Source organism: Leucoraja erinacea, chromosome 15, assembly GCF_028641065.1.
Source record: "Leucoraja erinacea ecotype New England chromosome 15, Leri_hhj_1, whole genome shotgun sequence".
Lineage (NCBI taxonomy): Eukaryota > Metazoa > Chordata > Chondrichthyes > Rajiformes > Rajidae > Leucoraja > Leucoraja erinaceus.
Window position 1 is genome coordinate 20,289,097 of NC_073391.1, and position 560,708 is coordinate 20,849,804.

Here is a 560,708-nt window from a genome sequence, read left to right on the forward strand (position 1 = left end):
ATCATCATTGACTTAACCACATTGAATACTTTCATTAGGTATATACACTTTAAAATGGAAACATTTGTGACTGCCAAACAATTGATATCCAAAGGATACTTTATGGCAAGCCTCGACTTAAAAGATGCATACTATTCAGTACCCATTCATAAGGATCATCGTAGATACCTAAAATTTACCCGGATGGGGCAACTATGGCAGTACAAATCGTTGCCTAATGGTCTAACATCAGCCCCAAGACTGTTTACCAAGATATTAAAACCAGCCCTGGCAATATTAAGAAAACAAAAACATATTGTCATGGCATATCTTGATGATATTTTGATAATAGGCAAAGCCATGGAATTAGCTAAATCAGCTGTATTAGCTACTAGACATTTATTTGAAACCTTGGGCTTTGTCATACATCCAGATAAATCTAAGTTGACGTCATCCACAACTATGGATTATCTGGGATTCACAATTAACTCAGTCCACATGTCTGTAATGTTGCCAAAAGAAAAATCAGCAGAATTGGCACAAACCTGTAACAAATTAATGGTCAACAATCAACCAACCATTCGACAAGTGGGAAGAGTAATTGGGAAATTAGTAGCAGCATTTCCAGCTACCCAGTTTGGACCTTTGCATTATCAAAACTAACAAAGAGCAAAGGTGCAAGCGTTAAAACAACATGCAGGTCACTTTGACCGAACCATGAAATTGCCTATTGAAGCAATATCAGAGTCACAATGGTGGAAAGAGAACATTTGGCATAGTTCCAGTCCCATCATTATCAATAACCCAACGTTAACTATACAAACAGATGCCAGTGCTCAAGGCTGGGGAGCAACTAATACCATATCCAGTACAGGTGGTAGATGGACTAATCTAGAATCATCACTACTACAGACACTGGGCATAAACTATGTGGAAATGTTGGGTGCGTTCTATGGGTTAAAAGCATATTGTTCAAATATGCATCATTTGCATGTCCGTTTACAAATTGACAATACCACAGTGGTGGCCTATATTAACCATATGGGCGGGATAAAATCGATATCATGTGATAATTTGGTCAACACAATCTGGCAATGGTGTGTCGACAAACATATTTGGCTATCAGCAACTTACCTACCAGGTAAGCTAAATACAGTGGCAGACACCAGGTCACGCAAATTCAATGATAACACCGAATGGATGTTAAACCCCAAAGTATTTGCTGAAATTACAAAGCAATATGGAACACCAGATATCGGTCTCTTTGCACCCCGACTGAATCACCAGGTACCGATGTATGTCGCTTGGATGGATGCATTCTCGCTGAACTAGGGGAACTATTTTTTCTATGCTTTTCCCCCCTTCTGCCTCATCAGTCGGGTACTGCGCAAAATACAGATGGACTCTGCTTTTTGGTAGTTTGGTAGGCATTTTGGTAGTACCCGACTGGCCTACACAGCCATGGTTCCCAGTGGTCCTTGACAGGGTCATTGAAACACCCATGACCATTCCCAGCAGACCAGATCTACTGAACCACCCTGTATTAGGCGAAAGTCACCCATGCCATGACAGAATAAACCTACTGGGTTGCAGATTCTAAAAAGACCTTTCCTGGACCTGGGATTGTCAAATAGGACCATGGACACGATGACAGCATCTCACCGACTTTCCACCAAGAAACAATATCTCTCCAGTATAAGAAAATGGGAAACATACTGCTCGAGAACAGGGACAACCTACAGATCAACCACCATAACAAATGTACTGGAGTTCCTGGCCAGCCCTCACCACGATGAAGGTCTAAGCTATAGCACTATCAATTGTGCTAGAAGTGCACTGTCAGCCTATCTAAGACAGGCACCAGGACCAGGCCATAGGGTCACATCCGCTGGTGGCCAAATTAATGAGAGGGATCTTCAATTCAAACCCCCCTAGACCTAGGTATACCAAGATCTGCAATGTCAGCGTTGTCCTGACATACCCAAGGGGATGGCCACCAGCCAGATCCCTCACTCTGGAACAGCTAACCCTGAAAACGGCCATGCTGATGGCTTTAGTCTCAGCATAAAGGGTCCAGTCCCTTTACATACTAAGACTGGACAATATGGTCGTAACATCAGACCAAATAACATTCACCATTCAGGAGCTGGTAAAACAGAGCAGACCAGGAACTTCAGGACTCATTATGGAATTCCGGGCGTACCCACCTGACCCCCGTTTATGTGTCATGACTCACCTTCAATTATATATAAACACAACCAAAGATTCCCGAGCGAGAGAAAAGGCAACGATGGGTCAGCCACAAAAAGCCACATGGTCGGGTGTCGAGTCAAACCATCTCTAGATGGCTCAAACAGGTATTGGGAGCTGCTGGAGTGGATACTGATATTTACACATCTCACTCCACCAGGGCAGCATCCACGTCGGCGGCAAACAGAATGGACGTGCCATTGGACCACATCCTGGCAACAGTGGGGTGGTTCATGGAAAGAACTTTTCAAACATTCTACAACAAGCCGTTAGTAAAACCTGTTTCATTTGCAGAGAGAATTTTAGACTCTACAAATATATAATTTAAGCCCGGGGGAGCATTATTTTCTTTGTTATTGTTTTCAAATAAATACCATTATTGTTTTATAAACAGATTCATGTTTGATTACGATAACATACTTCCTCCCTTGGATGACTTCTGCAGCGAGTGAAGTATGGACTGTTACACGGTTTGAAATCACAGAGCTTTAAAATCTTCACGTAGTCACTCACGTGACTCCGAAGTAAAATAGTAAGATTAAACGAGAACTTACCAGTTTGAAGTTTGATCTTTATTTTATGAGGAGTTACGATGAGGGATTACGTGCCCTCCGCTCCCACCCTCAATTATAGAGATCAACTGGTATCTTAGTTCTCCTTATCTTTACTATGTTTATTTCAATTATTGTGTTGTTTTCTGTGATTCCACACCGCTGCTTTGAAGTATGTCGCGCATGCATGCTGGCGGGGTCTTCACGTAATCCCTCATCGTAACACCTCATAAAATAAAGATCAAATTTCAAACTGGTAAGTTCTCGTTTAATCTTACTATTAATACATCTCCAGTGCTTCTTTTTTGTAGACAAAAAGGTGCCATCATACACATGTCACGTGACCAGAAAATAGAACAATGACATTAAACTTTTTGGATGTGCCAGCACGCCATATTGGTGCGTACCATCACAAGAATAACACTAGTTATCTCCAATGAGAGATCCAGTTACTTACCCCCAACATCACTCTGTGTTCCCTGCCATCCACATCCTAGGAATAACCATTGACTAGAAATGCATCTGGTCTAACCATAGTCATGCTGTAGCTACTAAGGCAAGTCAGAGACTCTTTACTCTGAAGTGGGTGACTTATTTTCTCACACCACAAAGTCTTTCCACAATTTACAAGCTGTTCCTCAATGAATGGACGAGCACATTTCAACAACATCAAAAAAAATATCTCAAAACCATTCAAGACAAAACAATTTGTGGCCTTGAATCTCATCAAACACTCTAAACTTGTTTTACATTGCTGAAGATTATATAAAATGTAAAATTGTACACAGTGTGTGTAGGATAATGTTAGTGTGCTGGGATCGCTGGTCAGTGCGGACTCGATGGGCCGAAGGGCCTGTTTCTGTGCTGTATTTCTAAAAAATAAAAAATAAATTACAGAGACTGATGTGTACGGAATTTTGACCTTATTTGACTGCTTCTGATCACTCCAGTTGCCCTGAATGCTGGCTGCAATGTTAGGAATCGCTCTTGAGGAAGGTAAAGCCCGAGCTGGAGAATAGACCACTGGGACAGGGAAGAAAGGGTAAAGCTCTCAGCAGCACAAGCTATTCAGGAAACATTTTCCCAACAGATCCTGAAGCAGGACTTGTATATGAAACATGTGCCCTTCAGTAAGGATACTCTCATTGAAATCTTCCATGTTCTCCAGCCACAGTGCATGTTCGAGATGGTTATTGCCAGTGACTGTCATACTCCCTGTGATAATTAACGTTTATATGCAGGTCTTTACTGATTGAAGCTGGAAACAAACGTTCAGTTTATCGTTTACTGTTGTGAGAGGAGACCAGCAATGACTCGGAGCAAGTAATGGCACAGATAAGCAGAAATGTTAGATTTCTTCATGGTGCAGGGAGCCGTCCATCAAACGTTCGTAACCCTTTGGGTGCGATGTGTCAATTTTGAGATGCATTCCCATTGAATGTGATTCCTTTCTTTCATGTTGTTGCTAGTATGGAACCATGGGCAGTGCATCTTCTTCTTGCGAATGGCGTGCACAGCCTAATGCCCCTGTCCCACTTAGGAAACCTGAATGGAAACCTCTGGAGACTTTGCGCCCCACCTAAGGTTTCCGTGCGGTTCCCGGAGGTTGCAGGTGGTTGCCGGAGGTTGCAGGTAGTGGAAGCAGGTAGGGAGACTGACAAAAACCTCCAGGAACCTCCGGACAACTTGTTCTATTTGATCTTATTCGATTGTGCACGCCAAGTTGATTGCATTCATCGAAACAGGACGGAACGTGAAGGTTGCAATCTCCCACCCCAGGCAGTGCATGATGGAGTGGAGCTCAACATGATTATACAAAATGCACCAGCATCAAACCTAATCACTGCACACCCAAACCCAAGCTGAAGCTGAGGGCCTGTAACACCAGAGCCCATTCTTATCCAGGATATCACTGGGCCACAAATGCAGCACGTTCATTTGACCCAGCACTGAGTGTCCTGGGATCTCGTGTAAGAACATAGCATGTGGCAGAGTATACGGTCTACATCCTGGTTTCTACTTCATCATTCAATAACATTAAAGTTGATCCTTTATCTCAGTGTCACTTTTTCAGTGCCTCAATCTCCCATTGTTTTTATTTTTGTATCTTTCTCTCTGTCTTTGGCTCCATCACACTTGGTTCGGAAAAAGAGGGAGTTTGTACACTTTGGTTTGGACACTTGGTTCGGAAAAAGAGGGAGATCTACAATAATTATAGGCAGCATGGAGTAAATGAGGTGCTTGAGGAGTATAAAGAATGTAAAAAGAATCTTAAGAAAGAAATTAGAAAAGATAATTAATAAAGTCTAATCTAATCTAATCTAATCTAAAAGAAGATATGAGGTTGCTTTGGCAAGTAAGGTAAAAGTAAATCCGAAAGGTTTCTACCGCTATATTAATAGCAAAAGGATAATGAGGGATAAAATTGGTCCATTAGAGAGTCAGAGTGGACAACTATCTGCAGAGCCAAAAGAGATGGGGGAGATATGGAACAGTTTCTTTTCTTCGGTATTCACCAAGGAGAAGGATATTGAATTATGTGAGGTAAGGGAAACAAGTAGAGTAGCTATGGGAACTATGAGGATCAAAGGTGGAAGAGGACCAGAGGAAGCAGCTGATTGGCTTGTATCCCGGGTAAGGCTTTATTGTATTCGGATAAGGGGGGGAATGACACCTGTCACCTGTTGATCCATGCTCATCCATCTGTCTTACCTCTTTACACTGGCTTTCTCCCCTCTTGCCTTTTCAGTTGTGATGCAGGGTCTCTATCTAAAATTTTAATAATAATTTCCTTTTCTGACTTTAGATTTTAGAGATACAGTGTGGAAACAGGCCCTTCAGCCTGCTGAGTCCTTGCCGACCAGCAATCACCCCATACATTAACGCTATCCTGCACACCAGGGACTATTTTACCAAAGCCAATTAACCTATAAGCCTGCACGTTTTTAGAGTGCAGTTCACCGAAGTTACAAGGAACCATAGATGCTAAATTATACTAAGCTCCAAGTCCGCAGGCTACGCAGCATTTCTGGAGAACACGGACAGCTGACGTTTCAGGTTGAAAACCTTCAATAGCAAGGGTCCCAACTTGAAATCTCACCTGTCCATGTTCTCCAGAGATGCTGCCTGTCCCGTTGATTTGCTCCAGCACTTTGTGTCCTTCACAGAAGTTGCCTGACCTGCACAGTTCCTCCAAACAATGTATTTACTGGTGTTGATTACAGCATCTGCACCCCTTTGTGTTACTAAATGTTCTACAGCCTGTTTCCTCTGTCTCTCTTTTCTTACATTTGTTTCCAACGGATCTGTGTTGACATTCTTGAATATCTGAAAAGATAAAATAGTAAAAAGGAAGAGTGATTCTCTTAAAAAGTAGATTCTAGCTTAACATGGTTGCACATAATAGTCATGTGAAATGGGAGGCAGCGTAAAATCTACCATGCTCCCTGCATTGGAACAGGTTGATTGTGCATCAAGATCTTTAAACTTCTTGACAAATTATCGAATATAACCCCCGTGGAATTCTGCAAGATTTCTTTGTTGAAGAGGATTAGGCAGTAGAATAATAATAATAATAATAAGTTTATTTATATAGCACATTTATAGTCATTGACCCCAGTGCTTTACATAATTTAAAGATCAGTTCCATACAAAGCATAAAGATGGGTTAACAAAATAATAAAATGCATAAACAGGACACAACATGTAACATAAACATCCACCACAGCATTCATCACTGTGGTGGAAGGCACAAAAAACTTTGGCCGTCCTCCTCCATTCCCCCCCCCCCGTGGACAAGACCAGAGTCCAGAGTCCAGTCCAGGATCGGTCTTTCCTCACCGGAGACCGCGGCTTCAAGATTGTGTAGGCCGCAGGCCGGCGGTTGAGATTTAAACTCCACGCCGCAGCCAGAAGCACCGTAGACTGCAGGGCCGGCGGTCGAAGCTCCCCTCCAGGGGTGATGGTAAGTCCATGCCGGGCCCGCGGTAGAAGTTATCCGCGGGCCGGCAATGGCGGCTTCTTCTTCCCCCGGGTCCCCCACGAGGGATCCCGGGCTGTAGACGCCGCAGCAGCTGGAACTCTGCAGACCGCGGCTTCATGCTGCGACTTCAGGATGCCGGCTGCCCCGGGCCAGTGAAACGGAGCACTCCCCTCCGGCGAACCCCAGCGAGGGCTCACCCGCTCCACGCTGGAAAAAGTCGCCTCTCCATGGACCGAAGCGGTTTCCCCCTTACACCACCCACACCACCCCCTACACAAAACACAAAAACCCCCACTAAATGCACACTTTAAAACATACTAAAAATAAAAAATAAAATTGAAAGGCTGACGCGCTGCTGCCATGGCTGCCGCCAGAACAGCGCCCCCTTCGACCTAATAAAGTTGAGAGCGATATCCTTAACAGTGCAAATTATTTCTTCAAAGTAGTCTGATGAAGGGTTAAAATGTCACCTGCCCTTGTTCTCCAGGCATGCTTCCTGACCACTGAGTTACTCCAGTGTCTTTTTGTCCAAATAATTTATTTTTAACTTTAGAATCTAGGTGCCTATCAAATTACTGAGATGCCTCTAATACTTTTGGTCTTATTCTTCACACATATTTATGTTATTTGAAATATTTCTCCAATTGCTCCCGTGTAAATTATTGCAGCTAAGGCTTTACATGATTGATTAAAATCTCCCCATCTTAACTACAAGTCTGTAGACAATGTTGTTTTTTACTATTCTTGTTTGGGTCTTTGTCAAGCACCAGGGAAAACTTTCCAACTATGTAGCGGTGGAAGGAGGGTTTGAGTCCAAGCCAGTCTGTCTTTCATTAGGAACGTGGAAGAGAATAGACTACTTGGGCCCACTGTGCGTGCTTGCACAGTCCTGCAAAACTTACATCTGAAGCTGAACCTAATTTGCTTAATTAGGTTTTAAATTTTAATTTTTACTGATGTTGCTGATTCCACCACAAGACATTATTAATAGACAACGTTAAAAAATGTAGGCAGCAATTTTGCTCTATCTTATTTCTTCCCCCAATATTTTATTCATTACAGCTTGCAGGGAATTTTAAACACACACTTTGGGAATGTTGCCAGCTTGTCAACTGCTTCATGAAAAGAAACAATGAACCCTGCTCATTAATAAGTAAATTAGGTAGGTGCAATCTGGTTGTAAAATGTAGTAATTGTAACTGATTATACAGTGAATGACAATCCTGATTAAGTAAGTTGATATTATAGGGATATTCTCGTATGGTTATCTACAGCCAAACTAATGCTAAAAAAAGATTTACGTTTATAGAGGCTTTTATAATATAACCTCCATTTGTCTCAAAACTCTTAACAGGCAATTAGTTACTTACAGATAAAATAGTGATTTTGCATTGGCAAATACAGCAGACATCTGTACAGTGGCGCAGCGGTAGAGTTGCTGGCTTACAGCGCAGGGCTTGGGTACGATCATGATTCTGTGTGCTGTCCGTATGGAGTTTGTGCGTTCTCCCTGTGACTGCGTGGGTTTTCTCCGGGAGTCCCAGTTTCCTCCCACATTCAATGTGTGGAGGTTTGTAGGTTAATTGGTCTCTGGTGGTGTCAGGCAGCAACTCTACCGCTGCACCACTGTGCAGTAGAGACCCTGCCTTGGATTACAACCAGGCCAAAACTTAAGTTATTTTATGCTATCTGAGTATTTCAAATTATTTGTCAGTATTTTATTACTAGAGCCAGGATTTTGCCATAAATGCCATGTGCCTTTTCTTGCCTTTTTTGATGATTTCACGAGGATAATGCCTTTTTAATGATCGAGTGCCTAAATCAGCCTTTTTTTGCCGTTTTGCTAAAAGTTTGTGCTATTTTCTCTAGTTTTACCATGATCACAATGACGTTTTCTATGTTAACACGTTAATATAAATATTATTATAAACGTGTTAACGTAGTATAACTTCCAAGAAAATTTCCACCACCTGGGTGAAACCGGGAGCGCCACCATTGGTCGTTCATTCGTTCGTGCCGCTACCCGCTGGTTCAGTCTTCGCCAAGATCTATTTATGAAAGAACTGCAGATGCTGGAAAAATCGAAGGTAGACGAAAAATGCTGGAGAAACTCAGCGGGTGAGGCAGCATCTATGGAGAGAAGGAATAGGCGGTATTTCGGGTCGAGACCCTTCTTCAGACTGATGTGGGGGAGACGGGAAAAAGAAAGGAAGGCGGAGACAGAGCTGGGAAGGGGGAGGGGGAGGAGGGAGAATACAAGGGGTATCTAAAATTAGAGAAGTCAATGTTGATACCGCTGGGGTGTAGACTACCCAAGCGAAATAGCCAAGCTTGTCTCCTCACTACATTTACTGCTGGCTCCAGTCGCAAATCTGAGTTTTCAAGTGATCTGTGCAAGGCATTCATGGATGCTGGAATTCCACTGTGGAAATTGGAAAACAAATCTCTCAGAGGTTTTTTAGAGAAATACACAGAGGAACCTATACCAAGCGTGTAATCATTATGGAAAAATTATGTTGACCACAACTTCAACATTGTTGTGCAGAAAATTAGAGATAAAGTTGCATGCAACAAAATATGGATCTCAATAGACAAGACAACCGATGAAGTGGGGAGATATAACCATATAACCATATAACAATTACAGCACGGAAATAGGCCATCTCGACCCTTCTAGTCCGTGCCGAACACATAATCTCCCCTAGTCCCATATACCTGCGCTTAGACCATAACCCTCCATTCCCTTCCCATCCATACAACTATCCAATTTATTTTTAAATGATAAAAACGAACCTGCCTCCACCACCTTCACTGGAAGCTCATTCCACACAGCTACCAATCTCTGAGTAAAGAAGTTCCCCCTCATGTTACCCCTAAACTTCAGTCCCTTAATTCTCATGTCATGTCCCCTTGTTTGAATCTTCCCTACTCTCAGTGGGAAAAGCTTTTCCACGTCAACTCTGTCTATCCCTCTCATCATTTTAAAAACCTCTATTAAGTCCCCCCTCAACCTTCTGCGCTCCAAAGAATAAAGCCCTAACTTGTTCAACCTTTCTCTGTAACTTAGTTGCTGAAACACAGGCAACATTCTAGTAAATCTCCTCTGTACTCTCTCTATTTTGTTGACATCCTTCCTATAATTAGGCGACCAAAATTGTACACCATACTCCAGAATTGGTCTCACCAATGCCTTGTACAATTTTAACATTACATCCCAACTTCTATACTCAATGCTCTGATTTATAAAGGCCAGCACACCAAAAGCTTTCTTTACCACCCTATCTACACGAGATTCCACTTTCAGGGAACTGTGCACAGTTATTCCCAGATCCCTCTGTTCACCTACATTGTTCAATTCCCTACCATTTACCATGTACGTCCTATTTTGATTTGTCCTGCCAAGATGTAGCACCTCACACTTATCAGCATTAAACTCCATCTGCCATCTTTCAGCCCACTCTTCCAACTGGCATAAATCTCTCTGTAGACTTTGAAACTCTACTTCATTACCCGCAACCCCACCTATCTTAGTATCATCTGCATACTTACTAATCCAATTTACCACACCATCATCCAGATCATTGATGTACATGACAAACAACAGTGGACCCAACACAGATCCCTGTGGCACCCCACTCGTCAGTGGCCTCCAACCTGACAAACAACCATCCACCATTACTCTCTGGCATCTCCCATTCAGCCACTGTTGAATCCATCTTGCTACTCCACCATTAATACCCAACCATTGCACCTTCTTAACCAACCTTCCATGAGGAACCTTGTCAAAGGCCTTACTAAAGTCCATATACACAACATCCACTGCTTTACCCTCATCAATTTCCCGAGTAACATCTTCAAAAAATTCAAGAAGATTAGTTAAACATGACCTTCCAGGCACAAATCCATGTTGACTGTTCCTAATCAGACCCTGTTTATCCAGATGCTTATATATATTATCTCTAAGTATTCTTTCCATTAATTTGCCCACCACTGACGTGAGACCACTCGAGATATGTTGCCAATGTGGTCATCAGTACACTGGAGGCAGGTCAACCATCAAAGGAGTATTTGTTGACATCGGAAGTATTGGAGAAGTCAAACAGCTCAACTCTTGCTCAGTTGTTTACATCTTCACTTGCTGTACTTTGGCCAGAAGGTATAAAACACGAGAATGTTCTCCTGTTTGTGACTGATGCAGCTCCGTACATGAAAAAAGCTGCTCGTGCTCTTAAAGTTTTATTCCCCAAAATGTTGCATTTGACATGCTTTGCTCAAGGACTTCATAGAATTGCACATACGTAGCTTGTTTCCAAATGTTGATCGCCTAGTTTTCAATGTCAAGAAAATCTTCCTCAAAGCACCGTCACGTGTGCAGTTGTTCAAGGAAATGACACTTGAAGTTCCGCCGCCTCCTCAGCCCGTTTTGTCTGGGTGGGGTACATGGCTCTCTGCTGTACTCTACTATGCTGCAAATTTTGAAAAGATTAAAGAAGTCGTCAACTGTTTTGAAGAACAGTGAAATCATGCAGAAAAAGTCCCTCCACCGCGATCTTGTGTTTATTGCTTCCAATTTTGCAAACTTCCCACAAGCTATCACTTCCCTTGAGAAACGTGGCGAAATATTAGTGAATAACTTGCAGGTTTTCAACAAAGTAACTGACGATATTCGTAAAATTCCTGGCGGTGTAGGTAAAGACAAACAAAGAAAATGTGAGAGAGTGATTTTAGCTGACATAGATCTTGTAGAAATACAAAACATCGCTAAATGTCTCAAAGGTAGTTGTAATGCACAAGATATTGACATGAATATAGAGTTTGTAGCTTGTTTCGGGTATGCACCAGTGACATCAGCAGAGGTAGAAATAAGTTTTTCACAACTGAAGCATATTCTGTCTGACAGACGGCATAGTTTAACACTAGATAATTTGAAAAAAATGCTAATAATTATGTGCAACCAGGCAACTTTGGTCATTTAATGTAGTATACCTTTATATATCATTTTTACCCATATTTTGGTGGTGGAAATACATGCCTTTTTATGCCATTTTTTGTCAATAAATGCTTTTTTCGTGCCTTTTTTGTAATTTTATTATGCCTTTTTGCCTGCCTATTTCAGAGTTTTTTAGTGCCTAAACATCCTGGCTCTATTTATTACATTGTTAATAAAAAATAATACGTTTGAAATGTTGAACGTGAGCTCCACGATGTTTAATTCCACAGGCTGCTGTGGTTGGAGCTCCCGAAGTCGATCCCCGACAAGGATATCAATCTCTACGATGGTAAGTCACGCAGGCTCCCGCTGTTTGAGCTCTTGAAGTCGGGCTCCAGCAGAGGCCGCCAACTCTTCGATGTTAGGCCGCAGTGCGGACGGAGATACGATACAGAAAAAAAATTGCATCTCTGTCGAGGTGAGAGATTAAAAAAAAAAGTTTTTCCCACTAGTGGAAACATCCTCTCCACTTCCACTCTATCCAGGCCTTTCACTTTTTGATAAGTTTCAATGAGGAGGCCCCTCATCCTTCTACTCCAGCGAGTATAGGCCCAGTGCCGTGGAATGCTCATCATATGTTAACCCACTCACACACTAAATTGATGAGGAAACTGAAAGCCCATTGGATTTGAGGGAAAGATAAATTGGATTTAATTTGGTATGAAAAAGCAAAACAAATGCTTTCACATAACAATAATAAACCAAAACCAGATACTCCCTGTCACACACACACACACACACACAAGTGTAAGACCACATTCTGGATCATAGTTTTTGTCCAACTTCAACTCTCCTATTCACTCTGCCCCCACTCCATTTTCACTTATAAAGCAAGTTGGTCTCATTAAGGCTGCATTACACACTATCCATCACATGCTACCTTCAATTTATTACTGCCATAAATCATGTCTGTTTGCACACATTCTGCTTACTGAGATAATTTAATGAATTCCTACTGTATAGGTGCCAAATTAAGATGAAGAGGATAAAAAAAAACTTTAATAGTGATTGAAAGATGACAAAACGTGGGAAAATCTATTCTTCACAGATCCAAATATATTGTCATACAGAGGTTCTTATGGATATTCGGCCAATAATATCCCTGTTACAAGCACTTTAATGATATATCTATCAAATTGGCCATTGTCAATGTTCCTCATTTTACAGTGATATCAATTTTAAACAATCTTTTTTCTAATCAATTGATCTCAACTCCGTGCCATGTAACAGCACATCTTTGTTACTGGTTATTAAATAAATCTGTTTTGCATGTATTAATTTACAGATGTTGAGAGATATGCACGGATAAAAGCTAAAAACGCAGCTCATGGTTTGTTAGCATAATCCAAAAATACATTCATATCCTGTCGCACTAAATTGGTTTGAAGTGAGACTCATGCTCTGTCAAGTAATGTGTTCATGCCCTATTGCACCAGATCAGTCTATGACGTGGCTTCATCTTGGCCTGATCGGGCATTCTGAAACATGACTACTGCTCTGTTTCTCGAGGCGGATTAAAACACTGAATATCCCCACAAGCAAATAGAGCAAAGGCTAAAGTAGCTCATGGGACATTGGATTAGGATGGTTAAAAAAATATTTCAATTATGCATGCTGTCCCAGAGAGATTTTTTTTAATTTAATTACGACTCCCAGATAAATGACGATATAATGAGATGGTTAACAAAAAAACATTCAGGTACCTTTTAAAAAACATTATATCCTTCATTAAAATATAGAAACTTATGGTGTTGAGTACACCATTTCTTATAGGTAATGAGGCTTTAAGTAATAACACTTTTACATGTGGTGAGGGTTTTCTTCTCATTAGACTTGTAGGCAGTGACACTGAGACTCCCACTACTCACTGAGTGTAGAAAATATTACTTAAACTCCTCTATATTTGCACTAGCTCACTTAAATCTATATTCAACCTGGACACACTATTGTTCTTTGTGCTCAGGGAAATAGAGTGTTCCTATTAACTGCCAGGAAATCTCATAATTTTATGCATTTATATCGAATCTATTCTTATTCCATTATTGGTGTTGGTTTAATTATTGTCATGTGCAGGGATATAAAATGAAAAACATTGTTTTGTGCATTGAAGCCAAATCATACTATATGCGCATACATCAGGGGGTGCAAAAGAGAAAAGTGAACAGTGCAGATGATGGTGCAGCAGCTACAGAGAAAGTGCAGGTTAAAACAAGTTGAATGGCTTCAATGAGTTAGATAGGGCAATTAGGAATACATCCTTTCAAGAGGTCTATTCGAGATTACAATAAGAAGCTTTTCTTTTATCTATTGGAATGTGATTTCAAGCTTTTGTATGTACGTTGTCTGATAAGAGAGGGGAGAAGAGAGAACGACTAGGGTGTAAATGGTCCATGATTACGTTTTTTTTTTTTTTTTTGTTTTTTTTTTATTTATTATATTAGAAGTTAATACAGCGCAAGCGCAAAACAGTACAGTGGAACCTAATTTTTAGGTGCCAACTATGTAATACCGTAATCCATTCTATTTACAAACCTCTAGTTTTATGTTATAGGAAGGAAGTAAGCAGGACAAGAAAAAGGAAACAATAGAAAGAGGAAAAAGTGGAAAATTAGATGGTAGAGAGTAGAAAAACATGAAGTGTGTATATAAAAAATAAAAAAGGAAGAGAGAAAGTGGAAAGTAGAAATAGAATAAAAGGCCCCTTAGAAGAGAATTTTTCAAATCTGTATTCGGAGATGTAGATCTATCCGTGTCATGAACTGAAATCAGCAATCTTTACGGTATCGCTGCATCACATGATTCCAAAAAGTCGATGAAAGGAGACCAACTCCTTAAGAATTGGTCATATTTATCTATTAGTCGGAGTCTCATTTCTTCAAGGCGTGCTATGTCCATCATATTCCTAATCCACATTTTAACAGTTGGTATGGTTGTATTTTTCCAAATGGTCCATGATTAAGTTGGCTGCTTTCTCGCGGCAGTGTGAAGTATAAGTGGAATAGTTGCAGTTGGTGTGGGGTGGATTTGCTTGATGGACTGTGATGCATGTGCAAGTAAGCAATTTCTAGCGGTTTTGGGCCAAATAGTTGCCATACCAAGCTGCATTGTCTTCAGACGGGAAGCTTTCTGTAGAACATCTGTAGAAATTGTTAATAGTTTAGAGAGATGCAGCATGGAAACAGGCCCTTCTGTCCACATTGTCAGTGCCGAACAATGATCACCCGTACCCTAGTTCTATGTCATCCCAGATTTACATCCTACACATTTGGGACAATTTTCGGAGACAACTAACTTACAAACCTGCACATCTTTGGAATGTGGTAGGAAACCGGTACGCCTGGAGGAAGCCCACATGATCACATGGAGAAAGTACAAACTCCGTTCAGACAGCGTCTGTGTTCAGGAAGGAACACGGGACCCTCACGGTTCAGCCGCCAATTACCGACGCGCTACTGATCTGCCCATGTTCGGGGGCTCCATCTGGGCCAAATGCTTTTGATGAGTTCACTCTCAGGATGGCCCTGGGCCCTCGGGGTCGGTGATGCCTTTCTGTTGACCTTCTGTCAAAGTCTGTTTCCTCATTGTATCTATAAACTAAAGCAAGCAAGTTCTGAGAGACTTATTGCTCTCTGGCTGAGGAACGGTTGCAGCTACCCTTAGCTTGTTTGGCCTCCAAGTGACTCTATTCCCTCATTCTTTGTTGCTGAAGTATTCTGTTCTCTCCAGCCCCTACACCACATGAGTTAGGGAGGTGGCTCGTTGCCAGGGAAACTAAACATGGCCGTGTCTGTTGACCATGCCAGACTCTCGTAGCTCAGGAATGAATTTAATGAAGGTGCTTAAATTTGTTTTACGGACTTTGACGTACCTGATGAGGGTAATCTACTCAAATTCAGGCAATAAGTACATAACCTCCATTTTCCAAAAAGGAAACCTTTAGTAAATAGATTTAATTTAACCAGTAGAGGTTTTGTGCAAGAACCTCAAAAACAAGCTGGTGCTTTGGGATTTCCAAATACCTGTTAAACATGTTGCTGCACATTGAGGAATGATTTGTAAATTAAACCATTCTTGTAGCTGGCCGACATGTGCTGACGAGTAGTTAAGTTGCATTTTTGTCTAGAGCTGTATGGGTAAGAGATTATTACTATAACAAGCTCTGTGGAATACTGAGATGCTATGAGCCTGAATGCTAAACCCAAATTAACCCTGTCAATACAGAAGCTCCTTCACCATTGTCATAAGACATCAATTGTGACCATACAATGTCACAGCTTTGCTATTTAAAAAAAAGATTAATCCAGATTGCTGAATTCGGAATTGAGAAATATTTCATGCCATTACACAACACCAGATACTGTTTCAAATAGATCTGTTTCCCGAAATATGCCTTCCACTAGTTATGTAGAAACAAGGAACTGCAGTTGCTGGTCTCGCAAGGAAAGACACAAAATGCTGGAGTTACTCAGATTGGTGACACTTTGAGTCAGGACCCTCTTCAGTCTGACCTGGAACATCACCTATCCATGTTCTCCAGGGAGGCTGCCTGACCCGCTGAGTTACTCCTGCCTTTTGTATTTTTCCTTCCACTAGTTACATCGTTCCAGCCTGAAAAAGACCCAATTATTCCAACTCTCTCTCTCTTATGTGATAACGGATCTTCAGTCCATGTTCACTCACTACCTCCACATCCATGAGCTTTATCAAATGCATGGTTTCCCTTTCTTAATTATTTACGTTAATCTTCCATGATGGATAGAATGGCCACACAGATCCCTTGAACAGCATCACTTTTCAAACAGTGAGCATTAAAAAAAAAAAATCAACATCTCTATTTTTGCTACCAAAGTGGATGATTTCACATTATTTTCCACCTGCCACATCCCAGAGCATTCGTATAGCTTGTCTATGTATTTACATTTCCTTGCAAACTCTCTGTATCCTCCCAACAACTTACATTGTCACCCAGCTCTGTATTATAAACAAACCTGGATATAGTGCACAAGGTTCCCTCATTCAAATCATTGGCAGAGTTAATGAACAGCTCGGGTCCCTATTCTGATCCTTTAGCACCCTCTGCTTCCAATAGTACTTTCAGCGCCTAAGGAACGGGTTCAGTGGAGATCTGCTTGCGTTCCATGTTTATGAGCCTTTGTGACTTTTTGGTGGTCAACATCTCTTCATAGTGTTGCCATTTCCCAATTCATTCGCAACCCCCTCAACTAATGCACTCGTATCTCTCTTCCTAGCTTGTTGACATAGTACGCAGCCTTCTATGATCACGAGTCACTTCTATATTATAAAGCACTGAACATTCCACGAGTCCTGATATTCCTAATGTCGCCCCAGAACACATTCTCAACTCAGGCCAAAAAATGCCTACAGATACCTTCCTAACTTTCTGCGGTGGTCTGCAGCTGTGTCAATATTTATATTCATATCCTTGTTATAAATCTTCCATCTTGGGATTGCTATTTTTCCTTTCATCGTCACTCATGGTCTATGCAATATTTTGTTTAAAATGTACTCAGTGCAATGCAATTTATCTTTCTGTGCATTTTTAACTGCAATCATATCCAATCTGTTGGGAGACTACTTTGCAGCCACTGCTCAGGCTGGCCATTGTTTGTTTAACCCTGCATTGAAACACTCTAAACTCATGCTGAATGATTCCCATTGCAACTGTACAGCTATCTCCTCATGTACTCTATTCATACCCATGTGACTCCAGACTTTGTGGGAGCCACACCATTGATACTGCTATTGGACTGCACACTGTGTTCACAATAGCTCACTGTATTGGCTGAAATTACTTTGTGTTTTTCCTGGACATTTCCAAAGATCTTGTAAGCCCATTCAAGTTTTATATCTCAAGTGTTAAACAACGTGTACTAGTTTGCCTCATTCATTAGCCCACACACGTTGCATGTCAGAGTGCATGATCCAGAAATGCACCAGATTCAAAACCACGACAATTCTTTCACAGCAACTGAATAGTTGGTTAATCATCTCAGCTGACCTTGTGTTGTGTTTATAACCTTCTAGTTTCTAGTGTCCAGCTGTCACCCATTACTTGAGATTACGTCAGGTGACAACACTGGATTTCATGAATGTTAGGCGGTTAAAACAGCATGCGATGGAGCTAGGCGATCTCCCAACCAATGATTCAGATTGTAGCACTGCTGTCCGAAAACATTGTTGTGTTTGATAAATCTCCAGATTCACACAACAGAGTTTGATGCACAAGGTATTTTATTACACTACTAATAAGGCACATGGACTCACGTATCCTCATATATACGCCGAGTACACAGCAGAGCACGCCGCAGGATATTCCGGTTTGTGATTATCTGGCACCGTTCGCGACACGGTCCAAGGCTGGGGCTCTCTCCCCGAAAGGCCACCCGACACCATCCTTTATAGCATTTCTTATCAGAGCCGACTGCCCCCCCCCGAGCCAATCATAAGCTCCCCTTGTCTGCAACGTTTCTAGAGACAGGGGGCGCAGGTGGTCTACCCTATTATTGCTGTTGTGTTTTGCTCACCAACGCTACGCTTTTCCATAGAATGGCCTGAGGAAAGCTAAGCTCCCAGGCATTGCAAGTTCCCAGGCATGAACAGGTGCAGAAAACATCTCCCACTTGTCTTGGAAACAGCATGTTTGAATCTTGTTTTCAAATGGGGATGGAATGCTGTGCTACTAATTTAGCCGATAACTACATTTTACATTTTAGCTGAAATTGTCTGTTTAACCCTTGCACTACACAGGTATGGTTGTGTTTGATTGTGGATCTACAAAGAGCATCCACATCCCCTGTGACACAAGATCCATTACATTAGTGGTAAAGACCTGCTGAAGAATTTGCAAGCACATCGATCTAGAAGTGTCGCGTGAAGATCCATCTCTACTGCCTCCTGAGATCCCCATCATCACTAATGGCTAATTTAATTCATGCCATGTAATCTTACGGAACAGACAAGAGTTGGACACAGCAAAGGATAGGGGACCAGACAACATCTCACTTATAGCACTGAAAATCTTGGTGTACTTCTAAACAAACTATTCCTGTACAGTTATATTATTGGCATCTACCCGAGAATGTGGGCACCAACTTGACCTGGAAATATATCACCATTAGTTTGTTGTCTTTACACTTTAGAGATACAGCGTGGAAACAGGCCCTTCAGCCCATCGAATCCGTGCCAACTAGTGATCAACCCATACACTATCCTACACACTAGGGACAATTAAACATTTTACAGAAGCCAATCAATCTATAAACCTGCACGTGTTGGAAGAAACCGGAGCACCCGGAGAAAACCCACGTGATCACAGTGAGAACATAGAAACTCCACGCAGACAACACCCATAGTCGGGATTGAACCTGGGTCCTTGGCGCTGTAAGGTAGCAACTCAACTGCTGCACCACTGTGCTTATATCTTGGAACTTCCTCCATAACAGCAATATCAGAGTTTCTTCTTTAGAAGGACTACGACTTTAAGAAAGCAGCTCACCACCACCTTCTCGAGGAAGTTTAGGGCAGGAAATAAATGGTCTTGCTAACGATGCTCAATCCCAAAAATAAACTATAAAAGGTTTAATGCTTTCTCCACTTCTATCCACCTGTCATGTGTGTTTCCAAGTCTTGTACCGAGAGATGGTACAGTTCATTTATGTCCTGCTTATCTTGGCCCATCTTTTTGCACTATGAGGTTGAAAGGTCTCAGAGTCTGTTGTAGATGTGCTGCCTGTGGTGGTAGTGGAGCACAATATTCTTACCGCCTTGCATCCTGTAATCCACTAAGACGTTCTCTTGTTGCCCAACCTACAACTAAAGTGAGAATCTCACCAATGATAGACACAAAATGCTGAGGTAACTCAGCGGGACAGGCAACATCTTTGGTGAGAAGGAATGAGTGACGTTTCGGGGCGGGACCGAGAGTCAGGGGAGAGGGAGACGTGGACCACCAAAGAGTTGTTGAACTGTACACGTAAGCTGAATTTGCTTTTAACAGTTTTGGTTTTACAATTGAACTAAAACAAAACATAATGCACAGAAACCTACACTTCTGATAATGGAGAACTATTTTAACAGCAGAAAGGAATGTTTGTGGTTTAACATAATATGTAGGTTTTTTCCTTGCAGCTTCAAATTGAATATGACTGAAAAAAAGGGGAAGACAGCCTATTGGTTGCATGACCCTGCAACTCAACAATGCCAGTTTACTGTTGTGGATATCTAGCAAAGGTAAATCCAAAGTAATAATTGTTTTGTAAGTAATACCAATAGTAATAACATTATTCACATCTACAACTTTAAAATCTCACTACTCCATTCTGAAATACCCACCTGCTTCAAAAAGACCACTATCATCCCGGTGCCAAAGAAAAGTAAGGTAGCATGCCTTAATGACCACTGCGCTGTGGCTCTGACATGACCTATCATGAAGTGCTTCCAGAGACTATGATGACCACATTAACTCCAGCCTCCCAGACAACTTTTGATCCACTGCAGTTTGTTTGCCATTTAAATGGTCCACATAGATGTTATCTCCCTGTCCCTAAACGCATCTTTCGAAGACCTAGACACAAGGACTCCTACGTTAGATCCCCATTTATCGACCGTAACTCAGTCTTCAATCCCACAGACCAGACTTCACACCATTGATGCCATTTACACTTCCTGCTGCCTCAGAACATAAGACTTGTCCCACCCCAGTCATTCCTTTTCCTCCCTCCTCCCATCCTGCAGAAGGTACAGAAACTTGAAAACAAGCACCATCAGGCTCAGGAACAACTTCTTCCCCTCTGTTATCTGGCTTCCAGACGGTCCTTTCATTACCAGGGTTTTGTCAGATTAACCTTTACCCAATTGAGGACATTGGACTTTGTCTATGGAACTGATGCGCTACAATGCAGAGAACTATGTTCTGTACTGTATCTCCCCCTTTGCTCTATCTATTTGACTTGAATTTGACGATTGTATTTATGTATGGGATATCTCATATGCTATGAATGGATAGCATGTAAAACAAAACTTTTCACCGTACCTCAGTACATGTGACAATAATAAAGCTAAATTGAAACCTAATAATACCTAGCAACATTTAATCAACTTAATTATCAAATGATACATAAACTTCATAATTTAGTAATTATATTTGGGTTTGAGTTAGTCAGGCAACATATCAAGTTCCCTTTTCAAGTATTTAAAAACAAATAAATCATTGTTTGGATCTCTATGTTGCTGCCTAGCCAATATTTATTGCCCTCTCACAATTGCTGGTGAGAAGTTATCAGTTAACCTGCCCTCTTGAATTGCTGTAGTCTTTTTGCTACAATCCAGTGGGAGCTTGAGCCTGCAGTTACGGAACTGTTTCCTTTGGTAGCTCATGACCAAATTATTTCTGACGATGTGCCATTTAGCAGCATCATTTACTCTCTCCTCTCATCTCACCTCAAGTCTGATAAATTCATAGCCTTCTAACATAAACTCCAGCCTCCATCTGAACACCACTTCTAGGAATTCTCTTGACTAATATTTTGGAATTTTTTGAGGAAGTAACTAGGAAAATGGACAAGGGAGAGCCAGTGGACGTAGTGTACCTGGAGTTTCAGAAAGTATTCAATAAGGTCCCACATAGGAGATTAGTGGGCAAAATTAGGGCACCTGGTATTGGGGGTAGAGTGCTGAAAATGGTTGGCAGAAAGGAACAAAGAGTAGGGATTAACGGGTCCCTTTCAGAATGGCAGGCAGTGACTAGTGGGGCACCGCAAGGTTCAGTGCTGGGACTGCAACCATTTACAATATACATTCATGATTTAGATGAAGGAATTACAAGTAACATTAGCAAATTTGTAGATGACACAAAGCTGAGTGGCAGTGTGAACTGTGAGGATGATGCTATGAGAATGCAGGGTGACTTGGACAGGTTAGGTGAGTGGGCAGATGCATGGCAGATGCAGTTTAATGTGGATAAATGTGAGGTTATCCACTTTGGTAGCAAAAACAGGAAGGCAGATTATTATCTAAATGGTGTCAAGTTGGGAAAAGAGGATGTACAACAGGATCTGGGGGATCCTTGTTCATCAGTCAATGAAAGTAAGCATGCTGGTACAGCAGTCAGTGAAGAAAGCAAATGGCATGTTGGCCTTCATAACAAGAGGAGTTGAGTATGGGAGCAAAGAGGTCCTTCTGCAGTTGTACATTGTCCTAGTGAGACCACACCTGGAGTATTGTGTGCAATTTTGGTCTCCAAATTTGAGGAAGGACATTTTTGCTATTGATGGAGTGCCGCGTAGATTCACAAGGTTAATTCCCGGGATGGAGGGACTGTCATATGCTGAGAGAATGGAGCAGCTGGGCTTGTATACTCTGGAATTTGGAAGGATGAGAGGGGATCATATTGAAACATATAAGATTATAAAGGGTTTGGACACGCTTGAGGCAGGAAATATCTTCCCGATGTTGGGGGAGTCCAGAGGTTTATCCCACGAAGAAGAGGTTTAATCCACGTTGTTTGTTGAAGCATGGATGAAGATGGCAGGGCTATACATTGTACATTATACATTGAATGTTACCTGCAGACCAATGGGATGAGCAATCTCTCCCAGGCCATTCATTACTCAGTCTAATATTCGCACTTCCTATGAGCTCTAGGCTGTTTGAAGCATTGGTGAACAAAAATATCATTTTGTTGGTGAAATGCTTTGTTTTCATGTACAAGTGTGTCCCAGTGTAGACCAGCACACCATTCCAGTATGTAATGTGGTCTAAGATAAAGCATAAAAAACAAACTAAGTTAAAAGATTCATAATCTGCTGAGAGGAAATGGGTGAGACTTTACTGGAGGATTATCATTATCATTAGAATATTTGTCTCATCACAGCACCCGGGCAAGAATCCTTCATTGAAACGTTCTTGATTTGATTCTGATTTTACTTGTTCACTTGCATCTTATGAAGCTATTCAAAAAGATCTTCATCATAGTGCTGAATAACCTGATTCTTTTTTGATCAAGTGATTTTCTATGCTTATCTGCTTCTGATTGTTAGATTAATGCATCTTAAAAGCTTTTATTTTGTAATGAATCATGTTAATCAGGAAGTTGGCGGAAACGGTATACAACTGGGGCAGCATGGTGGCGCAGCGGTAGAGCTGCTGTCTTACGCTGCTTACTGTGCCAGAGACCTGGGTTTGACCCCGGCCACGGGTGATGTCTGTATGGTGTTTGTGCGTTCTCCCTGAGACTGCATTGGGTTTTTCCGAGATCTTCGGTTTCCTGCCACACTCCATAGACGCACAGGTCTGTAAGTCAATTAGCTTTGTATAAATGTAAAAATGTCCCTAGTGTGTGTAGGATAGTGTTAATGTGTGGGGATTGCTAGTCAGTGCAGACTCGGTGGGCCGAAGGGCCTGCTTCCGTGCTGTATCTCTAAACTAAATTAAACTGAACAACTACAAACATTGATATCAACTGGATTTATCTAAAGCCGAAATAAATGTCATAGAAGTTCATCCTTTGCCTCAGGTTTAGCTTTTGGTTTATTATTGTCATGTGTACTGAGGCAGAGTGAAAAGCGTTGTTTTGCTGATATCCAAATAGGTTATTGTCACTGTGGAAACTTGATATGAGGCAGATATTACAGCAGAATATCAAGGTTGCATCACCCTTTAGCAGAGATGATTTTCTATCTCAGACTTGAACTCAGACAATTTAAAGACCGAGGTTAAAAAGTAATTCATAGTCTATGTCAAAGAGGGTCCTATGTTATGTGATAATATCTCATCGGTTTAGGTTAGTTTAGTTTAGATGTGCAGCATGGAAACAGTCCTTCGGCCCACCGAGTCCACACTGACAATCGATCACCCATTCACACGAGGTCTATGTTATCTCACTTTCTCGTCAACTCCCTGCACACTAACAGAGGCCAACTAAGCTACAAACCCGGGACGTAGGAGGAAACCGGAGCACCTGGAGGAAACCCACGCAGTTACAGAGAGAATGTGCAAACTCCGCACAGGCAGCGCCAGAGGTCTGGATTGGGCCCGGCTACCAGCTGTGCCACTCTGTCATTCTGAGGTGGTGTTCAGTGACACCAACCTGGTTGCTCAGTGACTTCCTGCTAGAAAGGTGTAATTAGTGGATAATTTGGGGGGTTTTGGGGGGGAAATGGATTTTAGTTTGCATGGGGATTTTTGGCTTTCAGAGCAATCATACCACTGAAGGGAATGTTCACCGAGGCAGGGGTCAAGAGTGTTTTATTGCCAAAAGTCCCAAAACATTGAAATTCCTACTTGCAGTAGCACAGCAGATATGTAAACATAGTACTCTGTAATACAAAATATAATACATACCAATATTCTGTACATTTACTGAACATCACACCCTCTGAAATACTTAATAAATAATCATGCTTATTTACATTTGCAGGAATAATCTATGATTCTGTTCAGGGGTAATTAGAGAAGAGCAATAAACTGCAGCATTCTCATCCCATAATTATTGAATTTCAAACCATTCAGTGAAATTCTGATTTATGAAATTGATTTTCCAATTGAAGCACAAATGTCCATGGCATTGCTACTGCTTCCAGAGTGAGTGAGGCGCAGAAGTGGTTCAGTTTTAGTTTAGAAATACAGTGTGGAAACAGGCCCTTCGGCCCACTGAGTCCATGCTGACCATTGATTACCCCATAGCACTATTTCTATGTTATCTCAATTTTGCATCCTATACACTATGACAATTTGGCAATTTACAGAAGCCACTTATCTTACAAACCTCCATGTTTTTTGGAATGTGGGAGGAAACTGGAGCACCCGGAGAAAAGGCATGTGGTCACAGGAGAATGCACAATTTCAGTACAGACTGCACCCATAGTCAGGATGGAACTCTGTGAGGCAGCAGCTCTACCGCTGTGCCACTGTGCTGCTTTGTGGAGTGCTACTTCACTTTGAACCCTCATCACAGAACCCTCTGTTCAACCAAGTGACTTTCACCCACTGCTGGGAAAGTAAATGACTTTCACGACATAATATACAAATGGAATTAATTGTAAACTTCTCAGTCCTGAAGTGGGGTCAAGGAAAGAGAGTTCACATCATGACCCTGTTTCCACCCATCTTTCCACCACCACGCACAAGAAGCATTAGTAGCGACTAGACAGACACCATTGTATGCAGATGCCAAGAAGTGAGTTCAGCTCTGGCTGAACAACTTCTAATATTGTGTGTGGACTCGATAAGAAGAAGTCCTGAAGTTTTGTTTATTCATTGTGTAATAATTCTGTTCATATAAAATAGCAGTCAGCCTTTCAATTAAAATGATAAAAAACCTAAATTTTCAGAATCTATTTGGTCCTTCAGTGGCCACGGTTCCCAGTTCAACTTACACAGAAGTATAGAGATTAAAGTTAAAAATACATTGATTTAATGATGGTGGAAGCAGTTGCTGGAGCTTCATCAGACCCCATCTGGTGGTGGATATTTGCAACAGCAGGCATGAATATCACCAAATAGTGACACTCAAAGGGGTGATTACAGTACAGGATAATTGCTACATTACAAGTGGATGAATTCTGTGTGTAGTTTCCATAATTGTGGATAGTGTAACATGGTTACATTTAGTAAGTTTTAGACGAATGGCAAGACGGTGCTGGAGGTGGCGACTCTGCTTGCTCTTCCCAGACAAGGAGCTACTCCCATCCAATCACTCTGCTCTTTTAAATCACTTTTCTACCTGCAAATATAGCACTACAATGCTGAGAAGTATATTCTGCACTCTGTACCTTTAAGGCAGTGATAGATAGATTATTGTTTAAAAAAGAACTGCAGATGCTGGTATAATTGAAGGTAGATACAAAATGCTGGAGTAACTCAGCGGGTGAGGCAGCATCAATGGAGAAGGAATTGGCGATGTTTCGGGTCGAGACCCTTCTTCAGACTGATGTCAGGGGAGGAGGCTTGATTAGTACAGGTGTCAGAGGTTATGGGAAGAAGGCAGGAGAATGGGGTAGGAGGGAGAGATAGATCAGTCATGATTTAATGGCGTAGTCTTGATGGGCTGAATGGCCTAATTCTACTCATATCAACCTTATGACCTTTCCCTTTGCTCCATCTATTGTGCTTGTGTTTGACTTGATTGTATTCAGGTATGGTATATCTGATCTGATTTGGATTGCATGCAAAGCAACGCTTTTCATTCTACCTCGATACACACGACGATAATAATAATAAGCCTAAAACTAAACCTAAAGCTAAGTGTGAACTACTGATCTGGGAACATCCCGTCAAAGCACATCAAATTAACAGAATGACAAAGTTGGCAGTAGGCACGCAGTATTGTGTCTCTTCATGAAGGAATTTAATCTCAACATTCTGAAATTGGAATGAGGGAGCGTGCAAATCGTCCTGGCCTCTCTGCCCAGCAAATGAGCACTTTTTGATCTGATGATTCCCCTAAATGGAGTCATAGAGCCATAACACATCTTTAGCCTAACTTGTCACCGCTAACCAAGATGCCCATCTAAGCTATTCCTATTTGCCCACGTTTGGTCCATATCCCTGTAAGCCTTGCTGATACATGTACCTGTCCAAGTGTGTTATAAGTGCTGTTATATTATCTGCCGCAACTACCTCCCCTGGCAGCTCGTTCCATAAAGCCACCAACCTTTTCGGTTGAAAGGTTGCCCCTCAGGTTTGTGTTAAATCTTGCCCCTCTCACCTTGAATTCACAAGTGTTAAAGAACATGCTTAAAAAGACGAATGCTGCTTCAGCAGAATGCTGAAGACCAGAAACCAACTGACAGTCAAAGGGAGCACCTTCAGTACTTTGAGCCCTCCCTAGATTCCACATATTTTACATGCTCACACAGCTGAATTTCAAAGCCTGTTATCAGAAACAAAAGTATTGCTGGTCTCTAATCAAGGCAGCGAAAATCCATGCATTATATTTAAGAAGGAACTGCAGATGCTGGAAAATTGAAGGTACACAAAAATGCTGGAGAAACTCAGCGGGTGCAGCAGCATCTATGGAGCGAAGGAAATAGGCAACGTTTCGTATTTCCTTCGTTCCATAGATGCTGCTGCACCCGCTGAGTTTCTCCAGCATTTTTGTGTACCTTCCATCCATTGTAGGTCTGTCTGGAGGCGTTGCAACTTTGACAAAGTCTGTACAATATATTCTCAGAGTGTCAGTATTTATGATCCTGCCAAGTGACACACCCTGGCTGTTGCCTGTCAATCCTCTAGTTATAAAGATGTGGAGCAGAGCAATGCCCTGCCTTTCTGGGTGGAGACGCTACAAAGATTCAATGAATCACTTTCCAGACTCAGACAATGCCTCTCAGTGAAGGCAGGACAGCAGTAATGAAATTCACTGCCTTCTCCTGTCTGCCAACATATCCTTGAAACCCAATGAAAAGCGGGTTTGAAAATCAAGGTCTAAAATATAGCAATTTGCTGGAAGTATAATGAGCAATGTTGATGGCCACCCTTCCCTTACACCACATACATGAATTACAGTCACCTTGAAGCACTGGGAAGGTAGGAAGATTTCCGTCTCTGCAAGATTTGCCCAATCCATTGACAGTACGTGAATCATTGTGTGTCAGCATTCTGCCCCAGGCAAACATCCACAGCATCCACACCCTTCCAGTTCCCATTCGCAACATCTCTAACATCAGACACACACTCCCAAGAGCTGAAGTAGAAGCAAGGGAGAGGCTTTGGAGAAGATGATCCTTAATAACATCATGTAGCGTGTAAGTTTTGTAAAGTAGAGTAGAAGTAAATGAAGCAAGCTATCTGATAGAAACGGCCACAGCTCATTTGACCATCTCTCCACTTTACTGGTGCTTTATCTAGCAAGGTCTTTGTTTAAGGTGTGACTCGTTTAGTAACAGTCATAGACTCATAGAGTCATGTGCAAACAGGCCCTTCAGCCCAATTCGCCCACACCGGCCAACAATGTCCCAGCTACCCTAGTCCCACTTGCCTGTGTTTGGTCCATAACCCTCCAAACCTGTCCTATCCATGTACCTGTCAAACTGTTCCTTAAACGATGGGATATTCCCAGCCTCAACTACATCCTCTGGCAGCTTGTTCCATACACCCGCCACCATCTGTGTGAAAAGGTTACCCCTCAAATTCCTATTAAATCTTTTCCCCTTCACCTTGAACCTATGTCTTCTGGTCCCCAACTCCCCATACTCTGGGTAAAGGACTCTGTGCATCTGCCCGATCTAGTCCTCTCACGGTTTTGAATACCTCCAAGATCTCCCCTCATCCTCTAAGATCACCCAGCCTACTTAACCTCTCCCTATAGCTCACACCCTCTAGTCCTGGCAACATCCTCGTAAATCTTTTCTGAACCCTTTCAAGTTTGCAATATCTGTCCTATAACATGGTTCCCAGAACTGAACACAATATTCTAAATGTGGTCTCACCAACGTCTTATACAACTGCAACATGACCTCCTTAGTTCTATACTCAATACTCTGACTGGTGATGGCCAAAGTGCCAAAGCCTTTTTGACCACCTTATGTACCTGCGACTCGACCTTCAAGGAACCATGCACCTGTACTCCTAGATCCCTTTGTTGTTCCACAGATCCTGCCCTTGTTCGACGTCCCAAAATGCAACACCTCACACTTCTTTGTATTAAATTCCATCAACCATTCCTCCACCCACATGGCCAATCGATCCAGATCCTGCTGCAATCGTTCACAACCATCTTCACTATGCAAAACCACTCACTTTTGTATCATCAGCAAACTTGCTAATCTTGCCCTGTATGTTCTCATCCAAATTATTGATGTAGATGACAAACAGTAATGGGCCCAGCACCAAACCCTGAGGCACACCACTAGTCACAGGCATCCAGTCTGAGAATAGTCTCGTCTTTTTGCTACAATTTCCATGTTCAGAGAGTTGGGCGCACATTCTCAGATGGCTTTTGTGTAGTGCTATAAGACCATAAGACATGGGAGCAGAATTAGGCCATTTGACCAATCGAGTCTGCTCTGCCATTCTATCATAACTGATCTATTTTCCCTTCTCAATCCCACAACAGCTGCATTCTCAGCCCCCTTCTTTACTCCATATACACCCACGACTGTGCAGTCAAGTACAAATCCTACTCAATTTATAAATTTGCAGAAGACACCAGCATAATGGGCAAATATTAAATAATGATGAGACGGAGTACAGGAAGGAGATTGAGAACCTCGTAGCCTGGTGTCAAGACAACAACCTGTCGCTCAATGTCAGCAAGCCAAAGGAGATAGTAATCGACGTCAGGAAATGAAACGGTCACATACATGGACGACACAGGAGTAGAGATGGTTGAAATCTTCAAGTCCCTCGGAGTAAACATCATCAGCAACTTGTCCCGGACTAGCCACGTTGAGGTGATGGCCAAGAAAGCATACCAACGCCTTTACTTCCTTAGAAGGCTTAGGAAGTTTGGCATGTCCTCAACAACTCTCACCAACTTCTACTGATGCGTCGTGGAACGCCTTTTACTGGGATGCATCACAGCATGGTTTGGGAACAGCTCCATCTAAGACTGCAAAAAATTGCAGAGAATTGTGGATACAGCCCAGACTATCATGCAAACCAATCAACCATTGACTCCATCTACACTTCACACTTCCTTGCCAAGGCCACCAGCATAATCAAGGACCAGTCTCACCCAGGTCACTCCCTCTTCTCCCCTCTCCCATCAGGCCAGAGGTACAGAAGTGTGAAAACACATACCTCCAGATTCAGGGAAGTTGCTTCTCAGCTGTTATCAGGCAACTGAACCATTCTCTCACCAACTAGAGAGCGGTCCTGACCTCCCATCTACCTTATTGGAGACCCTTGGACTATCTTTAATTGGACCTTTCTGGACTTTATCTTGCATTAAATGTTATACCCTCTGCCCTGTATCTGTAAATACTGTTGGCGGTTTGATTGTAATCATGTATAGTCTTTCCGCCGACTGGATAGCACGCAACAAAAAAACCTTTCAGTGAGTACCTCGGTACACATGCCAATAAAGTAAACAAAACTAAACTAACCTAAACAACAAAGCTAAATAATGAGCACAGAAAAAAACTGCATATGTTTTTCAATGTGACTCATGAAATGGTAATTTTTTAAATAATATTTTCATAAAATGCTAATTGCGAGCGATGTTAAAAATATGGTTTGTGTTACTTGTTTTGAATAAACAAAATGAGGAAGGTGGATTAAAGTGATTGTGACCTGTCGGGAGAATTTGCAAGTTCCACACACACAGCACCAGAGGTCAGGATTGAATGCAGGTCTCCAGCTCTGCAGAGCAGTGGCTCTGCCAGCTGCACCACTGTGACATCCATCTCTTGAACTGAATGTCGAGATCCGACAGTCTGGAATTGTGTGCCTCCTACATCCCAAAGACATATTGATCGGTGGGTTAATTGTCCACTGTACATTGCCCCTGGTGTGTAGGTGAGTGGGTAGAAGCTGGAAAGGGTGTGTGTGTGTGTGTGTGTGTGTGTGTGTGTGTGTGTGTGTGTGTGTGTGTGTGTGTGTGTGTGTGTGTGTGTGTGTGTGTGTGTGTGTGTGTGTGTGTGTGTGTGTGTGTGTGTGTGTGTGTGTGTGTGTGTGTGTGTGTGTGTGTGTGTGTGTGTGTGTGTGTGTGTATGGTTGGATGACAAAGAGGAGAGAATAAAAAATAGGATTTTTGTGGGATTCATGTAAATGACTCAATGAGTCAAAAGGCCTGTTTCCACGCAGTATCTGTCTATGGCCCATGATTCTATATGACTCAGGGTGCATATCGGTTTGATTCAATAATAGTTGGAAAGCTGATGAACAAGCTGGAGACGAGTGATTTACAGTGGCAGAGGTCGATGCCAGACTGCAGCGTTAAGCTTCAATGTGGGCGACTTTAATGAACAGTGGAACCAAGCACAGAGGCTAACAAACAGCCTGCTGGGAAAATTCGGCTTGGCTGGGAAACGTTATGAATAGGCACAGCGAATGAGTAACAAAGGTCAGACGGGACTGAATGACTATTGCAGACAGGTTCGGAGAAATATTTTAGTTCCGATGTCTTGGGTTACACGAGCTGTTTGTTTTAGCCGAATGGGCCATGGCGTGTGACTGCAATGTGCTGAGACTGTTAGAATGTGAGAATGGAGGGCGCAGGAGAGGGGTAAGCTGCCTGGCCCTTCACGTCCGCTCCACCATTCATGGAGTTCATGGCCGACCTCTACCCCAGTCCTGCACTATCCCTATATCCCTTCATACCCAGTAATCCCTGGAGCTCTGTTTTAAATGCTTGACGACTAAGCACCTACAGCCCTCTGGGTTAGAGAATGCCAAAGACTCACTGCCCCCTCAGTGAGGACATTTCTCAACTTAATGGTCTATCGGTTATTCTGAATCTCTCCCCCTGATTCTAAGCTCTTCAGCCAGGTGAAGCGTCATCCCTGCCTCCACCCCGTTGAAACTTGGGTGCATTTTGTAAGTTAACCCTGGTTTAAACTCTAAACCACAAGAGGCCTGAACACTCAATTTCACCTCATTTTACAACTGACCCACCATCCAGTAACAAGACCACTGAATATTCACCACACTCCCTTAATGGAAAGTATATCTTTATTTAGATAATGGACACAAAGCGCAAGATAACTAAATGGGTCTGGCAGTATCTCTAGAGAACATGGATAAGTGACGGTTCGGGCCAAGACCCTTCTTCAGACATATTGGATTATATTTTGAAGTGACGGAGTTCATTGGCAGCTGGTGTCAGGATTGAATGTGGTGGTAAGGCCAAACCAAGAGGGTCAGGACTGGGGTATGTCTAAGTTACCAGGATATCTGAAGGACACACACAGGAAACAGGCCCTTCAGTCCATTATGTCCACACCAACCATTAACCATCAATTAATGCTAATCCTATATTAATCCAACTTTCTATTCTCCCCTCAATCTCCTTGACTGTCCCCAGATTTTGCCATTCACCTACATACCTGGGATAATTTGCAATGATCAATTGTCCTACCAATGTGCAGATCGCTGGAATGTGGGAGGAAACTGGAGCATCCAGAGAAAATCCACAGGAACACTGCTGCCAAGGTTGGGATTGAACATGGATCTCTGGCGCCATGAGGCTGCCACGCCATTGTGTCTGAAGAAGGGTCTCAACCCGAAATGTCACCCATTCCTTCTCTCCAGAGATGCTGCGTTACTCCAACATTTTGTGTCTACCTTCGATTAAAACTAGCATCTGCAGTTCTTTCCTACACTGTGCCGACTTGTTGCCTTGCGTTGTGTTTCCACAGGCAGCTCATGCAATCAATGTACTTCAGTCAATGCTCAGTTAGCACCAGGCTTTAGGTAACAGCCAGGGAAGAAAGGTGGACAATTCTGCTGAGCTAGTCTCCTCAGTCTACTTGCCATCAGTTCCCCAGCGGCCTCTCCCCACCGTGATCAAACCAAGACCGTTCCTTCTGTCCAGAGACGCTGCCTGTCCCGCTGAGTTACTCCAGCATTTTATGTCCATCTTCATTCTAAGTGACCTATGTGGACACATGGTCAGTGATCTGACCCCTCACTTCCAGTCAAATGTCTTTCAAGCAGGATGTCACCCGCTCCCCATCCCTCTCAAAATAAAAACATCAAACAAGTCAAATATTTGCCCTGATACTTTGAACTTTTGTTACATCTTCCCACGGAAGCGGGAGTTTTTTATTTTAACGTCATTTTGCAGGAACCTGCCTTCTCTCTGGCAAAATGGAATCATGCCAAAGCAAAAATACATCAACTGCAATTTCCATTCACAAATTTGACAAAATGAAATGCAACTTTACACCTTTACATAAAATATCTGCTTAAAGATCGTGGCATGTGAAGTACTTGTTAACCCACTACAATAGATCTGTACATTGCCACACACAGCTGTATATGGGAGGACTGTCCACATAGTGTTTGATTATTATTTAGCAACCTGTCAGAGCCACAAGGAGTCTCCTCCGAACACTTTCACTTGGCTAACTTCAAGGAATATGAGCAACTGTAATTCCGCAGTCGTTAATTTCCCAGTACTGTACATTATTATTGGGCCTGAGTAACTTCAAGGTATGATTCCCATCCACACTTCTTTCACCAAAATGGAAAGTACCGGAAGTACTCTGCAGGCCAAGCTGCATCAGTGGAAAGAGAAGCAGAAAGAGCATTCTCCTCCAACTGAAGTTTAGTTTTATGTATCCAGCATCCCCATTTCCTTTGAATTTGATTTATATCTTCTCTTTCTTTGCTTATATCATTATCACCCATTTTCAATATGCTTTATTGTTCCCTTACTCATCATTGCCACCCTTGATCTAGCTTTATCATTCTCTTTCTCATTTAACTTCTAACGCCGTTCACTGTAGCACGCATAGATCTTCCTTTTTGGTTTCTCCCCTCTTCCTCCTTTTCTCTGGATCTTAAGAGTTTTTCTGTAGTCATAGAGCCATACCACATGCGAACAGGCCCTTCAGCCCAACTTGCCCATGCTGATCAAGATGCCTCATCCACACTAGTCCCACCTGTCCATATCTGGCCCATGTCCAGTGGACTTGTTGGGCTGAAGGGCCTGTCTCCACGCTGTATCTCTAAACTAGACTAAGATAATCTCAATGTGCGGGAAGGAACTGCGAATGCTAGTTTAAACCCAAGATAGACCCCAAAATGCTGGAGTAACTGAGCGGGACAGGCAGCATCTCTGGAGAGAAAGAATGGGTGACTTTTCAGGTCTGAAGACGGGTCTCGACCCAAAACGTCACCCATTCCTTCTCTCCAGAGACGCTGCCTGTCCCGCTGAGTTACTCCAGCTTTTTGTGTCTATCTAAGCTAATCTCAATGTTTGGCAGAGGACATTTCTGCTCAACTGCTGTGCGGTGACATCTAGTTAAATATGGAGATTATGAATGAATACAGCGAGGTAGTGGAGAGATGGGGCCAGGTATAGCAGCGTAGGCCAGTTTCTGGTGTAGAAATAAGCAGCAAAGGATAGACCGCAGGGGAAGGCAGAGGGGATGGCAAAACCACAGGAAGGCGTCGATCATTGTTGATCATTCTCTGGCTGCAACTGGATAGATAGAATGGAAACAGGGAAGTTTTCTTTGGAGCTAAATCATGGAAGTAGGCCCTTCGGCCCACCGAGTCCGAGCCGAGCAGCAATTACCCGTACACTAGTTCTATCCTGCAAACTAAGGGCATTTACAGAAGCCACTTAACCTACAAGCCTGCACCGCTGTGGAATGTGGGAAAAACCTACGCGGTCACAGGGAGAATGTACAGGCAGCACCCATAGTCAAGATCTAACTCGGCTCTCTGGCGCTGCATGGCAGCAACTCTACCGTGCCTGTATCGCCCCTGGGGAAGAGTGGTCCTGCCCAGCTGGGCACATGTACAGAGGCATTGGCTTGATGATTCATGTTGACGGCCTGTTTGATAAGAAGGCATAATTATCCATCTCACAACCATGTGTCAGTTTGGTCAGATCCTTACCGACAATGCGATAGGGTGGGAGTGTGTTCACAGGGATTTGTACAACGAATCCTGGGAAATGTGGACTTGAATAGATCGTGTGGTGGATTGTGAAGAAGTCACTTAGAATTCAGGATGATCTTGATCAGTTGGTAAAATGGACAGAGGAATGACAGATGGAATCTAGTCCGAGTTAATGTTATGTGGGAGGAATAACACGGAGAAGACTTACCCTATGAATGGGAAGGCATTTGTGAGTAGCACGGAATAGAGGGACCTCGATCTACACATTCTGGATCCTTGAAGAAGGCACGAAAGGTTGGTAAAGAAGGTTTTTGGGAAACTTATCTTCAGCAACAGGGGCATAAAATGTGGGAGACAGGGAATTATGGTACAGCTTTAAAAATCATAGTTTAGGTCATGATCGGAGTGCTGAATGCAGTTCTGGTCACACACAGGGGAGAGTTTGGAGCAGATTTACCAGCCCACTGCCTGGGATGGAGTGTTTCGCTTATGAGGAGAGACTGAATAGGCCAAGTTTGTTTTCTTTGGAGTGACAGAGGCAGAGGGAGGATATTATTAAGGCATACAAAATGATGAGGGCCATAGATAAGGCATACAGTTGGAAACATTTCCCCCAGAAACAAAGTCGTCAGAATCTAGAGGAGATGTTTAAGGTAAGGGGTAACAGGTAATGAATGGGATCTGGTCACCTAGAGGGTGGTTGGAACCTGGAATGAACTACTCAAGTGGATGGTGAAGACTGGCACTCTCACAATATTTAAGGTATGTCGATGAACATTTGAATTGCTAAAGCCTAGAAAGCCACGGACCATGTGTTGGAAAAGGGATGAGGGTAAATGGGTAATTGATGGTCAGCATGGGCGTTGTGAGCCAATGGGACTGTGTTCTATGACACTATGCATTTGAAAAGCTAAATCATATTCAAGGATTTTATTATTGAGGAGGGAGCCTGGAGTAGGACTGTAGATTGCAAATATACTGTGGACAAATGTTTGAGAATACAGAAGTTCTGAATGACATGAATGATACCTGAGAGAAGTAAAATTTTACAGAAAACTGCTTTAAGTGTCGAATCGGCCAGGAGGACACATTATTGGCAACAATGCGGCTGAATATAAGATTCAACTGTCATCTTCTTATTGCGGTGGTGGCATGTGCACAGAAACACACACAGGTTTCAGTCAAGCAGCTGCCAGTGTGGGTTTTCTTTATTTTAGTACACTGCGCATACTCACATTCATATTCATGAGACTGATTAGATTTGAATATATCATACAACTCAAATCACACCATCTGGGACTTAGTTCTTAAAGGTACAGTTTCCGTTATATACACAACAAGAACCATTAACAATAACATGTGATCAAGGAAAAGGAGAATGTCAACTATAAATGTAATATTGGCACTTTCTACAGATGACGCCAGGGTTAAGTAATATTTTATGCCAAGGGTTTGGTGAAACAGTTATCTGAAACAGTTGGTTGCCAAGCCAACTTAAGATAGACATAAAAAGCTGGAGTAACTCAGTGACACAGGCAACATCTCTGGAGAGAAGAAATGGGCGATGTTTCGGATCGAGACACTTCTTCAGACTGGTTAGGGATAAGGGAAATGAGAGATATATAGACGGTGGTGCGGGGAGATGAAAAACAATGCATGAAAGATCGGCAAAAAAGTAACGATGATAAAAGAAACAGCCATTGTAAGCTGTTTGTAGGGTGAAAATGAGAAGCTGGTGCGACTTGGGTGGGGATGGATAGAGCGAGAGAGAGGGGCTACTGAAGTGAGATTAATCAATATTCATACCACTGGGCTGTAAGATGCCCAAGCAAAATATTAGATGCTGTTCCTCTAATTTGCATTTAAACTCACACTGACAATGGAGGAGACTTAGGACAGAAAGGTCTGAGTAGGAATGGGAAAGAGTATTAAAGCGTCTAGCAACTGGGAGATCAGGTTTTGTTCAGGTGGGCTGAGTGAAGGTGTTCCGTGAAACAATCGCCCAGTCTGCATTTTGTTTCGCCGATGTATAAGAGTCCACATCTTGAACAACGGATGCAGTAGATGAGGTTGGAGGAGGTGCAAGTGAATCTCTGCCTAACCTGAAATGTCTGTCAGGGTCCCAGGACATAGTCTAGGGAGGAGGGATAGCGGCAGGTGTTGCATCTTCCGTGGTTGCAGGAGAAGGTACCCGGGGAGGGGATGGTTTGGGTGGGAAGGGATTAGGGTTCCGGAGTTCTGCCTTACTGTGGCTTTGCCATCACCTCTAAGGGAGTTGCAGAGGGAAGGTCTCTGCGGAAGGCGGAAAGGGGTGGAGATGGGAAAATGTGGCTGGCGGTGGGATCCCGTTGGAGGTGGCGGAAATTTCGGAGGATTATGTGTTGTATGCGACGGCTGATGGGGTGCAAGGTAAGGACTCGGGGGACTCTGTCCCTGTGGTGACTGGGGGTGGGGAGCAAGGGCGGAGCTGCAGGATACAGAGGAGACATAAGTGAGAGCCTCATCAATGATTGGAGAGGGGAATCCCCATTCCCTAAAGAACGAGGACATCTTGGATGGAACACCTCATCTTGGGCGCTGATGCGGCATAGATGGAGGAATTGGGATTAGGGGAGAGTCTTTGCTGGAAGCAGGGTGGGAAGAAATGTAGTCGAGATAGTCGTGGGAGTCAGTGGTTTGTAATAGATGTCAGTCAATAGTCTATTTCCTGTGATGGAGACTGTGAGATCAAGAAAGGGGAGGGAGGTGTCCGAGATGGTCCACGTAAATTTGAGTGCAGGATGAAAATTGGTGTTGAAGTTGATGAAGTCCATGAGTTCTGCATGGGTGCAGGAGGTAGCACCGATGCAGTCGTCAATGTAACAGAGATAGCGTTCGGGGATAGGGCCAGTGTACGCCTGGAACAGGGATTGTTCAACGTACCCTAAAAAGAGTTTGCAGGATACTGTAAGAAGTTAAAAAAAGAACCCATTAGAAAATATGACAAAGACCAAAATAATCTATTCTACATTGTGAGAAGGTTGGACCTATTGCACTTCGCCGTCTCCATCCTCCTGCACTCTCAGTACACACCAGGGAGACAAATCCCTCAGCAAAAGGACAATCATAAACACTTCTGTTGCCAGTAACAGTAAAAACTTGTGTTTTGACAGATGTCCATGTTTTGACAGACATAAAGAATTCCTTCAAAATAGCAGATTGTTTAATAATTCTGACCAAGTAACCCCAAGGACAAATGCAAGAGTGGACAATTGGGGATTGATACATATCATGCCCACCAGCCAAACATCTGCATTGACTCTCATGGGCCATAAGGTTATGCTTTTGTGCTAGTTAGAATTACAGCCCTAGTCAAAGAATGTATTCTGGCAAGAACAATCATGGCCAGTGAAGACAATAACAAATAAAGTATTAAAATGTGTGTTAATGGTGTGTAGTTATTATGGCTCCTGCTTATGACTTCATGGTGGTTACTTTATAACAACAGCCTGCTGCCTCATCCTTATGGAGAAGACTCCTGACCTTCACTCTATACTCTATATATTTCATTGAGGTCAGAAGGCCACATCAAAAGGTGTTGGCTTATGCACCGTTTTGGCAACAGTCTCTGGCAGTTAAGCATAGTATTTGGTGTCACTGGGAATTATGTATTAGTGTGGATTGTTTCCATGGCATCTGAAAACTGCCTGAATTTTCAACGAACAGCAATCATTGTGACTGACGTGCTTGTCAGATTGCCTAGTTTGTTTTCTCATCTCTACATCCAGAACGTATACATCAACGTACACTATCTATTAATTTGTTCAATTTACTAACTTCCCAAACACTTTGTTACCTGACTCATGAATATAGACGTTGTCCAACTCTAACACACAGCAAAATATTTACAAGTGCTGTCACTCCCAGCCTTCAGTAAATAATGACTTCAGTGCTTTGGAGCAGTCTCACAACAGGGCTCAATTGTGTTTTTATGTCCACTTGGGTAAACTATTTGGCACTGTCTTGCATTTAGACTGATACGTGGAAATTTAAGTAATTACTGTGCAAAATGGTCCTGGTCTTCAGCGGTGATGTCTTTGCATAGTTTGAGCGAGTGTAAAATTACCACCAGTTCAAAAGGGAATTATTTTATTTACCGGAAAAGTCCGTTTTTTTCTGTAAGGCCAGCTTTCTCAAAATTAATGCATTCATTTGCTTTCTCAGCAATGCCATCAGCGCCATTGTTAAACTGGAGCAGTGTAGACCTTGACTAAACTATTATGCAATTTAAATAACAAGTATCATTACGCAATAAAATGGTGGTGAAAGTAACACACCCACTCGGTAACGTGTTTTACTCTTCCACATTAAACTAATATGTTTGGGTAACACATTTAAGTATATTTACACTACCAAAGACTTTAATGTGACTGTGTCAGTGAATCCTGCAGAAGTAATTAAGCTAAATTTGCATTCTCCTTCAACCCTTAGCAAGGAGCACTACGAAATGTGTTTCTCAAGGACGGCTTGTTAGTGTTTTTTGAGCTGAAACCCTTTTTAAGGCATAATTCAAGGAAATCTGCAGGTCTAATACAGAGCACGGTGAAGCTCTAAAAGAACACAGTGCTGGAGTGACTGTAGAAACAAGGAACTGCAGAGGCTGGTTTATACCAAAGAGACACAAAGTGCTGGAGTAACCCAGCGAGGAAGGCAGCATCTCTGGAGAATATGGACAGGTGATTTTTTGGGTCGAGACCATTCTTCTGACATTGTCAGCCTTTGCAAACAAATTATGGGCCATATTCTTTTTTGCTGTGTGTGGAAGAGCAGTGTCAACTCTTAGAGTTATAAAGTCCTCCAGCACGGAAACAGACCCTTCAGCCCAACCTGCCCACACTGACCAACATGTCCCATCTACACTAGTCCCACATGCCTACGTTTGGCCCATAGCCCTCTAAATCTGTCCTATCCATATACCTGTCTAAATGTTGCTTAAATGTTGCGTTAGTACCTGCATCAACTACCCCTCCAGCATATCTCCTGTAGTTTAGTTTAGTTTAGTTTAGAAATACAGCGTGGAAACTAGTCCTTTGGCTCACCGAGGTCAAGCCGACCAGCTTCGTTCACTAGTACTATCCTACAGAGCAGGGACAATTTACAGAAGCCAATTAACCTACAAACCTGCATGCCTTTGGGATGTGGGAAGAATCCGGAGCACCCGGAGGAAACCCACATTGTCACAGGAAGGACATACAAAGTCTGTACAGAGAACCCCCGTAGTCAGGATTGAACACGGGTCTCTGGCGCTGTGAGGCAGCAACTCCACTGATTCCTTCTCTCCAGAGATGCTGCCTGTCCTGCTGAGTTACTCCAGCATTTTGTGTCTACCCTTGACTTACACGAGCATTTGCAGCACCTTTCTTTAATAGACATTTCCAGTCTCTGTCTTGCTTGTGATTTATCTCCAAACTCCCACACTCTGTCATGGCTGTGATGGTCTTTGTCCCAAACCAAAATGGAGTAATGTTCATAAGTTATATGGGCAGAATTAGGCCATTTGGCCCATCATGTCTACTCTGCCATTCAATCATGGCTGATTTATCTTTCCCTCTCAACCCCATTCTCCTGCCTATGTCACATAACCCCTGATACCCGTACTAATAAAGAACTTGTCAATTTCCACCTTAAATATATCCGTTGACTTGTTCTCCAGAGCCCTCTGTGGTAAAGAATTCCATAGATTCACCACCCTCTGACTAAAGAAATTCCTCCTCAACTCCTTTCTGAAGGTACGTCCTTTTATTCCGAGGCGATGGCCTCTGGTCCTAGACTCTCCCACGAATGGAAACTTCCTCTCCACGTACACTCTATCCAGGCCTTTTACTGAAAACGTGACAATGAAATTCTTACTTGCAGCAGTATATCAGATCTGTGAAAATAGTATTCATAGATAACATAATAAACAAAACAATATCAGTCTTTAAAAGCCCATAATACCTCTGGCAACCAAGAGAGTTTGCAGTTAATATTTGTAATGTTCAAGAGCCTGATGGTTGTTGGGAAGAAGCTGTTCCTGAACCTGGAGGTCACGGTTTTCAGACTCCTTAACGTTCCCGAATACAGGAGGGAACTGAGAGTGTGGCCAGGGTTGTGTGGCTCTTTGATGATAATGGCTGCTTTTTGGGGGGCAGCGCATCCCATAAGGTCCCTTCGATTACAGGGAGGCCAGTACCCATGATGGTCTAGGCAGTATGCACCTCTTGGTTCCTGGGCATTCGTGCTGTCGAACAAGGCTGTGATACAACTTTGATAGACACGAAAAGCTGTAGTGACTCAGCGGGTCAGGCAGCATCTCTGGAGAAAAGGAGTAGGTGAAGTTTCAGGTTGAGACCCTTATTCAGACTTTGCTGTGTTCTATGTTTTTACAGTACTCAGAATAATAAAGTATATTACTGGATAATGTTTCCTTAAATAACATTTATAAATTGAGGTGCACTCAACCGCATGCAGCTCTGATTGTCTAGCTATAGGAAGGATGTCATTAAGCTGGAAAAGGTGCACAAACAATTCTCAAGGATGTTACTGGGACAAGACGGCTTGAATTTACGGATAAATGGATAGGGTGGGGGTTGTTTTCCCTGGAGTGTAGGGGGCTTTGGGATGACGCCATAAAATCAGGAGGGGCATGAATAAGGTGCATGCTCACTGTCTTTTTCCCTGGGAAGGGAAGTCTAAAACTAGAGTGCAGAGATTTAAGGTGATGGGAAATATTTAAAGGGGATGTGGGGAGCAATTTTTGCACTCAGAGCACATAGTAGAGGTGGGTATTCTTACAATGTTTAAAAGTGATTTGGACAGGGACGTGGATAGGAAAGATTTAGAGGGGTTTGGGTTAAATCCATTTGCAGACAAATGGGACCAGGAAGCCAGTCAACTTAATTGACATGGATGTGTTGGGCTGAAGGCCTGGTTTCCGCACTGTATAATTCTATACCAAACTAATTTGGGTTTCAGTTTGGTAATGCACCTAAAAACCCCAACTTTCTAGACCAGCCTACCATGTGGAACGTTGACAAAATCTTTGCTGAAGTGCAAGCGAAGCACCTCAAATACCCTGCCTTCATCAATTTTCATAGTTACCTCAGCAAAATCACAACCAGATTTGGGAAACAGGATTTCCTCTGTGCAAAATTACTTTGACATTAGGACTGAATTGAAGTGGAATTCTTTCAAGGGTGTTTTTAGAATTTGTTAGCACAAAGAGCTGTGTCATTTGTTGGGTTATCGTTGAATATGTACTCAAAACAGATCAATAGGCTTCTGGATACAAAAGGAATTAAGGGATATGGGGATAGACCAGGAAAATGGCATTGTGGTGGAAGATCAGGCTTAATGGGACAAATGGTCTACTCCGGACCTACTTCTTATGTTGCTGACACAGAAAGTTGATATACTTGGTGAAAAGGTAGAACAGTATAGGATACTTGTTTAGACTAGGTCAGGCCCTTCAACCCATAAAATCCATATTGAATATGATGCTAAAACATTTGCAATCCTAGTTTTTTTTGAATTGTTTTAGAATATTTGAGATGTGAAAGTTTTTGCTTATTCTCCTCTTTTCTAAACCTCTAATTCTATTTAATGTATGCAGCTCAATCGTCCGCCCTCCCTCATTGTGGATGTTCAGTACACATGCTGGAGATGCAAATGCTGGAGCTGCACTTAATTTATACAAGAGATCGTCAGTCTTCGGTTTGAATCTGGATGTTCAGAATATTTAACCTTTGCTTTGCTTCATTGTTGTATAGTTATAGCTGATGGCCTTCACACATTTCTTGTGCAATCAACTTGCAATAAATATGCATGCAGGGACTTCAGTAACAAGAGACGCACAGAACATCTTTATTGAACCGAATACAAGAAGGTGTTTGACTCGAAGTAGCAGAAATCCTTTAGCCAGATTTATTCCAGCCGGGCTCATAAACTAATTTTTTTCAGCAAAGAGGCATTCTGAATTAAAATGTCGTTGTCCGCCTTGCAGCTGTTCATTCTTTAAATAAAAATACATCCTAGCAAACATCCTAGCAATATCTTTTCATTCAATAAAAATGTTTGCCCAATTTTAGTTTGTGTGAGCAAACACACAGCAATATTTTAATACATATTCAATGATGAGATTAAAACAAAGAATCTATTCATGTTTGTCCCTTCAAAACTACATAATATACCAGGGGCTGATTTTGCACTATTTCATTCATATTTCCAACACATTGGCTGTTAATATAATATTATTGCATCCCCATACAACTTCAGCGTCAAGGTGTGCATTGGATAAACTGATATATTGATTATGTCATTATTATACTCTTTTTCTGGCAGATTAAAATGTGCTCCACACATAAAAATACGAGCATTTGTGATAAGTGCTAAAGATGTAATTTAAACAATTCCAACTACGCATGAGGAAAAGGTTGGGTGAACGCACAGAATCTCTTGCCCAGAGTAGGGGAATCGAGAACTAGAGGACATAGGTTTAAGGTGAGGAGGGAAATATTTAATGGGAATCTGAGGGCTAACTTTTTTTACACACAGTGGTGGGTGAATGGAACAAGCTGCTGGAAGAGGTAGTTGTGGCAGGTAATATCGCAACGTTTAAGAAAAATGTAGGCCCTGTACATGGATAGGGTAGGTTTAGAGGGATATGGGCCAAAAGCAGGCAGATGGGACCAGTGTAGATGGGGCATGTTGATTGGCGTGGGAAAGTTGGGCCGAAGGGCTTGTTTCCACGCTGTATTACTCTATGCTCTTTGAAGGAATGTGATTTGTGTGAAAAAAGTTGGTAATATTGGTAATGTTTTGGTAATGGTGATATGTTAAGTTCAAAGTAGAGCTAATGCACAAGAATGTGGATGCTGCTGGTATGAACTGCTATTCTTTAACAACCTGTATTGATTATATTGATCATTTCATGTGCCCGATTATTTAACTCATGCATTCCACCTTGGACTGGGTCTGTAGCACTCTTTTCAATACCGTGGTACTCAGTGGTATTTAAAAAAATTGACATATTTAATCGGGCATGAGTAGTGCACTGCCTTTGATCAAATGTCTCAGTTAAGTACCTTAGCCGTTCAGTTGGGAAATGGGAAAGCGAATACACACATAGTTTACCATTGTCCGCCTTTTCTTCCAATGCTGTCACTTGGGATTGAGGATGACTTACTTCCACACTGGTTCCTTGAGGTCCACGGTGGCTGATGAGGCTGGCACGGGAACCATAGGTTCGTCCAAAGATGTGGTAGGAGGTGCCTGACTGGGTGGCTGAATGGGTCCTTTCTGAGGTGGTTACTACGCCCACTGTTTATCCAGGGCTTCTGTGCTCTCCGAATGCATGTACTGGATGTTCTCATTCCCATCCTGAATGGCCCTTCTCCAATTTGAATGACCAGGCTCAGGGCTTCGAAATAATCAATAACGCTGTTGAGTTTTTTCACCTAGGCTTTGACCCCACTCATGAATCATTTTGTTTATCTGCCTGGTTGTCTCTTTTTGCACAACAGAAATTGGAATACCTGCATGAACCTGTTTTGGGAGTCCAATGCTGGGCATGCAAATGGTATGGCTTGGCCCATATAGTTGGCGGGGTGGGGGGGGGGTCTCAATGCTGGGGATGTTATCCAGAAGTAGCACACCAATGTTGGTTTACTTATCCTTCCAGAGAATGCAGAGGATTCTGCAGAGCCAATACTGGTGGCTTCATTAAAGATTAGATTAGGTTAGAGATACACAGCGGAAACAGGCTCTTCGGCCCATCGACTCCGCGCTAACCAACGATCCCCTGCACACACTAGGGACATTTTACCATTTTTTTCCCCCAAAGCCAATTAACCTACAAACCTCTACATCTTTGGAGTGTGAACAGAAACCGGAGATCCCAGAGAAAATACATGCAGGTCACGGAGAGAATGTACTAACTCTGTACAGACAAGCACCTGTAATCACAAACAAACCCGGGTGTTTGGCGCTGTAAGGCAGCAACCCTACCGCTAAGCCATCATGCCGCCCTCTATTGTGTTTTGCACTATTGTCTTGTTTTTTTGCAGTCATTTATTTTTCCACTATCTTTCAAAATTTGAGCAATTTATGTATAAATTATGGTTTTGTGTTGTCCGAGTCTATTTGCCCGATATGCTGCTGCAAACAAGATTCTCATTTCATTTGTACCTCCGGTCGGTGCATATGACAATAAACTTGGCAGCTTATAACATTCTCACATTTAAGTCAGCAATTGTTCGTCAACAACATAATTCACTGATAAGAACCCTATTACCTATTTAGCTAGTACAAAGGATATATTTAATCATAGAACAAAGAAAAGTACAATGTCGAAACAAGGAACTGCAGCGTCGAGACAAGGAACTCAAACTATCCAGTTTGAAGACCTGAAACGTCACCCATCAATGTTTTCCAGAAATGCTGCCTGACCAGCTGTTATTCCAGCACTTTGTGTCATTTAAAAAAAAAGGTACAGCACAGGAATAGGCCCTTTGGCCCTTAATGTCTGCACTGAACATGATGCCAAAATAAATTAATCTCCTCTGCCTGCATGTGATTCATATCCCTCCATTCCCTGCATATCTATGTGCCTATTCAAAAGCCAACTAAACGCCACTATCGTATCTGCCTCCAACACTATCCCTAGCAGCGTGTGCTAGACACCCACCATCTTCTGTATAAAAAATGTTTTCTCACAAATCTCCTTCAAACTTTGCCCATCTCATTTTAAAGCAATGCCAGTCTGAAGAAGGTTCCTGATCCGAAATGTCACCTATCTACCATTCTCCAGGGATGCTGCCTGACCCGCTGAGTTACTCCAGTATTTTGTGTCTTTTTTTGCAAACAAGCATCTGCAGTGCCTTGTTTCTACATTAAAGCTATGCCCTCTGGTTTTTGACATTTCCTTTATCTGGTCTCCGCTCAACTTCCAATATTCTTGAGAAAACAATCCAAGCCTGAATCAAGTTAAAACTGTTGATCCACTGGGTGTTTAGTTATTAATTGCTGACTCTTAGTCTTCAAATATCAAAGTACTGTTTTTTTTCTTGAAAAGAAACCACTGGAGGATATTAAAATACTTTAACAAAATAAAACAGAGATTTCTACACAAAATCAGGGGTTCTGAAAATTCCAAAATAATGTTAAAAACGGTATTTGATCAGAGCATTTTACATTTACATAATAAAGACGTATTACTTATTTATTTCAATCCAAAGAACGTGTTTTAGTAAAAATGTTATTAAAAAAATAATAATTACAGCAGTACTGGGCTTTTATTTAGATTTGTTGTGAAGAATGAAGATCAGTCAAAGGCAGAAACTGTACCATTTAAAACCAGAGAGGAAAGAATACAAGAGTATCTCCCTGAAAATAGCTGTAAACCTTTGGATATTGCAATTAATATTATTATTACTGTAGAGCAAATGGCAGTAATAATTCTATTGGGAAAACATATAAACACACTGTACAAAAAGTGACAACCACACTATTCATTTCAGAATTATTACAAACAGTAAATACACTCATCTAAAACAGACCTCCTGACTGTAATAACAGATGACAACATGGTTAAAAAGTTAACCGCAATTTATCATTCTGACACTTTCAAAACAAAACCTCATGTACCATTTCCCTCAAGGTTAACTTGGTATTTTGCATTTATTCGTTATGTTAGACATTTCCGGCCTCTTTTTGGTCAAGACTTCAAAAAAAAATTACCATGAAGCCTATAATAGGCATTTAAGCATTTTATATAATTATTTTATGCCTCCAAGTTGACAAGTTGAAAAATGTAAATTAAAGAAAAATGCAATTTATCACCTATAAATAAGCATTAATTAATGTCATCCCAATTTTGATGTACACACAGAGAGGTAAGCAAGGAGGATGATTGGTATATAAGGTCAAAAGGTCATGTGATAGTAGAATTAGGCCATTCAGCCCGTCAGGTTGACTCCGCCATTCAATCATGACTGATCTATCTCTCCTTCCTAACCCCATCCTTCTGCCTTCTCCCCATAAACTCTGTACTAATCAAAAATCTATCTCTGCCTTAAAAATATCCACTAACTTGGCCTCTGCAGCCTTTTACGGCAAATAGTTGTACAGATTCACCAACCTCTGACTCAAGAAATTTCTCCTCATCTCCTTCCTAAAAGAATGTCCTTTAATTCTGAGGTTATGACCTCTAGTGCTAGACTCTCCCACTCGTGGAAACATCCTAGTGAATGTGACGTACAACTTGTAGCAGGCATTTGGACTCTCCTGCCTACTCCACCATTCCATAAGATCATGGCTGAGTTTTTAACCTTGGACCCACCTTCCTGCACTAACCACAAGCCTTGATAGTCCTACCATCCGAAAATCCATCAGTGTTAAACACAAAATCATGCCAGCTATACCATGAAGGGCACTGCACTCATTTTTTTACACACATTATTTTAGTACAGACGGACACATTAAACCTTATCCAACTAAATAAACAGAGCCTCTGAAGTATTGGTACCACAGTTTGCCAGGCTATATAACAAGCCTTAGTTCAGAGACATTATTATTGAAGAGGTTACATTAATTATAAATTATTTTTGATACAAAATAATTTATTTAGATGGCCTAGTAAACCATATGTGTTTTTCATTTACCCTACCATTAGGTCTTATACAGAAAAAAAAATACAAGTTACCCTTCCTCTATTAATTACTTTTGCACGTTGTCTACAGCCATTTTCTATCCATTGACTACTATTAGTAACTTTAAGTTACACTCACCTTCAAATATAGTTTCTACAGTGATCCAGTAAATTGTCTAAACCGTCCACTCTGATCATCACATAACGGTACCTAAATCATTACGCTTTCACAAGGAATACCTAGAGATCACTACCTTCAGGAGATTTTGGTTGTAAGAAATGACCTTTGTTGAAAACATCAAGGTTAAATAAAAGATCTACATGTAGAACAAGCACAGCCCCACTTAAAATGGATTTTGTGTCCAAAACTGCATTAATTGCATTCTGTTCAAAATATCATTGAACTCAACTGATTCAGGTGATATTTATTAGTAAATATTTAATTCCAATTAAATAAATATCTGCCAAGTAAACATTTTTGTGAAGTCAGTAAAAAGCAGATTTTTTTTCTATTTTCATTTTTATTAATGAAACTTGTAAATTCCTGTTAAGTGAATACGAATACTTCAATTACTTAATTTTACAGTTCAATTTTAATGAAACATTGCTTGATACTATTTAAATTACAGTAATTTTCAAATATAAAACAATTCAGATTTCAGAAAACATTTCATTGCGATTAAAATGTGCACGGGATTTGGCCAAGAGAATAGTCTTACTCGTTTTCTATTGTCATCCTCTGATAACTAAATACAATATTGACATATAATGACTATTCAAATAACAGGAATTGACTGTACATTAACGATGAGTTTTTATTTCCCCGCCAGGTAAATGTTATGGATATTATATATGTTCACATTGGTACGTTTAACCCTTACACCACCCATCTGGTTGACTGTAGACTTTACAACCCCTTCACAAAACCTGACAGATATTCTGGTTAATATGCTTCAATCTTTGAAATATGAGTAACATTTAAATCATTATGATCTGTAACACATTTGTAGGCTGGGGCAAATAAAAAATGTTTTAAATATTGGGGATGAAGTTAATTTGTTAATTATCAGGATTGGATGCAAATCTATTTTTTTTTTCATTTATATATACATGGTTTTCTCCAAAGGGGAATAGATTAATTCTCATTCTGGCTCACTAGCTGGTGTGTAGCTGCCAGGCTTCCAAGCAGCGAGAGAATGTGATTGATTGATTGACCACTGACTGAAAATGTACATTATGCAAAATAAAACAGCCTGGGGATTTCTTAAGGCTGTATGAGATCCTCAGAACAGAACAAGAAGATATTATTCGAGGACTAATGCATTTCGACCTGTTCTGCACTTTGATTAGACTGTTTATCCACACAACACAACTCTTGTGGCAATGGGTGTGGAGAGTCCTAGGGCTACACTGTACAGGGTCAAGCCCATCGGCCCATCTTGCTATGCTGACCAGGTTGCTTATCTGAACCAATCCCAGATACCTACACCTGGCCCATACCCTTTCAAATTTTCCTATCCGGGTACCCATGTAAATGTCTTCTAAATGTTGCTTCTACCACTTCCTCGGGATGCTTGTTCCATGTACGCACCATTATTTGTGTGAAAATGTTCCTCCCTCAGGTCTCTTGAAAATCTTGCCCCTCTCAGCGTAAACCTCTAGTGTTTGACTCTCTATACTGAGATAAAGACAGTGGCTGTTCACCTTATCTGCCCCTCATGATTTTACAATCGTTTCTAAGGTCATCCCTCAGTGTTCTAAGCTCCACGGACAAAGTCTTAGTCTACCAAGTCTTTCTTTTTTGCTGAACACAGTCAAAAACCTTGATTTTGTTTTAGCAACCTTCTTTTTGACATCCTTCCTACAGCAGGGCTCCAGAACTGTACACAACACTTCATATGTGGCCTTATCAATGTCTTGTGCAGCTTTCATATGATGTCCCAACTGCTCCACTCAAACTCAGACCAGTGAAAGTAAGCAGGCCAGTTGTCTTTTTTCTTTTCTTTTTTTTCTCTTTGACTTTCATCCACCATGAATCATTTCTTAACAGCCCAACCTAGCAAGCTGAACCCACACCTGGGCCCTGGGCAATGTACAGCCAGTCATTAGCAGGTGTGTGCGGCCCACCGAGAAAGATTGGCTTACAAAGGGAATATCCTTGCTTACAACCCAGCTTCACCTCTGCAAAATGCCAAAGATTAGGCACACACTGCAAATGGGAAATAAGAGCCAATTATCGAAGTGCTTCAGCAACATGGCACATTATGTTAAAACTCCACGACACAAGTCACCATCCATTACTTTTTGCATGAAAGACATTTCATGCAGATCACAACACCTAACCAGCAACACACGGTGTTAATCACAATAATTGAATGATATGTTTAAGTGGTGTAAGGGTTCAACCAAATGTCCTTTCAATCATGGCAAAAGTAAACCGACTAAATTTCCCCCTTAATTGAGCATTTTTACATTGAAAAACATATTGTCCTTGACAAAGAATAATTATATGTGCTAAGAGAAGTATTTAAAGAAATGAAATCTAGAATACATTCACTCAGATTAAAATGCCATTTACATATAAATTATAGGAAAGATGCTCTTGTTAAATAAAAATAAAATGCAAAAAAAAAAACAATCCAAAGAAAGAGGGATATTTAATAAAATTCCAAGCTATAACAAACTACAAAAATATAAAATGAGTGCAGATATGGTAAAAGATATGAAAAATGTTCTATTGCAGAGTTAAGAAGTTCTCCTTCACTGTTAAATGCTGAGGAAGTCTTAAATCACAATTCATAAAAAATAGGTAAGATGTTCATTGTGGAATCAGCACTGGGCACAAAATTTACATCCTGATTCTGACTTGCTTTAAATACAAATGTACAAAATGTAAACCAAGACAGTTATAGAGAAATTTACAAAACCTCCTTTTTTGTTTAATAAAGACAAAATACAGTTCTAGTAAATGCTATATATTTTTTTTAAATACGTGCAAGTAGCCATTTTCATTGATTTGCTATTGCAATATTCTAAGGAGACACCACCTTGTTTCGAACATCATGATCCCAACCTCCAAGACAGACCTGAGAGGAAGTGAGGCAGCTAGAGCAAATACAATGGAGTAGCTCTGTCGTGTGGAATGGATACCCTACCAGGAAACTGGTGCTTTCCCGCTAAATAGTTCCAGTAAATGGTAAAATCTGAAGAATACAAATATTCTCCACACGGACGATGAGCTGGGACTAGCTGTTTCCTCCACAGTTCGAATTAGCTTGATGGCAATTCACATGGTGATTGGAATGAGCCTTCACACCTGTAGTGCTGTTTGAATTACTATGATGATTCTGCAAAAGAGACCACAGTTTTCGTCTTTACCATTCGTTTTCAAGTCAGTACACTGCAAGCAGACGGTAAAAAGTAATTTTGATTGATGAGAACAAATTAATATTTTGACAGCAATCTCATAATGGAGAAATGCGTGGGAAGGAACTGCTTTGCTGGTTTAAACCGAAGATAGACACAAAATGCTGGAGCAACTCAGCGTGGCAGGCAGCATCTCTGGAGAGTAGGAATGGACAATGTTTCAGGTCGAGTCCCTTCTTCAGAGTCTGAAGAAGGGTCTCGATCCAAAACGTAATCCATTCCTTCTCTTGAAAGATGCTGCCTGTCCCGGGGAGTTACTCCAGCATGTTGTGTCTATCTTCATACTGGAGAAATGTGGTTCCATTCTGGAATTTAAAATGGAACCTTTCTCATTACGTGACGAAATTTAGGTTAAGAATTTATATTTTCTTATTTCGCTGCCTTTAGATATTTTCTTATTTCGCTACAGAGACAACGAAATGCATTTTAATTTGCTTTCTTTAAAAGGTATTTAATGTATTTAGTATTTCAGTAATTACAAGATGTCAGTGCCTTGAATCTGCACAGCAGCTGACACCTCAGGGACCTGGGTAGACATAGAACACAGAACAGTAGAGCACAGGTATGGGCCCTTTCGCCTACAATGTATGCCGCAAACAAAATGCCTTTAAACATCTCATCTGCCTGTACATCATCCATGCTGCTCTATTCCTTACACTTCCATGTGCCTATCTAAATCCCTCTTAAATGGCACTATTGTAACTGTCACACCACCGGTCCAGGCCCCCAACACTCTGTGTAAAAAACATGCCCCTCACATCTCCATTAAACTCTCTCAGCTCATCTTATAGCTATGCCCTCTAGTGTTGGATATTTCCACCCTGGGAAAAAGATTCTGACTGTCTATCTATGCCTCTCATAATTTTATATATTTCTATCCTGTCTTCTTTCAACCTCCAATGTTCCAGAGAAAACAACCCACGTTTATCCAACCTCCCCTTGTAGCTGAAAACATCGAACCTACGCAGTATTCCGGTAAACCTCCCATGCACCCTCTCCAAAGCCTCCACATCCTTCCTGCAACAGGACGACTAGAACTGTACATCATACTCCAATTATGCATGCAAATACTCCAAATTACAATGGGGCTTCACCAAGACGAAACAACTTAAATAACCTGTCTGGTGTCTGCCATTTTCAGGGCAGGAAGAGAACCTGCACGGATGAATTTGTGGTGAAAGAGCCATCTGCTCTTATGTGGTTTATGGGGAGCATAATCTGCTCTTGTGAGGCACTTCAGCAGCATTCCTGGTGAACCGTGAGCCCTGTGTGTGGCTGGTATCTCTGGCTCCATTGAAAGCAGAGGTCCGGTCACAAGGAGTCCCTCACTGCTCAATAGACCATTCATTCAGCTGGTCATTACTGACATGTCACTACAGAGCTCCATGCTGGTCTCATGTACAAGAGACCAGTCCTCTTTGAAACCAGGCCAGAGTTAGAAACATTAAGGGTTGTGATCTCATTGAAACATGTAAGGGGCATGATGGGTGGATGTTGGGATGTTTTCACTAGTGGATGAATCTTGAACAAGGGGACATAAACACAAAATAAGGAGCATTTTAATCAGATAGTTTATAGAAATTTCATTTTGCAGAGACTGGAAAATCTTTGGAAATTCTTTGCCCCAGGGAGTTATGGAGACTAAGAGCATTTAAAATGGTAAAGTGCAGAACAGTGGGGCAGCAGTAGAATTGCTGCCTTACAGCACCAGAGACCCAGGTTCGATCCAGACCACAGGTGCTTTCTGATTAGAGTTTGCACGTTCTCCCTGTGACCGCGTGGGTTTTCCCGGGGGCTCCGCTTTCCTCCTACATTCCAAAGATGTGCAGGTTTGTCGGTAAATTGGCTTCTGTAAATTGTCCCTAGTGTGTAGGATAGAACTTGTGTACGGTGATTGCTGGTCCAAGCAGACTTGGTAGGCCGAAAGGCCTGTTTCCACACTGCATCTCAAAGTAAACAAATATTTAAAAGAGGGCAATGGGGATCTGTTGCAGAGATGATGTTGAGGCCTGGGGTAGATCAGGAACAGGCCCTTTGGCCCATATTGTCCGTGCCAAACATGATGCCAAGTTAAACTAGTTTCATCTGCCCTCATGCAATCCATATCCCTCCATATCCATGTGCCTATCTAAAAGCCTCTTTAAATGCCACTATCGCATGTGCCCCCACCACCACCACTGGCAGCACGTTCCGGGCACCCACCACTCTGTGTAAACAAATCGCCATGCACATTTCCTTTAAACTTTACCCTTAAAGCTATGCCCTTTAGTCTTTGACATTTTCCACCCTGGGGAAAAAGTTCTGACTGTCCACCGTGTCCATGCTCACCAGAAATGTATCAAACCTCACCTTAGTCTTCAATGCTCCAGAGAAATCAATTTGCTTCTCATAGCTAGTAGTCTCAAATCCAGGCTGCAAACTGGTAAACCCCTTCTGCACTCTCTTTAAAGCCTTCACATCCTTTCTGCGATAGGGCGATATTTCTACAGAATATCCTCTCCAGGTACCTTCAATCCTTTATGACCAGAATATTGCCTTCTTTGGCTCAGTATCCATTTTTTCTTAATGTTTTTCTATGTTTCTATGGCTTACATTAATGTCCATTTTGTTGTATCCCCCCATATTGTTCTACACAACAGCGTACGGTTCTAAATACCATGCAACAAACCAAACATAAAAATTTAAAAGGTCAGACAGTGTGTCTGGAGAAAAAGGATGGCTGACGTTCCGACCTGAAGCTTCACCCATCCTTTATCTCCAGAGTCGATGCTGACCCACTGAGTTACTCCAGCACCAAAATGCATTTAGTTGTCTCTGTACTGTACACTGACAATGACAATTAAAATTGAATCTGAATCTGAATCTGACTTTGTGTCTATCTTTGGTATATACCAGCATCTGCAGTTCTTTGTTTCTATAAAAAATGCAAATACTTTGCACGGTGGTGCAGCGGTAGAGTTGCTCCCTTACAGCGCTTGCAGCACCGGAGACCAGGGTTCGATCCCGACTACGAGTGCTGTCTGTATGGAGTTTGTACGTCCTCCCCATGACTGCATATGTTTTCTCCAAGATCTTCGGTTTCCTCCCACACTTCCACACACAAAGACGTACAGGTACATAGGTAAATTGGCTTGGTATAAGTGTAACTTGTCCCTAGTGTGTGTGGGATAGTGTTAATGTGTGGGGATCACTGGTTGGTGTGGACCTGGTGGGCCAAAGGGCCTGTCTCCGTGCTGTATCTCTAAACTAGGCTAAACTAAAACATGCTGTAGATACATTGTAATCAAGTTGGGCAACTTGTGTTGGGAAGACTGGGCTCATTATTCATAGGAACATAGAAAATGTTTTCAGTACCCTGTTCAGTACCCCGTTCCTGCTTTTTACAATCAGTACCCCATTCCTGCTTATCCCCCATATCCCTTGATTCTGTTAGCCCTATGAGCTAAATCTAACTCTCTTGAAAACATCCAGTGATTTGGCCCCCACTGCCATCTGTGGCACAGATTCACAACTCTGGGTGAAAACATTTTTCCTCATCTCAGTCCTAAATGGCCTACCCCTTATTCTTAAAGTGTGACCCCTGGTTCTGGACACCACCAACATGAGGAACATTTTTCCTGCATCTAGCCTGTCAAATCCATTAAGAGTTTTATATGTTTCTATAAGATTCCCTCTCATCCTTATAAATTCCTGTGAATACAAGCCCAGTCGACCCATTCTTTCATCATATGTCAGTCCCGCCATCCCAGGAATTAACATGGTGAACCTACGCTGCAGTCCCTCAATAGCAAGAGAGTCCTTACTCAAATTAGGAAACCAAAACTGCACACAATACTCCAGGTGTGGTCTCTACAGTTGGACCTCCTTGCTTCTATTCTCAAATACTCGCTGTGAAGGCCAACATGCCATTTGCTTTCTTCACTGTCTGCTCTACCTGCATGCTTACTTTCAGTGACTGATGAACAAGCACACACAGGTCTCATTGCACCTCCCTTTTTCCTAATCTGACACCATTCAGATAATAATCTGCCATCTTGTTCTTGCCACCAAAGTGGATAACCTCACATTTATCCACATTATACTGCATCTGCCATGCATCTGCCCACTCACCCAACCTGTCCAAGTCACCCTGCAGCCTCATAGCCTCATAGCATTCTGCTCGCAGCTCAAACTGCCACCCAGCTTGGTGTCATCCGCAAACTTGGAGATGTTACATTTACTTCCCTCATCTAAATCATTATTTAAAAGCTTACACTGGAGTAAGTTGAAAGAGGGCAGTTGTACATCATTTTACTTTTCCAAATAGTTAATTGTTTCATTCACAAAGAAAGTTTTCTTCTCTGTTCTGAATAAAAACCGGTCAAACTACCATGCACCGTCACCTTGAAGCTCCAATCCTTCAGCACAACGTCAGTATATCCCAGCCCAACCACTCCGCAAGATTCACTGCCGCTTTCGTCTACTCCAGTCAAATACATTGTCATTAATTTGGAAAATGATTATTTGCTTCTTGCATACACAGTCTCATGATGTATTTATAGAAGCATTCTCAAAATTTGTGTGTAGTAAAATCATTACATGAACGTGTCCGTGTGTTTGATGGCCAAAATTCTACCCAATTGTTTTTTGGTGGTGTTCTGCTTAAGGGAGTTAGATTGAATGTATGTAATACTCAAAAGCCTATCAGTATGTAATTCTCAAAAGCCTATCAGTTTTTCAAACCCTTCAATGCTGTGCAACAGATGAGACAGATTTTTATCACAACTACATTAACCTGTATTCCATTTACCCCAACAAAACTATATATCAATTTTCGTTTCAAAACCTGCATCCCTGAGCAATTGCTTATTTGGAATTGAGTCAACGAGTCATACAGCGTGGAAAGTAGCCCTTCAGCCCAACTTCCCCAAGCTGACCAACATGCTCCATCTACACTAACGCCACCTGTCTGCATTAGCCCCATAACTCTCCAAGTCAATCCTATCCATGTACCTGTCCAAATATCTGTTAAATGTTTTGGTAGTCCACGTCTCAGCTACCTCCTATGGCAACTTGTTTCATATACCCACCACCCTTTGTGTAAAAAAGTTACACCTCAGGTTTCTATTAAAACTTTCTCCCCTCACCTTGAACTTATGTCCTCCGGTTCTCGATTCCTCTACCTTCGGCAAAAGTCTGTGCATTTACACAATCTAATCCTCTCATGATTTTGTACACCTTGATAAGATCACTCCTCATCCTCCTGCCCTCCAAGGAATAAAGTCCTAGCCTGCTCAACATCTCCCGATAGCTCAGGCCCTCAAGTCCTGGCAACATCCTCGTAAATCTTCTCTGCACCCTTTCCAGCTTGACAACATCTTTCCTATAACATGGTGACCACAACTGAACCAAATACACTAAATGTGGACCAAAACTGAACATAATACTCCAAATGCGGCCTCACCAATGTTTTATTCAACTGTAACATGACCTCCCAACTTCTATACTCAATATTATGAAGGCCAATGTGCCAAAAGCCTTTTTGACCCCCCTATTTACCTGTGATGCCACTTTCAATGAACTATGTACTTGTACTGCTTGATCCCTCTGCACTACAACCCTCCCCAGAGCCCTGCCATTCACTACGCAGGTCCTGCCCAAGTTAGACTTCCCAAAATCCAACAACTTGCATTGATCTGTTTTAAATTCCATCAACCATTCCTCAGCCCACCTGCCCACCTAAGCAAGAACCTGTTGCAGTTTTTGACAACCATCTTCACTATCTACAATACGACCCACTTTAGTGTCATCTGAAAACTTGCTAATCATGCCTTGTACGTTCTCATCCAAATCATTGATATAGATGACAAACAGCAATGGGTCCAGAACTGAACCCTGAGGCACACCACTTGTCACAGGCCTTCAGTCCGAAAAGCGACCTTCCACCATCACCTTCTGGTTCCTTCAATGAAGCCAATTTTCTATCCATTTAACTATCTCTCCGTGGAATGGAAGAACGATGTGTGTGGAGAAGTGGTCCAAAATATTGCTATTCTTTACGTGAAACCGATCAGGGGATAACTTACTGACTCAATGTGTTCCATGCTCCTTCATTTGTCATGTTCAGATTCAACCTTGTGTTGTCACTTGACAATGCCCTGTCTGAAAAAAGCTCTGAGAATAGCTAAGGACAAACTCCACACACACCTGGATCTCCTGCCATCAGGCAAGCGATACCGCAGCATCAAAGCCCGGACTACAACCAGGCTGCTGTGAGGCTGCTAAACAGTCACTCCACCTGATTCTGCTGCTTTGCACTGACAATTTAATAACTCTGTACTGGCCACTCAAATCAGCTGCCCTGGACATTTTAATGACTGTTTTTACTGTATTTTAATGTTGCTGTTTTACCTGCTTTTAATTATTTATACTGTATCATCAGGGACTGGATTGTTTTTACTGTTATTATGTGTGAAATGTTTAAGGTTTAGGTGCGATGCTCCGGTATTCCCTGGGAAATGTCTTTTCATTTTGCACTGTACAATTGTTGCTTTGCAAGATGACAATACAGGTTGATTGATTGATTGATTGATTGATTGATTGATTGATTGATTGATAAAGCACATAATGGGGGCTGACATGCCCTAACCCAGTGAATTAGATCCATTCAGCTGAAAAAAATCCACTTAAGCTTTCGATCAAAGATCTAGAAAAGTACCATGTAGGTGGCTTTAGTTCTTCACTGTTATATCATGGCTTTATGATGGAAAATTAATTATACCAACTCCAAATTCCAGAAACTAATCTGCAGCAAAGTAAGCATGCTTCAAAAATAAATTCAACATTGGAGCACAAAGTGTTAATTCTCATCTATATTACGCTGCAATTAGAGGGCAGTACAGTTTTATGATTAGATTTACTGAGGAGGTACCACAAGATGGCACTAACTGTGCTCCACTGTGTTTCTGTGCCTCTCATGTACTTACTGATCTGGCATTTTTGTTAATTAAACCAATATTAACCATTAGCTTCTGATAAAGTTGAAGGAACCAAACAATAGAACCATTGTTTATAGTCGCGGGGCATTTTAGATGTCTCAGGTCACCAAATATAAATGTAAATCCAAATATAGATCACCAATATGAAAATTGTGGCAGCCAATGTAACACAGATACACACAGCAACTGAGAACCTTGCACAGATTAGTCGCACCTGCCGCCGGAAGAGCCTCTGAAGTAGACTTCTCTTGGGTGGTTCAGGCAGGTAGCTCCTGTCGAGGTCCTGAGATAGACTTCCATTTGGACCAAATACATTCAGTTCCTTAAAACATTCCGTTTCTATCATCTGCGGTGAACAGAAGAAAAAAAGATTACTGACTGCACAATGAATGCACACAAAATATTTTCACATTTCCTCATTCAAGGTATTTTGAACAAACATGGTGTATTTGTTATCAAAAAGCACGACGCAATGCTCCTCACCTGTATCAACTGATTACCTGTCAGGCTTTATCCTGCCCCCTTTCTTCCAGCTTTTTCTTTTCCCCCTCACCCTGCAATCAGTCTGAAGAAGGGGCCAACCTGAAACGTCACCTATCCATGTTTTTCTGGGATGCTGTCTGACCTGCTAAGTTAAGGGGCTGTCCCACTGCGGCGACCTAGTTGGCGAGTTTAGAAGAGTTTAGGAGAGTTTGAAAAAGTGTCATGTTGAGGACCTCCTTCGACTATGTGGAAGACCTCCTTCAACCATGTTGAAGACTAGCTTCGACTAGCTTCGGGAAAATTGGACTCTGAATAGTGGAGAGTGATTACAACCTCCTTCGATCTCCTTTGACCTCCCTTCCATAATGTTGAAGACTATCTACGACTACCTTCGACTACCCTCGATTACCTACAAATAACATGCTGACCTACTATGACCTACCTCGACTAAACCCAAGAGTAAAAAAAATTTGAATTTTTCCATGGCGACCTTTTTTTACTCGCTGGCATTTTTCAGCATGTTGAAAAATACGCCGCGACTTACCTGAGGCCTTGAATACGTGGGGACTACTCTCGAGCATGAAGGAGAGTTACAAAGACCTCCTAAGTCCTCGTGTCGACCATGCTGCGAGTATGAGTCGATGGCAAACTCTTCTGAACTCGCGGATTAGGTCGCCACAGTGGGACAGCCCCTATACTTTTTCGTAATTCAGCATCTACAGTTCCTTGTTTCTACAGTATATTTGTTTTTATTAACTGCTGGAAACAAATCAGCCACGAAGAACATGCTTAACGAGCATCTACCAGGGCAGGGTTTCGACCCACCTTCACTCCATAGATGCTGTATACCTGCTGAGTTTCTCCAGCATTTTTGTCCACCTTCGATTTTCTAGCATCTGCAGTTCCTTCTTAAACACAGTATACACAGTTTTTCTTCCTTTCTTTAGTTTAATTTAGTTTAGAGATGTAGCATAGAAACAGACCCTTTGGCCCACTGAGTCCGGGCTGACTAAGGATCACATACACTGCTTCTCGCCTACACTGGGGACAAGTTACAGAAGCCAATTAACCTACAAACCTGCACATCTTCAGAATGTGGGAGGAAACCGGAGCACCCGGAGAAAAACCCCACGTGGGCACAGGGAGAACGTACAAACTCCGTACAGACAGCACCCATAGTCAGGATTGAAACCAGGTTTCTGGTGCTGTACGGCAGCAAATCTACCTCCACTTCCTCTTTGTGAGTCCTTTGATTGAGAATGTCTTGTTTTCATTCTGGTTTTGTGGGTTCTGAGATGCTGATGGGATCCATGCAGGAATTACAGACACTTCCACAGGGGCAGGAGGGGGGGTGATGGGCCAGGGTGAGCGGGTAATTTGAGAGGTGATTTGTTCCTTCCGTCATTTATATCCAGCTTCTGTGTGCTGCTGGAGCACAGTTTCTAGAGTATTTACCTCCTCCTGAAAGCTCCTTCTCACTTTGACCAACCAATGGGTTAGAGATTCCCAGGCGTGAGAAATGGAGACGCTGGGAAACTTCAAGGAATCTTTCAACATATCCTTGAATCATCATCTCCACCCAACTGATAATTCCCTCCCACTGTAGAATGCAGAACAAAGTGTTTGTTTTGGGAGTCTGGTGTTAAATATTGTGAACACCATCACCTACCATTGTGAACGACCATCACCAGGTGCAGAAGTGAGAAAACGCACACCTCCAGATTCAGGGACAATTTCTTCCCAGCTATTATCAGGCAACTGAACCATCCTATCTACAACTAGAGAGCAGTCCTGAGCTACCATCTACCTTATTGGAGACTCTCAGACTATCTTTAATTGGACTTTACTGGACTTTATCTTGCACTAAACATTATTCACTTTACCCTGTATCACGACAGTGTGGACGGCTTGATAGTAAACATGATTAAACATGATTATGGTCTTTCCGCTGACTGGTTAGCACGCAACAAAAGCATTTCACTGTACCTCAGTACACGTGACAATAAACTAAACTAAATCCAACATAGACAACTGAAAACAACTTGGGCCTCAACGCTGAGGATGCTGGTCTGCCAGACGACAATGATGACAGTTCGCTTCACCTTCCAGTGAACTTAGAGGATTTTGCAAAGGCATATTTCAGCACATATTTGTTGAAAGACAAAGATAGAACCTGCCTCGGGCAGAGGCAATGCAAGTAATCTGTCACACGCATTTACACCCGTACTGCTATGACTTGGAAAACAGGATGCCACTAGGCACAGCAATGGGGCAGAATTCATTCATGATACATTTTCACCTCAGTGGTGTATTTAGTGTTGAACAAGGAACTGCAGATACTGGTTTACACAAAAAGACACAAAATGCTGTCATAGCTCAGCGGGTCAGGCAGCCTCTCTGGAGATCATGGATAGGTGACGTTTTGGGTCGGGGCCCTTCTTCTGACATTTTAGAGGGGGTGGGGGTTGGATGAAATCAGGAAGAGATGTATCAACCCGAAACGTCACCTATCCATATTCTCCAGAGATGCTGCCTGACCCGCTGAGTTACTCCAGCACTGTGTGTCCCTCTGGTGTTTATAGAGCTTCTTTTTGTATACCAGTAGCGCAGCTAGTAGAGCTGCTGCCTCACTGATCTATGCTAGAGTCCCGGGTTTGATCCTGATCTCTGGTGCTGTCCATCTATGGTCTGCACATTCTTCATGCAAACAAATGAGTTTCCTCTGAGTGCTCCGTTTTCCCCCCACATCTCCAAGACATGCAGCTTTGCAGGTTATTTGGCCTCCATAAATTGTAGGGATGAGAAAATTGGATAACAGAGAACTAGTGTGAATGGGTGAACAATGGTTGGTGTGAATTCAGAGGGCCGAGGGGACTGTTGGGGAGGGGAAGGGGCAATCCTCTGCTCTTCTATAGAATATTATGAGGGATTTTTTGCATCTACCTGAGAGCGGACAGAACCTCAGTTTGTCGGAGAGGCTGAGAATCGAGAACTAGAGGACATTGGTTTAAGGTGAGGGGGGAAGGTTTAATAGGAACCTGAGGGGTAACCTTTTTTACACAAAAGGTGGTGAGTGTATGGAACAAGTTGCTGGAGGAGGTAATTGAGGCAAGTACTATCATAATGTTTAAAAGACATTTGGACAGGTACATGGATAGGATAGGTTTCGAGGGTTATGGGTGAATCGCAGGCAAGTGGGACTAGCGTAGATGGGACATGTTGGTTAGTGTGGGCAGGTTGGGCGGAAGGGCTTGTTTCCACACTGTATCGTTCTACGGTTATATCTCCAACTCTGCAGTTTTCCCAAGGGCTGCATAGGCAGGTCAATCTAGATTATTGGTGCACAAGACTCCAGAAGTCACTCAGAGATAAGAGTGCTACTATTCATAAAATGTAGTGCATGAATTACATCCATGCAGCGCTAATTTAACTGAGCAAGGGTGTGCATGCAGATAAGTAGGCGGCGCGACTCTCGTCAGCAGCGGCCTCTGCAGCCCGTCCGCCATTTTTTGTTGGGGTGTGCAGCACTAATTTAAAATCTCTCCCTGCACGGGAGACCCGGTGTCACAGCGATGTGATGGATGTTTATGTAACTAATAATTGCAGAAACGGCATTTCGTTTGGACCTTCCAAATGACAATTAAATTGAATCTTGAATCTTCTTAATTTTAGACATATGCATACTTCTTAATTAATCTCCAATGCCCCTGTTGTTATTTATCCAGCTGTGTTTCATCCTTAACAAACTTCTGCTTAGGTAGAATGGTTGATCTTAGAGTCATAGTTATTGAGTGATACAGTGTGAAACAGGCCCTTTGGCCCATCTTGCCCACACGGGCCAACATGTCGCAGCTACACTAGTCCCACCAGCCTGCATTTAGTCCATATCCCTCCAAACTTGTCCTATCCATGTACCTAAACGTTGAGATAGTCCCAGCCTCAACTACCTCCTCTGGCAACTTGTACACCCACCACCCTTTGTGTGAAAAGTTACCCCTCAGATTCCTATTAAATCTTTTGATAATGAGAGGCCCTCTGGTCCTCGATTCCCCCACTCTGGGCAATAGATTCTGTGCATCTACCAGATCTATTCCTCTCATTTTTAAATTCTGAACAGAGGCTATTACATGCTTTTTATATATTTTCATAAACTGCTTCTGTGAATAACCAACATGACGAAAGAAAAGCTGACTGTCATAAGTTTAAACAGCAAGCTAACACGAGGAATACAATCTTTCTTTCAATGCAGCCAAATTCAAAAGGAAATGGTATTTGGCTCACCTCATTCTGCCAGGGAATAGAAACACAGCCAGTAGAAAACTTTGAATAGAAATCGTCATCCGTCTGGTCCAGGTTCACCCCTTTCACAGTGGAGAACTGTTCAATATCCAGCACATCTTTGCAGTAGACTGCTCGTGGCTGTTGGAAGAGCAACAAATAACATGAGAAATGCCTGCAGTGCCACGAAACACAGAACGAAACAGACGCAGAACGTTCACATTTTCTCCCTTTTTTCTTCCAAAATTGTTTGTCAAACCCTGTGCTGAATATATTCGCTGGGAAGGGGAAGAGAAATTGCTGGGGATCACAGCTTTTCACCCATTAGAGGTGTAGTGTAGAATAATAGGCCACGGCATTGTAGCCAGTGCTAAAATGCCTATCTATTAAAGCCTTCATATAGTTAGAGGATGTCTGAAGGTTATATTTCCCAGCTTGACCGGATTCAGATCTGCTTTCCAGAGATGGAGGCAGGATTTAAAACAACATTTCATTGTGCTGTGTAAACAAATCAACAAGTTATGATTTACAAATATGAATATTTAATCAGCTCCCTTTCTGAATGGCCATAACCCAATTCCCCAAAGCAGCTGCAAATGGCTTCTAATAGTTTTTCTTGAAATTTAAGGAAAACTTCTATGTGCAATAAATTGTAGTGAATGAGTCATTACACCAGTGGACATTACACAAATTTACAACAATCCAGTTTGAGTAATTTGCGGTGTTATGAGATTCTATTTGGATGAGTGGTAATGACAATGCACTGAGCTCATGTACAGGCTGAAAATTGGTGCGGCTCCACTAAGTAGTGGTCCAGGGGGAAGGTTAAAGAGGAAATGTATATTATGTTGCGTGGAAGTAAGATTCCTGCATGTTCAGCCTGTTAAATTAGAAAACTGCCAAACCCTGGAATGTCTCTGAGAGTTTTTGTCATCCTGCAAATCTGACCAGGCTCCAGTCAAGCTGTGGTATCGAGAAACTTTACAAATTTAAGCAACTAGTCAAAATAAAAATCTAAAATGAAATGTAGAATGGGCAATAGCACTTATTAAGAATTAAAAACATTAAGCTAAACTCAAAATAAAAGGGAACATCTTTCTCTTTGGAGAAACAAGGAACTGCTGATACTGGTGAAGCAAGGAAAGACGCAAAATGCTGGAGTAACTCAGCGAATCAGGCAGCATCCCTGGAGAATACGGAGAGGTGACATTTCAGGTCAGGGCCCTTCTTCAGACTCTAAAGAAGGGTCCTGACCCAAAATGTCACCTATCCATCTTCTTCAGGGATGCTGCCTTATCCTCCGAGTTACTCGAGCATTTTTGTGTCCTATTTTTCTCTTTTGTTTCCTGATCCACATCCCTGCATTCCCCAAATCAATGGGGTTACACACTCTGTGCCTGGGCAGCAACTGGGAACTCCTTCTTCTGTGTACATTGCTGAGGAATGTGGAATGAACTGACCAGGGTGGTACCGCTTGGATCTCACATATATAAATAATTGCCGTAGGTTCTGAATTGAATTGAATTGAATACTTTATTGTCACATGTGACAAGTCACTGTGAACTGTTTTGCTTGCATACCATGCCAAGGTATATAAATAGTTGCCCATAAAGGGCACTTACAAAGTTACAAATTCACCGCCCCCTCCATCCAGTTCCCCCATAGTTCTTTCCCCCATCCCCCCTCCCTCACAACGGTTCTGTTTGTAACTGCTCGATGTTTACTAGCAAAATCTGGGCCATATCGTTCAACATATCTGCAAATGATCCTTCCAGCAGTGCCTCATTACTCACATCAGGTACAAATGGAGGCTCCATGATGCCCGCTTCTAATCGTTTGAAGTTGATATCCCTGAAGAATGGGGTTTTCTTCACATCCGAAGCACCACCCCCCGCACATCCCAATCTTTGCTTGGGGTCTTTGGTTAGCAACTATTGAGGGGGGAAAAAATCAGAGATTTCACATTGTTACCAATTCTTCAAACAGACAACTCAAAATTTTCATCAGAGTTGCACATATTTGTGTCAATCATCTCAAGTTAGTTCCCATTGCCCATATTAGTGTGATAACACATTAGGGGTACACTTTGGTATTAAGCATTTGGGGATGTCTTGAGGTCAAGGTAACTGCAACAAGCAAAGTCCTCTCTATTTTGGTGGTGCAGATTATATTGTATTCTAATTATAATATATTTATGAATACAAACATCATTCCCCCTATTTTTCCTATTTGTCTTTTTGCCTTTATACCAGCAAATGTACACATTTCTTTTGTAATCCAGCATCTGCAAATCCTTGTTCTCTCTGTTATGAAGAAGAAGAAATCTGTTCACATGGGAAGTAAAAGGTTAGTTTGATTATGTCACTTTAATCCTCGAGTTTTTTAAAGATTTCGAGTTTCAGTTAAAGCGATATGCTTCATTCCACGTTAAGAGAACAGGATGACAAACTGATCTTTGAATTCTGTGCATGCAATACCATTGCTTTAATAAAATGGATGGACTGGGTGATTGCAGACTGAAGAAGGGTCTCAACCCGAAACATCACCCATTCCTTCTCTCCAGAGAAGCTGCCTGTCCCGCTGAATTACTCCGGCATTTTGTGTCTACCTTAGATTTAAACCAGCATCTGCGGTTATTTCCTCCACTGTGTATGTGAAATTGCTCAAAGATCTCTACACATATTATATACCAATCGTCTGCTTGAAAACCAGTATTCGTAGATCATTCTGAGAAATATGATAGCAATAAATATGATAACAGATAGGGTAGACATAGAATCTTTTTCCCAGGATGTAAAAATCAAATTCTAGGGGGCAAAGTTTAAAGGGGATGAGTGGCGCAGGTTTGTTACACAGAGGGTGGTGTGTGCCTGGAACACACCGCCTGGGTCGTAGCGTCAGATACGTTTCTGGCATTTAGGAGTTTTTGGATAGGCTGATGGACATGTAGGGAATGGAGGGTTTCTGGGTTATATATGTGATGGTGCAGACATTGCGAGCCAAAGGGCATGCTCTTGTGTGGTGCTGTTCTATATTCTATGAATCTAGCTGTACAGCATGATTGTTCAGCTTGTACAGTAACTGCTCAGAAGTTCCAGCTCACACAGAGATCTCTAATCAACAAGCACTGTGGGATTTCCTTTACCAGAAGCACTGCTGTGGTTTAAGATGGCGTCTTACCACCATCTTTTCAAGCACAATAAATTTTAGCCTTGCCAATAATTTCCAGATCCCATAAATGAGTAAAGAAACATATGTAATATGCCCGAGGCTGCCAAAGCTATCAAAATCCAATAGGAGGCAGACTAATTCATTAAACATGAGAGCGATTTCCTTACAGTGTGGTTGCAAGTTTTCTTTTTTACCACACGCATCCCAGCTCCTTTTATGCCCGGCCACATACTATGGATAGTTGTAACACTGTGCCAAACCCAGAAAGCAAATAAGCTAGCAGGAAATTAGCAATTCATGTTCCGCAAATAAAAATAATTAAATAGGACTGCAAATGCTGGAAATGGAAATAAAAATCAGAAACTGCTTGAAATACAGAGCAGATCCAATAATGTGAAAACTCCTGCCAATGCTTCACCTTTCCATATCAAGAGTCAAGAGTGTTTTATTGCCATATGTCTCAAAACAGAACAATACAATTCTTACTTGCAGCAGCAGCACAACAGGTTGGTAAACACCACACTCAATAGATCATATAAAAAAAAAAAAAGCTCAATAAATTAAAAAACCCAATGGCCATATGGTATTTCTCCGGGTGTTCCGGTTTCCTCCCACACTCCAAAGACGTACAAGTTTGTAGGTTAATTGGCTTCAGTAAAAATTGTAAAGTTTCCCTAGTGTGTAGGAGTAGGATAGTGTTAGTGTACGGGTCGGCATGGACTCGGCTCGAAAGGCCTGTTTCTGTGCTGTATCTCTAAAGTCCAAAATACTCAGCATCAACAACCCTCTGGGATAAGGGAATCCAAACATTGAACCAGAATGCCCGATATAGGAGGGGGAATGCATTTGACCCTTTGAGCGTACTTTGCCACGTAATGGTTTTGGCTGATCTCGTCAATAGAGTTTTCCTGCACTATCCCCGCATTCTTGGATCCTTTATTAAGCAAAATCTCTGTTTTGATTTAACTCTATGTCTCCACTCTCATCCAGGTTAGACAATTCCAAAGATTCACCACCATCTGTTTGAAGATATTTCTCTTCCTCAAGTGGAAATGGTAGAAGCGGTTACAATTACAATGTTTAAAAAACATTTGTACAGGTACATGTTCAGGAAACGTTTAGATGGCGACGGGCCAAAAGCAAGCAAAGAGAATTAGGGCACGCAGGCAACTTGGTTGGCATGGACAAGTTGGACCAAAGGGCCTGTTTCTGTGCTGAATCGATAATGCCATCCGCAAACACTACTATAATAACCACTGCCAATATGCTTAAAATGGTCATTTCCCCTCCACAAGAGCAAGTGCAAACTTTAGTGAAGGATATCTGAGTGCTCTTACGGAAGGTGGGTTGACCATTAAATATATTTGAGATATTATTTACTGGAGCTTACCAACTTGCAAATAGACTTTGCCTCTTCAGAGAACTTGTCTGAGTACGTTTCTTCTGTTTCCAGCACTCGTCTGTCCACCTCCTCCCTTTTGACTTTCTCTTTCCGACCTCTAAATGGGGACTGGCCTGCAATCATTTCAAAGATCAAGCACCCCAGAGCCCAGAGATCGGGGCTCAATGTATATCGACGATTATTTAGTACCTCTGGTGCTAGAAAACAAAACTCCAAATTTAAAATCTGAACTTTGGTCAACAGATTCAAATTTCAATAAAAGAAAATCAGATTGATCCAACCCCTGTACAAATTGAGAGAAGCAACAAAATACTCAGAATTGCTTCCATAACCACTGATGAAACTGCAAATCACAAATCTTAATAAATATTTAGATTCTGAAACAAGCATTCAAGCTGTCATTAGTTGGAGTTTAATCTTATTTTATTAAGTCATCAGAAATATTGTAGCAAAACATAAGCTAATGGTTCTTCTTGCTACATAGATGCTGCATAGTTCTTCTTGCTACATAGATGCTGCAAAACATAAGCTAATGGTTCTTCTTGCTACATAGATGCTGTTTGATTATGTTGAAATGTTTTTATTGTAACCATGTATAATCTTTCCGCTGACTAGATAGCATGCAACAAAAAAGCTTTTCACTGAGATAATAAGCTAAAATTAAAAAATAATCCAATATTTCCAGCATTTTCTGCTGTGTTTCAAGCTCCCAGACTCCATGGCATTTTGGCTTTTGCATTACTTGAATTTTGGCCCTGTCACTTTGAGAACCTAAAGCCCCTGTCCCACTGTACAGGAGGTAATTCACGAGTTCTCCCGAGTTTTCCCCTGATTTGAACTTGGAGAATATCCGTAGCATGTCCGTAGGAGTTCGTGGATGTCTCGTAGCGGCTCGTAATGCTAACGGTAGGTACTCGGGACATCCGGTAAGCTCGTGATGTTTTTTCATCCCTGTAAAAAATGTCCACGTGTAAAAAAATACTCGCGGTGAAAAGAATTGTTAATTTTTACTCATAGTTGACCATTACGAGCCGCTACGAGACATCCACAAACTCCTACGGACCTGCTACGCACATTCTCTGAGTTCGAATTAGGGGAAAACTCGGGAGAACTCGTGAATTACCTCGTACAGTGGGACAGGGGTTTTATACAGCCAACTGCAAATTTAATATATTACCATGTTTAGCTCCGAGGAAGACAGAACATATATCTTGGTTATAATTTTAATTTCCCAAATCTTGAGAATGATCCGCAGAATAATTTGGAGTGATGTTCCCCTGTGTCCTCAATATCAAATGAACTTAGTCAGAGTACTTCAAGGCAATAAATTAAAGTCACCCTGGAGATACATCCAATTGCATTGTCCACAGCCCTGTCTTCCGCTCTGTGGCATTGCTATTTGTAAATAAACTGTAGGCGAGTGGTTGAACTGCAGTGGTACCTTGCTGTTTAATGCAAACTGATTCAAACTCTCTTAAAATTAATCTGTAATGCAATTATATGAAAATGATATCAACAAATAAATACTTTCCCCACCAGATCTGGCGGAGGAGTTGTCTTATTTAATTGAAGTGCTGTTAATTCTACAGGTAACAATACAGGTCAGATGAAGGATTCCACAAATGGGCTTCTTGCCTTCAGAGAATATAAGATCTTGGATAACTTTGTACAACTTTGATTGGCCACAGTTTGGACACTGTGTACTATATAGTTCTGGGTGCCATATATAGGAAGGTTTTGACTGGACTGGAGAAGATTTTAGGGTGTTGCCTGGAATAGGATGGGTTTGTTTTCTTTTAGAGGTATACAAAATTATGAGGGGCGTTGATAGCATAGATAGGAGGAATTTTCGCCTTGAAGCAAATGTCTATAATTTGAGGGCATTGGTTAATGGTAACGGAAAAGATGTTTAGAGGGGATCTGAGGGGAAAAAAATGTTGACTGTGAAAGTTAGAGTTAACTGAGAGTTAGTTGAAACTGGAACACTCTTCCTGAGGGGTGGTGGAGGGAAGTATTCTCAAAACATTTAAGACATATCTAAATGAGCATTTCAATCAACAAGGCAGAGATGTCACAGACCAAATACTGGTGATGGTTAATCTGGAAATCTTTGCCACACAAGGCTGTGGAGGTCAAGTCAATGGATATTAAGGCAGAGATAGATAGATTCTTGATTAGTACGGGTGCCATGGGCTATGGGGAGTAGGCAGGTGAATGGGGTTATGAGGGAAGGATAGATCAGCTATGATTGAATAGTGGACTAGTCTTGATGGGCCGAATGGCCTAATTCTGCTCCTATCATTTTTGAACTTATGAACTGGTAAATGGGATTGGTCTAGATGGGTACCACAGACATCATGGACGTGGTGGGCCGAAGGGCCTGTTTCTGTGCTGTTTGACTATAACTATGATTAAAGGAAAACTGTAATGCATGTTTTAAAGGGTGCAGACAACAAGATAATTTATTGTAGTGATCTTGTTCTAATTATTTTAGATTGTAACTTAACCAATTTAGATGAAAAGAAAACTGAAAATGTAAAGAGACCAACTAATAATTGATTAAGAGCTTGTATACCCATGACTTGATACCAAATCCAATGAAGGTCTGTGGTGGCTGCCAAGACATTATACAGCATTGTAAATGCATTACGTACTTCTCTTATCAGGAGATGAGCCACAATATAAAGTCAATCATTAAGAGGGAAATACACTACCTACACTTAGCAGAATGATGTTATTCTGTGAAGTAAATTCCTTGATATGGCAGCCCACTGCATTTGCGTTTCTTTTAGAACATTTACAACCAGTTTAGTCTTTTTTTTAGTTTTGTTTAGTATAGTACAGTGGAAAGCTTTTGTTGAGTGCTAACCAGTCAGGTGAAAGAATATACATGATTACAATCGAGTCATCCACAATGTGTAGATACATAATAAAGGGAATAACATTTAGTGCAAGATAAAGTTCAATAAAGTCCGATTCTAGATTGTCTAAGGGTCTCCAGTGAGGCAGATAGTAACTCAGGCCTGTTCTCTAGTTGTTGAGAGGCTGATTCAGTTGCCTGATAGCAGCTAGGAAGAAACTGTCTCTGTTTGCTATGTAAGGAAACAAAGATTTAAATTAAAAGTTATTTTCCCTTACAAATTTTACACTCAATAAAACATTTTCCATCATTTGAACCATATGGCACCACATACTTTAACGACTCATATTTACTATGTGTGAAGGTTAGTGCAGATTATAGTTAGCAGAGGGAGACTAATGAAAATCAGCTGGCAGGTAAATAATTTTACATCAATCTTTGTAAACACCTGCCAGTAATCACGTGGAAAATATCATCTGAATATTTAAATTCCCTAATCAGGAGAATGAAAAAAGAACCCTAAGAAATAGCTCAACACCAAATCAAAGTTATATTAGATTCATATTTATGCGTTGCTTTTACATTAGTATGTATATATTTTTATCATTTTTGAAATAAAAAATTCTACGCACGTATGTTTAGAAAGTATGAATTGTCAGTATTCACAATTCCGCGGCAAAAAAGTTCCAACACAATTACAAATTCAAATATCGAAGACAGATGGAACAATCACAATATCAAAATCTATCACAAGGCCTTACCCATGTATCCTACTGTTCCTACCCTGCCACGAATCGTATCCCCTTCAGGAATTTTCACAGCTAAACCCAGATCCGATATCCTAATATGACCTGCAAGAGATGATACAAAGTGGCACAAACCAATGTTATTCACTTTATTGCAAGCCCCCTCAAAGAGAACATAAAGATGTTGGCAACCCTCGACTAAATCTCTTGGTGCAATAACAAAATGGTTGCAACTTTGGCAATTTTCTTCAAAAGAGAAGGACTCCCATTTAGTAGGGACTACCTACTAAATCATAGAGCACAATGAATGATTTACTATTTCCCCGTGAGATCAGATTTGAGCACTGCATTAGCACGGATGTGAAAGAAAGAATTGTAACTAAGGTGTTCAAACATCAGGAATAGATACTACAGCACAGGAAGCCATTCTGTCCATTTGATGCATGCTGGTTAAAAGCAATGTGATCGGATTAATCCTATTTTCCTCGGTAACTTGCAGGCCTGCAACTTTACTCTTCCTCACATGCCCACCAACTCTCCTTTGTTTTGTTTTTTTTGCCACATCAGCACTGAGGGGCAATTTATCGTTGCCAATTAACCTCCCCGCATGCCTTTGCAATGTGGGAGAAAACTGGAGCACTCAGCAGAAACTCACAGTCATGGGAAAAACTTGCAAACTCCACACGGGCAGCACAAGCAGATTAATCCTGGGCTCCTGCAACTACAAGGCAGCATCAGGGCCACCTGTTGTAAGACTGTGATGCCATAATCTTACTTGGTTAACATCCATTTTTTTCAATGTTGCACCAAGCTTATATTCAGGAATATATTGAATATTCAGCTTTTAATTTTCTTTTTCTGTTTCAGAGTTTTAGTTTAGTTTAGAGATACAGCGCGGAAACAGGCACTGCGGCCCACCATGTCCGCACTGATCAGCGGTCCCCATGCACTAGCACTATCCTATACATGCTTGGGGCAATTTACAATCTTTATCAAAGCCATTTAACCTACAAACCTATATGTCTTTGGATTGAGGGAGGAAACCTGAGCACTCGGGGAAAACCTACAGAGTTACGGGGAGAACGTACAAACAACACCCGTAGTCAGGGTTGAACCCGTGTATCTGGCACTGTAAGGCATCAACTCTACCGCTGCGCCACCATGCTGCCTGAATTTTATTTTATGATCTTACCTTACAGTGACATGGAACCCCTTCAGTCCAACAGGACCATACCATAACTTGAGGATTCATTCCCTTTCATCCTATTCCCCTTCCGTTACTTTCCTATACTTCTGCAACCCATTAACTCTCACCACTTTCTCCCACAACTCCCATTTATTTATTTTTTGCCACTATCCCACACCAGGGATAATTTATAATTTGTAAGTCAAGTGACTTACTTGCACTTCTTTGGCATATGGGCAGAAAAAGGAGCACAAGGAAGAAAGCGATGCAATTACAGAGAAAACATGCAAACTCTGTGGAGATCACACTCAAAGTCAGGTTCAAGTCTGGGTCCCTGGAGCTGTGAGACAGTAGGACTGGATGCTGTATCAATATGCTGCATTATTGTATGCAGCACCATACATAGAACATAGAACAGTAGAGACCATGCGGCCCACAATGTCCATGCCGAACCTGATGCCAAATGAACTAATCTCTCTGCCTGCACATGATCCATACGCCTACATCCCCTACTTATCCATGTGCCTATCTAAATTGATGTTTTCAAGAGAGAGTTAGGTAGAGCTCTTAGGACTAACTGAATCACACCCCTGCAACGGACTGTTCCAGCTGCTACGGTCAGGCAAACGCCTCCGTTGCCATGCTGTGAGAACGGAGAGGTTGAGAAGGAGTTTCTTCCCAGAGGCCATTCGGACTGTAAACTCCTATCTCATCAGGGACTCTCTTTACTGAACCTTTTTCCTTCCGCGCACAATATTTAACATGTAAAAGAATATGTGATCCTGTTTGTAGTTTGTTTGGTTGTTTGTTTGTTTGTCTTTTTGCACAAAGTCCGCGAGCATTGCCACTTTTCATTTCTCTGCACATCTCGTATGTGTATGTGACGAATAAACTTGACTTGACTTGATCAAGGGATATGGGGAGAAAGCAGCAAAGGGGTACTGATTTAGGATGATCATATTGAATGGCGGTGCTGGCTCGAAGGGCCGAATGGCCTGCTCCTGCACTTATTTTCAATCTTGTAAAAGCCTCCTAAATGCCACTATCGTATCTGCCTCCACCACTACCCCTGGCAGCATGTTCCAGGCACCCACCACTCTCCGTGTAAAACACTTGCCCTGCATACCTCCCATTAACTTCGCTCCTTTCACGTTAAAACTATGCTTTCTAGTCTTTGACATTTCCACCTTGGGTGGGGGGGGGGGGGGAATGTTCTGACTGTAGTTTTTAATTATATATGGTTAATATTACAGATAGAAATACTCTTGACATCTGAGTAGCTTTGTTACTGTAACATTAGCATTTGTTTTAGCAACAGCGTGCAGGCTAAATAAAGGACAGTCACAGAAATCAGAATATCCTTTGAACTTGTCTACAGCTTAATGGGTAGAATTTCAACCAAGGCCACTGAGTCACAAGGTATTCTACAGTATTGACCATGTCTTGTAATGTCTCCCAATTTTCCATGCTATTGCTTTTGAATGTGTTTTATTTAGTTTTCCAAAACCATTTAAAACAGAAACTTCACATAGTGTAATATATTTGAAGCCAGTGAAATAGCAATACATCTGATCTTTTAATTGTTGGTTTACAAAAAGGTGAATTTGGATTTTACCATAGCGTAATGTTAATGTTTTATATATGTATTTCCTGATGAATTTGACCCTTTAGCTTTACAAATGTTTAATTTAATGTTTCCTCATTTGTTACTATACGCCTCACTTTCCCACTTTGTTCATTTTCTTCCCTTTCTTGGCTACGAGTGAATAAAAATAAAGTGTAAGATACTATTTGCGCAATTTATTCTGCTCCAGAACAAAATCACCCCAGACGTTTCTTCAGATCCTTCCATTGGTAATAATTTTAGTTAGGGTAGCAAATACGGTATGTTCTATGGAACATGCTTGAGTGCAGATTATTGCATGGCATAGTGGAGTAAATTCCATAACCCACAATGCTACTTTTGTGCAACATTTTACATATATACTGCACAGAAGATAGATGCTACTCAAGAATCTCTGGCGAGTGACTGGACATGATGATATTATAGCACTCATGCAGTTGCAGATATATTTGTCATTAAATGCGACAAATGCAATAATCACTCGTAAAAGTTTACTTACACACACATGCACAGACAAATGTTAACATAAATGAAAACTCATTAATGAATTGAGTTAGGGGGATGGGGGGTAACAATGTGACTGTCAACATTTTAGTAAGGCTCTAAATTCACCCAACTGGGCTCCACATATTAGTTAAAAGATTGAAATACTTACCATAATCATCTAACAATATATTTTCAGGCTTCAGATCCCTGATATAAATGAAACAAATAGAAAATATTACACCCATGAACATTTTAATTTTGTATTTTAACAGAAACAAAATATAACATTTTTTTTCTTTTTCCGATTGTACAGTGTTTGCCATACAGGAAGAGGCCATTCAGCCCTGCATATCTGCTAGCATTCACGATCCACTGGTGCCTCCTACCATTTAAGTGCAGTTACCAAACTTCCTCTTAGATGCACTGAGGAGTTAATGACCTGCATCCAATGACTTTTTTAGTCATCTTCCAAAATTACAGAAACTCTCGAATGGATCCCAAAGGTTGTAACTGTACATTTGCAGCCTTCCCCCACAGTAGGAACCATTGTGGGGGGAAGTTTTTATGTTTATTGTTAAACTCTTTAATGTTGTGTCTTATCTTTATTTGTGTGCTGCAATGGCAAGTCAACTTTCACTACAACAATTGGTGTATGTGATAATAAATGTCCTTTGTACCTTGTAATTATTATTTAAGAAAGGAGGAAAGGAGAACCAAGAACCATAAATTGATTAAGCTGGTATCGATTAAGAAAGTGATACCAGGTGATCTATAAAACTATAATAGGATTGGTCAAGACAACATGGATCGATGAAAGGGAAACATTGTTGGACAAAACTGCTTGGATTTTCTGACGTTGTAATCAGTGAAATATAGTTGATTGCATGCAGCCATTCAGAAAGACTTTGATAAGGTACCACATTAGGGATTATAAACATTAGTAGAGCATATAGCATGCTCTACTGTACGGAGGTACAAGCTTGTGCATTTGCACTGTGCAATGCAAAGCTGATGCACTTGTGTGAGGTGTAGGCTGTGCCCGCAGGAGTGTGCAACCTACATCAATATTTTGGCTGAGGGGATCAAGTGTAATATATCCAGGTCTGTTGATATTGCAAAGCTGGATAACTGTGCAGACTGTGAGAAGAATGCAGAAAGGCTTTTGGGCATAGGGTAAGTGAAAAGGCCAGAAACCAGCAGATAGAATATAACATGGAAGTATGTGAGGTCATCCACTATGAGAGAGAAAAAAACCAAATAATTTTCCAAATGGTGATTTAACAGTTATTTCCTTATATATGAATAACCATACATGAATTTAGGACAACATATTTATGCATGGCGATTCCTGCACAAGGAGTCACAGCTCCCTCTAAATATTAAATTGCTTACCATTAAGAAAATAATCTGTCTTTATTTCTCTATCAAATTAACCCAGCTTCAGTAAACTGGATTCAGTCTGATCTCCAGTTCTACATAAGGTTTCCACCTTCTCTCTGCTTCCGTGCGAGCTTCCTGCTATATCCCAAAGATGCTGTTGGTAGTTCATTGACTACTGCAAATTCACCATGATATTGGAGATGGAGGATATGACCAAAGGTGGGTGGTGGGGACAACATGATACAGGAAACAGTAAGACTTTTAAAACTTAGGGGCAAAGGTTTAAATGTTTTGAAGGGTGATGAAGAATAATTTATTTCTCACCCTGAGAGAGGTTGGACCTTTGAAGGCCCTGCCTGAATGGGTGGTGTACTGAAGAGCTTTTGAATCTCCAAGGCATAGACCCAGTGCCAGTCAATGACCCAATATTGATTGTCGGCTGGTGCTACTAACAGGCTGCTTCTCTAGCGTATTTCTTTGAAAAGACTAGCCATGTATCATGAAACACATGCTGCCCAGTAAGATGTGACCTAATGCTGCTTTGGAAATTTATCAAAATCGATATTTGACCAAGTTTTCAATCTAATTTACATTTGCCTGTTCCCTTTGAGGAAGCATTGTTTGCAATTACACAGGATGATTTATCCATTTCCTCTTGTCATGTGCACATGCACTTTGTATTTCCTTGTTGTGGCAGTGGTTCATGTTGACTGCAAGGCAGAAGACATCTACAGCCCTAAGGCGCTTTCTATCCCATTATATTAGTCAATCTTGGTACATATCTAAGTTGCATTTCCGATTGCACGTAAGGATGCTGCTATGATTTGATTGAAAAGTTTGTGTCTGATGAGCTAATGAAATGATCCATTTCCTTCATATCTGAGTGGAGGTGTTCCTTTCTCACGCATATTAAAAAATATATCTTTTCCATAGACTCCTGGCTAGAGTTCCACAGCAAGTCACAAGAAACATTTATCTGTTTGGCGTATTATTCTTTCATGGCTGACTGAGCAGTTGGTGGTTTTCAAATGACGATCTGATTTAATATCAGAATAAAAAGGTCAAGCACTGCTGGAGAGTCCAAGATCAGTGCTGGAACGGCACAACGGGTCAGAGTTTCATGTTGCATGACTCTGAATAAATGAGCATGGAAAGTTTATATTGGAGATTTTCCATATGTTCCAAACACATACCATTCTGATAAAGGAGGGCATTCATGCACAACTGTTGGGAGTAACTTCAAAGCTATACGTCCCAGGTGACAGTGCTAATATAGTCAGCATTTGATTGACTGGTTTAAAATACTGATGGAATAAATATTTCCATTCTTGGCAATGTATTGTTTTGACAAAAGGTTTTTGTTATAAACTTGCTGAACTCCTAAACACCACAGCGGCAAGTAATAATGTTTTACTAATTACCGGCTGCATCAAATAACTGAGTAAAGTTCATTCTTAAGTAGAACTTGACCAAAATTGAATCAAGGGTGGGTTTCGATAAAAGCTCCATCAGAATGGATGTGTGATACATGCAACAATCTCAAAAGTACTACGATATGCTGAAATTCTTGTAATTGTTCCATTCCCATGCACGAGACAGAGAGACATTGTACTTGTAATTTGCTAATGAAAGGCAATGATTCGTGTTCGTATTAAAAGCTTACAGCATGGGGATGTCTTAGAGAAGCAATGATTGACACTTTCAAAACTAAACGCCACAAACCAACCTTTGGTCTAGAAACAAGGAAATGCAGATGCTGGATTACACTATAGGGCACTAAGTGCTGCAGTAACTCAGCGGGTCAGGCAACATCTCTGGAGAACAATGATACGTGACTTTCGGAGTCGGGACCTTTCTTCAGCCTCCAACCCGAAATGTCAGCTGCCCATGTTCTCCACAGATGCTGCCTAACTCGCTGAATTGCTCCACTTTGTGTGCTGACCTTTGACCTACATTGGTTGTGAGCACTGCAGAGCAAAGATCTTATAGCAGAGCAAGATGGGTTACTCTCACGCAAACGTGTAGTACGCTCATGGGCGGATTCATGGGTGATTATAGGACTCATTTTAGCAACCAGTCCTCGCCATCTTGTTCCGCCATCTTGCTTCCGGCCAAAGATCGGATCTTTGTTTCCGCAGCGGGGAGAAGTAGTGAGCGGCCTGGGGAGAGAGAGAGGGAGTGGGGCCCGGGGAGAGGGAGGGGGGTGCGCGGCCGGGGGAGAGGGGAGTGCGCGGCCCCGGGGAGAGGGGGAGGGGGTGGGAGGGAGGTGGTGCGGGGAGGGGGGAGGGGGGGTGGGGCCCGGGGAGAGAGGGGGGTGTGCGGCCCCGGGGCAGCGGGGAGAGGGAGTGTGGGGCCTGGGGCAGCGGGAGAGGGGCATAGGAGGGGGGGAGACATTGTAGTGTGGGGGCAGGTGAGGGAGTGCCGGGGGGGAGGGGGGGTGGGTGCTGAGAGGTGGGATAAGGCCCAGTGTGTGTGAAGTTGCGGGGAGGTTTACATTGTTTCTTATTTAATGTCCCTTGTCTAGTCTGAAATAAAGTTCATCATTGGATCAGAAGAAATATAATTGTGTGTGTTATATGATTCTATATATTTATAGCACATTCATGTATGTGTGTTTATAAACATTTTATTATTTAACAAGAATTAACAGAATTATGAATCGAACCCTATATCACACACAAAAACTTCCCCCGCAATGTCAATTACCCTGCGAGTCGGGTCGGGTCGGGTCGGTTCCGGTTGCTACAAAATCAACTCAAACACTGCTTGTGAGCCATTTAAAAAGAAATGATTTAAAAAACATTAAAAAAGACAATTACCAGAGTCAAATTTTATTCTTGACAAGCAGTATGAACTGACAGAATTATGAATCTAACCCTATAATCACACTCACAAACTGTTGCCCCGCAACATTGATTACACTGCGAGTCGGGTCGGGTCAGGCTACTAAAATGGGCGGGGGAAAATGCCCAGGATCCCCTCCATAGGGTACTACACGTCAGCCCATTGTATTTCGCAGGAGTAGCCCATCTTGCTCTGCTCTAAGATCTTTGATGCAGAGCAGAGGACACAATGCTGCCATGTTTGTGGGTGGCAAGGGGTGAGGAAGGGAGTGGGATGGTGGGAAAACAAGCCATGCGAACAACATGGCTGGAATCAAACGTTTCGCTGTCGGTGAAGCCAGGCTGTCAGATTTTCCCACTGACAAAGGCTTCTTAATATCTCACATAACCTCAAAAAAGTCGTATTGACTTAAACTAACCTCAATTACTCGTAGATTAACCTATGCTTCCCTGTCACGCTCACAGCCTATCCTCACCACTATAAAGAGTTTCTTTATAGCTGAGCAGATAGTCACCAATGACACCAATTTCACAGTCCATCCCTAGACTCCATAAAGCAGGCCAATGCCAATTATTAGATATGGAATTGCCAGTGCTTCTCAGTTCTGAAATTTATATTTTTAGATGCAAGGTTTAGAAGGTAGTGGTGCACAGATTTACTTTTCCAGAATTGCCTGGGTTTTTGCACTGAAAACCGGTCCTTGTTTTCTCTCACAGGTGGGTCAGGTGTGTAAGGGTAGATGAGAATTTAAACACATCTTACTTTGCTTCTGCCCTACTTTTCGCTGTGTCTATTTCACAGTTCTATTCAGTCACTCTGTGGAGATTCACAGACTCATTGACAGTGACCCGTGCTCCGTGCAAGTGGAGCCGCCGAGCCGCCACTGCTCGTGCCCCGGAGGCCTGAGACCAGGAAGATGGAGCCGGCGGGAGAGGAGCCAGGCTGGTTGGGGAGGAGGGGGAACCGGGGTCTGGCCCACTGGGCCCTCGAGGTCGGCTGAGGGAGGCGCCCCGGGGGCACAAAGGTGGATGGGTAGAGTTCACATGTTCACAAGATCTAGGAGTAGAATTAGGCCATTCGGCCCATCGAGTCTACTCCGCCATTCAATCATGACTGACCTCTGCCTCCTAATCCCATTTTCCTGCCTTCTGCCCCATAACCCTCGACACCCGTTCTAAACAGGAGGGGAGGACGTCGGTCGGTGGTCGACCAAAGAAGGCGATGGCTAGAGGTTTGCAGCAGCCTGGGGCTGGCCTCAATCGGGCACTGCCCATAATAACTGGAGCGGAGACTGGACTTGGAGAATGACGCCAAAACATGGCGCATCTTGCATGTGGGATCAGTAAACTATTTCTGTCGAATTGCTAATCAAAGTTTATATAGCAATACCCTACTGGACTGAATTACACTGTGCATTTGCACTTTGCACATGTGAAATTATATTGAACCACTGGACATTAATGAACTGCGTCACAGAGCTGCCTCCCATCTTTCAACAATGTGAAACTTTGTGATTCTGGGAAACTTCACTTGCTGACTCCCCTGGAGGTTTGAAGATTGAGTTTGTTGTTAATCGCACTTTCGCTGATTTTTTTTTTTTACTTTCCCACACTCCATGATAACAGAGAATGACACAAAATGACTACCTAATGAAAGCAAAGATTTCTAAGTCTGTAAATATCCATATAAGTCAAATACTGCTTGCTAGAAATCAGACACACAAACGTAAAATAATGGCAATGCTCCCATATCTGGCTGCATCCTTAGCAAAAGAAACAGAGATCCAGATTTTGAAGAAAATGAAAGTGACTGTATAATTGTGTGTGGAAAAAGAGAATAATGGTTTTGGGTGAGGTGATAATGATGATGATACTTAATTGTCACGTATCTCGGTGCAGTGAAATTATTTGTTATTGCATATAAAGTACACTAAAGAGTCGCTGCAAAGATACGGAAAGACCCTCTTTTTCCCCTCTCACTGGTTCCCACTGAGTTCTCAGCGGCCCCCTAACACCAGGTTCCCCTTTATTATCCCGGCTCTCCCCTCCCCCCCACTGGTCCCCCTTTGTTCTCTCTGCGGCTCCAACACACTGGGCCCCTCTGTTCCCGTATAGGAGGTCAGAAGAAATCTGAGTGGGTGGTGAAGCAAGTGCTCTCACAGTTAGGAAGTATCTGGATGTGCATCTGGTAAATGGGATTTGTATAGATGCCCAGCACAGACGCGATGGGCCGAAGGGCCTGTCTCCATGCTGCCTGACTTTATGACTCCACATGGGGGTCTCTCACATTACTGGGTCTGGGACTCAAACACGTCAAACAGGCTTAGAGCACTTTCCAGGGGTCTGCTAATTAAATGTATTCCGCCTGTAAGCTTTTCCACTATGCTCTCAATACATGTAAAACCAACAGCTGGAAATAGAAGTCAAGTGCGCAAAAATAACCAAGCATGGCTGAGTTTTCTTCGAGCTGCAAGAATTCAACGTAGCCAGGCAGTTTAAGAGTACCGATCCAGGTGGCATATCCACTACTGTCTGTCCCACAGATGTAGTACTGTAATATCCAGTAAACAATGGTGAATCTGCGGAATTCTTTGCCACAGAAGGCTGCAGAGGCCATCAGTGGATATTTTTAAGGCAGAGATAGATGGATTCTTGATTAGTACAGGTGTCAGAGGTTATGGGGATAAGGCAGGAGAATGAGGTTAGGAGAGATAGTTCAGCCATGATTAAATGACGGAGTGGACTAGATGGGCCAAATGGCCTAATTCTATCACAATTCCCTATGATCCAATTATTACTGAAACCCATTGCTTAAAAAAAACATGCTTTTGGACATTATTTGTTCTGAAAATGTCATAGCATAGTATCATATTGTACTAGTATACCTGATCTGTTGATATTGATAAAGTTCATTGGATAGTGATGTTATCTTATGGATAAGATTTAGCTAGAGAGCCTGGATGGGTAAGAGTTACAAGGGTAATGCTACATCTGCAATTTACTGTGTACTTGTTCACCCATTCCAATTTACTTCGGGTGGGATGGATCGCTGTGTCCTTCCATTTTACTGATCATTCTTGTGCGATCAACACAGTGTTTGACCTACAGCCCAGAAATGTGGGATTAAATCTTGGAATTAATCCTCCTCTCTGATTACACAGACTGCGTAATTAGATTGCATGGAAAATAAAAGATGGAAAATGTGAAATGAGACAAAGTACTTTTCTGGGTCATCTCAGGTCACTCGGTAAACTGACTGGACGTTTCCCAGCTGGGGGGTCATACAAATGTGTCTGAATGGATTTCATCTCCTGATGCACATAGAATGATATAATTCTCTATGCAATGCTTGAGCATTGCTTGGGGGTATTCGTCCACAGATGTGCTCCCAACCTGGCCCTCATCCTGATTGGAGATGATTGCCCCTTGTCCCAATCATCCTGATTGCCCCTTTGTCTTCTCAATAGCTGGAAATGGAACTCGTACAAAAGTGTGCAGGAATTCGGCTTGTAGCCACGCAGTTTATAAGCAGGGAAGAGTAGCCACTAGTGTCGGCTCCTCAGCGGTACGAGAATAACGCTCAAATAGTAGTGAAACTAATTGCTAAAAAAAGTATATCTTTGGGCATTATTTGCTTTAAAAAATGTCATAACCTTGTGGAACTCATCAATTTCATCGACGTTGCCACCACCACTCTGCCCTCTAATTCACTTGGACCATTTCCGCCTCCTCTCTCCATCTCAGGAGGGAAACCATCCACTGACATTTACTGTTAACCCACTGACTCTCATTGCCAACTTTATTCCACTTTCTCTCATTCTGTATTTTGTAAGGCAGCAATCCCCTTCTCTCAGTTTCATCATCTCCACCGCATCTCTTCTCGAGATGAGGCCTCGAGCCCTCACCTGTATCCTCCATTTCACGCACTTCTGTTCTCACCGCACCACACAGAGTTTGTACATTCTTCCTATGACAGCATGATTTTTCTCTGGATGCTCCAATTTCCTACCACACCCCAAAGATGTACAGGTTTGTATGTTAATTGGCTTCTGTAAATGACCCCTCCTGTGTAGAATGCGAAAGTGGGATAACATAGAACTAGTGTACAGGTGATCAATAGTCGGCGTGGACTTGGTGGGCTGAAGGGCCCATTTCTACGCTGCATTGCTAAAACTAAATCTAAAATAGCTATGCCACGTCTGTAGATGTTTGATGGCCACAATGGATAAAAGTTGTTGAATGAACTATTTATTTCTGCTTGCCAGTGTTCGCAGTTCTCTTAAGTCATCCTATAACTATTAGCTTCCAGAAACATTATTTTCCAGCAAATAAGAATTTAAAGATGCAAAATTGTTTTAAGGAACAGGTGGTTAAGATGCTGCCTTATAGCACCAGTGACCTTGGTTCAGTTCTGACCTCCGGTGTTGCTACGTGTTGTTTGTGTAGATGTGTGGTACAAGAGGGTGAGAAATGAATGGGAATGAATAAAATTAGTTACGGTAAGAATAGTACAAAAATTAATTTGATTGTTATTACTGACTTAGTGGGCTAAATGGCCTGTTTCTGTGCAGTATCTATCTTTAGACTCTAAGATTCACTGAACCTAAGAAGGAACTCTTCTCACCTGTAAACTATATTTTCCTTGTGAAGATCTCCCAGGCCACAACAGATTTCAGCTGCATAAAATACTGCCCGATCTTCTTCAAACCCTGGATTTCCCATGTTGTAGATATGGAACTTCAAGTCTCCTCCATTCATTAAGGTCAGAACTAAGCACAGTGCATCCTTTGTTTCATAAGAATAAGCTAAATTGACCTATAAGCACAAGAAACATAGAAATTGTTAATAAAAGAAATTGGAGTCAGAGTCATACAGCGTGGAAATAGGCCCTTCAGCCCAGTCTGGCCGACCAACATGTCCCACCCGCACTTGTCCACGTCCACCTACACGTGGACAACTTGTCCACATGACTAACATGCCTCATCTACACAGGAGTGTTGATAAAAAGCAACATTTCCATCTTTTGGCACAATTTGAATATATGCACCGAAAGTCGGAAATATTGGGATAATTGGGAGATTGACCAAGATTTCTTTTGAGCAAATACTGTGGGGATACGGGATACAATATGCAAATATATAAAATTCTCAGCAGGACAGGCAGCATCTGTGGAGAGAAAAAATAGTTATAATTTCAGGTCAATGACCTTTCTGTTCAACTCTGTTATCATGTCTGTAGGTATCAGTGTTTCAACCGACTCGCAACGATCAAAACTATCCAGTAATTTTCCCTAAATAAGCATTACTGTGGGATAACTGGGGAATGGCCATGGCTCCATGAAGCAGGAATCAGCTTCCTTTCTCAAGATGAGGTGGTATGGTATGCAACAGTAGAGTTACTGCCTTACAGCACCAAAGACCCAGGTTTGATCCTGACTATGGGTGCTGTCTGCACGGTTTGTGTGTTCTCCCTGTGACCATATGGATTTTTCTCAGAGTGCTCTGGTTTCCTCCCACATTTCAAAGATGTGCTCATTTGTAGTTTAATTGGCTTCTATAACTTTCCCCTAGTGAGTAGGGTGGAACTAGTTTACGGGGATGGTTATCCGGTGTGGACAAGGTGGGCCGAAGGGCCTGTTTCCATGCCGTATCTCTAAACCAAACCAAACTAATGAAAGCTCTTACAATGCCTCCACTGCCCATCGTCCGATATAGGCATCACCTGTAAAGTGATGGGACTGGTCTGTAGCTCTCTGCACCTTGTGATAGCCTGCAGTCTACACAGGTTAGTTTACTTTAGTTTAGAGATACAGCACAGAAAGAAACGCTTCAGCCCATCGAGTCCACACCGAGTCCAATGATCATCGCACATTAGAACTATCCTACACACCAGGGCCAATAATACACTTTTACCGAAGCCAATTGACCTACAAACCTGCACGTCTTTGGAGTGTGGGAGGAAACTTGAGCACCCGGGGAAAACCCAGGCGGTCAAGGGAGAACGTACAAATTCTGTATAGACAGCACCTGATGTCCAGATCAAACCCGGGTTTCTGGCGCTGTAAGGCAGCAACTCAACCGCTGCGTCACCGAACTGCCCCACAGTGAACCTTGTACTCATGCGACATGAAGTCTAAGAGTAAACCTAGCAATTCTAAGAGTAAACCTAGCAATTATAGACCTGTTAGTTTGACTTCAGTGGTGGGCAAATTAATGGAAAAGATACTTAGAGACAATATATATAAGCATCTAGATAAACAGGGTCTGATTAGGAACAGTCAACATGGATTTGTGCCTGGAAGGTCATGTTTGACTAATCTTCTTGAATTTTTTGAAGAGGTTACTAGGGAAATTGATGAGGGTAAAGCAGTAGATGTTGTCTATATGGACTTTAGTAAGGCCTTTGACAAGGTTCCTCATGGAAGGTTGGTTAAGAAGGTTCAACTGTTGGGTATAAATGCAGGAATAGCAAGATGGATTCAACAGTGGCTGAATGGGAGAAGCCAGAGGGTAATGGTGGATGGCTGTTTATCGGGTTGGAGGCAGGTGACTAGTGGGGTGCCTCAGGGATCTGTGTTGGGTCCTTTGTTGTTTGTCATGTACATCAATGATCTGGATGAAGGTGTGGTAAATTGGATTAGTAAGTATGCAGATGATACCAAGATAGGGGGTGTTGTGGATAATGAAGAGGATTTCCAAAGTCTACAGAGTGATTTAGGCCATTTGGAAAAATGGGCTGAAAGATGGCAGATGGAGTTTAATGCTGATAAATGTGAGGTGCTACACCTTGGCAGGACAAATCAAAATAGGACGTACATGGTAAATGGTAGGGAATTGAAGAATACAGTTGAACAGAGGGATCTGGGTATAACCGTGCATAGTTCCTTGAAGGTGGAATCTCATATAGATAGGGTGGTAAAGAAAGCTTTTGGTATGCTAGCCTTTATAAATCAGTGCATTGAGTATAGAAGCTGGGATGTAATGTTAAAATTGTACAAGGCATTGGTGAGACCAAATCTGGAGTATGGCGTACAATTTTGGTCGCCCAATTATAGGAAGGATGTCAACAAAATAGAGAGTACAGAGGAGATTTACTAGAATGTTGCCTGGGTTTCAACAACTAAGTTACAGAGATAGGTTGAATAAGTTAGGTCTTTATTCTCTGGAGCGCAGAAGGTTAAGGGGGGACTTGATAGAGGTCTTTAAAATGATGAGAGGGATAGACAGAGTTGATGTGGACAAGCTTTTCCCTTTGAGAATAGGGAAGATTCAAACAAGAGGACATGACTTCAGAATGAAGGGACAGAAGTTTAGGGGTAATATGAGGGGGAACTTCTTTACGCAGAGAGTGGTGGCGGTGTGGAATGAGCTCCCAGTGGAAGTGGTGGAGGCAGGTTCATTGGTATCATTTAAAAATAAATTGGATAGGCATATGGATGAGAAGGGAATGGAGGGTTATGGTACGAGTGCAGGCAGGTGGGACTAAGGGGGAAAAAAATTTGTTCGGCACGGACTTGTAGGGCCGAGATGGCCTGTTTCCGTGCTGTAATTGTTATATGGTTATAAGTCTCTTCCTGGAGGAAGAGAATAACACTTCTTCTTTGATAGGGATTATTAGTGACAGCATTAACTGACCGGTAGAAGGGAAATTGCAAAATGGTACAAATACAGCTTAACTTTGTTAAGGATCTTGGTGCTGGATCTTTCCTGACCAATGGTCTTGATAATTGCTGGCAGTACGATTCTTGGCCAGGACTGCGGTTAGTGTTACACTTACTGCAAGCGCCAAGTTTGATTTGGCACACTACTGAAGCAAAGACATGTTGTGCACACTGCCTCAATGGGGTATAGGTAGGGAACGCGTGCCTGAACACTCTGGGTGGACACGGTATTCCTGCGGTGAGCCATACCATCACCTCCAGCAATGCTCCATCTGGTCCTGCTCTGTGCACCCACCCAGATAGACAGTGAGCAACTGGCCTGTGCAAAAGCCTGGAGTCACAACAATGGTGTTCAGCAACTCACACATAATTAAGCAAAGGTAGACCAAAATGCTGGAGAAACTCAGCGGGTGCAGCAGCATCTATGGAGCGAAGGAAATAGGCAACGTTTCGGCAGACTCCCCAAGCGGAATATGAGGCTCTGTTCCTCCAATTAAACAACTTTGCAGAACTCTACAATGTTTAAAAAACAAGTGTGCTGGTATTTACGGTCCAATTCTCATTCCGTTACCATTAAGGATGCAGTTAAGAGTTAGGTACTTGGTGGGTCTGGCGTTTTACATGTTTCAGACCTTTCCTTCCTTGAACAACAGTAATGCTAGTGAAAGTTGCAAGCTGTTCAACCATGAAGAATGGCAGAGCTGTTTGATTGGACTTTCACCTGCCATCTGCCTAGAATCGATAGTCATCCGCAGTGGGAATCTTACTCATTTGTCCTTCTGTAATTCATAAGCATGAATGCAAATGTGGTCACTCCATTGCTAAATAATGAATGTAAATAAGGGAGAAAATTTGCGTGAGGTTTTTGAGCTCGGCTTCTTGTTATGTTTAAGTCTGCATCCTAAAATGAGAATATGCTGAGTTAAGTTTACGGAAGTGCATTGTTTGCAAAAGATAAACTTTGCATACTATAAACAATTCTCAAGTGCTGTTAATGTTTATATAGATTTTATAGAGAATGATTAAATATTTAATGGGTGAGGCTGCATTACCAGTGGCAGGCTAGAGTTGAAACTAGTGCTGTTCAATACAACCTCCATGAACAAAACATGGACTGAAATAGTCGTGAAGTCTCCCATTGTACCGTCTTAAGACAACTGACGAATACACAGTCATATTTGTACATTAAGGATGGCAAAAAGTAGAATTGCCAAATAAGGGAAATATTTGTGCGTAGTGGGATTATCTACCAACAACTTCACAGTTTCTTTGGTTACAATTTATGTGACGCAGGAAAGATTATTTACAATTTCCAGAGTTTTTTAAATTGTTTCAGAGGAACGCCATTTCAATGTTCAGCTGTGCATCAAGAACCAATTTATTCCTTTGAATTTACTCAAGTTGTTTGCAATAGCATCATGTTTTTAATTGAGTAGAAACAAGGAACTGCAGTTGCTGGTTTACAAAGGAGGACACAAAGTGCTGGAGTAACCCAATGGGTCAGACAGCATCTCTGGAGAACATGAGTGGGTGAGGTTTCAGGTTTGTGTCGGGTCAGGACAGAAGAAGGGTTCCGACCCGAAATGTCACTTATCCATATTCTCCAGGGATGCTGTCCGACCCGCTGAGTTGCTCCAGCACTTTGTGTCCTTTGTAAACCAGCATCTGCAGTTCCATGTCTTCTAGTAATATAGATTTCCAGCATGTGTTTTTTTTAGCATTGCATGTCCTATTAAAATTATCATTTTGTTTCTAGTGATTGTATGTACACGTATATATATATATTAAGATGCATAGGCCATCCGGCTGAAAGCCAGTCAAATGAGAGCCAGGTTAACCCGGTTGATGGAAATGTAATGATGTACAAACTACAACAACTGTAATTCTCAACATCTAGAGAGAGCCGTTCCCAACATATTTTTAAAAGAAAATCTGATGATTCGTCTGCATTAAACTGTTATGATGACACATTATTGTTTTTCCATGATTGATACCAACAGCATTATTCTTGAAGAATAAAATGCTAAGCGTTATTACAAAATAAAGTGTTGGACAAACACATATTGGCACAAAATTATGAGGCACTAAAGTGAACACAATCTAAAGGTCAACTCTCAAACACGCAAAGTGTTTTGGATTCAATACGTCATGGTGGCATATTGTATGGCAATTGATGTCAAATTGTCTTTCCAGGTCCGAGAACACTAACGCAATTATCAAAAAAGCTCATCAGCGCCTCTACTTCCTGAGAAGATTACGGAGAGTCGGTTTGTCAAGGAAGACTCTCTCTAACTTCTACAGGTGCACAGTAGAGAGCATGCTGACCGGTTGCATCGTGGCTTGGTTCAGCAATTTGAGCGCCCTGGAGAGGAAAAGACTACAAAACGTAGTAAACACTGCCCAGTCCATCATCGGCTCTGACCTTCCTTCCATCGAGGGGATTTATTGCAGTCACTGCCTCAAAAAGGCTGGCAGTATCATCAAAGACCCACACCATCCTGGCCACACACTCATCTCCCTGCTACCTTCGGGTAGAAGGTACAGGAGCCTGAAGACTGCAACAACCAGGTTCAGGAATAGCTACTTCCCCACAGCCATCAGGCTATTAAACCTGGCTTGGACAAAACTCTGATTATTAATAACCACTTTCTGCTATTTGCACTTTATCAGTTTATTTATTCATGTGTGTATATATTTATATCATGGTATATGGACACATTTATCTGTTTTGTAGTAAATGCCTACTATTTTCTGTGTGCTTAAGCAAAGCAAGAATTTAATTGTCCTATACAGGGACACATGACAATAAACTCACTTGAACTTGAACTTGAAATACTTACTACAAATCTACTGTTAACTTTTTCTAAAATCTGCTTTTCATTTAAAGCCATAGCTTCTCCTTTTCTCTTCTTTATCCGCTTTTTCTCTAACTTCTTACAAGCATACATTTTTCCCGTAGCCCGGACTTGACAGGCGCACACCTAGGATTTGAAGAAAATGCAATAAACATTTCTGTAGGTGTTTGTAACGGACATGGTTTTACATGCATTTACTCCAAAATGCTCTTTCCCCTTGGCAAATGTCTAATGATGATTATGAAATTGCACATTTTTGCAATTCTATCAATGGAACTTGAGAAATTAACATATTAGTTTAAATAGAATAAATATTGTTTCTAATAAACATTATTTTTTCTTACGCAATGTTACTTCAAAAATACTACACCAGAACAGAACCTGTCTGAGAGGTGTGCTTACCTCACCAAAACCGCCTTTTCCTAGTACTCTGTATTGCCTAAAGGTGTTTTTCGTTACGACTTGTCTGAAAGAAAGATACAGCATTAGCAAAGAATTCAGATCTTTCCATGCAGTAAAAATCAAACGTTAAAAGTATTTGACGTGGATAGGTTCTAACATTTCTGTTCAACTCCCATCAAAGATACAAGAAATGCTTTTGCTGACATCTCGTTACTTTTTCCTTATACAGACTTCTGTTGTTTTCTAAACGTGCGAGTCAGGGCAATGTTATCCTTGGACAGTATTACTTCAGTACTGTTATCAAGAATCGTGGCTCACACTGTTATTATTGCTATTGGCTATTGGACCAAATATACTTCACTGTCAAGAAATGCAGCTGGAAGGATTGTAGTGCAACTCGGAAAACAAGGCAGTAGGTGAGTGAGCTCCACCATGTCCAACAGAGTCACCACTTTATCGTGTTATTTTCTGAAAGTAATTTAATTTAACATGTTTTGAAGTTAATAACAGAACCAATAATCTGTTCACAAGGGGGATGGCTTCTACAATATGCTTGCCCCTCTGTATCATCATCATTTATACAGTAACATTAATGGAGAGGAACAAAAGCACCCACAGCTCGTCCAATTACATAAAGCCCTGGTGACATTGCATCATGTTTGATTTTGGTCTTCTTACCAAAAAAGGATATAATTGCTACAGAGGAAGTCCAGTGAAGATTCACCACACTGGTAGATCTGTCATGTAAGAGGAAATTGTGCAGGCTAGGCTCTATTCCTTAGAGCTTAGTAGAATGAGAGGTATAGCTAGGAGGTGAACATAAGGGGAATGAATGGCTTACCTGGCAGTGAGGACTAGAACTAGGGAGGGGGGGGGGGGGGGGGGGGTCACAGTCTTAAAATTAGGCGCAGCCTATTTAGGATTGAAATGAGGAGACTTTTTTCAGACGGCAATGAAACTTTGGAATGCTCTACCTTTGAGCATTGGAATGCTCCACGCAGAGCTTCCTGTAGTAACTGGAGAACAATAGTGGCAGAAGGCCAACTGCAGGTGGCATTTAGGGCATAAAACTCAAATCTAGCGAAGGATAAGAGATATGGAGCAAAGTCAATAATATTGCAGGCAACTGTTCAGGTGATGAAAATGTGATACGGAAATGTGATTCATTTCCCACGACCCAACAATTTGAGATATGAAATAAAATTTGTTCTCATGGAATTTATGTGGAAATAAAGCAAATAAATAAAGATTTTTTTTTCAACTAGCACATGCGTGTGATGCGGCTTCACGCTACGGAAAGTTGTGATATGGACTGTTTTCTAGAAACACAACATGCCCATAATGCAGGGATCCCCTGTACTTGCAAAACTGTGTACTACAATGGAACACCTTCGCATAAATCTAATACATCAAAGGATCAAATGAGTAGCCGTGGTACACACATTTCAATAGTTGATGAAGGTCTAACTCAGTAAGCTTTTAAGCACCTAGTTTAACAGCAGCTTGGGTGTGTATATCTCTGAAGATCTGCCTGAGGCCCACGCATTGATGCAATAAAGCCCATCGATGCCTCTACTTCCTGAGCAGATTCAGGTGATTTAGTTTGTTACTTCTTCAGATGTACGGTGGGAGGGGATATTGACGGTTGTATCACAGCTTGGTTCGGCAACTCGAACGCCCAGGAAGAAAAGAGATCACAGAGGGTGGTAGACACGGCCTAGTCTATCACAGATACTGACCTCCCCACCATCAAAGGGATATATAGGGGAGGCACTGCCTCAAAAAGGCAGCCAACATCAATAACTCACACCGGCCTGGCCATACTTTTACTTCACTCCTACCACTAAGAAGAAGATATAGGGGTCTGAAAGATGTGAGCATCAGGTTCAAGAATAGCTTCTTCGCAACAACCATCAGGCTCTTGAACACTACACAACACTAACCTCAACTATAAACTTCAATGGAATGTCGATGGTTGCGCTAAGGACTTTGGGTTTCTTTTTGCTCCAGTATTGTGGTTGTTTATCTATTAATTTTTTATTTATTATATATTATCTAGGTGTATTGTCTTTATAGGTATGTTATGCTGCTACAAGTAAGAAGTTCTTTGTTTCATTGTTGGTACAAATGGCAATTAAATACAATTGACTCTTGAATTGTGGCATCAGTCTTGAGGTTTTGATGGGTCCAGATGCTTCTGAGTGTTCCATAGCTTCCAGTACTTTAAAAAAAAATGCAATTGAAAGAAACTTGGCTGCTCTTGTGTTAGCCTTACCTTTCCAGCCACTTCCACTGGAGAAAACGATCAAAGTACATACTTTCCTGATATTCATTAAATGGCCGTCCGCTGAGATAATCATGGACTGATCTGTAATGGAACAAAAACATTATTACAAAGGGAGAAAGGATATACTAGGAGTTAAGAGCAACACCGATCTTCCCATATTGCTTTAATTTCGTCCTTTCTTCATCCCACCCCCACATCAGTCTGAAGAAGGGTCTCAACCTGAAATGTCATCTATTCCTTTTCTCCATGGATGCTGCCTCACCTGCTGAGTTTCTCCAGCATTTTTGTCTACCTTCGATTTCTCCAGCATCTGCAGTTCTTTCTTAAACATTCCCATATTCCTTGCAACATCACCTTCAATATTCCTTCCAACAATCCTTCTAGGTATTGCAGCAATCTCCTGCAGATTCCTTTTTACTGATCTGTGGAACTATTCTCTGAATAGTAGCAGAGAAAATGGTCATTCAGCCTATTATGCTCATGCTGGCTTTTTGAAAGGGCTATCTAATGAAGCCCAGAATCCCACGACTTCCCAAATGGCCATGTGATTTTATTTTCCTTCTAGTATCTATCCACCTCGCTGTTGATAATCAGCCCTGAAGCTGCTTCATTACTTGGTAAGCAGCAGCATCCAGGCCCCACGGTGCAAAGTAGATGAGTAATATTTTCTCTTTTTAACCCCAGGTTCTTTTATTAATCATCTTAAGTGGTTTAGTTTAGAGATACAGCATGGAACAGGTCCTCTGGCCCACCGAGTCCACACCGACTGCATCGATCATCCAATCACACCAGGTCCATGTTATCCCATTTCCACATCCACTTCCAATATATGGGAGGGAGAATGTTGTAGAGGACAATGAATCTATGTCTTTGGGATGTGGGAGGAACCGGAGTCCCTGGCACACGGTCTCATGGAGAATGTGCAAACTCCACATGGACAGCACCAGAGGTCAGGATGGAACCCGTGTCTCTGGCACCGCTCCACTAGTGGCGCTGTGCCGCTCTATGTGTCCTCGTACAAATCCAAAAAGGATTTGAGTATAAGAGCAGGGAGGTTCTACTGCAGTTGTACAGGGTCTTGGTGAGACCACACCTGGAGTATTGCGTACAGTTTTGGTCTCCAAATCTGAGGAAGGACATTATTGCCATAGAGGGAGTGCAGAGAAGGTTCACCAGACTGATTCCTGGGATGTCAGGACTGTCTTATGAAGAAAGACAGGATAGACTTTGGTATATACTCTCTAGAATTTAGAAGATTGAGAGGGGATCTTATAGAAACTTACAAAATTCTTAAGGGGTTGGACAGGCTAGATGCAGGAAGATTGTTCCCGATGTTGGGGAAGTCCAGGACAAGGGGTCACAGCTTAAGGATAAAGGGGAAATCCTTTAAAACCGAGATGAGAATAACTTTTTTCACACAGAGAGTGGTGAATCTCTGGAACTCTCTTCCGCAGAGGGTAGTCGAGGCCAGTTCATTGGCTATATTTAAGAGGGAGTTAGATGTGGCCCTTGTGGCTAAGGGGATCAGAGGGTATGGAGAGAAGGCAGGTACGGGATACTGAGTTGGATGATCAGCCATGATCATATTGAATGGCGGTGCAGGCTCGAAGGGCCGAATGGCCTCTACTCCTGCACCTAATTTCTATGTTTCTATGTTTCCTCTGTGCAGCAAGCTTTCTGCTCCCAGAAACATTTTCTCATTATTCACTCATTATTTTTAAACATCTCTAACAAATTCCTCTTAACGTTCTCTGCTGATGAAGAAAACAATTACATCTGCTCCAAATTCTACCACATAACTTCAGTTCTCATCCCTAGAGCTGTTCCACCACATTTCCTCTCTACCCTTTCTGAGGGCGTGATAATTTTTCTTAATTTTCGCTGCTTAATTAAATACAGTACTCACGCTAAGGCTGAACCAATGTTTTATGTTTTAGTACATTTCCCTTCTTTGGTACTAAGTTTCCCCATAACTAAAGCTAACAAACCCCTGCAACTTTTAACAGTGTTTCCGACTGGTACTGCCACAATTGTAGTTTTGTTTCTTGTCACAGACACAGTGAAAAGCTTTTGTTGCGTGCAAACCAGTCAGCAGAAAGACTACACATGATTATGATTGAGCCATCCACAGTGAACAGATATGCAAGAAAGGGAATAACGTTTAGTGCAAGATTAAGTCCAGTAGTGTCCGATAAAAGATAGTCCGAGGGCTTCTAATGAGATAGATAGTAGTTCAGGACCGCTCCCTAGTTGTTGATAGGATGGTTCAGTTGCCTGATGGCAGCTGGGAAGAGCATAAAGTAAGAAATGGTGCTGTGTGCTTTTATTTTATTTTGTAAATTAATCCACAATCCCTTCTGTGAAAACTGTGCCATTTAGTTATCTATTCTCATTCTTCCAAACAAAATGTTTTACTACATGTATGTCTGTCCTATTGTACGCAATCACAACTATTCTGGACTGCCACTACTACACAGTCAAAGACTACATTTAGGAAAATCTGACCATGTAGCTGTGCTTATATTCCCAGCAGAAACAGAAGCAGGAAGATCCCTTGCAGAACGTCATGCAGTGCTGGTCTGAGGAAACAGACGAGATCCTTCGCAACTGCTTGGAGTAGGTGGATTGGCCCATGTTCACAGACTCTGTGGCCAACCTAAATGAGTATGCCACTGCCATCACAGACTCAGTATAGTTGCTTCCAAGTGCGTGCCAAAAAGCAACTGGCCCAGTTGGAGTTCCCAGCTACATCTTCAGGACATGCACAGACCAGCTGGCACCTGCACTCACGGACATCTTTAATCTCTCCGTAGTCCGATTTGAGGTTCCGACCTGCTTTAAAATGACCACTATCAGCCGATGGCAAAGAAAAGCAATGTAGTGTGTCTTAATGGCTAGCGCCCAGTGGCTCTGACACCCACAATCATGAAATGCTTCGAGAGGCGCTCATTAACTCCGCCACAACAAGCACTATCTATCTCCCTGGGCCTACACATTGCTGAAAAATCTGAATCTGAGCTGGAATGGGTACAGAGAAAATATGCAAGGATGTTGCCAGGACTCGAGGGTCTGAGTTATAGGGAGAGGTTGAGTAGGCTGGGACTCCATTCCTTGGACCGCAGGGGAATGAGGGGTGATCTTATAGAGGTGTATAAAATCATGGGAGGATTAGATCGGGTAGATGCACAGAGTCTCTTGCCCAGGGTAGGGGAATCATTGACCCGAGGACATAGGTTAAAGGTAAAGGGGAAAAGATTTAATAGGAATCTGAGGGGTAACTTTTTCACACAAAGGGTGGTGGGTGTATGGAACAAGCTGCCAGAGGAGGTGGTTGAGGCAGGGACTATCGCAATATTTAAGAAACAGGCTGGTACGTGGATTGGACAGGATTGGAGGGATATGGGTCAAAGCCGGGCAGGTAGGACTAGTATAGATGGGACATGTTGGCCGGTGTTGGCAAGTTGGGCCGAAGGGCCTGTTTCCACACTATATCACTCTATGACTCTATGAAAAGGCAGCACCCGAGGTCAGGATCAAGCCCGGGTCTCTGGTGCCTTAAGGCAGCAACCCTACTGCCCAACTGTGCCGATGTAAAATCTTTAGCATTTATGTACTTAATGAGTAAATATTTACCTTTCTAATTTTACACATTATGATGTTTCCTCAACCACTTGCTGACTCAACCTTATGAGAACTGCAGATAACAGCTGCACATCCTGCCATCATAAGTTAAGCACCCTCTTATCTTCTTTGCATCTAATAGCCCTGTCCCATACTAGTCCTACCTGCCCGGTTTTGACCCATATCCCTCCAATCCTGTCCAATCCACGTACCTGTCTGTTTCTTAAATATTGCGATGGTCCCTGCCTCAACTACCTCCTCTGGCAGCTTGTTACCTACACCCACCACCCCTTGTGTGGAAAAAGTTACCCCTTAAAAAGTTACCTCTTAAAAATACTTCACACAAAAACATTGAAATCATACTTGTACAATGCACTAAAACATAATTTTAATACATCAAATTTCAAAAAGTCCCTAACGTGGGAGGGGGACACCCCTGTCCCACACCCTCCCCCCCCACTCGGTTTCTCTATTCCCTCGCCGGGTAACCCCAAGGCCAGTGCTCAGCCTCCCCACTTTCAAAAACGCACTGCCAGATGTGAGCGAGGAACTTAAGCCAGTTGTCCGTGATGTCTGGAACTTAATGCTCAGCACTTCGTGTAACGGAGTTGGCTAATGTTATTGATTTGTAATTAGCCTGATTTGGAATTAGTTGACAAAACCTTAATTTATAAATCCGGCATGTCCAGGGGGATGAGATAAGCGTAATATTAAAAGGACATGCAAGGTATCAGGCGGTCTGACCCAACATAACCCATTATTTCCTTCAGTTAAATATTGGGAAGGTAGCATTATTGTCATTTGCCACTCAACTATTATGTTTGTTTACCTCACTGACTATTTCCAACCCCCCCCCCCCCAAATTCCTTTGACAGGTTGAATAGAAATGTCCCCAATCTCACTGTTTTATTAATTGAACAAGTATATGAACATCCTCAAGGAGTGCAATCAGATGGAAACTGATTCAGATGCGATGTTTAAAAGCTTGTTCAAAGAAGGGACATATTTTAAAAGAGTAACAGAAATACTCGCAGGGGAATGTGTGAGGAGGTTATTATTTGTCTTTAGTTTTTGCTTGAACATGGACATCTGAAGATTCAAAGTTTAATATAGTAATTGTGCTGATACTGAACCCAACCAACCATGTAATGAACATCATCCATTCCGGAAGTTTTATTTTTCTGGCCATTTAAACTTCACTTGGATTTCAATCACTTCAATGTAAAAGTAATTGGGAATGGGGAGCATTGGAACAAAAATTGCCTTCAGTACATATTAACTGTAATATAATAATGTATGCATGTTGGTAGGTGCAATCAAAATAAAGATATTTTATCATTGTTGTGTTATGAATACCACAGAAAATATTATGTACTCTCAAGATCACATTTAATAGAATAATATTGCTTAAATATATAGTTATTGGACATTGCATTTCGGAAAAGTCCCAGCTGAGAGGAAGACAGCAAAATACAGAAAATATTGGGGGTGAAAATGACTTCAGGACAGTTTGTTAGGAAAATGAAGGAAATGGTAACAGAATACATACAGCTGAGTGAGTATAATTTTATGGATGAGAAATTGTGTTCAACCAATTGATGACTTCTTTGGCAAAGTAACTAGCATGTTAGATAACAAGAAAGCCAATGGATGTAGCAAATTTTGGTATACAAAATTTGGTCTGTGAAGTGCCCCATAAAAGATTACCGCATTAGATAAGCATCTGTGGACTTGAACGTAATAGGTTAAGTCCAGGGGGTCAGATATGGGGCTTTATGTGTGGGCCAGATATATTATCAGTGCAGAGGGGCTAGGAGCAAGGCCAAGTGTGCATACAGAGTCAAGGTCTGGAATAGTACTAGGTGTGCAGTCAAAGCTGGGACAATGGGAGTGTTCAGCACTGGGAACCGAAGCAGGTAAGCAGCTATGATCAGAGTAGAATAGGGGGCCAGGTGTAAGGCTGGACAGGATCAGTAATGAGAGAAGGTATGTAACTGGAGTCAGGGTCAGGAGTCTTACCAGGTGTGCAGTGTGACCCAGCTTGGTTAACATGGGCCAAGTGTTTGATTATAATCTTTATTTCCATACATGAATATACAAGATCATTCATATGCTGCACCTGTTGATCAGAGCTTGGGCTCTACTGTGGAATGTAATTAGTAATGTAATTTAGCCTAACCTTATTCATAGCTAATCCAATTTAAAGCATAAATATTTCATTCAAGTGTAAGTTAAAAGACTCACTACAGTATGCACCAGATTGCACAATTTCAAGCTGAAAAATGCAAAAGCTCCGCACCCCCCCCCATCGCTACGCTCCCTCGGGCTTGGTCTCTCACAATTTCTCACTCCCAACTATCACTTCAACTCCCAACTGCCAATGTTGGCAGCCCTGAATTAGCTGCCAGCATTAAGCCTCAATATATAAGTAGTGTTCATATGATGATCTGCAAGCAATGTCCTTATTCAAATATATGCCATATATGTGTGAATGCTTTGTACAGTCATTACAACAATTAAACAGAACTTCAAAGCACAGAGAGAGAAGCACAATTTACAAATTTTCAAACCCTGGCATGTTTCTTGCCCACTGTATTCCAATTAACTTAACTCACAATATCAAAGATGCAGGATACAACAAACTGATTTCACAGCCTGAATTTGGGACGTGCTTTAATCAATGATTGTTCGCCCCACAAAGAAAGCTGGTTGACTTGCAAATTCTTTTGACGTTGTTTACTTTCCCAATAGCATTTTTCAGCAGAGCTGGGTCTAATTATATCAAACAGACGATCAACATTTCATGTAACTTGCAGAGAAGAGATGGCAGTAGATAAAATGGGGCTGATTTTACAATCAAGGGCAATCTGACAACACTTGGTGCTGCCTCTGTATACAACACAGCTCAGCACTCTGTGCTCCTTTAACTAGGAACTTATGGAAAAGGCTGAGAGAATACTTTGTGTTGAGGCTTTTCATTACATTAGTGGAAAAGCAACATTGTGGTGTGTGGCAAAAATAACACCACCCACAAAATGATAACAACGTTTGACAGCCAGTGAAGCTATGTGCCCTGACTTAGCAAGCACTGTCCAAAATCCTAAAGGCATTCATAAACCTACAGTCACAGAGATATTGCATGGAAACAGACATTTAAGCACCTATTTTTGCAGTAACTCTACCTAAACTCATAGAGTAATTCAGCATGGAAACAGGCCCTTTGGCCCAACTTGCCCACATCGACCAACATGTCCCATCTACACTAGTCCCAACTCATTGAGGATTGAAGGCATGATGGTTAATTAGTGCATCAGTGCATTTACTTTTGCAGGTATTTGGGAAGATTTGCCGTGCCCACGAAGATGTTGATGTCCTTCTACAGATGTGCTCTGGAAGGTCTGCCATGGCAACTGCACTGCTCATGATCACCTAAATCCACAGGGAACAGTGAATACGGACGGCCCAGTTCTACCACAGGCTCGTCACTTCTCCCCATCCAGTTCATCTTCACAATGCATTGCAGCAGAACGGATGGAAGTATTGTCAAGAATACTCGCCACCCTGGCCATTCCCATACTCTCTTCTTCCAGGAAGAAAACACAGGAGCTTGAAAGTCTGCATGTCCACACCCAAGAACAGCTCTTCCTCACTACCATCAGACTCCTGAACCGCTCATCTCATTTACACTACCTTCCCATACTCATACTTTTAACTCTACCTCATTCAGTTATTGCAATATTTATTTTAATATTTTTTGCACGACTTAGGATTGCACTATGATCTTGCACCATTCTGCTGTTTTACACTCATTGTTTATCATTACTGTACATGTACTGTTTCCTCGAGCTTCATGAGATCATAGAATTTCATTGCATCTTGGTGTATATGAAATTAAACTAATCTGAATCAGAAGACCTGAATCATCAACTTCAGAGACACGATTGAACAGAAACATAACTGGACTGCAAAATAATGCCACTAAAGCATGCCAGAAGCTGGGGATGGTCGACCTCTTAGTCCCCCAAACCCTCTCTATCACTCACATGATGCAAGTTAAATTGCGGTTGAATGCTCTCCATTTTCTTGCATTGATCTGGCTTCAATCACACTCAAGAAACTAGAGCAAATCAGCCTCCACGTTCACTGAATTGAATATCCACTCTTTCATTATCACTACGAAAGCTGCACTTGGTAAAATCTGCAGGGTGAATTACAACAGCTAAAACTTCACAACCTATGACTGCAACTTTCACATCCAGGAGGTCAAAGGCATTGGGGGTTTGAGGACAAAACAAACACCTTGGTCCACTGAGAATGACACTAGTCTTTCCTTAAAAAGTGGTGAAGCCCAACACGGGTACTGATCTCTCCACCATCGAAGGGATCTACAAGAGTCTCTGCCTCAAAAAGGCAGCCAGCATCATCAGAGACTCCCATCACTCTGGCCACATTCTCTTTTCACTCCTGAAGACTGTGATGGCCATGTTCAGAAACAGCATCTTCCCTACAACGATCAGGCTATTAAACACTACGCCTCCAAATATGCTCCTGAGCTCCGAACTACATCGACGTGGGAGCATTATTTAGGGTTACATTAGTTTGGTTTACGTACACTAGCACAATCCCACGCACTAAGGACAATTTACAATTTTTTTAACTGTAGCCAATTACCTCCACCCCTCACATCTTTAGGCTGTGGGAGAAAAACGGAGCATCCGGAGAAAACGCGGTCACAGGGAGAACGTACAAACTCCATAGTCAGGATCAAACCTGGGTCACTGGCGCTGTAAGGCAGCAACTCTACCGCTTTGCCACTGTGCCGCCCACTTAACTCTAGACTATCAAGGCAAAGATCTGGAGATCTGAACCCATCAGGTTCATAGGGATACATTCAGCAGGTAGATAGCAGTGGCTTGATTAGGCAACTCACCAGCACGTTTACATGTGGAATTAGAGATGGGCAATAAACACAGGCCTTGCCAGCAATGTCCATATTCTAAGCATGAATAAAATACTAATTCAATGCCATCCACCGAGGAGCTCCTTACCCTGGTACTCATTTATCAATAACATTCAGGTGCAATAGGGAAAACCATTACAGCTGCCTGGTTCTTCTGAATCTAAAGAAGGGTTAAGGATTGTGGGAGTTTGAAGAAAACGTAAGGTTTGCTGTGAATTTCAATTTAAATTGGGAAGAGTTTCAAACTGCAGAAACTACATTCAAATGCATGTGAATTCTGTGCAAATACGTTGCATGTAAATTTGATTAAGGAAAATATGCAATTAACCAGAACATTTCTAAGAAATTATGTGCTGTGGTATATTTAGAAACCACATTGCTGACATCCAAGAGCAGCAGATAAACGTCTATTACTTTTGACCATTTTAAATCTGCAAATCCTAGACACGAAATAAAAGGACTAAATGTTCTCAGCTGAAAGGGGATATAGATTGCTTGTGACGTGTTTAAAATGGTGCATCAATGGACATTTTACATTGCTTCTCAACAGATCCTGCTCCTGTGCCAGGATACTAATCTGTGAGACAGCAATGTTGGGCAATGATTAAGCCTCTCCTGCCAGCCCTTGCCCCCTGCTGGATATTGGCTGGGATTCTTGCTCCTTATTTTCAGTGTACAGCCTTCATTTTATTTTACATTCAAATTCTAGCCTGATAGTCCAAGCCTGCTGTTAAAATGGCACACCCTGGCCAATTTGGCTGAGGCTGCAATGTAAACATGAATTAGATTCACTGAATAAACATTAAAATGGTGCACATCTTTGCTCCAACTGTTGGCCTTTGCTTCTCCGTGGAGCTCAAGCTAAGTTACGAATTAGCAATGTTTAGCAAGAATCACACGCAAATGGCTTGCTGGTTCATAAACTCTCTCCACATGGTGCTGCATTTTCAATCCCCTCTCCGCACCTCCAGCTTTGAGTGCTTCAAAGAATTAACTCTGGCCTATCACCGCGATAAAAACGGAATCTTTCCACTGACGTAAAACAGGTTTTGGGGCTGTTTATTCCACAATTTTAAAATATACCTTGCGCAGGGCAAAACGCAGGAACTACCAGTTCCCGCCCTTGCTGCATCACACAGGAATTGAAAACTATGCACTTGCCTGCTGAGTCACTTGATGTGAGATTTCAGCACCAGTTGCACGTCATAGTGGCATCAATCACCATGCAACACCTTTTAAAGAAACGTCGAGGAGATGAGTCGAGATAATCCTGGGGATGGCCAAGGTTGGTCATTTCCAGGACAACTGGGCCCATGCTGCAGAGTGCTGTACTAAACCCCTCTACAGTAAATCACACAATCACATCTCAAAAATATAATCCTTCAGCACTGCCCCTCACCGCACTATAGAACCTCATCAATAAATTTGACCCATTCTCTGATTCACCTATGGTCTCAATCTACAGGGTTCTGATACACAGTATCACTGGTACACTGTGGTACACTGATGCACAGTAGCGCAGGTGTAGTGTTGCTGCATTATAGCGGCAGAGATCCCGGTTCAATCCAGACCTTGGGTGCTGTCTGCGTTGTGTTTGTGCGGTCTCCCTGTGGCTGTGTGGGATTTCTCCTGGTGCTCTGTTTTCCTCCCACACTTCAAAGATGAACAGGATTTTCGGCTAATTGGCTTCTGTAAATTGTAAATTGTCCCTAGTGTGTAGAATGGTGCCAGTGTACGGGGTAATCACTGGTCCGCACAGACTCAGTGGGTCGAAGGCCTGTTTCCATGAGGAATCTCTAAAGTCTAAACCCCTGTTCTCTATCTACTCTCTTCCCCATCAAAGATCTTATATCACATAGCCCCAGTCAGATCGCAACAATGCAAGCTTGCTTCTCCTTACATTGCAGCATGTCCCGTTATGATGTATTTCACCTCAGAAAAATAAATACTTTTGAACAGGGATAAAATATGCAAGCAAAGATCGTTCATTTCCTGAAGAATTGCTGCTTTCTAAGAGGCATGAAAGGAATTTGTGGTAAGTGGAAATGTAACATGAAATTCCACTTTTATAAGATCAGACCAAAAGAAAACATTAAAAAAATATATCTATTTCCATTTTTTTGCCACCTTATGCTGGTATTTAATGGCCAGAGAGCAGCACGGGGTACTGATTTTGGATGATCAACCATGATCAGATTGAATGGCCTACTCCTGCACCTATTTTTTATGTTTCTATTTAACTCCAGCTTGTATTCTGACAGATGAAACAAGCTCACAGGCCCAGTGGGTTACCCTTGCCCTTATTTCTTACGTTCTTTTGCGAGGTAATAAACTGTGACTGATATTCTGACTGGAAAGCTTGCATGGCACTATTTTAGTATAACGCACATAACTTCACCCAGGCCATAAATCTGACGAAAATCCAGTCACCCAGTGCTTTTTTCGTGATGGTGTGTACAGGCATAACAGTACATCTAAAACATTAAACGGCATTATTTAATTTTCTAGCCACAGATCACATATGTTGACTGAAGGCGTGTACCAGCACCTTTTTGTTTACAAAGCACTGCTGTAACCTAGAATGTGACAACTCCAGGAAATTGTAGGAATTAACCAACTATTTGCATGCAGTCTTACAGGTGTGACCAATCTATCACACCAAATGTAAATATCCCTGGCCACAACACCTTGATATTAATCCTTTAAAACACGGTACCTTTAAAAAAGTGTTACACTGAACTCCTTGTACAGTCATTTCAGTAAAGCTGGTGTGACAGCTGAGGCCATGTTCCTGTTTGCGATTATTGATTAGTGATCTTCACTGGGATCATCACTGTGCACAGATGACCATGAAGTCAAGGGTTGGACATGGCAAAGATATTCCAACTGGAGCAGCCTGCAACCATTCACATGAAGGTCACTCGTTGAACTACTAGGGAACTGTGTCTGCCTATACCTTTATTATACCTGTGATCTTTGGACCTTGATCACTCCATCAGTGGGAATAACCTTCCACCATCCTTTCTGTTCAAACAATCCTCCATTTTACGCACCGTTCTTCTATCAAATCTCTCCTCAAGCTTCTCTTCTCCAAAAAAAACTGTCCCAGCTTCTCTAATCTATCATCGTCACTATGGTCCCTCATCCCAGGAAATATTCTCAGAAATCTTTTCTGGACCCTCACTAACACAATCAACCATTTAAAGAAGGCCAGTATGTTTAACAGGTTCATCACAACTTCCCTTTCCTTCTATTCTATGCTTCTAGTGATAACGCCCAGAACTATATATGACATTAACAAATCTTGCAACCTGCTTCTGAGGCCTTACTTTTTAAAACTCTTTCTTAGCAGTAGTTAAATGATGTTAACAAATAATTAGGATTAGAAATAATTAAAAGACATCTGCTGCAAGTGAAATTTCCTGATATAATTCAAAAGAACATATATTCAAATAGAAAACACTTAATGACCTTGGTTACTAACCAACGTGTTTACAAATTAGGCGTACTGTCTGATTCTGTTTTCCATAAATGTATGCGCAATGGAAAAAAATGGAATCACTAAGCATTGCACAATAAACAGAACAGCACATTCTAACAGAGAGTTCTGAACATAGATATAGTTTAGTTAATCATTGGTAAGCAGTTTGCAACCTAGCTCTGAATTAATTGTTCTCAAACTATACATGTTTAACTATTAACAATTGATTTTCAAAGGAAAACAAAATGTGCAAAGGTTCGAGCATTGGGGTTTCTGAAGACCTCAGGATCACTTTATGTTCATACTTTAACGCTTCTCGGTATTGCCAACTTTTACCACAGACTTCTAGCCTTTATGTGCAGATATCACTGCAATTATGCACGGCGCAATTAGGTGCCAAGTGCATCAACAGTGCCAAAATACACTTCGTAAAAATAAACTACACAATAGGAATTCTTGTTGGGCTGCTGATTGCACAATAATCTTCCTGTCATTGCTTTTGGATCAAAAGAACAGGCAATAAATTGCTATTAATCTGAATGATGATCTGAAATATATTGGGGTGTTATTTTTGAGATGCACTTTTTCCGTTCATTATGTTTAAACTTCTTATTTCCTCCTACAATTTGTCCACATTATTACATCAATACATGAGATCAGCCCTTGCTCTTCATTGTTCTGATCCTGGCTATATGTTCTTCCTCTCTCTCTGCTCTATTGCTGGGATGGAATCTGCTACTATTTAAGCTCTCTCCTTTAGCATTCTACTATCTAACTTGCTCGTGAATATAGTTTTAGTGAAAGGCTGCAGACTGAAATGTTCTCTGTTTGTGTTTCCAAAGATGCTGTGTGACCTGTTGAAGTTTTCAAGGATTTTATGTTTTTGTTCCAGATTTCCAGCATTTGCAGTTTAAAAAAAATGTCTTGGCTCCTTGAATGTGTCTCCAAACTCTCTTCTAAGCTTGGTATAATTTTTACCATGTTTACAGTTATTCCATTTTACTCCTGAGACTTACCATGTTTCAACTGGGTAATGTGTTTGAATGCATTTTGATATTTAATACACATTTCAATGGTTTTAAGTGAAATCATTTCTTTAACAATGCAGATTAAATCGTTTTTTAATGCACATCTGTTGGTACTAAAGGAAAAGGAAGTTGTATTTGCTTATAATTATGAAAAGGTAAACCCAAATATATGAAATTTTGTGTACTTTAACCCGGATTCTTTGTCAGTTTTGCATAGGTGAGCCAAATGTATTATTCAAAATCAATAAACTAGAGATGTCTAAGAAGAAACTGCAGATGCTGGTTTGACGATGGGTCTCGACCTGAAACATCACCCATTCCTTCTCTCCAGAGATGCTGCCTGGCCCGCTGAGTTACTCCAGCTTTTCGTGTCTTAGAGATGTCTGAAAGGAGAGCTTCAGGGAATGCCCCACAGGAACGAAGGACAGGTTTTCTGATAATAATATGGTAATCAAATCGCAAGTATAATTTTATCAGCAGTTCCGATTTATGACCAAGCCATTGAAGTTTTTTTAAAATGGAGAGTACAAATGACTATATATAATGAATAAGAGACTTTAGTTAGTTATTCACTTACTTTACGCAGTTACAGAAGAGTTCTTTGCACGCAACCATTTCGAGTTTTTCTTTACACTGTTGGAGAATATCTTCGCTGACTTCTTCTATATATTCTGGGGTCTGAAAACACACAGGATTTGAATAAAAACCATCACAAAAAACGACGTAAATTAGGTCACATGCAGGTAATCGAAAATGAGCAAGTTATGGATCTTTTGTAAAATATCTGTGAATATCCAAATATCGACCAGTGATAAACATTACAAGTAAGGAAGATTTTATCTTTTTCGATTCTCGCACGTTATAAATTACATACTTTAAAGACATTCTGGAATATTATTTCCACCGACCAGTCAAACAATCAGAAAATTAAGTAGTTTGAAAGTGTATTGTAGAATAATATTTTCCACCTAACCATTCACTTAGCATATGTGAACAAAGTTTGGTCGGAACTAAATCTTTGGATTGAGACATCCAGGGAAATGCGATGAGGAAATGCTGAAAATGAGAATTGTTGATAGTTTTCAGTGTAGGCACCATCAAGCTCTGGACTGTTGAAGTTGCTGGCTGAATATTTCTTGTCATCTCCAACTGTATTTATATTGTGGAGGCCTGTGGTAAAAGACCAACTTGCTGTAAGTTCCCACAAGGAAAAAACTATCCATTTGTTTAAATGAAAAAGCAACAACTAATTTACTTTCTCTTAATAATTTTAATGGATGGTTTGACTGCCCCGACCGCAGGGGAACAAAGAGGAAGAAGATTGAACTTTATTGCAATTCCATCCCATATAAATAACATATAACCATATAACAATTACAGCACGGAAACAGGCCATCTCGACCCTTGTAGTCCGTGCCGAACACGTAATCTCCCCTAGTCCCATATACCTGCGCTCAGACCATAACCCTCCATTCCCTTCCCATCCATATAACTATCCAATTTATTTTTAAATGATGAAAACGAACCTGCCTCCACCACCTTCACTGGAAGCTCATTCCACACAGCTACCACTCTCTGAGTAAAGAAGCTCCCCCTCATGTTACCCCTAAACTTCAATCCCTTAATTCTCAAGTCATGTCCCCTTTGAGGAATGTGGAATCCACCGTGATGGATGTTTATGTTAACTTTTATGTGGTTGTGAGTCTTGTTGCTTTTCACTTAGTATGGCTGTATGGTAACTCAAATTTCACTGTACCTTAATTGGTACATGTGACAAAAAACTGACCTTGGAAATGTGCTTAAAAAACGTTTTTTTTTAATAATAAGGTTCAAACAAATGTTTTAATGATTTTTATTATAGATGCATTGTTTTAATATTCAAAGTCCTTGAATATTACAATCCAGATTGCAGTGCTATAGGAAGGACTTTGAGTTAGAAGGAATGGCTGGAGAGGCCTGGACCGTTCTCATTGGAGTAAAGGAGGCTGAGAGGTGAATTTGTAGAGATTTATGAAATCCTGAGAGGCATAGATCAGGTGAATAGCCACACTCTTCTCCCCAGGATAAGGCAGGTTAAAACTAGAGGTTAAAGGTTTAAGAAGAGAGGGGAAATGTTTAAAAGGGATGTAAGGGGATGTTTTCCAGGGATGCTGCCTGACCTGCTGAGTTGCTCAAGCACTTTGCGTCCTTTTGTGTATTTACCAGCACCTGCAGCTCTTTGTTTCTATCAATTGCACCAAAAACAGGAGGATTTTTTTTGTTTTCATCCCATCATAAATACTGGAATGGGAGTTTAAACACAAACTCAAACTCCCCATATTTAAGCATCCCATCGTCAGTGAAATATCTCAGGATTTTTGGCTGCTTTCCACATGAATAAATTATATTCAGGGCCCTGGCGTGCCACTGGAACCACAGATCACTTTTACTGGTTGGACGAGCAAAATAGCCACTAATGATGGTCCATTCAATGAAACCTGTCAGAAAGTTGATGGACAATGTCAAATGCTGAAGATGGTTACCAAGAATTACAGCAAGATCTTGATCAACAGGGCAGGTGGATCGAGGAGTGGCGAATGCACTATAATTTAGGTAAGTTTGCACATGGGAAGTTAAACAATGAATGGTAGGGGCCTGGGGAGTGTTGTAGAGCTGAGGGATCCCGCGAATAAAAAAAGGTCGCCAAGGAAAAATTCGACACTTTTTTTACTCGTAGGTTTAGTCGTAGTAGGTTGTAGTAGGTCGGCATGTTATTCGTAGGTAATCGAGGGTAGTCAAAGGTATTCGAAGATAGTCGAAGGTAGTCGTAGATAGTCTTCAACCTAGTCAAAGGGAGGTCGAAGGAGATCGAAAGAGGTTGTCTTCACTCTCCACTATTCGGAGTCCAATTTTCCCGAAGTTAGTCGAAGCTAGTCTTCAACCTAGTCAAAGGAGGTCGAAGGAGGTCTTCAACATGACATTTTTTTCAAACTCTCCTAAACTCTTCTAAACTCTCAAATTAGGTCGCCGCAGTGGGACTGCCCCTTTAGAGAGGAGGGTGAAGCAGGCTTTTGGCATGCTGGTCTTTATTAGGCTGGGGATTGGGTATAGAAGTTGGTACGTTATGTTACCAAGACGTTACATTTGACGTATTGTGCTCAGTTGTGGTCAACGTGCTACAGGAAAGATGCCATTAAGCTGCAATCAATGCAGAGGAGACTTACAGGGATGTTTCCAGGACTCGAGGGCTTGAGCAATAAGGCGAGATTGGGTAGGCTAGGATTTAATTATTTGGAGTTTAGGAAACTGAGGGGTGATGTTATAGAGGTGGCGGCACAGATAGGGTGAATGCACAGTCTTTTTCCCTGGGTAAGGTATTCAAGAGGACAAGAACAAGGAAAAGATCTAATTCCCCTGAGGGGAGGTTTTCACAGAATGTGGCGAGTATATTGAACAAGCTGCCAGAAATAGTAATTGGGGCAAGAATAATTACAATTTTTAAAAGACATTCGGACATGTACATGTATAGGAAGGTTTTAATGGGTCAAATGCAGGGAAGTGTGATAAGCTAAGAGTCGTACAGTGTGGAAACAGGCCCTTCGGCCCCACTCTACACTAGTCCCACCTGCCCGCGCTTGGCATATAATCCTCAAAATGTATCCTATCTATGTACCTGTTCACATGTCGCTTAAACGTATGATTGTACCTCCCTCAACCACCTCCACCCCTTTTCTGGGTAAAAGACTGCGCATTTACTCTATCTATTCTTCTCATGATTTTAGACACCTCTATGAGATCAGCATTTATCCTCCTGTGTTCCAAGGAATAATGTCCTAGCCTGCTCAACCTCTTAGCTCAGGCCCTCCTGGTAACATCCTTGTAAATCTTCTCTGCAGCCTTTCCAGCTTAACACCATTTTTCCTACAACATGGGACCAAAGCAAAACACAATACTCTAAATGTGGTCTTCCACAACTGTAATATGACCACCCAACTTCTATACTCAATACTATGAGCGATGAAGGCCAATGTGCCGAAAATCCTTCATGCCCACTGCTTCAATGTGGGGCTTGAGGGTACATTCAGATCAGCCGGAAATGTCAACTCTTGCCTACTCTTGCTCCTACTTTACTTATCCAGCCTCCTGCCTTCCACACCATGGTACACTAGCAAAGAGATGGCTACACAAAGATTCCTAGTTGTGGCCTCTTGCAGAGACTCAGGGCAAGAACCAGGCTGGTGAAGTCAACGGCAACAGGAAAGAGTTTGGATGAAAGAAGTCTCATGGGATTTGCTGGCCTTTTACCCATTATGTTCCTCTTTTCCTATGTGAATTTTAGCCTGCGAGAGCTATGAGAATTTACAATCTTTTGCAACATTGAAATCATCAAGCAGGTCGAAGTCATTCAAGCTGAATGATTATTACAGTCAGCTAAGTAGGAAGCAAAAAGCATAATATATAATTTAAAAAAAAAGCATTTTGCAGGAAGAAAAATAAAGGTCGGAACAAGCATAGGATTGTGGGTAAAAGCTGATATATTGAATTAACTTTTAAAATATTTCATATTACTCAAACATTAATGGAATATTTAATCATACAATCATGAGATGAGACACAAAAAGCTGGAGTAAATCAGCAGGACAGACAGCATCTCTGGAGAGAAGGAATGAGTGACGTTTCAGGTGGAGACCTTCTTCAGAAGAAGTGTATCATCCCGAAACGTCACCCATTCCTTTTCTCCAGAGATGCTTCCAGTCCTACTGAGTTACTCCAGATTTTTGTGTCAATCTTCGGTTTAATCTAGCATCTGTTCCTTCTTACACAATCACGAGATGAGACTGTGATCTAAAATAATCTTTTTGAGGACCAAGAGACTATCACCAATTTTGTTAGAGCAGTGTTACAAATGCAATTACATTTCAATTAACAAGGCTTAAAATTTTCACAGCAAGAATAATTCAGAAAAAATTGAACATCATGTTAAATCAGTGACTGTCGTTGGATTGTCTCTGTGGAAAGTACAACCACGCATTGTGGAGGAACAAGGCAGATGGAGATAGACACAAAAAATGCTGAAATAACTCAGCGGGACAGGCAGCATCTCTAGAGAGAAGGAATGGGTGATGTTTCGGGTCAAAACCTTTTTTCAGATCGAAGGCATATGGAGAGACCAGATGATGCTATGTTTTTGCACAGTAATAATGGCAAATGCCAATTCCACCCCATTTTTGCATTTCACATTGTTTCTTTAGACCAAGAGAATGAAAAGAAGATAAGAATACATCTGTGTAGGAAGGAACTGCAGAAGCTGGTTTAAACCGAAGATAGACACAAAAAGCTGGAGTAACTCAGCGGGACAGGCAGCATCTCTGAGAGAAGGAATGAGTGATGTTTCGGATTGAGACCCTTCTTCACACTCGTTTCGGGTCGAGACACTTCATCAGACCACCTGAAGAAGGGTCTCGACCCGAAACGTCACACATTCCTTCTCTCCAGAGATGCTTCCTGTCCCACTGAGTTACTCCAGCTCCAGTCTATCTATAAGAATACATCTGCTATTTGTACTAGAAGATCATGCTCTACTTTCACTGATTTATTTTTTGCTGTTGCTTTTTGGTACCTTCTAATAAACTACCTGCAATTAAATTTTGACTTTATTGTTAAAATATTCCATTGACCAGAACCAAAAATGGCAAGCCAACGGGAGATTTTAGCACCAGAGATCATGAGCCTAATCACAGATGTGTTTTCATAACAGACGTGAAAGGAGAAGGGCAGGGAGGCAGCAAAGTACAGTGTACCCTCCCTGTAACGACAGCTAAGATAATGGAAATCCCCCCTTATGGGATGCACAAATTTGGTAGGGTGTGTAAAATTGGTACAGGTGGAAAGGATTATAGCAATAAAAAGAGATAGATGACAGAGAATATATCCAATACTTAATTATTAACCAATGGCTGGATTCTGCTGAACTGCCTGTTGACATGATGTATGCTGCTTTTGCTAAATTAATGTATTATGTTGTGCAAAAGGGAAGTTTAGAAGACGGAAAATGGTGAAATCATTTGGAAGGAAGTTGATAAATCATACTTGACAGAGGCTGAAGCCTGATAATGAGCAATGATATCTGCCATGTATTTAAATCCATCTTCCATCATCTTCCATCAGATTTGATGAATACCATAAATATTGAGCTGAAAGAAAACCAACCTGTGTATTCACCGATCCAGTTAGAATGGAATCGGCTTTTGCAAATCTTTATATTGGTACATACAAAATTACTAAGGGATCTTAATATTAATCAATATGGACTCAAGTGAAATATTTAGAAAATCTCTTTTAACAAGTTGAGTGACAAATGATTAAAGTGACGTGTATTTGTCTCATAGTAAGACATCCACAAATTTGATACTTATCCTGTTTTTTCCTGCAGGCTAGCTATGCAAATGCAGACATAAGAATTTGAATGAGAAAAGGGCAAAAGCATGACTGCAAAAAGCAAAGATTTGTAGATATGAAATAAGCATGTGCGTGTGTGTGTAGGCTTGGTGAATATTGGATATACATGAGAAGCCACATCACAGCTCACCTTACACCTTAAGTAAATTTGTATTCAAATGACTTACTGTTGTAATGGAAAATGTAATATTTAAATTATTCCATTTATTTACTGTAAGCTCAATTAAAATCCCTGTGCCCCACCTAGACCCATATTCATTTTTTGCCTTCCCTTCTATATTCCTTCCTCTGGCTTCACGATTTTTAACTCTTCTATTCTTCTCTCACATTTTTCATGTTATGATAAGGGCGGCACAGTGACGCAGAGCACGTGGGTTTTCTCCGGGTGTTCCGGTTCCTCCCACACTCCAAATATGTGCAGGTTTGTAGGTTATTTGGCTTTGGTAAAAAATTGTAGATTGGTCCTAGTGTGTTGGAAAGTGCTTGTGTACGGGGATCACTGGTCAGCACGGACTCGCTGGGCCGAAGGGTCTGTTTCGCAACTGAATCTCTAAAGTCTGAAATCTCTGGGCTTTGTCCTGCCATCCGTTATCAACCTCTCCTCCCCCCCCCCCCCCCCTTACCTGTATCAACCTGAAGCGTTGAGTTACTCCAGCGCTTGTGTCTTTTTTTGTAAACCAGCACCTGTAGTTCCTTGTTTCTCCTATCATGGTACGAGTTATTTAGCTGATGTATCACTATTTTTTGTAATATATTATTGTTTTTATCCAGTTCCTTAAATTATGCTCTCCAAATTTTTCAGGCATGAGATTAAAGGTCATTCTATTAACGTATCTTGTACAAATATTTCTTCCCTCTTCACTCTTGGAGTGATAATGTAAGCATATGTATTCCCTGAAGACCAATGCTTAATACTAGGCTATAATTGTCCTTGAAAACTTTCTTGAACTATCTTAGACTTTGGCTTTGGGTGCTCCCACGATGATTGTTGGGAAATTGTCCTGAGTGCAATCCAAGGTACAGGCACAACGTTGATTTTTATATCAAATTAGAATGTGACTTGGAGGGGAACCTGCACTTAGCTTCCATCCATGGTGGTACAGCTTGCTGGTTTAGGAGATGGTGTCAGGATAGACTATGTGAGCAACGGCAATGAGTTTTGTAGATGACACTCTTTATAATCATGTGTGGGAAGAAACTGCAGAAGCTGGATTCAATCGTAGATAGACACAAAATGCTGGAGTAACAGAGCGGGACAGGCAGCATCTCTGGGAGAAGGAATGAGGGACGTTTCGAGTCGAGACCATTCCTTTTCTCCAGAGATGCTGCCAATCCCGCTGCGTTACTCCTGCATTTTGTGTCTATCTTCGATTTAAACCAGCATCTGCAGTTCCTTCCTACACATTTTGCCCGCTCCACTGCAAAATCTACTCAAGAAATGTCTACTTTGAAGTTAGTTCTCATCCTCTCTCCGACGAGAGTTTAGCAACATCCTCTCTCGATGCTCTCCCTCTGTGATTCCTACTGCTCTCTAACTCTTTATAATCATGTCGCATAGTGCTAAAGGGAACGAATATACTGTCAATCGAACAGGAAGTTTTATCAAATGTGATATGAAAGTTCACGATTGTTACTGAATTCCTTTGGCCCCCTAGCAGAAGCGTCCACATCGCGAGGCTGGAGACTGGAACTAACCTGAGCTAATTCTGCTACCACCATCATCTATTGAGACAAGTGATGGCTTCCACTGATGGTCGCTGGAAGCTTGCGTCCTTTTCAGGACGGACGATGACAGCGAGGCCAACATTTGTAAAAAGATGGACACAAAAAGAAGAGAAGACTGAATTCCTTTCATCCTGACCAGTGAAAGACATTCCACCATACTCCTGACTTGTGCCATGTAGATGGTGCAAAGGCATTGGGAGAAGGAGGACATGTGTCACCTACATCAGGACCCAGATTCTGATCTGTTCTCCTATTCACATTATTGGTGTGGCTTGTCCAATTACGTTTCTGGACAACAATCCCAGGAGGTTGACGCTGGGGGACAAACCAACAGTAATGGCAACAAACCGCACTGAAAATAGTCAATGACTGGCCCCTTTGTGGGATGAATGTTATGCCATGTACTGTATCTCTCTCCACATGAATGTTGTCCAGGCCTTGCTGCAGGCAGGTGCAAATGCTTTATTTGCTGTGGAGCTGTACATGAAATTGAACATTGTGCAATCATCAACGAATCCTGGTTCGTTGATGCACCCACAACTTTACATAAATTTGAAAACTTTTGTTAGATTCCTGTTAACCTCCTATGTAAAAACATTCAAGGGTTTGAAGTACCTGATAAGATGAGAGTGTGATGTTCACACTAAGCGTATAATGTGTGCTGGAGCACATGGACATTATGCGTGTGAGTTCTGAATGTTGATAAGAGATTTTTAGTGATTTGGGTGTCGTGGCAACTTATTCAGATATTGTGAATTCAGCAGTACCTGGATCTAGGGGAACAGTTGCTTCATGGCATTTAAAGTTTTATTTACATATTTTGACAATGTATGTGAGGATGCAAGTTCTTCTGGCATTGCATCTGGTCTCCCAGGTTTGTTTCTGGGCAATGACTTCCAAGACCTCATCTCATACATCTGGAGGCCGTCTAGTTTCTTATGGATAACAGGAAAACCTTTTTATCCACTCTTTCATCAAGTCCTTCGGGAGAGGCAACAAAAACCATGGAACTTGCTCTCTCTCATATGTGCCATGAAAACAGATCTTGCAGCTCATCGAGTCCACATCAAATATCAATCATCCATTCATATTAATTCTATGTTATCCCACTTTCTCATCCACTCCCTACACACAGAGGCCAATTAAACTACAAACCCGCACGACATTAGGATATGCGAGGAAACCAGAGATACAGTCCGCAGGGTGTTGTTGAGGGCAGCATCCAGCTTCTTGGCGTGAGGGCTACGGCACCAGACTGGGGCGCAGTACTCGGCGGCTGAGAACACCAGGGCCACTGTGGACATGCGCAGTGTCTTCGTCGTGGCTCCCCATGTGGTGCCGGCTAGGCGGCGTATCAGTGCGGCACGGGCACTTGTCTTTGCCTTGGCACCTTCCAGGTGTTGTTTGAATGATAACGTTCTGTCGAGCTTCTGTCGAGACAAAGACAGCCTCTACGCGGCCTCCTCCATGACTAGATTACAGGCTCGTGAGCTCACGATGCAAAACCAATGTTTTTCCGCGTCTGCAGACCGTTAAAAGCCATGCCTCCCCAGGCCAGGCGGCACCATTAAATGCCGCCTACTGTCGAGGTTTAGTGCTACTGCAGCTCAATGTTGAAGGCCTTACCACCACCACACTCAACGTCATCGAACAGATTGCCATCAAAAAAACAGAGAGCATGTGCAAATACCACTCAACCATCACCCAAGTTCAGGTTCGATCCTGGGTCTCTGACGATTTGAGGCAACAGCTCTACCAGATGCACCACTGTGTAACAGTGTGACACTGTAACACTAAACCTACCGCGAGGTAATGTCTTAGGTAATCGTCAGTTGCAGAATATCTGCCAGCTATAGTGAAACATTGTGTTTTAGGAAGTAGGCCATTCGGCCCTTCGAGCCTGCACCGCCATTCAATATTTTGATGCAACTGTCCCGTACCTGCCTTCTCTCCATACCCCCTGATCCCCTTAGCCACAAGGGCCACATCTAACTAGCTTAAATATGCCAATGTCAACTACCCTCTGTGGCAGAGAGTTCCAGAGATGATATTGCGTGAAAAAATCCTCGGTTTTAAAGGATTTCCCCTTTATCCTTGTCCTGGACTTCCCCAACATCGGGAACTGCATCTAGCCACCCTTCTAAAACTACAGGGCGGTTTTATGCAATGTAGGCTAGCTGGTGTTAGCTACTCATGATATTGAATCCTATTGAGCTCATTCACACTTGCTAAGAGGGCAAGTCTGATGCATTGCTTACATTCTCCCGGATGAGTCCAGAATTACACGCTACAACTCCTAGACTTGTTTTCAGGAGGTATCAAACTTTCCCAATCCCAATAGCGATACTGAAGTGGTTTCAGAATGATTACACAACACAAAATCAACAAGGTGCACTAATACTGCGATGTCAATATAAATGAAGCAAAATATATGTTTTTGTCTTCTGCCTGCATCTTAAAGGGAATGCTGACTAATAGTGGCTTTGTTGAGTGATTAAGGCAGCATTTGGAGAAGCAATGTCAAATATTGAATGCTTATTGTTAAAGGAAACCCACAATCTTATTTGTGGAAGACAGGAATCCAATTACAAATACATGGATGAGACAAGCAAGTGGAAATTTTGACAGCATAATCAATTTGGAGTGTAGTCACACTCCAAAAATGTTATGCAGACTGATGACAAGAAGTCAAAATCCAATAAATTTGTTTTATGTTTCCAAGGAGATTTACTTATGTGTGCACGGCACAATTTGACAAAGGTCCAACAATTTTATTCATTGATTTTGACATCAGGTTTATAACAGTAATCAATCCCCATTCCCAAGTGCCCCGTAATTGGGAGATCCATATGGAGTTTATAATGAGCTTTATAGAGAGGAATAAAACAGATGCTGTGGATTTCTTTTTCCAATTAAACACGCTGTAAAAACACTAAAAACATCATAATTCCAAAACACATTTGTGAGGGTGGACAAAATCAGATAAAATATTGCCCTTATTCTGCTCAAGTTGCATAAACAGATCTTAGACTGATGGCTGGGGAGTACTAATGTTCTTGTTATTTAAATATTTACTAGAAAGTTAATTCCCTATTTAAAGTGCTCCAACTAGATCTAAATTAGGATTCTGTATTCACAGAGTCTTTCATATTCTCAGAATGTCTCAAATTGCTCTGTCCAATTAATTATATCTGAGGATCTACGATGTATTTAGTGTGGTTTAATCGAGTAAAGCAGCATTCATTTAGCACATCAGCAGATGCTAGAGATAACATGAATGGCCAGCTAATGACCTAATATTGTAAATCAGCAGAGAAGTGACGTCACTAGCCATTGGCATCAAAGAAAGTAGTCCTCGACGTGCAGAAATCTTTTTGCGAGCCTTTTTCTGATGTCTGCTGATATTAAGTGTTAGTTCAAAAGAATTCAAAATAATTTATCATCTGTATTCCTGCAAAAATTTACATTGGGCTGAGTGATGAATGTTGGATAAAAAAATATCGGAAAACATTCTTCCTCATAAAACTGCATTGTTTCATTTCCATTTGAACAAGTACAATTGGGCGTCAATTTGATGAAGAACCCCTCAATATTGCCTTGAATATCCAATTTAGGTTATTTATCTGCTCCACTCCTGGAGTGAGCATTGACTTACAGATGATTGTGGTAATCATGCTACCAACTGATGTAGAACTTGGAGAATGAAACCACTGAATATTGGAGGAATGATCTCACGACTGAAGGTATAAGATCAGGGATTAGTCACAAAAAGCTGGAGTAACTCAGCACGTTATACAGCATCTCTGGAGAAAAGGAATAGGTGATGTTTCGGGTCAAGACCCTTCTTCAGACTGAGAGTCAGGGGGAAGGGAAACGAGAGATATAGATGATGATGTAGAGAGATATAGAATAAATGAATGAAAGATATGCAAAAAAGTACTGATGATAAAGGAAACGGGCCATTATTAGCCTTGCTTGGGGAGAACGAGTTACAGACAATGAGACTCAACAAGACGACTTTGAAGCTGGTACCACTTGGGTGGGGGAGGAATGGAGAGAGAGGGGATGCAGGGGTTACTTGAAGTTTGAGAAATCAACAGTCATGCCACTGGGCTGTAAGCTGCCCAAGCGAAATATGAAGTGCTGTTCCTCCAATTTGCGTTTAGCCTCACTCTGACAATGGGGAAGGTCTAGGATAGAAAGGTCAGTGTGAGAATGGAAGGGGAATTAAAGTGATTGGCAACCGGGAGATCAGGTAGGTCCAGGCGGACTGTGAGAAGGTGTTCAGCGAAAGATCAGGGAATGAATGTCTTAGTAAGCAAGGTAGTAAGCAAGCCTTGGCAGCTGAACAAATCATTGAATTCTTATCTGGGTAAAATGCGAAATTCTACATAAAACATCCATATCAAGTGTTAGTCCAGTTTACAGTAATTTGATTTAACCTGGCCTTTTAAGCAAACATTATTTTTTTGGACAAAATGCTAAGTGCATTCATTTACCTCTGTTCCATTGAAGCAAATTAAGTGTTTGACCCACTTTGTAATGCTGTGATAGACAGGGGCTCTTTGAAGTTTATCAGAACTTTCTTTTGACATTCTGCCAGCTGTCAGTGACTAATTTAGAAACAGAAATACATGGTACTTTCTCCACAGTTATTAGGTTAAGCTGACATGTTGGCATCCTGCAATACTGTAAAGGCAGTCCAGAAACAAGATCATCGCAAATGCTCCTTTGTAACTCTGACAGAGCTTTAAACGATTAAATTGCTTGAGGAAATTTGTCATTACTTAGATGTTGTATATTTCAAAGTTAATTGTATTCTTGTATTAATGAAGCAAGCACTTGCACAACTTGCACCTTTAAAGTAGGAACCAATGCGCTTCACATTTCAGGGCTGAGCAGGGTTAAGTGGGGTCACATCAGTGAAATGGTTAAAATGACTGCTCAGGAGGAAGGGGCAGAGAGATGCCATTGTGCAGCAAGTGCCAGTTTACGTAGCAAGTTTGCTGAAGATGCCAATACATTGGTTGACTGGATGGCGAGGTGGTGGGAGAAATGGTGGCCGAGGGATAATGGGAAAACTGAGGGAACGTGCAAGAATGTGGAAGCGTTGAAAGGTGCAGGAACAGCAAAGTGGACAAGGGGTATTGGACCAGAAGGAGGAAACACATCACGATTCCTCTGCTCCCTCTATTCACATCTTTGTCTCGCCAGCCCTAAGGAATGAATATTTTTGATTAACAACTGCACACTTCTTCAGGGATTCATTCTTCAGATAATTTCCAAATATCCTCCATTTAATCCCCAATATGTGATCTCCACATCCACTATGACCTCCTTATGACTATTCTCTAACATTGAGCTTGCCAATTCTCTTTGCTACCTGAAAATCACTTCCCGTAAGGAACAATATGTCTGTGATCTGACAGTGAGTGCTACCTTAACGCCATTAATTAATCATGTTTCCAGGTTAACCTATTGAAACACAACTGCTCAACAAAATATTGGTTACCTTTCAGTGTTGTATTCTTTATCCATGCTGCCATGGCAACATGTCACTGCACACTGATGGTGGAATTTTACACATTCAAAAATGAAATAGTGGCTGGAGCCATAAGGAATGTACCTGTAAACTGTCCATGCATTCAATAGTAAATGGTAGAGTAATGTACCGAGGTCTGTGGCATTGTTTATAAATGAGTGCAGTGACTAAGGCGTTAGCTGTAATTGAACACATGGTTGAAACTGGAATGCTGGAAGAGTGAATAAGAGCGTCCTTCACAAATCTGTAGTAGAGAGGGAGATGGTATGCTTGCTGTTCTTTAGTTTAGTTTAGAGATACAGCATGGCAATAGGCTTTTCGGATAGGGGCGAGATGGGGAGAGATGAGGAAAGAGGGGGATCAATTACAAGGGAAAGGTAATCGATGGAAATTGAATACAGAGTTAATTACATTATCAAGACCAGTGTGAACACAAGGATTGTTATTATGATGGACTCTGTTATAATGGAACCCTCGAGGTCTCTTATCAACTATTTATTAGAGAGTGATACTGCACAACATGCCACTTTGATAGTGGATGCACTGGACGAAGAAACATCCACGACTGTGTATTTCGTGGTCAAATAAGAATTGTCAGCTTGCAGCCTCCTCGGGATAATAATCAGGCAGTGCTTGGAGAGCTTTGGGGTGAAGAAGGTAACAGTTCTTTGAGGCAACTGTGTAGCACGGTGAGCTGAAAATGATGTATGTGTAAAATGGAACTGCTGATGCTGGTTTAAACCAAAGATAGACACAAAAAGCTGGAGTAACTCAGCGGGGCAGGCAGCATCTCTGGACAGAAGGAATAGGTGACGTTTCGGATCGAGACCTTTCTTCAGACCTGAAAATGGTGACTGCTTGATACCAGGACAATTAAAACATTTCTAATCTGTTATGAGGTTTAACGGAGGCTAACAGAAAGATTAGCACCAGAATAATTACACCAGCAGACGCTCCCTATTCCTTCACAATTTCTCCGGTGATACTCTTCATCCACTAGATCCCATATCAATGGAAGGTGACCAATAAAACACAAATTGGTGCACTTGAATATAATGTGTTGCGTGTCCATGGAGCCTTTTATTGAAATGAATACCAGGTGTGGAGAGGCTATATGGAGCAGCCGTAAGCAGGAGGTTGCTGCCTCTTACTGACAGCACCTCCTGGAGAAAATAGTTTCAGATTTCATTTGATCCTGGATCAAGCGGAACATATTTATACCTGACAATAGTATTCCCCATTAAAGCATCCAAACCTTTGCTTACAATTCTGCTTTAATATGATCCAAACATGCAAATCCTTTGTTACATGTGCCTCAACAAGTAACTACGACAACAGGTAACTACGACACTAACATGGGCCGCATTTATCTCACTAGCGAGACTCTGAGGACGTCCGACATCCAACTGCCCCCCCAAAACCCTCCCTCCCCTCCGCTCAACGGCCACCCACAGTCGAGATATGGGCAGTGAACGAAGCACTATGATTAGCCGCTGAGCGGAAGGGAGGGACGGTGGGTGGGTGGGCCTTGAGCGAGCGAGAGAGAGAGAGAGAGAGAGAGAGAGAGACATGACCCAGAGAGGAAGGGTGGGAGAGTCGGCCCCGAGATGGAGGGAAAGTCGGCCCTGAGAGTGAGGGGAGAGAGAGAGGGGGGGGGGATGGGGCTGCAGCCCCTCCACTTTTTTTAGCGAGACATGCTTTGGAGGTCGAGCAACCCAAAAAATTATTCACCCTCCCGCAAGCCATGATTGATCTCTTCTTCTTGAGGACCTCCGAAACAGGAAAATGCAAATCCACAGCTATTTGATCTCAGGAACAAGCATCGCACAGTGAGCGTCTGCAGAAGCAAAATTGTCATTGTAACACGACCAGCCAGTGTGCAGCTAAAGCTAACGAAACATCCACGGTAAAATAATGATAAGCAAATGTAAAAAACCCCCCTACAAAACCCTCCTCCTGTCGATTTCCCTCCGCAGTCCCTTAACGCCCCTCACTTGGCGGCCACATTTAGTGGGCAGTGGGGTAAAAACTGTTTTGTAGTCTATTTGTCCTTGCACTATGATCTGTACCGTCTGCCTGACGGCAACAGTTCAAACAGGGAGCGGAAGGGAGATGGAAGGTTTTTTTGGGCAGCGGGAACTGGGTCCTCCTTGAGGGCAGAGACAATCCTCTGAGCGTTGTCAATGGCCCTCTGGAGCGAGAGAGAGCTGGTGTACCACACGCATACACAGTATGATGCTCCAATGGAGCACCGATAAAGGACAGCAGCAGCCTCTGAGGAGTTCTTCCTGAGCACCCGCAGAGTGGAGGGAAAGAAGCGGAAATCCGCCACCCTCTCTACACAGTCCCCTGATGGTCAGTGGGGTTTTGTTTTTTCCTGGTCCCCCGCGGAGATGAGTCCCACCACTGTAGTGTCATCCGCAAATTTGACAATGGTGTTGCTGTGGTGGGCGGGGGTGCAGATGCGTGTAGATGGTGGGCAGGGGGGCCCTGTGGAGGGGTACTGGGGCTGAGGGCCGTGGATGTGTGATCCCCCTCTGACTCTATGGCTGAGTTGAGGAAGTATTTATCCTGTACAGGTGGAGTGTGGAAGTAGTCCCCCCAGTTTTTTGGATAGGTAAAAGCAGAGCAACAACAAAGAAATAACGTAGCTCCCCCGCTGTCCAGGTGAGACAGTGCAGCATGGAGAGCCCACAGCCCTTGTGGACCTATTCGCTCCGCAAACTGGTGGGGGTCAAAGCTTCCAGAAGTGATGTGATGTGACCCCGGGACCGTTTTTCAAAACACTTCATCACTGGTGTGAGTGCGACTGGCCGGTAGTCCCCCCCAGACAGGGTGGAACCCCCAGAGACTGGTCCAAAAACGTTCCAGACTCCGCTGGTCTGCGCCCTGCAACACGCGTCCAACCGGACTAGAGACTTGGATTGAAAGTGCAAATACCTCAGCTCCTCTATTTGTAGGCTGCTGTAGAAAAGTGCATGTGGCTGTCTCGGGTGAGGAACTTCAAAGCGAGCAAAGAAGTGGTTCAGCTCCTCTGCCAGCGAGGTGTCACCTTCAACAGCTCCAAGGTTGGTCTTATAGTTGGTGAGATACTGGATCCCCTGCCACACCTGCCTGCTGTTATTACTGTCCAGGTGGTCCTCTATCTTCCTCCTGTAATTTGATAATCCTGTAAAAGAAGGATCCTGACTCAAAACATAGACTGTCCATTCCCTACACAGATGCTGCTTGAACTGTTGAAATCCTCCAGCACTTTATTCTTTACTAACAAGGAACTAGTTGGCTAGAAGTGCAATTTTGCGAATTAAAACTGTTTAAAACAATTTTAACTCCAATTTCAATCCAGTGTAGATGGGAACGTTACATTTTTGGAGAAAAGATTAACATTTTGCACAGATAACAGAATGTTTCCGAAAGTTCCAAGAATATCAATCCATTACGAAAATTGAAATCTGAAATTTCAAGCCCTTATCTTTTCTTATCTTCCCTGCCCTTCCTGTTTCAGGTTCACACAGGCCATCAGTTTTGATAGTTCACCAGTCTAACAAGCTCTTCCACACATTGTTGGCTGGCATTGCAGTACTTCTTGCCCTGCATTATTAAACTTCACTGATCCATTCTGCATTTTCGAGCTTTAAATGTAAAGTAATCATTTAAAATATCCATATGCTCTGGGTGTATAGCAGGATGGCTTGGCATTTGATATTACAGATTACCCAAGGTTGATAACCAAATCCAACTCTGCAGAGATTATAAAGTAACCATTAAAAGAGCCGCGAATACTGTGTAATGTTTCCTGTTTCACTGGCCAAAACTAGTGGGAACAAAACAGGATTCCTAAACAGGATGCGTCATAGACTAGCACTCAACGACAGGCATCCAAGAAAGGCAATACTTCATGTCTATTTGCACCCTTGGGGAAGCATTTATAAAACAGGTCACTATATAGGGTAAAAAAACTCTTATAAAATGATCGGAGCAACAAAGGGTTAGATGCTGAGAGGGTTCAGATTGACATGCAATCTGGATGACATTCTATTTGGATCTGAAGAAGAGACATTTTGTAAATGTTCAAAGCAAAAAGGGATTGATACGTTTGGGCTGCAAATAGCTAAATCAATTACTTGTATTAAAGTTAAAGCTATCATCAAAGCCAGAAAATCTTAACACAATACCATACAGGAATACTCCCAATCTGTTCCAGATCATTGCCAGAGCTTGCCAGAGCAGCAATTCCTCATCACGAAAGCCAACAAAGGTGGTTGGGTTATATAGTAGCACAAAATGGATGATCTGTACTAGATGAGTCAGAGAGAGCAAACCGTTTCGAGCACCAAACAAATGGTACAACCTTTGATGCTTCCAGCAGTGCAGCTTGGCCAATGATTATCCATATCTTGAACAGTGGCCGTGAGATGTATGTTTTTTGTGCAACACACACGCTAACCAAGTGCAAAAAATATTGCGCTCAGATAGTGGCAGAAGCATTGGCAGATATGTTGAGAGTTATAAGGTCTCATCTGATTTTGCTGAGAAGACCATTCTGGCCACAATCTGCTGTTGTCCATATAGCAATTGAAGTCTGCTATTCTCATGATAGTGGCATCAAGGATACAGATGTGGGCCAATGTGGATAGGATTATGATGAAGAATAGAATGCATGTCAGCAAAATGCTATGGTGAGTGCCTTGTCAAGATTACATTACAAAAACACCACAAATATAGAATAAATACAATTTATACTCTCCAGGTGATGGAAGATGATTTCCCATTTCAATGGAGGAAATACCCAGAGCTGCGTGGAAATGCCTTGCTTTGAAGCAATGTATGAATACACTTTAGGTGAATGGGCAGATTCAGATACAGGACTGAATGCGAACATGAAACTGTTTCATCACAGGGACCATGAACTGTCCACACACTACCGTTGTATAAGATACTGACTTTCAGAAAATGCTGTGTCAGATAATGCTCCACAGTTCAGATTGTTTTACATGAATTGGCCTAATTAAAACAATGGAGTGAAACATTATTTCATACGGTCATAAGTGACAGGAGCAGAATTAGGCCATTCGGCCCATTCACCTTGCCTTAATCCACCTCCCTCCTCTTCAAATAGAGAAACAGAACGGTCAGTTTGAATGTTAAAGGATACATTGATTAAACAGAGGTAACCTCTAACAACCTACCCACCCTTCCACATTATCTCCCCCACCCACCCCTGTGCCCCACCTGGACCCATCCATTTCTCCTATCCCCCTCCTCTTACATTCCTTCAACTCTTCAGCCTCACACATTCTGCCTTCGTTCCAACCATCTGCCTAGCCCCCCACCTGTGTCCTGCCATGCTTTGCCCTGCCTCTCCTCTCTGAGCTTTCTGCATATTAATGCTTTACCCGCATATTAATGTGGGGCCAATGGCTTCAATTTTTCATTTCCTGATTTTGTTTATTGGTGCATTTAAGGTTTTTATTTGGAAAAACTAATTGCTTATTGGTGAAAACAACATTGGGCAACCTTATCATATTTCAGTTGCTATGGCACACTGCAACTTCATCGATGCTGTGAGTAATATTACATGAATATATATTCAAAGTGTTCTTTACAAGCTGCCTAGAAATTGGGTTAAGAGAAACATAGAAACATAGAAATTAGGTGCAGGAGTAGGCCATTCGGTACTTCGAGCCTGCACCGCCAATCAATATGATCATGGCTGATCATCCAACTCAGTATCCCGTACCTGCCTTCTCTCCATACCCTCTGATCCCCTTAGCCACAAGGGCCACATCTAACTCCCCATAGCCAATGAACTGGCCTCAACTACCCTCTGTGGCAGAGAGTTCCAGAGATTCACCACTCTCTGTGTGAAAAAAGTTCTTCTCATCTCGGTTTTAAAGGATTTCCCCCTTATCCTTAAGCTGTGACCCCTTGTCCTGGACTTCCCCAACATCGGGAATAATCTTCCTGCATCTAGCCTGTCCAACCCCTTAAGAATTTTGTAAGTTTCTATAAGATCCCCTCTCAATCTCCTAAATTCTAGAGAGTATAAACCAAGTCTATCCAGTCTTTCTTCATAAGACAGTCCTGACATCCAAGGAATCAGTCTGGTGAACCTTCTCTGCACTCCCTCTATGGCAATAATGTCCTTCCTCAGATTTGGAGACCAAAACTGTGCGCAATACTCCAGGTGTGGTCTCACCAAGACCCTGTACAACTGCAGTAGAACCTCCCTGCTCCTATACTCAAATCCTTTTGCTATGAAAGCCAACATACCATTCGCTTTTCTTTACTGCCTGCTGCACCTGCATGCCTACCTTCAATGACTGGTGTACCATGACACCCAGGTCTCGCTGCAACTCCCCCTTTCCCAATCGGCCACCATTTAGATAATAGTCTGCTTTCCCGTTTTTGCCACCAAAATGGATAACCTCACATTTATCCACATTATACTGCATCTGCCAAACATTTGCCCACTCACCCAGCCTATCCAAGTCACCTTGCAGTCTCCTAGCATCCTCCTCACAGCTAACACTGCCCCCCAGCTTAGTGTCATCCGCAAACTTGGAGATATTGCCTTCAATTCCCTCATCCTGATCATTAATATATATTGTAAATAGCTGGGGTCCCAGCACTGAGCCTTGCGGTACCCCACTAGTCACTGCCTGCCATTGTGGAAAGGACCCATTTATTCCTACTCTTTGCATCCTGTTTGCCAGCCAGTTCTCTATCCACATCAATACTGAACCCCCAATGCCGTGTGCTTTAAGTTTGTATACTAATCTCTTATGTGGGACCTTGGGTTCAGGAACAGAGGTGAATCCTTCACACATGGTATCCAGTTTGTTTTCTGTGACCAAGTCTGGTAACTGTCTAGCTGAATACAGAAGTCTTTGACAAAATTGTTGTGCATTTACTAATCTGGGCTTTATCTCATTAGACAGTCATATCACTGACTATTTTACTACAAGCGCTTGAATCTTTCAGTGTTACCATTAAAGTACTTCAAAAGCCTACTTTAAAAAGTCATTTCCCCCCACACTGATAAATCTCTATGCTGACGATGTAACGGCTCGCATGCAGAATGAAACATTTTGCTTGCAGAATGCCGCACTTGTTTTTTAAAGCACAGTTATAGAGTAACAATCAATTCAATTTGTCAGTGGCACACAGCTTGTAAAAGTGCGTGAAAATGAAACAATAAACTGATGGTGAGTGTGATTATCTAAAGATGTTCAATTTAAGGATTTTCACTTGATAGGCTGTGAGGCCTCGTGCCAATTTTGTAAACAATCTCCTGTATTTAACCAAGCAACTAACAGCCTTAATAAAATAAAATAACTCAGTTTTTTGTGCTTCAGGAGATCACTTCTGGTCCTAAATCTTCATTTCAGGCAGGTAGCAGAATAAGTTCACTTCAACCTTTGTGCCGGTTTGAAACAAAGCCACAATCACTGCCTCTTTAAAGGAAGTGACTTCTGACACCACTTAAAATCACATTAAAAATATAAAATCAGGAACAATGTAGCTCATAGTATCAGTAAACAAACATATTATGGGATCCCATAATTTAGTTGAGTTTTTAATTTTGTTGCATGTTGAGAGAAACAAAATTGATGCATCTTACTGATGGAAACATATGTTTATGTCTGAAATTGTGGTAAACGGTAATAAAAACACCATGAATCAAACACACAAAATGAAGCCTATCACCGCTAAATGCAACTAGTTAGTGGTTCAAGCGTGATATCTTTTATCTAGCTTACTTCTTAAAATAAAATAGAAAGTTGATATTATAAAATAAATTGAAAACATAAGATCTTTTTTTTATCTATGCAAAAAAAAAAATTGAATTTATTAGGTCAGTCTTGGGAATTTTTTTCTAATTTAATATTGGCAAGGATTCAAGCCTCATTTATGAGTAGGAGCTACAAGGAAACAAAATGTGATGGTAGCCATTTGCTTTGGAGCGAGTTCACTACCTTGAAGAAATGAAGAATGGACTTTATTACTGCTAAATAGAATTTTACATTGGAATATCTTTAAATCACATAAATCAAAGCACTAAATATTGTGAATCCACTCATGAGGCAGCTATCGTATCTCTCAAAGCATTCAATGGCTGAGGTGAAGTCAATGCTATCATTTAGACACAGCAGCAATTTTTCCACAGATTGCACACAGTTGGGCAATAGGTTAATTGGCTTTAACTCATCTATCATCTGATCATTAACAAAGGTAGAACAAGACCTGGTAGCATTCATAAAGGAAATATTAAAAAAACATAGATGATGTAATAATTAAGCTGAATACATGCAATGCATTGCAATCTTACCACCCATTTTACTTCAAATAATACAAACCCTTACATTAAAAAAGTACAATTTAAAAAAGATATTAAGAAATCTAATAACATAATTAGATGTCAAATAAATGTTATTATCAACAACATTGTGTATGAATATTACCTTTGGGTGAAATAAATTAAAAAAACATATGCAGCGATTTCCAAAGAGCAGACAGTAGACAATTGGTTCATGTATACTCAAATACTTATTTACCAACAGTGTCTCGAACACTGACACACAAATGTTTGCTCAAGAAATCAATCGTGTGAATTTCAAGCAGTAGCCTCCATCTCTTCATCATGCACCAGGGTGTGCTCACATTGTTCCTACCACCACTGTCACCTATTGCTTTCACCTCCTTGTTATGCTAATCCCCCACGTCCCATCTCCAAGTCCCCCAATTCCCTATATTCCCCCCTCTGCCCCTCCTAACTCTGTATCCATCCACCCATATCCCTCTCTTCAGCCTTTGTCACTACCTCTGCACTTCTGCCATTCACTCACCTCTCCCTTTATATCCACCCATCATTTGTCAGGCTTTGCCCCACCCCAACGTCCCTTTTCCAGTTTTCTCTCCCCTGCTCCATCTGCCTGAATAAGGATTCTGACCTGAAATGTTATTTGTCCATCTCCCTTCACTGACAAAACATAGAATTTTCAGCACAGGAACTGGCCCTTTCCACCAAGTTGTTGCCCAAGATGCTGCCTGACCTATGGAGTACCTTCAACACTTGCTTTTTGCCCAAGATTTGAACATCTGGAATTACTTGTGTCTCCAAGATTGTAGGGCTAACAATTCTTGCCCATGCCTAATTGTTTTTTAGAAATATTGCTGGCCATGTAGTCAAGATGTTCCCGTGATTGCAACCCCAGTTACTTTATAATGTTCTCCAAGAATACAGTGGTACATGGCAAACACGTATTATTCACAAAGATTCCTACAAGTAAATGGAACATGTAGCATCAGAGAGAGTAAACAAAGCAGCAATGTTGAGGAGCAGGATTGAAGAAGGATGAATGAGAAAGAGTTAAGGGAAGGGGATGAAGAAAAAGACAGAGAGAGTGGGAGGAAAAAATGGAGAGATTGGAGGTGGAGAGGAGAGAGCACATACACAAAAGATAGACAAAAAGAAAAAAAGTAAAATAAGATACTCAGTTCTGATGGAAACAGACTTTTCAACATGAAAAAATAATCGTACTGGAGAAATCTGGGCTGTGAAACATTCTGCATATACTGGAGAGGTCTGATAGTATATTAGGGTGGCAAGAAGCAGGAGAGGGAAAGGGAGAAGGTTAAATGGTAGACCAACATGACTGAAAATAATTGCACTTAAATATAACGCTGCTGTCTAATTTTAAATAGAATTAATCTCTATTAAACTTCACATTACATTCTAAGTAGCAATGTATAATACCTTCAGATTTTCTTCTGATTAATATAAACTAGACACTGTTTAGAATGTATAAAGTCCAAGTTTGTTTAATTCTTTCAGATTATACATATCTCTTACTGGTTCCTTAAAATAAATAGGCAGTCCTGATGATTACACATTTGCAGAAGGTAATGTTTCTCGGAAGCTGATTGATAGGACTGCTTATTTTTCTTCATTAATGTGAAAATACCGTTGTTGCAAATGCGCAAGTTTGTTTGAGATTCTCTGGATAAAGACACCGAAGAACAGAACAATTAGTCTGTGCTGTTCTTACAGTATTTAAATGGCATCAGCAAACTCCCTTGTGCTTTAAAAAAAAAAGCCAAAATAAATATATTGCAAAATCTGTCACTTCCAATCCCAGCACCAGTGGGTTCAGTCACGTACTGCTGCATTGTTTCAGGACCAGAGGGATGGAACTTCCCTCATTGGGGGCAGCTTTCCCCACCCTTGTGACTTTAGGGTAAACCACCACACCCGATATAACCAGCACTCTCTCAGCCACTGGAATGGGTATGAGAGGGGGCCAACAGAGAACTGGGATGTGGGGAGTACAGTCAACTTCCTCCTGGAAAGGACACAGATCAGCAAGTTTCCAGAGAGGTGTGAGGAAGGACATGAGTACCTTCAATGAGCGCTTGCACTTTGAGCACAAGTGCACCTTCCGCAAGTGAATGCAAAATATACATTTATCAAAGATGGAAGGCTGCCTGGATAGCCAGAGAAGTGCTGCGTGTGACATACCTCACCAGAGAAAGCCCGGTTATTGTGAGCAAGAGTGAGCCCAACTTTCACTCTGAAACCATTGCGTTATTAGCTTTGTGCAACAATTTACCCCCGTCTCAGAATATGGGATAAGGAATACCCTTATATTCACCAACTTCATCATCTTCTAAGAGCTCATTCAGATGCTTTAAACTCTCACCACAGAGCCAGCAATGGGCAGATGAATGGTTAATTCTTACCTCTGGGGTGAGGTATTTACTAATCATTTCTTGTCCTTTCTCTTCCCGTTTTTCATCTGGCATAACTTCGTACTCTGCCTGGGAACAAACAATAAAGGGTGTTAAATCATGGAAATGAGTCGTTAAGAGAACATTGAAGTTTCGCAATGAGCACAAACTGTCCCGTTACCAAATATCAACTTTGGATTGTGGACTATTGGAATTCTCTGACCCCTGAGAGGTTTCTAAAGAGCTATTACATACAAGTTAAAATTTTATTTAGCACAGAAATTATTGCGATCTTCACAACTGAGATGCAATTCCACATAGAGAATGAAGCAATACAATTACAGTTAATATCTTCTGTCATGAGAGCATCAAGAATCCCGCACTTTTTGTAATGAAAAGTCTCACAATTGAACTCCTGAATACTTGGAGAAAGAGAGACATGATGCAGTTTTTTAAGATGTGTAAACGGATCAGGAAGTAGGTTACTTAACTTTAAGCTGCAAGTGAGGAAATGAATAAAGAAACACATTGCAATATATCTGCAATATTCATAAGCCTTGGCCGACGGCATGAAGCAGACCTTCATAAAATCTTATTATTACAAAAGAAAAACAATTTACAGCACATGCTATATCTTTAAATTTTCAAAAATGTATTAATCTTTCAGCAATTTCCATTGTGTTACAACTCTGCCCTACTCTATTGGATTTTTGCAGATAACATGCTAAAGAATATGGATAACTTGAAGGTTGCCATTAGACATTAAGTATAATCTCAACAGTGCACTATTTGTGATTACAGATCAGTAATCAGATTACCTACTCAACACACACCACCATCAGCTTCCATTGGCCTATTGTACATTTTACACAATTTTAATCTTCTTCATATCTGGTGAAGCAATTCTTACACAGGAAGGAACTGCAGATGCTAGTTTATACCGGAGAGACACAAAATGCTGGAGCAACTCAGCAGGTCAGGCAGCATCTCTGGAGGAAAAGGATGGGTGCATTTTGGGTCGGGACCCTTCTTCACACTGAGAGTAGAGTAGAGGGGGGTGGGATCTAGGGGGGGGGGGGGGGGGGGGGGGGAAGGCCAGAACAAATCTAGGCCGGCAAATCTTGAGTTGATTTCTGTAGGATTCTTCACCAATTGTTTTCCTTCAAACTCAACTTCTCGACTTTACACTTCAATCTGAATCACCGACTCGAGGTCTTGGCTTGGCTCTTGTTATCTACATGTGGGTGTGTAATTGGCAGCTCACCCACTACTGCCAGTCCAGAGAGGATAATAGAAGGGAAAGCCAGATTGTGTGCTCAACAGATGGCTCATCCAAGGTCATACACCTCACCAGGAGCCCCCTGTTTCTAGTTACATACGGAACACCCACAGAATGTAGAAGATTATTGCAGTTAGTATGATTAAAGATAGTAGCCAGCTACCAAACATTGCTAATTAATTCTAGATAATTCAAAACTCTATTCTGATCGAAGATTAATTTTAGTTTAGTTTAGTTTAGTTTAGAGATACAGAGGGAAACATGCCCTTCGGCCCACCGAGTGGCCCAGACCAGTGATCCCCGCACACCAACACTATCCTACACACACTGGGGATAATGTACAAACCAATTAACCTACAAACCTGTACGTCTTTGGAATGTGGGAGGAATCCAGAGCACTCGGAGAAAACCCATGCAGGTTTGAAACAAGTTTATTCATGGATAACCCCTTGAGATGGACAGTCATCTCATTTTCGGGGGGGTCCAACATAGAACATACAGCACAAGACATAACATACATAGAGGCTCTCATTGACCCATCTACCCACACACCAATCCCAAAACCCCTCCATCCCCACTTGTTATAGTTTATAACAATTGTTAATTGGCTTTACATATCCAATAATAACGATAGTTATGTGTTACAGCATAATGTCACGGGGAGAACGTACAAACACCGTGGTGAGGATCCAACCCGGGTCTCTGGCACTAGAAGGCAGCAACTCTACCGCTGCACCACAGTGCCGCCCAATTACTCTATAAAAATCTGGGCAAACCTTATATTTAAGGGCCTGTCCCACCAGCATGCATTTGGCGCAACCAAACGGAAGCGGAGTTCGCGCTAAGTTCGCGGTAAGTACGCGCAAAGTTCGCGCGTGACGTAATTTACATCATACCAATCAGTTGGGCAGGAGGCGGGCCGACTGAATTTGGACGTCGCACGGCGTCGGGCGGTGACGTCATCACGCAACGGCACGCGCTAGGTGTACGCCGTCAAGACGCTGCGTATGACGTCAAGATGCTGCGTACGCCATCAAGACGCTGCATACGCCCTCAATGCGCCTGCGGGCCGATGGCGTGCGGAATTTTCGGACGGTGCGGGATTTTCGGAGCCCCGCGAGATGTCGGGACCAACCCCGCACAACTCCATACGCCTCTGCGGTTCGAAGAGGGACCGGCCCCGCACGGCCGTACGCCTCAAGTGACCACGCTAGGTCGCGCTATCGCATGCTGATGGGACAGACCCTTTACTCATTGAAAATCAAACCTCTCTGCAATTATATTGGTATATGTGACAATAAAGTGACCTTGAAACCTTGACATTTTTCACATAATAAAGAGGACCTGCAGTGGTTCTCACACCATCCTGACTTTGGAACATACTGTCATACCATCACTTGTATTGGTTCAAAACCCCAGAGGACCCTACCAAGCAGCACAGCAGGAGTATCCTTGTCATAAACACTGCAAAGATACAATTAGGAGGCTCAAGACCACATTCTCCTGAGTAATTAGGGATAGGCATTAAATTCTGGCCTCCCCAGTGTGTCCACATCAGAGAAAAAATGGCTTTGAGTTCAGATGTTTAAATGTCAGATTACTGTCTCAGAAGGAATTATATTTAAAATGAGGGAGTTGTCACCCAGCAATATTCTAAAAGCTGCCACTGAGAAAAGGACATTTTTATCACAAGTCGACAATTTATTTTTGTGGTTGAAAACATTTCAAATCTGTAATACGATTTCATAAAAGTTATTTTTAAAGTTAATGGCATTGTCAAGATGGGAACAAGATAAGCAGAAAGTTTCCAGCGGTCTGCAACTGTGCCCTTGGGAATCTCAATATGCAGCGGCAGATATTACCATGAAAGTAAACGCATTTATTTATCAAAATCCTCAAAACAAAATTTAAAAAATGATATTTATGACAAACTAAAGCTGCAAAATCACTTTTACAAGGAATTGACGCTTCCTAATGGCTGCATGACCATTGCCCTTACTTTCATCGTTCTTACTTTCGATACTTTCAAGTATACAGCCAGTTCCATTATCCTTAACCTTCTGTGCAGTATTTTTATTGCTGAAAACTAATCCTTAAATCTAATAACACTGACATGTCCAATACGATCTCTTCACTGTCATGTGCTCATCATTTGAAGAGCATTTCTCTGCAGAACAGGTTAGTCACTTATTATAATCAAAGAACTTTGAGATGTTCTGTCAGCTGTAATTAGGTGTAACATAATTACAAATCTTTCACAGCACACACTACGTCACTCTGCCTTTCACACCGATGATCTGCTTTACATGTGATTGCAGCAATGCAAAAATATTCAAAACCTGCTTATAGTTCGGCTTAACACTATACAGTGGCATTGGTTGGACATCAGTCAACAGTATTCCCATTTTCAAGCCCCATTTCAATCTCCCTACTCCATTAAGTCCTGAAATTATGGATTAAATAACATCCTTTTACGGTTTTATGACTTAATCTGTAATAGGATCCCTAACTTATCAAGGCAGCTGTTTCCTGTTAATAACAAAGATAGACACAAAATGTTGGAGTAACTTAGCAGGACGGGTAGCATCTCTGGAGGAAAAGAGTAGACGCGTTTCGGGTAGGAACCCATCTTTGGAGTCAAAGTAGAGGTGGGGGGTGGGGGAATACACTGGTGGTGAGGAAAGGCCAGAACAAATCAGGACTGGCAACAGATGACCTCAGGAAGGGTGGGGCCCATAATGGCTCATTGTTGGCTGGGGAAGGTGTGATAATAAGAGGGATATAAGAATGCAACCAGAGGAACTGATGGGCAACTAAGTAGGAGGAGGAGGGGGGGTGGGAGGGAATGCAGGAGTTACTTGAAATGAGAGAAATCAACGTCCATATCGCTGGGTTGTGAGCTGCCCAAGCAAAATATGAGGTGCTGTTCCTCCATTTGCGTGTGGCCTGTCTCTGACCGTGGAGGAGGCCAAGGACAATAAGGACAGCCATTACAATGTTTCAAGTTGTGTCATAATGTAGAAGGAGAACACAGGAATTCGAACAGGTCATTCAGTCCCTCAAGTTGCTAAATTTCAATGGTATGATGCAGACAAGTCCAGCGACACTATTGCATCTAGTTACCATGGAGAAAGCCTCAAACAGTTTACATAAGTTTACAAAATGGAAACGATATTTCAACTTTATTTATATATAGATTCCTGACTTCCTCCGAGATAAACAAAGAGACTTTCGACATTATTTTCCGACTTATTTTTTTATTTATGTACATACTCGCATTTTGGAAGACTTCATGCAATTCTACTTCAGCCAAAAACAGGAGCTCTCGGACCCAGAGTAAGAAGTAAAACACACTAAATATGTCTCCAGCAAACATACTTTTGCTCATTAAGCAACAAGAAATGAGCGCTCAGGTCAAAATATTTTTCTGGCCAAGCAAATCAAGATCAATTAGTTTATGAATGCAGAAATACAGTTAAAAATGTGGAGTACAAAACAACATTTGTAATGTTCGTACAGGAAACTGCAGTCTAATTCATATTTCTGTGCTATTTGCGACCAATTCCTAATTGAACTATGATGGTTGTTGCTGCATGCCATTATTTTATATGTATATTATTATCTAAAATTTAAAAAAATGCATCAGTCTAGGTGGTAATGATGTCAGGGCAAAACTTTTTTTGGAACACTTGCTTACATTCCAACAGGGAACAGCTCACTGCTATTACAGTGAGATAGCTATCTCAGAATTTATAGCATGGAAGTAACCATTAGATCGAAATTGTCCAGGGCAGTATATTGCGTTATTTAAACCTCCTCCGCCCCTTGTGTAGCCATCAACACATCCACTGCATTTCCTATTGAATTTAGGACGTTCTCATAATTCTGATCCAGAGTTTTGGTATCTTCCCAATCCCATCCCCAAGTGGAAATGCCTTTTCTACATGTACTTTATCAAATATCATCATAACTTTAATGATATCTACTGGGTCACTGCCAGCTTCCCCTTTCCTACAGAAAGCAGTCCTAGCTTGAGCTGCCTGGCAAGTATAAGCCCTCAATTCCAGGGCATCTACCTTCACAGCTCATTAAATAATGAAACAGTCCATGTCCATAAGCGGAACATTCAGACTGGAAAACAAGAATCATTCACTCAGTTTCACAGCCATACAGTGATCATCCTACCGACCCATCCATGACAGTCCGTGGTTTACAATTGACCAGGAACTTACCCAGAGAAGCCATGTTAAAACTGTGGCCACAAAAGCAGTTCTCATGCTGGGCATCCCGGTGTGTGCAATTACCCTGCCCCAATTTCCGATGATTGCCGTTTCAATAAATCTCAGGAAAATGAACAAAATCCAGCAAAAGAAGCCAATTGGATAGCAATCCCATCTTTCACCCTAAACATTTACAGACCCATACAAGTGACAATGCAGCAATTTGCCAACATTTCTTCAACCTCCCAAATCCCCAACCACCATGGTCTTGGAGGCAGGAGTGGATATGACATTACAGAGCAAGTTCCTCATCAAATCATAAACCATTCTATCTCAGAAACACATTGTCATCATTCTCCAAGGCTAAATCTTATAGCTCCAGATGTTACAATGTCTAAGACAGTGGTTTGCTATTGTCTGTTTGTGGACAATTAGGCATGGGCAATATATTTGAACTTTTCCAGCTATGCCCACTTCTCTCACTGACTAAGATATAATTTTTTTTTTTTAAATAATATTTTTATTAGAAGTAGACATATTATAAAGTTTAGTTACATATTATAGTAAAAAAACTTTTCATATACATCAGTCATACATTATTAAAATGTTCAATTGCCAATTACTTGTAAAGATATCAATCTTTAGTGCAGCTCTATTTAAATGAAAATTTAAAACAATAATTGATGCAACGTGAACATCGCTGACACTGGCAACATTTATTACCCATCCATGATTGCCCTGACAAGGTGACAATGAGCCACATCCTTGAAGTGGTGCAGTCCGCTGGCTAAACACAAACGCCACGGAGGAGAAGCTCATCGCCCTTGCACAAGGATCTTCTATTCCGAGAATAGACTTTGGATAAAAAATTTCGGAGAACAGTTTTTTTTTCTAATATTTTGTTTTATTAGTTTAAGTAGCACAGTCTTATGGCACCAAAGTGCCTAATATATATTTTCATAATACATTTTATGTACAACTTCTTTTTTTTTTTGTTACATTGAAAAAAGACCCACATAAGAAAAAATGCAGTTAGATAGTTAAGGATAGAAAAATGTGCCCCTAGTCTGTAGGTGTGTGATAGAATCTAAACGAGTTTAAATGGGAAAGAAAAGTGGGAGAGAGGAAATAGTGTAAAAGAAAAGGAGATGGTTTACTTTATAGTCTTGACCAATCCTGTAATGTTAATCCATGAAAGTCCTGAAACAGTTATTTTTTCACAATTGGTGCCTAGATTATGGGATTCACCACAAGTGAACGAGTGAATGGAGAGAAAGCGAGGGAGAATAGACTTTGGATAAAAAATCTCAACTCGGAGAACAGTTTTTTTCTAATATTACCTCCTTGTTTTGAAATAAGTTTATTCTTCTTAGAAGTGTGGCTTAGGCTTGCTTCACAGACTTGGGTTCAATCCAGACCTCAGGCAATGTCTGTGTGGAGTTTGCAAGTTCTCCCTGCGACCCCATGGATTTCTTCTGGGTGCTCCGGTTTACACCCACATCCCAAATATATGCAGGTTGGTAGGTTATTTAGCCACTGTAAATTGCCCCTAGTCTGTAGGTGAGTGATAGAATCTAGTGTGAGTTTAGTGTGGGAAGAAGAAAAATGGGAATTAATGTAGGACTAGTGTAAAATGGATGGATGATGGTTGGTGCGGACTCGATAGGTCAAAGGGTCTGTTCCCATCCTGTAATGTTAATCAATAATGAAAGTTATCTCCAAATCAAAGCAGCAATGGGTCATTCACCACTGGCTGCCTAGATTGGTGGGAATTCACCACAGCTTTAGTGAGAGAGTGAGAGTGAGAGAAAGCGAGGGGGAGTGAGGGAGAGAGGGTGGAAGAGTGCAAGAGAGGGAGAGTGTGAGAGAGAGTGAGAGAGAGAGGGCGAGAGAGAGGGCGAGAGAGCGAGAGAGAGGGAGAGAGAGAGGCAGGGAGAGAGAGAAAGGAGAAAAGAGAATGGCAGGGAGCGGAGTACATGTGTGCGGACTAAAAGAGGCAGGAAATGAACAGATCCATGAACAGATCCACATTCAAGAACAAGATTACAGATTAACATGGTGAAAGATTGATAAAGAAGGGCGAAAAACAGGAAATATGAGAGAATAATAGTTCACAAAACACAAAGGCTATGAGAAAGACAAAAGTGCTGGAAACAGTTTTTTGAAAGAAACAGGCACAAATGCTTTGGAAAAGAAATACAATGGCAAAAGGTGAAAGATACAGACAGAACGAGAAACAATAAAATACTGGGGGGGGGGGGGGGGGGGGGGTGGGGGGGATTGTGAGACAGCTACACAGACACAGAGGGTGGGAGAAGTGCCTCGCCTCAATTTCAGATTGGAAAACTATTCACTTGACGTCAGTTTTCAAATTGCATACTCATACATTTGTTTAATCCATGATATGTAGGTTTAATGCTAAACTCCACTGATGGCATACTCCCAAGAGCTTTAAACAAATTACTTGGTCAAAATTAAGGCAGCATATGTGACTCATTCAAACTTGGCACTCCCATCATATTTTGAGTTAGTTCATTCAAAGATCATTAACCCTCACATGGGTTTGCTAGGAAACCAGAGATCCGAAGAGAATTAGAGGCACAAAAGGGAAGTTATTTGATACATGGCATGTTGCAAAAGAGATGCCCAGTATAAGAGATGCCCGATCTGCCGGCACTAAGTTTTTGCACCCTGCAGTGTCATGGCTCTACAGAGACAACAAAATGCATTGCTTACAGCTACTTTCTATTTAAATATAATGAGGGATTCTGATCTCAGGATGTAATATTTCTTAGGTTGCCAAACATTTTTAACTGACCCTTCCCATTCCTATATGGACCTTTCTGCTCCGGGCCTCCTCCACTGTCAAAGTGAGGCCACAAGCATATTTTGCTTGGGCAGCTTACAACCCAGCAGTATGAACATTGATTTCTCTAATTACAAGTAACTCCTGCTTCACCCATCCCTCCCTCCCCCACTCTGGTCATCCAACCAGTTCCACTGTTTGCATCCTTGTATCCCTGTCGTTAGCACGTCTTCCCCAGCCAGGATTGGGCCTTTATGGACTCCACCCTTCCTGAGGTCATCTGTTGTCGGCCCTGTTTTGTTTTGGCCTTCGCTATCTTTCAGTCTGAAGGGTCCCGACCTGAAACGTCACCTATTCCTTTTCACCCGAGATGCTGCCAGTCCCACTGAGTTACTCCAGCGTTTTTGTGTGTCTATCTTGTAATATTTCTTACTCTTTCTACACCAATCTTTCTTCTACCAATTACTTTAAATATATGACATCTGTGTTTTTACCACTATTTAAGGGGAGATGGGTCCTTCCTTTTTGCATTACTTAGGCCCCTTATAATTTTCTGCATCAGCCACATTGCTACTCAGCCTTCTGTTCTGAAGAAAACAACCCCAACTCTTCAGTGCTGGCGATATCTTTGTCAGGTTCCCCTACACCCTTGACAATGTAATCACACCTTTCTTGTAATGTGATAACCAGAATTAGTGATGCATACTGTTGCACTACAAGCTTAAGTCTGAAGAGGTTTTCTGACCAGAGATGTCGCCTATCCATTCCTTCCACAGATGCTGGCTGATTTACTAAGCTACTCCAGCACTTTAATGTGTTTTCAGCAAGATTCCAGCATCTGTTTCTCCTTGTGTCTCCAGTATAACCTTCCTGCAATTACATTCTATGCTTTGACCAATAAAGTTCAAAGGTGGCATGGCAGCACAATGGTAGAGTTGCTGCCTTACAGCACCTGAAACCTGGGTTTGATCCTGACTGCGGGTGCTGTCTGTACGAAGTTCGCACGTTCTCCCTGTGAATGCTTGGGTTTTCTCCTCCCACACTCCAAAGACGTACATGTTTTTAGGTTAAATGGTTTCAGTAAAATTGTAAATTGTCCCAAGTGTGAAGGGTGGTGCTAGTGCACGGGATGATCACTGGTCTGCGTGGACTCGGTGGGCTGCAGAGCCTGTTTCCGCACTGTATCTCTAAACTAAACTAAAACTAATAAAGGAAAGCATTTCATAAATGTTTTTAATTACGTATTGACTAGTCCTGGTAACTTTAAGGTTTTATGGGCATACGTGCCTGCTCTCCACAGACTGTAGAATCCCATGCCTTGTTGCAACTCTCCAAATGCTTGACCTCACAACTCCATTTACTGCTTTGCTGCCAATTGACCAAATTGCAGTCTAAAGCTTTTCTCCGCATTGCCGACCAGACCACTCATTTTTGTGCTGACTGCAAGCTTCTTTATCAAACTCCATATTTCAGTCTAAAAAAAATCATTCATCTGTATTACATAAAGCAGGAGACCAAGTAGTGGAGCCGATGGAATCCCAAAGATGATAACCTTAACACGAGAAACACCCGACAACTGTAACCCAGTGAGGCCTGCAACCAGATACACTTTGAATCCTATTTGATGCTCTTCCTTTCAGCTTTATATTTTAACAATACCAAGTTAGTCAACATTAAAAGTCTTGCTAAAATCCACAAAGATACACTGCCTTCAGCAAACCTCCCTGTTAGCTCTTCCAGAAAAATCCATAGGGTTAGCCGGTGAGGATCTTCCCTTAACAAATCCACACTGATTGTTCCCATCATACAGTGGCTAAAGTACGGAGACAGGCCCTTAGGCACACTGAGTCCGTGCCGACCAGTGACCCCCGATTGAACCTGGTTCTCTGGCGCTGTTTCATTGAATCCCTTATTTAATCCCTCTGGCTCATTTAATCCCTTATTTCCTACACCATTAGAAGCTTAAACAAAAATGTATACCTGCTCTTCAAACATTGAAAATTATTTGACTGTTTTACAGGGAAGGGTTCTGTCAAATTTACAACAAAGATATGCTGCATGGGAAGAGGCCATGTGGACCCATCTGTATTAATCCAATCTTCCAGCCCTTGACATTGAGTTTCAGTTTAGTTTATTGTCATGTGTATCGAGGTACAGTGAAAAGTTTTGGTTGTGTGCTAATCAGCCAGCGGAAAGACATTACATGATTACAATCGAGCTGTCCTCAGTGTACAGATACATGATAAAGGGGATAACATGAATAACATTTAGTGTACGATAAAGCCAGTAAAGTCCGATCACAGATAGATAGTAGGTAGATAGTAGTTCAGGACTGCTCTTTAGTTGTGGTAGGATGGTTCAGTTGCCTGATAACAGCTGGGAAGAAATTGTCCCTGAATCTGATGGTGTGCGGTTTCACAATTCCACACCTATTGCCCGATGGGGGAGGGGTGAAGAGTAGGTGGCCAGGGTGTGACATGTCCTTGATAATGCTGGGGGCCTTGCCGAGGCAGTGTGAGGTATAAACAGAGTCAATGGAAGGTAGTTTGGTTTGTGTGACGGTCTGGGCTGCATCCATAATTCTCTGCAATTTCCTGCGGTCTTGGATGGAGCTGTTCCCAAACCATGCTGTGATGCACCTCAGTAAATTGCTTTCTATGGTGCATCTAGAAGTTGGTGAGAGTTGTTGGGGACGTCGAACTTCGTAAGCCTTCTAAGGAAGGTTGTGCGTCCTTCCTGCCTTGATGATTGGAATACGTCTAAAATGCTGTCGACAAATCTGTTTCCACTACTCTCAGTGCATTTCCAGATATGCACCACTCTTGTGAAGAAAAGGTTCCCCTCTTCTTTGAAAGTGGCACCACAGGTAGATAAATTGGTCATAAATCATTTCGGGTCGTTGGCCTTCATCAGTCAGACCGAGTATAGAAGTTGGGGCATCACGTTACAGTTGTATAAGACAGTGGTGAGACCACATTTTGAGTATTGTGTTCAGTTTTGGTCACACATTTGTAGGAAAGATATTGTTAAGCTGGAAAGGGCACAGAGAGGATTTATGAGGATGTTGCCAGGACTCGAGGGCTTGAGCTTTAGGGAAAGGTTGAGCAGGCTAGGAGTTTACTTCTTGGAGCATAGGAGGATGAGGGGTGATCATATAGAGATGTATAAGATCATGAGAGGGATAAATGCAGAATCTTTTACCCAGCAGTGATCTCTTCCCATATCTGTAACTGATCTATATCCCGCCGTACACTTTGATAGCCTTCCTGTCTGCAACTCCACCAATTTGAGTGCAATTAGCAAACTTACTAACCAACGCATCTACATTTTTGGTCAAGAATATATTACAAACTACAGAGGCCCCAGCACTGGTCACAAACCTCCAGCTAAAATGACAGTCTGCCACAACTACTGTATCTTTTGTTTTCTCTGAGTAAACAAATCCTAAATCCAAACAACCAAGTCGACATCTATCCCATGCATCTTAATCTTCTGGACCAGCCTACAGAAGGGACCTTGTCAAATGCCTCACTAAAGTCCATGAAGCTAACATTCATTGCCCTACCCTTATCGATCATTTTTATCACTGCCTCAAAAAACTCAATCACCTTAGTAAAACATGACCTGCTGCAGCCATGCTGATTGTTTTTAATTAGCCTATTCATTTCCTAATGTGAATAAATCCTATCCCTAAGCATCCTCTCCAAAACTTCCCTACCATGGTTGTTAGACTCAGTGACCTTTAATTTCATGGATCATCCCTATTTCCCTTCTTAATCAAAGAAACAATGTTGGTTCTGCTCCAATCACCTGGCACCTCCCTTCACCTGTGGCTGGAGAGGATATAAAGTACTCACTTAATACCTCGTCTACATCGTCTGACTCAAAAGTTAAATTCCCACCTGTATCCTTGAGCATTCCTGCCTTCTCCCTTGTCACATTCTTGCTTTCAATGTACATATAAAAAGCAAGTTGGTTCCGACTTGCCAATATATCACATAGCAAACCCAGGGAGTTATTCCTCAAAAGGCAACGTCCAAAGCTAATTGCTTCAATCCTCGACCTATGCATATGTGAAGGTCCACTAAAAAAAGTACATTATGAAAGCATGATCTAACATCAACATTCAAAATGTCAGGCACAAAGCCCCAATTGCATTATTGTCCCGTGGGGAAATGTTATAATCAACTCACCACCAAGTCAAGAAAATTTATGTATTGCTGGAGATCGGGCAGAGCTTCACAGAATTGTCGAAAGAGTAGCCTTCCGATTGGCTGTTTCTCACACAGGCTGGAATAGTTCCTCTCTGTGGTCAAAGAAGGGGAAAGAGAACGTCAGCATTTGATAGTTTCCTTAATTACATCTTAAATTAGGCTAAAACCCAACTAATTCTCTTTGGCAGTCATTTAGCGCAACAGAGAAAGCTGTGAAAAGGCAGTGATACAAACTGTCAGAAATAAATACTGAAAGTGCATCAACATTAATCCAACAGTTTGAAATGTCCTGATTACTTGACAACTCATGATTAATCTTTGCTTTCTTTATGACACTCAACGTCTCATGTTAAAAGGTACAGAACATACAATTTTTAATCAATATGTGGCATAAAAATCAAATTTAGCACAAGCACAAACTGTTACGTTCATTTTCTAAATTACCATAAAACAATATTACATTTTTATGAATTTGGAAAATTAAAGATAATCAGTCGGTTCCAATGGAGATGCTTTTGTCAAAGCAGTTTCTAAGTAATATATCATGGGGCTGCAATCACAAGCGCTGGAATCACAATATCAGCCATGCCCAACGTTGTAATGAGGCTTAGGATCAATGTGAACTTTTTCCAACAGACAACAAGGTTAATTGGGGTTGATCATCCCAACTGACATTTTGTAACCAATTGGAATGTGACGTGAAACTAGAAACAGACTACCTTCATATGGTCTCCCTAGGAAGTATCAATATTGGAACAGTAGACTGAATTTTAACAGACTGATAGAAACATAGACATAGAAACATAGAAATTAGGTGCAGGAGTAGGCCATTCGGCCCTTCGAGCCTGCACCGCCATTGAATATGATCATGGCTGATCATCCAACTCAGTATCCCGTACCTGCCTTCTCTCCATACCCCCTGATCCCCTTAGCCACAAGGGCCCATCTAACCCTCTTAAATATAGCCAATGAACTGGCCTCAACTACCCTCTGTGGCAGAGAGTTCCAGGCAGAGATGCATCTGCCTTGCAAACAATCCTCCTTACCTATGTCCATCTGCCTATCAAACAACCTTCCTCCTCTGTGTCCATCTACCGATCAAATATCCTCTGTCTTTATGCTCATTGTCATCTATACCACGGTCAACAATCACCTCATGTGTGTCCCACATTTCCTTCATTATTGTTATTTTTTGCAAATGTTACATTCATTTCTCTTAAGTTCCATCTACATATATCCTGACTCTCAGTCTGAAGAAGGTACTCGACCCGAAACGTTCGCCTATTCCTTTTCTCCAGAGATGCAGTCTGACCCGCTGTGTTACTCCAGCTTTTTGTGACTGACTCCTTCAACAATGAAAGGTTAATCTTTGTGCCACTATGACTGAAGAAAACATATGCTTATTGCTGTATTAAATCTACAGAAATGACAGCACTAGTGAATATTTAGTTAGCTACATGATTAGTTCATTCAGGTTAATGAATCAGGTCCATAGCGATTACTCAGTGTAAATGTGCCTTTCCACAAAGCTTCTTATGCACAAAATATAATCACATTTCACCATGTTTTTGAAATACTCCTGGCCAAAATATAAAATACAACCAGTAATGCTGGAAATGTTTTCACTTGTTGAGCATAAGTTTAAAATGTAGAGTTCACAAAATCAACTGATGAATGCAAAGACCAAGGTGTCAAAACCTAATTACGGTTAAACAGCACAGATCATTTACTGGAGTTGACACTTTCATCTTGTAATTGTAATTGTAATTGTAAATCTTTATTGTCATTTCCTGAGTATTCGCATACTCAGAGGAAACAAAAAAAACGTTTCTCGACCAGTGTCCATTCAGTTTTCGTTACAAAATAAATAGCAATTAAAGTTAAAATACATGTCATGAACAATTTAACCCTCTAATAACATTCAATAACATTCAACAGCCGTTCCGACTGGCAGCGGGGTGTTTGTGCGCGATACTTGGCAGGGGGGAAAGTTCATTTAACAGTCTTATAGCCTGTGGGAAGAAGCTGAGGAGCATCCTGCTGGTTTTGCAGCTGATGCTCCTGTACCTCTTCCCAGATGGGAGGATGGTGAAAAAGTCATGCGATGGGTGGTAAGGGTCTTTGATGATGGAGATGGCTCTGTTGATGCATCTCTTCTTGTATATGTCCAGCAGGAAGGGGAGTGGAGCACCAATAATCCTGCTTGCGGTCTTCACTATCCTGTCCAGTTGGTGACGTTCGTACGCCTTGCAGCTCCCGAACCAGGAAGTGATGCCGTATGTCAGTGTGCTCTCAACAGTCCCCCTGTAAAAAGTCCGTAGGTGTGTGGTGGGGAGGCCTGCTTTCCGTAGTCTTCGGAGGGGGTGAAGTCGCTGCTGGGCTCTCTTGACCAGAGCTGTGGTGTTGGCCGTGGACGTCAGGTCATCAGACAGGTGTAGTCCTAGGAACTTCATGCTGCTGACCCTTTCCACATCAGCTCCGTCGATGTGCAGAGGTGTATGGTGTTGTTTCCCCGCCCTCCTGAAGTCAACCACCATCTCCTTAGTTTGTTGTTGTTAAGAGCATAGGCAGAAGAAATGTGGGAAATTAAATTACCACACACCAACATACTCCATCGCACTTGTTCAGGAATAAATGTCTGTGCCTGTAAATAAATACCTAGTCATGCATACATTCGCCACAGCTAGTGTAATACTGAATGGGTTGAACATGTGCTGAGGACATTGGATATGGTTTTCCTGTTGTAGTTGGCAGCAGAGTGACTGCTAGTTTGGCAGGTAGTTAATACTATTGCACAAAATGCTGCTGAGCAAAGATTAATTTTAATATATGAATCTACCAAAATAATATAATACTCAGCAAGTGTAATTTTGAAGAAGTGTTTCATTTGGGGGTGGGGACAAGAATTAGGGGGCATAAATGAAGGTAAAAGAACCAAAAACTAACAGAAGAAAACGTATTTGTTGTCTAGTAAGTGGTTAGAGAGGCGGCACAGAGGCACAGAGGTAGAGTTACAGCGTTAGAGACCCAGTTTTGATCCTGACTAAAGATGCTGCCTGTACGGAGTTTGAACATTCTCCCTCTGACCTGCGTGGGTTTTCTCCAAGTGCTCTGGTTTCCTCCCACATTCCAAAGGTATACAGGTTAGTAGGTTAATTGGTAAAATTGTAAAATTTTCCCTAATGTGTGTGTACGGGATAATCGCTGGTCAGCATGGACTCAATGGACTGAAGAGTCTGATTACGCGCGGTATCTCTAAAGTTTAAAGCTGGATTGTTCTTCCATAAGAGTCGGTTTGGATTGGATGGGCCAAATTAACTCCCACCATGCTGAGATTCCTCTGTCATTCTGTGAAATACTTACAAAAGAAATATTGGCCAGCAATCATAACCAGTAAATTGGTGCAAATTACAGGGGTACAGGTGATGGATTGCAATGCAGGATTTAGCTCGACAATCGTTCACAAGGAATTAATACCAGCACAAGCAGGAACGTGAAGTGACCAGCCTTTCATACACCAGTGCCACAGCCTCAGCAAGTACAGTTGGTGAGATTCAGAATTTAGTTTTAATTTTTTGCTTCAAGCTGCGCTTGCCTGCACTCATGTATCATGTTAGGATGAATCATCATTGCGAAGACTAAATGTCACACTTCTGAAGCAAAAACATTGCTTCAAATCTGCCCGACTTAATTGACACACCAACATCATCAGAATGACTGCAGATTCAGGCTATGTTTGTTCACTGTGATAACCTTGCCATTACCCTTCCCAGGCTTCCACCCACTCGCTGCTGTAGACTAAACAGGGAGAGTGCCTGTGCCACCTACATTACAGCAATCAACTGCATAGAGAAATAGGAAGAGTGACATTAATATTCAGTTTATTAAATCCCCACCTCCACACTGGAGAGAATCAATCTGATGCATCAGAGAGCATAACATTCAGCTCCCCATGATTACTTGTGAAATATTATGCCGCATTTAATTGTTTAATCAAATAGGATTTCAACATGCCAACTCGGAGAGATCTGCAGCTATATGTATACAGATTGAAGCAACTGGTGGGGCAGGTTAGAAGATAGGACAGTAAAGAAACAGGCGCTCGCTCGGTCCACAATGTCTGTGCCGAGCATGATGCCAACAACTCGTATCTGCCTGTACATAATTCATATCCCTCCATTCCTCTTTCCGAGAAAATGGTTCAAAGCTCATGTGGAAGTCTGGGCTGTATTAAAAGAGGAATGAAGAATGAACGCTAGTTGGACGCAACTAGAGGATGGGTGTCCACTTCTGACACCACATCTTAGCAAACACATGGTGAGGCTTTAGAGATGACACATTTAGAAATTTACCAAGATGCTTCCAGGGGAAGAGTGACTTTAGTTGTGTGAATAGCCTGGAACAAAGTACATTGCAATGAGATCTGAGAGAGATGAATAATCATGAAAGGTATGGAGAGAGGCAGTTCTCACTGGTAATGGAACCACAGATTAGAGCACATCAATGAAAGTGATTGGTAAAATAACCAAATATAACACGAGGGTTTTGTTTTGTTTGTACACAGTCGATAGTTATACCTTGGAATGTACTGTCAGGGGTAGCAGAAGAGGTTGATTTAATTTAATGTATAAAATAAAGCTGGATAAAGGTCTGAAGGAGTTTGCATGACTTGGACGGAAGGGTGGGAGAGTAGGGCTAGCATTACACAAAGTTGTTGTGGACTGGATGGGCTGAATGGCCTCCTTCCATGGCGGTTCTATGCAATACCCGTAGGAGCAATATTGGCCAGCAAAAGTAACCACTGAAGTGGTGCACATTTCAGAGGTTCCCAGGACATGCATGCATTGTGGCACTTAACTGGGCGCTGATGGACTGGGCTACACTGACATAATATAGCCAGCCTTCAAAAGACCCACACCAGGGCAGCAGTGATTTTAGGTGTTGGCTAAGGGATGATCATTAGCCAGAAGGAACTTGTCTATTCTTAAATACATGGGATCCTGTGTGTTCATTTGAGAGACCCTGTGGGATCTCCATTCAAAAACTCATCCAAAAGACAAGCTCTCGGTAGATACTGCTCTCCCTCGGTCCTGCACTGCAATGTCAAACTAGGTTTAGAGCTCAAAAAACCCACTAGAGGTTTTGAAAACACAACCTTTCATTCAGTGATGAGTGATACCAACCAACACAGTTCCGCTTTTCTTTTGTTAATTGTAGATTACTACCTATAATCCACTCTATATTCTTTGCAACACTATGGCTTCACAGGCCTTGATTCTTATACTCTAGGCTGCTGTTGTTTCCAGAATTGGATTCATTTTTACAACATTGTTGGTTAATGCGTGCTGGTTTTCAAGGGTGAAGCATACCATTGAACTAGCCAGCCATGTAGAGTTGTGCCGTGTTAAGTAACAGTAATGGCCAAAGAGCTGGGATGAAATACAAATTTGTTTTTCCAGCAGGTAATGTTGCATTCACACCAACATTACCAACAATACCAATGTATCATATACCTGCTGTTGGTGCAATCAAAAACACCACTACCGTGCTCTTTATCCTTGTTTAATTATGCATTGATGCCAAGTTTAATCACAGTTTTCAGTTTCAAAATGCAGACACACTAAGATTTAAATAACATGTCAACAATTCAATGCAATCAAGTTACACATGCAGTGAAACACAATCAACCAATGAAATTGCAAAGTTGCTTTTAAAAAACACATACTGGTGGAACTCAGGGGATCAGGCTGCATTTGTGGAGGGAATGGACAGACTGAAGAAGGGTCCTGACCCGAAACGTCATCTGTCCATTCCCTCCACGGATGCTGCCTGACCTGCTGAGTTCCTCCAGCAATTTGTGTTTTGCTCAAGATTCCAGCATCTGTTGAGACAACATCTCTAGTGCGTCTGGAGAGAAGGAATGGGTGACGTTTCAGATCGAGACCCTCCTTCAATCTGAAGGATCTTCTTCCGACCTGAAACGCCACCCATTCCTTCTCTCCAGAGATGCTGCCTGTCCCGCTGAGTTACTCCAGCTTTTTGCGTCTATCTTTGGTTTAAACCAACATCTGCAGTTCCTTCCTACACATCTCTTGTACCTCCATTAGCACCAAGATGATCATGTTTCACGTTCTACCAACTTTGTTTCTAACATTACGATTGCAGCCTCTAGAAATACTGTTCAATATCCAGATATGTGTGAAACGTGAAAAAGAGGCATGGTTTTATTCTACTTGACAAATAGTTAATGGCCACATTAATTAGAAGGATTTGATCTTTATTGGCAAAAACTCTCCATTTGACAATCAAGCAGGTGGCACAATTGACTAGCTTTCATCATACCACACACTGCAAGACTTATTTTCTCAAAGGTTCAAAGGTTATTTTATTGGTCACATACACCTAGGTGTAGTGACATTTTTCTTGCCAATGCAGCACATAAAGAAATAATACAAACATAACAGTAATAAAGAAATTTAAACATAAAAACATCCCCCCACAATGGTTCCCATTATGAGGGAAGGCACAAAGTCCAGTCCACCCATAGTCAGGCCCATTGAGGCCTCCACAGTTGCCTTTATGGAGGCCCGATGTTCTATTCCTACAATTGAACTCTGGCTTCTGGAGGTATGTAGCTTAGACTAGATTGTCGAGTAATGTGAATTAAAGTTCATAGGAAAGAAAGGTTAATGGAGATGGACCTATAAAAAGTTGGACATTAATTTTACAGCCATATCATGGTCACGGAGCAACATTATTTGATGAACCTTCAAAGTATAAGAAGACCATCTGAAGACAGATTACTTGAGATAATGCAAAAACAAACTGCTGGAGGAACTCAGTGGGTCAGGTCGCATCTGTGTAGGGAAATGGGCCGACAACGTTTAAGGTGAGACTTTCAGCTGCAGAGACCGAAGAAGAACACTGGCCCGAAACATCATCTGTCCAAATCCCTCCAGAGAGGCTGCCTGGCCGAGAGGCAGGGGAGTTTTTCCAGCAGTATATATTTTTCTTGCTCAAGATTTGGGTGGCGACAGTGACACAGCAGTAGAGTTGCTGCCTTACAGAACCAGAGAGCCAAGTTCAATCCTGACTACGGGTGCTGTCTGTACGGAGTTTGTACACTCTCCCCGTGACTGCGTGGGTTTTCTCCGGGTGCTCACGTTCCCCTCCCACACTCCAGAGCCACAGAGCTTTGTAGGTTAATTGGCTTTGGTAAAAACTGTAAATTGTCCCTAGTGTGTAGGATAGTGCTATTGTATGGGAATCGCTGGTCTGAACGGACTTGGTGGGCCGAAGGGCCTGTTTCCACGCTGTGTCTCCAGACTAAACTAAACAAAACTAAATTCCAGTTTCTGCATTCTCTTGTGTCTCTATATCACTTGGGGGCAATCGTGTGTTCATTTGAGTATTGTACATTAAGAGCAATTTGACTAAGGTGCTAAAGATGTTTTACTAAGCTGCTATGGTAGATAGAGGAAATCCATTTCCTCTCGTAAGAGGTTTGAGAATAAAATGTGAGCTAGGCCGTTCATGGACATCTGGAAGCATTTCATCACTCCATGGATATTGGAAATCTGGAGCACTTCACAAAAAGCCAGGGCAATTAAAAGTGACAAAGACCAGATGATATATTTTGATAGGCAAAGTTAGTGGGATCAAAGCAGGAACAAAATATTTACAAATAGGTAATGATCTAATTGCTTGTCAATACAGGCTTGAGAAGCTGAATATGCTACTACTGTTTCATCTTATGACAAAATGTAATTTGGTCCAAAAAGTACTTAATTGAAAGAAAGAGGTGATTTTATGAATGCTGAGGTCACTTAAACTATTTGAAGAATTGAACAGAATCAACCACAAAAGGAAGGTTTCAATTTTATTTTTATATCTCAGTTGCTGGAGTATACATTTCATCTTATTCACTTTGAACTGTTCAATTTTACTTATCGCATCGTTTTCTAACAGATTATATTTCCCCAATTCTGATCCCAATGATTATTTTACAGTTTTTGATCATTTTGTGCTCCTAATATAATGTATTACATCAATATGAACAGCATGGGGGCACAGCTGTTAGAACTGCTGCTTCACAGCTCCTGAGACCCAGATTCCATTCTGACCTCGGGTGCTGTCTCTGTGGTGTTTATGGGTGTCTCTGTGGTTTTACCCTAGTGAGCATGCTCTAGTGTCCTCCCACGTCCCAAAGTCAGTGGGTTTGTTGGTTAATTGGCCTCATTAAATTGCCCCGAGCACGGAATGAGGTGATGCAATCGTGGGATACCATAAAACTAGTTATCGGCTCTGAACTATATAGACTAGGGGAGCATTTTCTTCATCTTTGTACTGTTATTGCTTGTTTTATATATGATATATATAATTGTTCATATGTGATAAATATATGTTTTATATATGATAAATATATATAATTTAAGTATATATAAGTGATATGTATATACAAACACACACATATATATATACATACATATATATATATATATATATATATATATATACATATATATATAAATACATATATATCTCACACACGCATATATATATATATATACACACAAACACACACACACACATATATATATACATACAGTAAATATATATACACACATATATATATTTAATGGTTTACCTATAGTGTTTATGAGTACTATGTTTACATATCTGTTGTGCTGCTGCCAGTAGGAATCTCATTGTTCTGTTTCGGGACGTGAAAATAAAACACTCTTGACTCTTGCCGTGGACTCGATGGCCAAAGGGCCTGTTTCTATGCTATATCTATATATACATTAGCCCCTTGCCTCTTTTGTGTTCTTGCTCTTAAAGTAACCATCTCTTTCCCACCAATAGTAATATCTACTGTCTGCTTTTGACTCAATGAAACCAATGGGAATATTCTCTGCCATTCAGCACGTCGACACTCCATTGTTGGAAAAATAAACTAAGTAATGTATGATGAAAGCTGTAATATTTTCAGCGTTTGGGGGTTAGATATGAAATCTGGCAGGAAATCTGCAAATTGTGTCAATTGCAACACGGAAATGCTTTATATTGAAGGGAAAGACATGAATGTTAATTAACTCAGTGAAGCAGATAAATAAAAGATGTGGCTAAGCTGGTTGCAGAGGTCAGTGTCAAGTTACTTTGTTTTAAAGCTTCACATGAAAGGCCTAAGTCCATCATGCTACGAGAAATGGAATAGGATAGAGTATCCTCTCTCTTTTCACCCAGAGAGTTGTGAATCTGTGGAATTCTCTGCCACAAGAGGCAGTGGAGGCCAATTCACTGGATGTTTTCAAGAGTTAAATTTAGCTCTTAGGGCTAACGGAATCAAGGGATATGGGGGAAAAGCAGGAACGCCGTACTGATTTTGGATGATCAGCTATGATCATATTGAATGACGGTGCTGGCTCGAAAGGCCGAATAGCCTCCTCCTGCACCTATTTTCTACGTTTCTATGTCTATGTTTCTATCTCCATTTTTGTCGTAAAGTGGGAAAGATAACTGGAGCACGTTGCTGAACGTCTAATGAGGAAAAGGTTTTGTTTTGTTTGACAAGCGAATATGAATGGCGGTTTTCCTACTGGAAAAGTGGAAATGGTAGTAAGGAGGCATGCTAGTCAGAAGGTCCACAGCAGCTCCGACAGGGGGAACCAGAAAGAGGTGTCAAACCTTCACATGTTTGCACTGAAGCCCAAAGAGGAACAGTGCAAACAAGTCGTGAGAAGGATGTGGCCACAAGCTGTAACGTGAGATACCATCATCAGAAAGGCCACTGCAGCTGACAGTATTAGAGAGGGCTGTCTGAGAACTTGAAAAAAGATTACACGATCGACAAAGGCGAATGGTGTGATAACAGAAAGGCTTTTAGAATTATTTTTTATTAAAATCTCATAAAAAAGGAAAATGTGTTGCTAAGTATACATCCTTTTCAGTCATTCCGAACATCATGCTCAGAATTAATGGCAGACACAGCAGGTAATAATAGAAACATAGAAAATAGGTGCAGGAGTAGGCCATTCTGCCCTTCGAGCCTGCACCGCCATTCAATATGATCATGGCTGATCATCCAACTCAGTATCCTGTATCTGCCTTCTCTCCATACCCACTGATCCCTTTAGCCACAAGGGCCACATCTAACTCCCTCTTAAATATAGCCAATGAACTGGCCTTCTGTGGCAGAGAATTCCAGAGATTCACCACTCTCTGTGTGAAAAATGTTTTCCTCATCTCGGTCCTAAAAGATTTCCCCGTTATCCTTAAACTGTGACCCCTCGTTCTGGATTTCCCCAACATCGGGAACAGTCTTCCTGCATCTAGCCTGTCCAACCCCTTAAAAATGTTGTATGTTTCTATAAGATCCCCCCTCACAGTTGGAGCAGCCCAGGCTCAATCCAGTCTCTGGCACTGTCGGTGTGGCACTGTCAGTGTGGAATTTGCACGTTCTCCCCGTACCTGTATAGGTTTCCCCAAGTAAATCTGGTTTCCTCCCACATCCCAAAGCTGTGCTGGTTGGTATTGGGATTTGCTATGAAGCAAATACAGCTGATAAACATTTGACGGCTCTATGCCTGTACTCGCTGGAGTTTTGGAGGAAGGGGGACCTCATTGAAACTTACTGAATAGTGAAAGGCCTGGATAGAGTGGATGTGGAGTGGATGTTTCCACGAGTGGGAGAGTCTAGGACCCGAGGCCATAACCTCAGAATAAAAAGACATTAGGAAGAAGAGGAGGAATTTCTTTACACAGAGGCTGGTGAATGGTGGTGAAGGCTGTGGAGGCCCAGTCAATGGACATTTTGAAGGCAGACGTTGATAGATTCTTGATTAGTACGGGTATCAGGGGTTATGGGGAGAAGGCAGGAGAATGGGGTTGAGAGGGAAAGATAGATCAACCATGATTGAATGAAGGAGTAGCCTTGATGGTCCGAATGGCCTAATTCTGCTCCTATCACTTATGAAAGTAAAAATTGTTATATGAACAATTATATAGACATTATAATCAAGCAGATCATTTATTTAAAGTCATGGTGACTTTTTTCGAGCAAATTTTTATTTCATATCCCCAAACTGTTATGTAATGAATGAATGAATAGGTTTATTGGCCAAGTATTCACATACAGGGAACAATGACATGTGAATTTTCAGAGGGCTAATTTCTAAAAGCCCAGTCCCACGTTACGAGTTCATTCCAAGAGCTCTCCCGAGGTTACAAAAAAATCAAACGCGTGGTAAGCACGGAGAATGAACATAGTGGGTATGTCGGAGCTCGGGGACGTCTCTTAGCAGCTCGTAACGCTAACGGCAGGTACTCGGGAAGACTCGCTAACGGCAGGTAAGCACGGGCACGGGAAGACTCGTGAAGATTTTTCAACATGTTGAAAAATATCCACGAGAGCCCGAGTACCGACGAGTGGCCATTACCGTAAATGTCCGAGTTTGAATCAGGGGAAACTCGGGAGAGCTCTTGGAATTAACTCGTACCATGGGATAGGGCTTTGAGGGTGGAAATCGCCTGCATAAGTGGGGAATGAGATCAGTCACAGAACTGGCACATACTAAACGGGTTTAAAAAAAAATTCAAAATAGACTTTATTCAGTTAATAAATATATCCAATACATGAATCGTGCAAAAAAAATTCATCCGACATTTTCGGAGGCTATACAAACATTCAATACTGTTTACATACATTGCTCAAATTTCACAAATTTATCCCCCACCCATGCCACTCATGTGGCCCCCTGGCGTGGAATCCCTTCCCTTATTTTGAGGGGTGTCTCCACCACACCCTGCCCAAACATGTCCAGCAGCGGAAGGACCCTAGACTGTGGTCCTCCCCCACTGAGCCTTGGCGTTGGCTGCACCAAGCTTCAGTGCGTCCCTCAGCACGTACTCCTGCAGTCTACAGCGGGCCAGTCGGCAACATTCCCCGACGGACATCTCGCTCTGCTGGGTGGTGAACAACGCTCGGGCAGACCAAAGAGCGTCTTTCACCGAGTTGATGACCCTCCAGCAGCACTCGATGTCCGTCTCTGAATGTCCCTGGGAACAGTCCGTAAATCACAGAGTCCTCTGTGACGGAGGTGTTGGGAATAAATCGTGACCGGGACCCTTGCAAACTTTTCCAGACTCTCTTTGCAAATCCACACTCTGCAAAGAGGTGGGCAACCGTCTCCTCTCCAAATGGGTTAAATGGCCTCCTTCAACTGCGTATGGAAATTTACAATGTCATTTGAATATCTGGCTGCCACACTGTTCGGTGGCTAGGAGACATCAAGTTGTTTAACTTCAATAATGTGGCTCACCAGGAAGTGAAAATGTACATGAAATGCGGGATAGAAAAGATTACACGATGGAAACATGAACCAGAGGAGCTGATGACAAATATACTCCCTTCACAACTCTTGTGTAAATCTATGATAATTATATAACTGAATTCAGATGTGTTTCGTGGTATGGGATCAGATTTTAATTTGCTTTTTAAAAAAAATCAAACATTTGCACATTTTCAAAGTCAATGTAAGTGTAGTGTCCACAATAAATCATACAAATTCATAGGGGGAAATGGCAAAGCATTTATGTAAATTCATCTCAACTGTTCCTTGAGCTCATTGTGGTCTCGAAAACCAAGCCATTCACCCAGTAAACCAGTTCCCATTAACCATCTGGCTATCTGAATCTTGCAGATGTTGTGGTTTTTAAAGAGCTAATTTCACTGGCAGAAAAACATCTGAATTCCATCTGAATGCGCAAAATTGCTTGATTAATTTTGCAAAGTTACTGTAGTTAGAATACCATTTTATAATTATGAACACACCATTTTCAGAGTTCGAAGGTGTGCAATAAAGTGGCTCGTAAACAAAAATTATATTGGAGATCTAAGTATCAACTGTCTGAACCACAGAACATTGTAAAGGACTGCCCGATTTAGGTACAAGGACAGTCCATTCAGCCCTTCCTGTGTCTTCCATCTTACTTCAGGTTACATTTGCAATATCATCAGGTTTCTGAAGTGATACATATCGACACATGCATATTCACATTTCAGCACTACAGAACCATAGCAGTATATCAAATTATAAGAGGCACAGAGAGTGTAGACAGTCAGAGGCTTTTCCCCAGGGTGGAATTGTTAAAAATTAGAGGGCATAACATTAAGGGGAGAGGGGCAAATTTTAAGGAGATTCCAGTTTGCACAGTGGAGTTGCTGCCTTACAGTGCCAGAGATCACGGTTCGATCCTCACCAAGGGTGCTGTCTGACATTTGTATGTTCTCTCTGTGACCACTTGGGTTTTCTCTGGGTGCTCCAGTTACCTCCCACGCTCCAAAGAGTTACAAGTTTGTAGGTTAATTGGCTTCTTTAAGTTGTAAATCATTCCTAGTGTGTAGGATAGTGCTAGTGAACGGGATGATCGTTGGTCAGGGCGGACTCGTTGGGCTGAAAGGCCTGTTTCCGCGCTGTATCTCGAAAGTCTAAAGATCAAAGCATGAAGCTCATGGAGTAAACAATAAATACACCAAGTACACATAATAATGACAAATGAAAGAACAGCTGAATGGTGCAAAGGTTGTAGTTACTACAAAATTCAATACTTCAGTGTAATAATGGAACAATGACACTGGATGAGGTGGTACTTCCAGGAAAGGGTGTGAATGTGGTGATTGGTTCACGAGTCTTATAGCAGTGGGGAAGAAGCTGTCGTGAAGTCTGGATCTCTGGACTTTCAAGCTCCTACATCTTCTCTAAGAAGGTAGAGCGTGAAAGAGAATGGTCAAGGTGGCAGGCGTCCTTGATGATACTGCCAGCCTTCTTGATGAAAGTGACGAGCTTGTGGTGGACTGGGCTACATTCATCACTCTCTGCCTGTTCAGGCAGTCAAGAGCAGAGCAGTTGCTAGGCTGAGAGGTTTCCCATCAAAATTCTCCTCTGCAGACGTTCATCAGAGCTCTGGTGCGCTTTCCGAAACTTCACAGTTGCCAAAGGAAGTAGATAAGTTTTCTTAATCAACTAATTAGAGTGAAGGAACCAGGTTGGATTATTGGCTATACGGATGTCAAGAAACTGAAGCTGTCAACCATCTCTACAGCAGCGTCAACAATGAGGACAGGAGTCTGTTCACCACCATCACTATTTCCCACCCCTTCGTCCTTAGATCAACAACCAACTCGTTTGTCGTGCTGACATTAAGGGCCAGGCAGTTGTCCTGATACAAAGATTCTTGATCTCTTTCCTATACTCCATCTCCTTGTTGCTGTTAATGTGGTCCGCTTTGGCGAACTTAACGATCAAGTGGAAGGTGTATCTGACCGCATAGTTAATGGGTGTACAGGAATAGAGCAAGGTACTGAGCACGCTGCCCTGAGGAGCTCCAGTGTTGTGGGCCAGGGTGGGGGAAACGTTACGACCAATTCTAACTGCCTGAGGTCTACCAGTTAGGAAGTTCAGGAGCCAGCTGCAGTTGGAGGCTCCAAGACCAAGGTCCAGAAGTTTAGTGGTAAGCTTATTTGGTATTATGGTGTTGAAAGCAGAGCTGGAGTTAATGAATCGCATTCTGACGCCTTGTGGAGATCATACTTTGCTTTCTTGCCCAATTATTCTCTCTCACTCCCAATCTGACCTTCTCCACCTGGAACTGCTCCAGGTTCAGATGTAAGATCAAGCAACAACACCCGCTTAAACGCCTTCAGAAAATGTTTCATTCCAATTCACACCTCCTTTAGATTCCATCAACCTTTGTGATGCATTCTATTGACGTGAAATGTTAACTCCTTGTGGCTCTTCCTGCAGATAATGCCTGATCAACATTCCTAGCAGTTTCACTGTCTATTTTTGAATTTTTTTTAAAGATTATAAACCAGAATTTCTGGATTAAATCAAGTGCTGCAGATTTATTTTAAAACCTTTCTTAGAAAATTTCAGAAAATAACTTGCTGAATAAAATCAGGCTTAAAATAAAACAAGTGGAACCTGTTCGTTAAGATTGAGCTGCTAAAAATAAATTGAGAGGTTTATTTTTAAACTAACATTGTTTGAATTATCCAATTCCCTTGACCCAAATAAAAATAATCCCTTAAACCAAATAAAATTAATAACTAAATTATTAATGAACTACTAAAAAGCTAGAGATAAAGTTATTGAACAAAGATGTTTAGGAAATAATTAATAAAGCAAATAATGTGCCGTCCATAATGCTTGGGACAAAGACCCATCATTTATTGATTTGCCTCCGTACACCACAATTTGAGATTTGTAATAGAGAGAAAAAAAATCACACGTGGTTAAAGTGCACATTGTCAGATTTTAAAAAATGCCATTTTATACATTTTGGTTTCACCATGTAAAAATTACCGATGTGTTTAATCATAGTCCCTCCATTTCAGGGCACCATAATGTTTCGGACACATTGCTTCACAGGCATTTGTAATCGCTCAGGTGTTTAATTACCTCCTTAATGCAGGTATAAGAGAGCTCTCAGCACCTAGTCTATCCTCCAGTCTTTCCATCACCTCTAGAAACTTTTATTGCTGTTTATCAACATGAGCAGAGCGAGATGTCCGTCAGGGAATGTTGCCGACTGGCCTGCTGCAGACTGCAGGAGTACTTGCTGAGGGACGCACTGAAACTCGGTGCAGCCAATGCCAAGGCTCAGTGGGGGAGGACCACAGTCTAGGGTCCTTCCGCTGCTGGACATGCGGGGCACGGTATGGTGGAGACGCCCCTCAAAAATAAGGGACGGTATCCCACGCCAGGGGGCCACATGAGTGGCACGGGTGCGGGGACAGATTTGTGAAATTTGAGAAATGTATATAAACTGCATTGAACAATTTGTATAGCCTCTGAAAATGTCGGATACATTTTTCGCACAGTTCATGTATTGTATATATTTATTACCTGAATAAAGTCTATTTATAAATTAAAAAAAAAAGTTTATCAACATGAGGACCAAAGTTGTGCCAATGACAGTCAAATAAGCCATTATGAGACTGAGAAACAAGAATAAAACTGTTAGAGACATCAGCCAAACCTTAGGCTTACCAAAATTAACTGTTTGGAACAACATTAAGAAGAAAGAGAGCACCGGTGAGCTTACTAATCGCAAGGGACTGGCAGGCCAAAAGAGCAACCACAGTTCTGGAGGTCTTGTGGACAGGTGAGATGAAGATTAACATATCAGAGTGAAGGCAAGAACAAAGTAGGGAGGAGAGAAGGAACTGCCCAAGATCCAAAGCATACCAACATATATGTGAGACACGGTGGTGGGGGAGTTATGGCATGGGCATGTATGGTTGCTGAATGTACTGGCTCACTTATCTTCATTCATGATACAACTTCTAGTAGCATAATGAATTCTGAAGTGTATAGACACATCCTATCTGCTCAGGTTCAAACAAATGCCTCAAAACTCATTGGCCGGCAGCTCATTCTACAGCAAGACAATGGTCCCAAACATACTTCTTCAAGCATGGTGAAACCAAAATGTATAAAAATGGCCTTTATTAAAATCTGACAGTGTGCACTTTAATCACATGTGATTTTTTTCTATTACAAATCTCAAATTGTGAAGTACAGAGGCAAATAAATAAATGATGGGTCTTTGTCCCAAACATTATGGAGAGCATTGTAAGTCCCTGCTGTCAAAAACCTCTTAAGAAGGCCAACAAGAGAGAAACAGACATTCCTACATTATACCACTTAGGTAGAGATAGTTGCCTGATCAGTTTGGATTGGGATTCAGATTGTAGATAAAACCAGGAGGAGACTCTTTGGCCCATCAAGTCTGAGCCAGCTTGGTACAAGTGCAATCCAGCCACTGCATCCCACTACTTTCTTCACAGAGCTCTGCAAGTTTTTCCTCTTTCTTATCCAATTCCCATATTCAGGAAGGTCACATCTGGTGGCAGTGGGAGTGCTGCTCTGGGCACCTGTGACCTGAAGGAGTGATGCAACTGCTCACAAAATGCTCTTGCCCAAATCCATAAGGTTTGGTTTGCCAAGTGAACAATTAGTGGAGCAGCTTGTAGAGCTGTTGCCTCATAGCGCTAGAGACCCAGGTTCAATCCTGACCTCAGATGCTGTCCGTGTGGAGTTTCCTCCCACATCCCAAAGACATGAGGGTTTGTAGGTTAATTGGTCTCTGTAAATTGTCCCTGGTGTGTAGGGAGTGGATGAGAAATTGGGGTCACATCGAACTGATCTGAATTGATGATCGAAGGCCGGTGTGGATCCAGTGGACCCAGGGGACTGTTTCCATGTTGTATCTCTAAACTAAACTAAAAAATGACTCATTGAAATAAAGCATTTTATTTGTAACAGCTGGAGGCCTTCTGTTAACCTGCAAACATTTCTTATCATGCATGTTTTATTTTTGCAAGAACTCAGCAGCTAAAAACTATATTATTGACCATAAAAGATAACTTCATTATCAGGACAAATTTGATTGTATTTTAATTTATTTTGTACCCAAGATGAAACACAAGATATGATGTCTCACAACCTATGGAATTAGAACTTCATCCCTTAAATGTACCATCATCAGCTCTACAATTTCAACACTCCTATGTCAAATCTAACCTATAAAACTAACTTTTCCAATAAACCTCATTTCATTCCATGAGGAAACCAGCAATAAACCAATAACCTGCTTATAAAATAAATAACATTTAAAAAAAAATGATCATTGAACATTCGGGTTATTTGAAATATTAAGGGATTGAGATGAATAGATTGTTAGGCACGCATTTGGACCAAACACATCTAAATGGAGAAGAAGGGCAGAATTAGAGATGAAGGGCAGAATGGGCAGTACGGTGGCACAGCAGAAGAGTTGCTGCCTTTCAGCGATTGTAGCACCAGAGACCCGGGTTCGATCCCGACTACGGGTGCTGCCTGTACGGAGTTTGTACGTTCTCCCCTTGACCTATGTGGGTTTCCTCCCACACTCCAAATATGTATAGGTATGTAGGTAAATTGGCTTGATTTAAGCGTAAATTGGCCCGAGTGTGTGCAGGATTGTTAAAATGTGCAGGGATCGCTGGTCGGTGCAGACTCGGTGGGCCAAAGGGCCTGTTTTCGTGCTGTATCTCTAAACTAAACTAAAGGGCAGAATGTTGGAATAACTCAGCTGCTCCAAGCAGCACCCAGTGTACGGTTATTTTATTCTAGATTCCAGCATCTGGAGTCACTTTTGTCTTCCAATGTTGACAAGTTGCTGATCGGACAGAATGGAACAGATAGAATAGATACAAAGGGCTGAGTAGTTACTGCAGTTCCCATAACACCATGAGATAGAGACAATGGACAGTGTGGTTGACTGAATGGATTGAACAATTCCATTGATAAGAACTGCATTCGTACCAACACAATACACCATTTTACAAATTATATTAGGCTATGGCAGAACAGTGTCCACAACTGAATTAAAATTGAAGGCTGCCAGTAATTCATGTCGATTTAATTTCACTGGAGTGATGCAATTATCTTCCCGTCTATCTGGTAATATTCTCCTTCAGAGTATAGTTACTTAAAAAATCCCAAAATGACTGAAGCATGAGCGTACAAACTGACATCATCATAACATTGCCAGTAAATCATTAAATATTAACATGACCTTCTCCAGATGCCTGATGCGTGCTTGAATAATTTTAAAAATCCATAAAATATCATGTAAAGATTAATAAAATATATTTCTATGAAATATGTGAACCTGCAGTCTTCTTTAAACAACTCTACTTTTGATTCTTTAATGATTAGGCAAAAAAAAGAAATGGCCCATTTGAAAAATTTTAAAGGCACAGGACAAAACAAAATCACCAGCTCTTGTAAGGGCACCATAAACATGGAGTGGGTGGTGGGACAACCAACACCATAGCAAGGTTCTTCATAAGTTCATAGGAACAGAAGTAGGCCATTCAGCTCATCATGTCTGCTCCACTATTCTATCATGGGTGATATATTGTTCAGGAATCTCTCAGTATTGGCATGTCTTATGCATGGAGTATGAGACAGACCATACTGTGAACACATAGTTGCACTGTGCAACTGGATTTCTGAAGATATTCTTTTATGTAGGTTACACAACAATGCCACAGTATGTCAATGCTCCCATTTTTTTGTTTTACATAAATAATTATTTTAAACAATGTAAGTCCAATTATAACATTTAAATCACAGTAGGCTAATAGACCCTTCATTTTTTGAAGATTTTCATCCTATAGAAACGCATCTTTAAAACAAATATTTCAATAATACACGCATGTGGTATGTACACCACTGACAAGGTCAGCTTCTATTGCCCATTGCTAACTGCGCTTCAAGTGGCGGTGTGACCTGGCATTAATTTACTTCTATTACTTTCTATTCTCCGTTTAAATGTGTTATGTGATAAATAGTTAAGAAGGCAAATTGCATTTTGGTCTTCGTTGCAAAGTAATTGGAGTTCAAAAATTGTGAGGTTTCAATGTCAGTTTACAGAATGTCGGTGAGGCCTCACCTGGAATAATGCAAATATAAGATGCAGTAACATCGAATGAAGCACACAAGAGATTCACGAGGTTAATTCCATTGGTGACGGGGTTGGCCAACCAAGAAAGACTAAATATCTTCGGCCTCTAGTCCATGGAGTTCAGCAGAATGAGTGGCCTTATTTAAACATACCACGTACTATCGCAGCTTGACAAGGTAGATGTTGCGAAGTTTTCACCAGTCTCGAACAAGGGGACATAACTGCAAGGGACCGGAATCATTTAAACCTGAGCTACGTAGGAATATCTTCTTACACAGAGGGAAGTAGTTCTCTGGAATTCTCCTTCCTGGCATATGACTGGAAGTTGGATCAATAGAAGTATTTAGGATACTGGTGTATATATATATATAAAGGTTGAGGAATAGAGAGATATGGAGAAACAGCAAGGAAGAAGAGTTGAGCCCAGCATAAATAAGCCATGATCTTATGGAATAGAATGGAATACTTTATTGTCACACGTGACTAGGCACAGTGAGATTCCTTGCTGTATACCCAATGTATACAAATAGCAGCCACCTACGGCGCTGACAAATTTACAAAGCACGCCGGCTCCTCCTTTTGTTCTCCCCCCTACACCTCCCTCACAGCAGTCCCCCACGCCAGGTCCTCCGTTGTTCTCCCCCTCCCGGCGATCTGCCACGCTCTCATTGACAGTTGACCGCTAGTCTACCCACGAGGTATCATCGCAGCCACGAGGCCCCATCGTCGCGAGGCTTCACCATCGCAGAGGCCTCACCGCTGTCGACGCCCCACTTCACGCCTCCATGGTGCCGCTTCGCCGACCCACGAGGCCCTGGTCGTGCCCTGACCCGGGTTTCCACGCGGCGATCTGGAAGGCATGGAGATTGCGGCGCCTCGATAAAAGCCTCCGGCCACATTTTAGATTAGATTAGACTTTATTAATCCCCTTATTCAGGGGAAATTCAGATGTCTTTGCAGCACACTAATAAAAATACAACATAGCATTCAAGAAGAAATTCAACACCAAAACATCCCCCCACAGTGGAAACCACTGTGGGGAAAGGCACAAAGTCTAGTCCCCATCCTCTTGTCCACCCAGAGTCGGGCCTATTGAGGCCTCCACAGTCGCCGCCACGGCGCCCGATGTTCTCGCCGGGTGATGGTGCTCCGGCGTCGGGAGAACCCCCAGCAGCTTGGGGTGCCAGGAACGGCCGCCTTCCCACCGGAGACCGCGGCTTCCAAGCCAACAGACCGCGCCGGTCCCCAGTTTACAGTCCCCAGCTGCGGCCCTTCGGGAAGCCTTCTGGCTATGCAAGAATCTTATTGAATGGTGGGACAGGTTTGAAGGGCCTGATAGCCTACTCCAATTTTATTGCATTCTTGTCCAGAAGTCACTGAACGCTAACAGGCAAATGATATGTTTGTTTTCTCAGGAGGGAGGATTTACTACAATTATATATATATAGATCCTTGTTGAAATCATACGAGTTTTATTCTCCTAATCTTAAAAAAAATGAAGTACCTGTTATGGAGGGACTGCATCAATCCTGCTTCCATGGGCAGTAAGGGTGAGTCACCAAATTGGTTCCCGAGATGACAGATTTCTTTCAGGTGGAGGGCTATGGAAGCTCAGTTAATGGTTACATTCAATACTAAGATCAATTGATTTGTGAATTATAATGGAATTGAGGGAAATGGCAATGGTGTTTGAGTTGGAAGGTCAGCATGATCTTGTTCAACTGTGGGGCTGGCTTTAGTCTATCCTGCTCTATATTTTGTGTTCTTAGGTGAACCATGAGCTACTCACTATTTGTCGGCCTCAAATAGCCTAACACCCATGACATTAACTGCTTTCAATCTGTTTTGCAGAGTGTAAGCTGGGCATCTCAAAACGCAAGAAACAGGAACTGCAGATGCTGGTTCACTAAAAACACACAAAGTGCTGGAGTAATTCAGTGGGTCGGTAGATTACTGGAGAACATGGATAAATGATTGGACTTTACTGGGCTTCATCATGCACTAAACGTTATTCCCTTTATCCTGTATCTGTACACTGTGGACGGCTTGATTAAAGTCCCATACAGTCTTTCCATTGACTGGATAGCACGCAACAAAAAAAACCTTCACTGTACCTCGGTACACGTTGCAATAAATTAAACTAAACCAGATGTCGCTTTGGGTCGGGACCGTTCTTCAGGTTAATCAGTCTGATGAAAGGCCCCGACCCGAAACGTCACCTATCCACGACCCAGAGATGCTGCCTGACCCACTGAGCTACTCCAGCACTTTATGTCTTTTTAATCTCAAAAAGTAATATGATCTACTCAATTCTGGTTTGCTTCCTGCTCTGAACAAAATCCCAGTATTCTTCCCGGATCACCGTGTGATGAAGGCCAATCAGCAGGGAGGCTGAGCACTCAATACCAAAACTCATCTTGGCAGCCAAGTGAAACACAAACTAGTGAAACATAAACTTCTCCCAATAAGTGGGAGTCGTGCCACAAGTTGACACAACGGGTGTATAACTGAGCCGAGGGGCTGAAACCGACATAAAGGAACTGAATATTAAATGGAATTGGACTCACTGACAGAAGGTGAATCTCTTGCAAATGGAAATATGAAGTGTCACACTTCAAAAATGCATGACATGTGGATTTCTTCAAGAAAAACAAAGACAAACTGCAGAGGTATATTTTTGTGAGGCATGGAATGTTGTTGCAGCTGGTAAAACATGTTGGAAAAGAAAAAATGCTTCTGTCCCATTGAACAGGTCAGACGTAGTTTCTGTAATTGAGCCCTGTAGTCTGGGCGGTAGAAATGGAGATATAAAAGAAGGAAACACATTGATTGCTCTCTAAGAGATGAGGCCACAAACATTTACAGTGCCCTCCATAATGTTTGGGACAAAGACCCATCATTTATTTATTTGCTTCTGTACTCCACAATTTGAGATTTGTAATAGAAAAAAAAAATCACATGTGCTTAAAGTGCACATTGTCAGATTTTAATAAAGGCCATTTTTATACATATTGTTTTCACCATGTAGAAATTACAGCAGTGTTTATACATAGTCCCTCCATTTCAGGGCACCATAATGTTTGGGACACAGCAGTGTCATGTAAATGAAAGTAGTCATGTTTAGTATTTTGCTGCATATCCTTTGTCTGCAATGACTGCTTGAAGTTTGAGATTCATGGATATCACCAGTTGCTGGGTGTCTTCTCTGGTGATGGTCTGTATTGCAGCCATCTTTAGCTTATGCTTGTTTTGAGGGCTAGTCCCCTACAGTTTTCTCTTCAGCATATAAAAGGCATGCTCAATTGAGTTCAGATTGGGTGATTGACTTGGCCACTCAAGAATTTACAAATTTTCAGCTTTGAAAAACTCCTTTGATGCTTTAGCAGTGTGTTTGGGATGATTGTCTTGCTGTGGAATGAACTGCCTGCCAATGAGTTTTGAGGCATTTGTTTGAACTTGAGCAGATAGGATGTGTCTGTACACTTCAGAATTCATGATGCTCCTACCATCAGCAGTTGTATCATCAATGAAGATAAGTGAGCCAGTACCTTCAACAGCCATACATGCCCAGACCATAACACCCCCACCACCGTGTTTCACAGATGAGGTGGTATGCCTTGCATCTTGAGCAGTTCCTTCTCTCCTCCATACTTTGCTCTTGCCATCACTCTGATATAAGTTTATCTTCGTCTCATCTGTCCAAAAGACCTTTTTCCAGATCTGTGATTGCTCTTTTAAGTACTTCTTGGCAAACTGTAACCTGGCCATCCTATTTTTGCAGCTAACCAGTGGTTTTCATCTTGCAGTGGAGCCTCTGTATTTATGTTCAAGAGGTCTTCTGCAGCCAGTCATTGACAAATCCACACCTGAGGGTGTTTCTGATCTATAGGACAGGTGTTTGGGGAGTTTTCTTTATTATAGAGAGAATTCTTCTGTCATCAGCTGTGGAGGTCTTCCTTGGCCTGCCAGTCCCTTTGTGATTAGTAAGCTCACCAGTGCTCTCTTTCCTCTTAATGATGTTCCAAATAGTTGATTTTGGTAAGCCTAAGGCTTTCCTGATGTCTCTAACAGTTTTATTCTTGTTTCTCAGTCTCATAATGGCTTCTTTGACTTTCATTGGCACAACTTTGGTCTTCACGTTGATAAACAGCAATAAAAGTTTCTAAAGGTGATGGAAAGACTGGGTGCTGAGAGCTTTCTTACACCTGCATTAAGGAGGCAATTAAATGCACCTGAGTAATTACAAACATCTGTGAAGCCATGTGTCCCAAATATTATAGTGCCCTGAAATGGGGGACTATGTATAAACACAGCTGTAATTTCTACATAGTGAAACTAAAATGTATAAAAAATGGCCTTTAATAAAATCTGACAATGTGCACTTTAACCACATGTGATTTTTTTCTATTACATACCTCAAATTGTGGAGTACAGAGGCAAATAAATAAATGACGGGTCTTTGTCCCAAACATTATGGAGGACACTGTATGCTCTGTGGGAATAGGCAATAGTTGAAGATAGTGTGACAAAGACCTTTTAATAGAAAGCAAAACTGATTGAATGGTTGGATCAAAGGTATATCTTGCTAATGCTGACTCGAATCAGTCCTATCTCTAGTTGGTCAAAAATAATAAATGTTTGCAGATTAAAAAACTTGTTTGTGATTTATGACTGGTAGAAACTTTGTCCCGACACTGTATAAACAAACATTTTCATAATTATTCCAGAGGTTTTATGGTGCCCTAAAGGACTGAATGGCCTACTCCTGCACCCATTTGGTGAAAGTGCCATAAAGTTATAGAATCATACAGCACAGAAAGAGGCCCTTCTGCTCAACTTGTCCACACCAACCAAGATGCCCCATCTACGTCAGTCCCACTTGCCTGCCTTTGGCCCATATCCCTCTAAACTTTTCCTATTCATGCACCTGTCCAAATGCCTTTCAAATATTGTTATAGTTGTCTTTTGGCAAATGTTGTTCATTGTCGAAGAACATGTTGACATTGATCCTGAGAAGTTTGAGCCAATGCCCATGCACAGGTCTTATGTAATTATGATAAAAGTATGATGTTTAACTCACCCTTGAACTCTGATTTCCGAACCATCCATTATTGAAGCAACAGCCAAGAAGCCACACCAATGGCTCTACCTCCTGAGGAGATGGAGGAAATTTGGCTTGTCTTCAATAACTCTAATAAACTACTACAGAAGCATCATAGAAAGCATATGTCAGGTTGCATCACATCTTGGTTTGGGAACAGCTCGACAAGAAATTGCAGAGAGTTGCAGATGTATCCCAGTCCATCGTACAGACTTCCCACCACTTCATGCTACATCATAAAAGCAGCCAATATAATCATAGACTTGTCGCATCCTGGTCATTCTTTCTCTTCCACCAGAAGGTACAGAAGCTTGAAATCACGCACCATCAGACTCAGGAACAGCCTTTACGCCTCTGTTATCTGGTTTTTGAAGGGTTCTTCCGAAGCTAGAATACTGTCCGATTCACCTCTACCCCTTTGAGGACATTGGACTTTGTCTATGGAACTGGGGCACTACAATGCTGAAAATTATATTCTGCACTCCGATTCAAGTCAAGTCAAGTTTATTTGTCACATACACATACGAGATGTGCAGTGAAATGAAAGTGGCAATGCTCGCGGACTTTTGTGCAAAAAGACAAACAACCAAACAAACTATAGTCACAATCATAAAATTATTATTTCCCTATGCTCTCCCTTTTAGACTTGAATTTAACTTGATTATATTTATGTACGGTATATCTAATCTGTTTGGATCGCTGCAAAACAAAGCTTTTCACTGTAGCCCAGTACATGTGACAATATTAAAGCTAGACCTGATTCTGTTGACTTCCTTCCACAAGCATGAACAAGGCAGCATGAGTTTCCAACTGAATATTACAGGGTGCAGATAGATTTAACTCCCACAATATCAACAGCGTAGAAGATGTAAAGTGCATTTTGCAAGTCTAGAAAGGAAGCACCCACTCTATGCCGGGCCAAGGGTCTGCTGCAGCAGTGGTACTACTTATCCCTGAAACATTAAACCAAGGCTCCCCATACTCTCCATTTAAAAGACACCATTTCAAATCAAAGTTGGGTTGTCATTCAACATTTACCTCCCAATCAATATAACTGAATCTGATCATTGTGCATTTCATATGTCTGGGAGAGTTTTGCTGTTGCACTTCCTGCATTGCCACAGTGACAGTATGCAATGTATTTTGCCGTGCCCTTCAGTTATCAGATGTGCAATATAAACAGAAGTCTTTCCTTTACAAGCAAATTGTACAGAAGAGGCCGTTTGAAGCACAGTTGCAAACAGTGCTGCAAAATCAAAGGGATCCAACTTTGAACTGCTGGAAAACAAATTTAGGACCGATGCCAAAATGTTCTCCCACAATGAACAATATTTGACAATGGATATGTTCAGAAAACATTGATGGGAAAAAACCTGGAACAATTATGATAAACAGCTTGCTATTATAACGTCAGGGCTCTAGTTTCTTTCAGAATGGATGAAGTAAGATGCTGCATCCGCATCCATACATGCATTGCAGTGTACATTGTAAATAGATGGCACAAAGTGGTATAATTAAGGATTATTATTTTAAATCTATTGTACACATGATTAAAGTATCCTGTACATTAATTAAAATATTTTCATTCACAGAATATTGTTCAACAATGTACATTCCATTGCCCATGGCGTACAGATATAATAGATAAAAATTTGATTAGAGCTTTTCAAAAAAGATAGATCTTGGCCTTTTCGTTACAACCAATTGAATATAGATTTCAAAATGTGAACATGTTAAGTTAACTTAAGCTGCTACATTCATCTTTTTTTTTTTTTTAAGGTGCAAGAACTCTTTAAGAGCTGATAATAACTATTTTACCAGAAATATGTACCTAATAACATGCTTAGCATTTATCAAACATTGCTCTGTGATTGTTTACATGGTCGATCTGCCAAATGCACTTTGTATGCTTTACAATTTTGTTAAACCTACACACCAATTACCATGTTACCCAAGACCATTAAATTACCCAGAATCATCACACAATCTATGATAATTATTGGTCTGGAATCTGCACAAATTTTCGTATTCCTTCAGTGGGCAATGAAATGGAATCTGGATTCCTGCAATTCAAAGTTTTATTCTCCCACAATTCATAACATTCGCAGGCAATCTTTTCCAATTGGAACTAAATAGTGTTGTTGCTTGAAGTTGCCATGGCTCAAATTAAATGAGCCTTTACTGGTGTTCCAAATTGTTCTTTCTAACATTCAAACTGCCATCTAACCTACAACATTTTAAATGGAAGGCAGGTGTACATTGCTGTAAGATTACGCACTGTGAAATAAATGCTGGAGTCAATAACAGACCAGGAGACAGATCAAAACGCTGAACTCATTTGGCTTGGCAGGTGAAATAATGAAATGGAGGCCGATAATTTCTGGAGTTGCAACAATCAAAAAGTTTACATTTACACTTGGCCTGGAACAGGTCAACTGTTTTTAAGATTGACTTAATCTGGTGCAATGCTAGACAAAATGCCAACCAGTGCCAAAGACCAGTCACGTTGCCTTGCTACTGATGGGCTGATTCAGAGATGTAGTCTGGTAAGAATAAATATGCTGAATAAAATTAAGAGTGACACCGCATGCTAAACGTTTCTGTATATCCATCACTTTTTCAACCATTCTTTTGCATTATCATTTTCTCCATTGTAAATATTCAAGTCCTCATTCCTCCTTCAATTTACATTCTTGTGTGTCACACTGCAATTCTACACTGTGACCACTGGATGGTTTCTTGGAATTAAACAAAAAAAAATCCATCGCTTTCTTTCCCATCTGCATTTTACGCTTTCAATGTTTCTACGCTCAATGATTAATTCTCATCCCCATTAACAACTCTTCACACTCACCAAGGTCCACAGATACACAAAGATAGACACAAATACTGGAGCAACTCAATAGGTCAGGCAGCATCACTGGAGAACATGCATAAGTGATGTTTTGCATCCGAGGCCCGAAACGTCACCTATCCAGAGATGCTGCCTGATCTGCTGTTACACAAGCATTTTGTGTCTATCCAATGATGAGAAGGTTGCCCTACCAAGAGAGACTAAAGAGGTTAGGCCTCTATTCCTTGGATTTCAGCAGACTGAGTGATCTTACTCAAACATATCAGATTCTAAGGAGACGTGACATAGTAGATGTTGGGACGTTTTTACCAGTCTCCAACAAAGGAACATAACTACAAGGGCTCAGGATCATTTAAATCTGAGTTATGTGGAAATATATTCTCACAGAGGGTAGTGGTTCTCTGGAATTCTCTGTCCCGGCAGATGTTGTAAGCTGGATCAATAGAAGTATTTAGAATGGGGTTAAGGTTAAGGAATAGAGGGGTATGGAGAAATGACACAGAAGAGGAGTTGAGGCCAGCTTTGTTCAGCCACGATCTTACTGAATGTAGCATTTCTAGAGAACATGTTTAGATGACTTTTCAGTTCTGTGACCATACCTTCCTTCATTGGCCCAAGTTTTTGTCCTTTCTTTTGCTGTAGAACTTTCTGTTATGCATCTACCCAGGTGTCTTGTTCTCCCTCTCTTCCTCACCTCAGAGTAATTATAACAACAAAATCAAAAATCAGACTCAAGATTGACTGGGTTGTTATGTGCTGTGTTATATGGGCCAAAGGGCATAAGTGGCGAGGTCAAGGGAATACAACATTGCAGCTTAATTAAAAGCCATAAGAAAGTGGAGTGTCCTGCCAGCAACTGGAGTGGGATTCAGGACAGCTACAAGGACTGCAATGGTTCAAAGAGATTGCTTACCAGCAACATAGAGGCATAGAGTAATACAGTGTGGAAACAGGTCCTTTGGAGCGACTTGCCCACACTGGCCAACAATGTCCCATCTACTCTCTTCCCACTTGCCTGCGCTTGGTCCATAACCCTCCAAACCTGTTCTATCCATGTACCTGTCCAACTGTTTCTTAAACGGTGGGATAATCCCAGCCTCACTATTCCTCTGGCAACTTGTTCCACACACCCACCACCCTCTGTGTGAAAAAGTTACCCATTGGATTCTGATTACATCTGATTAAAGCAGACTATTATCTAAATGGTGGCCGATTGGGAAAGGGGGAGACCTGGGTGTCATGGTACACCAGTCATTGAAGGTAGGCATGCAGGTGCAGCAGGCAGTAAAGAAAGCGAATGGTATGTTAGCTTTCATTGCAAAAGGATTTGAGTATAGGAGCAGGGAGGTTCTACTGCAGTTGTACAGGGTCTTGGTGAGACCACACCTGGAGTATTGCGTACAGTTTTGGTCTCCAAATCTGAGGAAGGGCATTATTGCCATAGAGGGAGTGCAGAGAAGGTTTACCAGACTGATTCCTGGGATGTCAGGACTGTCTTATGAAGAAAGACTGGATAGACTTGGTTTATACTCTCTAGAATTTAGGAGATTGAGAGGGGATCTTATAGAAACTTACAAAATTCTTAAGGGGTTGGACAGGCTAGATGCAGGAAGATTGTTCCCGATGTTGGGGATGTCCAGGACAAGGGGTCACAGCTTAAGGATAAGGGGGAAATCCTTTAAAACCGAGATGAGAAGAACTTTTTTTTCACACAGAGAGTGGTGAATCTCTGGAACTCTCTGCCACAGAGGGTAGTTGAGGCCAGTTCATTGGCTATATTTAAGAGGGAGTTAGATGTGGCCCTTGTGGCTAAGGGGATCAGGGGGTATGGAGAGAAGGCAGGTACGGGATACTGAGTTGGATGATCAGCCATGATCATATTGAATGGCGGTGCAGGCTCGAAGGGCCGAATGGCCTACTCCTGCACCTAATTTCTATGTTTCTATGTTTCCCCCTACACCTTGAACCTATGTCCTCTGGTCCTCGATTCCCCTACTCTGGGTAAAAGGCTCTGTGCATCTACCCGATCTATTCCTCTCATGAATTTGTATATCTCCCCTCATCATCCTATGCTCCATGGAATAGAGACCCAGCCTAATCAGCCTCTCCATATAGCCCACACCCTCAAGTACTGGCAACATCCTCGTAAATCTTTTTTGAACCATTTCAAGCTTGACAATATAATTCCTATAACATGGTGCCCAGAACTGAACACAATATTCTAAATGTGGTCTCACCAACGTCTTATACAACTGCAACATGACCTCACAACTTCTATACTCAATACTCTGATTGATGAAGCCCAAAGTGCCAAAAACCTTTTTGACCACCTTATCTACCTGCGACTCAACCTTCACGGAACCATGTACTTGTACTCCTAGATGGCTGGGGAAACTACAGATGGACAATATATATTTGCCAACAATGTCCACATCCAGTAAACAATATTTTTAGAAAAAGCTTGGGTGCCGAGTGTCACAAATAGAACAACGACAGAAAGAATGCAAGAAAAATAAGCAGCAATGGGAAGCAAGGGTTTGGGACAGGAAGTGGATAGGTATTCAAAAAATATCCATTACAAGTGACATTTTTCCATTTTGTTGAGCCCGTCTTGACTCCTGAAATAACAGTGTTAGATACTGGCCCTTGATCTGAAACATTAACTCTGTTTCTCATTCCACAGATGCTACATAACCTGCTGAATATTTCCAGCACCTTCTGTTTTTATTTCAGATTTCCAGCATTTGCAGTTTTTCTGTTCCAAGATTTGAAGTTGAAACATCATTCTCCATTTATGCGCCCAAATAAAGGTCACGGGACCAATTTATTCCCAGTACAATTCCATTCATCTTCAAATGAATTATTTAAAAATGTTTCTAAAATTATTAGATTTGGTGTAACAGCAAAAATATGTTTTTTGATTTTTCATTTTTCTCTTTTGTTCCCAGTAAATTGTGCCGAGTGCTGTAGGAACCATGGTCTAAATCCAAGCCAAAAATTGGAAGCCAAAGAAATTACATTTCAGAACCTCTTGCAAACCTTAGCAGATATGTTGGCCTGTCGAGGAACTGGCTTAAACGAGGCTTCAATTGGCAGCACATTTTACCTAAGGAAAATTAATTCAGGAAAAGAAACTTAATGAATGCATGCTGAAAGTTTCAACTCCATCGTAGACTCACATGTGGATTTTAATTTCCGTCAGAGACAGCATTGTTCAATTAATCAGATAGGGCAAAGGGGTCAGCCAACCTAACACACTGTTAAGACAAAACAGACTTGTTGCCAGATCAAGCTGGCAACAGCTCAACATACATTTTAACGTCGTCTTTGAATACATTACCTTACATCTGTGCCTCCTCACTGACTAAAAAAGAATTTCTGGACTTCATAACTTTGCAGTCTCATTGGTGGCCCTGTTCCCTTTATCAGAAGGGGGAGCCGCACGATTGGCAGCCCCGCCCAACAGTCTGTCTGTTTTTTCGTCTTTTTTAATTTTTTTAGTGTGTGTTAAAAGTTTGTGTAAATGTTCTCTGGTTTGTTTTATGTGGGGGGAGGGGGAGGGGGTCGGGGGAAACTTTTTTTCAGTTTCTTACCTTGCCAGAGATGCGGTTATTTTCCAGGTCGCATCTCTGATCGCTCTGCGGCCTACCTTCGATGGAGCTGGGGGCCTCCTCGGACCCACTTTGTGTGCCACCGCAGAGCGTGGACTTAACATCGGAGCCGATCCCTTGCCTGGGATCGCTTCAACCACGGCCTACGGACTTACCATCAAGGGTTCGCAGTCTCGGGAGAGGCCGAGTCGGGAGCTCCAGCGACGCAGAGGCTTGACCAGCCCCGACGCAGGGTCTGATCGCCGGCGCGGGGAGCTGACACCCCCCCGATGCAGGAGCTGATCATCCCGATACGGAACGCCCGACCGCCGGCTACAGGAGTCAAGATCGTCCCGTCAACTGAAGGCTTCAGGCCCCCGACCATGGGAGAGCATAGAAGAGAAGAGATTTGAACTTTTTTTTCGCGTTCCATTACAGTGAGGAATGTGGATGAGTCACTGGCGCGGATATTTATGTTAAAATTGATTTTTTGTGTTCCGTTGCTTTTTATTTGTACGACCGACTCGGCAAATGAATTACTTCGTATGTTGCAAAACATGCTTGGCTAATAAAGAGTTATTGTGATTGTTGTGGATTAAAACCCTATCTAAATACAAATATTCTAATTTTATTTTTTATTTAGTTTAGTTTAGAGACACAGCGTGGAAACAGGTCCTTCGGCCCATCAAGTCCACGCCCACCAGTGATCACCTATACACTAGCACTAACCTACACGCTTGAAACAATTTACTATTTTTACCGAAGCCAATAAACCTACAAACCTGGAGTGTGGATCGAAACCAGACCTGCCAGGAAAAAACCCACACAGGTCACGGGGTGAAAGTACAAACTCAGTACAGACAGCATCCATAGTCAGGATCAAACCCGGGTCTCTGGCACTGTAAGGCAGCAACTCTATCACTGTTCCACCATGCCACCATTCTTAAATATATAATCGCTATGATAATTTTAAAAATCTAATATTTCATTACAACACCAAGGAACAAAAGCATCTCTGGGGATTCTAACTTTCGAATGGGTCATTTAAACAAGACCCCAGAATCGTGAGCGGGCTGTAAAATATCCAAAGGAACTACTCTTAGAAGAGTGGGGAATCTGCCTGCTACTCTGGAAAATGCCACGGACAGCCAAGGCTATTAAATACATTGGGAGTACAGTCCAACAAACAACAAAAGTACTATGTTAAATATGCTTTGAAGTACGTAAAACAGAATCTTACTGTAAAATCTTTCTTTTGAGTGGGATGTCTTATCAGTTGTGATCAAAAAGCTCCTAATTTCTCAGGTCTGCATTTATAATTAGAACCTTTGATCCCTGGTTAGTAACCTAGCAACTCAAGACTTACTTCATTCCTTCTGTGTCTTCCCCATAATGGAATGTTTGGAAAAGTCTAACATTTCCTTCTAATTTGCGTCTTTTATCTTAGATTTTCTTTTGATTTTTTGGCACTATCACCTTTGGTGATGAGAAACACATCAAAGCCTCTCTCATTCTACCGACACTTCCTTATGGGCCTGTCCCACTGGCGGCTTTTTAGGCGACTGCAGGAGGCTCTGTGCTCACCACATGTTGACGGGTGGTTGCCGGGGAGTCGCTTTCATGGTCGTGAGGAGTTCCCACTTTCTGGGAACTGGTCACGGCCTCATTCTGGTGGCCGCAACTTTTTCAACTTGTTGAAAAATTAGCGGCCACCAGAATGAAGCCACCATGGAGAGTAGCGAGAATTCTCATGCCGTAAGTGGGTCGCCAGGTGGTCGTTGGTTCTCGTAGGTTGTAGCTAGTGCTGACCGGTGAATTTCATTGGCTCATTGGGAAAACAAAACGTAAGCAGTAGTTTTCAGAACCAAGGATAACCGACCGGTAATGTTAAATGTCCGCCGAGCTTCACGGCCGTGTATCTCTGGCTTTTTAAATGTTCTCCACTCCTTCTCCCTCCTTCTCCGCACCTCTCTTAAAGGACTTATGTGACCCTTCTCATACACTGTGCTTTCACTGTCTTAATTACAGCACCAACCTTCCTGTTTATCGCGGGTGTGCGTCTGTATCACCTTGGCTTTGCACCGTGTGAACCTCACTCCGACAGCGCTCCCCCTGCTTGCCCTGTCCCCCGCCTAACGGGCATAACGGGCTGGTGAAGGAAGTGGTGTGTGTGTATGTACATGTTCCACTCTGACAGTCGCCATTCCCATTGCTGTTTTTACAGGCGACTTGACAGTCGCCGGCATCAAGTGTGACAGGCCATTAGTGTTTTCGACTTTTACTTGAGGCTTGTTTATAGCTGATGGTTATGCTGCAATACAGCTTACCACCACCAAGATGTCTATTTGCAACAATGTATTAATCAATTGGGATGAAGGAGATATGTTTGAGCTCACAGCAAACAGATAACAAACAAAGCAACAAAGTCAATTTAGACATGAAACTATATGAAGAATGTAGAAGACTGAACTCAGGATAGAAACTACAGCCACTTCTCTGTATAGAAGTGCAGGATATAGAGGAATATGGATCGCTTACAGGCAAATGGTATCAGTTTAACTAGCCATGTGTAGGAAGGAACTGCAGGTGCTCGTTTACACCGAAGATAAAAACAAAAGCTGGAGTAACTCAGTGGGTCAGGCAACATCTGTGGAATCCCTTCTTCAGACTTGACCCAAAATGTTACCTATTCCTTTTCTCCAGAGATGCTGCCTGACCCGCTGAGTCAATCCAGCCTTTTGTGTCTATCGTTAGTTTAACAAGGCATCATGTTTGGCACTAAAATTGTGGTCTGAAGAGTTCATCCCTGTGCTGCACTGTTGTACTGTATGACCTATTCTATGTTCTATGTTAAAAGCAGGATAATGTGTTGAAGATAATTTGATTTAAAAAAAACCTAGTGTTCTACAGACACTTAAAAATCTCGTCTTGATACCAATAAAGATAAAAGGCTACCTGACTATGCAGGTAGTGCATTTTTCTGTCCTCGGTGCAGAAGATTAAAGTTGTGATCAATTTTGGAATATTTTTTGAAGTCACAGTGGGCTTGACAACAAGCACTAATTCGTGCAGGTTCAGGAAATTGCATATGTACTTTTCCAAGTCAAACACTTGCCCATGAACATTGGCAATGTTATGTATCATTTACAAAAATAGACTATCTGTCAGTGAAGCCATAATTTTGCTTTGGAATCATATTTGCAGACTTTGCGACGTCAAAAGTCATCTTTATTATCTCATTATTCTTACAGATGCTATCTACCACTTGCATGGATTATATTATTCATCACAGCATTCATGACAAATTGGTGTAGTGGCCTGCCAACAAACAAAAGGTACTCAACATTAGTGCACACGTCATCTGCCTGACCTGCCATCAATTTTACTTTTTATAAAGCTATACTAAAACGCTCAACACACATCAGTTTTTATATCATGTGCATATTTGATCACTTAATAGTTACTCAAATTTTTTAACGTAATTTCAGACATTTCCTAGCATCTAGTTAGCCGTGGTCTCCTTCTTCATCTTCGAATGACAGTTCCTTGGGATCGAGGGTGACTTGCTTTCATTCAAGTCAAGAGTGTTTTATTGTCCTGTGTCCCAGACAGAACAATGGATTTCTTACTTACAGCAGTACAACAGATTGTGAATATAGTACTCTGTAACAATAATAATAAATGAGAGAGAAAAATATAGCCACACACACACAAGAAACAAACAAACAAAACATAGTGCAAGAACATAGTTGAGGCCAGTTCATTGGCTATATTTAAGAGGGAGTTAGATGTGGCCCGTGTGGCTAAAGGGATCAGGGGGTGTGGAGAGAAGGCAGGTACAGGATACTGAGTTGGATGATCAGCCATGATCATATTGAATGGCAGTGCAGGCTCGAGGGCTGAATGGCCTACTCCTGCACCTATTTTCTATGTTTCTAAGAACATGCTACATACTGCAGCTAAGGTTGTCATGGCCTCATTTGATTATAGTTTTCATTGGCTCTATTGTCGACATATTTGTTAATACCACAGCGTTAATGCCATTTTAGACCAAATGTAAAATGGGAGACAAATTTCTGTGGGCAGCTGAATTTGAGGAGGGTGTTCCACAGACCATTGGAATGAACTGACCTTCCTTCAGTTCTACATTTGTGGATCTTGCTTGTTTTCTGTCTCTCTATGCCTTTGTTTCAAAGTTTGTACATCATTTTGCTCATTGTCTCTCTAACCTCCATCATTAACCTATCAATCTGATGACTTAATCAACAACTTATCCTCATGGCCTGACCCTATCAGAGATATTCACTTTGTTCAACTGACTGCTCCCCCAACCTCCTTACGACTTAAAACTAAGTTGTTTTTCCCTCTTTCCTAGCTCTGATGAAGTGCCTTTGGCCTGAAATGTCAACTCGACTCAGAGTCACACAACACAGAAACAGGCCCTTCAGCCCAGCTTTCACATACCAACCAAGATGGTGCATCCACACTAGTCCCACCTGCCTGCATTTGGCCCATATCCTTCTGAACCTTTCCTGTCCATGTATCCGTCAAAATATCTTCCAAATGATGCTATTGTATCTGCCTCAACTATCTTCTCTGGCAGCACATTCTATATACCCACCACCCTCTGTGTGTGAAAAGGTTGCCCCTTAGATCCCTTTTAAATCTTTTCCTTCCAGGCTGTTTCTCTTTCCACAACTGTTGTCTAACCTGCTGAGGGTTTCTAGCATATTTTGTTTATTAATTACAAAATTAAATTTACCTGGATTTCATTTCCTGGTTGGTATTTCAAATGGATAAATATTTATCCTTTATATTAATGCCCCTGTCCCACTTAGTAAACCTGAATAGAAACCTCTGGAGACTCTGCGCCCCACCCAAGGTTTCAGGAGGTTCCCGGAGGTTTTTGTCAGTCTCCCTACCTGCTTCCACTACCTGCAACCACCTGCAACCTCCGGGAACCGCATGGAAACCTTGGGTGGAGCTCAAAGTCTCCAGAAGTTTCCATTCAGGTTTCCCAAGTGGGACAGGGGCATAAGCGCAACAGATTGAAGATGTATTTCTGGGCACATGTATCAACGTTATCTCACTGCTGTTGGCGGGAACTGAATGCGCAAAAGTCAATGGCTGTATTTGTAGACTTTAGGGATACAGTGCGGAAACAGGCCCTTCGGCTCACTGAGTCCGCGCCAACCAGCGATCATACTGCACACTAGCACTGTCCTACACATTAGGATCAACTTACAATTTTGTGAAGCCAATTAACTTATAAAAATGTATTTCTTTGGAGTGTGGGGGGAAACTGGGGCCCCTGGAGAAAACCTATGCGGTCACAGGGAGAACGCACAAACTCCATACAGCCAGCATACTTAGTCAGGATGGAACCAGGGTCTCCGGTGCTGTAAGGCAGCAACTCGACCACTATGCCACTGTGCTGTCCATTCTTCTACATTGCTATCATGGCCACACTTCAATTTATTTGTTGTAAACCCTTTTGGAGCCTCCTGAAGGAGATGTGAAAGGCACCATATAATGCATGTGCTTCCTTCAAACGTTATTGGCCAAATTGGCTAGATCACTGATAATTGCAATACATTCTGGAATTGGATATCTACTTCTGTACAACAAATGGGTTGCATGCATTTGGCAGTCTGATCAGTCACAAAGCTGGAAGCACAGAACCAAGTCCTTCAGCCAACTCCGTCCATGCTGATCTTTATCTACACTAATCCTAGATTCAGATACAGATAAATTTATCATCACGTACACCAGGGTACAATGAAATTCCTTGTTCACATGAAGCTCATAGAGTGCAGAGTATACGTAATAATGAGAGATACAACAACAACGCAAAACCGCAAACTGGTTAAAAGGCTGCAGTGTTATCTGCACGCATTAGCACTGGATCCTTCTTGTCTTTTTATGCATATGACTAACTGTCTCTTAAACGTGGTACTTTCACTTTACTGAGATGCAGCATGGAAACAGGCCCTTTGGCCCACGGAGTTCGTGCCAATCAGCGATCACCCCGTACACTAACACTATCCCACACATTAGGGACAATTCAGATTTTATCAAAGCCAATTAACCTACAAACCTGTACATCTCAGACGCAGTGCTTTGTAAAGTTGCAACATAATGTTCCAACTCTTGTCTCCTGCTCCAACCCAATTAATGCTTGCTTTCATTGTTGGATATACAAGCTGAAGATGTGAATGCCCCTTCTAAGCAGGAGTCATTTGAATAACTCATGGTTCTGATACTACAGTGAAACCTGTATGAATTAGGCAGGGCTGCCAACTTTCACGCTTTGAGCATGAGACTCACGCCCTCACGCTCATCAGAAGTTTCTCACGCTCAGTGGTGAGAAATTTTGTGATCAACGAAAATTTCAAAACTCGGATAAACTGCATGATCCGCGGGTGTTGGAGAGCCGGGGCTGAGGGAGGGATGGGAGCAGAACCAGCGGCGGGAACAGATGCGGGGAGCCGGGACTTGCGAGTGTTTGCAGCGCTGCGAGTCGCTCACTGCACCTCTGGCCACGGAGCGCTCCGGACAGTGCGAGTGTCCCGGGCCGTGGAGCCGTCAGAAGCGTTGTGCCGCTGCCGCAAGAGTCTCTGTGCCGAAGGGACAGACTCTCAAAGGGAGGTGGAGAGAGAGAGAGGGGAAGGAGACAGTGAGACAGTGGGGGAGAGAGAGGGGGGTGAGAGGAGAGATAGAGGGGGCATGAATGGAGAGAGGAGAGGAAGAGGGAGAGGGGGGGAGAGTGAGGGGGGAGAGTGAGGTGGGAGAGGGGGGGGAGAGGGGGGGGGGAAGAGAGAGAGGGAAGGAGGGGGGGGGGGAGAGGGGGAGGAGGGAGAGGTGGGAGAGAGAGAGAATGGGAGAGAGAGAGATTTTATTTTAGGGGTGGTAAAAGAGAGGGGAAAGAGGGAGAGAGGCGGAACGAGAGAAACGGGGAAAGAAAGAAAGAAAGAGGTGGGGGAAAGAAAGAGGGGGAGAAAGAGAAAGAGAGAGAGGGGAGAGAGAGAGGGGGAGAGTGAGGTGGGAGGGAGAAATGGGGAGAGAGGAGAGAGAGAGAGAGAGAGAGAGAGAGAGAGAGAGAGAGAGAGAGAGAGAGAGGGGGGGGGAGAGAGAGAGAGAGAGAGAGAGGAGAGAGAGAGAGAGAGAGGGAGAGAGAGAGAGAGAGAGAGAGAGAGGGAGAGAGAGAGAGAGAGAGGGAGAGAAGGAGAGAGAGGGAGAGAGAGAGGGGGGAGAGAGAGAGAGAGAGAGAGAGAGAGAGAGAGGGAGAGAGAGAGAGGGGGGGGGAGAGAGAGAGAGGGGGATAGAGAGGCAGGGCTGCCAACTCCTATGCATTGAGCGTGAGAATCACGCATTTCACCAAATTCTCACGCTGATCACAAATTTCTCTCGCTCTGTTGTGAGAAATTCTGTGATTAATGAAAATTAAAAAACTCATATCAACTGCATGGGCCGCGGGTGCTGGAAGCGGAAACAGCGGCGGGGACATATGCGGATGGGGAGCGGGGCTGGAGAGTGTTTGCTGGGCTGGCGAGTCGCTCACTGCAGCTCCGGCCATGGAGCAGCCTCAGTGCAAGAGCCCCGGGCCATCGGAGGCGTTGAAGCGTTGCGCCGCTACTGTGAGAGTCTCTGTACCGAATTCGCCCAGGTGACCGGCATGGATCAGACTGCAGCTCGGTGCATCCTGGAGGACAACCAGTGGCTGCTGGAAGTAAGTACCAAGCACTGGGTAGTTACGGTGGAAGATAGTGGACTTCAAATGGGGGTGGTTGGAGAAAGCATCCTGCTTGCCTGCTAGATTTTCACTTACAGTAACTGCAGGAAAAATGTTCCCGATGTTGGGGGTGTTCAGAACCAGGGGTCGCAGTTTAAGAATAAAGGGGGGGCCAGTAACGACTGAGGCGAGAACAAATTTTCTTCACGCAGAGAGTTGTGAATCTGTGGAATTCTCTGCCACAGAAGGCAGTTCAGGCCAATTCACTGGATGTTTTCAAGAGAGAGTTACATTTAGTTCTTGGGGCTAACGACATCAAGGGATACGGGGAAAAAACAGGAAAGCGGTACTGATTTTAGATGAATAGCCATGATGACATGGAATGGCAGTGCTGGCTCGAAGGGCCGATGGCCTATTCCTGCACCTATTTTCTATGTTTCTATGCTTGAGCATTTGGCAATAAAGTCAGTCAAAGTAGCCTTTATTGTCATTCAGACCATGCGGTCTGAATGAAATTTTGTTGCCTTGCAGTCCTACATATAGTACAAAATGACAAAAACACACAATAAACACAAATTAACATCCACCACAGTGAGTTCACCAGGCACCTCCTCACTGTGATGGAAGGCAAAAGTCTTAAGTCTTTGTCTCATCCCTTCTTATTCTCCCTCTGCGCCGAGGTGATCCAGGCTTCAGATGTTGTGACCCCGCCGGGCGATGGTAAGTAATGTCAGTCCCGCGGCTGAATCCGAGCTCCGCGAACGGGCCGGTTCAACTCGATCACTTGATGTTGAAGCATTCATGCATGGTGGAGGTATAATGTAGTCATAGAGTGATACAGTGTGAAAACAGGCCCTTTGGTGCAACTTGCCCACACCCGCCAACATGTCCCAGCTACGCTACCTGCTTTTGGTCCATACCTCCAAACCTGTCCTATCCATGTATCAGTCTAACTTTTTCTTAAATGTTGGGATGGTCCCTGCCTCAACTACCTCCTCTGGCAGCTTGTTCCATACACCCATCACCCTTTGTGTGGATAAAGTTACCCCTTAAAAAGTTACCTCTTAAAAATACTTCATACAAAAAACATTGAAATCATACTTCTACAGTGCACTAAAACATGATTTTAATACATCAAATTTCAAAAAGTTCCTACCCACCCTTCTTCCACACCCTCTCCCCACTCGGTTGCTCCACTCCCTCACCGGGTACCCCCCAGTGATCGCACAGCCTCCCCCTTTCAAAAACGCTCCAATCCAATTTAAAGCATATATATTGCATTCAAGTGTAAGTTAAAAGACTCGCTACAGTATGCACCATATTGCACAATTTCATGCTGAAAAATGCAAATGTTCCGTACCAATGGGAGGGGGACACTCCCATTGTAACAATTCATTTAATTGGTGTCCACTTATAATTTGCATATAGACACAAATTGCTGGAGTAACCCAATGTTCAGGTAGCATCTCTGGAGAAAAAGGATGGGTGACGTTTTGGGTCAGGACTCTTCAACAGACTGAGAGAGTCTAAAAGAAGGGTCCCAACCCAAAACGTCACCTACCCTTTCTCTCCAGGGAGGGTGCCTGAACCGCTGAGTTACTCCCGCACTTTGTATCTATCTTCGGTATAAACCAGCGTCTGTAGTTCCTTTCTACACACCCGCTTATAATTCCTCTGGTCATAATCACAACGAACATGGGGAATGTGCAGCCAACACTGCAGAAGACTTCATCCTAGAATTCTGGTCAAGGTTCAATCCAAAGCAAGATTCAAGATCCTCTACACAAATGTGCATCCTAAAACCAAATTGTTTTACCAAGTTTAATTTAAATTAAGATCAGGAATTGGATTAACTTACGTGATATCTAGCAGTCTGGTATGAATGCAGCCGGTTTTTAAAGAGTTTCATTGAACATGCCTTTGAGCATCTCATTTAGTGAGACTCATAAAATCAACATTACATCCCAAGTTGCTTATTGTGGGCAAGGTCATAGGTCATAAGATCACGTGATAGGATTAGAATTAGGCCATTCGCCCCACAAGACTTTGCCATTCAATCATGGCTGATCTATCTCTCCCTCCTAACCCCATTCTCCTGCCTTCTCCCCATATCCTTTGACACTTGTGCTCATCAGGAATCTATCTATCTCTGCCTTAAAAATATCCACTACAGCCTTCTGTGGCAAAGAATTCCACAGATTCATCACCCTCCGACTAAAGACATTTCCTTCCTAAAAGAACATTCTTTAATTCTGAGGCTATGACCTCTAGTCCTAGATTCTCCCACTAATGGAAACATCCTGTCCACATCCACTCTATCCAAGCCTTTCACTATTCTGTATGTTTCCATGAGGTCCCCCCTCATTCTTCTAAACTCCAGCGAGTGCAGGCCCAGTGCCGACAAACGCTCATCATAGGTGAACCTACTTGTTCCTGGAATTTTAGTTCGAAGAATGTAGTCACATAACTCAAGACATTCTGCCCATTTACAAAGATATACGGAATAATAATTCACAGAATCATGGAAGTGTGCAGCTCAAGTCATTTGGCCCATCATGTCCAAGGCAGCCTAGGTATAACCTAATTACTCTAATCCCCCTTGCATCTCTCAGCTCACAACCCTTCAGTCTAACAGCATATTTTTTCCTGTACTTAAAATGTTGGGAAGTTAAAACGTTCTGAACAATGCACTGACAAAAGGCATATATAAAAAATACATAAAACAATCTTTCCTTTACATTCACAGTGTCATTCCATCTATACACCATTGTGTTATTGGGTCTATTAATTTGTAGTGTTAGTGCATTATACGTACCAAGCTTAAAGGGCTTTCTCACGGTGCGACCTGACGCAAGACTTAACAAGAGTTTAACATCGTGGGAACCTCCTGCGATAACAGTACGGCATTCGTGGACCACCGAGGACCTCCGTGGCGCTAACGGCAGGTAGTCGTGTAACTTTGTAAGGTCGGGAGAAAATTCAAACATTTCTGAATTTCTCCAAGAGTGACTTGAGCACTTTTTGGTGAAACCGCTTTTTCACGGGGCGACTTGACGCAAGAGTTAACCAGAGTTGAACATCGTGGGAACCTCTTGCGATAACCGTACGGCATTCGTGGACCACCGTGGCGCTAACGGCAGGTACTTGTGTAACTTAGTGACTCGGGAGAAAATTCAAACAAGCTTGAATTTCTCCAAGAGTGACTTGTACACTTGTGGTTGAACATTGCAACATTATATGCACGTAGTGGCCAGTGCGATATCCGTACTGACTCTTGCGTGTACCGTGGGAACTCCTGCGAACGGTGAACCCGGAAGCTGGACAGAGGGGACAGAAGGCGAGTAAAAATTGTCTTCTGTGGGATTGAATTAAAAAAATAAAGATTTGAATCCGCATATGGACATCAACTTATTCATGAGTTATGTTAATGTGATTCAAGAAAATAACTATAATCTTTAAAAGGGATTTTAATGAAAGGTCCCGCATTTTTATGGTCCGTGAGAAATTTTTCACATGTACTTCTTTGAGAGATACAGCTCGGAGTCCTCGCCGACCAGCGATCGATGCCTTTCCGAAGCAGGGTCCGGAACGCTACCAATCAATGTTCTCCAGAGACCCGTGTAAAGGAGTGAACTGCACATGCTGGTTTAAAACGAAGACAGACACAAAAAGCTGGAGTAACTCAGCGAGTCAAGCAGCATCTCAAGAGAAAAATAGGTGATGTTTCGGGCCGAGACACATCTTCAGACTCAATTCCGATTAGGATGTCTGAAGAAGGGTTCCGATTCGAATCGCCACCTATACTTTTTCTCCAGAGATGCTGCCTGACATGCTGACTTACTCCAGCTTTTTATGTTTTTCTTCCCAGATCTGACTTACCTGCTGAGTTACACCAACATTTTGTGTCCGTGTTCACTATGAACATTGAATTATTTAATTTTAGGTAACTTACACTCTCTCTCTCTCTCCCCCCCATGCAGTAAATGTTGGTTAACCAGTCCAAGGTTTGCAACGCTGGTTCCCTCTTGGGATCACACTATCCCTAGCCAACAATTGGCATATCAGGGAACCAAATATAGACATAAAGTGCTGGAGTGACTCAGTGGGTCAGGCAGCATCTCTGGAGGAAAGGGTTAGGCGACATTTCGGGTCGGGACCCCTCTTCAAAATACCCTGCTGAGGTCATCTGTTGTTGGCCCTGATTTGTCCCGGTCTTTTCTTGCTTCCAGTTCCCCCCTACAATCATCCCGAAGAAGGGTCCCGACCAAAAATGGAATCTATTCCTTTTCTCCAGAGATGCTGCTTGGCCCGCTGAGTCACTCCAGCATTTTGTGTCTAACTTGCTGATTCAGACAGTTTTTGATTTACTCTGAAACACGCGTTGGAAATTTAAACTTGGGCGCAACTAACATCATCTTACTACCGTGGGAACTCTTTAACTCAGCGGGAAGGCAGCAGTTAATTGTTGCTCCCTTCAGTTTCCCAGGGGGTCGGGACGGGACTGGAGTTGGGAGGGAAAGGTGGGGGAGTCGAGGGAGAGGAGGGGGAGACAGATGGGGGTGTCTTCATTTACTGGCGGCGGGTGTCTGTCACTGAAACAGGCAGGTGAGATTTCACATCCACCTTGTGTGTGCCTCTCTCTCTCTCTCTCTCGCTCCCTCCCTCTCACACAGGCATGACTGGAGGAACTCCGCGGGCCAGGCAGCATTTACGGAGGGAAATGGACAGGCGACCCATTCTTCAGGCTGCCTTATGTCTCTCTCCCCCCCCCCCCCAACTCCCACCCACACACGCGAATGCTGGAGAAACTCAGCGGGTGCAGCAGCATCTATGGAACAAAGGAAATAGACAACGTTTCAGCCCCGCTGCACCCGCTGAGTTTCTCCAGCATTCGTGTGTGTGGGTGAGAGTTGGGGGGAGGGGGGGGGGGAGAGAGACATAAGGCAGCCTGAAGAATGGGTCGCCTGTCCATTTCCCTCCGTAGATGCTGCCTGGCCCGCAGAGTTCATCCATTCATGCCTGTGTGAGAGAAAGGGAGGGAGAGAGAGAGAGAGAGAGAGAGAGAGAGAAGCACACACAAGGTGGATGTGAAATCTCACCTGCCTGTTTCAGTGACAGACACCCACCACCACTAAATGAAGACACCCCCATCTGTCTTCCCCTCCTCTCCCTCGACTCCCCCACCTTTCCCTCCCAACTCCAGTCCCGTCCCAAGTTCGGTCTGTGAAACGCAACACGCCAGCCCCGACAACCAGCCCGGTGGTCAGTGCCTCTCTCTCTCTCCCTCCCTCCCTCTCACACAGGCTGAGAGACTCTGCCTCTGTGAGTGTACGTCTATTTCTCCCCCTCTCCCACACACAGTAAAGACCGAGTAACTGTGCTCACTCCATCTGTGTCTCCCACATACACAGTAAAACTCTGCTTTGTGTGTGTATATACCAATTCAACCAAGGGAGGATATTTATAGTGTGTGAAAAAAAAAAGTGACATCATTTGTGCCACGTGATGATTTAATTACACTTGACAGTTTACAATGTCATTCAAGATTTAACGGGAAAGCTCGGGAGACGGACAAGTCACTCGCACAAATAACAGAAATGCCGAGTACCGTGGGAACTCTTTGTCTACCCCCCCGTTATATCGTGTGATATCGTGCTAGACCACGACCACTTCACTCTGGCTACATCTTGCGTCAAGTCGCCCCGTGAAAAAGGCCTATGAGCGTTGCAACATTGTATGAACGCAGATGCCAGTGCGATATCCGTGATGACTCTTGCGGGTACCGTGGGAACTCCTGCGAACGGTAAACCCGGAAGCTTGACAGAGGGGACATAAGGTGAGTAAAAAAGGTGGTCTCAATATCGCCAATGGACCATGTGTCCATCGAGGACGTCCCACCTAATTGTCATTGTTTGAGAATCTTTATCACAGTAAGACTTGCAGAGATCTCTCAGAAAAGCGCAAAGAAAGAGGTCAAAGAAAGTCAGAAAGTTTTTAGCCATGCAGGTAAATGAGGAGGAGACTCAGCAAGAGAGACAGGTGGAGAGGCAAGAGGAGATGCCAGAGATACCACTGCCTGTGGGCTCCTTGGACCAGGGAGAGGGTGATCAAGGTGGATTTGAGATTGCCTCCCCAGTAGCTGTTGCCTCCCCAATAGCCTCAGCAGACGATAACATAAAGGGAAGATGGCAGAAAGGTAAGGCCATATAACTTCAACAGGGAACAAGAGGGGGAACTGGTGGAGTGGTACCAATGCAATGAGATTCTCTATGACAAATCCAGAGAGGATTATAGAAATAGGGAGAGAAAGCGCAACCTGCTGGAGACGAAGGCTGCGGAGTATCCCGGGTGCTCATGTAAGTATCTATAACAATATATTAGTTTATGTACAGGAGAACAATTTAATGTTATCCATGATTTAAAAACATACAATGCTACAGATGTAAAAGTGCTGTTTTTGCAGTTATCTTTAATTTATCTTATAAGTCTGTCTGTTCCCTGCAGCTGCAATGTAAAAGTAGTGGCATACACCCTCTTTGTTTGAAGTAGGAATCATGTCTCTAATACAGCGCGTCAATGAAAATAACAACCAGCCTGTACTCGAACCAACTTTGTATAGGCATGTCTGCAAATGAGCCAATTCTACGAACGGAGGATATTTATATAGTGTGTGAAAAAAAGTGACATCATTTGTGCCACGTGATTAACTACACTACAGTACACGATGTTCATTCACGATTAACGGGAAAGATCGGGAAACGGACAAGTCACTCGCACAAATGACAGAATTGCCGAGTACCGTGGGAACTCTTTATCTACCCCCCGTTATATCGTGCGGAACTCGTGCTGGACCACGACCACTTCACTCTGGTGACATCTTGCGTCAGGTCGCACCGTGAGAACCGGCCATTAGAGCCTCAATGCCTAGTGGCTGCAGGACCTTAAAATGCAGTCCTTGCCAACAAAGACTTTGTATTGGCTGCACCAAGCTTCAGTGCATCCCCAGGCATTGAACATGCCCGTTGATAGCATTGCCTAACAGACATTATGCATGGTGGCGCAGCGGTAGTGCTACTGCCTTATAGTGCCAGAGACCCAGGTTCGATCCTGACTACGGGTGCTTGTCAGCACAGTGTTTGTACCTTCTCCCCGTGACCTGCGTGGGTTTTCTCTGAAATCTTCGGTTTCTTCCTACATTCCCAAGATGTACAGCTTTGTAGGTTAATAGGCTTGGTGTAAATATAAATTGCCCCTACTGTGTGTAGGATAGTGTTAGCTTGCTGGGATCGCTGGCCGGTACAGACTCGGCGGGCCGAAGGGCCTGTTTCCGTGCTGTCCCTAAACTAAAGTAAAACTAAACATCTCATGGCACTGAGCCCAACAGGGCAGGAGAGTGTTTGAGGCAAGTAAAACAACAACACCTAATAGACATTTGGACAGGTATGTGGATAGGAAAGGTTACGACCAATGAACAAGTTGGGCCAAAGGTGCGTTTCCAAGATACATCACTCAGACTCTGTACTGGACTGGTAAAAAAAAGATCCAAAAGTGCTGGAGTAGCTCAGCAGGTCAGGCAGTATTTTAAGAGAACGGGGATAGGCGACATCTCGGGTTTGGGTACAACACTGAACAAAAGATGTCCAACACTGTCGCCAATGCTGCAGGGCTAAATTTAATAGCAAGGATGTCTAAGCATAAGGCAAGGCCTATGTAACACCAGGCGAGATGCCACATCCTGTTCTTTTGCTAAATCAATTGAAATTATTACTTTTCCCTGAACTATCTGCAACCTTGTGTTTGTTCTCTGAATTTACAGTTCCAATGACTTAAATGTTGTTGCAAGTTGCTTCTGGGAATAGGCGATGCACATTTTTGCAGATGGTGGAAACAGACTCTCATCACATTAAAAAAAATAACTGGATAAGCACCTGCATATAAAGAGATCCTGCTATGCATTAATAAATGACAGGTGTCATGTGTACGGAAAACAAAATAAATACTGTTTAACTTTTTAGAGGGGCCAGTACAACATACCAGTACATAGTACTGACACCAAACAAAAGCACTTGCCCTTTACGAATACAATTTATTTTTGAAATAGAAAAATAAAAAATTTGAAGAAACCAGTTGCTGATATACTTGCCCAAAGATTTGCCTTAAATGACCAAAATTATCCAATTTTTTTCAACAATAATGACCGAAAATGGTCCAAACTAAATCAAGTAAAAACTAAAACCTTTGTGCTTTTTACCATTGCAGTAATAAAATAACTCGCGGTAATGCATTTCGGAACTGCATATGCATTATTTAAGCTACTCGAAACCTTAGCTTAAATACTTCCTGTTTTTAAAAAATTAAATTGAAATTTATATGATGGATAGTGGTTACAAAAATAAATGTTCATTTATTCAGCACAGTCAAATATCAAACATTTCACTTTGCATGAATCATGCGATAGTTTAATGGATGAAAAACACAGATTACCAAGTTGAAAAAACAAACTAACTGTTCAAAATGAAATGAAATGAAATATGTTCCAGTTCCCGAACACAGCACAGGTCTGACAGAAAATTCGCAAAATTTAGTTCAAATGTAATATTCTTACGGTATCCTCGTCAATTTAACTTTGATCTGTTGTTTTTGACCTGATTCTAGTCAGTCTGTAATAAAGTTCACCATTCATCCAAACAACGCATCCACAAACTATCGTCTGCAAACTATTTTGTAATCCTTTAATGACGTGACTGGCAAGGCCAGCAATTTCTAGCCACATCTAATTGCCCTTCAGATAATGATGGTGGTGAGCTCCCTGTTGAACTTCTGTAGTGCCTGTGGTGAACATGTTAATGGTTTGGTGCAACACTTCACAGGGAAGCTGCAAGTCAATTATACCTCTGTGGGTCTAGAGCCACACGTTAGACTGGCTAAAAAACAGTGCAATTCCTTCCCTCCATCTTAGACATTTGTGAACCATATGGGCTTTTAAAAAAAAAACAATGATCCAGTCTCCATTAGTAATAATAGGTTTTGATTTCCAGATTTATTTAATTAACTAAATTTATGTTCCCCAGATGCTGCAGTGGGATTCGAACTCAGCTCGCTGTGTCTGTAGTTCAAGCCTCTGGATTAGTAATCTGGAGTTCCAGTTCCAGAGAGTGAAGCCATAAAATTGCTTTATATCACCATAACACATTCGAGTTCACTACTAACAATAGTTTTAATGGTAAACCATAAAGTAACGGGAAGTGTGGGTCCTGTTACACTGCCTGATCTCAGTAACACATTGCTGTGTCAGTAGCACAAGATAAGTGAGACTATTTTCATGATGTGGGAACCCAGGCCCTCCCAGGGAGAGAGAGAGGGAGAGGGAGAGAGTGGGAGAGGGAGGGATACTATGGAAGAGTGTGAGTGTGTGAGAGAGTGAATGAGAGGAATTGAGAGTGTGAGATAGAGAGATAGACATGGGGGTGTGTATTGGTGGCAGGGAGAGAAATTGACAGCAAGAGAGAGAGGAGGGGGGGGGGGGGGTGACGTGTTGGGAAATGGAAGAGAGAGTGAAAGATTCTGAGAGAAAGTGACATGTGATGAAAAGCAGAGATGCAGGAGGGAGACGAAACACAATGTGCAGAGAGGACACAAAAAGTCTGAGTTTCACTTTGCTGTATTGATAGTTTGGTGAAAGTTGGGGATTTAAAGAAAAGAAGAAATATGTGTACATATTTAATTATATATGAAAGGATCTGTGTCTAAAATTGTTAGTAGATTGATTCACAAAGTTGTAAAATTCCAAATGGAGGAATATTTCCTGATTAGACATATTACATCAAAGGCATGCTACGCTCCTACACAGCATGAGCACCTCAATTTGCATATAGTTGTTACCAATCTAACATCGCAGGAAAAGTAACATGTAATGGCCAAAGCAAATTCTAGGGGGGGGGGGGGGGAGGGGTAAATCTGACAGTTGAGTTTACAAACTAGCTGAGCTTTTGCAGATTCTGAAGATAGACACAAAATGCTGGAGTAACTCAGCAGGACAGGCAGCATCTCTGGAGAAAAGGAATGGGTGACGTTTCGGGTCGAAACCATTCTTCCGACTTCTTCAGTCTAAAGGAGGGTCTCAACCCGAAGTGTCACCCATTCCTTCTCTCCAGAGAGGTTCCCTGTCCCGCTGAGTTGTTCCAGCATTTTGTGTCTATCTTTGGTGTAAACTAGCATCTGCAGTTCCTTCCTACACCCTTGCAGATTTTATTTGCTATGAAGTCTATTTTTTTCCATTTGTACTGTTGAAGCCAGTGTTGTGTTGTACAGGTCTTGGTTAAATAACATGGAGCTCTAAGATGAATGGAGACAAACACATCCATGTGCGGACAACAGAATCATATCACAACCTCACTCTGCCTTGCAGACAACTCCAACAGCAACTGCTTGAATCATGCACCACCATTAACAAAGAAACTACTCAAATACCTTGACATTGAAATTAGTAAAATAATTCTTCTTCTTATAGAGTCCACACACAAGATTAGAAGTTGTTCAGCCGGAGCTGAACGCACTTCTCGGCATCTGCATACAATGGTGTCTGTCTTGTCGTTTCTTGTGCGTTGTGGTGGAAAGATTGGTGGAAACAGGGCCGCAACGTGACCGCTCGGTCCTTGACCCCAGTAAAATACTATGGGCAGGTCAAGGAATAGGTTGGCATCTATTTTGAGAAGGAGGAATCTCCATATTTGGTATCATCACCAAAAGCGATCCAGTGTGGTGTCTCAGTGACTCCCTTTATGGAGATCAAAACATTGGTTCATCAACACAAGTGGTACTTATGTGCCAATCCTGGAAGGGATAGATAAGGACCAGGAGGAATTTTAATCCATCTGTGAGCAAACCTTAACTTTCAATGTCCAAAGACGTACAGGTTTGTAGGTTAATTGGCTTTGGTAATATTGTAAATTGTCCCTAGGGTGTGTAGGATAGTGTTAGTATGCGGGGATCACTGGTCAGAGTGGACGTGATGGGCCGAAGGGCCTTTTCTCGCAGTGCATCTCTATACTAAACTAAAGGAAACAAGCTATTTGGTGATTTTAATGGTGGGTTTTGAACATTAGTTATAAAGGGAATCAAACAATATGGTGTAAGTGCAGGGAAGTGATGCTGAGGTAACAGATCACCCATGATCTTATTGAATGGTGGAAGATGTGTGAGAGGCAGGACATCCTGCTCCTGCTTCTGCTTCTAATGCTATTAGACGCTTACGACACAAATCTTTATGCAATTGGCACTAATGAAGTAGAGAAGGCTAACTCCAACTGAGTCCTCCTCCTCAGGAGATTCTTAGAACATGGTCTTAGTAGGAATAACAGCTGTTTAGTTTATAGATACAGCATGGATACAGGCCCTTTGGCTCACTGAGTCCGCACCGACCCGTGCTTCCCCTTACTCTAGTTCTACCCAAAAGACTAGGGACAATTTACAGACACTAATTGACCTACAAACCTGCACATCTTTGGAATGTGGGAAGAAACCAGTGCAGAATACCCACCGTTCACGGGGAGAAAGTATAAACACCATACAGACAGAACCCGAGGTCAGGATCCAACCCGGCTCTTTAGCGCTGTAAGGCAGTAGTTCTACCAATGCGCCACTGTAGCTCCTGTATCATCTGAGACCAGAAAAAAAGACACCCGATTCCTAAAGCGAGTGCTCTGCTCGAAGCTCAATCTAGCAACAAAATTACTAGATGGTCAAGGAAAACTCCTGATCAAAACCTCCTTAGGGTAGATAGATTCCTCACTGACGCATAAGAATACCTGGCCAAAATTGCACACACTTTGGGAAGGTGGCAGTAAGGATTTTTGAGTAACTCTGACAGGAGCTTGTGGAGGCATCTCACAATATCCAATCACCTGACCCAACTACTCTATCACACTGTGGTCCCACCTGTATAACTGCGGATCCCACCTCAGGCTGATCAGTCATTACAAGACCTTCTGAGTGAGAGTGCGAGAACGTTACCTTCAACCCAAGAGTTTGCCCAAGAAGAGAAGGCAATGCCATTAAGCTGGAAAGAGTGCAGAGAAGAAGTACATGTATGTTACCAGGACTTGAGGTATAGGGAGATTTTGAGCAGGATGACCTGATTCCTTGGTACATTGAAGACTGAGGGAGTATCTTCCAGAGCCATATAAAATTATGAAGGGCTTAGATAGAGTGAATGCACGGTCTTTTTCGCAGGATTCGTGAAATAAAGAAACAGAATCCCTAGGATTACAATGAGAGAGGAAAGGTCAAATAGGAATCTGAGTGTCCACAAAAGGTGGTATATATATGGAGTGAGCTCCCAGACAAAGTGTTTGAGGCAAGTACTATAACAATATTTAAAAGGCATTTGGACTGTTACAAAGAAAGGTTGAGAGGGATATGGGTCAAAAACAGGCAAATGGAGCAAGCTTAGATGGACATCTTTGATCAATTTAGGTAGAAGGATTTATGTTATAAATGTTGCTATGGCTCTAATTTTGGTTAATGTGTGTAAAAATAACCTGTTCCATTTTATGTAAATACACAGAAATAATGGCCCTTTCTCTTCCGTTTATTCCAAGAAAGCCAACTCATGAGAAAATAAAACAAAGCAAATACATTTGCATGTAGTGAATCAGATAAATGTGAGCCAAATATCGGATAAAAATAGCAGTGCTGGAGGAACTTTGTGGGTCAGGCAGCATCCATAGAGGGAAGTAGACAGACAATATTTCAAACAGAAATAATGCAAAAAAAGTGCAACCCAGCTTCCATTCTTTGCTCGCTGGGGAGAATTAATTCTTGTTAGTGTTTACAAAAATCACGTCCACAGCTATAGTGACCAAGACATGATGTTCAATGGGAGCATCCGCACAAATAATAACGTAATACAACTCACCTAAATATTTTCTTTGCTCTTCACATAGAGTGATGTGAGGAAACCTCAATATTTCTTTCCACTTTTTACTTTTGCCCTTGCGTTTTCCTCCACCTCCTGCACATAAACAGAAAGAGTTTGAGCCACAAGCTTGGTTAAAAAAAGTACAGTGAAGTAACTTAAATTCTTGTGTAAAATTCATCCTCATGACTTTACATCAGCACACCCACTCTAAAACACATAAGCAATAGAAGCAAGAGTAGACCTACTGTAAAGCCTCTCACACTTTCTTTGCCAATGCGCCAGATCATGGCTAATTCTGATCCTCAAATCCAGTGTTTACACCTTTATCTCTAACCAGAAACCTGTAGGATGTGACTTGGCAACTGTTTGCTGAGGGTAAACTCATATCAGAAGATGCTTGCTGAGAAATCACCCCCCTCCCCTCTTCCAGCTCTGCATCATTTTATCTTTGTAAATCATTTTATTTCAAAATATTAAAAGGTAATTTCATGCATGATAATCTGCATGATACCGAGTCAGCCTTATTTAGTTTCACCTCACAGACCTTTCTTAGTTTTCAGGAGTATTATGTAGATACAACCTTGCCATGTGTTTGGGCGGCACAGTATCATCGCAGAGTTAGAGTTGCTGCCTTACAACGTCAGAGACCTGGGTTCGATCCTGACTATGGGTGCTATATGTACGGAGTTTGTACGTTCTCCCTGTGACCGACTTTCTCAGGGTGCTCCGGTATCCTCACACACTCCAATGATGTACAGGTTTGTAGGTTAATTGGTAAGAATTGTAAAAAGTGTAAATTGTCCCTATTGTGTAGGATAGTGCTTGGGTGTGATTACTGGTCGGCGCAGACTTGATGGGCCGAAGGACCTGTTTGCACACTGCATCGCTAAAGTCACAACATTCTGTGGATGCCTTTAAGTAGCTAGGATGGCTTTTGGTAAGGTCCCACATAAAAGATTAGTATACAAACTTAAAGCACATGGTATTGGGGGTTCAGTATTGATGTGGATAGAGAACTGGCTGGCAGACAGGAAGCAAAGAGTAGGAGTAAACGGGTCCTTTTCAGAATGGCAGGCAGTGACTAGTGGGGTACCGCAAGGCTCAGTGCTGGGACCCCAGCTATTTACAATATATATTAATGATCTGGATGAGGGAATTGAATGCAACATCTCCAAGTTTGCGGATGACACAAAGCTGGGGGGCAGTGTTAGCTGTGAGGAGGATGCTAGGAGGCTGCAAGGTGACTTGGATAGGCTGGGTGAGTGGGCAAATGCATGGCAGATGCAGTATAATGTGGATAAATGTGAGGTTATCCACTTTGGTGGCAAAAACAGGAAAGTAGACTATTATCTGAATGGTGGCCGATTAGGAAAAGGGGAGATACAATGAGACCTGGGTGTCATGGTACACCAGTCATTGAAAGTAGGAATGCAGGTGCAGCAGGCAGTGAAGAAAGCAAATGGTATGTTAACATTCATAGCGAAAGGATTTGAGTATAAGAGCAGGGAGGTTCTACTGCAGTTGTACAGGGTCTTGGTGAGACCACACCTGGAGTATTGTGTACAGTTTTGGTCTCCCAATCTGAGGAAAGACATTCTTGCCATAGAGGGAGTACAGAGAAGGTTCACCAGACTGATTCCTGGGATGGCAGGACTTTCATATGAAGAAAGTCTGGATAGACTCGGCTTGTACACGCTAGAATTCAGAAGATTGAGGGGGGATCTTATAGAAACTTACAAAATTCTTAAGGGGTTGGACAGGCTAGATGCAGGAAGATTATTCCCGATGTTGGGGAGGTCCAGAACTAGGGGGTCACAGTTTAAGGATAAGAGGGAAGTCTTTTAGGACCGAGATGAGAAAATTATTTTTTACACAGAGAGTGGTGAATCTGTGGAATTCTCTGCCACAGAGGGTAGTTGAGGCCAGTTCATTGGCTATATTTAAGAGGGAGTTAGATGTGGCCATTGTGGCTAAAGGGATCAGGGGGTATGGAGAGAAGGCAGGTACAGGATACTGAGTTGGATGATCAGCCATGATCATATCGAATGGCGGTGCAGGCTCGAAGGGCCGAGTGGCCTACTCCTGCACCTATATTCTATGTTTCTATGTTTCTAAAGTGGCCCATTAATTGCAAATCAAGTGTTTTTTTATGATGAGCACCCATTTATTGTCATTTGTAATTGAATTCTGAATCTTGCTTTTATCAATACTGTGATATCACAGCCATGTATCTGTAAGAGGATAAAACAAATCTTACAATACCTGGCCCCCTCATCAAATGTGCATAATTCCACCAAATGTACACCTTCCCCATCACCTGTTCAGTGCCCACAACTAATGGATTACATTACGGAAATCTCCTCGATCAGATTTAGCTTCCCAAGCAGCTCATTGTTTCCCCAGTCAAAGTTTAGGAGGATTACAAGTTCTGTGTGAAATCTACAGAGATAACTGCTGGTCGTTGTGGCTGTAAAAGAAAAAAACTGACTTGGGCTCCTGCTCACGACCTGCTGAACCACTCCACAACTTTGTGAACAGGAATCAGGTCAATAGACAATAGACAATAGACCAGACAGCTAATGGGTTTAAGTCCATGCTGTATGACTCCATGAGGTCCTGTTTAAATTATCTTTCCCAATAAACATGTACATCTCGAGGAATGAATCACTGTCTGTATAAATACACAGAGATTGGTTTTCATACTACTTGTGTCAAGTAGCTCTTTTTCAGTGTTCTGTACTACTAGAGTGTGGCCTGTACTTACACAGCTCCACTTGGTGATCTCCAAACCCATCTCTGCTTGTAAGATTCATTACATTCTCTAGAACCAAGGTTAGGCAATATCTTTTTAGATATTAATATGTTTTAATGTGTTTATTAATGTGTTCTTGGAACATCAAAGGTCATATATATATTTGATATAAAGGTGAGCAGCTTTTCATATTTTTCCACAGCTTTTCATATCCATATTTTTGTTATTTGCATGAAATGTTATGCCTCTCCATCCTTCGTGGATAACAAGGATTTAGTGCAGTTCCCAGCACATTACACCTTTCCTCTGCAACCTAGTAAATCCATTGCCAGTCTCAGCACAGAAAGTCTGTATTGTATATGTCGTTACTTTTTTTTAATTTTTTTTAAAAAATGATTTATTTCGAACAGAATAAAAGAATAAAAAGCAAATGTGAAAGAGCATACAAAAAACAAAACAAAAAATATTTATAAAGTGTCATAAACAATATCTATAAATAAATGATATCATATGTGTCCAAAAAGGAGCAGGAAGAAGCCAAAGCTTATTAATTCCCACCCCTTATTCAACTACTTGTAATTATCTTATACAAATTTAGCAGCTATATGTACACCATATGTACACCAGCCACTATATGTACACCAAATTATTTACATTTGAACACTAATCAAATATTTACAAAGCCATACAAAAAAGAAAAAAAGAAAAGAAAAAACCGGCATATACTGTACAGTATCAGTCATATTTACAACCCAACACTCGATAATCACCCTTCCCAATACAATCAGTATAACAAATATCACAATCACCTATCCTCATCCCAATATCCTTTTAAACAAGTGTTTTTGCACATCTTTTTAAACGTAATCCTTAATTGTTCTCTTACTCCTGTTTTGTTCATTACATCAAGGTCTTTCAGCTACTTAACCTCATTATAACGGGCCGTAGAGGGGGGGTGGGGGGGAATGGTGTCCGTTAATGCAGATTATCCGCTACAACCGACTAATGGGCCTGTCCCACTTACGCGACTTTTTCGGCGACTGCTGGCACCCGTCATAGGTCGTTGCAGGTCGGCGAAAATTTTCAACATGTTGAAAATTCAGCGGTGACCAGAAAGACGCTAGGACTCTTTGGGTGACTGAGGAGACTACTCCTGACCATGCAGGTGACACCCTAGTGACATGTCGTGAGGTGAAGCCTGTATGGTCGTGAGTATTCCCCCAAAGAGTCGTACCTTGTTCTGGTCGCCGCTGGATTTTCAACATGTTGACATTTTCGGCGACCTGTAACGATCTATGACGGGTGCCGGCTGTTGCTGAAAAAGTTGCGTAAGTGGGACAGGCCCATGAGGGACTACAAAGTCATAGAGTATAATTGTACAAGTAGTAGAAACAAAGAACTGCAGATGCTGTTTAAAGCATAAAAAGCCACAAAGTGCTGGAGCAACTCAACAGGTCAAGCTGCATTTCTGTAGAACAAGGATGGGTGATGATTTGGTTCAAGGCTTTTCTTCAGACTCTTGGTCTGAAACTGGGTTTGGAATCCAGGTGAGTAGACGGCCCCTGCTTGCTGGTGGCTGTGGGAGAGGCGAGGATCGGTGGAGTCATTGGCCACAGCCCGCGGGCGGCCAGAATGCAGGCATGGGTTGGCGGTGGCAGCGGCAGGAGTGGCCTGGAAGCGTGTGGGGCGGCGGTGGTGGCAGTGGGTCCGGGGCATTGTAGTAGTCCTATGGCGGGGTGAGGAAACCCTGTCCCACTATGTGAGATTCCCACGACCAGCTGCCGAGGTACAGTGAAAAGCTTTTGTTACGTGCTAAACGAACAGCGGAAAGACAGTACATGATCACAATCGAGCCATCCACAGTGTACAAATACACGATAAGGGGAATAACGTCAGTAATGTTTAGTGCAAGATAAAGTCGAGTAAAGATCAAAGATAGTCTGAGGGTCTCCAATGTGGTAAATAGCAGCTCAAGACTGCTCTCTAGTTGTTGGTAGGATGGTTCAGTTGCCTGATTATTGCAAACAAGCAACATTTAAAAGCTTAACGCTACTCAAAAGAAACAAGTAGGTTGAAGGCAGAATTGTCATGTTGCCTACTGTATGACGAGATTATGCCATTCAATCTGCTTAAAGCCAAGAATGTGGGCAGGTGGTGCATATTGAGGTCAGAGAAAGAGTTAGATCTCGCTGGAAGGAACATATGAAAGATCTCCTCAACTGAGATTCCTTAGGCACCTTTGAAACCATAGATCCTGAGGGGCTGGGCAAGATGAAGAAGATTCTAAGATGATATGTCTGCATATGGGCTTATTCTTTTTTTGTGAATGTTTTTCTGGCGGCTGTCTTCTGTCAAATATGTTGATGTCATTTTTAGCAGTGACTTATACTTTCCAGTCAGTTACACCAAACATAAAGTCAGGAATAGATCTTGCACAATTTTCTTGCAGAACTATTGAAAAATATAGATAATTAACCATACAAAAATCCTCACAGTGGCAGAAAAAAAAAATCTATCTGATCTATTGTAGGCTGCTAAATAAGTTACCCACAAACCACATCCACTCAATCAACAAGAGAACCTAAATCTTATTTGAACTTATTTCCTGTCAGTTTCAGATGCCTTGCAACACAGAATATTTTTGCAGACAAGTTCACAAACTTTGTTTTGGATAAATTAAGCAAACCGTTTTCTCATTTGCGCTCACACAAAATGAATAGATGAACAGATACAAGATCTGCAGCCTTGAGAAAAACAAAACTGCCAGCATTAAAGATGGAGAAATGCATATGAATAAATGAGGCTAAATCAAAATACCTTTTCTAAAGTCACAAAAAGATAAATAGAGAAAACACACAGCTTATATGGAATTAAAATTGTAATTTTTCACAAACTTTTGACTATCTCCAATTACCTGCACATCTTAAAATATTGAATTGATATATTTATATAATTTTAAAAGTATGTGGCTACGAGGAAACAAGTTTTGTAAATACTATCTAAAGTAACACTGCAAGAAGCATGGCACATCTCATGCTCAATATCGAAGCTTAATGACAGAGAGTGTCAGTTTTTGAATAGAGATGGCACGAAGCTGGGTTGCAGTGTCAGCTGTAAGAGGATGCTAAGAGGCTGCAGGGTGACTTGGATAGGCTGGGTGAGTGGGCAAATGCATGGCAGATGCAGTATAATGTGGATAAATGTGAGGTTGTCCACTTTGGTGGCAAAAACAGGAAAGTAGACTTTTATCTGAATTGTGGCCGATTAGGAAAAGGGGAGATGCTACGAGACCTGGGTGTCATGGTACACCAGTCATTGAAAGTAGGCATGCAGGTGCTGCAGGCAGTGAAGAAAGCGAATGGTATGTTAGCATTCATAGCAAAAGGATTTGAGTATAGGAGCAGGGAGGTTCTACTGCAGTTGTACAGGGTCTTGGTGAGACCACACCTGGAGTATTGCATACAGTTCTGGTCTCCAAATCTGAGGAAAGACATTCTTGCCTAGAGGGAGTACAAAGAAGGTTCACCAGACTGATTCCTGGGATGTCAGGACTTTCATATGAAGAAAGACTGGATAGACTCGGCTTGTACTCGCTAGAATTTCGAAGATTGAGGGGGGATCTTATGGAAACTTACAAAATTCTTAAGGGGTTGGACAGGCTAGATGCAGGAAGATTGTTCCCAATGTTGGGGAAGTCCAGGACAAGGGGTCACAGTTTAAGGATAAAGGGAAATCTTTTAGGACAGAGATGAGAAAAACATTTTTCACACAGAGAGTGGTGAATCTCTGGAACTCTCTGCCACAGAAGGTAGTTGAGGCCAGTTAATTGGCTATATTTAAGAGGGAGTTAGGGTGTGGCCCTTGTGGCTAAAGGGATCAGGGAGTATGGAGAGAACTCATGATACTGAGTTGGATGATCAGCCATGATCATATTGAATGGCGGTGCAGGCTCGAAGGGCTGAATGGCCTACTCCTGCACCTAATTTCTATGTTTCTAAAACAGGTAAAATGCTGTCCCTTCAGTAGAAGTTACCTCTCACAATGCTAGATGTCGGCAATAGAAATACCTAGAACCACTGCCAATATTTTTTGCTATTAAAAGAGAATGAGCATGAGAAACTGCATTGTTAATAACTTTAACTAAATTGTTAATAACTTTAGCAGCCGACTGAAATTTTTTTTGGGTCGTCACGTTCACACTCCTGCTCACAGAATCTACGATAATTCAAAGCTTTGAGGTGAGAAGTAGCAGAACTGAAATTTATAAATAACAATCCATTGCCTGGACACTCAATTGCTTAACACTTTTTTGGTCAGCTTTACACAATTTAAATCCATTTTCTTCATGCACAAAACACAACAATAACTACCTGGTTGATTGGTTGCAACCAAATTATAATGCTGCATGACAATGATCAAAAAGGTCTCTATCCTCCCACATCTACACCATCATTATGCACTTTTAAGATAAATAACTCCATTTAGATATCATTAATTTCAATGTATTAAATTATAAAATGAAATGGATAAGAACTTTTAACAAAACTATGTATGTGAGCAAAGCCACTATCGTAATGAATTTCAACGTCCAACTTATGACAACAACTTCTAAAACAAGTGAAGCATCGCCATTTTATTTTTTAAAAAGACAACAGGATTGACTCATCTGATACCACATGAAGAGACTACACGTGTGGAGAATGTCCACAATTAATTCAGAACCAACAAAGTTTAAAAGCCAGAAGAAACTAATTTTCCCCATTGCCTCAGCTCAAGAAATCCAAAACAAATCCCACACGTCTGCTTTCTCCAGAAACACAAATAGTTATCACATTTTCCCTTTAAAGATGCAATTGACTGGCAAATGCTCCCTGTGGCAAAACCTAGGAATACAACTGTCTGTCTTCTCATTCTAATAGTCTTCCAAACAAATAAACCACGTGTCTTTCTCTCTACCTAATTTTAAACGGGTAATACATCTCGACACTGATGTGAAGATGTTACCAGTAGATGATCATTGTTTTGCTATTCATCCTGTCAATATTTATACGAATTTAATGAAAAGTTGCATTAAATCATGCTGACCAATATCCAATAGATGGGAGGAAAGGTGCTGTGTGCGTGATCGAACTCCAAGTCCAAGATATCCTGAACGTCTGATGTTGATTTACTTTGCGGACTGTGATCTCTAGTCTCACCGTTAAGGTCAGAGGAGAGTGACCTGCACCTGGCCAAGGTGGGCTGGTGCACAAACTGCTGCCCTGTGGGGGTCACAGCCTGAGGAGTTATCACACAGGAGCCTGAGGATTTATCACACATATTTTTAATTATTTTTTTAAACTTTAAATATAACATTTAATATCTTTTTAAATCAGTTACGTTTTTACGAATGTTTTTGACAAATGCGTGTGAGACAGAGGAGAAAGGACAGAGGGCAGAAAGGGACAAGTGGGAGATAGAGAAAGGGGGAGATAGAGAAAGGTGGTGATGGGGGGAGGCAGGAGGGAGGGAGAGCGGGAGGAGAGAGAGGATGAGATAATGGAATATGAGCAGGGGGGTGGGGTGAAGGGGAGGGAGAGAGAGGGGAAAGATGGGGAGGGCAGAGAGGGGGAAAGGGGTCCTGGAGAGAGAGAGGAGATAGGGAGAGAGAGAGAAGATGACACTACTGGAGCATGAGAGGGAGGAGGGCAGTGAAAGGGAGGGAGAGGAATGTGGGCGTGTGAGAGAGAGAGCAAAAAAATGCATGTGGTAGAGAGAGGGGAGCGTGAGAGGAGAAAACCAGAGTGGTGGCATGAGAAAGGGAGAGAATGCATGTGGGCCAGCCTGGGCGAGAGAGAGTGAGAGTGGCAGAAAAAAGAGATGCGTTGGAAAAAGAGACATGGAGCCTAAGGCAGAGGAGGTCAATTCACCACATCCACCAAATACAAGCGTGTGTTGCTGGGAAGAGGCGGAGGCTGAGTCCGTTAGACCATAAGCCACAGAAGCAGAATTAGGCCATTTGGCCCATCGAGTCTGCTCTGCCATTCGATCACGATTGATCTATTTTTACCTCCCAACCCCATTCTCCTGCCTTCTCCCTGTAACCTTTGACAGCCGTACTAATCAAGGTTCCTGATAGGCACACCCCCAGGTTGTCTCCTTTTAAACAACCCTAGTAACTCCTATGGTCTTTCGACCTTCGGTATCATCTACACTGCATCCCGTAAGCCAATTAAAATATCACTCTGCAATGTGTCTAAAACTACCTGTGCTGTTTTAAAATCAATCATTACTTTGCATAATTGTATTATTTATTTGCTTCTTGCTTCTGTTTATACAACACAAAGTGCTATTGATTCCAACTAATGAAGCTTGAGAGTTTGTTACCACCACATTGCAGCCCTGGGGGAGAAAATATAAATGAGACATTGTAAAAGACAGGTGCGTAGTTTCATTTATGAAGCTATTTCTATAATATTATTATCAAGACTAATTGCTTTGGGTCCCTGCTACTTCACCTTCAACATCTACAGCTTTTTTTTTTAAATCAGCCTTAGCATCCGGTTCAATTTTTCAAGAAATACTTGGTAATCCTTGGTAGAGGGCCTTGTTCTTGTGGATGTTGAGTGCAAGGCCTATCCACTCCAATGCATTGGTGAGCAAGCTATGCATGACTTGGACCTCTGGCACAGAGTGTGCACAAATGCAACCAATGCCTGCATTCTGCAGCTTGGCTACTGGCGTTTGTGTGACCTTCACAATGCCTTGCTTGACATTAATTCTTCATTGAGTTTGTTTCCACTCTAGACCCAAGGGTTGATCTCACACCTTGAGTGCCATTGTGGAGTAATCTTAAAATGGAGACAATTTTCTATGGGCAACTGAATCTGAAGAGGGTGTTCCAGGTTCCCTCTGATTAATGGAACGTGAGAAGGGACCTAACCTCTGGCAAAACATCATTGGCAAGGAAGGAATAAGGACGACTAACATTTTCATGACTTGGAGAATGGCCTTGTCATTCAACACCCTTGTTTCATCAGAGGGACCAGCACAAGTTGCCAGGGACCAAGACCAAGGGACCTAGACCAAGACAAACGTTGGCATCTGCCAGCTTATGTCATCACCCAAGTGAGTGACCACCAAGATTACCACATGCCAGGCACCAGTGACTACCAGACTGACTCACTCTTACATCTCCATCAACCTACCCCAAGATATCAGCTCAGCAGAAGTGTTACCACACAATGATCAATAGTGAATCTCTCAGCATGGGCTCTTCTCCACCATCACCTCAACCAGCAATACCAAAAGAGGCCACCAGGTCATTGATATCACTGGAATCATCATCTATGCAAACTGCCTTGCTGCATTTGCCTAAAACAGCTACTGCACGCCAAGTGTGATTCAGTGGCTGTGAGCATCCACGGAACATGCTGTGCTAACAAAATAAATGAATCTGTTCCTTGGATGCCACTTTCACGGAACCTTGTTTCGAATCTCCTTCCCCTGATCAAATCCCAGCTCCACTAGCTCTGTTCAAGCCATTGCATGGAATTCCAGAGAGGCCACAAAATTCCACAGGTTGGGAGGAAACAGAAGCAACCCAGGCTCCAGGTTATACCAAGAATATTTATGTCTCAAAAGAATCCTTTAAGACAGGCTGACAAATTCCAGGCTGACAAAAGCCAGGCTTGAGATCTTATTGCCACAGACTGCAAGTACCTGACATCAATTTGGTTCAAAATAAATTAGCCACATAATATTGCTGCTATCACATGCATTATTTTTGCGGCCATGGTTTGCATATATACACACACACACACACACATAGTACAGGTAAATGCACTTCAAATTGTTTTATTTTATAACATCTACAACTGTTTGCATCCAAGTAAAAATGCCTTTAAAAAAAATAATAAATTGAAAGATAAAGCATGGAAAGTTCACTCATGACTTATGAAACATGCCCTTCAATGACAATGACACTTGAAGCCACTTATCTAATTTTGTTGAAGATAGACACAAAATGCTGGAGTAACTGGAGGGAAGGAATGGGTGACGTTTGGAAAGAATGGTGATGTCATCTGTTACTTCTCTCCAGAGATGCTGCCTGTCTCGCTGAGTTACTCCAGCATTTTGTGTCTATCTTCGGTGTAAACCAGCATGCTCAGTTCCTTTCTACATACAGTATCTAATTTTGTCATCAGCATTAAAACATGACTATGCAGTGGTGGTTTCCACAACAAAATACAGTGAAATACATAGAAAAGCAAAAATATTGTGGGAAATGGGAATATGAAATGAAATTGTAAAATGCTGAAAATTCTCTGTAGATCAGACAGCAAATCTGGAAAGGGAAAGTAAGATTGTGGTGGGCAAACTGCTGGTAGCTACTGACATTTTTATACATAACTGTAAATATAATTCAGATTTCTCTGCACATGCAGAAGCTGTTTCAGTAGTTTAGTTTGGTTTAGAGGTACAGCATGGAAACGGGTCCTTCGGCCCCCCGAGTCCGCTCTGATAACAATCATCCGTACACTTGCTCTATCCTGCAAACTAAGGGCAATTTACAGAAGCCAATTAACCTACAAACCTGCACATCTTTGGAATGTGAGAGCAAACCAGAGCACCAGAGAAACCCCTGTGGTCACAGGGCACTCATACAGGCTTTGTACAGGCAGCACCTGAAGTCAGGATTGAACCCGAGTCTCTGGCGCTGTCAGGCAGCAATTCCACCGCGATGCCATTGTGCGGTTCTGTGCCTGTGACCATTCCAAGTGGATTCCAAAGGGACTGCCTGTTGCAAAAGGGAAGACAGAGCGAGTACATCCTATCCAAGATGTCCAAATTAGGGACTCCTTCAACATTGACATCAATACCTACAACAATTAAAGGTTATAATTAGTTAGTTTAAATGCAAATTTAAAAAAATCAGATGCTGGAAATCTGAAATGACAATAGAAAATACTGGAAATGCTCAGCGGGTTAGGCAGCATCTGTGGGGAGAGAAACAGAACTACCTCAGTTCAAACCCACCCTCTTTGGGGAGTGTGATGAAGAGTTTCTGACTGAAATTTTGATTTTACTTCTCTTTCCACTAATTAATTAATTTAAAAGTTGTTTTGTGTATTTTTTGTATAGAGAGATTTTTTTTGGACATGTTTTCTTGTGGGTGAGGCTGGTTCTACACTCCCGCCCCACCCCATATGTTTCCATTGCATCACTGAAAGTCCTGATAATACTCTAGGCTTCACCAGGGCTCATTCCATGTCCAAGCTCCAAGCTCCTGCTGTGGGAAGCACACTGAGTCTGAACTTGGTTCGGGGGGTCAGCTACAAGCACGGGTAGCTCACCACAAAATCTGAGCACATACTTCAGATTGTTGGCCTTTCGACAGAATCAGCAAAAGCAGGAAGAGGAGGAAAGAACAAAGGGTCGGTGAAAGGCAGGAATTGGTAAAGAAAAAGGGAAGATGATACAAGCTCCGAGGGAGTCTATAGTAGGATTAGCAAAGAAATGAAAAAACGTAGGAAAGTTGCAAATGGCAAAATTGGCAGCATTTTGTTGTTAAATGTTGCGATGTTGTTAAGCTGGAAAGGGTGCGGAGTAGAGGATGTTGCTAGCACTCAAGGGCCTGAGCTGTGGGAGAGGTTGAGCAGGCTAGGACTCTATTCCTTGGATGAGGGGTGATCTTCTGGTGGTGTATAACATCATGAGAGAAATAGACAGGGAAAATGCACAGTCTTTTACGCAGAGTAGAAGAATCAAGAAACAGAGCTCATTGGTTTAAGGTGAGAGGGGAAAAGATTTAATTAGGAACCCGAGGTGTAGCTTTTTCACACAAAGGGTGGTAGGTGTGTGGAATGGGTAGCTAGAGGAGGTAGTTGAGGCAGGTACTATCATAACATTTAAAAAAACATTTGGACAGGTACATGGATAGAACAGGTTTAGAGGAGTATGGGCCAAACATTGGCAGGTGGGACTAGTGTAGTTGGGACATGTTGGTCGGTTTGGGCAAAGGACCTGTTTCCATGTGGCATGACATCAGCTGAGGTGACGATGGTCGAAAAACATTCACTTGTGGAAGTCCGCAATCAAAGGAACTTTGTTCTTTATCTCAAGCTTACGTACAACTTTATTGGAAGTTAAAGCCACAAGCCGACAGTGGGAGAATCAAGATCCTCTACATTAGAGATACAAATACTGATTGAAGTATGGCACTGCTGTGCTGGTAGTTGACAAGTGATCTAGCTTTTCAAGAGCCTGTTGTTGTACCTGATAAATTTAGCATCTCAACCCGTATTACCAGCCATCTCTTTGCCTCCACAGATGTTGCTTGACCCACTGAGATCTTCCATCAGTTTATTTTTTGTTCCAAACTCCTGCAGCTGCTAACTCTTGTGCCTTTGTCTGTTTTCATTGACATCATTGCTGCCTAGCAAGCATTGCCTTTTGCAAACAAAGCAGCAAAGGTCAAGGTCAATGTTGAGACACACAAGACTGTAGATTTTGGAATCTGGAGCACAGAACACAAAACAAAACACTGGAGGAACTCAATGGGTTGGACAGCATGAGGAAGATAAATGCACAAATTATGGTTTGAGTTGGTACTCTTCTTTAGACTGAGGTAAAAATTGCTTCATGCGTTTAAAACCACCCAAACCAGAATATTTTTAGTCCTTGTTTATTTTCTATTGTGATAAAGTGCCTCCAGGTTTTAACGAAAACTCTTTTTTTTGATGAAGCTGTGGCTGAACTGTGATTGCACAATCACCAATTCCAACATAAGGTCTTTGTGTATTTTAGTGACTCTGAGGCCTTGTTGCCAACATTGACTTGCATTTATATAGCACCCTTAACATAGTAAATGGCTCAAGGATAAGGTGTTTCACAGGAAACCTCAAATGAGCCAAAAAGAAAATGTCTGGGGAAACTACTGAAAACGTCAGTAGACAAAATGAAAAGTTTGAAGAATCGTGCGGGGCAGCACAGTGGCACAGCTGGTAGAGCATCTGCCTCACAGTACAGGAGACCTGGGCTCGATCCTAATCTCAGGTGCTGTCTGTGTGGAGTTTGCACGTTGTTTCTATGACCGTGTGTTGTTCCTCTGGCTGCTCCAGTTTCCTCCCACATCCCAAAGACGTGCAGGTTTATTGATAATAGGCCCCTGTAAAACTGCCCCTACCATGTGGGGAATGGATGAGAATGTGGGATAACATTGAGTGTGAACGGGTGATCGATGGTCAGTGTGGACCTGGTGTGCCGAAGGGCCGGTTTCCATGTTGTATCTCTAAAAAGTGAAGAAAGGGTACAGTTGCAGAGACAATTAGAGAGAGAATCTCAATGCCTAAACAGTAACAGTGGCAAACATGACCGCCAGATATAGAACAGAGGAAGCAGAAGGAAGTGAAACACTGCTGCAGGATATCACTGAGATAAGGGGAGCCAAGGTTACAGAGGAATCTATTCACATGGATAGGAAAGGTTTAGAAGGATATAGGCTAAATGCCTTCTCTCCAGAGATGCTGCCTGTCCCACTGAATTAGTTACTCCAGCTTTCTTTGTCATCGGCTAAATGCAGGCAGGTGGGACATGTGTAGATGGGGCATCTTGGTCAGGCTTGGGCAAGTTGACCAGAGGGGCTGTTTCCATGCTGTCGGACATGGTTGAGAACGTATAGTGAAGCTTTGCTGAATTATGGTTCAATATGTTGGAGAATCACACAGTGTGGGAACAGCCAGGTTGAATCAGCAATAACCATCAAGCTCCCATTGCACTGACCTTTTTTTGCCTCCCCACATTTCCGTCCACTTTCCCCACATTCTGCTACTCCCTAATGCCCCTGTCCCGCTTTGGAAACCTGAACGGCAACCTCTGGAGACTTTGCGCCCCACCCAAGGTTTCCGTGTGGTTCCCGGAGGCTTTTGTCAGTCTCCCTACCTGCTTCCACTACCTGCAACCTCCGGCAACCACCTGCAACCTCCGGGAACCTCAAGGAAACCTTGGGCGGGGCGCAAAGTCTCCAGAGGTTTCCGTTCAGGTTTCCTAAGTGGGACAGGGGCATTACACGTTAGGGGCAAGCGATTGTGACCAATTAACTCACTACCCCATGACATTGAGACGTAGGAGGAAACTGGACTACCTGGAGGAAACCCACGCAGTCACAAGGAGACGTGCAAATTCTGCACAGACAACAGCGTAGGTCGGGACTGAACCCGGGTCGCTGGAGCTGTGAGGCAGCAGCTCTACTAGCTGTACCGCATTGCTATCCCTATATAGATCAGGAGCGACGCAAGAGCAGGGGTTGGTGCAAGTTAGGATAGAGGCAGCAGTTTTGAATATACTCAAGTTACATAGGGTGGAAAATGGGAGGCTTGCCAATATAGCATTGGAATTACTGGATCTTGAGGCAAGAGAGGCGTGATAGCAGGTTTCAGATGCAGACGGACTGAGGCAGGGAAGCATTATGGAGAATAGCAAGGTTATCAGCAAAATCACAGAGGCTTACGAGGATGCAGTGAAAACCTATTTTAAAGCTGCTTCTGCGTATGCACTGTGCTTACCTTTAACTGAGCTGCTCAAAGCTTTGGAAAAAATATCAGTGATACCTCAGTACATATATTTATGGTTTAGCTACATTCCTAACATTTGCAGAAAAGGTATCCAGCTACTACAGAAGGGTTTCGGCCAGAAACGTCGCCCATTTCCTTCGCTCCATAGATGCTGCTGCTGCTGCACCCGCTGAGTTTCTCCAGCATTTTTGTGTACCTTCCAGCTACTACATGCTAGATTGAGACAGATTCTAGAATTCCCCTTCACTAATATACTCTGCAGTCACACCCCATACTGACCAATCACACCCATTATTGACCAATCACACCCATTATTGACCAATCACACCCATTACTGACCAATCACACCCCGTTATTGACCAATCTACAGCAGCTGTATTTCAAATGCAATTTAGTATTTATCCAGTAAGATCCACTTAGCGGGAAATAAGATGTTCTAATAGCAATGCGATTTTGTTCTTTGAATGATACGAGTAATTTTCTGCTTATTATTTGATCTAAAAGTTAACATTATGTAAAAAATTAATTTAAAAGACTAATAATATGTCGCATCAAAATAATGAATTAACCCAATACTGTGGTACCAATAACACCATTCTTGTGTCCAACAGTTTGTAAGTCCAGGCTGTTATTTTCGTATTTATCTATTTGGGCATTGCAAGGAAGGTCAGCAGTAATACTCCATCCCTAACTGGCCTGGAGGAGGTAAAGACAAGCAGCCGACTTGAAGTGTTGTGTCCTTCACATGAAAGCATGCCTACAGTGGTGTTGGATGTAATGTTCTAGGATTTCGACCCAGTGATTATGAATGAAAGGAGCATGACTGAGAAGCTGCAGTGCTTTCTGGAGACTGTGGTTCGATTGTGCTATATTTGTCACACGTGGTCAAGATGGGGAGACAATCCCACAGGCAATGTCATTTTCATTTCACTGTACATCTTGTATGTACATGTGACGAATGAAGTTCACTTGACAATGACACTCTTTTTGCGTATTTACACACGCAGGCGCCGCCATGTTTTGGCACCATCTCCACCCGTCCAAAGTCTGGTCCACCTGTGTGCTTGGTCCAGTGGAGCAGTTCCTGATCCGGGTAAGCCCCAGAGGCTCCTGCAGGGCCTTCCTTCGTCACCCTCAATGGGATCAGCCCGCAAATCGATCTCTCTAACCTCATCTGATCATCTTTGTTCCCGTGGAGGGGGGGGAAAGAAGGGGGTCGCCTCCTGCTGCCGAAGTTAAGGGCGCTGGAGGCATTACCACAATTCACCCACCTACTGGCCCTGGCTCCTCGCGTGCGGCAGCTGCAGCCCAATTCCACGGTGAGCCGAGCTTTCGGGTTTAGTTTTTTTAGTTTAATTTAGAGATACATAGAAACATAGAAATTAGGTGCAGGAGTAGGCCATTCGGCCCTTCGAGCCTGCACCGCCATTCAATATGATCATGGCTGATCATCCAACTCAGTATCCCGTACCTGCCTTCTCTCCATACCCCCTGATCCCCTTAGCCACAAGGGCCATATCTAACTCCCTCTTAAATATAGCCAATGAACTGCCCTTGACTACCCTCTGCGGCAGAGAGTTCCAGAGATTCACCACTCTCTGTGTGAAAAATGTTCTTCTCATCTCGGTTTTAAAGGATTTCCCCCTTATCCTTAAGCTGTGACCCCTTGTCCTGGACATACCCAACATCGGGAACAATCTTCCTGCATCTAGCCTGTCCAACCCCTTAAGAATTTTGTAAGTTTCTATAAGATCCCCTCTCAATCTCCTAAATTCTAGAGAGTACAAACCAAGTCTATCCAGTCTTTCTTCATAAGACAGTCCTGACATCCCAGGAATCAGTCTGGTGAACCTTCGATGCACTCCCTCTATGGCAATAATGTCCTTCCTCAGATTTGGAGACCAAAACTGTACGCAATACTCCAGGTGTGGTCTCACCAAGACCCTGTACAACTGCAGTAGAACCTCCCTGCTCCTATACTCAAATCCTTTTGCTATGAAAGCCAACATACAATTCGCTTTCTTTACTGCCTGCTGCACCTGCATGCCTACCTTCAATAACTGGTGTACCATGACACCCAGGTCTCGCTGCATCTCCCCCTTTCCCAATCGGCCACCATTTAGATAATAGTCTGCTTTCCCGTTTTTGCCACCAAAATGGATAACCTCACATTTATCCACATTATACTGCATCTGCCAAACATTTGCCCACTCACCCAGCCTATCCAAGTCACCTTGCAGTCTCCTAGCATCCTCCTCACAGCTAACACTGCCCCCCAGCTTAGTGTCATCCGCAAACTTGGAGATATTGCCTTCAATTCCCTCATCCAGATCATTAATATATATTGTAAATAGCTGGGGTCCCAGCACTGAGCCATTGCGGTACCCCACTAGTCACTGCCTGCCATGTGAAAAGGACCCGTTTACTCCTCTACTCTTTGCTTCCTGTTTGCCAGCTAGTTCTCTATCCACATCAATACTGAACCCCCAATGAAGTGTGCTTTAAGTTTGTATACTAATCTCTTATGTGGGACCTTGTCGAAAGCCTTCTGGAAGTCCAGATACACCACATCCACTGGTTCTCCCCTATCCACGCTACTAGTTACATCCTCGAAAAATTCTATAAGATTCGTCAGACATGATTTACCTTTCGTAAATCCATGCTGGCTTTGTCCAATGATTTCACCACTTACCAAATGTGCTGCTATCCCATCTTTAATAACTGACTCTAATACAGCGCGGAAACAGGCCCTTCGGTCCACTGAGTCCACACTGACCTGCGATCTCCAGACATCAACACTATCCTACACACCTTCAGGACAATTTTACATTTCTACCAAGTCAATTAACCTACAAACCTGTACGTCTTTGGAGTGTGGAAGGAACCCGAAGATCTCACAGAAAATCCACGCAGGTCACGGGGAGATCAAACAAATTCTGTACAGACAGCACCCGTATTCAGGATCTAACCCGGGCCTCTGGCGCTGAAACGCTACCGCTGCACCACCGTACCGTCTGGTCTTTGGCGGGTTCCCCGTTCTGTGGCCATGACACATCGAGAAGGCTTCTACTGCATGGCTCGAGGAAATTATGTGTAGATTGTTCGATACCTATCAAGTGGGATGCTTTGCCCTGCATTGACGTTCTTGAGAGCGTTAGGGTTCCACACAATCAGATGGAGAATTTTCCGTCACACTAGTGACTTACATCTAGTAGATAGCGAAAAAGTTTTGTGGAGTCAGGAGGTGAGGCATCCCAATCTCTGACCTGCTCTTTTAACCATTGAATTTAGTCGGAGAGTTGTACAGCTCGGAAACAGGCGCTTCAGCCCATCAGGATCCATGCTGGCCATCATTTCTTCTACCCCAAGCAATTTTATTCTCACCACATTCCCATCGTTCCCCACTGATGTCACCACTCATCTATACACTGGGGCCAATTTACTGTGGAATGAGCAAGACATGGAGGAATATGGAATGAATGCAGGCACGTTGAATATGTATGGACAGGCATGATGGTTCTCATAGACATGGTGGGTTGAGGGGCCCGCTTCTGTGCTGTACGTCTACGAGTGACCCTTACTACTTTCAGATAGTCCTTGCTTTCTCCCTCCTTCCCCTCCCCCTTCCCAGCTCTCCCACAAGCCTACTGCCTCCGCCTCTTCTTTTCTTTTTCCCGCCACCCTTGACATCAGTCTGAAGAGGGGCCTCGGCCCGAAACGTCGCCTATTCCTTCTCACTATAGATGCTGCCTCACCCGCTGAGTTACTCCAGCATTTTTGTCTACCTTACGACGTTCGCTATTTCTTCCAAGCATTTTTTTCAACATGGCCTGGCATCGTCTCCTCAACTGTGGGAGGACATATGTATTACCCATATTTGACTCGCCCATATCAAACCAGTATTTGACCTGCGTAACCATCTCACGCCATGAGATGATATGAGGTAAGGAGTGACTGTACATTCCAAGGGCAACTCCCTCCTGTCTGTGCTGCAACCACCTCAGACGGGTCTGTGAGACAGAACACACCAAGGAACCAGAAGGACAGCAAATTTTGTTTTGAAGGACATTGTGATCATCATTATCAATGCTTGTCATTTAAAAAACAAAAGTCTCCACCAATGACTGAATTTAAATTCGACAACTGCCTTGGTGGGATTTGAGTGTAGGCTGCTAATGTCCTGTATCTTAGCTGCTCTACCACTACTGTACTGACCCATACAATCTACAGCAGACAAATCTAATTGCACGTCATTAATCCATTTTGACAAGGTCATGCCTGACTGGAGGTTCTGAAAAAGTGGGTCACATCAAAAACTATGGAATTCAATGTACATTTTTCAAAGACCTGTGCAGGCCATTTTGAAAGCATATTGTAAAACCTGCCTTTCAACATCTTATGAAATTGTAACACCGCATCAAACAAGAGCACTTCTGCGTGTGTTTTGATGATCTGCCATCCCAGGAATATAGTTTATTCTCACGAGGAATCCCATTTTGTTGCTATTTTAGATTTTGTAGTTGGAGCTTGCCTTGTCAAAATGAACAAAAGGTCTTGGATCTATCAATCCATTAGCAACTGGCAGGGTGGAATTTCCTGAATTGGATGGTACTGATAAAAAAGACCATGTATGGTAGTCGAGGAAGTAATTGCTGCAAAATATTTCAGTTTATCCAGAGATGGTATTAACTATCTTTCTAAAAATAAATGAAACACGCCACATTTAGACGTTTATTATGTGATCTTTTGGAAAGTTTACAAAGAGGTATCACTACGTTTTTAGCTTGTGCTCTTTCCTCCCAAAGTCAAAATGGGAATATAGAAAATACATTGGCCTAAAAAATGGTATGAAACGAGTGGTGTCTGAACAAGGGGCGGCATAATGGAGCGGCAGTAGATTTGGCGCCAGTGACCCAGGTTGGATTCTGACCACGGGTGCTGCCTGTGCAGAGTTTGCATGTTCTCCCCGTGACCTGCGTGAGTTTTCACACTCCAAAGACACACAAGTCTGTAGGTTAATTGGCGTCTAAATATTTTAGGGATCATTGGCATGTTTGACTGACCGAAGGGCCTGTTTCCACACTTTATCTATAAACTAAACTAAATTAAACGTTTTTTTTCAAAATATCTGGAAATCTTTCAAAACATATGAGTTTTAGGTCATTTCAGACTGCTTGTATTAGTCTCTTTAAAAAACCCCCACCATATGTTAATATGCTACACTTGTCGCTTTACCTCCCCCCTTGACTCCATCCACGGACCTAAGCAGTCTTTCCAGGTGCGGTAGAGGTTCACCTGCACCTCCTCCAACTTCATCTATCGCATCCGCTGCTCTAGGTATCGGCTGCTCTACATCGGTGAGACCAAGCGAAGGCTTGACGATCGCTTCGCCCAACACCTCCGCTCAGTTCGCAATAACCAACCTGATCTCCCGGTGGCTCAGCAACTCCCCCTCCCATTCCGAATCTGACCTTTCGGTCCCAGGCCTCCTCCATGGCCAGTCCCACCGTAAATTGGAGGAGCAGCACCTCGTATTTCGCTTGGGTAGTTTACACCCCAGCGGTATGAACATTGACTTCTCCAATTTCAGGTGGTCCTTGCTTTCTCCCTCTTTCTCCTCCCCTTCCCCAGCTCTCCCACAGCCCACTGTCTCCACTTCTTCCTTTCTTCTTCCTGCCCCCCCCCCCATCCCCTCATCAGTCTGAAGAAGGGTCTCGACACGAAACGTCACCCATTCCTTCGCTCCATAGATGCTGCCTCACCCACTGAGTTTCTCCACCAATTTTGTCTACCTTCGATTGCTCCAGCATCTGCAGTTCCTTCTTAACCATATGTTAACAGGTTACTTACAAATTGAGTCTTTCCTGTATTGTCATACAGCCATTTTCTAACTGATACATCTATATAGACAGGTGGCTAGGATTAAATAACTTGAATGATTAGGGGACATCAGGGAAAATTGTAGTGCTGCAATGTCACATTTCTGTCCCCTCTCTCAATCCATGTTCATTACTGAACATGGTGACTGGGAAATCGGGGGGCAGTTGAATTAAATTAAATTAAATTGAATTGAATTAAAAGATCCAGCATGGAAACAGGGGCATCTGCTCAGCAAGTCCATGCTGGTCATTGATCATCCATTCAATGATCAATGAATCATTTAGTCACTTTCTCGTCTATTTTCTACACATTAGGGGCAATTTACAGAGGCCAATTAACCTACAAACCCGCAAGACTTTGGAATGGCGGAGGAAACCGGTGAGCACCTGTAGCAAATCCACATGGTCACAGGGAGAGCGTGCAAACTCCACACAGAGAGCAGTCGAGGTCACGATTGAACCTGCATTTCTGGTGCTGTGAGGCAGCAGCGCTAACAGCTGCGCCACTGTACTGTTGTGCGTTGAGGAAAGGGAACGGAGAGAGGCAGTTCTTTGGTTACAGTCTGTCCACACTCGACCCACTGGTCTATCTTTCAACTTTCCACTCAGGTTCAAACTTCATTTGTATGAAGCAATTTCTATTATTAGCTGAAGAGAGTCAACTACTGCAGATCAAGATAATTGTTTGCATTGTGTGTTAGCATGTTAGCATGTAATCCAAAGGTTAAATGGCTTGCTTGAAGCCATTACTGCCACAGAGTTTGCTCCAATACAATAATTGATCACTTGGAGAGAATTTTCTATGAGGTCATAAAGCCAACAAAGGAAATACCAATTAGACCTCAGAAACAACAAATGCTACACAAATATTAATAACTTCATACTGCACCAAGTAGTGAAATAAATAGCGCAGTCTGAAAAGACCAAATAAAGTTCATAAAACAGACAGGAAGTCTGAATCATTTAATTAGTTTTGATCTCAAACATTCTGAGCACACATCAGTTCAGCAAACGGACATGTTGCTCAGTTGGCTCACATTGTTAGATTTGCAGACACACGCATTTCACAATTTCCATTGTGTTCATCAAACCTTGCTCAGCAGAGAAATGCAGCAAGTCTCCCCAACTGAAAACAGCAATTCTGGCAGATGTTTTCTTCTGAGTTCCACCAAACAATTTTAGAAGTAATTAGGAAAGTTTGTAATCAAGTTAGTTAAATCTGAGCCGCAGAAACCTAACAAAATAATGATTTTAACAAAGAAAGAACTGTTTTGATCATTGCACCATGTTTAACATCATGACATCGTCAAATTCATATCTGTAATGTTTTTCAAATTTCACTGCCCAACTGTGGTTATGCTGGAGTGTTTCCTTCCCTGCATTCTACCATAGTTGAGTTTGTCACATGAGACCATGTACAGTGAAAAGCTTTTTGTTGTGTTCTATCCAGTCAGACAAGAGATCATACATGATTATAATGAAGATGTTAACAGTGTACAGATACAGGATAACACGGATGCAGGATGGGACAATGGAGAAGTGGAAGTGACCGGGTTGAGACTCATCCTTGCTTAGTCAAGTCAAGTCAAGTTTATTCGTCACATACACATACGAGATGTGCAGTGAAATGAAAGTGGCAATGCTCACGGACTTTGTGCAAAAAAGTCTTTAGGCAGCGTGAAATGTAGATGGAGTCAATGGAAAGGGAGGTTGGTTTGCGTGATGGTCTGAGCTACATCCACAACTCTCTGCAACGTCTTGCCATCTTAAATGGAACTGTTCCCAAACCATGCTGTGATGCATCCCGATAAAATGATTTCTACGGCGCATCTGGTGAGAGTTGGTGGGGACATGCTGAACTTCCTAAACCTTCTAAGGAAGCAAAGATGTTGGAGTATTCACAGCATCCATCCAACCAGTGGCTCCATAAGCATCCTGGATCTTTAAACACTTCAATTCTGTTTTTCATTCAAGTTTATATTTGAATTAATATTTACACCCAACAGCGACTAGGTCCTCAACAACAACTCTACTTTTATGGAATGATTTCATGATACTATAATCAAAGGAGAGAAATACTGTATTTTCACTGGGAGATTAACATCATGTCATAGAGCTCACTATAAATAATAGTCTTCATTGCTATGCTAACATTTGCTTCAAAGGTGCTGTCTTATTCTCCATCAACCGCGCTGCAGTTTCGGGATAAATCTTCTTTCAGAAACTTCCTGTCTTTGGAAACTGGGAGCTAGCCAAGAAGATTTTTTTTTTTTAATCTGTGTTTGCAAATGGAAAACTCAACACTGCAAAGAGTGAATTAATTTCCAAGATGCAACATGTATCTAAGATTGGCATGGTGCTTTTGACAAGGTGCTAACATGCTGGAAGAGGAGTCACTGATTTCATGTATTTCTTTTCCTTTTGTCGTGTTCACTGTGTAGATCAGACCTGCTTGCAGCCAATGACAAGGCAAACAGTCTTTGGCCGCTGTTGTAAACAGTCCACAGGCCGGTCTGATAAGTTCAGTTACAGCTGTCCACAGGGAAACGTGAAACTGTAAAGATACAAGATATCGAGAACCTGGTTGCAATTGCGTTTCTGCAGATCAAGGAGACCTTGAAAGTACATATGTCTTGTTTACATCTCTTTCACCTTCTCTTGGTATATTAAGCGGCTTGTGAAATGTACGCCTTCCTTCCTATGACTCAAGTATTGTGCAATATGCACAAGGGAAAAAAAGAGTGCAAAGGAGCTTACATGCTGGACTGAAATTTCCAGTTTGAGACTTGGGGGAAGGGAGAGCACAAAGAAACAGAGATTCTGCCAGCAGAAATAGTTGAGGTGGAATGGGGGACAAGGGTACAGCCACGTGAAAGGCAGAAGGAAGCAAATTGGGATAACTGAACTGTAGATAATGGATGTTCCATTTACATTCAAACTAAATGATCCAGAAAAAAGACCTTGTTAGATTTTGTTATGCGTAGAATGGAAGCAGTAAACAAATGAACCAATTACAGCAAATGCAGTATTTTCTATTTTAAAATATTCACACATTCAGACTCAAAGTAAGCTTTGTTCTCTGAAGGGCAATTATTATATTCATGCTCATAATGTTGATTAATAAACCTTGGAATTTCAGAGGTACTTCAGACTTTTACTTTGATGTACAATTATATAGCAAAACAGGCAAGAGAAAATAATCTTTACTTCAAGAATAGTAAGAATATGGAATTCACTTTAACCACTGTGTGAATAGAGTTTATGGTTAACATTAAAATGAGATTCTACGCTGCTTGAAAAACATTGAAAGGATACAGGAAATATTCCATAGAATAGGAATGAATTGCAGCTTTATGGAGAAATACACATGCAGAATTAATAGGCATAAAAATGTCATTTTACATTCAAATTAACAAGCCATTTCAGACAATATCCACGTCATATTGAGTAATTAACAACTGCAAATATATCATATTGAATTTTAAAGAGGGAAGAGTTTAAGCAAAGGTTACGCAAGGGAACAGAGAGAGCGAGAGGGAGAGAAAGAGAGCGAGGGGAAGAGAGAGAGAGAGAGAGCGAGGGGAGGAGCGAGAGAGAGAGCGAGGGGGAAAGACAGAGCGAGAGAGACAGAGACAGAGACAGAGACAGAGACAGAGACAGAGACAGAGACAGAGACAGAGACAGAGACAGAGACAGAGACAGAGACAGAGAGAGGAAAAGTGGATGAGAGGAATTAGAGTGTTTTGCTTGTTGTGTATCTCCTGGCACTGAATAAAAAGAGCTGGATGAATAGAAAGAGGTAATACAAATTCTATTTAGAGGAGGTCAAGAAAATACCAGAAATGCAACAGTGAGTGAGTTTAAAAAAAAAGCCAGATAAAGAGGGAAAGGAAAAGAGCAGACCAGGAAACGGAACAGAAAGGAAATGATTGCATTACATTAACTTTGAGGGAACAGCTCATAGAATACTAGAGGTTTCCAAGTGTCAGATTAGGAAAAGGGGAGGTACAACAAGATCTGGGTGTGCTTGTACATCGTCACTGGAAATAAGCATGCGGGTACAGCAGGCAGTGAAGAAATCCTCTTGCAATGAAGTGTTAGCCTTCATTGCAAGAGGATTTGAGTTTAGGAGCAAGGAGGTCCTACTGCAGTTGCACAGGGCCCTGGTGAGACTGCACCTGGAGTATTGTGTGCAATTTTGGACTCCTAATTTGAGGAAGGACATTATTGCTATTCAGGGAGTGCAGTGTAGGTTTACCAGGTTAATTCCCGGGAGGCCCAAGTGTTGGAGCTTGGTTATGAGCTCGGAGGGGGTGATAATGTTGAATGCTGAGCTGTAGTCAATGAACAGCAGCCTGGCGAATATGTTCCTATTATCTAAATGGTCCCGGGTAGAGTAAAGAGCCACCGAGATAGCATCTGTTTTTTACTTCTTGTGGCAATGGGCAAATTGATCCATTCATTTCTGAGGCAGGATTTAATTTCCACCATAACCAACCTTTTGAAGCACTTCATTACGGTGGATTTATGTGCAACCAGACGGTAGTCATTGGAGTAGGTTATCGTTCTTCTTCTTGGGCATCGGTACGATAGAGGCCCTTGTGAAGTAGGTGAGAACCTTAGTCAACAGATGTTAAAGATAGCCTTCAATACTCCAGCTAGTTGTTCCACACAGGTCTTTAGTACTCAGCAAGTGCACCATCTGGGCCGGATGTTTTGGGTGAATTCACCTCGTTGAAAGATGCTCTGACGTCGGATTCAGAGATTGAGATCACAAGGTCATCAGGCGGCATGGGGACTCGTGTAGGTGTGCCTTTGTTCTCCCTTTCATTTGTGTAGCTTACTGACATTTAACAAGGTGAATGTGCACTGAAATCTGCTGACCTTGCAATAAACATCTAGCCCACCAATGCTGCTCCATAACCTACTCTCCAATGAATGGATTCTCATTTAAAACATTACTAATCCTCCAAAAATTATAAAGCCTTTGTTGGAAGGAAGGATTATTATCGTTATAAATTTTTTTGTCAGATTCACCGGTGGGTAACATTATCTTGTTTCATGTGCAGGAAGAAACTGCAGATGCTGGTTTATACCAAAGACAGCTACAAAGTGCTGGAGTAACTCAGTGGGTCAGGCAACATCTCTGGAGAAAAAGAATGTGACGTTTCAGGTCAGAACACTTCTTCAGACTGAAAACAGCAGACCTTTCAGTCTGAAGAAGGATTCCGTTCTGAAATGTCACTCATCCTTTCCTCCAGAGGTGTTGTCTGAGCCGCTGAGTTACTCCAGCAATTTGTGATAATCTTGTTTCAGGTGGATGCATTTCATAACAATGTTAATCTCCTTGTTAACCCTGTACATGGATAATTTACCGCTAAGGAAGGCAAGGAAGTTAGTTCAGCTTTGTTGATTCCAAGGAACTTATTCAGACAACACATTGTCACCTGATCTAATTGCTCCCTGAGTAAAAGACAACTATCTTTAAAACAACTGGCATCTATCACCCCAATGATAGCACAAGCTTTGCCTCACAAATTTCCAGCAAGGCAGTGTTTACTTCGGAGTTATTCGAATGATTATACATCTAAACAACCCAAGGCAACACTGTGACAATAAGCAACCTGCTATCAAGGCAGTCAGATGTTATATTCCTACAGAGAATGGTAACAACATTATTTTCAATGTAGATGTTGTGCAAAAATGATCTCATGAATCCTTGAACTCTTTTTATGTCCTATCGTAGGATTTATTTACTCTGGATATATTTCATCAGAGTCCGCGCCATCCAGTTCTGTTGGAATCCTTAGAATCACAATCTTATTATCTCTCTGACCTTACCAGTTGACATAACTGTTCTTTAGTCCTGTTTCATAGAAATGGAATATAGAATGGTATAGTATAGGAACAGGAGCTTCTAACCTGTCTGCGATGAACATTATGCCAAATCAAACTAATCCCTTCTGCCTACATACAATTCATATATCTCCATTCCCTGCATGTTCATATGTCTACCTAAAAACCTCTGAAATGCCATGTGGAAATAATTTACACCGCATAACCCCTTTGATCTTCCCCACTCTCACCTTAAAGCCATGCCTTCCGGAATTTGACATTTCCATTTTGCGAAAAAAGATTATCACTGCCCAATGCCTCTCATACTTGTTTAAACTCCTATTCGGTCTCCCATCAGTCACCGACGCGCCCGAGAAAATAATCCAAGCTTGTCCAACTTCTTCTTATACCAAATAGCCTCTAATTCCGTCAGCCTCCTGGTAAACCTCTTCTTCACCCTCTCCAGAGACTCCACATTCTTCTTGTAATGGGGCGACCAGACTGCAGATAATACTCCAAATGTGGCCTAACCAAAGTCTTCTGCAACATGACTTCCTAACACTTATACTCAATGCCCCAACTGATGAAGTTGAACTAAACATGTGTCTTCTTTACCATTTTATCTGTTTGCGTTAGTGCTTTAGGGAACCTATGGATCTGGACCCCAAGATCCCGCTGTACATTTATGATATTAAGGATCCTGCAACTAACTGTATTCTTTCCCCTGACATTTGACCTCCCACCTGCATAATTGTAAAATATTTTTTGTTCTGCAATTAGAAGTATGGTACTCGGTATTTTAAACTTCATCTGCAAATGATAATTTCCTTTGCACTTGTATTATGGAATGGATGGAATGGAATACTTTATTTTCACATGTGACTAGGCACAGTGAGATTCTTTGCTTGCATACACAACGTATACAAATAGCAGCCACCTACTGACAAATTTACAAAGTACGCCGGATTCCTTTTGTTCCCCCCCACAGCGGTCTCCCCATGCCAGGTCCCCATTGTCCTTTATTCTCCCACACTCCCCAATTGTCTATTATTCTTCCCCACCTCGCTCACGGCGGTCTCACCATGCCTCCATTGTTCCCCACGCTCTCATCGACGTTGACTGCGGGTCGACCCGCGAGGCATTGCCGCTGCCGCGAGGCTTCACCACCGCCAAGGCCCCAGCGTTGTGAGGCTTCACCACCGCTGAGGCCTCACCACTGTCTACGCCCCACTTCACGTGTCCATGGTGCCGACCTAGGCCCCAGCCGCGGGCTCCGTCGGGTGCTCCGCCAACCTGTACTCCGACCCGCGAGGCCCAGCTCCTCCAAACGATGCTCGAGGCTCCAGCCGGGCCCCGATCCGGGCAGCATCGAGACAGCGGTGCAATATAAAGACCTCTGGCCGTGCTTCCAGTCCCCAGTCGCGCGCGGCCTGTCGGGGAGTCTTCAGGCCGCGCGGTATTACGGTTATTAATTTATTGAATTTTTAAAATTATATTACTGAGTAGTGCGTTGACAGCCCTGTTAAGCTGCTGCAAGCAAGAATATCAATGTTCCATTGTTGGTATATATGACAATTAAACATTCTTGCCTCTTGATTTAAAATCTCTCTCTTAACCTTTCTGATTTCACTGCTCTTATCTACAGGCTAATTCAGTTGTGGAATAGACTAATTGTGAATCCTCGGGGCCAGACATTCTCTTGTCTAATGTAATGTGTTGAGCTATGTGACAGAGTTTCATCTGAAACCCGACAGCTAAACATGATTGACCTCTCACTGTGCACAACATGTACTTCCTGAAATTCACACACGGTCCTCTGAGCACGAGATGGGCTTAAGCAGAAGAGGCAGCTGGCCGTGTTTAAGTGACATCAATTGGCATGTAGCTCATGACTGACGTCAATGACACAAGTGGTATACAAACTACACAGGCCTTAGCTGGAGGAGGAGGCTTAATGGTTACTTAAAAAGCCCATGCCTTCTTGGGCCGTTGCCAGGGAGTCTTGCAAGTCCAATCATTCTTTGTTCACTATATAGTGTCATCCCTTTGCTCAGACACTGGAGACCTCCACCACCAGCATTTCTGCCCTCTGTACCCATCTCTGGCACTAGAGATGCAGTGGATCATGCCATCCACACCGTCAATGTAGTTCTGTTCAGTACAATACAGTTTGGTTTGGTTCAGAGTCACGGCGTGGTAAAAAGGCCCCTTGGACCGATGAATTCACGCCGACCATTGATCACCCATTCACAAACTTATTCTATGCTATCCCACTTTCTCATCCACTCCCTACAATCAAGCGATAATTAACCTACTAAACCCGGGCGACGCTGGGATGTGGGGGGAAACTGGAGCACCTGTAGAAAAACCCACGACGTCATGGGAATACATGCAAACTCCACATAGGCCTGTTTCGACAGGACCAACTGGGAGGTGTTTGAACACCGGGACCTGGAGGTGTTCACAGACAGTGTACTGTGTTACATTAAAAACTGCATGGACATGGTCACAGTGGACAAACGCATCCGGGTCTACCCCAACCAGAAGCCCTGGATGACCCGGGAGGTCCAGCGGCTGTTGAAAGAGAGGAACACCGCTTTTAGGTCTGGCGATAGGGCTTTATACAGCACGGCCCGAGCTAACCTGAAGAGAGGCATCAGAGAGGCCAAATCAAACTACAGGAGGAAGATAGAGGACCATCTGGACAGTAATAACAGCAGGCAGGTGTGGCAGGGGATCCAGTATCTCACCAACTATAAGACCAACCTTGGAGCTGTTGAAGGTGACACCTCGCTGGCAGAGGAGCTGAACCACTTCTTTGCTCGCTTTGAAGTGGAGCCACCCGAGACAGCCACATCACAGCACATGGTCCACAGCAGCCTAACCCTCAAGATAGAGGAGCATGAGGTGAGGCGCACGCTGCGGGCCATCAATCCAAGGAAGGCTACTGGACCTGACGGCGTCTCTGGACGCGTCCTGAAGGACTGCGCAGACAAGCTGGCTGGAGTCTGGACGAGGATTTTTAACCAGTCTCTGGCACAGTCCACTGTTCCACCCTGTCTGAAGTCCTCCACCATAGTCCCCTTGCCCAAAAAAACCAACATCTCCAGCCTCAACGACTACCGGCCAGTCGCACTCACACCAGTGGTGATGAAGTGTTTTGAAAAACTGGTCCGGGGTCATATCACATCACTCCTGCCCCGAAGCTTTGACTGCCACCAGTTTGCGTACAGAGCAAATAGATCCACAGAGGACGCTGTAGCCACAGCTCTCCATGCTGCACTGTCTCACCTGGAGCAGCGGGGGAGCTACGTGCGGATGCTCTTTGTGGACTACAGCTCTGCTTTTAATACCATCCTTCCCCACAAACTGGTGGACAAACTGGGGGACTTGGGACTTCCACACTCCACCTGTACGTGGATAAATAGCTTCCTGTCGGGTCGCAGCCAGAGAGTCAGAGTGGGCCATCATACATCCACAGCCCTCAGCCTCAGTACCAGCTCTCCACAGGGCTGCGTACTGAGCCCCCTGCTCTACACCATCTACACACATGACTGCACCCCCGCCCACCACAGCAACACCATTGTCAAATTTGCGGATGACACTACGGTGGTGGGACTCATCTCCGGGGGGGACGAGTACGCCTACCGGGATGAGGCGGAGCAGCTGACAGTGTGGTGCGAAGAAAATAACCTGCTCCTCAACACCTTAAAGACAAAGGAATTAATAATAGACTTTAGGAAGAATAAAACGGACATGGTACCATTGTCTATCAGAGGGGACTGTGTGGAGAGGGTGGCGGATTTCCGCTTCCTGGGAATCCATATTGAGGAGGACCTGACGTGGAGCGTGAACACCACTGCGCTGCTGAAAAAGGTCCAGCAGAGACTGCACTTCCTGATGGTGCTCAGGAAGAATAACATCACTCAGAGACTGCTGCTGTCCTTTTATCGGTGCTCCATTGAGAGCATACTAACATACTGTGTATGCGTGTGGTACACCAGCTGCACAGCGGCTCAGAGGAAAGCGCTCCAGAGGGCCATTGACAATGCCCAGAGGATTGTCGGCTGCCCTCTCCTTACCTTGGAGGACTTACACAGTTCCCGCTGTACCAAAAAATCCCAGAGTATCATAAAGGACATTTCCCACCCCGGACACTCCCTGTTTGAACTGTTGCCGTCAGGCAGACGGTACAGATCTACAAGGACAAGGACGAACAGACTAAAAAACAGTTTTTACCCCACTGCTATAAAAGCACTAAATGTAGCCGCCAAGGAACGCAGGGGCGAGACATACTAAGGGACTGTGGTAACTGTGGAATCGACAGAAGGATGGAGGGTTGGGTGTTTATGCGTGCTATTTTCGTGATATTTATTTTAGTTGTTTATCTTTTAATATTTTACCTTGTATGCATCGTTAGCTTTTAGAAATGTTTGAATGGTGCACTGACTGGCTGACATTTTAAAATTTCGTTGTACATGGTTCATGTTACAATGACAATAAAGAAACTATTCTATTCTTACTAGGTAGCATCTGCGGTCAGTATCGAACCCGGGTCTCTGGTGATATCAGGCAGAAGCTCTATCATTTGCACCACTGTGGTGCCCTTAATTTAGAGCAAATCTGGCTCACAGCTGCCCAGAAGGTCAGTGAATCATAATCTCCCTTAAGTGCAAAGGTGAGCTCATCATATAATGTGTATACACAAGCCCTATATTATTCATTCAAATGCACATAAACTTGGCAAACAACGTCTGGGCAGTCTGTTTTCAATGCCTTCATACATTGAAGAATTTCTAGGCACAGGTAATGCTATAATATTGGAACAAGGATATGTGGTTTTGCACAGTTAAAATTCACACTGCTCTGTATTAGTTACAAAAAACAGTAGCTGGGACGGACCATGAAACAGGCTGAGGTAGCAATATCATTCAACGCACAATGGAAAAAATACCCTTTCCTACTGATATTTCAATGATGTTAGACATTACCAAGAACTTCCTAGTGCAGCACCTACTAACATAGCGTATTCTGTTATAACATACTCAACCGTTACTTCAGAAGTTCTTTTTTTCAGTTGCATTTACAATCAAACTTATTGTTGTCTTGGATCCTTGGATCTGTTTGTTCTTCTCATCGTGCAGTGTGGTTATATTATATAAATCCAGATGCTTGTTTTTAAATTTTACTTTAACGGATACACTGTGGAAACAGGTCCCTCGGCCCACCGACTCAGTGCTGACCAATGATCACCCAAACAGTAGTTCTACAATATCCCAGTTTTGCAACCTTCATACCTGGGGCAATTGTACAGAAGCTAATTAACCAATAAACCCGCACGTCTGTGGAATGTGGGAGGAAACCGCAGCACCTGGAGAAAACTCATGCGATCACAGGTAGAACGTACAAACTCCATAAAGACAGCACCTGTAGTCGGGATCGAACCTGGGTCTCTGGCACTGGAAGGCAGCAGCTCTACCACTGCGCCACCCACAATTGTTTATTCATTTTTATCTTTGTCTAATGTACATAAGGAGACAATTTAGCCTGATGAATCTAAGCTGGCTCCCAATAATCCCAAACCCCTCATTATTCCTTGCAACCTATTCCTTTCCACACAATCTTCAACTCTGCTCAAATTTGTCAACCACCCACCTACACTAGGGATCAATGAAACTATCAAACAGCACGTTTGTGGAGCCACGAGTAGATGTTACCATGGGGGAAAATGTACCATGGTCACAGAGAGAAAGTGTTAATCCACACCAAGGCTTGATGCTGGGCTGGTGCTTGAAGCAGCAACATGTCTGACTGAGCAAAGTCATTGGTTTCCATTAAATGTTTTTTTTTAATATGACTTGCCAATGATCTATCCTTAACAAATCTCTGTTGACTGTCCCTTTAGAATGGTTCAATAATTTCTAACTAGCTTTAGCCTAAAATTGGCCTAAACTATAATAAAAATAACTCCACTATAAATCTAAGATAGACACAAAAAGCTGGAGTAATTCAGCGGGACTGGCAGGAAAGAAGGAATGGGTGACGTTTTGGGTCGAGACCCTTCTTCAGACTCAGAAACTTCAGTCTCGAGCCCAAACATCACCTATTCCTTCTCTCCGAAGATGCTGCATGACCGGCTGAGTTACTCAAGCTTTTTGTGTCTATCTTCGGTTTAAACCAGCATCTGCAGTTCCTTCTTACACATTTCCACTATAAATCTCACTGGTTGATTTGATCTTAAACAGCATTCCCAAGCCTGCCATTTTGTTTCATTCAGGTATGTTTTAATAGCTGTTTGTAAAACTGCATTTTACCAAAAGGAAATTCCTTGTCCACATTTTATGATTTTCTAATCAACAAATTAACGCAGCCAAATGTTTAGAAAGGAACTGCAGAAGCTGGTCAGAAGGGTCCCGACCTGAAACGTCACCCATCTCCAGAGATGCTGCCTCACTCGCTGAGTTACTCCAGCACTTCCTGTCTATCTAACCCAGCCAAATGTCTGTGGCCAGTGGACATTACGACAATATTTCAGTGATTATGCATTGTATTTATTATCCTATCACAAAGGGAGCTGGCCAGCTTGAAAGTTTCCCACAAGAGTAAATAAGAACACATCAAAGGATAGGATTAGGCCACCCAGGCTCCTCAACCCTTCCCCAAATTGAACTGTCAACAGTCATAAAAACACAAAATACATGGAATATGAAATAAAGTGAAAGTGACGGTTGTGGACGTGCAAAGGTCCGCCTGTCCCGTTGTATAGTGGGAGACGAGTTGTAAAGTTTGACAGCCAGAGGTAAGAAGGATCTCCTGTGGCGTTCTGCCCTGCAACTTGGTGGAACCAGTCTGTTGTTGAAGATACTCTTTAGGTTGACCAGTGTGTCACGGAGGGGGTGAGCTGTATTGTCCAGGATGCTCCGCAGTTTGAGGAGCATCCTCCCCTCCAAGACCACCTCCCATGAATCCAACTCCGCCCACTGGACGGAGCCAGCCTTCCTGATGAGTTTGTTGATCCTATTGGCATTCGCGACCTTCGCCCTGCTGCCCCAGCACACGGCAGCAAAGAAGATGGCACTGGCTACAAGCGATTAGTAGAACATCTGCAGCATCTTACTGCAGACGGTGAAGGAGCAAAGCCTTCTCAAAAAGCTCACTGTTGCAATGGACAACATGACAATACAGGTAACATCTCAATTGCATTTTCACTCAAGACTCAGCAAATATAAATGCATCCACTATAAACACGACAGGCGATGCAGTGATTATAAACAAAATACTGCAACTGGATAGCCCAATGACTCAAGCAGGGATCAGCAAGGAATCAGAAAACAATACAAGTTTGTCTCAACATTTCGAAGTCCGATCTTAATTAACATCCATGAAGAAAGTTTAACTAAAGTGTTAACAGAGGTGAATTGTTAGATGTACCTGGGTCAGTACAGGTGATACTCACCTACCAGGACAAGTTTGGAGGGATATGGACCAAGCGAAGGCAGGTGGGACTAGTGTATGTTGGCCGGTATGGGCAAATTGGGCCAAAGGGCCTGTTTCCACACTGTATCACTATGACCCTATGATTCCATTAGCGGTTGTTGATTTCTGAATACGGCCCATGTTGTGATTTTGCTCTTTTATTTATACGCTTATATATCAAGCTCAAATAAAGCTTATTGCCACAAAGTATCAGAGTTCTTGATCGTAACTTGTGCAGTGGAGTCAATAGCTACTGAGTCAAGAGAGCTTTATTGTCATGTGTCCCAGATAGGACAATGAAATTCTTACTTGCTGCAGCACAACACAATATGTAAACATAATACAAAACGGAAGATAACAATTCAGTGTGTCTATAGACAATAGATACACAAGAAACACACAAATACCTGTACTTGCGAGTACAGTTTATAATTTGAAAGTGAGTTAATTGCTGGTGAACATGGAAATGCCCTTTGCTCTTGATGCTGGGAAATGCAGCATCTTAAAATGTTCATGATAATGATGCCGCTGTCAGAAAAGCCATGCATGATTTGCCCTGCCATGGACTGCATTGTATGGGAAATGGATTGCATTCCATGGGAAATGCATTAGTATGTACTTAAAGCACAGTACTTTTAAGGTGTGCTTTACCTGTATTCTTCAGGTGTCACACTTGGGTGCAAGAGTTATTTGCGAGCAAATTTGGCATCAGATCTAACCTCGAGTAAAAATAATAAAATGACTTAGAAGCAGAAAACAAAATCCAACATGAACAAAGCTGGAAAACCTCCAAGAAGGAAGTACTGTGGGCACAGGAAAACTCTGTGTGAAGTGTGGCCAGTGACACAAGTTATTAAGCAAAAGTAGAAGCAAAAACAAGTCAACGCAAGACCTTTAGACCAGAGGGACTAGTGTAGATGAGGCTTGTTGGTCAGCATGGGCAATTTGGGACGAAGGGCCCGTTTCCACGCTGCACAAATCTATGACTAACTTGGTCTTTCTACTGAGTTAAGTATACAGTATGCTACACAACTTACAAATGACATGTAACAAAAATCACATGAATCCAAATAATTCATGTTAGAAGCTGTGGCCTCAAGCTCGCGCGGTTTCTCAGAAGCGTCACGGTCAGTTAAAAAAATGAACACGGTAGTTTGCAATACTTCCCAATATGTAACATTGCCTGGAATTACTTTTACCATCAACAAGACTAGCAGACTTTGCAACTTCAATTCATGCTGCTTGTAAATCTCATCTCCTCTAATGGAAAATTATTGACAAAACTATCCTTCAGAAGTAGCACATGAGCATAACATTTAGTAAAACAATTGTTAAAACTGATAAAAAGTTTAACTGCTGTGGGAAAGGAAACAATCAGGATTGGGAAACTACTCAAGCAGGAATGACCAAGCAGGTTTCTCTATTTTCACATACACTCTAACTAACCATGACATTTCTTGACCCCAAACCCCACCACTAGTCTGAAGAAGGGTCCTGACCCAAAACGTTGCCCATCCATGTTCTCCGGAGATGTTGTCCCACTCACTGTTCCAACTCTTTGTATTTTCTTGGTAAGCCAGCATCTGCAGTTCCTTGCAGTTATATATCAATCCACTCCTCTAGGGGAAACAATTCTGAATAAAGTCTTGAATTTAATTTAAATAATTACGTAAACATTGTTGTTGAGGCAATTAGAAAAAAGGGAAGGAGCAAACAAATCAAATAAATTAGTGAATGGGTGATTAGTGGTTGGCGAGGACCTGATGGGCCTGTTTCCATGCTGTATCTCTAAGCTTAACTAAACTAAATCTAGTTATTCCTTATACTTTAAATATTCTTTATTTTCACACTAAAACTATACCCAAATATCTGAAGAAAGGTCTCGACCCGCACGTCGCATATTCCTTCTCCCCATAGATGCTGCCTCACCTGCTGAATTTCTCTAGCATTTTGTCTACCCAAATATCAGTAGTACATTTACTGATGTGCTATGCAAGCAGATTGCATTTATCCAACTGTAATGGGAAGAAAAATATCATCTACAATTTGTCAAGAATCTGTCACAACTTTCTGTACAAATGCACATTAGGAAATACATACAGACTGGCAGCTACTCGGTTTATGTTTGTTTGGGTTATGTGAATAATTTGAGTAATAGGAGCTAAAATTAATTTTAATATCAGCATAGAATAAGGGTTACATTTTGAAAAATAGAAAATGCACATTTAACGGGGTCAGCAGTTTATTGAGGAGGAAGTTGAGATGAAGCAATTATTTTAAATTATTTACATGATATGGAGAGCACAAGCTCCACGATTGGTGGCATAAACTTTCTATTCTATTGTTTCTCCTTTAATGAACTTGAAATGAATGCTTGTAGTTAGGGGTCAACCACTTTGCTGGTGGTCTGAAGTCAGCAATAGACAGCCTTCCTTCTTCCAAAGACAATACTAAACACTATTTTCTTCAAACAACAGTTGACATTTTTTGGGCATCATTACATAGATTTTTTTCCCCAAATATAATTAAATTCCTCTGATGTCACGGAGGAAATTTGGACTCAAGTCAACCAAATCAGTCTTCGCCTTCTTAGGAAGTTGTTAGGGATCAAAGACATCTCACAGCACAAGGGAGTCAACTGATTTGTCAATGGGGAAAAACTGCACAGATTGGTACAACAGTTCACAAACTGCTCACCTGCCCGATGTATCAGCTGATGTATGTACCAGGCAGTTGGGTAGAGTGTGAGCTAGTGCCGACTGTGCTATTTACACAAGGTTTCTGTGGGTTGCCAATGCATGGCTCACACAGTTCTCAATGCCATCCTGTACCAACACTCCTTCACCATCTTGAATAGGCATGGGCCAAAGATTCCCAGTAGTGGAGATATTGCACCTACAAGGAAATCCAAGTCCATTTTTGATTATTTTTCTCTCAAAAGCTAGTTCCCATTTCAGGATAGCCTGATTTTGGATATGCAAACAATGCAGCCTGATCTGTGTGGCCATTTCAGTCATTAAGGCTCCAATGCTGGGGATGTGTGCTTGGGAGAGCACAATGCTTGCCCTTCCAGACAATTCACCAGGCTATCAATAGCTGGCCTAGCAACATAATCACGGTTATGGGCCTGTCCCCACAGGCGATTTTTTGGGTGACTACATGCGGCTGCTGCAAAATTTTCAATGTTGAAAGTTTTACGGCGACAGTGGCGACAATTTTTGCTGTTGTAGGTTGACGTAGGTGTTGTCGTAGGTTGTCTTAGGTGCTGTCGTAGGTTGTCACCAGGTGTCGTAGGTGAATTCCATTAGTCCCTGGCAGTTGCCTAAAGAGTGGCCTAAGTGGGACAGGCCCATTACCGAACTTGAACTAGCATTTTACTGTTGGAGTTGTCACCATATAACAACTACCAAGGCCTTCAGCAACACAATTTCTGACTCCCTCAGAATTGATCTTGGGTAGTCTTAATGCATGCTGCATTTCTATGCCTGCTGATTCTTTTGCCCATGAACACATCTTCACATGAATGAACACCATTTTAATCACAGTTTTTGTTTAAGTGCACAAACAAGTATGAAAATGGGTTGAGGGGTATGCAGGAAGCCGAACGCCTACCCTCATCAGCATCTCTTTCAAGAGGTTTTGCAACTTCTCCTCGTCAGAAGTAGATTTAGCAAGGATGTTTCAAATCGAAGCTGCAATACCTTTTTTGAACAAATAATTCGTCTGACATGACAGCAATCCTTTTCCTCACTTACACTTGTCAAATAGACAAAAGCAAAAATAAAGTTTATCCTGAAGGGTGAAAATAATAAATATCTGCTCTTGTCCAAGTTGAGGGTAAAGTACATCAGGTTAAGAATAATTGAGAGATATCCGTACTAACTAAATGGAGAACTGCAAATGAAAACAGAAGTGCAAGTGGACTAAACAAATGGCCACAGTATTTTGTAACGATAGAAAAAAAAAGATATTCCAATAGTTAAACTAAAACTGGATAAACACGAATTAGATAAAAAGTATGTTTAGTTCACAATTATCTATCCCCCTTAAAGCAGGGGTTTTGCTGAGTTTAAAATAAAAACAGATAAATGCTGTCAGGCAAAATCAGCAAAAGAGAAGCAGAGTTAATGTTTCAGGTCAAAGTCGTATTTTCTGGGTTTTTTTTCATCTTCTGCTGCATTGAAATAAATTGACGAACCAAGTTACAACAAAAATGCTGGTTTATGTGTCGAGCAGGACCTTTAACAAAAAGAGAGGGCAATTCAACTTTCCGTAACTATTTAAAGCAATGAACTGAATGAACTGAGACATAAAATTCAAGTACACAATTGAGCAGCACATTGGCGCAGCTGGTAGAGCTGCAGCCCCACAGTGCCATAGACTCTGGGTTCAATCCTCACCTCGGGTGCTGTCTGTGTGGAAATTCCGTGCACATTCTTCTTGTGTCCCCGCGGGTTTCCTCCCATTTCCCAAAGACGTGCGGTTTGGCTGGCTAATTAGCCTCTGCAAATTGCCCCAAGTGTGTAGGGAGTGGATGAGAAAGTGAGATAAGATAGAACTGGTGTGAACAGATGACCGATGGTCAGCATGGGCTCGGTGGGCCAAAGTGCCTGTTTCCATGCTATATCTCTACACTGAGCAGAAATCTCTTTTCAACCCTGCTGCTTTGCTCATGTTTTCAGTGACATCTCAAGGCCACATTAACAGCTACAGAAGTTGAGAAGAGACTTAAATCATGTAACAATCAAGTATCATTAATTCATTCATTCAAGAGACCTAAATCCAGTGTCCCAATAATTCAGTGAACTGATCAGTTAAAATACCTTTCGCAGCAAACAATGGACCATTATGGGCTCCACCCTGCTGGAGGTCATCCGTTGTCAGCCCTCATTTGTTCTGTTTTTTTCTCACCTCCACTTTATCTCCCCCCTCTCCCCCAACACTACTTTCAGTCTGAAGAAGGGTTTCAACCCAAAATGTCACCTATTCCTTTTCTCCAGAGATGCTGCCTGACCTGCTGAGTTACTCCAGCATTCTATGTCTATCTCGAGTAGATATTCAGTGTAAACCAGCATCTGCAGTTCCTTCTTACTCAGTTAAAAGGTAACCAGGAGTGGACCAGGTATTTTTTGTTTCCAGCCACTTTGCATGGAAATGCATGCAATCTCTGCTAACCAATTCTAAACAGTGCACTCATATAGATCACAAACTTGTGTTGTACAGTCAATTCAATTTTCCTTCAGACCCTCAGTCTAGGCAACCACAATCACCATAGCTGGTAATGAAAGAAAAGGTATTCAAAGCTGAAGGGCCTGTTCCACTTGGCTGTCTTTTCGCCATTTAGGCAACCTGCTAGCGTGTGGGTAGCGTGTGGCTAGCGCGTGGGTAGCGTGTGGCTAGCGCGGGGACGGGTGCATGGAGTGGTGTGGAGGAGTGTGGAGTGGCGTGGAGGAGTGTGGACTTCGTCCTGCACTAAATCTTCGCGCGCCACCGGCCTGTCGCGTAACTGACGACCCAAGTGGGACAGGCCCTTTAGGGTGCTGAGGGCCATAATGATCACAGCATGTTTGAGCACTGAGACTCACTCATTCTCGGCAACATTTTACTCTCTAGTCTCCACATAATAGTTCAGATAATATCTCTGAGGAGTTTAAATTCAGTTAATAAAAGACTTGATTTAAATACAATTGTGAATGATGGGAACAATGGCAGTATCAGATTGAAATGCTGGACAAAACTATTGGAATGGGGAGAGGTTTATGCACGAACATATCATTTTACGTTCCAATTAATTTGGTTCATCTCATTAAGTAGGTGTGATGGCAATGATAGTCGGTAATAGATAATAATAATTTATGTAGGAAAAAACACAAAGTGCTGGAGTAACTCAGCGGGTCAAGCAACATTGCTGGAAACCATGGATAAGCAATGTTTTGGGTTGGGTCCCCTTCTTCAGACTCTGAACATAATATATTTTGGAATAGGTAGAGTAGATACACAGAGCCTTTTCCCCCAGAATAATCGAATCAAGAACCAAAGGACATAGATTTAAGGTGAGACGGGAAAGATTAAATAGGAATCATAGCATTTTATCTTTTGTTCACAAAACAATCTCTAATCACACTGTTCCTGCACAGCTACTGTACAATAATGCCAACTGATAGACAAAGTGGAAATGGCTGAGGGAGACATTTTTCTACAATTTGGGTAGCTCAGCCTGCCTTTACTCCATCAGCCAAGTGAAGTCCCATTCATCAACAAGTAACGGCAAACATCATCAACAATGCAATCGAGCATCAGCCCCTCAACAATGCCGGGACAATAAATCCTTTCCTCATGTTGCCCGAGTCTAAACAGGGACCAAAGAGCTTAACTCCATTAATACAGTGTTCTATTCTATGAGTGATTCTTCAACCAAAGAAGCTGTCTTGCCTTCTTAGGGCATAAATTGGTGTATATTTTAGTTGGATTATTTGATGGCAAGTTTGAGCCATACAAATGTAATGTAACGACCTTCCCAATAATAAAGGTTCTAAATTAATATTCCGGACGTTCAAAGGCAGGAACATCATTGAACCTCTAACCAGCAGGTTCTTGGCGGACACGGTTGACCATAACCTATTTTGCGACTGTAGAAGGATGTGGACCTAATGCGGACAAATGGGATTAGGGCAAGTAGTCATCTCCATCACCATGGACGAGGTGGGCCGAAAGGGCCCATTTCTGTACAGTACTTTGCCATGATTAGTAAGTTAACCTATGATGAGCATTTGGCGGCACTGGGCCTGTACTTGCTGGAGTTTAGAAGAATGAGGGGGGACCTCAAGTTAAGGACCATTCTCTTAGGGTTGGTGGCAATCCTGGGGAATTCCCAGGGATTGCTTGCACCACTACAGCTGGTGATGAGCGCCGAGAATATTTTCATTTACTTTTACTTAATTCCAACTAAATTCATGTTCATAGGTTCTTATGTTATAGGAGCAAAATTAGACTATTCGGCTCACCATGTCTATTCTGCCATTCAACCATGGCTGATCAATCTTTCTCTCTCAACCCCATTCTCCTGCCATCTCCCCAAAACCGCACGACAATGAAAAATCTGTTAATCTCCGCATTAAAAATATCCATCGACTTGGCCACCACAGCTGTCTGTGGCAATGAATTCCACAGATTCACCATCTTCTGACTAACAAGATGGTGACCAATTTCTTGTGACCAAAGAAATTCTTCCTCATCCCGTTTCTAAAGGTACGTCCTATTATTCTGAGGCCTCTGGTCCGAGACTCTCCTACTGGTGGAAACTCTCTATCCACATCTACTCTAGCCAGGCCTTTCACTATTCAGTAAGTATCCCTCATCCTTCTAAACTCCAACGAGTACAGGCCCAGGGCTGTCAAAAAGCTCATCATATTTTAACCTAATAATTCCTGGGATAATTCTCGTAAACCTCCTCTGAACATCCTTCCTCAGATATGGGGCCCAATTCTGCTCACAATATTCCAAATGTGGTCTGACCAGCGCCTTATAAAGCCTCAGCCTAAATTACTTGAAAAAGGCTCGTGGACCAAGTGTACTTGTTAAATATCTTTCCACTCCCAAGCATGGATCACGCACTGCCAGGTTGGGAACTACTGATCTACAAGTTATACCTATTTAACACCATTTGCAAAAGCACCGCCTCTCGAAGGACAGGGCAGCAGGCAAAACGGAAATGCCACCACCCAGCAAGTTCTTCTGCTAATCGCATACAGATCCTAATTTGGGAATGCATCACCATTCCTTCAACATCACTAACCCAATGCTGTGGAGCGTTCTACTGCAAAATGCAGTGGGAGTACATATGGCTGCAGTAGTTCAGGAATGCTCCTCACCACAACTTTCTCAAGGCCTTTTAAGAGCAGCCATCAAATGCCGGTTTCATCAACATAGCTCACGTTGAATAAACAAATCCCAGCTACACACCATCAAGTGACACCAAGTGGAGGTGGGGCCGCTGAATGAATGGGAAATGTTACTCTCTCTTTGAGATCCCTTATAAGAAATGCATGTCAAAAATGTAGGTTAAACTCCTATTATATATTCTAAAAATATTTTATTTTGAAATGACAAATAATTTCTACACTTTTGAAATGATCTTTCTGGATTGATTGTCCTTTAGAGAACTAAAATTCTTTAAAAGTCCAGGTATGAAGGGAATCCGAGGGTGAATTTTTTCACACAGAGTGTGGGTAGAGTCTGGACTGTACATGATTCAGAGAAGCACCTGAATGACCCAGGTGTAGAAGGCTCTGCACCTGATGAAGGTAAAAGTGATTAGTCTAAATGGTTGCATTGACATGGTCAGCTGAAGGGCCTGCTTCCTGCTGTATGACTCTAAACCTGTCTCAATGACTAATGTAGAAATAAAGAACTGCAGATGCTGGTTAATAGACAAAAGGACACATAGTCCCTGGTCAGGCAGCAGCCCTGGAGAACATGGATCTATGACGTTTTGGGTTGAGACCCTTCATCTGTCTGAAGATGGGATTCAACCCAAAACATCACCTATCGATATTCTCCAGAAATGCTGCTTGACCTGCTGAGTGACTCTAGCACTTTGTTCTTTTGTGTCTCAATGAGTAGGTCCAGCTCTAACCATATGACGTGCTTTAAAAGATTGGTAATAGCTCTCATCAGCGCTAGCCTCCTGGACAATCTAGATCCCTTGCAATTTGCATGCAGGAAAAATAGGTCTACAGAGGATGTCATCTCCCTTGCACTGCATTCAGCTCAGGAACACTTTGCCAATAAAAACACTATCACAGGATTCTATTCATTGCTTGCAGCTCAGCCTTCAATGCCTTGAAACTGCGGGAGGCTCACCTGGTGAACAAAAGTGGACGGGCGTGGAGAGGGACATCCGGCTCATTGGCAGACCCACATGTCCAGGACAGGCAATAGCTGGAAGCCTTGCAGCAGCCTGGGGCTTACCTGGAATGGGCACCGCTCATAATACCTAGTGCGCGGACTGGACTTTGAAAATAGTGCCAAACATGGAGCCTCTTGCATGCGGGATCAGTAGACTATTTCTGTGCAATTTGCCAATCAGGAATGTGCTTAGGTATGGCAATATTCTACTGAACTGTTTACAATAAAATAATTTCACTGTGCATTTGCACATGTGGCAATAAAAACATTATTGAACATCGTCATCTCTAAACTCCTGGATCTTGCCCTTCAGTCCCCCATCTGCAACAGGCTTCTGGTCTTCCAGATTGGCAGATTTCAATCTTCAATCAGTTAGATAAAAGGAATCGGTAACATTTTGGGTCGAGGCGTCACCTATTGCTTTTCTCCGGAAATGCAATCTGACCTGCAGTTACTCCAGCTTTTTGTGTCTATCTTCTTGTGTCTGTTTGACTGCAATCCTTGCATCATTCCACTCTCTTCAACCCGCTATGTTTGTATTTACCATTACTACATGTGATACAGTTTATTTTATAAGCTTCATGCAAATAAAGTCCTTCATTGCACCTTGGTGTTTATGGCAATAAACTAATCTGAATCTGAATTTATGGCAAACTTGTTTCCTCAGATTTATAATAATACCTGTTCAATTTTCGCAAGTTGCCTTTATCTTAAAGGAAGAGACGGTGGGTTTCTCTTTTGTTCATATTTTCACATGAAATGAAAGGAGGCCATTTAGATCATCGAGTCTTTGCTGGCCCTCACTGCATCCCCAGCAGTTCCATTATTCTTTTATTTCCCTGGAACTGATTCTCTCCTGCCACCCACCTGTATGGGGAGCAATTTATAGTAGCCAATTAGCCCTGGATTAATCTTTTGCTGCTCTTGTTTCCAGGAAAACAGGTTGCCCTTTACAACATTTTTAAGATCAATGTGCATGACACAGAGCTAATAAGAAGAAAAGGTCTTCGTATACGAGTCCTGGTCTCTGCTAAGCTAATGCTCCATAAAATGCTACAATTGACCATACAGGAAGAGACAGTTATCAATTAGAATTTTAATTGCTATCTGGGATAGATTGTGTGCAACATTTTGTGTCTTCAGTGTGGCACCACTGAATTATTACGCGATCTGCTCATATTCAGTTATCTGAATGGCTGCTTAAATAGCTTCAGAGAATGCGCTGAAGAATTAAACAAACATGAATCACTGTATTTGAGAGACTGATGAGCTGCAGAGGTTTGTTAAAGGCTAACATCAAAAGGAAACCGGCATGAGAAGGTTAAGGATGTCAACAACAGACTGAATTAAATGGTACAGACTTTAACGGGAGAAAATGCCTTGAAAATCATAGACTCCAGATATGAAATGTCACAAAATACAAAGTGCTCGTAAAACTCAACAGGCCAGGCAGCATCCAGCCAGCGGAAGGAATGGGCAGGCGATGTTTCCAGTTTCCGAGGAAAGGATCCGACCTGCAATGTCGCCTAAGATAGACATAAAATGCTGGAATAACTCAGCGGGTCAGGCAGCATCTCTGGAGAGAAGGAATAGATGATGTTTTGGGTCAAAACCCTTCTTCAGGCAGTCAGGGGAGGTAAATTAGAGGTATGAAAAAGTTCTGAACAAATCCGATCCGGCTCCAATGACCAAGGAAAGGTGGAGCTCTACATTGATGGCTGTGATAACGAAGGAATACATGGATGCGAACAGTGAAACTGCAGGATGACTAGGGTGGGGGAAGCACGGATAGAGAGGGATTGCAGGGGTTCATTGAAATTAGAGAAATCAAAATTCAACTGCTGGGTTGTAAGCTGCCCAAGCAAAATATGAGGTGTTGTTCCCCCAAATTGCATGTGGCTTCACTCTGACAGTGGAGGAGGCCCAGGACAGAAAAGGTCAGTTTGGGAAAGGGAAGGGGAGTTAAAAAATGTTAAGTCCACACCAAGAACAACAGACATCGTAGACAAGGTTGGAGGAGGTGCAAGTAAACCACTGCCTCAGCTGAAAGGACTGTCGGGGTCTCTGGATGTAGTTGACTAGTCTACGCATGGTTCCATGATGTAAAGGAGGTTACAATCAGGAGCACCTGAAGCAGTTTAGTCAGAATGATGGTGCATGTAGTGGAAAGTATCTACCAAAACAACTCTTGAAATGCCACCCTTTAACGCGTGTAATTGGTGATATGCACAACTGCCACAATAACCTATACAACGTTAGGAGACCATAAAGAACTGACCGTCTTTGGTTTCAGAGACCCGTACTCCTAGCTCTCATTCCCCATCGAGTCATCAGTATCAAACATTGCATTTCATCGTTTCTGAACTGAGCAACATGTAAGTAACACAATCCTTTCAGATTTGTTTATTAAATTACTAACTCGTCCAATACAATAGTTACCACAATGAAAACAATAACCTGTTCGGAACAACCGTCACCAAACACCTTTTGAAGGACGACAGATAAATAATTTCCCTCTACGCAAGTACAAAGTTCACATGGCATTGAATTGACGGTGAAAGTTCATTCAGTGCATGGAGTTAAGTGTTTATATTTATGGTTCTGCTATGCAATGGGATGGACTGGATGAGACAAGTAAGTCTGCAACACATTTTCTTCAAAGAAAATACCATTGTTCCCTATTTTAAGCAGGAATCTATTTCCTCTTGGATATGTGACAATTATGCAAGCCATTCCCCTAAATAGAGGCATAAAGTAAAATGTTAAGTGCTGGGTTTATTGTAGTACTTTTATCCATCAATGAGCCAGAGGATAATCTGGATGTTTATGAGATTCTGATTATGCTGCATCATATCAGGCCTTTCTACTCTATTAGTCATTCAACACTAGTACACAATTGTTGTCCAAGACAGCAAAAGCTCACATATAGTGAATGAGACCAAGTTGATGGAGGGGCAGCACATAAGGAATTATTGGACTAAAAGAAAGTCGGCACCAAGGAAGCGCCCAAAATATTTGATGAACTTGCATTTGTCAATGGGACAATCCCTACTCACCGATACTGATTGAGGCAACATCTTTCAAATGGGTGCTTTACCAAAGCATGTGTAGGATGTCAACTAAGCTCACGTGGGTGTGGAAGCATTGGGCCAACATGTAGATGAGTGAGATCGAAGGTTGTTGCAAGAGAGGGTCTAGGGTAATGGCAGGATATTGGTCAACGCTATGAATTAGTTACGTAAGTAGGGGGTGGGTAGTGATGAGTCTGTTCAGAGTGCTGGGTGGTAATCAGGCTGGGGAGGGTGCAATTGGATATTGGGGTGGTGGTGGTGGTTGATCGGTGGACAGGCAATAGGGATGGTCCAGTTGACAGGTGCTGGTCCATCAAATATTCCAATTCAAGCAGTTAATGGTGCTTCCTTGGTGCTTGCCCCAGGTTGGTCAGGCCTTTCCCTCACTGCTGCTTCTTTATCGATCTTGCTACTCCCTCTGCTTATCCGTGTTCTGGAGTAACTCTGCGGGTCTGGCAACATCTCTGGAGGAAATGTGTAGGAAGGAACTGCAGATGCTGATTATATACCAAGGATTGAAATGGGTGATGTTTCGGTTCAAGACCATTCTTCAGACTGAGGCCAATCTGAAGAAGGGTCTCGACCCCAAACATCACCCATTCCTTCTCTCCAGAGATGCTGCCTGTCGCGCTGAGTATCTCCTGCAATTTGTGTCTAACATTTCCGGAGGAAATGGATAGGCGGCGTTTCGGGTCAGGACCCTTCCTCAGATGCTGAAACTTCACCTATCCATGTCTTCCAAAGATGCTGCATGACCCACTGAGTTAGTCCAGCACTTTGTGTTAGATGCCAAATTATTAAACACTTTTCCGTCGCAGAAATCCAGGAAAAGAAACTGAAATGCAAAGAACATAATCTGTAATGGGAAATAAGAAAAGGAATGGGACAACACAAGAAGGAGCTGAAGAAGTCCGCATGACCCGAAGCTGCAGTCAATCAATAAGATCACCTCCTGACCTGTACTTCCAGCTCAGTTTCTTGCTCAGTCACGATTTCACTTATTTCCCTGAGTGTCATTATATACTCAAAATTAAATGCACAAAATGCACCTCTGTATAATTTGTGTCCTTGAAATGGTGCTAGTTGAAACTGTTGGTTGTTATTTAACACGCTATACCGGATTAACAGAGCAATCTCTGCTATGCTTCTCGTTGAGTCACCCAATGGTAACTTCAGGCAGCGGTTCGTTTTAAAAAGAAGTGAGCGGTGCCTACAAAGGGCGATTAAAGAACCTCCGCAAGGCAGGTCTACGAACATTTTGTTCGCTGACGCATGGCTAGGAAGTTCAGAACTGCAGATGATCCAGGATACGTCAAGTGACCCTACACGAGGCAAGGCCTTTCTATTGGGCACTTTGCCAATGCAAGACACATGGTGGATATCAGTTACAGTTAGGATTCGGATGAGGGTAGAAGCAAAAGGGATTGGGCTTGTATGTAGACAATCTTGGGTGAGGGAGGGGCTGTTGATTAATGCGAGGAACCAGTTGGGAGGAGGGGGTAGGTGAGGAATCATTGTGGTTGGTGTCTGGGGATCAGCTGGGAATTCGATTCTAGGATGCACAACAATATGCCACCATGCCTTCCCATATTGAGGCAATATTATTTTGTGCATGATGTATTCTAATGTTGATTTGACAAAAAACTCTTGACTTTACACACTGCCTTTCACAATCTCGGGCTGTCTCTGGATGATTTACAGCCAGCAAAATAGTTTTGAGGTGCATTCACCATTTTAATACAGGAAGTGTACAGCCCATTTAAAACGAGGTTGAGAATATCAGTAGTGGTGGGACAGGTTGAAGAATAAATATTGATCAGGTCTCTAAATATAATGCCTTAGCTCTCCTTCCTATGGGATATATTGGGTATTTTAACATCAACCTGAAAGAGCTGAAGGGGCTATGGGTTAAAGTTGCACCCGATCGAGGGCAACAAGTGCGACACAGTGGAGCGATGGTAGAGCTGCTGCCTTGTAGCGCCAGAGACACGATTTTCATCCTGACTGTGGGTTCTGTCTGTGCGGAGTTTGTACTTTCTCCCTGTGACCGCATGAGTTTTCTCTGGGAGCTTCGGTTTCCTCCCAAATGCTGGAGAAACTCAGCGGGTGAGGCAGCATCTATGGAGCAAAGGAATAGGCGACCCTTCTTCAGACTGATATTGGGGGGGGAGGGGGGGGAAGAAAGGAAGAGGCGGAGACAGTAGGCTATGGGAGAGCTGGGAAGGGGAGGGGAAGGAGGGAGAAAGCAAGGGCTACCTGAAATTGGAGAAGTCAATGTTCATACTGCAGTAGTGTAAACTACCCAAGCAAAATATGAGGTGCTGCTCCTCCAATTTACAGTGGGCCTCACCCTGGCAATGGAGGAGACCCAGGACAGAAAGGTTTGATTTGAAATGGGAGGGGAAGTTGAAGTGCTGAGTCACCGGGAGATCAAGTTGGTTGTTGCGAACTGAGCGGAGGTGTCGGGCGAAGCGATCGCCAAGTCTGCCCTTGGTCTCACCGATGTAGAGCAGATGGCACCTGGAACAGCGGATGCAATAAGTGAGGTTGGAGGAGGTGCAGGTGAATCTCTGCCTCACCTGGAAAGACTGCTTGGGTCCTTGGATGGAGTCGAGGGGGGAGGTAAAACGACGTGTAGCATTTCCTGCATGGGTTGAGTCAGTTATTGATCAACCCAAGATTAAAGCTCATTCTAAGGATTAAAGGAGGGTAGCAAGGATGCATCTGGATTATTGGTAGAGTTTACCATTTCCCATCTTCCACACATCCCCACCGAGATGAAGTCTGTAATCTCAGGATAGATCCGACAGTGTACTGCCGATGAAAGATCTTCAATCGGAAACGTTTCTTTCTCCCTGATGTTGCCTGAGCATTGAGCAATTGTCTCTGTTTATTTCAGATTTCCAGAATCTGCAGTTTTACACTTTTCAAAACTGTGGCATTCCTTGGTATTCCTCAATGTCAATGGGGAAGCCACCTGGACAGGACAGGTGAGTGAGCCTGAAGAAGGGTCCCAACCTGAAACATCACCTGTCCATTTCCCACAGCAGATGCTGCCTGATCCACTGAGTTACTCCAGCGCTTTGTGTTTTGCTCAAGATTCCAGCATCTGCAGGTCGTTGTGTCTCCAAGTGTGTCCCTTTAGCAGACTCGACCTTCCCCAGTGTCAGAGGCAGTGGCCTGTGACACTGTGGGTCTCACCCATTAGTAACCAAATCTCCAGAAGCTATCCAGGCTGCACTGCTTTGCTGGGTCCCTGCAGGTGAACCAGCTCTGCATACATTGGTGTAAGAGGCAGAAAGAAATGTCCCAGATGAAACAACTTTCCTTCTCAAATATTCTGTTTTACTGGAATCGAAACACAAAGCCCATAAAGAGAGGACACTGCATCATCTAAATTTCAGGTTAGACCCTCTCCACATATGCAGAAGAGTTTGATCCCACCCCTGTTACAGCTACTCCCGTACAGCGTGGGGTTTAGTTTGTTATTGTCACGTATACAGAGGTACAATGAAAAACTTTTGTTTATATGCTATCCAGCCAAAGAAATGATTATACATGAAAACAACCAAGCCATGCACCGTGCACAGATAAAGGTACAACTTTTAGTGCAAAATATAACATTGAAATCCAATAAAGATAGTTCAAAGGTCTCCAATGTGGGAGGCGGGAGGGCATTGATGCAGATTCAAATACCATCCAATATATTTTTTAATTGAACTTTTAAAAAACAGTTTCTACTTTCTCGCTCATCGTTTGGCTGTGCCTTGATTTTTCTTCCTTTGCCTTCTTTGCTTTTTGGTCATGCTCTGTTAATGAATTCTAATTTCCTATTTCACACTCCACAGACCACAGTAAAGCTTCTTCAATATAATTGTATAATGAGACACAGTCTGAAGAAGGGTCCCCACCTGAAACGTCACCTATCTGTGTTCTCCGGAGATGCTAGCTGACCTGCTGAGTTACTCCAGCACCTTGTGCCTTTTTCTGGATAATGAGACAGACAGTCGCTTGGCCTGTTCATATGAGTCTCCCATCGTCTGTCGCAGCTGATGATTTGTTTTGCATTTCTAATTGCTGCAAGTTTCAAGCACAATGCTTGCAGGAAGTCTGTGGGTGAACACAAGTATAATAATCCTTTAGGAAAGAGATGAGGAGGAATTTCTTTAGTCAGATGGTGGCAAATCTGTGGAATTCATTTTCACAGAAGGCTATGGAGGTCAAGTCAATATTTTAAAGGCAGGGATATATAGATTCTTGATTAGTACGGGTGTCAGGGGTTATGGGGAAAAGGAAGGAGAATGGGGTTAAGAGGGAGAGATAGATCAGCCATAATTGAATGGGCCCAATGGTCTAATTCTGTTCCGATCACTTATGACCTTGTGAATGGCCTAGTGCCATTTGTCAACTGCTGACTGCAGAATGTGGGAATGTACTGAATCCAAACTGAGAAAAACAGGTAACATAACAGGTGGCATCATGTTATGAATATTGTGGGCTGAGAGTCCTGTTACTGTGCTGCACCTTTCTATGTCCTATCTCACCAATTAAATGGAAAAAACTCCATTTGTAATAAAATATGTTTGCCATATTATCACATATAGTGCTGCAAAAAAAAAAAAAGTGTACAGCCCGCAGTTACATTCTGACCACTCTGCTTATTTTAATGTGTTCGTTTAAATCTATTTTATAATTTCAGTTGAATTCTGTATCTTCAAACGACTGCCACCGAACAAAAGTCGGTGTTATCTCTGTTGAACACATTCTCTAACCATATAGCCATATAACAATTACAGCACGGAAATAGGCCATCACGGCCCTTCTAGTCCGTGCCGAACACTTACTCTCACCTAGTCCCATCTACCTGCACTCAGACCATAACCCTCCATCCCTTTCCCGTCCATATACCTATCCAATTTATTTTTAAATTATAAAAATGAACCTGCCTTCACCACTTCCACTGGAAGCTTATTCCACACAGCTACCACTCTCTGAGTAAAGAAGTTCCCCCTCATGTTGCCCCTAAACTTTTGTCCCTTAATTCTCAAATCATGTCCTCTTGTTTGAATCTTCCCTACTCTCAATGGAAAAAGCTTATCCACGTCAACTCTGTCTATCCCTCTCATAATTTTAAAGACCTCTATCAAGTCCCCCCTTAACCTTCTGCGCTCCAAAGAATAAAGACCTATCTTGTTCAACCTTTCTCTGTAACTTAGGTGCTGAAACCCAGGCAACATTCTAGTAAATCTCCTCTGTACTCTCTCTATTTTGTTGACATCTTTCCTATAATTTGGCGACCAGAATTGTACACCATATTCCAGAATTGGCCTCACCAATGCCTTGTACAATTTTAACATTACATCCCTACTTCTATACTCAATGCTCTGATTTATAAAGGCCAGCACACCAAAAGCTTTCTTTACCACCCTATCTACATGAGATTCCACCATCAGGGAACTATGCACAGTTATTCCTAGATCCCTCTGTTCAACTGCATTCCTCAATTTGCTACCATTTACCATGCACGTCCTATTTTGATTTGTCCTGCCAAGATGTAGCACCTCACACTTATCAGCATTAAACTCCATTTGCCATATTTCAGCCCACTCTTCCAAATGGCCTAAATCTCTCTGTAGACTTTGAAAATCTACTTCATTATCCACAACACCACCTATCTTAGTATCATCTGCATACTTACTAATCGAAGGTACACAAAAATGCTGGAGAAACTCAGCAGGTGCAGCAGCATCTATGGAGCGAAGGAGATAGGCAACATTTCGGGACGAAACCCTTCTTCAGATCCGGCCCGAAACGTTGCCTATCTCCTTCGCTCCATAGATACTGCTGCACCCGCTGAGTTTCTCCAGCATTTTTGTGTACCTTCGATTTTCCAGCATCTGCAGTTCCTTCTTAAATACATTTTACCACACCATCATCCAGATCATTGATGTATATGATAAACAACTGTGGACCCAACACAGATCCCTGAGGCACCCCACTAGTCACCGGCCTCCAACCTGACAAACAGTTATCCACCATTACTCTCTGGTATCTCACATTCAGCCACTGTTGAATCCATCTTGCTACTCCACTATTAATACCCAAACAATTGAACCTTCTTAACCAACCTTCCATGTGGAACCTTGTCAAAGGCCTTACTGAAGTCCATATAGATAACATCCACCGCTTTACCCTCATCAATTTCCCGAGTAACATCTTCAAAAAATTCAAGAAGATTAGTCAAACATGACCTCCCAGGCACAAATCCATGTTGACTGTTCCTAATCTAACCCTGTTTATCCAGATGATTATATATATTATCTCTAAGTAATCTTTCCATTAATTTGCCCACCACTAATGTCAAACTAACAGGTCTATAATTGCTAGGTTTACTCTTAGAACCCTTTTAAAACAATGGAACACATGTGCAGTACGCCAATCCTCTGGCACCAATCACGTTTCTAATGACATTTGAAATATTTCTGTCATAGCCCCTGCTATTTCTACACAACTTCCCTCAATGTCCTAGGGAATATCCTGTCCGGACCTGGAGACTTATCCACTTTTATGTTTTTCAAAAGTGTCAGTACTTCCTCTTCTTTGATCCTCATAGTTTCCATAGCTACCCTACTTGTTTCCCTTACCTCACATAATTCAATATCCTTCTCCTTGGTGAATACCGAAGAAAATCAATTGTTCAATATCTCCCCCATCTCTTTTGGCTCTGCAGACAGCTGTCCACTCTGACTCTCTAATGGACCAATTTTATCCCTCGTTATCCTATTGCTATTAATATAGCTGTAGAAACCCTTTGGATTTACTTTCACCTTACTTGCCAAAGCAACCTCATATCTTCTTTTAGCTTTTCTAATTTCTTTCTTAAGATTCTTTTTACATTCTTTATACTCCTCAAGCACCTCATTTACTCCATGCTGCCTATAATTATTGTAGATCTCTCTCTTTTTCTGAACCAAGTGTCCAATTTCCCTTGAAAACCAGGGCTCTTTCCAATTATTACTCTTTCCTTTCAACCAAACAGGGACATAAAAATTCTGTACTCTTAAAATGTCACCTTTAAATGTCCTCCATTTCTCTACTACATTCTTCCCATAAAACAAAATGTCCCAATTCACTCCTTTTAAATCCTTTCTCATCTCCTCAAAGTTAGCCTTTCTCCAATCAAAAATCTCAGATACATTCCATCCCTTTCCATACTCAATCTTAACATTCAATCTCGTTCTCCTGTTACAACGAGAGCGATGTATAATTGGAACAGAGTTGGGAAACACCATTCGAAATTTGGAAGGAGACTGGAGCCAGAGGGATTGATTGATAATTCGGTAATTCTGATTGTGCTGCTACTCTATCATCCGGACACTTCCTGCCCCTCACTAATTTCTCTCAAATAGCACTATTGCTTTTTGTGAGGGAAACCATTGCTGCCACAAATCATTTCTTTTGCACAAAGTATCCCAGCTTCTCTCAGATCCAATCTAAGAGCGGGGGGGGGGGGGGGGGGGGGGGGGGAGAGGTGCGGCATGGTGGCGCAGCGGTAGAGTTGCTGGCATACAACAGTTGCAGCATCAGAGATCCGTGTTCGATCCCGACTACATGGGCTGTCCGTACGGAGTTTGTACCTTCTCCCACGTGACAGTGTGGGTTTTCTCCGAGATCTTCAGTTTCCTCCCACACTCCAAAGACGTACAGGTTTGTAGGTTAATTGGCTTGCTATTAATGTGAAAATTGTCCCTAGTTTGTGTAGGATAGTGTTAATGTGCGTGATCGCTGGTTGGTGCGGATAGTGGGCCGATTGGCCTGTTTCTGCACTATATCTCTAAAACTAAAACTAAACTAAAACTGGAGCATGGAGGCTCTTATCAAGCAGCACCTGGCTGGATTCCATTGTTAGAACAGCACAAGTCAATACTATTTCACTAAAATATAGTAGATAATGGAAAAATCCATGGGCAAGCTCCCATTAACTGAGGACAAAGCTCAAATGCTCACAGAATGCCAGTCACAACCTGGATGAATGGGAGATTCCAACAGCTTCACTGCAACAACTAACTTTTTAAAGATATTTATTTGTGATCTTGAAGAGAGAAACATTATGATACATCAACTGGCAAGTCAGCAGTTGTTGATTGTAATACTTCGCAACAAAAATTACAATCTGAAATGTTTTTAAAGCTTAAAAGGTAATTGATCAATATAATACCTCAGCATTTTTTTTTTAAAATCCACGGTAAGTAGTTTGACAGAACAGACAAAAATGTTGTGGCTTATTATTTCTGTGGTTCATAATATCCCAGTAAAGGATTCTTCTTCCCTTTTGTTGCCTTAATATCAATAAATGTCAATAACAGTGAACCGCAGATTATAAAACCGTATTTAGGGGAGGCTGGCTGGACTATGGTACCTTCCTCAACTTTGGTGCCACTGTGTGTGTTGTGCTTATGTTGTGTCGTGGACTTCTGTGCTTGTGTTTTTTTTTAAATTTTAATATGTTTTTATTATTATTAAATTTTTTTTATGATACTTGACTGCAAGGAAAATTCATTTTGTTGTCTCTAATATGAGACAATGACAATAAATTGAATACAATACAATACAAAGTATTGCATTGAGCCCATCTTGTTTTGTCTCAGCATACCAATTTTGTCTTGCAACCTTATGCTCTTCCTCAGAAAGTAGAATAGACCATCACTGACGAGCCACGCCACCTGGCCATGCTCACATTTCACTTCTGCCATCAGGAAGGTGGTACAGGAGCCCGAATACTCTAAAACCCAGGTTCAGGAACAGCTTCTTCCCAACAAAAGACATGAATTGAAGCAGCTATCTTTTCCCTCACAAAAAAGGAATAGTGCTATTTGAGAGAAATTCGTGAGGTAGTAGGCTATTGAATGCTAAACACACCAACTAAACACCGAACTATTAAGTCCGTTGACTGCACTAGGGACTTTGGGCTTTGGTTCTTCTTTGTGGACTACTGTATATTGTTTTGTTTTTAATTTATTGAACTGCTAGTTGTTTATTATGTTATTTACTGAATACTATGTTCACATGCCCATTGTGTAAATAATCAATAGTTTCAATTGCTGTACTGTAAGTTTTAATTTGGAAAAATATTTTAATTTTCTTCGCGATTGCAAACTTATTTCTGTTCAACTAACTTCCTTCAAAGACTTCAAAGTTTAATTTGTCATGATGAGAACTTGTTTCCATAAACATGCAGGTGCAAAACAAATTGTAAATAACTTTTAAAATGATCAAAAGCATTTCTGCCTAATCTCTGCTGATAATATCTGATCTCAGGCTCAAAGGCTAATATTTGTATCGATAATAATAATTTTAAATGGCGTCAGTTTTTAATGCCTCATTATTATGGAATAAAAGTAATAAATGTTTAGCAGGCTTCTTGGTGCCATTTCACAAGTGACAGCTGCAAGCAGGGCACTGAGATTTTATTCAAGGGTGGGACGGCATTAGGAAGCAAGGGCCAGATGACAGGCCAAGAGTCGTGTTACATGGAGAAGTCACAGCATCACTGGCATTCAAAGTAGGGGGAAGCAGGAGCAAGAAGGTGTTAAATGTGACAGGTGACAGGAATGGCAGGCGAGAGAATTACACTCCAATTTCCAACTTCAGCCTTTTCAGGAATCACAGCCAAGTAGAAAAGCCCCAGTCCCAGCCATAACTGGGAGTACATTTTACATTTCCATGTACTTTTATAATTATAGTGAAAAGGAATGAGACAGATAGTAGCTTGTATCTAGAACGTGCTGCCAGAGGATGTGGTGGAATCAGACACAATTACCATGCTTAAAAGGTATTAAGCCAGATGCTTCTTGGCAATGCATTGAAGATAATTGTCCTAAAGTGATCAAGTGACATTGGTGTAGATGGGTCAAGATGCAAGCATGGACATGGTGGGCTGAATGGCCTGTTCCTGTGATGTCCGGCTCTATAACTCTGTGAGAGATGGATAAGAGAATTTTGGAGGAATAGCAGCACAAAACTGAGATCAGCTGGTTGCAGTTTAGCAACACTGAGGCAATTATAGCCGTAGCAACTGATACCAATCACCTTGAAGATGGAGCTGAAAAAAATCAATTATACGTCAATATATATTTGATTCTGATGGGCAAGTGCATGATGAGAGAGTGTGGATAAAGATGTGTACAGGGAATAAATGTGACATTTATCGAAGGTGTGTGCTCTAAACAGGTTCCAAGAAATAACTATAAAAGTGGGTATGATTTAACTCTGGAAGAATATTATAATGGGCTACACTTTACCTCGAAAATAATTGTAATATAAACAACACCGGTTGTCTTCATATCTAGCCTCCAACTCAATTGAGTTGAAAGGTTTGAAGTCACTGCATTGACATTGTAAATATGAGGGTGTCAGTGGTTGAGTTGCTGCCTTACAGCACCGGAGGCCCGCGATTGATCCTGACTATGGGTGCTGTCTGTACAGAGTTTGTACATCCTCCAGGTGACCACGTGGGTTTTCGCAGAATGCTCTGGTTTCCTCCCGCATTCCAAAGACATGCAGTTTTGTACATTAATTGGCTTCTGTAAAATGTAAATTGTCCCTTGTGTGTAGCATAATGCTAATGTACGGGGTGATTGCTGGTCTGCACTGACAGTGGGCTGAAGGGCCTGTTTCCATGCTATCTTTAAAGTCTGAAATCTCATGTGATTCTGTCGGTGGGAATACAAAGGTGAGTCACCAGGGTGTGGTCTGGATTGGAAGACTTTGCTTGTGGGAGAGATTGGATGAACTGCGCTGGTTTTCTCTGGAGTGAAGTAGGCCAAGGGACAATCTGAATGTAGTATATATTTTTCATATAGAATGCGCTGTGTATATGCAACCAGCCACCACCAGAAGTGCTAGAGGAGGGTACAATTATGGCATTTAAAAGATGCATGGACATGTACAAGGATAGGAAAGGTTTTAGGGCAAGTGGGACTAGCTCAGTTAGGTAACTTGGCAGGCAAAGATAAATTAAGCCAAAAGGCCCGTTTTGGGATGAACAGCTCAGTGACTCCAAGATAATGAGAGGTGTATATTGAGGGTTTAGTTTAGTTTATTTATTATCACATGTACCGAGGTACAGTGAAAAGCTTTTGTTGCATGCCAAACAGTCAACGGAAAGACAATACATGACTACAATCGAGCCATTCACAATGAAACAAGAGAGCATAGGCTTAATGTGCAGGAAAGAACTTCAGATGCTGGTGGAGGTAGAGTTCGGGGATAGGGCCAGTGTAAAGAGGCAGGCGTAGCTGGGACCCAAGCGAGTGCCCTGAGCTATGCCTTGGAGATGGGATGAGCTATGCCTGCCTCTCTGTAGACAATCAATCACTGTTCCAGGCGTACTGGCCCTGTCCCCAAACTCTACCTCCGCTACATTGACGACTGCATGGGTGCTACCTCCTGCACCCATGCAGAACTCACAGACTTCATCAACTTCATGAATGGACCATCTCCCTACCATTTCTAGATCTCATTCGTAACCAGGACAGAGTCCCCCCCCGTCCTCACCTTCCACCCCATCAGCCGTCGCATACTGCAAATATTCCTGACATATTCGCCACCTCCAATGGGATCCCACTACTGGCCACATCTTCCCATCTCCACCCAATTCTGCTTTCCCCAGAGACCGTTTCCTCCGCAACTCCCTGGTCAATTCGTCCCTTCCCACCTAAACCACCCCGCCCCGGGTACTTTCCCCTGCAACCACAGGAGGTCCCTTTACCTCCCCCCTCGACTCCACCCAAGGGCCCCGACAGTCTTTCCAGGTGAGACAGAGGTTCACTTGCACCTCATCCAATCTCATCTACTGTATCTGCTGTTCCAGGTGTCAACTCCTGTATATCGGCGAGACCAATCGCGGGCTCAGCAATCATTCAGCTGAACGATTCAGTGGGATGTCAGGACTGTCTTATGAAGAAAGACTGGATAGACTTGGTTTATACTCTCTAGAATTTAGAAGATTGAGAGGGGATCTTATAGAAACTTACAAAATTCTTAAGGGGTTGGACAGGCTAGATGCAGGAAGATTGTTCCCGATGTTAGGGAAGTCCAGGACAAGGGGTCACAGCTTAAGGATAAAGGGGAAATCCTTTAAAACCGAGATGAGAAGAACTTTTTTCACGCAGAGAGTGGTGAATCTCTGGAACTCTCTGCCACAGAGGGTAGTTGAGGCCAGTTCATTGGCTATATTTAAGAGGGAGTTAGATGTGGCCCTTGTGGCTAAGGGGATCAGGGGGTATGGAGAGAAGGCAGGTACAGGATACTGAGTTGGATGATCAGCCATGATCATATTGAATGGCGGTGCAGGCTCGAAGGGCCGAATGGCCTACTCCTGCACCTAATTTCTATGTTTCTATGTTTCTACACCTCCGCTCAGTCCGCCGTAACCTACCTGATATCCCAGTTGCTCAGTACTTTAACTCCCCTTCCCATTCCCAATCTGACCTATCTGTCCTGGGCCTACTCCATTGTCAGAGTGAGGCCCAGTGCAAATTGGAGGAACAGCACCTCATATTTCACTTGGGTAGCTTAAGGTGGTATGAACATTGACTTCTCTAACTTCAAATAGCCGTTGTTTTCCCTGTCTCTCCATCCCCTCCCCCTTCTCCCACCAGTCTCACTGCCCCTGTCCTGCCCACTCCCCTGACATCAGTCTGAAGAAGGGTCTCAACTCGAAACTTCACCCATTCCTTCTCCCCAGAGATGTTGCCTCTCCCGCTGAACATAGGCTTAAGATATGAATAAAAGAAGATCTTAGGAGTAAGATTTTTTCTTATCAGATGGTGGTTAAAATGCAGAAGGCCAGAGGAGATGGTGGAATCAGATCAATTACTTTGTTTAAGAGAGATTTAGACAGACAGCAAAATAAGCTAGGTATAGAAGGATATGGTCCTAATGCAAGCAAATAGGATGGGGGTAGATGGCCAATAGGTTTGGCTTGAACATGATGAGATGAAGGGCTCATTGCTGTGCTGTACAATACTATGATTCTATGATATGATGATCAGAATGATACGTCTAAATGGTTAGATGCTGCAAAGCACTGAAATGTAATTACCGGTATAGTAGGAAGTCTGAGATTAGATCCAGTCTTCTAAAGTTCCCAGAAAAAGCATGACCATTGTAATATCTTATACATTGTTAAGGAAAAAAAGAAAATTAAATCTTGCATTCAAATCTCTTTCGAATTATCTGAAGGCACATAATAGCCAATTGAATGTTTATTTAACATAGTCACTGCTTTAATATAGAAATCATGACAGACAATTGTGTTTTATGAGGTCCCCACCACCAACATGATAATAACCAGATAAACAGTTTAAGAATTGCTGACAGAGGGAAATAATATTGTCCAGGATACTTGGAAATAACTCCATTGCTAGTGCCACATAATTTTGTTAGATCTACCATTAGCCTCTGTTAAATACTAAAAAGTGGCTGGCTCTTAAAATATAGCATTACTTCAATAGTTCACGTCCTGGATCAAGTCAAAAGTGTTACATTATCAAATGTCCAGAAAAGGAAAAATTAAAATTTGACTTGCAGCAGCACAACAGATATGTAAACATCGTACTCTGTAAAACCCATAATAAACAGCAAAAAAAGTTCAGTATATTTAAAAAAAAAAAGACATAGGGTGGTGCAGCGATAGAGTTGCTGCCTTACAGTGCCAGGGACCCTGGTTTGATTCTGACCTAGGGTGTTGTCTGTACAGAGTTTGGACATTCTCCCTGTGACCTGTGTGGGTTTTCTCCGGGAGCTCCAATTTCCTCCAACGCTCCAAAGACATATAGATTTGTAGGTTAATTGCTTTGGTAAACTTGTCCCAAGTGAATGTAGGATGGTGCTAGTGTATGGGGTAATCACTAGTCAGCACAAACTCGGTGGGACGAAGGGCCTGTTCCTGTGCTGTATCTCCAAACTAAACTAAATAAATAGATAAAATGATAGTGCAAAAATAATGTCCCCATGTCTATAAAGTTTGGAGCCTATTTCGGGGTGATAGTGTTTAATAGCCTGATGGTTGTAGGAAAGACGAATTTTGTTTTAATACCAAAGTATTGTTGTGATGTAAATCATGTTTGATGTACATCATGTCAGAATGTAGTTGAGGCCAGTCCATTGGCTATATTTAAGAGGGAGTTAGATGGGGACCTTGTGGCTAAAGGGATCAGGGGGTATGGAGAGAAGGCAGGTACAGGATACTGAGTTGGATGATCAGCCATGATCATATTGAATGGCGGTGCAGGCTTGAAGGGCCGAATGGCTTACTCATGCACCTATTTTCTATGTTTCTATGTTTTCTTAATTATCTCAAGAAAGGCTAGAATTAAAACAGAAAATGCTGGAAGTGCTCAGCAGATTGGGCAGCATCTGCGGAAGGAGAAACAGTTAACAAGTCTGGGACCTTGTTTCTCAAGGCTAGGTTCTGTACACATACTCACATTTGCAGTTCAAACTACTGTATCTGAGAAATGCTTTTTGTTTATTTGTTTCTACGCATTTCTTTCTCGTTATGCAGCTCTTTACATATTTTCAGACAATTTAGCTGGAAAAATATGACAGCTGACAGATATCTGTTGTTTACTGTTCCTTTCTGGTATTTAAATAATCTCTATTTTTTTTTAAATATATCGACATCAAATAGTACAGCACAGACAGCTCAACTGCTGATGTTATTGTATTTTATACTTTCCACATCATTGCTTTATACCCCCTCCCCCCAGAATTTGTACTTTTGGTGCAATGTTGGGGAGCGTTTGCTAATCTTTACTGTCTTCCTGTATTTCACAGTTGTCATGGATCACAGATATGAGAATAATTGTTCAGATTAAAATTCTGGACCCTAGCGCTTCCAAATTGTCTGATTGTCAAGGGAGGTGGGAAAAGTGAAGCAAGTTGATCATGTGTACTTTCTAAATTCAATGCATTATGCTTATGGACAGGAGAACAAGTTCATATTGCAATTGTCCATCTCTTGGGGAGGACAGCACAGTTTGTGTTGCAAGGGTTTTTTTTACTGGCCATGCTACTTTTAAGATTCCCATTTTCCCACATACATATCTAGTACTGGTTTAAGTGGTTCGTGGCAAAACAACAATTGTAGATCTGGGCATAAATCTACAGGTGTGGAAATGCAAGTTGCAGTGCATTATGCATGGATTCGGAGCAATCCCTGATATTACAATAGACAATAGGTGCGGGAGTAGGCCATTTTCCCCTTCGTGCGGGAGAAGGCCATTTGGCCCTTCATTCAATGAGATCATGGCTGATCATCCCCAATCAGTACCCCATTCCTGCTTTCTCCCCATATCCCCTGACTTCGCTGTCTTTAGGAGGCCTATCTAACTCTCTCTTGAAAGTATCCAGAGAACCGGCCTCCACTGCCCTTTGAGGCAGAGAATTCCACAGACTCACAACTCTCTGTGAGAAAAAGTGTTTCCTCGTCTCCGTTCTAAATGGCTTACCCCTTATTCTTAAACTGTGGCCCCTGGTTCTGGACTCTCCCAACAACGGGACATGTTTCCTGCCTCTGGCGTGTCCAAACTCTTAATAATCGTGTTTGTTTCAATAAGATACCCTCTCATCCTTCTAAACTCCAGAGTATACAAGCTCAGTCGCTCCATTCTATCATCATATGACAGTCCCACCATCCTGGGAATTAACCTTGTAAACCTACGCTGCACTCCCTCAATAGCAAGAATGTCCTTCCTCAAATTAGGGGACCAAAACTACACACAATACTCCAGGTGTGTATGGACATATTCTTGGATCAACAGGCTGAGTTAATCAAGAAACCTTTGAAGAATTTATTTTTGAATTTTCGAAGAAAAAAATATCCACATCATATATTCATTCAAAAACTGCTCCAGCCGACATTTGAGCCAGTAAGACAGCTTAAAAAAAATCTAAATGAGAAATTGAACTTCACTCAGTCTGAAGAAGGGTCACGACCCAAAATTTCCCCTTTCCTTCTCTCCAGAGATGCTGCCTGACCCGCTGAGTTACTCCAGCATTTTGTGTCTACCAACACTCAAACAAAGGTGGCCACGATACATATAATTTAAAAAATCTTATTTTTCCATAAACTGCACATAAATGCTGGTATAACAAAGTGCCATGAATTCTCAATAGGAATTGAGTTGCTCAGAGTATTTGGATCATCGGGTGACCACACTATCACATCATATTAACTAAGCACCAGCTGTAGTTCAGACAACAGAACTCTCTCCAAATTCACTGTTAATTCCCAATCCAGAGACATGACCTCTGAATTTTGACTGGCACCGCACAATGCATGCTGAGAGAGTGCTGCGTTGCTTTTTTGAAGATGTTGAACCAAATTCATTCTGCCACGTCACAGTTGCAAATGATCCCTTGGAACCATTCCAAAGAAAAAGCAGACGTATTCTTCGAGATATACTTGCAGGAAAGTTAAATAAATATCTAGTCACTTTTGCACTGCAGTTTGAGAGAGCTTTCCTTGCATCACTTGGCTGCCATGTTTCCTTCATTACAATAGAGACATCTCATACAATAGGCATCTCATAATCTATAATATTGTCAATCAATACACATTCCATCGAGGAATAAAAATTCCAGGGGAAAAGTTGATACATCAATGGATAATTGTGGGGTTAAAATTCCCACAAATTCATTGAATTCTGGAAGAGTCTCAGCAGATTGGAAGGCAGGCAAATTAATAGCAATATTGAAGGAAGGACGTTGAAAAAAATATATATATAGGATCTGGCCAGGCTGACATCTGCTGTCCACAAAATGCATTAATCCTGAAGGAAGTAGTAATGGGGCACTTAAGAATAATAGTATTAGGCAGAGTCAATATGGTTTTATGAAGAATAAGGCACTTTTTACAAATCTAATAATTCTGAGGATGCAACTGACAGGGTAAGATAAGGACAAACCAACGTAATAGGTATGGATTTTTAAAGAACCTTTGACAAAGCATCGACCAAAACTTTGTTATTCACCAAATCAGGATAACATATTATCATGCACAGAGAATTGAATAAAGGACAGAAAATAATATTTTTTTCAGGCTGGTAGAATCAAGGCGACTTAGAGCCCTGGGATCAGCACCTAACCCTTCTTTATTTATAATTAATATTAGATGAAAAGACAATGTATCCAAATATGCTGATAATACAAAACTAGGTAGAAAAATAAGATGTGAAGAGGAATCAAGTGTGGCAAGACACTAAATTATGAAACATAGTATAGGAAAATAAGGGAACGTGTACTTTTGGTAGGAAATGTGAAGAGCAAGATAATTTCTAAACAGTAAGAAAATAGTAAATGTGAACATTGGGATTTTGGTATGTTGGTTCATAAGACAAAGTAAACGTAAGCAGTTAATGTTAGGCATGTTCATGGTAAACCACATGCATGTACAGGGTTAGGGTGGGATTTCATATGTATACTAAAAGTGCAGAAGTTTCTTTTCGTAACAGACTGGCTCGGAGTAATTATAATACAGATTTATTGAATTATTTGTTAAGATGAGGAATTGTCCTATGAGGAGAGCCTGAGTTAGTTCAACTCGTATTCTCGTTTAAACATATGTATGACAATTTCATTGATAAATAGCATGTTATAGATGGGTGGAATAAATGCCAAGGCTGATGTCTTCAGTTGTCTAGTCCAGACATAGTCGCCTCCTACTAGACTCAGCCATTTGGGAGCAAGAAGAGGTGAATTTGGTTTTATCACAGAGGTTAATGAATCTCTGAAGCTCAAAAGGGCTGTAGATGCTCTGCCCCCATTCTTTTTATTTAGTGACGAAAGGTAACAGAGGATACGGGGACTGGGCAGGAAAGTGAAGCAGGCATTTTGTTCATTTATTTCTTCACATTAGTTCTGTAATGTATTGCCCATTTCCAATTGCCCATGAACTGAATGGATAGTTAAGTATCAATCACAGTGATGGAAATGTGAAATATAAACAGAAATTGGTGGAAAACCCCAGTGGGCTCAGGAGCATCTGTAGAATGACAAACAGTTACGTTTCAGGTCTGAAACACTTCATCAGAATTTGGATTCTTTCCCAGTTCTGAGGAGGGGACCCGAAACATTAACTCCATCTTCCGTCTCTCTTTCCACGGATGTTGTCTGCCCCGAGTATCAGTCTGAAGAAGAGCCCTGACCCAAAACATCACCTATCCATGTACTTCTGAGATGCTGCCAAAATTACTCCAGTGCTTTGTGACCATTTTGTTTTTCAAACCAGTGGTCTAGAATCTCATCTTGAGTAAGGGTGGAAAGAAGTTTCATAGGTAGACAAAAATGCTGGAGAAACTCAGCGGGTGAGGCAGCATCTATGGGGCGAAGGAATAGGTGACGTTTCAGGTCGAGACCCTTCTTCAGACTGGGGTTCATGTTCACCAATGCAGAGTTAATTATCTTTTAATACCAGGTTAGTTTAATAGTTAAATAAATCTGGTATTAAAAGATAATTTACATTTCCAGCTACCTTGGTGAAATTTGATGTCATGACTCTGGATTAATGACCCAAACACCCTGGTCAGCCCTCCAATTTACTACCACACCCATAGGTATAAAATCAGCCATGATCTTATTTAATGGTGGATCAGGCTGAAAGGATTACATGACCTACACCTCTTATTAAATAATTTGCTCTTAAAGTCTCTTTACGATAATTTTACATCTTGGAAAATGTCACTGTACTTCAATCCCTTCCAGCAAAATCTTACACTTGACAATCTCCAGGAGCCCCTAGGGTGGGAGATGGGCTCAGTATTTCTCCATTTGGCTTTCATTCAGTGAACTTGTAATGTTAGGAGACATTAACTAAATAAGCCACATTTTTTTCCAACTAAAAACATATATAAATCACAAACTCTACAAATCAACAAAGTGAAAATTACATTTCTAAAGAAAATTAATGAGGTAGCAAATGACAATTATTGGAGATAAAATAGCAACAAATTCTTCAGCGAAGCGGAACAAACAGCGCTTTGCCTGTCAGCAAGATTTCCTGACACCAATGAAAGATTAGATGTTTGGGTGTGATTATTCATTAATCTGAGTGCAGTCATATTGGCAGCAAACTACTTCAATATTATGAATAATTTATCAATATCCTCAGTATGAAGTCACTCACATTTTCCAGTGGCCTCTTCATCTGCTGAACATATCAAAACATAAGAAATAGGAAACTCGAGCACCTGCAGCTATTCACACCCATGGGCCTGTTCCACCATTCACCAAGATCATACAGTATGTATTTCTATCTGCCTATTTACATATCCCTGTTTTACTTTTAGTCTTAGGTCTATTGCATGAAAGCTTGTGGGACAGGCCCTGGTTACTTTCGTGGGATTCATTATCAGACCAAAATCATATATTCTTGTTGTAGACATTAAATATATGGCACTCTCACTAAAATAAAAAATTCCTCAGCAAAACTGCACACAAACCATGCGATACAGATCGTGTGTAAATATGTAAGTCATGTCATAAGCCAATAATCCTTAATCAATATACCACAGTATCCCAAGGTTAGCCGAGTTCCTTTGAATATCAATGTTTTCCAACCTCACCAACCTCTGAATGAGCTCCCCTTTATTCCTATAAGTGATGGTCCTGAGCTACTAACTACCTCAGTCCACGGACTATCTTTAATTGGTACTTTACTTGCACCAATTCCCACATGCACTAACCTTTGGGACCATGTCAAAGGCACTCTGAGCAACTCACCACTCATCTGCTTTACTACATGCACCTCAAAAATCACAATGAGGAAAAGATCAAACAGGTAAGTTGATGCGTATTGGGTTTAAGAGGAAAATTCATGGTCATTAACTGTAGCTGTAAAGAAGGTTATTTAATATAAAAGAAGGAAACTTAATGTTGTACTATAAAAGGTTCCCTGTCACTTGGAGAGAATCTGTAGGGCTTGTTCCTGTACTGCCCTAATCCATCAAATTTTCTCATCCCTAATTTTGTTGACACCCTCTCATCCACCCACCTCCCTGAAGATTTGGGTCGAGACCCTTCTTAAATCTGTCTGTTCTCCTTTTTCCCTGGTTAACATATCACCAGATTGTGAATATGTGATAAGCCAAGATCAAATATCCACAGTATCCCTGCATCACTTTTGTTGCTGAATTTTGAAACACTCCCAATCCTCACGCATATTGCTTTTTCAGCAACCTTATGTTCTTTCCTTAGATATACCATCTTCAATTTTCTCATATAATACATGGTTGCACTACTCTTACTACTGACGTTTTGTGCCTTAAAGAAATGTATATATGTAAGAAATCATATGCAACTTATTTAAATGTGAGCCACTGCCTATCCATTATTGCACCTTTCAATTTTGTTTCCCAATCTACTACAATCAACTTCCTCAGAGTTTCCTTTGTTTAGAGTGTCAGTGTCAATATCATGTTCATTTTTAATTTCATTCTATCGTACTATAGTCACTCTTTTCCCAGGGCCCCTCTACAGCAGAATTAACAGCTCTTTCTCATTGAACATACCAGATCTACTAGTATAGCCTGTTCCTTAATTGGTTCCTCAACATACAGATCAAGAAATCCATCTTGTACACATTCCAAGAATTCATCCTCTAGTTGTACAAACTTGCCCATTGACACATTGCATAGGCTGGGACTGTTTTCCTTGGAGTGAAGGAGGCTGAGGGGAGACCTTTATCGAGGCATATCAATTCATGAGGGGCATAGATAAGGTGGAGCATCAGTCTTTTTTCTCGGGTAGGAGAGTCTAAAACTAAAGGGCTTAGGTTTGAGGGAAGAGGGGGGAAGATTTAATGGAGACCTGAGAGGGAGTTTATTCACACAAAGAATGTTGGATAAATGGAACAAGCTGCCTGAGTAAACAGTGGAGGCACACACTGTATTTAATAGATATTTGGACAGGTTCATGGACAGGAAAGGTTTAGAGGGATATTGGCCAATCGTTTAAATAGGACTAGCTCAGGATGGAACCTTGGTTGACATGACCGAGCTGGGCCGAAGGACAAGTTTCCAAGATTATTTGTAGATTAAAGTCACCCATGCTTATATTTCACCTTTGAATGCACCTTTAATTTCTTCAATTATATCATGACCTACATCACGTACCATTCCAAGGCCTATAATCAACTTCCACTGGCGATTACCGTCCAACTTTTAGATACACCGCGTACTGCTCATCCTTTCAAAGCAATGCACTGATGTCGTCCCCTATCAAGTTTTACCTCACCTCCTTTCCTTTCCGCTACTATTGGCGCTGTTAATTCAGTTCAGTTTGGTTCACTGGCACGTGTACCGTGGTACTGTGAAAAACCTTTGTTGTGTGCTGTCCAGTCAGCAGACAGACAACACATGATTACAATCGAGCCATTTACTGTGTCCATGCATCTTATTGCAGTATGCATTGCCTTCAAATCTGGCCTTTTAACATTATTTGTACTCTGACCTGATATGCTAGCTGCCTTTGTTTCCATTCCCTATTTAGCTTCCTACATTTCAAGGTTCCACTTCCAGCTTTGTTTCTCTTCCTACTGGCGTTCCTCTCATGTCTCCATCTACCTGACTGCCTTCCTGTTGAGCATTGCGGTGTATCTTCCTTTACTAATCATTTTCCAATACTAAACCGTGCTTTTAAAATCCAGAAGGAAAATTAAACACAAGCTAAATAAATGGAATATTTAGATGTTAAAGTCACCATGTATAGTCGACAGGCTGAACTGGGCAAGTGTGAACTAATTCAATATGTTAGGAAGTAGTAAGGAAGTGAAGAGGCAAACAAGTTTACTGGACATTTGTAGAATCAAGGAACTGCTGTTGCCGGTTTACAGGACAGGGCACAAAGTGTAGGAGTAACTCAGCGAGTCGGGAAGCATCTCTGGAGAGCATGGATAGGTGATGTTTCAGGTCACGACCATTCTCCAGTCTGAAGAAGGGTCCTGACCCGAAACATTACCCATCCATGCTCTGCCTGACCTGCTGAGTTACACCAGCACTTTGTGTCCTTCACTGGATATTTGTTGTAATTAAGGATTTAAGGTGCAGAACAACATTCATTAACCGGTTTCAAAACCTTTGCTCAAAAAGACAATGACAGCTACATTACGATGGCTTAATCATGCATTTTGACAAAACTGGTATCTGTGTGTGTGTGCATGGTTATGCGTGAGCATGTGGCCAACAGTATGTCATAGAAACATAGGTGTAGGAGTAGGCCATTTGGCCCTTCGAGCCTGCACCTCCATTCGATATGATCATGGCTGATCATCCAACTTAGTATCCCATCCCTGCCTTCTCTCCATACAAGGGCCACATCTAACTCCCTCTTAAATATAGCATGTCTTACTGCTGACATTAATGAAGGGGGTGTGCCAAATTAATAAATTCCACCATGGAATCACACAGTATGTGGAGATTGAACAGGTTGATTTCAGAACTTGGCCTGTTACGCAGCGTACCCAGTGTTCAGATCTATTAGTTTCACTGGCTGGCCACTCGACTGGTGCCTATCTTATCCTGCTACCCAAGATTAATTTCTGTATTATGGCAAGTTTAATTTTCAGTACAAGGTTCATTGTTACATTCCAATAACATCTGAAGAGAGAGTCAAGGTCCTAGACAGTCCATTCAGCTTAAATTCCATTGATAATTTCTCCTCCATGGCATAATCAAGGAGTAAGAGGAACTGAAGAAGGGTCTCGACCCGAAACGTCATCCATTCCTTCTCTCCAGAGACGTTGCCTGTCCCGCTGAGTTACTCCAGCTTTCTGTGTCTATAATCCATGAGCAGTTGGTCGGGCAAGTTGGGGCAAAGGGTCGGTTTCCACGCTGTGTGACTCTGAATTTAGTGTCAACTGAAAAAATCTGACTGAATGCATTGCAACAATTTCAAAGCACCTTTCATAGGCCAAATACTCATGTTACTTTCGATATGAAGTTGCAGTAGAAAAACGGGAAACATTTAGAACTAAATTTACCAAAACTTGAACCCTGAAGTATGTCCAGAATGCAATAGATAGGAAATCCATCCCTCCTGGCTTCAGTGGGATTTTGTAGTTTAACCTTATCGTTGCACGTGTCAAATGTTCCAGTGCATTGATAAGCAAATGCTACAAGTAACCAGTAAAAAGAATGTCAACTGTTTCCATGAATATTCTGTGAAGCCACAGTTTTTATTTTATTTCCCCCCCCCCGAGATATCAAAGACAGAAAAGAAATGCTCGCAACAAGGAATAGCAGATAATGGTTTACAGAAAAAGACGAGTGCTGGAGTAACTCAGCGGTTCAGGCAGCATCTCTGGAGGACATGGATATGCGAGGTTTCGAGTCGGGATCCTGCTTCAGACTAATTGTAGTAGGGAGGAGAAAACTGGAAGAGAGGTGGGGGAGGGACAAGTGATTGGTGGATAGAGGTGAGAGGGGTTTGATTAGCAGTTGGTTGAACAAAGGCCGGAGATGAAAAGACAAAATATGTGAAATAAGGAGATAAGGATAGAAGTTGTTTGAAATGAGGAGGAAAGAATATAGATGGAGGAGGATGGGGGAGATAAGGAAACCGAGGAAAAATTACATACAAAAAAAAATCAGCATGATTGTTAACTGAATGTTATCTTAGCCATTCTAAAAGATAATTTATATTATAGTTTTATATTATAGTTTTGGGGACAAGAACAATTTGAACAATTAGCTATGCTTCAGGTGCAAGTCCTAACAGAGGGCACCAGCATGATTTCCTTTTGAGAGACAGTCAATACCAATAAACAAAGGCAGGTCTATGCTCACTGGAGCTTTCAAGAATAAGAGGTGGTCCCATCGATACGTACAAGATTCTGAGAGGAACTGACACGCGGAGATGGACAGAAGTCACTTCCTCTCAGTGGAGAGTTTATTATCATAGAGTAAAGGGGTCAACCATTTAGGTCAAGGATAAGATGACATTTCTTTGCGGGGAGCATTGTAAATCATTGGTATTTTTTACAATAGGGATTTGTGGATGCTCGATTATTATGCATGGTCAAGGTTAGGATCAATACCAGCATCGACAAATTGCATATGTAGCAATTAATCGTGGGTAAGTGTGTACACACCAGAGTTGAATAGGAGGAACAAAATACAGGCATTCAAAATATACTTTTGGATCAGGGTCCAATATTCACAATTTTTATTTAGGAAAAATTTTCGTGATATTCTAAATCCACAGTAAACAGTTGCAGTCATTCAATCCTCCAATAAATTTGTTAATTTGGCTCATTTATTAGCATTTGTACCTCTAAGCCAAAAACAGTGAGCTCAAATCCTTGCCAGAATTTGCCCCTATCACCCTGACTGACTACTCTGTGCAGTTGGGGCATGTTGATGATGTTGGAACCCTCTTCTTTCAGCTAATAACCAAGGCAGCAGCTGCATGTTCAGCTGAATGCAAAATATACCAAAGCTGCTATGTTTCCTTTATAACGAGGGTGATTGTACATCAAAAATAAGCTATTGCCTGTGAAGTGCTCTTGAATTTCCTGAAGACATGAAAGACATTATATAAATGAAAGTTATCTATCCCTTCTATCAACATAACTGTTGGATTACGCAGTTTTCAAGAAATACATTGTGGCAGCAAAGGAATATAAATTCTACCATATTAGCTAGGTTTGTACAATCTGTCTTCACAAGTTACACCTTTAAGCTCTGGCAGAACTCTGGTGAACCCAACCCCAAATCCTTCCAATCCCAGGTCATATTTCTCCAGTTTAAAAATGAATACGCACATAAAAGGACCAAACTGACTAAACTTTAAAGCACAAGAAAAGGTTCAAAGTGCCGGGTTAGCTCAGCGGGTGAGCCAACATCTTTGGAGAACATGGATAGGTGACGTTTCATGTCAGGACCCTTCTTTAGAGAATGCTGGAGTAACTCAGTGCGACAAGCAGCATCTCTGGAGAGAAGGAATGGGTGACATTTCGGGTCGAGACCAGACCCCACCCGAAACATCACCCATTCCAACTCTCCAGATGCTGCCTGTCCCGCTGAGTTACTCCAGCATTTTGTGTCCATCTTCGATTTAAACTAGCATCTGCAGTTCTTTCCTACACCTTTCTTTAGAGATGTGACTTGACCCACTGAGTTACTCCAGCACTCTTTTTGTGTCTTTTTGTAAACCAGCATCTGCAGTTTCTTGTCTAAATGCATTTTTACATTGAATCTGAATCTACATTTTTACAGCTAACCGCATTGAGAAAAAGGATAACTCTCAATGAATAGTTGATCTTTGTAATGGTCCTGCTTTGGTCATTTACAGCCCCCTCAGACCCATTATTTATTTTCCCATTAGTCTCCCCATCATCCATCAGACTATAATCTCTTTTGTTATTTATTCACCCCCCCATTCCACCTCGGATCTTTCCGAATCCTCCCCCATCCTCGGCTTTTCTTTTCCGTACAGTTTTACTTATTACATCTGGGGCCATTTTTCATTTCTGATGAAATGTCATCACAGATGCTGACTGGCGGGCTGAGCTATTATAACTTTGTGTTTCATTTCAGACTTTACCTTCTTTTAAATTCCATCAATCTGTTCGAATTTGTTTTTACACCCTTGCATTAGCTTTTTGGGATTTGCATAGTGAGATGTTCAAATCCCTTTGCTCCACTTCTCTAATCATTAAAAAAAGTCTAATTTATATATTTAGGGATCATTAATATAGATAGTGAGAAACTAAAGGCCCTCTACAAATCCCCGAGTATTACTGCTGAACAGGTATTCATTTTTTTCCATTTCCTCATTTTCCCAACTTCACACCAACAAAACAATCAGCAGCCTATGTCACTTCACAAGGTTATCTCTAATTCTGGCACTTCATTGTCATTAATAATCTCCTTTGCGAAACCTTTTCAAAGCCTTTCAGTAGATCCACAATAAGAATATTAATTCTCCCATTCTCACATAGTCTAATCGACATAAGGCCCAATGTTGCTTTAGGTCAGGATTTAACGAGCAGTCTTCAGCAGCAAGGAGCCTTGCAGAAATCGCTCAGGATTGAAAGGTCGTGAGTCTGGGAGTGCAGGGGCTGCAGATGATGGAATCTGATCAGAGAGGAATGTGAAGATGGGACAAAGTGTGAGAGGTGGGGTGGACATATTGGAACAGAGGGAGAGGAGTCTGAAGCAGGGGTGTCCACCCAAAATGTCACCCATTCATTCTCTCCAGAGATGCTGCCTATCTTGCTGAATTACTCCAGCTTTTTATGTCTATCTTCATTTTAAACCAGCATCTACAGTTCCCACAAAAAGAGGAGACCTGATAGGAAGAATGTGTGGGTGATGGGCAGATGGAGTGGTTGGGAGAAAAGTATAAGGTGGTCAGTGGGATAATCTAGGTGGGTGAATTGGATAGTTATATGGATGGGAAGGGAATGGAGGGTTATGGTCTGAGCGCAGGTATATGGGACTAGGGGAGATTATGTGTTCGGCACGGACTAGAAGGGTCGAGATGGCCTGTTTCCGTGCTGTAATTGTTATATGGTTTATATGGTTATATGGGTGAAAGGACCAGGAGGGAGCAAGTTATCCAAAAGTAGGGAATTAACAGATCAAGACAGCACAGGAATAGGCCCTTCAGCCCACAATGTTTGTGCCAAACATGATGCCAAGCTAAACTTATCTCACCAGCTGTACATGATACATATCCCTCCATTCCCTGCACTTCCACGTGCCTATGCAAAAGCCTCTGAAACGTCACTATCACATCTGCCTCCAGCACTGCCCCTTCCAGGATCCCACCAGCCTCTGTATAAAAAAACTTCCCGCACATTTCCATTAAACTTTCCCCCTCTCACCTTGTAGCTATGCCCTCTAATGTTGGACATTTTCTGACTGTCAATGCCTCTCATAATTGTATTTGCTTCTATCAGGTCTCCCCTCAACCTCTGGCATTCCAGAGAAAACAATACAAGTTTGTCTAATCTCTTAATGTTAAAAGATATTTGAACAGGTACTTGAATGGGGAAAGTTTAGACTAAGATGGACCATGGTCAGGTGGGAGTAGTGTAGATGGAGCATCGTGATTGACATGGTCATTTTGGGCCAAAGGGCCTGTTTCTAAGATGTATGATTCTATGACTCTCTCTGTTGCTGTTAACATTTAATCCAGGCAGCATTCTGATAAATCTCTACTACAACTTCCCCAAAGGTTCGACATCCTTCCTGTAATGGGTTGACCAAAACATACTCCAAATGAAACAAAAGACTGATAGCACTACATCTGACTTTCTGACTCAACTACTCAATGCCCCGAACAATGAGGGTGAGCATATCATACGCCTTCTTTATCACTGTATCTACTTGTGCTTGCACTTTCAGGGAGCAATGGATCTTGACCCCATGACCTGTCAGCACATCAATGTGGTTAGGTCATAAGTCGTAGGTTCATAGTTGATAGGAGTAGAATTAGGCCCATCGTCCCATCAAGTCTACTCCACCATTCATCTTCCCTTCTTAACCCCATTCTACTGCCCTCTCTCCAAACCTCTGATGCCTGTACTAATCAAGAAATTATCTATCTCTGCCTCACTGGCTAAGAGTCTTGCCATCACCTGTACACCTTCTCCTTACATTTGTCCTCCCAATGTGCAACACCTCACACCTGCTCGAAGTGAACTCCACCTCTCCACCCGAGTAGATAATTGGAAACTCTTCAATCTACATCAGTCTCACACCTGGCTCAAGATCCCCTGATCTCAGTAATCAAATTACAATAGGACGGCAACACTTGTATACATGTGCAATTAGAGGAGGAGCTCCTAATCATCTTCAAGTGAGAGGTGTTGCATATGGTCTGGCCATGCATTTGCTGTCAAGAAGACCCATGTCCACCACAAACCAAACCTGCTGCACAAAGTCTCTAAATATCTACAAAATACCCTGAAGAGACCTTGGAAAAAAGATTCACTTTCCATATATCGCAGGAGTCATCTTTCAGTGAAGGCAAACATTGATGGTATCATTTATTGCAACCGCATGTGCACCAGAACAGCCATTGTCTGCCTAAAGAATAGTGCATTTGACCTCAAATCAAAAAAACAAGCTAATTGACAACCAATGTAGAAACAATGAATTGCAGATGCTGGTTTATACCAAAGTGCTGAAGTCTGAAGAACAATCCTGGACGTCACCTGTCCTTTATCTCCGGAGATGCTGCCTGACCCGCTGAGCTACACCAACACGTTGTGTCTATCATTGTCTACCAACCAGCCTCCTGTATGACCCAGTAATATGGACAGTTATGACAGGCACCTCAGAGCACTGGTGAGGTCTGATTAACCAAATCCATCTCTCCACGTCATCCAAACTGTCCAAAGCCACCATCCTTTTCCAAGCCAAGATTGAGTCTCAGCTCACCTTGGAAAAATCTGATATCTTCAATTCCTGAGAAGAAGCAACCAGGAAAGAAACTTGTACCTTGAGCATCTGCGATGGGATCATGCAGAAATCATGTGCAAACAGCAGGAAGCCGGTACAACATCTTTAGCTACCTATCCATCCCCACCTGCAGCTATGTTTGCAGGTCCTACGCAAGACTCACCAGCCTATCCACGACACCCAGTGCACTGAGGCAGAGCAGGTAGACCTTATTCTTCACTGCTCCAGGAACCCAGTTCAATCCTGACCTGCAGTGCTGTCTGTGTGCAATATGAACATTCTCCTTGTGATCATGTTGGTTTCCTCCACTAACCTCCCACATCCCAACGTGTGTGGTTTGATTAGATAATTGGTTCATGTAAATTACCAGTAGATGAAGCTGGTTGGTTGAGGAATCACTGTTGAGTCGATGGGTATATGAGAGAGAACAGGGGCAGGGATATAGGTGGGGAAATGGGAATGATCTATCAGCCAGCATAGATTCAATGAGCCTCATAACCTCCTTCTTTGTCATTAGGAAAGAGGAAAAATATGAGAACCCACTGAACTGCAGCAGAAACAAGTCATTGTTGAGCCCAAGGGATTGTCGAAGATGATCGACCACATGAGTGACACCTTCACAAAGTTCAGCTGGGTTAATCAGGCTCAATGTACTCTCCACAAATCCAGACCGATTGCTCTAATTAACTGATGTTTATCTAAGTGCTCAGTCATTCTGTCTCTGATAAAATCAATTTCCTCATAACTGTTGGGTCTTTAGATGCCTGGTTTCTCCGCTAATGTCTTTGTAAAGAAACCAGGCATGGATCAGTGTTATCTTTAAGCTTGCTTAATTACAGAAAGTTGGAGAAGAGATGTTGGTTTATGGGTAGACACAAAATGCTGGAGTAACTCAGTGGGACAGGCAGCATCTTTGGAGAGAAGGAATAGGTGATGTTTCAGGTTGAGACCCTTCTATAGACTGATTTATGGAAGCAGGCAGTTAATTCTACAACCAACTAGGAAAAACTCCCCTTTAGAAATCAATGCTACTTCACGAAGTGATGGAGAGGCAACTATATTTTTCAACAATCTGAATCAAATGAATGGTGCACGATTCCCAGGCTCAACAAACAAGGAACAAATATATACTCAATTCAAAACATTAAGAAAAAATAAATTCACACCGAGTTACAAAATGAAATATCTATCAAATTTACATTAATGGATCACATTCATAAATTAGAAATCAGGCATCCCCAATAATTCATAACTACAAAATTTGTAATTGTAAATATTAAGAGGCATTAGGAACACAATAGTCAATAGAAATAATAATTTATACGATTGTCCAAAATCTTATTACAATGCAACGCCAACGTCTTCACTGAACAGTCAAGTCACGCTGGAAATAGAAAATAGTTTCAATTATCAAGTCATTTGCAAGTTTCACATGGAAGAGAAAATGTCTCTACCACATACAATATAGATCTGTTTGACTAAATGTGTAATATATTATTTCAGTCGTTTTGATAGCCCACTTTAATTATAAATGAAGACACAATACACAGCACAGGGATTTTTTAAGCCATATTTGAAAGAGCAGTGAAGTTATAGCATAAATTTACAAGTCCCTGTAGGTAAATATGCAACATCTCAAAAGCAAACATCTCCATTAACAACATCAAGAATCTAAGATGTTGCATTCATATTATCTTCAGAAAATATCTCTTCAAATTGTACAGCAAATTTAAATGTTTGATTACAGGCAGTAAGTCCAATAGGAAATAACCATTTTCTATGATGCTCGTTTTATGGTGTTCAGAGAGGAAAAGAAGGTTGCCCGGAAAAAGTACTGGCCATATCCCCATGTGAATTTATGATGTCTGAAAGCAGGTCACTGTGGCTAATTGCAATTTTCAGATCAGATTTTGGATAAAGAAACATATTCAGTTATTTAAAGATGTGATGGCCAAAGTAAATAGTAGACTAACCGCTTTCATAAATGCATAACTCTGAGTTGGCTAGCTCAGTGCGTCCCCGAAGCCGGACAGTGCAATACACTGGAAACTAGATCCTCTAAACAATCAGAATTGGTAGAAAGTTGTCATTTTAATTATTACAATGCATGAGAAGGCCATTTGGCCCAAAGGACCCATCCCAGCCAACAGCTGAGCAATCCCCAACCATCTTATTGTGGAAGAAAAATGAATAGATGGAGAAACTCTACAGGTCCGGCAGCATCTTCCAATGGAAATGAACAGACGACATTTTAGGTCAGGACCCTTCTTCAATTCCGAATTAAAATGCTGTCTGCCATTTCCCTCCACAGATGCCGCCTGGCCAGCTGAGTTTGTCCTGCAGTTTGATTTTCACTGCCCTATCCCCCCTCATTTCCCTGTACCCCTGCAACATACTCTCTCACACACATTCCCACCAATTCTCCTTTGAATATTTTTTTGCCACATCTACTCTGCAGGGTTATTTTTTCATTAGTTAATTAACCAATTAACCAGTATGTCAGTGGAATGCAGGAGGAAACCAGAGCATTCAGTGAAAACCCACAAAACCTCAGGCACATTCCACACAGACAGCATCCAAGATCAGGATTGAAGCCTGGATTTCTGCGGCAACTCAATGAAATGCTGTACCACCCGTGAGCAAGTGAATGAGAAAAGTTTCATTTGTATGAAGGACTTACTGCATTCAGCAATCTTTATGCAAATTATTTAGCCAAATGTTACAGAGAATAGTATGCAAAATTCAAATTAGTTGCATTAAATGCCGTTCTGCTTCCAAACTGGATGATTTGCCAAATCAAATGTCTTGATATTGATGTTTCAACCAGAAAGTGGCCACTTCACTCTTAGGTCAAGTATAAGTATAAGTACTGTCTGCCAAGGTGGCTTTCTAATATGATTTTTTTTTCTGCATTCTGGACCTTAACAAAATGGAAAGTAACACAGAACTCATGATTTTAATAGGGTGTGTGTCTCTATCTTTGTGTGTTTCTGCATGTGTGTGTGTGCGCACGTGTGCATGGGAGGGAGAGTTAAAATGCACCAAAACATCACAATTCTGGCAAGCATGTTGTTATATTTACAGCTTTCAGAGCTACTTGTGGGTTGAATCAATATGCTCGAATGGCAAAAAGAAGCACGACTGTATACGTTGAAACAATAAGCTGTTTTAGAACTTTGCTTTTTAAAATGTTGAATCTATATTTGATTATCCCCAGACAAAATCTACTAAAAGACCTCAGGATATAAACGAAGCTTAACACATATTAAAGGACATAAACTCCTAGAAATCTGAACCGATGCCATACATTGAGGTGGAAAAGGACAAATCGGTGCCAATAGCCAGAGAAATGTCAGATTACTCAATAAATTGCTGGAGCGATTCAGATGCTTTTTAACCAAAATAGAGGTGTTATCCAATTAATATTGATAAAAAATGATCAGAAGCTTTGCTGGGGTAACTAAGGGCAGACACAAGTAAGTGCAGATACTGGTTAACAGTATGCACAGGTGATGTCGTTTATCCATGTTCTCCAAAGATGCTGCATGACCTGTTGAGTTACTCCAGCATTTGACGTCTTATTTTAACCAGGAGCCATTTGGATTTGCAATTGTATGCAAAATATTGCCTCTGGTTTCACAGCAAACAAATGACAAGAATCCAGATTATCCAGTTAAATCTCATCATTTTTACATTTAGATACAATTATTAACAATTGTGAGCACTACCTAAAACAAGCTTATAGTAAGAGACACAGAACGATGGATTTGCAATCAAACCCATGTTGGATTTATGGCATGGTATTTCATGTTTTCATTTAGACGTTGCCTAGAAATCCTAAAATTAAGAGTGAAAGGTGCCCTTTAAATTATACAATGCCACATGGCTCTGTAAAGTTAAAGTACAATTTTTCAATGTTGTGTTCTTCTCATTTTAGTAAACAAATAAAAGATAAAATGCCACCATGGCAAACTTTGACTTGCTCAGCAGTTTTGTATAACTTAAATATCTTATGCCAAGTTATTGCCTGACTTTTGCTAGTGACATACATATATGAAAACGGTCTGTTCTCCCCACATTAAAAATTATTTATAAATTATATGAACAGAGCACTGTTGCCCTTTTCTCATTTTTGCCTCCTTTCTAATGGAGTGACAGTTAAAAGATAATTAACATATTTAAATGGGATTTTTCACAACCTTGAGATAACCCAAAGTGCTTTAAAGTCAATTATTTGCTTTTGAGGATATTTTTTGGCGTAGTGTAGGAAAGTGCAACAGAGAACTGGAGATTCCCACAAATGGGGAGGTTTTTAAAGGATGGGATTGAAAGATAAAACATTGGTCAAGACTCTTTAGTCTTTAGAGATACAGCATGGAAACAGGCCCTTCGGCCCACTTTGTCCACACCAACCTGCGATCACCCTGTACACCAGCAGTATTCTACACATATATCGGCGAGACCAAGTGCAGGCTTGGCGATCATTTCGCTGAACACCTCCGCAGAGTCCACCTAGGCCTACGCGATTTCCTAGTTGCAAAACACTTTAACCCCCCCACCCACCTCCATTCCCATACTGAGCTTTCTGTCCTGAGCCTCCTCCAATGTCAGAATAGTGTCCGACTAGTTTCACTGTCCTTCTGATTAATTTAATGATTGTATGCCTCCTTGTCACCTTCCCCTCAGCTAACAATGAACCATTCTACATTTCCTTATCACAAATCTGCTTTGACATGTCATTTTCACACCTTATCCTTCCAAATCTCTAAGCATTGAACTTGTTTCACACAAATAGGGGACGTTTTTTCATCCTACGAATAATACTCTAGTGATTGTCATACATTAGCTCGCATTCCACTAGCATTGGAATTGGAAATACACGGCAGGCTGAGAAGTCTCCGGAGAGGGAAACAGAGTTGGTGTTTTGTCAATTAAGCCTTTCATTAGGGTTCTGATGAAAGGTATTAACTTGAAACATCAACATTGTCACTCTGCACTGATGCTGCTTAACTAGCTAAGTACTTCCAGCATTTTCAGATCTGTTTTTGATATAATAATGGAACTGGTGTCAGTGCCAACAAACTGGACCCTATTTATTTAACAAAAGATTAATAGCCAAATTAATTTTTATCTCACAACTTTAGCATCACAGTATGTTTTAATTTAAAAGGAAGCACTACTTTAAAAAAATCCAGATCGCATGTAACAAATAAGGAGTATAACGCAACTATGATGCTTCATTAGCAACAACAAGCAGAACTAAAATGTAACAAGCCTGAAACAAGGCAGAATTCTACAGGCAATATATAAAGGATACTCTGTGCTGGTCCCCGAGATCCATTTCATATTCCATAACAGAGCTGGCCTTATTGAATCGGGTCACACGCATTAAAGGAGGAATCCTAACCTAATGAATACACTATTCCCTCTGCTTCCCATCATTCTTCTCTTGTGATCCTGATTATTTCTGCAAATTGTTTCTACAAATGCTTTCTGTGTGTAGATGAGTGGTAGAGTGATATAGTGTGGAAAACAGGCCCTTCGGCCCAACTCGCCCACACTGGCCAACAATGTCCCACTTGCCTGTGCTTGGTCCATATCCCTCCCAGCCTGTTCTATCCATGTACCTGTCTAACTGCTTCTTAAACAATGGGATAGTCCCAGCCTCAACTACTTTGTCTGACAGCTTGTTCCATACGCCGCCCACCTGCCCAATCGATCCAGATCCTGCTGCAATCGCTCACAACCATCTTCACTATCCGCAAAACCACTAACTTTTGTTTCATCAGCAAATTTGCTAATCTTGCCCTGTAGAATTTAGGAAGCAGGGTACTTGATGGGAATACGGGGAGAATAAAATATAGTAGGCTAGAATTGGTGTAAGAATGGGTGGTTGATGATCGGTGTGGACTTGGTGGGTTGAAGATCCTGTTTCCCTGCTGTATCTCTCTCTCTATGATTAGTTTCTGCATCCCACTGATGCTTTTCAACATTGTCCATTCCAAAAAAAAATACAATTCCATTACAATACTTTTGCATTGTAATGCCCTTCAATGTTGGCAGAAAAGTGATGCTAGCAAGATATATTCCAAAACTATAATACAGTGTATTCATATAGATATAATGTAATGTAATGTGATGCTTCAAAATCCAAACAACCCTGATGGACACAATACACATATGAATGCTGCAATTCTGAACATCTGATTTCACTTGCTTATCAAGACAATTGTTTTAGTATTTATTACAAATGTTTTATATTAGTAACATACTATATTACTCCGAAATGCTGCGGATGATTCATTAATTCTTACGTGGAACAAAAAACTGTGAATTATATTCGAGCTGAGTAAGGCACGGTGCATAGATCCCTCCGTCTCCGCTGTCAACTCATCGCATACAATTTATTTGACATGTATGCCTGCCGAGTGCAAATGTAATGCAATATCCACGTTATCAGCCATACGTTAGCAAAAGCAGAAACGTGCGTAAAAGCTACAATCCCCTGGGTCCTAATCGCAGCTTCCGGAAACCTCTGCCATCTAACGTCAGATACAGAAAATGTAATGTGCTAAAATGTGTGAAAGCGTAACAGACGCCCTTTTCTTCTTCGGCCACTCGGGTTTTGCTCATGCCAATTATTTCCTGTCCAATCCTAGTTACACAAAGCTCTGCGCATTTACAAAATTGCCTCAAAACACACACACACGCTCAGATGAAGCCACACAGCGCTCACATAAAATAAAATGTTGCATTTTCCTGCATGTTTTCATATCTGAAGGCCAAATCACACTGCAATAAAAAATAATCCGAAATCGTTTAACCCAAGTCTGAGCCACAGACTCACATCACACCATTCAGAAATAAATGCAGCCTCTTGAAAACGAATAAGCATCTTGACATCACAGACAGATACAGTAACTGACGCTGGTTTAGATAGACGTCTATCTATTGTGGGTTTTTTAAATCTATGTTTTGGGAGCCCGTCGATACGAAATTCACACCCCCTCCCTCTCGTCATTCAAATTAGAGTGGAAAAAAAATCCCGCAAGAACACGGCTAGGTGAGATAGAAAGCCCTGGGGTGACGTCTATCACCAGACGAACGTGATGTGCAGATTGCAATGCAACTGAAGCCACTTCCAGGCTCACAGACGTACTGCATCTCGTTAAATGAGTAGGGTGTTTTTTTTTAACGAGTGCAAATGCAAAACCTTTTTTGGAAACCAGTCACATAGAAGTCAATGCATTGGCCCTCTCTCTCTCACTCCCACCCCCATCATACACTGCCACCTTTTTTCCAGAAAAAAAAAGGTAAACCCAAAGGCAAGGAGCTGCCAAAGGGGGAACACATCGCCCAAATATCCATCTGCATCTCACAGACAAAATTCAACACGAATTCAATTAGCAGCCTTTAAGCTGCCCGGCCAATCGATCGTGCATCTATATTCTTGGGGGAGAGGTTATATATACATCCACCCAATCACATATAGCAGCGGGGAATGTTTCTACGACGATATGATCTAATATCGGAAAGATGTCAGGGTCTTCCTTTGCACGGAAGCCTACTATTATTGCAAGTTCCGCAAGAAAGATTCTTGCACTGGCGACCAGAACGTGATGTCCATGTACAACATTTTCTATTCAAAGAAGAGCTCAGATCTCGGACCGGCGCCACCCCCCAGCCCAGCCGAAAAGACGATCAAAAGGGAGAGAACAGGGCATATTGGTGGTCGCGGGTGTAGAGACACACACACACACCATGGATATCGGTGTTCAGTAAAACCAACCATTGCTGAGAAATGCCAGCCTCTCGATTCACCAGAAACTCGCGCAGTGAGACATTCACATCTCACCAGGAAATCCCTCAGCTCCTCTCAACAAGTCATGAAAAAAAAGTGTATTTGAGCTCTTGAATGCAAAAATAATTAATTTGCTGCTGTTTCTTCATCCGTTCAATCCCTCTCGCCCCAAATGAACACTGAAACAAACCCCCTCTGCACAACCCCCCGAGGCTGCAGCTTTTTGATCCCCCCTTACCTTCTCTGGCTTTCAGCAGGACCGTATTGGCGACTATATTCTCCAGCTCCATTGACCTGCAGAGATATGTGGCTCAGGAAAAGCTCTTCCCTGCTCCTGTCAGCTTACGCCTTCCTCTCTAGGGCTGCTCGCCGAGCTGGACTCTCTGCCTCTGGCTTCCCCTCGGCGTGTCTCCGCTGTGTGGGAGACAGCGAACGCACCGGCACATCACACACATAGACACATACACAAGGAGGCAGAGGCTGCAAGCGACTCGCCGCCCAGCGGAACCCCTTCCTGATGCTGGGCTCCTGGCCGGCGTCGTCAGCCCTCCGGTCCTGCAGGGGGCGTGTGAGCCCGGAGCCCGCATACTCTCCGCCTCCAGCTGCCTTGTGGGAGATGTAGTCCAACTAGTTGTTGCCCAATATTTGGTGTAGGATGTTCCTGTAGATGCTGGTTTACACCAAAGACACAAAATGCTGGAGTAACTCAGGGGGAACAGGCAGCATCTCTGGAGAGGAATGGGTAACGTTGCGGGTGGAGACCTTTCTTCAGACTGAGAGTCAGGGAAAAGGGAATAAAGAGATACAGACGATGATGTAGAGTGAGAACAAATTAATGAAAGATATGCAAAAAAGTAACAAGGATAAAGGAAACAGGCCATTGTTAGCTGTTTGCTAGGTGAGAACGAGAAGCTGGTGCGACTTGGGTGGGGGAGGGATGGAGAGGGAGGGAATGCAGGGGTTACTTGAAGTTAGAGATATCAATATCCACACCACTGGGTTGTAATGCTCCCCAAGCTAAATATGAGATGCTGTTCCTCCAATTTGCATTTAGCCTCACTCTGACAATGGAGACAGAAAGGTCAGTACCTTCCTGGGAACGGGAAGGGGAATTAAACTGTTTGCCAACCGGGATATCAGGTAGGTCCAGGCAGACTGAGCGAAGGTGTTCAGCGAAACTTATCGCCCAGTCTACGTTTGATCTTGCCGATGTATAAGAGTCCACATCTTGAACTATGGATACAGTGATAGACACAACTTGCTGGAGTAATTCAACATTCGAGTAATTCAACAGATCAGGCAGCATCTCTGGAGAGAAGGAATAGGTGACATTTTGGGTTGAGTCCCTTCTTCAGACTCAGACGAAAGTGAAATTAGAGATATAGATGGTGATATAGAGAGATTTAGAACAAATGGATTTGGTGCATCGAAGATAGACACAAAATGCTGGAGTAACTCAGCGGGTCAGGCAGCATCTCTGGAGAGAAGGAATGGGTAACGTTTCTGGTCGAGACCCTTGTTCTTTGGTGCATTGATGCTGAAAATCTGAAATAAAATAAACAAATACTGGTAGCATTCAGCAGATCAGGTAACATCTGTGGAGAGAAAAACAGAGCTAACGTTTCAGGTTTGTTTGAACTTTATTGCATGGATATACACGGTTATCTCCTCAGTGGTTCATTAGGATGGAAGATTACTTATTTTCATTTCACCTCTGGGTGGCAAAGGTGGTCGGTGAGGCCAATGTGGGACCATATAATCTATAGTTCAATGGTAAATATGGGCAGAGATATGTCACGTAGAGTTTAATTGGGACATGTGAGCTTTTGCACTTCGGGAGATCAAATGTTGGAAAAAGGTATACAGTAAATGGCAGCACCCTTAGGGGCATTTATGTACAGAAGTATATTGGGCTGTCAGTCCATAGCTCGCTGAACGTGGCAACACAAGTGGAATAGGATGGTAAAGAAGGCGTACAACATGTATGCCTTCATAGCACCCCACGATGCAACTGGATTTTCCGACCCATGGACAACAGTCAATGAGAAAAGGCAACAAAAAAATGCTCCACAATAATTCTGAATACTGATGCCCCACAAGCATGGGTTCTCAGTTCCTTATTATATTTCCTATACACACAACCATGCGATCAAACTCTGCTCTAACTCCATTTACTAATATCCATGTAACACCACTATAGTGGGCCTTATCTTAAACAATGATGAGACCAAGTACAAGAAGGAAAAAGACCAACATGGTATCAATGGTAACATGGTATCAATCAACAATCTCTCCCTAAATGTCATCAAGACAAAAGAGCTAGTTAATGACTTCAGGAAATGAGTGGTGTACCCCCCCTAGTCAGCATCAATGGTGCCAAAGTGGAGATAGTCGTGACCTTCAAGTTCCTAGTCAAGAATATCACCAATAATTTATACTGGACCCACCACGTTGAAGCTCGCGCTAAGAATAAACACCAACATCTCTACTTCTTCAGAAGACTAAGGTTTGGCATGCCTGCAACTACTCTTACCAATATCTACAGATGCATCATAGAAACCATCCTATCCGGATGCATCACTACTTAGTTTGGCAGCAGCTCTGCCCAAGTCGGCAGGAAATTGCAGAGAGTTATGAACTCAGCCTAGTCCATTACCTCCCCCCCCACCACCACCACGTCCACCTCCATCGATACTGCAAGCAGCCTCAGGAAAGCAGCCAACATAAGAACTATTTTCATCCCGGTCCACCACATTATACGGCTTTTTATGAAATCAATAAAATAATTGACAAGAACTGTGAAGCACACTCCTCAAATTTGGCTGGTTGCAGAAGTTCATCTCCATCTTACGATGGTATGTTACATGTGATCTCAACTAATGAATCCACGATAGATACAATCTCATTGCAGACTGATGTCAGGCAAGACTACACCCTTGCTAAGACTCGTTTTTATAATCTTCCTTGCATCAATGTTGGATTTTTATACTGAATAAGCTCATCCCCTATACTTCTGGACGTTGGCCTAGAGGCCTCCATCTGCGATTGGCTTTTATCACAAATGATCCAACTGTCATTGGCCAGATCAACAATAATGAGACAATGTACAGGAAAGAAATTAAGAACTATGCGTCATGGTATCAGAACAACATAGCCCTTATCATCACCCGGATAAAAGAGTTGGTTGTTGACTGTAGGAAGAGAGGGGGTAAACACAAACCTGCCTTCATCAATGGAGCTGCTGCAGACATGGTCAACAGCGTTAAGTTCCTAGGCATCCATATCACTGCATATTTAATCTGGTACCTTCACACTGATGCAGTGGTCAAAAGAACACATCAGTGTATTAAAGGTAGACAAAAATGCTAGAGAAACTCAACGTGTGAGGCAGCATCTATGGAGCGAAGGAATAGGTGACGGTTCGGGTTGAGACCCTCCACACTGATGTGGGGGTGGGAGGGGGCAGGAAGAAGAAACTAAAATGCAGAGACAGTAGGCTGTGGGAGAGCTGGGAAGGGGAAGGGAAGGAGGGAGAAAAGTTAATGTTCATACCGCTGGGGTGTAAACTACCCAAGCAAAATATGAGGTGCTGCTCCTCCAATTTGTGGTGGGACTCACTCTGGCCATGGAGGGGGCCCAGGACAGAAAGGTCGGATTCGGAATGGGAGGGGGAGTTGAAGTGTCGAACCACCGGGAGATCAGGTTGGTTAATGCGAACTGAGTGGAGGTGTTGGGCGAAGCGATCGTCAAGCGTGCACTTGGTCTCACCGATGTAGAGCAGTTGACACCTAGAACAGCGGATGCAATAGATGAGGTTGGAGGAGGTGCAGGTGAACCTCTGCCTCACCTGGAAAGACTGCTTGGGTCCTTGGATGGAGTCGAGGGGGGAGGTAAAGCAACAAGTGTAGCATTTCCTGCGGTTGCAAAGGAAAGTACCAGGGGAGGGTGGGAAGGGACGAATTGACCAGGGAGTTACGGAGGGAGCGATCTCTGCAGAAAGCCAAAAGGGGAGGAGAAGGGAAGATGTGGCCAATGGTGGGAACCCGTTGGAGGATTATCTGTTGTATGTGACGGCTGGTAGGGTGGAAGGTGAGGACAAGGGATTCTGTCCTTGTTACGAATGGGGGGGATGGGGAATGAGAGCGGAGCTACGGGATATAGAGGAGACCCAGGTGAGAGCTTCATCTATAGTCGAAGAGGGGAACCCCCGTTCCCTAAAGAATGAGGACTTCTCCGATGCCCTGGTTTGGAACACCTCATCCTGGGTGCAGATGCGGCATAGACAGAGGAATTGGGAGTAGGAGATAGAGTCCTTACAGGAAGCAGGGTGGGAAGAAGTGTCCAGATAGCTATGGGAGTCAGTGGGTTTGTAGTAGATGTTGGTCAGTGGTCTGTTACCTGCGATGGAGATAATGAGGTCTAGAAACGGTAGGGAGATGTCGGAAATGGTCCAGGTGAATATGAGTGCCGGATGGAAGTTAGTGATGAAATTGATAAAGTCAGTGAGTTCTGCATGGGTGCTGGAGGTATCACCAATGCAGTCGTCAATATAGCGGAGGAAGAGTTTGGATAGGGCGACGGTACGCCTCGAACAAGGATTGTTCGATGTACCCTACAACGAGGCAGGCAGAGCTGGGGCCCATGCGCGTGCCCATAGCTATACGCCTTGGATTTGGAGGAAATGGGAGGAGTTAAATTCAAAGTTGTTGAAGGTAAGGACCAGCTCCACTGAGTTACTACAGCACTTTGTGTTCTTTTGGCATTTAATGTTGAAAGGGAATGTGTAAGGCTAGGGAAAACAGAAAATTTGTCTTGCCTGATCTTGTTTGATTTAGACTAGATTGGGAAATCTCCGGAATTGTCCATGAAACTCTAAATACAATTCAAAGATACCTGGGTTATCTAGATCAAAGAAAGATCATGACCGGACACATCATCTCACTATGTTCTTTAGAGATGCTGCTTGACCCGCAGGGTAACTCAGCAGGTCAGGCAGCATTTCTGGAGAACATGGATAGGTGGCATTTCGGGTTGAGACCCTTCTTCAGACTATTGAAGAAGAACAGGTGACGTTTCAGGGTGAGATCCTTCTTCAGTAGTCTGAAGTTCACCAGGGATGCTGACTGACTTGCTGAGTCACTACAGCACTTTGAGTCCTTTTGTGTATTAACCAGCATCTGCAGTACCATGTTTTTAAACTTTAAATGCCATTCAACTTTCAAAGGAATTAACATCTAAAACTCACTGTGCTGTACTATTTTCAGGTGCTGGTTTGCTGCTTATTTCCTCCACCCTGTTCGGCAGTGCACGGCAGAGCTTGCAATGAACACGCCGGGCTCCTGACTTTCAAACTTCAAATCTCACTTTCACAAAATCCAACAAACCTTTTCCATTCCTTGGTTATTAAGGGCCCGGGAATGGAATATAGATTAGAAAAAAAACACTCAGATACTCAGCCAAATCCACTCATCTGGCAACTTGGTGGCCAAGTGATTGTCAGCAGTCGCCCCAGACAACAGATGATTTCCCATGTTCTGGTTGCTAAAGGTCCGCTAACATAACACCACCCTTCAATCATCCAGAGTGCATATTCAAGTTGCTAGATCATGAATAACATTCCTAGGTTATCAGAAACTTTGGGATGAACATGGACACTTCCCAGATTTGGCAGTGAAAGTTGTGATCAAGGATGATATCCATAAATGTACCAAAATATAAATCATTTTCAATCACAATAGCACGACTGATTTGCAGTCAACCGAATGTCAAGTCACATTTGTTCCCAGATCTAACAAAGGGTTTACATCATCAAACCCAAGTTATACCTTGACAGGTTGTGCTCATTTGAAATACTTTTATTCTATATGTACACAACTGTACAGTGAAATCTGATTGCAAAAAAAATGTGAAGATAGAGTATGAAATAAATCTCATACACTTGAGCCTCACATAGACTGCTCTACAGTGGCAACTTGACCATGCGAAGTGGAAGCAGAGTCACTGAAACAACCTAAACCTTTTCAGATTTACTTTGTTCTGTACCTGTTCCCATCCAAAAGAGTATCAGAAAGCAGTTGTTTTCAAGCTACATTTAATTGACTTTGAGATACTAGAAGACGTAGCTCTGCACATCCAAGTTTGTTGTCATAGACTCGATGGTTTATCTTGGTGAAAGAGTGAAACAACTGTCAGTACTCAAGTAAAGGGGCTGTTCTTCAACACCTTGGACCCAAGCTCCTGAACGTTGACCACCTGGTAGAGGATTGCAAGCAAGTCAACAAACAATTAGCCACTGTGAACACAGTTTTTGCTTTTATGTGCTGTGCGAGTCTATGTGCCTGTGATGCTGCTGCAAGCAAGAATTTAATTTTATCTGTAGTTCACCGTACCTACACATATAACAATAAATTTGACATGAATTGGCATGCTCCAGGGTCTGGCTAAACTGGTTGTCCATAGTCTGTGCAGTCAGTTGCTTTGCCCGATCTTCTCTCTTGTCTGGGTAGTTTTTAAAGAATGACCATCCTTCACAGATTCTGTTCAGAAAGGTACAATTCTTGTATTGGCTTATTAAAATCAATGTTGTAATGATCCCATAGAATTTTTTGCAGTTCACAAAATATTGGCATTTCTGGTTTGTTTTTTTCATAATTCCAGCTTCTGCTTTTTCCTTTGTGCTGTAGTTATTAAAGCTTTTAGAATACTTACTATTTGGAATCAAATGAAGTATCCTGTTAGTTGCTGCTCATAGACTGATGCTGGGAAAAGTTGCTGTTATGGCCAAATTCATACTTGTCAGGTTGAAGCTGTTGGAGGGATAGAAAGTCAACAATAAAAAAAATAGGTGATTTTAGAGGAAGTGAACCCATTTTTGTGGAATGAGCAACTATGAGCAGCAGGTGGAGGAAAACATATTTACCTACTGTCACTTACATGTAACTTGTCAATGTTTCCTAGCAAGTCAGCAACACACAGTTTCTATTATCCTGGAATGATGGGACGAGTTCACATGACTTAGTATTTTGCTATTTCAATTCAAAACACAGTATGCAAAGAGGTGTACAGATTTTGGAGTTGGCCCTGCAACCCCTCAAAGGTATTAAACATAGTTCAGCTCTATTCAAAAATTTACAGACCTGCAACATCTTTATCTGTTTTGCTTTCTCTTAGAGTGATGGATTTGTTATATTTCTATAGTTTTATTATTAGATTTAATAATTTGGTTTGTGATTATTGAAAATATGTAAATTTAGTAGAAAGTATTTTACTAAGATATTGTTTGCAGAACCTAATGCACCTCAAATTCTTTATCTTTAAAAACGTATTTTACAAAGTATTCTATAAATTTATTGTATAAATACTTTTGTTGTTCTTTTGATCTGTGCTGGTCCAATTTTTTGTATTTTTTGAAAATCCTTTATCTCTGATAGTGTCATGAGGATCAATTGATTCACACCGAACTCTGGAACCTTTGGTACTTATGCATCTCCCGAACCTTGGATTCTAATGTCCATAATTAAAATATTCACCAGAGAAGCAGGAACTTGAGAAATAACCGTCTGAAGGGTCCCGACCTGAAATGTCACCTATCCATGTTCTCCAGAGGTGCTGCCAGACCCGCTTACACCAGTGATGTGTGTCTTTTTCAGTAAACCAGCATCTGCAGTTCCTTGCGTCTACATCTTAAGTAATAACTTGTATTTAAAAAAATATATATACTGTACTTGCCAAGGCCAGTATAACATTTTTAAATGTATCAGTTACTGTAAAATAATTTAATATTTAATCAGTACTGAAATCATTGAAGATGTATCATGGGGAATCAAAGTAAATTTCTTCAATTAAACTGTGATTATTGTGTTTTCTCGTACATTTAAAAGTAAATCATGGGAACAGATTAAAATAACTGAGGATGCAATCACACTGGATTCAGAAAATATTTGTACGGTCATTTTGTTTTAAATTTCAGGGGCTATAAGATCACATAGGGATAGAGTATCTTAGTGATTCAGTTATGGGACCATTATCCAGTTGGCTGGATCATTGATATAGAATCACCAATTCTGATGCACCACAGCAGTTTGGAAATTTAAATTTAAATTATAAAATAAATCTGAAGTTTTTAAAAACATCAATAATAGTGACCATGAAACTACCATATTATTGTAACCTCATCTGGTTCACTAATGGCCCTGTCCCACTGTACGTGTTCATTCAAGAGTTCTCCCGAGTTTGCCCTAATTCGAATTCGGAGATTTACGCTAATGGCCGCTCGTAGGTACTCGGGGCTCTCATGGATGTTTTTTAAAATGTTGGAAAATCTTCACAAATCTTCCCGAGTGTAAATAAGCAAACTGTACAATCTGGAGTTCAAGATCATCTTTAATCGGTACTCATATATATAGCAGTACAGCTGGTTGTTCGTTGTTAGTTCATCGTTACCGCTTCCAAGACTGACCAGTGCAGGAAGTGGGTGTTAGTATGAATCATATAGTAAGGTGGGGCTAGTGATGCTATTCTACTATGATTGGTTCACATGCAATAACCAATCTACACCGAGCTTACTGCATTTCCCGAGTACCTGCTGTTAGCGTTACGAGCCGCTAAGAGACGTCCCGATCTCCGACGTACCCGCTACGTACATTCTACGAGCTTCCACGTGTTTGATTTTTTTTTAAACTCGGGAGAGCTCTTGAATGAGCTCGTACAGTGGGACAGGGCCATTACTTGCCATCCATGCTCATCTGGTTAACATGTGGAAACATAGGAACTGTAGATGCTGGATTCTTGAGCAAACCACAAAGTGCTGGAGGATCTTAGCAGGTCAGGCAGCATCTATATACGGAATGGACAGATGAAGTTTCGGTCAGACCCTTGTCAAGGATTTTGACTGGAAATGTCGTTTGTCCAGTCCCTCCACAGATGCTGCCTGACCCGCTGACTTCCTCCAGCACTCTGCGATTGGCTTTAATGTGACTCCACACTTACCATTGTAGTTGATTCTTGAACACCTCTGAAGATAGCAGGCATTGCATGTGTCATCCACATTTTATAAGCAAATAATACAAGTTTGAACTTACTGGGAAAGGTTAATACAATAAAAACATCTCTCATTTGTGGAAAATCTGAATCCAGTTCAGTAAGATGGCACATTCTCTATTCCTTTCTCACCGTAAATCTGAAATGAAAAACCATTGTGATGTGAACACATGAAAAAAAAATGTAGTATACTAGCAATTTTACTGAGAGTTCACAGACAGAGTGTTGAGAGAAATGGGTGGAAAAACACTAACACTGCACAAGAAAGGTGATGTCAAGGTGACCCTAAGGCACATTATCAGGCAGAGTGATGGAGGATTATCGCTGTACTATATGTGGCTTGGGCATGGTGGAATGACTGAAATGAGAAACCATTATACGAGCAAAACCAACATCAATCATCTAATTACAGTAATATCAGGAAATAATTATTTAAAATAAGAAATGAATGGTGTGTATTAGATTTCGCTTGTGACAGTTTAGTTACTTAAGATTTAAAAAGCAAAATAATAATTATTTGAAACTTGAAATGAGGAGAAAATGCATGAAACAAGGAAAGTTGATTAACAAAACTGACAAAAATAGAATTCATTTTACCTTGTAGGTGCTGATCAAAATATTGCCTGTTTCCACCATTTTCCATTTTTAGTTTGGTTGGTGGCTAAACTAAGATTGAATCCGTGTCATAATTTTGGAGTAAATAGGCAACTGATTTTTAGCAAATCCATCTGGTGTAACCCTGAGAAGGATCCCCTTCTTTTGATTTCCACAGTGACTAAGAGGTTGGTAATCGACCCTTGATCTCCAATACGATGGAGCATAAAGAGTAAAAATGCTCTACAAATATTAAAACAATCAATGAACAGGAAAGATTGTTGGTTATCTGTTCCCTGATGTCACCCCACCACAAATATGAGAAGCCATTAAGTTTGAGGATCTTGCGCCACCTCTGCCCCAAGCTTCACATTAAATCATTTGCCTGCTTGGGGTGTCACGTTATGAGATCCCACATGGGATTAGCTCAAAAATGCTGCCTAGAAATGTTAGCCTGACAGACAACCGGATGATGCAATGATCAAAGAACTTTATCTATAACCAAAACATTGTATAGGGCTACCACATAGCAAGTATGAGATACAAATTTATTTTTCTTGAGATTGGAGAGGTACATGTTGATGGTCGTGTGTCTGCATATATAAATAACAAAACGTGCATGTAATGGTGGAGGTCATAATGTTCCCAACTTTCAGTTCTAGCAATCCAGTACCAGTCTGAAGAAGGGTCTTGACCCCGAAACGCCACCCATTCCTTATCTCCAGAGATGCTGCCTGTCCCGCTGAGTTACTCCAGCTTTTTGTGTCAAACTTCTTATCCTTACTTCTTTCTGCCGATTACACAACGGAAGCTGATTAACACGTTCCACCAGTTCAATAATGCCTCATTTTAACAAGGCTAAAATTACGCATTCCATTTCAGTCTGGTATATTAGGTACAAATGCAACCAGCTTTTTCTCAGAAGGAAGATTAATCCCATTTCCATAAATGTCGAACACCTGAGCCCAGAGCAGCCCAGCTGCCTTTTCCCAGTTCTAAATTCCCAAAGGTTTCTCAAAGTATAAAATTCAATGTAGACCTCATCCAAATCCATGGTCCTTGGGATCAGCTGACATTTAAATACTGATATTTAATTTTTTTTAATTAAAAAATGTAAACTCCAATTTTAGGTAACTTCTACAAACACCTCCCCCCCCCCTCCCCCCCACCTCTACCTCAACCCCCCTCCTTTCTTCCCCCTTACTTGATCCCTGGCTGATCTTGCACCGGTTTCTTCCCTCTCTCTCCAGCTCCACTTACATTTCTTCCTCCAGCTACACAATTTGCAACTTTTCTATCCCTGTCTGTCATGATTTACAACTCTTTATCCTTTTGGGCAAACACCCGTTTCTTTTTCATCTCCGGCCTTCGTCCAACAATCTGCCTATCAAAGAAACCCCTTTTATGTGTTCACCCATTACCGGCCGTGCTTTGCCCTGCCCCTCTTCTCTTCCAGCTTTCTTTCCCGCCCCACTCCTGCAGTTAATCTGAAGATGGGACCTGACCTAATACGTCACCTATCCATTTTGTGTCTTTCTTTGGTAAACTAGCAACTGCAGTCCATGAAACTCTGAATGTTGACGGATTGTCTTCTGGGAACATAACTCTCTCTGTAAAGCGAGGGTTGCCTCTATATATGACTGAGGTGTCAGAAGGTTGGGTTAGCTCTGCAGCTCTGACTTGTAAGTTAAGCCTTTCCTTTAGTTTGTCAAAGATCTTTAAGGCATCAATACTCCATCAAGCATTTTGGCAATTTTTCATATTATTTTATTTACTTCATGTCAATGGGGTATATGGATAGATGCACCATTTCTGGCTGTGGTAACGCCCCACTCTCATTAACAGATCACGCTGAAGTGAGAACTAAGAATGCAAAGATACCTCCTTTTGAGATCTAACTTCCAAAACAATTCAGAAAGATGAGTGGACACGCAAGGCCTTACCCAATTCAGGCTGAACACTGGAGAATATGATACATAAGAGATCAACACTTCTGTAACCATCATGAAAAAGCAGTAAAATTACATCATTATCCCCAGTTGGCAGCAATAATTGTGCTATATACTAACAACAATTAATTGCCTCTGAAGACCAGTTCCATTGAAGCCAATGAAGAATAGTGATTCGCAACTTTTAGTTTTTAAAAAAACGTGCATATATCGACAGAAGGATGGAGGGTTGGGTGTGTATGCGTGCTTTGTCTGTGTTTTTTATTTATTTGCTTATCTTTATTATTTTACCGTGGATGTTTCGTTAGCTTTAGAAATGTTTGAATGCTGCACTGACTGGCTGACATTTTAAATTTCGTTGTACATGGCCCATGTTACAATGACAATAAAGAAACTATTCTATTCTTAATATTGAACTTTTTGAATGAAAATTTTATCTGCCTGTTTTTGTTTAGTCTGTTTATCTTGAGATGTGGAGATCATCAACAAGGCTAAACTTCATAGCCAATCCTTGAAAGGGTAGTGGCCACATTCTTGAACTGTATGTAACAACCCTTCTCGTGTGGATTCCGCTACAATGCTGTAGGGCGGGGAGTTTCAGAATTTGGATCTAATAACCATGAAAGATCAATGATGTATTTTTTCAATGTAGATGGACTTGGAGGCATTCTTGCAAGTGGTGGTGTTCCTAACAGCAGTTACACAGAACACAAAGGAATTTGCTACTTACAAAAAAATAAGGCTTTGCCACTATTTATGGTGATTTGTACCAAAGACAGATAAAAATAGGAAAGTATTTTAAACTTCAGTTGCAAATGAAATGATCTTTATTTCATGTAAAAAAACTGAACAAAGAGGAACTTTTTAACATTTTATTTACAGTGCCCTCCATAACGTTTGGGCCAAAGACCCATCATTTGTTTATTTGCCTCTAAACTCCACAATTTGAGATTAGTAATAGAAAAAAAAAAAATCACATGTAGTTCAAGTGCACATTGTCAGTTTTTAATAAAGGCCATCTTTATACATCTTGGTTTCACCATGTAGAAATTACAGCAGTGTTTATACATAGTCCCCCCATTTCAGGGCACCATAATGTTTGGGACACAGCAATGTCATGTAAATGAAAGTAGTCCTGTTTAGTACAGTGCATTCAGAAATTATTCAGACCCCTTCATTTTTTCCACATTTTGTTACTTTACAGCAATTTAAAATGGATTAAATTAGTATTTTCTAATCATCCATCTACACACAACATCCCAGAATGAAGAAGCGAAAACAGGTGTTTAGAAATTTTTGCAGTCATTAAAAAGAAATAACTGAAATATCACATTTACATAAGTATTCAGACCCTTTGCTATGACACTATAAAATTGAGCTTAGGTTCAATCCTGTTTCCATTGATTATCCTTGAGATGCTTCTACAGCTTGATTGGAGTCCACCAGTGGTAAATTAAATTGATTGGACATGATTTGGAAATACACACCTGGCTGTATAAGGTCCCACAGTTGACAGTGCATGTCAGAGCAAAAACCAAGCCATGAAGACCAAGGAATTGTCCGTAGAACTCATAGACAGGATTGTGTCGACACACAGATCTGGGGAAGGGTATAAAATAATTTCTGCAGCATTGCAGGTGCCGAAGAGCACAGTGGCCTCAGTCATTCTTAAATGGAAGAACTTTGGAACCACCAGGACTCTTCATAGAGCTAGCCGCCCAGCCAAACTCAGCAATCGTGGGAGAAGGGCCTTGGTCAGGTAGGTGACCAAGAACCCGATGGTCACTCTGACAGAGCTCCAGAGTTCCTCTGTGGAGATGAGAGAAACTTCCAGAAGGACAACTATATCTGCAGCACTCCACCAATCAGGCCTTCATGGTAGAGTGGCCAGACGGAAGCCACTTCTCAGTAAAAGGCACATGACAGCCTGCTTGGAGTTTGCCAAAAGGCATGAGAAACAAGATTCTCTGGTCTGATGTAACCAAGATTGAACTCTTTGGCTTGAATGCAAAGCGTCATGTCTGGAGGAAACAGGCACCACTCATCACCTGGCCAATACCATACATACGGTGAAGCATGGTGGTGGCAGCATCATGCTGTGGGGATGTTTTTCAGTGGCAGGAACTGGGAAACTAGTCAGGATCTAGGGAAAGATGAATGGAGTAAAGTACAGAGAGATCCTTGATGAAAACCTGCTCTGGTTCTGAGTGTTCTGGACCTCAGACTGGGGCAGAGGTTCACCTTCCAACAGGACAATGACCCGAAGCACACAGCCAAGACAATGCAGGAGTGGCTTTGTGATAAGTCTGTGAATGTCCTTGCGTGGCCCAGCTAGAGCCTGGACTTGAACCTGATCGAACATCTCTGGAGGGACCTGAAAATAGCTGTGCATCGACACTCCCCATCCAACCTGACAGAGCTTGAGAGGATCTGCAGAGAAGAATGGGAGAAATTACCCAAATACAGGTGTGCCAAGCTTGTAGCATCATACACAAGAAGACTTGAGGCTATAATCGCTGCCTGAGGTGCCTCAAAGTACCGAGTAAAGAGTCTGAATACTTATGTAAATGTGATATTTCAGTTATTTTAATTACTTTACAAAATTTTATAAACACCCGTTTTTTCTTTTTTGTTATAGGGTAATGAACTGCCAGCCAATGAGTTTTGAGGCATTTGTTTAAACTTGATATGTCTATACACTATAGAATTCATTATGCTACTACCATCAGCAGCTTATCATCAATGAAGATAAGTGAGCCAGTACCTTCAGCAGCCATATATGCCCAGGCCATAACACCCCCACCACCGTGTTTCACAGTTGAGGTGGTATGCTTTGGATCTTGGGCAGTTCCTTCTCCCCTCCATACTTTCTTCTTGCCATCACTTTGATATTTTCGTCTCATCTGTCCACAAGACCTTTTTTCCAGAACTGTGGTTGTTCTTTTAAGTAGGTCTTGGTAAACTATCCTATTTTTGCGGCTTACCAGTGGTTTGCATCTTGCAGTGTAGCCTCTGTATTTCTGTTCATGAAGTTTTCTGCGGAGAGTGGTCATTGACAAATCCATGACTGACACACGAAGAGTGTTTCTAATCTGTCGGACAGGTGTTTGGGCGTTTTTCTTTACTATAGAGAGAATTCTTCTGTCATCAGCTGTGGAGGTCTTCCTTGGCCTGCCAGTCCCTTTTGCAATTAGTAAGCTCACCAATTAGGAATGTTACAAAATTTTGAGATTTTAAAAATTAAGCCTGTAATTTATCCCATCAGATAAAGCATAAAAAAACTTTAATTTGATACATAATTAACTTTCATATCTTCAGTATTAAAAAAGTTATGGTCATGTTCATACTCAGAAATTAGCATCTTGTTCTCTATTGCTTTTCCATTAACTTAGCACAAAAGCTGTGATCGAGGACAGTCAATTGACATAAAAGCCCATAACTTTCTTAAAAAAAATAAGAGAACTGAATGAAATTTTCAGTTATTATAGATTGAAGCATTCTGAAACAAAGATGATACATCTTACTTGGATGACCTGAAATTAAAGCATATAATTAGTTAGTTACCCAATTGTAGATAATTACAAAATTGACCATGGTGACGGAAATAGTAATAAACACCCTGACTGCCTTGAAAATTCACAAAATGTGATATTCTCAAGAACAGAACTTTAATATTATTGTAACGTTAAAACAAATAGTTAATAGTAGGCCCCCCTCGGTCATGACTGACCATGGGTGATACATCCTGATCGGATGCAAGCCTGGGCGATGTCATATGTAGGACAGGCTGTTGCCTGTGCAGCACGTCCCGCCTCTCCACATCCTTGATCGATCCAAAGGAACAGCAGGGCCATTACAGTTTGGCACCAGCGCCATCGCAGGAGCTGCCAGGGCGAGATTGTAGACAACGACGAACTGCCTTAGGGGCTCCGACTCCAGATTTTCTTAAGGTTTACTCCTGGAGCCTTTCCATGACTGGATATGGCCACAAGGCAGTGGAGGTTTTAAATCAGAGTTTTCCCTCTTCTAGATGGACTGCCTTCCCAGGCTGACGAGCCTAATCTGCCCGAGACTCATGGGGGCGGGAGCATCTACCTTCCCGTGGAGGTCTATAGCACCTGCCCACTGCCCAATATTAAATACCTAACAAAAAATTCATGTTCATCAGTGTCATCAAATCAATTAAATTCATCTAAATTCAATTACTAGATCTAAACATCTATCCCATTCTGAAGAAAAGGCTAAAAATAATTTTTAAATAGCCAAAGTATCCAAATAACAAACTGATCCCATTCACACAAGAATTAGTAATATAACATGATTTTTAAATCTCACCGTCATGAATTTCTATGCCAAATGGAAGGAATTTAATGTTTAACTAGACCAAGTGCAAACTCGTTGGGTCTGTTTCCCCCACGTGCGGATGCGGGGGGGGGGCATGTGGCGTCACACACACTAACTACCCCCCGCACAATCGCTTACTACCCCCCTTGTTAATATAGGAATATTATTAATTTGCTCCTTTTACCCCATAACCGCCCTATCCACTGACGCATATCCCCCAAATCGCAGGTGCTTCTAGAGGGGGGGGGCTACAGAGTGAGGGCAGAGAGAGAATGAGGAGAGACAGAGAGAGAGAGGGGCAGAGACAGGGCAAGAGACAGAGGGAGAGGGGAGGGGGTTGGAGGGGAGGAGGGAGGGGGAGAAGGGGAGAGAGTAGGGAGGGGGAGGGGAGGGGAAGGGAGAGAGAGTGGGATGAGGATGGGGGGAGGGGAGGAGAGCGGGTAGGATGAAGGGGGAGACGGGTAGGGGGAAGGGGGTGATAGACGGGGAGGGGGGGGGATGGGTGGGTGAGGGGAAGAGGGGGAGGTGAGAGGAGAGGAGTGGGGGGGAGAAGAGGGGAGGGAGGGGGTGAGGGGGGAGAGAAGAGGGGGGAGGGGGACGAAGACGGGGGGGGGGAGAGGTGGTGGAGAGAGGGGGGAGAGAGGGGGGGGGAGAGAGAGAGAGAGAGAGAGAGAGAAATGGGAGGAGAGAGAGGAAGGGGGGGAGAGAGAAGGGGGAGTGGGGGAAAGGCACGGGGTGGAAGGGTGAGGGGGAGAGATCCCCCACCCCTGTCCCATTGTGATATTGTATGTAAATGAGATCCATTTTTTTTTTTTTTTTTTAATTTCAAAATAGACTTTATTCAATTGATAAATATATACAATTCATGAACCATTCGTACAAAAAATTCATCCGACATTTTCGGAGAATATACAAATTTTTTTTACATTTGTCAAATTCCACCAAACTGTCCCCCACCCGTGCCACTCTGTGGCCCCTGTCCAAGTAATAAATATATACAATGTGTGCACAGTGCGAAAATTCCATCCGACATTTCCGTAGGCTATAGAGATTGTTCAATACAGTTTTAAATTCTCTTTTAAATTCCACAAAAATGTCCCCCGCCAGTGCCCCTCATGTGGCCCCCTGGCGTGGGATACCTTCCCTTAATTTAATTTGAGGGGCGTCTCCACCATACCGTGCCCCCCCATGTCCAGCAGCAGAAGGACCCTAGACTGTGGTCCTCCCCCACTGAGCCTTGGCGTTGGCTGCACCGAGCTTCAGTGCGTCCCTCAGCACGTACTCCTGCAGTCTGCAGTGGGCCAGTCGGCAACATTCCCTGACGGACATCTCGCTCTGCTGGGTGGTGAGCAACGCTCGGGCAGACCAAAGAGCGTCTTTCACCGAGTTGATGACCCTCCAGCAGCACTCGATGTCAGTCTCTGAATGTGTCCCTGGGAACAGTCCGTAAATCATAGAGTCCTCTGTGATGGAGCTGTTCGGGATAAATCGTTCCAGGGACCCTTGCATACTTCTCCAGACTCTTTTTGCAAATCCACACTCTGCAAAGAGGTGGGCAACCGTCTCCTCTCCATAGCAGCCGTCCCGAGGGCAGCGTGCACTGGTAGTGAGGTTCCGACGGTGCAGGAAGGATCTAACTGGGAGGGCTCCCCTCACCGCCAGCCAAGCCAGGTCTTGGTGCTTGTTGGTCAGTTCTGGCGATGAGGCATTTTGCCAGACAAGCTGGGCAGTCTGCTCTGGGAACCACGCCACCGGATCCATCGAGTCCTTTCCCTGCAGTGCCTGCAGGACATTCCGTGCTGACCACTGCCCGATGGACTTGTGGTCAAAGGTGTTGGTCCTGAAGAACCTTTCCACAGACGACAGATGGGGCGGCAATGTCCAGCTGACTGGCACATTGCGTGGCATTTGCGCCAGGCCCATCCTTCCCAACACCGGGGACAGGTAGAACCTCAGCAGGTAGTGACACTTGCTGCCCACGTGCCTTGGCTCTACACGCCGCCTGATGCAGCCACACACAAAGGTGGCCATCAGGGTGAGGGCGACGTTGGGCACGCTTTTACCCCCGTTGTCTGCCGACTTGTACATTGTGGCCCGTCGCACCCGGTCCATCCTCGACCCCCAGATGAACTGGAAGACGGCCCGGGTGATCCCTGTGGCGTAGGAGGGACAGGCCACACTTGCGCCAAGTACAGCAGCCCCGAGAGCACCTCACACCTGATGACCAAATTCTTTCCGGTTATGGAGAGGGAGTGTTGCCTCCACAGCTCCAGCTTCCTCCCCACCTTGGCTATCTGCTCCAGCCAATTCTTGTTACTCGCCTCAGCCCTCCCGAACCAGATCCCCAGCACCTTCAAGAAGTCAGGCTTGATGGTGAAGGGGATGGAAGATCGGTTTGGCCAGTTGCCAAAGAGCATGGCCTCGCTCTTCCTGCGATTCACCCTGGCTCCCGTGACCAACTCAAACTGGTCGCAGATGCTGATCAATCTGCGGACCGACCTTGGATCCGAGCAGAAGACGGCGACATCGTCCATGTACAGGGAGGTTTTGACTTGAATGCTCCCACTGCCTGGCAATGTCACTCCTCTTATGCTCGCATCCTTCCTGATAGACTCGGCAAAAGGTTCAATACAGCAGACAAACAAGACAGGAGAGAGAGGGCAACCCTGCCTGACTCCAGACCTTACAGGGAAACTGTCTGATTCCCACCCATTGATTTGGACTGCACTACGGATATTGGTGTAGAGCAGTTTGATCCAATTTCGGATTCCCTCCCCAAAACCCATTTTGGAGAGCACGTCCCTCATGTACGTGTGCGATATCCTGTCGAAGGCCTTCTCCTGGTCCAAGCTGACTAGGCAGGCATCCACCCGTCTGTCCTGCACGTAGGCGATGGTATCTCTCAGCAGCGCTAGGCTGTCTGAGATTTTCCTGCCAGGTACAGCACAGGTTTGGTCTGGGTGGATCACCTGTCCCAGAGCAGACTTGACCCGGTTGGCGATGGCCTTAGACAGGATCTTGTAATCTACATTCAACAATGTTATGGGTCTCCAATTCTTTATATCCTTCATCTCCCCCTTCTGCTTGTAGATTAGGGTGATGCTGCCCTTCCTCATGGAGTCTGACATGCTGCCGGCTAGAAGCATGTCGTTGTACACTTCCAGCAGGTCCGGGCCCACCCAGTCCCACAGAGCCGAATACAACTCGGCCGGTAAGCCATCGCTTCCGGGAGTTTTACTCGAGTCAAAGGAGCGGATGGAGCCAGTCAGCTCCTCTAGGGTCAGTGGTTGGTCCAGACTCTCCCGCTTGCTGTCCTCCAAGACCTCCGTGATAGAGGACAGGAAGTTCTGGGAGGCGGTGCTGTCTGTGGCCTTTCTGTCATACAATTCCGTGTAAAAGGATTTGCAGACCCTCAGCATGTCTGTCTGCGAGGATGCTACCGAGCCGTCCTCCTCCCTAAGGCTGTTGATCACAGAGCTCCCCCTGTGAACCTTATGGAAGAAGAAACGTGAGCACGTCTCATCCTGCTCCACATGGCGGACCCTGGATCGGAAGATGATCTCGGAGGATTCAGAGGTAAAGAGCCGAGCTTGCCGGTCCTTCACCTCTCTTAAGTTCCTCCCTCACATCCACCCCCCTCGACTGCAGAAGGAGCAGTTGTTGCAAATCTGTCTGGAGTTGGCACAATTCCCTCTGACTCTGTCTTGCTCTCTAAACCCCTTTAACTATGAAGAACCTCTTAATGTTTTCCTTGGGTGCTTCCCACCAGAGTGTCAGGGAGTCAAAGAGGGGCCTCACCGTTCTCCAACGAGCGTAGTCCCTCTTTAGCTCCTCAACGTTCTCTGGGGTCAACAGCTTCACTTTTAACTTCCACGTCCCTCTGCCTGCCTTCTGGTCCTCCTGTAGGTGACAGGAAGCCTGAAGGAGGCAGTGGTCAGAGAAGAACACCGGCGTGAGGTCGGTGTGTCTCACCGTGACAGCCTTCGTCGTGAAGACGAAGTCTATCTGGGACCGGGCTGAACTGTCCGATCTCGACCAGGTGAACCGCGGCTGGGACCCACCTGCAGGGTCGCTGAAGGCATCGTGCAGCTTTGCGTCTTTTACCATTTCCATCAGGAACTTGGACGTGATGTCCAGTCTGTTGTCAGCACTGCCGGATCGTCCAGCCGCATCAATGATGCAGTTGAAGTCACCGGCCAGAACGAGCTGCCGGGACGTGGCCAACAGCACTGGGAGCTGCTGGAGAACGGCCAGCCGCTCGCTCCACACGGGTGAGGCATACACATTAATCAGCCGGAGCGGAGAACCACGGTACATAACATCCACCACGAGGTAACATCCTCGTAAATAAGATCCATTGTGATTGGACATCTGTGAGATGGCACTGTGACTCATGCAGCAGTTTGATTTTAGTTGGACCATGTGAAGGTTCCAATCTCACACCCCTGTCCCATTGTGATGTCATATATGTAAATGAGATCCATTGTGATTGGACATCTATGAGGTGGCACTGTGCCTCATGCGGCAATTTGATTTAATTTTTTTTTGATATTTTGTGAGCAATTTTATTCAAAATCTGGGGAAATAATTGACCAAATCTAGAGAGATGCATTTATGAAATCATGTTAAAACCCTACCGAAATTGTAAAAATCTCTGCATTTTTGCGTCTGGTTTTCGAGGAGATACGTTTTAAAGGCAAAACGACATACACCCGCACACACACCATGTTTCTGGAATGTGATCGATTGGAATGTTGCCGCTGCCATGATTTAAGCCATGAGCAAGACATGGCCAATTTGTATCGGGGCCCAAATAACATTTTTCGCATCAGCAGATTAAAATGAAGCCACACCAAAAAGCACGATAATATGTTAAATAAACGACATACCTTTTGTTTTGTCCTGCACTTGCGATCCATGATGTTGAAGGCGTTTTTAGTTGCGTTTAAGTTCAATCTAGCGACGCAATCGACCAGCGACTTTTATTTTAAAGCGGGGTCGGGCTCGCAGAATGGATTTTCTTCATCAGCCCCCCTCCTACAAAGCCTCCGGAATCGCAGGCACAGGCAGTGGCAGATCTGCAGCGCCGCTGATGGTAGGTTTTGTAACAACGCTACACCAATGCTTTCTTTCTTCTTAATGATGTTCCAAACATTTGATTTAGGTAAGCCTAAGGTTTGGCTGATGTCCCTAACAGTTTTATTCTTGCTTCTCAGTCACATAATGGCTTCTTTGACTTTCATTAGCACAACTTTGGTCTTCATGTTGATAAACAGCAATAAAAGTTTCCAAAGGTGATAGAAGAAAGACTGGGTGCTGAGAGCTCTCTTATACCTGCATTAAGGAGGCAATTAAACACACCTGAGCAATTACAAACACCTGTGATGCCATGTGTCCCAAACATTATGGTGTCCTGAAATGGGGGGACTATGCATAAACACAGCTCTAATTTCTACATGCAGAAACCAAAATGTATAAAAATATCCATTAATAAAATCTGACAACGTGCACTTTAACCACATGTGATTTTTTTTCTATTATAAATCTCAAACTGTGGAGTACAGAGGCAAATAAATAAATGACGGGTCTTTGTTCCAAACATTATGGAGGGCACTGTATGCTCTCAGTTGCACCAGGGAGAGTAGTTTAAAAAAAATATTCTGCAAGGCTTTTTACTAAAGTCTGTCTTTCTTTCTTCTTTGAATATTTAGAATATATAAACAACAATTGCTCATACAAACAGTGTTTATGCAGCTGCAATATTAGTCTTGTTCAAAATTGAGTATGGGAAATCTGCTTTGCAGCTGTTATGTGCTAGATTCTGGGATTTCCCAAGAAATGCTTACTCCTGTCGATTATCACTTATGTAAGAATGCTGTTCATCGATTACAGCTCAGCATTCAACACCATTATTCCATCAAAACTGATCACCAAACTCGGTAACCTGGGCATCGACCCCTCCCTCTGCAACTGGATACTGGACTTTCTAACCAACAGACCCCAGTCTGTGAGGTTAGACAAGCACACCTCTTCAACCCTCACCCTGAACACCGGCGTTCCTCAGGGCTGTGTGCTGAGCCCCCTCCTCTACTCCCTCTTCACCTATGACTGCACACCTGTACATGGTACTAACACCATCATCAAGTATGCAGATGATACAACGGTGATTGGCCTCATCAGCAACAACGATGAGCTGGCCTACAGGGAGGAGGTCCAGCACTTAGCAGCATGGTGCGCTGACAACAACCTGGCCCTTAACTCCAAGAAGACCAAGGAGCTCATTGTAGACTTCAGGAAGTCCAGAGGCGGCACGCACACCCCCATCCACATTAACGGGACGGAGGTGGAACGCGTTTCTAGCTTCAGGTTCCTGGGAGTCAACATCTCCGATGACCTCTCTTGGACCCACAATACCTCTACTCTGATCAAGAAGGCTCATCAGCGTCTCTTCTTCCTGAGGAGACTGAAGAAGGTCCATCTGTCTCCTCAGATCCTGGTGAACTTCTACCGCTGCACCATCGAGAGCATCCTTACCAACTGCATCACAGTATGGTATGGTAACTGCTCTGTCTCCGACCGGAAGGCATTGCAGAGGGTGGTGAAAATTGCCCAACGCATCACCGGTTCCACGCTCCCCTCCATTGAGTCTGTCCAAAGCAAGCGCTGTCTGCGGAGGGCGCTCAGCATCGCCAAGGACTGCTCTCACCCCAACCATGGACTGTTTACCCTCCTACCATCCGGGAGGCGCTACAGGTCTCTCCGTTGCCGAACCAGCAGGTCGAGGAACAGCTTCTTTCCGGCGGCTGTCACTCTACTCAACAACGTACCTTGGTGACTGCCAATCACCCCCCCCCCCCCCACTTATTATTTTTTTATTCAAATCGTTTTCTATGTCGCTCTTCAAGGGAGATGCTAAATGCATTTCGTTGTCTCTGTACTGTACACTGACAATGACAATTAAAATTGAATCTGAATCTGAATCTTATCAGAATGCCATACTATCTATTCAATGGTTGCTGCAAACCCCTCAGCATTCAGCAGTCCGATGCCCACACTCTACTATCCATCCCGTTGTTCACATGTACTTATTATCATGGTCCAAGGCTGCTGCATAGATTAAATGTAGACATTGATGCAAAAGCCTTTCAGAGTTAAGACATGGATTTGGGAAATCGGGAATAACAATTAAATTTGTGATGCACCAAGTAACTGGAACAAACTTTTTGTAAACATGTCGAAGTTTGGATAGCTGATTGTCTGGAAAAGCAGCTCATCTATAACACACACACGCGCTGCACTGGCACCTTACATTAATATCAACCACTACCCACCTTGCATAGCCCCGTGAGGAATGACATTTCATTCAAATGACAAATAAATTATTATTAGTGGAGGTGCTAATCCATTGGGAGGGAAGGGAAGGGAAGCAGCAATGAGACCACCAGGCCAAATGTCTCTTTTGTATTAAAATGCTAGTTCTGACCAAGAGGGACAGATTCACCATTCTCACCAATGAATCAGAAATATAGAGCTGCTGCCTCTCTAAGAAATCTTGGGAGCATGCACAATTACTTCAGTAATCACACTAGCTGCCACCAGCATGTAAACAACACTTTCTTGCAGCTGAAAGAGTTCTGTTGGGCCTTTGTGCATATAAATTGTGGCTGAGGTGTTCTCAACTGCGAGGCTAAGTGCTGGCAGCTGAGAGAAATTTAGAGTACAGGTTTTCAGTAACACGAGCCGATGCATTACAAAAATTGAACGCTGTTTAAAATAACAATATTATTAAAACAGCATTAGGGAGGGAAGCTGATGAATTATTAGGCCTAAATAATAAGTTGATTAACAGGATAGAGCAGGAATGAACTATTAATGAGCCATTAAAATATGCTCAAGGGTAGCTGAAATTGTCTTATGTTCAGCACCAATAAATCCTGATGCAATTCTTTTTGGGAACTCCACTATGTTCTGTTATTTGGTTAAGATACAAATTGTTAATTGAGCTACAGCATGCTTAAGGTCCAAAAATCATTCTTTTCATAAGCTCTGGGTTTGCTTAATCAGAAAGTTGAGTTCAAAAAGCAGCCCGGAGGGATGAAACTGTATTGGATGGAATGTCTCCACTTGAAATTGGTTGGAATAGCCTCAATCCAGGATTTAGCAAAATAAACTACACAATTCTATATTGAATGCCACTTAGACATTAGTGTGGGAAAGAGGGAAAATAAATATCCACACTGGCTTACATGGTCTCTTTTGAAAACGGGGTCAAGGCTTGTTCTTGGCAGAAGCAGAGACAGCTTTAGTTTTGTTTAATGTGATTTTGCTAGAGGGCGCTTGAATGGACAACAAAGGCCTGAAATGAAAAAGTTTTACATTTTAGAATTTATATCCTTCGATAACATAAATATGAGCTTTAGATATCTTCCAATGACAGTGTCTAGTTTTTCCATATACAATCTGCTTATCTTACTTCTAGGAGTTCCGACCAACGCCACCCTAATGTGATAGGTGCATAATGAGATGCTCTAACCCAGGTGTGTTACCTTTTCAAAAATATGTTACTTTCAAGCTTCTAAAGGATATATTTAAGACCAGTGCAAAGAAAAATATCTAGGCTGCTTTATTTGTGAACAGTTAGGTTCAGCTACACTTCACACATTCAGAACAAAATATCCTTGCATAGATATACAAAATAAAATTGCATCCTTTGCTTTTCAAAATAGAGTATCATTTTTCTTAAAACTATTCACAGTTTTTTTAATCTTCAATAACTTCTTACACTTAAGAAGGGGTGCAGCCGCCTTAGTCCTGAAGTCGGACTGATCCCTCGCCGGGGTGTGCCCTGGGTTTAAAGACCCATTGTCATGGTGCCCAGATGGGCCAGAACCTCGACTAGCTGCTAAGTTCCTGCAGACTTCTGCCGCTGGAAGTATAGGATTTTGGTGTCTGTGCATTGTCATAATTCCTTAGAATGTAAAGCTTTCACTGCTTTTAAGAACTTTGCTATATTTACTTGTTTCTTAAAAAAAATACTTTGGGGATGAAATTCTTTTGGCATTTGGGCAGGGAAGACAATTACCCTTTAATTTCTTAAATTTCCATCAGTGTTGTTATGATTTTGCAACGAAAAATGTTACGGACTCTTGTTTACTTATATATCACTTATTGTAATATCCAGTTATTTGTCACGTCACCCCATAGAGTAATTTCAGTGTCAGGATACAACTTTAAATATTATTTTTGGCTTAAAATTTCAAAAGTCTCAGGTATGCCTAGCATTGCTCATTGAGCAATATACTTATATGGAGCAAAACATATGGAGCATAATTGCCACCATTTCAACAAACCGTCCAGCATTTTTACCATTTAAATAAAAAGCCGTCAAGAACACCTGTGCATATGCTATCAAATATACAGATATGAAGGATGTAATCTATCAGTGCCACTGACCTCCACTTGGAGTCCAGCAGCAAAGTTCAGCTTGCCATCTCAATGAGGAAATTGCCACTTGGAACTTGTGTCAGTTCAGACAGGTTGAAGAATTCCAGTGTGTCCTTTTCAATTAGGCTGTGGGCCGAGGAGCTTTTTCGTTCAAGTTCATGACCCAACTCACGGAACTACCTGAATTTTTAACATATTGTGTAAAAATATCGTCACGACCAAAATTTGCATTTTTATTAAATATGAGAAAAACTATAAATTTTCCGAGTAGTAATTGTACAATTAATGCACGTTTGACAATGAGGTTGGATGCAAATTGACCACTCCCGCGCTTTGTTTTATGGTCGCTAGGTAGCGAGGACCCTGGGATCATGGCTGCTTCCTAATTACATCAAAACAATAAAAAGGTTTCCAAGGAATAAAGGTAATGCTAACATTGCTGATCATTTTGTCTTTCAATTGATTTATCTTTATAAAGTTATGATGTGAACTGTTACATAAAAATGATAAATAACAAATGTAGAGCTAGGGTTAGGATTAGGGTTAGGGTCAGTGGGTTGATCGGTCGGGCTTATCGGTAGGCCGAAGGATGCTGTGGAGGATTGGTCAGGCTGTCGGGCCGCCGGTGAGTCGCGAGAGTGGCCGGGCCACTGATGGATGGTGAGAGTGGTCAGCCAGGCCGGGCCGCCGGTGGGTCCTGAGAGTGGCCGGGCAGGGCCGGCCTTAGGAGGTGCGGGGCTCAATTGAGAACAATTTTGGTGAGCCCCAGGTTCCCAACCAAGGTGTGTCAGCCCTGTTACTTAGTATACATTATGAAATTGGACACCAAGGTGCTATGGATTATACACTGTCTTAATCTCTCCTGCTCTCGACTGACTGTCAGTACCTCCGTTGGCTTCCAACCTTTACCATAGCTGCTAATTACCATGAAACTATTATTCCACACGCTATTTAATAAAGGCTTACTAATATTCTGTATGGGCTCTGCGGTTGCAACCAGCTCCTTGCAATCAATGTTTCAGTCTGTGGTCAGGGAGAATGTCGGCCCTGTACAGCTCCCTCCCGATGGGTGGGAATGAAGGACGGGAATCGGAAGGCCCTAAGGTTGATGATGGGAGGGAGCGGGGAATGTGACCTACTGGCATTGCCGCCACGCTTTCGCCACACGACTGCTCCCGGCAGCATCTCAAGCTGCAGCCTTGTGAAGCTGATATTGACCACTTTTTTTCGACACACTTGTTAGTTACGACACGTACCAATTGCAGCCGCCGGTGGACGGTGAGAGTGGTCAGACGGCCAGTGGGTGATGCGAGGGGTCGGTCGGCTGGTGGGTGATGCGAGGGGTCGGTCGGGCTGTCGGTAAACGGATGTTGCAGCGAGCGAGTGGGCAGACGGACTGGCGGAGCCTGCGCTATGGTGATGCTGAAGGCAGACCGGGCGGTATGCAGGGCAGTGCTGCTCCCCAACATCATCACCACGGTGATCGAGAAGGGCATGCTGGCCGAAGTGGACGCGCTGCGGGGCCACACGTACGAAGCCTGTAGCCGGTCCCAAAGCAGCTCCAGCTCCAGCTGTGGGCAGCTCTGGAAGGGGGCATGTTAGGGTTAGGGTCAGGATTAGGCATTTTCCTGGCAGTGGAAGATGCCTTAGCCTTCCCCCACCCAGTCCCACTATGGCCGTGACCCCTACTCTGAACACTGGCAGTCAGTGGGGTTCAGTAAACAGGAACTGCCCTCACCTTTGAAATATATGATTTAAATAGACTGCAACACGGAAATAGGCTCCCCATGGTGTAATATGGGCATTGGACACTAGATGGCGCTTATTTTTTCGATCTCTTTTTAAAATTAGTTTAATTAATTAATGTGCAACTTTTGGCACTGACGAGTTATGACTTCGTTCTCAATTATATTATACCTAAATCTGTGCAAAATTTCATGTAGTTCTGAGACATGGGTCACGAAAGTTGATTTCTAGACACATTTTTGATGCTCGGCCCACAGCCTAAATGGGGATTGAAGAGCAACAGACTGGGATCAAAAGGGAAGTTTAAAAAGAAAAATGCTCTTTAGCTTAAACATATTTAATTACTTGCAAAGTGTTGTCTTTTAAATAATCAAACTTAGCAAATGTAATTTTGAAAACTATTTTAGCTATAATAATTTTTTCACTGTCTCTGGATCTTGGAGACATTCAAAACAATCTAAAATCCCTCACATCTTTTATAGCTGCCGATGCTAGAATCATGCTGCCGAGAGCCTGGGATGCTTTAGCAGAGCAACATTAGCCCTCTGCGTCTTAAGTATAGGGAAAACTGCAGGAGGCAATTTTGGCTGGAGTAACCTGGCCTACAACAAGATCTTGTCTATTGTAATGTCAACTTCACAGTAAAATAAATCTTTCATCATTTAGTCATTATAAAACAATTGTAAATAAAATGATGAACAATTTAAGTTTCAGAAAATTAATGATTGTTGAACTTTCAGCTATTAGAGTAAAAATAGAATTAATTAAAAAAATAGAATAGTCAGCCAAACTGCCCATCCTCACAAAACTACATTCTTTAGAGTATGACTGATTACTATATAAAAAAATATTTTTAAAATTCACCATTATGGAGTAGTGAGAAACAATGAAGCAGTCATAAATGAGAGTACAAGAGCAAATATTACAAAGGGAATTTATTGTATTAGTTTATTTTTTAAAAAGCTTGCATCTAAGCACTTTCAACAATATACAGGGAGTCCCACAGCAGTTCAAAACCAATGTTAACTGTGGTGACTTTATTTTTTAGGCAACAACAGCACTTAATTTGGGAATAATGAATTACACATGGCAAACAATTGAGCTGAAATTATATCAATTATTAACTAAACAAAAATTTCAAGCTTCAAACATAGGAAAATATTTATTTTCAGTAAATGCACAGCAATTTAATTTATGCAAGACAAATGTATCGATGAATAATGCATTGATTAATATAACCATCTCTTGTGGGTAAAGGTTCATTACGGTGAAAACTTATCGTTAACATTTTCAGGCCAAGAGTATGGAATTAAAAACAAGTGAAAGATGTTCTTTCTTTTTAAAAGTACAGTTATTTCATACTCACCATTGTAAAATATACTATTAAAATATTTTTTTTTACAGTTCAGTTATTTTTAGATACAATCTATCCCATTTCACCAGGGTGGTCTAGTAATTCAAGTCCTCTGATTCAAGGTGATTTGAAAGTCCGATATTGTACTTTTGTTCAGTATTCGTCAAGAGCATCAGTGCGAGGGACAGATAATCCTCGCTCTTTTAATGCTTCACTTTTTACCTTTTCCGCCTCTTGCTTTTCATGCTGCTGAACTCTTTGAGCTTCCAGAATCTCCTCAATTGACACTCGCTGTAAAGGAGTATCAGTCTCCCTCTCCAGATCCTGCAAGGGTAATATTAGTCATTAATCCAACTCAAGCACAACGGCAAATTTAAACATCGTAAAGTTATTACTTTGTAAAGTGGATTAAAGATATCCAACCCCTGGAATGAATCCACAAAGTCTTCCTCATATTGTTCATGTTGTGCAATAATCAATTCCATTTTAAAATAAAAATGTATGGATGTGAGCGATTAGTTAAACTTACTATTTCACCCAGAAGCACCACATTTTCACCTCGGACAACAAAAATCCCTCTTGGAATATCACCATATTTCCTTGCAACATGGATTCGTTCCACTGTCCGATGAAGAACTAAATTAGCTGCAATATAAAGAGGGATGTGGAGGGGAATTAGCACAATTGTCTAACAAAACACACTTGACCCAAAACGTCACCCATTCCGTCTTTCCAGAGGTGCTGCCTGCCCTGCTGAGTTACTCCAGCTTTTTGTGTCTATCTTCCATTCATAAAGGATATACTGTATTAATTAAAGAAGAAAATAATACTGCAGTTCTCAATAAAATTTGTATTTTACAATTGTTCTACAGTTTCCGAGCTGGATTATTCTTGTCTTAGCTATGTTATATTTAAAAATTACATTATAAATAAACAGACCCGAGGATTTACGTACTAATCTAGATCAATTACAATTAAAATGTCACAATGATTACTTCGAATGATCTGTATCAAAAGGCTATTTCATAGACCTTTTTGGTATGATACTTTGTATTATAGTGTTCTGAAGTATACCGACATTGAAGAGATTTATTTTCTCATGCTTTAGAACTATTTTAACACTCAAAAATTAAATTATTTAATTAGGCAGCTCAATTGTAAGAACAAGTGAAATGCTTTTGAGATCTGAATTTCCTGCACAGTAGCAAAATCTTAACGTGGAACTTTTTAATCAAACGCCACATTTCACAGCAAGGATCTGGTTTACAACTGCCTGAATAAACAATAACTAAATTACACAATATTTGATGAAAGGTCATCAACCCGAAGTATTATCTCTTCCTTTTGCAGATGTTACCCGACTTGTTGCATTTTTTAAATTATTTTAGTACTCGCCGTTTAAAGTAGCATTTTGCTGTGAACAAGTCATGCCACAAATAGAAAAAGCTTCAATTATTTGCCTGTTTCTATCTCCAGCACTGGTACAATGCTCAAAAACAAAAAATAGCAAGGTTCAATAAGATAAAAAGTTTAAAAATCCCAATGTTCCCCCCAACAATTAAGATATCAACATTTTTTTACAGTTGATAGCTCTGATACAGAATAATTGTTGTATCACAACTGCAGAATAACCAATCTGCTACCTTATTAACAATTTAATTATGAACAAGGAATAGCTTTCTCAGTTACATTAGCTAATAAGTGAACGATTCTGAAGTCTTGCAGAGCATGTTCAAAAGTGTAGAACGAGGACAATGTTGTCAAATGAAATCAATGCTCATCAGAAGGTGACTTGTCCTCTCTTTTTAAAACCTGTTCAATAAACTGGCACCATAGAGTTGCTCAGGGATGGGCTCAACCTCTGGTGCGGTCGGTGTCCGATTTGTACATTCACTCTGTGACCGTGTGAATTTCCATCAGGTGCTCTGGTTTCTTCCCTCCAGTTGGGAGATTAATTGGCCATGTAAATTGCCTTTGGCAAATGTGAGATTCAGGGGGAAATTGATGAGAATGTGGCGAGGATAAAAGAACTGAGATTAATATAGGATTAGTGTAAATGGGTCGTTTTTTGTCGGTGCAGACTCAGTGGGCTGAAGTGTTTGCTTCTGTGCAGTATCATTCTCTGATTAAAAACTTGCTTGACCATATTTTATAAAAATGCTCCATTTGTTGTCAGCAGTATTTCTCCACAGATTGATGAATTTGTCTGCTGCGAAACAAGGTGACTTGAGTTATACTAATCAGATATGGGCAGAAGTGAGCAGGAGATGGAGATAATCGATGTCTAAGGGAATAGGTGTGAAATGTAGCCGAAGAGTGGTCCTAAATGTTTCTTACAAATTTAATAAGAACATCAAGTTCTCCTCAACTTCTACAAGAATCATTAATGAGACAATACATGGGGTTAACTACAACTTTTTGAGTGAAGTTATGAATCAAGTTCAACTTCGTGATTAACTACTCTACCATTCAGAGCCTCTTACTTGGTTAATGAACTGCAGAGTTCATAATGACAGATTTATATCTGCATTTGAGAGAACAAACAAGCTGAACAATTCTGACCCGAAACTTCACCTATCCATGTTCTCCAGAGATGCTGCCTGGTCCGTTGAGTTACTCCAGCGCTTTTACTACCAAATATGATTAATATTCTGAACAGTTAAACAATTCTAATAAAAGGGAAACTACCCAAAACGTTCACACTATTCTTTCTCTCTCCCCAATGAAGCTGCCTGATCTGCTGATTTTTGTGTTTATTAAGAGTTAAACATTTGCCTTTTGTCGCTGTCACAATACTCACCAAATTGATCTACACTCCTCAAATATCCTATTAATGTTCTTCCATCTCGGAGCACTACTAAATGCTTTTCTGCAAGAAGGAAAATAAATATTTTAGATGGTACAGACACCTCTGAAGGTGCAATTTTTGAAAACATACGAACTAATATTAATTTATCACTATAATTCCTAGTGATATCAAATTTAACAAGAGAATGCAAAATAAATAGAAGCAAAAGGATAAAACTCCAGCTCAAATGTGATGTCATGTGTGTGTTTTTGCTGCTATCAAATTCTAAAATCCGTGAATAAATTCATGTTAAACAAATGCAAAACACCATGAAATTGCAACATCCAAAGGTCAGTACACGGTATATAAAGGAATTTTAGGCTTTTAACGTAATAGGTTATGTTAGCTCAGAATCTCAGCTCATGTTAAACTTTACTGATCGTATCCTGCTTGACACCAACAATTGGTCTGAAGAAGGGTCTGAACCCGAAACGTCGCCTATTCCTTTTCTCCAGAGATGCTGCCTGACCCGCTGAGTTACTCCAGTTTTTTGGGTCGAGCTTCTTTGCTCAACAATTACCCTGTTCTTGCCACAGGATACTCAGTAATGTTGCCCAAACACATCCAACTTTACGCTCGGAGGCATACAGGACAATATGGACAATAGGTGCAGGAATACGCCATTCGGCCCTTCGAGCCAGCACCGCCATTCAATGTGATCATGGCTGATCATCCACAATCAGTACCCCCTTCCTGCCTTCTCCCCATATCCCGTGACGCTGCTATCTTTAAGAGCCCTATCGAGCTCTCTCTTGAAAGTATCCAGAGAACCAGCCTCCACCCCCTGAGGCAGAGAATTCCACAGACTCCCAACTCTCTGTGTGAAAAGTGTTTTCCTGATCTCCGTTCTAAATATTCTTTCTTAAACTGTGGCCCCTGGTTCTGGATCCCCCAACCGGGAACACGTTTCTTCAGATTCAGATTCAATTTTATTTCATTGTCAGTGTACAGTACAGAGACAACGAAATGCATTTAGGTTCCCTTGGACTCCCCAAACGATTTGAATAAAAAATAATAAGTGTCCTGGGGGGGGGGGGTGGGTGGTGGTGATTGGGAACCACGTTTCCTGCCTCTAGCATGTCCAAACCCTTAATAATCTTATATGTCTCAATAAGATCCCCTCTCATCCTTCTAAATTCCAGAGTATACAAGCCCAGCCGTTCCATTCTCTCCGCATATGACAGTCCCACCATCCCGGGAATTAACCTTGTGAACCTACACTGCACTCCCTCAATAGCAAGAATGTCCTTCCTAAAATTAGGGGACCAAAACTGCACATAATACTCCAGGTGTGGTCTCACTAGGGCCCTGTACAACTGCAGAAGGACCTATTTGCTCATATACTCAAGTCCTCTTGTTATAAAGGCCAACATGCCATTCGCTTTATTCACTGCCTGCTGTACCTGCATGCTTACTTTCATTGACTGATGAACAAGGACCCCCAGATCCCGTTTCCCAACTTGACACAATTTAGATAATAATCTGCCTTCCTGTTTTTGTTACCAAAGTGGATCTCACATTTATCCACATTAAACTGCATCTGCCATGCATATGCCCACTTACCCAACCTGTCCAAGTCACCCTGCATTTTCATAGCATCCTCCTCACAGTTCACACTGCCAACCAGCTTTGTGTCATCTGCCAATCCACAGGCCCAACTGGTCCATGCCGAACTGTGATGCCCCATCTAAGCTAACTGCATTTGCCCACATCCCTCTAAACTATCCATATACTTGGATATATTTCTGCTCTGAGATTCATACAATTTATTTTAAACTTTGCTATTGTACCTGCCCCAACTGCTTCCTCTGGAAGCTTGTTCCATATATTGATCACCCTGTGTGTAAATAAATTGCCCCACAGCTTCCTATTCAATCTTTTCTTCCTCACCTTAAACCTAGGTCTAATAGTTCTTGATTCCCCTCCCTAGAACCCCCCCCCCCCCTTCTGTGCATTCATCTGCTCTATACCCCTAATGATGTTATACACCTCTACAAGGTCACCCCTCAGCACTCCAGGGAATAAAGTCCTTGCCTCCCCAAAGCACAGGCCCTCAAGTCCTGGCAAAATCCCCACGTCTTCTCTGCACCCTTTGTAGTTAATGGCATCTTTCTTATAGCAAGGTGAAAAAAACTGAACATATGTGCAGCTTCACCAGCATCTTGTACAACTGCAACATAATGTCCCAATTTCTTAACTCCATTCCCTCGGTGATGAAGGCCAGCATGCCAAAAGCCTTCTTCACCACCCTATCTACCTGCGATACCATTTTCAGGGAACTATATTTATGCTCCGAGATCCCTCTGCTCTACAACAAGCCCTACCGTTCACTGTGAAGGTCTTCCCCTGGTTTGACTTCCCAAAATACAACACTCCATATCTACTTCGAGGCAATTTGTCCAGATGATCAAGATGCCGCTGTAATTTTGAATAACCATCTTCACTGTCTAGGATACCACCCATTTTCATGTTATCTGTAAATTTACTAATTATGCCTTGAACATTCTCATCTAAATCATTGATATAGATAACAGAAGTGGGACCAGTATTGATTTGTGAGGCACACTCCTAATCACAGGCCTCTAGTCCGAAAAACAATCTTCCGCCATCACTCTCTGCTTCCTACCATGTAGCCATGTATCCAGTTAGACTGCTCTTGTGGGATCCTATGCAATCTAACCTTCCAGAACAGCCTTTCATGTGGAACCTTAACAGTTGAAGTCTATACACAGTGTCAATGGCACTGCCCTCATCAACCTACTTGATTACTTCTTCAAAACAACTCAATCAAATTCATGACACGAAAATCCACACACAAAACTATGTTGACTATCCCAAATCACCCCTTCTCTATCCAAATGCAAGTACATCTTATCTCCCAGAATCCTCTCCAGTAATTTTCCAACCGTAGATCATAGGCCTACTAGTCTATTGTTCCCAGGTTCTTCTTTGCCTATAGACACATTAGCCACCTTCCAGTTTAGTTTAGAGATACAGCATGGAAATGGGCCCTTCAGCCCACCGAATCCGCACCGACCAGCGATCCCCACACATTAACACTATCCTACACACACTAGGGACAATTTATATTTATACCAAGCCAATTAATCTACAAACCTGTACGTCTTTGGAGTGTGGGAAGAAACCGAATTTCTCTGAGAAAACCCACGGGGTCACGGAGAGAACGCACAAACTCCATACAGACAGCACCCGTAGTCAGGATTGAACCAGAGTCTCTGGCGCTGAAATCGCTGTAACACAGCAACTCCACCGCTGCTCCACCGTGCCACCTTCAGACATCCAACCAGTGTTGAACATTGATTGATATATCTCAGCCAAGACTTCTTCTCTAGCCTCCGACAGTGTACGTGGATATATCTGATCAGACCCAGGAGATTAATCTACGTTCATTCATCTTACACTGTCAGTACCGCTTTTACCATAATCTCTTTTGATTCTCCTTAATCTTATCTGCAGAAAAACATTTCATGCTCCCGTTTTGCCTTCCTGATTTCCTTCTTAAGTACGCTCCTCAATCCCCTATACTCCTCCTAGGATACATGCTGAATATATCCTGACCAATGACTACTTTTTCTTAATCAAAGCCTAATTTTCTCTTGTCATCCAGGAGTCCTTATTCTTATCTGTCTTGCCCTTCATTCTAACAGGAACATGCATACTCACTCTTGCACTTTTAAAAGCATCCCAGTTTCCAGATATGTTTTTGCCCACAATCTACTGCAATCAACTTGAGTTTCACACTTTTTTTCCTATCTACCCTGCATCCTGTACTCCTCTCATCCTGTACTTGACTTGACTTGACTTCTCAAACTCTCCAATTATCTATAATGTTTCTGTGAACTCTGTCCATTAATATCAGCCATGTTCTCAACAGCCTCAGTACTCTCTGGAATTCACTCCCTGCATTTTTATTTTAAGACCTTCCTTTAAACTACCCCTATCATCAAATTTATCCAAATCCTGCCTAGTACCTCTGTGCTTTGATGTTCATTGTTATTTGATTATATCATCACTATTTGAGATTTCTCACCACAAAATTCCAGGTTTTGGTTTAAATAGATTAATATCACTATTAAAATAATGGATAAATGGACTTCAGTTGACTTAATAGGGCAAAGATCTACTGGGATTTATTATTAACCTTATAATTTAGTTGTTAATCTCAATGCCAAGAACAAAAATAATGCATTTCTAGAAAACCTATCTTGTTAGTCATTTACAATAAAAGCAGAAACCTTCCAATTTTTTTTAGCATGCTCCTTCATTAAAATGAATGATTTACCAAACAGGTTTCCTCAAATCTACTGCAAAATAAATATTTCTGTCGATACTGATTTACGAGACCAATTTACAGATTACCTTTTATCCATTAAACTCAGAACACATTGAATCCATTTAAGAGGTAAACATTCAGACATTTTTAAAGGTAGATCGATTTTATTAAATGGCATTATTTTTGTTGATAAATTTCAATTGTTCTGGTATCCTGAATTTAAAATAAACAAATTAAAATTGCTTGGAAGTCTATAATTTACGAATACAACAAGATAAATGATGCCGAAATGCATCAGTGGCTCAGGACACAGCAGTAGTGTCCACATCACGTGTCACACTCCAGCCAACACTAAACTGCTTTGGCACGCGACATATGATGGACCATTTATCACTAACACAACACCAATGATGAAAATGGCTGAAAGCTTTTTTTCCAAAAGATTAAAATTGTATACAAAATACTTGTGGCCCTTCAAGTTCCAACCAGTAAGTAAGCAAAGGAATACCTTTTTTTGTAAATAATGTGGATCAAAGTACCAAAGACATATTGCATGCTGGAATTTTCTTCACGTGTAATGCAAAATGAAAGGACAGATAAAGTCAAAGAATAAGGTATTACACAATCCAAACTATTTCAGACACGTGTGCATGAAAAACGGCTGTTAACATCGAACACAAATTAATACACGTGCTCCTGAATTAAGCAAGTAATGCAATTTTATTAGTAATATTATATATGTACTTTAATTTATTAATGTTTTTCATTGTTACTTATTTTTTGTTATTCAAATGAATTTAAAGGACTTTGATCATTAGAAAAAAATTGTTCAAATGTCTCTGACTGTAGTTTTCTGAAAATTGGTCATCAATGAAAAGCTGATCGTTCTCAAAGGAGGACCACAGCAGTCAGACTTCCAGGACGGTTGAACTGTGAGGCCATAAAAAGTACAATTGAGAGAAACGCATGGCCAGATCAAGCACAATCCAGCTCCTTTGGCCTTGTACCTTGCAATCTTATATGTTAAGAACTGAAAAAAAGGGTCACAAATTTCATTAAAAGTGATGATTCCACCTCTGCAGGCATAAACCTTACTTCCGTGGATGATGGATAAAGTTTTGGAGCTTATTTATTATTTTACCTGTATGAAAAAAAACCCAATGGCAGATCTAGACAGAAATTGTTGCACTCTTCATACACATGACCAGAAATTGAAAAAAATCCAAGTACAATACACAAACAACATTAATTAGGTAAGGTACACAAAAAAGCTGGAGAAACTCAGCGGGTGCAGCAGCATCTATGGAGCAAAGGAAATAGGCAACGTTTCGGGCCAAAACCCTTCTTCAGACTCCATAGATGCTGCTGCACCCGCTGAGTTTCTCCAGCTTTTTTGTGTACCTTCGATTCTCCAGCATCTGCAGTTCCTTCTTAAACATTAATTAGGTAAGATTGTTTTGTAATGTCCTACAATGCTAGGAAGGAAGATTCTTACTGCCATGGCAAGAAACAACCAAACAATGGACCTATCAGTTGTATCTGCAAAGTATTTTTCTTGAAAGATTAAAAGTCCAGCAAGTTTTTTTTAAAACATAAAATTTAGCTGCTCACCAAGGTAATGCTGTGTTGAATGAAGTAGCCTTTAAAATAAAAAAAATGGCCTTACTGTGAGATAATACTAAAGAAATCACTTTAGAAATATTTGCAGTTAATAGCTTTAAGCAAGTTATGCAATTTTAATAGTAATATCATAATAACAAATTCATCACTCCATTATTTTAATTCCTCCCTTATTCGACTGGTTGCACAGCTTTTTAATATTTTCAAAATGTTATTGTAATGCAAACTTACCAGTGTCAAAAGACAAATAAATATTACTATTTTCTAATCAAATCATGTGCAAAATACTTATACCAAATAATGGATTTGTATATTTTCTGGAATAAAAAGAGGTTTAACAAACAAATGTCACAAAATCTTTCAACCTTTCAGACCTTAGTAACTTTCATGTTTGCAATCTACTTTGAGTCGACAGTTTTTTTGATAAACAATATTGTCCTGGAATCTAAATGATTCTACCTTCTTCACATTTATTATTAATTTCTAACATGACCAGATTATTACTCCAGCACTTTGCGTCCATTTGTGTATTAACCAGCATCTGCAGTTCTGTTTATACATGACCAGAATCTATTTGTTAACTTTTCTGTTTGACTGCTGTGTGTTATGGAGAGCAGTTGACAGAAACCAGTTCCACTTTGGCAATTCTGAAGCCTCTATACTCTATACATTTTTTACACCGATGATCTGGAGATGCCAACTCACCTTGAAGCTAGGCATTATGGATTTGAAACGAACCAACATTGGTCTGACTTTATTGAGCAAAATATTAATCACGTTTTGAACTTCAGCAGCAATTCCAGGTACTTGTAGCTGCATGCACAGTAGTTTGGTGTATAATTTACTTTGATCTTTTATGCAAGTTCTTCTCATATTTTATCCTTCAATGATTTTGCATAACAAAGATGCTACCTTTTGAATGGGTTGTAGTGTATAGAGTAAACATTCTAAATACAGACATTTAATTTGTGGAGAGAGTAACATCTTACTGCAATGGGGGCCAACTTCTGGAAAGGCAAACAAGGTGACCGTAATCATGGGTTATGTCTCTCATTGAATGAGCTTAACTGATATTTTGTTGATTTTCACTACGAGATAAATGAACTATGCTCGAATTTGGCTGCTTTTAACTAATATCCAGACATCAGCATATATATTCCAAGGGTCTTCTATCTAGACCTTGGGAAAACTGTCCTCATCTCAACATGCAACAGCTTGATGCTCCTGGACGATTTCAATACTAAACATGAAAAATCCTCTGAAAATCCAATAGGCAAGGTGGAGTATGGAAAGCTAACTCCAATGAAGTTCTCCACCAGTGCAAGGTTTTGACATTGCCAACACTCTGCTTCATTAGAAAAGCCCCCCACTGTGAGCTAAGCTTTTGATACTAATGAATTTACCTCCTTCGTCAGAGCAAGAAATAATACGACAGCCCACATTAAACATGCCACAACAGATATTGTTGCCTGTAGATACAAGGAACTGCAGATGCAGGTTGACAAACAAAAAGACAGAGTACTGGAGTAACTCAACGGATCAAGCAGCATCTCTGGAGAACATGGATAGGTGATGTTTCAGGTTGGGACCCTGCTTCAGACTGTAATAGGGTGAAAAAGCTGGAAGAAAGGTGAGGGCAGGACAGTCTGGCATGTAAATGGCGAAAAAAGTTAAGAGGAGGTTTTGATGGGCTGATGATTGGATAAAGGCCAGAGATGAAAAGACAAGTGTGATGCAAGGAGATAAAAGATAGAAGAGGCATGAAATGTGAAACCAGTGGAAGGAATATAGGTGGACAAGAGATGTGGGGGTGGGGGGTGAAAAGGGAAAGGGAGATATGGGTACGCATCCAGATGGGGCACAGCGAAGACAGGAGGAAGAGGAGGGATGTGGGGAGGGGGAAGAATGTTGTATGTTAATTATTGAAAATTGGAGAGTTCAATGTTAATACTGTTAGGTTATAAGTTGCCCAAGTGAAATACAAGGTGCGATTCCTTCAACCTCACCAAAATAAAAATGGCAATATATTCAATGTTGCAAGATAAATAGATGTTGAAGGGCTCAAGGATCCCATAAAGATAACTAGTTAAAAAGTCTCAGACAACACTTCATGACAACCTGATGATCCTTAATCAACGGGAGTTATTGGATTTTGAGTAAATCTTGAGTTATGGAGTGTCCCAGATTCCTGAGGATCTCTGTAATTAGCTCCAGGGAAGGCATTCTTCATATTACTGCAAGGGAACAACAGGACTGGATCGATCAAAGATGCAAGACATCCAAGAATTAATTAAATATATCTGCAAGGTGTATTTGGATTGTAACTGCAGCACATCTCAGGGGAAATGAAACAGTTGAGGATCAACAGAAAACTGCAGCCTAAAGAACAGGCTATGGGTAGAAAGTCTAGCAACTTGATGATAACTGCGACATGTGTGAATTTATCAGCGCTGTCAAGATGACCTTGGCTCAATCACGAAGAATCAAGAACAGAGATGAACTTACAAGGACAGAGAGGCGCCAAATGCTTGCTAGATGAAGAACTGCTCGAATGTGACTGTCCTTGATACGTGGCCTTGAATCCGTCTCTTAGCAAACTATCTGGTCCAGCCTACTGCCATCTCAGATAAAATATTGAAAAACGCATAAGCTAATTGAAAAACAGTAAGCCTTGGGAGAACACAGTATTTTTTAAATGAAGTTTTAAAAAGAGGAATTGTCAGTCCAACTTCACAAATTCAGCTCCCATAACAGGGAACCTCAGAAACACCAGTTATAACCATCTTCAAGAATAAAAACAAATCCAATAGCATTGACTAAAAGGGGTCCCACTGCTTCCTGCCAGGGTTCTCTTTGACCATCTGGGGGATGTGGCTGAACAGCTGCTCCCTGAATCATGTGTGAATTATATTGTCCAGAGACAAAATGGATTTCATTTTAACGCGTCAACACTATTATTCAGTTCATATTTTTCTGCAAACATATTCCATCCTTCGAATGATTTTAAGTGAAAAAATTCAACCTCTAAACTTAGTTTTAAATAAAAATCTGGAAAGGTCAGGTGGCACCTATAGAAAGAGAAAAAATGTTAACGATTCAGGCCACTGACCTTGCATCATAATCAATAATCTGAAACATTGACACTTTTTTTTGCCCTAAAGATGCTGTCTGATCTGAGTGTTTACTGTTTTTTTCTATGTTTAATATTTAACACTAACATTCAGGTCAATGTTCTGAAAAAGGGTAATTAACCCAAAATAATAAGTTATTTTCTCCATCATCAAAACCACCTGAGCATTTTACCCCCAATTTTAGATTTTCAGCATCTGTAGCACTTTCTAGCATAGGACTGTGTGGAAATTTCCTGTGATTAGTGCCCAACACAAAAAGCAGAGCGGGTAAAAGATTTAAGGTTGTTCCCAAGGCCACCATAATTTTAGAAAAACCAACTGCACTACTGAGAATGGGATCTTTGGATCACCAAAGTTCAAGATACAATTTTTGTATCAAGATATTGCAGGAATCTTGAGAAAAATCAAGCTGCTGGAGTAACTCAGCAAGTGAGGTCGAATATGTGGAGGAATGGACAGACTGGGTCAGGCCCCATCTTCAGACTGATGGAGTAGTGGGGAGAAAGGGAGGACTGATGGAGTAGGGGCGTGAATGTCTCATCCCTACTACATCTATCTGAAGTAGGGTCCCAATCCAAAATGTTGCTTGCCTATTCATTTCACTGATGCTGTCTGACCTGCTGAGTTCCTCCAGCATTTTGTTTTTGCTCAGAGTTCAGAATGGTTAAGCAGCATTCTAAATGGCATGAAGAACGTCAAAGCTACATGACAGAACCACAAAGAAGCCCAGCATAAATAGCAGAAGCGCATAAACTGCCCAAAGGATCTACCACCTTTAAAAGATTCACTTGAATTGCTCAGCATTTCCAACATTCTGTTTTTATATCAGACTTCCAGCATTTGCTGTATTTTGATCTTCACTAACTCCCCATTTAAATATTTCACCAGGTATCTCTTGCTCCGTCTGTGGAAGGGTCTGGGATTCCCCTATTGACCTCACCAGACACCCGATAATCCACAGAGCCAAATCAAGGCAGCCTTGACTCAAAGGAGCTGCCCAAGAAGCAGCAGCAGTAGAAGTAGTAACAGCAGCAGCTGATGCTACTCGTTGCCTAGGCTTAAGATGAATGCAACCCTGGTCTTAAAGAGAATGTGCAAGGAGTTGCATGGTTGTAAGGACAAAGCTACCGACGTTCCTCAAGAAGATAATTGAAGCTGAAAGAATAAGCAGGCGAGAAGGTAATGCCTTACTGTCAATGTCTTCTATCAGGCTGGCTGTGCCGGGCGTATAGTTCATCTTGCTCCAAGTCAACCATTGGGCGTCACATGGCACACAGGAAATCGTCAACGCCGGCGACCGTCACTTCCAGCGCGGCGAGGGCGGTACCCGGGGCATTTCTGTTGGCCTCTGCTCCATTAAACAGTCAGCTCAGGGCCGCCGAGTTTGCATTTGCTGCCGGGTAGGCCCGCACGTCATCCCGCCAGCAAGAGCTCGCCTCAGCGGGACCCGCCGGCAGGCAGGCAGGCAGCACAAGATGGCGGCAACGCTGGCCACGGCCGCTCGGGTGAGCACTGCAACAACAAGAGGAGCCTCCTCTCCCTCGCCGCATAATCAACACGGCTATTCCCTCCCGCTTTACATAACATAAATAAACGGTGGTCGTTCAAGGGCCCACTCCTGGGGGTTGGCAGCGGTCGAGGTGACTCCACAAGGACACTGCCTCACGGCCCGGCATTGCATCGGCATTGATGGCAGCGGACCTCAGGCGGGCGGGCGAGCGAGTCTTCGCTTATCTGTTAAAAGAGGTTTCAACGTTGTGGTCGCCGACTTGATAATTTGCAATGAACTGGACATGCTGCCTCTCTCTCTCCCCCACCACCTGCCTCCCCCACCAACCTCCCTCTCCCCCCCCACCAACCCTTCCTCTCTCCCCCCACCAACCTTCCTCTCTCCCCCCACCAACCTTCCTCTCTCCCCCCCCCACCACCTTCCCTCTCTCCTCTCTCCCCCCCACCAACCTTCCTCTCTCCCCCCCCCACCAACCTTCCTCTCTCCCCCCCCACCAACACCCCCCTCCCCCCCCCCCACCAACCTTCCCTCTCCCCCCACCAACCTTCCCTCTCTCCCCCCCCACCACCTCTCTCTCTCCCCCCACCAACCTTCTCTCCCCCCACAACCTTCTCCCCCCCCCCACCTTCCTCTCTCCCCCCCCACCCACCCTCCTCTCTCTCCCCCCCCACCACCTTCCTCTCTCCCCCCCCACCACCTGCCTCTCTCTCCCCCCACCACCTGCCTCTTCTCCCCCCACCAACCTTCCTCTCTCTCCCCCCCACCAACCTTCCTCTCTCCCCCCCACCAACCTTCCTCTCTCCCCCCCCCCACCAACCTTCCTCTCTCCCCCCCACCAACCTTCCTCTCTCCCCCCACCAACCTTCCTCTCTCTCCCCCCCACCAACCTTCCTCTCTCCCCCCCACCAACCTTCTCTCTCTCCCCCCACCAACCTTCCTCTCTCCCCCCACCAACCTTTCTCTCTCCCCCCACCACCTGCCTCCCTCTCCCACCACCTCGACTACTTTCCCATCTTCTGGGGCTGTGGGTCATTCTTTCTCTGAGCCAATTACTCTGTTTTCCTGAGACATTGGAAGAGTTCTCTGGGAGATAAAATACCATTCATTACATCAGTAGAGACTCGTTTCTTTAATCTTTCCACCATCCTTGTTCATAAGATTTTAATCCAAAAAGAGACTTGTCAGGACCGTATTGTAATTTTCACAGATCAGGGTTGTCCATCTCTTTTACGGGTTAAATTTGGAATTTAAATTAATGTATTGAAATTTGTCCGCTTGGGAGCCAAATTCATTGTTGCGGGTGTGCAGATTTATACACCTAAATCTCTAATTTAAGATCGATTGACTTATATTTTTGTATCACTTTTCAGTTTTACCGGACATGTGTAAACAACAGGGGAGTTTCTGCAGCTCTACGAACACACTGCTTTCAAAAATGTTTGATAAACAGACATATTTCAGCCCCTCTTGCAAACTATAAATGCAGCTTTAGTACAAGTAAGTGCTACAGAAAATTGTTATTTATCTAATGAATTGAAGAAGTTGGTTGGTGGTTTGGATGGCTAAAAGGGAAACGGCCTCTGTAAAGAGTCCTAAATTACATCCTACTGAACCAGAAACATTATTGATCAAGATAATTACAGAGAGTCAGTTTGTCAAGGAGAACTCTCTAAGTTCTACAGGTGCATAGTAGAGAGCATGCTGACTGGTTGCATCGTGGCTTGGTTCGGCAACTTGAGCGCCCTGGAGAGGAAAAGACTACAAAAAGTGGTAAACACTGCCCAGTCCATCATCGGCTCTGACCTCCCTTCCATCGAGGGGATCTATCGCAGCCGCTGCCTCAAAAAGGCTGGTAGTATCATCAAGGACCCACATCATCCTGGCCACACACTCATCTCCCTGCTACCTTCAGGTAGAAGGTACAGGAGCCTGAAGACTGCAACGACCAGGTTCAGGAATAGCTACTTCCCCACAGCCATCAAGTTATTTACGTATATAATGGTATATGGACACTGATCTGTTTTTTAGTCAATGCCTACTATGTTCTGTTGTGCTGAAGCAAAGGAAGAATTTCATTGTCCTGTCAGGGACACATGACAATAAACACTCTTGACTCTTGACTAGACACAGAATGCTGGAGTAACTCAGCAGGGCAGGCAACTTCTCTGGATATTTTGTGCCTCAGCAAGTATTCCTGCTATCCAGAGATGCTGCCTGTCTCACTGAGTTACTCCAGCATTTTGTGTCTATAGTGCAAACCAGCATCTGCAGTTCCTTCCTACAACATTATTGATTAAATACAATTAGAGAATATTTCTGTATCCAAGTGTTATACTGCCACCAATCCTTCAACCTGTTCCAATCTTAGAAGAAATAAAATATAAGGCTAAGGGACTCCAATTTAAGGGGGGGGGGGAGAAGAGTTGAGAGTTCTTTCTCAACTCTCTAATGGAATTAGCTCATCAGACCATGGTATGTTTAATTTTCCAATGTTTATTTTCTATAACTTAAACGTCTTTCCTTTGCAAAATGTTTGGCTCTTCAATCTTTTAGTCGTATTGTTGTCCTACCATCTCTTTTAAATATCCATTTAATTGGGGGAAAATCTGTTTCATTTAAACCCATCAATCATATTTAATATATGCCGAATCGTATTTATATTATTAGTATTAATAAAAACAAATACAATTATTTTGTGCCAGGGTGTTGTGAGGCAAATGAAAAATGTTAATTTACTTAAACTTTATTTAAGCTTTAAGCAACTAATTTCTGTAATACACATCTTCAAAGCACCTGGAAATTATCGCTGATTCCGCAGGCCTCGCCGGCCCGAGGCCCCGCACATGCGCACACTTCACAGGGTTTGCTTTGGAATATCAGTAAAATGGAGCTGTGCTGCTACATGAGGTACAGTGATGAAGCATATTGCAAATATCATTCAGTACAATTAGGACTTCTGTATTTGACATGCATGTGGGAACTCCATTTAAAAGATGAGATGCCATCATTTGTCATTGATATCTGGCTTGATAATTGAGCTTTATACTTTTCCTTTTAGCATATGCAAACTTTGTTCCTGCTGTTACTCAATCTGCACCCTTTTTCAAGGGCACTGCTGTGGTCAATGGTCAGTTCAAAGAAATCACCCTAAATGACTATAAAGGAAAATATCTGGTCATTTTCTTCTATCCTCTGGATTTGTAAGTATCATTTACATGTGCATTTGAATGTTGACATTAAAAGGAAAAGGGTCTCGTTTAAAAGTTTAAGTTAGTTTAAAAGCTGCAACTCCCCCACCTCACCCCACCACACTTTGGCTAACTTGATACAAATGTATTCAATGCCCAATGCAGCTTTTAAACTAATCTCTTTGGATAAAGCTACAGCATATTTAAATGTGTTATTTTCATGTAGGCAAATAGTATATTGTTATAAGTATATGACAACAATGAAAACAAAGTATAGATATTATTGTGAGTTGCTCAGAGTTGTGGAGGCCTGTATATTTAAGCCTTGATTAATACTATTAAAGTTGATAAGTAGTGGGCAACGAAGTTGGGGATCATTGCTAAAGCCATTCATTCTTATTTTATGTTCTAGTTAATGTATAGATTTTAGTGTTATTTCCCCCCTCCAGTCTTGTTTCCTATTCTACCTTTGCTTATCCCCACTCCCCCTTAATCCAAAACCCTTATGATATATGGCTGTTTTTGTACACACTATAAATATGCTTGAAAATAATATTTAAGTGGTCCATGTTTGTATTTGAGCACTGTTGAAGTTTGTTATTGCTGTTGCAGTATGCACTGTATTAACTGAAAAATGAACAACATTCTTTGTGAGAAGTTTTATGTATAATAAATATTTCCTCTTAAGATTTTGTAAATTATTGGCGAGATATGTACTTGGGAATTTGTTCTGATCCAGCTTGCTATCTTTGAAAGTAGTGGAGAAGAAAGATTATGATTGCTATATTAAAATTAACAATTAAATCAGACTGCTCTGGAATGTTAGCAATGTTACCGTCTTTTCTTATTTTGAAGAATTATTTACACAGTTGTCGATCATCAATAAGATTTTCTCAATTAAAAACTCTGACACTTATTATTGAAGATTTTCAACACCAATGGAAGTCATTCGACCCATTGTATCCTTGCCAATCTCTGTCCCAGCCAATATTCACATTCCAGCAATTAGTCTGTAGCTCTAGCTCCCAAGTTCACATTCAAGGGAATTATGTGATGATGATTTTTACTATCCTCTCAGCCAATGAATTCCAGGTTTTTTTCTGCCCTCTAGGTGAAAAATAAATTCCACCCAACCATTCTGCTAATTTCTTGAAATTCCACCCACGCATTCGTCCTCACAATTTAGGAGAATGGGTCCACCCTATTTATCTAAGTTTTTCATAAGTTTGTACACCTTCAGTTAAATCTCACAGTGGGTGTGTTCATAAGAACCAGGCCTATCTAATCTTTCCTTATGGCTAAACATTTTCTAGTCCTAGCAACCTCTTTGAAAATCTCCTCTGCACACACTCCAGAGCTGTCATATGTATTTTGTGACGAGAACTATGTGCAGAACACTAGCTGTTTAATTAGCAATGTATGTGTTCCACTGTAATCTCCTTACTCTCTTCTTGCATGCTTATGTCTAATTGAAAGCATTCCATATGCTTTTCCACCTTATTGATCTCTCAAACTACATTGGAGCATCTGTGGAAAGACACTACAAAGTTCTTTTGCTCATCTACAATTTTACAGTATCCTTCAATTTACAATATATTCCCTTTATTGCTCTTCCCCAAATGCATTCTCTCTTTTTGGATCAAATTGAATTCCATTTACCACTTTTCTGTCCCAACCGATGAGGCACCACTATATTTTATGCAATCTAAAGTATTCTTCAGTGATAACTACTGGGTCAATGTTGTATTTCTGTATTTTCTTTATTGTGCCACCTCTGCTCAGTCTAAAAGCAAGGGACCAAGTACTAAAGCCACTGGGACCCAAATGATGACACCTTCCAGCTGCAAAAACACCTAAAAGACATTTTACTTTTGTATTCTTTCACTGAGCCAACTTTGGAGTTCTGCCAATTTACCGTTCTCCCTTCAGATGAAACTCCACTAAACTACAAGCATGTTTACTGTGTAAACCTAAATTACGAAATAAATCTACTGGTTGTTGAGAAGGAATTAAATGTTAAACAACGTTACTTTGTTTTGTGTGGCCACTCAAAAAATGGTGAGGTGATTTTAAGATTTGTGCATCTTTGAAAGAATCTATTTCTTTTAGATACATGTGAAGTATTCTACTAAATGCGTTTAAAACTTAAACAATGCAAAATAATAATTTAAGTAACTGAATGGAATGTTAAATTGCTGGAAGTTGCCATGCTGTTGTTTCTAAAGGTCATGTGGAGATGTGTTAAAATTGATAGCTTTCATTCCCTTTTTGTTTCATCAAAGCTATTACGAACTAAAAGAACTGGACAGAATTAGCTTTTTTAAATCAATTTGTATCTGTTTGATTCAGACATTTAAAATATCTTTTAGAATGCAGTCATTAGTTGATATATTTTTGGAGTCAGTTTTTTTACCTATTTACTGCATAGATCTGATTAGCGAAAGTTGTGTGATTTTAAATAATTTAAAGAAATAATATTTTCTTTTTTTAGTACTTTTGTTTGTCCAACTGAGATCATTGCATTCAGTAACAAAGCAAATGAATTCCACGATATAAACTGTGAAGTAATTGGTATTTCTGTAGACTCTCAGTTCTCCCATCTTGCCTGGATGAACACTCCACGAAAGGTATGGAAGCAGGCTGATATTTAGTTTATTTTCTACAGTATGAAATGTTATTAGTTTTGTGTGCAATTTTATATATATTTAGTATTTAAGGAAGTATTTGCTGTTTTGAACGCAGTAAATAAGTTTTGGTGTTGAAATTTAAACTTTTTTTTCAAGGCATTGCTAAATGAACGAATAAGTTTATTGGCCAAGTATTCACATGCAAGGAATTTGCCATGGTGCTCCGCCCACAAGGGACAACATGACATACAGTGACTGTTAGGAATGACACATAAAACATTAAACATTAATAATAAAACATTATCGATTAAACATGTGAATTAAATTAAATACCAGAGCAAAAGGAGGCTAGAGATTTTTGGTTATTGAATAGAGCTACTACTCATGGGGGGAAAAGCTGTTTTTATGTCTGTCCGTGGCAGCTTTGACAGACTGGAGAGAAATGATTCAAAGAATTTGTAGCCAGAATGAGAGGAGTCAGCGATGATCTTACCTGCTCGCTTCCTGGCCCTTGCAGTGTACAGTTCGTCAATGGAGGGAAGGTTGCAGCCAATAACCTTCTCAGCTGATCGGACGAGTCGAAGCAGCCTCCGGATGTCGTGATTGGTGGCTGAGCCAAACCAACCATGATGAAGTTGGTGAGGTCATACTCTACAACGGCCAAAAAAAAAACTGGACCATCATTGCCTGCGGCAGATTGTGCTTCCTCAGCTGCCGCAGGAAGTACATCCTCTGTTGTGCCTTTTTGACTGTGAAGTCGATGGTGGCCCCCCATTTAAGGTCCTTGGAGATGATGGTTCCCAGGAACTTAAATGACTCCACAGATGTGACTGGATCATTCCAATCATGGTTGTGTCGTCCTCAAACTTGAGAAGCTTTACAGAGGAGTCAGTGGGGGTGCAGTCATTGGTGTAGAGAGAGTAGAGGAAAGGGGAGAGTGCGCAGCTGAGGGTCTGTGGGTCCGAGATGCGCTTCCCTGTCTGTCAGGAGCTGGTGGTCCACCGACAGAGGGGTTCAGGCACAGTCAACTTGGAAAGTTTGGAGTGTAGTAGCTCTGGCACAATGGTGTTGAATGCAGAGCTCAAATTAACAAACAAAATCCTCGCATAGATCACCTGGCGGTTGAGGTGCTGGAGCAGGGCTCTCACTTAACTTTTTTTCTCTGTTGTCAGCCGGGCAACCTAGGCAGCTTTTTAGGTTGCCAAATGACAGTTTAGGTGGCCATTTAAGATGACTTGCATGACGTGTGCGATAATGTGCTCGGACGAAGTGCCTAGTTACCAGTCGGAATTATGCTCAATGAAGCATTCACATATTATTTCTGCTTCAAATAAAGTCACAAACTAAACATATTCACCACTCAAGACATGATATATCCCACAATGACATGCAGCAAGATTATAATACAGTATCTCAACTCTTCTTACACATTGCAATGAATGCAATTTCTATTATGTCTTTCCACTTCCAAACAGAAATGTGGTTGGATAATTCAGCGTGTGATCAACCTGTGTGTCAATATATGCTTAACCATGCACAATACAGATTGATGCAAGCATGTTTTCTGTGAAGGACTGAAAATTATCATGACATGGCCATAGCATGGGTCATTTTTGGTATTGGTACATAAAACTCTCGCTTCCCACATAATTTATCCACAGCAAAATATACAGGTTACAAGGACATTTCTAAAGGTATTTATGATAATAGCTGTTAAAACCGACTATACCCATCTGACAGGTTAAACATTACAATAACTGATAAAAGATTACCAAAGGACATAACTACAGCAAATGTTCTTTTGGCAATATGTTTAAAAGTGTCAAAACGCCACATTACCGGACATTCAGATTAGATTGTGAACAGCAATGAAGATACCCACCAGATTTTTTAAATAATTATTGATAAATGCTGTTTCCATCATTCCCACTTCAGAATTAACGTTAACATTTCAACTGAAATATCTCCAAATTTGTGATGTATATGACCGACTGGAAGTAAAACCTGGATAAATCCATCGTATAATTGTGAATGTTGCTCATTAAATAATTACAGTACTGATACTCCATATTAAGAGCATTGAATTGCCATTAAAATGAATTCCGTAATAATGTGTCAAACGGTAGCAGTGAAAATCGAACACTGTGGTTTTAATGCTTCACGTGATCACAATTTAATTAATCCATCATTATGCATTTAAACGAATAATAACATTGGGAATGAAAACATTTGATTGCATTCCGTTATCAAACATAGTCCGTGTTCGCTCTGAAGACATTTCCAGCGCATTAGGGTCGGGGGGGGGGGGGTGAATCAGTGCGGGATTGATAGATGGGGGGGGGGGGTGAATCAGTGCGGGATTGATAGATGGGGGGGGGTGGGGGGGGGGGGTTGAGAAGGCAATCTGCGGGATGGATGGATTGAATCAGGGGAATTAGTGCATGTTGTTTGGAGTAGGTAAAATTGTGAGGGAAGAGTGCGGGGATGTCAGTGGGGGGTTGAGTGGGGGGATCAGTACGGGATAGATGGTGGGGGGGATTAGTGCAGGATGAATGGGGGGGCGCAGTGCAGGATGGATGGGAAAGGGGGTCAGCACAGGATAAATTTGGGGGCCAGTGTAGGAAGGATGGGGGGGGGGTGGCGGCAGGAGAATCAATGCGAGGTGGATAGGAAGATCATTGCAGGATGAATAGATCGGAAGGGGAGCACAGGATGTCCGTGAGAACTGAATAGAGGCAGGAATGGGGATCAGTACGGGGTGGAGAGGAGGAGTCCCTGGATAAGGGGGGTGGAGGAGGGCATATGAGAGAGAGCGAGGGGAAGGGGCAGAGGAAGTCGGGAGGAAGGAAGGTCAGCTCTCCTCGGACAACACCGGCATCATTGCCCCGTTGCCTTGGCCGTCCCTGTACACCGCCAAGTGCAGCCGCCAAAGGGGGAGGTGGTTGAGATCTCCTCGGCATTGCCTCCCCTCCTCTGCCAGCCAACAAGAAGGTGCGAGGCCAAGCGGTGCAGGTGCTTCAGACGGCGGAAGGGGGCCTCCCGTTTCCTCCCTCCCTCCTCCCGGCCTGTTTGATCCTGTTTGTTGATTTTAGCTCTGGATTCAACACCATTGTGCCAGAGCTACTACACTCCAAACTTTCTGAGTTGACTGTGTCTGAACCCCTCTGTTGGTAGATCACCAGCTTCCTGACAGACAGGAAGCAGCATGTGAAGCTGGGAAAGCACATCTCGGACACGTAAATGCTCAGCATAGGAGCACCGCAAGGCTGTGTACTCTCTCTTCTCCTCTGCTCTCTACACCAACGACTGCACCTCCACAGACACCTCTGTCAAGCTTCTCAAGTTTGTGGATGACACAACCCTGATTGGACTGATCCAGGATGGGGAGGAATCTGCCTACAGATAGGAAGTGTCACAGCTGGCATCCTGGTGCCATCACAACAATCTAGAGCTCAATGCTGTTAAGACAGTGGAATTGATTGTAGCTCCCCCTCCCCTCACCCCACTCACCATCAACAACACCACAGTCACATCTGTGGAGTCTTTTAAGTTCCTGGGAACCATCATCTCCAAGGACCTTAAGTGGGGGGCTACCATCGACTCCACAGTCAAAAAGGCCCAACAGAGGATGTACTTCCTACGGCAGCTGAGGAAGCACAATCTGCCACAGGCAATGATGGTCCAATTCTACACGGCCATCGTAGAGTCTGTTCTCACCTTCTCCATCATGGTCTGGTTTGACTCGGCCACCAAGCACGACACCTGGAGGCTACAGTGAATCGTCCGATCAGCAGAGAAGGTTATTGGCTGCAACCTTCCCTCCATTGATGAACTGTACACTGCAAAGGCCAGGAAGCGAGCGGGCAAGATCATCTCTGACCCCTCTCACCCTGGCCACAAAACCTTTGAATCACTTCCCTCTGGAAGGCGACTCTGGATTGTCAAAGCTGCCACAGCCAGATATAAAAACAGTTTTTATCCACGAGTAGTTGCTCTACTCAACAGCCAAAAATCTGTAGCCTCCCCTTGATCTGGTATTTTGTTGGTTCACATGCTTGATTAATGGTGTTTTATCATTAATGTTTTATTATTATTAATGTTTAGCGTTGTCTTAGTCATTTGTAACTGCCACTGCATGTCATATTTTTACTTGTGGGCGGAGCACCGAGGCAAATTCCTTGTATGTGATTACTCGGCCAATAAACTTACTTACTTAAACTTACTTTTTGATTGTAGTAAGTGTTAAGGGTACATAAGTTAGTCATCGAGCAGAGAAACAAACCCCTCAGCCCAACTTGTCATTACCAACCACTATGCCCTGTCTAAGCTAGTCCCATTTACCTGCATTTGACCCATATCCCTCTAAACCTTTCCTATCCATGCACCTGTCCAAGTGTCTTTTAAATGTTATTGTATCTGCCTCAACTACTTCCTCTAGCTGCTCATTCTATGTACCTGCCACCTTTGAGTGAAAAGGTTGTTCCCCTAGGTTCCTAGTAGATCTTTCCCCTCTCTTATCTAACATGTGTCCTCTGCTTATTGATTCCCTTAACCTGGGTAGTGTAAAATACTATGCATTCATCCCATTAATTCCCATCGTGATTTTATGAAACTGAGTATTTCTGTAAAGGATTTTAAGAATTTAATATCAAACACAATGTAATTTTTGTTTACATTTAAATACTTTTTTAATTTCTGCATTTGGCTAAGTTTCCCCAATGTTAATTCCTTTTTCCAGAGTGGGGGAATAGGGGCCATGAATATACCACTACTGTCTGATTTAACAAAGCAGATCTCACAGGATTATGGAGTGTTATTAGAAAATGCTGGCATTGCTCTAAGGTAAGAGATTTTGTATGTACAAGAAAAAAAAGGAATTGTGGATTATGCTATTTGTTAGGCAGAATTAAAACAATTCTCTGATGCCACTCTTGCTATCCTCTGTTGTAAGGGGAGGATGTGGCAGGTTGTGTTTTTTTAGTGAGATAGGTGGATTTATATAATGCAGTTCCTACCAATATCGGTAAACATTGTGTAATTTGACATTTAAAAGATAAATGGAATTCTGAATTACAGGTACAACTTGCACTCCCTTGTCCCCCCACTTACCCCAAATGCAAAATGATGAAAATTTGATTTTCTCAGCAACCTTAAATCAGTTTGCCTGCAGATGGATCAAAATGCTGTTATCTTCTGATTAGCATTCTGAATCTACCTAATATGCTTCGATGTTAATTGTTATTCGTTAAAGGCATTCCCTTTGGACCAAAGAAGCGTTGCTTCCAAGTGCTGGGATAACTCAGCAGGCCATTTTCACTGGCAAATGGTGCGCTGACATTTACACTGGATTTTCTACTGTCTGTATGTTCCATGTGGCACGTCGTGTTTTGTTTGGGTAGCTTGCAGCTCGGTGGTTTGGGCAATGAATTCTCCAACTTCAAATAAACCTGTCCTGCCCTCCCCTTCCTTTCCTCTGCCCCTCCCCTCCCTGGTTACTCCTGCTGTCTCCTACCCCCCCAGCTGTCCTTCTCCCCTCCCCTCACTTTTTGACTCCTTTTCACCTTTAACCGTTGTCATTTACTCTACCCATCTGCCAATCAAACCCCCTCTCTCCTGTGCCTACATATCATTTGTCAGCCCCAACTTTCTCCAGTTTTCTCCTCCTACTCCAAAATCCAAAGAAAGGCCTTGAACCAAAATATCATCTGCCCATTTCCTTCACCGATACTGCCTGACCCACTGAGTTCCTCCAGCATATTGTGTTTTGCTCAAGATTCCAGCATCTGCAGTTTCCATGTCTCCATAACACTCTACTGTTGACAGCCCTTCCTACTCCTCAGTTTCACAGATTATTTTAATTGTTTTATTCCAGGAAGTAAATTTTAAATCTCAGATGATGTGAAATGCGATTTGTGTTTGTAGTGTAAATAAGAAAATGTAATTTTTCTAAATGCTTTATTTTTACCAGAGGGCTTTTCATCATTGACACTAATGGAATTATCAAGCACATGGCCATCAGTGATCTGCCTGTAGGTCGCAGTGTTGACGAAACTTTACGCTTAGTTAAGGCATTTCAGTTTGTGGAGACCCATGGAGAGGTTTGCCCAGCTGATTGGAAACCAAACTCTCCAACGGTATGTAAAATGCCATAAACTTAATTTAGCAACTCGGTACTGGTCCTCCCCACTTTCGAATAGATGACTTGTGTACAGTCCATACATCCGATTGTGTGTTTGGGGAAACAGGCAGGATGGGTTTACCAGCTGCTAGATGGCAGTGAGCATGTTCTACCATGTGGGGACTCGGTTTGCAGCCACATATCCGATTTACAAACTATTTGGGTTACGAGAGGTTTACAGGAATAGAAATCTGCTGTGACTTGGGGACGAAATGCAAATTAGAGGGGCTAAGCATTTGTAGAAGCAAACATTCATTTGTAAAGTAGTTAAAACTTCTGTACGTGACGCAAAACTTCTGTTTTACTGTGGGTACTTCAAATGTCTATTTTTCAAACAATTTAATATTGTGTTAGCAGATTTCCTTTAACAAGTGAACAGACGTGGTATCAACATGGTCCCCAAACTCAGACCTTTTCCTGCTTTCAGTAGGATAAAAACCTTTAATTGGGTACTAGCCACTGAATGTAGCAACTTGCTTCTCAGTAATTGCCTTCTCTAGCTTCTCTCACTTTTTTCCAATTCCTCAATGCCTTGAAGAGAGAAGAAACCCAGTTTGACCCAGTCTGAATGTGGATTTGCGAATTCCCTATGATGTATAGAATATAGCCTAGAAATTGGTAGTTTGTGATATTTTGATGCTTAATCAGTCGTCATATGTAAAAACTGTCAAAAATAACATTTGTCATGCCAAATCCTGATCTTTTCTAAGCAATCTCAAAATTAGATGAGTACATGTTTTCTGGAATTTAATTTCCATATGAAGAATTAACCCTAGGTGCCACTCCCTTGAATTTCCACTTGACTGAGAAAGTGTTTGGCACCTTTTAAATTGTAATTTGTTGGTGTTCTACTAATTTGCACTATTGTACTATTAATTTAATTGTTGTCTATATGCCTTTTAATGCTCTCCTCAAGCTCCCAATTTGTTCCCATTTGGCTAGAAGTTACAATTTAATTCCTGGACTAATACAGATGAAGCAGCTTCTGTTTTTTTTGTCAAGATCATCATTTGCAAAACATTTCTAAACTTCCCTTTCTTGGACTGTACTCTTTGATAAATGTTCTGTTATGTTGCAAAAACATTTTTCTTGGTAATCCTGTTATATTTGTTTTACAGATTAAGCCTTCCCCAGAAGATTCCAAAGAATACTTTGAAAAAGTCAATGACTAGTATCTAATTTGTATAACATCTGAGAGTACTTCATTGACATTTGGACAGTGAGTATTTAGAGGTGGAGGTTTTCTTTACCTGTGAAGAGTGATTCATAAGATTAGAGTCGGCAATAGGTATGTTTTGCTGTGTAATCTTGTTTATCATGTGCAAAATAAAGATTATACTACTGAATGTTTACTTATTGTTGAATATGTTATTCGTCCAAAGTAAACAAGAAAAGAAATCCTGTACTAGCAAATTAATTGCAATTTTACTCCAATAATTTCATTATACAAGAAAGTGTTTAAAATATGACAATGACCTTGAATACATTTAATTCTGTAATTCAATGGTGTACACGTGTGCCTTTGAATAAAGGTATGAATTATTACATTTATTGTCGATCAACTTTTTCCAAATGTTCACAATACTGAGGAGCGTGTCTCATTTTTGAAGCTAATTTAAATCATGAAGAAAACCATTGGCAAGAATTCTACATGGGGGTTTGTGTGGTATTGATAATGAATAGATTGTCATTTTGTATTGATTGTGTTCCTGTCGACATTAATCTTCTTGCCTGTTTCCATGTCTGTTCAGTAGAAGTCCTCTTCTAAGATGAACTAACCTGCTAAAATGACGGGTTATTTTCCTAGGAATTCAGACACCTGGACCAGGAGGGCTCTTGGTTCAGTCTAATGGGGAATAAATATTTAATTTACCAATACATCACTAAAGTGCTGGTAGTCAGTATCTGGAGCTGAGATTTTTAAAGTGAATCTCTGAAAACATTGCAAGTTTTTGCAGAAGCTGATAGTTCACTATTTTTGAAGAGGAATTGTTGATCCAATTGTAGCATTGAGTTTACAGGTTTAAAATACAAAATACATGGTGAAAGTATGACATCATGACATTCTTTTCAGCTCCAGTAACCCTGATGATAAAATTGATGATAAACTTGTATCAATTATTGTAACTTCTGTTATTTAAACCAAATAGGGTTCCCTTCAGGCCATTTATTCTTTAAGGAGCATTTATAATCTGACCACTGAGATTTTATACGTTATTGTTTTATTTTCCATTTTGAGAACTTCCTATAAATCACCTGTCTGGGTACCAATTCAATAGGTTGATTAAGCATGTCAGCACCAGAGACCCAAGTTTGATCCTGACCATGAATACCTTAGCTTGCACGTTGTCCCTTAACCATGTGGGTTTAAGGGCCTGTCCCACTTTCACAACCTAATTCACAACCTTTTTTACTCGTGGACATTTTTCATCGGGTTAGAGAAATGCCCCGACCTACTTGATGCCACGAGTACCTACGACTAATATCACGACCTAAGTACGACCTCATGACGACCATGCTGCGAGTATGAGTTAAGGGCAAACTCGGCAGAGGTCGTGAATTAGGTCATGAAAGTGGGACAGGCCCTTTACTCTGGATACTCCAGTTTCTTCCCAGAGATATGTGGGATTATAAATTAATTGGCCCTTGTAAATTGCCCATAGTGTGAAGGAAATGGATTTGAAAGTGAGATAATAGATTTGTGTGAAGATAGACACAAAACATTGGCGTAACTCAGCGGGACAGGCAGCATCTCTGGGGGGAAGGAATGGTTGACATTTCGGGTCGAGACCCTGCTTCAGACCCGATCCGAACATCACCCATTCCTTCTCTCCAGAGATGCTTCCTGTCCCGCTGAGTTACTCCAGCTTTTTGTGTCTATCTTCAGTTTAAACCAGCATCTGCAGTGCCTTCTTACACATAGAATTGGTGTGATCAGATCAGTGTAGAGTCGGTGGGCTGAAGGGCTTGTATTCATGCTGTGTCCTACAACCAATCAATTGCAAGATGCATCCACTTGCCTACATGCAGAATAACATACTGGCAGTTATACCTTGTATCAATCGTTTTTGAAAATATTATTGTTCGTCTCGATGCTGAGTCATAGAATTTTAGAGCATAGACTCATTTAGCCCTTTGTTCCAAAGTGAGCTAAGAAATTCTGTTTGGCTTCTTATGGGCAGTATTTGCTTAATCTGCGCGGCCAATACAGGAATTGTTCACATGGCAAGTGCCTGTTTTCAACAAATTGTCTCTTTCATAATGAACTTCTATCAAATCTATTCCTTCCCATATCTGATCCACGGTTCACCTGATTTTCCCATTCTTGCAGTTTCTGCTAAGTTTTCTCAGTGATTTTATATTCCACCAAGAGTAATCTGATTGTGAGGTAATGCAATTAATATGCAGATTTTATAAATACAAGTAGAAGCTGTTGTTGGTAATTCAACCCCTAATGCCTGCTTTGCCTTTCAATAAAATAAATGCCACTTTAATACACTCATTCCTTTTCCCATGCGTCCTTAATATTTAAAATATATAGACTGCCTTGAATATGTTGAGTGACTGAATCTCCACAGTCTACAGTAGTAGAAAATTCAAATGAATTTGTAACAAGAAATGTCTCATCTCTCACCTGAATGGCTGCCCTTTATTTTGTGACAGTGCCCTGGTTCTGTACTCTCAGCAAGAGGAAATATTAATTCTGCGTCGATCCAAACAATTCCTATATGAATTTTATATATTTTGATAAGATCTCTTTCACATTTTTAGAGATACAGTGCGGAAACAGGCCCTGGCCCACCGAGTCCGAACTGACCAGTAATCCCCGCACATCAATATTATCCTCTGGTCACGGGGAGAACGTACAAACTCGATACAGACAGGCACCCATAGACAGAATCGAACTCTGGTCTCCGGCGCTATAAGACAGCAGCTCTACCGCTACGCCACCGTGCTGCCCTCAAAGAGACTACAGGCCCAGTATCATTTTTTTCATAACAAGCCTGCTATCCCAGAAATCAATGTATATTGTCTCTTGCAAGTACATTTTTCACTTGATAAAGAGATCAAGTTCAAGTTCAAGTGAGTTTATTGTCATGTGTCCCTGTATAGGATAATGAAATTCTTGCTTTGCTTCAGCACACAGAACATAGTAGGCATTTACTACAAAACAGATAAGTGTGTCCATATACCATAATATAAATATATACACACATGAATAAATAAACTGATAAAGTGCAAATAACAGATAATTAATAATCAGAATTTTGTCCGAGCCAAGTTTAATAGCCTGATGGCTGTGGGGAAGTAGCTATTCCTGAACTTGGTTGTTGCAGCCTTCAGGCTCCTGTACCTTCTACTTGAAGGTAGCAGGGAGATGAGTGTGTGGCCAGGATGGTGTGGGTCTTTGATGATACTGCCAGCCTTTTTAAGGCAGCGACTGCGATAAATCCCCTCGATGGAAGGAAGGTCAGAGCCGATGATGGACTGGGCAGTGTTTACTACTTTTTGTAGTCTTTTCCTCTCCAGGGTACTCAAATTGCCGAGCCAAGCCACGATGCAACCAGTCAGCATGCTCTCTACTGTGCACCTGTAGAAGTTAGAGAGAGTCTTCCTTGACAAACCGACTCTCCGTAATCTTCTCAGGAGATAGAGGTGCTGATGAGCTTTCTTGATAATTGCATTAGTGTTCTTGGACCAGGAAAGATCTTCAGAGATGTGCACGCCCAGGAATTTGAAGCTCTTGACCCTTCCAGCCATTGATATAAATGGGGCTGTGGGTCCCCCTCCTACTCCTTCCAAAGTCCACAATCAGTTCCTTGATTTTGCTGGTGTTGAGGGCCAGGTTATTGCGCTGGCACCATATGGACAGGTGCTCGATCTCTCTTCTATACTCTGACTCATCCTCATCAGTGATACGTCCCACAAAAGTGGTGTTGTCAGCGAACTTGATAATGGAGTTCGCACTGTGACTGGCTACGCAGTCATGAGTATAGAGTGAGTACAGCAGGGGGCTGAGCACGCAGCCTTGAGGTGCTCCCGTGCTGATTGTTATCGAGGCTGACACATTTCCACCAATACGAACAGATCCAATTGCAGAGGGATACGCAGAGACCCAGTTCTGCGAGTTTGGTAACCAGCTTGGAGGGGATGATTGTGTTAAATGCGGAGCTGTTATCGATGAATAACAGCCTGACATATGAGTTTTTGTTGTTCAAGTGGTCCAGAGCGGAGTGGAGGACCAGCGAGATCATATCCACCGTTGATCTGTTGTGGCGGTAAGCGAACTGCAGTGGGTCCAAGTTTTTGTCGAGGTAGGAGCTCCATGATCAACCTCTCAAAACACTTCATCACCACCGGCGTTAGTGCCACTGGTCGATAGTCATTGAGGCACGTCACCTTGCTCTTCTTGGGCACCGATATAATTGATGCCCTTTTAAAGCAGGTGGGGACCTCAGACCTCAGAAGTGAGAGGTTGAAAATGTCCGTAAAAACTCCAGCCAGTTGGTCCGCACAGGTTTTTAGAACACGACCGGGTATACCATCAGGTCCAGGCGCTTTTCGGGAGTTCACTCCTCTGAAGGATTTCCTGACGTCGGCTTCTGTGACTGAGACTAAAATACCATCACAGTTAATGGGGGATCGGGAAGGCACATCAGTATTCTCCCTATCAAAGCATGGGTAAAACGCATTGAGCTCGTCAGGGAGTGATGTTTCGCCGACGTTCGAGCTGCCTCCTGGTTTCGCCTTGTAGGAGGTGATTGCATTCAGGCCCCGCCACAGCTGCCGAACATCTGTCTCATCCTCCAGTTTGGAGCTGAAGTCCCTTTTGACCTTTTTGATGGCCTTACCAAGGTCGTATCTGGACTTCTTGTAGGCCACTGTATCATCGGACGTGAATGCCCTGTGTCTGGACTTCCAAAGAGTGCGGATCTCAAAGTTCATCCAAGGTTTCTGATTCGGATACACTCGGAAGGTTTTTGTAGGGATGCAGTCCTCCACACATTTCTTTATGAAGTCTGTAACGACTGTGGCGTATTCGTTCAAGTCCGTTGCCGAGTCCTTGAACATTGCCCAGTCTACAGACTCCAAACAGTCCTGGAGTTGTTCTTCTGCCCCCACCCCCGCCCCCCCCCCCCCCCCCCCCCCCCCCCCCCCCCCGACCAGCTCTGTGCTGTCCTCACTTCTGGGGGTGTGCGCTCTTCAATTGCTGCCTATAGGCAGGAAGAAGCAGCACCGCGGTATGGTCGGATTTACCGAAGTGAGGGCGAGGGATAGAACGATAGGCATTCTTGATGGTGGTGTAGCAGTGGTCGAGGGTGTTAGGTCCTCTGGTGCAGCAGGAGACATGTTGGTGGAAGTTAGGGAGTGATTTCTTTAGGTTTGCCTTATTGAAGTCCCCAGCAATGGTGGTAAATGCCTTGGGGTAAGACATCTGGTGTTTGTTGACCACGGCGTGCAGCTCCTCCAGTGCCAGACGGACGTCTCTGCCTGGGGTGGGATGTAGACCGTGGTCGGGATGATGGAGGTGAATTCCCTTGGGAGGTAGAAGGGACGACACTTCACCACCAGATGTTCCAGGTGTGGAGAGCAGGAGTTGGACAGGACTGCCACGTCTGAGCACCACGCAGAGTTGACCATGAGGCAGACGCCCCCTCCTCTCCCTTTCCCAGATGCCAGTGTACGGTCCATACGGTGGATGGAGAACCCTTCAGGCTGAACCGCTGTGTCTGGGGAGCTGGGAGTGAGCCATGTCTCTGTGAAACAGAACCCAGAGCATTCCCTCAGCTCCCTTTGATAAAGCAGCCTTGCCCTTAAGTCCTCCACTTTGTTTTCAAAGGACTGTACGTTGGCCAGTAGGATAGCAGGGAGAGAGGGCCGAAGTCCCCTGCGCTTCAGTCTGAGCTGAAGTCCTGCCCGTCGGCCACGTCTCCGGACACAATGGAGGCTTCCCCTTTGTTTCCAGGTACTGTGCTTGCTGAGATGAGATTCCAAATGTGGTCTCACCAAGGCCTTTATTGTGTAATTAGGTAAAACATGTCTAATTCCCGTACTCAAGTAGGGCCCAATACAATTTTTAAATTATCTGGTTGCCAGTAATGCCAATATTTCCCTCCTTTACTGCCTGGAAATGGGTCACTGTCCATCCATTTATCATTTATAACATTTGTTATCCAGTAAATCTACTGAGTATGAGGCATACATTACCTTTTTTTAAATTTAAAGATCCATTTAGCACTACTGATCACTAACCCATCACATTGAAATAAGTCCATGTATGTACACAGACTCAACCTTAACCATTCCTGCCATTAAATATATGCAATTATGGTGACCTTTCAAATTAAATCCAGTCTTTCTCATTGATAAAATGACAATCAACAACCTTGTATTAAGCAGTGAAAAACTGATTTCCAACTGGATCTTATTTATAACTACTTGTTATCATTTTTCCCAAGTTATCTAAATAAATAAAATAATCTTGTGCAATAATTCCTTATAGAAACTGATTTCAAGGTCAAGGTCAGTTTATTGTCACGTATCAATTAAGGTACAGTGAAATTTGAGTTACCATACAGCCGTACTAAGTCAAAAGCAACAAGAAGCACCACCACATATAAATGAACATAAACATCCATCACAGTGGATTCCACAACCCTCACTTTGATGGAAGGCAATAAAGTTTAATTTTCTTCCTCTTGTTCTCCCGCGGTCGGGGCAGTCAAACCATCTGCAGTTGGGGCGATCAAAGCCCACTTCAGGGTGATCGAAACTCCTGCATCGGGGTGGTTGAAACTCCGCAGCATGGAGCTCCCGAGTTGGCCTCTTCTTAATTCTTGCGTATAGCATGCACAGCCTAAAGTTGCAGGACAACTTGGTCTATTTGATCTTATTTGATTGTGCACGCCTGGTTGATTGCACTTGATGAAACACGTGAAGGTTGCAATCTCCCACCCCCTCTTTCTAGAGACTGCAGGCTTCACGATGTTAAAGACCACAGCCCCGCGCTTGGAACTTCGATCCCCAGCAAAGGGATCGCCAGCTCTGCGATGTTAAAATACTGCAGACTCCTGCCGCTTTGAGCGCCCGTCGGTCTCCAGGAAAGGCCGGAACTTCACGATGTTAAGCCACAGTAGGGACGGAGATGCGATACGGAAATAAATCATATATCAAAATCAAAAAATCCGTCCAGGTAAGAGATTGGAAAAAAAAGTTCATTCTGTCTCCACCAATATCCATCCCTTTCACATGGCATACAGACTTGCTCTTTCTATACGCCCCTCTCTCAAAGATTGGGCATCAGGAAAAATGCCTCGATATAGCAGCATATTACACCTAGCCATTAACTGTGTAGGAAGGAACTGCAGATACTGGTTTAAACCGAAGATAGACACAAAAAGCTGGAGTAACTCAGCGGTACTGGCAGAGATGCTGCCTGTCCTGCTGAGTTATTCCAGCTTTTTGTGTCTCTCTGCCATTTACAGTGTGATCTCGACACTGAGACCAAAATGGTGAAAGATATTTTGATAATGAGTAGCATAATAGAAGATAGACACAAAAAGCTGGAGTAACTCTGAAGGGTCTTGACCCAAAATGTCACCCATTCCTTCTCTCCAGAGTTGCTGCCTGTCCCGCTGAGTTACTCCAGCTTTTTGGTTTAAACCAGCATATGCAGTTCCTTCTTACACATATAATATAATAGCATTGACTGTTTCAGTCAAATTTTACTTAATGAGATGCCTCCCTGATGCATAATCCATTCATAAATCAAGGAATACCTGTATTGCTTGTGGAAAACTTCACTGTAGCAGGAAATCTCAGTCTCCTGTGCCTGTCACTTTAATTATCTCTCCCACTCTTACACTATTCCAGTGAAGCTCAAAATTGAGGGAGAGCAGCACAGGCTGGGTTGGGGGAGGGGTTGCTGTGTGGGAAGAGTTTAAATAGAAGAATGAGAGGAGATTTCATAGAAACATATAATTCTTTCAGTGCTTGACAGGCTGGGAGGACATTTCCCCCTGATTGATGAATCTCTTTCAGAATAAATGGCAGGCTGCTGAGGACAGTAGGAAGAAATTCTTCACGAAAAGATTACAAAGCTGTATTTTCTATCTTGGAGACTCTAGTATCTTTCGAGTTTGTTCAAAGCAGAGACTGATAGATTACATAAAATTATGTCAATCGATAGAAATGGGATGGAGCAGGAAAATAATTCTGTAGTCCACGATTGGCCTTTAACGTGATGAATGGTAAAAAAAAAAAGCTTGAAGGGCCAGCTGGCCTATGTCTGCTATTTCTTATGTTGACCGGCACCTCATTTTACAAGTGGGCATTTCGCAACCTTCAGCCAATGGTTTTAGGAGTTTCAGGAAAAGAGCACTTCTATTTTTACTTTTTTGAATATGTTTCCTTGAGTTGTTTGGAAACACAAAATTGTCCACGGTGGCAGGGAAAATACAAATTATATTATGCAAATGATGAGAGATTGCAGAAGGATATGCCGGTCTTAGTGCGTGATCCGTAAAAAGGTTTGTATGCAGATATGGCAAGCAACTAGGAAAGCTAAGAGTTTTATTGTTTACTGATGGGGAAGTTGAATGCAAATGTAGAGAGGTTGTGCTCCATGGGCCGCTGGTGCAAGTACAGCTGGAAGAGGGTGTACTGTACTCGTCTTATTTAAGGATGGATGTAAATGCATTGGAGGAAGTTTGAAGGATAATTACTTAATTAACATGTGACATAGCCGGTTGTCTTTTAAGAAAAAGTTTAATCGGCTATGTATGTATCTCTGCTTTTTGGAAGAATAAGAAGTGACTCTTTTGATCACAAGATTCTGAAGGGACTTGATGCAGACACAATCTTTCTTCTGATAGGAGAATCACATGTTAAGGCTTACACAGTTAAGATGTAGGACAATATTTTCTCAGTGTACTTGGAGGATGCTTTAATTTCTCCTGCTTACACCTCTTGCAGTCAGAGCTTTTGTTTCCTGGTGTGTAACAACCCTTTTAAAGCTTTGTGCTTTGTCATTTAATCTCTCTTACCTGCGCCTTTGTTACTCTTGCCCTTGACCTTTCCATGTAATTTAAAATCTGTTTGACTTTCCGTAGTTCTGATGAAAGAGTGATGACGTGAAACAGTTAACTATGCTTCATAACCTTTTGTGTATTTCCAGTGTTGTTTGCCGATTTACTAAGTACTTCATGTCAATCAATGTCTCACAGTGATTCTTGATACTGCCTTTGAAGAAGTTTGCCACAATTGACATGACATGCAGGCTACTATTAAATTGCCCATTTGCACCCAACTTTTGATCATCAGCTTTGGCATCTCCCCCAGCCCAAGTTGCTTTTAAAAATAAAGTAATTGGGAACTGCAGCCCTTCCTCTAAAATTCTGAATAAAAATTTCAATAGCCAATTGTCTTGTTTTTATATAATCTGCTCTATATTCACTCTCTTGTGATTGCAAAATGACTGAATCTGAATCTGCCATGATGTAATTCTTGACATTTATCCTAATTCATGTTTAATTAGCAAAATAACAGTTAAACATTTCATTAAATACAGCATCTTCCCAACCTCGTGAATGGCAGAATATATCCTGTTGCTCAATATTTGCTTGCAGCGTATTTGAAAACATTCTTGTTTTTGTTTGATTCATAATATTTTACAGTGTGGATGGTGCCCACTTAACTCTTGTGCTTATGTATACTCTGCAGGAGCTGTCTCTGTTCCATTTCCCCTCAACTTTCCTTGTAATGTGTAATCCTAGATTGTTGCTATGTTCCCTTCCTTTCATCTTTCTGCAGTCTTTTTTAAATGTGATATTTTCCAGCTGATCTTTATGGAGAACCTTTTCCTCTTTATTGCCTTTTGCAACTTGAAAATTTAGAAATATGATTTTCTTACCTCATCTCTCACCCCACCAGCCTCTACATCCAACACATCATTCTGCATATCACTGTGCCATGGGAAAGCAGCCAACATAATCAAGGCCCCTTTTCAATTGGTCATTCTGGCTTCTCCCCTTGCTCATCGGGCAGAAGATATAAAAAAAACTTGAAAGTATGTACCACCAGATTCTAAAACATCATCTTCCCACCCCTAAGCTAGGGTGTACTCCCGACCTTCCAACCAACCTCATTGTGAACCTTGCATGTTTTTATCTGCGCATTCTCTGTAACTAGCACAATAATGCTACAAACCATATTTTGCACTCTGGTATATTTCTCTTTGCACCACCTGTTTTGAATTGAATTTGAATTGAATACATTTTATTAGTCAAGTATGTATAAGTACAAGGAATTTGCCTAGGTGCTTTGCTCGCAAAATAACAACACGATGTACAGTAAACAATTAAAAAATAAAACATTATAATTTAAACATGTGAAGAATGAAATAAAATACCACAAAAGGAGGCTACAGACTTTTGGCTGTTGAGTAGAGCTAGTGCTCGTGGGGGAAAAAGCTGTTTTTATGTCTGGCTGTGGCGGCTTTGACAGTCTGGAGTCGCCTTCCAGAGGGGTGCTTCAAAGAGATTGTGGCCAGGGTGGGAGGGGTCAGAGATGATCTTACCCGCTCGCTTCCTGGCCCTTGCAGTGTACAGTTCGTCGATGGGGGGAAGGTTGCAGCCAACAACCTTCTCGGCTGATCGAATGATGCGCTGCAGACTCCGGATGTCATGCTTGGTGGCTGAGCCAAACCAGACCATGATGAACAAAGTGTGAACAGACTCTATGATGACAGTATAGAGTCCAAACTGGACCATCATTGCCTGTGGCAGATTGTGTTTTCTCAGCTGCCGCAGGAAGTACATCCTCTGTTGGTCCTTTTTGACCCCCCCATTTATGGTCCCTGGAGATAATGGTTCCAAGGCCCCACAATAAATGACTCCACAGATGTGACTGGTGTTGTTGATGGTGAGTGGAGGAAGGGGAGGGGGAGCTCTCCTAAAGTCTACAATCAATACCACTGTCTTACGAGCAATTTCTACCACCTTTAAACGTGACCCCCCCCCCCCAGTCACATTTTCCCATCATCATCCCTTTCTGCTTTTTACTGAGGCTTTTCCCTCCATGATTCTTTGGTTCACCTATTCTTCCCTTTTCCAAGGCACTTTCCCCTGGAACCACAGGAGATACAACACTTGTCCCACTCACCATTCAGGTCCCTAATGACACATTCAGGTGAGACAGTACTTTACTTTCATCTTTCCAACCTTGGAATGGGGCTAGATTAACTTTAGACATATAAAGTTTACAAATGCCCGTATAGTCCTTGCGTGCGATTGAGCATTTGAGAGACTGGTGAGATGGATTTGATGGCTGCTGCAGTGTTTCAGGTGACAAAGTTTTTGACACGAGCTGCAATTGTGTCACCCAGGAAAAATACACTTTATTTAACATGTTGATGTCCATTTTGTGAATCCTATCTAGATTCACACTGTCCAGCAGTGTCCTTTGCAAAGCCAGCAATCTATCTATTATATAAAAGTCTGGCTGCCGCCTGCCGTCCGTCCGGCTGCCTGTCTGCCTTTTGATTCGTTCCAATCGTGTGATTTCACAATGCCCAATGCTCGCAGATGTCCAATCGGGATGGATCCATTTACATATGCCTTTGCACCAGCCCCAGCCCCTGGTGACCGTGTCATCGTGTGATGTCACAATGCCCAATGCTCAAAGATATTCTTGCCATAGAGGGAGTACAGAGAAGGTTCACCAGACTGATTCCTGGGATGTCAGGACTTTCATATGAATAAAGACTGGATAGACTCGGCTTGTACTCGCTAGATTTTAGAAGATTGAGGGGGTATCTTATAGAAACGTACAAAATTCTTAAGTGGTTGGACAGGCTAGATGCAGGAAGATTGTTCCAGATGTTGGGGAAGTCCAGAACAAGGGGTCACAGTTTAAGGATAAGGGGTAAATCTTTTATGACCGAGATGAGAAAAACATTTTTCACATAGAGAGCGGTGAATCTCTGGAATTCACTGGCACAGAAGGTAGTTGAGGACAGTTCATTGGCTATATTTAAGAGGGAGTTAGATGTGGCCCTTGTGGCTAAAGGGATCAGGGGGTATGGAGTGAAGGCAGGTATGGGATACTGAGTTGAATGATCAGCCATGATCATATTGAATGGTTGTGCAGCCTCAAAGGGCCGAATGGCCTACTCCTGCACTTAATTTCTATGTTTCTATGTTTCCCTTTCCCTCCCCTCTCCCTCTCCCACCCATCCCTCTCTCCCCACCCCCCTTCCCTCTCTACCCCACCCCCTTCCCTCTCTCCACCCGCCCCCTTCCTCCTACCCCTCTGTCCCTCTGCCATCACTCACCCTACCCCTCTCCTCCTCCCTCCCCACTCTTCCTCTTCCTCACCCTCTCTCTGTTCCCTCCTCCCCTTCCTCCCTTCTTCTTCCCCCCCCTCCCCCCTCCCCCCCCCCCCCCCCCCCATCCCCCCATCCCTCACATCTCTCTCCCCATCCCCCCCTCTCTCACCTCCTACTCCGCTCTCCTTTCCCTCCCAAATCTGTCCCGTTTCCTCCTCCTCCTCTCCCCTCCCTCCCCTCTTCTCATCCCCCTCCCCCCACCTGTGTGTTTGAGGGGTGGTTAATGTGAGTGTGATGCCGCAGCCCCCCCCCCCGCAAACGCCGTTGGGGAAACAGACCCAACGGGTCTGCACTTGGTCTAGTGGCATTTAAAATTTTGTCTGCAGCAAAATATTTTAATAGACATTATTTGCCTGAGATAGGATATGGTAAATCTATTAATATCAGCTTCTTCATCATCATTAAGAATGACAAAGTGAGATTTTAAATGCTTTTCCAGACTTATCGTCCTATGATACAATCACTACAGCAGGCATTGTGGCCAGATTTCCAATTTAAGAACTGCTATGTTTACAATCAGTTCTCAGGAACAGAATGCCTTCCATAGTTCAAGGAGAACCTGTAACCAGATCACATCACAAGCCTTAATTTAGAGCCATAGTGTGGAAAGCAAAATCACGTCAAGTAAAAAGATTGTCGGCAACAGATACTTAATTTGGGATAAGACAAATTCCTATTGCTACTATTACCACCTTACTATAATAGCACTATGTTCTGCAGGCATTTTTCTAACACAATTATGCTCTCTGATATATATTTTTTCTTTGCACTACGTGTTGGATTTGTGTATGATTTGTTTATACTTATGTTTAGCATGATTTGACTGGATAGCACGCAAACTAGGTTTTTCCACTGTATCTTGGTTTACATCACAATAACAAACTAATATCGAATTTCCAAACCTGATACTTGGTCGCTCTTTAAAATAAATATAAATTTCTTATTTTGTGTCGAGTTGCATTCAGAAACCTAGTATTTCTTACCAGCTTAAACATACACTGAACATTGAACAGTTTCCATAAAGACCATTGGGTCAAAGTGATTGTTTTCTTGAGGGTGATCTTTAATTACAGAGGGGAATCTTCCTGTGGGCATATTGTAGACTTGCCAGGCTGATCTAGTGACCCCACTCTTTTTATACAATCTATGTGTGCAACCAACATTTTTTTGGCCTAATGTGATGTGTCAAATCTTCAAAAAGAATAATTATATTATTCTTCTGCAAGTTAGCCTGTAAAATAGTGTTAATGCTCCCAAATGGCCTGTCAAATGTCAGTGCCTAACTGAATAAATATAAATTAAAAAAACTGTGTGGCACTGAGACAATAGTTTTCTTTTAATGGGCAAGCTGAGAATATTTGTATTGGGATGTTTTCCTTTTGAGGAAGTAGTACATAGTCAATTGAATGGCTTTAACAAAATAATAGTTATAAAGACACAACAAGTTGATGCATTTGTAGAAAGATGCCTTAAGTGATTGTTAAAATGTGCTCAAGGCTGTCACTAATGTAATCCAAATATATATGAAAAACATTGTTTTTGAGAATTTAGTAGTTTTTTTGAACTACGATTATGGCAGTCTGATTTACCGTGGCATTGTCTGAACCTCTGTTTTGCACTGGGTATCTCACCTCACACTGTTTGTAAAACAACGAGAGATTATAAATACATATTTATAATTCAATTTTGTCAGAAAGTTCCTCAAGGTGCTTTTTATAACTTTTGGAAGTAATTTTTTATTACAGTCCCCCTTGTAAAGTGAGAAACGTGCCAATCAATTTACATAAAATCAAACAAGTAGTAATGTAGTAGCAACTAGACAATGAAGATAGACACAAAATACGAGAGCAACTCAGCATGTCAGGCAGCATTTCTGGAGAAAAGGAATAGGTGACATTTATGGTCAGACCCTTCTTCAGACACAGTCAGGGGAGAGGGAATCTAGAGGTATGAAAGGTACAAAGAACAGAAGCGAAATATCACTCTGTCTGAAGAAGGGTCTCCACCCGAAAAATCACCTATTCCTTTTCTCCAGAGATACAGCTTGACCCACTGAGTTACTTCAGCATTTTGTATCTATCTTCGGTGTAAACCAGCATCTGCAGTTCCTTCCTATAACAACTGGACTTCTATAAAAATAATATGTTGGGAAGAAGCATATTGACGTGGTTCTGGATATAATTCCACTGTTCTGCTTCGCAGGCCGTGATAAATGTTATTTCCCTTGAGAGATCAGTAGATTAGTACCTTATATGAAGGCTGACACCTCTGATGATGCAGTATTGTATGCTTTCACGTCCTGGAGTGGGGCTTGAACTCTTGAAGTTTTTACTTAGTTAGCTACAGCTACAAACTAAACCCCAACTAACAACTGTTTACTTTGAAAAGAAGAAACTTAGTGCATATAGAGCTTTCAAACAACATTGTTTGTACTTAATTGTATAAGATTTGTTCAAAAAAACAATACTATCTTATCAAGTTCTTACATTCTCAAAACAGAGAACTTTGAGTTGAGCTTTAAAAATAAACCAGGCACCAACAACATGCACTTTAAATTCCTGAGAGGAGCAGCTTGTGACAAGCGGGATTGTTATCACGCTGCAGCAATGTGTTTAATGTGATTGTGAAGCAGACATATGCCAGAGCTACTTTTTACTTCTCATTTTGAAATATTGTATATATGGCAACATTGAGTACCCCCTGCTGGTTGGTTTGAGTTAAACCCTTTTTTCACAGGGCAACTTGACGCAAGAGTTAACCAAAGTTGAACATCGTGGGAACCTCTTGCGATAACCGTACGGCATTCGTGGACCACCGTGGCGCTAACGGCAGGTACTCGTGTAACTTGGTGACTCGGGAGAAAATTCAAACAAGCTTGAATTTCTCCAAGAGTGACTTGTACACTTGTGGTTGAACATTGCAACATTGTATGCACGTAGTGGCCAGTGCGATATCCGTACTGACTCTTGCGTGTACCGTGGGAACTCCTGCGAACGGTGAACCCGGAAGCTGGACAGAGAGGACAGAAGGCGAGTAAAAATTGTCTTCTGTGGGATTGAATTTAAAAAATAAAGATTTGCATCCGCATATGGACATCAACTTATTCATGAGTTATGTTAATGAGATTCAAGAAAATAACTATAATTTTTAAAAGGGACTTTATTGAAAGGTCCCGCATTTTTATGGTCCGTGAGAAATTTTTCACATGTACTTCTTTGAGAGATACAGCTCGGAGTCCTCGCCGACCAGCGATCGATGCCTTTCCGAAGCAGGGTCCGGAACGCTACCAATCAATGTTCTCCAGAGACCCGTGTAAAGGAGTGAACTGCACATGCTGGTTTAAAACGAAGACAGACACAAAAAGCTGGAGTAACTCAGCGAGTCAAGCAGCATCTCTGGAGAAAAATAGGTGATGTTTCGGGACGAGACACATCTTCAGACTCAATTCCGATTAGGATGTCTGAAGAAGGGTTCCGATTCGAATCGCCACCTATACTTTTTCTCCAGAGATGCTGCCTGACATGCTGACTTACTCCAGCTTTTTATGTTTTTCTTCCCAGATCTGACTTACCTGCTGAGTTACACCAACATTTTGTGTCCGTGTTCACTATGAACATTGAATTATTTAATTTTAGGTAACTTACACTCTCTCTCTCTCTCTCTCTCCCCCTCCCCCCCTCCCCCATGCAGTAAATGTCGGTTAACCAGTCCAAGGTTTGCAACGCTGGTTCCCTCTTGGGATCACACTATCCCTAGCCAACAATTGGCATATCAGGGAACCAAATATAGACATAAAGTGCTGGAGTGACTCAGTGGGTCGGGCAGCATCTCTGGTGGAAAGGGTTAGGCGACATTTCGGGTCGGGACACCTCGTCAAAATACCCTGCTGAGGTCATCTGTTGTTGGCCCTGATTTGTCCCGGTCTTTTCTTTGCTTCCAGTTCCCCCCTACAATCATCCCGAAGAAGGGTCCCGACCAAAAATGGAATCTATTCCTTTTCTCCAGAGATGCTGCTTGGCCCGCTGAGTCACTCCAGCATTTTGTGTCTAACTTGCTGATTCAGACAGTTTTTGATTTACTCTGAAACACACGTTGGAAATTTAAACTTGGGCGCAACTAACATCGTCTTACTAAAGTGGGAACTCTTTAACTCAGCGGGCAGGCAGCAGTTAATTGTTGCTCCCTTCAGTTTCCCAGGGGGTCGGGACGGGACTGGAGTTGGGAGGGACAGGTGGGAGAGTCGAGGGAGATGAGGGGGAGACAGATGGGGGTGTCTTCATTTACTGGCGGCGGGTGTCTGTCACTGAAACAGGCAGGTGAGATTTCACATCCACCTTGTGTGTGCCTCTCTCTCTCTCCCTCCCTCCCTCTCACACAGGCTGAGAGACTTTGCCTCTGTGAGTGTACGTCTCTTTCTCTCCCTCTCCCACACACAGTAAAGACCGAGTAACTGTGCTCACTCCATCTGTGTCTCCCACATACACAGTAAAACTCTGCTTTGTGTGTGTATATACCAATTCAACCAAGGGAGGATATTTATAGTGTGTGAAAAAAAAAGTGACATCATTTGTGCCACGTGATGATTTAATTACACTTGACAGTTTACAATGTCATTCAAGATTTAACGGGAAAGCTCGGGAGACGGACAAGTCACTCGCACAAATAACAGAAATGCCGAGTACCGTGGGAGCTCTTTGTCTACCCCCCGTTATATCGTGTGATATCGTGCTAGACCACGACCACTTCGCTCTGGCTACATCTTGCGTCAAGTCGCCCCGTGAAAAAGGCCTATAAAGCTGCCACTCTAATGGTTCAATGGTTCTTTATAGTTTAATGGTTCTTTATTGTTACGTGTGCACTGCATAATTACATTCTTGCACAGGCCGCTATATTTTGATACCATTTACAAAAGAAGACGTCCAAAGTCCAGTTCACATGCTGGATGTACTAGAGCTCCCACAATTCAGGTAAGCCCTGTAGTGCCTCCTCACTCACTCTCGACCAGCTCTGCCTGTGAACCGATGTTTCGCTCCTCGCCTGACCGCCTTTGTGTCCCGGGGGCACCTCCTGCAGCTGACTGAAGGAACTGGAGTCAATACCCTGGTTCCTCCCCTCGCATCCTTCGTCGCTAGAGGGCCTCCCTACTTTGACTCTTCGGTCTTTGGGGTTAACTCGGCGATTTCCAAGTTTCCTCTGCAGGCAGCAGCCCGCCGAGTCCTTTCTTGCAGTGGCGAACCAGTCCATGATCAGCCCACTGGGTTTTCGTTCACGGCGGCTTGCGACTGCCAACTTCAAGGTCTATTTGTGCAAATTGCTTTTTCAGGGTTTTGTTCATTCAAAACAGAAATGTGAAAATCAATACGGACTATGTAAGCTCGTAATATTTGGAAAAGCTTTTTTCTTGTTTTCTTTATGCTATATGCTATCTGGACTAGTATGCAGTCTGTTAATCTGAGGAATGGTCGGCACCTGAAACATCACTTATCCATGTACTCCAGAGATGCTGCCTGACCTGCTGTGTTACTCCAGCACATTGTGTCAATAGACAATGGGTGCAGGAGTAGGCCATATGGCCCTTCAAGCCACCACCGCCATTCAATGTTATCATGGTTCTTCATCCATAATCAGTACCCCGTTGATGCCTTCTCCCCATGTCCACTGATTCCGCTATCTTCAAGAGCCCTATCTAGCTCTCTCAAAAGTTTCCAGAGAACCGACCTCCACCGCCCTCTGAAATAGAGAATTCCACAGATTCACAACTCTCTGTGTGAAAAAGTATTTCCTCATCTCTGTTCTAAATGGCTTACCTCTTATTCTTGAACTTCAATTGTCCTTTTTTGTAAAACATCATCTGCAGTTCCTTATTTCTAGTCGAAGATCTTCTTTGTCTGTGCTTATTTTAATGAATGATGGAAATTGAAGATAATTGAAACTTTGACTATCTGCAAATGTAGCTGAGCTAATAGGTTGATATAGGGGAAACTGGATTGAAGCAGAACAAGATATCGAACATAGTTGTGAACCTGGGTTTTAGGATGGACAGTGACTTTAAATTAGATCGCCAAATATGCGTGGTGGTTAAGTCCAGCTTCTTTCACCTAAGGAAGCTGGCGAAGGTGAAGCCCATTCTCGAGCGGCAGCATTTTGAGACAGTAATCCATGCCTTTATTACATCTAGGCTGGATTACTGTAACGCGCTCTATTTTGGTGTTGCTCGTTCTTCACTGGCTCGTCTCCAGTTGGTTCAAAATGCTGCTGCTCGCCTTTTAACAGGGACTCGAAAGAGGGAGCACATATCGCCAATTCTGGCCTCCCTACACTGGCTCCCGGTGCACTTTCGAGTTCATTTTAAGATACTGTTATTTGTTTTTAAATCTCTGAATGGGCTCGCCCCGCCTTACCTCTCTGAGCTGCTCCACCCATACACTCCTGCCCGGTCCCTCAGGTCAGCTGGTCAGCTGCTCCTGGAGGTACCGAGGTCTAGTCGGAGGGGATAGAGCCTTCTCTGTTGCTGCTCCGGCACTCTGGAACACCCTGCCGTTGCACATCAGACAGGCCCCCTCACTGTCCATCTTCAAATCCAGTGTTAAACACATTTGTACTCCCTGGCTTTTGACCATGCCTGAGACGTTGCTTCTGTTTGTGGTGTTTTTGATGTTTCTTTATTTTACATGTCTTTTCCTACTATTTCTTTTGATTGTTATTTTTGGTGTGTATTAACTTTTTTGTCAATGATTAGTGATGTACAGCACTTTGTTGCAGCTATGTTTGTTTTTAAAGTGCTCTATAAATAATATTATTATTATTATTATAGGCAATTTTTCTGTGTTATAATTGGTGGTTATCGGTGAATCTCGAACTGCGGCTAGTTTTTGCAACGCCTCCTCATTCAATATGTTCATAAGTTCATAATTTACCAACCCTCTGGCTAAAGAAATTCCTCGTCATCTATTTTCTAAAGATACATTATTTTATTCTGAGGCTGTGCCCTCTTCTTCCTCCTGGCTCTCTTGAATTTCAGGCACATTGCTGGTGTCGTCTGCTTTGAAGACTGACGCAAAAAACATATTCAATTCATCTGCTTTTTTTACTCTTCATTACCACTTCTCCAGTGTCTTGTACACTTTATATATCTGAAGAAACTTATGGTATCCTCTTTTATTGACTAGCTTACCTTCATGTTTCTTTTTTTCCCCCTTTTGCTCTGTTACTGTAATTGCCTTCTGTTAGTATTTAGAAGCTTCCAAAGCCTCTAGCTTCCCACTAATCTTTACTATATTTGATGGCTTCTCTTTTACTTGTATGGTGCCTTTGACTTCGTTGTCAGCAACGGTAACCTCATCCTCCTTTTAGAATCTTTCTTCCTCGTTGGTATGAAAAGATCCTGCTTCTTCTGAATTACTCCCAGAAACTACTGCCGTTGCTGCTCCACCATCATTCCTGCAACAGTCCCTTTCCAATTAACATTTTGCCAGATTTCCCTCATGTCTCTGTAGTTACTTTTACTCAATAGTATTATCGACACACCTGGATTTCATTATCTCCCTCTCAAACTGCAGGTTAAATGTTATCATATTATGGTCACTATCTCCTATTACCTGCTTTACCTTAAGCTCCTTACTCAAATCCAGTTAATTACACACCAAACCAGTATTGCATTTTCCCTAGTAGGCTCGACCACAAGCTGCTCATAGGCACTCTATAAATGCCTTCTCTTGGGATCCAGTAACAAGCTGATTTTCTCAATCTAACTGCACATTGAAATTCCCCATGACCACTGTATAATTGCCTTTCTTGCATTCCAATTGTATCTACTGATGTAATTTGCAGCCTGTCTACTGTTTGGAGGCCTATATATAATTCCCATCGGGGTCTTTTTACCCTTGCAGTTTCTTAACTCTACCCACAAGGATTCTACATCTTCTGATTCCATCTCATCCCTTACTAAGGATTGAATTTTGTTCCTTACCAGCAGAACACTCCACCTGCCTGTCCTTTCAATAAGATGTATATCCTTGGATGTTCAGCTCCAAGCTCTGATCCTCTTTCAGCCATGGCTGTGATGCCCACAACATTGTTCCTACTCATTTCTAACTGCACTATAAATTCATCCACCTTGTTGCGTATACTGCATGCATTCAAATATAACATCTGTAGTTCAGTATTCTCCACCACTCTTCTTAAATTGGTCTCCATTTTGCCTGACGTTAGACCCTTATTGTTTTCTTTAATTTTCTGTCCTGGTGACGTCAGTAACTTCGTCCCTTTAATTTCATCCATACATTTCCAAATTTGTTGAAACCAAATTTAGTTTAAAGCTCTATTTATGGCCCTAGTTATGCCGTTTGCCAGAACCCTGGTTCCAGCAGGATTCAAGTGGAGTCCATCCCATCAGAACAGCTACCTCCATCCCCAATACAAATACCATGTCCCACAAATATCAATCCAGTTCTCCACAGAATCTTTGAGCCATGCATTCAACTCTTTAATCTTCTCGATTCTGTGCCAATTTGCTCATGGCTCGGGCAGCAATTCAGAGATTATTACCTTTTTGGCTCTGCTTTTTAATTTAGTCCCTAGCTGTGTCATTGGTACCCACATTTTAGCTTGGGTCCGAACATGTACCATCTCAGAAAGATAGTCATTCCTTCAGCATCTATACAAAATCTTCATTTGTTTTGATCCTTAGATTATCAACTTCATTTTCATTTAGATCACAGTGCAATAAAGTGGAAAACTATTTTTGCAAATAGTTTCCAGGATCTTTACAATGATCACTCCTCCAAACCTCCAAAGTGGCCAGGCATGATTTGATCTTTGAATGCAGATTGAATGAAGACTATTGCGAGATGTCCTTAAATACCTTAAAACAATATATTGAAAGTTTTCAATGTTTATTTCCTCCTTACTGGAATTAGGATCTGCTTTTTTTGATTAGGATGGTAATCTAGATTACAACACGGGTACATGAACACGAGTACCTGCTGTACTGTCAGAAGTGGTATCAGCCTTTCACTGAGGTCCATTGCAATATAATTGAAGGTCAAGAAATTCCCTTGGCCAATACATCTCCCTCAATCATTATCTGGCCATTCATCTAATTGCAATTAGTTTGATCCTGCTTCATGCAAATTAGCCATCAAATTTACTTGGATAAGGTAATTAATTCTGTGTACCATTAAAATCATAGCATCATGCAACAAGGAAACAAGCCCATCGGCCTAACTCGTCCATTCTGACCAAGCAGTCCTAACCAAGCTAGTCCCATTTGTCTGCATTTGATTCATACCCGCTAAATCCTTCTGATTCATGTACCCGTCCAAGTGTCTTTTAAATGTTATTATTATGCCCGCTTCAACTAGCTCCTCTAGCAGCTCATTCCATATACTACCGCCCTCTGAGTGGAAAAGTTGCCCCTCAGTTTCCTATTAAATCTTTCCCCTATCTCTTCCTATGGCTTAGGCCCTTGAGTTATGGTAATAAGCTCGTAAATCTTCACTGCACTCTTCCCAGTTTAATGATACTGTTCCCATAGCAAGGTGACCAAAACTAAACACAATACTCCAATATGGCCTCACCAACGCATTGTACAACTGTAACATAACACCGCACTTCTATACTCAATGCCCTGAATGATGAAAAGGCAATGTACCAAAAGTATTCTTTACCACCTTATCTACTTGCAACTCAATTTTCAGGCAACTATGTACCCACATATGGTTACAAAGGTATCTACAAAGGTATCTACTAGACCTCCCTGCTCTACAACACTCTCCAGGGGCCTACCAGTCACTGTGAAAGTCCTGGGCTGGTTAGAGTTCCCAAAATGCAATACCTCACAGGTATTACATCTCTTGGAACTGCAGGGGAAAGTACATGAGGAAAGGATGACTTGGATGGGAAACGTTGAGTGAACCAAGGAGTTGTGGAGGAAGTGGTCTCTATGGAAGGGGGAAGGGGTGGGGATGGGAAGATGTGACGGGTGGTGGGATCACGTTGGAGGTGACAGAAATGCCGGTGGCTGATATGTTGAATGTAGAGGCAGGTGGGGTAAACAATAAGAACCAAAGGATCTCTATCCAAGCTTCCCTCTGGTGGGGACGGAAAAGCGAGAGAAGAACTATGGGATACAGAGAAGATGTGGGCAAAGAATCTATCTACGAGCTGGGGGGGAAAAAAATCACGATTTTATCACCAATGTCCTAGCATGGAAAAAACTAATCTTGGGAACAGATGCCGCAGAGACAAAGAAATTGAGAGTAGGGGATAGCGTCTTTGCAAGAGGCAGGGAGGAATTGTAGTCCAGGTCGGTAAGTTTATAGTAGACGTCACTCGATAGCCTGTCCTCTGTGACAGAGACCAAGAGATCAAGATAAGGGAGAGAAGTGTCACAGATAGTTCAAGTGAATATGATGACAGGGTGGAAGTTAATGGCAAAGTCAATGAAATCAATGCGTTCTGTACAAGTTTAGGAGGTAGCTCCAATGCAGTAGTATCATGGGGGGGGTGGGGGGTGAATGCGGGATCCCAATCTTCTCATTAAACCCACCAACAATGAAGGTGCCGTTGTAGTCTGCCAGACTAACCTTTACCATGTTATGGCCAAATGCCAGCTCTTGGACACCCCCTCATACCTGACGCTTGCTTGATCATGACTCCACAGTCATGCACCAGGCTATCATCTCCCAGCCTGTTTCTGATCTCAACACCTTTGGCCATCCCTTGTCCACAGCCTCCAACCTTATCATTCCCCAGCACCATACTGCCCGCTTCTATCTTCCTCCCAAAATTCACAAACAGGATTGTGAATGGCCTGGCAGACCCATTGTTTCTGCCTGTTTCTGCTTGTTTGTACCTCACAGAACTCATCTCCATAAACCTTGATTCCTTCTTACCCTCCCCTTGTCCAATGTCTTTCCATCTACATTTGGGACACCTCACACGCCCTTCAACTCTTCAGTAGCTTTCAAACTCCAGGCCACCCTTGCCTCATCTTCACCATGGACGTCCAATTTCTTTACACCTCCATCCCCCACCAGGAAGGTCTCAAGGCCCTCTGGTTCTTGCTTGCAAGAGGCTCAATCAGTTTCCTTCCACCAACACTCTCTTGTGCCTGGTGGAGCTGGTCTTCACCCTCAACAACTGCACCTTTGATTTCTTTCTCCAAGTTAAATGTGTAGCCATGGGCACTCGCATGGCCCCAGTTATGCCTGCCTTTTTTGTCATGTTACACACCCAATCACATTCCCTTTGTTAAATAATAGTACAATTTGTTTTTATTTACCTTTATTAACATGGAAAATATCCCAAAGAGGGTTAATATGTCATCTGCTTTTCATCCCCAGTAACATCCAACATCTTAAAAACAACATGAGCCAGCGACAAAAAGGTTAAATGGAATAATAAAAAGTGAAGAGAAACTGCAAATGGGACTATTGTTTTTCTCGTAAGTAATTTGTGGTTACATGAGCTACCTGAGCCTAATTCTGTTGAACCAGTTTACCTGTATTTGGTATAATTATTGTCAGCATAATCCACCAGTTATTCCCAATGTCTGGTCAGTTCCTACACTTAGTCAGTTGCATCATGGCAGTCAATCCAGTTTTGAACAAGTATGCTGCACTGAAAAACAAAGAGCAGGATATTCTCCAACATTCTCCGCTGCACCAAAGGCAAGAAAAGCTAATCTTAGAACATTTAGGGTTTTTTCTGCAATTGCACAATAATTCAACCAGTTTAGCTTCATTGTAGCTAGACTCATGTTTTCAAAAAATGAATTCTGTGTCCATTTTTAACCCTTAAGCTGTTCATGTGGAATTTAATTGTATAATCTTGTTTCTAACGTAGTTAAATTATACTGATTGATTGTTTATGCTATTTGACATTTTTTTGTTTTGTTTCTGAAGATACAATATGAAACATGACCCATTGAGAACTTTATTTTGAACGCAGCAATTTTCAGCTTTATCAAAATAATTGTGACCTCGTTTTTGCAAAAGCATTGTCAGATTATTTAGCTGTTTGAATATATCTGCCAGAGGTGAAATACACATAACTCGAGTTAAGGAGGCAAGGACACAAAAGGGTGGCAGACAAGGAGTGAAGAGAGATAAAATGTAAAGCCAGAGTGAGGGATGTAGGTCAAAATACAAAGTGCTGGAGTAACTCAGCGGGTCAGGTCAGACAGCAATATGTGGAGGCAATGGATAGGCACAGTCCTGAACTTCCTCTATTGCCAGAGTGATGCCACATGTAAACTGGAGAAACATCACCTCATATTCCACTTTGGAAGCGTACAGCCTAACATTATGAACATTGAATTTTCCAATTTTAAGTAATATAATACCCTCCTTACCCTCTCATTTTCCTATGCCCCTTCCCATCCTGGTCTGAAGCCATTTTTCCCACTATCCCACCTCCCTTTCACCTATATCCAGGGCCGGATTTAGACGAAGAGAGGCCCTAAGCTGTTCCACTTGTGGGGCCCCCTCCGCGTTGGTTTTCAGCGCTGGCGGCGAGGCAGCGACCGGACAGCCATGGCGGCCAAATCTCCCACAATTCAAAGCGAGGGAGAAAGTGTCCAGCGCCGACGAGTTGCCGTTGCAGTACGCATGCGCAAGGCGGCCGATGATGTGCTGACCATGGTTGTGCGCATGTGCAGGGGGAGGACGCACAGGCCGCAGCAATGCGCGTGTGCAAGGCGGCCTGTCGTGCCGGCGGATGAGGAGCAAGCGGAGCCCGGAGGCTCGGATACGGATAGCGGGGGGAGATGGAGAGAGGGAGATAGATAGAGAGGGGGGGCCCGCCCAGAGTTGAACGGCAGGTGTCCTGCCTTGGCCGGAGGCCCCCCTAGACATCGAGGCCCTAAGCTTAAACTTGTCTAGTTTATAGGTAAATCCGGCCCTGCCTATATCACTCCAACTAGCTTTACATTTCACTCCTCTTCTCTCCTTATCTGACACCCTTTTGTCTTCTTTTCATTCCTAGATTTTGTCACTTACTCCATCCATCTGCCAATTAACTCCTCCCCACATTCACACTGTCACCAATATTCATTTATCATTTTCTGGACTTGTCTCGCACCCACCTCTTTTCTCCGGCGTTCTCCCCCCAAACTATAATCAGGCTGAAGAAGGATTCCAATACGAAGCATCACCTATTTATCCCTCCACAGTGAAGAGAGTCTGGAGAAGGATGCAAGGGTCCTTGTCACAGTTCATCTCAAACAGCTCCGTACCAGAGGACACTGATTAATGGGCTGTTCCGAAGGACACGTTGGGAAATGGGTATTAAAGGCTGCTGGAAGACCATCAACTCAGTGAAAGATGCTCTTGCGCCTGCCCCAAAACTTATTGGTCTCCCACCATGGCAAGATTTCCAAGAATGTTGTTGACTGGCTCATTCCAGACTGCAGGAGTACACATTGGGGGACACACTTGGTGCAGCCAATGTGAAGGCTCTGTAGGGGAGGACTACCGTTTATGGTCCTTCCATCGCTGGACATTGTTTATACTATTTGACATTTTATTTTTTTGTTTCTGAAGACACAATATGAAGCATGAGCCACAGATAATTTTAATTTGAACGCAGCAATTTTCAGCTTTATCAAATCAATTGTGACCTCGCTTTTGCAAAAGCATAGTCAGATAATTTAGCTGATTGCATATCTGCAAAGTCCACTGGAGCCACCTCTGAAAAAGGGAAGTGATACCAATTTTACCACCCCAGGAGGCCACATGAGAGGCAAGGGGCACAGGCAAGGGGGTTCTGTTTGAGGACACTGTGTGTTTAGTCACTGAGAATATATGAAGAGTTTTTCCAATTTTCATTTTATATATTTAAAAATTCCTATTTAATAAAGTAAACTTAATAAAGTTTATTTTTGAAATAACCAAAATTCCTTTCACAGATGCTATTTGACCCGTTGAATTAGCCCAGCACTGTGTTTGGCAAAACATGATTATTTTTAAAGTTCGCTCCTGCCTCTTTCAGGTCTTTGTGCCAGACTCTTTGAGTTGAAATCAAGACAAAGCAAAGTTTTAAGACCATAGAGTTTGGATAGCAAAATACTGCCTGTGTTATTGAAAAGGTCATGGTAGTGCACATTAAATAATTAACAGAGACAGAGAAGGTAAAGGCCTTATAGGAATTTAATTTGTCATATTCACAGTCATACAGCTTACAAATTCAAACAGGACCTTCAGCCCAACGCATCCATGCCAACTAGATAGTCTTTGTTGGTAGAAAACAACAGATGATGTTTGGATACAAGGAGCTGCAAATGCTGGTTTTTAAATAAAAACACAAAGTGCTGGTGTAACAGAAGATAGACACAAAAAGCTGGAGTAAATCAGCGGGACAGGCAGCATCTCTGGAGAGAAGGAATGGGCGATGTTTCTGGTCGAGACCCTTCTTCCTACACGTGCTGGTGTAACAGTCTGAAGAAGGGTCCCGACCAGAAATGTCTCCTATCCATGTTCTCCAGGGTGTGCCTGACCCGCTGAATTACTCCAGCACTGCATGTTTTTTTTTTAAAATGGGTGATATTTGAATGGGACTTTGTATTTTTCTTTACGAGATATTACAGTGGTCTTTTTAAGGGAAAACTTCTGAAGGTGAAAATTGTTTATAATCATGAGCACAGTGTGGTTACTTTCAAGAACTGATGAAAATATACGAAATAATAGCACAAGAAGGACAAGTAAACAAATCCTTTTGTTCAAGGAAGAACAAAAGAGTGACAGACAGCTCCAAACTATTGAGTTCTCTGTTAATGACACACCATTAAACCGTATTAGCAGGACTATGTTTAATTTGGTCATTCAGCCAAAGCTCCCCTGCAGCTAATTCCTTTCAGAACTATTGAATTGATGTTGCCCATAGTAACAGTGAGTTGTTGCTGTGGCTAGTTCCTATTTTGTTGCTCAGGGAGCAATGTTTTTTCAATCATGGTGATTTAGTACTTGTTCAGATAAAGGCAACTAAAATGGCTAAGGTAAGTATTACTAGATCAGCTTCATATTTAGGTCTCTCATCCAGGTTTCCCGACTTACAACATCCTCTGTCGAGGCTGGGTGATCCTGAAACGGTTTCAGTACAGGGTGTTTCTACGCTGTCAAGCAGAGGACTGGGCAGTGAAAGATTTGGTTCACAGAAACTTAAAAATAGTAGGATGGTATCAAAATTTACTGAAAATGCATCTGAAAGTGGTGAATGTGGATCTGCATTAGAAAATGCAATGAAAAGGCACAAGATGGAGCAGCTGGACACCTGGAGGAAGCTGGATCGCTGGCTAAATCTCAGTAAGTGGCAATATTAAATGAAATTTTAATGATAATTTGAATTAAGTGTCACCATTCAATAAATTTAATATTCCCAGCCATGTATCTGACCACGGCCCCATCTGAAATTTGAATCTATATCCCATATGATCAAGTATAAAGGATCAAATCTCAGAACATTTGGAAGGAAAAGCTGTAAAGTTCTAATTTTCAAATGCCTCCTGATCCTGGTGAATTTATGCTCGCCCCTTCCGAAGGTTGTGCACAGGCTACTAGGATTGGTCTATTTACAAAACATGCTTAAATTGAAATACTATCAAGATTTTCTAATGGTGTTGTCGGATAACCCTTAGAGATTAGCTGGCACTCACTCTTCTACTGAATAATGCAGGAACACCACGGTGTATTTGTGAATCATACCCAATGGTCAGCAATAAATTGTGCTTGCCAACTCTTTTTTTTTCTGGAGTTAATGGACGACTACAAACCAACTAAAATGAAGCAATCAGCTTTGCTGCCCCCACAACATAAATCTTTTGTCCTTCATTTTCGTATTTTGTAAGTGTCAATGCCCTGAACTTTGCATGTTTCTGTAAATAAAAAAAAAGATGCGGTTATGTATGAACAGAATAGGTTGCAGGATGATTATAATTGAATGAGGATGTACACTGGAATTAAACTTTTATGCCTTTTGAAGTGCATACTAAACGCATATCACGCTTATAGCTGTAGAAACAAGGAACTGCAGATGTTGGTTTGCACAAATGTGGCGAGGTGGTTGCTGCCTTACAGTGCCAGAGACCCGGGATCAATCCTGACAATGGGTCCTATCTGTATTGACTTTGTACACTCTCCACGTGTCTGCATGTGTTTTCTCCGGGTGTTCCATTTCCTCCCACACTCCAAAGACATCCAGGTTTGTAGGTTAATTGGCTTTGGTAAAAAATGTCAAGTCTCCCTAGCATGTAGGACAGTGCTAGTGTAGGGGATCGCTGGTCGGCACAGGCATGGTGGGCCGAAGGGCTTGTTTCCACACTGTATCTCTAAACTCTCTAAACTAAGCTATAAAAGGACATAAAGTGCTGGTGTAACTCAGCAAGTCAGGCAACATCTCTGGAGAACATGCATAGGCGATGTTTCGGAACCCGAAACGTCATCTATGCATATACTCCAGAGATGCTGCCTGAACTGCTGAGTTAAGGGCCTGTCCCATGAGCATGCGACTGCATGTGGCAAGCGCGACCTAATGTGGTTGCTTGAGCCGTACGGCCTCGCGGGTCCAGTCCCACTTCGATCGCCGGAGCCGTATGGAGTTGTGCGGAGCTGGTCCCGACATTGCGCGGGGCTCCAAAAAACTGACACTGTTAAAAAATTCTGCGCGGCAACGGCCTGCCGGCCCGCAGCCGCCTTGCCGGCCCGCAAAATTCGCGCGGCAGCGCCTCGACGCCGTACGCAGCGCCTCGACGCCGTACGCAGCGTCTCGAAGCCGTATGCAGCGACTTGACGCCGTACGTCACGTGCGAACTTCCCGCGGACTTCGCTCGAGCTTCAGGTCACTCACTTGACCTCCGCGCGGCCCCCGCTTCCAGTTTGGTAGTGCTTGCCGCATGCAGTCGCATGCTCGTGGGACAGGCCCTTTACTCCAGCACTTGTGTCCTTTTTCTTTGCACATATACAAATGCTTACATAAATTAATTATTACCAAGACTGAGGTTATGCCTCTGCTCTGCATCACCCCCCTCTTGTACATGAAAGAACTAATCTGCAGTGCATGTAAAGAACTGCCAGTTCAACTGCAGCATATAATTTACTGACAATTAAAATTTAACCTATGTCTACTGCTTTTCTCTGGCACTCAACATAGTAACATAGAAAATAGGTGCAGGGGTAGGCCATTCGACCCTTCGAGCCACACCACCATTCAATAGGATCATGGCTGATCATCCAAAATCAGTACCCTGTTCCTGTTTTTGCCCCATATCCCTTGATTCCTCTAGCCAGAAGAGCTAATTCTAACTCTCTCTTGAAAACATTCATTAAATTGGCCAGCAATTGGCAAAGAATTGCACAGATTTACAACTCCCTGGGTGAAACATTCCACAGATTAAATACAACTCTCTGGGTGAAAACATAAATGCCCTGAAGCTCCATTGAGAAGCATCTGGAACATGGACTTCTGCAGTATCAGCTTCAGATAGATGTGCAGATCAGAAGTCTGTGCAGCTGCCTCACAGCTCCAGTCACCCAGGTCCAATGCTACCTTGGCTATTACCTGTAAACAATTTGCATGATCTCCCCATGGAGTTTTCCGTCTTCTCCCAAATCCCAAAGACACGGTGGATGGATGTTTGGAGAGTGTCAATTGCTTCTTACTGTAGGTAAGTGTCAAAAATGTTGAAGGGTAATAGCTGAACATGTAACAGAGAACATGCTGCGGGGATGTGGCAAAAAAAAAAAATGATAGAAACTGATATTGGCCTAACTGGCCAAATGTGTAGGAAGGAACTGCAGATGCTGGTTTACACCGAAGATAGAAACAAAATGCTGGAGTAACTCAGCAGGACAGGCAGCGTCTCAGGAGAGAAGGAATGGGTGACATTTCGGGTCAAGACCCTTCTTCAGACTGGAGACGGGTCTCGACCCTAAAAGTCGCCCATTCCTTCTCTCCAGAGATGCTGCCTGTCCTGCTGAGTTACTCCTGCATTTTGTGTCTATCTAATTGGCCAAATGGTTGCCTCCTCTGCCATAGGCAGGCAGTTGTAGCTGATTAAACTGAAGAATTCTCATAGGCAGCAAGGTAGGAAGTAAAAAGCAAGGAATGTAAATCACATCTAAATCATTACATAGAAATTAACATAAAGTTTGAGGCATACACTTACTAGAACAAAAATGTGCAACAAATATCTGCAGTCTTCTGTGTTCATCGTATTTGGAATTCTCCCTGTCTTCTGGAGATCCGAGCAGATGAGAGCCTGTGGCTTAGGCTTTATGCAGAAGTGTCAGGAGTCCAGGGGGAGCTGCCAATGTTTTTCCACATGTACTGGCAACATTGTCACATGTACCTAGCAAGATTCCATTTTCGTTCAAATAGATATGCCATCAAGTTGAGGAATCCCACACGTGTTATCTAACAGCTCCAACTTCTGTATGCTGCTCTTTTGCTGCATTTCTTCCTGGTTCTGCTGTACTGCCAGGTGTCTCTAAAATACCACAATGGTGCATTACCGTAATTGCCAGCTTTTGCCTGGAGAATTCTTCTCAAAGATCTGTAAAAGGTCAGAGGTACACAAAAAAGTTGGAGAAACTCATCGGGTGCAGCAGCATCTATGGAGCGAAGGAAATAGGCAACGTTTCAGGCCGAAACCCTTCTCTGTAAAAGGTCAGCCTGGTGGAGGAACAATATCTATTTTATGTGAGTGGAAAAAGGTTGCGGGAGATGTGCGTAATTCACTGAAAAGTTCTCTTTCTTTTGAATTAACTCAATAAATCTTTTGAAGTTTTTTTTTGGCCCCCAAGTATGTTTGTTTTTTTTTGTATTTCAATTTTTAATTACTTTTGAAACATTCACAGTTTGTGACTGCCAACCAGGCGAGATGGCAAGTTATTTTGCATCAGTTTCATTGAGGAGGCTTGATCCCGCCACAGTCTGAAGAAGGGTCTCGACCCGAAACATCACCCATTCTTTCTATCCAGAAATGCAGCCTGCCCCGCTGAGTTACTCCAGCATTTTGTGTCCAACTTTGGTGTAAACCAGCATCTGCAGTTCCTTCCTACGCAGCCCTTGCTTAAACCTGCACATGTGGTGCTTTGCCATTATATGCGGTCTAACAGATGAGGTTTGGTACAGCATTGTTCATGAAGCTGACACCAGTAGATCCAGGAAAGGTAAACTGAAGAAGGGTCTCGACCCGAAACGTCACCCATTACTTCTCTCCAGAGATGCTGCCTGTCCCGCTGAGTTTACTCCAACCTTTTGTGTCTATCTCCAGTAAAGGCAAGTTTAGACTTACCACGTGGATCAGCTGCAACACAGGCATATCTTTACTGGCAGGAAGTTCTGGGGCCCATGTCCTTTTGTGTTTTTTGTTCATGTTTCCTTTTCCTCCTTTCATTTTATGCAATGGGAAAGAGAGAAAAACCATTGACTGAGTTGTCACCATGGCCCAGTCCTTTAAACGCTGATGTCGATCGAGAGGGATTGATTAATATCTGCCCTCTTTGGTGAGAATGAATGATGAATAACCCTGAAAAAAAAAAGCAAGCAGATGTACTTCACATGCTTATGACAATGACATTTAAGAAAAAGAAAATATATAAAGATCGAGTTGGAGAAGCAGAATTTAAAACGATAGAATTGAAAAGATGCATTTTATTCACAGGAAAAGTCTTCAATTCATGATTTTATAACCTTGTACGTGATAATGATCATGACTTTTGAATTTGTTAGAAAAGCCATGGGTTTGTGACCCTAGAACAGTTGATCATGATGCTCAAACAGTGGTGTCAAGGCCTGGGACACAGATGAGACTGAAAATCGATGAGGTGAGTGCTCTTTTTAAATTACATGGTTTATTGTTACACCCTACAGTATTTCTCAACAAGATATTTTTTTTTAGGTGTAGGCAAGAACTGCAGATGCTGGTTTAAATCAAAGGTAGTCACAAAATGCTGGAGTAACTCAATGGGACAGGCAGCATCTCTGGAGAGAAGGAATGGGTGACGTTTCGGATCGAGACGTTTCATGTATCTTGTTTTTTATGACTGTTGGCAGATCAATTTCCCTCCTGGCATAAATAAAATTGTATCGTATCATATCATATGGTATCATATACATAGAAGCTGCTGTTAGATTTCCTCTATTGCTACAGCAAGTCCTGTTCATCCCACCATAAATTCCAGGTCAATTGTTTTTTTTCCAAACCTCAGAATGGATTTTCTTTTCAATAATGTACTTGACTTACTGTGGCCTTGCAGCTGTTTCATTTAATGGTTTTCACCTGCACAGCAAATTTGATTCGGTCCACAGAATTGAAGAATCTAATCCCATCTATTCAGAGACAAGTACATCGTTGCTTTGGCAATGACAGACCAGGATTTTCTATTCTTATTTCAGATATCCAGCTTTGTCACACTTACTGCCAGGAGAATCACCAGGTGCCAAACAAGAGCAGACACTCTGACTGATTCCTTTCTCTCTGCCGCTTATAATGACAGCTCAGAAGCAGTGTTTGCACTGCAGCTGAAGGCTTGATCCCTGAGATCTATCCGTTAGGCTCAGACCCACACCATACTCTGCAAAAATACACAAGCCATTATCTGAGACTTCTGTAAAGCAGTAGAAACAGGCCTCCTCTTCAATAAAGACCACTTTTAAGCTGGAAATAATCGCAATGCAGAATTGACATCTCAGCTGTCCTTACCTATCTAAATAGAGACAAATGCAGCTATCATAAAACTCTCAGTTTGGCTGCAAACCTCTGAAGGGGGATACTTACAAGTGACAGGCATCCTATGGTTCAAAACCATTGGAACCTTCTGAAAATAAAACCAGTACCGTAATGAAATACCTATAATTGGTCTCCATGCAGTGTTATATTGAGGTGGGGGAGGTGGGGAGAGGAGGCCAATATACTAGACATCAGGCTCAGAACCTGCTACAGGAACGTATTTGCTGTCCCTGGCCGGGCTGGAGTCCAAGAAGCAGAGACCCGGGTTCGATCCTGACTACAGGTGTTGTTTAACTGTACGGAGTTTGTATGTTCTCCCTGTGATTGTGTGGGTTTGCACCCACATTCCAAAGAGGTGCAGGTTTGTAGGTTACTGGCTTCTGTAAATTGTACCTAGTCTGTAGGATAGAACTAGTGTACGGGGATCACTGGTCAGCGCGGACTCGTTGGGATGAAGGGGCTTCTTCCATGCTGTATCTCTAAACTAAACTAAACAAAGTGAAAGCCAACTACATCAGCCGGACAGATTGCAAATGCTTGCTTACTTTGTCCAACAATTTGCTCAAATCAAGCTTAGATGATCTCAACCTGAAGGTTAATTGTCATTACATAAATTCAAAACAATTGGTTTGGTCAAGCCAAATAAAGTATTGTTTTACTTTTACTTAAGTTATTTTTACTTTGATTCGGTTGTCAGAGCAAATGTTCCATTTTATTATCAGTCTCAGCCTCCCAAAAAAATTAACAACCTTTCAGTTACTATTAAATCAACCAATTGCAAAAGTCATAAGACTCCACCACATACAGACACATATAAGTACCTGTACCATTGCATGATTTACAAGGTGACAGGTTTGAAAAGGACTCTTGAGCTCTTAAATATTTATTTTTGGAGCAGGTTAAGAAATGTGCAGACTCTTATGATGCTTTTTTTTTGCCAAATATCTGTGCAATCACATTCCTTAAAAATAGGTTATTTATTTGATTTAATCTGAGTTGTACATTCTGCTGATGTGATGTTTTGTGCTTTTCGCGTAAGATAGGAGTGCAAAGTGCATCAGCGCTTTGCACTTCATTAATGCTCATAACATTTAAATTTATGTCACGTTGCCCCATTCATAGTATGTACAAATAGCTTGTTTCAGATTATAGCTGCTGTGGATTTGCTTAAAGACCTTTTTGTCTGTGAAGGAGTGTTGGGAGAAAGCGCAAATTAAATTGTCAACGGCAGAATAAGGTTTTATAAGTAGCATAGAACACAAAGTACTGGAGTAACTGGAGGCCCTCGGACTATAGACAGTAGACAAGAGGTGCAGGAGTAGGCCATTCGGCCCTTCGAGCCAGCACCGACCACCATTGAATGTGATCATGGTTGATCATCCCCAATCAGTACCCCGTTCCTGCCTTCTCCCCATATCCCCATGACTTCGCTATCTTTAAGAGCCCTATCTAGCTCTCTCTTGAAAGTATCCAGAGAACCAGCCTCCACCGCCCTCTGACTCCACAGACTCACAAATCTCTGTGAGAAAAAGTGTTTCCTCGTCTCCATTCTAAATGGCTTACCCCTTTTTCTTAAACTGTGGCCCCTGGTTCTGGACTGCCCCAACATCGGGAACATGTTTCTTGCCTCGATCGTGTCCAAACCCTTAAGAATCTTGTATGTTTCAATAGGATCACCTCTCATCTTTCTAAACTCCAGAATATACAAGCCCAGCCGCTCCATTCTCTCAGCATATGACAGTCCCACCATCCCGGGAATTAACCTTGTAAACCTACGCTGCAGTCCCTCAATAGCAAGAATGTCCATCCTCAAATTAGGGGACCAAAACTGCACACAATACTCCAGGTGTGGTCTCACTAGGGCCCTATACAACTGCAGAAGGACCTCTTTGCTCCTATATTCGACTCTTCGTGTTATAAAGACCAACTTTCTTCACTGCCTTCTACACCTGCATGCTTACTTTCATTGACTGATGAACAAGGACCCCCAGATCCCGTTGTACTTCACCTTTTCCCAAATTGACACCATTTAGATAGAAGAAGGGTTTTGGCCCGAAACGTTGCCTATTTCCTTTGCTCCATAGATGCTGCCACACCCGCTGAGTTTCTCCAGCATTTGTGTTTACCTACCATTTAGATGGTAATCTGCCTTCCTGTTTTTGCTACCAAAGTGGATAACTTCATATTTATCCACATTAAACTGCATCTGTCATGCATTTTAATCAGATGTTACTGGACTTAATCTTGCACTAAGCGTAATTTCCTTTATCCTGTATATGTACACTGTGGATGGCTTAATTGTAACCGGGTATAGTCTTTCCGCTGACTGAACAGAGCACAATAAAAAATCTTTTCACTGTATCTCGACACACGTGACAACAAACTAAATCAAACTAAACTAACTCCGTGGGTCAGAATGGAGGACATGGATAAGCACAAAATTCTGGAGTAACTGAATGGGACAAACAGCATCTCTGACAGAGAAGGAATGGGTGACGTTTCGGGTCGAGACCTATCTTCAGGGCAAGCGACGTCTTGGGTGGGAACCCTACTTCAGACTGTAGCTATATGTAGCATCTTATTCAGCCTAATGTAGTACTGCCTTTTCCCCAGCTTCAATATCTCCTGCATGAAAAGATTCGATCTGGTGGATTTTACACTCTCAAGCAGCTTTTCCAGGCTAACGACCCTACTGGCAGAGGTCATGTAACAAGGTGAGGGTCTGCACAATTTTTCTACAGTGTAAATTATTTTCAAAAAGAAGCAAGCATGTAATTTATGCTTTATTTCATGCAACTGATGGTAAATTTTGTGAATTTTCAATGAGGATGTGGAGATTTACTAGCTGGGAAGTCAGCTGAAATCTGTATAGTCTAGTATACTGTCTCCTGCTTTTTGTGCTGCTTTTTGTGGCACCATTTTCTGCCAGATTTAGGCACAAGAAACTGCAGATGCTGGTTTACAAAAAAAAACAAAGTGCTGGAATAAATCAGGGGTTCAGGCAGCATCTCTGGACATGGAAAGGTGTCATTTTGGGACACTTCGTCTACTAGATTTATGAAGCCAGAGCAAGCTTTTGATATTCCTACTCCTTGGATTTTACTACAGCTGGTGTTCATGAATTGACATATTTCCACAAAGGCCACTAATCATTGTTGCGGAGTAAGACCTCGGACTGAAGTCCATTTGTACGCCAAGAAATTAGCTAAGTATCAATGTATAGAAAGCCATGACTAGTATTTACAAGCCTTTTGCAGGTTATAAAAATCAAGTTTTTTTTGCTTTATTAAAAATGCATATATAAAAAGTTAATAAAACCTATACAGAAGAAAAGTCTTCTGTTAAGTCATCGGTACAGCCACTGGGGAAGTGACAAATGCTCTCCTGTCTCCTTAATTTTATGGTTAATCAACACTTCAACTTCTGCCATTTTATTCACTTTCTTTTACTCTGCTGCATTTGACTTTCTTTCACCTCTTATTATCACAGTCATTACTCTTCACGAAGTAATTAGTAAGGTGTTCTAAGTAGATTGTGGCCAAATGTTTTTGGTAGGCACTGTTTAAAATTGATATATTTTATTTTCTTCCCTATCTCTAAGAAGTAATTATCTCTAAGTTTTTCCCATGTTTTCTCTTTCATTGGTCATGTTATTAGTACAGGTATTTGTACCAAGAGTAGTGGTCTTCAAACCCTCCTGTGTAATAACTTATAACCTATCATATATTGACTTGAGAAGGCAAATATAATCAAGCATACAGTAATGACTTTAGTACAGAAACGTGTAGTCCCATGCATTATAACTGAGAATCATTGCTTACGGATATAATTATATAACATGCAATAATATTCTTATTTTATTGCTCTATACTTCAGGGAAGTGTTATTGACGGTTCTAACTCGATTTTTGAAACGATTTATTGCTACAAATGAGTTCTATCATCTTCTGCTCAGGTATGTGTTAATATACATTGATTGAATAAGTAGGAGGTAGACAAATAAGATTGAATAAGTAATACCCTGGATTTTGGACATCATATTACACATAGGACCCCGAGTAGTTTGTAGTTATAATTCAATTTTATTTTCCTAATAATCTGTGTAGATATCGGTATTATGTGAAAAATATGATGAGCAAAATGTGTAATTGAAATTATCAGTGGAATTAAAGTGTAGGACGGAACTGCAGATGCTGGCCTGAAGAAGGGTCTCGACCCAAAAAGTCATCTATTCCTTTTTTCCAGAGATGCTGTCTGACCCGCTGAGTTACTCCAGCTTTTAGTGTCCATCTTCAGTGGAATTAAAGATTCAGCATGAAACAGGACCTTTAGCCCACCTAGTCAATCTGGCAATTGATCACCCATTCACACTGGTTCTCGGTTACCCCACTTTTGCATCCACTCCCTTGGGGCAATTCACAGAGGCCAATTAATTTACAAACCCACATGTTTTTGCTATGTGGAAGGAAACCACAGGACCCAGAAGTGACCCACGCGGTCACAAGGAGAACGTGCAAACTACACATAGATAGCACCTGAGGTCAGGATCGAACCTGGGTCTCTGGCGTTGTGAGCGCTACATCAGCTCTACCAGCTGTGCCACTATACTGCTCTGCAGTTCTAATGTAAAATATCAGTCTAATATGATTTTTTTTTTTTAAACCTATTTATAATATTGGGTGCTGGTAAGTAGTTCACAACCATCAACCAATCTACTGGGGAAGGACAAATATAAACAAAGACTAAAGATGGAATCCAAACTGTTTCTGTCTATTGCATGACTTGATTCATTGCTCAGCATTTTCATTGATGGGTCTTGTTTAATATTTATCAATTACAGGCTTAAACTTAAGGAAAAGATCACCATTACTTTTGAAAACTTCTATGCGCACTTCAAAGATCAAGAACCAAAGGGTTACCCGGCTTGGATGGATCCCGTGAAAAGACCCAATGAAAGCAAAATGTTGAGTGCAACACAAGCTCATTTGCAGCTGAAAGCAATGGTTAGGGAGAGGTAATGTGACAAATCCAGTATATCACCTTATTTTATACAACTGATGGAAAATTCATTAGTCATGAAGAAATTGTCATTATGGAAATATTTAATAAAACATGCATCCTTAATGATGAGCTCCACTTTTCATGTTGCCTACTTTCCAGTGCATTACTTAATTGGTAAGTTTGAATAACTTTTATACCCAACAACTAGCAAACTCCACAATAATGACATTGTCCGAAGGCTATGACATCCTACAAAGCAATATAGTACGATATTATGTAATGTTTAAACCACATCAAGGGAAATCTTAAGAAGCTTGGCTTTGAAGTTTGCAAAAACAAGTTTGTCTCATGTTCTCTGTCCATTCTTCTTTTGTGTTCTTATTATAGAGGCTGGGAATCAAACAGTTAGGTAAATTCTATTTTAAGAGGTGACCACGAGCTTGCTGGAAGCAAGTCGATATGAATAATCAAAATCAGATGAAACAAGGAAGCAAAATCTAGAGCATATTTTACATCATGGATCAACTGAATAGTGCTTCATTAAATAAACAGAAGATATTTGGTATTATTCAAAATATAAAATGCAAATACTGTACAATCATTTGCGTGAATTAGTCACAAGATGGAAATATAATGCCATTGATATAGGTTCATAAAATACATGTACAAGCAAAGATGGATGCCAAAACAAAATTATAATATTGCACTCTTTCAGTAGAACATTAATTTTTATATAGGAAGAAAATGGATGCATTAAAACTTGACTGGGGAGAGCTTAGACTTTGAGTAATTCTTCTGTTAACCTAACGTTTTATTCCAAAGAGTCCTCTATATAGAACTCTTGACCAAGGTTTCTGACATTTAGATTAAAAATATCAGGTAAACGTACATTACTTACTTTCTCAATTTCTAACTGCTTGGTTTTCAGCTGTGTTTATTTTGTAATCTGAAGTATGGGTGACATTCCAATTCAACTCACTGTTGACTTGTACAGGTATATCCTCTTCATTAGTTGGCTCTGTGAACAATTGTGGTATAAACTTGTCATTACATATTTCTTCAGTCTGCTCTGGTGTGTCCCTGACTGCAGTCACTTAGTTGAAGTAAAGATTTCAGGCTTTTCAAGATAGAATTTAGTACTGAAGACTTGTACTATCATACCAGTGTTGCATTGCCTTGCAACGTACTTATTGGTCTAAATACTATCCCTTTCTCATGTTGACTGAGCTGCTATTCCTTGCCTCCCCCATTGAGTGCCTGGGATCCAATCATGACTTTGCATTTGCTTCAGTTGATGAATGACCTACCCCTCCTTGGAACGAGGGTGAAATACACTCAGGAATGCTCAAGGTCTGCTGTGTTACAACAATTCTGCTGGGGTGATATAATGATACATTCCTGAATCCAGGATTCCTGAGTTTACTAAGCGATAATTCATGTTCAAACTCGAAAAACCCTTGAAAAACTTTTCTCCTCCAAGCTTTAAAAAAAAAGGTACAGGCGTTTCAACAGCACCCACTAGTGGTTGGGTGGTATGGGAGAATGAATAAACACTAGATACCATTCTACTGCATGGAGCAGCCACATTGATGTGGCGTAAATTGCGGTCTATTATTTGACACCAATTGTTCAGGTGTACTGAGGGTTGCAGTAATCAACCTCAGCTCCTCAATTCCTTTTATACATAATCCCATATCTAGGGCGGCACAGTGGCGCAGCTGGTAGAGATGCTGCCTCACACACCTCGGGTGCTGTCTGTGTGGAGTTTGCACGTTCTCCCTGTGACCATGGGTTTCTTCCGAGTGCTCCAGTTTCCTCCCACATCCCAACAACTTGCGGGTTTGTAGGTTAATTGGCCTCTGTCAAATTGCCCCTAGTGTGTATGGAGTGGGTTAGAAAGTGAGATAATATAGAACTAATGTGAATGGATGATCAATGGTCAGCATGGGGTCTCGGTGAGCAGAAGGGCCTGTTTTGTGATGTATCTCTAATCTAAACTAGTATCAGCACATTTAGAATGAATTTGAAAATAAAATCCGTGTAGGCTCTCTGAAATGGTTGAGCTAACCTAGAGGTGTCTTTAGTAGTTTCATTCTGCAATCACAACACACAGTCTTATAGATTTTTGCCAATATCTGGTTAATATACATCTAAACTTGCAAGGACTACACAAAGATAACTCTTAGATACCACCTCTCGAACAATCGGTTGACTCCCAGCTAATAGGAACAATAGGGCATCAGTAGCAGGGGGAACTTCTGGAAGCCCACCATTATTAGCACCTGTGAAGAGATACCAATTAGAACCAGGATGTGTTTATTGAGAACTCCAGGAGATCCAGGAGTTAATTAATGACAAACCTGAGGAGTTCCTGAACTTGAAGTGCCACCAAGCCAACAGGTTCACAGGCTCCTGAATTTGGAGCTCCAGCAGAAAACCTAGAATCTAAGCAATAGATAATAGATGGAAAGAGGTTAGGAGGCCCAGTATTGCCCTGGCATCCTTGACACACTCATAGACTCCTTGTTGCTGCCAAGGCCATCCACAGCCAAAGTATCTGGTCCCCAATGACCGAGCGCCAAGAAATGAGGGAAAATCAACACCACAGAGACAGTCGACTTCCACTGGGAAAAAAAACATTGAAGTACTCCTGGGCTGCAACTATGCTCTAACACTTTTCTTCAGTCCGCCTTGGCCCAGGTGATCGCCTGGTTGCCAAACACTATAACTCCCTTTCCCATTCCCACACTGACCTTTCTGTCCTTGGCCTCCTCCACTGTTCGAGTGAGGATAGATGCAAATTGGAGGAACAGCACCTCATATTTTGCTTGGGGAGCTTGCAACCCAGCTGCCTGAATATTGATTTCTCTAACTTCAAGTAACCCTTTTATACCCTCTCTCTTTGTCCTTTCTCCAACTTAGTTGTTGTACTTGTTTCACTGTTTGTGTTACTGGTTATCACCTTTCCCGCAGCCAACAATGGACCATTGTGGACTCCATCCTTCCTTGATCATTGTTGCTGGCTTTGACCTGTCCTTTTGCATTTCTTGCATTAATTTGTTCTATGTACCTTTTAATATCTCTTGGTTCCCTCTCCCCTGACTCTCAGTCTGAAGAAGGGTATCAACCCGAAATGTCACCTAATCCTATTCTCCAGACCTTTTCTTCCTTTTCTGCATGACTGGCTGAGTTACTCCAGCTTGTTGTGTCTGTCCTTGACATGTCAGCCCATGATTCAATCCCACACCAGCTTTTTTGGTTCAGCCCCATTGTTGTCCAATAATAATTTGGAAAGACCAAATCCTAACAAAAAGCCAAAGCCCCAGGAACAGGTAATATCCCTGTTGAAGTTCTACCATTGTGTAAGAAGGAACTACAGATGCTGGTTTAAACTGAAGATAGACACAAAAAGCTGGAGTAACTCAGCCGGACAGGCAGCATCTCTGGAGAGAAGGAATGGATGACGTTTCGGGTCGAGACCCTTTTAACGTTGTCAGGCAAGAGGAGGATTTACCAGGGAAACTCGGAGATGTCATTATTACGACATCTTCAAGAATGGAGAGAGATCTAGATGTTATAACTACAAAGTGGTCTCTCTTTTGTCTGTTGGTTGGCACCTTCTGAAGGACCCTGCCCGAAGTTAAATAGAAGTTTTTCAGTGATGCCTTAATGCCATATGCCAGTTTTTTCAGTGATATTAAAGGACAAGCCCTAATGCTAATTTTAATGAAGTTATGTTGACTCATTTCATCTACATTTACTAGAATGTATATGTGCTACCAATCTAACTATGTGAGGATTTTGGGACATTTATAATGGGCACAGTTTGTTATTAAACCACTTGGTTTGCGGGAGCACTATATATCGTAGCTGCATAATTTATCTTTCTTGTCAGCCTTGGGTACAACTACAGTTCAAGGTGCTTTTTACTTATGTCATATTTTTATATATATTTATACTTTACCTGCATTTTTTGTTTTAGGTTGATGACTGAATTCTTTGCAGGAAGTATCTTATATAATAGACAAATTCCACTGCTCTTTCTATATATTCATTTCCATTGAGCCAGTTATTCAATTGCAATTTTATCTTGAAACTTTGCTGCATCCTGCTATTTCCATAAGTAGCAGGAAAGCTACATACGTTTATTTTTCCCTACCTGGATCAGCCGTAATGATATGTAAGCATCTGTGCATTGGTAGCTCAGAACTAGTTAGTTATTCTGGGATATGATTTGTATTTTGTTGTTATTATGCTCATTCTTCTGGCATATGCAGCATGTTCATTCTTTAATCAAACCGATCAGTGAAATATCTACGATTGCATCCGAAGCTCCAACTCCACTGCTTGCACTCATGTGGTATTGACCTATCTTCAGGAGTGGAGCAATTGGTGCTGCCCTTTGGCAATAAGATACTGTTTTGTTTATACATGTTAATGGAAGAAATTCCTTGGCAAACTTCACTGCTATTTCCGTTTGAGGTTGCAATTTTATAAGACTTGACATGTTTAACAATTTGGATTGAATCCACTCATCGTTTCACTCGCACGCAAATAAATGCCGTGGCATGCAGTTTTAGAAGCTGCATATTCCAAATAAATCCTTTAAAGTACCCACGCTATTGTTGACTGTTTCTCATTTGATTCTTCATGTCATTCTCCATTTTCTGCACCATTTCTTTTGTGAGTGGAACATCTTGGCTTTCACTGGGATCAACAGAGTGGCAAGTGAGTCACAGAGTCACACAGCATGGAAACAGGCCATTCGGCCCAACATGTCCATGAGGATCGGTGGGCATCCATCCATATTAATCCTTTCTACCAGGACTTGGTTAGTTTAGTTTATTACTGTCACATATGCCAAGGAAAGGTGAATAGCTTTTTTGTTGTGTGTTATCCAGTCAAACAAAAGACGATACATGATTGCAATCATAGGTATCCACAGTGTACAGTTAAAGGGTACAACATTTAATGTAAGATAAAGTCCGATTAAAGGTAGTTCAAAGAACGCCAATGAGGTAGATGGGAGGTCAGGACAGCTTTCCAGTAGGTGTGAGGATTGTTCAGTTGCCTAATAACAGCTGGGAGCAAACCGTCCCTGAATCAGGAGATATGAATTTTCAAACTTCTCTACCTCTTGCCTGATGGGAGAGGGATGAATAGGAAGTGAGTGGGTGAAACTGGTCCTAGATTATGCTGGTGGCCTTGCCGAGGCAGTGTGTAGCTTTCTATACCGAGGCAATTCAAGTACTCGTATACTGTAAATACACTTTACATTTTGTAAGCAACTGTGCTTCCAGCACTATCTCAGGCAACGTATTCCAGGTACTCACCACTCTCTGGATGAAAATGGTCTTCCTCCAACTCCCTCTAAATCTCTTACCATTTACCCTCTGGTTTTATCTACCTCTGATATGGAGTAAGGTTTCCTGCAGTCTACCCTATATATACCTCATCATTTCACATACCTTAAATCACATCCTATCCATGTCCTCCAGAGATGCTGCAAAACAGACCTAGCTTCTCCAGTTTCTCCTCATAACTGAAGTACCTTCACCAAGGCAACATCCTGGTGAATATTCAATCCTCCAATATTCAGGTCATCTGATCACATCCCCAACTTCCACATCTAAATCATTTACATGTGTTACATACAGCAAATGTCCCAACACCACTAGTCACAGGCATGCAATCCCAACACAAATGCCTGCTATTGCCCTTGGTCACCTATTCCCAATTTTTTTGGAACCTGAGTTTCAGAATCAATCTCTGTCAATAGAATAGCCTTCTAATGTTCTGTTATATCAGTATTCAGTGCCTGCACATTTATACCACAATCCACTATTTTGTGAATGATAGAACTAGTAACAAACATTTTCATTCCCTTCATAAATGCAATGAGGTGCTGTAGTTGCCCATGTCCTTCCCTAAGCCGCCAGATGTTTGTTTTATTGCCTAAACAGGGACATGTACACAAGACTGCTCTGTACATTGTTTAATTCTCCCAGGTGTTCTCCTGTTATCCGTGTCTCTAAGTACTACAGACTACTCTTATGTATTTAAAACATGTTGCTGCCTGTGTAGTTTTATTGTCTTGATGTGGAAAGGCTTCAGTAACCACATTTACTTTTTTCTTCTTTGACTGTGGTGATTTGAGGTCCCATGGTCAATGTCATTGATCAGCAATGTTCTGCAGATACTTCAAATAATTTCTTCCACCCACAGTTTTCTTATTGGGGCTGAGGTGCACTTCTTGTTTTGACTACCCTCATCACGTGTTGCACTATTTAGGAGGCGTTCGTTATGTGCTAGTTTTGCAGACGTGGTGACCACTGCCCATAATATTCCCAGTAAGACTGTGTGTACACTTTGTTGCAGATGAATAACATTTACCATGTTTACTAATATTACATGTATGCCAATGTCATGACATCATACCTGCGCTATATGACTTACTGTTTGTACATGGGTGCACACTAATGTAACACAAGCAAAGAAAGCTCAAACTTGTATCCAATTGCCTCAATTTCCTGTCTTTACCTTCATGCTCCATTTTGTGCTTATATTTGTTTAAAAAATATTTAACATTAAATCTGCAGATGTATAGATTCATTCATTTTTCATTAATTCATCTTTTTTTTTACATTCATATAACTCATCCATTTTTATTAATTCCAGACCAATAGAAGTGCGAGATCTTTTCTCAAAGATGGATAATGGCAGAATGCATCCAACCTCATTTAAAACAGCCTTGCATCAACTAGGGATAGAAATGGAACAAGAAGAATTCAGAAAACTGTTGAAAAGGTAGTGAGTGTTATAAATGACAGTGGTGCTATAATTTGCTTCAAGTGACAATTTAATTGTGATTTAACTCCCTGGTGATGAAAGACCAGACATCATTGTTGAGGTCAGTCTGAAGAAGGGTCCTGACACAAAACGTCACCTGCCCATTCCCTGCTCCACGGATGCTGGAGCCACTGAGTTTCTCCAGCACTTTATGTTTTGCTCGGATTCCAGCAGCTACAGTTTCTTGGGTCGCCAGAAATTGTTATTGCTCATATAAGCAAGTTTATGATATATAAACAATTAGGATTCCAGGCCTGAAGAAGTTATCAACATTGTAAATGGAGAATGGAAACACAAGGAATTGAGACAATGCAGAAGCTGGAGTTTTGCGTAGAAGACAAAGTGCTGGAGTAACTCAGCGGTGATTAACTCAGTATGTTAGGCAGTATCTCTGGAGGACATGGATAGTTAACTTCTTGGGTCAGGACTTCTTCAGGTTTGAAGTGATATGAATACAAGGCTGCATTTGACTCTGCAGACAAACACTTGTGTTTTCTTCAGGTATGACTCAAATGACACTGGAATTGTTAAAGCTGACATCTTAATGAAAGTATTGGGCTTCCAGACTAAAGGTGATCAAGATGAAGGATGGACCAAAATCCCGTCAGCTCTTGGCAAGACAAAAAGATTCAGGTTATCAGAAGATCAGCCCAGTACGTATGGGTATATTCTATCCTTCATGCTACCAGGGGAATGGTGTTAATTATCAGACAGCTGTCTGATGGGGCGTAGCTGGGCACACAATAATGCTGGCACAGAGTCCACTTTGACTCATTAAGAGGCAGGTGCGCATGAGCCATGACATTTTGCCAGCTCCAGTATGGGACAAGAGGGAAGCTGTTTTATAATCAGTGATAAAGAGTGATAAAGTTCAAGTTGGCCATTGTTTATCCAGAGACCTGGGCGGCACAGTGGAGCAGCTGGAAGAGCTTCTGCCTCACAGCGCCAGTGACCCGGTTTTGACCCTGACTTTGGGTGCTGTCTGTGTGGAGTTTGCATGTTCTCCCTGTGACCCCATTTCCTCCACTTTCCAAAGATGTGCTGGTGTGTATGAGCCTCTGTAAAATTTGCCCCTAGTGTGCAGGGAGCGGATGAGAATGTTCAATAACATTGAACTCGAGTGAACGGCTGATTGATGGTCGGCATGGACTCATTGGGTGGAAGGTCCTGTTTCCATGCTGTATCTCTAAAACTAGTCATTTCTTCTTAAGATGGCTTTGGGTATACTTATGCTTTTGGATGATTGCTGTGAGGTTTTCTTAAGCATCGCCAGCTCAGAAAAACAGTTGCATTATCAGACACTGATAGTCTACACAGATGAGGTTCCTGTAGCTTTCAAGTAAATATCTCCTCTGTCCAGTTTTAAGTCCTCAGCAAAATTACAGCATAACAACAACAATAGCATAACCAGACCTTTTCCGTTTCAACTCGCCTATCCTCCATTTCTATCAGACAAATGGAGAAAACTCTTCCCTGTAAGGATTCGTTAATATTAATAAGATGAATATTATAATATTTTAAACCTAATGAAAAGTTTTGAGTCATTTTGTTTGAATGTACAGTTAAGAATATGAACTTGAAGAATATGAGAGTTCTGCATGGTTAATGTACAGTCAAACAATAAATAAAGTTTGCGTTGGTAATTTTCTGTCCAACTTTTGTCCAACATATGTTGCTAAGTGCATTTACAAGATTTTGAATAGTTTTACCATTGTTTTAAATGGTGGCAGTTTATATTATAGGTAAACATGGTTTAGATGAATTTCCATTTGTACTGGGGATTTTAATATCATTACAAGCTGGGTTTTATTTTCTAGTAATCAATAATTTTACACATTCAAATGCAGGATTCGCAGGAAGAAACCGAACAAAAGCAGAAAAGGAAAGAAAACTGACATTGGACATTGAAAACTGGTTGAAGGAAAAATTTAGAGAAGGTTTCAAGAGCATGATGACTGATTTCTGGCACTATGATCAAGACAATTCTGGAAAGGTAACTTTATGTTCACAGGCATTTTTGAAATTAACAAAGGTAATACTACACTAATTGCTCAAAGTTATTCTTTGTTCTCGTTCAAATTTATATTTCTCTCTGTCTTTGTGATAGTGTTCTATTCAAAAGGAAATATGTACGTCAATGATGATGAGGAGGGGTAAATAAACTTCAGTGCTCTTATGTAGAAAACAAGTTTGCTTTTGTTTGGGTTCCTTTCAGCTCATTGGGAATGTGCCAAAAGGTCATAACCAAATTCCATGTAACATTAGAACAGAATGTGGACTTAATAGCATTGGTTCATAGTATTATAGAATGGAGACAAATAAAAAGGCTCTATCTTTTTGAAGAAAATGCTGGGAAAAGTTTATTCATTTGTTTAAATGCATCTGACCTTTGTTAAAATACGCAATGAGATCATTTACAAGCAGTATTACTATGATCTTTAATAAACTTTCCATGTAATTTAAAAGAAGCCCAGTTTTGGAAATAAAATATGTATAGTAGTAAAGCAAGGGAGATTTAAACAAAGCTTGGTTGGAATCCAGTTGAGACTGAAAGGATAAAGTTTTTGTAATGTCAAGTCAAGTCAAGTTTATTCGTCACATACACATACGAGATGTGCAGTGAAATGAAAAGTGGCAATGCTCGCGGACTTTGTGCAAAAAGACAAACAAACAAACAACCAAACAAACTACAAACAGAGTCGCATATTCTTTTACATGTTAAATATTGTGGGTGGAAGGAAAAAGGTTCAGTAAAGTTAGTCCCTGATGAGATAGGAGTTTACAGTCCGAATGACCTCTGGGAAGAAACTCCTTCTCAACCTCTCCGTTCTCACAGCATGGCAACGGAGGCGTTTGCCTGACCGTAGCAGCTGGAACAGTTGTTATAATTCTGTAAACTCCTGACATTGTTCCCAATGTAATTAATGTTATTTTCCATCAAGGTAACCAGAGAAAACTTTTTGCGTGTCCTGAAAGAGTTTGACCTACGCCTAAAAGATGACCAATTAAATATTTTCCTTGTGCGTTGTGGCCTCCCCGAAGATGCACTAAAAATAAATTATATCGAATTCCTTCACAATTTCCAAGACAGAAGTGAAAACGGAATCCCTCACAGGATTATCAGTGATGAAAATCACAGGTGAGATAAATGAAGAGCCAGGCCAACATAGATACGTCCTTTCATTTGAATCGTTCTGGGCATTGTCTCTTTAACACATCCTGGACGCTGCAGTGATTATTTGACCACAGAAATGATACAGTGCCTTTACACTGTAATCCCTATGAAATGATTGCAGGATGAGTTCTGTTTGAGTCTGAGCAAGGGCCCTGACCCAAAAGGTCACCTATCCAGTACTTTGTGTCTATTTCTGAATTCAGTTTAGTTTATTGTCACGTGTACCAAGGTACTGTGACAAGCTTTGTTGCATGCTAACCAGGCGGCAGAAAGACAATACATGATGACAATCAAACCATTTACAGTGTACAGATGCATGATAAGGGAATAACGTTTAGTGCATGGTAAAGCCAGTAAGTCCGATCAAATATAGTCCGATGGTCACCAATGAGGTAATTTATAGTTGAGGACTGCTCTATGGTTGTGGTAGGATAGTTCAGTTGCCTGATTACAGCTGGGAAGAAACTGTCCCTGAATCTGGATTTGTGCATTTTCACACTTCTATACATTTTGTCCGATGGGAGAGGGGAGAAGAGGGAGTGGCCAGAGTGCAACTCATCCTTGATTATGCTGCTGGCCTTGCTGAGGCAGCGTGAGGCATAAATGGCATTAATGGAAGGGAGGTTGGTTTGTGTGATGGTCTGGGCTGCATCCACAATTCACTGCTTCTTTCTTTGATGTTTTAGTAATTCTCTATTTGTCCACACAGATTTAACAAACTGAGTAGCCTTGGTTCTCAGTCCTCAGTAACTGCTTTGGAAGCAAGGCTAATGAATCTTCTGCATTATGAATTCCTTTCCCTTTTGGGGATTTTTCAGTAAGTCCCATTTTTAGTGTTATACCTCCAATAATGATCACAGACCGATAAGAAAATATAATAGCTTATGTAATATCAATAACATCTTCAGGAGATCTCAAATTGTTTCACTGTTAATTAATTATTTTCCAAGTAGGATCACAGTTGTTGATATTGCAGGCAATTTACCTGTATCAAGATCGTAAATTGTGTAATGAGTTAAATGATCAGTTAATCTATTTTCCTGGAATTTGCCATGAAATGCCGTTGGCAGGTACAGTACAGATTTCCCTGCTCTTCTTTGAACATCATCTAGGTATTATTATTATTTCATCTCTCTACATTGCCAGACAAGGCTGGTTTAACACTCATGCACAAGGCAGGTCCTCTGTGCATAATTCTGCTAATGCAGCATAATGTTTTGATTACAACTTTCTGACTTAAAGCCTGCCACACACGTCACGTGATATCAAATCTCTTCACGGGCTCATGTAATAGAATATCACAGGCATTTTATAAATCCATATTTATTATCTTACTTTGCAGTAAAATCGACGACAAGAAACTAGATGTAATTAGTCAGCAGGCGTTCTGGGCAGTCTTAAACAGCAGGTAAATAATATCAACTCATGAACATTCATTACAATCTTTACTAAGATTCTAGACATAATATTGATGACCTGTGACATTAGGTTTGCAATATAAAGATATGTTTATATTAGCAATACAGTGTGGTTCGGCCCACTGAGTCTGTGACCAGCAGTAATCCGTACACTAGTTCTACCTTGGGCCAATTGACAGGAGCCGATTAATGTACAAACCCACACGTCTTTGGGATGTAGGAGGAAACTCGAGCACCCAGAGAAAACCCACACGGCCACAGGGAGAACATACTGATTATGTACAGACAGTGCCCATAGTCAGGATTGAACCCGGGTGTCTGGAGCTGTAAGGCAGCAGCTCTACCACTGGGCCACCTTGCTGCCCCACTGTGCACTACAACCTGTATTGTAAACTGCAATATTGCATACAGTCTGAAGCAGCAATTGGTTTTATTTTGTTGCTTAAAATTTCACTCCGAATTATTGTGGAAATCAAATTATAAAGGCCAATAATTATGCAAATAAGAATATATTTCCCATCTTTAGTATTAACCAAATATTTTGAAGGCTGGATATTTAATAAAATTACCTTCCCTGTATTGTGGATGAAACAGCTTGCTAACTTGTCAGCTGGGATTCATCACCTAGGAGGAATTCTCTACTTATAATTTGATCAAATCCATATACAGGTGGGTAGGGGCCATGTGTATAGGTTCAATAACCTGTCTCGGAGCTTGGGAAACTGGGGGTAGTTCCAGAAATTTCCAATTTTCCCTCTTTTCCGTCTCCCACAGAAAAAAACTATCTCTAAGATATGGCAAAGTTTCTGAAATATTGTTGATCGCCCAACAGGGGATGAGTTATTATGTTAACCCATTATTCCAAAGCAGGATAAATAATCAATGTGGTAGGATATCTGTGCTTGTGTAATGCAGGTTGCTTGTAAATACATAGCACTGTTTGTGTGTTTTACAGAAATGGACCTTTGCAAAGAGGTTAAAATTGCATCGTATATTAGTAATGCAGTGTAATAATAATTATATTATCTGATATGTCTCTATCATGCAAGGTTTGGCATTAACATGACTGATGAAGAAATGAATTATCTAAAGAGCAGGATACCACTTGATCACCATGGGAATGTAAAATATCTTGAGTTCATGTCCATGTTTGATAGCTGGTAAGTTGGACGTTGATCTGATTTGCTATTAGTGAATGGATAAGATATAGATATAGATATAGTGGCTGTGGCTGGTGCTGGAGATGCGGAGCATGGGTTGGGTGTTCAGCCTGAGCTACAGTTAAAAATGCTGGAGATCAGGTACGTGACTGAGGGCTAAACCTACCCAAGGCTGGCACCTCTGTTGTTTTGCTGCTTCAGAGATAGGTTTCAACGATTGACACTAGATGCTGGAGTAACCCAGGGGGTGCAGCAGCATCTCCGGAGAAAAGGAATAGGCGATGTTTCGGGTCGGAACCCTTCTTCAGACTGGAGAAGAAAACAACCCAGTCTGAAGAAGGGTTCCGACCTGAAACTGCACCTGTACCTTTTCTGCAGAGATGCTGCCTGACCTGCTGAGTTACTCCAGCATTTTGTGTCTATCTTCGGTATAAACCAACATCTGCAGTTCTTTCTTACACTAGTTATCAGCTGCCAGGGATGGTGTGAAATGTTTGAAATGAGTCACTCTTCTCCCTGTAAGCCTGCACTAACTCAAACGCAAACCATGCTTGTTTCAACAAGCTCAAAAATGCATTGAAGCCGTTATATCCATGAATGGGTTGACTGCTGCAGGTCATTGCAGCCTTAGTGTTCTTGGCAGCAGTCATAGATTCATAGAAGCATACAGCGTAGAAGCAGGCCCTTCAGCCCACCTTGCCCATACCGGCCAATATGTCTAATCCACACCAATCCCACCTGCGTGCAAGTGTGCCCATATAGCATGCCCATATCCCTCCAAACCTGTGGTATCCATGTACCCATCTAAAAGTTTCTCAAACATTGAGATAGTACCTGCCTTAACGACCTCGTCTGGCAGCTCATTCTATCACACCACTCCTTACAATGACCAAATTACAAAGACCAACTTACCACTACTTTTTCCCACCACACTTTGTGTGGAAAAGCTACCCCTCGGGTTCCTATTGAATCCCCCCCCCCCCCTCCCCCCCCCCCCCCCCCCCCTCCTGTTTTCTGTTATCCAAAATATCTGTGTAAAATGTTTACATATTCCTGTAGACATTTATCCCGTGAACTCTGAAATTGCCTCATTTGAACTTTGAATTTGAAAACTGCTGTCTTTCGCTGATGAGGTCACAAACTCTGCTTGCCTGCCGAGTGACGTCCCCCCCCCCCCCCCCCCCCCCCCCCCCCCCACCTCTCCCATTCCTCCTGAGCTCTCCCGAGCTCCGCCGACCTACCCCGAGCTTCCGCGATCCCCTGACCTCCCAGACTTCCTGCAAGCTCTCCCGAGCTCTCCTGAGCTCCCCAGCTAACATTTCAAGAACATTCCAAAGGGCCTGTCCCACTGCGGGGACCTACTGTGCGAGTTTAGAAGAGTTTAGGTGAGTTTAAAAAAGTATCATTGTTGTATCACCGAAGTAGAACACCTCCTACGACCTCCTTCGACTATGTAGAGAACTTCCTACGAATATGTAGAAGACCTCCTTCGACTAAGTAGAAGACCTCCTTCAATCTCCTTCGTCCTCCTTCGACAATGTTGAAGACTAGCGATTTGCTCGCCGATGCTCTCTGGAAAATTGGACATCGAATAGTGGAGAGTGAAGACAACCACGTTCGACTACCTTCGACTACACTAACACTATCTATGACTACATTGACTACCTTTGATTACCTTAAACTACCTTTGATTATAATATTCATAATATTAGTGATCTGATTTTGATGGTTAAAATAACTCGTTGACTACCATACCAGGAATGTGCGATTAATTAGTTAATTAATGAGTTTTGAATTTGTCATTTAAAGAAGCAACATAAACTTTACTAATCATTATTCATGCTCGTTAACATCTCCGATGACCTCTCTTGGACCCACAATACCTCTACTCTGATCAAGAAGGCTCATCAGCGTCTCTTCTTCCTGAGGAGACTGAAGAAGGTCCATCTGTCTCCTCAGATCCTGGTGAACTTCTACCGCTGCACCATCGAGAGCATCCTTACCAACTGCATAACAGTATGGTATGGGAACTGCTCTGTCTCCGACCGGAAGGCATTGCAGAGGGTGGTGAAAATTGCCCAACGCATCACCGGTTCCACGCTCCCCTCCATTGAGTCTGTCCAAAGCAAGCGCTGTCTGCGGAGGGCGCTCAGCATTGCCAAGGACTGCTCTCACCCCAACCATGGACTGTTTACCCTCCTACCATCCGGGAGGCGCTACAGGTCTCTCCGTTGCCGAACCAGCAGGTCGAGGAACAGCTTCTTTCTGGCGGCTGTCACTCTACTCAACAACGTACCTCGGTGACTGCCAATCACCACCCCCCTCCGGACACTTATTATTTTTTTATTCAAATCGTTTGCTATGTCGCTCTTCAAGGGAGATGCTAAATGCATTTCGTTGTCTCTGTACTGTACACTGACAATGACAATTAAAATTGAATCTGAATCTGAATCTTAAGGTATTGGTTGACAGCACAACTTCACAATTGTAGATCCATTTCATTTATTATGGGATAAAGTCATCACTGTAAGGCCAATATTTCTGGCCATCTTTAATTGATGTTGCGAATGTAATGGTGAGATGTCACCCAGTGATGATAAGTGTGCTACAAATTAGTCTTAGCAAGTCTGGGCAAGAATACAACGTTAGAAAGATTTGTCCCTTCTGAAAGCTAGACAGATCTAACCTATGAGGTTAAATTTAACTTTGGGTTCGTGTTTGGCAAATAGTCTTTGTATCAGGCAACCAGGAGCTTTGGGACAGTTTCATAGCAAGGAGATGTATGGCCTTAAAACCAGTGGAAATCTAGTCAAACAATTTATTTTATAACACTCAGATTCATCTGAGTTAAGTTTTAACATAAAATAGTGCATGGCCATCACAACGTCTTGTAACTTTTCATATCATGTTTGTCTCGATTGCTTAATAGCAAAGGAGCAAAGAGTCTTTTGGGTGACAAGTCCATGATGACAAACCTCAGCAAGGAACAGGCCATAAAGAAGGAGACCAGCTTAGGAAGAACAACAGATCAGGTAGAATTTATAGCTTTTGTTTTTTACTCTGAATGTTGACAATCTATACCAGTTTTATATCACCTTGTACGGATTCGGAGCTTATTCAATACGTTTATCATCCAAGCACAATCTGCATTGAGATAAGCTTCACAAAGTATTAACTGATGAAGCATTGTAGGTATTGCTGTTGGAAGAGGATGCACATGTGTCCATACAATAAATTGAGAGGAAACCAGAGCAATGGAGGAAATCATGCAGTTACAGGGAGAATGTGTAAACTTCGCACAAACAGCACCCAAGGTCAAGATCGAACCCAGGTCTCTGCCACTGCGAGGCTGCAGCTTAACTGTGCCGCCCTATTGCAATTATTTATTTTGCTTAATGGATTAATAAGCAAAACCATATTCATTATTAGCTTTACTTAATCGGGCTGCATGACTTTTTATGTAAATTTGAAGAGGTTTTTACTGCACATTCTAGTTTATTTGTGTTTATTTTAATATTTAACCTCACACTGGATAGATATGTGTGGGTGGGCGGCGCGACCGGCGTCGCAGCAGCCTCTGCAGTCTGTGTGTTTTTGTTTTTTGTTCCGTTGAGGGTATAGTTTGTAGTGGGCTTTTAAATGTGTATGTGTGTGGAGGGTGGGTGGGGGAAACTTTTAAATCTCTTCCCTGCACGGAGACCCGACGTTTTCCCTGTCGGGTCTCCGTTGTCGTTGGGGCCTAGCACCGTGGAGCGGAACGACCTGGGGGCTCAAGTCACAGAGCCGGCAGAGCTGTGGACCTACCATCGTAGAGCTGGCCAGCTTCGGAGTGTGAGGAGTTCGGAGCGTGGAGAGCTGCGGTGGCGCGCGGCTTCGACCTGACTCCGGTGGATGGTGACACCAGGAGCTCGTGGGTCCCCGGTGGGAGACCGCTTTGCCGGGCACTGGCAACAGCGACTTCTCCCGCTCGAATTGCGGGGTTGAAAGTGACCTGGAGCAGGGCCTTACATCGCCCGGCGCGGCTTTAAATTGCCGCGGACTTGCTAGCGCCCGCCCGGGGCTTTGACTTTGACATCAGGAGAAGAATGGAGAGCAGGGGAGAGACAAGACTTTGCCTTCCATCACAGTGAGGAGGAGATTCACTGTGATGGATGTTTGTGTAAATTGTGTTGGTGTGTGTCTTGGTTCTTTTCTTGTATGGCTGCAGAAACCAAATTTCGTTTGAACCTCATGTGAGGTTCAAATGACAAATAAATGGTATTGTATTGTATTGTATATATTTTTTGTGACAATGCAAACCTCAGTATTTAGAGTATAAGGTTGTGTTAAACACCGGGAAGTAATTCAGATTGTAACATGTGCTATTTCATTTCATCAAAATTTATAAATTTCTTCCACTAGACCTCAAAAATTATACAGAATATCTTGAAAAAGCGTTACCAATTGGTGGAAGAAAATTTTACTAGGCTGGATTCAATGAATACAAAGCAACTTTCTCCTGAATCAATGTACCAGCTAATGAAACAGTTAAGGAAACATATTCTTTGTTTTGCTATAATTAACAGAATTGCACATTTCATAGTCATAGGTTTTTATTCCAGTAAATTGCTCACAGTGTATTGTTTCACACAGGTTCGACATTTACCCACCAATCTCCAGGGATGAAGTCAATAACCTCTGGACCACTTTAATTACCAACCAGAATAATACTTTGGATTTCCATGAGTTTGTTCGTCACTTTGGCTTCTCACCTAAATCAGCTTGTTTCCCAAATGCAAAAATGTGTCCACCAGTTAAAGGTGACAGTGACTTTCTGATTCGATCTAGAAAGCTGAATTGTGATACTGAGATCGTCGAAAATCATCTGCAAGCTAAGGTTGAGTAATAATTCATTTAAAATAAATTAATAGGTGTTTGCATTTGGTGTGATTAATCTGCACATAAATATGATTTAATGGTTGCTTTATTCTATTCAATCACCATGCACTCAGATTCAGGTCGCAATGGATACACAAGTCAGGGCAAAGTATCTGTTTATTCTCTTTAGTTGATCATATCTGGTATACACACACAGTCTCTTGCCCAGAGTAAGGAAGTCAAGAATCAGAGGTTTAAGGTGAAGGGGGAAAGGTTTTATAGGAATCTGAGGGGTAACTTTTTCACACAAAGGATGATGGGTGTATGGATCGAACAGCCGGAAGAGGTAGTTGAGGCTGGTACTATCACAGCGTTTAAGAAGCAATTATACAGGTACGTGGATAGGACAGGTTTAGGGGGATATGGACCAAATGCAGGCAGGTGGGACTAATGTAAATGGGACATGTTGGGTGGTGTGGTCTAGTTGGGCTGAAGAGCCTGTTTCTATGCTCTATGACTGTACGACTCTATCTATATCTGTTTTTCACAATGAAGCATCACCTTTTGTGGATAATTGAAGGATATATTTCATCCCAGTTGTTTTACAGTGACAATGTCAGTCAAGATGAATGGAGATGGATGTGGAATTCTTCTCTCAATCAAACATGATCACCACACTGCTGCAAGTGACTGAGGTTGATTTGATGCACTAATTTACATGTCACAGTGACATGTTTACTCCACTGTATTTGGGAAATTATCTGGTTGTCACTGGAAGTAGTTGGTGCAGTTTATGTTTCTCTGCTGTTTAAATTGACTCAGCCTTCTGACTGCTGAATAATAGACTGTAAGGATTCATAAGCACCATCTCTCTCTCTCAGTGTCAATAATTACTTTACTTAATTCTTCCATTGACAATGAACAGATTAATTTCTTGTTCAACTCCCTCCCCTTCATCTGTATCAACCTATTACCTGCCAGGCTTTGTCCTGCCCCTCCTCTCTTCCACTCTCCCCCCCCCCCCTCCCCCCCCCCCCTTCAAAAATTAGTCTGAGGATCCCAACCCGAAATGTCACCTATCCACGTTCTCGAGAGATGCTGCCTGAGTTACCTCAACATTTTGTGTTTTAATCTGTTCATGCTGTTTGTGTGATTAAAATGGACTAAATTGGCAATACAGTAATGTTATCACCGATAACCACCAAACTCCTATCTTATTATAGGTTCAGCTCTTGCTGGATGATCTTTGGACATGTTTTCATGAGTTGGACCAATTTAATACTGGCTTTGTGAGCAAGGAAGAATTCAAAGACATCCTTACGGACCTTTGTGTGGCATTGAATGATCAGGCCTGTGAGATGATCACCAGCAAGTTTGACCATGGACAGAACCGGTTCGTAAATCTTCTGTCGTTGGTTGTAAATGAGATTCCGCACCCGGTTTACACCAGAATATTCAAGTTGTGTTGATAGAGGCGTCTAATCTTCTTCTTCTTCTTTTTCTTCTCCTCCTCGTATATGGCATGCATAGACTAAAGTTGTAGATCAAGGGTAGACATCCAGGCTAGGACAGCATCAGTTACTGGGTGGATGGCTTTAATGCCACCATTGAAAAGCCTCAGTGAGCAGTCATTCACGATGTGTGGGATGGTCTAGTCTGGATGTCCGCAGTCGCAAGCAGGGCTGTCTGTCATCCCCCATTTGTGCAGGTGATGGGCTGTTCTTGCATGGAGGGTGCGGATTCTGTTCAGGGCTAGCCATTGCTTGCGATGGGGGTCAAAACCCGGTGGTTTCACTGTAGGGTCTGAGATGACCTCTCTGTTGTTGGTGTTAGCATCTTTCCAGGCTCTGCGCCACTCAGTCTTGGAGTCAAAGTCTTCCAGGGATTTAACGGAAGACCAGAAGGGTCTGCGGGACTTCAGGCGCATGTTGGGCAGATTGTTCAAGTCAGTATGGATGGGAAGGTCTGGGTTAGCCTCGATGGTGCACCAATCTTCCAACATCTTCTCCCTTCTGCGTATGCTGGGGAGGGGTGGGGGGGGGGGGGCAATATGACACCCACCAAACAATGGTTCAATGGTTCTTTATTGTCATATATATACTGCACAGTGAAATTCTTTTTGCATAGCTCACACAAGTGGCCACACTTTGGTGCCATTTACACAAAGAAGTTTTGTCACCCCAGCGGTATGAATATTGACTTCTCTAACTTCGTCACCCTTGCTTTCCTTCTCCCTCTATCCCTCCCCCTTCCCAGTTCTCCTTTCATTCTGACTGTCCCGCTGATTACATTGTATATCTGTTTGCTTTGTTGCCTTCTCCGTGCTAACAATGATTCTACATTTTACGTGATCTCAACGCCCTTTGATGTCTTGTTCTCACACCTTACACTTCCTTATTTCTGTATCTCCTCCTCCTCCCCTGACTCTCAATCTGAAGAAGGATCTCGACCCGAAACATCACCCATTCTTTCTCTCCAGGGATGCTGCCTGTCCCGCTGAGTTACTCCAGCATTTTGTGTCTATCTTCAGTTTAAACCAGCATTTGCAGTTCCTTCCTACTTAAAAAAAACAGCACATCTTTGGAATGTGTGTGAAACAGGAGCACCTGGAGAAAACCCACATGGACACAGGGAGAGCATAGAATCTCTGCACAGACAACACCTGGAGTCCGGATCGAACTTGGGTCTCTGGCGTTGTGAGGCAGCTGCTCTACCGTTGCGCCACTGTGTTTGATAAACATTGAGGACATCAAAGACTAACATGGCTGCACATCAATTTACAATGTACAGTATGTCTATGAACTGAAAATGCCTTTTAGGACAGATTTTCAAGGGAAGCCTTTATCGGGCAAATAGCAGCAAGCCATTCAAAACCAATTGGCAGCATACTAGTCGTAGTTCACAAGCATGAAACATTGAGAGGATTCAATGCCTCGTTCTGTAATGAGCCGAGTTATTTCCAATGCTGTTGCACACAGTTTTGTTCACATCAATCAATCAATCGAGTGTCACAATAATCGATACTGCATCTACCAGTTGTTACAATGGCAACTGCAGTTAGCAGCATTTGTGATTACATATGGTTTGGTATGAAGTATATTTTATTGCCTATCTAAATCTAGGTGAAATGGTCTCAATTTTAAACCAGTCAAAAAATTATCATTAAACTTATGCATTGTTATCAGTTAGCAATAATTTTCTTTGCATTAATTGCCTGCACTTTGTTTAGGATTTCATATGTTGAGTTTCTCCAGCCATTTGAAGATAGAAGGAAGTCGCTCAAGCTTGATAACTTAAAGAATCAAAAACAGTTACAGCCGGAATTAGTAACTTACACAGAATCCATGCATAAAGGTCTGAGCACCATTACAGTAAAACTGCGGCGGAAGGTAATAGAAGGATTAGCAGTGTCTTTTACTTGACTTTCTCGGTTATTATATATGATGCAAGGTATTGTTATATACAGTTACTATATATGTTGCAATATATTTGTATTTGAAGCTGTTTAGTTGTAATCTCTAAATTGTGCTGAAGGACTGCAATCCATATTATGATAGACAGTCATATACAGCGGATGGGTTAAACACTCAGGTTATGCCATTGATACTAAGCTAAAACCCCTCTCCGTGGAATAGCAAGATGTAAGCAACTATAACTCTAGTGTGCTGACAAACTCAACAATAACAAGAGGACAGAAAGTGCTGGAGTAACTCAGCAGGTCAGGCACCATATCTGGAGAACATGGATAGGTGACCTTTCAGGTCAAAACCCTTCTTCAGACTGGACCTGCTGAGTTGTGTGTCCTTTTGTGTATTAACCAGCATCTGCAGTTCTTTACTTCAACAATAACAATACTTGGTTTCTGCTTACCTCAATTGAATCCACTGTCAAAGCAGTGCTGTCCAATTTATTTTATCGTAACTTTAATGTATAAGTTTGAAAAAATTGCAAACCTAGTTTGATCAAAATGGATAGATGACGTTTCAGGTCAGAATGAAGAAGGGTCCCCATTGTAAATGCCATCTATCCATTTTCTCCAGAGATGCTTTTCCCGGGATCAGCTTTTCCCTTTGAGAATAGGGAAGATTCAAACAAGAGGACATGACTTCAGAATTAAGGGAAAGAAGTTTAGGGGTAACATGAGGGGGAACTTCTTTACTCAGAGAGTGGTAGCGGTGTGGAATGAGCTTACAGTGGAAGTGGTGGAGGCAGGTTCGTTGGTATCATTTAAAAATAAATTGGATAGGCATTTGGATGAGAAGGGAATGGAGGGTTATGGTACGAGTGCAGGCAGGTGGGACTAAGGGGAAAAAAGTTGTTCGGCACGGACTTGTAGGGCCGAGATGGCCTGTTTCCGTGCTGTAATTGTTATATGGTTATATGGTTATATGCTGCCTGACCTGCTGAGTTAGTCCAGCATTTTGTGTCTATCTTTAGTATAAACCAGTATCTGCAGTTCATTTTTATTATATCAAAGTAGTTTGGTTAATTTTGAACGATGCATCGATGTGGTACGTGAAAATTTCAAAATTTTGAAAAGATGAGATAAATCCCAGCTGTTATTAGTTTTTATCCCCAGTGTTGCAATTCGAAGACATGCACCAACATATTTAAAACATTGCTGATATTGATAACCTGCTAGGGTGAAAGTTGTTCTTGCTGAACTGAATGTACTGCTCGTCTCTAAGATGTCTTTGTTCTCTCTCCTACAGTTAGCTGGTAACTGGAAAACATTGGACAGGGTTTGTAAAAAATTAGATCAAGCTAGCACTGGATTTCTCACGCTGCCTGAATTTCAATCAGTTCTTCAACTCTGTAATATAGTGTTGGATGAAGATGAAATGTATCACTTAATGTCAAAGTACGATAAAGATATGGTTGGTAAAATTAAGTATTCAAAACTTATCAACAAAATTTTTAAGACTCCATAAACACGTCATTTTAATTATTTGATGCACACTTGTTTGTAATCTGGTGCATTCCACTGCATTTAAATCAATGTCCTATTGATATTTTGTTTGGAATTTCTAATCTTACTAAATGATAAGAAGAAACAATAAATGTTTAAGAAAATCATTCCTGGCTGAGATTTTTTGATTCTCCCTATCTGCTCCTGATGTTCACGTAAATTCATATGAAAAAATGTTAAACTATTTTTGGATTAACAGCGTGGAAAATGCTGTTTGCATGGTCTCTGCCTCACTGCTCCAGAAACCCGGATTCAATGCTGATCTTGGGCGCAGTCCACGTGGAGTTGCGTTTCCACCCTGTCGCCTTGTGGGTTTCCTCCATGTTCTCCAGATTGTTCCTACATCCCAAAAGATATGTGATTTGGTGGGCTATTTGGTCACTAAGTTGTCCTTAATATGATCACCTTCATTGCTAGGGGCATTGAGTATAAGCATAAGGAAGTAATGATGCCTAGGAGAGGGTGCAGAGGAGGTTTACCAGGATGATGCCTGGATTAGGGGATATTAACTACAGGGAGATATTGGACAGACTTGGATTGTTTTCTCTGGAATGCTGGAGGTTGCGGGGATAGAAGTACTTAGAATGATGAGAGGCAGAGATAGGGTAGACAGTCAGGGTGTCTATCTATCTTTTACCCTCTCTATCTTTTAGTCAGAATGTCTCCTGGATGGAGACATTTCTCCAGGATAATAATAATAATAATAATAATTTTATTTATAGAGCACTTTAAAAACAAACATAGCTGCAACAAAGTGCTGTACATCACTAATCATTGACAAAAAGTTAATACACACCAAAAATAACAATCAAAAGAAATAGTAGGAAAAGACATGTAAAATAAAGAAACATCAAAAACACCACAAACAGAAGCAAAGCCTCAGGCATGGTCAAAAGCCAGGGAGTACAAATGCGTTTTAACACTGGATTTGAAGATGGACAGTGAGGGGGCCTGTCTGATGTGCAGCGGCAGGGTGTTCCAGAGTGCCGGAGCAGCAACAGAGAAGGCTCTATCCCCTCTGAGCCTCCGACTAACTAGACCTCGGTACCTCCAGGAGCAGCTGACCAGCTGACCTGAGGGACCGGGCAGGAGTGTATGGGTGGAGCAGCTCAGAGAGGTAAGGCGGGGCGAGCCCATTCAGAGATTTAAAAACAAATAACAGTAACTTAAAATGAACCCGAAAGTGCACCGGGAGCCAGTGTAGGGAGGCCAGAATTGGCGATATGTGCTCCCTCTTTCGAGTCCCTGTTAAAAGGCGAGCAGCAGCATTCTGAACCAACTGGAGACGAGATGGAGAATTCAAATACTAGAGAACATAGCTTTAACATTAGAGGAGCAAAGTTTAAAGAGTTGTGCAGGGCAAGCTTTTTATACACGTGGTGGTGGGTGCTTGGAACACACTGCTGGGGATGGTGTTTCAAGTGAAACGTTACTGACATTTAAGAGACTTTTGGATAGGCATACAGTTGTGCAGGGAATGGAGGAAAATGGGTTATGTGCAGGCAGATAAGAGTTAGTCTAGGCATCATGTTCGGCATGGACATTGTGGGCAGAAGTGCCTATTCTTGTGCTTTCCTGTTCCATGTTCTATGATTGTAGTTTGGAGTGAAAACAGAAAATGTTGGGAATATTAATCAAATCAGTCAGCTTCCGTGGAGATGAAATCTGGGATTTACAGCCTCTCCACCATACTGAAACTGTAAATGGGCCTCTGGTAGAAGAGGTGCCCCTGTCATGTAAATGCCATTGATTTCTTGAAGTCTGTTGGAGCTAGTGCAGGTCCACCACCGATTCTTCAGCAATTAATGGTCCTGCGCCTCCTTTAACCCAGACAAAATCCTGAGAGCACACTTGAAATGCCCCATGGAAGTCCATCCGAAAATGTATTGCTGAGGACGGTTAAGACAGCTGATCTCTACCTCATTGGGACTTTCGCACTGATTGGTGGGTCGCATTTGCCTCTTGCAGCCGGGGCTCTGGAACTCCGACCCGGCCGGAACGGCAGATCCGTTCCCATAGCGAGTTCCGTGGCTGATCGGTGGGTCAAATTTCCTGTCTGCAACTTTGCGGGCTGGTATCTACCCTCCTCCCCCACTTCCAATACAATTCCTTCCAAAATGGATAATCCAGAAATGCTCTGGAACCAAGGGTGACGGAAATTTGGTGGTGGACTTAGAGTGAAAATTCCCAGCAAGACCTTCCTTGTCCTTAAACATTTCAAACCTAATGATCATTTATAAATGTGCAGATTAATCCAGTGCAGTTAAGATTTATCTATGAAGAGAAGCACTACTTTGTGCAACTTGACTGAATGTACTGAGAAGCTGCAATGAAGATAATGCTTTAATCCAGAGGGCATTGATTTTAGTAAGGTGTTGGATAAGGTCGCCTATGGTAGACTGATCAGGAAGTAAATGTTACCTCCGTGGCACAAAACAAGGAATAGCACTTAATGGGAATTCTAATACCTGCAGTGAGGTTCCTGGTCTTGACCCAAAACCTCACCTATTCCTTGTCTCCAGAGATGCTGTCAGACCCGCTGAGTTACTCCAGCTTTTTGTGTCTATCTTCAGTTTAAACCAGCATCTGCAGTTCCTTCCTACACTTCCTGGTATTTAATTTGTCTTGGTTTATATCAATTATTTAGGGGAGCACAGGAGCCATGATAAGATAGTTGCACATGAAACCCAAACTTGCGATACAGGGCAGTGAGGAAGAATAATGTAGGTTGAAGGAAGACTTCAATACACTGCACAAATAAGGCGGGCAAAAAATTGTAAGAATGGGAAAATCACTACAACATTATAAATGACTCCTCTCTCAGAGTCCAACGCTTGGATTGCAGAACTCCCATTATAGTCACCTTTTTGTCAAATCTGACAAAGCACTATTTGTAAATTGGGATTGAAATGCTCAAAGCTTTGCTATAATTTTAGACTGGACCAGGATCCACTGATAGAGATACAAGGAAATGCAGATGGTGGCATCTTGAGCAGAACACGAAGTGCAGGAGTAACTCAGCGGGTCAGGCAGCATCAGTGGAGGGAATGGATAGGTGACATTTCAGGCCAGGTCCCACTGATCCTGTTTCAAGTCAGTGTTGCAAATCTGTTCCCTTGAGAAGTAAACCAACAATAAGTAATATCATGCAGAAGTGGAAGGCAACTCAATGAGTGAGCCTTAAGCCAGATGTATTCTTGCAGTCAAACGTTCTGATGGCTTGCTGCGATATTGTTGAAGGATAATGATCATGAAAAGGCTATCGATCAATTTTAATGATAATAAAAATCCGGAGGGGTGTGAAATGGGGCATTGATCTGCTGTAACCCTATGTTATACCATCACACAAAATATAAAACATTGGGCAAAATATACTGCAAATGTGCTTGCATTTAGAAAATTATTTAGCACATCTCCATATAAAGTATTGTGGGACTTGCTATTTTATTTCTAATTTGCAGGCACAAATTATTTCAGAGGCAATTAGAGCAGTTCATATATGCACAGCAAGAGCTCTTAATCAGCTGTGAGGTGAATGATTTGTTATAGCATTTTGATAAAGTAGGCAACGGGAAAATGATGGATAGGACCGTTGGATAACCTTTAGAAGGCAGGAACGGGGCACTGATTGTGAATGGTCAGCCATGATCACATTGAATGGCGGTGCTGGCTCGAAGGGCCAAATGGCCTATTCCTGTACCTATTCTCTCTGTAACACAGCATTTCTTTGAAAGGTGCATCTTAAAATCTCAATCCGATGGCAAACTTTTCCTCACTCCAGCAGTGGTGGGCGGTGTTTATTTTTAATCTTCAGACTCAGAGAGCAGAGCAAAACAAATTCAGCACAGCTATTGTAGAAAGTAATGGAAGATTATAGCTCTACTCTTGGCCCTAATTAAGCCATGATTACAAACTGAAATCTTCGAGGGTTTTAGTTTTCACACTGAAAAAGAACTAACTTAGGTATGAAATTAGTTTTATACAGATGTCCAATAGATGGTGATGTAAACCCAACAACACAATGCTCCACCTTTCAGATTCAGTTAGTTTATAGTTTAGTTTAGAGATACAGCATGGAAACAGGCCCTTCCGAGTCTGCAACAACCAGCAATCCCCGCATATTAACATTATCCTACACACACTAGGGACAATTTGCACTTATACCAAGCCAATTAACCTACAAGCCTGTACGTCTTTGGAATATGGGAGGAAACCAAGATTTCTCGGAGAAAACCCACGCAGTCATGGGGAGAACGTACAAACTCCATACAGACAGCACACGTAGTCAGGATTGAACCCGGGTCTCTGGCACTGTACGGCAGCAACTCTATTGCTGCGCTGTTCATTCAGCTCCAGCGCTCATGGAAATGCCTGAATTGCCAAGGTGGCTGCTGTGCTGTGATGTGATGTATTTATTTCATTCTAATGCCATGCTATTGCAATTTTAATCAGATGTTATTACTATAATGAAACAATTATAGTTGTTCTCCTAACGGATAGTACAAATCAACACAGAGTACACGGTATTATCAAATTTAATTAGTGAATGGATAACATGTAACGGAGAATTAATTGAGTACATAGTAGGATCAGTAAGCACAGAAATGTTACATTTATGCTCAGCAACTAATTCATAGCTCTGAAGAATGCCAGTGGATTTACCCAAAGCTGTGGTGATATTTAGCTGGGTGAACTTGCTATTTCACATTTCATTTATTACATGGATTACATGACACAATATTTGACAAAATAAATCTTTGGATAATGCTAGTAATCTATCACTATGGTGGGAATAGTATTTTAATTAGCTCCTGGTTTTCTAACTAGTTAGCGGTGCAGAATGTATGAGAGTTCTTCTGAGTGATAGCTACTGCCCAGCTACAGAAAATAACAGTCAATTGCAATAAATATTCTCTGAGTGAGAAGACAGAGAGTTCAAACACTCTCAAGCTCATAATCGATGTGTGGTCCATAGGAAGACCTGTGTTGCCACAGGGGTTACAGGAGAATGATTTAACAGCTATTTTTGTGAACATTGATCAGTTTTTAAATGGACTTCAATCTTAAGCCTACGGGAAGATAAAAGCCATTAGCTATTCACCCTGCCATTAATCTATATCCCTTTCACTAACTAAGACCCCTTCCTACACCACAGACGGAACCACACTGCTTGCAGCTTTGAAATCCCAGGTGATCTGGAAATGAGCTCATTTTGAACTCATTTTGTTTTCAGTACAGAATAATCTCAATCCTTTATAACTGATAGAACAAGCAGTTCCCGGTGTAGGAAAGAACTGCGGATGCTGGTTTAAATTGAAGTTAGACACAAAATGCTGGAGTGACCGAAAAAATGTCTCTACCCGAAACGTCACCCATTCCTTCTCTCCAGAGATGCTACTTGTCCCACTGAGTATCTCCAGCATTTTGTGTCTAAGCAGTTCCCAGTTCCTGATTAGTTCAACCTGACATGATAATGGCAGAAGAGACACATTTATTGTTCTTTAAACAAGGTAAGAGATACATACAAAGTGAAACAGTAATTTGCAGGCATTCAGATACTTAAAGTTAAATGTTCTGAGCTGAGCAATTGTTGCGGGTGCCAATTCTTCACTGCCTCAAGCGGATGTCCTCACTATTCCGACTTGCTACTATAAATAGACCAGAAGATGGTTTGCAGAAGTGCTGCAATAACCTGTGAGAATTATACCTGTTAACTGGACCTGAAACGTCCCCTATCCATGTTCTCCAGTGATGCTGCCTGACACATTGAGTTACTCCAGCACCTCATGTTCAACCCTAGTTTATCGCCACTCTGTCTCCACTATACCAGGATATATTGGAGGAGCAGCACCTCATATTTCGCTTGGGCAACTTGGACAGCCCAGCGGTATGAATATTGATTTATCTAATTTCAAGTAACCCTTGCATTCCCTGTCTGTCCCTCAGCCCTGCTAGTTTCACCATTTGTATCAATTCCACAGCCAATAATGAACCATTGTGGGCTCCACCTTTCCTGCATTATCGGTGCTGGCTCTGATTTATTCTGTACCTTTTCACGCCTCACCCCGGACTCTCAGTCTAAAGAAGTACCTCGACCCAAAATGTCACCTATTCCTTTTCTCCAGAGATGCTGCCTGACCTGCTGAGTCATTCCACCATTTTGTTCACCTGACTGATGTTATCACAAGATGCTCATGGTTGATTTAAGTTTACTTCAAGCGCATGTTCTTGACAAGTAAGGAAGACTCTCGTTCCAGCTACGCTCAGCTTGCCTCTCGTCCTCTATTGTCCATTTTCCCACCATCCTGCCTCCATGCACTAACAGCCTCTTTCTACATTCACAACTTCAGCATATCTGTAGTTACACCTCCTTCATGTTTAATCAGAAGTTTTTAGTCATTCCTATTTCTGTATCTTTAAGCTTCATATTTTAGTTAGTAAGCGCGGTTAAAGTTGGTGCAATTGCAACATCATCAGGTGATGCCAGAAAAATATTAGGTGTGCTAATGAGTTCACACCCAACATTCTACAGACGATGTCACAGAGAAGTGATTCACCAGGTTTATTGTGACTTATGCACGATTTACGCACAACAAACATGCCTTAATCTAACCACATTTATGGCTTATGTCGTTATACTGCCACCAAAACTAAACCCTTCTTGCGTGCAGTTTTGGTCTCCAAATCTGAGGAAGGACATTATTGCCATAGAGGGAGTAGGTTCACCAGACTGATTCTGGGACAGGACTGTCTTATGAAGAAAGACTCTAGACTTTGGTTTATACTCTCTAGAATTTCGTAGATTGAGAGGGTATCTTATAGAAACTTACAAAATTCTTAAGGGGTTTGACAGGCTAGATGCAGGAAGATTGTTCCCGATGTTGGGGAAGTCCAGGACAAGGGGTCACAGCTTAAGGATAAGGGGGAAATCCTTTAAAACCGCGATGAGGAGAACTTTTTTTCACAAAAGAGAGTGGTGAATCTCTGGAACTCTCTGCCACAGAGGGTAGTTGAGGCCAGTTCATTGGCTATATTTAAGAGGGAGTTAGATGTGGCCCTTGTGGCAAGGGGGATCAGAGGGTATGGAGAGAAGGCAGGTACGGGATACTGAGTTGGATGATTAGCCATGATCATATTGAATGGCGGTGCAGGCTCAAAGGGCCGAATGGCCTACTCCTGCACCTAATTTCTATGTTTCTATGTTTCTTTTTATATTCCCCATTTGACTAATTCTCACCTATTGTGCAGCTTTTAATCTTCTGATTTTTGCTGGTTATTCTTTGTAAATCTTTTTCCGAATGTTCTCTGCCTGTCTGCTCTGTCAGATTCTACATCATCTACCTATTTCACCAGCTTAGACGCTATGTTGCTGCATCACAAACAATGGTAATCATTTTACATCATTCAAAACTTGGGAGAAATCTCGTAAACCTCCTCAAAATAACATGCTCCCATCTGCACAGGTACATTAAACAGCATCTATCTCAAATAACGTGCCATAAAAATAATATGCATCAATCAGACAAAGGGATATTGTGTCGGAAGGAGCTGCAGATGCTTGTTTAAACTGAAGATAGAAACAATTAGCTGGAGTAAAGGGCCTGTTCCACTTGGGCGTAATTTGCGCGTCATTTACACGGTATCCTAAAAATTGGGTGGCGAGTCGTGACGCGCGCATGGCGTGCATGACACGTGCGTGGTGAGGCGTGGTGGCGTATGCAGTGGCACGTGGTAGCGCGCAGTGCCCCAAGGTTTTGGGATGCTCAAAATCCTCATGCGCCACCTGCATGACACGTAAATGACGCCCAGGTGGGACAGGCCCTTAACTCAGTGGGTCACACAGCATCTCTGGAGAGAAGGAATGGGATATGTTTCGGGTTGAGATCCTTCTTCAGACTGAGAATCAAATTGGAATATTCTTGGTTTGGTGAACAGGCATAAAACCAGAGACTACTATTAATACTTCACAATCTTACCAAGCCTAAAACCAATTATTAGGCATTTGTAGTTAATATATTTCTTCTTTCTAGCTCAATGCTTTTCAGGACCTGAATCCCCATGGCAGCCTAACAGCAGCAACACAGACATGATTACCACGAATGAGCCAGAGGTTGCACGGGAGACAGAGAAAGCTCTCACATTCTCTCAAAGGAACATTTCAAGAAACTCACAAGAAATTTGATTTGTAGATATACCAAAATCATCCTTCTGGTAAATTGATCATTTAATTTTAGTGTTTTTGCCCAAAATTGCTCCATAGTTTCATTGGGCGTCTTGTGTTAACCCGTAGAATTTGTCTTTCATTTTATCTCGTTCTGAGGTGGATCCAACGGAGATGTGCATTTATTTTGGGGAAGGTCTGATGGTGAATTTCTTGGGTTGACGCTGATGTTGCTGGCTGCAGGCAAACTTACAGTTAGAAAGCTGACCATGAATGTTCGAGTTTCAACAAGGCATTGCAGAATGGACTAGAAGTACTGCAAACAATGTGCCAGGGTCTAACAAATATTAATTCCACATGCTTTACACATAGAATGGCATAGTACATGTAGGAGTGTCTAGGTCGACACAGTGGCACAGCTGGTAGTCTTTCTGCCTCACAGCGCCAGAGATCCGGGTTTGATCCTGAACTTGGGTGCTGCCTATGTGGAGTTAGCATGTTCTCCCTGTGACCACGTGGGTTTCCTCCAGGGGAATTGGTTTCCCCCAACATCCCAAAGACCTGCAAGATTAGAGGTTACTTGGCTTCTGTAAACTAGCTTTAGTGTGTAGGGAGTTGATGAGAAAATGGGATAACATAGACAAGTGTTATGCTGCCTTGGCAAGGCCACCAGCATAATCAAGGACGAGTCTCACCCTGGTCACTCCTTCTTCTCCCTTCTCCCGTCAGGCAAGAGATACAGAAGTTTGTACCTCCAGATTCAGGAATAGTTTCTTCTTAGCTGTTATCAGAAAACTGAACCATCCTATCACCAACTAGAGAGTGGTCAAAACCTACCATCTACCTCATTGGAGATCTTTGAACTATCTTCAATTGGACTTTACTGGACTTTATCTTGCACTAAATGTTATTCCCTTTATCTTGTATCTGAACACTGCGGACAGCTTGATTATAATAATGTGTAGCCTTTTCGCTGTCTGGATAGCATGCAACAAATAAGCTTTTCACTATACCTCAGTACACTTGACAATAATAAACTAAACTAAAGGAAAATAATGTGAATGAGTGATCGATGTTCAGTGTGGACTCTGGTTAAGTGGCCTGTTTCCATGCTATATCTCTAAATTAAATTAAACAGAGGTCTAGAGGCTGGAGTAAAGAGGCTGGAGTGGTCATATTGAATATGGACTGAAGGCCATCATTGAAATGGGAAGGGTACTTATGGTTGACTCAGTTGGCCAGGGGTGGACAGAGGTGGGAAGGTGAGAGGGGACTGCAAACTACTTAGTGGATGCCAGCGGATTGGCTAAAGAAGATAGGTGTAAGTTGCTAAGAAAAGATGAGTAAAAGAGATGGCTTGCATCAAAAAAGAGGTGAAATGGACAGCCAAGGAAATGTCTTTATTTTTAAATGTTATTTCTCTTTCATGCTTGTAAGATTGGGAACATCTCCAAGACAATGGGAATAGGAATGGGAACATGTACAATGGGAATGGGAATTTGTACAATGGGAAATGTTCCTAATTTTAACAATTACACAATGTCAATGAACTTTGCAGACAATTGGTGTGCAGAGACCTTCTTACCTTTGTTGCTGGTAGAACTGAGATGTCTGCATCAGTTCTATGGCTCCATGATATAATTTGTAACATCATAACAACATTATAACAGCATTCTTTATGGAAGGCGCTGATATTTCAAATTCTTATATTTAAATGTAATTATTGGATGGGGAATTCAGAGGACAAGGAACACACTGCAGTAATGTGTCTTTCCTTCTGTATGAATGAAACGTTCTAGATCGGATCATGAGGAAGGGTTTCAAACAAAATCTTTAAATCAGTATGTTTACACAGCTAGAATTCACAATACAAAGTGAAACTCACCTCTAGTTAATCCATGTCTGCCTCCTCTATTGAACTTTCCTCTGCAGTAAATTCAAATTTTGGTAAAGGCATGTTAAATCCCGCTTTGCTTTTAAGCCAGTATGTTGCTTGCTTTCCTTTTCCCTTTTGAAAAATACAAGGGATTTATTTCATAAATGGTAAAAATTGAAATTATTTTTTAATTTATAAATGGAAATTATTACAGCATGTGCAGTACAGTGACGCAGCTGGTAGAGTTGCTGCCTTATAGAGCTACAGACCCAGGTTTGATCCTGACCACACGTGCTGTCGGTTCAGATTTTGTACTTTCTCCCTGTGACCATGTGGGATTTTTCTGAGTGCTCCAGTTTCCTTCCACACTCCAAGGACATACAGGTTTGTAGGTTAATTGTCCCCAGTGTGCAGGATAATGTTAGTGTATGGAGTGATCGCTGACCTGCGTGGATTCAGTGAGCTGAAGGGCCTGTTTCCACACTGTATCTCTAAAGTCTAAAGTTGGTTTACCAAACAGTATGAATGAAGTCATTTTTCTAAGATTTATGTATTTTTATGCAAATCATGCAATCCATATTTTAATTTGTTGAAGGGAAAAATAATGAAGTGATTTTCTCCTTTGTATCTGGAGAATAGTCAGTACCAGACTCAGAGCAGGAAATTGCAGTGAAGATCTGGTGTACAAGTCCTCCAGATACTCCATACAATATACTATGCATCCATTTAATTGCTGAAAGGTAGGAAGGATGAGAAAGAATCAACCTCGGCCCAAGATGGATTATTTCAATCATATATATATACATACATATAGATCAGTTCAGCTCCTAACGTGGGTCAATTGCACAGCAGTGTCTGTGCCCATATGACATCCTTTGCTGGCTTTACCTTGCACTAAATGTTATTCCCTTGTCATATACACTGTAAATGGATCGATTGTAATCATGTATTGTCTTTCTGCTGACTGGTTAGCACACAACAAATGCTTTTCACTGTACCTCGGTACATGTGGCAATAAACTAAACTAAACTAAGCTTTTCAAACGGCACAGATATGGAAATGGCAGGGTGGTTATAGAAACAATCTTGGAGACATGTGGCAGCCTACATTGTGGTGATAGTTTTGGCTGCAACAAATGGTACAACAACATCAACCCGATCAGTTTTTACATTTGAAAGAGGATCATCTTTAGGTTGTACTGGCATTTTTAATTCATGTTGCAGAATGGAGCTCAATGCAGGCATCTTACACCCTTACCAACAGAACTATACACAAATAGCAGCATACATTTTTTTCCAGCACAACTATTAAAAAATAGTTTCACTGGAAAAAAAACTTAAAATTAAGTGATGGAAAAGTTTATGATTTGATTCCTTACCTTCACTTTTATTGTCCCTCTCTCCACTATTTCATATCCTCCAAATCCCCTCAACACATCAACTGTGCTTTGCGACATGTGTATTTTCAAGGCTAAGAACAAAATAAGTTCATTATCCAGACTGCATCCCTTAAGAATGAAAGTTACAGTGCACATTTCTCAATGATCATTGTGTAAACTGTCCCATCAGACTGTCGGCATGTCACTGTTTAGTTAACAGATGGGTAAATGTAATGCATGAAGGATTACACATCTCCATTTATGTTCGGAACAGATACATTCAGATCGGATTTGATTGAATAGTACACAAGCAAAAGCTTTTCACTCACCCCACAGTACACATGGCAATAATAGACCGAAACCTAAACATACAGGTTTGAACTGTACCAAGTACCATATCACATTCTTTGCACTAGAATGGATGTGTACATTTCTATGAAGAACTATGATTTTTTTCTTTATTAGAGGCACCACTTAAAACACAAATTGCATGCTGATAAAATAGTGAATTTGTACACAAACATCTCAAAGATTTTCCCCATAAGACGTGCTGAAGCACAAGTTTAGACTGCTTCTTACTGCTGCTGCCGGTGCAAATAATGAAGGCAAAAGTTGGTTAAAAGGGCAAGTGCTCAAAAACTCAGTCTTGAAATTTAAAGCTTTAGAGGAAGTAATTTCCATTGGCCACACAATGGCTAAAAGTTGATTAATTTTCTACATGTGTTATATATTGTTGCAGTGCTTCAGTTGGTTACTGAGCAAATCCCTTCCCAAATATTGGCCTGAATTACATTGATCCCAGCTAATGCCTCATGGTTGGTCCCCACACTCTTCCATTGCTGTCCATGCCTGTATGCAGTGCCGACCTCGCCTGCACAAGCCCTCAGCAGCATACAGTAGATTTTATTTTTAATTTTTTTATTTAACCTTTATTTAACCAGGAGAAGTCTCATTGAGATTAAAAATCTCTTTTACAAGAGAGTCCTGGCCAAGACAGGCAGCAGCACAGTTCCACAGTTACAGACAATAATTTAAAAACAACAGAGAACATATATAGATATAGAACATATATATATATAGATAACGATTAGACTATGGCTGCAGGACTGTCCCAATTACTTTATGACAGCTAGTGCTGTCAAAGGCCTTTACTGCTATTTCCCAATGTCTTTGACAAACACCTTAAAAATAATAGGGTTAAGAATGATAAAATGACATTTAATGACACGTGATAAAAAGGTAAATAAATATACAACAAAACAAAGGACAAATAAACAAAAATATATAACTAAATTATCAAATGAAGATTAGCAACGCCATTCAAATGAATGGGAATATGCTGTGTAAGCCAGTTACAGCCGGCATGATGTGAGGGGCCAGATACGAAGTGCACCTGACCTCTGTGGGTCTGAAACCCATGATGAGTGCAAGGGGCTGAGCGGGAGATCAGATGTGCCTGCATCTACCCTCTGGTAACTACCCAACTTCCGTGCTGCAGTGGGTATAAGCAGAAGTCCAGGAGATAGTGTAATGGGCACTGCAGCTAGCACACAGCTCTCCGTGGAACCTCCAGTTAGTTGTCAGTGTGTGTCCGACCAAGGCAAAGGTAACACTGAGTTTATGGCATTTGTTCTGCATGAAGTATTCCGCATTTACATTAATGTGTAAAAAACAGAATGAGCAGAGTACACAATTCTGTGCACACTACATGTTCATTTAGGAAAGCCAAGCTTGCAATGATTATTAACAAAAAGGTATTAAAAACAGCAAAATATTTTGGTAATTGGAACCCTTGATTCTTTTACCAGGTGAAACAGCAAGTAAATTACCCTCCTTTCATTTTAGTATCCTGCACGTTGCTTAAGGCATTGTGTCTTCCACATTGGGGAGATAAATGTGAAATGTGCTGTTGCTTTGCTGAATATCTCTGCTCAATCCACAAGATTCTCACCACCTTCTCTTCCACCTTCCTGACCTCAGTCTTCCTCATCCCTCCTGGGAATATTTGTTTAAACACAGGCAGCCTATATTCGTTTAGCTGGCACCTTACACTCTTTGGAATTTAATATTGTGTTCAGTAATTTCAGACATTGATTCTTCGGTTCCCATTTACATCTCCAACATGTCCTTAGCTCCAATATTTGTCTGATTAACATTGCTGCCACTGTGGGCTGATGTCCCTTCTGTCGTTTAGCACCTCCTGTATTTTTCCCTAACGCAGAACATTGTTTCTGATCTTTCCTCCCCCATTCCTCTTTCTCTCCACCTTAAAACCTGTTTTGTTTCTAATGTATTGATGAAAGGATATGGATTAGAAGCATTCACTGTCTTTCTCTTTCCCCGGGATGCTGCCTGGCAAGTTGAGCATTATCTGTATTTATTAAGGTGAAAAAGATGGAATACTTACGTAAACTGTTGCTTTCCATCCTTGAAGCTACATTGACGGTGTCTCCAAAGAGACAGTATCTGGGCATAATGACTCCAACTACACCAGCAACTACCGGGCCTACAGAAGCAAATGAACATGTAACTCAATGTCTGCAATCAAGGTCCTTCAAACCCCCCCCAGTTCAGTTCAGTTCAGTTTATTGTCACATGTACCGAGGTACAAGCTTTTGTTGCGTGCTGCCCAGTCAGTGGAAAGACAATCCATGATTACAATCGAGCTATTTACAGTGTAGAGGTTTAAGAGTGTGGAGTGATTGTAATATGTGAATGTAGATCAGCTTCTGTGGTTAGCACACAATATTGGAGAATTCAATGTTAATACCGCTGGGTTTATAACCCAAGTGGGGTGGGAGATTGCAACCTTCACGTGGTCCACCCTGTTTCAACTAATGCAATCGACCCTACGTGCACAAACAAATAGATGTAGTGTTTTGTTAGGTTGTGCACACCATACGCATGAAGAAGAAGAAGAAGAAGAAAGCCCAAGTGAAAAATGAGGTGCTGTACCTCCAATTTACGTGTGGCGATGGAGGAAGCCCAGGACAGAAAGGTCAGTGTGGGAAAGCGAAAGGGAGTTAAAATGGTTAGCAACCCGGGGATCCAGGAGGCCTTGTGCAGCGAGCGTAAGTATTCAGTAAAATGGTCACCAAGTCTATGGTTTGTCTCTCCAATGTACATGTCCTATTACCGCCTCCTTTGACTCCATCCAGGGTCCCTGACAGTCCTTCCAGGTGAGACAGAGGTTCGCATGCACCTCCTCTAACCTCATCTACTGTATCCGGTGTTTCCAACGTGGCCTCCTGTACAGGTGGGTCTATGTGTAGACTCGGCAACCGTTTTCCCTGATACGGCAAGAATCTCCCGGTTGCTGGTCAGCATGCACTCGGTGGGGCCGAAAGACCATGTTTCCAAGCTGTGTCTCTTAAAACTAATTGTCAGTCCTTCCTCCACAACCTTTGGATTCATGGGTGTGCCCCCTAACACAAATCTACTAATACAGGGGTCAAGGAAAGAGTGTTCACATCACAGCCCTGTTTTCAAAAATCTTTCCACCACCATGCACAAGAAGCACAAGAAGCGCAAGACAGACACCATTGTGCAGATGCCGAGAAGTGCGTTCAGCTCTGGCTGAACAACTTCTAATCTTGTGTGTGGACTCGATAAGAAGATGAAGACTCTACTAAAACAGCATCTATTTTAGGCCCAAACTATTGTTGTCACTTGTGACACTTGATTGACATTTTGCAAGATCTTGGAGGCTGGAACAGGATACTCCCCAACCTCCCCCCCCCCCCCCCCCCCCCCCCCCCCCCCCCCACTTTAAAACAGACAATACATTAGTGTTACCTGTATTGAGACCGATGCGAAGTTGCAATTGTACATTTTTTATGTGTCTTATCTTAAAGGCGGCAATGGAGCTTGAGAAAATGCAAAGACATTGTGGCAATTTCCCCAGCGTGCTCCATTCCATTGCGAATTGGAAGTCCACTTGCTACCATGTAGGCATCTCCTATTGTTTCAACCTGTGGTCAAATAACAGAGGCAATTTAAAAAAACTGAACAAAAATCTAAAACTAACCAAAGTGAGCAGGCAACAAACTAACAATTTTATTTTTGCATTGGATTCGTATTTTGCAAAAGAAAAAATGTGTCAGGCGTGGGACAACACAGTCAACTCTTGTTATTACGGCCCTCTTTATATTGGACTTTGGTTATAATGGACAGTATCCCCACAGGGGATAATCAGACACCACCGTCTCTTTTAGAACACAAGCAGCTCGGAACACTGCGGGAGGCCATTGAATTTGACAAGCAATTGGTTCGATCAACACTTGTGCAATGATACACAATTAAACAATGTACAAACAGCCTTTAATATTTTTAGCTTGCAACAACAAAAATACATGTTTTAGCTGTTAAAAATAATTTTGTATTTGAGAAAATCTCTTTGCTTGCTGGGTGGTTAGAACAAATCTCTTACTTGGTTATAGCGGACAATGGGCTATAACGGACATCATCCCCCCCATATGTGGGTTATCTGTGCACAAGTATCATTACACTGCCATTCACCATATTGTATACTATTTGAACTTGCTAAATGTTGCCATTGCTCTGGTTATTTTATTGAATTTCAACAACAATTCAGTACCAATATGAGGAATAGTTAAATGATAGGAGCACTTGGATGTAACTATGTTAGCATTTAATATCCCATTCCAGGTGGAATATTTTTAAATAAAATTATTATCATCCCATTTACACTGGTGGTTCAACATCCTGGACTTCATTTCCTAGCAACACCATGGACTATCTTGATCATGTGGTCCTAGTGGCTCAAGGAGGCAGCCCTCCATCACAATAAGCAATGGTCAAACTCTCCCAGGAAAGTTGCCAGATCAGGTGGTTGAGGCAGGTACTATTGCAATGTTTAAGAAACATTTGGACGGTACCTGGATAGGACAGGTTTATAGGGATATAGGCCAAACGCAGGCAGGTACAACGAGTGTAGATGGGACATGTTGGTCGATGTGGGCAAGTAGGGCCGACGGGCCTGTCTCCACACTGTATGACACTATGACTCCAAGTACCCATCACACATATGTTGGTGAGGCCATTCCTGGAGTACTGTGCTCAGTTTTGGTCACTTCCAGCTAGAGAAAAGATGGCATTCAGCTTGAAAGGGTGCAGAGAAGATTTACAAGAGTATTGCCAGGACACGAGGTCCTGAGCTGTAGGGTAAGGCTGGGACCTTACTCCTTGGAGTGCAGGAAACCGAGGGGTGACCTGATAACGATGTACAAAATCATGAGGGGGATAGACAGGGCGAAACCACAGTCTCTTTCCCTGGGTAGGTCAATCAAGAACTAGAGGGCATAGGTAAAAGGTGAGAGGGGTAAAATATACTGGGAACCTGAGGGTGGTGAGTATATGGAAAGAGCTGCCAGAGGAGGTAGTTGGGGGCAGTCACAATATTTTTAACGCATTTGGATAGGTGCATGGATAGGGAAGGTTTTGAGGAATGTCGGTCAAATGCGGGTAAATCAGACTAACCAGTGGGGCAACTCTGGAACTCTCTGCCACAGAGGGTAGTTGAGGCCAGTTTCATTGGCTATATTTAAGAGGGAGTTAGATGTGGCCCTTGTGGCTAAGGGGATCAGGGGGTATGGAGAGAAGGCAGGTACGGGATACTGAGTTGGATGATCAGCCATGATCATATTGAATGGCGGTGCAGGCTCGAAGGGCCGATGGCCTACTCCTGCACCTAATTTCTATGTTTCTATGTTTCTATGGCATCTTGGTTGGCAGGGACAAGTTGGGCTGAAAGGCTTATTTCTGTGCTATATGACTATGTCTCAATTTGAGCATGAAGAAGCTGAATTTATTGAAGGCTAAAGCATATAAATTTAATTGAGCAGTAGGATATTAGTTAGTATCAACAGACTGGGTGCAACCATCATACAATGTGAGGGTTAATTTCAAACATATTTTTTTTTAAACAGTACTGATTGCAAGCATTTGAAGTGCAATTACAATGGCTATGTGCAACTTGACTTTACCTTGTTCTTTCAATATCCAGTCTTACCTTATATACGTCATAAAACTTGAGAATTTCATCAAATAAGCTGTACAGGTCATTGAGCATATCTACAACCTGCAGAGGGGAGCTGATGGAGCAAAGCTTGGTGAAGCCAACGATGTCTGAGAAGAAGATGGTTACTGATTCAAAGAATTCTGGCTCCACAGCCTTTCCTTGCATGAGTTGCTCGGCAATGAAACTGTTGGTAAATAAAATAGTTAGCATCATCCATGGCATCAACAGTTGACCGCTTCACCACATACAGAAATGAGCCTAAGTGATTGACCTGAAAGATTAAAAAGCTGATTTAGACTTTAGAGATACAGCACAGAAACAGGCCCTTTGGCCCACATGGGTCTGCACCGGCCAGCGATCACCCAGTACACTAGTTCCATATCTTACACGCTAGTGACAATTTACAATTTTACCGGCCAATTAACTTAAATTTCTGCACGTCTTTGGAGTGTGGGAGGAAAGTAGAGCACTTGGAGAAAACCAATGTGGTCACAAGGAGAACACACAAACTCCGCACAGACAACACCCATAGTCAGGATTGAATCCAGGTCTCTGGTGCTATTCTGCCACTGCACCACTGCATCACAGCCCCTGTGATCTTCAGGGTTTCAGCTACTCTACAAAAAGGTATTAATACAGATATTGATGTGTAATGTACTTAAATGGGAATTTTGCTTAATATTTTTTATATTTGGCATGCCACCAAATACTCTATCGAACTTCCACAGATGTACAATGGAGAACATATTGAGTGGCTACATCATGGCCTGGTTGGGTAACTTGAATGCCTAAGAACAAAGGAGGCAGCAGATAAATTGCCAGGCCCATCACATGCATTGACCCCCCAACAAGCAAAGAATCTACAGGAAGCTCTATCTCGAGAAAGCAGCTAACATCATCAAAGACCCACACTGTGGCCATATTATTATCTCGTTGCTCCTCCTGGGAAGTGGTTACAGGAGCTTGAGAACCATTACCTACGGGTTCAGGAGCAACTTCTTCCCATCAACCATCTGGCTCATGAACCACCTGCACAACCTTAGCCAAAGCTTTACCTCAGCACTGAAATATGGACTTTGCACTGACGTCACACTATGGGCTAAAGCTTACACCATCATGTTATACTGTATTATTACGTTTAATGTGCCTGTTAAGCTGCAGCAAGTAAGAATTTCATTATTCTGGCCCTGTTGCAAATGACAATTAAACACTTTTGACTCTTGACACTTGTCAAAGACTTACAAGTGACTTGCCAGAGTCGGAACTGGGTCGTTCAATCTCAGTATGTTCAATGAGGTCATGAAAGGATTATACCTTGTGTTTCATAAAGATCCAACGTTTCATGATAGTGTAGTCTTCCAGTACATATTTATTCACAGTCCTATTTATAGTTAGAATAGTTCATTTATAGACTTCAAATAAGAATGGTATAAGTTTAACTTTGTGAGTTTCCTTATTGGAAAGTCAAGGATGCAGTACCTTGGCAACAGGTTGATCAGGAGCTGGTCAATTCTCGCCTTCTCCTGTGTGAGTTGGCGAGTCCTTTCTTCAACCACCTCTTCCAAGTGATTTGCATATTTTTCCAGTTTATCCACCATAGCATCTAGAATGCTCACTTCACTATAAAGATCAAGAGAAATATCTAACCATACAGTGTGGAAACAGTCCCTTCGGATCCACTTGCGCACGTGCCCCATCTACATTAGTCCCAACTTCCTGCGTCTGGCCCATATCCCTCTAAACCTACCCTGTCCTATCCATGTACCTGTGAAGTTTTTTAACCATTGTGATAATCCCTGCCTCAACCACCTCCTCCAGCAGCTTGTTCCATATCCCTACCACCCTTTGTATAAAAACATTGTCCCTGAAGTTCCTTTTAAATCTTGCCCCCGTCACCTTAGTCCTCTGGTTCTTGATTTCCTCTACTCCCCTCATGATCTTATTCACCTCTATAAGATCACCCCCTCAACCTCTCCCTATAGCTCAGGAGAACAGCCATTCCCGAAACTCACTTAGCTTGGTTTTGCACTTCACACTGAATTGAAACACAACTGCAACCATTAATTGATCGCATGCTGACAAATGTTGACGGTTCATTAGCTGCAAGGATTACCTCAAGCTGAGAGCATAGGGAACGACTTTAGGACGTGTGGACAAGGCCTCACAGTCTTTCAGCTTTTGATCAATTGAACTCATAAAAGGTAGTTACAAAAATAGAAAATACTGAATATTTTGGAATACAGACAATAAAAAGGGGGGAAAAATGTTTAGAAGGTGAGGCCGCTTTCTTAGAGAGAGGCTGACCCTGGAGAAGGTGAGCAAGTTCCCAGGTAGAGTCCTTCCATGATTGGCCTAAAGAATGGCACCAATAATAATATTATGTGAGCCCATGTTTCCTTTGCATTAAAGCAGAAACCTAGGGCAGGAACCAAGGGATGCAATTCCGTGATATAGGGATGCTCCCTGATATCTGAATGTGTGCATTCAATATATCACTGCAAAGAAGGTCAACTATCAACTTTTGCATGTTCTCCTGTTCTTCACGAGGGGACTATGTTTGCAGTCAGCAGATCGACACACAGATTTCTTTGCTGGTATATTTAGAGAAGGTATTGCAGAAAGAGAGGTTTCATGACCTTTATCAGAACTGAGACTATTATTTACTATTGACATCATTCATCAATTGTTTCAGACAGTACATTATTTACAGAAATCTGTGAGAAATGAACGGCACCACAAAAATATCTCCCTTTGGATGATAAACTGATGACAGCAAAAAACAACCTGCTGACCAAATTCAGCAGGTCGGGCAGTGTCTATGGAGGTCTATGGAGTGTCAAATGGTAAGTCGGCATTTTCGATCGAGACCTTTAAGCTGGACTGAAAGAATAGAGGAAAGAAAGGTTATATAAAGAGGTGAGGGGGAGGGGTGGAGCAAGAGCTTGCAAATGATAGGTGAATCCAGTTGAGGAGGGGGTTTATTGGCAAATGGATTCAGACGGAGAGAGAGTGGAAGAGATGGCGACAGAGGCTGGAGGTGATAAAGTGGAGGCAACAAAAGGCTGTGATAATTTGATTCAAAAGGAAGTTTAGAACCAAAGAAGGGAGGGACAGTGGGCAGATGGTTACAGTGGAGGGAGAGGTGTGGTAGGAGTGTGCAGGTGATGAGCAGAGGGGGTTGATGGGGAGAGGTGAAGCAAACTGGGTGATAGGTGACTGGGGACGAGAATGTTGGAAAAAAGTGGTGGCATGAGACAGCCTGGGTAGATCAGGAGAGAGTAAGGGGCATTGGGTGAGCGTGTTGTGTCGAAGAATAGCACATCATATTGCACCTGAACAGTCTACAACCTGAAGTCATAAATATTGAATTGTCTGATTTCTGGTAACCCATAAATGTCCATTTCCTTCCACAGATGCTGCCGGAACCGTTGAGTCATCTAGCAGTTTGCTTTTTGCCCCATACTCTACCCCCAGTCCCTGGTTTCTCTAAGAAATAGCTGCCCCACTGATATTAGGAAGCGTTGATTCTATCAGAGTCGTTGTGAACTCCTAACTAGCTAATGTGCAGGTCAATACTAAGGACCAGAGAAGCTTCCAGCAGTGTCAAGCGGTGCATCTTTTAAGACTCACCCTTCAGGATTGTCCTTTCGCAGTGTATGTTTGATTGAGTGAAAGCCTGGTCTTTTGTCAGCACATTCATCCCAACAGGATTTCAGCAGAGTGACAATCTGTTCCGTACACTTCTCAGCCGACAGGGTGGGTCTCAGCAGCATTATAGGGTTTATGAGTTTACTAATAATTTCTAAGGACAATAAAATGAACAGCAAAATAACGTGATAATTAAGACTCTTTAACGTGTTTCATTGACATTACCTGAACCGGAGGCGGCATTGCACCGGGGAAAATGTTGAGGTTAACAGGTTTTAAGATGAAGAGAAAAATGACAAGATGCGAGAAGAAAATGGAAGGACTGAGAAGATGACAGAGATGAAATGGCAATAGGAGTTGACAAAGGTCGATGAAAGAGGGTGATAACAGACACTTCATTGCTGTTATATCTCCAACATTTATTTTATTTTATTTTTTTGTCACGAGTATAGAGGTACAATAAAACGCTTTTTATTGTGTGCTAACCAGTCAGCGGAAAGACTATACATGTTTGACTGATGTATAACCTAGCTGTCCACAATGTACAGATAAATGATAAAGGGAATAATGTCTAGTGCAAATTAAAATCCAGTAAAGTCTGATTAAACATTTACAGGTTATTGCCATTAAGTGTCTCTCTGCCCTCAGCCCAACCTATTGACTTTGTTTAGCATTTCCTGGTTTGAGTTCAGATATCATGTTGTTGAATATTTTGTCCTTTTTGCTGCTATCAGACTTCTACTTGCTTACTATTGCTCCATAAGTGCTACTTCCCTGTGGGTTTTCCGCCAGGGGCTCCATTTTCCTTCCACGCCACGTGCTTGGGAGGTTGATTGGTTACAGTACATTATCCCCAATTTAGGTGAGTGGTGGAAACTGAGGGCAGATGCTGAGAATGTGGGTGAAATAAAATAGGATTAGAATAAAATTAATGTAAATGGGTGCTTGATGGTCCTGGCAGATTTGGTAGGCTGAACAACATGTGATACCCTATGATTATTACATACTATGTATAAATGTACTATGATTAGTACCGGTGTCAGAGGTTATGGGGAGAAGGTAGGAAATTGGGGTTAGGAGGGAGAGATAGATCAGCCATGATTGAATGGCGGAGTGGACTTGATGGGCCGAATGGCTTAATTCTGCTCCTATCACTTATGACCTGATGACTTTATGATCCTAGGTAGAACACCAAGCTTGGTACTGCCTGCTCAACAGATCTGAAAGTAATGTGAAGAAAAGTAGAACGTTTTAACAGTTTTCTGGAGAATATGTCTCAACATTAAAGGGATGGTTTTCTTATTTTGTCATTAAGAACCAGTACAATTGGTTGAGAAAATGTTGATCTACACCTGACTACTTTAAGTTGATTTTGTTTATGCAAGATAGAAAGTTCCTCAATATTAACACATCTAAATTTAACGTGCCAAAATTATTGTTGGATTAAAAGTTAAAAACACCAAATGAATCTAATAGCGAGGGTTGCAATGTTTGAGAAAGGTAAGGAAAAAGTTAGTAACAGAACGGTGGAGACTAGAGGTGAGAGAATAAAGAAGCAGATTGGGAAAAGATTACTGTGAAGAAGATATGCAGCAGGGGCAGCACAGTGGTGCAGCGGTAGAGTTGCTGCCTTACAGCGCTGGAGACCCAGGTTCAATCCTAACGACGGGTGCTGTCTGTACGGAGCTTGTACATTCTCTCTCTGTCATGGTAGATTTTCCAGTTTCCTCCTACACTCAAAAGGCATACAGGTTTGTAGGTTAATTGGTTTTGGTAAGTTGTAAAACAAATATAGTCCCCAGTGTTTAGGATAATGTTAGTGTTAAAGTTAGTAACAGTTAAAGTTAAAGTTAGTAACAGTTTTTACCCCACTGCTATAAAGGCACTAAATGTAGCCGCCAAGGAACGCAGGGGCGATACATACTAAGGGACTGTGGTACACTGTGAAATCGACAGAAGGATGTAGGGTTGGGTGTTGATGCGTGCTATTTTCATGATATTTATTTTAGTTGTTTATCTTTTTAATATTTTACCTTGTATGTATCGTTAGCTTTTAGAAATGTTTGAATGGTGCACTGACTGGCTGACATTTTTAAATTTCGTTGTACATGGTTCATGTTACAATGACAATAAAGAAACTATTCTATATTCTATTCTGTATGGAATGATCGCTGGTCGGCAGGGACTCAGTGAGCCAAAGTGCCTGTTTCTATGCTGTATCTCTAAAGTGTAAAGGTGAAAGAACCAGACTAACTATGACGCCTGATGGACTATCGGTCTACAGCAGCCTAAGTGAAAATTCATTAATTAATTTTCATTAAAGCATATCAATGACAATTTGGCATTCTATCTTCAAATTTCCAACACTTCCTGGCAATAAATATGACTTGTTGTCTACTTATGGTTGGTAATTTAAGCTAGAATATGACATCAAATAATTAGTGATGCAGTTAGCATCAGATAATTAGTGATAACAGTGGTGCAGGTTAGCTCTCACAGCCCCAGAGACCCAGGTACCAATCTTGCATGGCTTTTCTTTGGATGTTTTAGTTTCATCTCACATCCCAAAGATGGGTGAGTTGGTAGGTTAATTGGCCCCTGCAAACTGTCGCTTGTGTGTAGGTGAGGGCTGGAATGTGGGAGAAATGTGGGGAATGTAGGGAAAATGTGATGAATGTAGTATTACACAAATGAGTAGTTGATGGTTGGAGTGGACTTGATGGTTGGATGGTCGGTGTGGGCGTGGTGATCGGTGTAGGCGTGGAAGGACTGTTTCCCTGTCGTATTTCTCTGTGAATCAACCTTTAGCAATGGAGTTGATCCCAAACTAGAAAGGACAACGATGCAAAAATTGATTCTAAGCAATGACACAATATTTGATCTTGTAAATCTAGATAGTTGTGTTAAATGAAAAATAGCATAATAAAATTCATGGTGATAAATGATCTATTTTACCTTTTGGCTCCATCAGAAAATCGTGGTAGGGACCTTTTTCCCCATGATGAATCAATTCTTTTGTAATGATGGCAAAACCATATACATCCCCTTTCTGGGTCCCATTGTATGGGCATTCCTCACGTCGTAATAGTTCAGGGGCAGTCCAGTATAGATCTGCCGGAAGATAAATGGGATGCATGTGAGAACAAACTGTAAATTCCGAATCGCTTACCCTTTCTAAGATTCGCTTTAGAGTTATTTGAATTACCTGTGTAATCCATATCTTCAGCAAAGATTAATTTCCTTTTGGTTTCATATTGGAGCTCCCAGAGTCCAAATCCTGATAGCTTTACTTGCATTCGGCTGTCTATTAGACAGGTTTTAGGCTTTAGGTTACCATGAGACTTCATTGGACTATCATGTAAAAATATCATGCCCTAGTTAAAATACAAAACATCATTCATTCTCTTCACAGGCAACATTTATTACAACAGTTGAAATTAATATTGTTTATGTAAACTGTGTTAAGTGTGGGTCTTGGGTTTTTTTGTAATGTAAAAACTGTAGAAAATGAAATGTCGTTCAAACCAAGTTGTTTGCATGACAATAAAAGGCATTCTATCTATTCTAATAATCTGATTGAAGCTAATTTATTTTACTTTTTTCTGTCTATGCTGTCGCCTTGTCTTTGGACTTGTATGAAATAGTCTGTCTTTTCCTCAATATTTTCCAGGGCCTTACCATTCATGGTATATGTCCTACCCTTCTTAGAGCACCACCCCCCCCCCCCCCCTCCCCTCTCCAAAATACATCACCACACTTATTGGGACCACATTTTATCTACCATTCTTCTGACCATTTGCAAACTAGGATTATCTATTGGATTCCATGGGCTATAACCCTTTGGACTAGTTTCCCAGGTGAATCTTGTCAAAGGCCTTATTGAAGTCTCTAAAAATTATATCAACTGCACTGTTCTTATCAATGTATTTTGTTACGTTCGACAAGGTATACACGAAAATAGGTGAGATAGTGTAGAGAAAGCAGGGACTCTGCAAAGGGACTTGCACAAGGTGGGAGAGTGTGCAGAGAAGTGACAGATGGAATATAGTGTAGCAAGGTATGGAGTCATGCATTTTGGTAGTAGGAAAAAAGGCATGGACAAAATGGGAAAAGTATCCAGAAATCGGAGGTGCAAAAGGACTTGGGAGTGCTGGTGCAAGATTCTCAAATAGTTAATTTGCAATCGGTAGTAAGGAAGGCAAATGCAATGCTAGCATTTATTTCAAGAGCTTGTATACAAAAACAGGTATGTATTGCTGAGATTATTTGGAGTATTGTGAGTAATTATGGGCACCATATCTGAGGAAAGATGTGCTGGCTCTGGAGAGAGTCAGGAGTAGGTTTACAAGAATGATCCCAGGAATGAATGTTGACATATGATGAGCATTTGACTGCACTGGGCCTGTACTCGCTGGAGTTTAGAAGGATGAGGGGAGACCACATTGAAACTTACCGAATAGTGAAAGGCTTGGACAGGGTGGATGTGGAGAAGATGTTTCCACTAATGTGAGAGTCTAGAAGACTCAGAATTTAAGGGCATTTCTTTTGGAAGGAGATTAGGAGGAATTTCTTGAGTCAGAGGATGGTGAATCTATGGAATTCTTTGCCACAAAAAGCTGTGGAGGCTGTCTATGGATATTTGTAAGGCAGAGATAGATAGATTCTTGGTTAGTATAGATGTCAAGGGTTATGGGGAGAAGGCAGGAGAATGGGGTTAGGAGGGAGAGATAGATCAGCCATGATTGAATGGCGCAGTAGACTTAATGGGCCGAAGGTCACTTATAACCATATGACTTTCGACTTTCTGCATTCGACAAGGTTCAACATGATCAGTTGCTTTGGAAGGTTAGATCACATGGGATCCAAGGAGAGATAGCTGAATGGATAGAAAAGTGGTTTCAAGGAAGGAGGCAGGAAGGTTGCTTGTCGGACTGGAGGCCGATGACTAGTGGTGTGCATCAGGGTTCCGTGCTGAGCCCGTTACTGTTTGTCATCGATATCGATGATTTGAATGAGAACATGCATGGCAAGATTAGCAAGTTTGCAGATGATACAAAAGTGGAGGGTTTAGCAGATAGTGAAGAAGGTTGTGAAAAGTTGCAGCAGGATCTTGATCAATTGGCCAGGTGACCTGAGGAATGGTTGATGGAATTTAATACAGAGAAATGTGAGGTGTTGCATTTTGGGAAATCTAACATGGGCAGTGAATGGTAGGGCTCAGGAGAGTGTTGTAGAGCAGAGGGATCTAGGAGTGCAGGTACATGGTTCCTTGAAGGTGAAGTCACAGGTGGATAGGGTGGTCAAAAAGGCTTTTGGCCTTCATCAGTCAGAATATTGAGTATAGAAGTTGGTGGGTCATGTTGCAGTTGCATAAGATATTGGTGAGGCCACATTTAGAGTATTGTGCTCAATTCTGGGCACCATGTTATAGGACATATGTTATCAAGCTGGAAAGGGTACAGAGAAGATTTACGAGAATGTTGCCAGGATAGAGGATGTGAGCTTTAGGGAGAGGTTTAATATGCTGGGACTCTATTCCTTGGATCAGAGGAGGATGAGGGGTGATCATACAGAGATGTAGAAAATCATGAGAGGAATAGATCAGGTAGATGCACAGAGTCTCTTGCCCCGAGTAGGTGAATCAAGGACCAGAGGATGTAGATTTAAGGTGAACGGGAAAAGATTTAATAGGAATCTGAAGGGTAACTTTTCGCACAAAGGGTGGTAGATGTATGGAACAAGCTGCCAGAGGAGGCAGTTGAGGCTGGGACTACCCCCAATGTTTAAGAAGCAGTTAGGCAGGTATATGGATAGGACAGGTTTGGAGGGATATGAGCTAAACGCAGGCAGGTAGGACTAGTGTAGCTGGGACACATTGGATGGTGTGGGCAAGTTGGGGCAAGTTGGGCCTGTTTCCATGCTGTGTCACTCTATGATGCTATCACTATGATTCTGTGACACTGTGACTCTATGACTCTATGATGCTATGATGCTATCACTCAATGACACTATCTTCCCTATCAGTATCATTAGACAAATTGGCCTGTAGTTAGGCATTTTCCTTATTCTTATCTGCCAGTAACAATTTGAAGCACCTCCTTATCTTCCTAATTTTATTTTAAGTACCCCATGCCATGTTCTACTCTCCTGAAGGGTGTCACATGTTCTCTGCGCTCTTTACCTGCCAGATGTTTCTTTATTTTTCTATGTCAAACTTTTGATATACCTAGAAATCTACGATTCCCTGAATTTTTCTTCCTTGCATTTCACTCTGAAAGGTGCTTATTGGACATGAACCCTTATGATTAAACCTTTGTAAGACTCCCCCTTGTCAGATATTGATATATCTGAATGTCACTGCTCCCAGACTTTTTTTTAGCAAGGTTCTGTCTTCCTCCAATTCAGCAACTTAATTTCCAAACTATCCTCTACCATTCCATGACCATTTGCAGATGACACAAAGTTGGATCGCAGTGTGAACTGTGAGGAGGATGCTATGAGAATGCAGCGTGACTTGGACAGGTTGGGGCAGTGGGCAGATGCATGGCAGATGCAGTTTAATGTGGATAAATGTGAGGTTATCTACTTTGGTATCAAAAACAGGAAGGCAGATTACTATCTAAATGGCATCGTTGGGAAAAGGGGAAGTACAATGAGATCTGGGGGTCCTTGTTCATCAGTCTATGAAAGTAAGCATGCTGGTACAGCAGGCAGTGAAGAAAGCAAATGGCATATGGGCCTTTATAACAAGAGGAGTCGAATATAGGAGCAAAGAGGTCCTTCTGCAGTTGTACAGGGCCCTAATGAGACCACACCTGGAGTATTGTGTGCAATTCTGGTCCCCTAATTTAAGGAAGGACATTCTTGCTATTGAGGAAGTGCAGCGTAGGTTTACAAGGTTAATTCCCGGGATGGCGGGACTGTCATATGCTGAGAGAATGGAGCAGCTGGGCTTGGGGTTTAGAAGGATGAGAGGATATTTCATTGAAACATATAAGATTGTTAAGGGTTTGGACACGCTAGAGGCAGGAAACATGTTCCCGATGTTGGGGAAGTCCAGAACCAGGGGCCACAGTTTAAGAATAATGGGTAAGCCATTTAGAATGGAGACGAGGAAACACTTTTTCTGACAGAGTTGTGAGTCTGTGGAATTCTCTGCCTCAGAGGGCGGTGGAGACTTGTTCTCTGGATACTTTCAAGAGAGAGCTAGATAGGGCTCTTAAAGATAGCGGAGTCAGGGGATATGGGGAGAAGGCAGGAACGGGGTACTGAATGGGGATGATCAGCCATGATCACATTGAATGGCGGTGCTGGCTGGAAGGGCCGAATGGCCTACTCCTGCACCTATTGTCTATTGTCTATGACCATTTTGAATTTAACTGAGAAATTAGTACTTCATCTTCTGTCGTCGGACTATCTACAAACTGGTTGTAACTTTCCATAGAAAGAGAGATAATCAAATTTATAATGAATGCTTCAAAGATGAATGAATTTTCATCAGGTTAATTGAATAAAGAGAAGTTAATAGATTAAACTGGAATGTTGTGTTTTCAGTTTGTGTTGTTTTAATAAGAAATAAATGATTAGTTCCTTCATCATTCCTGTGACAAAATGAATAGAAACATGCTGAAGAAATGTTTAATTTGTGATTTTACTAATTAGGACGTACAGTATGATAGTTCCAGTCATCAATAGCTACAGTATGAGGCCCATTACCTTACATCTGATCAATGTACCCCATGATAAAGCAATTTAAAAATTGATGCCAACTTTGAGTCCTAATCCATTCTTGATTAACTTGAAGTCGGAGATGATGGAGGATATAAGGACAAGAGTTCAAGAGTTCAGAGTCTTTCCTTTGAACATCACAGAGGACACTATCAAGGTGTCCTATTTTAGGCCAACATAAACATTACAATTCGTCAGTATAAAAATTCTCATCCTATCACTAATGCTCACAATTTCACACTGCTTCACTTAAAAAAAAAAAACAGGGAAAAACACATCATTGTTAAGCAGGTAACGCAATTGAAAGGGAGTATATTCAGATCTACAATGAGATTCTTTAGGAATCTAGTCCTTTGCTCCTGTCTCAGCCCCTCAAGCATGAAAGGCCCTACCCCGTCCCCACCCCTAAACCCCAGCCCTGTGATCAATCAGTCCAGCTTGGGTGTTTATGTCCTTGGGTTGGGTTGGGTGGGAAGTACAGATGGAAACAGTTGAAACTAAATCCCAACCAGCCTTATTAATTTGCTCAATGAATGTAACAGAAGCCATGCAAATATACTTGATATCACAATATCGCAGTGAATCTTTACTTTGCTAATGTCCAAATATTACCTGCAGATACTCACGTTAATTATATCATAACATAACGAGAGCTTGAAAATCCAGTCAAGTTCAAATTCTACATTGTTCAGGATGTCCTATTGAAAGAAATTGAATATTTTAAATAAAGTGTGATGATTAGAACGTTGCGCAGACTTTTACATCCATTTGGAAATTGGACGCAATTGTAAATAACTTAACTTGTGAATGGACAAGCGTATTTAACAAATCTCTGACCTGTGGAAGCTGTAATTTGTATCAGTGCTTGGCTTTGTTCATTCACTACTTAAAACTACAACAAGGTAGTAGGTAACTACAACTAAGATGAGTGAGGAAAGATTTAATAGGAACCTGAGAGGTAACTTTTCTACACAAAGGGTGGTGGGTATATGGAACGAGCTGCTGGAGGAAGTAGGTTGAAGCAGGTAGTTGAAGCAGGTACTATCGCAACATTTAAGAAACACTTAGACAGGTACATGGATAGGGTAGGTTTAGAGGGATCATGGGCCAAATGCAGGCAGGTGAACCAGTGTACATGTTGGTCGGTGTGGGCATTGGGCCGAAGGGCCTGTTTCCACTCTGTTTGACTTTATGACCCAATAACAAACCACACTTTGACATTTTATACTTCAACGTGAAAAAGAAGCACCTTAATAAATGGAGTAAGTCGTGGGCTCCGAAGAAGGTTGGAGAGAAGATTTGTTTTGGTGGACAAGACAAAGTGAAGGAAATAGTCAGGGCATCTGACCACATCATCTCCACCTTCATGGACTGGAGACACGAACCTGAGAGTGCATGTTACACATTTGAGAATACAGGTACTAAGCAATGCCAAAAAAACCTTTATGTCAAATGGCTTACCATTAAGGTTCCTCTTTTGCAGCATTGTGTAACTATAAACACTCTTGTTGCATCAACACACACACCGAAGAACATTACGAGATTCTCATGTCTTAGTTCTCGCAACTGGAAAAAAAAATCATGAATAATTAAAAAATTCAAATTAATATACCTAAACCAATAAAATGTACCAGATAAATTATGCCTTCTAAGTTAGACAATGGACAATAGACAATAGACAATAGGTGCAGCCTTTCGAGCCAGCACCGCCATTCAATGTGAACATGGCTGAACATCCACAATCAGTACACCGTTCCTGCCTTCTCCCTATATCCCCTGACTCCGCTATCTTTAAGAGTTCTATCTAACTCTCTCCTGAAAGCATCCAGGGAACTGGCCTCCACCGCCCTCCACCGCCCTCTGAGGCAGAGAATTCCACAGACTCACAACTCAAACGTATTTCCTCATCTCCATTCTAGATGGCTTGCCCCTTATTCATATTCCATTGTCTGTTGATCAGAATCATAAACATCTCTTTGTTCGCAGTCCATCTTATGACAGAATTAAAACATATGTCCTAAGGAAATGTTTAATTCTAATGGAAGGTTTAACAATTTCTTGCAACTGTGTTAGTGAAGTCCATCATTTCAAACTATATGATAATTTTATGGTGGGTACAAAGCATTTGGTCTCATCATTGACTCGTTAGCTTAAAGGCGATGGGATGGGTGTGGGAAAGAAAGCAGTTATTTAGAGATACAGCGCGGAAACAGGTCCCTCTTCTCACCGACTCTGTGCCGACCAGCAATCCCCATACACTAGCACGATCCTACACACTAGGGACAATTTACAATCTTTACCAAAGCCAATTAACCTACCAACCTTTGGAATGTGGGAGGAAACTGGAGCTCCCGGAGAATACCCAGGCAGTTACGGGGAGAACGTACAAACTCTGTACTGACAGGATTGAACCCGGGTCCCTGGCGCTGTAAGGCAGCAACTCTAACGCTATGCCACCGTGTTGCCCCAGCATTGGTGAGGAGGAAGGAGGGAGAAGATTGTGGGTATGGAGGGAAATGGCTAAAATGAAGTTGCAGCAGACATCATTACACCTGGACTATGGATGGGAATCACTGGTGTAAACAAAACATGACCTACTGTCCCCAGAAAGCGAGGGCTTCCTATCCCCATTTTATGTAATGTGAAAACAGGTTCAGAACTGCCAGTGATAGACAATCTGCCCAGGCTCTTACACAAGCTCATCGCTCAGGGGGAAGCTGAGGAACCAGAGCCCAGCAGAACCTTAAAAAGGCGGAGAAAGAAAAATTCTAAAACAAAAATAAAGGCTTTTGGCAGCCCGTTTTCAGGGGTGTTTAATTATGGCCTTGAAATCATGAACATGTCCAACATACCTGGTTCATTTCATGTAGTATTGAACGCTTGCTCATGTCCGGAGGAGTCTTTCTCTCAAAGTTTAGGACTGTCACATGATTTCCCTGTCAAAGCAAAAAAGAATGAGTGCAGTAGTAATTTGGACACCACAGTCACCATTTGCTTTCCGCAAGGTATTTTTGCCCATTGACTGCAATTGGGGTTGGAGCAGAAGCTGTCTCATCAAATGGTGCAATGTTTATCGACACCAATTAACCTGCATACTGTGCAGAGGAACAGTTTGGAGGAAGCCAAAGCACCCGCGGAAAACCCACGCGGTCACGGGGAGAACGTACAAATTCCGTACAGACCCGTAGTCAGGATTGAACCCGTTCTCTGGTGGCTGTAAGCAATGTTTTCACTGCGCCGCCATGCCGCCTTGTATCGACAAGCTAATTCCCCCACAAGCCAATTGCTAATGTACTCATTCTACAGCATCTTCACGATCAGCATCCTCTCTCCCGAAGTTTCCTTTGAGTTGTTAACTTTGTCACATTTCGCCCACGGATAATTGATTCTATACAAGGTTAGTTGCTACTGTGGCTGGAGTCAAACATTTGGGGTAACGAAAATGGTGTACCCTCTACAGAGGAGCCTCAATACCCCATCCCAGCATCTTATGCAAAATCAAAAGTGGTATTATTTGGAAATCTTCTCAAATAATAAATGCAATAACTCTCAGTTTGTGTGTTTGAATTCAATTGAACAAATTTATCTCTAATTTGTATATTAAATTTACTGAATACATCAAAACATCTTATTAGAATTGCAAATGAAGGTGGCACTGTCTGATCATGTCATCTCCAATGGAACCAATATTATCTCCTGCAATGGATTATGATGATAGCCAGTGAATGGCTCTGTACAGGAGGGCAGGCTGGCATCCCTGCATGTGCCAGTGTTCCTGATTTCCACATATGTGTGGTCTGCAGAATCACATTGGAAATCAGACATCTGATCTCCTGCGGTACACATGGACTCCAGGTTGAACCATTTTGAGCTGAGGGGCTGGACACACTTTATATCTGTCCCTTATCTTTACCCCGGCCATAACTCACATGCAGGCAATAGCAAAAATGTAAGTGAAGCCAAGTGCTTTGTTTTTATTTTATTTTATTTCACTTACTGCTACTATTTTAAACTACTTCACATAAGTTAAGGATCTTTAAAAATCTACAATGTACGGCAATGTATTTGAACTGTTTCCAGATGCCTTGGATCACGGGCTACCGAAGGGAATCAGGGTGTTCTAGGAGGGGGCCTCAGTTTGGTGCCTGAGGACGTTTTAAATGCTTGTAAACCACTCCACTCCAGGAACAGCAAAAGACAAGTGCATCTATTAAACGCAGAGTGCGGTGCAGGTCAATGTATGATCCTTCTCAATGTAACCATCCATTGTGACTAACCGCACTTTGAAGCCACACGCTATTCCCAACATTTCCACTGGGTGGTTCTGCTGTGCTTTGCTCCCACACACAGGCTCACCATCTCAAGCCAGCTGGTGATGACCTGACACATGGAGCTTGGAAGGTTGCGATCAAATCCAACCAGGATATAGTTGTTGCAGCCACTTAATGCACAAACAGCAGACACATTGTACAGGATACATCTACGACAATCCTCAACTATCAACCAGATAAAAATGCTCTGGCCCCGACACAAAGTGACATTACTGTGATGAAGCTTTGAGGGTGTTAGGCTGCTGAATGTTATGTTTGGTTCCTGGCAAAACTGTGGTAGGCATTCTTTGGGAAATATTGAAAGATTCAAGGTCTGGCAGCTTATCCAACTCAACTCCTGGCCATATTCAGTGCTATCCATTCAACAATTTGCCATCAATTACAGTGTCATAGAATCAAACAACTGTACAGCATGGAAACAGGCCACTTGGCCCATCTCTGTTCTGTTCACCATTTCTCTGCTCCTTCAGGCATCGTGTGCAAGTAGTATGCGTAACTTCTATCTCCAGAAAGGACAAGAATAAGATTGCCTGAAATGCCACATCCTGTAAGTTCTCCCCAGTTCATAAAGTTATAAATCACACTTAGAAATACATTGGCTAGCCTGCAAGTGTATCTAAACTTCCCGTCCACTTTTATTACTTTTACCCAAGCTCCTCGCCACCTTCTCCTAGATTTTAGGGATCTGACCAGTAAGCCTGCATACACTTCCTTCTTCCTTCCGATGTGGAAACACATTAAAAAAAGGGCAGGAGCAGGCTATTCATCCCTTTCATAACCGATCATCCATCAAAACGCCATATTCCCCCCCTTCATACCTTTAAATATATTCAAGGATGTGGCCTCCACAACCGTGTGTGGTAAAGAGTTCTATAGGGTGAATAAATTCTCTTAATCTCAGATGATAACTCTCTCACCCTGTACTTTTAAATTGTGATCCTGGTTTGAGACTCTCGAAACACTGGAACTAAACTTTGAAGTAATGTCAGAATTTTGAATGCTTCAATGAAGTTGCCTTTTATTCTGCTTAACTCTAGTGAATACAAAGTCTAATCAACGCAAAAAATGTTTGATTGCAGTGGAGATAGCCAGCAGCTTCAAATTCTGAGGCATTAATATCTGACCCGATAGTCAAATGTTTTAATGAAGTTAAAAAAGACTTCCCCCTAACTTCCTCATGGAGTTGTTATAAAGTGAACATCACATCCACCGAGCCTGCAGATGGATGGAATCCACAGTGTGATTTGGGGAGATCTTTGATGACAGAGGTCGAGAAGGACCCTGGAGAGAACTTTCTCATCGGTGTCAGCAGGGAGACTCCACTATAGTGGTTTGGATTTGTCGTTGTTCTTGTAGCTGGTCATGGTTCCAGCATCTCAGACCCCTGCTCAATCTGCCTCTTCCCAGATGTGGACTATCAATTTGTGGATTTATGATTGCCAACCAAGATGACCCATCTACTATAGTCCCATCTGCCCATTTGGCCCATATCCCTCTTAACCTTTCTTATCCTTGTAACTGTCTGGATGTCTTTAAAATGCTGTTATAACATATTTTTGAAGACAATGTTTAGGTATGTTACAATATTTACCTTCAAAGGCGCTGAAATTATGCTCCTGGCCGCGTGCGCGATTTTAGCGCCTTTGCGGGGAGGGGGGGGGGGGGGGGGGGTGGGGGGTTAAAATGCGGTTTTCTCCTACCTTGTCCTGGATTATATTTCGTTGGAGTGCAAGCTTTTGCTGAAGAATCGTTCCGACGGGCGTTCTGTGTATTTATTTATTTTTTTAATTGCTCAACAAGTTCAGCGCTGGAGTAATTTTAAAATCTGCTTCTAAAGCCGTCAACGCCGACAACAGGGACGGATTTCATGTACGGGACAGGCATCAATCATACCAGTGCCTAAGAAGAGTAAGGTGACGTGCCTCAATGACTATCGACCAGTGGCACTAACGCCGGTGGTGATGAAGTGCTTTGAGAGGTTGATCATGGTGCAAATCATCTCCTACCTCGACAAAATACCTGGACCCACTGCAGTTCGCTTACCGCCACAACAGATCAACGGTGGATGTGATCTTGCTGGCCCTCCACTCCGCTCTGGACCACTTGGACAACAAAAACTCATATGTCAGGCTGTTATTCATCGATTACAGCTCGGCATTTAACACAATCATCCCCTCCAAGCTGGTTACCAAACTCGCAGAACTGGGTCTCTGCGTATCCCTCTGCAATTGGATCCTCGACTTCCTCATTCATAGATCACAGTCTGTTCGTATTGGTGGAAATGTGTCAGCCTCGATAACAATCAGCACGGGAGCACCTCAAGGCTGCGTGCTCAGCCCCCTGCTGTACTCACTCTATACTCATGACTGCGTAGCCAGTCACAGTGCGAACTCCATTATTAAGTTCGCTGATGACACTACTGTTGTGGGACGTATCACTGATGGGGATGAGTCAGAGTATAGAAGAGAGATCGAGCAACTGTCCATATGGTGCCAGCGCAATAACCTGGCCCTCAACACCAGCAAAATCAAGGAACTGATTGTGGACTTTGGAAGGAGTAGGAGGGGGACCCACAGCCCCATTTATATCAATGGCTGAAAGGGTCAAGAGCTTCAAATTCCTGGGCGTGCACATCTCTGAAGATCTTTCCTGGTCTGAGAACACTAATGCAATTATCAAGAAAGCTCATCAGCGCCTCTACTTCCTGAGAAGATTACGGAGAGTTGGTTTGTCAAGGAAGACTCTCTCTAACTTCTACAGGTGCACAGTAGAGAGCATGCTGACTGGTTGCATTGTGGCTTGGTTCGGCAATTTGAGCGCCCTGGAGAGGAAAAGACTACAAAAAGTAGTAAACACTGCCCAGTCCATCATCGGCTCTGACCTTCCTTCAATCGAGGGGATTTATCGCAGTCGCTGCCTCAAAAAGGCTGGCAGTATCATCAAAGACCCACACCATCCTGGCCACACACTCATCTCCCTGCTACCTTCAGGTAGAAGGTACAGGAGCCTGAAGACGGCAACAACCAGGTTCAGGAATAGTTACTTCCCCACAGCCATCAGGCTATTAAACCTGGCTCGGACAAAAGTCTGATTATTAATAACCCATTTTCTGTTATTTGCACTTTATCAGTTTATTTATTCATGTGTGTATATATTTATATTATGGTATATGGACACACTTATCTGTTTTGTAGTAAATGCCTACTATGTTCTGTGTGCTGAAGCAAAGCAAGAATTTCATTGTCCTATACAGGGACACATGACAATAAATTCACTTGAACTTGAACTTGAACTTGAACTTAAAGGAAAGCCGTTTATTTTATGTATAAAAGTGCTCTTTAAGATGCCTTTAAATCACATTTTACATTACGTAACTGTGATTTTTTCCCCCATACGAACCGGCAGTAGTTTTCCTGCCAATATGGGGTTTAAATTCACTGCAACCGCAACGTTCCAAATGATCGCGTTCCAGAAAAACCCACTTGCAAGATGATTTAAATAGCCATTAATTTACCGGTATTAAACACTAAATTCCTTCCACTTGGCCTATAAATCCATGATAATGAGATTTAAACATTATGTTATATTGTGAATTCTTGTGTGAATGTTATTTGGACACTAAGGCTATTTAAAAATGTTAATCTATTCTTAAGAAATTGATAGATGTTTAGACCTAGTAATTGAATTTTGTAATTAGCTACAATTAGGTAACTAACTAATTATATGCTTTAATTTCAAGTCATCTAAGTAAGATTGTTTCATATTTGTTTCAGAATGCTTCAATCTAAAATAACTGACAATTTCTTTCAGTTCTCTTAATTCTTAATAAAGTTACGGGCTTTTGACTGTCCTCGATCACTGCTTTTGTGCTAAGTCAATGGAATTAGCAATAGGGAACAAGATGCTAATTTCTGAGTATGGAAATCCAGGGGGCCATGACAACGCCCAGAACTTTCTTAATACATGAAGGACATATGAATGTGAATTAGGCAGTTTCACAATTAAACAGACTCTTTTTACTGCTATAAAAGCTAAATTATCTAAGGGATGGGTACATGAAAAAGGATACAGACATGATTTTTTTAAAATCTTTTCAATATTTTTTGTGTACCATTGCTTTTAGAAATGCTTGTCAGATTTTAAAATGATGGTTCCACAAGTAATATTCTATTCATCTACCATTATCTGAAGCTTATGTACAGGCTTGATTTTTAAAATTAAATAGTATAGTGTTAATGTTTGTCAGAAAATGTAATTACATCTCCCTATGTACAGAGACAACTACCAGGGATTACCAGCAGATATGAATGAGCTCCAGAGCCACTATGGCAGTCAGAGGGTTGGGGTTCTGGGTTTTCCCTGCAATATATTAACCCTTCTCATTCACAGTTCCAAAGTAAAAGCATACGGGTGGAAAATTGGTTGAATGATTCAGATCAAAGAGATGAAATAGGTCACACTTAGAGGCATGGAGCTACACAACACGATAACTGGCCCTTTGGCCAAACTTGCCCATGGTGACCAAATTGGCACTCCAGGCTAGTTTGCCACCATCTGACCCATAGCCTTCTAAATCCTTCCAAGCCACATACCTGTCCAAATGTCTTTTGAAAGTCAGAATTGTATCCAGTTCTATAGTTTTCTCTGACAGCTCATTCCAGATAAGGATTACTGCCTGGGTGAGTCCCACTTAAATCTCTTCCCTCTCAACTTAATCCCATACCCTTTAGGTTTAGAATCCTCTACTCTGGGGAAAGGACTGTGAGTGACCATTTTATCTATGCCCCTCATCATTTTGTATACCTCAATAAGATCACTCGTCAGCCTTCTACACTCCAATGTAGAATGTCCCAGCCTCTTTCGATAATTCAGCCCACGTCTAAGCAGCATCCTGGTGATACGATCACATCAGTCACAAACAATTTCCCTTTATTCGTTAAATACTGCTAATGATTTTCACACAGTTATTTCATGCTCCGCTGTATATGTCAAGTAGTCAAACAGCTGCTTAGAAAGGTTTAAAACTGGGGAACATGAAAGAACATCATTGTTAGATCAACCAACTCTGATGTGCTTCCAAGCTACTCTTTGTGCAAAGAGCTTTTGTTTTCCTGTGCGTGGTATTTTCAGCACAGGAATAGAGTCTATTTGGGTTTAATTCATCCCTTGTGATCTGACAAAGCCAAGAGTAGTTGAGTCAGTAATGGACCACCGTAGTATCAGCACTTTTATGATTTGATGTTTTTGTTCATGAGCAGAATTTGAGAGGATTTCAAACAACATTTTTTTTAAAAATGTTGGGCCAGATAATGGTTAGCTGGCAATTTGACCATCGGCATGGTTAAACCTGTTCCTTAGTTCACTGCACTGCAGTGTGGAAGTAGGGAATATGGTGGAGGTCAAATGTCAGGGCACCTGACCTCTGCACTGTACAAAACTGAGTTGAGGGGAGGTTCTCCATCATACTGAGGTGGGTGAGCAGATAAACGCTGCCTTTGGCCTCTCAGCCTTAGCTAGATTACCCAGCAAGGTCCCTTTCATTTGAATGGGGCCAGTCATAGAGTCAAGCCTGAGGAAACAGGCCCTTCAGCCCAACTTGCCTATGCTGACCAACATGCCCCATCTACACTAGTCCCACCTGCCTGTGTTTTTTCCTCGTTTCCCTCTAAACCTATCCACTCCATGTACCTGTCTAAATCCTTCTTATACGCTGCGATAGTCCCAGCCTCAACTACCTCCTCTGGCAGCTCGATCCATACACCCACTGCCCTTTGTGTAACCAAGTTACCCCATGGGTTCCTATTAAATCTTCCCCCACCCCCTCGCCTGAACTATCTAGACATTGGATGCAAAAGGAAGAGAAGGTAAATAGTTTGTATTTTGTTAAATATAATAAATGATATTATTTTCATTAACAATGGTGTTACAAATTAAATTGGAGCATATGTGTTTTAAAATGAAATTATTTCTCATGTTTAAAAACTTGGATGTATTTCAGCTGCTTATATAAGTCTTTGATCATGGTTGGGAGTGAGTTGTCCAAAACCCACCAGGAGGTCTGTCCTCGAGTCCCACTCCTAACATCTAGTTGACCCTGTAGACGACACCACTTTGTGGGAGGGACACTGTGGCGAGATCTCAAGGCTGCTTGGAGCCACATACAAACTAAGAACTAAGAATTAAGAATAAGGGGTAGGCCATTTAGGACTTTAAGAATAAGGGGTAGGCTATTTAGGATTGAGTTGAGGAAAAGCTTTTTCATCCAGAGATTTGTGAATCTGTGGAATTCTTTGCCACAAGTGGCAGTGGAGACCAATTCACTGGATGTTTTCAAGAGAGTTAGATTTACCTGTTAGGGCTAACGGAATCAAGGGGTATGGGGAAAAAGCAGGAACAGGGTACTGTTTGGTTGATCAGCCATGATCATATTGATTGGCAGTGCAGGCTCGATGGGCCGAATGGCCTACTCCAGCACCTATTTTCTATGTTTCTAACTCTGGATTCTCCGAGGACGAGAGCGAGCTTCCTTGGGAAAGTTATAGCTTCACTAAGGGTGGCACAATGGCACAGCGATAGAGTTGCTGCCTTACAGTGCCAGAGACCCGGGTTCGATCCTGACTACAGGTGCTGTCAGTACCAAGTTTGTACATTCTCCCTGGGACCGTGTGGGTTTTCTCTGGGTGCTCCGGTTTCCTCCCACACTACAAAGTCATACAGGTTTGTAGGTTAATTGGCTTCAGTAAAATTTAAATTGTCCCTAGTGTGTAGGATAGCGCTAGTGTCTGGGATGATTGCTAGTCGGCATGGACTCAATATGCCTGTTTCCGCACTGTGTCTCTAAAATAAAATAAACTTCAACAGATCTTTATACATCCTTTGGAATATCACACACAAGAGATACCGTACATTACACTTATCTATGTAAACGCTACAAATGAAATTTAAAAGCACTGAATTAAGTTGTTTGAAAAACGTGACTTCATTAACCTCGGAAGAATGAAGCCTTTATATTCTCAGGTCATCCAAGAGTCGATAACAGCCAGTGATATTGATTGGAGGTTAATCACTATTGCTTAGTGGACAATGGATCATCATTATTCTTTGGACAATGGTGGCTGACAAGTAAGACCCACAAAGAAGAAACAAGCCAAATGTAGATCGAGAAGTGGGCTAGAAATCGCACGGTGCCTGGAAAGGTGCAATAATTCAGGGGTGCACAAACTGCAAGTAAAACCAAGGAAACATTTGACCTTGTTTGGTTTTCCCTTCAATTTCCAACCTTCATTCTCCAATCAAAGTTTTTTTAAATGCAAGCCTGGCCTCCGCTGATGAAAATGTCTGATTGATGTTCCTCCTGCTGCTACTGCAAGCCTGTGTCCCAGACCTTTCATCAATGAGAGCACTGTGGAGACCACAGTGCCGTGGTGCGGTGGTAGAAACGTTTGAATATTGCATTAAAAACTTCTGATGTAAAATCTCTCGGTGTATGTGAAATCTCACAGTGTGAGGTTAAAATCCCACTGGGTTGAATTGCCATACATTTCAAGGTTGTGTTTTAAATATATTTCAAATACCATTTCAATCAAATTCTGTAATACTCTCTGCAAATGATCTGACCTTGAACAAGAATGACTATTTAAAAAAAAAAACTGTGTAAGAATTCATGAAGTAAACTCACCTGGTAAATGGCGACTGAGGTATAAATAGTTCTGTTATCCATTTTATCTTTAACACCATAATTCCGATGACTTGAAACATTACTTTTAGATCCGTTACCTCCACCGTCTCCTGTTGATAGGTTTTCATCGTGTTTCTGTGCATTAGTATGAAAACAAATAACTAAATTTGTGTAAAATTGTGTTTTGGTTTACTCTATAACACAAAGAGTAAGATGGTTCTGTTCACAACAGACCTGTACCTTGGTATCTTTTATAAAAACAATGTCTTCATAATTTATTTTCCACCATGTATCGTTATATCGGTTTAGGGATTTGTGCTTGTGTGACATCAGGAAACCAATGACAAGGGCCGCAGTAATAGCCATGATCACAATCACAACGATTAAAATCACAACATAGCTATCTGTAAAACAGAAGAACAAGTGTGTACAAGGCAAGACCAAATTGATGGGTGTTGCTAAGGATTTAGACCATAAGAAATAGGAGCAGAATTAGGCCATTCAGCCCATTGAGTCTACTCCACCTTTCAATCATGGCTGATCAATTTTTTCCCTCTCAACTCCATTCTCCTGTCTTCTCCATGTAATCTTTGACACACTTACTAATCAAGAACCTATCAATCTCCATTTTAAAAATACCCAATGTCTTGGCCTCCACAGCCTCTGTGCCAATGAATTCCACAGATTCACCACCCTCTGGCTAAATAATTCTCCATTCATATATCCTTTTAATCTGATGCTGTGCCCTCTGGTTTTAGAATCTCCCATCACTGGAAGCATTCTTTCCATGTCCACTCTATCTAGGCCTTTCATTGTCTGGTAGGTTGCAATGAGATCTCCCCTCATCCTTCTAAACTCCAGCGAGTACAGATTTGTGTGGCCAATGTTGGTTTAAATTTAAATCCTATTGACGTCAGTATCGTGACAGGGATAATATAGCCTCCCTCATGGGCAACTTTCCAAAGGAGGGGTTTCCATCCAAGGGATGGCATGTCACAATATCACACAATATCACAACACCGCACCCTGCATTCTGTCATTACAGGAGCTTGATTTGGGTAAATGCTTACCTAGTCCAACATGACAATCTTCATTGTAAAACCCACACTCAGGGAGGTCTTTAATCGGAGTTCCATCAGGCCACGCAATGTTTGGAAAATCTTCAGTGGGACTGAAAAATGAAACTACTGTCAGAGAAGGCATAGACAAACTCTGCACAAACTCCATTGGATGTCAGGAATAAACTCCTTATCACTGGAGCTGTGAGACAGTGAGTGTGTATATATATATATACATATATATATATAGAGTCATATAATGATAAAGAGTGGAAATAGGCCTGTCGGACCAACTTGCCCACACCAGCCAACATGTCCCAGCTACACTAGTCCCACCTGCCTGAGCTTGGTCCATATCTGGACTTGTCCTATCTATGTACCTCTCCAAATGTTTCTTAAACATTGAGATAGTCATATATATACATATATATCTATATTACTAAAAGTCTGATCTTGACCACTTCCTGTTCTGTATATTGATTTTAGAAAATACGCTGCCACGTACGGCTGTGATTTTTGGCCATCTTACTCAGTCCCCCTCCGTTGCACAGGACAAGAGGATTTTTCCAATCTATGAAAAATAAAAGAGTTATTAGTGTTTAAAAAATGTTGGGATTCTCTCTCCTGAAGGCCACGCCCCTTCCGGAGGGACTATAAAACCCAAAAGTGTTGAGTGCCTCAGTCAGTCTCTGCAAGATGGGGGGAGCAAGAGGGTCACGTCTCTCAGTCTGAGCTGTGAATAACACTGAACACATGTCTACTAAAATGTTTACAGATTGTTACTCACATTAACCCGGTCGACGCATTTAAACAGGTTCCCTTCACATTTCATGTTATATTTCACGTTATTCATCATTAAAGTTTTTAAAAAGCCAAATCGGCCTTTCAAAAAACTCACAGATTCTTCAGGCAGCTCCGAGTGACATCACAATACTCCCTCAAGGGGAGCGGGTCGCCACCCACTCCACCTCCCCAATGGTTTTAACTTCATAAACCACTGATTCTTCGCAAGGAGGGGGGAACCACACGGGAATTTTCTGGACCCCCCCCTTTGCCTCGCCCGCCTGCGCCCGCCCGTGGCCTTGCTCGGATCGCCGCCCGCCCAAGAGAGTGAAACCAGCGCATATTCGGAGCAGGTAGCTACATTTCTGCACTCAGGGAACCCAACCTTCACCCAGTTAAGTGTTTAAAAGGCAACACATCTGAGAGGAAGATATCACCCATTAAGATCACAGCATGCAAGAAAAATATATACATTCTGACTGAAAATCACTGCCTTTTAAAGATCATACTTTCCAGAAAGTGGAGGGTCTGAAGAAGGGTCCTGAATTAAAACATGACCTGTCCATTCCATCAACTGATGCTGCCTGACCCGCTGAGTACCTCTAATACTTTCTGTTTTGCTTGCACAAAAATTGTTTATCAAACATTCAGATTAATTTATTGAAACATATCGTGTCTTTCAAAGAGCAATATTATGGTGACCAGATGCAAATTTGATGAACATTTTTTATAAGCCTTGGATAGACATAATCTGGCTCTAGACATGAGGGAATAATATATGTTCACACAATATTCAACAAACCATTCATTAGCTGCAGAGCAGAACCTACCTGAGCGACTTGCTGTAACTGTCATATTCTAGAATAGGAACAAACTTTGTGCCATTTACATATTTTTGCATGTCATACACAGAATAATTCAAGGATCTTCTTCCAGAAAAATCAATATTCACCAAGCCAGTCAGACCTATACACATAAAGAAAGAGTTGAATTGGTACTCATCGCATTGATGGGCTTCTAGTCCTTTACGTAAAATTAACTAATCTCCCAGTGCAATGTTGATATCCTTAGTATTTATTGTTACAATAAATGCTATCGTCTTTGTTACTAGGATGACGAATGCTCAGTGATTCATTGTTCATTGGTCGTTGTGCATTCACTTACAATGACAAAACAGGAATCACCAATGGTGGATGTTTGCTGTAATTTAGAGATGCAGCACGGAAACAGGCCCTTCAGCCCATCATCTCCATGTTGACCATTGATCACCCATTAATGCTAGTTCTATGTTATCCCAATTTTGCATGCACTCCCCACACAATCAGGGCAATTTACAGAGGCCTACAAAACCCGCACATCTTTGGGATGTGGGAGGTAATCGGAGCACCCGGGGGTCACAGAGCAAATCCCATGGGGGTCACAGAGCGAATGTACAAATGGCAGACAGACAGCACCTGTGGTCAGGATCGAGCCCGGGCCTCTGGCACTGTGAGGCAGTGGCTCTACCAGCTGCACCACTATGCTGCCCCAATGCAGCGAGGGAATCTACCAGGGTTTCAGGAAGCTACTCATCTGGGCAATACAGATTGTGCAGCTGGGTTTCTGGGGAAATGGGTGACAGAGAATCTGGCATCTGGGAAATTAATCCACTGGGACATTAAATTTGGCATCTGGATAACAAGGGACTGGACATCAGGGACAATGGACATCTGGGAAACAGTATCAAGGAAACAGGTACCTGGGAAACTGGGCGCCTGGGGAAGTCAGCCGTCTGGGAAGACCAGGAATCTGGGAATCTCTTTAACCAACTTACATAGCAACATAGATGCATAGAAAATAGATGCAGGAGTAGGCCATTCAGACCTTCAAGCCAGCACCGCCATTCAATATGATCAAGGCTGATTATCTAAAATCAGTACCCCGTTCCTGCTTTTTCCCCATATTCATTGATTCCGGAAGCCCTAAGAGCTAAATCTCTCCCTCTTTTGAATACATCCAGTGAGTTGGCCTCCACTGCCTTCTGTGGCAGAGAATTCCACAGATTCACAACTCTCTAGGTGAAAAGGTTTTTCCTCATCTCTGTCCTAAATGGCCTACCCCTTATTCTTAAATGATGACCCCTGGTTCTGGACTCCCCCAACATCGGGAACGTTTTTCCTGCATCTTGATTCATGGATTGAGAAATAAACAACACAGGGACACAGAAGGAAGCTCAACTAGCTTTGGTGAATTTTATACCAAATTACATAAGTGAAGGGAAATAAAGGAAAGAAAGATTAGTTTAAGAAAGAGAAAATAAAGAAATAGATTGTGTGAATAATGTCAGTTTTCTGGTAAACCCTTATATCAAAGAAAAAGGTCCAACCCATTTGTGGGAAGGAAAAAATGGAACATTAATACAAGAAATGTGTTTTTTGTTTATCTTACATTTCTAATTGGAGCACAACTTTAGCTGACAACATAATAACATGTTTTATTTAATTTCAGCCAGGCCATGGGCTACTCAGAGTTGGAATATCTTACCTTGAAAGGAAAATAACCCGAGTCCTCTGGCCCAGATTGAATTCAGTGCCTGTGGTAAACTGGGCTTCATGCTGTGATTGAAAGATACAGCATGGAAGCAGGCCCTTCGGCCCACCAAGTCAATGCCACCATCGATCACCCATTCATGCTAGTTCTATGCTATCCCACTTTCTCATCCGCTCTCCACATAGTTGGTACCAATTTACAGAAGTCAATTAAATTGCAAACCCATGCATCTTTGGGATGTGGGAGGAAACTGGAGCATCCAGAGAAAATCCACATGGTCATAGGCAAAATGTGGAAGCTGAAGGTCAGGATCAAACCCGGGTCTCTGCTGCTGCGAGGCAGTGGCTCTACCAGCTGCATCACTGTGTCTCCTTTCCTTTAATGTACAGGAGTAGGAGAGTCAGTAAGTTCCATCATCGAACATGAAATTTGTCCTTGGCACTGATATTTCAATTCTCATAAAATATATTAAAGTTGCTCAATATCCCAATAAAAAATAATTTATCATCATTTTTTAAAATTACTTTTGGAGCCAATGTGAATTTATTTTGCTGGCCGTTTATGGCTGCATTAGTAGCAAGAGAAGGATATTCACCAACAGATGAGGGAAGTCAGGTATGGAGTTACTCCAGGAAGGTTACATGATGTATCTTGAAGTTACTGCTGAGAGAATGAATACAAACGGGAATTGCTGTGTGGGCAAATAAATTAAAAAGTCATGTGATATCACATTTTCTTACTTACCATAAAATTGCCGTTTACCGTAACCCTTCAAATTCTTAACAAAATCTCTTCCATTGCGTGGATCCATTCCTGCATCTAACATCTCTTGAACCCCCCAAGCATACAGCGTTACTGCATCATAAAGATAAGCTGAATCGGAGCTCATCTGTGTTAAAACAATATACATATGTGATAAAATACATTATTTCACATTCATCTGTTCTCTCATCTCTATTGAACAGTCTAGTTAATATGAGTGTTTATTACTAGCATTCTACTTTATCTATCATGAAGCAGAAGCAATTTTTCTCTCTTTATATGTTCGCCTAGTTATTACCAATGCGTTATTTATTTGTGGCACTCATGACAAAAATAATCATAGTTATAAACAAATAACCATCATCTACATGTGTTTAAGAAGGAACTGCAGATGCTGGAAAATTGAAGGTACACAAAAGGTACACCATCATCTGCAGTCTCTTGTTACATCATTTTGATGATGCACTTTCACAAGATCAGTGGAGTTGTTTTAATTTTTTTTTTAATTGCAGCAGTTGAAAATCTGCAAAAAGAAACAGCAGGTCGGTCAGCATCTGCGATGGGAGAAACAAAGTTTAAAGTCAATGACTGTTTTAAGTCAATTACCTTTCTTCCAGTAAAAGTTAGATGCAAAGAAAGTTGTCATAGGAAGAGGGAAGAAGACAACAAAGAGGAGAGTCTGGGATTAGAGATTAAAATGGATGATGGAGCCAATTAACAGAAAGTGGTAAAGACACAAATGCATAACAAAAGAAAGATCATTTCCCAATTAATTTAGTTTCTCCGTTCACAGATGCTCCCTGAACTGCTAAGTAGGTCCAGCATTCTCTGTGTTGTTTTAAATTCAGTTTTATTCCACTAAGGAGTGAAAATGTGCTGTAACAATGCAAGTAAAATTAAATATAAACCTCTGTCACTGAAGACAAATTGCTGTAAAAGGGAGGTCCTTTGGATCGCTGGTAGGCTTCTTGTAGAAAGGTGTTATATTCATATTGACTGTATGACTGCAGAGTAATGAGAAACACTGGCTCATATGCCGTGAAGGTCTCCTCATTCTTATCATCCGGCACATCTGATTTCCAAAAGTTATCCTATAGAGAAGGCAAGAGCATTGAACAGTTCTTAACATGTTTCTGGGTGTCATATGTGGAAATAAGCATTGACTAACCGCATTGCCGTAGTGAGGTTTTATTTGAAGCATTGCTTTAAATGTTCCAAAATTTGATTTTGACAATTTATTGTTAGATTGCAATTTAGCAAATTAGTTTAACATTCATTGTAGGAAATATGCTAGCGTTCAGGCAGGATGTCACAGTATATCAGAGTGCTGAGAAAAATTCAAGGTAATCATGCAATGTCGACATGCGGAAAGGAAAATCATGTTTGACCAATTTATCGATGTTCTTTGCAGAAATAAGCTGTGCTTTGGGCAAGGGACAACAGAAAAATACAAGCAACATATCATGTTTCTTCAATTGTACAAACAGTTTGTAAGAGTTTTCATAGATAAAAGAGTAACGCATCGCGTATCGCACTTGTAGAAAGTTAATCTTGGAAATTAGTAATGTAAGATGAAGAGATGCAGATAAAGTAAACAGGTATTTTGTATCAGCCTTTCCCATAGAGAAATAGAGAAACAGAAGGAACATCCAAGGCACAGCAGTAAACAGGGAATTGGATTGCAGAGATCAAGGAGGGGGGTTAGTGGATACTTTACATCTAGATTTTGGGAAGGTGTTGATAAGATTCTTATTTTGGAAAATAAAGTCTCATGGTGTAGGAGGTAACACATTGGTGGGATTGGATGACTGGCTGGCAAACAAGAACCAGGGAACATGACACTTTCTGGTTGGAAAAGCACAATACCACAGAGTTGCCTTCAGCCTTGCAAGATGTAGGTATGAAGGTATAACTGGTACGTTTTCTACACAAAAGATGATGGGAAAGTAGCTTAGCATAGAGATTAAACATGGAAACAGGCCCTTTAGCCCACCGAGGCTACGGTTGTGTGCAATGGTTCTAGTCAGACAAAAGTGACTGCTTGCCAACTGTAAAAAAAAACATTCTTAAAATGTACTTACCACATAACTGCTGAGTTCAAACAGCTGAATGATAAAAAACACAAATCTCCCATTCGTCATGCCTTGACGATATGCCTCCATCATTATGGACCTTGCCACCCCAGGAGCACAAATTAAGATAACAACTGAAAAATAAATGTGAAGTAGTATTATTGATTGAAAACATAAACATGTGTCGGATACATTATTGTAATACTTTAACCGACCATGGTACAGTGAGAAAAAAACCACAAAGTGGTGGACTGACTCAAGCAGGCCAGGTGGACATGGATAGGCAATGTTTTCCCCGTCCTCTTCCACCGATATCCCATCCCCTCCCCTCAGACTTTACATTTCACTCATCTCCTGTCCTTATTTAACACCCTTTTGTCTCATTTTCATCTTTAGCCCATCTGCCAATCAACACCCCCTTTCCACTCCCCTCCACTCATCAGTATCCACCTATCACTTGCTAGGCTTTATCTCGCTCCCATTCTTTCCAGTTTTCTCCCCACTACTATAATCAGTCTAAAACAGGGACCCGATCAGAAATGTCACTTATCCATGTCAGCCTGAGATGCTGACTGACATGCCGAGTTACTTTAGCACTTTGTCTTGTCTTGTAAACCAGCAACGGCAGCTCCTTGTATCGCTGCTGTTCAATTAGGTTATTTTATCATTATGTTTGTATTCCAAAATAGTTTTAGAAATCTTTAACCTTGTGTCATGGAAGAATTATAAGTCCTGACATGGGGAGGGAGGGCAGACAGTGCCGGATGAATGGCAAGGGGGAAAATATTGGGCAAAGGAAGTTGGTTAAATCAGAGCCTCTTGCCTTTCTGGTTGTCAAAGTTATCATGAAGCTTGTTAAAAATATTAAAATATATAGTAAAAAGAATCAACTATTTAAAATTATTTAACATTTTAAAATCTGAATTAAAGTTTTAAAATTTACCATTTTATGTGGGTTTAGTTTAGGGATGGAAACAGGCCCTTCGGCCCACCGGGTCTGCGGCGACCAGCAATCCCCGCACATTAACACCATCCTACAGCCACTGGGGACAATTTTCACACTCACCAAGCCAATTAACCTACAGACCTGTACGTCTTTGGAGTGTTGGAGGAAACCGAAGATCTTAGAGAAAACCCACGCAGGTCACGTGGAGTACGTACAAACTACATACAGACAAAACCCGTAGTCGGGATCGAACCCGGATCTCTGGCGCTGCTTTCGCTGTAAGGCAGCAACTCTACCGCTGCGACCCTGTGACCTCCCATGTTCTTAAGACAGCTCATGAAAATTGTGTTATAAAAATAATTGTGTCAATAGGGGAAAAAACGTCAGGTGCTAGGTCGTTTCATACTCAAAGTTATTTTTTCCCCACATGATTTTCAAATATAAAGATCTTCTCAAGTTTTCTTGTTGTTGCTGCAAGCTAAAAATACAAAAAGGCTGCCTGTTACATTGTTTAATGGAGTACCAAAGAACAAAATGCTGGAGGAACTCAATGGGTTAGGCAGCATCTGTGGAAGGGAATGGACAAATGACATTTTGGGTTAGGACCTTTCTCCATAATGATTGAATAATCTATTGATATCCCTGCATGTTCATGTGCTTGGATCTGGATGTAATACGCTGAAAAGCTCTATGTAGAGAAACACTCAGCACTATGATGGTGGTGGACATGCTGGTCGAGACGGAGATGCTTTTGGAGTCAGTGCATCTTCCTATGTGTTGATATTTTGGAGATCTCTCATGCTGGCTGGTAGAGTATTCTAATCCCTCGCTGTCTTGAAGAAAAATGAGTTAGAAAGTGCTAATGAAGTGTTGTGCGGAATGAAATAATTACCAGGTTGGTAGCTTCTGGTTGACATGCCTATGGGCGCTTGGATTAACTGGATGTGGTCCTCCATCTTTAAATCAATAAGGGGCAGTCTCACTTGGGCATCATTTGCGGGTCACGCAGGTGGCGCGCGAAGATTTTGTGAATCCCAAAATCCTGGGGTGCCGTGCACGGCCGCGCGTCACTGCCTATGCCATCACGCGCCATGTTGTGCGTCGTGACGTGTAAATTATGTCGCTCAAATGATGCCCAAGTGGGGCAGGCCCTATAGTGGTATTCTGGATCAATAGTGGTATTCTGAATGCCTCCTGAATTAGTTATCATATCTGTTTCACTACCCACCCCTGAAAATGAATTGGCCTTCCACATCTCCAACTCACTAAAACTGTCCCTCTCACTTACAACTATGTTCTCGAGTATTTGACTTATGCACACTGCAAAAAAGACTGACTATCTACCCTATCTATGCCTCTCATAATTCTATACTATTCTATCGGACCTGCCCTCAGCCTCTGATACGCCAAGAATATCTCCTCAAAGCTAATACACTCTAATCCAATCAACATCCTCTTTTGCATCCTCATTACAACCTCAACACCCTTCTTGTAATGCAGCGAGAACTGTACACAATAGTCCAAACATGGCCTAACCAAAGTTTTATGCAGCTGCACCATAACTTCCTGCCCTGACCAACAAAGGAAATATTGCCATATTATCTCATTACCTCAAGGGTCAAGTCAAGAATGTTTTATTGTCATGTGTCCCATAATGGAACAATTAAATTCTTACTTGCAGCAATACAACAGGTATGTAAACACAGTATACAGAAGATAGGATAAGAACCAACACGGGCTGAACCACGGGGCATACTCAGAATAAAAGGACGTACCCTTAGAAAGGAGATGAGGAGGAATTTCTTTAGTCAGAGGGTGGTGAATCTATGGAATTCATTGCCACAAATGGTTGTGGAGGCCATGTCATTTGATATTTTTAAGGCAGAGACTGACAGATACTTGATTGGTAAGGGTGTCAAGGATTATGGGGAGAAGGCAGGAGATTGGTATTGAGAGGGAAATATAGATCGGCCATGATTGAATGGCGGAGTAGACTCACTGTGCCACTCTAGAAAAGATGTACAACTTCAGCCATCTGTTCTCAGAAAATTAAAGCTCATCACTGTTACTTGACTTTCAATAATTAAAAAGACGACGGGGTAAATAAAATCTATTTATGCAGGTAGAAAGAATCCAGAACCAGGGTACAATCATTAAAGTGAGAACATCAAAAGGAATGAGGAAAAGGCAGGTAAATGACATTAAATTTTAAATTTGCACCAACTAATTGAATCCCACAAACCTATATTCTGAGAATCATATTCCTTTTAAATACCACACTATAAAACCTTTAAATAATATTCACGAGTAAATACCATTCACCGAGATTATGCTACAATTGCCATAGAATACATAGATCTCTGTCGCAAAGTATAATTTGAGGATTAGGCAAAATCATATTGCAATAATTAGAAACCATTGCTATTTCATTTTGTAAGTCACTATAACAATGATCACCACATGTGTTTATTATTCCCCATGTACTTGTATTGATTTTCTAAAGATATTGCAAAGTAAAAAGTGAACCCAGTTGCTCTCAAATTAATTAAGCTGGAAGAATTGCTGGTTTGATGGAGATGACCTTTGAGTTTAAAACAAAGCTGTTCTGGTTCAGCTGTGTGAATGTTAATGTAGGATTCTGTGCTGCAGCAGACAGGACTGAAGTTAGCTGTGGAGTGGAGCGTTTTAGTGGACTGACTTATTTATATCAGTGATAGTAGCCCGCGGCATGCAGCAAGAACAATGTACTTAATTATCACCTTTGTCAAGAAAGCAGGTACAGGAGTGAGGCGCTTGGCCCAGCAGGCTGGTCTATGCTGGCCTCAACTCCTTTCCTGTGCCAATTCCATAACCCGCAATTCCTCCATACTTCAATTATTTATTTATATACATATTAAGTACATCGAATGATCTGGTCTCCACCACCCTCAAGGCAGTGAATTGCAGAGATTGGAAAAACCTCCGAGAGAAGACATTTATAAGCTCTGCCTTCAATGAAAATATCGCAACATCTGCCCTGTCAAATCCCCTTAAGATCTCCCAAGTTCATATAACATAGACTCCATTCTTACAAACTCCAAGGAAAACAGACCCAAAATGTTTGGACTCTCTTGACAAGAAAGCTAAGAAATTAGGCTCAATCTCTATTAGACTGCCTCCATTCGAACTAGATCTTTTCCGACCAAAACTATGCACATTATTCCATGCCTGTCCTCACCACTACCCTATACAACTGTAACAAAGGCTCCAACCCCTTCACAATAAAATGCAATATGGCATATGCTTTCCTAACTCCACCTAGGACCTGGCTAGTAACCTTTTGTGAATCATGTACAAGAACATCTAGATCCCTCTGAACCTCATTCATTTGCAGTCTCTCTCCATTTAGATAATAATCTGACTTTTGATTCCTTTTACCAAAGTGTTTTCCCTAATGTTCGAATCCATTTGCCAAATTTTTGCTCAATTACTTTATCTATCTACATAATAGGGAGCAGCAGAAGAGATGCTTACTGTGCCAGAGACCTGGGTTCGATCCTGACTACGGGTGCTGTCTTTTTAGTTTAGTTTAGAGATACAGTGTGGAAACAGGCCTTTTCGGCACACCTGGTCCGCACCGACCAGCGATCCCAGCACATTAACACGATCCTACACACACGAGGGGCAATTTTTACATTCACCAAGCCAATTAACCTATAAACCTGTACGTCTTTGGAGTGTGGGAGGAAACCGAAGATCTCAGAGAAAAACCACGCAGGTCATGGGGAGGACGTACAAACTCCATTCAGACAGCACCCATAGTAGGGATCGAACCCGGGTCTCCGGCACTGCATTCGCTGTAAGACAGTAACTCTACCGCTGCGCCACCGTGATCTGTACGGAGTTTGTGCGTTCTCGCTGTGTTCTCCTACACTCCAAAGATGTACAGGTTTGTAGGCTAATTGGCTTGGTAAACTTGTAAATTGTCCCTAGTGTGTGCAAGGCATTGTTAGTGTACGGGGATTACTGATCGCAACGGACTCGGTGGGCCGAATGGCCTGTTTCTGTGCTGCATCTCTAAAACTAAAACTAAAAGAAAATAATCCCATTGCAGAATCACAATGTCCCCATAAAAAAACATGCCCATCCACCTATTTTTGTATAATTGGCAAACCACAAAACCTTCCATTTTGTTCCTTTCCTCCACATCATTAATGATAATAGTAACCAATTGAGAGATAAACAAAACAATCTTTGGGATGCTCCATTAGTTACATCTCTCCAGCTTGAAGACATATATTCCAACTCTCTGCTTTCCATGTGACAGCCAGTTTACAATTAATGCTAAAGCATTTCCTCCAACACCTTGGGCTCTGAGTTTATACATCAGCTTCAAACTGCAACTCTGACTATCATACTCTGATCGCCACTGCTACGGGATCTTTAACTACAATGTCTCTTATTAACTTCCACATTACTCATGACCAAATCAAAGTAGCCTATTCCTGCCTGTTCTGTAACATAGCAATCAAATAAATAATCCCTGGTGGACTCCATCAATTATTCTTCTATGATATCTTTAACAGTTAGGTTCATCCAATCATGTTCTCCAGAGATGCTGCCTGACCTGCTGAGTTTATCCAAAGCTTTAGGTCCTTTATTATTTCAATTGATATTGTCCTTTAATGCCTTGGAATTTAAGGGCCTGTCCCACTAACGTGACTTTTCAGCAATTGTCTTTGACCTTCAAGCTCGAGGGCACTCGCCTGCAAAACCTTGAGCTGGATCGGCCGTCAGCGATGAAACCGCGAGCCTGATCAACCGTCAGCGAGCACGCACGCGCACGCGCGCACACACACACACACACACACACACACACACACACACACACACACACACACACACACACACACACACACACACACACACACACACACACACACGTCACAAAGGCGGGGGGGGCCAGGGAAAGTAGGGGAGTGCTGTCTGAAATTCACACCCACGATGAACAGGAAGATAAATGACGGCTGGCACAGTTTACGGTAAGTCCTTTAGAGAGCGCGGGAGAGGGGGAGAGAGGGGGAGAGAGGGAAAGAGAGGGGGAAGAGAGGGGGAGGAGGGGGGAAGAGAGGGGGAAGAGAGGGGGGAAGAGAGGGGGAAGAGAGAGAGGGGGAAGAGAGGGGGAGGAGAGGGGGGGGAGAGAGGGGGGGGAGAAGAGGGGGGGGGGAGGGGGGGGGGGGAGGGGGGGAGGGGGGGGGAGAGGGGGGGAGAGGGGGAGGGGGGGGAGGGGGGGGGGGAGAGAGGGGGGGAGGGGGAGAGGGGGGGGGAGGGGGGGGAGAGGGGGAAGAGGGGGGGGGGAAGAGAGGGGGAAGAGGGGGGGGAGAGGGGGAAGAGAGGGGGAGAGGGGGAAGAGAGGGGGAAGAGAGAGGGAGAGGGGGAAGAGAGGGGGGGAGAGGGAGGAAGGGAAGAGGGGAAGAGAAGGGGGAGAGGGGGGGGGAGAAGGGGGGGGGAGACACTTTTAGAAGCCAGGGAACTTTTAATAAAGTTTAGCGGGCATTTAACATTACTGGTCGGTTTTCCTTGGTTCTGAAAACTCCAATGAGCCAATTAAAATGCCCGGTCAGTGAAGGAGATTGCCTATGGCTACCTCGACTGCCTACAACTACATAGCGACCCCACTCCACTGCACTACAAGTTCAAAAGAATCATACCGACCAATTTGTTATTCGCGGGAAATCTTTCAGCATGCTGAAACATTTTCCTCGACCAAATTGAGGTCACAAGTATGCGGGAACTTCCCTCGATCATGAAGGAGAGTTACAGCGACCTCCTACGACCTCCATGAACCACGTGCCGACCATGCTGTGAGTTTGAGTCAAGCGCAAACTCTTCTAAACTCGCAAATTAGGTCCCCACAGTGGTCCCTTTAGTACTATTTTCATTTTGAAGATAGTTAAGAAAAAAATCTTAGAAGGCAATTGTGCCTTAAATGTACATGGGAGGGGTTAGCTTTGATAGAATGATAACTGTAAAGCAGGCAGAAATGCAGGAAAACAATTTGCTTGTTTTTGCCATCAGTAACACTTACTTCTCGCTGAAACTGCAGCTTCCTTGAGTTTCACCTGGTGGAGGGCCATGTTGCCTGTGTCATATCTGATTTCAGCTATAATGGTGAAGTTTTCTTCCAGCTCTTCGGCAATGATTTGCCAGAGCTGGTCAGTCATGTCCCAGCTGGACTCCTCGGAAGACCCTCCAAACAAGGCAACGTTCTTCCAGCCAAAGAAACGCAAGGTTTTAGTGAGGACATTCCCCATATTCTGGAGTGAAGACAGCAGGTTGACATAGGTATCGTACACGTAGAAATCATCAAAGGCAAGGGCCTGACCAGCAAATCCAAAGATGGGGATATTCCACTGAGAGGCAAGGAGACCTGTAATCTAAACAGCAAAACATGGACCATGGATTTATCAAAATAAGAAGTGCAACGGAGATGGCGTTTTTTTTTTCCTACCACTGAGAACTCTCTTGTTTATTCTGTGTGACTACTTCATCTATTTATTTCCTGGTTATTAATTTATTCTTTCTCCATGACATTCACCTTAAGTGCTCCTTGCCCACATCAGTTTTTTTTTAATTTCACCTTTCTTTTTTTGCTTCTTCAGGTCAGGCGGGGGGGGAGTTCCGCCCGTCACGGGTACCATGTAATCCCGTGCTACCTGCTCCATGGTTGGATAGTCGGCGACTAAACCGTCTCCCTACCTGGTTTGCCAGGTGAAGAGGGGGCTGTGGACCCCCAGCAGGACCAAAAACAAGACCCGTCAAAGGGCGGATGAGCTCCTAGCGAGCCAACGGCCATCCACACTTCAGTAGAAGTTGCGATCTCTGTCGTACATAGCATTGTAAGGAACGATGATAAAGCACACACACCAAAATCCTGTACTTCCAGCAGCGGAAGTCTGCAGGAACTGGAGGACAGATGTGTGTGGTACATCCTTCATCGTTCCCATCGGAAACCAGCACCAATGCGTCGCGAATGTTTTCAACTATGATGAATGAATGAATGAATTTTTTGCTTCTCTAATTACTTTATCTTTTATGGTGACTAATTTTACTTCATATTCCATCTTTATTTTATTATCTTTGGAAATGATTTATTTTCTTTGCTTACTCGGTCTCCTCTCATTCGTGGGTGGGTCGTTTGTATCAGGAGCTCTTCTCTTTAAACTGCCCCCCTTTTCCATCCTTCATGGTATCAAATAATTAGCTATGCTAAGTAATAGACACTATTTCAGAAAGGTGTACCATTCACAATGCAAAATATGATGTTTTAATTTCAGCATTAACGTAACAAAAGCAACCAAAGGTAAATTGTAAAATTGGTACCAACCAGTTCTCCCAAAATAGAACCTTTTTATGAGACCCACTTACAATTTGATCCAAACATTAAAAATTGCAGGTCGCTCCATTTTCCTCCACAAAGATTAGATTTTGTTTCAGAAGATTTCTCCCTGACATAATAATTTTAGTTACGTTCATTTTTCAGGAGACACTATTTAGCAGACAATAATATATTAATGACTAAACACGAAATCCGGTATAAATAATCTCTTACCTCTGACACATCCGGGCAAGCTGGTCCAAAAAGAGCAGAAATATTGTACCTTTGAACCTGGTCTATGAACTCGCGAATGGATACTTTAGGATTGCAATCACTGTCGGCATACACAAAGTCCAACGTATGATTAGGTAGGATGTTGGGGTCTAAATTTATTTTGTCAATGGCGAGCTGGATGGCAGACCCTATTCTCAAGGCGCTGAAGGGGAAGGAGATGTTTCTGGGAAGCTGAAGTCCTAAGTAGAATTTCGAAGACTCAGTGCAGTGAACGGGACAAAGCATGCAGGAAAATAAAAAGACATAGCAAAGAGCAGCTGACACAACCTGTACATGCTGTCTACTGCAATGATACAAACCAGGATCTTTATGATGAAATTTAGATTGTTTTAGCATCATCTCCCAACCACTGAGTGAAGAAGCCAGTGTGGTCAGTTCCTCAAACAATGTTAGTACCACAGATCACATATATTTATAACCAATGCAGGAGGTGGATGTGTTAATTCCCGAGTGCCTATGGCAGGACAAGTACTTCTTTGTCACTAATTAGCAGAACTTCCTGACTGTCATGTCACAACTTTGATTTAAGTGTTAGGCTCAGGTTAAAACAAATCAGCTCCAGAAATTACACCTGGGTACAAGTTGTTTTTTTCCCGTCCTTATTCTGCTTCTCTGCTACTCTGATCATTCCTGTCAGTGAATTCAACCTGATAAGACTAGTTTTAGGTTCTTCCAGAGATCTCAACGATATAGTTTTAAAAAAATAATCAAGTAATTGGCATTGGATCAAGATAACACCAACATACTATGATATCACCTTGATCTCTGTCCCTTTGTATCTTATGGGCCTGTCCCACTTAGGCGACTTTTTAGGCAAGTGCAGGAGACTCTGCGCTCGCCACATGGTCGCTGATGGTCACTGGTGAGTCGCCTTCATTGTCGCGAGGAGTTCCCGCATTCTAGGAACTAGTCACGGCCTCAGTATGGTCACCCAAATTTTTCAACATTTTGAAATTTTTTCTGCAACCAAAAATTGGAGGTCATGGAGAAAATCGATAATCTTGCAGTCATAGGTTCAGTTGTAGTGGGGTTGCCATGTAGTTATGCGTAGTCGAGATAGTTGTAGGTACTTTTAGTTAATCGCCTTTGCTGACCGGTCATTTTAATTGGCTCATTGGGGGAAAAAAACGTAAGCAGGAGTTTTCAGAACCAAGGATAACCGACCGGTAATGTTGAATGTCCATCCAACTTCACAGCCGTGTATCTCTGGCTTATTAAAAGTTGTCTGGCTTCTTGAAAGTTGTCTCCCCCCCCCTTCTCCCCCCCGCTCTCCTGCCCCCTTCCTCCCCCTTCTCCCCCCCTTCCCCTTCTCCCCCCCCTTCTCCCCCCCCTCCCTCCCTTCTCATTATATGCCCTTCTCCCCCCCACCCCCTTAATCCCCCCCCTCCTCGAGGAAGGAATTCTCACCTCACACCCCCCCCTTCTCCCCCCTGCCCCCCATCTTCCCCCCCCCTCTTCTCACCCCCCTGGGTCTCTTCCCCCCCCCGGAGTCTCTCCCCCAGGGCTCTTTCTCCCCCCTTGTTCACCCCCTCTACCCCCCCCCCCCTATCGCACCCCCCTCTCCCCTACCCCTATCTATGTCAAATGTTTTAGTGCTCAGTAGCTGCAAAGGGGTGGAGGTGGTTATGGATTCCCAGTATCATGATGGGTCAATTCATGGAATTTTGGGGGAGGTGGTGTGTGGATTGGGGGATGAGCTCTAGGGGTAGTGAGTGGGGTGGGGTGGGGGTAGGGGTGGGTAGGGGAGGATGGGGGAGATGGTGGTGGGTAGGGGTGAGATGGTCTCCTGGTGGGGGTAGGGGGCAGAGTAGTGGAGGGGGTTGTAGGAGGGTGGGTGTAGAGGGGTGTAGGGGAGGGGGGGTGTGTAGTGTATGGTGGGGTAGGGGGGATGGTGGGAGTAGGGAGGGTATAGGGAGGGGTGTAGGAGAGAGGGTGTGGGGTGGGGGTAGGGGAGCAAGGGGTGTATGTGAGAGGAAGGGGTGTATGTAGGAGGGGGTGATGTGGGTCCCCACTCCCAGAACACAGTGCACAGCCCCCGCTCGCAGAACAGAGCTTGATTATGCTGCTGGCCGTGCCAAGGCAGTATGTAGTATAAATTTAGTCAATAGGAGGGAGGCTGGTTTGTGTGATGGTCTTTTACAATCATATATGTATGTTTCAGATAGCTGGTAAAGTTGATAATGATGTTACAATTACATACTGAGGAAGGAATTGCTCTGCTCACAACACAGCAGAGTAGCAATGCCACATGGCCATTGGCTGGTGACCATAATAGTTCTCACAGCACATGGGTGCCATCAAGAATACACCGGAGTCTTAGAAACAGGGCGGAGCCAGTGAACTCCTTTGTTCAAAGTATCTGATGAGTATGTTGTATATTGCAAACACGGTGCTATCCACATATCTAGCAAATGTTAGGCGAGTCCAGAAGCAGGGGCCACAGTGTTAGAATAAAGGGGAGGTCATTTAAGACAGAGGTGAGAAAAAACTTTTTCACCCGGAGAGTTGTGAATTTATGGAATTCCCTGCCACAGAGGGCAGTGGAGGCCAAGTCACTGGATGGATTTAAGAGAGAGTTAGATAGAGCTCTAGGGGCTAGTGGAGTCAAGGGATGTGCGGAGAAGGCAGGCAGGGGATAGTGATAGGGGACGATCAGTCATGATCACAATGTAATGGTGGTGCTGGCTCGAAGGGCCGAATGGTCTCCTCCTGCACCTATTGTTCTATGTTTTTCTATGTTTCTAAATGACATAAAAAATAACAGATGCAAAGTACCGGAGGGGTAAAATCGAAAGGCAACGATAATATCCACGATCAAGAGAACAATAGCTCTGTGATGCAAATTAGTCATAGTTATAAAGCATGGAAACAGGCCTCTCGGTCAAACATGTCCATGCTGTCCAATGCCTCATCTAAAGCCCGTGTCCCACGATGCAAGTTTACCCGAGAGCTCTCCCGAGTTAAAAAAAATCAACTTCATCACGAGTTTTTTACTCTTGGAAATTTTTCACACTGTTGAAAAAACTTCATGAGTTTCCACGTTTCCCGAGTACCTGCCGTTAGCATTACGAGCCGCTACGAGACATCCACAAGTTCCGACGTACCCACTACGTACATTCTACGTGGCTGATCAATACCGCATGGCCTGGCTATCTTTCACTGCTTGACTCGTGCTCGTGAGATTGATTTCAAGATGCTCAGATGATCTTCTAATGCGGTCATTGTTCCGAGTGTCAAATCCCTTCAGCTGTACCTGCAGCTGAAGCCATGGGTGGATTAGTAGACTTTGAAGAGGCATTGACACTTTGTTTTTATGTAGAGGGGTAAGAGAGGTAAGGTATGTGATTTGAGAGTAATGTATTGTCTGCGGGGGGAAAAAAAGTACGACTTACTCGATACCACTGCTAAAATGGCACCGTTAAATGCGCAAAGTTAAAAAAAAACGAATGAACTGCAAATTAAATGAAAAAATACAAATTATCTGGTGTTTTGTGCGTGGGAGCATGTTGTGTGAACATGCCAAACAAACAAACAAAGGACATTTATTATCACATACACCAATTGGTGTAGTGAAATTTGACTTGCCATTAGCAGCACACAAATAAAAATAAGACTCAACATTAAAGAACTTAACAATAAACATAAAAACATTCCCCCACAATGGTTCTCACTGTGAGGGAAGGCAGCAAAGTGCAGTCCTATTCACCCATGGTCAGGCCTATTGAGGCCTCCGCAGTCGCCGTTACGGCAGCCCGATGCTTCAGGCCCTCTCGCCGGATGATGGAACTCCGGCATCGGCAGAACCCTCTCAGCGGCTTGGAGTGTCTGGAACGGCCACTTCCTCCCCGGAGACCGTGGCTCCCGAAGTCCACAGGCCGCGCTGGTCGGAGCTCCAACACTGGCGATCTCCGCGAGAGATCCCAGGCTCCGCGGTGTTTAAAGTTCAGCGCCGCCCCGCAACTGGACGCTCCACAGACCGCAGCTCCGCGATGTTGGAGTCAGCAGTCTCAGCACTCCGGAGGCCACCGCACGGCGACTCGGGTAAGGCACTGCCCGCTCCGTGATAGTGCTTCAGCACGCTGCTGCCACCGAAGCTGATGTCCTGGCCATACTCAACGGCGCCCCCTGGGAGGAGATAAAATAGTTTGTTGTCGTGCACACTAGTCATCGGCCCGCCAGGGAATTTGTGTCCCCCCATGTTTTAAACGCGATTTCCGCCCATACCATTAAGCGGAATTCTTCCAACTTCCGTGGACCTCCAGCTGAACCCAGCTCCAAAATAAATTTCAAATGTGAAACCTGAAACAATGCCACTTGATACAAATCTACATTAAAAAAACTTGAGGGAATCCGCAAGCAACGAACAACTCACTTATCTTCAACGAAAGACACTTAAAAAAATAATGAATATACGCCCCACTATTTCTGACCTGTTGATGTATAAATCTCCACGTTATTTTGTAAACTGGACGTTAGTTGTTTGGTCTCATTATCAGGGCTATTACGAAATGGACTAAAAACGCGATGAAACACTAGCCATTAACTGGCGGATGCCTGCTTTAATAATTAATCATATGAAATGTACTGCCGATATGCATCCAATATTCATATAGGGAGGTTGCACGGCAGTTGAGGTCACGAATTGTGACCCGTACTGTTGCCACGGAAATCCTTCTGGAGTACAAGCAGTGAACATCAGGTAAGCACATACTATGGCTGCCAGTGCCCAGGCCATCTGTTCCTGCGGCCGGGGGGGGGGGGGGGGGGGGGGGGGGGGGGGGGGAGTCACTCGGTGTGGGTGTTGGGGGGTGAATCTCCCCGTGTATGGGTAGGGGTCGGGGGGGCGAATCATCCTGGTGTGGGGGTTGGGTGCCGGTGGAATTGTATCGCGGGCAGTGACTCTGGGTGGACGGAGGGACCAGACTGTCCCCAACTCTGCTGCAGCTGGCGGGGATGTTGCCGGGTTTTTGTCCCCGTGTGTCCACTACCTGGAGCCGCAGCCGCTCGCGGGAGACGAGGCGGACAGCGGCCATGGCCGGACTGCGCTGACCCCGGGGGGAGAGTGGGGGCTGACCCGAGGGAAGAGCTCCTTCGGCCGCATACACCTTGGTGCTCGGGTTCAGAGTGCCCAGTCACCCTCTGACACCTGAATCAATCTATCTCTATCTCAAGAATCTATCTATCTCTACCTTAAAAATATCCACTGACGGCCTCCACAGCCTTCTGTGGCAGAATTCCACAGATTCACCACCTTCTGACCCTAGAAATTTCTCCTCATCTCCTTCCTAAAAGAACATCCTTTAATTCCTGATGCTAAGAGTTCTAGTTCCAGACTCTCCCACTAATGGAAATATCCTGTCCACATCCACTCTATCCAAGCCTTTCACTATTCTGTATCTTTCGGTGAGGTAGCAGTGTCCGTTGATGGTACCTGCCGCTACAAATTCCATGGGTAACATAACCAGTTGTACCTTTGATCCTTGTATAATGTCCCTCCACCATGGGGTTTAAACAAACACCTACATTACTATTTTGCTTTGTGTGTTCCTTTGACCTTTGTCAGCATTTGCAAGCTATCTTTTACTTTGCACTTAGGGGTCTACTATAACCTTTTATCTTATCTATTTTGGCAGAGCGGGCTGGTAAAGACAATAAAAAGTTCGAGGCCTAGATTTCATTTGCAGAGGTTAATAGAAGCTTTTTAATAGTTAGTAACTAATTAACAGGAGACTTTCATTCAATGTTTGCAATCGTTACAAAATAAGTAGTTCAAAGGGCAGGCTTTATAAAAACGTACTATTGGATGCAAAGTACAATTGGACTAAAGGAAATGACTGTGAAAAGTGTGGAGAGTTTGTAGACAGAAAATGTAACATCACAACCTGGAGGAGAAGCTATTAAGCAAATCATGTAAGTAACAAGAGCCATCTATGATATTTTAAATCAGGTATCAATTAACCCAAAGGTGGGATATAAACCAGCACTGCGTTGTGTGGGAAATTGTTGATAGGAGACTGTCCCTATTCTTGCATCTGGAAAAAAATATGTCTAGCTGGGAGCCATTGAGGAGGAACATGAGGTGGGTGTCAGGGTTTATGGGGAGAAGGCAGGAGAATGGGGTTAGGAGGGAGAGATAGATCAGCCATGATTTAATGGCGGAGTAGACTTGATGGGCCAAATGGCCTAATTCTGCTCCTATCACATGACTTTATGATACGATGCGTTTAGACCACTCTGACAAATCAGCGAAGACAAAGGCATTTCTGTAGCGTTTGATCTAGGGAATATTTTATAGCTATCGTTAAGCTTTTATTGAGATACTGTTTAAGAAACTCACTAAACCAATATTTGTTTTACTAATTGAGTTTGGGGATCCAAGCAATGTTAAATTGTTGGAATTATTCCGCCAATTCCAAAGTTTAATTTAAAGCAATACCTTGTCTTTTATCAATAGTTTCATATTACAGAATTTTTAGAGACAAGATATCTGATAACAATGCATCAAGATATCAAAAAGCAAAGTTGCCTGACAATACATTGTACTTTGATAACATTTCATGCAGTTGTATTTTTTTCTTAATTAAATTTAATACAGAAGAAGAAAATTTGCATTTGTATCATATCTTTCATGACTTGGAGAATACTCTAAAAGATTGTGCAGTCAGTGTGTGGCGTGCAGTTACAGTTATAATGAAGGAATGTGATAAATGATCAGGGAAAAAATAGAGAGCCAGGACATTGTTGAAAACTCCCATATTGATCTCTGAATGGTGGATAACAGCAAAGCATAGTTTACAAGAATGTGAGTTTAAGGCACTCTGAAATATCAGCGATTTATATTGAGTGTGATTGCTAAGTATTGTGGTGCATAGCAACGATTTGAGTGCATGAAACTCATAATATGAGTATACAGGTACAACAAGTAACTATGAAGGCTAATCGAATTTTGGCCATTATTGCAAAGATGGATATGAAAACAGATGGTAGACAAAAATGCTAGAGAAACTCAGCGGACGAGGCAGCATCTATGGAGCGAAGGAAATAGGTAACATTTCAGGTCGAGTCCCTTCTTCACATAGGGAGGTTTTCATGCTAGTGGTGTTCCAATAGAAACCATTTTTGTTCTCTTTCTATTTCATTAAAACCTTTCAGTATTGTGAACACATGATTTAAATCTCCTTTTTACATCCAGAACAATCTTATCAACCCAATGTTTTTGCACAGCTTTACCATTGCACACACTCTACTAATCTCTGCTGCCCCTTAATGACATTGATATCTCTCCTGAAGCATGTCCAGAAGTGAGTACAATAATCCAGTGGCGGACACACCATACTTTATGAAGTTTTTACGTTTGTTCTACACGTCTCTATTTTAGAAATGTAATACAGATGTTACTAGATGTAACCATATTGAGAGCTCCTAAAGCTCATAAGATTAAGGAATAATCTTTGTCAATAACATGGAAATCTCAGTCATGCACCTACACAAACATATATTTGTGTTACTTTGTGTCTGACCATAATAGCATCAGGAGTAGGTCACATATTTACTCAATAATGTTTTACCCTTCAGTTAGATCATAACTAAACTCTTTTATTTTCCCCATTATTTCCATAATCCTTAATTTCTTTAGTGTTGATAATGCATTGATTTCTGTTGTAAATAGCCGTATTGATGATGATCCAATGACGTTGAGAATTCCAAACATTCACAACTTTGGGATAAATAAATTTCTCCTCACTTCATTCCTAAAAGAAATACATCCTGCAAAGCTAAACTATGCTCTCTCTATTGTTGGTGTAGCCTCACCAAAACTAGATGTTGCAATAATATTTCCTTATTCTTATGTTCCAACAAGTTTTCAATAAAATGTCATATACTAATGGTCTTTTTAACCGGTTGTTACATCTACACAATATTTTCAACAGCTCTTAAATTAATTTACAAATGAGCATTTGTTCTTCTCTCCTCCTTTAAAATAAATTCTACTTTTTCATTCTTCCTTCTTTGGAGGACAACTCAAACTTCCCCAAATTCTACTTAATCTGCCATTTTCTTCAATCAGTTTTCATGCACTGTATATTTTTGCAGCATCTTCATGTCCGCTAAGCTTACATTCCCCCTCCCCAATTCATGTTTCCCCATTGAAACCATTGATATAGAATCGCCATCAGTCTGAAGAAGGGTTTCGGCCCAAAACGTTGCCTATTTCCTTCACTCCATAGATGCTGCCTCACCCGCTGAGCTTCTCCAGCACATTTGTCTAGCTTTGATTTTCCAGCATCTGCAGTTCCTTCTTAAATGATATAGAATAGCTAATGCTTGAGTACTGGTTCCTGTGACACCCTACCAGTCGCACACATATGGATTGAGCTCGCATCTGTATCACAGTCACCATGAACAAAGGAGTTGAAGGTGAATTAAACTGCTCAAATTAATATTGCTATTGAGACGTTATTGCGACAATCAACATTGATTGAGCCAATTGAACCTTTGAACTCATCTCAGCAGAGGTTCAAAGATACCTGGGTGCAGTGGCCTTTTTAATCAGGTTGGCTACTTGCCATGGGTGACAGGAATGAAATGTTACCATAGAACAAATGATCTTGAGCAAGTGCTGTGTGAGCAACATGTGTACATATACATATAAACTTTAAACCCACACTACTGGCAGAGTACCTCTCACAAAGTAGCTCTAGTAATAAAGATAGGAGCTTCAGCTTTAAGTGTGTGTCTTCCATTGCAACTCTCAGTCATTAACGGCTCAACTATTAGGTATGTAAGGCTGCTTTCTTCCATGTTGATATATTCAGCTTAGTTATCTTTATCTTGTTACCATAATTCTGACGTTTTTAGTCCATTGCTTGTGATAAGATGCAAATAATTCAAATTTTCTTCAACTCATTCTTTGCTTTTTGATCAAATTCATCAATACATATACTTGACATTTGAACATTGTTTATTTTTTCTGAGCTGAGTGAAACATTTTCTCTAAATTTAGCCTTTTGGTTCGAACAAATCCAATTCTAACTTTAATATACCTTGCTTAAGTAATTGAATTCATATTTTTTAATTAATGTTAGCTTGATACATAACATTCATAAAGGTGAAATCTATTCGTAAGCAAATATCAGGAAGCATGCTAAGAATGTATTTTTGCTTGTTTGCTTTAGTTCTATGCTTTATGACAGAATTAAGTTTGTTATATTTGTTGAATGTACTGATTGAAAGATTCCAGTTAGCAATGTTAGATTCCACTGTCTTAACATAGTGATGTCACAATACAAATATCTAACTTTTACCCAAACTAATAGAAACATAGAAACATAGAAACATAGAAAATAGGTGCAGGAGTAGGCCATTCGGCCCTTCGAGCCTGCACCGCCATTCAATATGATCATGGCTGATCATCCAACTCAGTATCACATCCCTGCCTTCTCTCCATACCCCCTGATCCCTTTAGCCACAAGGGCTACATCTAACTCCCTCTTAAATATAGCCAATGAACTGGCCTCAACTACCTTCTGTGGCAGAGAATTCCACAGATTCATCACTCTCTGTGTAAAAAATGATTTTCTCATCTCGGTCCTAAAAGATTTCCCTCTTATCCTTAAACTGTGACCCCTAGTTCTGGACTTCCCCAACATCAGGAATAATCTTCCTGCATCTAGCCTGTCCAACCCCTTAAGAATTTTGTGCGTTTCTATAAGATCCCCCCTCAATCTTCTAAATTCTAGCATGTACAAGCCAAGTCTATCCAGTCTTTCTTCATATGAAAGTCCTGCCATCCCAGGAATCAGTCTGGTGAACCGTCTCTGTCCTCCCTCTATGACAATAATGTCTTTCCTCAGATTAGGAGACCAAAACTGTACGCAATAATAAGCAAAAACTAAGGGAAATGAATTGGGACAAAGAACTATAATTAATAACAATATATTTTATCGCATCTTCAGGAAGTTATGGGTCAAAAGGCTAAATCCATATTAACTATTTCATTTTGATGTTTCCCTTTCCCAAAGTAACTTCCTAAAATAATTCAGATGCTGGTATCTGGTAGATGCTATCTGCTAGCACGTAAATGTTTTATTTCTTAACAAATGTAGTTTGTTTCTGGTTGTTTTTGGTGAATATTGCATTTGGTTTCATTTTATAGCTTTGATTTGTTCTGTACAATGTAAAAAGCATTGCTCACATAAAATTATAGTGGATTTCCAGTCCATTAAACGTGTTGCTTCATATGTTTTGGTCACAAAATGTAATCATTGGAGTTTTGACATAGTTCTGCGCTGTTTATGGCTGTAATCAGAATTTGCAAAACAAATTCTCATTAGGTGAAATATGTTCTGGTTATATTCATAGCTGGATTGCTATAAATTTGAAAGATGCTATTTTCACCATGAAGATTTTTCACTTTTAAAATGCAACCCTCAGTGAAAATATCTACCTGACAACAGACATGTGCACTTTATTGCAATGTTTCATAAAAAGAGCTACCTGTAGTAGCATTGATTTAATCTTCTATCAACAGAATGCCAAGGTGTAGCACTGTGAGCTTTGTACTTTGTGAAATGTGAATGCTGATACTGTATAACGTGTTTGCAATAAGAGATAATCGATTACCCTTTAAGTTGTGCCCATAGCTTGAAACTCCTATCACAAGTCCAAGGTTACTCATTCAACATTTTAATAGCTGCAAATAAAAGTTTGGATTCATTTGGACCTAGTTTTATTTTTGTTGACCGCATTGTGAGTTTACATTTAGTACATTTTATTGTCGGCTCCTTCAAAATTAAAAATGTATTTAGAGATACTTTTCTCTGCGGTGAATGAGTTAGTCTATCAGAATGCAGACATTTTATCTACGTAACTAACGAGACAACTGTATGTTGTATCCACTGCTCATCAAGATTAGACCTAGGATTAACTGTATTTTTTTTTACAAATGTTTAATTAAATAGCCCTAAAACTGATTATTTTATGAAAGGGATCGTGAATCTGAAAATATGTAAATATACATAGAACATTGGACAGTACAGCACAGGAACAGGCCCGCAAGCCCATGATGTCTGTGCTGACCATGATGCCATTTAAACTAATCCCATTTGTCTGTATATGGTCTATATCCTTCCATTCCCTGCCTCTTCACATTCCTGTCTAAATGCCTCTGAAACAGTGCCATCATATTTGCTCCCACCACCACCGCTGGCAATGTGTTCTAGGCAGCCCCACTGTTAGTATAAAAACCTGCCTTGCAAATCGTATTTAAACTTTTGCCCTCTCACCGTAAATCAATCCCCTTTAGTATTTGATGCATCCACCCTGGGAAGAAGATTCTGACTATCTATCCTATTTATGCCTTTTATAATCTTATAAACTTCTATCAGATCACCCCTCAGCCTCTGACGTTCCAGAGGAAAAAAAATCAAGTTTCAACCAACCTCTCCTTACGGTTCCCATCCAGGCAACATCTTGGTGAACCTCTTCTGCACCCTCTCCAAAACCTCCACATTCTTCCTGTAATGTAGCAGCCAGACACAATATTCATCATTGGGTTTCATATATCCATGATTTTTTGCAATTATCCTCTTCTAATTTGGGCTTCATATCTGAAGAAGGATGTGCTGGTTCTGGAGAGAGTCCAGAGGAGGATTACAAGAATGATTCCAGGAATGAGTGGGTTAGCATATGATGAGCACTTGATAGCAATGGGCCTCTACTCACTGGAGTTTAGAAGGTTGAGGGTAGACCTCATTGAAACTTACAGAATAATGAAAGGCAAAGATAGAGTGGATGTGGAAAGGATATTTCCACCGGTGGGAGAGTCTAGGACCAGAGGACATAGCCTCCAAATTAAAGGGTGCACTTTTAGAAAGGAGGTGAGGTGGAACTTCTTTAGTCAGAAGGTAGTTAATCTGTGGAACTCATTGCCACAAGAGGGCTGTGGAGGTCTAGTCAGCCGATCTTTTTAAGGCAGAGATAGACAAGTTCTTGATTAGAACGTGTGTCAAGGGTTTTGGGGAGAAGGCAGGAAAATGGGATTAGGAGGCGGAGATCAGCCATGATTGAATGGCGGAGTAGACTCGATGTACCAAATCGCCTAATTCTACTCCTGTAACTTGTGAACTTGTGAACTTCAAGCATTGAAGTTCTTTCGAAGCTTTCAATATATCCACCACCCCCCCACCCTTGTGTAATTTTTATTCTCAAGCTGCTGTATATATTTCCATTGATATAAACTAAATTAATAACAAAGTGTATGCAAAATCATGATGTGATTCATGTCTGAATGTGAAAGCAAACACTCATTGAAACCTGATTTCATCCTCCCATCCTGGGTGTAAGGTTGAATTTTATGAATCACATTCTGTACTGGATTAGAGGGCCATTTGATCACTCATTGATAGTGACTGCGGTCTGCCATGAATACCTTTCATGTTGATCATCAACGGCCTCTCCTAACAGTGGCCTAATGACTCTATTATGGAAGTCAATTCACATTGAACCACATTGACTTGCACAATTGTGCAGCATAAGAACCCATAGACAGCATCCTTCTTGATGTCTTTCACATAGCGACTGCTTCAATTTCTCTGAGTGTAGACAGATCTAATACATTAGATTGCTTCAATCAAAACCAAAGTGCTGGACGACCTCAGCGGGTCAGGCAGCATCTATTAGAAACATAGAAACATAGAAAATAGGTGCAGGAGTAGGCCATTCGGCCCTTCGAGCCTGCACCGCCATTCCATATGGCCATGGCTGATCATCCAACTCTGTATCCTGTACCTGCCTTCTCTCCATACCCCCTGATCCCTTTAGCCACAAGGGCCACATCTAACTCCCTCTTAAATATATCCAACGAACTGGCCTCAACTACCTTCTGTGGCAGAGAATTCCAGACATTCACCACTCTCTGTGTGAAAAATGTTTTCCTCATCTCGGTCCTAAAAGATTTCCCCCTTATTCTTAAACTGTGACCACTTGTTCTGGACTTCCCTAACATCAGAAACAATCTTCCTGCATCTAGCCTGTCCAACCCCTTAAGAATTTTGTAAGTTTCTATAAGATCCCCCCTCAATCTTCTAAATTCTAGCGAGTACAAACCGAGTCTATCCAGTCTTTCTTCATATGAAAGTCCAGACATCCCAGGAATCAGTCTGGTGAACCTTCTCTGTACTCCCTCTATGGCAAGAATGGCTTTCCCCAGATTAGGAGACCAAAACTGTACGCAATACTCCAGGCGTGGTCTCACCAAGACCCTGTACAACTGCAGTAGAACCTCCCTGCTCCTATACTCAAATCCTTTTGCTATGAATGCTAACATACCATTCGCCTTCTTCACTGCCTGCTGCACCTGCATGCCTACTTTTAATGACTGGTGTACCATGACACCCAGGTCTCGTTGCATCTCCCCCTTTCCTAATCGGCCACCATTCAGATAATAGTCTACTTTCCTGTTTTTGCCACCAAAGTGGATATCCTCACATTTATCCACATTATACTGCATCTGCCATGCATTTGCCCAATCACCCAGCCTATCCAAGTCACCTTGCAGCCTCCTAGCATCCTCCCCACAGCTAACATTGCCCCCCAGCTTCGTGTCATCCGCAAACTTGGAGATGTTGCATTCAATTCCCTTGTATTGGTGGAACGGACAGATGATAATTCAGGTCGGGATCCTTCTTCAGTGATGGAGTCATTTTTCTGCTTTAGTTTCAGTTTAGTTTATTGTCACTTATACTGATGTACCGTGAAAAGCTTTTTTTATTGCATGCTATCTAGTCAGTGGAAAGGGTGCATGATTACAATCAAGCTGTTCACAGTCTACAGATACAGGATAAAGGGAAGGCTGTTTAGTTCAAGATAAAGTCCAGTAAGGCTTGATAAGATAGTCTGAGTGTCTCCGATGAAGTAGATGGTAGGTCTGGATTGCTCACTAATTGATGATAGGATGGTTTTGTGTCCTGATAACAGCTGGAAAACTGTCCCAGAATCTGGAGGTATGCGTTTTCACACGTCTATACCTCTTGAGTGATGGAAGAGGGGAGAAGAGGGAGTGTCCTAGTGAGATTGGTCCTTGATTGTGCTGGTGGTTATGCTAAGGCAGGGTGGAGTATAGACTTAATGGAAGAGAGGTTGGTTTGCGAGACGGTCTGGGTTGCATCTACAACTCTCTGTAATTTATTGGGATCTTTATAGAGCAAGCCATGCTGAGGGGGGGGGGGGGGGGGAGAGGATTTGGGGGGGGAAGGGGGCTGGGGAAGAAAGAGAGAGAGGTTGGGGCAGTTGGGGTGGGAATAGAGTTCTTCACAGATGCTGCCTGACCCATTGAATTTCTACAGCGCTTTGATTTTTGCTCAAGATCCCGGCGTCTGTATAGTTTTTAGTAACACAGCATAGAAACAGGCCCTTCAGCCCAGCGAGTCCACGCTACCATCGATCACTCACACACTAGTTGCATGTTATTCCCCTTTTGCATCCTACACATGAGGGGCAATTTACAGACGCCAATTAACCTACAAACCTGTACATCTTTGGAATGTGTGAGGAAACCAGAGCACCCAGACAAAATCGACACACTAACAGGGAAATGGTACAAACTCTGCACAGGCAGCATCCATAGTCAAGATTGAACCCATGTGTCTGGTGCTGTGAGACAGCAACTCTACCGCTGCACCCCCGTTGTTTTAGTTTAGTTACAGTATATTAGATGAATATATTTAACAAAATTATGTTAAATATGTTTAAATAAATAAACTAAAGCAAGCTGGAGTCACTAGTCTCCCAGTTGCACCAGTCACCTATTAGTCTGAGGAGAGTTAAGGGAATGTGTGAAGAATAAACAAGGTTGGGATTGGATTAATAGGCTGAGTGCCTGATGGTTGCCGTGCATTCAGTGGACCAAGGGACCCGTGTCCATGCTGTATGTCTCTATGATTCAGCGACTCTAATAGTTTGTTTGTGGTAAGTGAAGACAAAACTTGATTTTCACTAAAACTTTATTTACTAGAACAATGTAGACAATATGGATCATGCTGGCTTGATAGGAAACTGATAGAATATCTTGGAAGTGTTTATAGTGGATTCTGCACTGATAGGAAATTAACAGGAAATCATGCCACATTGAGGGGAAATTTTACTCAGTCTAAACAGATAATCACCCTAACATCTCAGGTCTCCTGTTTAGATCTTTTTACACTAAAAAAAATGTAAACTCTTTCTTTAGAATATTTTACAAAAGGATTCCAAAATGTGGAAAAACTATTTTGTTTTGTTTTAAGGAGTCTTATCTTTCTTTCTTGTTATTTAACTCTCTCTCATGCTTGTAGGTTTTGTTTCTTGCTATTTGTGGCTTATGGAGCCAATGAAACATCCACCAACACCGACCCAGTTCTACTCTTGAACTGGTACAGAAGTGCAAGAGATCGATTAGCTTGATCTGAGCTCTTTCTCTATGAATAGATGTCTTGGCTTCAGGCCACCAACTTCTCACTGACTACACCTTGTACGACATCCTACCTTGTGTAGGAAGGAACTGCAGATGCCAGTTTACACCGTAGATAGACACAAAATGCTGTTGAGTAACTCAACAGGTCAGCGGGACAGGCAACATCTCTGGAGAGATGGAACGGGTGCCGGTTCTGGTCGAGGAGGATCCACAGAAGGATCTTGACCCGAAACATCACCCGTCACCTCTTGCCTGAGTTACTCCAGCATTTTGGGTCTACCCACATCCTACTTTATTCTTCATCTAAACATAAAGTGCTGGAGGAACTCAACTGGTCAAGCAGCATCTGGGGAGGGAATATGGACAGGCGATGTTTCAGGTCGAGATCCTTCTTCGGACTGATTGGAGAAAGGGGGAGAAAGGGGTTAAAGAGAGGAAGGTGCAGGACTAAACCTTACAAGCGATAGTTGGATACAGCGGTTTGATTGGCAGGTGGGTGTTACGAGTGACAAAGGTTAGAGATGAAGGGGAGCCAAAAGAGTGGCAGATAGGGAGAGGAGAGGAGGATTGAAATGTAAAACTGGAAGGAGGGATGTGAGTAGAAGGGATCAGGGGGGAGGGGAAATAATAACCCTGATCCTTTCATTTCCTTTGTACACTTGTCTCAAATCCCCGAGTCTCGCCTTTCCTTTATATACCCCTATCCCCCTCCACCGCCCCCCCCCACCCCCTACCCCCCACCCCCTGTCAGAATATTATTTAGAAAAATTTGCCTTGTTAATTAAATTTGCTTTGAAATGTATTCATGATATACATGCAAATCAGATGATTTCATAATTTGTCAATAAACTAATCTGAAAAAAATGCAGTTACATTTTACCCAGGAGATAGATTAACAATCACGTTGCATCAAGCATAAACGTCATTCAATGATGATTAAGAAGCTATTCTGTAATTTGTTTAAACAAGGCCTTATCATATTTCCTCCCATATCTTGACCCATAAACTAGGTGATAAATTACAGCTGTGACCTCATGTGCTTCTGAAAACTATTTGGCAACTACAATCACATAATACTTTGAAATACACAATTGTAGTACATTGAAGTAATTGGAAATGTCTTAAACAGGGTCAGAAGTCAAAATTTAAAATGATGCAATACATACATGGACTCATATTAATGTTACATGGTTTTTTGGCCATTTAGCCATAAGCCTGTGCCTCTGTTTGTCACCATATGGGTGTAGTTCTGTGATGCACAATATGTGACCTTCAGTTACAGTATATCCAGTCTGTAGGATGGATATCTGGACAATTCCTAGAATGACTAGAAGAATCATTTAGACAGGTACATGGTTAGAACAGATTTAGAGGGATATGGGTCAAATGTGAGCAGGTGGGACTAGTGCAGATGGGGCATGTTGGTCGGCGTGGGCAAGCTGGGCCAAAGACTCTATGACTCTGCTCCCAGAACCTTTGTGACACCAGGGATCTACAGTATCTAGAACTGGGACTGTGGACCTGACATGTGGTAGCCAGGAACAGAAACTCAGGGACTATGTTGGACCTGGTCCAAAGCCCACATCCAGGTCCATAGTCACCGCTGGACCTAGGTACCTGTACACTATGCCGATAAGGCATGAGTCTGTTTGCATAAAATGAATATAATACTTGTGGGGCCACAAGGACCCACAGATGCTGGATGCATTCGCAGAACACAAAGCACTGGAGTAACTTAGCAGGTCAGGCAGCATCTCTGGAGGACATGGATAGTAGATGCCTTGGGTTGGGACCCTACTGGTGGATGCAGGTCTGTCACTGTTCAACATTGGAGTGAATTACTGATATCACAGTCTATCACATGACACAGTACTGGTGGGTGCAGGTCTGGCAAAGGAGAGAGCAGCACCAGAAATGGCTAGTGAATGCACACTGAGTGAACACACTGAGTGAACACACTGAGGTGCAGAGACCATAGCAGTGAGTGGCAGTGACCTGACCAGTGAGAAACCTACAAAGAGCTATCCGTGTAATAGAAAAGAAGGCATGATGAGGGCAATTAGTGGACCAGTAAAGAGGCAATGAATAAGCAATATGAACCACAGCTGAAATAAAGTTTATAATATTCAATAAGATGCGTTTTAATAATTGGTTATCTTACTGAAGGAATTTTTTATTTTTTTTAAAGACCACTTTTAAAAAATTACAGAAATTCACATTCTCACTTGCCATGAAATTACTGTACTTTTAAATTTGATTTGATTTTTCCACTTTATATAGCACTAACGGCAATGTAAAATGTCTGCTTTCTTGTTTGCAAATAAACTATTTATTTTGCTCTGAATATTGTTGGTTGAAGAAATGTTGTCCTACAAGTACAAGTGAGAATCAGTTACGTCACAAGCTATTAGAAATCCGTAAGCTCACTGGCCATCTCAGTGGATTCACTTTGAAAAACACCAGGATGTTTCTTGCTTTTGTAGCATCACACTGCTATGCGTCCAATTCTCTTTCCTAGAGTACATACGCTTATCATTTTGTTTAATAAACAATCTCTTAATGCTAGTTCTAAAAATTGACTTGTTTCAACTAGAATTTAATAGTATTCACCACCCCTCTCTCACCATGAGGGAGTGATTGTTTCAGGAACATTAAGGTTATTCAGTGGAAAAAGCTTCCAATGAAAATTGGGCCATTAAACAAAGAAACATGCAGATGGAGAGGGTGAGGGTGATAACAACCGAGGGAAGGGGAAAATGGGAAACAGATTGCAGTTATATTGCAGATGAGTTAATGAAGATATTGCAAAGAAGCAATCTAGCAGAAAACCTGACTACTTGATGTAAAGTGGTGATTGGAAACATATAAAATAGGTGCAGGAGTAGGCCCTTCGAGCCTGCACCGCCATTCAATATGATCATGGCACAACTCAGTATCCTGTACCTGCCTTCTCTCCATACCCCCGGATCCCTTTAGCCACAAGGGCCACATCTAACTCCCTCTTAAATATAGCCAATCAACTGGCCTCAACTACCTTCTGTGGCAGATAATTCCAGAGATTCACCACTCTCTGTGTGAAAAATGTTTTCCTCATCTCAATCCTAAAAGATTTCCCCCTTATCCTTAAACTGTGACCCCTTGTTCTGGACTTCCCCAACATCGGGAACAATCTTCCTGCATCTAGCCTGTCTAACCCCTTAAGAATGTTGTACGTTTCTATAAGATCTCCCCTCAATCTTCTAAATTCTAGCGAGTACAAGCCGAGTCTATCCAGTCTTTCTTCATATGAAAGTCCTGACATCCGAGGAATCAGTCTGGTGAATCTTCTCTGTACTCCCTCTATGGCAAGAATGTCCTTCCTCAGATTAGGAGACCAAAACTGTAAGCTATATTCCAGGTGTGGTCTCACCAAGACCCTGTACAACTGCAGTAGAACCTCCCTGCTCCTATATTCAAATCGATTGATTGAAGGAAGTAAGCTATCTTTCAGAGATGAACTTCAGTGGAACCTCGTGAATTAATTTGTCATGAAATCACAATCACCATTTATTAAATATATTAAAATATACAATTGCAGAATTTGAAGCGGGGGTGTATTCAAAAATACTAGAAAGGGTTTCAGTTGCTCAATAGCATTTCATAGTTTGTTGGTGGTGGCAGTTTGTTGAAAACTTAATCAGTCAAGAGAGTCAAGAGTAAATCAAGAATTAAGAGCGTTTATTTGTCCTATGTAGCGACATCAGACAATGAAATTCAGGTAGCAGTTAACAGGCCTATACATATACATGGATAAATATAATCAAAAATTCAATAAATTAACAACCACAATACTAGTACAATTTTTTTTTAAATACAAATTATTTATACAGCTTTATTCAATCTTGTATGCTCTATGTAGTCAATTGTAGTCAATGCCTACTATGTTCTGTGTGCTGAAGCAAAGCACGAATTGTATTGTCCTATCAGGGACACATGACAATAAACTCTCTTGACACTTGACTTGACTTGACTATGAAAATCATGAAGACCCAATAAACTAATTTGTGCCATTATAAGCTTAGGTTTTCAATTCTTAATCTCTGGATGTAAATAAAATTAGATATCATATAAATATATTTGATAAAATTGCAATCAAGATTGGTCAAGAATTTGAGATGATGAATATTGCAAAATGATTGTGACCATTTTTATATAATTATTACAGACACAATTATTACAGCACCAGAACTTAAAGAATGAGCATCTTCCTGGCTGCCTCTGTGCCAGTTCTGGTCTTGATTGCTACTATCATTTACTGGTTGAGAGACAAACCAAAACCCATCAAAACATTATGTGATCTTTCCAAGCAATCTGTAGAAATCAAGGTGAGTTGAACAAAATGTAGATAATAAAGATGATACGAGTATATAAAAATGTATTTAAGGATATGCTTTAATTTGTCACATATGTATGAAATGTGTGTTTGATGTAGATTTTCATTTTATGAAGAAGCAATAAACTAATCACACTGGCTTGCCACAAACCATCTTTTGACAATTTCCCTCATATTCTCTTTCTAGATGCATTAAATGTTGCTGGTCAATGGTTTCTCAACCAAGCATAAACAAGATTTATCGAGGATAGTTGTAGTTTATAAATTCATGTTGTAGGAACAGAATTGGGCCATTTGACTCATCAAGTCTACTACACCATTCAATCATAGCTATCTATCTTTCCCCCTCAACTCCATTCTCTTGCCTTCTCCCCTTAACCCCCGACACTTGTACGAATCAAGAAAAACATCAATCTCCACCTTAAAAATATCAATTAACTTGGCCTCTACAGGCGTCTGTGGAAATCGAGGCTGTAATGATCCAGGCCTTTCACTATTTGGTAAGTTTAATCAGGGCAGAGGGAATGAGATCATGTCTCTTGACCAGCAATATTGAATCCATTCTGGGTAAGTTAAGGCTGTGAATCAAATATTTTGTCTCCACTAGACGGATGGGTTAAAATTAATTTTGGGCTGGTTCAATGTACTGTTAGTTATTCTGAAATCATAGGCTGCTTGAAATATATAACTCATCAATGAAATTGTCATTAGTCTCTTGTTTATACGGATTATAAATCTGTATAGATTTTACAGATTAATACGACAAAAATGCACTGGGGTAGAACAGTCGGAGGATTCTTTGCATCAGAATATACTGTCAGTTGATCTGGGAGTTGCTCCATATTAATGTACTTTATATTAGTCCCAACCTGAAACATCGTCTGTCCAGACCCTCCACTGACTCAGTCTGACGCCTTTGCTTCCCCCCGAACTTCATTTTTTGCTCACGATTCCACCATTTCCAGTTTCTCGTGTTTCTCTGAACTTTATGTCAATCTGGGTTTCAGCATCATCTGCTTCATGAAGACGTTTTGTGAAAGAAAGCTTATTTTGTTTTTTTTTTCATTTGCAGAATGATGGAGGTGCCAGGAGAAGTGCATTGTTGAAAGACGACAAAGTGATATCTCATTTTTATGATGATGTCAAAACACTCTATGAAGCTTTCCAAAGAGGTTTACGTGTATCAGGTATTAAAATACTCCACAACCACTGCACTGGGATCTGTCATCATTTTTTTCTATTTCACTATTTAACAGAATTACATATTTCTCTCCTGCCAGGTAATGGGCCTTGTCTGGGTTACCGCAAACCTAACCAGCCTTATCAGTGGCTCTCTTACAAACAGGTAAGAGGTGTTGAATTAATGAGAAAATCCAGGAAATAGTACAGAGATCCAAATTGTGGATGAGCTTGGGGAATAGAAAGGTACAGTTTGTTAGGATGGGGTCTTGACTCAGAGAAGTGGAAAATGATAAATAGTTGCGGAGGGTTTGTATGTGGTGAAACTGTCATTATGAGCTGTCAGTCTCAGCTCCACACCCCAGTCTATTTAAATACACATCAACTTCTCAGGAAACTGATTCACACTGTGAATTACACCTGAATTGCAAAGTTGTGCTAATGAACTTTGGACCATAGCTTCCCTTTGCTTGAATTGCACTTGACTGAATTGTTAGGTGAGATGTATGAAAGTTACAAAAGATAAGAAAGTGTATTTATCTCTGAAAAATCATGAACTAACAGGAAGGCATAGTATTTATCTTATTAAGTTCAATAGTGTCAACATACAAAATTAGAAAAGGTTGTCTATTCATAAGTTTATGTCAGAGGAGCAGAATTAGACCCATCGAGTCTACTCTGCCAAACAATCATAGCTGATCTATCTTTCCCTTTCAACCCCATTCTCCTGCCTTCTCCCCATAACCTTTGACACACTTACTAATCAAGAATCTGTCAATCTTTGCTATAAAAATATCAATTAGCTTGGCCTTCACTGTTTCAATGTTCCTCTTCATCCTTCTAAACTCCAACGAATACAGGCCGTTGTGGTTCAATAATGAACAGCTGAAAAAGTGTGTTTTGATAGTGATCCAAACCTAGCCCACTGTTTCATGGCACCTGGATGTTTTTTATATTTTGATTAATGTTTTACAGTTGATATTTTTCATCTGAAATAAGAAACTAAATATTCCTAATATAATGTATCCAAGGTGCAGTTGCAATCTTCCTTTGAATGTGAATACTGGCGGCAGTTGACACCGTTCTCATTGAAAACAAATTGCAACATTACAACAAGGACATTTTCAACAAACGTCATGGTGCTTAAAGGTGTAGACCGAAGGAGCCAATAAAAATTCAACATTGGGCCATACATAACTAACTATTGACTTAAAACATAACTTAGCTGGGGTCAGTAGGTTGTGTGATGCTAAATGGATGGAATGGGTTAAAAATGCACAAGTGTTCTGTTTAAATCTATACTTAACTGTTCTCATTTACCCATAGGTGATCGATAGAGCTGAACATCTTGGATCAGGCCTTTTACATCGTGGATGCAAACCATCCCCAGACCAATACATTGGGATATTCGCTCAGAATAGACCTGAGGTAAAGGATATTGAACCTTGGACTTTAGACTTTGGAGATAGATTGCAGAACCAGGTCCTTCATCCCACCGAGTCCATGAGTCGCTACACACTAGGGACAATTTATAATTTTACCAAAGCTAATTAACCTACAAACCTGCACTTCTTTGGATTGTGGGAGGAAACCGGGGCACCTGGGAAATCCCACACGGTCACAGGGAGAACGTACAAACTCCTTATAGACGGCACCTGTAGCCAGGATTGAACCCAGGCCTCTGCCGCTATAAGGCAGCAACTCTACCACTGTGCCACTGTGCTAACCACTATTACACTATTAATCGCTGTGTTTCACAAACCTGTAATAAAGGGCATTACTTTTTAAGTTATGGATTTCATTTTGGCAAGTTGTGATATTTTGCCTGATTGCCTGAAATGAACTTTGTCATTTGACAACTGGGTAAATTTGTAATGTTACAAGTTTAAAAGCATCATTTAATCTTTATAATTTCTATCTCTGCTCTTTAAGCTGTCTCACAGACATGGCAGCCATGGTAACTTCAGCCATCAAAATGAGCAGGAAAAGTACTTTGTTTGAATTACTTCAATATTTCCCTATAACAACCCATAACAATGACAACACAGTGTTAGAGTTGCTGCCTCACAGCACTGGAGGCTTGGGTTCAATTCTGATCTCGGGTGCTGTGTGTGTGTGTGTGTGTGGAGTTTGCACATTCTCCCTGTGACCACTTGGGTTTCCTCCGGATGCTCTGCTTTCTTCCCACATCCCAAAGACAGGCTTTAAGGTTAATTGCCCTCTGTAAATTGCTCCTAAAGTTTCTGAAGTGGATGAGAAAGTGGGATAACATAGAACTCGTATGAACGAGTGATCGATGGTCGGCATAGGCTCATAGTTTAAATGCTGGATCTCTGAACTAAACTAAACCTGTCAAATTTAAGCCAAGAGTGGCAAAGTCCCATTTCTAGCTGTTAATGATTAACTGAAAACTGAAACAGATGTGCCAACATGAATAGTTAGTAGATAAGACAAATACCTTTAAAACAATATGGTAATGCAACATTTTCAAATCTATTGCTATTAATACTTATTCACCATACAGCCAACAATGCCAAATAAAGGCAACTTGGTCAGCATGGACGAATTGGGCTAAAGGGCCTGTTTCTATTCTGTATGGTTGTATAACTATGACTCTAACAGCCTTGACTCTGTGGCCAGGATTTTCTTGGCCTGTTGAACCCAGAGATCAAAATATTATTTTAAGAATATTAGAAAAGATAAAAATCACTTGAACCATTCAAATTTATCTCCAATTCTCAGAATATTGTATTTTCAGTTACACGTGTATTACAATTGCTTAAATATACAGCATCTATTTACTGAACATTTGGCAACACATACTTTCCTGCAGTAAACATTTTGACTGAATAATTGAACTTTGGCATATATTTAAGAGCAACACATTTATATTGCTGTAATATTGTTTTCAAGGCCCAGCCTATATTTAGACAACTTTGTCTTGAAACTTATATCCATTGCAGTTTCTTGATATTTCTACTGTAGAAAATAATTTTATAAATTGAGATTATCAAACTTCAGGACTTGTTTTAGGGCTCTAATCTTTCTTTTCCTTTCTCATCAGTGGATAATTTCTGAGTTGGCTTGCTATACCTACTCCATGTCAGTGATACCACTGTATGATACCCTGGGGGCTGATGCCATGGTATACATCATTAATAGAGGTTGGTATGTTAAAAACAGATATTAAATTGTTTTTGTATTCAGACAGTGATATCTAAAGATTATTGCGTCAAGGAATACCTGCGAGCTTTTACATAGAAAGAGATTTTGTCCCTGAGGGTTAGTTATGTTATACTAACTCTTTGCAACTCACTATTTTATTGCAGTGAGCTGCTCCCGACTTTGCACCCATCAGCAGCAGTATGTACAGTAATGATTAATGTAACATTATCTGGGCAACAATAATGGCTAGTCATTTTGTACTTTTTCTCCCCCAAACTCTTTTCTCATCCAAAGGGATGGTGGCACAGTGACACAGAATTGCTTACAGTACCCGGGATCCATGTTCGATCCTGACCAATGGTGCTGTCTGCACGGAGTTTGTACGTTCTCCCTGTGACTGCATGGGTTTTCTCCAAGTCCTCCAGTTTCCTCCCACATGCCAAAGACGTGCAGGTTACTAGGTTAATTGGCTTTTGTAAATGGCCCCCAGTATGGAGGATAGTGCTTGTGTAAGGAAATGCTGGTAGGACCAGACTCGGTGGGCTGAAGGCCCTGTTTCCATGCTGTATCTCTAAACTAAACCAGATTTGGCAAAAGGAGGGTGTGTTTTAATACAGAAGCAATGTTTAAGGCATAATAAAATGCTGCCTCAATTCCCAACAGAGAAATTGCTAAATCCTATTAAAGTTGCTATGTTCATTAAATCAGCATGTTTGTACTAAATGTAGTGGATTATACTTTGGCAGACTTAAAAAAGGTCGATTGTAATTTAATGGCATTGGAATGATAATGTAATGATAGAGGAGCAAAAATGTAACATCTGGCAGATGCTGGAAATCTAATAGAAAAAAGAAACCAAACATACACAACATGTCAGGTAGCAATTTTACAGAAAGAAGAAAAATGAGTGAAAGTTATGATTTGGTTACTTTCAAAGGAACAGAGAAAAGTTGAAACTAAAACATGTTTTAAGTTGCAGAGAAGGAGTGGGACTGAGAGAGAAGAGAGGAAATGCCCATGATTGGGTGAAATCCAAGAGACTGAATGACACAAGTGGTGCTGATGCCTGCTGACAGAGGACGGTGAAGAGTTTTAGTTTAGTTTAGTTTAGTTTAGAGATACAGGCCCTTTCACTCACCGAGTCCGCACCAACCAGCGATCCCCGCACATTAACACACACTAAGGACAATTTACATTTACATCAAGCCAATTAACTTACAATTACCTGGACATCTTTGGAGTGTGAGAGGAAACCGAAGATCTTGGAGAAAACCCACGCGGTCATGGGGAGAACGTACAAACTCCGTACAGACGGCACCCATAGTCGGGATCAAACCCGGGTCTCCGGCTCTGCAAGCGCTGGAAGGCAGCAACTCTACTGTTGCGCCACCGTGTCGCGGTTAATTGTAAATTATCTCTCTGGAGGAAATGTCATAAGAAAGTGGAGAATTAGAAAAAAAGGAAAACAACACGGGAATTGTGAGGTCAATCTGAGGAAATTAAACACATGGTTGACGCTGGAAAAGAAATACTAACAGAAGGTGATAAATGCTGAGCAGCGACTAGTGGAGAGAAAAAACCTAAATTAATTTAATGGCTTCAAGACCTTTCATCAGAATCAAGCATTTCTGGTCTAGATTGAAGGATAGATTAATGGCTCCAATGTGCCAGGTTAGAATATGAAGCGCTGTTCTTCAAGCTTATTTGGGGTTTTTTTTTGAAAGAGACTTCAAATGGAGAAATCAGGATGGAGAATTAAAGTGATGGACAATTGGAAGCTTGGCTTACCCTTGCAGAATGAAAGAAGGTGTTCTACAAAGTAGGTAGTAAGTCGGCACTTCTCCAATATGGAGGAGACCACATCATGAGAAGAACACGTGGCACATCAGAAAGTGAACCACTGCTTCTCCTGCAAGGAATGTGTGTGTCTGGATGGTGGGAAATGATGGGGTTGCTGTGTTGAACTTGCACTTATTTAGAGTTATTCCATTGCCGAGAGATGAAAAGTATTTTATTCAATCTTTTGATTGTAAAGACAACAGCAAAGTACAAGTTACCACACCTTTCAAGCCTTGAGTTGATCAGTCTTAGCCAGACTTATGACTTTGCTGTCTCTAATCCCAGATTCAGGGTCTCTCTTGTACAAATTGGTCCTTGGGTCTCTCTGCGATCCTACATTCTCTAGGGTTTGGTCAGAAGTTAACTCCTGTCTCCCACCCCTATCTCCTTCCTATGCCTTCTGTTCTGCTCCAGTGAACCAGCACTTTTGTAATAATCTAGTACAGGTCCAACACATTTCAGCCATCTCGGTCTTGTTGCATCTGGACTATTAGCTACCATAGTATCATGTGGCCCATTTCCCATGTTACCAATGGTATGCCTTCTTAGATACTGGTACTGAGCCAATTAGGTAGAGAGGAGCATTCATTGCTCGTAACTGTTTATATTGTCTTCATTCTCCACATGGGTCTAATAACCAGGTCTCATCATTCAGAGATTCTCTGCCTGAATCTAGGCCATTAGTTATCTCTTATTACCATGGAAATTGCCAGAGCCTCTGTCTGCCATTGAGGTCCTGTTGGAGATGACTTAGCGTGGACCTTTGGTTTCTTGTCCAACTAGAGTCAGGTCTCATTGCTTTTGAGATATTGAAGTCAATTTCCCAATTTTGGCTGCTACTTGGTGAAGCTGACAGAACTTCACACTAATGTATCTCATGCTGGACGTTCATCCTGTAATCCAGTCCTGGAAATTCACTTCTTCAATGAAGGCTCTGTTAACATCTCTGCATATATTTTCTTAACATCCTCAAGCAACTTTACAGACTATTAGGTATCATGGTATGTGGCAATCTCCAAATGTCTGTCAAGGCTATACTTAATTTCCACTCTTCCACTAAATGACAGCTGTTTTTACCCTCTGGAGACCACAAGGTAAATGGACAGGCGCTGTGCATCTTTCACAACTTAGTGCCAGGGGAAGAGGAGTGGTTGGTGGTGATAGAAGAGTGAATCAAAGTGTTATGAAAAGAATGGTCCCTTCAGAGTGCTGAATCATAGGGGAACAGGAAGATATGTCTGGTTGCGGTTTCACATTGACTATGGCAAGGATTTTAGAGAATGATTTATGGATCATGAAGGCAGGTGAGGTGGAAGGTATGTACAAGAAGAATCTTATTCTTGTTCTAGCTGGGAGCAGAGGAGGTGAGAATGGAAGTGGAGGGAATGGAAGAGATGTGGTTGAGAGCCTAGTCAAATACAGGAGAAGGGGAGATCACATTTACAGAGAGAGCAAGACATCCCAGAGCACCATTAGGTAGGGTGTTTTTTTTCTCTGTGAAGCAGATTTGTTTGAGGGGTGACCTGAAAATTGAGGAATACAAAATTATAAGGGTGGATAAATAGTGGAGGGTGCATTAATAGGTCATAAATCAAGAGAAAGAGCTCCTGTTGGTGGTGGTGTTTATGACCTGAGAGCTCAAGTTTAAGTAAGATGTTGTGGGGATTTCAAAAATAATTTATTTCATCTAGAGGGTGTTGGAAATCTGGGAGTCATGGCCGGAGGGCTGTTGGAGGCATGAACTCTTACACCATTTAAATAGTATTTAAAAGGGTCCTGATCTGAAATGTCACTTGTCTATGTTCCTCAGAGATGCTGTCTGACGTGGTGAGTTACTCCAACACTGTGTCACTTTTTGCAAACCAACATCTGAGGTTCCTTGTGTCCAGTATATCCACGATCACTGTGAACAAAACAAAGCGCTGGAGAAACTGTGGAGGGAATGGACAGGTGACATTTTGGGATGGGACCCTTCTTCAGACCTCACAGAGGGGCAGTAGTGAGAGAAAGTTACACTGAACTCCCATCGGTGAAGGGAGGAGAATCTCTTGAAAATAGGCAAAATAAGCAAAATGGAGACAGGAATACAGATGCTGGAATCTTTAGCAGAACACACGGTGCTTGAATAACTCTTCAGGTCAGGCAGCATCAGTGGAGGATATTGGTATGAATGTCGGGGCTGAAGGATCAGTTTCTTCATTGTATAACTCTATTACATGGGAGGCAGCCAAGTGATGAGAACTACATACATATTAATGGTCATTGAGGAATGTCACAGAGTGTCATGGAGAGAAGAATCCGTCAAAATGCTGGAAGAAGGAGGGTTGTTTTTTGAGACCATGTGTTAGTGATGACAAGGGATTATCTGTTAAATCTGATGGGCTAGCAAACAAAGGCAAGAAGATTCTTCTCAGTGTTCTTTTGAATTTGAAGATTAATGACTAAAGGTTACTTAAATAATTATTCATTTCTATTTAAAACTTGAGTGAGTGACTTATCTGCATTAAACAGTGATTATTCAATACTTTGGTTTGATATGATCATGGGGAAATGATTCATGTGGAATATCTTGTGATGCGTTAAAAATTTGCTAAACTTAATATTCACATTTTATAGCTGAACTTGCAATTGTGATCTGTGACAATATCAACAAAGTGAAGGTTTTGTTGGGAAATTGTGAAGTGAAGCTGACACCGTCCTTATCCACTATTATCCTGATGGATCCATTTGATGATGCCTTAAAAGAACAAGGGACAAAGTGTCATGTTGAAGTCCTCACACTGAAAGAAGTTGAGGTAAGATTTGTGAAATGTTTTGCTTTCGATCTAGTTTTTGAGGTACAGCGTGGAAACAGGCCCTTCGGCCCACCGAGTCTCCATCGACCAGCGTTCCCCGCACATTAACACAATCCTACACACACTAGGGACAATTTACACTTATACCAAGCCAATTAACCTACAAACCTGTACGTCTTTGGGAGAAAATCAAAGATCTCGGAGGAAACCCATGCGGTCACGGAGAGAACGTACAAACTCCGGACAAACAGCACCTATAGTTGGGATCGAACCCCGGTCTCCAGCGATGCTAGAGCTGTAAGGCAGCAACTCTACTGCTAAGCCACTGTATCACCCCAAAATATGGAAGATGATGTACCAGATAAAGCATGCAGGTGGGAAAAGATTCTGCACATAAATAGACATTCTGTCTGAATCGTAACTGCTGGACCTCTCAACTATGTCCAGGTGCACTGAGTTAATTTAGCGAATTTAATTAATTTGACAACTAAGCACATTTCTTAGCTCAATTTATTTGCCGCTGACTATTTTCTGACATGTCATTAACTGTAATGCTCTGGCTCTTGAATAGAACTGGATTAATAAACCTAATTTTACTAATGTGTTTTTCTTTTTAGGATCTTGGAAGGGAAAATCTTCAAAAGCCTATTGTAAGTATCTTAGCTAAATTTACTGTGTAATCGTGCAGTTGCTCATGAATCCCTAATCCTTTTTATCTGGGTTTCTCTCGAGATTCTCCTCCATGTATACTGCCTATTTGATGCTTAAAGTTGTAACAAGAGCTAAATTGAGTTACTCTTCTAGTCCCGGATAAAGAAACTCAATTAGCCTAGACAATGCGGAAATTCCAAAGTAACAATTGTCCTAACTAATCAATGCCATTCAGCCGTGTGAGCATACTAATGTTTCAATATCCTTTATTTTGTTTCTATCTTTCAACTGTCTCCATAACTTATACAGTGGTATTGGTTTTATAGGGCCTGTTTTCTTGCTGTGTCAAAAAGCAGTTGCATTTAATTTTAGTTTCACCATTCCCATACCCTCAACCACCAGAAGAAGCAAGACTGCTTTGATGGGTATTAGCCACACATAATTTTAAATATCACTACCAAATCATCCTTTAATATGCATTGTTCCTATAATATTGCCTCATGAATAATAATTTATAAGTGAACCTATTGTTTCCTTTCAATTGTCTCTATATTCTCGAAAATAGGGTCAATAATTGTACTATTGCCTTCGAAACAATGGGGTTCAAGTCTTTTTCCAGAGAAAGGACAAAATCTTTGCCAAAACTCCAATATAGTGGTTCCTACTTGATTGCTGGGAGTGCCGTCTTTCTGATGAGATATTAAGCAGGGACTCCATCTGCATTGTCACACACACATGGATGTACTCTTGGTTTTATTTTGAACTTTAGCAGAGTAACTCCTGCACAGTATTTATTCCTTGACCGACTTAAATAAAAAAATATTTGGTTGTTTTTTTGTGGGACAGTATTGTGCAGAAATGCCTGTTATGTTACTACATTGGCTGAATTTTAAGCATTCCAGTAGCTATAATACTTTGGAGCATTATGACTAACTAAAGGCTTCACAATTAATGCAGGCCTGTCTGTGTGACTTTCGGATAACGGTAACTTTGCATGTATTTAAACTTTCCTTTCAATTCTACTTATTACTACATGTTTTTGTATCTTCCCTCACTAAATAATAAAATTGTTTCTTATATGTGTGTCTGCTTCTTCAACATTTGCATTTCTCTTTAATTTCATATTCCCTGGTCTGATTTCTGTTGGCCATTCTTCACATAAGACTTCATTGGAATTTTATTTGGATATAAAAAAGCTCAGTTTTGAATCAACTTTCTTTCAGAATCAAACTACTTTAACCCAGGAGGGGTTCGCCTCCAGCACCACACACTCCACCATGTTTAAATGACCATCAAGATTATGGCAGGGATTTGATGCCAAAATATGGACATCTTTGTAACCTTTTCACTTTTATTTTTACTTCCAAGTTATTAATTACAAATGTTACAATTCAGAGTTCTTATTTTATGGGGAACTTTGTTGCATTTTCATTTCAATTGGTCATATAAATTAATACATTGCAATAATTAATTTTAAGGCCAATTTCATACACAGAGCAAACTGTTTATTTAATATTTCTTCTCAAATAAGACGTTATTCACTGTTTTCCAGCCACCAAAGCCTGATGACTTGAGCATTGTATGCTTTACAAGTGGGACAACAGGTATTTCAGTTCTCATGTTTGAGAGATTTCTCCTAATATGACTTAAAGTGTTTATTTTGTAATTATGTATATGATAGGCCAATCACAGAAGCCTTGGTCAAGGAATAGAAAAAAAAAACCTTAGATCCCAAGGAGCTTGATTTGAATCTGGCCAAGTTTCATGCAAGACACCATCCAAATGATTTGAGGAAATTGATATAGTTCCACACCGTCAAGTGCCTCCCCCAGGAGATCACGAGGTTCTTGGGGTGGAGAGGGGTGATAGCGGTATAAAGGGGAGGGTAGTGTCTTGTGTTCTGTGTCTTGTGTCTATTGTTTGTGGGTAAGTGTGTCTGTTTAGTGTTCAGCCATGAGCGAATGGCGGTGCGGGCTCGATGGACCTGGTGGTCTGCTCTCGCACCTACTTTCTATGTTTCTATGTTTCTATGTAATATAAAATAACCACGTTTTAAAAACATCCAGGCTGGTAAAAATGGAATTTATGCAATTTTAGCGTAATTAAATCTATCTCAATACAAAATGATGCCGGAAATTAATCAGCTTGGGCAACATCTCTGACTTCAGTACTGAAGTTCCTGTGGAAGTTAATTCCCATGAGCTTCATCAATCTTTTCCCTAATAACTCCCAAAAGATACATAATTTTTGTTTTGAAGTCTCCCCATTTCCTGAGGCTAATTTTGTCAAAAATTTGGGATCAATTTAGAAGAACTTGTCCTTTGGCAGAACTTGACTCATGGAAATGTGGCCAATTTGATAGAAAATCCACAAAAGAAAATACACTGAAGCAAAAACCAGAATATGCTAGAAAGAGACACATTTGTGGAAAGAGAAACAGTTAACATTTCAAGTCTGAGATCCTTCACCAGTTCTGAAGTTTATTCAAAGTTTCTCTTTGTACAGATGCTGCCTGAGAAGCATTTTGCATTTTTTAATAATAGATTTTAGCTTTGCCCTGTTTAGCAAATGCTTTTTTATTAAAATAACCCACGGTTAATTTAATATAATGAAAGATGCCTGCATTTTCTAGTAGATTTGGGTGTGGGAAATAGAACAGTGTTGTGTAATCCAGGGTTCTAGATTAGTACATTTATATAGGAAAACATAGAAGAGTACAGCATAGGAATGGGCACTTTGCCCCACAATGTCTGTGCCTACGTGAATGGAAGGATATGAATCATGAAACATGAATGATATTCTGTGTTTTCTGAAATAGGTGACCCTAAAGGAGCCATGTTGACTCATGGAAATATTGTGGCCAATTCTGCAGCATTCTTTAGGATGATGGGGGTATGTATGATAATGCTGCTTGGACATCTGAGCTGAAAGTGGCTGTGGATAATTTTGAAATGGTATTTTGTGGAATTGCTTGGGACAAACATATATTAAATACCATGGCAATGCTCTGCTTTGAATTTACATTTATCATTTTGTTTGACAATACCCCAATCTCATGTGGTTGTGTGGTGCTGTTTATCTAAACTGCATCTTATTCATTGCCACAGATGGCGGTGGAGGCCATGTCATTGGGTATTTTTAAAGCGGAGATTGTTAGGGTGCTGATTATTAAGGGCATCAAAGGTTACAGAGATAAAGCAGGAGAATGGGGTTGAGAGGGAAAAATAGATTGGCCATGATCAAATGGCAGAGTGGATTCAATGGGCCGAATGGTCTAAATCTGATTCAATGTCATGGTCTATTAGATCTTGATTTCTCATCTGCAGCTGAATGTATCCCATTGGATGATCTGAATAACTTAACGGGGTGGAAGATTGCAACCTTCACGTGGTCCGCCCTGTTTCGACGAATGCAATCAACCCGGCGTGCACATCAAATAAGATCAAATAGAACAAGTTGTTCTACAACTTTAGGCTGTGCACGCCACATGCAAGAAGAAGAATAACTTAACAACAAATCAATTTATGAGGGATAGAGGCAATTCTTAAAGCTCCAAAAGAAAAGTTGGAACATGCCTTCAGATAGTCAAAGGCAAAGCATTAGATGGAATTGGAAGTTCTTTTAAAAAAGGTTATTGCATATTAGGTAAACTCAGAGGAACCAGAAATTCTGGTGTTGGAATTTTCTTTTGTGTTTTGAAAGATGGCAAAGAATTTGCTTAGATTTCAATTAATTAAAAAAATTGACAAGCCTTATGCGTACTTTATGCCTGACCTTAAGTAGATTTCTTTTCAATACTGCAGATTGGCTTGATTTGGATAAAGGGTTGAGACTGCTTTAATCTATTAATTCCAGTGCTAAGAACTGTAGCTGCTTTTGTAGAATTGAGACTCCTAATTGATTAATTTTGCTTTGAACAATCTCATGCTGACATATCGTGTCACTTGTTGTTTGGATATATTCTAATTGCCTACTTCTTATCTGCACAGTCCAGCATTTCCATCAACGTTGATGATATTTCGATCTCCTACCTCCCTCTGGCACACATGTTTGAAAGAGTGGTTCAGGTAACATGATGCATTTTCTTGCAACTTCTAAGGCAAAATTAAACCTTCTTTCCATAAAGACTCATCACACCCCTGTAACGGTCTGTTCGAACTACTTCCCTCCGGCAGACGTTACAAGGCCTTCTACGCCCGATCCTTCAGACTCAGAAACAGCTTTATTCCAAGAGCTATAGCGGCTCTGAACCGGCCTTGCTGAGTGCCCCCCACCCCACCTGGACTGTCTCCCTCGGATGGTCACGACACACAGCTTATTTATTTATTTTACTTTTCTTTTTCATCGGTTGGAGCTGCATACTAAATCTCGTTGCACTGACGTGCAATGACAATAAAATATATTATTATTATTATTATTATTATTATTATTATTATTATTATTATTATTATTATTATTATTATTATTATTTCTCCAGCAAAACAGCAGTCTTGAGACAAGAGGGTGGATTTTGGGCATTATTTTGAGGTGTGACTGTTTTGGATTTCTAATTTCTGAAATTAAGAGTCTCCGATTATGTTAATGTTGTTTTGGGATGCTAAGAGTAACCTGGAATAAGCAACTTCTTCGACTATGGCAATTCACTAATACAGTTAGTCACTGGAATCCAGTAGCCCAAATGTGAAAAATGTAGATTTTTGCATATATCAATGTCATTTTTTTAAATCGCGGTAGGTTTGGGGTGCAATTTATTAATGAGATCATGCTGAACATAGCTTATTAAATGAATGCAATTGTATTGTATCAGGCAGCACTGTACTGCAGTGGTTCCAGAGTGGGATTCTTCCAAGGCAACATCCAACTGTTACAAGATGATATGAAGACCCTTCAGCCTACATTCTTTCCAGTTGTGCCTAGACTACTGACTCGTGTCTACGATAAGGTTTGTTCTTTTTGCAGAGTTTAATGTGGAAGAAGAATATATTAAATTTTAAATAATATAATAATTTCTTTGAATTTTCTTTTCTTTCCCTGCCACGCTTTAATAAATGTCACAATTTTATATCCATTGAATATAGGACAGGTTTAGAAGAATATGGGTCAAATGCAGGCAGGTGTGACTAGTGTAGCTGGGACATGATGGACAGCAAGGACAACCATTGATCACCCGTTTCACTGGACGCAAAGCATTACCCAACTTTTCACAGAGCTATGTCTGATTCACTGGACGCAAAGCATTATCCAACTTTTCACAGAGCTATGTCTGATTTGTGCTTTAATACCGTCCATCTTTTTTGTTTTTGTAACATCTATAGCCTTTGACTAACAGAATTCTATTAAGTTGATTTGACATTTTTAATTACCATGCAACCTCGATAGGTTTTGGGCAGAGAGTTCCGTGTTTCCAGCACCATTTGAGTGCAGAAGTTCGTCCTAACTTCATCTCTGGCTATTGTGAAAGTTTTGCCCCTGGCTCTAACCTTTCACATCATAGGCAACAGTTTTTTTTTCTCTCCTTTGACCAGATTAAACAGCCAAATTAATCATCCTTAATGTTGATGTTTAGGATTTCTAATTATGAATTATATACCAGTTCAAGTTAAAACAGAGTGATTTGCTTTTGAAGTTCTAGAATTTGAATATTATTTTTTATCCGTGCTGGAATTTTAACATTCCAATTTCGTCAACTTCCTGCAATTTTCAACACTTACATTTTTGTTTTCTGTTGGTTAAAATGTTAGAAGGGCAGTCTTTTCTTCTCTTCTTGGGTAACAGTTTGAAATACTGTGGGCCTCTCAAACAATGTAATGGAATTGTAAATGTGAAATGTTATTCATTACCTTTAATATTTATTCCCTGCCACACTGTTGAGGCTGTACCACAAGGTAGATTGGGTTAGGAGAGATGACTGGACTCCTGACTTGGTTTGATGGTCTTCTGACTGTTCACTGCTGTCAAATATATGAAAAAAAAACGAATATACAAATTAAGGCCATCTGTATGTCACTTGGCCCCTTGAGCTAGCTGCACAGATGATTAAAATCATGAATAATCATGAATACTAATTAAGGATGTTTTCCTGATCTTACACTCTACCTCTTTGTGGCCTTTGTACTTGTTATTTGCTCTTTCCCTGTAGCTGTAACACTATATTCTGCATTCTGTATCATTTCTCTATTTGCACAACCTGTTATAATCACATATGGCATGATTTGCCTGGATAGCACCCAAAACAGTTTATCACTATTTGGGTACACATGACAATAATAGACCAATAATAATCTGGTTGATCAATTTCCCTCCTGGGATATATAAAGTTCTATCATATCGTATTGTTGTAACCTCAGATCAGCATTCCTATCTGCCAATTGTATTCTTTCTCTTCTATTGCATATCAATACACCTCTGCTTTAAAAGTATTCAAAAATGCTTCCACTGGAGAGGAGTACTTCAAAGACTCACATCCCACCATGTGAGATAATTTCAATGCATCACGGTCTTACTGTAAATGAACAACCTTCTGTTTGTAACCGTTGATCCCCTTGTGCTGTATACTACTCCAAGTGCTCACTCATTGCTCTACAGAAGGAAATCCTTTGACTAATTGGGCCCATGCCAGCTCTCAAAAGAACAATTGCATCCACTTATATCCATGTACCACTGCAACATATCTTCCCTCACACATGCCCATCATCTCCCCTTTGATTATTTTGTCACTTACCTACACTAAGGGGCAATTTATCTTTGCCAATTAACATAACAACATATCCTTGGCACGTTGAGAAAAACAGATCACCCAGGGGAAACTTATACAGCCCCAGAGAGAACACGCAAACCTCACACAGACGACACACAAGGCCAGGATTAACGCCATGTTTGTCAGTAGATGTGAAGCTGCAGTGCCAACTCCTACAACACTCTGCCATCCTCGTGTCCAGATGGTCAAAACCACACCAATCTATTCTTCCCTTTCATTCTTCTAAATGATAGCAAATACAAGCCTAGTCAGTCTAACCTTTCCTCGTAAAACATCCTGCCCATTCCAGGTATTTCTTCAGTAAACCTCTGAAATGCCTCAAGCAACATAATTTCTTAAATGAGGAAAACAGATGTGATCTCACCAATTCTTATTGGAAGCTGAACTATTGTATTAAATCTCCCTCGCACCAAGCAATAACATTTGGTTGGACTTCTTAATGATTTGCTATTCCTGCTTACCCCAAAAAATTATGATCTTGGAAATCAAAAACCTTCTGCATCTCAGAGCCTGCAGTCTATCACAGTTGTGATAACGTGCTTCCTTTTTTATCTTTCTGCCAAAATGGATAATTATCCACATTATAATCCATGTGCCAGATCGTAGTCCATTTGCTTACCTTTCTTTTATCCATTTGCAAAATCCTAAAACCTCTTTCACAACTTGTTTTCCCATCTTCCTTTGTGTCATAAGCAAATGTAACAACCATACCTTCAGTGCTTTTATCCAATAGTACCAAGTAGAGACTCCAGCACAGATCCAGGTAACATGTTGTACTCTTTACTAGCGAACAGTCCTCTATCCACACTATGGTGCCATCCATACAATGAACTTTCGTTTTTGTTCTGCAATAACTTTTGATGCAATATCTTAGTTTAGTTTGGAGACACAGCGCAGAAACAGGCCCTTTGGCCCACCGTGTCCACACCGACCAGCGATCCCCGCACATTAACACTATACTACACACATTTGGGACAATTTAAACATACACCAAGCCAATTAACCTACAAACCTGTACGTCTTTGGAGTGTGGGAGGAAACCAAAGGTCTTGGAGAAAAACCATGATGTCACGGGGAGAAGGCACAAGCGGCGTACAGACAGCACCGTTAGTTGGGATCGAACCCGGGCCTCCGGTGCTGTAAGCGCTGTAAGGCAGCAACTCTACTGCTGCGCCACCGTGTCCGCCCTAGTTCTTATCCAATTTCATCTGCAAATCTAACTATCGTGCATCAGTCTGAAGAAGGGTCTAGACCTGAAATGTCACCCATTCCTTCTCTCCAGAGATGCTGCCGCTGAGTTACTCCCACATTTTACGTCTATCATGCATCCATCAGTATCCTTTATCTACTGTAAATGTTACTTCTTCAAGGAATCCCAATAGGCAGGTCAAACTTAATTTCCCTTCCACAAAACTATGTTTATGTAGCCTGATTGTATAGACCATTTCAAAGTTCCCTGCTTTAAAGTATCAATAATCAAAAACAGTTACATTTAATAAATAATTACGAATTTAAAAAATACTTTTTCCATCATGTGTGTAAAGTGAAAGAAATTAATTAAAAATATTGACTAAAATGTTAAAAGAACAGAATCATGACATTTCAACCCAGTTTGGCGACTCCATTGAAATGAGTGGTCTTGTGCTCCATATGTAGCATGGTGGTGTGGAGCTAAAGAGCCATTCACAATATGTGTCCAGTTCCTCAGCTCAATCGGACTGAACTCTACCTCAGACCTGGTGCACTTGCTGATGGAGAGGTTGTCCGGTGAACTGCCATCTAATAGTAAGATTAAACGAGAACTTACCAGTTTGAAGTTTGACCGTTATTTTATGAGGAGTAACGTTGAGGGATTATGTGAAGAACCCTGCCAGGACGCATGCGTGTCATTCTTCAAAGCAGCGGTGTAACTGTAATGACTAAACATAGTAAGATTAGAGAGGAGATACCAGTTGAGTATATGATCAAGGGTGGGAGCGGAGGGCACATAATCCCTCAACGTTACTCCTCATAAAATAACGATCAAACTTCAAACTGGTAAGTTCTCGTTTAATCTTACTATTTTACTGAGGAGTCACGTAAGTGACTACGTGAAGATTTTAAAGCTCTGTAATTTCATGCCGTGGAAACGAGTCCATGCATCACATCTGCCTTGATTATGGGGAGAATAGTGTTAACATCATTAGACATCAATATGATATTGAAAACCCAACGATAAATATATTAACACCAAATTATAGCCCCTATTTATGGGGTAAATTATATTACAGAACTTAAAATTGTTTCTGCAAATGTTCCAGGTTCAATGACTGGTTTGTTATAAAATCGTTGGAAAATTTTCTCCGTTGACCATCCTGCTGTCTTGAGGATTTGGTCCATAGGAACATCCAACTTCATAGCTGCCGATGTAGCTGCAGCCCTGGTGGAGTGAGATTTTAAAATGCTAGTGTCTACTCCAGCCTTTATTAGGACCTGTTTTAGCCATCTAGAGATGGTCTGGACTGTCACTGTTTTGAGTGGCTGTTTGTAGCTGATTAAAAGTGACAATTCTTTGCCTCTGATGATCTTAGTATACTCCATATATAATAGTAAGTGAGTTACAATACAGAGAAGATCATCTGTCAGGTAGGCCCTGAATTTTGTTTTTAGGCCTGCTGACCGCTGCCTGTTTTGTTTGACTAATTCATTGATGTGAAAAGTTAAATTTCCAGATGAAATAGTCATGTTGTCCAACCTTAGTTTCTGTAGTGACTGGACCCTTTGTGCCGTAACCAAGGCCATCAGCATGACTGTTTTCATAGTCAGTTTCTGTAGGGACAGAGCTGTAGCTGGAGACCAGTTTCTTAACATGGTCAGTACAATGCTCACATCCCATATTTGGGAGTACCTGGTTCTTGGGGGATTAACATTAAAAATGCCCCTCATGAGTTTGGTTACCAGGGTGTGTCCCAACAGAATGCCGCTCTGTTCCTAGCCACAGGTATGTTGACAGAGCACTTCTGGCGCAGTTGATGGCACTATAACTGAGCCCCTCATCGTAATGGAGGCTTGCCAGGAATTCCAGAACAGACGGGATGTTCATAGATCTGTGGGTGATGTTTATTGTTGTGACAGTACTTCCCATTTCTTGATGACACCAAGTACTGTTTTTTGGTGGATTGGCTGTGGGCCGCTGAAATAATATCCACTGTTTGGTCCGTCAGTCCCAGGTGTAGTAGAGGTGCTTTCAAACTCTACAAATTAATAGGTTTATATAATTATGACATGGGTAACTTCCCCTTGTTGCGGGATGAACCAGTAAATTAGGTCTATGATGGATGGTGATGCATGGTTCTAATACCATGTCGAGTATCACCGGGACCCATGGTTGAGTAGGCCAATCGGGTACTATCAAAATACCAGATGCGGAGTCTTGCTGTATATTCCTAAATACCCGACTGATGAGGCAGAAAGGAGGGAATGCATAAATAAACAATCCCCCAATGCAGCGAAAATGCATCTATTGCCACTGCCCCAGGTTCTGGTTCCCATGAACATAATTCGATAGCTGGTGTGAGCCTGGATGCGAATAGGTCGATATCTGGTGTTCCATACCGTGCTGTAATTTCAGCAAATACATTTTTATCCAACATCCATTCAGTGTTTTCATTGAATTTGCATGACCTGTTGTCTGCCACTAAATTTAGTTTACCTGGTAAGTAGGTAGCTGATATCCAAATATCTCTCTCTGGATACACTATTGCCAAATTGTGTTGGCCAGATTGTCACATAATGTCGATTTGTTTCCACCCATATGGGTGATATATGCTACCACGGTGGTGTTATCAATTTGTAGTCTAACATGCTGGTGATATAACCCAGAACAATATGACTTAAGGCCATGGAATGCACTTAACATTACCAGGTAGTTTATGGCCAGTGTTTGTAATAATGATGCCTCCTGTGCATTCCATCTCTCCCACAGCTGGAAATGGAATTGATAGCACCCCATCCAAGTGCACTGGCATCAGTTTGTAGTTCCATAGACGGGTAGTTGATAATGTTTGGATTGGAACAATGCCTAATGTTATCTTTCCACCATTTTAGTTCCATTATGGCCTCTGTTGGTAGCTTCATTGGTCTGTCAAAATGACCACCATAATTTTTGAGTGCTCGTATTTTAGCCCTCTGTAATTTTTGATAATGTAAAGGTCCGATTTGTGTGGCTGGAAACGCAGCCACTATAATGCCAATTATTACTGCTACCAGTCTGATGGATGGTTTTGTGATGTCAATGATTTTTCTGCAAGCCTCTATTAAGGCTGTAACCTTTTCTTTCGGCAAAGTCACTGACATGAGGATGAGTTAAGGGTGAACCCCAGATGATCCATTGTGTCAAATAACATCTGTGGTCATCTCTAATGGGTACTCTATAGTAAGCATCTTTTAAAACGATGCTTGCCATGTAGTAACCTAGGAAATCAATTGCTTAGCAGTAACAAAGGTTTCCATCTAGTAATGAATATATAGTATGAAAGTATTCAAATTAGTCAAATCTATGATGATGCGGCAACCACCATCTTGTTTATGATAAAGATTTTGGACACAAATTCCTATGATTTGTGTTGTATTTCCTCCATTACTCCTTTTTTATATGGCCACTGTAGTTCAGCATGCACTTTTGATTTTTCTTTGCCTGTAAACATGAACATTTGGTTCAGTACATGCTGAACTGGAGGATTATGTTTTTGTATAAATTCTATGGTATAACCCTGTACTTCTGAAAATATAAGTGTCGGTCGGTAGTTAATTTATTCCATGCATCCAGATAGAATTGTAATCTCCCACCAACCTCGTAAGGAACCAGACTCACCTACCTCCATGGTTACTATTGGTAGGTTTGTTACTTTTTCGGCATCCTCCGTGGACGTTGAGGCGCCGGTGTCTGGATCTGTAGTTGGGTCGGTGTTGATGGTTAGTGCATTCCCCAGGAAGGCCGGTCTGGGCCATGGCCTAAAAAGACCGATGTTGAGTGTTCCTGGCCTTTGAGCTTTCATCAGTTTGTCTTGGCCGACTAGTGGTGAGTAGGGGTGCTTTTTTCTGGCCGAAGTAGTTTTTAGACGTTGTTTTAATGCGCACCAGGGTTTTACCCTCTGCGTCAAGTTCTTTTACCTGTTTTGATAAGTTGCCTCCAAATAGTAATATTGGTGGTTTGGAGGTTCCAGGTTTGCATAGGCCTGCAAATTAGGGTCTAAAGCCGGTTGGATGGCACTTCTTCCTAATGCTGTTTACTCGTATTGGTAGTTGCAAAATAAAGCCAGTGCATCCTGGTGATCTTGTGTCATGTCTTTTTCGTTTATTGTGCGGATGAAAACCGTAATTCCCGCTGTTAGGACTTTCAGAACTTTCTGTAGTTTCAAGTCCCTGGCTCTGATTGAGGCTCCGACATGTTTTCAAATACACTGGTTGACACTGGGAACATTCAGTGTTTTGCAGTTCCCTGGTGGTAAGTGTCTTGCTGTGGTGTCCAATAATGCCTGTCCTTATAGCTGGTTGAATGACAAGTAGTCGATACTTGCAGCTATTTTAGGTTCCAGGTTTTGGCCAGTTTGGTCGGGTTGAATAAACTGGGACACCATATCCAATAGGTTTTCTTGCACCCCATGTGCACTAGGGGTATGTTCTGCACCCCTCTTCAGGGTCAGCCCAGAATTGACCCCCTGTACTCCCCTCTGATGAGGGAGAAACACTGTGCAGCCCTCCAAGAGGTACTGCTGTAGAACTTACTAGCTGCCCACTGTGACTAGTCTCCATCTCCCGCAGCCTGTCACTTTGGACTATTTACTCCAACAGCTGCTCCAACTGGCTCCAATGCTCTCGGGCACTGGCCACTCGTGGCTGCTCCAGTTCCTGCAGCCGCTCCAACCGGCTCCAATGCTCACGGGCACTGGCCGTCGCGGCTGCTCCTGAAGTCGCTCCTGCTCCAGTTCCTGCAGCCGCTCCAACTGGCCGCTCGCGGCTGCTCCTGAAGCCGCTCCAACCGGCCGCAATGCTCACGGGCACTGGCCGCTCGCGGCTATTCAGAGTCGGACTCATCCGAGTTAACAACTGAGTTAGTTTTTTGCTTCGCTCTACCGCCTGGCCCTGGCCAGGGAGGGAGCGAAGTCGGGCACAGCTGTTCCCATTATGGGAGATTGGCGTGCCGTTGGCTGCTGCTGCTGGCTGCCCGCAACTCCGCGGTTCTCCCCCGCCAGCTTTTTCGCAGCCTTCGTGGATCTGGTCCATGTCACCACCTGTAAGGTAAGTGGAAGGAACGCAGAGTCTCCTTACCTGCTGTTCCCGGCTTTCAAATTCTGCCGCTAAGGGGAACATCGTTCCCCCTGCTGTGACTCGTTGCAATGCATGTAGCGATATGGCACGCATGCATCCTGGCGGGGTTCTTCACGTAGTCACTCACGTGACTCCAAAGTAAAATCTCCATCATGTTACTGACCTTCTTATTCCATGGCACAGAAAGGGAATTGTGTTGAGCTATGCATTGGTACTACTTGGGAGATCTACATCAAGCCACTGGATAGCACAATCCAAACCACTACACCCAATATCCCTCTTTGGTTGCTGACCTGTATCATTGTTTTTGGACTTCTTTCTTTCTCGCCTCTGCTATTAAGCTGACTTAATTGTGGTGGTGGTGGTGGTGGTGGTGGTGGTGGTGGGGTGGTGGTGGGGGGGGGGGGGGGGGTGGTAGGGATACCTGAAGACTCACTGAAAAATGGTGATTTCTTTCTCCTTGAGTAGTATCTAGCCATTGCTACTCATTGACTGTACTACACTGGAGAGATTAAATTAAACTCGACCTCATGGTTTGGATGCACGGTATTGCCTATTTCATCAAACCTTATTGATCATTTGAGGTTAGGTTTGTGTGTGTGTTTATTGAAATGCAACTTCTTTTGCTGGAGGTTCTTCATTCAAAAGAAAAATATACATGGTTGATCAATTCAGAAATTCCAAACACTGCTCAAGAATTTAAATTTATGTAACGTTTATTTTTTTATTACAGGTGCAAAGTTCGTTTCCACCCCCTTTTAAAAGAGGGCTGTTAAATTTTGCACTTAGAAGCAAGCAAGCTGAACTCTCCAGAGGAATTATTAGAAATGACAGCTTTTGGGATAAACTGATTTTCAACAAAGTTCAAGTATGTATAGACTGTTTATCTTATCCTGAGCAGGAAATTACATTTGTCTGTTTTTGGCAATGATTAAGGTAGCTGCTTGCAAAAGGTTTTTGGAAGTCGTAACAGAACGCTAAAAGAGTAGGAGTAAACGGGTCCTTTTCAGAATGGCAGGCAGTGACTAGTGGGGTACCGCAAGGCTCAGTGCTGGGACCCCAGCTATTTAGAATATATATTAATGATTTGGACGAGGGAATTGAATGCAACATCTCCAAGTTTGCAGATGACATGAAGCTGGGGGGCAGCATTAGCTGTGAGGAGGATGCTAGGAGGCTGCAAGGTAACTTGGATAGGCTGGGTGTGGGCAAATGTGCGGCAGATGCAGTATAATGTGGATAAATGTGAGGTTATCCACTTTGGTGGCAAGAACAGGAAAGTAGACTATTAACTGAATGGTGGCGGATTAGGAAAAGGGGAGATGCAACGAGACCTGGGGGTCATGGTTCACCAGTCATTGAAAGTAGGCATGCAGGTGCACCAGGCAGTGAAGAAAGCAAATGGTATGTTAGCATTCATAGCAAAAGGATTTGAGTATAGGAGCAGGGAGGTTCTACTGCAGTTGTACAGGGTCTTGGTGGGACCACACCTTGAGTATTGCGTACAGTTTTGGTCTCCTAATCTGAGAAAAGACATTCTTGCCATAGAGGGAGTACAGAGAAGATTCACCAGACTGATTCCTGGGATGTCAGGACTTTCATATGAAGAAAGACTGGATAGACTCGGCTTGTACTCACTAGAATTTAGAAGATTGAGGGAGGATCTTATAGAAACTAACAAAATTCTTAAGGGGTTGAACAGGCTAGATGCAGGAAGATTGTTCCTGATGTTGGGGAAGTCCAGAACAAGGGGTCACAGTTTAAGGATAAGGGGGAAATCTTTTAGGACCGAGATGAGGAAAACATTTTTCACACAGGGAGTGAATCTCTGAAATTCTCTGCCACAGAAGGTAGTTGAGGCCAGTTCATTGGCTATATTTAAGAGGGAGTTAGATGTGGCCCTTGTGACTAAAGGGATCAGGGGGTATGGAGAGAAGGCAGGTACAGGATACTGAGTTGGATGATCAGCCATGATCATATTGAATGGCAGTGCAGGCTCGAAGGGCCGAATGGCCTACTCTTGCACCTAATTTCTATGTTTCTATATTTCTATACAATACAATACAATACAATTTATTTGTCACTTGAACCTCATAGAGGCTCAAATGAAATGTTGTTTCTGCAGTCATTCACACAACAAAAAAAGACCCAAGACACAACACAATTTACACAGACATCCATCACAGCGCATCTCCTCCTCGCTGTGATGGAAGGCAAAAAAACTTATCTCTCCCCTGCACTCTCCATTCCCCTCCCGATGTCAGAGTCAAAGCCCCCGGTGGGCGATGGCAATTGTCCCGTGGCCATTAACGCTGCGCTGGGCGATGCAAGGCCACGCTCCGGGTCTTGTTGTTAGAGCCCCACGCCGGGCGATGTCAGGGCCCGCTCCAGGTACTCCTCGATCCCGCGACTCGGGCGGGAGAAGTCGCCGTTGCAGAAACCCCGAAAAGCGGTCTCCCAGCAGGGACCCACGGGCTCCCGATATTACTGTCCACCAGACCTGCGGTAAGCCTCCGAATCTCCGAGGGTCGAGTCGCAGCCGCGCGCCACCACAGCTCCACCCGCTCCGAACTCGGCCAGCTCTGTGATGGTGAGTAGGTCCGCAGCTCCGCGACTGGAGCCCCAGGTCATTCCTGCTGGAGGCCACTCCACGTTGCAGCCCCAGTGACAACGGAGACCCAACAGGGAAAAGGTCGGGTTCTCCGTGCAGGGGAAAGATTTTAAAAGTTTCCCCCCCACCCCCCCCCCCCCCCCCCCCCCCCCCCCCCACACACACACACACACACACATACCCCATCAAAAAAAAAAAAAAAACGACACTAAAACGGGACACAAATAACAAAAAGACAGACGGACTGCAGAAGCCGCTGCGAAGTGAGTCGCGCCGCCCACCGGAAAATGCTAAGCTAACTGCCAAATTCTTTTGTTAATGTGTGTTCTTGCCAATAAATGTTTTTTTTTAAATTCCAGCTGGGAAAGTATATTTAGGCAATGTTTACTTAGATCTGCAAATACTGTTCTGTAACTAATTCACCACCAGCTTCATGGAGGAACTCAATGGGTCAAGCAGCAGCTGTGGAGGCAAGGGCATTGTCAACATTTTGGGTTGGGACCCTGCATCAGTACGCAATGTTATTTTTTGCTGAAGATTAGAACATGACCAGAAGACGGAGGAGCAGAATTAGGCCATTTGGCCCATTGAGTCTGCTCCCCCATTCTATTGTGGCTTGATCTATTTTTACCTCTCAACCCCATTCTCCTGCCTCCGGCTAAAGGAATTTCTCCTCATCTCCATTCTAAAGGACGTTGTTTTATTCTGAGGCTGTGCTCTCTCTACAATGCGAGCCACAACAACGGACCATGCGGTGGGTGAAGATAGGCTCGCAGATGCAGACCAGAGGCATCGGCGTCTAGTTTTAAGGTGAAATAACACACAATGAAGTTACGCAGCAGACTGAATCAGCCTGAACCTATCCATGTTCTCCTGGGATGTTGCTTGACCTTCTGAGTTTATTCCAGCACCTTGTGTCCTTTTGTGCAGTTCTTTGTTTCAACCACATACACTGATAGTGCCAAACTCGGTTAAAGCGTACAAATGGCAACTACAGACACCATTTCCCCCCTATGGACCGTTACAACGAGGATTTAATGGATATTAAACAGAGCTGAGTGATTTCCTATCATCTAGATAAATACCATTAACAGAACATTATTTATAATTTGCTGATTTTAATCTAGTGCTGAAAATGACAACTCATTGTGTCTTTATTTTTATTAAGCATTGAAAATGTTGTTCTAAATTCTTTTATCTACTGCAGGCTACCATGGGGGGACGTGTCCGTTTGATGGTAACAGGCGCAGCTCCCATTTCCCCTGCAGTTCTGACCTTTCTCCGAGCAGCATTGGGCTGTCAAGTATGTATCGATTTATAGCCTGTGCTGTTATTTCATTTGCTGTTGTTCATTTGCTTTTACCTCACATTTACCTTTTGCCCTGTAAATAGTTTTAAGATTTTGGGCCTTCGAATGTTTATGCAATTGAAAGTTTTCCTGTAAGAAGAAGCATATTAAGATTGTATGTGTGGAAACATTGGAATGTAAAGAAATGGCTTAAAATGTAATGAAGTTACTGCATGGAGATCAACTAATTACAAATGACTTTTTTAATTAATAAGAGATGAACTGAGATCTAGTTTGTTTATGTTGTTAATAGATTTTTGAAGCATATGGGCAAACTGAATGCACTGCTGGATGTACCTTCTCAATGGCTGGAGATTCTTCTGCTGGTAACTTGTTTTTTTAAACACCTATTTTCCCTTTGCTTCCTCTCAAAGGAGCTAATCATCAATTTGCATTTGACTTTCAAGACGTGAACTGAATCTACACAGACTGCTTGATTCCCCTACCCTTGGAAAAGACTCTGTGCATTCACCATATCCATTTTCCTCATGTTTTCATACAAGTCTATAAGATCAACCTTCAACCTCCTGCACTCTAAGGAACAACATCTTAGCTTGCCCAATCTCTCCCTATAGCTCAGGTCTTTGATAGACAATAATGGACAATAGGCAATAGGTGCAGGAGTAGGCCATTTGGCCCTTCTAGCCAACACCGGCGTTTAATGTGATGATGGCTATTCATCCCCAATCAGTACCCCTGCCTTCTCCCCATATCCCTTGACTCCGCTATCTTTAAGAGCAACATCCTTGTAAATCTTCTCAGCATTCTTACCAACTTAGTATCTTTCCTATAGCAGGCTGACCCAAACCTGAACACCATACGTCAAATGTGGCCTCACCAAGGTCTTATAAAACTGTCACATAATGTCACAAGTTCGATCTTCATTTCCCTGCCTGATGAAGGCTAGCATGAGAAAAGCCTTCTCCATGACCCTAAATACATGTGACACCAATCTCAGGGAACCACAACATTACTCATAGACCCCTCTGTTTTACAATACTTCCCAGGGGCCCAATCATTCACTGCGAAGATCCTGCCCCGATGACTTCCTGCAAAGCAACACTTCACACTTCTCTGAATTAAAATTAACTTTATTTCCCAACACACATGCCTAACTGGTCAAGATCCCACTGTCATTCTTGCTAACCATCTTCATTGTCTACAATCCCAGCTATTTTAATGACATCTGCAAACTTATTATATTTTACAGAAAGATTCCAGAGACAAAAGAGATATGAGTATACACATAGAAAATTCAATGAAAACACTTACTTTCTAACAATTTTCTTCAATCACTGCAGTGGATCTTGGCAAATCCGGGGAAAAAAAATCCATAATTGACCCATTTGTCCTGTTTACTAGATAGCCAATGTTTGAGAGAATTATGAACACACAGCGTTCTTTGTCGATACTGATCCAAGGTCCTCGTGTTTTATTTTTTATTGTAGGCCATGTTGGACCTCCACTTCCTTGCAACATTGTGAAATTAGTTGATGTTGAAGATATGAATTACTTTGCTGCTAAAGGGGAAGGAGAGGTAAAGAAAAACATACTGTAACTTGACTTTATGTTTCCATACATTGTTTTTGCTGTTTGCTTATCTTTGTGTGCTCTCCCATTCCAGGTGTGCGTCAAAGGCACAAATGTGTTCAAAGGCTACCTGAAAGACCCAGAAAAAACATTGGAGGCTATTGATTCTGATGGATGGCTCCATACAGGAGATGTTGGAAAATGGCTGCCTGTAAGATTATTAATATATCAAAAAAAACTTGTTTGTGGTCTTTTCAAATCCCTGGCCTCTTGTCTGTTTTCGTAACGGGCTATTAAATGTTCTGTTAAAAATCTTTTGAGAAAAATCATGGTGCATTTTTTCTGGCCTTACTTCAATTGACATTTAATTGCAGTAGGACAAATGGCACACCATTGAAATAAGAACCTGCCATTTTCTTCCTTTTAGAACATTAAATATAGAAGCACAGGAACTGGCCCTTTGACCCACAATATCTGTGCCGAACATAATGCCAAGATAAACTAATCTCATCTGCCTTCAAATGATCCATATCCATCCATTATCTGCATTTCCATGTGCCTATCTAAAAGCCTCTTCAATGACACTTTCGTACCTACCTTCACCATCAACCCTTGCAGCGTTTCATGCACCCGCCCCCCGCTGTGTAAAAAAAAACTTGCCCTACACATCTCCTTTAAATTTTCCACCTCTTATCTGAAAGCTATGCCCTCTAGTCTTTGACATTTCCACCCTGGGTAAAAGATTCTGACTGTCTACTACCATATCGAAGCCTCTCCCAGTTTTATATGGTTCTACAAGGTCTCCTCTCAGCCTCCAGTGTTCTAGAGAAAACAACCCAAATTTATCCAAAATGTCTGCAACATTGTTTTTTATCAGGAGGATGCTTATGAATGCTGCCTTTCCATATTTTGCAGTCTTTCATTTGGTTTGAACTTATTTGTTAGTTCTGCTTGACCTTTAGTAAGGTGCAAGAATTGTGGAGGGGGGTGGGCAGGAGGAGAGACTTCCACCAAATCATATCTTGACTTAAAAAGTGAAAAGCTGTCTATTAAGAAGCCCTTTAAATCAATAACATTTTCAGAGAGTTGCAGTTTTGTGAAGGATGACAAAGAGATTTGACCTTAAATTTTGCACTTAGTATTTATCTTTCATCTCAATTGAATTACTGCAAAGTCACTGCACCGGAGCTAATTATCTCATAATGCGGAAGGAAAAAAAAGTTTTTAATCTAAATCTGATGAATCAATTGCTTATTAACTGTCTAAGAAGCTTGTTTAGGCTTGGATAATTAACTGATCTTGCGTATGTAGTTACAATGCACCTGTTCAGACATGTTGAGGACTAATGAGTGCTTCAACGTTACATGGAAAATAATGAAGAAAGGTGAACTAAATGTCAGATCCAAGGTTTTGCTGTTAATGGGTAATGGATAATTTGTGCTTTTAAGAATTAATAATAAAAAATTTGGCTGGAAAATCTGCAATGTTTATTGGATATGTGAAGCAATCTCTTGTTATTTCAGAATGGAACGCTGAAAATAATTGACAGGAAGAAGAATATATTTAAACTGGCACAGGGTGAATATATTGCACCAGAAAAAATTGAGAATATATATATTCAGAGTGGTCTTGTTGCCCAAGTTTTTGTTGCTGGAGACAGCTTGCAGGTAAATGTTAAACAACCCCCCTACTGCTTCCATTTTATTTTAGTTCTACAGCCATTTTGGGTAGTGATGTTTCTACCACTATGCAAAAAATCTGGCCTGTAATGTGCTGAATTAAAACGTTTCTCTTTAAACGTATAGTTTAGTAAAACATTTCACAAGCTTCGTAATTTAAGGAACAGCGACCTTATCCAGTGTACTCAATTAATTGTATTGTACCTTTCTTTCTTCTCAGTCTTATTTGGTGGGCATTGTGGTTCCTGACCCAGAGGTACTTCCAAAATTTGCTGCAGGTAAAGGATTCGAAGGCTCTTACGAAGAGCTATGCCAGATTCCGGTATGAATTTTAATTTTGTTTTTACTTTAATTTTCAAGTTGTTGAACCAACAAAATAGTTAGCCATGATGGATCTTGCAACCAATTTGGGTTATTATTTGTTGATTTGTTCTAATTGATAATGGATTTAAATTACAATGTACTGATATTTGGCACATTACTGAAGTAGGTATCATAGTTATAATTAATGCAGAGGGGTTTAGCCTATTTCAAAGGTAGTGTGATTGATGCAATTGCGAAAATGAACAGGGACAACCTAGTTTAATTAAGGGTTCTGCTTTTCATTGAGATATAGATGTTTGAGATTGATGGATCTGCATTATCCTGATTACCTTTAAGAATTCACATCATTAATGTTTCCCTTTGCAAATAATTTCCATGATGCCGAGTCAACCTTGATCCTTGTTCTTTTAAATTGAACCTAAATTCTGCATCAGTACAAAAATTCACAGCACCTCACGGGATTTCAATAAATAAAGAATTGAATTACTAGATGATTTTAATACATTTGATTGCTTCAAGTTTGCCAAACTATAATGAAATAGCCAAACTTGTTTCTGTCTTTCTCCCAACCATTATTTAGGAAATAAAGAAGGCTATCCTAGAAGACATGGTTAAGATGGGCAAAGAAGCCGGACTAAAATCATTTGAACAGGTATAATACTGTGTGGGGGAAATTACCACCATAAATTAAGACACAAAGTACTGATGTAACTCAGCAGGTTAGGCAACAACCCTGGAAACCAGGGATAGTTGAGGTTTTGGGTTGGAACACTACTATTGATTGTTGGAGGGGGGTGTGAGGGATAGAAAGCTGTAAGAGAGAATGGGCAGGACTAAGGTAACAGGTGAATGCAGACGTGCGAGGGTTTTGATAGGCAGATGGTTGCACAAAGGCCAGAGATGAAAAAAACAGAAGGCGTGAGAAAAAATAATTTAAAAGGTGAAGACATAGAAAGGATTGGAGGGGGGGGGAGAACTAGGTGCGAGTCTAGGTGGAGTGTTGGGGGGAGAGAGGGGGGTTGTTATCAGAGGTTACCTAAAATTGCAGAATTCAATGTCCATACCATTTGGATTGCAAGCTACGCATGTGGAATATGAGGTGCAGCTCCTCCAGTTTGCATGTGGCCTCACTCTGGCAATGGAGGAGGCCCAGAACAGAAGCATCAACATGGGAACGGGAAGGTTAACAACTAAAAGATCTGGTAGGTCTTGGTGGACTGAGCCCAAGTGTTTGTCGAAACAGTTGCCGAGTTTATGCTTAGTCACAGCAATGTATTGGAAGCCACATTGGGAACACCGGATGCAGTAGATGCACAATAACCTCTGCTTCACCTGGAAGGACTGCTGGGGTCCCTGGATGGAGGCTTAGCAGCAGGTGTTACATCGCCTGCAGTTGTAGGGGAAAATACCTGGGGATGGGGTGGTTTCTGTGGAAAGCAATGAGTCAGCCAAGGAAATGTAGAGGGAGTGGTATCTTTGGAAGGCAGAAATGGGTGGAGATGGGAAGCTGTGACTGGTGGTGGGATCAATTTGGAGGCGACAGAATGGAGTCAGATCTTCCCAACTAATCACTACAGATATACTAACTTATGAAGCTCAGAATGTATTCTATATCAGGGTCTATTTCCAAAATAGTTTGTGTAAATACTGCGGTTAGTTTCACAAATTGAATATGTTCAGTGGAAACCATGACGTCAAATGGCTGTGATCTGTGGTATCAAGGCTTCTGTGCAACATTGTGCAGCTGCCAACCTAATGGATATCGAACTTGGTTCACTCAGTTATACCTTCATTTCAATTGCTGCTTATTACTTGTACGGACTGAAGGATACAACATTAATATAGGATACAATGGAAATGCTTTATTATTTTTTGAATCCAATTAACTATCTTTGTGTCTCTGTCTCCTCTAATATATAGGATTTTTCCATTAAAGGGGGAAAATATTTTTTTATTATACACATCAGAACAAATTCTAGAATCTATTGTACTATAGCAAAAATTCATAAAACAAAATGTTCATAAATTGAGGAGCACCTCTGCTTAAGTAACAGTTTTATCTCCCCTTTGAATCCGAGTGGATTACTTCACTCTTACTTGTGCCTTGTCAAACTGCTAGATGTTTTACAGTCACTTAAAATTGCAAAGATATTTATTGATAGATATCATCTACTGTAATTCTCAAATTTGTGTCTTGGCAAGTTTGTTATATCCCACCCCTCCATGACATAAACCATTAATTCATAAACCATAATGAAGATCCAGAGCTAATCCCTGTTGGATCTTGGTTTAATACTTAGCTGTCTTCTAACATTGGTAGGTAACATTGCATTAGCTGGGAATCAAAGGTTAAGGTTTTGGGGCAACAAAATGGAGTTATCAGATCAGCAAAGATCTTATTGCATGCCAGAGCTGACTTGACTCAAACTCAATGCAAGAGATAGAGCTAAGGGGAAGATACAGAGTGCAGTATATAGTTATCAGCTTTTTAGTGCATCAGTTCTACAAAGTCCAATGCCACAACTGGGGAGGGGAGAAATGAATCGGACAGTGGCCTAGCATATACAGTGCATTCAGAAAGTATTCAGACCCAAGTATTCAGTGTTGTACTTCCGGTGGCGGGTGTTGTACTTCCGGTGGCGCTGGTGCCAGCAGCCTCCACCTACAGCCCAGTATCTTTTTGTTTTTTTGTTTATTTAGTTATGTAAAAGTGTGTTTTTTTGTGTTTTTTGGTGTCTTTATGTGGGGGAAGAGGGCACGGTGCGGGGGATACCGTCCTTCAGCCGCTTCCTGGTGAGGACGCGACTATTATTCGAGTCGCGTCCCCGCCCCCCCCCTCCCCTCCCCCCACAGCGGCCTACCTACCTGGATTGGCGCGGCCTTTCCTGCCGGGATCGACCAGAGCTCCAGCAGCGGCGGGACAGCGCTGACACATTGCGGGGCTGGCGATGCCTTACCGGGGGTCGCCGTCTGGAGCCCGGAGTGCTGGACCTGCTGCACCGACATCCTGGAGCTGCGGTTTGCGGAGCTCCCAACGCGGGCGGCGCTGATGGACAGCGCGGGGTCCTGTGACTCTGCCCGGCTCGGCCTGCGGACTCAGGAGCTGCAGACTCCGGCAGCGGGAGGCGGCTGATCGGGAGGTCCGGGCCACTGAGGAGGAGGATGTTCACCGTCGGGGTTCGGCGTCGGCGTTCCAATAGCCCGGCGTGAGGGCCTGAACATTGGGCCACCCGGGGAGGCGACTGCGGGTGCTCAGAAGGCCCCGACCACGGAGGGGAGGCTGGCTGGACTATGGTGCCATCCTCACTTGGTGCCATTTATGTTATGTTGTGTCGTGGACTTTCTGTGTTTGTGCTTTTTTTTAATTCAATTTCATTTTTATTTTTTAATGTTTATTATTTATTTATTATTTATTTATTTTTTTGTGATTTTTTTATGATACTGCCTGTAAGGGAAATTCATTTCGTTGTCTCAAATTGAGACAATGACAATAAATTTGAATACAATACAATGAATACAATACCCCTTCACCTTTTCCACGTTTTGTTACGTCACAGCCTTATTCTAAAATGGATTAAATTCATTTTTGTTTATCATCCATGTACACACAATACCCCATAATGAAAAAGCAAAAACAGGTGTATAGAAATTTTTGTAAAGTAGTTAAAAATAAATAACTGAAATGTTACATTTACATAAGTATTCAGACCCTTTACTCAGTACTTTGTTGAGGCACCTTTGGCAGCGATTACAGCCTCAAGTCTTCTTGGGTATGACGCTACAAGCTTGGCACACCTGTATTTGGGTAATTTCTCCCATTCTTCTCTGCAGATCTTCTCAAGCTCTGTCAGGTTGGATGGGGAGTGTCGATGCACAGCTATTTTCAGGTCCCACCAGAGATGTTCTATCGGGTTCAAGTCCGGAATCTGGCTGGGCCACTCAAGGACATTCACAGACTTGTCATAAAGCCACTCCTGTGTTGTATTGGCTGTGTGCTTAGGGGCATTGTTCTGTTGGAAGGAGAACCTCTGCCCCAGTCTGAGGTCCTGAATGCTCAGGAGCAGGTTTTTATCAAGGATCTCTCTGTACTTTGCTCCGTTCATCTTTCCCTCGATCGTGACTAGTCTCCCAGATCCTGTCGCTGAAAAACATCCCCACAGCATGATGCTGCCACCACCATGCTTCACCGTAGGTACGGTTTTGGCCTGGTGATGAGCGGTGCCTGGTTTCCTCCAGACGTGACGCTTGGCATTCAGGCCAAAGTGTTCAATCTTGGTTTCATCTGACCAGAGAATCTTGTTAAGGAGCCTTTTGGCAAACTCCAAGCGATTTGTCATGTGCCTTTTACTGAGAAGTGGCTTCCATCTGGCCACTCTACCAAAGGCCTGATTGGTAGTGTTGCAGATATAGTTGGCCTTCTGGAATTTTCTCCCATCTCCACAGAGGAACTCTGGAGCTCTGTCAGAGTGACCATCGGGTTCTTGGTCACCTCCCTGACCACGGCCCTTTTCTCTCGATTGATCAGTTTGGCCGGGTGGCCAGCTCTAAGAAGAGACGTGGTGGTTTCAAAGTTCTTCCATTTAAGAATGACAGAGGCCACTGTGCTCTTCGGAACCTGCAATGCTGCAAAAATTGTTTTATACCCTTCCCCAGATCTGTGTCTCGACACAATCCTGTCTCGGACATCTCTGGCCAATTCCTTCGTCTTCACCGCTTGGTTTTTGTTCTGGCATGCACTGTCAACTGCGGGACCTTATATAGACAGGTGTGTGCCTTTCCAAATCATGTACAATCAATTTAATTTACCACTTGTGGACTCCAATCCATTTGTAGAAACATCTCAAGGATAAACAATGGAAACAGGATGCACCGAAGCTCAATTCTGAGTGTCACAGCAAAGGGTCTGAATACTTATGTAAATGCGATATTTCAGTTATTTATTTTTAATTACTTTGCAAATATTTCTAAACACTTGTTTTTGCTTTTATATTATGAGGTATTGTGTGTAGATTGATGATAAAACAAATGAATTTAATCAACTTTAGAATTAGGCTGTAATGTAACAAAATGTGGAAAAAGTGAAGGGGTCTGAATACTTTCTGAATGCACTGTAGGACCTTTTCAGAATCCTGATCAAAAAAGAGAAGTAGTTGAACCTGGGTCTGGTGTGCACACTTTCAACCTCTGTACCTTCTGTTGGACAGGAGCAGAGAAGGAGGAATGATCGGGGTGGGACAAGTTTGTGATTATTTTGGCTGCTTTGTCAACGTGAAGTGTAAATGGAGTCAATGGTGAGAAGTTTCATCTGTGTGATGGATGGGACTATATCTACAAGTCTCTGCAATTACTTGTGGTCATGGGCAGAGCTGTTCCAAAATCAAGCTGTAAAGCAACCTGACAATATGCTTATATGTACCTATTCTGGTTAACATTTTTCTCTTCATACTCGTGCCTTGAATAGGATCTGCACAGACTTTTTCAATAGCTTTGGTTGAATTTTAGTTTGTTGGATCAAAATAGTTGCAGATCTTTAATAGGGCATTTTTTTTTCAAATGGGAAATTAAAGGAATGTTGTTATTCCTGTATAATTTACACTAAAATCCATTGTATTACATGTCTTGTAGAGATGAATCCATGATGTAGTGAACATTCCTTTCTTACAATCTTAATTCCAAATTGAGATGTAAATGACCGTTCACTTGATGATGGACTCCATTGTCAATTAATAGTTACTCTCTTGGCATGTTGGAGTTTGTTTTTGAAAGGAAATTGGTGCCTGCTCTGCAAATTTACACGATTCTGCAAGAAAAGCAAAACATTGCAGGTGTTGGCAATCTGCGATGGAAGTAACATTACAAGGCATATAGCTAATGGTTGAGATGAGAACATGTTAATTGATGTGCATTAAAAATGTAAGTAATAAAAGGTGAAATTGTACATAAAAATAAAGCAACGTTGGCCCAACTTGGTTGCTCATTGGTATTGTTGTAGGAAAGAGTGAACGGATCATTTCTAGTCTTGACAGTTTTCCTGATCTTCTCTAGGTAAAGGACTTGTACCTGCACACGCACATGTTCACTATTGAAAATGGACTCTTGACTCCAACACTGAAGGCCAAAAGATCAGAATTAAGCAAATTTTTCAAAAAGCAGGTTGATCGGCTCTACGAGAAAACACAGGGATAGACTCCAACTAGAACAAGACAATAATGTGTTCCTGTCCTAACCATGTCATCAACTTGAATGGAACATTGAGATGTAAACCAGAATGTTTAAACCAAATAAAAGATTTTTCCAAAACACACATTCAGTCGATTATTTTTTTCAGAGCACCAGGTTTGAGCATGGTATGAGTCCAGTTAAATTCATGACAAGGTTGAGACCCTTCTGGAATGTGTGGAGGGACGATAGCTGGTATAAAGGGGGCAAGAGCTGCATGCAACAGGTGTATTCAGACAAGGATCCACCCGTCGTTTGCCAGCTTCTTGCTCGCTCCCCCTCACCTCTTTACACTGATTATACCGCACCCGCCGTTCTTAGTCCAGATGAAGGGTCTCAGCCTGAAACATTAATGGTCCATTTCTTCCACAGATGCAACCTGACATGCTGAGTTCCTCCAGCAGTTTGGTTTTCTTTTTCACTCCAGACTCTAGTATCTACAGTCTCTGGTCTGAATTTAAAACTGTACTTTGCGATAGGCCAGAAGTAATTGACGTTAACTGACAGCCACAAGAAATGGATGAATATGATACATGAAATATATGAGCACTTAGGTTCAAATTTCATTTGCTTGTGATATTGAGTGCCAAAATTCTTCATCTACTTTGTAGATAATCTTTGCAAACACAGGTTTGGATGATGCCGTGCACTAGTTCCCTGAACACTTGACTGAACTTCAGTTCCAGATAGAGAACTGAATGACCTGATCCCATTTATCTGAAAGGTGTAATCAGCCTGAGAGGTGGGCCCCCTAGCAGAAGCGTCCACATCGCGGGGCTGGAAACTGGAAGTTTCCCGAGCTAATTCTGCTACTACCATCATCTATTGCGACAAGTGACGTCTTCCACTGATTGTCGCCAGAAGCTTGCGTCCGTTTTAGGACGGGATGATGACTGCGAGGCCAACATTTGTAACAAGATGGACACGAAAAGAAGAAGCCTGAGAGGTGGTTAAATCGTGGGAGATGTACCACTGAGGATCATCTGGAAATGATCCAGTGGCTTTTGGTTTTCTGTTGCAATAGGTTTTTGAACTGTTTTTAAATGCATCACATCATACAGCATGGAAACAAGTATAATGGGATTTGGGTAGAAGTTCACCCAGGTGGTAGGAGCAGAAATAGGCCATTCAGCCCATCATGTCTACGCCATTCAATCATGGCTGATCTATCTCTCCCTCCTAACCTCATTCTCCTGCCTTCTCCCCATAATCCCTGACACCCGTACTAATCAAGAATCTATCTATCTCTGCCGTAAAAATGTACATTGGCATTCTCCACAGCCTTCAGTGGCAAATAATTCCAGATTCACACCCTCTGACTAAACAAATTCCTCCTCATCTTCTTCTTACAGGATCGTCCTTTAATTCTGAGGCTACGACCTTAGAATGGTAACTTAATTTCTATCCTAAAGGATATAAAGAGGGGCAGCATAGTGGGCGGCACAGCTGGTCGGGCTAATGCCTCAAAGCGCCAAAGCCGTATCAACCAGCATCTGCAGTTCTGTTTCTCCAATAAAAGGAATACCGAATTTAAATTTCAAAACACTTAACTTTTTAGAATTTAAAACCAAATAATCTTTTTAATGAAGTTCAGACCCATTCGCTAAATCTGGAGGTACTTGACGCTGATGTGAAGCTCATGGACCAGTTAGAATGAAACCAAGATGGGAGCTGCAAAGGCGAGGTGGCCAGCACGTGATAGCATAAATGGTTGTTATAGTCAAGTGAAGACTTAAAAGTGGAGGCATGGATGTGGTAGTAGATCAGTAGTTGTATTTTAGCATTTTACTTATATTACTATCCCAATTTGTGCCAGGAAATTGTTTCCAAAGTTTCACAGTAAACATGGATCACACAAAACCATATGAAAGGGAAGACAATTTATTGTTTCAAAATTGCAAATCGCCTCTCAAATCTCTATCACCATAATTAGATTGTTTCATAAACATTTGAAAATGTAAAGGAACTTCTTTGATTATAAAAGACATGCAACTGCTTTATCAAAACAAGTCGATTCGAAATTAAATGTGAAAAAGAAAGCATCGGAAAAGAGATCCTGTAGAAGACCATCACCAACTCTGTTGTCAAAAGAACCGGTGCCAATAACTATCAGAAATTCTTTTTTTCCTCTTCTGTTCTTTTATCTGTGGCAGGGCCATTTAAGTATTTCTCAACACATTTTCTTGGGAACCAGCCTCGTTCATGCTTTCCAACTGTTTAAATACAAGTAAAAGATTATTGAAAGTAATTTAAATAACAATGTCATTACTTTTTGCAGAGATTCAAATAAACAGAAATGTTGCAATTGGACACATCTCCAGGAAACTGGGTGACGAATTTACTTACTATAGGCATTTTTCTTTAAGTTCTTGTCGCCATACATCCAGTGCCTGAAGAGAAATATTAATTTCTATTGAAAATGAAAATTGATAAATGAAAAAATACTCATTTTATTTTTTCACTTAATAATACAGGAGTCGCCCAGCATTACAGGAGGTTCACTAGGATGTTGCCTGTATTAGAGTGCATTAGCTATAAGGGGAGGTTGGACAGACTTGGATAATCGTCTCTGGAATGCCAGAAGCTCCCTACAGAAGAGTACAAAATTAAGTGAGAAATCTGTATTTTTTCTTCAGGGTGGAAATATCACATGTGAGAAGCATATATTTAAAGCGAGATGGGGAAGACTAAAAAAAGAATCCAGTAATTCTTTTGAGATCTTTTCATATTTACCTCAGCGAATGATATCCTGACAGCATCATATGTCCTGTCAGGGGAAGTTATAGAAACAGATACAATAACAACATTCACGGGACATTGAGACAGGCCCAAGATGAAGCAGGGAATGGTCCATGTGCAGGCAAGAGAATAGTTTAAATTGGCATCATGGTCAACACATACACTTGGGCTGAAGGGACTGTTTCTGTGCTGCACTGTTTCGTCTATTTTCAAATACAATTTAATATGGAGCTAGATTATCAGAGGAGGAAGAGGGCGGTGCAGAGAAGTTTATGAAGGGAATTTCAGAGCTCAAGCTAACAACTTGAAATACTGCAGTGATTACACGGAGTGATCAATAGACTAGAGTTGGAAGAGTGCATGCATCTCAAAAAATAACAGCGAGGGAGTAGTTTACAGGAGATAGAGAGGAGAGAACCCATGGAAGTATTTGAAAACAAAGATGAGAATTTTAGAACTACTAAAGTGTTTAATGGGAAGCCAATTTGAAGTTGACCAAGCTTCAATAAATGAATAGGGCTCGTCTCAACAGGCAGAGGTTTTGATCACATCTAGTTTACCTAAATTGGAGAATAGAAGGCAGTCATCTGGCCATGAATGACAAAAAAATATTTTCATTTCAAATCCAATGCTACATGTTCCATGACAAGATAAATTTTGCTCAACTTACCTCAAACCTCTTGTGGCCGAAACCAGTTCACCTTTTTTCAGCTGAATTCTGGGCTCTTCAGTACAAGGTGTGTTATAAAATGTTTTGAAACCTTTCGTTATAGGACAGCAAGCTCCATTGTAATCTTCAATCACTCTGTATTGAACCTGTCAGTAATAAGATTACAAAATCATGCAACTCACAACCATCACACTTTCAAATAGATCCCAGTCTGTCAATATAGCTACCAAGCACACTCAATTTACTTTGAAAAAACATCTGCTTTTGGTATAATAATTGAAGACAGATGTTACTATAGTCATACCTCAATGTCAACATTTACTTACACAAGCAAGCCGGGTGTTTGACAAGGAATTAAAATGTGTTCTACAGATTCTTTTCAATTTTTAACAATATGCTCTTACAGCTTCATGATTCAACTAAGTACCATGGCATTTATATTTCCCCGATTCAGAAAAGGGAATGATTTTTAACAAAACAATCCACCTTCAGATTATCATGACGTAGGATTATTCCAGTCCCGCTCCTTACAGTTGCCTGCACCAAATACTAACACTGTCCATCCATTACTTTCAAGGTTAAAGTAGAAAAATAGCTCTCAATAAAAACAAAATCCTAGTAATTACTGGGATCAACTTAAGCACTCAAGAAAGATTAACTACAATTCTCTTACTGCCTTGAAAAACTGAGCCTGAGTATTTAAAGTTGCTTGTTACTCCTTTTTATTGGTCTGCTATGCAAACTTGGACTCAAAACAATCCATCTACAAGCAAATCATCTTATCATTTCAAGAGGTCTGTGTTACTGTTGAAGATTTCAGATTAAACAAATGTGGGGAGTTTAATTACCTGGCAACAGATGATAGAAAAAAGTATATAACTCATTACTGCTTCTTCCCCCCCTCCCTCTGATTTTAATGACCAGGACACCATTTACTTCACACCTTTTTAATTACAGCAGTTTTTTTTAAAAATAATTGTGCAATAATATTAAATGCAATCATGCAGAAGTACTTATTGCTCAAGGCAAAACACAAATCAGGTAAGTTAGTGACCTGACAATGTCACCAAATTCTCTTACTTATGTCCATTGAACATATCGCAGCAATTCGGATCAGTCCTGGAGCCTCATTAATGTATTATCTATATTAACAATTTAGGAGATGAGGGCAGAGTGCAAGGTAGCTGACAATACAAAACTAGGTGGGGGTGCAATGAGGATGCTTGGACTCTGGTTCAATGGGGAAAACCTGGCAAATGAAAAGTTTAATGTAGGAATGTGCACTTCAAAGGTCATGCACTTCGGTACAAGGAATCAAAAAGTAAATTATCTAATTGGAGACTGGTGGATGGAATAGAAAGGGATCTAGGCATCTTGTTGCATGAAACAAAAAGCTAGTAAGTAGGTGAGCAATTAATTAGGAATGGTAAACTGGAGGAGCAAAGCATCAGCCAAAAAAACTGCTGGCAATGCTGGAAATGAATAAATCTCAGGATTTGCTTTTGACGGGTTCAATGGGGAAATTCAAGGGTTTAGAGAGTGGTTATTTTTCTAAAATACTATAGATTTTGGAATTGTTCCTGTGGATTGGACAAGAGCCAATGTGACTTCTCCAAATTAGGAAAAAAACACGGAAAATGTTGAAATCTGTAATGATGGATGTAGTAGCAGAACACCTTTAAAAGAACCGACCAAATTCAGCATGGATTTATGAAAGAACATGTTTAACTAAACTGTTGGTATCCTTTGAAGTTGTTACCTGTAAAATTGAAAATAGGGATTCAGTACGTGTGGATTTTGACTTTTTTTTAAAAAAAAGGGGTTTGATAAGGTCCTGCACTGGCCAGTCAAAATATTAGAGCAATGTATTGACATGGATTCAAATTGACGTACAGCCAGAAATTAAAGTGAGAATAAACTGACTATTCTCAATTTGACAAGACATGGTGACATACTTAGGGATCGGAACATTTCACAAACAATAACAATTTAGCGGGCTAATTTCATAATTCCTGATAACACTGAAGTAGGTGGGATTGAGAGTAAAGAGAGCTTCAAGGGGATATGAAATGCTGAGTGAGTGGGCATGAACATACTACTTCATGTACACAAGGTGAAGTGAAGATGAAAAAAAGTCAAAGATCACCTGTCCAGTTTCATATAACAGAAAAACTGAGAATTTGTTAAATGGTAAGGGACTGGGTAGGATTGATTTTCAGAGATCTGGGTGTGCTTTACCCCTTACTGAAGGTGCAGCATGGTTAAGAAGGAGAAAATATGGCATGTTTTCCTTTACTACAAAGAGATTTGAATGCTGGAGCAAGGAGCTCTTATTTACAATTGCACAGAGCTTTCTTGGACTGAACCTAAATTTTGCCTACATTTTTGGCTCATCACCTAAGAAAGGGTGCAACATAAAAGTTGCAATGATGATTCATTGGAATAGTCCTGGGTATACAGGTTTTCTGTACGAGGAGAGACTTAATAGGCAGGGATTGTATTCTCAAGAGTTTTGAAGAACAAGAGCAGATTTCAATAAAACATTCAAATTTTTTAAAGAGCTTGACAAGTTAGACACTGGGAATCTGTTTCTCTTGGCTGAGTTTAGGTCAGTGAACCATAGTTTCAGAATAAGGGGACAGAGATAAAAAAAATTCTTCAGAGTGTGGTGAGCCATTGAAATTGTCTTCCCCAGAGGGCTAAATCATTGTGTTCATTTAAAACACATTGGTAGATATCAATGGCATTAAGGTTGTGGGGTTAGTTGCTCAAAAGATGGCATGGAGATAGACCAACATGATCTTAATGAGCAGATGTAGCTGCAAGTCACGTTATCCAAATCTGAAAAATAACTATAGATTTCTCAACAAGTACAAATCATTTATGAAATCTAATTTGCACAAGGTACATCCATGAAATGCTGCCATCTGCCAAAAAAATGTGGGCATTACAGTACTTACACTTCTCACTCTTTTATCAGCTTTCTGCTTCAGCTGTTCTATCTGTAACAAGACAAAGTTCGCAAACACTGTCACAAATCAATTCATTCATTATTAACTGGTATTATTCAGAAGTCTTGAGAAATGACAACAAAATAAAACCATGTGCGATTCAAGATAAAGCATGGGTTAAGGTTCAAACATTTCTCTATATCCAAATTTCAAGGGACAATTGGTTTCTTTCTGATCTTTCCCATTTTTCATCCGAATACATGGAAGTATTTATTTTGCAATTTCTATCAGAAATTTAACCTTTAGTTTACTACTGGAAAAGGAATAAAATGTTTATGCATTACATCTCTGGCACTTTAAGTCCACAATTTAATATACAGCAAGCAATCGATTTTCAGCTGTTAACTCATGCTGTGTAGTCAGCTGTCAAATGGAGCTCAAGTGCAAGGAAAGGAACCAAATGAAGAGGTCACAAAGAGTTGCTCTCCTGTATTCCCCAATAGTCGGTTCAAAGAGAGCATGACTGTTAGCTCCTAAGCCGGTCGTCCCATGACCCATGTGCTATTAAAAACTGAAAGCCAAACAGGATATTAATATTAAACCAGCAACTTGGACTTGATTTTGCCAGTTGGGGAAACATCATCCTGTGAGCCACATGCCAAACCATTGGTATTGTTGAATAGTGAGATAGTGTATTATTTTACTGAACTTGGATAAGTAACCATCGCTGTTTTCTACAGTGCTTTAACGGCTAATTTGTAGTCAGCAAAGTTCCAAGTATAGCTTAGATGAAAAGAAAACATGGAACTGACCAGTGTATCTATGCTCTTAAAGAGATTGTGTTCAGGTACACAAGCCTGAATTTATCTGTATTCCTATGTTTTATTGATGCGTCCAAGGCATTTGATAGAATTAATCATGAACAATTGTTTGTAAAATTGCTAGATAAAGGTGCCCCTAAATTTTTAGTGAGAATTTTAGTGTTTTGGTATGCCCATAAAACGTTTCAGGTTAAATGGGACAATGTTGTATCTGCTTCATTCTGTGTTAGTAACGGAGGAATTTTGTCTCCTATTTTATTTAATGTTTATATGGATGAATTATCCAATCAGTTAAATAGGGTAAAAACTGGCTGTCTTGTGGGCAACACTATTGTTAATCATCTTATGTATGCAGACGACCTGGTCCTGCTCTGTCCATACAGTGCTGGGCTGCAGCAGATGTTGAAGGTGTGCTCTCAGTATGGCCTGATTATGACATAAATATAAGTGCTAAGAAAAGCCGCATAATGATGTTGAAGGTGTGAGGACAGGAAATCAGTTTGGCGATCTTGATTATGTCATAAAGTCCTCTAACGCTAAGAAAGGAAATTAAATACCCAAATCATAGTCATATCCGAAGCGCTGACGGATGACAAAGAAAGTGCTGTAAAATTTATTTTCCTAACATCTTTTATTTGGTTACACAAAAAAGTCTCTCGGGTGCAGCAGTGTGTGGAGGAAAAATAGGCAACGTTTCGGGCCGAAGTCGTGTCAGACCTTCTGAAGAATCGGCCTGAAACGTTGATTTCCTTCGCTCCATAGATGCTGCTGCACCCGCTGAGTTTCTCCAGCTTTGCTGTGTAACCTTCGATTCTCCATTTTCCCTCTTAAACACATACTTATAAGGAAGTTTTCTATGTGCTCTGACTCTGTGAAGTGTTCCTTGTTCAGAACCTATATCACACCGTTATATACTGCTCAATTGTGGTCTAACTATAAGAAAATGAGTATGCAGAGGCTCAAGGCAGCATACAATGATGCAATGGGGTTGCTGCTTCATGTCCCTAGGTGGCATAGTGCCAGTCAATTGTTTGTGTCCACTAGAGTGCCAACATGCGAGGCACTCTTAAGACAGCTGATGTTTAGTTTTATGTGTCACCTGGACAAGTCAGAGAACCACATAATTGAAGCCCTAGTCAGCCCTCTGAAAAGCTGCTATAGATTCACTTCTAGGCTTAGATGGCATTGGTGCAATAGCTTGGATATCTTATAGGCTAATATGCAATTTTTAATGTATTTTTTGTATCTCCTTATACTGTATGATGTGTTATATGGACCCGTGTCTGAAATAAAGCTTTATTATTATCGAGCAATAATCTGCATCATTGAACTTGGGCCAATTGTGGGCAAATGGGACTGGACATCATGGTCAAGTTAGGCTGAAGGGTCCTTTTCCCTGCTGTACGACTCCATAAACTTAATATGATTCAAGGTATTGAGAGAAGCTTCTGCTGCTTCAATAATGTGCCATAGATACCTTGTGGCAAAGAAAGTGACTGAAGTGAACCTTTAAAAGAGAATTGAACACTGCTGATCATGCAACAATACTGGTATAATTCTGTAATTAAGTCTGTCTACTGCAATGTATCATAGAACAACGCTCAAGCCCATAATGCAACACGAGCTAAGAGCATTACCATGTAGAGCAAGCCGATCAATTATTATACTAAACAGAATTAAAAGCACCATGACGTCATGGAATGACATTCATTGAAAAGTGCCCATATAGGCTTAAAATGATAAATAAATGCGCTGAATTTAAAAAACGATAATATTTTTTGAAAGGGCAACTACACTATCACTTGTTTTCTGAGCATTTTGTGCAATTTTCATTCAGTAATCTATTAAAAGAGAATTTACCGTTAATGTGTATGGATGGCAGCCTTCATGAACAGGCCAGACAATTCCATCTGTTTCAGGAAGCCCAGACCACGTGAACACCTGCCTGAAGTTCTTCCACTTGCTTCCAAGGTCATATGGAAAAACGAAGTGCTCACCAGTTTGATAATACTGGATTCTGTCTTTGGCCTATGAAAATTAGATTGCATTGGTAAATTTTGAAAACAATTATTATTGCATTGAAGGAACTTGATAACCTGTTTTGTACCATGGTAAAATTGGACAAAAACCAAAACATGGAGTTCCTTGGCACTTTGATAATTAATTTCTGAGAAAAATCTGTAACCGCCTTAAGTACTTCATTCTAAAACTCACACTACCAGCGTCAGAGATATATCATGTTCATGTCATAAGAGCAGAATTAGGCCATTCGGCTCATTGAGTCCATTCAATCAATCATGGCTGATCTATCCTTCCCTCTCAACCCCATTCTCCTGCCTTCTCCCCATAACCTTTGACGCCCTTACTAATCAAGAACCTTTCAATCTCCGCTTTAAAAATACCCAATGACTTGGCCTCCAAAGCACCTGTGGCAATGAATTCCACAGATTCACCACCCTCTGACTAAATGAATGCCTTCTCATCTCCTTTCTAAAAGGTACGTCCTTTTAGTTTGTGCCCTCTGGTCCTAGACTCTCCCACTAGTGGAAACATCCTCTCCACATCCATGTTATGCAGGCCCAAAATGGATGCACCCGATTGTAATAAAGTAAGCCACCAAAAATTCCAGTAATCTTCATAAGAACAGATGATACCCTGCATACATTTCCATTTGCCAGTCGTGATGCAATGGGTAAAGTTGCAGGATAACAACCAACAGTTCAAATCCCACAAAGTTACCCTAGGAATATAAATGGGCATGAAACTGACAAGCCATCTGGCAAGGCAAAATCTAACATTACATTCAATGGCATTATTATCCATCAACATCATTAATCACTACTAACCTGAAAGTTATCTACACCAGTCAATAGTACCATCGCTGCAAGAGGAGGGCAGAGACAGGATACGCTAAAACAAGCAACTTGATTACTGATGGCCTTAAACATTTCCCTTATTTTCATGATGTAATGGCAAATTTCCGACCCTTCCAATGTCCAACTTTAAGAAGCCAGCTACAGCAGTCTTCAGATTCCTCCATGATGAGAAATAGGTGATCAGAGAATTTGTGGGGTTCAATGGATCCTTGACAATGATGTTCATAGATCAGGAGACAGAAGACTACACTTCTGTTCTCATCCAGATCCAACACTCAAACAACTGGATACCAACCAGGACAAAGCATTCCGCCTGAATGATACACCAGCAACCCGCCAAGAATTCATTCTCATCATCAGTAGCTTACAATAATTGCAGTGTATCAAATACACCACATAACTCACATAGGCACTCCAACAGCACCCCCTAACCTTGGTCATGTACCACTAAGAAGGATCACCATTACTGCAACTTGGATACATGTTACTATTCTTTCTTTGTCATTGGCTCAAAATCTGGAGCTCAAGCCATGAGCAGTTTGGGAATACCGAACAAAATATACTTGGGAAACAGATTTTAAATAGTTCTTTATAAAGACTTTCTCTGGGATTATTGAGCACATTAAATTATTCAATAAAATCTTACGTTGGTCAAATTATAAAAATTAATAGACTACTTTGAAAGTTAAAGCAGTCTATTTTTTTTTAGTTCATGCCATGTTAAGGGGCATATCAACTATCATTTTTTTCCAAATTTTATGAGGAGAGTTTACAAGGGACTATTCAAGAAATGGTGCATCTCTTCATCCATTCTATGGGATCTAATGTAGCAACATATCAAAGTGACATTGGCAGTATAGAACTGAGTGGGGCCACAACCTACCTTTTCTTCTATCCAAACTTCAATGGATGTTTTGTTTCTAAGAATCACTTTCATCTAGAAAAAGAGAGAGCAAGCAGTGAACCCAAATATTCACGCAAAATATCCAACAATGTTAGAGATTCTATTGAAATAGAGGAATATTGTTGCTTTTATAATAGGCAGCAAATTCCTGATGGCGTTCAGGGACTGGGTAAAATATTTGCAATGGGAATTAATTAGCTTGCTGGAAACACTGGCCTTAACAAAATTTAGCTCCAACACAATATTCTACGAATAAGCAATTTCTTTCCGTTCCCTATTCCGCATCTAACTATATTTTGGATTCCTTAATTTGATTATTCCTCAAAAATGTGCGATTTCTTGGATGCTGATAAATAATTAAATTGCATTTATAATGTTAAAGAATGACTTTAATGGGCAACTAACATTAAGAATATAACCTTCTGGTTGGACGATACATGTCAACATGTAAATTGGTTAAAAATGGAGAGGGAAGATTGTTTGCCTTTTAGTATAGGCTCGATTCTCCCATCTCTAACACATTTGAATAAGTCAACGTATAAGCAAAATCCGATAATACATAGTACTATCCATATCTGGAAACAGTTCAAATTCAGCCTTAAATTGAGAAACATGTCTCTCCTTCTTCCTGTTGCAAACAATCCCTTGTTTAAACCGTCTACTTTAGATATGGTGTTTGTTCAATGTAAGAACCTGGAAATTAATACTGTGGGAAAGATAATACTGTAGAGATAACATAGAAAATAGGTGCAGGAGTAGGCCATTCGGCCCTTCGAGCCTGCACTGCCATTCAATATGATCATGGCTGATCATCCAACTCAGTAACCCATACCTGCCTTCTCTCCATACCCATGAAAATAAGAAGGGGAATCTCTTTTCTTTTCAAGAACTACAGGAGAAATATCACTTGAACGCCAACATTTTTTTTTAAGATACCTTCAAATCCGAGATTATGTGAAAACATATACACAAGACTCTCCTCTTATGGGTCCAGATATATTAGACACTTGTTTGAATAGACATGCCGATACAAGTAAGTTGATATCTTACATTTATAACACTCTCCTAAATATTGATACCCCACCTTCTGAGATTTATAGGCGAGCATGGGAGGACGAGCTGGGTTTACCCTTTTCAAAAGATATATGGGAGGAAAGCCTACTGTACATACATTACTATTCTTTAAATGTCAGACATTGCCTGATACAATTCAAAGTATTGCATAGGTTATACTACTCAAAGACCAAATTGAATAAGATCTTCCCAACTGTCTCCCCTCTCTGTGATAAATGGCACCTCCAAGAAGCTATGCTACCCCATTCTTTTGTATCCTGTATTAAAATACAAAATTTCTGGATGGGAATATTCAATACCATTTCTAAAACACTCAAAATTCAATTGGAGTCAGATTCAAAATTAATAATATTAGGAATGTCAGAGGGCTGCCCTAAGTTAACGATATTCCAAAGACGTTTCCTTGACTATGGTTTAATAACTGCGAAAAAACCTATACTTAAATTCTGGAAAAAGATAACAGTTCCCACAGTGAAGATGTGGATCACAGAAATGACCGAGACACTACATTTAGAAAAAATAAGGCTCGTTTTGTCTGACAAATCAGACCAATTTTCCAAAATATGGTCTCCTTTCATTGAATTTCTTCAACAACAGAATGGTTAAACACTAATTCAAAACCGATGCTAGGGTCGGGTGAGCGGGCGTAGGGAAGGGTAGTGGGATATATCTCTGTTGTTTTTCTCTCACTTCTTTGTTAGTTCAGGGGTTTTTTCTTCTTTCTTTTTCGTATCTTTCTTCTTCCTTTTCATTCTTTCCTTTTTACTTTTTTCCGATTCACTTAACAGTTTATAAAATGTTAAAACTGAAGCTGTACGAAAATTGTATAATTGTTATGTCAATTACTTTCTCCTTGTACAATTGCTTCTAATAAAATAAATATTTAAAAAAAAATGACTTTAAAATAACAAGTTAGCCATGTTCATTCAATGTGACTGGGTCCAAAATGTCCAACCATATATTTTAAAGCATTTCAATCCAAATTTTACCTGAATTATAAACAACATTCCAACAGCAATTGTTGTACCGATTGCCAATCCTAAAGCAAAGAGAGAGGCAGCAAATCCATAAATACCAAAAGGAATGATGAGCTGTGGATTGCTTCGAGTCATGCTCATATCAATTTTTACAGAACTCCAACCAAATGATATCTGCAATAAATCACACATAAAGACTGTAAATAGAGACATAAATGCAAACACCTTACCAAGTCACTTTTTCAAATCATAGAACAACACTGACAAGAACAGGCCCTTCACATGACAATGTCCACAAGTTAAACTATTTACCTCTGCCTGCACGTGATCCATATCCCTCTATTCCCTGTATATGCATGTCTACCCAAGACTCTTAAATGCCACTCCCTTTTCTGCTTCCACCATCCATTCACCCACCCTCTGAAACAAAAAATTGCCCCCTACATCATTTTTAAACTTTGCCTCTCTCACCTTAAAGCTATGCCCTCTAGTCTTTGACATTGATCCATTGACGTTTCCACCCTAGGAATAGGGTTTTGTCTGTCTACACCTATCTATACCTCTGATAATTTTATATATTTCAAACTGTTTCTTAGCGTGATATCTTGAGATATATTTGGAACAAAATGATGCTTTACTTACCCTGTTATAAAGCTGTGTGTACATGGTCATGATTAAAATCACAGAAGCATGAATACAACCCATAGGTGCTAATATCAGGAATAAGGTAAAGTAGCCATGGTTAAAATTACCACAACAATTATTGATCCATGGACAATGATGATCCATCTTCATCACACACCTAGGAGCAAAGAGAGAACCAAGAGAATATCAAATGCAATTCTATCAAAATAAGTAACTGATATGGTCAGGAACAGGAATTTTAAGTAGGTATGTTTACCATATTTTTATGTTTAATGTTATAAAATTTAATTTGCTTATATTTTCCTTGATAGATCTGAACAATTCAAGCAATTCATTTGAAATTAATAGCCATCAGCGGTTAATCAAAAAAAGCTTGACATTTCACCTCAGTCATTTAACCATCAACAACAATTTTTGCTTTGTCCTCATTTGAATATCATGTAGCAAAAAAAAGCAAAAGGGTGGTGGAACTCAGCATCTGCGGAGAGAACAGACGCATCGTTTCGGGTCGGGACCCTTCTTTAGCCTTAATTACATCTTTGCATCTTTGGTAGCAATTCTTTTATGCAATTACGTTTCTTCTGGAATTTCTTTGATTTGCGGGCAATAATTCTACATCCGTGACTCCTGTTTTATACTTAACTGCAGATGAGAATATTCACTACGCGCACTATCAAAAACTAAAACTTAAAAAACACACCAATTTGCCTGTCACCAAAAGCAAGTATATTTCCCTGCATATACCCTATTTCTGGTTAAGTTTACAAGTTGCACCATGATTTTCGACATGCTGTTCTTTAAAGGTTCTTCACAAAACACTTAAGAGTAAAGTACAAGAAGAGGAAACTTTGGTTATAAAGGCAAAAGTTTTGATTTTGCATAGGAAAACCTTGATTTTACTTCAGAGTCACGTGAGTGACTACGTGAAGAACCCCGCTAGGACGCATGCGTGTCATATCGCTACACGCATTGCAACGAGTCACAGCAGGGGGAGGACGTCCACTTTAGCGGCAGAATCAAAAAGCCGACAACAGTAGGTAAGGGATTCTGTGTTTTTCCAACTTACTTTGCAGGTTGGAAAATGGACAGAATGACTAGAAGGAAGGTTGCGAAAAAGCTGGAGGGGGAGAACCGCAGAGTTGTGGGCAGCCAGCAGCAACAGCAGCAGCAGCAGCAGTCGACGGCACGGGAATCTCCCGAAGTGGAATCAGCTGTGCCCGACTTCGCTCCCGCACCGGAGAAATACACTCCTGGGCCGGGCGGGAAAGCGAAGCAAAAGACGAATCGAAAGCCAGACTCAGACGAGTCTGACTTTGAGCAGCCGCGAGCGACCAGTGCCCGTGAGCACCGGGGTCGGTTGGAGCGGCTGCAGGATGACGAGCAGCCGGGAGCGGCCAGTTGCCCGAATGCATTAGAGCCGGTTGGACCGGCTGCAGGACAAGGAACAACCGCGAGCAACCAGTGCCCGTGAGCACCGGGGTCGGTTGGAGCGGTTGCAGTATAACGAGCAGCCGGGAGCGGCCAGTGCCCGAGAGCATTGGAGCCGGTTGGACCGGCTGCAGGACGAGGAATAACCGCGAGCAACCAGTGCCCGTGAGCACCGGGGCCGGTTAGAGCGGTTGCTGGAGGAGATCCTCCAAAGTGGCAGACTCCGGGAAATGGAGGCTAGCCACAGTGGGCAATCAATAAGCCCCACAGCGGTGTGGGGCTGCATAGTGTCTCTTCCTCATCAGAGGTGAACACGGAGGATCAGTCCTGGGCTGACCCTGAACAGGGCAGGGAATGCGTGCCCTCCGCTCCCACCCTTGATCATATCCCGAACTGGTATCTCTTCTCTAATCTTACTATGTTTAGTCATTATAGTTATCTGTGATTCCACACCGTTGCTTTGAAGAATGACACGCATGCGTCCTAGCGGAGTTCTTCAAACTGGTAAGTTCTCGTTTAATCTTACTATTATCTTTTGTAATTGTCATAGAAGCTAGGAGTTACTATTACTTTTCAAGGGAACAGTATATATTAAATAAATTTATGTTCAATAATCCTACTATTCAATGCTTTGCATCGGTAGATCATAAAAAAGAGAGAACTCAGTGACATGATATCAGGACAATAACCTCCCCCTCAATGTCAGCAAGACGAAGGAGCTAGTTATTGACTTCAGGAAGCATGCTGGAGTACATGCCTAGTCAGCAATGGTGTGGGTGTGGAAATAGTTGAGAAATAGGAAATAGTTCCTTGGCATTAATATTTAAAAAGATCTGTTGTGGACCAACCACACTGATGTGATAGCCAAGAAGGCACACCAATCCTGAAACTGTTGAAGGAGACTGAGGAAATGTGCATGTCTCTTGTGACTCATACTTCGAACACATAGAAAACATCACAGCTTGGTCAGGACAGAGCTCTGCCCAAGACTGCAGGAAATTACAGAGTTGAAGATGTAGCTGAGTACATCATACTTCCCACCATTGACTCATCTATACTTCATGCTGCCTCAGAAAAGCAGCCAACATAATCAAAGACCTAATGTAATAAAAAGGAACAGCAGATACTGGTTTATATCAAAGATTGACATAAAATGCTGGAGCAACACAGTGGGTCTGGCAGCATCAATAGAGAAAATGGATAGATAAATTTCGGGTCAGGGCCCTCTGCCAGTCTCTAATCTTCAGTCTGAAGAAGGGTTCGGACACAAAACGTCACTTATCCATTTTATCCAGAGATACTGCCTGATTCGCTGAGTTACTCCAGCGTTTTGTGATAATCAAAGATCTGTCCCAGACCTCGGCCCCTATCGAGCAGAAAGTACAGAAGCTTGAAAGTGTGTAGCACCACTCAGGAACAGCTTTATCCCCGTCTTATCAGGCTTTTGAACAGCCCTTCCATAAGCGAGGGTACTGACTTATTCACCTCTACCCCACTAAGGACATTGAACTTTGTCTCTGGAACTGATGTGCTGCAATGCTGAGAACTATATTCTGCAATCTGTATCTTCCCATTTGTTGTATCTATTGTACGCGAGTTTGAACTGATTAAATCTATGTTTGGTATATCGGATCTGTTTAGTCTGCAAAACAAAGCCTTTCATTATACCTCGGTACATGTAAGAATAATAAACCTTAACCCATATTCTATTAATGGATTTGTCTTTTGCACAAAATGCTAATTTTGTCTTCTTTTGCAATCTTCATATAATTAAGACAGCTGTCATTTGGCTTCCTAATTACAAGCTACAATGTTCCTCTGAATACCAACCTCCCATTTTCTCACTTCATTCTGCCCCTCTTTTACCAAATTAGATGGTTTTCACATAATATTGTGTCTATCACTCTGTTAACCGATCCATGCCTATTTACAGCCTTCCTTGTAGAATTCAATCAACCTGAAAAATAACCTACTCATTCCAGTTTTGAAAGTTAACCAATACCCAGTTAATGGTTCTTGTAGAGCACTTCTAATGCTTTTTGAAAACTCAGGGATATGACATGGACTGATTTTCCTTAAACTAACCCACCACGTACTACCTTAAAATAGTAACAGAAGTGCCAACTATGATTTCCCAGTTAAAATACATACCGAGACTGCCAATCGCACAATTTATTCAGTGCTCTGATATCATTGTAATGAATTTTACCACCCTCCCACTGCTCAATAACCCCATTATTCAGAAGAGGGGCAATGTATGCTACCTTCCACAATGCAGGAGTTATGCTAAAATACAGGCAAGACCAAAATAATTGATTGATTACTTGCTTATCCACTATGGAAATTGCGAAGAGCAATATATTTACTCAAGTAGTAAAATATTTGAATTTTCTACTCTAAAGCACCATGGATACTTGGATCTCAGTATCTGAGCAAATTTAAGACTCAGACAGATTTTAGACAATAAAGAGATTTAAGATTTATTGGTACACCAGTCATTGAAAGTAGGCATGCAGGTGCAGCAGGCAGTGAAGAAAGCGAATGGTATGTTAGCATTCATAGCAAAAGGATTTGAGTATAGGAGCAGGGAGGTTCTACTGCAGTTGCACAGGGTATTGGTGAGACCACACCTGGAGTATTGTGTACAGTTTTTACTCCAAATCTGAGGAAAGACATTCTTGCCATAGAGGGAGTACAGAGAAGGTTCACCAGACTGATTACTAGGATGTCAGGCCTTTCATATGAAGACTCGGCTTGTACTCACTAGAATTTAGAAGATTGAGGGGAGATCTTATAGAAACGTACAAAATTCTTAAGGGGTTGGACAGGCTAGATGCAGGAAGATTGTTCCCGATGTTGGGGAAGTCCAGGACAAGGGGTCACAGTTTAAGGATAAAGGAGGGTGGTGAATCTCTGGAATTCTCTGCCACAGAAGGTGGTTGAGGCCAGTTCATTGGCTATATTTAAGAGGGAGTTAGATGTGGCCCTTGTGGCTAAAGAGATCAGGGGGTATGGAGAGAAGGCAGGTACAAGATACTGAGTTGGGTGATCAGCCATGATCATATTGAATGGCGGTGCAGGCTTGAGGGGCTGAATGGCCTACTCCTGCACCTATTTTCTATGTTTCTAAGAGATGTGGGGACTGGCAGGAAAATGAATGAGGTACAGGGTTACCGTGATTTTGTTTAGAGGAGCAAGCTCAAGCTACATAACCAGTTCTACGTTTAGTTATAGTCATCAGGTACCCAATTATAATCGGGCTTAGCAGATAGTTAACAAAAATCTTTGTAAAGTTTCAGAATTTACACGTGGTACAAAATTATGAAATATTTGAAGAAAAAATGACAGAACAAAATAGAAATTAAAGTTTTATTAAAACAACTTTGTTTTCAAGGGGCTCTATTGGTCCAAAAGGAGGCAATAATACTATAGTTTAGGAATCCAAAGTAATTTTCAGTCTTCTAAAATTTACACCTGCAAATTTTGTTCATAGAAACATAGAAAATAGGTGCAGGAGTAGGCCATTCGGCCCTTCGAGCCAAAAGGTTTAAAATTAATTAGTCTGCTCAGTGCATTTTTCATCTCACAGTATAAATTCAATTATATTTACGGAACAGAATAAATAGGATTGGCCTTAAAAAAAGTTTAAATTACAGGACATGTATAGTTTTTAAACAAACAACTATTTTGACAGGCTCTACAATAGTAAAGCTCAGGTCAGTGATTTTGTTCTAGAGTCATTTCAGTTTGCAATATTTTTCAATTACTTTATTTTCATTACACCTTAACTTCCATAATGTCAAATCAAAGTTTTGAAATACCATTTGTTTCGCTTGCATAATTTTGTTTTTAACAAAATGTTATACGAGTGGCTTTATTTTCAATCTAAACATTCTGAAAAACAAAAACATTCTAAAAATTGCGTAAAGCTGAAGGGTTTGTCTTCATCTCCAAAATACTGCATTTTTGTATAAATTAAGTGTTTCACAGTGTGTGCTCGTGTGTAAAGTTGTCCAAACATACCTATTACATTTTCGGCAATGATGTGATCGGGGTGCCTTGTAACCATGACAGATTCTGCAGTTCTGAAGATACATTGCATCATGAAAATTTTCCTTGAAAAGATAAGATAATTATTATAATAATCTTTCTATTTTAGTGAATTAAAAAAATAAATGAACAAAATTCCAGCAATGGAAAAAATAAAGAATGAATGAGGATGATTCAGTGAATGCACATTGGTTTCATGGGATATTAATTGCCTGCATCACCTAGTGTGCTATTTTAGGTGACAGAACAATTGCTTCCAAAGTAGGGCATGTAAATATTTACCATGCTCAGCAGTTATGTTTACACCCTTTGCTTCTGGCCACCTCAATTTAGAATATAAAGTCCAATGGCAGGTGAAATACAGCAATATTAATCATTAGATTACCAGGTGCTAGAAAGCGATATATTGAACACTGTTTTTCATGACTGCTGGAATCATTTCTGAATAAGACAAATCTAGTTCTACTTTTAAGGCTAGAGTTTATAGGCTGATTGTGCAAAAAGTCACAGACAAATTTCTTGGTTTTGTTAGCAGTACATGAAGTCTATACTAAGAATCTGATGCTAAAATTAAAATAACGTCATTTCAATATATTTTCCCTTTATCTCTCAACCCATACGTCAGTCATTCGAGAATATGTGCCTCCTGTAATATGTATTCCTGTAGCTCCTGACTAAAGCAAAAATATAGTGTACCAAGCAGATATAACACCTTGTTCAAGAAGGAACTGCAGATGCTGGAAAATCGAAGGTACACAAAAATGCTGGAGAAACTCAGCGGGTGCAGCAGCATCTATGGAGCGCAGGAAATAGGTGACGTTTCGGGCCGAAACCCTTCTTCAGACATAACACCTTAATTGGGAGTGTAGGAAAGAACTGCAGATGCTGGGTTAAATCAAAGGTAGACAGAAAATGCTGGAGTAACTCCTGACCCGCTGAGTTACTCCAGCATTGTGTGTCTACCTTAATTGGGAGGCTATTTTGTGAATTTTAACAGGGCCATAACCCTTCTACTCTAGAGGTCCTGACGATAAATAACATCAGAAACTGCTGCATGTTATTAAGGCATCCATGCAAGCAGTTGGCTTGCATCCGTGCAAGCAGTTAGCAGAAAAGCTCTGAAAAGCCAAGGATTAGCTCACAAGGTGAAGAATGAACGAACAAGTAGACTAAGTCCACTAATCCTTCACTCTGACTTTAACACTTGATGTGTCAGTAGTGCATCATGGTACATTTTCAACAGATGTGTAACAATATAGACACAATTGTTTCAGCTAAGTATACCATACGTTTCTGAAGTCAACTACAGGAAGCTCAGACATCTCATACTTTAAGTTCCGATGACTGTTAAGGGCACAAACCTTAGATGTGTAGTAAATGATGTACAGATACACACAAAAAAGATGCTTAAAGAATCTAGCATCTACAGCTATAACCATTCAAACTCTCACTCATAAAATTACCATGCACTAGTTAATACAATAGTAGCAAATAACTACTGTCAATAAATACATTCTTCACTAAAAAAAATACATAATTTCCTTACCGGCTTCCATCCAATTGGCACATAACCAGGGCCAACAAACATTGCATTAAAATAATTGTAAAGTATAAGAACTGTCCAGTTTATCAACATAATGAAATTTATACTTCCACCTGGAGTATCGAGGGGCCAATACCAAAGCACTGAGTCTATAACGGCCATTGATGAACATACTGTAATCACAGATATGGCTATAATTGGTCCCCAGTGACAAATTCTTTTCAGTTCATGAAGATTTTCAAATCTGATAATCGACCACATGGTGCTTGATTGAAGACAACGACTTTGTAGTGATACATCAAATCACATAAACCAGGCTAAACGTCACTCCATGCCCGAGGTCGGGCAAAACATGATGCTTTTGTTGAGAAAATAGATTTACGAAAAAAAACGCCAGCTTCAGTTTTCGCTTCCAGTAAATTCATCATAGCTTTGATTTATTTCCTCGTCCAAGTCATAACTTATCGCTTGGTATTCCCACATGCATTGCCAGAGCCATCCTAGAGGAACACAGACCAGGAATTAAAACTTGTTCTAAAGTTTTCTACGGCAAAAAAACAATTGCAGACTTCTACTTTATGTTTTTAAAAGAAGAACTTACTCGAAAAGTCACGCCACTTGATTGTGTTTTTTTTTAAATTTCCGGTCGTAAATGTGGGAAGAAATGCCAATGGCGATGGGAGCGATTGCAGGACACAGGCGGTATCATGTGCGGTGGGTGGGGATGGAATGGGATGGGACAGGTCGGGGCTGCGATGTATCGCCGGCGACTCAGTAGTGGCTGCAAATCGCCCGCTTCTGTGCATCAGCCGAGACTCCGCAGCGCGACTTCCTCCTTCCGTGCACCAGGCTCCGTGCGTGCCCCGGGAGTGAATATGAATCTTGCCCGCACGTTACGTGGGGAGGAGGCGGCGCTCGGACCGACGTCAGGCACTGCCCTGCCCAAAGATCTTATAGCGCTATAAGATCTTTGGTCCTGCCCTGCCCGGCACGGCCTGTGGGACAGACTCAGCTTCAGCCTCCGAGCTGCAGTCAGATCCATCGGGCTCTGACCAGCTCCTGCACAAAAGCGAGATTACACCACAGCCTTTGCAGAGCACTGATTATCCGAAGAAGGGTCTCGACCCGAAACGTCACCCATTACTTCTCTCCAGGGATGCTGCCTGTCCAGTATTTTGTGTCTATTTTTGGATTAAACCAGCATCTGCAGTTCCTTCCTATACTTATTATTCCCTTCATGTCACCCCATCGCCGGGAGATGTTGCAGCGAATTCTGGACGCAGCCCAGCCCATCACACAAACCAACCACCCTTCCATTGAAGGTAGACACAAAAGGTTGGAGTAATCAGCAGGGTCAGACAGCATCTCTGGAGAAAAGGAATAGATGATGTTACAGGTTTTTAGTTTAGAGATACAGTGCGGAAACAGACCATTCGGCCCATTGAGTCCATGCCGACCAGTTACCCCCGCACATTATCACTATCCAACACACAAGAAACAGTTTTTTACTTTTATACCAAGCCAATTAACTAACACATCTGTACATCTTTGGAGTGTGGAGGGAACGGAAGATCCCGGTGTAAACCCATGCAGTCACAGGGAGAAGTACAAACTCTGTACAGACAGCACCCATAGTCAGGATGAAACCCAGGTCTCTGGCGCTGTAAGACTGTAACTCTACTGCTGCACCACTGTGCTGCCCACTGAGTCTGAAGAAGGCTCGACCTGAACCGTCACCAATTTCTTTTCTCCAGAGATGCTACCTGTCCCGCTCAGTTACTGCAGCTTTTTGTGTCTTATCTTCAGTTTAAACCAGCATCTGCTATTCCTTCCTACATACTCCCTTTACACTTCACACTGCCTTGGCAAGGCCACCTGTATAATCAAGGACAAGTTTCGCCACATTCACTCCCTCTTCTCCCCTCTCTTATCAGGCAAAAGGTACAGAAGTATGAAAACACACACCTCCAGATTCAGGGACAGTTTCTTCCCAGCTGTTGTCAGGCAACTGAGCCATCAACAACTAGAGAGCAGTCCTGAGATACTATCTACCTCATTGGTGATCCTCAAACTATTTTTGATCGGACTTGACTGGCTTCATCTTGCACTAAACATTATTCCCTTATGTGTAGGAAGGAATTTCAGATGCTTGTTTACACCGAAAAGACACAAAATGCTGGAGTAACTCAGTGGGACAGGCAGCATCTCTGGAGAGAACGAATGGGTGACGTTGAGTTACTCTAGCAATTTTGTGTCTATTATTCCCTTATTGTGTATCCGTGAGTGGCTCCTTTGTATGGTCTTTCCGCTGACTGGATAGTACGCAACACAAGCTTTTCACTGTACCCAGGCCCTATCAGAGTGGCCCTCATGCCTGTCTGCTTCAAAGTGATCTTGATTTGTGGGCCTCTAAAATTGAGGTGCTCGGTTCTTTGTCCTTGGTCCTCCAAAATATTCCAAACGGAATTTAAAATTCAAATTGGCCTGGGCCTCAGTTCATCTATGACTGTACCTCCATACACGTGACGAGAAACTAAACTGTTTGTGTTTAAGTAGGAACTACAGATGCTGGTTTAAAATCTGAAGACAGACATTACGCCAAAAAGCTGGAGTAACTCACCAGACTGACAGGCTGGCATCTCTGACTGTCTTAGAGTCTCGACTGAAACGTCAACTATTTACTCTCTAGAATTTCCATTGAGATGCTGCTTCCGAAACGTCAACTATTCCTAAGGGTCTCTCCAGAGATGCTTCCCGATGTTAATGTCACCCATTCCTTCTCTAAAGGGGAAATCCTTTTAAAACCGAGATGCCTGTCCCGCTGTTTTACTTCACGCAGCATTTTGTTTGTCTTTGAACTGTAGAAGTTCGGGAGAAGGAATCGGGAGAAGAATGGAGAGCAAGGGAGAGACAAGACTTTGCCTTCCATCACAGTGAGGAGGAGATTCACTGTGATGGATGTTTGTGTAAATTGTGTTGGTGTGTGTCTGGGTTCTTTTCTTGTATGGCATAAGAAATCAAATTTCGTTTGGACTTCATTTGAGGAACACACTCGATTCACAGTATTGTGTTGTGTTGTCTTGTGCAAAGATGTTAGAGCAGATCTTTGGTCTTGTGTTCCCACAGCCGCTCTTCCCGCCTCACGCTGCCTTCAAACTCGCCAATGGCGGCGCCTCACCAATGGCTGCCGCGCGCCGCTTCCGCCGCTGCCGGCGCCTCCCACTCACTCACTCACTCACCTCGCCGGCGCCCACTCTGTTTACATTTGGTCGCCGGCCTTTAATGAGCTCGAGTCCTCTTCCCTCATCGTTTAAATAATGTAAAGGGCGCAGTTTGTGTCGCCTGTCATCGAGCCGCCTCGGGGCCTGTTGCTCGCGGAGCTTCAGTGGGTGTCACGGCCGCTGTGGGAGACAGTGACGGGAATTTTCCAGAAGCCTCGGTGACACAGGCCGGAAGAAGCGGCCGCTGCAGAGACAGCGCTTTAAACTCTCTCCACTCACAGTCACAGTCGCAACCCCCGCTGAAAATGTCCTCGGATTTCGAGGTGTACGAGCAGGATTTCGGGACCTTGACGGCCGACATCACCAATAAAGTGGGGAGGATACCGAAGTTATCTGGAGGTGGGGAAACCTTGTCTGCATGATGTGTTTGACCAGTGAGAGAGTTGATGAGTTTCAGGCGGCTGTGAATCGTGTATGTTCCTCGATGTTATCTGTAGTTGTTGGCTAAACGTGTTGTCAATTTCATCCTTATTTATCAAAATAATATCAATCTCAACAGTTGGACGCCTCTTGTTTAGTCAAAAGGAACTTGGCTGCCGTACTTTAAGCACAGGTGATTTGAAAGGTGACCCATTCAATATTCATAAAGGTGATCCATTCAATATTCATAAGTAATTACAATTAACAGTGAAGCAGTGAATTAGGTTTATGTAATGTAACTAGTGTGCATTGGCCTGGAATCCAGAATCCCGAGTATTGCAGCAACGCGAAACTTGTTTGACAATCATTCATGATCACATTCATTCACAGGATGACTGGAGACGGACACGTAATTTATTTGCCATATTGTAACTCATGGTTTCGGGTGGAGAAGCTTAACACCCCTAAAAAGACGAAGGGTCTGTCTATACTAATCTAAATACTTTGTTGCAATTTTAGCCACAAAGTTACTTTGATGGACCTTGTTCAATTGATAATTTAACAAAATAATGTAATCAATGTAAAAGACCAGTAAGTAAACAAATTTACACTTGAAAGAATGTGTATGAAATTGATCTAATACAAAATTTGATGAATGCCTATACTTAGTTATGCACATTGAAATAATTAGTTGAAATGATTCTGTTTCCTTTTCATCTGTACTATTGGTGTTGAATGATTGAGTTGAAGCTATATTTCTACGGCATGATACAGGCCCTTCGGCCCAACTTGTCCGTGCTAATCGAGATCCCTGACTACACTCTGGAATATTTTGAGGATGTAACTAGGAAAATGGACAAGGGACAGCCAGTGGATGTAGGGTACCTGGACTTTAAGAAACAATTTGATAAGGTCTCACATAGGAGATTAGTGGGCAAAATTAGGGCACATGGTATTGGGGGTAGAGTGCTGACATGGATAGAAAATTGGTTGGCAGACAGGAAACAAAGAGTATGGATTAACAGGTCCCTTTCAGAATGACAGGCAGTGACTAGTGGGGTTCTGCAAGGCTCGGTGCTGGGACTGCATCTATTTACAATATACATCAATTATTTGGATGAAGAGATTCAAAGTAACATTAGCAAATTTGCAGATGACACAGAGCTGGGTGGCAGTGTGAACTGTGAGGAGGATGCTATTAGAATGCAGGGTGACTTGGACAGGTTGGGTGAGTGGGCAGATGCATGGCAGATGCAGTTTAATGTGGATAAATGTGAGGTTATCCACTTTGGTAGCAAAAACAGGAAGGCAGATTATTATCTAAATGGTGTCACGTTGGGAAAAGGGGGAATACAACGGGATCTGGGGGTCCTTGTTCATCATTTAATGAAAGTAAGCATGCAGGTACAGCAGGCAGTGAAGAAAGTGAATGGCATGTTGGCCTTCTTAACAAGAGGAGTTGAGTATAGGTGCAAAGAGGTCCTTCTGCAGTTGTATAGGGCCCTAGTGAGACCACACCTGGGGTATTGTGTGCAGTTTTGGTCCCCTAATTTGAGGAAGGACATTCTTGCTATTGAGGGAGTGCAGCGTAGATTTCCAAGGTTAATTCCCGGGATGGCAGGACTGTCATATGCTGAGAGAATGGAGTGGCTGGGCTTGTATACTCTGGAGTTTAGAAGGATGAGAGGGGATCTTATTGAAACGTATAAGATTATTAAGGGTTTGGACAAGCTAGAGGCCGGAAACATGTTCCCGATGTTGGAGGAGTCCAGAACCAGGGGTCACAGTTTAAGAATAAGGGGTAAGCCATTTAGAACAGAGATGAGGAAACACTTTTTCTCACAGTTGTGAGTCTGTGGAATTCTCTGCCTCAGAGGGTGGTGGAGGCCGGTTTTCTGGATACTTTCAGGAGAGAGCTAGATAGGGCTATTGAAGATAGCGGAGTCAGGGGGTATGGGGAGAAGGCAGGAACAGGGTACTGATTGGGGATGATCAGCCATGATCACATTGAATAGCGGTGCTGGCTCGAAGGGCCGAATGGCCTACTCCTGCACCTACTGTCACAAGTGACAGTTCCTTTCACTTTGCCCATACCCCTCTATTCCTTTCCTATCCAAGCAGTTATCCAATTGCATTTTAAATGTTATCATTGTACCTGCTTGTTCCACTCCCTAACTCTCGGTTGTACTGAATGGATGACACCTCCCTCTTCTTCCAACCCTTATTTATGGATAGGAATGTTTTGGAGGGACATGGACCAAATGTGGGCAGGTGGGTTCAGTGTACCTGTTTCCATGCTCTATGACACCCGACTTTCTTTTTCAAACACAATTCGCATCAACTGTCTCCTAAGAATAAGAGGGTGATCAAACTGCAGAATGTGCTCTGAAAAATATTGCAGTAGAAAGGCATTGATGAACAAAGGTGTCCAATGTTATTATAAGAAGATGGACAAAATGTAGTTTACCTTTATCAAGGAAGAGATGAAGGTCTTGGAAACATCTAAGAAAATATAAGATTGCTTGGTATCAGATTGTTCTTTTGATTGTGACAAGAATTATGACAAGATGTTGTATAGACCATTTTGGCATTAACAAATGATGGTATTTGATGTATGATTATGAAAGTAGTGATAATTAAGGTTATCTACAGTACAAAGGTACTGCACATTATATCTTAACTGGAATCATGTCTGCAGCACAAAAACCTGAAGGATTTCTATTTCATTTCCTTGAAGATCAGAGAAAAATGACTGAGGCCTCGATTATCAGTTGGCGTGGTGATGGTGAGACTAGGTAGAACAGCTTCATTTAATTAATTAATTAATTATAGAGTCCTACTCAATACCTATCCAAGTTAACCTACTTAATTGACGGCAACGAACCATTCGACCCTTTGTGCCTCTTCTGCGTGTTCAGTAAGATCATGGTTAATCTTTTACTTCAACTCAACTTTCCTGCACTAACCCAGTATCTCTTGATTCTCTTAATATCCATAAAATCTATTGATATTTTCCTAGAGTATACTATGACTGAGCTTCCAAAGTCTTTTTGGGAAGAGAATTCCAGTATGTTCTGGATGAAGATTTATTTTCTTATCTCAATCCAGAATGATGACTGACTGCTTATTTTTGGTTTGGTTCTGGACATTATTCTTACAGCTGCACTGTTGAGCCTTGTTAGAATTTTGTAAGTTTCAGAAAGACAGAAGCAGTTAGCATTGTTTCCCCCAACCAGTACCTACTTCATCTCGGGTCTTCAGCCTTTTGATAAATCAATAGATTGTATATTTAAAGTGGACCCCCAATTACTGTAGAACATAGAATAAAGAACATAAAACTGTTAAACACAGGAAAAGGCCCTTCAGCCCACAATGTCCATGCCCGACAAAATGCAAAGTTAATCTCCTTTGTCTGCACGTGATCCATATCCTTCTATTCCCTGCATATGCATGTGTTTTAAAAAAATAAAATAAAACTTGCTCCGCACATCCTCTTTAAACCATGTCCACTCACCTTAGAGCATAGAGTACTGCACAGAAACAGGCCCATTGGCTCACGTGTCCACTCCAAATTTGTTGACAGATTAAACTAATCTCCTCTGCCTGCACATGATCCCTATCCTCCATTCCCAGCCTATCCAAAAGCCTTGTAAATGCCACTATTGTATCTGCCTCCTCCACCACCCCTGGCAGTATGTTCCGGACACACACCACTCTCCTAACACCAACCAGCATCTGCAGTTCCTTCCCACCCGCTATTGAGTGTCTGTGTGTAAAATAGATAGATAGACAGACAAACAAACAAACTTACCCCGCACATCTCCTTTACACTGTGCCCCCTCTCATCTTAAAGTTATGCTCTTTAGTCTTTGACATTTCCACTGGCAAAATAAGATTCTGACTGACTACCCTTTCTCATTTTTTTCATACTTATGTCAGGTCTCTCCATATTTTATAAACGTAACCAAAATGATAAAATCTTTATTATGACGACCGTATGAAGCAAAATTTGTTCATTTCTTGTTGTTCACTGTTCAGTTCTTAGTCCGTTACAAGCATTAGTCACCCACTAATCATAGCCTATTACAATTACCTTGTTTTTAGGATGAGACTTAAATCAGATAGTATTTTCCTTTCTTTTAAAGAACATATTATTTCTGGTGGCTCAGTGGCAAGTACATTGGAACTAAATCATACAGTGACGAGGTCAGATCTGAGTCATTTAGCTAGTCCTCATACTCAGTGTGGTGCAAAACAATGGCTATCAATTGAGAAGAGATTTTGTTTTCGCTCTCGCTCTTTAAATATATCAAGGTTTGCGCTCTTCTTTCTCCTTTTTGCATTATGTTTATAACAACACAGAAGAAGGCTGTTTAACATCAGATTCTTACCGATCCACAGGGAAGCAATCTTATTCATCATATAGTGGTTGAAGTAGGTAACAATAACAACATTTAAAATACGTTTGGACAGGTACATAGTTTGGAGGGGTTTAAAGGGATATAGGCCACATGTTGGTAAATAGGCTACGCTTATATGGGGCATCTTGGTCAGCATGGACGAGTTGGGCTGTACGACTCTGTGACTCTATATTCTCCCTCTACTTGTATCCTTGTGCCCTAAAACCTATCCTTGCACATGGCAATCAAATCCTCTTGGATTATTTTTCCATTAACCTGCATTAAGATAAGTTCCCATTGACAATCACTAAGAGGTAAATTGTGCAACTTTCTTGGTATTTCCATATTTGCGAGAAAAATATGCATCTGGAGGCAATACAAGCGGTCATGAAAATAATGTCCAGAATCTGCACAGGCAATATCTAAAATGTTGATTGGACTCCATCTGAATACCTTGTGAGTCTTTGGAGGTTTACATTGATCCCTGAAAAACACATCACAAGAGCCACCTCTCGGTGATGGCAGACATCAGTGATGAAATGCACCATTGCCTTCCAATCGGCAATGGAGACTTTTGTTGATAGATTGAGGAATGCAGTTTGAAAATCAGTATTTAAAAACTGGCACAAAGCTTATGCCAAGCAGCAGTGATCCTGGCTTCCTATATGCTTCAGACAACTAATAGCACGTCAAGCACAGGAAAGATATCACCAAAACTGTCTCTATAAAATCCTCCCAGCGCATTGAACATATAAGAAAACTGCCACATTGTTCAAGTTCGTGAGTTTATTGTCATGTGTCCCTGTATAGGACAATGAAATTCTTGCTATGCTTCAGCACACAGAACATAGTGGGCATTTACTACAAAACAGATCAATGTGTCCATATACCATAAGATAAATATATACACACATGAATAAATAAACTGATAAAGTGCAAATAACAGATAATGGGTTATTAATAATCAGTGTTTTGTCTGAGCCAGGTTTAATAGCCTGATGGCTGTGGGGAAGTAGCTATTCCTGAACCTGGTTGTTGCAGTCTTCAGGCTCCTGTACCTTCTACCTGAAGGTAGCAGGGAGATGAATGTGTGGTCAACATGGTGTGGGTCTTTAATGATACTGCCAGCCTTTTTGAGGCAGCGACTGTGATAAATCCCCTCAATGGAAGGAAGGTCAGAGCCGATGATGGACTGGGCAGTGTTTACTATTTTTTGTAGTCTTTTCCTCTCCAGGGCGCTCAAGTTGCCGAACCAAGCCACGATGCAACTGGTCAGCATGCTCTCTACTGTGCACCTGTAGAAATTAGAGAGAGTCCTCCTTGACAAACCGACTCTCCGTAATCTTCTCAGGAAGTAGAGGCACTGATGAGCTTTCTTGATAATTGCATTGGTGTTCTCGGACCAGGAAAGATCTTCAGAGATGTGCACACCCAGGAATTTGAAGTTCGTGACCCTTTCAACCATCGACCCGTTGATATAAACGGGGCTGTGGGTCCCCATTCTACTCCTTCCAAAGTCCACAATCAGTTCCTTGGTTTTGCTGGTGTTGAGGGCCAGGTTATTGCCCTGGCACCATATGGACAGTTGCTCGATCTCTCTTCTATACTCTGACTCATCACCATCAGTGATACGTCCCACAACTTGATAATGGAGTTCGCACTGTGACCGGCTACGCAGTCATGAGTATAGAGTGAGTACAGCAGGGGGCTGAGCACGCAGCCTTGAGGTGCTCCCGTGCTGATTGTTATCGAGGCTGACACATTTCCACCAATACGAAAAGACTGGTCTGTGAATGAGGAAGTCGAGGATCCAATTGCAGAGGGATACGCAGAGACCCAGTTCTGCGAGTTTGGTAACCAGCTTGGAGGGGATGATTGTGTTAAATGCCGAGCTGTAATCAATGAATAACAGCCTGACATATGAGTTTTTGTTGTCCAAGTGGTCCAGAGCGGAGTGGAGGGCCAGCAAGATCGCATCCACCGTTGATATTGTTCCGACTCCCGAATGCAAGTACTTCAGAACCGCGTTACACAAGTCAAAAACCAGGTTCAAGTTCAAAAATAGTTTTAATTATTCAATGGAACACAAAACCCAAACCTGATTTAAACAACCCAGTCAGGGATATGGATGAACTGACAAACAATTTAACAATGCTCCAGCCAGCCACGTGATGGACCGTCGAACCGGAGACTCTAAAACCTGCCTAAAGAGATATAACCCTGAAACAAAATACACAAAAACACTAAGGTCAGCCCTTATCCGTCCCAATTCAATATTTGTTAACAAGGAATGGTGAAAGTACACAAAGTTCTATGCCATGTGGCCAGGCCTCCCTCAGCTCACACCAGCAGTCTGCTCATCAGTCAGGGTCCACGAAGAAGAGAGAGAATCCTGGGAAGCTCTGGTATTTAAGCTTCAGATGAGTCACCCGTCACCTGATGCAGCTTGGCCAATCGGGTACAGGAGCCTTTAACCCCTTGATTCCAGACTCACAGCCACGAGGCCTGTACTCGGGAGAGAAACAGAGAAAGGTACGTACATAGCATGCACCAGGAGGGGGAAGCGCCTAACAATATGTTGTGGCGGTAAGCGAACTGCAGTGGGTCCAGGTTTTTGTCGAGGTAGGAGTTGATTTGCTCCATGATCAACCTCTGGTGCAGCAGGAGACATGTTGGTGGAAGTTAGGGAGTGATTTCTTGAGGTTTGCCTTATTGAAGTCCCCAGCAATGGTGATAAATGCCTCTGGGTAAGACGTCTGTTGTTTGTTGACCACGGCGTGCAGCTCCTCCAGTGCCAGACGGACGTCTGCCTGGGGTGGGATGTAGACCACGGTCAAGATGATGGATGTGAATTCCCTTGGGAGGTAGAAGGGACGGCACTTCACCGCCAGATGTTCCAGGTGTGGAGAGCAGGAGTTGGACAGGACTGCCACGTCTGAGCACCTCGCAGAGTTGACCAGAGTTCTCCTCTCCCTTTCCCAGATGCCAGTGTACGGTCCATACGGTGGATGGAGAACCCTTCAGGCTGAACCGCTGAGTTTGGACAGCTGGGGGTGAGCCATGTTTCTTTGAAAGAAGACAGAGCATTCCCTCAGCTCCCTTTGATAAAGCAGCCTTGCCATTGTTCGTATGCATGACACCAGATTCCCAACACAGATAGTCAATTCCTAGTTCTATCATGCACAAACATGACAGAGATTAAATTACCAGACAGTCAGGTAGAAGATTCAAGAACGTACTGCATGTCTCCTTAAAATGTCTGCAACTCATACCAGAAAAGATTAGAAAGCTCAGCAGGTCTGATAGCATCAATATAAATAGAAATTGGAGAAGTTCTGATGAAGACTTCAACCTGAAACATTAACTGTTCATTTTTCTACACATGCTGGCCTGCTGAGTATATCTACTATTTTCTGCATTTACTTCAGAATTATAACAGCTGCAGTTTTCCTTTTATTTCTATCCCCACTAACTCCCAGAACCCCAGACCAATGACCAGGCAAAGTATAAATCCTTTTGTGTGCAATGACAGCAGTAAATTGCCTATTCCTCCCAAGGGGTGAATTTAAATGCTAAATTCTATAGCCAAAACAACGCAACATTAAGTAACCTTTTTGGTGCTATTGGTTGTACTATTTCAGAATTTTTAATGTGAGTTTATCCCTCATTGCTTGCTGCTTGCAGGGAGCAGTTAATAATAAAAATAATATATATTGCTTATGCTGTCATCTACTGAAAAGGAACTGATGAACAATATGATCAGTGCATGTGACAGTACAGATAACGTGCTTTTCTTCAAATTTTGAACTATTTGTTCTGTGGTCATGTTATTCCATTAATCCCAGTTTTCCACTTAGTTGGCTGGTTTTCTTTGCCTGTTTTTACCCTGTTCTCTTGAATGTTGCCATTGAATTAGTTCTCATCATCCTTTTATACATCAACATTCTGTCTGAGCAGGTCCAGAAATTCACTACCTAAAATTGCTTTCCTCGTATTATCGCCTACTCTTTTGCCAGTCATCTTAATCCCCTGATCTTTGGCGATCAACAGATGGAAACAATTTATTTTTGCTTGCTCTAGCATAACAAAAAATATGAGCAGGAGTTGTTTGTTTGAGCCTGCTTTGGCATTTGAAAGATCAAAAACAGAAAATGCTGGAAAGACTCAACAGGTCATGTGGCATTTGTGGGGGAAAAAAAGAAAAATGTCACCTATCGATTTTGCTGAAGAAGGGTCCTGACCCAAAACATCGCTTTTCCATATTTCTGAAGAATGGTCCCAACCTAAATCGTTACCTATCCATGTTACTGAAGTAGGGTCCCGACCCAAAATGTTACCCATCCGTGCCTGAAGAAGGGCCCTGACCCATAACGTCACCTATCCGTGTTCTCCAGGTATTCTGCCTAACCTACTGAGTTACTCCAGCAATTTGTGTCTTTCTAAATATCCTGTACAGTTCTCTTGCACGACTGTCTTGGTATATAAGCTCAAAACAATTTCCCTACAACTTTTTTTGTCATTTCCACCATTGTTCTGAATTTTTTTTCAAATATTACAAATCGTAATCATGAACTATTTTCTGTGTGTTTGGAATTGTTAACACAGCGAAGAAAAATAGCATTCTAATAGTTTTGAAACAAAAATAAACTGTTGGAGGAACTCAGCAGATCAAGCAGCATCTATGGAGGCAAATGAATGGTGATAGTTTCAGGCCATGATCCTGCATCAGGTTACAGGGTCATGACTTAATGTCGACTATCCTTTTGTCTCCACAGATGCTGTTTGAATCGCTACATTCCTCCAGCAGTTTGTTTTCTTTTCCTCCAGATTCCTCCTGTAGTCTCTTGGGTCTCCATTTTAATAGTTCTGTTGCATCATCACTGGGGCTCAATTAAAGCGCATGATGAACCGAACTTTAATTGTCCAAAAATGTTAATTATATATAATGCTGCATTGTACGGTATTGCTGTTGTGGAATTAAGGTTACCTGTCATCACGCACTTGAATCCTTGATGTATTTGGCACCAGTTCTTAATTTAGATAATTTGAGCATATAAAAACTGTTATTGTCACTTGCTGGCTTGCAACAATAACTTGTACATTTTATGGTTTTGATTGTTAATGATTTTGTATCAAATTTAAATGCTAAAGTAAGTACACCATTAACTCAAAGCCATCTAAATATAATGTTAATCTCTTTAGGAAGATTCATGTAATGAAATCTGGAATATTTATTCGTTTGTTAATTTTCTAGATGACAAGAAAGGTATGGTTACAAATGTGGAAAAGCAAATGGAAGAAGCTCGGGAACTGGTAAGAAGCCTATTATTGTGGAAGTCTAATTAATTTGTCGTGATTTGTGTTAAATTTGGACGTGAGGAGTGAAAGATGTGAATTTAATTTATATAGATACAGTAACAATATAAATGACTAATTTTATTCCCTCTTTAGTGGTTCATCTTTGATGTTAATTTGAGCAAGAAGGCCAAATTCTTCATTTCCAGATGAGGTTCAATTTAGTCGGACCATTTCTGCTGGAACAAATGTGATAATTTGTGCGTTTAGTTTGTGTGCTTGATATACAATGTCGTCAAATGTATAATCAATCCCTTTGGAAAAACGTGTTTGGATTTCTCCAGCTATTGTGTTCTGATGGCAGGATGCTCCGATGCTCCATTTTGACAGTCAGAGGATCACACGCTAGTTTTCGTTGGTGGAGGAGAGAGTTAGTAGCTTCAAATTTCTAGGCATTAACATCTCAAATGATCAGTCTTGAGCCCATCTCAAAGATGTAATCATGAAGAAAGCACACTGGTGTTTCTATTTTCTTAGAAGCTTCAAGAGATTCCACGTGTCTCCTAATAGTCTAATAACCTTCTACAGATGTGCTTTAGAATGTATTCCTGGCTGTTATGGCAATTCAAATGCACAGGAGTGCAAGAGGCTGTGGAGAGGGGTGGACTCAGTCTAGTCCATCATGGGCATAGCCCTCCCCTCTATTGAAACCATCTACATGAGGCACTGCTTCAAGAAGGTGGCATCTGTCATCAAGGGTGCTCACCATCTTGGCCACACCCTCTTACTGCTACCATTGTGTTTCGCAATTTTTTTGTACATTCTTTATTTTGTTTTAGAAATTGTATGTGTAATTTAGGTATAATTTACATGTAATTTGTTTTTGTAATTATGTGCCTGTAATGCTGCAAGCAAGATTTTTCACAGTTTCTGTATCTTGCCATACTTGCATATGACAATAAACACGACTTAATTAATGGCTGAGATTTCTCGCTAGGCCTGTAGTTTGATGGAGTTGCTTTATTATTTCTGGATTCCTTAATCTGCAGGGCAGGTTAAAGTTAGACTCCCAAAGTTGCAAAATCAATTTTGCATGGATTGCACGTATCTGAATTTCAGACACTTGCTCTGCATCTGTAGGGTCCTAAATTACCTTTGGAAATAATTGCTATCACGAAACAATAGAGAGCTGTAGTGTAGAAATTAATGAAAGCAGTTATGTTAAAAAGGTCCATTAAGTCTTACAGTTGCTGTCAAAGAGTAATTTAACTTGGCCTTTTCGCCCACTAACTATAAAATATCCAGTTCCAGTAACCCCATTTAATTCTCTTAGCATTCCCATTAACTCTTCCCTATAGTTTCTCACCATCTGCATACTAGGAGCAATTTCAGAACACCAGGAGGAAACGCACATGAGCACATGTGCAAACTCTGCATAGACAACACCAGAAGTCAGGATTGAACGCAGGTCACTGTGAGGCGGCTTTCTATGCTACTGTGCCTATATGCACATTTCTTTGTAATATGCCACCCAATTTGACTTTAAAGAAATCTCATATTCCCCCTGATTCAGTTCTGTTCTTTTTCTGTAACCATAGATGATATAGATGAGCATAGGATTCATGGTCTTGGGGCATTTGCAAACACTATGCGGTACAGTGAAGATAAAAGAGATGAATGAACTAGGGGTAATATATTTGGGATATGCTATCTAATGTGACTGAATGCAAGGTTACAAATTCTAGATTTAAAAATAAGGAATGGTGTGTACACATTCAGTGAAAAGACTAAAGAGAGAGAATTATGAAACCCAACGATGAGTTCAAAGACATAAATGTGAAGAGAATGCAAATGTATCAAACTATGTTTTTTGTAACAAAAGGCTAACATTTTAAGTTCTATAAATTTAAGAATGGAGACTGAACTAATGGCAATTTTATATAAGCTATGGCACAGTCACATCGCTGTGCCCAGTGTGAGGCTTTCTGTTGTGAAAGTGGCCATAAAGATATTAACACAGTCAATTTATCAAAATGAATTCAGGATTAGAAAACTTGCTTGTGGAAGACGTTTGAGATATGATATTTCTTGTCAATTAAATATAGAATGGGACTGAATAGAACTTTCCAACATTAGAATACTTTGCTTAATGACCAGCAAAATAAAAACTCTTTAGCGCTGGTTGGACATTGGGTGGTGGATGATTGGTCGCCGAACTTCTATTTCCATTAGTTTTGGTGAATCTGCTACAGTTTTTTACTGATGACGATAGCAGTAAACATTTGGTTGCATTTATTCTGGTTGAGAAGTTACTGACTGAAACAGGACTTTGCATTAATTTTTTTTTCAAAGAATGGTGGTTGAGTTAGATAGGCATAGCGAAATAGGAGCAGGAAAGATGATTTTGCTCTTCTCGCCTGCTCTGCTATTCAGTACAATCACGGCTGATCATCTGCTTTAATGTAGGTTATCATTTTCTCTTCATAGTTGCTGGTGCCTTATGTGTATAGAAACATATCTCTCTTCTAAAATATATTCAACCAGCTCACCTCTAGAGCCTCCTGAGTTTGAGGATTCCACTGCATCACTATTTTGCGAGTACTTTTTTGCTCACTCCTAAATATCTCGACCTACATCCTCTGCCTTTCTTGACCTACAACCTCTGTTCTATATCCTGCTGCCAGGGGATTTGACCTTCCTGCATCCAGGCTGTCATGCCTGTCGGACCTCATTGAAACGTACAAAATTCTGTATTTTTTAGTGAGCTCCCTTCTCATTCTTCTAAACTCTGGTAAATACAGGCTGAGTCAATCTAAACTCTCCTCAAATAACAGACATGCCATCCCAGGAATCAGTCTGGTGAACTTTCTATGCAAGCATGTGCCTTTTCTTCAGTAAATAGATACATGTTGCACACAGTAATCCAGATGTGGTCCCATTCAGTGGGATGTAGAATTAATGGAAATCTGTGTCAGATATGAGAGAGATATGCGCATCATTTAAGGGATAATCATATAAATATTGATGGTTAATAACTTGTCGCTCTGTGAGAGAGTGTAGTACTGATGAATTATTTTTTGATTTTACTGAAGACCCAGGATGGACATTTTATGCCATAAACTATAACTCGTTTCTGAAACTTAACAACTATTTGATTTCTAAAAAGCTATCAAGCATTGGCTTGCTATCTGGAAAGGGCTTGTCTACTCGAAGGTGCTTGGATATATTTTCTTGCACCTTATTTCCGCAATCCCGAAACTTGGCTGCAAAGCACCAGTCTATTTCCTCAAATATTTGTCAGATCTCCATTACCAGTACTATAATCATAGAAATGTGCAGCATAGGAAGAGGCTAAATATAAACTGCTGGAGGAGCTCAGGTGGGTCAGGCAGCATCTGTTGAGGGAAATGGACTGATGACATTTAGGGTCTATCCATTTTTTTTGTGTTCTTCCATTGTGTTATCCATTTGGGTTCTTCCAGCAATTTATTTTTTTGCCCCACATTCTAGCATCTGCATTCTTTGTGTCCTCTGAGGAAGAGGCTATTTGGTTATTGTGTACATGCTGGTCAAAAGTTGGCTTTGCTAATACAGTATCGCTTCAAAGCTTCTGGAACACCTAGATAACAAGTGCCCCATATGCTATACACCTGTTTATCGACTACAGCTCTTCCTTCAACATCATGATCTTATCCAAGCTTATCTTCAAACTTCTGGACCGAGGAATCAGCTACCCTCCTTGCCACGGGATCCTCGACTTTCTGATCCACAGACCTCAATCAGTAAGGATAGGTGTCAGTACATCGTCGATAATAACTCAACGCCGGTGCCTGCAAGGATGCCTTCTCAGTCTCCTACTGTGTTCTCTAAACACTCATGACTGTATGGCCAAATGTGGCTCTAATTCCATCTACAGATTTGTAGACGACACCACTGTGGTTGGTCGATTCATGAACAACGTTGAGACAGAGGAAGGCAAGTGGATAAAGAACTTGGTGACACAGTGTTAGGACAATAACCTCTCTGTGAATGTCAACAAGATGAAGGAGCTAGTTATTAACTTCAGCAAGTATGGTGGTTTCAAGGCATAATCAGTAATAATGGTAGGGAAGTGGAAATAGTTGAAAGCTTCATCTTCGTCAATAGTACCAATGATTTGTCGTGGGCCAACCACAATGATGTGACAGCCAAGAAGGCACCCCAATGCCTCTACTTCTTGAGGAGAATGAGGAAATTAGGCATGCCTTCAGTGACTCTTACAAACCTTTACAGATCACCATTGAAAGCATACTGTAGTTTTGCACCACAGCTTGATTTGGGAACAGCTCTGCCAAAGACTGGAAGAAATTGCAAAGAGTTGTAGATGTAGCCCAGTCCATCACGCAGACTAGACTTCCCACCATTGACTCCACCTATATTTCATGCTACCTTGGAAAATTAGCCAACATATCAAAGGCTTATAGGTACCAATGACGTAGGTAAAAAAAGGGAAGAGGTCCTGAAGGGAGGATTTAGGGAGTTGGGAGGAGAGTTAAGAAAAAGGACCAAAAAGGTAACAATCTCAGGATTACTGCCTGTGCCACGTGACAGTGAGAGTAGGAATGGAGCGAGGTGGAGGATAAATGTGTGGCTGAAAGACTGGTGCAGAGGGCAGGGATTCAAGTTCCTGGATCATTGGGACTTATTTTGGGGAAGGTGGGACCTGTACAGAAAGGATGGGTTGCACTTGAACCCGAGGGGGACCAATATCCTAGCGGGGAAATTTGCAAAGGCTGCTGGGGAGACTTTAAACTAGAATGGTTGGGGCGAGGGACTCAAATAGCGAAAGCTAGTAGACAGAATGGGAGGCAGGAAGCAGAAAAGGGAAGCACTCGGACACAAGAGGAGAAAGAAAAAAAAGGAAATAAACAGAGAATAAGAGACGGGGGGTTTCTTAAATGTGCATATTTCAATGCTAGGAGCATTGTAAGAAAGGTGGATGAGCTTAGAGTCTGGATAGACACCTGGAAGTATGATGTGGCGATCAGTGAAACGTGGTTGCAGGAGGGCTGTGATTGGAAACTAAATATTCCAGGATTTCGTTGCTTCAGGTGTGATAGAATTGGAGGGACAAGAGGTGGAGGTGTTGCATTGCTAGTCAGGGAAGATATTACAGCAGTGCTTTGGCAGGATACATTTATGTTTTTTTTCCATTGTCCAGGACCACATTGTGAACAACAAATGCAATACACTAGATTGGAAGAAGTGCAAGTAAATCAGAGCTCCACGTGGAGAGGCATTTTTGGTTGCTTGGATGGTATAAAGGGAAGAGGTGAAAGAAGAAGTGTTGCATCAACTGGGGTTGCAAGGAAAAATGCCATAAGAAGGGGGGAAGAGAGGGGTGATTATTGTTGAGATTGGAAAACCAGTGTTGTGCTGCAGGGATCAGTGGCCAGTCCCATGTATTTGGTTTTATATATATTAGATAATATTGATGATTTGTGTGAGGATAACATTGACATGATTATTAAGTTTGCTGAAGACACCAAAGTTGGTGTTGTAGTGGACAGTGAAGAAGTTTGTCTCGGGTTACAATGGGATATTGATCAACTAAGAAAGTGGATAGAGGAATGGCATATGGAATTTTACTCAAACTCCTTATGAAGTGATGCACTTTGCTAAGTTAAACCAGGGTAAGCTTACGTACTGAATGGCAGGGGCCTGGCGAGTGCGCTTGAATGGAGAGATCAAGGTGTACATAATTCCTTGAAAAAGTAGTGAGAAAGGCATCTGGCATACCTGCCTTCATCGACTGTGGCATTGAGTACGAGAGTTGGGACATCATGTTATTGTTGTACAAAAAGTTATATAAACTACCCTTGAAATATTATGACCAGGTCTGGTTGCCACGTTGTAGGAAGGCTGTTATTAAACTGAAGGTGCAGAAAAGATTCACAAGGATGTTGCCTGGATTGCAGGTCGTGCCTTATAAGGTGAGGTATTATAGGCTGGGACTTTCCCTGGCATGAAAGAGGCTGAGAGATGACCTGGTGAAGGTTGACAAAATTACAAAGAGCATAAATAGGGTAGTCATAATCTTTTTCGCAGGGCAGGGGAGTCTAAAACCAGAAGACATAGGTTTTACACGAGCGAGAAGGATTTAAAGGTGATCTGAGGGGCAAGATTTTCATAAAGACGGTGCTGGGGATATAAAACGAGCTTCCAGAGGAAGTGATAGAGGCAGGGACAATTGGAATGTTTAAAAGACATTTGGGCAGGTACATGGAAGGGAACGATTTAAAGGAATATGGGCCCAACATTCGACTAACTTAGATGGGCATCTTTGTCTTTAGACAAGTTGGGCCTGTATCCATGCCATTTAACTCTATGACGGTATGTTGTTAAGAAAAAAAACATTTATTTAATAATGGTGATGGATAGTTTGTAAATTGTCGTAGCATTTTTATATTAACAATTATTCTGCTTCAAAATGATCTTACAGCAATATTTTCCTTTATTTATTTAAACTTTGGTAACAGCTCGAACAAATGGATCTTGAGGTGCGTGAGATACCATTGCAGAGCCGTGGCCTGTTGAGCACTCGAATGAAGAGTTACAAGCAAGAACTGGCAAAGCTTGATAAGGACTTTGTAAGTTAATTTCTACTACTTATTGAGACACTAGACCACACAAATATCATAAACATTTTTGAAGTAGATGAAATACCTTGATATATTTGAATAGTCTTAATGTTACTTTAGGGTATAACATTATTGCTAAACTGGTAATGTAAGAGTTGTTAACCTCGCCAAAAAACGTTGATAGATTTTTGATAGATATTAATCGTATGACTATTTTACTACATTTACTACTTCCTACAACAACGATGTTGCTCCCGTCGTGGTTAAATGTGTAAGCACACAGTTCTTGGTGTATTAAGGCATGCAGTCTAGGAAATCCAGACTCTCCCTACATTGACTATGCAGACCATGACTTTAGAGGAAGAAGAAAATCCAAAGTAGCAGTAACCAGAAGGAAATATTTCTTGTGCTTCCCATTTTGGTTCATGGGGTTAAATAGATTTAATAACACGTTTCGCAAAGCCATTGGAGGCATATTTAATAAGGACAAGTACTGGGCTATGAGTAAAAATAGAACACCAGTACTAAATGAATATCTCCTGCAAAGACACAGCGAGATGAAAACTCTTCTCCTGTGCTGCAAGATTTTGTCATGTTAAGTCAACGTTGAACATATTGGTTTTACAAAGGGAACAATCAACTTGTATTTCTACTCATGACTCTTACCTATTAACCACTGCCGGAAAGCCAGGAAGACGTGCCGAGCACGATTGGTTTTGGCACTTCATTCCCTAGTGTCCATTAGTCAGCCACCTCATGACATTTGGACCACCTGTACAGGTAAGGCTAACACTAGTTTGAAATTTTGGAAAATTACTGGGTCCTCTAAAATAGTACATCAGTACAAGATGGTAATTTCAGATGAGAGGAAAAAAGGCAAATAAAAGAAATACTAACTTCCCATAAAAACACTCTGAACAATTGTTACACAGCTTTCATACATGGGAAGCTTTTCAGAAATAGCTAGGTGTAAGCAAACTTTGGTTGACGATGTCAAAGGAACTGGAAATTCCATGCTGCAGTTTTTCTAAACTATGGTACAGTACAGCCGTCACCACATACTATATTAATATTGCAGAAATAATAGAATGAAAATAACAGATTTTATGAACAACACATGATTTTCATTGGTGGAATTACACAGCACTCTTTGTTTCCTATTCAAGATGTAAAGCTGACATTCACTCTACTGATTTTATTTTTTTGTTCCACTATCAAACAACAGTTTCGGTATCAAACAACTGAGCAAATGGGTAAAAATATTCCTCATTTCATCCTAATGAATCAGTTTAAAAGACGATACAATGGAGTATCTATAAATGATGGCTCATCCCATTCTAGGTTTAAATGTATTTAACTTCACAGATTATATTCATTTCGCAATCCAATTGTTATAACTATTTTCAATAGGCTTTACCAACCATTTTGCTTTATTCAATTCGGCAAGATATTTAATAACAACAGATCAGACAATAATGTTCTTGTAGATGAAAATGTAAAAAAAAACCTGGAGTTTCTCACTATCTGAAATATATGTAAAACTTCCTGGAAACACTTAGCAGATCAGACAGTATCTGCGGAAAGAGAATAATTAACGTTTCAGGTCCTGCACCTTTTGTCAGAAAGAAACAAAGTAATGTGATGAAAGATCTCAGACCTGAAACGTTATGTTACTCTTTACACAGATGCTGCCTGACCTACAGAGTTTTTGCAGCAATTTCTGTCTTCATATCATATGTCCTTCTTCAGTGAAATAGAGGTACAAAGCATCAACCTCTTAAGGATATAATGCTGGCAGTTTGTTAACTTATAGTTCTAGATAAAACCAGAAAGCATGTGATGCTGAATGTGCGTGGTCTCCTAAAATACTTTGAATTCATTTTTTTTTTTAAATCATTTTTTTTGAGTAGCTACCACATTGGATTTTTTTCTTTTAAGTTAGATTTCTGTAATTCTTACCTATTAATTTTGCTCATAACCATATCTAGGTTTGAATCTGTAACATTTGAATTAGAAGCAGTAGCAGTGGTGGTCGCTACATCCAGGCTTCATATAAAAGGTGATCAGAAAGCTGCCATGTGTTGTGGGAGTGGTGACTGTTGATCTTTTACTTGGTATTTTTCTTTGAAGGGTGCAGTTGACTGCATTGCTGCCATGCTCAGTAGCGGAATCTTTTTGCGTTCTTTTTCAGCGAATTTGTTTAAGTTAGGTTGACTATCACATGAAATGGCATAGGATTTGCTCCATTACAAGGATATCTATCAGTGACAGTGGCTCCAGGGAACTGTATGATAACAGCTTGGTACTACAGTGTGGGAAGTAAAATAGTTTCTTGTCTAAAATCTTTTGAGGATTTTGTAGAATCTATATGATGTCAGTCAATGCTAATGCTTTACTAAAAGTTTCGTGCTAGGACCTGGATCATTTCCAGGTTTGATAAGCTATCGGGTAATGTAGAGACGCAAGAGACTGTTGATGCTGGAATTTTGAGCAAAACAACAAACTACCAGAGGACCTCAGCAGGTCAGCCAGCATCAGTGGAGGTAAATGGAGAGATGACATTTCGGATCGGGACCCTCTGCAGTCTCTTCTGTCTTCATTTCACTGCTACACTGCGAAATCTCATCAAGGAATGTTCTTTTTGAAGTAATTCTCCTCTCTCTGGCTTGAGTTTGTGAGACCGTCTCTCACTGCTCCCTCTCTGAATCCTACTGCCCTGCTCTTTCACTATGCCTTAAATTTCCCCTCTTCCTCATTGGTAAATATGGGACCCACCCAAAAATGTGTCTATCCGTTTTCCCTCTATCAGGTAATTTACCCTAGATCTTTAAAAATAATAATTTAATATTTAGTGTAAATTAATATATTTGGCTCGGTAACATTTTGCTTCATTATATTACCGTTTCAGATGTGAACCATTTTTGGAATACAATCATTTTCCAGCATCCATTTCCTCTGAATTTGATATTCGTTTTGCAATGGACGCAATTGTGAAAGTCTGATGTGCCCAATATTTGTAATTTTCTTTCACAAATCAACATGCTGTTACCATCCCTTGAGTATTATACTGAATCTATTAGCAATATGATGGAAAAGTAAATCTTTAAATTAAAGTTCCTAAAAATGTTTGAGGAAATTCTGTGCATAAAAAGGCTGCAAAGGACTAGAACATATTTCTCATATTTTATTAGTTTTTGTTTGCATTTAATTTCAGCTGTATATAATCCATAAAATTCACTTTAGTGTTACCTGAGACTTATTGCTAAAAAAATTCCAAAATAAGGCTTTCGGTCAACTGTTTTCTGTATTACAATATAATCTCATAGTTAATTGTTTCTCTGAATTGTTCTGTGGTGTGTTGTGCGCGGACGTTTTCATGGTATGCATATGGTGTAGGAAACTTTTTTTCATCATATTTCATAGTAAACAATTTACACTCAGATAAAGGTTAAATTATTGTAACCAATTGGGAAAACAGAATCTAGAATGAAATTTTAAGAAGCACACAATTGTTGGCTACTTTTGTCCTGTGATGTTTTGTGTAGTATTCAGTCTGTTCGTTGAAACCAACTGTCAATCATGATTAGGTAGACACTAGATATTATAGATGATTAGATAGTCAATGATTGTCTAATTATCATTGACTATCTAATCCGAGATGTGAATAACACTTCACTGAGTGATCTACAAAATCCACTTTCTGGCTTAAAAGAGGTCTAGTATCTTCCATACCATTCCATCCAAAATTTGGGGAAAAGAGCTGGGATGGGTTGTTGGATGCATGTAATTTTCAGATGTGCTGGCAACAATGAAATTGCTTTTGCTTGTATTTTAGATTTATGCTGGTTGTGAATAATATCGATCATGCCGCTAGATGGCAGTGTTTTCTGACTTTTTTAGCAACTGCTGCAGAAATCATATTTTTTCATTTCAACTTCTACTTTCTCCTCTTCCTGTCCAAAAGACTCATTCTTGGATGTAATAGCAAAATTGGCAACTTTGACTGCTACCTGATTATGTTTAAAGGTACGCCCTTTGGACCCAAATGATGAATGTTATCAAGTAATTGGGCCTTATAGATATCACAATTGAACTCTCTGTACTCTTTTGACATCTCTTCATTCATGATTCAAGGCATCACAGTGACAATTAGTGTAAATCTAGTTACTGTGTTCAAATTTTGTTTTGTTTTTTCCTTTGTGAACCCTGTAAACACAAAGTGTTGTCATATATAAAATCTGCCTTTCTCCTGTAATTATGCATAAATCTCAATAAAATTAGGCTAAATTAATCAGTTCAAATGCTCCAGTGCAAGACATTGGTAAATACGTCAATAAAACAAAATGCTTTGTTTGATCCATCAGGCTTGCCATGTTGCTGAGCCAAACAAAATCTTGGTTCTTCAAATGAGTGTATGTACTTGCCATTTTTTTTTTTTTAACCCTTCCATTTAGTCAAGAAAGATTGATGCTGTCTAACTACTTCCAGTTTGTGCCATAACCATTAACAACCTAGTCTTTACCTTTGCCGTCAACTGAGCCAATGTTTATTCTATTGTTTGTAACAGATCTAGAATTCCTTACAGAAAGGAGAGGGATTTTATTTTAGTCTTAGTTCATAGTTCATAACTCATAGGAGCGGAATTAGGCCATTTGAACCATCGAGTCTACTTTGCCATTCAATCATAGCTGATCTATCTTTCCCTCTCAACTCCATTCTTCTGCCTTCTCCCTGTAACCTTTGGCATCTGTACGAATCAAGAACCTGCCAATATCTGCTATAAAAACACCCAATGACTCTGGCTCCACAGCTGTCTGGGCAATTCCATAGATTCACCATCCTCTGGCTAAAGAAATTCCTCCTCTCCTCCTTCCTAAAGGTACATCTTTTTATTCTGAGGCTGTGCCCTCTAGTCTAGACTCTCTCACTAGTGGAATCATCCTTTCCACATCCACTCTATCCAGGCCTTTCACTATTTGGTAAGATCCATCAAAAACGAAGGAGCTGATCGTGGACTTTAGGAGGGCACATCATCCGAGGACGTACACACCATTGAGGATAAATGGGGATCCTGTGGATAGGGTGAGCTGTTTTAAATATCTGGGAGTCCACATCTCTGAGGATATGACATGGACATCACACGCCGCAGCACTCATGAGTAAGGCAAGGCAGCGCCTTTACCACCTCGGGCAATTGAGGAAATTCAGAGTGTCTCCGAGGATCCTCCAGTGCTTCTACTCAGCGGCTGTGGAAAGCATCTTGTCCGGAAATATTACCATCTGGTTTGGGAATTGCTCTGCCCAGGACAAGAAGGCTCTGCAGAGAGTAGTGCATTCGGCCGAACGCACTATGGGAACTTCACTCGCCCCCCCTGCAGGAACTATACATCAGGAGGTGCAACTCCAGAGCCAATAAAATCATGGGAGACCCCTTCCACCCATGCAACGGACTGTTCCAGCTGCTACGGTCAGGCAAACGCCTCCGTTGCCATGCTGTGAGAACGGAGAGGTTGAGAAGGAGTTTCTTCCCAGAGGCCATTCGGACTAAATCTCACCAGGGACTAACTTTACTGAACTTTTTCCTTCCAATATTTAATATGTAAAGAAATATGTGTGTGTTTATGATTGTGTTTATAGTTTGTTTGGTTGTTTGTCTGTTTGTCTTTTTGCACAAAGTCCGCGAGCATTGCCACTTTCATTTCACTGCACATCTCGTATGTGTATGTGACGAATAAACTTGACTTGACTTGACTTGATTCCCCCTCATCCTTCTAAACTCATTCTCTGCTTGTCAATGATGCGTGGGTAGCATTTGTTGTCACTAATTGTTATCTTATCTATTAATATATAAAACTCAAATCCATCCGTCCGCCTGCAGTACGGATCCCTTCCTGCCTTTTTATTCGTTGACGGCTGCTCCTTCCTATCAGCTTCCAACACACTTCGAAACAAAGTTGCAAGACAGGAACACTGAACTTTTCACTGCTGCAGCAGGCAGGGGAGGTGCAATTGAGGGAGGCAGGGGAGTGCTGGAAACTTACATTTGGCAACGGCTTCAGTTCCATTGGAGGAGACGGGTGCATGGTGGAATATTGGGTTGGGGGATCACACCATTGGGGGAGCAGACCCAACGGGTCTGCACTTGGTCTAGTATATTACTAAATGTCTGTTCTTGACCGGTTTTGGCCATCTGTTGTGCGATTTTTGAGAGAACGCCGCCACCTACGGCCGTCATTTTTGGCCACCTCGCTCAGAGGCCCCCTCTGCCGCATGTGTGCCAAGGAATTTTCCAGTCGATGAAAAATGACAGAGATATTAATGATTTTCCCCTTCTCTCTGCTGCCCCCACTTGGTCTAGTAACTATTAAAACTCTGATCTTGTATGTGGATGCGTGTAATTACATATTTTCGAAACTATCCACCGCCCGTACTCTGGCCCTGCTGCCTGGAGCCTGCAGCCGGGTGCCGTGACCCGCGAGCTGGGAGTGAGGAAGTATTGCGTTCGGGAACCAGCCCTCTCCTGTGACGACGTCCTGCACCCCCCCCCTCAAAACTCTACCCCCCCCACCTCTCTCCCCCCCTTCCCCCCCCCCCCCCCCCCCCCCCCCCCCTCCCCCTCCCTCTCTGCCCCTTATGCCTCCTGTCGGGGCTACGGGTAGGGGACAGGTGCGTTGGGGGAGCAGACCCAACGTGTCTGCCCTTGGCCTAGTTAACATTTAAAATTGAATACAAATATTGACAATATAAATTTTAAATGTTATGGACTTTTGAAACCATAATTATATCAATAATGCTGACAGAAATTGGGGAGCTTTGAACTTTGAACATTAAGACTATATTCATAATATTAAAGCATATTCATTCTGGGTTTCCCCAAAACAAGGACATTTATCTTGGCCTGTTATTAAAGATCTTCAGTTTTTATTTGCTTCTACGTTTTAATTTTGGTAAAGTGTTTGTGACTCAACTATGTGCAAAGTTGTGGGTAAGCTTTACGATTTACTAGTTGTACAACTTTGTTTGCTGCTAAACTTAATTTACCAGCAGACTAATACAATAAAAAAATGAAATGTCTATTATTTGGAATAAAATGGTAAACAATGATTCAAAATCTCTATAAAAGTATGTGAAGGAGTTCAGGAGAGCCAGTGTGGAGAAGAGAGGAATAAATTATGAATTCTGTTTTGTAATTAGTTTTACCCTATTGATTTTGAGGCGTGAATTAACTGCCTTTCTCTCTCAATTGTGTAGGAAGGAACTGCAGATGCTGGTTTAAACCGAAGTTAGACACAAAATGCTGGAGTAACTCAGTGGGACAGGCAGCATCTCTGGCGAGAAGGAATGGGTGACGTTTTGGGTCGAGACCCTTCTTCAGACTTGTGTCTATCTTTGGTTTAAACCAGCATCTGCAGTTCCCTCTTACACGTATTCCATTGCACATCTGATTTGTACAGATGGTGGCCTCTGATCTGTTCTTGTGGATACAGTATTTAATTAACTGATCCAATTAAATGTCATGTCAATGGTGGCCTTCAGGATGCCAACATGAGAAGTTTTACTGGAAGTGACGCTATTCATTACCAAATAGATGTGGTAAGCTTTCTGTTTTTGGAGATGATCATGACCTGACACCGTTTTCTGCTTACCAGCCTTTTCCTGGACATTTTATAGCATTTCTAACAGCCAAGTCTGGATGCATTATCTGAAGAGTTGATAATTGCATTGGATTCTGCTGGGCCTCAACATCACCCTGTGTCACTGGATCTTGGACTTTCTGACTGAGAGACCGCAGTCAGTCCGTGTTGGTAAGAACACCTCAGGCTCGATCACGCTGAGCACCGGCTCCCCTCAAGGCTGTGTGCTCAACCCGCTGTTGTTCACATTGCTCACGCATGACTGTGCTGCCAGATTCAGGGACAATAAGATCATCAAATTCGCGGATGACACAACAGTGGTGGGACTCATTAGCGGAGATGACGAATCAATGTACAGAGAGGAAGTAAAACAACTAGTGGACTGGAGCGGCAAAAATAATCTAGAATTAAATGTCGACAAAACAAAGGAGATGGTTGTGGACTTCAGGAGGGCGCAGCCAAAGCACACACCCCTCAACATCAGTGGCACCACAGTGGAGAGAGTGGAGAGCATAAAGTTCCTCGGTGTGCAAACAGCCTCACCTGGTCCAGGAACACCACTGGGACTGTTAAACGGGCCCATCAGCGACTGCACTTCCTGAGGAAACTAAAACAGGCCTCACTCCCCACCAACATCCTCAGGACTTTCTACCGGGGTACGGTGGAGCCTGTACTCACGTACTGCATAAATACGTGGTACTCCACCTGAAACTGCTCGGACAGGAAGGCTCTGCAGAGGGTAGTGAGGGGAGCAGAGAGGATCATTGGCGTCTCCCTACCCTCTGTACAAGAAATGTTCCAGACCCGCCGTCTGAAAAAAGCTCAGAGAATTGCTAAGGACAAACTGCACCCCCTCCACATACACCTGCATCTCCTGCCATCAGGCAAGAGATATCGCAGCATCAAAGCCCGGACTACAAGACTGCTAAACAGCTTCCTGCCACAGGCTGTGAGGCTGCTAAACAGTCACTCTGTACTCACAGTCACCTGATTCTGCAGCTTGGCACGGACACTTTAATAACTGGCACTGGCCACTTTAATAACTGGCACTGGCCACTCAAATCAGCTGCCCCGGACATTTCTATGATTGGTTTTACTATATTTTAACATTGTTGTTTTACCTGCTTTTAACTATTTATACTGTTCCATCAGGGACTGGATTGTTTTTAGTGTTATTATGTGTGAAATGTTTTAAATTTCATGTGCGATGCTCCGGTATTCCCTGGGAAACGTCTTTTCATTTTGCACTGTACAACTGTTGCTTGCAAGATGACAATAAAGGTTGATTGATTGATTGATTGAATGGTGAACAATCTGACTTTTGATCTTTGATGAAGGGAAGGCCACTGATGAAGTAAATAACGATGGTTTTGTCTCAGATACCCTTTTGAAGAACACTTGAGAAGTGCAATTGGGTTGAAATGATCGATCATCTCGAGCCACAGAATTATTTTGGCAAAGATGGTTGTGGTTTGAGTCAGTTGAGTATTTCATCCCAATTCCCACTGATTTCAAATTTATTTGGATCTTTGATGTTACATGGGGAAAAAATGCTGTCGCAGTGTCACACACTACTGAACACTGCCTTAATGTCAGCTGAAATTCATATATTTCTGTGGAATTGAACACTTTCTGTCAGTGTTTGGACCAGCAATGGAGTCAATTAGTTATTTTGGATTTCATATTGAGCATATGTGTGTAGGGACAATTTTATTTTTGCCTTCAATTGAGAACTGACTGATAAGGGATTAATTGGACTAAATTATGATTTATCCTGCTCTTTGCGGACAAAATACACTTTAGTAATTTTTTGCAAAAAAGTAAACTGCTGGAGGAACTCGGATCATGCAGCATCGCTAGAAGGAAATGGACAGACGATATTTCGTGTGGGATCCTTCTTCAGACTAAAGATTCGGATGCTGCTCAAGAATCTAGCATTTGCAGTCTCTTGTGTCTCACTAATCAATTTTCTGTTTTGTTGAGTAATTGTCAGCATTGTAGCTGCACAACAACATCTTAGGTAGTGTCACAGAGTTATGCAGCAAAGAAATACAGGTCTTTCCGGCCATCATGCCCATGCCACTCATTACGTCTACTTGCACTAATCCCCTATGTGAATTCCCTGGAGCAGATATATTCAGGAATCTGAGCATAGTATATGCCCAGTGGACTTGGCAGTTTATTGATTTCATGTGGTGAATCACATTGGATGAGAGCCAGATTCTGTTCTTAGTTTGGGCTTTAACATTGGGCGAATTGCAGGGAAGACAGAAATGAATCTTTCCTGACAAAGATACTCACGGTACTTCCATCATCTATTGTTGAACTGGTTCCTACTTGTAGAGATTTGTTGGAGGTGAGGTGCAGTACTGAGGAACGGAGATGTAGAACCTGACAATTTGGTTAAGATACAATTTGGGATAAAAACAGAAGACTGCACCCACCCAGTCATCAATCCTGATTAAGGGTTACTAATATGAAACTAACTTTGTTTTGCTCTCCACAGGTACTCCCTGACCTGCTGAATATTTCCAGCACTTTCTGTTTTTATTTCTCATTTCCATCATTTGCATGCATTTGATTTCCACATTCATCTGTATACTAAATAAAGAAGAGATATAGACGTTTTGAAGATGCTAGTGTGATCAAAGGCAAATTTGTTCATTGTGAGAATGTATCATAAAAGTTAACATATGTAGGTAACATAAGATGACTGGAGAAGAAAAGGATTTGAAAGAATTTCCATGTTGTAAGGATAAGCTGAAACAATATCTCTGCCAGAGCAATTCCATTTGTGGATTTTGAGAGGAAAGAAGAAGTGACCAGAGCACAGTTGGAAGCCATGGATTAAAGATATTGAAAGGAGATGAGATTATTGGAAGTATGGAAAACTATGAAATGGTGAATGATGGAAATCATTCAATGTTCGTAATGTGGCCTCCTCACCACTGAGGAAACCAAATTGCGATTAAGTTCGCTCTTTGAGGAGAGCCTGCGCTAACTTCCCAAGGATGATCCTGAGTTTGTTGTTGTGATTCTCAATCCAAACCTGTCTATCCATGGTCTCCTCCACTGACATAGTGAGGCCAAATACAAAATAGGAGAAAGCATGTTTCTTCTTACTTGGCATTATGCAACATTCTGGAATGAAATTTGAATTTTCCAAATAAATTGCTTTCTCTTCATTTTCTACTATCACACATAAATATGTCCCTTTCTCACCCCATTTCTTTAAAATGCCTTATTGAGTCAGTACTCATGCGCCTTATCACTTGATCAGTATCACTTTATCTCCATATAGTCTTTTCATATTTTGAAAACAGACATCCTTCCATCCTTCCCCAGTTCTGAGGAAGGTTTCCTGACCTGAAAAATTGTTTGGTTTCTCTTTCTGCAGATGTTGCTTGACTGCCATAAGATTAAGGTGAGTTGTCAAACCTTGTGATCTTTTAAACCCTTCAGTTATAATTCTGGATTAAATTAATTGGACATGATTTGGAAAGGCACACATCTGTTTATATAAGGTCCCACAGTTGACAGTGCATGTCAGAGCAAAAAAGAAGCCATGAAGCCGAAGGAATTGGCCGTAGACCTCTGAGACAGGATTGTGTCGAGAGACGGATCTGGGGAAGAGTATAAAACTATTTCTGCAGCATTGCAGGTCCCGAAAAGCATAGTGGCCTCAATCATTCTTAAATGGAATAACTTTGGAACCACCAGGACTCTTCATAGAGCTGGCCGTCTGGCCAAACTGAGCATTCGAGGGAGAAGGACCTTGGTTAGGGAGGTAACCAAGAACCCGATGGTCAAAGTCAATTATATTCGTCACATGAATTTGCAATGAGTAAAACTCTGACAGAGCTCCATAGTTCCTCTGTGGAGATAGGAGAACCTTCCGGAAGGACATCTATATCTGCAGCAATCAACCAATCAGGCCTTTATGGTAGAGTGGCCAGATGGAAGCCACTCCTCAGTAGAAGGCTCAAGACAGCCCACTTGGAGTTTGCCAAAAGGCATGAGAAACAAGATTCTCTGGTCTGATGAAACCAAGATTGAACTCTTTGGCCTGAATGCCAAGCATCACGTCTGGAGGAAACCAGGCACCGTTCATCACCTGTCCAATACCATACCTATGGTGAAGCATGGTGTGGGGATGTTTTTTAGTGGTAGGAACTAGGAGACTATTCAGGATCGAGGGAAAGGTGAACGGAGCAAAGTACAGAGAGATCCTTGATGAAAACCTGCTCCAGAGTGTTCTGGACCTCAGACTAGGGCGGAAGTTCACCTTCCAACAGGACAACGACCCTAAGCACACAGCCAAGACAACGCAGGAGTGGCTTCGTGACAAATCTGTGAATGCCCTTGAGTGGCCCAGCAAGAGCCCGGACTTGAACCCAATCGAACATCTCTGGACGAACCTGAAAATATAGCTGTGCATCGACGCTCCCCATCCAACCTTACAGAGCTTGAGAGGATCTGCAAAGAAGAATGGGAGAAATTACCCAATTACAGGTGTGCCAAGCTTGTAGCGTCATACCCAAGAAGAGTTGAGGCTGTAATCGCTGCCAAAGGTGCCTCAACAAAGTACTGAGTAAATGGTCTGAATATTTATGTAAATGTGATATTTCAGTTATTGATTTTTAATTACTTTGCAAAAATTCCTAAACACCTGTTTTTGCTTTTTTATTATGGGGCATTTTGTGTAGATTGATTATGAAAAAAATGAATTTAATCCATTTTAGAATAAGGCTGTAACGTGACCAGTAGACATAGGCCATACTGGGCAATGTTGCTCAGTGCTGCTGAGTTGAAAGAATGAGACCATGCATATCATAGAAACATAGAAAATAGGTGCACGAGTAGGCCATTCGGCCCTTCGAGCCTGCACCGCCATTCAATATGATTATGGCTGATCATCCAACTCAGTATCCTGTACCTGCCTTCTCTCCATACTCCCTGATCCCTTTAGCCACAAGGGCCACATCTAACTCCCTCTTAAATATAGACAATGAACTGGCCTCAACTACCTTCTGTGGCAGAGAATTCCAGAGACTCACCACTCTCTGTGTGAAAAATGTTTTCCTAATCTCGGTTCTAAATGATTTCCTCCTTATCCTTAAACTGTGACCCCTTGTTCTGAACTTCCCCAACATCGGGAACAATCTTCCTGCATCTAGCCTGTCCAACCCCTTAAGAATTTTGTAAGTTTCTATAAGATCCCCCCTCAATCTTCTAAATTCTATCGAGTACAAACCAAGTCTATCCAGTCTTTCTTCATATGAAAGTCCTGACATCCCAGGAATCAGTATGGTGAACCTTCTCTGTACTCCCTCTATGGCAAGAATGTCTTTCCTCAGATTAGGAGACCAAAACTGTACACAATACTCCAGGTGTGGTCTCACCAAGACCCTGTATAACTGCAGTAGAACCTCCCTGCTCCTATACTCAAATCCTTTTGCTATGAATGCCAACATACCATTCGCCTTCTTCACTGCCTGCTGCACCTGCATGCCTACTTTTAATGACTGGTGTACCATGACACCCAGGTCTCGTTGCATCTCCCCTTTTCCTAATCGGCCACCATTCAGATAATAGTCTACTTTCCTGTTTTTGCCACCAAAGTGGATAACCTCACATTTATCCACATTATACTGCATCTGCCATGCATTTGCCCACTCACCCAGCCTATCCAAGTAACATTGCAGTCTCCTAGCATCCTCCACACAGTTAACACTGCCCCCTAGCTTCGTGTCATCCACAAACTTGGAGATGTTGCATTCAATTCCCTCGTCCAAATCATTAATCTATATCGTAAATAGCTGGGGTCCCAGCACCGAGCCTTGCGGCACCCCACTAGTCACTGCCTGCCATTGTGAAAAGGACCCGTTTACTCCTACTCTTTGCTTCCTGTCTGCCAGCCAGTTCTCTATCCACATCAATACTGAACCCCCATTATCATGCTGCATGAACCACATGCTGTTCTAGGAAAATCAGTAAACCTGGATGGAACATTTTGATTGATTTACATCTGAGATGGTGATTGTTGAAGAGTAAAAATATGTAGTTTTAATAGTGTGCATTGGTGAAAACTTGGTCAAAGCCTAGAAGGAAATGGAAATAAACAGAGATGAGCAAAGTAAAAGGCAAATGGAAATTCTCTTGTGGAGAAGAGCACAACTTCGTCAAGGTGATTATTCCTAGGAAAGTTATAGCAGTATACTTAGGATGCCATTGTGAAAAGGACCCGTTTACTCCTACTCTTTGCTTCCTGTCTGCCAGCCAGTTCTCTATCCACATCAATACTGAACCCCCATTATCATGCTGCATGAACCACATGCTGTTCTAGGAAAATCAGTAAACCTGGATGGAACATTTTGATTGATTTACATCTGAGATGGTGATTGTTGAAGAGTAAAAATATGTAGTTTTAATAGTGTTCATTGGTGAAAACTTGGTCAAAGCCTAGAAGGAAATGGAAATAAACAGAGATGAGCAAAGTAAAAGGCAAATGGAAATTCTCTTGTGGAGAAGAGCACAACTTCGTCAAGGTGATTATTCCTAGGAAAGTTATAGCAGTATACTTAGGATTAAAATAAAAACAAATCACTCTGGATGTTTGAAATCTGAAATAAAAATACTCTTCAGAATATCTATGAATAATAGAGAGAGACTGTTATGATATCAAAGCTTTCATCAAAGCTAGAAAATCTTAAGAAACAAATCAATTTTTGATCAAGTACAACCATGGAAACTGCAAAAGAGAACCTCTGTAAAAGATCAGGAGATGGCATGAGGCATGAATTGGATGATGGTGCAATCTCATAATGGATGGTGATGTTGATAATAATTCCAAAAAAATCACGAGGTACTTTAAATGGTAAAATAGTGTATATTCTTAATCTGAGAGGTATTTGAGGCAGGTATTCTCACAACATTAAAAATAAACATTTGGAGAGCTACATGGATAGGATACGTTTAGAAGGATATGGATAATCACAGGCAGGTGGAAAAAGTGTAGATGGGGCATGTTTCCATAATGTATGACTCCAAGAAGGCTGTACCTCAAACGTGAAAAGTTTTATTGGGACTATCGAAGACGTTAAGGAGTCAGAGCAAGAGTTGGTTGGCAAGTTCAAGTGACTGGTGAATAAAAGCATGTGGTCATTCTTGAAATAACGTGTTGGAATCTAGAGCAAAAATCAAATTGCTGGCAGAACTCGGTCGGTCAGACAATATGTGTGGAGGGGAATGGACAGTCAAAGATTCAGGGTCCTTCTCGACCAATGACCAGAGGAATGGCTTTGTCGAAATGTTGACTGTATATGTTCTTCTACGGATGCTACCTGACCTGCTGAGTTCATTCAGCAGTGGGGCTTTTACATTCATAGTAACTCTTATAATCCATAGAAAATATTATGAATGTCTGATACAGGTGTCATTCACAGCAAACTATCCTTTAGTCAGATATACAATAAAATTTTGATAAAAGTTGTTAAACATTCTGCAAAGCTAGTTTAAGTTCTTCAGAAACATACTGCACTTTATCTGAAGAGAGATGACATGGAAACACAAAGATGATTTTTCTTGCAAGTGATTCTAGCCTCATGTTATTATAAATTCTATCTCTAAATTATAAATGTTAGGTATCAATGAAATTTGAATACTGTACATTGCTGGGTACAATGAGATCCAATTAATGAAAGTGTGTAAGCGCACATAGTAGCAGCTCGCTATGCCAAGGTGTGTCACAATGATAGTGACAGTTGGAGGGAGAGTAATAAATTGAACCATGTCGGAAATATATAAGAATTTGATTGAGGAGTTGACATCTTTATGCCCTTTTCATTAAAATGCTGCTTGTGATGGTGACGAGTGATACTCTGCTTTCTGGGTGAAGCCACAGCATAAACTAATGCATGTCAACAACTTGGTGAAATTGATGTTTTTGATGTGCATCAAAGGTTGGTGGGAATTTGAATGTCTGGTATTTTAGATGCCATTCTAAGCGATTATCAGTGAACCTGCTGTGGCTGTTTATCATACAAAGTGTATTTACAATTGGGTGCAGGTGTTTATATGAAATTACAGTAGGTATTTTACAGCATTGTTTTTTGAAAACATATAAAAATCATTATAAAGTGCAAATGATTTATGTGAAATCTCTATTGTAACAAAGCTTATAACATTAAAATATACCAATGTTATCTAGAATAAGAACCCTTTCACTAATGATTGAGTTGTTAAATGTTTTTAAATCCCATTCACTGGGGTGAATTTAAACTAGTAAAACTTGAGTTCAGTTTCAATGCAAATTATTATATTAAATCATGCAACTGACTAATTTATCACCCAAAGCGCTTGATTTTGCATGTTTTAGTTATATTTTGTCAAATCTATTTTGTAAGGTTATTATGCTGCTTCCTTTAGAACTCATGGCATATGAAGCTTATATTCATTCAATTGTGGTACAATGGAAGTGATTGAAGAATACTTGTCAATTTATTTATTCTCATTAATGCCAACTTAATGCATGTTAAAATAAACTGCTTATTTGATGGATTGATAGACATGTGTTACTTGATTCTCTGGCTATTAATAGTAATTCTTAGAATCTGACTTCTGACAAATGATTTTCCGATTG

General features: G+C 41.8%; 9 protein-coding genes across 15 annotated transcripts in view; 4 read left to right on the forward strand and 5 right to left on the reverse strand.

Moving 5' to 3' along the window:
• Positions 1–49,586: 49,586 nt before the first annotated feature.
• On the reverse strand, positions 49,587–276,056 carry LOC129704020 (G protein-coupled receptor kinase 5-like). The gene is made up of 16 exons (XM_055646840.1): positions 275,760–276,056; positions 192,772–192,867; positions 141,040–141,152; positions 128,554–128,631; positions 104,683–104,783; positions 91,004–91,096; positions 88,729–88,792; positions 88,312–88,452; positions 82,436–82,626; positions 73,758–73,795; positions 70,308–70,397; positions 66,675–66,883; positions 63,907–64,044; positions 62,117–62,254; positions 57,567–57,698; positions 49,587–50,296 (listed from the first exon to the last, which is right to left on the reverse strand). Exons 1-16 carry the CDS (start codon positions 275,809–275,811, stop codon positions 50,195–50,197), a joined length of 1,776 nt encoding a protein of 591 aa, XP_055502815.1. The 5' UTR covers positions 275,812–276,056; the 3' UTR covers positions 49,587–50,194.
• An 18,675-nt stretch (positions 276,057–294,731) lies between these two features.
• On the reverse strand, positions 294,732–301,759 carry LOC129704021 (uncharacterized). The gene is made up of 3 exons (XM_055646842.1): positions 300,901–301,759; positions 299,694–299,803; positions 294,732–296,781 (listed from the first exon to the last, which is right to left on the reverse strand). Exon 3 carries the CDS (start codon positions 295,867–295,869, stop codon positions 295,159–295,161), a length of 711 nt encoding a protein of 236 aa, XP_055502817.1. The 5' UTR covers positions 295,870–296,781; positions 299,694–299,803; positions 300,901–301,759; the 3' UTR covers positions 294,732–295,158.
• Positions 301,760–303,559: 1,800 nt separating this feature from the next.
• Positions 303,560–317,212, reverse strand: LOC129704024 (U6 snRNA-associated Sm-like protein LSm1). Its single transcript, XM_055646845.1, has 4 exons — positions 317,076–317,212; positions 306,792–306,860; positions 304,521–304,636; positions 303,560–304,315 (listed from the first exon to the last, which is right to left on the reverse strand). The coding sequence occupies exons 1-4, from the start codon at positions 317,119–317,121 to the stop codon at positions 304,145–304,147; spliced, it is 402 nt and encodes a 133-aa protein (XP_055502820.1). The 5' UTR covers positions 317,122–317,212; the 3' UTR covers positions 303,560–304,144.
• Positions 317,213–317,249: 37 nt separating this feature from the next.
• On the forward strand, positions 317,250–399,667 carry prdx3 (peroxiredoxin 3). 2 transcript variants are annotated; one of them, XR_008724670.1, is made up of 8 exons: positions 317,250–317,389; positions 318,765–318,891; positions 320,453–320,594; positions 323,074–323,209; positions 327,948–328,051; positions 329,178–329,343; positions 330,506–330,648; positions 399,657–399,667. XR_008724670.1 is itself a non-coding variant. In XM_055646844.1 (7 exons), exons 1-7 carry the CDS (start codon positions 317,360–317,362, stop codon positions 330,557–330,559), a joined length of 759 nt encoding a protein of 252 aa, XP_055502819.1. In that variant the 5' UTR covers positions 317,250–317,359; the 3' UTR covers positions 330,560–330,932. The 2 variants fall into 2 exon arrangements, 1 of the variants encoding a protein (XP_055502819.1); XM_055646844.1 differs by lacking the exon at positions 399,657–399,667 and having other exon boundaries at positions 330,506–330,932.
• Positions 357,947–391,220, forward strand: LOC129704022 (EF-hand calcium-binding domain-containing protein 6-like). The gene is made up of 18 exons (XM_055646843.1): positions 357,947–358,076; positions 362,503–362,597; positions 366,116–366,216; positions 367,379–367,456; positions 368,342–368,515; positions 375,181–375,309; positions 375,853–376,004; positions 377,199–377,344; positions 378,294–378,490; positions 379,236–379,343; positions 379,869–379,934; positions 380,994–381,104; positions 384,034–384,136; positions 385,506–385,630; positions 385,737–385,980; positions 387,185–387,354; positions 389,191–389,350; positions 390,674–391,220. Exons 1-18 carry the CDS (start codon positions 357,947–357,949, stop codon positions 390,890–390,892), a joined length of 2,508 nt encoding a protein of 835 aa, XP_055502818.1. The 3' UTR covers positions 390,893–391,220.
• A 2,113-nt stretch (positions 399,668–401,780) lies between the features above and the next one.
• Positions 401,781–447,796, reverse strand: gucy2g (guanylate cyclase 2g). The gene is given in 24 exon segments (XM_055647459.1): positions 401,781–402,437; positions 404,753–404,851; positions 406,141–406,213; positions 406,215–406,316; positions 408,377–408,569; positions 409,865–410,005; positions 412,016–412,187; positions 414,989–415,144; positions 415,239–415,407; positions 420,388–420,459; positions 421,223–421,327; positions 422,614–422,697; positions 424,118–424,377; positions 431,743–431,905; positions 432,011–432,264; positions 432,841–432,941; positions 434,442–434,650; positions 436,665–436,705; positions 436,885–437,029; positions 437,811–437,993; positions 438,984–439,308; positions 440,813–440,876; positions 445,988–446,336; positions 447,512–447,796. Coding segments are annotated over 24 exon segments (3,873 nt in total). The 3' UTR covers positions 401,781–402,309.
• A 5,530-nt stretch (positions 447,797–453,326) lies between these two features.
• On the forward strand, positions 453,327–503,880 carry acsl5 (acyl-CoA synthetase long chain family member 5). 2 transcript variants are annotated; one of them, XM_055646846.1, is made up of 21 exons: positions 453,327–453,481; positions 467,227–467,386; positions 468,467–468,581; positions 468,675–468,739; positions 469,900–470,001; positions 471,638–471,737; positions 476,194–476,372; positions 476,990–477,022; positions 478,576–478,627; positions 479,842–479,915; positions 481,013–481,090; positions 481,831–481,965; positions 490,823–490,957; positions 493,908–494,003; positions 494,302–494,374; positions 495,497–495,585; positions 495,673–495,789; positions 497,102–497,245; positions 497,478–497,579; positions 498,162–498,233; positions 503,627–503,880. In XM_055646846.1, the coding sequence occupies exons 2-21, from the start codon at positions 467,258–467,260 to the stop codon at positions 503,765–503,767; spliced, it is 2,031 nt and encodes a 676-aa protein (XP_055502821.1). In that variant the 5' UTR covers positions 453,327–453,481; positions 467,227–467,257; the 3' UTR covers positions 503,768–503,880. The 2 variants fall into 2 exon arrangements, with proteins under 2 accessions (XP_055502821.1, XP_055502822.1); XM_055646847.1 differs by lacking the exon at positions 453,327–453,481 and adding an exon at positions 456,210–456,349.
• A 1,785-nt stretch (positions 503,881–505,665) lies between these two features.
• On the reverse strand, positions 505,666–527,855 carry zdhhc6 (zinc finger DHHC-type palmitoyltransferase 6). Of its 2 annotated transcripts, none has more exons than XM_055646880.1 (11): positions 527,718–527,855; positions 524,482–524,978; positions 522,909–523,000; positions 517,455–517,614; positions 516,825–516,986; positions 514,741–514,794; positions 512,842–513,009; positions 510,170–510,211; positions 507,210–507,355; positions 506,147–506,190; positions 505,666–506,013 (listed from the first exon to the last, which is right to left on the reverse strand). In XM_055646880.1, the coding sequence occupies exons 2-11, from the start codon at positions 524,737–524,739 to the stop codon at positions 505,910–505,912; spliced, it is 1,230 nt and encodes a 409-aa protein (XP_055502855.1). In that variant the 5' UTR covers positions 524,740–524,978; positions 527,718–527,855; the 3' UTR covers positions 505,666–505,909. The 2 variants fall into 2 exon arrangements, with proteins under 2 accessions (XP_055502855.1, XP_055502854.1); XM_055646879.1 differs by lacking the exon at positions 527,718–527,855 and adding an exon at positions 525,080–525,319.
• A 105-nt stretch (positions 527,856–527,960) lies between these two features.
• Positions 527,961–560,708, forward strand: part of vti1a (vesicle transport through interaction with t-SNAREs 1A) — a 312,102-nt gene continuing 279,354 nt past the window's right edge. For all 4 annotated transcript variants that reach the window (XM_055646883.1, XM_055646881.1, XM_055646884.1 and 1 more), the window contains exons 1-3: positions 527,961–528,098; positions 537,774–537,832; positions 544,333–544,443. In XM_055646883.1, the coding sequence (XP_055502858.1) occupies positions 528,005–528,098; positions 537,774–537,832; positions 544,333–544,443 (264 nt within the window). In that variant the 5' untranslated portion in view covers positions 527,961–528,004. The remainder of the gene's footprint in view (positions 528,099–537,773; positions 537,833–544,332; positions 544,444–560,708) is intronic.

Coding starts and splice junctions, on each gene's coding strand:
- prdx3 (XM_055646844.1), top strand. CDS start 317,360: ATGGCGGCAACGCTGGCCACGGCCGCTCGG. Junction 317,390..318,764: donor CGCTGGCCACGGCCGCTCGG/GTGAGCACTGCA, acceptor ATCACTTTTCAG/TTTTACCGGACATGTGTAAA. Junction 328,052..329,177: donor AATGCTGGCATTGCTCTAAG/GTAAGAGATTTT, acceptor TATTTTTACCAG/AGGGCTTTTCATCATTGACA.
- zdhhc6 (XM_055646880.1), bottom strand. CDS start 524,739: ATGTGGTCGATTATCAGATTTGAAAATCTTCATGAACTGAAAAGAATT. Junction 514,795..516,824: donor GAATGTTGTTTATAATTCAG/GTAAAATTTGGA, acceptor CTCTTTTTCTAG/ATGAAAGTGATTCTTAGAAA. Junction 506,191..507,209: donor TCGGCCACAAGAGGTTTGAG/GTAAGTTGAGCA, acceptor ATTTCTCTTCAG/GCACTGGATGTATGGCGACA.
- LOC129704024 (XM_055646845.1), bottom strand. CDS start 317,121: ATGAACTATACGCCCGGCACAGCCAGCCTGATAGAAGACATTGACA. Junction 306,861..317,075: donor CCTGATAGAAGACATTGACA/GTAAGGCATTAC, acceptor TCCTTCTTGCAG/AAAAGCATTTAGTAGTGCTC. Junction 304,637..306,791: donor GAGGAGTGTAGATCAATTTG/GTGAGTATTGTG, acceptor TTTATATTGCAG/CTAATTTAGTTCTTCATCGG.
- LOC129704020 (XM_055646840.1), bottom strand. CDS start 275,811: ATGGAGCTGGAGAATATAGTCGCCAATACGGTCCTGCTGAAAGCCAGA. Junction 91,097..104,682: donor CTCTTCTGTAACTGCGTAAA/GTAAGTGAATAA, acceptor GTTCCATTACAG/ATCAGTCCATGATTATCTCA. Junction 64,045..66,674: donor CAAAGTCTATTTGCAAGTTG/GTAAGCTCCAGT, acceptor CCCCCTCAATAG/TTGCTAACCAAAGACCCCAA.
- LOC129704022 (XM_055646843.1), top strand. CDS start 357,947: ATGGTATCAAAATTTACTGAAAATGCATCTGAAAGTGGTGAATGTGGA. Junction 362,598..366,115: donor TGAGACTGAAAATCGATGAG/GTGAGTGCTCTT, acceptor CCTTTTCCCCAG/CTTCAATATCTCCTGCATGA. Junction 367,457..368,341: donor TTCTATCATCTTCTGCTCAG/GTATGTGTTAAT, acceptor TATCAATTACAG/GCTTAAACTTAAGGAAAAGA.
- acsl5 (XM_055646846.1), top strand. CDS start 467,258: ATGAGCATCTTCCTGGCTGCCTCTGTGCCAGTTCTGGTCTTGATTGCT. Junction 468,740..469,899: donor AGTGGCTCTCTTACAAACAG/GTAAGAGGTGTT, acceptor ATTTACCCATAG/GTGATCGATAGAGCTGAACA. Junction 495,586..495,672: donor CTGCTAAAGGGGAAGGAGAG/GTAAAGAAAAAC, acceptor CTCCCATTCCAG/GTGTGCGTCAAAGGCACAAA.
- LOC129704021 (XM_055646842.1), bottom strand. CDS start 295,869: ATGGTCCAACTAAAATCAAACTGCTGCATGAGTCACAGTGCCATCTCA.